The sequence below is a fragment of the Cyprinodon tularosa genome, unplaced genomic scaffold, assembly GCF_016077235.1.
Source record: "Cyprinodon tularosa strain WSP-4 unplaced genomic scaffold, ASM1607723v1 ctg161, whole genome shotgun sequence".
NCBI classification, from domain to species: Eukaryota; Metazoa; Chordata; class Actinopteri; order Cyprinodontiformes; family Cyprinodontidae; genus Cyprinodon; species Cyprinodon tularosa.
This window is the reverse complement of record NW_024038449.1, coordinates 646,570-1,223,285: the sequence shown is the minus strand read 5'-3', so window position 1 is coordinate 1,223,285 and position 576,716 is coordinate 646,570. Positions and strand designations below refer to the sequence as shown.

The window sequence follows — 576,716 nt, the reverse complement described above, 5'->3', positions numbered from 1 at the left end:
GTCAGATATCTTGTTTTTGGATAAAACTTGGCCAGTAAAGTCTTTTTAATTTCAATATGTAATTGTAAAAGTAATTTAAGTGAAAAAGTTTTCTTTCTAAGCTTTTTTTTTTTTTTACTTTTACTACCAAAATAGGAAACATAACAGGTCATTTATAATTTTATAAACAAAAAGTGTTGAGGGTTGGCTCCTCAAGTTGGCTAAGGAAGTATATACAATTACATCAATACATACATCAGTAATACAGTTAATTTGCTTTACCTATTTTTCTTCTTTAAATAAAAAAATAGACAAGAGAAAAAGCAATAATACCAGAAAAAAATTCCATTCAAAAAGAGATGGAACACGTATCCATGTCCTTAAAAATATCTCAAGTTTTGTTTTGTTTTTTACAGCTTTTTATCGTTATACTGTAACAAGTACAGAGCAACAAAATTAACTCTCTGCATTTAACCCATCCCCTTGGGGAGCAGTGGGCTGCCATTGTGCTGCACCTGTTGAGCAGTGTGGGGTTAAAGGTCTTTCCTCAGAGACCCAGACTGAGAGTCCGTGGGAGTGGGGCCACTCCCCTAAACATTTTAAGCTGGAGTGCAGCTGAAAACCTGCTATACCTCTTTTAGATTTTGTAACCATTGTGCAATGGTTGATGGTTTCAGCCATTTTAGGGTAATAGTTTTTCTTGTAATTTCTTGTTATTGGTCTTCCATCAGTGAGTTCCTTGGATACATATCAAACAGAAATATAAGGGGATCCATTGGGACATGGAATCCTAAAACGTCTTTACTTTTCTTCTTGACATTCTTCCAGAAATTTCTTTGGCCAATCCCCAAAAATGTGGTTGCGGTCTCCTACCGTGCCTCACTCTCTCCAACATGTATCAGTAGTTGTTGTTTTCATCATGAGTGTTAAAGAAAAATCTTATTTTTGTGTTCTAGTCGAACTCCCCTCAAATTCGGCTTCCAATCCCTTTGTGGCAACAGGTTCCTATTGCTCATCTGTTATAATTACATTGATCTAAAGTTCACATTGATGTGTTAAATGCAGTGTATTATATATAGCTCTTTTTATAAGGCCAGTTTTTAAAGATCAACAATAGTACAAACGATATTACAACATCATGACTAGAGTCGTTTAGTTTATTTATTCAGAGAAACGGGGACAGCGTACAATAAATCTTAGCCTCAAGGGGATAGATGCATTGTACCAGATTATAGCTCAACTGCTAATTTCTAACTTGGGTCCCTGTGCAGGCTGATGTTATAGTAAAATGCATAAAACATCATACATACATGGATAATGGCATTTATATTGAGCAGATTTATAAAAAAAAAAAAAAAAAATAACTACACCCCTCTACCTGGACATGAATGTGTTAAAGTTTGTGGCTACAGCTAGAGAGTGGTAGCCTCGTGAGACCATCCTGATCTCGCGAGCTTTCAAGATTTCACTCGCTAATCAGTCTGGAGACTCCGTTGAAGAAAATTTGGAGCCGTTCACCAAACGAAAGTCCAATCAGCGTTGGCTTTGAGGCAGGTTGAGGTGTGACTTCTCCCGACTGGTTTTGGCAAGAGTTTGATCTATCAATTGGCTCCTCTTCGTCGTTGCTCTGTTACGTCATATGCTTCGTTGATCTGATTGGTTTATTTGGCCCGTCTATCACCAACATAGGCCAATCAGCTAACCAGTATTTTCGCCCCTTCCCAAAATTACTTCAACGGAAGGTTTCCAGATGGATATGCGGAGCAAATCCATCTGGCGGAGTCAAGTTAAGAGAGTTGTGGAAATGGCTGATTTAGGATTTGACCCCTAACTGGACAATATCTGTGTCCCTAAATTAATTTATCCAATCATCTTTCTTTAAAATGGAAATTAATACGTTATGTTTGCAAATCAATAGAGACTAGGGTGTGAGCTCTTGGTAAAATTAAGGAAATATACAATAATGACAAAATAACAGATCTTTAGGTAACTTGGTTTTTGTTTTTCTTTCCCTCGATGACAGATCTTGTAATTGTCATTACAACTTAGGATGAGAGCCAGACATGTCTGTCGCATCCTTTCTTTTTTTCTTCCTAAGCTGACGTCATTGCTGTTTAATCTCGCACGTGAGTCTGCCTTGAGGCCAGAGTCACGGTGGCCGGCATCACCTCAGCTGATTGTTGAAAGCATCTTGAACTGCTGCAGGTGAGGGCAAACAACGCTTTCCCTACAGCGGATCCTTTCTTGTTCCAGAGCCAAGAGCATCACTCTATGACGCACTCACTCCCTCTGTTACAATCTGGAGGAACCCCGGAGACCAGATCAGTGCACCTTTAAGCTCCTCTAGGGATAATAGGCGGGCTGTGCAGCGGCCTCAGGCCATGGAGGGAGATGAAATAAGGCAGATGAGAAGAAGCAGTGGTGATAAGAAGGAAGTGGGGAAGAATAGGTATAGAGGGGGGAAAGACGTGTTGAAACCTCTTGAGGTTTTGTGAAATCCCCGTTTCTCCAATAAAAAAAAAGTGAAGTATTTGTTTCTCTTTGATGTTTTGCTGATTTTTATCTAATGTCTTCATTGTAAGGCCTCTGTGAGTCACCTCCTTCAGTTTGCCCATATAAATTTATGCAGTTTGCTGTGTGTACTTTCATCTCTAAGGTCAGTTCCAGTGTGGGAACAAATTATGCGGAGCAGAGGAAGGCCTGAAAAGCTGGGAGGTGAATTTTGCCTACGTGGAACAAGGGGAGAAGAGGAACGCTTTGGTCAAACTCAGTGAGTTTAAAAACTCCTTTTCAGAATAAGTAATTGAGTTTGTGTTAACATAACTCAGTGGCTGATAACGCGCCTGTCTAACACCCCCAACCCTCAAAAACACTTTCAGGTGTCACACTGCAGAGAATTGGGTTTAAATTACTATAATTTGTGCATCCACTATGTCAGTCAAGCTGGGAATCACAGGCTCTTTTAACAAGCTGAAGTGACGGGTCACCTCCACACACGCACAAAATAAAAAATCTAATTTTGGCGACATTCAAATCCAATTTTTGACAGTTTAGATGAAAGCAAACATGACAGATTTACTGCTGTATGCTTCACTGATAGGACATAAACGATTTTTCCTTAGTTTCATTGAAAGTTGCTGCGAATGCAGCAGAACAGCTTTCTTAAGCAAAATCTAATGTTCAGAAATTTCAAATCTTTTCTATATAATTGTATTGTTCTTCTAAGCAGCCAGACTTCCCCGCCATCTTTTAATATTGTGCTGATCAGCCAGCTGTTTTGAAGGCTTTTCAAAGTTTTACACTGGATTTTAGCTGCTCTTTGCATCCAGTCATGGTAGCTTATTACTCAGTGCTTGATTACAAATGTGAAAAATCATTAGGTGGAGGATAAAATCCTGTTTGAAAACCTGCTGTAGTAGAAAGGAGATAAAAAGGATTTGATTTAATCTTTAATAAAAAAAGTATTTCATTGTCTTGTCTCTGCTGTGCTCTGAAATCAGTGCATCTGCAACTTTAGCTTTCAGTTCACAGCAACTGTTTTATACTTTCTGTGTTTCCACCTAACACAGTGCTGAGGATCATGTTTAGAGGGGTGGAAACATTTTCTCTACATTTGACTGCAACCCTGTGGTTGGGATGTAAGGCACAATCCCAAAGCTTTTGAACATCTCCCAGGGCTCTGTTCAATTCAATAGTGTGGCTTTACATCAGACTTACCAAGACGTTGCAGCCAATCAAAACAGAGAGGCTGACCAAGGGAAGCATTAATGAAGAGAACCAAGGTGGTTCTGGGTGAGCAGCAGAGATATTGATCTTATGGTGGAAAATCTGTTGACAGGAGGAACAAAACTGGACTCTGTGAAAGAAGCATTTAAAGTAAAAAGCTTCTGAAAGAAATTCATAAACTTCATAGCAAATATGTGAAGAAAGAAGCTTAGAAAATATGACAAACCCTTCCCTACATGCAAAACACCACTTATAGCAGAAAACTAACACTTGTTGCATTAAATACATCTGTACAAGTGTAAAACATGGTGGTGGCAGCATTATGCTTTGGGGATTCTTTTCTTTATTAGTGATAAGGAAGCTACTCCAACTAAATGGGAGGATTTTAGGCTAAATAAAGTCCTGAAAAAAAATCGGTTGATGGCCAAAAGGATCAACAGATAAATATTAATCTTCCTCCAGGGCAAAGACTCTATAGATAGCAAACTTATTTGTGTTTTTAAACAGCCTTGTAAAAGTTTATGCCTAAACTAAAGAGAGAATTTATTACGCAAATGCAGTTTAGAGACTGTTCAGTCAGCCTGAGCTTTTCTATACAGGATAATGGGCCAAACCTTTAAACCAATGGTGGCGCGAGGCTGATATCGTAAACGATTTGCATCTATAGTTGGAACAAAAGTTGTCTTAACTCTTGAACCAAGAAGTCTGAATAAAAATGCACACTTAACTTTTTTTGGAAAATGTTTTTATCCATTTTCTTCCTATTTTGTGTTAAACTTATACAATCATAAATAGACCAAGGAGTGTTCCTCACATAATTTTGCAAGGTACTTGAAACAGAATGATAGGTTTTTTTAAGCCAATATTAACCTAATTCGTATTCGTGTCGACTAATTAATATATATATATATGTATGTATCAATAATATAGGTGAAATAGCAGCCATGGTGCTAAAAACCTTACAACTTTTTCAGACTGCTGAATTCCTGAATATATAATGTTCTACACCACTTTATTTTTATTTATTTTTTTATTTTTGTGTGTCCTGTTTTGCCAATATGGCTCTGGGAATAGATGCCCCAAAGCTAGCTGATAGCCCAACAGCTTTGCTTTCACAGGGTGACCATTATGACCGTTGCCATAAGGTTATGTTTGGTATATAAAACTTTTTTGAAAATTATTTATGCAGCAAAATCGTATATGACAGAAATGGAGGTGGAAAGGGAGGTGAGAAAGAAAGAGAGGATAAGAACTAAAGGCACAGAGAGAGAGAGAGAGAGATAGAAACAGGAAAGAGTGCATGAAAAGAGAGAAAATAAAACAAAACAGCAAAAAGTAGACAACACAGAAGGTATACAGTAACTCCTAGAAGTCTGCTTCCACATCTGTATGAGACAAGAGGAATAAAAAACAGAGAACATAACAGTAACAAGAAGACAACAGACAACCAAAGTAAACAACAAAAATAGCTGTCAGAGCAGCGGGTATCCTTTAGATATCCATGTGTTTTGAAGTCAAAACCTATATTGATGGACAATATGTGTAGCTGCAGCTTAGTATTTAGTATTGGTGTGTATCCGTAAACACCTAAAACCAAACTCCGCTGGTCTGCATGCATGGGCATGCTCATATCTGAAGGATTTACAAAGCTTCTTTAGAAGGAAAATATGTTCAATAGCAGGTGTGGGCGGCCCCAGACTCGCCCTATCCAGACCACTTCAAACAAAACAGGAAAGTCTGTCTACTTGGGAGAAGAGAAACAGTTCTATAAAAAAAAACAAGAATAATGTGATTAAAAGAAAACTATGCTGCACAGAGCCCATTTTTCTGAAGTAGTATTCATAGTAACTTAATGAATAGGATGCTTGTATTTAATTATTATATCTGCAATGCAGCCAGCTGTAATAATACTCTTTTCCTTTTTTAGGACTGTGTCCTGAATGCTCTTTCAAACTCAACTACCATCACAAGTAAGCCCACTTACATTTCATCTTTACTTTAAAAAAAGAAAATCTAGGTTAATATGGCTCTAATACATATTTCTGAGACTCTGGAGAGAGTGCGCTTGTCTGCTAAAAGTAGGGCAGATACCCATAAAAAGCAAGCATGCAGAGTGCACAGTACCTACAGTGATGTGCAGCAGTGAGGCTTAAAGATGTAGCTTATGAACATCCCAGCTCTCCTGCTGGACCTCCTGTGATTTGCTTACTGGGGGAACAGATTTGCTGGATATTCAGTCAGTGTGGAGCTAAACTTTGTCCTGCACCACCTTGGCCACCCAAGAGCCTCAGCTCAACCTTCATTACTGTCAACCCAGACTTCCAAAATCAGAGCTTTACCCTGCTCTTCTTGACATCTGCTCACCAGCCTGACCTTATATTATTACAGCTAGCTAGTTGTAGGTAGTGTGTCCTCTAGCTCATATCTTTCGTCTTGGTCATACTCTCACTCTCCCTGCTCTATCTATCCAGGGTGCTTCCTCTAGCTGCCCACAGCCTTCTCTGCTTCTCCTTTCACTCACAGTCTGACAGCAGCCATAAACTGAGCAGCATCCTGTCCTGTGTTGGTGTCTCTACAAATCACATCACTTCAGTTGGTCGAGCTGCCTTACCATTAAAGATCCAGACCTCTTCCAGTTGCTGCTGAAATGTATTGAAAAAGTGGTTCAATACATTTCAGTATAGATACTACATGGAAACAGACCCAAGGAAGGCTGTGTTTCACGCTGCAACTAAATAAGTAAAACCTTCCGCATGAGGGATTTACAGTCAGTCTGTCCTGTGCAAATCCATTACTGTGCAGTTCATCCAGATATTTTACTACAGTGAACAATTATGTATGCAGATTGGATCATCGGGACTAGCACAGGCGTAGGGTGTGCAAAAAAGGTCAGCTGTCTTCTTTTCAGACACGCCACTCATCTTGGATGCAACCAATGTAGACTTTTACCTACAGCTCATTGTTACTAAGAGGGTTTTGCAAAAAAAAAAAAAAAAGCTGCCATAGAGATAGTTTCTTGCCCGCAGGCTGTCTCTAATAAACAATAAGAGAGCCTTCCAGCCTGAATAGTCAGCTGCCCTGCTGTGAAACAAAATGACGGTACTCTACCTTAACCTTTATATTGGTCCATATTTACTTAAACATAACTATATGTACTCTTTCCTTTATTTGCTTGTTTATTTCCTCTACAATAGTTATATAATACAATGTTAAATTCTCTGTTTGCAAGAGAATTCTACTACAAATCCCCGTCTCGTTTCTGCTATTACCACTTTACTAAGAAAAATAATTACAAAGTAAAAAACGTTTGCTTTGCTTTGATCTATTCTATGTTGCCTTTTCATTCTATGTCATCATTTACCGTGTCACACTTTGGTCAATTTGTGCTTCCTTTTAGGAGAAAGGAGGTAAAAGTACAGAGAAAAAGAAAAATGTCTGAGGAAAACGAAGAGCCAGAAAAGAAGAAAAAGAAAAGGAAGAAATCCTCCTCTCATTCTATGAAACACAAACAGAAGAAGCACAAAGGTACCTCTCCTACGCCATCTTCTGTGGCTTTAATCTAATGAAGATAGTCGCTGTGTTTACATTTTGTTCTTGAAAATAGAATTTCATTATGAGCCTAATTTTATCTGGTATTTTTCAACAGATCGCTCCACCTCTTCAAGTAGTTCAGAGTCAGAGCAGCACAACTCGGAAGAAGGTAAGGGACAACACTCCCAATATCACACACACACCCTCACACACATCCGTTTCCCAGTTCAAAGAAAAAAAAATCCAATTTATATCCTTCCTTGACATGTAGGTTTTTTTTTTTCAATATTTTGGGGTGAAAACATCCTGACAGCTCCTGCTGGATGCAGGTTAACCCTGCTGTTAATGCTAATCGACTGACAGCAGGCCTGTTTTTTTTTCTCTGCTTTTATTTATCTTTATTTTGATTTATCACTGCCTTTTATTTAGTCCTTCACTGTGAACAGCTTGACATGAAGCACACCTCTGCCCTATGCTTTTTTTGTTTTGTTTCGTCTGTTCCTAAATGTTGGCAGATGATGGGGCAGTGAAGGGGATAATGTGCACAAGAGGTGACTTTTTGTGCACAGATGTGATGCAGTATATCTCAGCTAAATACACGATGTGCTGCAGTTACACGATTGAACGCAGGAGCATGGGATCTTGTTTACAGAAACGTTTCCTGAAAGCAATTAAGAAAATAAAGAAGAGGGTCTTGTAGGAAATGCACAGCAGTAATTACGTATTTCAGCTGCTAGAAAGTTGTTTAACCCCAACAGATGCAATTAGCACCGTCTCATTCCTTAGATGGCTGCTTAAACAATCCTCTAAGAGGAAGTTTTAATCTTTCCTTCCTTCCTTCCTTCCTTCCTTCCTTCCTTCCTTCCTTCCTTCCTTCCTTCCTTCCTTCCTTCCTTCCTTCCTTCCTTCCTTCCTTCCTTCCTTCCTTCCTTCCTTCCTTCCTTCCTTCCTTCCTTCCTTCCTTCCTTCCTTCCAACATATTTATATTAAACTTGTGTTAGCTTCTGATTGCGTTTTTCCTTTCTTCGACTGTAACTGTTAGCATTACCTCTGTCTCCTAGGTGAGAGTGAAGCAGGAAATGAACCGGGCAGCCATTCAGAAGCTGACCACTGGCGAGGACCCGCTCCTGCTGTGGAGGAAAAATCAAGGTAAGATTAACAGGCTAATGTTCACATATTCTCTCATTTTTAAGCTCCCGAGTGTTTTATGTCACAGTATGAGGCTCATTCAGACAATGTCACTAATCGTTTTTGAACTGTTATGAATGGTAAGACCACAAAACCTTCAACTTTCAAGATGCCCCTTTGAAAAGTTTCCTCCATGCCAACATTCCTCCAGCCTCCTGCTCCCCAGTACTCACTGTGCTCTGAATCGTTTTTGGAAGCTAACAATCATCTCACTTCACGTAGAGAGCTGATGCTCTGCCAGAGTTAATCATCCCCCCCCACCCTCCCCCATTCGACTGTTTTTGTCTGCACGGAGCATGACAGGAACTGACATCTCTGTTGTTTGGTTGTTTTATCTGTTTAGGGAGGAAGAGTTTGATGAGTACTTTGAAGACATGTTTCTTTGAATCTGCTGGTATCAGCTGCAGCCCTGCTGTGACTACACTTCCTTTTGTATCCCACTGATATTAAGTATGTTCTATTTGGGTCTTGTGTGCATGAAATAAACATCATGTTTACCCTGCCTCTCCGTGTCTGTTTTTCTGTTTACATTTTCTGGCTTCCTCCCGTGTTCCAGCCTCTGCACCATCATGATGAGAATAATTGAAAGTGGTTTGAAGCTGCCTGGCTCATGGGATGGTGATGGCTGGATAAATTACTGCTTAGTTTAATCATAACATTTGTACGTTCCTAGGAGAAATCAGTGCATCGACGTGCCAACATTTTCTTCAGCTGAATCAAAACAAGATTGAAGGAATAATTTTGGAAGCCAAGAAGGAACATTAAAAAATACAGCTAAAAATCACCAATCAGACACTAAACCTTCAAAGGCTCATAAAGACAGTAACAGTCAGCTTTCTATCACCTACAGAAAATTTCCAATATTAAAGAACTAATTTCTCAGCAGGACCTTAAAAACTAATTAATGCATTCATCTTTAGTAGAATTGATTAATGCCACGATGTCCTCTCTGTCTAAAAACCCCATCAGAAAGTTGCAGCTGATCCAGAATGCAGCTGCTCACATCCTCACTAAAACTAAGAAGGTGGAGCACATCACCACAGCCCTGAAGTCCTTCCAATGATGGTTTTCCATCTCTCAGAGAATAGACTTTAACATACATCTGTTATTATATATATATCATAAAATCTCTTTGCACCAAAATACATTACAGACGTGTTGTCAGTGTATCGACCGCCAAGACCTCTCTGGTCTGGCTCTAATCTACTCTGCAGAACCAGAACAAAAAATGCAGATGCAGAAGATTTTAGTCCTTATGCTCCTTTTATCATCAATAATAAATAAAAAATGTAAAAGTGCAGAAACCCGAAATTATTATAAATCCAAATTTAAAATGCATCTGTTTAAAATGGCCTTTGAATGTGATATCTAAGCATAGTTACGTTTTCAGTCCAACTTTATTTTTGTTTTTTTTAATCAATCATTTTATCTTTTTTTTTATTTGATCTTCTGGTTTTAATTATTCTTTTTTTATATTTATGTTGCCTCTATGCCACTTTGATGTACTTTTTCCTCTTATGTAAAGCACTTTGAAAAGTCTTCCTACGGAAATGAACAATATCAATAAACTGACCATTACTTCCTGAGCATTAGCACCCCTTTAATTTTACAGACATTTTGTGACATATTCAACATTTTGTACCATTAGTTCTTTTAAAGAAGGTTTCATGTAATTACCAATCCAAGCATAACATAAATGAAAAACATATCTCACACTGCAAAAGTGATCAAGAAATAAGTCAAAAATTCTTCAAGTACCGTAAGTGTATTTACCCTTAATTGGTAGGTAAATAAGATTGTTTGCCAATGGAATGAGTATTTTTACTTTTAAAATAAAATAGATAATATGAACTTGAAATAAGGCAATGTAATATTTTTTTCTGATTGTAAATGTACGCTTTCTTGTTCCATTGGCAGAGTGTCTCACTTACCTCCTCCATTCAAGAACAAATTCACAAATTTTAGGAAAAATTACTTGTTTGGATTTAATTTGCTGCAGTGCACAAAGATCTAACAAGCTTGAGCTCCACTTGTAGTCAGCCTTCCTGAAGTCACAATACAGCTGAATTTATACTTGGATTGAATTACACATCAATAACTTCAAAAGTTATTGATGTGTTTTTAAGTTGGGGGATCAGTTGAACAAAATTAAATTAGGCAATGTGCAGAGAGAAAAATGGCCCACAGTTATACATCTAATGTTAACTTCCTCATACTGGTCTGTAAGTATTGAAAGCTTTATGTGGGATTGAAAGTGAAAGCTCAGCATTGTGAGGAGGCTAGCAGTAAATATTTACTCTTTTAAGGCTGGTGGTATTTAAAACCCCTCAAATTTAACATGCTCTGTAATATTTAGCAAATAGTGGGTGTAAAGCAGTCTTATCAAAGCCCCTCTTTTTATCCTGACATTTCAGTTCTGCTTCTATGCAGACCTAACGCTTAGATTAATCTTGGCTGATCTGAACCAATCTAAGCAGTGCGACATACAGGTATAAAATCCAGTTAGACTTTTTCAGACAACTTCAAACCCCTGTAAACTGTGATCTAAGGGCATCATGATAGGTCTTGTTTAGAAGCAGAACTTTTAAGGGGTGTGACTCATGCACACCTACTCATAAACAGCACATGTTAAATAAGTTACCTGAAATGACATTGACTCCTGCAGTTGAATCTTAACATTGGTGTCATACTTTTCATTCCTCTCAGGATGCTCATTTTTCCCATTTTTTCCATTTCTGTCTGTCCTCTATATGCGCTTTGATGCAGAAGTCCAAACAAAAGTTCATCACAGTCTCATAACGACAATATAGTTGATTCTTGACTGATATGACGATGGCTTAGGTTTTTATAAAGCTGCTTCTCAGTCAGTATTATAAATGACACTTTAAAGGCACAGCAAGGGATTGAGATCTTTCAAACGAAACAAAAGTTTCAAAAAATCTCTTCACATGGGATTGCTAAAAAGACAAATCCAAACTGCTGTTTGACTTCAAAAGAACTTTAAGAGGATTTCATCGCTTAAGTCAATTTTTCCTCTGTGCGGCAGAAGCTTCATAAAACATTAAGAAAAAAATCGCTTAATGCCTTCTCTCCAAATTCAGTCAGAAGTTTCAAAAGGGAAAATTTAAACGTCTTCTTTATTCTGTAAAGGTCATGGGAACCGGATTCACCTAACGTGAAACTTTTGGGTACAAAAGCTGAAGCTATTGAAAGCTGGGGGAGAAAATAATTACAGCTTAAACAAGACGAAAGGCCTTCAAGACTCTATTTTCCTGTGATGAGAGTGATAAGAGCTCCTTTAGATTTCCCATGACTGTTTTTGTGATCAAAAATATTTTCATACCCCTAAATTTTATCTGTGAGAAAAGTAAAATAGGCAAAACCACTACATGGCTCACTATTACAGGTTATGCATTTATGGTTAGTGGTTGCTAGGATTAACTGGCTCATGCAGGTAGAAATAGGAGCAAAGCACTGATCTGTATTTATTTAATGGATTGCTGATAGCCAGAAAAAAAGTGAAGCCATGGGCCGCCATATTGGTACTCCCCACTCCCACGGAGAGGCGCCATAAGAATGCCTACGTGTGTAGCATTTGGCTGCAAAAACAAGCACTTTGCCAGCTGTAGGAAGACGTTTCTCATGTAATTTTACAGTCAGTGGATGTACCAACAAAGAAAATCCATATATACACCGATGTATCCCATAACAGAGTACGTAGCGCAATATTAGTCTGGATATCTCGGACTGACTCGAAGATATTGACCAAGTTAGCCATTGGCATTGTGTCTAACATTAGAAAATAGAAAGTAGAGTAATAGAAAGTATTTCACTGTGAGATTTTAATGTACCGGTAGTAAGTTTTGATTAAATGGATGATGCTGTTGTTTTTTGTAGTGTTTGGTAAATTTCTCATCTGAAAAAGTCTGATACTGATGAAAAAAAGCAGCTAAAACATTTTTAAAGGCTAATGCACAGACACAGCATAAAATTATTTGGTATCATGCATTCACGATTTGCAAATAGAAAAATACTAAAGCATTAACAGACATGTACTTGTAATTCAGTCTTGATGTGAATTCTTGAAATTATATGTAATTACCACTAAAGTGTCATCAATACATGTATATACATGTACATTATCAGTTTAGCCTTTTTTTCTTTTATATTTTTCTCTATTTTGGTCACTTGAGTAAATATAAGTACTTTGAGCTACAAATTTTAACACAAATAAAAAGGCAATGTTGAACAAGTGACAACCAAAGCCCTTTTAAACTGCAGTTCAAATTCTACAATGAGCAAGGAGATAGTGCTTATAGTGACATATAGTGAAATATTTATTGTAATACTACAGTAAGAAGAAACTATTACTGAGAGTTATGAAACCAAGAGTGTTTTATCCTTTCGACTAGTTTCTATAGTTTATATTCCCTCATTCACATGGGAGCCGAGTATCCAACCCTCTTTTGAAAGATTGTGTCCTAAAATGTGAATCTCTCCCGAGTAGGAAAGCAGGAAGTCCTTTTGATTGAACACAGTTAAAGTTTCCAACTACCGGTAATTTAGACATTTTAAATATGTTTTCTAAGAAACATAACCCTTTTTAAAGGGTAAATATGCATAAAATCTGTTAAATTGGTACAACAGCATTAAAAATTTCTCCCTTCCTGTATGCAAATCATGCTGAAAACAGATCCCAGCAGCAGCAGAACTGAATCGGTCAGGGATCAGAGTCAATCCTGATCCTCTTTCCCCCCATAGGCTCATCCTCCTTTGGAGCCTTTAAGATCCTGCACGATATATGACTAAGAATGAGCACCATCCTAACCCAGAGGGAGAAAGAAGGACATTGTAGTTGGTGCCTGCAGATAAAGCTTCCCCTTTGTGCAAGAACCAGTTTTCATTATGAGAAATGAGTTACTCTTTATTTTCATAACTCCACAACTTCCTACATCTGCTTACAGATATTACAATTCATGACTTATACATACATTTGAGCTTATTTCATACATTCAAAGACAGAACTTCTAATGTTGTACTGAAGATTTTTCATATCTCGCAAAAATGTTCAAAGAAAAAGCAGAGGATATTTTTATCCCTTATGAGAACGAGCTGAAGAAACCTCAGAAATTACATCAATGCTGTAAATTCTTGATGTAATCATCGAAACCCTGCAGTTTGGACTTAGGAATTATAACAACTCTTCAGTTCAGCTCAGGCAGCAAACAAGGAGTTTCCACACAGACCCAAAGCCGTACTGATGGGATTAAATGCCTCATTGATTAGAGGAGATGACGTTGCGTAACAGGATGCTCCTCGCTTTTTACAACCAGGAGGTGTGCTGACGTTGCTTGCACTTTGACCTCACATGCCCGAGCAAATCAGCTCGTTTACAAAAACACATATTGATTCACATGAAGTCATTCAGCGAGAGAAACGGTTCAACTTTCACACAATCAATGTAATGGTTTGGCTACTAAACAATTTTCACAGTTTTTCTTCATGTAAATGATAATGCTTCACTGTAAGACGGGTATTTAAAGTCCAAAGCTGTGTGGATCTCAAACACTGGCTGGCTATCAAATCCTGCTAAAGCTTCTTAAAGGAGAGGCAGATCTGTTGATCTGTTTCACTCTTTCAGAAGCAGGAGCTGCTCTCGTGGATCTTTATGTTTCTCTTACAATCAAGTTTACATCAATTCAAAAGTTAGATCTCTGTAGAAGAGAACTACATCCAGGCGAGCACATCATTTACTTTGATTATGCTGAATAAAACCCAGTGTAAGCAACCGCGTTCAGAAGTTACTTAACTATTTAAAAAGAGACCCAATAAGAGCGATTTAAAGCGAAGTAATAATACAGTCCCTTGGTAACTCTGGAGGAACTGTTGTGGGAGATTTACCTGGATGGAGAACCATTAGTTGTGCACTCCACAAATCTGGGCTTTATGAAAAAGTGTGAAGAAGGAAGCCGGTGCTAAAAGGAAGCCATGAAAGGGTCAAAGAAAACATATGGAAGAAGGTGCTCTACTCAGATGAAAGCAAATGTAAACTTTTTGGTCTATGTGCAAAAAATAAACATCATTCTGAATGCCACATCCTCACTGTGACACATGGCAGTGGGAGGAGCAAGCTATGGGGAGGGAGACAGGAAAGCTGGACAGAGGAAATAGGAAGATGGATATAGGTAAATAAGAGGCAATTCTGGAAAAAAAAAAAAGGGAGACTAGATGCTTCCAGAAGAACAACCACCCTGCATTTACAGTCAAAGCTAAGATGGAAAGCTCTAGGAAAACAACAAAACCGTAAATGTTTAGTCTCTACAGAAACAAAATGACCCCAAATGATTTTCTTTCACATAATTTTCCTTCCTTTTTAACAATTATGTAAGAAAACTGGTTGGTGGCTTTTAAAAAATTCCATAAAACATTATTTTGATCATATTGTGACAAAATGAAAAAAGATCAACTCTACTCTTTGCATCATCCCACAGCTGTAACTCTAAAAGTTAATCTCAAATTGAAGATGGTTCAAGTACAAAATTCCCAGAATCCCTCTCCAAACAAAAAAAAAAAATATATATATATAGATGAATAACATATTAAAATAAATATATCATCAGAATTCTTACTAATGCCTTTGGAGGAAGGAACTCATCTTCCCTAATTAGTTTGGTGCCAATGTTCACTGTGCTATTGCCATTACATTATGAACAAAGCTAGCAGATTGAATTTTCCCTCTCTATGCGCTGAAGGGAATAAAATTATATTTCTGTATAAATGCTCTTAACAGCTCCCCTTCACTACATTAGAAAAGTCTTTATCCTCCCAGTTGGCCTTCACTCTCTCTGTGGGTCGGCTGGTAAAACAGCAGCAACCAAGTGCATTTTGCAGCTTAAAGTACTTTTATACATTGTTCTTATAAATGCCAACGACATACTAAATGCTATTACTTTGGCATAGCTTGTAATTATCTATTTTAATTGTCTATACTAAGAGGTTTGTGTAAATTTATTGCAACATGATTTCAGACATGCCTAAAAATGTTACTATCTTACAAGTATATTGTGAGTTTCAATGTTTTTTTATGTCCCTGGCCAGGTGGCACTTAAAACCAGAGGGAGGAGGAGGTTTCACTCATTTCTTCTCAATGAGATCTTCTCTGTGCAAAGTCCCAATGTTACTTCCAGCCCAGGTTTCCTCCTGCTCATGCATTCCTGTCCAGCGTAGCTAACCTAGCTGAAGAAAACTGGAGCAGACTAGGATGCAGGGTCAGAAGAGAGAGAACTAGCTTATGAAGCGCAGGCCAAAATGCCAAAATCACATGGCTTTGGAAAGACTTTTCAGACCAGAAAAGACTAGAGATGTAGATATCAGTCCTAAGCAGTCCATAATAATCCAGGTCCATGAAGAGAAGAAGCCTAACAGATGGTACAAGTCTTTGACTTTCCTGCTTCACCACCACCACCACCAGCTAAAAAAAACAACAGAAACGGAATAAGAATGTTGCAGTTCTTGATCTCAGATTATTACAATACAATCCTTAATTAATTTCATACCTTTCTTGGCTTCCTCTTCTTCTAACTTCTTCTTTTCATCTTCAATTGCCTTCATCTTTGCATTGTACACCTCAGCCAGCTCATTCCAGTGTGCCCTGTTGTTGTTCAGGCCGTCAAACATGGGCTGGATCTCTTTGTGGAACCTGGAGAACTCCTTGCAAACAAAAAGAACAATAGACGAAGGTTATTCTCATCTCGGGGCCTCTTTAGAGAGCATCTTCAAAGGCGGAATGTGATCAGGTATAAATGATGCAGCAACGGTCCACAGGGGCGACATGCCGCACGCAGTGTGAGTGCTCATCAAAATATCAGCCTGGGGTGAGAGAGAGACGGCTATTGTGTTCTACAAGTTCACAACCTGCATCTATTCACATGGACTTAGATAGATGAAAGCTTAAAAACACCTCTCTGAAGCCAGTGATGTCCTGCATGCTAAGTTATTGAACTATCCAGCTTCTTCTATCATTTAGGAAAGTTGTACTGAGAGATGATTTATAGGGCTTTAAAAATTCAAAATACCAAATTTGATTTTACATTTTGTCATGAAACATCTTTAAACGAAAAGTTTTATTTAATGCTTTGTAGAGAAGCCTTAAGTGGGTTTCGGGATACCGCTCAGTAAGCTTTAAAATGTGGCATTTTAATTGTAGCTCTCTATAAATCATTGAAGTCTGTGTTCTATATGCTTTCCCATAGTATGATAGTGCCATCACTGTGTATAACGTAGCAATAGGCGATGTGCAGCGTTAGCTATGCTACATGCAGAACAAAAGTGTTGGTCTCATCTAATAATACGACTTTTACATGCTTATGTGGTCCACTTAATAGCATGCTGAAAACCTTCAACTGAGTGTTCTATGAGTTTCTTTATTGAAACGTTTGTCATTCTTCAATAAAGGCTATATTTTTTTTGCAGTGTAAACGGTTAACCTGAGCTGTGGATCCCTGCAGCTGCTATAGACTTATTATGGGACTCCTGGCTGCTCCTCTGATTCATGCTCTCAATTTCTCCAAATGATTTCTTGTGTAGGTTTGCTGTTCTGTTATATTGTTTCCACTTATGATGATTGACTGAACAGTGCTCTGTAAAATGTTGTTTTATACCCCAACCCTGCTTTAAACTCCACAGCTTTCTGTCTGACCAGCATGCTGTTTCCCTTGGTCTTAATAATGATGCTTGTTCTCTAATGTTTACCAGCTACTCAAAATTCACAGACACATGGAAACAAACATATATTATGGCCCTGCACTGCAAAAACAATCTAAAAATGATGAAAAAAATGGCTTAAATAAAGTGTATTTACCATTAGGAATTAGTATTTTTAGTCTTAAAATAAGATAATTACATAAAATGCACTTGAAATAAGACAATGCAATTGTGTTTTCTTATTTTAAATGTAAATTGTCTTGTTCCATTGACAAAGAGTCTCAATTACCTCCTCAATTCAAGAAAAAAACAACTTGTTGCAAGAAAAAATGACTATGTAGATTTTAATTTTTTGCAGTGTGGATGTTAATGAAGTAAATTATATTAAAAATGCCCAAATGTATTATTTCTACATTATAGTTTTGTTTTGTTTTTAAGACTTTAAATCTTGTTTGAACTAAAACAAAAAATGTATTGAAAAAGTAAGGGTTATAAATACTTTTACCTCAACATAATTTATTATTGAGCTCACAGCTGATCTTATGCCATGTAGAAAAGACTGCCTATATTATGTGTTTTTTATTCCTTTAGCAAACCTTTAAGTATTTGTTTTGCCAATGGGATTGTTTTTTTTTTATTCAGAAAATCGCATATACTGTACACACAACAACAGTTTGTAACTTGCAAAAACTGCTGAACTAAGTTGTAAAATCACTGCAAAGACCATCATAAGAGTCTTTTTACACTATGAGTGGATTTAGATTCAAGCAAACACTCTCTGCTGCAAATCAATCTTCTTTTGAGTCGGAGCATCCATCTTTACATTTGTATCTTTTTAAAGTATTTTTTAAGAGAAGTGGGGGCAGTGAAGTGAGAGAGAAACAGCTTACCTTGTACACAAATGAGCACACAAAGTCGATGAAACCACATTGCATCTTGGGTAGTTGTTCGGCACAGTTTCTATCCATCATGGGCTAAGAGAGGGAGGGAGATAAACACAAGAAGGTTTTCCAGTGTGGAAAAAAAAGAAAGGAAGAAAAAACTATGAAGGAATGAAAATGAAAAAGGGAATAAATGAAGACCCTGGAGGAGTGCTGATCTTACAATTGGCTGCTGGTCCAAAACAGTTCTCTCCAAATCACCCTGTTCCCAGAATTCAGCAGCAACCATTAGAGCCACCTGGAAAAACAGCCACACACAGACAAATCAATAATATTAAAAAAATAGTAAAAAAGAAAAAAATCACTGCACCATTGATGAAATGGACATATTTGTGCATTGTGGTGGCCATTTTCAACCCTCTTAAAACTTCCTTCCCAATTATCAAATATCCATTGTTATCCTGAACTCTTACATTAATCATAACCCATCCCAATAACTGGTCAAATCCTCTCTCCAGCCTTTGCTTCTGAACATAACCACCATTATTCACTCCTTGCTAAGCTCTGGAATCATTCCTCCCTTTTTAAAACCGCAGTAATCAATCCTACACAGAAAAAACCTGGGTCAGATCTGAACAACTACAAAAACCTCTGCTTCATTTCCAACTTGCCTTTCATTTCTATAATACTGGAAAAAACAGTTGCCTCTCAAATTCACTCTAACAACCCCCTGTCCTATTACTGAAATTACTCTCCAAACAAAATCCCAAACAGCCCTCTGATGGCAGCCGACTCAGGTCTCATTGCCGTTCTTATCCTCGTGGTCCTGAATGCCGCTTGCAACAGTTTCTCACCCCATCCTTCTTCATTTTCAGGTGGCATCACTCACACAACCCTCTACTTGTTCTGTTACTACTTCTCTAGCCGTATTAAATGAATCCAAATGAAGTCGTGTCCATCCGGTGTGCCTCATGGTTCTGTCCTGGGGCCCCTACATTTTATCATCTACCTTCTGCCTCTTGGCAATATCTTTTGGAAATTCAAAATCGATTTTTATATCATATCAATATCAGTGTTATGCAGATGACACCCAGCTCTATTTACGGTATCTGGTAAGCCAAACTCAAAGCTCCTTCCGGCATCCCTCAACACCTGCCTTGCTGGTTTCAATGCCTGTTGCAATTGAACTTCAGGAAGTTGGAGGTGAACCAAAGCAGAGATCTTCCTGGTAGGAACCAAATCAGTTTTCTACAAGATTGGCAGTTTCTCTCTTATTATTGAAAGTTCTACCACCTCCCCTTTTTCTCAGGTCAAGAGTCTGGTTGTCATACATGATAGCCCTCTGTCATTCACCTCCCACATCAATAAGATAACCCGCTCGGCCTATTTTCACCTGCAAAACATTTATTGTCTTGGTCCCTCTCTTTCCCTGCACCCTACTTCGGTTCTGGTCCATAGCCTCGTCACCTTCCGCGTCGATTACTGCAATTCTCTTCTTTTTGGTCTTCCTCAGAAATCTCTTCACAAACTTCAATTGGTCCAGAATTCAGCAGCTAGTTTAAATACCAAAACCTCCTCTTTCTATCAAATCATCCTAATCCTTAAGGAACTTAGCTGGTTTCCTGTCGGCTTCAGAATCCAGTTCAAAATCCTCCTGTTTGCTTTCAAGGTCATCCATGATCTTGCTCCCCCACTTCTCTCAGATCTCCTTCAGATCACTACAATCTACTGTGTTGAGCCTCCTATCTCTGGAATTCACACACACCTAATATTCATATTAAAAAAACTCTGTTTGAATGAAGGCTAAAACTCATCTGTTCAAGACTGCATACCTCCACTGACTGCCTCCACTTTTTTTAACATAGCGTATATTTTGTATTTTGATTCTTTGTTTTACAGTGTCCTTGGGTGTCCCGAAAGGCACTTTAAATAAAAAGTATTATCATTATTATTATTATTAGAGCTTGGATACATATGACTTTAGCCAGAAAAAGACAGTGGGAAAAGAAAAGTCTTATTTACGGGTGAACTTCACTTCAAGGCTCACCTTGCTCTGCACCTCCCAGGGTTTGGTGATGGCTGACAGGTCGCAGCCTGTCATCATCATGGCCCTAGAGGTGAGAAACAGACAGTCAGTCAAAGCAAAGCAACATCCCGGCTGTGATGAATATGATTTTTTGCTGCCTGCTGTGTCAGAAGGCGGCTCACAGTGGAAACAGGGGCAGGAATTCGACAAAAAAAATAAATAAAGAAAAAGGTGTTTACTGCTTCCATACATGATAATTTCCTTCCTGATGGGATTGTTAGAAATGTAGGCGATGGCCTCCTTTTCCTCTGCCATTGGTTCTGTGGCATTCACAATGTTCTGGAACATGGTTCTTTTCCTGGAAGTAGACAAATAGAAAATAGTACCTATTTAAGGAAGTATATAGCCCAGTGGATTCAACTTTAAAACAATTCAATATATAGTTTTTGGTTTTTTTTACAGTAACAAATCCTATACATTTTAAAATAATACATTTATTACGTTGGAAAATGAAATATTACTATAAAGGATTGGATGAAAACTTTATATAACCTCAGTTTAAAAAAAAAAGCTAACTCTTTGTCTTAAAAAAAAGAAAAATTAGTTGCTGACAAATTAATGTTTGCTATCCAACACAAAGTATTTTTTATTTATTTATTATTTTTTTTTTTTACATTTATTGCTAAAATCAAACATAATTAAAAAAAAATGAAAAGTTGTTCTATAGGACATAAATGCAGCATATGCCTGAATAAAAGAGGACTAACGATGGTGTCAAGTAATTGTTGTTTTTTTTAGGGTGAGATTATTAGTCTATTAGAAGATATTATCATATATTTCTAAGCTTTTGCACATCTTTAGCAAGAGTTGTTATGGTAGACTAACAATGAAATGGGCAAAAAACATAATAAAAAAAATGTGTTTTTTTTTTAAATAACTTTTCTTTGCTATTTGAAATTTAGGCTTCAGTAGGATTCCTAAGCAGTCTTTAAAATCTAATATAGAAAATAACTTATCGTTCTTTTCCATGTGAAATGAATGAAAATGAAAATCAATGAGAGAAAAAAAAATAATCACGAGTATTAAAAAGTTCAATTTTTCCAATCCTGAGTTTTCCTTCTTGAGGAAAATCTAACAATGTGTAATAACTGAGTGCTTTTAATTTTCCTTATATTTAATCCACATGTTTTTTTATTTGATTTAACACACATTTAACACATGGAGATTTTTTACTTTTTATCATCAGTGTTTTTCTACTTTGAATGGAATAATAAATAAGACAATTTTACAAACCGGTTCCTTTCTGGGGAATTCTAAATTTAATTTGAACTGGGTTTTTAAATGTGTCCTAAACTACCAAACAAAATGATGTAGAAAAGAAAAAAAAATCCTTCTACAATCCTGGAAGACAATCCAATATTAAAATAGGGAGCCTCTACTCCAGGGGTTTTTAACATTTCATATTCATAGAGCCAAGTTGAAGCCGCAAAATATAACATGACTTTTCTAAAATATCTCTATATATTTTTTATTTATTATCTTGTATAGGAAATTAGTTGCCATCTTAAACAATAAACAATTTATGTATTTTTAGCTTTAAAAATAATATTAAAACACATAATATTAATATATAACACACATTATTTATATCAATCCTGATAAAGAAAAAAAAAAAGAAATTTGAGACTTGAAAATCTTATATTTTGTAATCAGGAGTTAATTCCAAATAATTCTGTGTAAACCTACTTGAAGTAAAGGGCCAGATCAGTGGCAATAATGCAGACATCGAACAAGTGCTGCACCGTCTCAAACTGACGCTTCTGCAGATTGCAGAAGATGTTCAAGCTCTGCAGCAGAGGACAGACAGAGAAAATGGTCAGTTTATAGCGTCACCACAACCAGCGAGTCTGTTTTTCACTAATCTTCCATGTAATCACCTCCTCTCCCATGAGCGTTTTGCTGTATTCCAAATGGTGTCTCTCCATGATGGAGGAGCCATGAAGTTTGGCCAGAGGAGATGCACTCCTATAGATAAAAAATAGAGTAATAATCATAAAAAAAATATTCTTATTGGATTGTGAAAAAAAAGGTGTTTGAACTCACTTTGTTTGATAGAGGTTGTTTGTTCCTCTGTGGTCAATATCGTGGCAAAAAGCTGCAGCCACCATGGCGAAGGCATCAAGATCAGAATAGTACTTCCTCAACTTCCCTGTCTGCAAATCACAAGTTCAGACATGGATCAGAGTTGTATTCTCATATTCCTCCATCAAATAAGTAACTTGATTGATTGTATTACCTGTAGTAAGCAGAACATGGTGTGGCCCACATTGAAACCATGCCTCCAGTTGTGGTAAGTAATGGCACGGTAACCCTTTCTCACAGTATACATCCACCGAGTCAGCGTCTGAGAGAAAAAAAAGTTTATTATTGCATGTTGCATGGGGATCAGCTGAGTATGAGAGTTAGTACTACAGAATTAAAACTCAAAGTCAGTAAATATCAGTATCAATGAGGAGTTTAAAAGAACAGCTATGTAAGAAGGGAATAAACTTTAACATTTCTTTGGTTTGTATAGGCTGCCAAAGAGCGACAGAGAGCAAGGAGATAACAGGAAGGCTGAATGGACTCCAGCAAAGTAGCTTTGTTTAATCCTTTTGAGATTTCAACCCCTGTCTGTTAAAGATGATCCTGGATTCTGAAATGTTGGCAGCCTTTTAGAAATCTCAGACTTAAGTCAAGGATTTACATTCTAGAGGGAATCCACACAGAAGCTGCTGTCTTAGTGCCGGGTCCCAGCGCTGACCCAGCAACCCCTCCTAACAGATACTGAAGACAGTGCTATCATTTAATGAAATATCTTAAGATGCTACTGTTAGATATTATTTTATATTTTTAGAACACACATTTGATTTGGCCAAAATTAAAAAGTAGTGAGAATAAGATGAGCCACATATTCTCTAACTTTAATTCCTGCTGGTTGCATACAGTCCGAGGAAAACTATTACAGATATACTGACCACTCTGTTACACTCAAATATGCCCTTATAACCCTGCCCCTCCGAGCTCTGCCAACCCGCAGCTCGTTAATGTTCCTGAATTTAAGTGGAAACTGAGAGGAGGCTGAGCTTTGGCTGTAGCCACTCCGAAGTTATGGAATGATCTGCCCCTGCATGTCAGGCAGGTTCCTTTCTGTTTTCTGAAATCGGGTTTATTAAAGAAAAAATAACTATAAAGCATTTTGCACGTCCAGAGATGCTGATTCTATTATACATTTCTACTTTTTGTTTTTATTTTATTTTAACATTTCTTACCATATGTGTAACACTTTGTTGACCCAGATTATTTCAAAGTTAATTATAAATAAGGTATGGTTTACAGCATAGTGCAGCACTGCCCCTCCCCAACCTATTGAAGCTGGCTTAATGAAGGATAACAAACTGGCTGATTGGAAATGGTATTAAAATAGAATAAAGTTTTGAGAAACACTGAATCTAATTATAGTAAAACTGTTTAGAAATTCTAGATGAAAACCTTTAGGCCTCCATCTTTCTTTATGGCTACCACAGCAGATTGCCTAAAACACAAGCCAGCTACTATAAAACAAATAAAGGCTTAATATTCTGTAAAATAAGATACCACTAAATGTAGTCGTTTTTTGTACATTTTTATAGCATTAAATCTGTAAATGAAAAGCCAATTTTATTGGTTACAAAATGTCATTTTTATTTTGGTGTAACAAACAAGTGTTTGGTTGTAATTTCAAGTAAAAGGTATTTTTTCAGGGCTTTTCCTGAAAGTTATCACTCTGACAGTCCTAAACCAGTCCAATCATTTAATGAGAAAAAAATCCAGGGAAACACCTAAAATGATATATCTTTTTGAAATCCTCACAAATATGTTATTCCTATTCAGAGGTGTTAAGAAATAACGAGACCTATTCCCCCATTTAAATTTCAGAACCTTTTCAGAAACTAGAACTTCAGAGCACCTTGTTATACAAAAAAAGAAAAAAAAAACAGACTCACCTCTGCAGGAACTTTAAACTTTTCGACAACTCCGAGCTCAAAGAATATGCGAATGCCAGCTTTAATGAGGCCTAACTCTGAGACGGGGAAGTCGCTGAAGCCAAACGAGTACAAATTCTCTCCATCCACGTTGTCTGCCGGCGGGCAGTTTGCCCTCTGCACAGAAAATGGTTTAATCATTCAAATCAGGGGTAGATTTTGATTGAAAAACAATAACAAAATGACAGCTATTATAGAAGTGAGGAAGAGGCCATTTAATATCTTCCTTTAAATCAACACATTTACATATTTTCTCTCAGTATTTAGTAGATTCTTCTTTCTAATAAGGTGACTTGGGTCAAATGTGCTTCCGGTAGTTTCTTATAACACTTTGCCAGACTTTACCTTACTTTGTCAGGTCTGTTGGGAATCTTGCACACAAAATGCACCTCTGCCCTCCAATTTTCTACAAGACTAAAATCTCGATTTTAAGGGCAGAGCAATGTGCTTGTGCTCTGAGTAGGTTGCAAGTACCTGGTTCGATCCCCACAGCCTCCACCCTGGGTCCCTGATCAAGACCCTTAACCCCATACTGCTCCCTGGGCGCTGCACAATGGCAGCCCACTGCTCCCCAAAGGGATGGGTTAAATGCAAAGACATAATTTCTCCATTGTGAATCAATGATGCTCAAGTATTATTATTAAATGATCACTGCAGTAATTGGCTCTGTTTTTCTTAAGAAGCTTTTTTATTGATGAGGCAGTAAGCCGTGGAGTTATTGCCAAATTATGCCTGTGTTTTAATATTCTGGCTTACTGTATACCTTAAGAGGTCACTTCAATACTTTCACTTCGTTTCTTCCCCTGTGATGGTATTTATCCTGTAAAGTAAACAGCAGTTGCTCTTGCAGTAATCCACTCACAATATGAAGCTACCGCCTTGCACCATACAGTTGGTTTAAGGTCTTAGGTCTACTGGCCTTCCCCTTCTTTCTTTATAAGTAAAAATAGTCATCATGGCAAATTATATTATTTCATTTCATTAGATCTTAGTTTTAACACCTCAACAGTTGTTCCTCCATTGAACTTGAGTGCTGTAAATGACTTAGGATCCTACAAAGCCATGTAAAACATCCAGGGTTTACCATATCATTAAACTTCTGATTTTGAAGAAACAATATGACATTTATTATACAGTAATAATTTTGGTGAGATTCAAACTAAACTACATGATATTTAATCTGATTGAATGTAAGACAAAGAAGAAAGAAAAAAAAGGTTGTTTTCTTCTGCAGTGTCCGTAAATATGCTGTTTCCACGGGGATGATTGTGCAGCAAATTTTCCCGTGATGAAAGGACACATACCAGTAATTTGTACATCTCCTTCTGGTCACAGTCCTCAGGGTCTGCGTCAAACTTCTCCTTGGTGTTCTGGTAATAAAAAAGATTTTTACGTGACATTTAGGCGCTATTCATCAACATGCTCTGTCGATTAAGAGACCTTTAAAATACAGTTTACTCCTTATTCATCTGATGAAAGAGCTCAAAGCCGTGTATAAACCCTTGTGTCATTTTTCTAAATGTTAGTTGCCAAGTGGACGTATAACAAACCTGACCTTTTAATAGTCCTCTAAAAACTCTGATGCGAAATTGTTTCTGGGAAAGCTATTCTATGAGCTTTCCTGTAAATTACTGCTTAAATTGCTTTTTCAGCAAATGTGAGTATGGATAGGAATGCTAGCTAAGAGAGAAAAATGTCAAAGGAAGCCATGTTGATGCAGACCAGAATGGATTGCATTTCGTCCGTGGTGCATCTGGTCTGGTACATCAGCATCTCCTGGGCAATGTCTTTCCTCCACTCCATACGGTTCAGCTTGTCGTAGGTGTCGCAGTTCAGCACAGACCAACCCAGGAACTGTGTCAGGGCCTGGTTTAAACACAACAAAGGTGCAAAAGAGTCAGATGAGACAATGCAAAGAAGAGGAAGCAAAAAATAACTCTCACAGAATCCCAACCTCAGTGATCTGCTCGTCGTATTCGTCAAAAGGTTTGCCATCCTTCCTGTTGTAGAAGGTGGCAACGCCCACGATTTCTTCTTTCTTGTTGACGATGGGAAGGGAAAGGACATTCTTGATGATGAAACCCGTTTCATCCACAGCCTCTTTCTGAAAAGCCCAGATATTGGAGTTAAACAAGGCGTCTCTCTTCTTTAACATGAACATGAAACAAATCAGTGCAACTTTTGATTGGTTTGGTCTTTCGTACCTGGAAAGTGAAGTAGTCATCTGCGGCAACATTCATCATGTTGCAAATCTGCAGGGAAGCACACAGAAAAACTTAAAAAGGCTCCTCTTTAACATTTTAAAAGCTACTATCAATCTTTTTTTATTATTTTTTTTCTGTCATTAAAAAAATTGATGTAAAGAGATACTCAGCTATTGGTGTCTGATTTTATTTTATTTCTATTAATGTCTGCAATTTACTTTTCACTGATTAAACAAAGATACCAACAAAAATTAGTTCCCTAAATGGATTAAAGGTTAGGGCACCCTACCACCAAATAGCTATTTTTATGTTCTTTAGTAGATATTGACACTCCCTTTAATCATCTACCAGTCTGACATTCACTAGCCAGGACTTTTCTGTTTCTTGATTTGTAGCCATTCTTTGTGGATTTAATGGTATGTTTAGAATCATTATCATTTTAGTGGATTTTTTCTGGTTCAGCTTCGATTTCCCCTTCATACAATACCATATTTATCTTAAGCATCTCCAGTCAAATTTATAGTGGACTCAGTGTTGGTAACTTATAAATATCCCAATATATATACCGTATATAACCCAATATGCTGACAGCTGGGACTATTATGCAAATCTAAGCATAATATTCTGATGGAGATTCAGCTGAGATGAAAGCAATTATCATCTGTAAGGTGTTTCACGCTAAGGTTTGTGACTTACAAAGCCGTTCTCCGCCACATAGGTTGGCAGTCCGCTCAACAGAGCCCAGTGATCCGCGGGGGGACCCCTGAGTAAACAGAAAAGAAATATGAAGCTTTTTAAACCACAACATTTTAATGTTTTATACGTTTTAAAAGGCACAGTTTTGAAAGAGAAATCTCTTTTTGTCTCGGCTAAGGCTGCTTCATTGTATAAATATGGAAAGAGGGCAAACTATTTTTCCAACAGCCCTTAAATTGACCAAATTGCTTTTTGTTGGTTTTTACGTGTTGCATAATCTCACTTTGAAAGACCTAGAGAAATCCAACCTGTGATGGGGTGGGGGTTGGTCCATATTAAAAAATTACAAAACCTCCCATTCTTATTGATTAAATATCACTGAAACATAATTTATTCTTCTTAATTTGATCAGAGGATCTTAAAATATTAGATATTACTAGTTTTGAAATATTAAAACTAATAATGGACTAATAATGGTTACATGTGACATGTGTATGATATGAAGGCCCGATTAAAAAGTTTATTATATATACTGTGACCAATGTGGTGAAACATAGCCCCACTATTATGTTGCAACCACCAACAGAAGGGGAGATAAAAAGCTTTTTGCAACAGCAGAAAAGATTGATTCATTTATTTTTCAGTTTTCACTCGACGTTCTTTAATTTGAGCCAGCGATGCTTACGGTATGACTTTGATTTCTTCTTTGGCTTCTAGGAGGTAATCAATGATCTTGTAAAAGTTAATTTCCTGCAATGAAGAAAAGACATTTCTTTTAAATTAGCTTCCATTTTTCGACGCATTTATGAGAAAATCTGAAATTTGGGAGGAGAAAAGGGAATTTTGTCACCCTGCCATCTGGGGTCTTGGGTCCTTTATAAGGTTCCACATCTCCTAATTTAATAGGCCACTCATCATAGAATTCCTGCAGAACGAAGCCCATAAAAAGTTATAGATTTAAAATTCACTGATCCAAAAATAGCAGAAGCAGCAATATCAGTAACATTGACCTTTTCTTTGGTCATGTCCAACAGCCCCACTGAGTAACGTTCACATTGCAGGTAGGTCCTGACTGTGTATAGAGCTTTGTGGAACTGTCTTTCTATGTCTGTCAACTCTTCAAAGACTTTGCTAGCAGACCAAAGCAGCACCTGGAAGCAGAACATCCTTTTCATATATTTTTATCACTTTTTAAGCTTTATTGTAAAAAGAACTGGCATCTGATCCAGTGAACATATCTAGGCTGGCATGAAATAAACTGCAGTAGTTCAGTTTACCTGACTCCTCCTGGACTCCACATTGAACATGTAGGCTGTGTAATACTGCAGAGCGATGACTTGAGCAAATGTCATGTACTTATGGAAAAGCTGTTGAGGAAGTGATTAAAAGTCAGATTTAAATGTGCAGGAAAGAATACATGAATTTAAACCGAGCAGTTTTATAAAACATGTTCACATTGTTTTTTCCTACTGGCAGATTTTTTGGATAAACACACAAACTGCATTTTATTAAAACATGACAGTTCATACACTTGTGATGACGGTTCCTCTATATGTTACATATTTATAGATTTTAAATTCAGCTGCTAACCTAAACATTGTTCATGTCTGAGCTGTTTATTCAGGCTTGGATGATTTTTCAATGCTTTAGAGATACGGGTGAAAATATTCTAATGCAGCCTGCAGTGATGCTTCTTCACCGAACCAGTCAGAGCTGATTGGCCCCTTCTTGAGTAATGAGAAGGCCTTTTCTCTACTGTTGCAGAGTAATCAGAGAAGTAATTTTAAATTAGTTTAACATTTCTCTGAGCTGAATGCAGCTTTTTTTTTTTTTTTTTTTTACCAGTGTCCAGAATAGAATAAAAACATTAAAATGGATGCTACTGAAAGAAAAGACTGTATTATGGCGTGTAAATATTCATGAGCATCTAACAGTCCAGAGACTCATGGCCAGCGGTATCTGAAGCAGCGTTTCACCTCTCTCTCTCTCTCCCAGGATGAATAATGATGTACCGGTCTTACCTTCTCATCCTCTGGAGTGAACGAATCAGCTCCTATTTTGTTAAGCGCCATGACGACTCCGAGACAGTCTTTATCAGCCATTATGGGGAATGTCAGCAGGCATTTGGTCTTGTATCCGGTCTGCTTATCCACAAAGTCACAGAACTTTGGATTCTGGTTTTAAGAGGAAAAAGGGGGGAACGCTTGAAAAGCATTTTTAAAACAGCCATGGTTTGGCCAGCAAAATATTGTCAATGTTGTTTTATGTTGCTTTTTTAAGTAGTAACTTAACAACTAAAACAGCAAAGCATGAAATGATGTACAGCATTGTGGCAAATAAATATACAGAAAGCTGACACTTAATTGAATGCCAGTGAGAAACAAAATACTGGATATAAGAATGCTATAAATAATGTAGACATAATATATAAAGTGAAAGTATCTACCAACCTTTTATGTGTATTTCTTTTACACTGCTGTTCAAAATTACTAAACATATTATCTTCCAAGTCATATTTATTATATTTTAACTTAAAATATAATCTAAAGCCAGCAGGTATGCGTAAAAAAAGTTATTCTTAACATGGCTATTTGATTTGTACCCACAGACACCTTATTAGTAGTTGGCAAGAAAAAGATCAATAAAACAGTAACTACATAAATAAACTAATAAAGAAAATAATACATGGGAATAAATACAAAAGCATTAAAATAGTAGACAAAATAAGATAAAGAAAAAGCTTGAAATTTGGAGATAAAAGTTTATATTTTTATAATTATTTCTCACAAAATTCAGCTAAAGTTTATTAACAATCCCTTTCAAAATCAGCCCAAGGCGAAAGCTAACCAAAACCAGCTTTGTGACCCTAAGATCGAATCTCTCAAAAATGATGCTCCCTCTTTCATGCATAATAGAGAGTTCAAGGTTTTTAATTCCATCAAAGCATAATTAGCCCACAAGTGCATTTTATTATTCATTTTTCCAAGTGTTCCTTTAAAACACTCAAACAGGTCCCTACTCTCTGAAACTAGTGATTTTCTATTTATAAACTGTACTATATCAACACCAAACCAAACAAGTCAGAGAAATAACCTCAGCTTCTCAATTAATTTACTGCTCCATGTTTATTAGCAAACTGAAGCCTAAAGGCGATTTGATTTAGGCCACATACAATCTTGGCTCAGCTTTGTCATTGGCTCCAGTTTGCTGTATAGATCTTAAACAGAGTTTCAAAGTGAGATCTCAGGAATCTTGTTATGCAAGTGAGGCTATAAATATATATAGCCAAGCCTGAAAAAAAAAGAGTCCATACCAGGTGACTATGAACAAATGAGAGTCAGATTTAGAAGGATTTAGGCTCCGTACCATTCTGGGAAAGATTAAAAGATAATGGTAATTTATTCCTCAGATCAGCATTTATACATGTATGGGAGTTCTGTTCTATTGATGAATTCCTGCTTATGAGGAGGTCATCTGAAAAAATAGCCCCTAAAAAGGAGGTGGCAGAGTCCACATTGTCCTGCTTTCTGGTTATGATAATTACTGTTATGTAAAAATATAATCTGGGTAAAAACATCTGCATTATAAAGGCAAAAAATTAGGAAAAAAAGTTAAAAGTTGAGAAAAGTAAAAATCAAAATCTGAATGATTTTGTATAGAGCTTTTTTCTGTATCTCTCTAAATTTTTACATCTATGCTCCAGATTCTCTCACCTTAGTGATGTCAGGGACATTTTGTGGTTTCTTTGAAGTGGCTGTGTGGCCCACTATTCCCATGTCAGTGGGGATCACGATCTCACTCTGTGGGTTCACCAAGTTGGCCTCATACTTGGACGTTGGAGTCACGTCAAAGAGGCAGGTGGAGAGCTCAGGGATCCCATTTCTGGAGCGGCAGATGTAATAGCTGGCCCGGTCAGCCTGCAAGATGAGGACGATTCTCTGCAGCACCTTATGGAGGCTCTTCTCCATGCACGTCTGCTTCTGCAGCTCCTGGAGCAGCTCAAAGATGATGCTGGCCTCCTGAATGGCGTTAACATCCTTAAATGAAGCTGTGTCCTTAATGTCAAGAGTTTCAGAGAAAGCAGCAGTCAGGGCCTCGGCACGAACTTTCTTATCGAAGTACTCTTTGGCGAACTGCGGGTTGTTCTCCAAGTATTTCTCCACGCTGTCCTTATCTGCCATTTTTTTACCTCAAGTTGTCCTCTTTTTTTTTTTTACCAAAGCATCACCAGAAAAGAAAAGGGGAAAACTTCAATAAAAGCGGTGCTCTTGTAGCTGAAAAGGGTCTATCAGCATCCCTTTGAATGAACGTGCCTTCTCCTCCTTGGACGCATCCTGTGTCCACCTGCAGACAGAACAGGGCAGAGTGCGGCTTAGAGGCTGAAAGGATCAGATTCGCCGCTAATTAACCTGACGTCAGGACATTAAAACCCCTGCTCTAAGCATCCTTAACCTGCAAATCCCAACGCTGATCATTTCACATCAGCCAATCCTACCAAGCTCATAAGGGAGAGTGAGACACTGACAAGTAAGATGCCTGGCCGAACACCTGAGCTACAACCAGAAAGCTTGTTATCAACACATTTCAGATCTGATGAGAAAAGATGGAGTGAGCAAAGAAAACATGCTTTAGATTACAAATCAAGTCCATCATTAAGGACAGAACGCTGTTTTCCAACCCTTGGCTTCCTCATTGAGACGGCTTAAGGATCTTGTTATAGCAGGGGGCGGAGTAGATGCCAGGAGGCCCCCATACCCTGTTATCTTTTACTATAAAGAAGACATTTCATATTTGGTCATCTTACAACAACAAATGTTAATGTGATTTACAGGAATTTAATGATACTCTTTCACAAAGAAGCTTTCTACCATCAAAAATCCAAAAATAAATTCCATACATATGCGACCATCCCCTTTTACTCTGATAAATGAAATCTAGTCAAGCCAACAGCCTTCAGAAACCCCCTAATAAGAAGCAGTCCGTTTAATTCAGCCTCAGTGTAAATGCAGCTCTAATGGGAAAGCATCAGGTTTTGTAAGAGTACATTAGAGGAAAAATAGACAAAACTAACACACACAAAAAAAAAATCAGGGGGTGAAGTTGAGTCATTAAAGCGGTATTTACCTGCAAAGCTATATCTGTAGCTTAATCATCTCATGAAGCATAGCTCAACCCTTCATCTGGAAACTGACAGAGTATACCACGATTCTAAGAACACCAATGAATAGCCAGCCACCTAATCTGCCTGCCTGGATAAGCAGAGCATTAATCACAGATCCATAATTAATTTCTTAAAAGAAAACTATTAATCCTGTACTTAATCTGGACTATTGAAAAGTTGCAAAAAGAAAGTCATTCATAAAAGAAAAGCTAAGCACCATATTTCCGCAGTTGAAGCTGGTGTTCGGCTGCTTTATATGCTGTGGAGATGCGATTTTTAAAACAGGGTATGTTAAGCTATAGGGTTATGGAAGGTTGAATAAAGTTATATTTAGGGAAATCCTAACACAAATGTTTTTTTTTTGGACCCAGCAAATGACTTGAAACTAGGGAAAATGGCCCGCAGTCAAAGTCCAGACCAAAACCTAATTGAAATTCTGTGGAAATATTTGAACATTGGTGATCACAGAAGCTCATCATCAATCTGACTGAGCTTTTGAGCAAGAAGAATGCATAAAAAAATCTGCATCCAAGTGTGCAAAGCTGGCAGAAACCTATCCTATTACTGCAAAAATGGTTCTAAAGTATCTCCTCACCTTAGATCTTTATTTGTAATAAATTCAAATCCATGTTTGTTTGTTTTTTTAAATAAAATCCCAAATAAAATACATTAAGTTAGTAGTTATATTGGGACATTTTTAATCAAGCATTATTAATTTCTTTTAAATTTTTTTTCTTATTTTTTCCTTAATTTCAGTACCTATAAACTGACACCAAGTCAGTATTACTACGAAGAACTTACAGTTTGTTCACTATATGCAGTATCTTACCAGGATTGCATGTTATTTTCTCTTCCAACCGTTTAGAAGGGAAACTGTGCCAAATATAGGCTTTATGCAATGGTTTAAAGTAGTCATTGCAAGAGTGCGATCACTGTTCCTTGTTTAAGCAATTTGAGCAATCAAGAGACAGGAGCTTTGCTAGCCTCAAATAACCTCCCCTGGAAGCCAATCCTCCATTAGCTCCTGATAATGTTCTGTCCTTGTTTTTGCTACAGTGGAGCATGTTTCTAAATAGGTCCTGTCTGCAGAAACAATCGCGTGCAGAGCCACAATAGCTGCCCTTGTAATGCTCTCAATGTGAAAGCGTTCTACTCTACTGCTAATGAAAACATCATGGAGCTATCAGTCCTGAGATTGTAAGCCAGCCAATTTGCAGAGATGTGGGAGTCTGGAGAGCAATGCTCTGAACAAAGATGGCTGGTCATTATTAAGCTCTTTGGTTGGGCTGCTTTAATGTGGAGGGAAAAGAAGTTCCTCAATAGATGCTGCTTTGAGGATTAACACAATCTGATCAATGGAGAAAAGTGAAAGGTGTTACTATGTAAGGATTGTGGAAATACGTAGCTTAAACTGGTATCCAAGTGTGAAAACTTTGAGAAAGAAACTAAATGGAGATATGTAGGCCTATTTTTTAAAAAGAAGCCAAGTAACATTGGACTAGATCACATCTATATAAATGCATGCAGCTTGAAAAGATTAGCCACAAAAATTACAGCCTTATTTAAATATTTTTTTTGCATTTTTAAAGACTTATGTCAGTCTGTGACAGCAAAATTCTAATGCTTAAGTTCAGTGAATAGATACACATATGTGCATGTCAGAGTGTATTTGTATCCTTGAACTGTTTTTATGCATGTTCCCACACTGCATTTCTCATTTTATAATTTGTCCAGATTTGTATTCACTTCTGATGAATTTCCATACAGTCTATCATTGCCATGGTTATGTTTAATTGAGGAATCAAATGCAAAGACCAGATGAGGTTGAGTATTTTAATAACAAAATAAGTGGACATACTAAACAATTATACAAAAAAAGAGATCTGACAAGAATTACAGTCAGGATGTTAACTGACAATGAAGAGAGATAAGAAGCATGTAGTCAACAGAGAACCAATGATCTGATATACTTACCAAGTTGGATCAGATGAGCTAATCAGAGTAAACGAGGAACAGATGAGGCAGAAAGAAAGGCACAGCAGCTGAAAGGATGGGCCCTAATTAACCAGGAGGGAGCTTAAAAATATATAAAATATATGGAGTCTGATAGAAATCTAACAGGAAAAAGCACAAGGTGTAGAAAGAAGAAAAAAAAAGAACCCACAAAAGAATGACTAATAGTTGCTCATGCTCAATAACCCTATATGTGGTTAAATTAGACAAAGTCTGCAAAAGATTTGCTGCAAAGACAATTTCCTCAACATCAAAGTAAAATAATCATTATTTGTAATTGCCAAAGCTTGATGGTAGTTAACCGCACAAACTGTTATTCTGTTTAGGGGTAAATTAGTATTATTCAGAAGAAGAAAAAAGAAAAATAAGCAAAAGTGTTTCATTGGAGCATATACTTTTTTGACAGTATATTATTTTCAGTATTTAGATTTCTATATATTCTCTAAAAGGATGGCTTCTCTGTATAACTTATAAGTATTCAATTAAATTTCTTACAAGCATTCACAGTGTTTCCTTTTTTAACTGAACATCTCTGGCCTAGTTGTCCATGTTTGTTTATCTCCCTTCTTCCCCCACCAAGTGCTAAAGCAGATGGCCACCCTCCCTGACTGTGGTTCTTTTTCTCCAAAACACTACCCCACGAACTCTCAGTGGGATCCTGTATTTTCCTAAATTAGCCAACCTGTTGTGAAAACTGATGTTGTGTGAATAAAAGCACAATGAACGTGAATGAACTGTATTAAGTTGAGATATATCATAATAGAATTGATCTGCTATTAATTGCATTTTATATGAGTTAAATAAGGCACAAAGATGCAATTTTGTAAAACATGATAGGTTTTGAACTTCTGCACTTTTTACTGCTTTTTGAACTCTTTCTTGCAAGCCAAATGTAGTAGTTGTGATCTGTTAAGTTGAATGCACTTAATGGCCTGTCAAAATAGTTACTGGGTTATATAATATCAACTTGATGCATTAAAACATCGAAGGATGGCAAAAACGACCATGCTGATGTTCAAATCCATAATTAGAATGGGAAAGGAGGGATTTAGCAGCTTTTGTTTCTTATTGCTTCAGCTGGTCTGACTATTCTAGATTGTTCGAGGATTTCTTTCCCACACAATAAATTCTCAGAAGTACAGTAGTACTGTATCTATTAAGGGACAGCTCTGAGAGCAAAAATGTCATCAATTATTAAGGAAGGACAGACAGGTTAGAGGTGATTTAAATACAACAATCACTCAAAAAAGCAACTTATTCAAAACAAACTAAGCAGAATAGTGTCTTAATAGATGTTTAGCCTTTAAGCAGATGTCTAATGGCAGCAGAAAACCACTGCTGTCAGCAAAGAACAGGAAAACACAGCTACAATTTACACAAAGACTAAAACTGGACAACAGATTGGAGAAACCTTTTCTGATCCAACAAGTCTTAAATGCAGCGGTAAAATTCAGATGGGAGGGTCAGAAGTGGGAACCATTTAGAAACAATTTAGGCCGATGGTGATGGTGTAATAGTTTGGGGGAGATTTTTAACCCAGTATGGGTCCCTAAACACCACCACAGACCTGTTGTTGCCAGGATTTACCCATCATCCAGCTTATCTATCTGGTTTCTATGATTTCAGTGGACCTTTATAGCTTCTAAAGTCAACAGATCTCAGTGCAGCGTCTTTCAGATGTGATGGTACTGGAGATTGCAATGATAGATGTATGATTTCATGATGCTTTCATGTCAGTCTGGATTAAATTCTCCAGCATTTGTTTCAAGCAGCCTTTTTATAATAAGGGCAGTTCTGACGGAAAAAGTGGGTCCAAAGTACTTCACAAAATGTACCTAACAAAATAGCAGGTGACTGTATTCTGCATAACAAGTATTCTAATGTTTTCTGGAGAAATATCTAACATGGGGAGAAAAAAAGTCTTTTATTATGCGGCACAAGGCCTGATCACACATTCTGCATGCCAGGATTGAACTGCTAAGTTTTCACATTAGCAGAAAGCTACTCTTGCCAAAGCTTTAAAGTTGAGCTGGAAACCGTTCAATAAGCCATGAGGTGTTTTATTGAATCCAGAACTTTATAGGGGTCTTGAGTTACTCATATCTCACGCCCCATTAAAAATAAGAACTTGTCCCATGCTGCCAAAAAACTCCTCAAAATGTGTAATGTAAACACATAAGCTTGGCAGGCAAATATATATGACTTCTTTGCCAGTTTTCAGGATTGTGAAATGTTGCGCCTGTTTCTGGTCAAATTCCAGCTGCTAATATTTACGTTTAATAAAGCTAGAGCAGTGTTCCTTCCTTGTTGCTGGCCTGGGCCTCTGTTGCGAAAGCTACAGATGTTTGGCTCCACTGTGCCTCTGTTAAAAATCAGAGGCGTGGCTCTGCGATCTCAGAGCAAAATCCCAGCCTGTTTGTAATAGGTCTGCAGAGGACAGACTGAAAAACAGATGTGGATTAGAGAGAGGGGACAGTTGTTATCTGACCCTGCTCATACAATGCCTTAAAAAAGTATTCACACCCTTCATCTTTTTCATAGTGGGTTATGTGCCAATGAACATTTTCTATGATAGGCCAACACAAAACATTAAAAGAACAGAAGGGGGGCAAAAAGGGAAAAGAAAACAATCAACCCTCGGAATTATAAGTTAGTAGGCCCACATTTTTCGAACATTTAAGTGGCTAAATGTGTGAATAATTTGCACCTTTGCACATGTTTATACTTAATTGTTTGTGCTTTGTTATGATAAAATACCACACCATATCATACAAGACCCAGTCAGATTGGACAGTAAATGGTCTTTCCAGAGATGCACAGTTGGATTAATCCTAATGCAAACACAGGGTCTGAAGAGTCCTTTGTAGACTCCTCCTGGTTGGCCTCCTTAACTCCATGCATCCTCCCATCAACTCTGTCTTTTTTCCAGCAAATGTAAGCATCCATCGGGGTATGAATACTGTGTTCAGGATGCTAGTTTCCCCCACCCACTTTGTCATTTAGACCTAAATGTTCTTTCATTTTATCTGATCATAACAGTCTCTACATGCTTGTTATGCCTAATGCACATATACATTAAGTTTAGACATACATCCATCCATCCATCCATCCATCCATCCATCCATCCATCCATCCATCCATCCATCCATCCATCCATCCATCCATCCATCCATCCATCCATCCATCGTCTTCGCTTATTCAGGGTCGGTCGCCGGGGTAGCAGCTTTAGTAGGGAGATCCAGATGTGCTTCTCCCCAGCCACTTGGGCAAGCTTCTCTGGGGTAATCCCAAGTTCTTTCCAGGCCAGCCGAGAAACGTAGTCCCTCCAATGTGTCATGCGTCTCCCCCCGGGTCTCCTCCCAGTGGGACTTGCCATGAACACCTCACCAGGGAGGCATCCAAGAGGCATCTTAACCAGAAGTCCAAGCCATCTCAACTGGCTCCTCTTGATGTTGAGGAGCAGCAGCTCTATTCTGAGTCCTCCCCAGATGACTGAGCTCCTGACCCTATCTCTGAGGGGGAGCCCAGACACACTACGGAGAAAACTAATTTCAGCCGCTTGTATCCAGGATCTTGTTCTTTTGGCTCATGATCATAGATGAGGGTAGGAACGTAGATCAACCAGTAAATTGCGAGCTTTGGCTTGTGGACCGGACCGGTACAGCGCCCACTTCACAGCAGACGCTGCACCAATTGGCCTGTAGATCTCTGGCTCCATTTTACCCTCATTCGTTTTTTCGTTTTACAGTAGTCAAATAAAACTTATTTATTTTCAATTATTCAGAAATCTTGCAACTCCAACATACTGCTCAGACTTATAGAGGGAATTGTTGTTTTTACCAAATGTTCAATTCAATGTATTTATATAGTGTTAATTCACAACACATGTCATCTGAGGGCACTATACAGTTCAACAGATCATACAGTCAAATTGATTCAAAGTTTTCTATCTATCGAAAACCAGTTGATTGCATCGACTCATTGACTCAAATACAATCCCTCACACTAAGCATGCTTGTAGCGACAGTGGAGAGGAAAAACTCCCTTTTAACAGGAAGAAACCTCCAGTAGAACCAGTTTCAGTGTGAGCCGGCATCTGCCGAGGCCCACTGGGGTTCAAGAAGACAGAAACAAAGATACAAAAAGCAACTGTAAAAGTCGGCCCCGTCCAGGAAATACACAGCCAGGCAGACGAGCTCTGAGCCAGCTCCCATGTCAGAGGATGAAGAGAGCACATCCAGCCAGCCACAGTCAATGTTCATAACCTGAACCTTTGATCTCTGCAGCTCCTTCAAAGTTACTATGGGCTTCAATGCAGCATTGCTGATTAATTTTCTCTGGTCTAAGCATGGCCGTCTCGGTATAGCCTTCTCCATTTTGCACATGCACAACCCTGTACCTACTCCCGAGAGTAAACGACTATTAAATGCGTGTGAGAGCATGCACAAGCCCATTTCTCCCCATGCACTCTCTCGTTAAAAGTTGTTTTCATCGCTCATACAAGCTTACTTTCCAAAAGAGGATTTTCAGTTTTCCCACTATGTCAGACTGACCAGACTGAGCACGTAGGACGGCCTTACGTAAACATATCACCAGAATGGTTGACAATTAGTAGGACCACTTTTTTTGAAGATCCACCAGGAAAAAGAGCATCCACTACTATACCTTTAAGTTTTCTGTTGTGTCATCTATCCACGCTTGGGATTCTTTGATAACCTTTGATAAATCCGAGGTGACTCTTAAACTGCACTTGGTCTTATAAAGGGTTATCAGATTGAGGGCCTGGATAAAAAACTTAACCCCACACAGATTTTGTATGTAAAACATTTTGTGAAAACTTTCTATCTGTTTAACCCCAAAAAATGCATCTTTAAAGGATAAAGAAGATCTTGACTGTAAGCGATTGTAGCAAAGTAGAGTGGACTTTGTCCTTGTTTTATACAAACACTCTGAGTACTCCCAGATAAAGCAGCAGCTGATATAATTACAGCGATGATGGCCTGGGAGCACTTATAACTTCTGAAAGTTCTTAAAAACGAACCCAAAATTCAGTTCAAACAAAGGAGATTTCTATTCATATTTCTTAATTTTGTGTTAAGACACTCTCGAAGTTAACAGCTCAGCTCCAAACACAACAGATGGACTTCATGTTTTAACAATCTATGTAAAAATCCTAAAAGTGTCAACTCTTCTTATCCATTTTGTTCTTTAGACCTAGAAATTCTCAGAAGTTAGGGCAGATATTTCTCCAAAAAGGTTGATTCAAGGGAGGCAGTGAATCATAACACACAAATCAATTGGACCAGCACACAGAGTTATGCAAATGTTTGTGCAATGTAATGCTATGGTGAGCAGGGGAGGTTTAGGACCCCTGAATGTTCTTATGCAATAGCAGGCAGCTGTATATAAAGCCAGGGGGGACACTGAAGAGTAGAATCTCTCTGAGGAAGCCACTTCTTTTTCAACCAAGGTATGCATCATGAAGAGGTTTATCTTTTTATTCTTTTGAGGTTTTATTTTGAGGAATTTCATCAGAATCCACACAATCTGAGCTGAGAACTTCAGGGAAAATAACAGCCAGAAAGGTTTAGCTTTCTGCTCTGGTATTCCTTGTTTTTTTTTTTTCCTCCAGACTGTCTGAATCTAACCGCTTACCTTTTCTTTCCTCTAGAATGCTAAGGTTCGCTGTGGCTCTTTGCCTTCTGGCACTGTCCTGGGCACAGGATTGCAAGATTGAGAATTTCCAAGTCAAGCAGGACTTTGACAAAACCAGGGTAAGTTGTGAGTAAAATACAATCATTTGGAAGTAAAACTTGCATGGTTTAATGAAGAAAACTTTTCCCAATAGTATGCAGGGACCTGGTATGCTGTAGGAAAGAAGGACCCAGAGGGTTTGTTCTTACTTGACAACGTCGTCGCCCAGTTTACCATTGGAGAAGATGGCACAATGACCGCTACTGCTAAGGGTAGAGTCATCATCTTGAAGTAGGTTTCTCTTCTTCTCCCTGCGGACTTTCCTGCTCTCTATACATAAATCACTGAATATATATATTTTTTTACCTTGTCTTTGTCTCTCTTTGACTCTCAGCAACTGGGAAATGTGTGCCCACATGTTTGCTACCTTTGAGGAATCTCCTGACCCTGCCAAGTTTAGGATGAAGTACTGGGGAGCTGCTTCTTACCTGCAGACAGGGAGTAAGCATGACTGGACTCACAATAGAGATAAAAGGGAACAAAAATCCCCTAAATCCAACCTGGCAGCTCAGCTGTCTGCTGAAATTCAGAGATACTATTACCTAATCACATAGCAGGGTTGCTGAATCCAGGCCCTCTGTTTACTTTTGACTGTTCTAAACTTCAGTGTGGCCTCGATGAGGTGAACAGAATTCATGGGTCCATTGGGTGCTATGAAGATAAACATTAATTTGATCAAACTGAAGCAAATATTCGAACTCTCCATGACTCTAGATGACGAACACTGGGTTATCGACACCGACTACGACAACTACGCCATCCACTACTCGTGCAGACTGCTCGACGCAGACGGTACGTGCTTGGACAGCTACTCCTTCGTCTTCTCACGTCACCCAACTGGCCTGAGGCCAGAGGATCAGGCCATCATCACGCAGAAGAAGATGGACATCTGTCTTTTAGGCAAATACAGACGTGTAGCACACACCGGTGAGTCCATTCCCTCTGAGTGCTGCTTACCAACCTCTATTGATCGGGGGTGGGTAGAGAATCGTGTTATTCAATGAGGTGAAAGACCAAATGAATGATTAACTTATGTTGAGTCAAACCTCATGATCATCTCATTGATTGATTAGAGGAATGCACACTCCAAAATCATCCTGATGCATTTCCAGCTGGATAGAATCTGCAGTGGAATAAATGAAAGAGAGAAAAATATAAAGCTGTGTGTTTGATAAATGTATCTTTAATAAGCTGCGTTTTCTTCTTCTTGTATTGCAGGTTTCTGTGAGAACAGTGGAAATGCAGAGCCACCTCAGTGACACATTTCTTGATGCTTCCATTTTCCTTTCTGCTGGTTTCAGATTGAATCCCATCTGTTCTTCAACCTTTCCTCACAATCTCTCACAGGAAAGGGTTTACTCTCTTTTTTATAAATTAAAACACACAAACTCCAAGCTTTCACATTTACTGTCAGCTTTCCTTTCCCTGAATTTCAGGGAAAATCTTGAACATCTGTTGCCTTATTTTTAAACATATTTGAACAGCTATTTGTTTGATCACTGAAGTTATAATCCCTTGAGAAATCCTCTGATGATCCAAGCGTCTAAGAATTCTAACAACTTTATAGAAAAGGCTTTTTTTTTGTTTTACAGAAGAACATTCAAACAAAGCACAATTGTATATTATTAAACTGTAATATCAAATAGGTGTTAAATGTGTTTAGTATTGGCTCCGTCTGTTAACCTTGACTGATGTGTACTAGATCCTGTATTTAAAATAAAACATTCAAACATTTGACTGTTGAAATTCTTAATTTCCTGATACTGTAGAAAAGTCCTCATAATGTCGGAAAATCGAATGATAAGAGTTGGGGTAAAAAATTATATCTTAATATTTTGATAAGGTTATATTTTTAATAATCAAAGGAAAACATTTTGTCGTAAACTACCTGATAGTCTAAAGCCCTGCAGCTGCTATAATTTAGGTCTCCTGAAGCCATCCACAGGTATCACATTGTCTGAGGGGTTTCTTACACATACAGCAAATTTCAATTTCCGTCACAGCATGAAAATCTGGGACTTTACTAATTCTTCATCATAAGCGAGTCCTTAGTAAATTATCTGTATGATCATGTTAACAGTATTATGTTAACTGCATAGGTTTATATTTTTTGTGCAGATCATCTTTTTCCCCAAAGCTCCCTCTGGTATACATTAGAGATCATGGTGAAATCTATATTGGTAAGCAGGTCTGGTCCTGCTGCAGCAAAGCACCCCCTAAAAATCATTGGGAGAAAATAAAACTGCAGAAAACAGAAGCATAGATCTAAAACGTCTCTGCCAGTTTATTAAAAAATCTTCTATAATAATTAGTACCAGTTTTTTTCAGGGGGTTTTAATCCGTGATAGAAACCTGCAACCAGACTGCCATTTGTGACGAGGTTGTTTTTCTTTCTTAATCGTTGCAAACAATCATAATCAAGAAGCAATCTCATTAACCAATATGGGGATTGCAACACCAGCTTCAGGAACTGCTGTGGTGTTTACGTAAAATTACAGCAGTGAGACAAAAATAACACCAAACAAATGCGTTTTGAGATTTATATTTTTTATTGCACATTTGTGGACAGTACTGAGCACAGCAAAAACAATGCAGGAGCACATGATTAAAATACATCAAAAATCCCTTAGAAACATCAGCTGGAAAACAAAAGAATCCCGTGATGATTCTACTAAAACACAAGTGAAAGTAAAATAAGCAACCCTTGGAGTCACAGCACCGTCTGTCTGCCTTAAATCTACCTGAGCTCGTTGCCAAGATGGCAGGAATGAACACACCTTTCTCCCAACAAGGAGACCTTTAGTAATCCCAACTGTAAATGGTTTAGTTCAAGGACTTAACTCATGCAATCTCTTTCCAGGGCTGCAGGTTTTAAAAAGTCAAAGGCTGTGACTGAAGGGATGGATGGTCAGACAACCCGACACATGTGACTAGTAAAGCTCGCCACGCCTACTTGTTAAGGGTCTGTTTGATCTGAAGAAAGTAAAAACTAGGGAAGGGGGAAAAACCCCCAAACAATCCAAGTCATGGTTCAGCAACTTTATCCAAGCGTGTGAAACAAGCTTGAAGGAACAGCTGCTACAGCACTAGGGCGGTACCACAGTTAAAATAAAACATGTGGCTAATTAGATGGACATCGTAAACACCAGTTAATGGAGTTGAAAATAGACAAAACAACTGGAGTGTAGAAAATTACCACATATTGTCCTTCACTTAAATACTATAAAATGGTAAACAATCACAGCTGCACTTTTCCCACTTAACACAAGATATAGCATCATCAACAACACGATGGGATCAAAAGGTAAAGTTACGGATATCTGGAGTGGAAATGATGATTCTGTAGGAGTCTGATTCACTGGAGCATAAAATACAATAAAGATCTGTAAACTCTGATGTAAAAAAAAAAAAAAAAGATGATATCCCATGATTACGCAACATTAAATACACATAATTCAATCAAAAAAATATATACTTTCCTCAACCTATAAGATACCCAAGAATAAATACAATGAAACACACGATAAAAATCTGAAGCACAAAAGAAGAGCATATAGAAATAGGAAAAAAACCTCCACCTGTCTTTAAATGATCAGTGCTGCTATGGCTTAAAAAAAAACTGGAGGACTTTGAAACATATTCAAGGCTAAATATATTAAAGATGATCCAGCTTGAAATTGTTAAAAAAGGAAACTGTTGTAAAATCCTAAAATAAAAACATTTAAGTCCCTTCAATCCAAATATAAAACTGCATGTGTCTGACATGATGTTCTGTAAAGATAAGAAGCCTCATCATGTCAAAACCAGTTCCCCAAATTATTAAAATAGCTTAAAAAAAAATTGGTAATCAGGGGAATCCCAATATTTTTAGCCTGAATATTGTTAAGATCTATGTGACATTTCTTAACTACTGATCTAGGAGGCTACATCAGGCTAAGCAGTAGTCGATGTGGGCCAGCAGCTCTCTGTGGCGACTGGTTGGATAGGAAGCTTGACACCTTGGACACTCCAGGAAACTCTCATCCAGGAGGCTGATGACTTTAGACGGGGATGTGGGGTCGTCAATAGTAAGACGCTCAAACTCCAGATTATTATATGAGCTGGGCTCTGAAAAACGGGCACTTTGCTGCTTCTGGAATATAAAAGAAAACAATATTTTATTCAGAATGTGCTCCCTTATTCATCATCACAAAATAACAGATAGACTGTGTCGCAATTGCCTTTAAATAATTATTTAGAGACAGCAAATGTTCAGACAATAGGGTCCCTTTTGAAAACAAGAGTTAAGAAAAGTCCAAATTAGGAATTTCTGGGTGGCATTTAGAATGACTGAGGACACTTACAGCAGACTCCAGTTTAGCAATTTGATCACGGGCTTTGCGGAGCTCTTTCAGCACTTTCTGTAATTGCCCCTGCATGCTCTGACGGTCAAGTTTTTCATTTTCAAAGTCCTTGGCAGAGAGCTGAATCTAAGGAAGACATGCAAGTTTTAACATAAGAAGACATTTTAGGACTAAATACCTGATAAAAACAAAAAAAGAAGCCATATTTTATATAATTTAACCCCTGAATTTGTCTCTAAATAAAGCATTACCTGTTGTTCCAGAGCAGCAATTCTCCTGTGTTCCTCATTTTGGTCGATGATTGACTTCTGCAGCATGTTCACCTGTAAGGATCAAATTATCGAGGCAGGGGAATCAATCGTATTAAACTACACTGAAAGGTAAAAGCAATTATTACAAACCTGATTTAGCTCGGGGTGAGAGCTCAACAGCAAAATATGTAATCCAAATTAAAATGAGATACACATACAAAAATATATATCCAGGCAGAACAGAACACATTAACATGAACAGATGTAAAATTGATTCAAAAGTGTTGGTTTATTCATATTTGTCAGCATCTAGCAGATCTGCTAGCCTCTTGTTTCAAAGGTCTTTCAAAGTACGCAGGAAAAAAAAGGTATTTGATTCCATTTGCTCAAAAATAAAAACAGTTTCTAAAAATTATGGGGTTCATGTTGAAAATATATAGCCTATATATATAAAAAAACATCTTACTAAATTTGAAAATTGCTTCTAACAAAATATTTTTTTTTATTCCCAATCAAAAAAAATCATAAAACTTAGGGAGTACGGTAACCTTTACCAGCAGTAAAACTTTCTCTGTGGCAGGGATTTGATCCAGTCCTGTTGCCGACACACTTTTAAAACCCATTAGGTTTTCTGGTTGCTGCTGGCCAAATTAAAGCTGCAGCTCCCTCTGCAGATTTTCTGCAGGACTGAGGTCTGAAACTGATCAGGTCACTCCATGTTAACGTGTTGCTTCTTTGGCCACTCCAATGTTGCATTAGTAGCGCATCTAAAAGTATATTTGAACTTCGTAGCGTCATCGATAAACCATCTTTAGCTTTTTGTTACATGTTTTTTTACAATACATCATTGTGTTTATTATGGAGTCAATTTTGTTTCCGTATTCTTGCAAGCAGAAATTTGAAGAAGATGCAATCCAGAAATTAAACTTTCTTAATTTAAAAAATTTTTTAAAGGGTAATTTTTTTTCTCTAATTTCTCTTTTCCAGATTTGTTCTCTTCGCTTCTGAGGGTGCACTTTTTTATTTCTACAATCTTTTTGGTGTTTGTATTTTGATTTGTAAAAGTAATTTGAAAAATATGCAATTTGTAGAATTCAGTCTGAAAAAGAAAATTTGAAAAAAAAAAAATAAAATTTAAATAATAAATAAATACAATAAAATGTGGAAGAAATCTTAGAGAGCAAAAAAGAAAGGTTTTGAGAGTATCTAATCATAATAAAAAAAAATTGTTTTGATTCTAGATTTATTTATTTTTTTTCATTTACATTTAAAAATTTGTTCTTTGTTTCCAACAATAATGGAACAGAATTCACTCCATATTAGCCTCTAAATGCAGTGAAGCACTACCTGTAACCCTAGCAGAAACAGAAATCCACTGTTAAGATGATTTTCTCTAGATCAGATTCAACATTTTTCTTCAAAAGCAGTCTGAGTTAATAGAAACAAGAACGTTCAAACGGGCCTTTAGTGATTTCTTAGAGGTTTACAGGGAAACCTGACATAAGTCTGTACACTGAGGCAAAATTTCTGTCCAATACATTATCGTGGGATACTAATGGTGTTTGCGACTAGGATTCCATTTGCTTACTGATCAACCTCCTTCCAAGAACCTGCAAGCTTTCATATTCCTCATTATCATCTTCATCATGTGAAGATGTAGCTCCAAACTGAGGGTAACTTTTCCCAGTAGTTTCTCCAACAGATTTCTGGCTGATATTCCTACAGCTTGTTCAAATCTCGTGCAGATTAACAGCTCAAAGTTTTGACACCTCCTCTGTCTGTCCATGACAAAAGAAAGGTTGGTATACTTTAAACACATAAGTATGGTGGGGGCTCTGTAAATGATAAACCTATTGATTTTTGTTTATTCTGTATTAATGATCTGTTAGGTGTCTAAATGTTGCTTGTGTTGCATGACGTCTAATACTTATATCCCTAAATAACATAAAATCATTTAATTACCTTAAAGGCATTTTTTTTTAAATGTTTACAAATTCCGTCACTTCGCAAAAACATATTTGTTTCCTCCCAAAGAAATTTCTCTCATAAGTGATGTCTGGATAATAAATGACCGTCTTACAGCTTACATGAGCTGATAGTTTGCACCCTAATGGTGGAAAAACAGCAGCGGGACTTTGCTTTTGAAAAATGACATTTCTCACAGTAAACTGTTTGATTAGTTCCAGGATCTGACCTGCTGCAGAAGCTCAGCAGATCTCTTCTTCTCCTCGTCCAGTCGTTTTTCCACCCTCTCCAGGTCGGCTCTCATCCGGTCTGTCCTTTCAGATGACACCTTTCTTTCTTCGTGCGCTACATGTCTAAATGTTTTTGATCCACATAAACAGAGAAAAGTTACGCTATTCGACATAAATGAGGAGCTTTATGAGGGAATTTACTCAATGATTACATCTTTAGTCTAAATTAAAGCTCAGCTTTATTTCTTGCCACAGGCCTGAGTCATTTCTATGCACACGGATGATCTTTGACATAGTATTGATGAGAAAAGTTCTTCTGTCTGATGTCATCCCATAACACACTGGTTTTACCTGTTGCCAAGTCGTTCCGCCTGAAGCTGGATCTTGGTCTCATCCAGCTCCTTACCCCTCTCTTCGTATTTCCTCTTATAGGCCGACAACTCGCAGCACTTGTCCTCGTACTTCTTCTGCAGCGCACACATCTCCTCCTGGATTCTGCTGACCTGCTCTCTCTGACGCTGCAGCTCAGCCTGAGCCTTCAAGGTCTGCGGAGGCGATGAAAGAAAATGCAAAAACAGTTTGTTTTCCGTCTTACTTCAATCCAGCTCTGCAGATCAATTATAAAGATGTCTGAATCCAAGGACTCTGGATGTTCAGCTGCATACTGATTCAGTGCTGAAGCAATCTTTTTCAAAGGGAATGTCAATGAATTTTAATCCCAGCTCAATGGGGGAAATGATGACAAGAGCTTTTTATTATAGTATTTTAAAATCCAACACGATAACCTAAGTAAATAAGATGCAGATTTCAAACAAGCCTCATATTATGGGTAAGAAAAGCTTTAAAACAACCTTTCTCCCTTTTGAAAATAGAACTGCTCTTGATCCTAACAACTGCCTGTGCATCAAGCCACTGAGTTACCTGGAAACGAGTCTTACAGATCGGTGTGAAAGAACATCGGTCGCCCCTTGTTTATACAAAGCTTTTATTCCAGCTACATCAAAAGCAGGTTTAAGATCATGTTACTCCATTATTTCTGAATGTATGTATGTAGTCGGTAACTCTACAAACAAATACTTTAATTTTGAGTTTTTTTAATACAAAGTCACTGCAACATAAATACATGACAGTACTGAATATACATTAGGCATAATTGTAGTTAACCTTTGTATATTTAATTCTGTCAAATACTTTATTTGTTCTTTCTTTTGCTGGTGCTTTCGGGGGAGTACCATGAGCTGGAAAAAGGGTTCCTACAGCATAAGGCAAGTTAAATTCAAGTCTTTTTAAGACTTTTTAATGCCACTTGAAATAAAAATTTAAGACCAAATTCACAAGAAATCATAACATAAACCACTGCACTAATGTTTCATATTCTAAAAAGCTTCCCATACAGGAAGAGCTAAAAACACACAAATAACAGATATATTTTAACAATTATTTAACTGAATTCACAAACTTTGTTTTAGCAGGCAAAAAAAACAAATCAGTTTTAAAGCCACAACATAACCAGTGCTGAGTCTTTTTCTTTGTATTGTTTTCTTAGTATGTTTGATTTGGTGATAAGTGGAGGCATTGCGGCATTGGAGGCAAGGGTGGAACAAAACTGAGAAATACCGGCTGTTTCTCGGTAGCTCGATTTTGACGCCTTTTGTTTCGCGCTTCGCATGTGCGACTCCACTGCCTTAATTCCCATCGTTCCGAGCTTGAATGACTTCTTGAACAAAATACACTGTGCCTCATATATGTTCCCTGGTACTGGTTTTATCTAGTGTTGCACCGATACCAGTATCGGACGGGGCCCCGATACTGCCCTAAAATGGTGGTATCGGTATCGGCGAGTACCAACAAATAGGACACCAATACCATTTTGAGAGCCATAAGTTTATTCAACTATTGTCACCCACTCCTGGTAGGCAATAAAAAGTTCTACTGGATTCGCTTTGTATTAGATTTTTTCCTGCTTCCCAAAGGTAGGCAGCAGCTTGACAAAGCCATGATGGCAATTATTTTAAATTATTATGGTATCGGTATCGGCCGATACTGCACAGCCAGGTATCGGGGTATCAGTATCGGGGCCAAAATATGGCATCGGCGCAACACTAGTTTTATCCATGGAGAAAACTCTTGGCTGGAGCCAATTTTCGTTACATTTACACTTACACATATTTTCCAGACAAAAAGTAAATTTCGCATCTCGCAAATGTCCTGGCCTATCGGGACGGAATCAATGATAGCAAGCCATTGTTTTTTTTAAATAAATAAAAAAAAGGTAAATTTTAATGTTTTATTTAGATAACAAAAATAAATCATAATAGAAATAATCCTATTTATGATGTTTTAAAAATTAAGACCTACAAAAGACTGATTTAAGACATTTTAATACCAATTAAGGCCTTAGTTTTATTTTGAAGAATTCAATGCATTTTAAGACTTTTTAAAGACCCGCGGGAACCCTGTGGAAGCAATGGACTGAATGGCTAATTGGGTGATACCATCTTGAGTTCCACCATGGGGGGAGACAAAGCAGTCAGTTTTCTAATTTTTGTAATTTCCTCATTTTGTTAACTGTCTTTAGTCATTGAAGTTCACCCTTAAGCTAACTATTTAGTTATTTTTGAGAGTTAAATTTGTGTAGATGTTTCCCTTCCCTCCTCCTCAGTGTGTCAATATGCTCTGATCAGTCAGTATTTATAACCCTTTTGTTTGTTGTGTTGTAGGTCAGTTTTGTTTTGTTAAAAACTTTAGTTTATTTTCTTCATTTGACCTCTTTTAACAGCCCTATTTTCATTTTTGGAGGGAACAAACCCATTTTTCTTAAAAAGTATTTCTGTGCCATCATGCTTGGCAGGCTTGGTCACTCGAAAAAACAAAAAACTAAACCCAACAACAAGAAAAAGAAGTCCTCTCACATTTTTAACTGATGGACTTTTCCAAAAAGATAACCCAAGTAAATAAGATGGCTCTAAATTCGTCAAGTAATTTAGAGCCTAAAGCAATGAAACATTACGCTCATCATCGCCCTGGTTTCAGATTACAAACACCTTAGAAATTTATTTTTTTGTCAGTCCAGACTAAATGTCTTCAGGTTCTTCATTTCAAAATATTTCATTAAACTACTCTTGCTTTTGGAGCCTTTTTTCTGTTGCCGGTAATATTGACCAATGGGGGTTCCCAGATAACTCTCTTTCATTATTACATGATAACATTCCAAAAGCTGCTATTTGTTTCTATTCAGGTAATATTTGTTAGGCAAGAGGTTGTTGCTATTTTGCATGGCTTACCTGTTCTTTCTGAACATTTGACTCCTGCTGGGCTTTGGCAGTTTGATCTCTCTCGCTCTCCAGGTCTTTCTTCATATCTGAAAGCAACCGTTCATAGTGCTCTTTCAAGCCAGATTCCTTCTCTGAAGCCTGACTGTTGGTTGAAGCTGAGAGAAGAGGAGGAAAGAAAGGGAGTTAATATTAGACCTCCCATTGAGGATGGAAAGGCTTCCACAGACAATTTTAATAGAGTTCTTTTGTAAATTCCTCAGATTATTAAATATGACCATATTCATAATTTTATTAATTTTTGTTTAGCTGTATATTGTCGGATTTCATTATCTGTTAAAAATCAGATCATCTTTGTTTCAAAAGAGAAATAAAGAAAAACAAAACAGCTCGCAACATATCAAAAATATATAGCCACATCAATCCTTCATCACATGCCAATGCTCTATTTATCCAGTCCGTTAGTCTCATTAGTTTCATGATGACAAATTATAGAAATATTTTTAAAGGAAAAATCCAGTCAGAATTCAAACTTCTGAAAGTACTTACATATAAGATTTTTACATACTGTTCAAGTTTTTTAAATTAAGAGTAATTTTCATTTGAATGTGCTTTACTGGAGGCATCCATGTTTGTCAAAGAACATTACTGCCATCTACCGGTTTATGACGCCACGGTGCGGCATCGGCTGTTGAGCAAGTCCTAGTGCTTTATCTGGTGTTTGTCACAATGCGCTATTATCCAAGTCATCTTGAAAACATTCTTCCAAGAAATGTTGGCGAAATATGTGTTTTTTCTCTGGCCAGAAGTTCGATGGCAAATCCCCCCTCTTCAAGTTGGCAATCCAACAACAAACCCGTGGATCATGAATCAGAAAGGTGAAATAACTAATTTGTTTTTTTTCACTTTTACTCAATGTTTTGCAACATCCAACTGCCATGCACGTGGGCATTGTCAGTTTAACTATAGCTCGCGTGAATTTCAATGGTAAAGTTCTCTCGAAATCTAAAAAAAATTGTTGTTGATTGCATGGATGTATAATAGTTCCCATTGATTTTGCTTGTAAAGCGGGGAGAATGGCGCTGGGCTTTTATTTTTTTATTGATTAATGCTAAATTCATTAAATCACTGCAAACATATTAGTTTTAGGCATAGATAATGATCCATTGTTTATTCCTTCCTGACCGGACTTATGCTCTTACTTCTATCAGTCCTTCTGGGAGTTGACCTGAATTCAAAGAGCAGCTAAATCCAAAGTGAGAAACATGCTTATGGAAAAGGTTGCCAGGCCCTACAGGCGATGCTAAACAATAAAAACATAACATACAAAATAACTGTAGGTAGTCTGTAGGAAATGAACCAGATTATCTAGGAACACAAAGTGATGAACGAATAGTGTGCAGTGTAAAAATAATCCAGATTATCCAAAGATGAAGGCTTCATAAACAGAAAATGTGATTCATTGATTTATTCACCCGCCCCTGGTTACACCAGCCTCAAATTACTTTGCTGAAAATACTAAAGGTCACAGAGTGAGAGGAAAACAGGCATTTATCAGTCGACTATACCAGTTGCACATACAGCAGCTGATATAGTGATTGCAAAGACAGGTTTTTTTAATAACCAGCAGCCCTGCTTAGACCTTAAAAAGAATACACTAATAATATTAGTCTACTTATGTATCTGAAGCCAGGGTTATCAAACCCTTTAATACAAAGGCTTCATATTCTGTATGGAAGCATAGGGATGTAATGTACGTTTACCATCAGAGCTGGGTTTTATGTTGCTCTCCTGCTGCTCCTTGGCCTGAGCCAGCTGCTGCTCCAACTCCATCGTTCTGGCAACAACTGACTGAACGTAAACCTCTCGCTGCTGATCGTAGACCAACCACTGCTGGTTCTTTTCAAGAGCCTGAAGGAAAGATTTGATAATTTTTTTATAAAAAAAAACACCTGGTATCCTGTGTGGTAATACAAACATAAGCTTAAAGAGAAAAAAAAAATGACAACCTTATTTAGAAAATTACAGACAAAGGTTCTTCAAGTTTTTGGACATAATACTAAAGAGTTTTTCACACTGATAAGAAGGGAGAAGAAAAATTATGTTAAAAAAAGTTTGATCCAGTGTTACACAGGAATCTGATACAAATAATGTGACGCTCAGATTCTTGTGCTCTAAACTTTCTAAATAATTTTGTGAAACCAAATTAGAAGGCATCAGTTCAACAGGGTCTCCATGGTAATGTGTAGTCATGTTAAATACAGAAATCAGCTGATTGGAGGGTAGACGGAGGTAGTTACAAGGCAACCGTGAAAGAAAAAGAGTTATAGGCTGCAGATAGATTGAGCTTCATGTTCGAGAAGGACAGTGACTTTAAACAGAGCTAAAATTGAAAGGCTATGGTCCTAAAATACATGTGTTCTAATGGTCTAGTTGAGGGGTTTTTGTCTTTGATCCAAAGTAATGAATTTTGGGAAATTACCCTTCTATACCATAAACCTTCCTTATCTTTATAATAGCTACTAGGGATATTCATTCTGACTTTTTTAAATTAAAGAAAAAAAAAAATCTATTTATTAAATGAGCTTTCATATTTTTAAGTTTTAAAAAGCCAAAATGTATTGACAAAATGACTTAATGAAAAAATAATATTCTTCTATCTCTTTGCTGAGACGTTATAAACTTATTGAATCACAACCCTGTTCTAAAGAGCTGCATGTGGCTCCTGGGCCACAGGTTACAGACACCTGGTCTATAAAATTTAATTCTATTCTATGTAATCAATCTTGCAAAGAAATTTAATAAATGATAGAGAATCCAAAGGAAACCATGAAGAAATACAAAAAGTCCAAATGGACTCACATCTTTGAGTTGATCTTGCACTCGTACCAACTCTGCAGCAGGTGCCTGCCCGTTCTGAAAAGGAAGAATAAAGATTTCATGAAATGGCTGAACTACAAGGCTCTGATAATAATACAGCACTCACATTTAAACCAGCTCTTATAAGTGAAAATCAGTTAAGGCAATTCTAAAACAGGCTAGGTTTAATCTCCAATGAGTCTGTATTCTCAAATCCTTGTGGAGGAAAAAATATTTATTTTTCATAACAAAATGGTTGGAACATCTGAGCTTTTCAAAAACAAATTATTTTATCCTGTAATGCTGTTGCAAGGATCTAATAAAAAAAAAACAACCTAAAATACCAAGACAGGTCATGTTAACCATCAAGTGACAGATGCCGTTGAGATGTTTTTTCCCCGTGTTCAGTTCCAAGAAAAAACAAAACTACAGATCTACCACAGACTCAGAAATGACACACCAGCTTGCAGATTTAAATTATTTAGTCAAAACTTTTAATAATGCAAGAAATACACAGCAGCAAGTGATGAATCTATGCTCTGCTACGTTTGAAAGTCTTAGCTACATGACCTAGGTCACCAACTCTGCAGTTAGTTCTGCAGTCTCCATCCATAGCAGAACGTTGGTCAGATCATATTATGTCACTAGATGCCTTCAAGCGTGATTTCAATATCCACACATTCTCCTGATAAAAATGTCATCCTCTTCCAGGATCCAATTCAGTTGCTCCCAGTTTTTCCTTTTTTTAAAATGCCAAATACCAAAGCAAAGATTGAATCCTGGGAAGAAATATTTACATTATGGTAAAGATTTGAATGTGTAACATGGAAAACCAGGACATGAGAAAGAGCAAGGGTGATGCATTAATAAAATATAAAAGAATAATGGATAAAAATAATTTTTTATGGAAAAAATTGAGGTTATACTTCATTACAGCCTAGGAACACGCCCAATATGATCAATGCAGCAGTGCTAGTTCTACAGTAAAAAAAGAAGAGGCTACTAGGAGTTCCTTTTTTTCTCTTGGTTAAACTGTTGATGCTAGATGGATTTGATATTGGTGAAAAAAAACATCATGGTTCCACTGATACAGAGTTTACTACAACAGACGCATTTCTGAGAAATAAACCCTTCATGATACAATGGTGAGGAGGCTCCAGGGAGAAGGTGATGTCAGTAGTCTGAGATTGAACACTGCCACCTAATGGAGAAAATAACACCTGCAGGTTTTCCCACTTCTATCCATCAGTCACTGATAAAAATCTATATTTGTGAAACATGTTTTGCAGCACTACTCTTAAAGTTATGATATAGTATAGAATAAATATTTTCTACATGTGTTCTGTAATAAAAGATAAAGCAGTTATTAGTTACAGTTAATAGTTTGAGATTTTGTTGGGGAAAAAAAAGGGATAAGAATCTTATTAATCTGTACTTTTAAACTAAAAAATACAAGATTGAACTGATATTATAGGTAAATTTTGAAAGCTGTTGTATGATTCAATTCTAAATTTGGAAACATTTTATTAGCTGGACTATGCTGTGCCGTTCCCCCTTTTCACATCCAAATTTTGCACTTCTTCTAAACTAGTCCTTCATTTGCAGAGGTCTCAGGGCTCCAACAGATTTAAATCAAAACGTTTTCCAAAGATTAAAAGTAAAAATCTTGGCTGTGCTTTTATCTTATGTAGAAAAAAACAATAACTAAAGGACTCTAGATGAGTGAACGGATGGCAACTCAGCAGACAAATTAGCAAATGGATTAAGAATAAAACAAACGGATTTATGGATTTAAGATGGAAATTACTAGTTATATGTTAATTTTCTTTTCCCTTTCCTGGTTAGTCTTTTTCTATCCAAAAATGTTGCTCAATCATGAAAAAAAGAAAATCAATAAAAAGGTGTTTTAACATGTATGCATTAAGTTTCAGTCAAGAGGATTAAAGGAGGGACAGAAAGATTAAATAGATGGAGGAATGAAGGGCTTATAGCTAGAACGGTCGATGGTGACAAAAGATTGATGAGCAGTGGGATGAGCAAAGGAATCGATGAAAAAATTAACTGAAAAAAGGACAGCTTGAAAGACAAAGAAGACATATGGATAGATCCTCAGAGAGATGGACAGACATATGCAACATTTGACCTGTTCCAGGTGATAGAGTTTGGACATGAAAGCAGTATATAATATTTTTTTTCCACACTTCTCTGAAGGACCCAGATCAATTACTACTACTGCTGTCTTTTAAAAAGGACCCAAAAAGAAAGATTAAGGTTACCCCTGATGATTTCATATTTTCTTTCCATGTTAAAACACATGCAAATATATGAGACATATACTAGAGTAAGGTTCGCCATGATGAAACTTAAAATCAAAAATGTTTATCCAGAAAAACGAAAAGATACGCCGTATGGCAGAACATAGGACAGAAAAAGCCACCAGATCAGATAGGGGAGAGACGTCTCTTCAGGTCTAATTAGAACATCCTGACAGGTAGCAGTGTATTTAGGTCATCCTTACCGCGGCCTGTGTTTCCAGGGAATGACAACGAGCAGAAACTGTGGCCAGCTTGTTTTTCAGATTCTCCGTTTCCTGTGACAAGCTCTGGAACATTGCGTCTCTCTGCTCTGCCTCTCTCCTGCGCTGCTCCAACTGGGCCTGCAGCGACGCCACTACCTACACCCACAAAAAAAAAAAAAAAAGAAAAGCTGAGAAGGCTGTATGTAAATGCAATTGTTTACCCCGGTAGTTTAAGGAGTGATTTTAACAATAAATTAATTTGTTTTTGTGTCTGTTGAATCATCCTTCTCTTGCGTTTGACGTTGCGTGGCTGGGAGGCTGCTGGCATTAGCCACTTACATGTCTGCTGATGAAACCTAATGAGGATGCAAGCATGATTAATGTCTGAGCAAAACAAAATGCTGACATTCCATTTACCGGCATGTCATCTGTGAGTTTGGCTTGCTGCCACTCTGACCACACTAAATTAGAGTCATTTCTGCAACAATGGAAGACATATTACACAAGGAAAAGCAACAGCAGAATGACTTTTTAGTCCAGTGTCAAACAGCCACATGACGTGAATGCTAATACATACAGACAGCAGCAACAGACAAACAGTTTATAAATGTCAAGCGAAAAGAATGTAACGTCATGCGTTTGTATGCAGCTTCCACTGGTTGTCTGAACTTTACTATGCAGAGCTGCTGTCAAAGTGGGATAGAAGCTATTTCCCTGTCTGTTTGTGGCAGCTCATTGGAATTCCAGTATGCTGTTGTTTTTTTGCCCCCTCTTTCTGTCAGTTTCCCACATGCCACCAATGCAATGATAGAATGTGGAGAAAATAAAATAAATGACAAGCAGAAGAGTGTTACAGACAACACTGCTGTGGGCATCTTCTCATTTAAGCAGGACTAAAATGCCTCGGCTTGTCGATTTATATGTGTGATGGATAATGGAAAAAACATATTTTCAGAGTTTTGTGTGCTCACCTCTCCTCCCTTAGCTGACAGCTGTTGTCTTAGAGCTTCCAGTTCCTGCTCCTTAACCAGTAGCTGCTGATTGTTCCTCTCACGCAGTGTCTCAAGGGAAAGAATCCTCTGGAGAAAACAAATGTGCATATATTTAAAAATAACAACAAAAATACATAAAAAGGGACTCAAGAAAGATGGACCCTGTACCTCCAGCAGCTTGCTCTTGTCAGAGTCGGGTGGCTTGATGTGTCTTTTGGCCAGCTCGTCCATCTTCTTCCTCAAATGAGCGTTCTCCTTTCTGACCCGCTCCAGCTCTGCATCAGCCTTCGAGCCAGAGCTGTTGGATTTAAACCCCAATTTGGAGACAAGAGTTTCTTTGGCACCTTTAGATGCCATGGCTCTTAAGATGTGGAGTGTTCTAAAAATAAAAAATATCAATTTATGATTTCTCATATTTATGCTTTTATTTTAATACTTTGTATTAGAAGCTTAGAAAATTCATTATGATGCAACTAAAATTAAATATTGTCTTCGCTTCAAGTTATTAGATGTATAATAATACTTATGGCTCCTGAACAGGTCATTTCACATCCTTGCAACCATGTACATTTATTGACCTTTTTTGGCATGTAATTGGGGTCAGACTGGCTGACCTGGCTAGGGCAAGGACCCAGAACGGGAGGTGTGTCTGAGTTTAAAGATACAGAATTGATAAGGAGGATGTTGTTGAGGCTTTTAACGACACAGGTCAGAATGCGATATTATTTCACATTTTTGTTTTTATGTTGCCAAATTGCACAAAAAGTCTTTTAAAAAGGATAAAAACTTGAGGAATTTTGACACACTGTTAATTTACAAAGACAGAAAGCACACATATAAACAAACACACACACACACATATATATAAATATATATATATATACACATACATACATGTACACATATGCATACCGTACATGTATATGTACATTTTTACTAATTCCCAAAAATGCAGTCAAAACAAAATAAAACCAGGTTTTGTAGAAAATAATGACATAAAAAGTAATTATACGTCAAATTTGAAACAAAAATTAATAAAAAAAAACATCTTAATGATTCACTTAATTATTAACCCCAATCTGTTTTTCAAGGATAGTTTGATGATTCTAAGTAATGTTATACTAATGTTATTGTCTTATAACAAACTGTAAGGAATGCTACATGCATTTCGCCACAGACCTGTGAAATTAGGATAAGTAGATGCTCAGACTGGTGAGGAGACTCAGTACATTTTTGAAAGAAAGTTTGCCTCGGAGTAAAAAGAACAATGTAACATTTCCAATGTAATATTGACGAGTCTATCTTAAGTCGTCCATTAAACTTGCTTATCATAACTTCGATAACAATTTGTTGAAAAACAAAAGACTGACTGGAACCTAAGGATTCATCACCTCAATATCCGAGAAAAACAATCTACCGAAAAAAAGAACACTTACAGGTTCAACTGAGGACGAAAACGCCTTTAATTCACTCTGCTGGCGACGTGACCGTTGCCTAAACAACACTTTCATTTCCTGAAGTTTGAATCGCAGCGCGGCGACGTCATATCCGTGAGAAACGCTCCAAGGGTACGAATGATTACCCTCCGCAGCGTGTGCGGCAGTTCGAAGTGTTGGGCGGTGCTTAAGATGGAATGTAAATCAGTTATGACCTCAACAGTACTAAGACTAGACCAAATTAAACTTTCATTATTAATCTGATTATTCTCTTGGCAAAATTCTATATTCATAAATGTAAGTTTAGGCTACACATTCCAAAATATCTTTTATTGCTTTTAACAATGAGGTCAAGCAATATGTCAACACGATCAAAAGGCAACAAAAACTGTAACTGTGTGTAAACAATTTAATATCTTTTTATACATAACACCAGCAATGTTGGATACTGCACAGTATATTATTTTCACAATGGAGACGAAAGTTCATGTATTCATGTAAACTGTGCAATTTTTGAAAAAAGAAAAAAAAGATTGGATGATGGTAAAAAAAAAAAAAAAAATCAGTTCAATATAAGAGAAAAATATTGATTGTTACTAGCAATTTCTGAAGGAATTATTTGTGATTGATTAATTCGAACCATAAAAACATGCATTAACTGCACAAGTAGTTAATGTAAGAAAAAAACAACAACATTTGACTTAGTTTAAAATTTATACGGAAGAGGATTAGGGACACTGACAAAAATAAAAAAAATAAATTAAATAAAATTTTATTTCAGTTTAATATGGGTAAAATGTCACAGAATTCTGATTTTTTTTTTTTTTCAGAATTCCGACTTAATTCTCAGAATTCTGACTTTAATCTCAGAATTCTGACCTTTTTCTCAGAATTCTGACTTAAATCTCAGAATTATTAATTTTTTTTTCTGAGTTCTGACTTTAATCTCAGAATTATTAATTTAATCTCAGAATTCAGATTTTTTTTTCTCAGAGTTATGACTTTAATCTCAGAATTATTAATTTAATCTCAGAATTCAGATTTTTTTTTCTCAGAGTTATGACTTTAATATCAGAATTCTGACTTTAATCTCAGAATTTTGACTTTAATCTCAGAATTCTGACTTTTTTCTCAGAATTCTGGATCTTAATGTAGATGGGCACCATGAGGCAAGAGATGTGGTAGCATTTAGCTTCACTGACAAAGATGTGAGTTAGGCAACTTTATACGTGCCTGAGGGGTCACCAGTGATGCTATTTAATTAATGTAAGAGCAGAAGGTGATTAAAACAAAAGACATAATCTCTAAAACAGACATGGCTATGGTCTGATGCTAACGTGTTTGTTAGCTGTTAGAATTCCCTCAGAATTCTGAGATTTAAGTCAGAATTCTGAAATTAAAGTCAGAATTTTGAGAAAAAAGTCAGAATTGTGTATAATTGTTTAGTTAAAGTCAGAATTCTGACTTTTTTCTCATATAAAATGTAAAAATCAGTTGTTTTTTTTCAGTGGTCCTAATCATCTTCCATACATTTATAATAATTCTACTTTTTAAAGTTTTAAATGATGTCCTACCCCTGTAACACTATAAAGTTGCCTGTACCCAAATTTAGTGGTGATCAACATGGTGCCCACAGAACAAGCCTCTTAAAAAAATCACCGCCCACCAAATGCTTTCAATCTTATTTTATTTAGTTGCTCTTTTTAAATCACATGTGAATTGATATACATGTGAAAATAATTGCATTTACTATAACTGAGTAAAATTATGTTAATTACACACAAACTTATGTGAATTTATCTTATTCAAAAGTTGATACTGTATCCCATCATATGACTGAGTACCTAGATTTTTTCTAAATGATTGATGACTCTCGGCTTAAACAATAGATAGCAGGGTTAACACTGTTCTACTAAATCTGGTCTAAAGGCTATTCAGCGTACAGGTTAATTAGTGCACTGTAGAAGTGTTAATAGAGACTGTGGAACTCGAAGGTTAATCAGTAAGTCAATTGTTGGGATCAGTTTAATGAGCCATCCTGGGAGTTTAAATCATTTGATAGAGTACTGCAGAACATGAGTCATTAAAACACCTTAATCAACACTGGAAATATTATTTTAAATAATACAATTATTTTTCAATTATGGTCAGTCTAGTTATGTGTTGGTACATTTAGATTATAAGAGCTAAATATTTGGAAGGCTTAGGTCAAAAATTCAATTGTTAGGGGCTGTTTGATAAGCCACAGTTGTGGTTTAAATTATTTCATCATTAACTGTGCATGAGATGAGATATTATTCCAATTACCTTATTGTATTATTGTTTAACAATGAAGTTATATATTTTTGGTGTTTTTTTTTTTATTTATTTTTTTTTTTTTTACATACGGATACAGGTATTGTTTAGTCTAATTTATTTCCCTTCTACTGTACATTTTCATCTGCTGAAAAATATACAAAGCATGCACATATTTAGTGAAAAAGTAGACTACTTAAAAAAAAAGTCATTGTACATCAACTCAGGGGATGGGGGGTTGTCTTTTAAGAGGTCGGTTATATTCACAGGGACACATTTCGGGCTTTGTGACAGTGAAATCAGTCATCTATCAAATGAAGTTGTGATACACTCAAAGAAAAAGAAAACAAATTTTAATTCATGGGCAAGATATAAACAAAAAAGATAGGACTGCAGAAATAAAAAAATGGAAAATCCTATAAATGTTTGTCTCCGCTTTAGAAAAAAAAAAAAAGAACATGCACAACCTTGTTCCCACTCGCAAGAGGGAAAGCCTATTATACTGGGAAGAACAAGTGGACACCAAGAAGAATATAAGGCAAAAAAAGGGCACGGAAAGCATACTGCACATGATGTTTGGTAGAGAAATGGGACTTAATACAAAAAGATGTGAAGTTTTTAGACAGGAGCATCACAGTCTGACGCTGGTTACCATGGTGGTGCCGACAGACTACCAAGAAATCTTTTAATAAGAACATCAAACTAGGGCCCACTTTTACCCAATTTATTGATCTTAAACACACATCAAAGAAAAAAGTGAATGGCCCAGTGATTCAATTAAGTTGAATCAAATTAAAAGCACTCAAAAAAGAACTAGAGAATGACTTCCACAATCTTCAAGATTTGCAATTAATTGGTGTGAAAGGATGGATCAAATCACACCTGAGCAAATCCTGGAACAGCTTTTTTTATACAGCAAATGTTTTTACCACAGATATTGATTAAATGTCATTAGGTATGTTCAAAAACTGTTCCTTGTGCATCTATTGCACCTGATGTGTGAACTACCCCAATGTCAACTCCTCTGCAAATGTCAACAAGATGAGTTAACATGGTCTAAATGTCATCTTTAGAAATACATTTACAGAAAAAAAACTCTTGATGTGTTCAATACTTGTACAGGACAGGGATGTTGGTTTTGCTGCATTTTCTAGTTATATATAAAATGTAAGGAATAGTTATATGAATTCCATTAATTATGAGATTTTAATTATTGGCATTTTTTTCTTTTTAGCACATTTTTTAAACCTTTTTTTGAAATACCACTGCTTTTATAGGTCATTTCCAACACTTGGGTACGGACTCCACTCTGTTTTGTACAAATAAGAACCCGATTTGGGCAAATACATTGAAGGTCTATTCTTAATTAAAATTCAATGTTTTATGAAGATTTTTTAATTAAAGTCTTTTTACTGGGTCAGTAGCTGCTGGTAACTTTCATCCTGTAATAGCATGCAGCCACTGTGTATCCTTAATAATCTCAGATGGGTTAGAGAAGTTGATTAAAGCAGAACTGATGGTGGAATAGCACTAAGAGTTTCCACCCATGCCTTTGTCAAGGTAAACAGAAATAATGAGTTAAAGTCAGTAAACAGTAGCTCTGAAATGAAATAAGCAGCACTGTCACTCACACTCAGGAACAGCTCTTGGAGGCTGTTTAATACATATGCTCACTGATTCATAATGGATTTCATGCCAAACGCCAAGAAAATAAATGCAAAAGTAGCTCTATGCTAATTATTTATTTTTTCATTAAATTGATAAACACATTCTGGAAATATTCATAGAATGTTCACTGCGGTTTAATTATTAAGGAACCAGCAATTTAGAATGACACTTCACTTCAGATTTCTGCACAATTTGTTCAGGGCTCTACATTTTTACACCTCAACTGTGTTTTTTTTTCATATCCGCCCATTCAAAAGCTTCACCATTAAGGCACATAAACAACTATATTAAAGGTAAAAAAGACAGACTTCCAACTCAACAAAACTGTCAAATAGAATTCTGCTCCTACTTAGTGATTAAGATATGTTTTCTAGAGTGGGTTAGTATCTGTTTGTATCTCTTCAAGGTTTCAGTTTATTTAAAGAAGTAATTGTATATACCAAATTGAAATTGACCGTCTTTTTATTTGTTGTCAAGGTTTTTTTTTTTTTTTTTTTTTTTAGATTCCAGTCAAAAATAAAAATTAAAAAGTCAGGTTTGTGTTTGTTTTGTATCTTCAAACATGTTTTCTGGACCTCTTGTTGTCAGAGGAAAGAACTCTTTCTGCAAATAAAATTCCTGACTTGGAAATTTCTTGGCTTTTAACCTTTCATCAAAACAAGCAACACCTCCTTCATTTTTAAAGCAAAAGAAGCAATCTGTTATTCTCAGGAAAGCAGCTTACTATCAATTGGCCAGACAAATACAAAGACGTGTCACTTGTTTAACTGATCAAAAGCAAATAAAAAAATCATTTAAACAGGTATTAAATATGCGTTCTTTATTAAAATGTTTTATTGGTTTGATGCAACATTTTGATTAAAATCTTAGGCTTTGATGTCAGTTTTATGATTATTTTTTTTACCCAGCTGGTAAAAAACTGGGAATTGAGAAATGCTAACCCAAAAATGTCTCTCTATACTGACATTCTCTTAGCAATGTTTTTGCTTCTCCGAACCATCCTGCTCACGTTGTGTGTTGGATATGATAAATATGGGTCATCATCTGGATTAGCTAAATGATATGAACCTCTTTTTGACATCATATTTATAACTACGGGGAAAAGAGAGTCATGGATTACTAACCAGAAGTTCCTGGAAAATCCAATCAAATTTTAAACAATCAATTATTAATTAAAGAATTGCTCCAACTCTTCAAAGAAATGCTTGCTATACCATAAATGATGCTGTCAGTTAATTTTTAAAAGTAATTCGTTATTCATGTAGATTGGCTTTCTTTCCTGGAATAAATGTGTTTAATTTAAAATCTAGATTTTTTGTAAGAGATGATGCTACTGTGATAAAAATTTATGCTGGTACTTTTTACAAATTTATCATGGCTCAATAAAAAAAATGTGACGGCGCTATAGAAGTGTATAATAGTGGTGTTATGATTCAGTTTCCATTATTTTATTCTGCATAAGTTACCCAAACTTATTGGTATTTATGCACAAGGTCATTTTTTATATATATTAATAAAATATATCAAATAACTTCTACAGCAATATGGAAGTAATTCACACTTAAAAGGATAAGAATAATGAAACTATATAACTAAACAAATTCCACTTTAATGAGGGAAAACAAAATGATGGAAAAGAATTAACATCATAATGGTAAAACTTAGCAATGAACAGCTGTGAAGAGCATTCCTGGTCTGCTTGCTTGTACTTCCTGGGTATAGTCTGGGAGATAGAGTGTTCTGCTCTTCTCATTACTGTTCAGCAGAGCTACAGCCTGATCTGACACACTGCAGTTGGACAACACCTCCCTTCTGAGTGTTCCTCGAATCTAATTGATGACTGCAGGGAGACAATGGCATGACAAGAAACACGCCTCCAAATGAGAGGACTGTGCAAAATCCCTTAAAAGGACTATAATTTTTCTAGACAGAGGGATGTTTTAAACCGTCGCCTGTTTTTTTTTTCATTCTTCCACCATCTGTCTCTTCTGAGATTCACGGAGCTGTCAGCCTCTCGGCCTGCCGCTGGGATCCCTCATCAGTGCCAGAGAGGAGTGGGGCTCATGGCTCAGCCTCCTGGTGAGCCCTGCCTGCACCATTGGCTGAGGTGGAGCAGTTCCACCATTTCTGCAGCAGACCTCTTGCTGCTCTGCATCATCGACTGGCCTGATTCCTGTTGTTTGGAGCAGGGTCATGACATACACTAGCTTTGCAATGTAGTGGCAAAGCACATGGTCCTCTTGTGTGCTTCCATGAAAGGATGTAACCTATGAGTCAAATCCTCATCTTGAATGGATCAGAGGAGATAATTCAGTTTACATTTTATTTGAACACTGCATTAACTCAAGAAGGTGGAGAATTATTTTTGAGAAAATTGCAGAAAAATTAAGGTAAAAAGGAATATCTCAAGCTTCTGGTATCTGGTATGTGTGTGCCAAGTAGAGGACACATGGGACCTTGATTTCATAGAGTGCACAATGTCCCTCAGCAATTGTTAAGACAAAAAGAGAACTGTTAACATGAAAAGACACCGTGTGAGTCTCTGCCAGGTGCTGGTTGCTCTCTACATGTAGCGTGGATTTCCTGTATGCTTTGTGTATGTACTCTTTCCAGTAAGTATAAAAGTGCTGTTCCTCCAGAAGAAAAACAATTTTGTTTATATAATTTAAATTTCATATATATAGAATTAAACTTTTCAGTGTTGGGAAAAAAAAAAAATCTCCTAAAAAATGCTTTAACTCCCAGATCATCAGCGAGAAGTTCAGTATTCATTCTTTTCCTGCTTTGTGTATCAGCTGTCACAGCTGCTAGGCAACAGAGCATGCGGTTGTAAAAGCTGCTGGAAGGCTGGACCTGTTTAAATCAACTGCCAAAACTCTTGCGGTCTCCTTATTTTCAGGGACTGAAGGATCCAGTCAAAACAGACAAGGTCCTTGGTGGATGCAGCCTGTTAAATTGAACACACCCAATCACTAGGGTAATCAGGTGTCCTGAAATTTGCCGGACAGTCTTTTAGTTTTGACTTCTGTACCCATATCCCAAAGATCAAAGTGATGACCTACATTCAACAAGGTGTATTGTATACACTCGTGTATACAAAAAAAAGAAGTAACATACCGTAAATTCTCTAATATAGGCCCGGGCCTTTATTTCACTCAAGTGCATCGCGGTCCAGGCCTTTATTGGATAGAGGCCAGAATTAGAGACAGGCCTCTATTGCTATTTGAGCAAAACAGACTACCAGTGGAATGAATAAAAATGAGATTTTGTGTCTATTTGAACCTATAAAACACTAGGTTCATTTATTGAAAAAGTACAGTTACCATGTCTCGCTTGGTTTGAAGTAAAAAAAAAAAAAAAAATCCTCCAATTCTGTTTAATTCTCCTCCTCAGTTTTTCTCCTCCTCTTCATCTCTCCCTTTAATCTCCTCATCACTCGCGCTCCTCCTGTTCTGCTGCGTGTCTGTTCTCTTCCTCGCGCAGACGGGCAGCAGTCAGGGCCTGTCGGCTGTCGTCCAGCTGCGCAGGGCTGTGGTACTTGTATGTTACTTACTACCACAAGTATAATGTTGAGGTATGCCCAGAAAAAACGTTTATAGCCCCGGCCTGTATTAGAGACCGGCCATTATTTACCTCCTCTGACAGCGAGACCGGCCATTATTAGAGACCCGGCCGCTATTGGAATACAGGCCAATATTAGAGAATTTACGGTAAACATATGACAGTATATATATATATATATATATATATATATATATATATATATATATATATATATATATACATATATATATATATATATATATATACATATATATATATATATATATATATACATATATATATATATATATATATATATATATATATACATACATATATATATATATATATATATATATATACATACATATATATATATATATATATAAACATTCAGCAGTCTAATGACAGTGAGGAAGAAACTGGACTTGCATCAGATGCTTCTCTTCCCAGACGGCAGAAGGGAGAACAGTCCATGGTGGGGGTGTTAAGGGTCATTTATTATGTTACGGGCTCAGGACACGCAGCGCTTGGATGAAATGTCTTTAATGGGGGAAAAAGGAGCCCCGATGATCTTCTCTGCTGTTCTTACTACTCTTCTCACTTTCTTCCAGTCTTAGGTACATGCACAAGAAGTACATGCGCTTCTGTGCCCTTATGTGAGGTGGTGTTTACATTCCAGGTGAGGGTGTCTGTGATGTGCACCCCCAGGAATATCGTGCTTTTGACCACCTCTACACCTGATCTGTTGATGACCAGTGGAGCGTGGTTAGGCCGGTTCTTCCTGAAGTCCAAGATGATCTCCTTTGTCTTCTCTACATTCAGGATCAAGCTGTTATCTTTGCTCCAGTCCACCAACTGCTCCACCTCCTCTCTGTAGTCCTGGTCATTGGTCATAAATCTCTGATTGCTTTGTGAGAGCTCTCTTCGCAAAGCATGGAGGGATTTGTTGTTGCAGCGACTAATAACAAAGGTGATGCAGGCACCGTGCGGGGAAGCAGAGTTACATGACCGATAGGGAGCGAAAAGTAGTGATCATCTCAGTTGACAGAGTTCACTGTAAGTCCATTATATAGTCCCCGCTCTATATAGTGATTGATGGATCTGGGGGTTAGGGCGGACATTCGGACACAGCCATTGTTGTAGTTCTACATTTAATAACCTGTAGGGTCTTCTAATTAATATAGTCAGTGATTAAATAACTACTGTTGAGATAAAAATGGTTAAATTGAAAGTAAACTGTTTTATTTACTCTGATTATTGACAAATTTGGCAAGCACAGTGGAATGAATAAATGTAAACTTAAACTCAAACTTTTTGGGTGCTTCTGTTCTTCTTTTCAGCTTTAATGTCAAATTCTTTAAATTGTGATCAATACTCATCCTTCAAACAATGCCATTAGAGAAGAATTTTTCTTTTGTCTTCAAGTTCTGCTGTGGTAAATCCCGGAGAGCATCGAGGTGCTTAGAAAACTGTATGCCAGTATGTACTGAGCTGGCACGCCTGCTTAAATGTCTGATATTCACCATTTAAGAATTTAAAAGAAAATGCAGATATCTGTTGCTACATCAGGATAAGCCTAGCTAAAAAAAACACCAGACATTTGTTCATTGTTCTTTTTTCATTAGCTTTTGATTGTTTTCATTTTCTTTAATAGTCCACCTCCCCATCACTGACACTCTAGAGCAGGGGTGTGAAAGTGGTTCCAGAAAGGGCCGTGTGGCTGCTGGTTTTCTTTCCACCCAAGCAGTAGCACACCAGACTCCATTCATCCCATCAAGTCATCAGGTTAAGACTAGACTCACCTTGATGAGATGAATAGAAGCCCGGAAGTGGGATAGTTTTGTACCCTGGTAATACAAAAGCACTGTGGAAAGGGACCATGATCTTTAAATCCCCAAACTTGAAGCACCCGTGGACAATCTGGTCAACCCAGGGATGTGGACACAACTGTTAGACTTTCCAAAATGAATAAAGCACCATGACATACTTGGTAAAATGCATTTCTGCTATGCTTAGTTTAAACCACACGTGGCAGACAAAAGCTCCTTCTTTTTTTGTAGACTCAGACTTAGACAACTTTTATTGTCATTTTGTATTCACAGAGTGTATCCAAAACGAAAGGACGATTAGTACAGCTTTTAGACAGTAAATGTAAATTTCCATTCCATAAAGTGCAGCAGTGTTCACATGTCAACAGAGTGGGCGAAAAAAATTGTGCAAAAAAATGCATTGATATGGAAGTTCAGAGCATTAACATATACGGGGCAAATATGAAGTATTTTGGTTTGGTGTTATCCGTGTGAAACAGAATCGATAACATGATTTAGAGTTTTTTTTTTTTAAACAGTTTGGCAGTCTGATGGCGGTGGGGAAGAAACTGTTGCAGAATCTGCTGGACCTGCATCTAATGATGCGAAGCCTCTTACCAAAGGACAGTAGGGAGAACAGTCCATGGTAGGGATGTGAGGGGTCATTGATAATGTTACAGGCTCGGGATATGCAGCGCAGGGATGAAATGTCTTTAATAGAGGGAAGAAGAGCCCCGATGATCTTCTCTACTGTTCTCACAACTGTTCTCACTTTCTTCCAGTCTGAGGCGCTGCAGCTGCCACACCACACAGTAAAACAGCTGTTCAGAACGCTCTCTATGGTGCTTCTGTAGAAGGTGGTGAGGATGGTTGGGGGCAGGTGGGCTATCCTCATCCTCCGCAAGAAGTACATGCGCTTTTGTACCCTTTTGATCAGCGAGGTGGTGTTTACAGTCCAGGTGAGGGTCTCTGTGACCCCCAGGAATTTGGTGCTGCTGACCAGTTGTACAGCTGAGCTGTTGATGAGCCGTGGAGAGTGGTTAGGTTGATTCTTCTTCACTTTCAGGATCAGATTCATATTCATGTTCTCGGTATTGGTTTGTGTAGCAAACCAGTGCAGAACCTGGTGGGTGTCTTGTTACTTGTTCCAAAATGAGTAAATTCATTAAAACTATGTACGATCCTTCAGTACCTGTTGTTAAGAGACTGTTTACTAGCACTCTTCCTATGTGTTCTTGTTATTATAGGATCTGTTAATAGTACTGTCGTGATCTTGGCACTTTCAGGCTGGGTTTTCCTCCTTTTTCTCTTATCTGCTTTGCTCCACCCTGTGCTCATTATCTCTCATAAGATCCACTTGTTCCTTCTGCTATTTATGCCTCTCTATCCTGGCCTCTGGTGCCAGATTATTTTAGCTTTTGGCAAGACTACTCTAGTGTTCCCAGTGTTTAGTTCTCTCTCTTTACTGATCAGTTTCTTACCATTAACTTCTGAGTTTTGGCCGCCTCAGTTTTGTTCTACTCTGTTTTGCTTGTCCTGTGTTTCCAGAATATTACCAGGATTTTGCCCGATGTCAACCTTGGACCTGTGCAAAGATGTTTATTTGTCTTGTGTTAGCTCTGATTTGCTGTGGCCTGTGGGGTGTCCAAAGTGCACCCCACCTTTTTCATAAAACCAGCTTGTGATTAATATGCGAACTTCCAACAGTGACAAACCAATATAGTATAAGCTGTTTATATAAAATTATGGATGTACTTTGTGATCCCATGTTGTAGAACAAAATGTAAAAAGGATTTTTTTTTAAAAGACAGAAATATTGTTAAAAAAATTGGCAAGAAAAACTTAAAGGAATAGTACACCCAAAACATGATTAGCCTTCATTTTCTACTCACCTCCATGCTGAACAACACTCTGGAGTACTTTTTTGATATCTCAAATGCATCTGGAGATCTGGGAGGCTTCTTGCTGTCTGCTGACATTCAAATAATGGAGGTCCATGGCGCCCGAGACAGAAAGGTCCATAAAAGTCCACAAAAACGTGTCAATATTCCTCCATACTGCTCGTCCAATGTAATCCAAGTGTCCTGAGTGGGTAGCATCCAGAATTTACTCGAAACGAAGTAATTTAGAATGTTTTTAGAGCATAAACAGTAGTGTATAGGATTTCCTAATAGCGCCCCCATGCGCGCTCACGATTCTACGGAAGCCGGCAGACCAAACCGGAAGGAAGTGCGCATTCAGCGTCTGGTCTGCCGATAATGCAAGCGTAGAAGAAGAAATGTGCTGTTTACCTGTGCAAAGAAAGAAACAACGAAAGAAAAATGTCTGAGGACTTCAGTGTTGAGGAAGAGCATGAGTTCTTTGCCGAGCTGAATGCGCTGGTTTGGTCTGCCGGCTTCCGTAGAATCGTGAGCGCGCATGGGGGCGCTATTAGGAAATCCTATACACTACTGTTTAGGCTCTAAAACGTTCTAAATGACTTCGTTTCGAGTAAATTCTGGATGCTACCCACTCAGGACACTTGGATTACATTGGACGAGCAGTATGGAGGAATATTGACAAGTTTTTGTGGACTTTTGTGGACCTTTCTGTCTCGGGCGCCATAGACCTCCATTATTTGAATGTCAGCAGACAGCAAGAAGTCTCCCAGATCTCCAGATGCATTTGAGATATCAAAAAAGTACTCCAGAGTGTTGTTCAGCATGGAGGTGAGTAGAAAATGAAGGCTAATCATGTTTTGGGTGTACTATTCCTTTAAATGAAAGGCAAAACTAATACTGGCTGCTTGGCAACTGTAGAATAAGTTGAGAGTTTGCCAATGTGAAAGTGAGCTGTGTCTTGAAAAAGCAAAAGAAATATCATGCAGATTTAGAAAGTTATACAGGCATAAAAAAGGGTGCAACAACCACATAAGGAGGATTTAAGAAAAAAGTTTCAGTAAATAAGACAGAGAAGTGGCTTCATTTAGGCACATCTCTTTCACAACTTTTCAACTCATTAAAGCACAAAACACTTCAGAACAAGATGTCTTGTGCAAAGTGTTATTACATTATTTTTATAGACCCGGTTTGTCCTTCAAACACCAATAGAACATACCTTATTACTAGAGAAACTTACTTGGTGGCCATTCATATTGTATAATTCCAAACACTGTAGAATATTCCTTTCCCGCATGGGAAAATTATCAATAAATGTTTCACAAACATTGCTGGAGAGTGAAGCAATTGCTTACCAAAATTTCAAGTAGATACATTACTTACAGTAATGACTAACCTTGCTGTTTTTTTTCTGTTTCTGTCTGTTGCTGTGTGTTCAGCATCCTTGGTCCCGGGAATAAATCCCTATGAAACTGCATCAAACTGGCAAAGATGCTTTTAATATTTACCTATGGGATTATTTTATGGCAAAAATATTTGCCTCAAAACTGTTTTAGTGCCGTCGTAAGTGGTTAAATGTCGGCTATTGCAATTTAGTTTTTCAATTGCTTTAAAAGGCACATGATTGTACATGCCTATGTTCCTTGTACGGAGTAGCTTTTGAGTTCCAGGCTTATAGAGTGGCACAAACAAAAGCCTTGTTATGGCTTAGAAAACCTGCAAATTGAACCGAAAAAATAGGTCCACCTCTTAGTAATGGGGAGTCGTCAAGGTCATTGTTGGCCTGGATGACCAAGTATGATTTTTTTTGCCGCCTGCATGGCAATGAGGTTTGAGATGATAGCGGAAGGAAATCAACTATTGTTGCATTGTAGGTTTTAGAGAACTGGAACCTGAGACCACCCCCTCTTTTTAAGGTTGTTTTTTCTCTCTTAACAAAAATGTCTTCCTTCACACCCCTTTCAAACCACCTGTCTTTGTCCAAAATGTGAACATTCTGGTCCTCAAACGAATGTCTTTTGTCCTTAAGGTGTAGGTGGAGAGCAGAGTCTTGTCCGGAGGGCCTTGAGGTACTGTAGGTCTCCTGTGTTCAGCCATGTGTCTGTGGAAAGGTTGCTTGGTTTCTCCAATATAAAGATCAGAGTATTGCACTGAATTGCATATACTACTCTGCTCCCCTTAGGTCTAGGGTTTTGTCTTTAGGATGCAGTAGCCTCTGTCTAAGGGTCTTGTTTGGTTTAAAATGTAGAACAGTTAGATAATTTTTATATGCCTATATTAAAAACATGATGGGAACTACATTTAAAGCAAAGGAAAAATCAGCAATGAAGGCTCTCGGACAGCGTATATGCTGGTAGAAGCATTGACAGGTGATTCTCAGCGCGATATCTGTGAGGTTTATTGAAGTTGAATTGCCGCCGAATTGCTGCATAGTCCAACTAGAATAGACCTGGAGTCTTTCACGACACAAGCTACATAGCCCTCTTGCAGAAAATCATGTCGGGTGTGATCATCCCTACTGACTCTTAAAAACCTCTAAACTCCACGACCTCGTTTGATACGATTTTCTGTCAGACTCTAAGGACTAAGGAATTGCTGAAAGAGTCTCAAGAAGGATCCGATGGGATTGTGACATGGAAGCTTAGGACAAACATAATAAATAATTAATTCTTCTCTTGTCAAGCTTTTATTTGTCCTTTTCTTATGACCTTCTGCAGTGTTTGCATAGCTTTACTCTTTTCTTCTTTTTATTTCTAAATTATTTACCTCTTCCTCATAATGCAGGGAAGACTAAAACTTTGCCTGAAAGCTAATATAAAAAGTCTTTACTGTTTGAATATTTGGTAGTTGCATAACATAAAAAAAAAAAAAAACTTTAAACAGCTTAATTATGTACAGCCTTTGAAAATCAAGGTTTAACCTTCCTAAGTCTTACAAACAAATAATAACTCATCACCATTTAAATAAGCATACCAAATCTATGCATGGTTTGACCCATTGACTGCACCCCAAAAAGCCAGAAGGAGAAAAGAGCACTGACAAGACAAAGGACTAAGATGTGACACAGACTGAGTTTAAAATCAATTAAGGACCTAATAGATATTCTCAGTGCTTCTGTTTCAGGGAGAAAGAAAAACTTATTTTCAAAACCCTGACAGCTTGATTAAACGTTCCATCCAGTGACATTTGGAAAAGACTGGATCTGACATTTCTGTGTTGCCACGGAACAAGCAACCATCCTTTCACCAGTGTAATAATAATGTTAATCAGGAATACTCATTACAAAGCATTATTAATGAGCAGCCAGATCCTGCCAAGCCAAACTCTAACGGATTCAAGGCTTGATTTCCCTGCGCCGCTGCACAGTGGGCAAATGTAACTGAGATAAAGCTAATGAACTGAACTGCTCAACACACAGAACAACAAATCAAACTCTGCTGGAGACTTTATTACACTTGCGACAGCCAGAGGATTAATTTTGGTAAGTTATATTATGTCTCAGTGTGTGTGTTTTTTTAACTGTGCACCCTACCGCAAAAGAAAAAAGACCCGGAATAAATTACCAGAAAATAAGGAAATCTGTTGAATCTCAAGCATTCAAAAAGTTTGATTATGAGAGTGACAAGGCCCAAGCATAAACTTGATGGAACAAAATAGATAAGCTCTATCTCACACTTTTAGAAAGAATATTTGATTTAGTTTTAAATTGAGTGTTTTTTTTTTCTGCAGTTTTTACAATATCTGCACAGCATGTAGGATCATGATGCACATTTAACACTATCCCAAATCCATATTTGCCTAGTTGACCAGTCCCCTCTGTGGTCTCCAGCTTCATAAATGCATGTGCCGAAGTTTAGGTAAATCAGAGTGCTCAGAGGATCAGACAACCTTTTTGAGATTGAAAAATCAAGGTTGATTCTGAATCGTAGTCAAAGGAGGGATTTGAATTAAAAGTAGTGCAAAAGTCAATCTTAAAGATTTCCATGAAATTGATAAATACATTAATTCTTAGATTTCAATCAGCTAAAATTTTGAAAGTTATTTAAAAGATATTCCCTTCAATTTGTGAAAGCAGAGAAAGTTTTGAATAACAATTCAATGACTGATTTAAGAAGATAATGAGACTGACTGATTCATGCTGAACACCCACCCACATTTAAGCTCCACAGCAAACCGACGTCACGTACGCTTCTATCTCATCTCTGTGCACATCACTGCAGCAAAAATATCCTGCTGTCAGGCTCAGAACTGAAGAATCAGGTATTCAAGGCAAACAAACAGATTTCTCTGAACATTTATTGAAAATATAATTGGAGTGAGAGGCAGGAACTTCTGTGGATGGAGACAGGAAGTTAGTGACCACGTCTTTCTGGAAGTGGATTATCTCGAATGTGTGAGCCACTAACCTGATCTTATAGTTCAGCCTGAATCCAGGTGTAGACGATGGTTCTGGCCAGTTTGCTGCCAATGCGGCACAGAGAGTCCCAGATGCTAATGTATCGGTGGTCGGAGGATAAGCAGGAGATCAGAACTGAGCAGGCGGATATAGGTAGGATGATCCAGTGGGCAAAGACACAGCCGACATCGGCGGTTGTCAGAGCCAGGAGGTCAGAGATCCATAGAGGTGCCAAACGACAATTCAAGATGGAGTCTGGTCACAGTTCCAGGTACTATACACAGTGAAGCTGACAGGCCAGTTGTCAGGAAATGGTTCCGGTCGGTACACAAGCAAGAACCTTAGAGGTGGCAGAACAGGTCAGGATCAGGTAGTCAGAACACACAGTGCTAGAATAAATTACCAAAGGCTCTAAATAGCCTGGAACTCTAATCTGTCTGTAGGCTGGTTATATATAGAGACAAATACAGGTGGATCACATGAGGGGGTAACGAGAACCGGGATGGAGCTAAGCAGGTGTGTGAAATGAATGATCACACCAGACATCAGCGCTGAGATCATGCCACCCACAGCAGAGAGAGCTTGATTATAAATAGCTGTTTTGATTGACTGAGTTGTAGTAATGGGCTGCATTAGATCGCAAGCAATGCAACAGCATTACAATTGTGTGTGAAAAGTAATTAGTTGCATACATTTTTCAATGTAAAAATAATGTAATGTATGTAACACCATTACTCCTTTAACTGGAAACCCCTTACTTACTTTATGATATGTGAATGCACCAATAGGTGAACATTTACCAAATGCTGATTATGTGACTTGTGTCATATAATAAAATTTTCTTCTCATTATTAATAAGTCCTCGTTATGACTTTTTAGTTTTTTTTTTTTTTAGATTTAAAAAGTTTCTGCAAGTTTTTTTCCCACCACTGAATACCATTCTATTACAAGTTTAAGCAAGTATATTCTTGGAAAGCTTGACATTTAAAACAGTCTATTTTTCCCAGGAATCTACTATTCAGATAATTAGCTTTTTATTAAAGAAAGGTTTGAGTAAGAAAATGGAAAAATGTCAAATTCACTTTTCTTTTTATATTTTTTTGTACCTAAAAAAAAAACGCTTTTTATATTCAATGGAGCGCCAACTTCTGTAGTTTAATTAAAGCCACAAAAATATAAATGTAGAACTGACAAGTGACTGAATTACTTTGTGGTGTCTCTATTAAATAGATAAGAAGAGTAATAGATATTTATTATGTCTGAAATAAGATTCACTCTAACAAAAAAACACCTGGGCACAGTTCAGCACGGTACCTGCAAAAGCCGGGGATGATTTCAAAGATAAAGCTAACGAAAAAGTATCACCCATTTCAAGGAAACAGCGTGCATGGTTTGGAAATAACACAGAATTTTTAAATGCAGCATGTTTTGTAATACATCCTGGATCTTCCTTGGATTCAAGCATGGTATGCTCACAGGGGACCTTTGTGATGGATGGAAAAGAATCCTACATTGATCTAAGTTCGAAATATATATACCTAGGCTGAATTGGATAAAAAATATTCCCAGCCTTTTTGTTCGAAGAAAAACCTGGCTGTTCATGCTTATATACTACGGTGGAATATTTTTTTTTCTCTCTCCTAAAATTAGTGCTGAGGTTAAGTGCCATTTATTGTAAAACAATTCGTTTGCATTAACCAAACAGATTTATAGCAGTTGCTACACATATTACCCTTATTGAATGTTAACATAACTTAATTTTTGAAAGCCATTTATCAACTCTGTCAACATCATTAAAGCTTTGTCTTGGGTAGTATTTATAGATGAGACACTTTATTTCTGAAATTCCCTAGAGGTGCCTCAATGACGCTGAGGTGAGGATTTCAGGATCATCACTTTTCTCTGCTGTAGCTTCCCTTTACCTTCCCTTAACCTTACACTTTCAAAGAGCATCTGTTTATCTATCTATCTATCTATCTATCTATCTATCTATCTATCTATCTATCTATCTATCTATCTATCTATCTATCTATCTATCTATCTATCTATCTATCTATCTATCTATCTATCTATCTATCTATCTATCTATCTATCTATCTATCTATCTATCTATCTATCTATCTATCTATCTATCTATCTATCTATCTATCTATCTATCTATTGAATTATATTACTATTTGATTCCTCCCCATAGTAAAGTGGAGTTTATGATTGTGTCAATTAAATGTAGTTTTGTTTTCATTACTCTAAGAATAAAAATAACGTAATCCAGAAGTTTTGAGAATTATCTCTGTGCTGTTTAGTTTAGGAGTGAATTTATTTCTATACCCTAAACTATAAAGCTCATAATCTCAACTGATTTGAGAAAATCCTATTTGTCACCTGCATTAATTTGTAGGATTTTCTATATAGATTTTCTCTTTTTAAACAGTTTAGTGAAAACCTTTGGTGGTCTCAATTAGAGTTTAAACACTGTTGTTGGGGATTATTATTTTTTGTCTATTTATAAACATATATTCTTAGATATATATGTATTTATTCTTCTGTTGTTTTTTTTTACATTCTAATTTACATGTTGATTATGTTTCACGTTCTTTGTTATTTTATTAGCATTTTTATGCTGTGTAATATTCCAGAAATCTAGACAGTATTCACATGTTCATGCAGGACTTCTGTTCAGTTTAATCCATAATGACAAATTACAAAGTAAGATGCAGATGACCTTTAAATAGCCCTTAGGAGTGAGTGCAAGCATGTTTGGATGGATGGATGGATGGATGGATGGATGGATGGATGGATGGATGGATGGATGGATGGATGGATGGATGGATGGAATATTTGACAAGATTTAGCTTTGTGCTTTGCAATTAAATTTGAATACCAGTGATGCATTCTGTCACTTCTACTTGTCTTTATTTGTTTTTTTTTTTCATGTAAATGATCTTATTCCGGCTGCTCAGGGGAGCAGTGGGTAGCACTGGTGCCTTGCAGCAAGAACGTTTTGCATTCGATTCCCGGCCTGAGATCTTTCTAAATGGAGTTTGCATGTTCTCCTTAGCATGAGTGGGTTCTCTCCGGGTACTCCGGATTCCCCCTACAGTCCAAAAACACGACTGTTGGGTAAATTGGCTCAGCTTTGAGTGTGTGTCTCTGTGTTGTCCTGCAGTGGACTGGTAACCTGTCCAGGGTGTACCTCGCCTCTCACCCGTAAACAGCTGGAGACAGGCACGAGCACCCCTTGCGACCCTGCTTGGAATAAGCATGACGGAAAATGGATGATCTTATTCCTTTGCTAAAGTGTTAGATTGCTAAAGTGTTAGATTCCAAGAAAAAAGAAAATACTATATAATATTTTTGAAAAAATTACTTAGATTTCTATTGTTTGCAGTGCAAAAGCAGAAAGACAGTAACAGAAACATCGAGATAGTGGAAAAGAGAGAAGTGAGAAAAATGAGGGATAATGATAATGGATGATATAATTCAGTGGTTTCCAACCATGGTCCAAGGACCCCTGCCCTGCATGTTTTAGACATGTCTCTGTACCAGCACACCTGACTCATATTAGGGCTCCTCCTCTCCAATCAAGTGCTAAAGAAGCCTGTTAATCATTTATTCTTCTCTGGTTTCGTGCATCAAGGAAACAACGAAAAGATGCAGGACAGGGGGGTCCCTGAGAAACACAATAATCATAACATGTTATATTTTTTTATATTGTGCAGTCCTGTGTCCGGTAACATTTGATTATCCTTGTTTTTATCCTGGATTCTGTGTGAGGGACAGGAGAAAATTATGAATTCAATTGACATAATACTTTCCCTTTTCAACTTCAGACTGCTTTCAAAATTAAAATAAATATTGCTCTTTTTCTTTTGTTGAGGAAAGATTGTGCTCTATGTTTAACATTAGCTTGATGGTTTGTTCAAAAGTCATTTGTCCTTGAAGGAAGAATCCATTAAAGCCAAACAAAGATCCAGTTCTAGTAGCTACTCAGCACAGTGTTGTTTGTTGGAAGATTTTTGCACATCATACGTCATACAAGTCATAGTCATCTATGTTTTGAAAGCCTGCCTTCCAAAATATTATAGCCTGGGGAAACGATGAGATTCTTCATAGTGAGATGCTTATTTAAATTTGACTAGATATAAAGGTTTGATTGTGCAAATAAAAGAAAAAAACAAAAAACAAAATTTATCTCAGCAGAACACCTGAATTACTTACATAGGTCCAACTTTTTCCAATGATTATTTTATGAAAGTAAAGCAGTCTCACTGGAACCAAACCTTTGTTAGACATTGAATTTAGAATACTATATCGTTTACCTGCACAATAATATATTATGTATACAACAAAATACATCAGTTATGCAGCTCTGCCCAGAATGTTAAGGAAAAATTATCAGTCCATGGAGGTTCAGAGCTGATAGGGAGCAGGTGTGGATAGAAGTAACTAGAAGGGAGCTAGGAGAAAAGGACACTGGTGCAATGTAGCAACAGGGAGTAAATGAAAAAATTGAAAAGGAACCAATGACCAACAAAACAGAATGATATAAATAACTGAAAAAGAAACTCAAAAAGAAGTCTAAAAGGGGAGAACCATAAAAAGGAGTAAGAATATGATTCTTCTTCTGTAGAATGCTAGGAGCCTGATAGCTAATGCACAAGAGTTTAAAGGATACTTAAATTATTTGAAAAGTAATTTATTCATCCTGATATTTGTGCACAAGAGTCATAGGCTTAAAGCATGATCAGATTATGTGATAAAAGCATATGTTAATGAATGGAGAGGGAACATGGAAGCGGGGGCGGATGTATAATCTTTATATAACAGGGAGTTTAATATAGATTCTAAGAGAAGGGTAAACAATTAGAATGGATAGCTGTTAAAGTTTGGATTAAAAATAACAACATTAAAATATTTAATTATTTAAGTTCTTCCAAATAGCTTTGCTTAGAGGTAATGGACAAACCTATTGGAAATATAAATGGAAAGGTCCTTTTTGTTGTGGAGACTTTAAGGCTAACAGAAAACAAGAGAATCAACCATAGGGAGTGATCATTATCCAACAATAACAAAAATTGATTTGGATTTTGCACAATACCCCATTGAAAGTATAGAAAGATTGATATCTGGAAGAGCTGATTGGGAAAGTATAAAAGAATTAGCGATAACAATTAGGGAAGAAATGTAATAGGTAATTTAGATGTTGATAATCTGAATATTTCTGGTTGTGAAGCCATTTTAGGTGCAACTTGACAACCTATCCAAAGTAAAAAGGGAAGCGGAACAGGATAATTGTGACTTGGTGGACCAGATTGTGAGTCTGCTATAAAATCTCAAAATAAAACTTTCAGATTGTTAAAGAAAAAAAATGAATTTTATAGAACATAAAAGTTCACAAGCCCTTGTTAAACGAAACTGTAAAAATGTGCAGAAAGGAAATATTGGGGAACATTTTGTAACACAGTTGGTAGGGAAACCAATATTTCGAATATTTAGGGAATGATAAAAGGAATGAATGGAATTAAGAGATTATGGATGAGCAGTTCTGAAGGATGAAGATATAATTACTTTGATCGAAGAGGAGAAAGCAAATATGTTAGTGCAGAAGTTTGCTAAGATTCATAGCTCATATAATTTAAGTGAAAGAAAAAAGGGGAAGATAATCTGCAATTTATGAAAAAAGTAAAGTTTTTGAAGAAAATGTAGATAGAAGTTCTTTATTAAATGCACATTATTCTGTGACAGAGCTAAGGAATACTGTAAGGAAATGAAAAATCTCATCTCCAGGTAAAAGATTTATTTTTCTTTGTTTATTTCCGTTAGTCCAAACATTTTAACCTGAAGACAGCCTCTCCATTCATGGTCTAAAATTCTACCAATCCTTCCTCAGTGGCCACAATGATCACACCAGTTTGCACCTGACTTTCAAACGTACTGAATATACAGTATATATTTGGTTATTAGAATATGATCATAATATAATAATATACTTATTTACAAAAACACAAAAAAAGTTTTTACACACTCGGCTTAATTGCAAACCGTCATCAGCAGCTGATGGTAGGATAGCAGCGGGGAGTTTTCCAGTGTGCAATCGGTCTTTGTCAGACACGTGACTGACACGCCCCCTAGCGCCATTTTTGTGGTGAGCGGAAGAAAAACAAAACAGCAGAAAACAAGAGGAGAGCGCTGCCAGCAGTGAGGATTATCAGTTAAATGGAAAAGAACAAGAAAACTGAACTGATACCCTACCCAGACAAACTTGCTAAAGCTGCTAGGGAACGATATTATATATTATTATTACAGTGACAAGGCAGATGTTGTGGGCAGTTGCACAGATAGCTGCAGTTATTAGAGCAGTTTGTGCTGCTCATCAGACTGAACGAAAAAACTTGTCATAATTTTTGCACATTGATAAGTTGCACACTGTATTTGCTGTTCACTTTATCCAGGCCTGTTTTCACTGGGATCTGCAGTCTTCTTCACAGATATCACCTGTTAGGTAATATCTCTACAGAAGACCACAGACCACAGTGAAAACAAGTCCTGGGAAAATGAAAATCTTCTAATTTAATCTAAAGAGCAATCTGCTATATACGAGGGAGGAAGAAAAAGTAAAACAGCTTTGCACTGTTCTGCATTATTTATGTATTTGAGATTTTGTATTGCATTTTCATAAATTCTCTGCTTGATTGAAAAGATAACAACACTTGTTTCAAATTTCAAATCCACTCTTTATTGTACACACATTTTTACAACCTCAGAAACATTAATATTTGAAGTGATGGTGAAACTTATATTTGTTTTGCTGTTATTTTTCAAAAGTAACTTTAAAAAAAGCAAAATTCTATTTGTGTGAAAAGAAGAATAAAAAAAGAAGAATAAAGTTGAAACAGTACTTGATCTTGCATTCATTTATTAGCTGGTTTCTCTGTGAAAATTTCAAAACAGTCAATAATCACTGTGACTCTATGTCCAAAGGCATCCACAAACTGATGAGGCATAATTTTGTGCAAGGTGTCTCTATCTGGCCACACAATTGCACGCTTTAGATTTGCATATAAAAATGACAGCATTTCATTGAATGTTCTGTACACTGTCTTTGGTGAAACACGGAAGAGATAAGCAAGGTGTTTTGAGGGCAGATCCAATCTCAGACGCATGAAGGTTAACAGAAGCATTTGAAATGGACTGAGAATTTTATTTTGAGCAGACATGAGAGGCAGCAGAAAATTAAACAAAGCCATAAAGGTTGCCAAGTTTGGTAGACCCGTATAGTACTTGACTTTTTCATTACTGTCTCCAAAGAAGCAATCAGAGATCTGCAGCTCATCAAGTTCACACCGCAGCTCTCTGTTTTCTTCCAAAAGACGGTTCATCTCTGCACACCTGAGCACACACAGGTTACATTCTGTCTGTCCTTCCTGACGACCACCTTCTGTGTCATCCTTGGTGTTTGGCCGGCCAACGTTTTCAGCAACCTTCTGTGTGTCATTCTGTTGCTGGTTAGGGTTCTCTGTCGCCTCATGTGTAACTTCATCATGTCGCTGAAGGATTTCATCAGCCCGATGGAGCCCCGTTTCAGTTGCTTGCAGGGCATTCTTTTTCAGCTGTTCCCGATAACCACGTCTTAAAGAGCGGTCTGTGTCTGTTGGTCTGATGTCAGTGTGGCCCAGATGCAGGGATGGAGCCCAGTCTGGGTCAGTTTCCATCATCTCATATGCGGGTTGACCTGCAAAGTAGATGAAAGGTTGAGTGTTTTACACATCTATTCAAAACACTATATAAAGCACCTTAATAACAGAGCCCATTAGATTAGATGAGTTATAAAATAAGATATGCTTATGTTTCCCACAGTGGGGAAATTTGCTATACCGAAACAGCACAAGTACATCGGACTAGTAAGGCCAGAGGTAAATAAATAAACTGAAAAGCTTACAGGACGAACAAAGGATTATAATAAATAAACTTAAGTAGATTGCACAGGATGAATAACTGCAGTGAGTTGGCTGACGAGTGGGTATGTACAGTGTTTTTATATGTACACTGTATTTATATATATTTATTCATAAAAAAATATATTTGTATTGCAGATAATAAATGATTATATACAGATAATGCATTATTTATTAAATTTTAGCGGTCTAAAAAAGAAATAAACAAAACAAACATCACTTTCCGCTTCTCTTCCACAGCATGTTTCAGTAGGTTTACATGAACTCCTGCAACTTTATAAGCAAACCATTTCAGCGTGTTGATTTCTATTAGTGTATATTTCTAAGGACTTACCTTTGTGAAAATGCCGAGAGCAAACACGAACATGAGGAGATATTTTATGAAACGTGATGTCTTTCCTTCTTACAGCAGCGACCCACGGAGCCCGACGCCTCTTTGTAAAGTCCTCTGTCTGCGGTCCGTATTTTTTTTCCAAGTGGGGAATACGAAAAACCGTCAGGCCCCATCTGCTGTTTTCTGTTTAGAATTACTATTGCATCCTTTGACGCAGCACCAGTGTCCCATTATTTCCAAAGAAGCAACTAGAACACGTCTGCTCTCTGTTAGTTTTCTTTTGTTTGTTGCTGCTGTCTCTTCACCACAGAAATGGCGCTAACTACCCTAAATGAATTGCGCTTTTGCGGAAGTGACGTACACTGTCACAGACCGATAGTTGGACATCCTGGTCTTTTGGTGGTAAATTAAAGGTTAGATTAAATGAAAGTTTTCTTTACGATTCGTTCTTCGTATTCATTATCATACCTGTTTCTATTGTCTCCAGTTTTTACCAGTAATGCCATAGCTGGTACTACTACTAGTAACAATGTATCACGTGACCAAATTAGTGTCATTTCATTCGCTAAAAGCCGCTTGACTCTATATTGCTTGGATCATCAAATGATCAACACATTTTGTCATCTGAATTTTTGAATTTCATTTTATTCAGATGAACTTCTGCTGTCATAGTTTTGCGTTCATTGTTTTTGCTGATGATTTTAAATAAAAAAATCTAACACATAATTGCACTGGTTAAAAATTCAGTGCTATAAATTCAATGTCTAAAAAAGGTGATTCCAGTCTTATCCAGTGTTTTTCCCTGCTCTTTATCTTACATGACTCAACCTTCATTTCGGAAAAAAGAAAATAGCCTTATTCATTTCCTTTTGTACTTTGATTTTATCATCTTGCCTTGCATCAGGTTACAATTCTTTACAAAGTCTTCAAAATCTGACAACTTAAGAATGGAGCACTATGGTAACTCTGAGGCAAGTACTCACAAGGATGAAATGCTTTTGTTGGATCTTTGCAGGAGTAAGAATAAATCCAGGCGCCTAACATCATAAGTGAAGTAAAAAAAAGAGTCAGCAGCTATGTCAGAAACGTATATCTACAGTCTTTGTGAGATCTGCAGTACCTTAACCGAAGTCTTCAAGAAGCCTCCTCAATCTCTAGATTTTACTGCACAAATATTGGTTGTGGATTTGGACATAATTGAGAGGACAGTGAAGAAATTGCAAGGTCAGCCTTTACTAAGAAAGGCAGAATTTTCTGTAATGCACAGACTGTTCTGCCTCAGCTACCTACACATGTTATGTAAATGTGCTTGCTATAACTTTCATGCCTTCTGAGGCAAAATTGTGTTTAAAATACCCTCATTAAAATAAAAAAAATAAAAACTAATCTTGAAAAAGTAGGAAATAAAACACGAGGAAATGTTTCGTTTTTGAAGGCTTTGGTCAAAAGGATCACAAGGGTTTCATTTCTCCTTTCTGTTTAAATTGAGAAAAAATCTATATTTTCAAATCGTTTTATGTCTGTTTTAATTTCAAAATAACATTATAACATTAGCAACAACATGATTATTATTGCTATTATTTGATGTTTTTAAGTGTTCTTTAATAGAACAAGAATAATGAATCAGTCTTATAACAGCAAGGCCCAATACACCTCAGTCTTTCTGCATTTCAAATATTGTTAGTGACTTTCCTCAAGTACCTATTCATTTCATAACAATAGGTATTCTCAAAGTTTGTATTCCAGTTTTGGTCTATGCCAAAACAGCAAGTTAAACTAACTTTTTGGATAACCTACAAGTAGATCTGAAGTAGGTTTACAAAAAAACAAAATAATTCAATCAAGATGTTTTAATTTTCTTCAACAATTTTCTAATAAGGTTAGTGATAAAAGACAGGACTAAATGAAACCCTTTTCATAATTTATTACTCTCAAATGTTTTGTATTCTAAATGTCCGAAACTACCCGCACATTTTTGTGCCACCATTGAAGGCCATTTCACATAAGAGGGGCTTTGAGTCATAAACAAACAATTTTTGGCCTAAAGTGCCATTATCCTGGAAGTTGAAAGTAATTTACTAAGAAATAATTGTTTCATATTTTTTCACAGACCCTTAACTTTTTGTAGATTGTCTGAATTTAACCTTTGAAGTCAAATAACCAACTCTTTACTGTAAAAATCTGCCAGTCCTTAATGATGGTCACGTAGACTTAGTGTTCCTACTCTAACTGTACATCTAGCTTGAATGAAAAGCTACAAAGGGCTTTAACACTAACTCATAAACGAAATAATTTCATAACTTTGAGGTTAGAAGCATCTAGGTGTTGGATTGTGTAGCCACTGTCCATCTAACATCATTCCAGCTCTTTTATTTATTTATTTATTTATTTATTTATTTATTTATTTATTTTTAGCTCAAAGGCCTTTGGTTTAGACAGGTATACTAACAGTGTCATAGTAGTGTCATAGCTAGTAGCTTTAAGTCACAATTTTGGTCAAAATTTGCTGCTTGGCGGAAGTCTGTGCTTTTCTGGTTAAAAATATATATTTAGTATCATGTCTTGATAAAAGGCCAGGACCAGTTATTCAGGGCCACTGGCCCCTATTTAAATAATCCCATCAGGGTACTCATTCAATAGCAGTTTCCATGGTTACTGCTATGATTTTCATTTAATGTGTGATGTTCTGACTGCTGGTTTTTGCACGTTTTTCTTCTATGGATCATATAAATCGCTGGAAATGAAAATTCCCCTTGCATTTATGTTCTCTACTAGATATAGTGTGTTGCATCTCTAGCAGCAGCTGCATTCCTTCTGAATGATCAGTGGACATAGGTCATTTTAGTGTGACACTGTGAGATCGGCATTTTAAATTTCCGACACTGTCAGATAATCATCTCAGGTTATCTAAGGTTGTGGTCACAGCACTGTAAAATGATCCATCCTAGAACTTGCCTCACAGTGTGTTGTAAGACCATAGATCTTGAGCCTTTTCTCCTCAATATTCTATCTGCCCCCCGTCTTTTGTCTGCAACAGCAAATAATCTCAATGTATACCTGGCATTATTCAGCGCTCTTCTCAAATTTTATGTAGCCAGCTGACCCAGACTGAGATACCATTAAGCGAATTAAGAAACCTTTACAGATGTTTTGAATTAGTTAGCTTAGTAGTGTTTGATACTAGGGACCTGTGTTTGGCTCAGGAGAGAGCTGAGTCAAAACGCAAAGCTCTTGATTTACCTATTGATCTACTATCCTACACTAATCTATGGTCATGACATCTGAATCATGACAGAAAGAAAAAGATGCAAGACACAAGTGGCTGAAGTAAGCTTTTTCTGCAAGGTGGCTGGGCACTCCACTGGAGATAGGGTGGGGAGCTTGGTTGTCCGGGAGAGGCTGAAGTGGCTCGGACATCTTTTTCGATGCTCCTTGGCCTCTAGGCATGTTCCACTAGGAAGAAGCTCCGGGGGATGACCAAGGACATGCTGGAGGGACCATGTTTCTCGGTTGGCCTGGGAGCACCCCGAACTGGAGGAGGTGTCTGGAAAGAGGGAAATCTGGGATTCTCTGCTAAAACTGCTGCCCCTGTAACCCTGTCACAGCTAAAGCAGAAAAAGAATACGAGTAGTACCACTACATTTTAAGGCTCCATGAAACTAACATCAACAAATATCATACTTAAAAATGTTTAATAGTTAAATTAATGCATTACAGATCTACTTTAAAAGGCAGAAGTATATATGCAAATTAAGGTAGATCCATTAAATTTCTACATTCAAAAAAGAATTTAGTCAAAAGTGTTGAGTTTTCCCAGATTTATTATGAAGTGGACATCCATCCATCCATCCATCCATCCATCCATCCATCCATCCATCCATCCATCCATCCATCCATCCATCCATCCATCCATCCATCCATCCATCCATCCATCCATCCATCCATCAGCTCAGATGTGCATAATTCCAGTTCCTTGGGGCTGGTGTCCTGCAACTTTTAGATCCATCCTTGGTCCAACACACCCAAATCAAATGGCTGAGTCACCTCTTTAGTATGCAGTCAGTTCCTCCAGAATCCTTTCAATCATCTCATTACTTGATTTAGGTGTGTTAAACTATAGGCACATCTAAGGCTATGTTCACACTGCAGGCCTTGATGCTCAATTCCGATTTTTTTGTGAAATACGTTTTTTTTGCGTTGCAATTCACAATTTTAAATTATTCGCGACTTGTATGTGATCTCCTGTGTGAACTGCATTCAGAAAACTTAAATGTCCCACATGTGCATTAGAGGACGCCATGATGTTACAGGCAAGCTTGCTCTGTGTTTACAGAAGTAAACATTGATGGAAGTGCCGGAGCGGATCTAGCGATCTTTCCCAACCTTAAAAACATAAATATTGCCCTCCGCATCATCGTTTGCCATGGTTGTTTTCTTGCCGCTTCTTCATAGCAAGACCCAGAATGGTGACCTTTGTCGGGTATTAATGGCGTTCAGGTCGGATAAATGCGATCTGGCTGTTCAGGCACAGGTCACATTTGAAAAGATCTGATTCGTATCGGATTCAGGACCACATAGCCAAGCAGCCTGGGTCGTATTGTAAAAAATCAGATCTGTGTTGTTCAGACTGCCATGAAAAGATCAGATACAGGTCGCATATGGGCCAAAAACTCGGATTTGGGTCATTTCAGGCTGCAGTGTAAATGTAGCCTTAAGGTTGCAGAATACCAGCTCTCAGTAACTGGAATTACCCCTGCATTAGCAGAACATCACATATCCACATAATTGAAATTCTGAACAACACAGCTTTAATCAGCTTTACACAAATCTCTAAAAATATCTAAATGTTTGAGATTTTAATATCTTAATGCAGTCTGATGCCCACATTATGGGAAAAATGAACACGTACTTCATTCAGCCTGATTGTACATTAACATAGCAATTAGTTGGCAGCTGCATTGGAAACACTTGCATCTGCATCACATACCGAGTATTTTCCTAAATAACTAACTCGCAACCTTAGAACAGAAGAAACTTGCAAATCTTCATCTAGTAAAACATGCCTCGAATTCATGAAAAACATTACTCATCAAATGTCAGTGGAGCTGGTGGACTACTTTGTGGCATGGTTTCGAAACAGTCAAATGATTAATCTGATTCTGAATGGAACAAGGGAGATTACTGAAGATCTCAGAAGAAACAGGAACAAGTTTAATCATATTGCTATGCTTGAGAAAAAAATTCAAGGTAGTGAAGGAGTATAAATTAATGGGTGTTCACCCGGTTAATAGGGTAGACTGGAGATTCAACTGTGCTGCTGGCTTCAAGAAGGGACAGAGCAGAAATTATGCTTTAATCAAGCTTAGGTCCTTCAGTGTTTGCAGGAAAATGACGCACATCTTTTATAGGTCTGTTGTGGAGAACATAATCTCTTCTGCTTTCAGTTGGGGGTACTAGCATCAGAGCAAATTAGTTACAGAAGCTTATTAAGCTAATAAAGAAAACTAGCTGTGTTCTGGCAAGCCCTCTAGAACCCTTGAAGATGATTTTACAAAAAATATTCCTCATAAAATGAAGACCATATGGAAAACCCTGAGTATCATCTTGATCAGACTGCTAAAAAACAGTTTCTTAAGTAAAAACGCTTCTGTAGATCCTGTAGAAGATCCTTTGTGCCAGTGCCTACAACAGTTTACATATACAACAAACTGTATATCTAGTTTGAATTGACCATTCCTTCAGCTGTAACAGCAGTAGATGGTTGTTTCAGAAAAATGTGCATAGAAAACAACAATGTATGCCTTTTGCAACACATTAATGATTTGAAAGGAAATGTAGTCGAGATGATGAGGCTGTACCTCACATTGGTACTTCAGAGAGTTAATAAATCCTTAGAAGTGAAGAATTAAATGAAATAACAGGCTGAATTCCTTTGAGGGGAAATGACAAAGAAGGGAACAGGCTTTCATTTCTTCATGGTCAAGTCTTGTTCTATAATAGTGTTAAATAATTCATTTTCAAACTATGTTGCAAATACCAACATTTGTCCCTTTTTACCTCTTACAGGGATATTTGCCTTTGATAGATGTGGTTTGATACACAAAGGAATTTTAAAAAGAATTGAAAATACAGCACAAAAAGATGGACTTTTCACAATTTCCCGTATGTGAATAAAAAGAGAACAGAATTTTGTTCAGTTCCACTGTGTAAAAATACCACAATGTACTAAACTTTGGAGCATGCTTGGTCTGCAGATTATAATTCAAAGACTATTTCCACTCATTGTGAAGTCAAAGATGCTTTCATTGTTTTGCATGTGCAAAAAGTTTCCACATTTACTGAGATTCTTTCAAACAGAAAGTTTCTAAAAACTGTGGGACAGTCATTTTGCATAATCAAAGCAATGTATGAAGAATAACACTTTTTATATGAGTTGCCCATCTCAGTTTTGCAGAGATCCTTGATTACGATGCAATAACAAAAAGTCATTCTAACAAGAAAATGTTAGATTATGGCATTAAATCTTCCTAGCAGAATCCTTGTTCTTATTTTCAATGACTAAATGATGGGGATGATATATTTACCACTCACTGAAAGAACACAGAAATGTAAATATATGTGCTTGTAATCCTCTGTTAAAGATAGAGATGACTCCTGCTTTACAACACGCAACAGCAGTAATAGAATTGTTCTTTTAAATATTTTAGTATAGAGCAAAAACCCTACGATAAGTATTTAATGTCACTGCTCAAACCTCTTTTCCCATGCTTGGCTCAAGGCAAACGTAGCAACAATGCCAAACTATAGTATGATTATAGTTTCCCAGACAGCAAGAGTTTTAGAAGATTTTTTGGAGTTTATTTATACAATTCTTATTTGAGGGTAATTTGTAATTAGCTAAATAATAGGCCAGCTATGCTAAGGAATGAGGCTTAGTTTTCCTCAGGTTTTTGAATTCACACACTAAAGAAAACACAAGATACTGTGTAAGTAAACATGGGAAAGAAAATGTAGGGTTATGAAAAAGTGAATTTTCATTTTCACAATTTAAAAAATTAAGTTGTAATGTGGTGGTAATTTCTAATGCCTGTCTGCAAAAAGCAATACTAAACATCATTTAGAATTCCATACTTTCAAAATAACATAAAATGATTTTAATAATTGTTAAGCTCAGAACAAAAGGTTCCAGTGTTAGAGATGGACAAACAGTTAGATCTGTCAAAACATTTATTGGAAAAAAACTCATTGCTCAACTTTGGCCCCTCTAATTTGCAGAAAATTTTTGTTTACATTTCTAGCCTGAACACATAATCTCACAGGTTGTTGATGCTCTGATATTAAATATCTCTAGTTGGATTCCTGAGGAGGTTTTCATCATATGGTTTTGGACTCTTACCTTGGATAGATGACTTCTTCATACTTCTATATTGTTCTCGAGGCTGAATTGAATGAGTAGAAGTAAACTTCTTGGCATTTGCTTTTGTCTTTCCAACATCTGTGCTACTTAAAAATTTAAGGAAGTTCTGAGTATGAAATACTTTGCAACAATTTTAGCACTAATGATTTTGTTAAAGGCCATTCGTTCTTAGCAAGGGATTTCTTTTTTTTACTTTATGATTAGATTGATAATGAGCTAAGGAAATGAAATGTATTTATTTTAGGCTCTTTTATATTTTTTTTCCTGTGTAGTTCTATGAAGAATAGTTTGTATTACTCTCAGCACTGGATCCCTATTCAAATGCAAAATATGTTGCCTCGGAGGCTAAACAACCACATGCCAAACCTAACAGCTTGACTCTGCACTTTATAGATGCAAAAAGCTATAACAAACATTACTGTCAAATCTGTATTTTTTTAGTTTAGTTGAGGGCTAACTCGAAGGAAAAACTTTGTGAAAGAGGTAGTGGTTTGAAGCTGATGTTACATTTAAATGGTTTTGGTGAAAAAATAAAATCAAACAATCATTTTAGCTTTACATCTGAGCTACCTCTACCTTAGTATTAGTAGCCTCTGCCTTGAAGGGGAAATACTTTCACCTTGCAAAGAACTGCAAATACAGTCAGATGTGTCAGCTCTTTTATATAAAATTTTTTTTTAAATCCATCTCTCTCAGATCTTGTTGCCTCCCTCACACACCCACCCCTCTTTTCCCCATGCCACTCAGATTTCTGCTCTACCTTGGCATGCTTTCTCCAATGCTATAGAAAATTCTTTCTGAGAAGTGACCAGAAAGAGGAAATTAAAGAGAAAAAGAAATCAGAGCGAGTGAGAGAGTGAGACAACTGCCAGAGGGGAGCACATCTATTAGAACTAGGGATTAAACTGGCTGGAATTTAGGCAAGCACAGCTGAAGTGTGAGGTTTAAGCATAAGCATGCATCTTTTCATGTACATACATTACTCTGTGTGTTTTTTTTAACCTAAATAACCTTCATTCTGAACATTTTTCTCTAGTGTATAAAAGGCAAGAAAACTGTGTAGTTTAACAATGAATACCTAGTTCAAATTCTACGTTTTTAAATGAGGTATTTCAACTGAACAAATTTAAAACAGCACTCTGAATGTTCAACCTTCACCATGGTTTAAGCATCACTTCACCAGTGATTCTCCCACACAGGATTCACACACATGAAAAACAAAATCCCAACAGAGCTCCTTTAGTGACCCTTGGTGACATTTTTCTGTCCACCATCCTTCCACAGGTGACTTTCCTCATATCACCCCCCAGCTGACTTGACAGGAAGCAGACAATGTCATTAAAACACAGCAAGCACCTGCCAGGTGACTGGGTAGGAATGCTAAGTGTCCTGAGATCCGTCATTTAACTTGACAAGGACATTTCAGCACCTGACAAGCCAGCCTAAGCACTTCTGCACAAGCCATGCTGTGAGCTTTTACTTTAATTCATTTAGTTGTCTTATTATTATATTGTACATGGTCTGCATTGAGGGATATGCATTTAAACATCCCTAGCTTGCACTTTTAAGGCCCATTTGACATACAGTACATTGAAAGCTTGAAAAACCCTTGTCAAGGTTTTAAAGATTTGTCTTCAACATACAGTGGCTATCAAAAGTGTGCAACCCCCTGTTCTCTGTTAAAAAGCGGGGTTTTTGGACATAATGTGACAGTTATGTTTTCAGTTTAACTGAACAATTAACTAAATTAGGTGGGTAAAAATGGTGTGGCAACATTATTACATGCCTTAGTGAACATTTTGTGAAAGCGCCTTTGAAATGGAGCTTAGGAATAATTTTAAACTAGAAGACTGCCAACTTTTACCTGCATATACAGACTGCCATGTTGTTTAGATCTGTATCTGTAAAACCTTCTCCTGCTCTTCAGCATCCACAGCAACCAACATTATCCAAGACTAAGCTGCTATATCAATGTCATGTACATGCCTTCCAACTTCACTTGCTGCTACTCTTATCAGCATGGCAGATTTTGGCTCGTACCATTACTCGTACAATGGAAGGACGGATGGATGGATAGAATAGAATAGAATAAAATAGAAAATATTTTTTTTGTCCCACAGTTGGGAAATTCTGGTGTTTACTGCAGCAGAAAGTTTCTAGAAAAATGGTCACATAAATGTAGACCTTAGAAAAGTGTCTGAGAATCACAAAATAGTGAAGAGTTAAAAAATAAACAAATGAAATACTGTACTGTAAAGTGTTGTAACAATATAAATACTGTGCACGTGGAGAATAAATAACCAATATACAGATATTGCCATTTTTACAGTGACAGATATTTAAAAAAAATTGCAACATCAGAGATGTGCAAAATGGCAGCAGTATGTTAATTTAACTGACTAAGGCCAAAACTGTGCAAAATCAGCATGAATGTAACAACTTATTGAGGTTGTTGGGAACAGTGGTGGTTGAAAAGTCTTATAGCTGCTGGGAGGAAGGATCTGTGATAACACTCCCTGGTGCAGTTAGGGTGCAGCAGTTTGTCACTAAAGGAGCTCTCCAGTTCTTCAACAGCTTCATGCATGGGGTTGTGAACATTATCAAACAGAGATGTTAATTTAGTTAGGATCCTTTAGTTTCCCACCTCCTCCAGAGGGCATCCAATTACAAAACCGGTGGATGGATGGAATTGAAAGTGGGTAATACAGTAAATCATGTAAATTATATATGCAATGGCTAGTGAAGACAGATGGTTTGATCTATTTAAAGTGCAGTCCTTCTTGATAATTGATAGAGAACTGAATTATATATCTTTCTAATAAAAATGCTGAAGATTGCTGATGTTAGTCTTCACAGCTCATCAGTAAAGTCAAAATATTTTCTTTTTTTCACACTTAATCAAACGTTGGTACAAACATTTTTGGTACACCAGTAATGCTACACTACCGAAACCTGAAAAGAAAGAAGAAGATGGAATTTTATAAAAACACTAAATCAAATAAAAAAATTGCTTTATGGAATATTTGCATAACAGTATTTTTTTTTTAGGAACCTTACAAATGTTAAATTTCAATTCTCAGTTTAAGCTGATATTAAATTGGTGGTATAGCCTATTCTAACCGATAATATATAATAACCTACATGACGACTATAAATTGACAGGTCACTTGCTCATGTCTAAATAAGGTCTAAGTATAGCTTCAGTGTCAAGTTTGTGGCTCGGTGGGCAGTGAGCATACTTGCTGAGGTAGAAATCAATGCTCTGATGAGTATGAGAATGAAAAGAAGTCAGTATACTATATGAGTTAGTTTACAGTATGTTAACATTACAGCCATCCACATATATTCCATGACTGTTGTTGTTTATTCATAATTTCAAGATCAGTAGATGGCCTCTCATAGATCAACCATCTTTTACTGAGCAAATAGGTATTTAAAATGCAGAGAAATTAACGTACACTCCTTAACTTAGCTGATATAAGCATAGCTGATCCCAATAATCCCTGAATGCTTACAGGTAAATCCAGCTGCTTTGTCAAATATAGTTTTAGGGACTCCACAGATTAGAGAAAACAGAGTTTGTTTATTTTGTTTACTTTCTGTTTGTGTTATCTCTGTATGCAGCTTAAATATTGCCTTATTTCCTCTAGCCCTTCCCATAAAAGCTGTGCTTCTGTGCTTTGTATTGTTAGTAATATGTTATTAGTTAATACTTTGGATTTTGTACCTTAGTTTATACTTACAGTTTCTGGATGTCTATTTGTACTTTTCAGGCATTTAGAAATATTTAAATTAGTGCTGTCAAAATTATCACGTTATTATCGCGTTAACGCGAGGCCATTTTAATGGTGATAATTTTTTTAACGTGAGATCAACGCTATGTGGTTTTATGGTACAATTTTCCAAGTACATCCCACTGCAGCCTGCCGGAAGGCGGGGCTATTTTCCCCCAGTCTATGCATTTTCCATAGGCTTCGAAAGCGGAGCTCCTCAAGGAAAAAAGACGCTCATACACTGGGTAGCGCTAGTGCCTTTTCTTTAAGCCCCACCACCAACAAACAAGTTGAGTGTCTGGTGGCTTGTAGCAACCTGAAATACGCTGAGAAAACAGATTACTGAGGTGAAATGGAATCTGCTACGGCACTCTTGCTGTCTGTGTACGCCACAGGTCGGTATCGTGTGTGTGTGTGTGGGTGGGTGTGTCTGTGTGTGGGTGGGTGGGTGTGTGTGTGTGTTCTCATTTTTGTTAAGAGGCTGAAAAGTAACTTTCTAGAGCATAGACTACCTCCATCTAGTGATGTCGGTCTATTGATTTTGATGTATTGATTGAAAATTGTTCATTATTATCTTGGTTAATTAACATCTAATGTTAACTGTACTACATTTTATAGCAGTAGGGTAAAATCCTTGTCTTTGTTCAAAAGACTGTATTAACTGTAAAGACTGTCTTTTACATCAGCCTGTTTTCAGGGCCTTTTCTTTGGCTACATATTTGTTATTTTTTGCTACATGCCTCCCCATCTTCTTGCCATATGTTTCTATGGCATCAATCAGTGTCTGTGACCTGTTTTCATTTTAAAAAAAGAACATTGGCACAAACCTAGCCTGTATGTATTTTTTGTATGTCATCGAGAGTATTTAAATGATTTTCAATAAAAAAACAAATTGAGATTAAAATGCGATTAATCGCGAGTTAACTCAGGCATTGATGCGATTAATTGCGATTAAAAATATTTAATCGATTGACAGCACTAATTTAAATAAGATATGCGTTTGATTTTTCTCCACTGGGTTTCTGGTATCTTAGTTGAACTTCCTCTGTATGAATTGCTCTGCTTCTGTCAGCTGCTCTGCCATATTTTCTCCCTCTGCTCGGCCTTATTTAATGTAATTAGTTCTTCTGGTTTCATTGTTGTTTCTCCATGTGCTCTCTGTGTGTTCAAAGGTTCTCACTGGATTTGTCTTCTACCTGCCGCTTTCTCTGCTTTGTTGTTGTTTTTTTTGTTGTTGCTTTTTTAATGGCTGACTGCATTTTCTTCCTCTTTAATTGAATAACATTATCAAACCCTACTAATTCCAAATTCAGTCCAATATTAATCTCATCTAGAATGTCACAAAGATTTGCACAACAACCTAATTTGTTTAGTTAATAGGTTGCCAAGTTAACACAATGCAGGTAAATTAAGTTTTGTAAACTTATTTCAATTGTTTGTTAATAAATGATGCATTTCATTAACTAATTAACATTACCTAACTAATTTTAGTAACCAAAATTAAAAATAACAATGCCTGTAGCTGAGAATATTTTTATTATAAACTGTGAGTCCTCTCTAACCCTATAAACTGTCTTTAACCCTATGACCCTATAAACGGTAACCGCAGCTTCCTATAGGGCAAGTAATCTTTTTTGATCACTGTATACCCCTTACAAATGGAGAAATGGAGTACCCCAACACCCCCACCCCCCACCCCCCTCCCCATCCCTCAGTGAGGTTTAGAAGCACAAGATCTATATCCAGCCATTGAGTGAAGATACTGCTACATGGCTGTACATCTTATTTGGGCATTTGACTAATTAGGTGAGCCCTTGAATGATATATTACCTTAGTTGAAAAAAAACATTAACAAGTTAAGAAAAAAAGGTAAAAAGCTAATCGAAAAGTTAAAAAGTAAAGTAACAAAAGTTAATTAGCCTAGTTAACAATTATATTTACATTTTTATACAAAAATTGTAAGTGCCAGTATCGGCATTAATGTCTCTAAGGTTATGTTGTACCAAAAAAATGTGTTTCTCATAACACTCAGTGTTTTTCATGAATTCCTTATTTTATTATATTTGGGCAAGTTGGTGTTTCTTGTTTATACATTGACGTTAATTTTTGCCATCAAAATATCCATATTTTTTTGATGTTACAAAGGTAATAAGGTCTTGTCCTGGATTCAAATAACACTATTGGCTTGAAATTTTGATTTTTAAAGTAGTATTCACTGATAGCCCTATAAAAGGTTAAGGATTAAGATATATGGTCTGATTACATCAATATTCAAATAATTGACAAGGGAATTCTGTGAGTCTAACCTCTAAACAATATCTATTTAGGAAGCTTCTCAGAATTGAACCAGGAAACACTGTCTGCTAGCTTTGGTACTATATTTCTGTTTTATTCATACTCTTAGACCTCAGGAAATGCTGTCGCTTGTGCAAAAGGAGACATGATATATTAAGCAACAAACTCCAAAGTGATATTTTAGTAACAATAGGTTAAATTTCTGCAAGCGCTTCCTTTCTAAGGCTGGATAATATTGCTTCTTCGATTCAAAAATACTTCATTTATCCCCAAAAGGAAATAAAATATACATTCTATATTAAACTAGATTAATTGAACAGAATGGAGACTGAAACCAAATTATGTTACGATGAATTTGAAATAAATAAAACCATCCAAATCTAAAAGAAAATGATCTATGATCTTTTTTGTGATATTTTATGTAGCTTTAACAATACTTGGAAAAATATGTACATCTTACACGGTTGAAATTAAACTAGAAAGGCCTAACCTGAGCTAATGTTGGAACAGAATTGTAAAAATAAAGGCTGATTTTGTTTCTGTTCTTCTCTGTAATTCAGTACAAATAGCAGTGTGTTTGTGTTTATGCTAACATTTTTTGCTTATTTAAGAAAAAAGTATATCCTCTTAGAGAAGTTTTCCTTTTTCATTAATAGGGATAAAATACCAGAAGTACAAACAGTTTGTTTCTAAGCATACTGTTTAAACATGTACTCTTTACGGCTTCTTCATAATACTATATTTTTATGCAATCCACTTGTTGCCGTGGTGATTTGTGAGGCAGTACAACATCTAAAGACTCTGAGGTCCAGCTTCTTATATAAGGATCCACTAAGAATGATTAGCCATGTGTAGGAAGTTGACATTTGGTCCTGAAAATCCCAATGTAATTCACTTTTTCAAACATATCATTTTCTCTCCAACTCTGATCCAGGAGCCAGACATTTCCTTATTTTGCATAATTTAAAGTCAGTGACTAATACCTGCACATGGAAGGCCTACTGCCATTAACTGTTAGAGCAGTGTATAAATGTCAGTGTACCAGGGGTTAAAAAAAAAACCATTCTTTTTATTATAACATAACAGTGGATATATCTTAGCAGATATTTATAGCAAAAACAGGGGGTGCAGATACAATTCCCTGTACCTTCAGGCTGAGCATTTGCACTTAGGGCACCGGAATAGCTTGCACCATAGTTATCTTCATTAACATAAAATATCATACATTTCCTGCATAAAATGCAGTTTTCTCCACATTTATAATAAAAAATGTATTCTAACTTCCAACCAATGTAAACAACGAGAAAGGTAATGGGAAATTCTGTCCCAGTTACAGTTGCTGTAAGTGGGAATACAACAGTTTATTTAGCTTAGCTATCCTAGCAGCCAGACTGGCCTGTTGGCAGGGCCTTGAATTTCAAAAAAAAACTCTAAAAGTACATATTTAAGAGTAGGCACACAATATCATTAGCTGCACTAACGTTTTGAAGTGTGCTTTCTTGCTTTAAAACATCTTAAAACAAAGGATATTGGCAATTTCTTTGCCCATAGATACAGCAAGGTTTTTACAAAAAAACGCCCGTCTTGACACAACCAGGATTCAAATCCCAGCCTCCCACATTACAGTCATACACTTTAACCCTTTCACCCTGGGGACAGCTGAGTATTCACAGACGTTCATACACAGAGCGAATCCTTATTGAGTTCAACAATCAGGTTCTTGTGAAAGCATTATGATGCAGACACATGGCTGCAGGAACCGCACTGTGGTGCAGCAGATCTGTCATCTGCTGCACTCTTGTGTAAACCAAACTTGCATTCAAACATCCATCAGATCCATCTGTAAAGTTCCCACGACTGGTTATACACCACTTCCTGGCTCCCCTCATCGCTAATCTACATGGTCTGCCCGTCCAACTTTCTGAGTGAGCAGTGAGTCTAGTTATCCACTCCACTGCTCTCACAGCCTCCGCCCAGATTCCTCTCCACATCATCAGCCAATAACCATCTCCTGATCCACTCAGGCATACCTGGCGGTCAAGACCCTCATCCTCAGTAAGTACTATCAATCCTTCTCAGAGTTCTGTTGGCATAAACCTAGCCTCACACTCACTCCTTCCAGATTTTTCCTGCCATATTCCTCCGTTGCCAGCTACCCAGCTTCCTTCTTCAACCTAACATTCTATACATCATTATTACTTTTTCCCATTGTGTCCTGAGAGTTTCTTTCTGTGCGAGTTTGAAAATTAGACAAAGGCATGAAGTCTGCGTCTTTTCAGTATGGTCCTGCATTCATGGTTTACCACCGGGAGTTGATATGACTTGCTTGTCAGATTTAGCACTGTTTGATAGTCAGAGACTCAAACCACTACACCATCAGCATATGGTTGCCACTGAATACATTTCAGGTACATGTCAGAGGACATGCAGCGGTCCTAGAGTGAATCCCTGGGAAACATCCATTTGATACTTTAAACCCCAACACATTTTTTGATTATTTGAAGAAATAAATAAATCAGTGATGGCTATTTTTTTTTTAATGTTTTGCTATAAATGTATGTTTTTTTTTCTTCCATTGTTGGTCCCTATATCACAATTAGCCATAGTCTCTCAGTGCACTAGGGCATTATAATAAATTTCCCTTTGCACACATGGTTTGATTCTCCTCTCATCTGTATCAATGTAGGACAGGATTTGAGTTTCCTGGGTAAATAAATACATGAAATAAACACATGTTTCACCCTTTCATGTTTGTCAACAACCCCTATGGATAATATATTAGTAAGATCTGAAGGAATTATTCTGTGCCTGAATATTAAAGACGTCTTCCGATATCTGAACTGTAGAAGAGTGTGTCACAAAAAAGTGTGAAATTCAAAATATTACAAAGATTATGCACAGCTGGGGGTGTTTGATACATTTACAACATGAAGTCTGGTTCAAAGGGCTTAAGAGCTAGCTGTGTACCTGTGCACGAGCAGAAACTTGAACACCAAGGGCGAAAAAGATTATGAAAACATGATCTCATTTCTACCTGTTTGTGGCAATTTCTTATGTACCGTAGCTTCACTTTACTTCACCTTTAATGTATAAGATTAGAATTTCTGCAGAGAGAAAGAAAAAAATCTTACAAATGAGGTTCAAACTTTAAATAAGAGTATATTTATTCAGATTGGAACTCACATTCAATGAAGTTTGATTCAATTCAGCTTATTTAGGACCAATTCAACAATACAGTACATGTCATATCAAGGTGCTTGGAAAGCCAACTGACTGCATCAAGTCAACGACTGTGCAGGATTTACTCTTCCAGGATGTGTGGTGATAGTAGATATTCAGCTGCATTGTGCCATTGACCTGCAGCAATCCCTAACAATAAATATGTATGCAGCAATAGTGGAGAGGAAGAACCTCCAGAAGAACCAGACTTAATTTGAGCGGCTTTCTGTTGAGGCCAACTGGAGTATCAAGGAGACAAAAGCAACATGGAAGCACTGATCATACATACTTTCCATGTTAGAAATGCAACAATAAAGTCACTCCATACACTGCAAAAAATATAAATCTCAATAAGTTATTTTTTCTTAAAATAAGTGTGTTTTTCCTTGATTTGAGGAGATAAGTAAGACACTTTGCCAATGGAACAAGACAATTTCCTTTTAAAATAAGAAAAAACTATTTTATCGTCTTATTTCAAGTAAATATTATCTAACTATCTTATTTTAAGAGTGAAAATACTCATTCCATTGGCAAATCATCTTATTTACCTGCTCAAATTAAGGCTAAATATACTTAATTTAAGCCATTTTTTACTTATTTCTGGATTGTTTTTGCAGTGTAGGTGGCTCTGATTATTAAAAAAAAATTAAGCATGTGAGCTATTAGCCAGTTTTCATGTCAAAGGGAGGAAAGAGAGCATATACGGTTAGTTATTTAACTGAATTTGTTGATGGCAGAAGCCCAATGGTGTTCTGATCCAGGATAATCTCATAGCCAAACAGAATGAGGTCACATTAAGTTACTATGATGATACAGAGTAGAGAGAACATATGGCTGTGGGTTTGGAACTAACAAATACTGCAGAATTAGAGAATAGAAGTAGAATGATGAGAAAAGTGGACCCTATGTCCTCCAGCAGCCTTAGCCTTTGCATTAGCAGTGTAACTACAGAGATAGTGAAGGTTACGGTTAATCTGAGTCGGTAACTGTAAGTTTATCATAAAGGAAAATTCTAAGCTGTTGTGCAATCATGATGTTTTTATAGCCACCCAACTAGGGTTAGCAAATATGTTATTTAATCAAATACTATTTGGACTGTCATATATTGTTCTGTGAAAACAAGCCTAAATGGAAGTATGAATTAAACTCAAATCATGGTCAAACAGATAACTCTGCACACATATGGAAGAAAATTGTCACAACTTCCATTCAAAATACAACAGTTTATGAATTATGTAAGTTATGAATTACAAAATTACCTAGAATCACGATAAGGAGGCTGCAGAGTGTTCTTAATGTGACAATGTCAATATCCTGCATGAGTTCAAGATTTCCTTAAGGTGATCGGCTCAAGAATGATACATATATCATTATAGATCCTATTTTTCTTTTAATTTCTGCAGAGCTGATGTGAAATTCTTTCATGCATATTTCAAAATGAGAAGCAAAGTCTTTTATTCTTTTGTATAGTGTTATTAAAAAGTACACTATAAAGTATTTTGTGCGTTTGATTTATCTTAAGGTGTGGACCATTTATCATTTCCATACAGTTCATCAGATAATGACAGGTTCAATCTAGTCACATGCTCCTGTACTCTGGTCATGCATTCAGTTTTACTTAATTGCTTTTATTGCTATTATGGCTGTTGATAGTGTTTTACAAATAGTTACACCAACTGAAAATCCATGCAGTTAATGGAGCAGAGGCATCCACTGATCAATTATGCGTTTGTTTACTATAGTATTGTTTGAGCAGTCTGTTCAGGCCTGCTGGCAGAACATTGCTGACAGACCGCTGGATTCTTAAGACTTCAGCGGAATAACAGGATTGAGTCAGTGAAGGTTGTGAGGATTTGACAGACATGCTGGGGAAGCAGAGCTGGAAACTGCAACTCAAAAGGTTTAAAACTTTTAGAGCAGCGATAAAGTTGTTTCCTAAAATCATCCTTTTATTTTAAAGTATACAAGCACAGGCATAAGGATCACATATAGTGGGTTTAAGGTAGAAAACCTAACCAACTCACTAGAAGCCAGGTTTTGTATATTTTAACACTCAGGGTTCAGTTATAGAAACTACAAAATTATTAGAAGACTGACAAAGCAGTAGCATAAGATGTTACCTAAAAGGCCAGGCTCACAGGAGACAGAGATGAAGGTGGTTCCCCACATCTTCCATTACGCAGTATGTCCAAATGCCTGTGAATGTGAATGGCTGTTGGGGCAAAAGGAGGATCCGCCTGGCTGTCAAACATTTCAACATCACATTTTTAAGCTTGGCCAGTGACACAAGGACCAATTAAAATGACAATGAAGCCATGGTGTACATAAAGCAAAATCTGCAAGGCCTCATAATCTGTTGACAACATAGTAATGAGATGACAAAGCTTTTTTTTTTTTAGCTGAAGGCACAAACAGATTAAGCTGGATAATTGCATCAACGATATAACAGGAATTTCGTTTTCCTTTCTTTAAGGATGTCAGAGCTGTATGACTGTAACTTCGAAGTATTTGACTTTGTTGTTCTCAAGTTAATGATTTAGGCAACACAGTTTGCCAACATAATTTTACATTATGAAAACCCAGTTTTGCACAATCTCTTACTTTGTCATTTGCACTTTTTCTTTACTGGGAAAATGATCCAACAGTAAGAATTACCTTCAATATCAGAATTCAATATTCCCATCTCTGAGAGAAAAGTATCTGCAATATTGATCCTCCATCAAATGGTGCTCAGTCAAAACATGATGCAAGAGGGTTGGTAATGCTGGCAATATTAGAATCAATAGAAACACCCCGCTTTATTTTTTGTTCAAAAGAATAGTAGTTTTAAATTCTTCATAAAGCTTTTTAAGAAAAAAATGCTTCCAAATTTTTTGCTGCTGATTTTGCTGAATTTTGATTAAGTGGTCTTAAAGTGGCTTTAACTGACAATTGCATTCATAGAGCAGCCTTTACAATTTCTCGGCACACCTGATAAAGTTTTGTAAATAGTATCAAAGTAAATATCGTGTAATCTTGTATCCAGAAGCGTGATCTCTCTCTGAAAGTTAAAAAACAAACCAATATGTCAATTTAGGTTAATCATTTTAGTATAGGAAAAATATAACATCAAGAGACAATAAGAAATAAAAAAAAACAATCACAGCTGACACAGTCTAAATATCCCTGAATATTCCCAACAAAATAAATGCAATAGAAGTTTTTTTTTTAGTTTAAAGCACTTATAAATGTTTTCAAACCTCTGGAGTGTTCTCATGTTTGGACACTTTTCAACCACAAACCTTAACATATTTTAATTAGATCTAAAATATGACACACCAACACAAATTAACGGATTATTTTCAAAGTAAAGATAAAACAGAATACTGTTCTATTAAACCTCCATTTGTCTGGGTACCATAAGTAAAGTCCACTGAAACCAATTTTCTTCCATTGTCAACTTATGATTAAAAAGTTCACCCGCATGCAATTTAAGCTCGGTTAAATGTTCTTTAAATCCCTCAGTGCTTTGTTAGAGAACAACAGTAAAGCCAAGAAATTAAAAGTCTGTTTACAAGGAGAAGAACATTCATCTACATCTACTTGGACCAACATGCTGAGGAAGAAATCCCTAGTCAGAGAAGCAGGGTCTTGGTCTTTTAAAGCTAATGAAAAATTAACACTTCGTAACCCCCTAAGCACACCATCACCACAGTGAATTAAAGAGGTGGCAGTATCAGGCTAATGGGGGAGTTCTTTTAAGCAGGGAGGGAAAAGTTAGTCAGAATTAATGGTAATTTGGCCGGAAATTAAATCAAGATGGCACAAAAAAAAGAAAAAAAAAAAAAGAAAAAAGAAAAAACAAATCAGAGAAACTACAAGACTTAAAGTGTAACGTTTGGCCACTAGGGGCGCTAAACATGTAACTCCCCCTATTTTGCTTCTGCTAAACATCTGTCATGGTCCCTTGTTTTCTGACCCACATGCAGAACACTATGAGGAAACAGGTTAAAACAGTTTTAAGATTGCTTATTTAAAAAACAAAAACAAAGATGACAGGGCATCATGAACACTGCAACATAGAGTGATAGTTAATGGGAGTATGTGTACAAAGAAAACAACAGCATTTACCGTGTGAGACGTGAATGATCCACCAGGGGGCGTGAGCAGGGCTGCGGAGGTCCATTGGTGCGTAATGCAGACTCGACAGATCAGTCTGCAGGGAGGCGGCAAAGGACAGACAGATGGACGTCGGGCTGAATGATCGCCGGCGTGATGGTTTGAATCTCTGAGAGGCTGCGGACCAGAAGCTGATCGGCTCGGCAGAGATATGTGACTCGAGGAAGGTGCTACGAAGTAGGATTCGGAGCTGAACAACCACATATGGCTAACACTCTGGTGTCAAAGTGCTGACAGCTATCCGCGTTTAAGTCATCCTCACCACCACGAAACGCCTTACACCTGCGCATAGCACCTGACCTTCCTGCTAATTATTAGCCACCTGCGAAAAAGAGGGAGTAAAACCAAAGAGTGGGCCGGCACAGAAACCACCAATGCACCCTGATAACATCGAAAATAATAACAAAAATATATGACTGTAAACCAGGAGCAAAGTGTTAACTTACCAGTCAAATAATAATGTTGAGAAAAAGCAGCCTATTTTATATCCGGCGTCTTCTTTCGGCCTACGCCAATGAATAAACTGCTTTTCAAGAACTACTTGTTTTTCCACAGGCACGATCCCTTTCGCATTTTCTCTTTTTAGCCTCCTCAGAAGGTTAAAACTTTTTCCATGCCTCAGCCATGACCAGTAGTTGAGCAGGCAGAAAAACAGTAGAGCTAAAACCGTAGCTCCATGAGTATATAAGAGCCTATGGCCATAAAGCAATATGTTCTTCCAGGTCACAATACCTGGCCAACGGCGGTACGTAATCTCCCAACTTACATAGTCGATATTTCAAGAGGGGTACCCTGCTCGTGGCATTGATATTGTCAAGCGCTGTATATTGGCCTGAGGAATTATTTACAAATAACTCATATGCGTCAACTCTTTAGGTCATAAAATCTGCAGTGTACCTTTAAGAAAACAGCATAGGTTCACCTTCCAGCGGAGGAAAACCCTAAACATACAGCAATTCAACCTGGAGACACCTGGAAAAGCAGCAATTAGAACATTTTAATGACATGAAGCCTTACCTCTAGGTTCCTCTAGGGGAATAAGGATAGTGAAAGGGAGGAGGAGGGTTGCTATTTGGGTGGAAAGCGACGCTATCTTTTGAGTTGGATCTTTAACTATAAACCAGTGAGTGATGAATGGCTGGAGCAAAAGCGAGGAGCTGCACCGATAGGCTAGAGCAGGAGAGCACAAAGAGGCGATTGGTGGGCATTGAGGACTCTACAAGCTGAACCTAAACTTCGCAGCCAAATCATACTCCAGACCTAAACTCAAATGAGAATCTCTGACAAGATTTTAATAACCATTGTTTCTAGAAGCGCAGGCGCGCTGGAAGCTGTTTCAAGCGAGGGGGGCTGATGGCTGGGTTGGAAAACACGTGACGTCATTATGTTGAGGGCTGTGGCTGATGTTTTTAACATAATATTGTAGGCCTACATTTGTCGCCAAGAACTGCCATTTAAAATAAATCGGAACAAAGCATGAACATTTTAAACTTTATTTCTTCTCTTTTCATAATTCAAAACAAACAACAGCTTCCAATCAACAGGATCAGGAATACTTGAATGAAACATGGCCTAAATATAGCCTAAACTGAGCATTGAACGTCTTGAAAGTCCATTTGACTATGGATATGGGGGAATGATTTCATATCTGAAACAAAAAACACACAAAAAAAAACCAAACTAATTTCATATTTTATCACTAATTAGCTTAATACAGACATAATATTTAGTGATATGCAGCCTTATTCTAGCGTAGACTTCTTCAGCCACAGGACTACGACAAATAGGCACAGCATATAGAAATAAATAAGAAATAAATAACGCTAAATAAATGCTCGGCGGCAGTATAGGGGAATTAAAACCATTTCTTACCTCGAAATAGTCAGAAATACTTTTCTGCTGCCTATTGCTAGCCATGCCTAAATGAATGTGAGGTAGCGGAAGCTTCCGGGGGAGTAGCCTAGTTTTTTATGAAATATTAAAATAATGAATCATTAGTTTATATCTTATACACAGCCCATCATTTTTATCCCATATCAAACACAGTCTTTTAAAAAATAAATACATAAATAATTTCATGTTTTTAAGTACAATATTATGTTACTCCACAGCCCCCCACCATGGGGGGCTGATGCAATGACGAGGGAGGCTGCAGCCCCCACAGCACCCCCCTTCCCGTGCCACTGCAGAAGCGTACCCAATCTGAATGACCTTGTATCAGTTATTTATTTTACTAGCAATTGACAACAAATATTGATTTTTTTGGTAAATAGACAAAGCAGGTAGACAAACCCTTAAAAGCTCTGCAGCTTTAAATAGAGAAAATAGTTTCAACGAAGCATTGTTTATCTTTTTTATTATAAAACTGAAAAACTATTCCTTTACTTTGCAATTGTGTATTTATTATGTTAGTTAATCCGAATCATACAACAAAATACAAGGTAGTGCTAATAATGTCTCAATGTGGGGACACTTTCAAGTAAGTTAAAGTTAAGTAAATCACATTTAAGAATTTTTACATCTTTAGTTATTATGACTTTCCCCTTCCCTTGGTCACAAATGTGGATTAACATGCACCCATTAATAAATTAATCACATATGTCTTCTAATCATCTGTCTGGAAATAGCTGGAAGAAACCTACCCACCAAAACAAGCCCACATATACAATCAGTTTTAAACAAACATATCTATGAGAAATGACCCAAATGTATGTTGCTGCAAAGGATGTTGAAAACGTAAGTAAAGCAGGTAAAGAATTAGAGACACCTTTGCTAGTACAGTAGGGCTTACAAAATTAAATGACTTAAAAAAACATATTATTAATAAGTTATAATTTGTACAAATTAGGTTATTTAAAAACATTCAATAAAAAACAACAACTAAAAATATTCAATTTAATGTGTGCATCAAAAAGGCTAAAACCTGTAATATTGTCAAATGACACAAATATATTTTGCTTTTGGACAGAGGAGCAAATGAAGACAGTGACATTAGAAATTGTTTTACTACGGTGAATTGAAATAGATTTAATAAATCTGAATAATAAAAAAGTATTTTTTCAAAAGATATTTTAGATTCTAAAACTGCAAGGGAATACACAAAAACAGATAGTCATATTTAATACAAAAATAATACATATATAATATGAAATCTATTTTGTACGTGTAACAGTAGAGTATAAGATCAGCTGGAAAAGCAAGAAAGACATGAAAATGGAAACAAAAAATGGTCCTGCTGCTTGGGAGAAATTACAATATTAATAATGAATCATAGATCAATTAATATTCTTTTTAATGTGCTTCAGTTACTTCACCTTATGTTTGTATTCATGTCTGGGGCCACACCTACTCAACAGACCTATAAGCATTACTGTATTGTATTGTACTTAATGACAGATGGGATTTTAATAGTTTTTAAATATTTGCACTGAAATATTAAAATTTGAAATTTTGGATGGTGATGTCTATATTTATCTGGGATTTAAGCGATTCACAAAAGTTATTCAATCAAAAGGAGATTGGGAAAAATGTATAGAATAAACTAGATATGCCGGGGGAGCAAATAATTGTGTTATTTTGTTTCCTATTACCATTAACAGTTTTGTGGAGTAACTTTAGGCTTTTTCTAAATGATTGAAAATAATATTTAACCCCAGATAATTTATACAAAAAAACAAAATGTATACTACATTTTCAACATAAAATTTTTTTGCTCTTATCCACTTATGCTCGTGGTTGTAGGTTTAGATTAATAGCAGAGATTAAGGCAGGGAAAGGACCCAGCCTCCATGTTTATTGTAGCCTTTTTATTATTACCACCGAGGCTCATTAAATTCAGGAATGTTCCTACAGATACTGGCTCCAAAACTGATAAGGCCAGAGAAAATTGAAGATCAGCAGGAAGCACATGGGGTGGTTTGAAGAGAATGGAGGTGGCCAGCAGCAGACGAGAGCAGGGAGAAACAGATTGCTTTTGGCTTCAGGTCTGCTGGGAGAAAACCTGCCAAACCTAAGCAGCAGCAGGAACAGGCAGTCAGCTGGGTTAATGTCAAAGTCTGGTTATCAGAAATGAAGAATCATGCCTAATAGCTCACAGTTAAAACAACAGACTTAAGATAACATGAAGTGGCAGAAGGATTCTGCTCTAAAAAGGGTAATTACAACAGCTGGTGAGCGTTCAGCGCAATAAAGGGTAGGTGGCAATGGGATAATCCAGGAATAAGAGGCACTATATGGTTGCCTCAACAATAAAAACTAGTGTCTTTACACAAATTTAACACATTTTTAAGATGAATAAACATGAAGACAGAATAAATAAAATCCATTTTCTCTTTGAGTGTAACTGAGTATAAGAGGTGATTGCTACCTATCCTAGCAGTCATTCTGGCAGGGTGGCATAAGAGCTGAATGTGACAGGAGAGGGAGAGTTAACGCTGAGGATGAGTAAACACAGGGATTGTTGGACCAGATGCATTGCCACAGATCCCACCCACTGAAGCTACCCACTTCCATCAGGAAAAATCATTCTCTTTTCCAAAGCGGTGAAGGAAATAATCTCCCTGTAGTCAGATACTTCATCCCACCTCATCGTTACACCCACATATTCCCCTCACATACCTTCCTCAAACACATAGAAACAAAATCACATACCCACATAAACACCTGAAACATTTAAATAGACCACTTGCCCATTTGACAGGCTGCTCTGGCATAAGATGCACTTTCTGTTGCTTCTTGCAAATTTCCACATCTCTGTGACCATGTTTTTCTTCTAAAAGATTTTTAAGCCTTCTATAAGTGCTATATTCTTATTTCAATTTTTATAAGAGTGTTTAGTATTTCAAGTTTTTCTTCTATGTGTGTTTTTTTATTTACTCAGGGAGTCCTCTTAGGATGCTTATTTATTTTATTCAGAAAGGTTGACTAAAGTACAGTCCAGTCCAAACGACTAACTTTTGATCTCTTTTGTTTATCTGGTTTGAACAGAGTCATCAATAAATGTTTCCTTTTTTTTTTTTTCCAGTTCTGTCTGATTACTTCTGGTGCATTCACAATAGATTAGAATAGAAAATCCATTTATTGTTCCACAATGTTTAAATTGTGGGACAATATCTAAGCTGCGAATCTGTGGTATTATGGTTTCATAATGAGTATAAAGTTTTTTAATTCTTAAGTAAACAAGGTGATTAAACCATTGTCGTGATGCCACAGGACAATAATGGGATACAAAACTAGTGAATTTGGCAACTTTTTGTTGATTGCGGTTGTAATTTTTTGATAATAGGTGTCAAAGCCTTAAGTTGAGCATGAAGCACATTTCTAAGCAAGAGCCAGATATGTTATTGACTGAAGAGACTTAAAGACATTCAAAGTCAGAGACTGAGGGATGCCAAATGAGGACACTGTGTGCCTGTAGAGAGACTGCACAAACTCTGTCTGTGTTAACAAAGTCTCTTCCCTCTTACTAGAGCATTCTCACATTGGTAATGTGAGGGTGAATCAACCTTTATGCACTATATAGCCCTCTTTTAAAGCACCAGCTTCGTGATCTTCAATTAAGCTATTGATGGTGTTTAAACACTTTAAACTTCTTCACTGACAGCCTCTAAACCTTTTCTTTATAGATATACTTTTCAGTATAATAGAGTAATGAGAACTCAAAGAAAGCATTAAACTCGCCTTCACTTCTCTTCTCATCTTTATTGAACTTGCAAGCTAACTGGACTTTAGACAAAGTGTTTTCAACCACAAAATTCATATTTAATAGTAGTTTAGTTTCTTTCTTTTTGACTGTAATAAGACAGTGAGAAACCACTATGAGCACAAAAAGTGGTGGCTCGTAATAAATAATGTCAAACGATAATCAGTGGTGAAAATTTAAATCAGGTGTTGCTGAATATGATGAAGCATACTCAACAGCTTTAAATCTAAAGTGGTCTAATTAAACTACAATGAAATCTCTCCTTGTCCCCTATCATATCAACTTTTTCCCAAATGGAGCTTTTTAAAATTCTGAAGTGTGACTTTGACAGCGTAAGCTTTGGGAACATCCTGATTACAGCTGAGACCAAAAGAGAGACTGAGGTCAGGACCACAGTCTGTCTGGAAGGCTAACTCCGGAGACCTAAATCAGCGAAGCGAGGCGGTGTGGTGTGGTGGGGGGTCGGCTGTCGTGTCTAAGGCTCTGGCCTGTGTGTCCTCACAATCATCCCCAACCCCAGGGATTACATGTGTTGTAGGGTATATATAAATGTTCTGATTGTGTTGTACAGATTATATATGATAAATAAATCGTTAGTGTCAAGTTTTAAGTACATATAGTTAATTATTTTTGTTTTACATAATTTTTTATACATTTTCAGAAAGAAACTAGCACAAACTATGCAACCAGAAGAAATTATTTCAACACATTTTGCTAAATTTCGAGTTGTTGGTGGTGGGTACAAGTTAGAGCAGTACACTTGTGTCTTGGAAAGGCTGTAAACTCACTTCTTCAAATCCCACAGACTGCCCACTGGGTCCCAGAACACTACTGAGAGACAGCCCAGTAAGAAAAAAACAAAATGCAAACATTTTATTAGATATCATTTTTTTGTTTGCCTTTCTATTTTGCTTTACCTTAATGCAAACTTCTATTTACCATAATTCATAAGTTATTTAAAGACAAAAAAACCACATAAACTTAATTTTAAGTAAAGGTATTTACAGCATGGTGGCATTTGTTAAACTTGATTTTGATAAAACACTAGAGCAGAGTTCAGCCCCTCTGTAACTTTCCTTTCCTTAAACATTTTTGTTGCAAAGCTTTTAAAAAAACAAACTCTACTCTTGCAGCACGACAAATGGTGCCGAGGCAGGCTCCTCCTAATACATTGGAGCACAACACGAGGTAATAAACCCTTAGTTTAGTATTAGATTATTTCTGACATTTTTTAAAAGTATCTCTCCAATAACAAAGTTTTTTGTTGGGAGACAGTATTTCAAATATAACAAAAGAAAAAAAAGAAGGTTGACAAAGTGTCCAAAAAAGTTACAACCCAATTACGGCAGGCTCAGACTGAACACGGAGCAGCTGCTGAGCAGGCATGCTGCAAAAATGAGTCACATTGAACGTTGCATTCAGGATGGCTCAGTTGCTGAAAAGAAATTTGCATGGGTTCATATGAATATCCCTTTTCATCTTCTATTAGTCCTGCTATTTCCCTGTGTTCCTGTCTTGCCCTTCTGTTTTTACTAATCAAGTTAGGTTTAGAGATAAACTTAGAGTAGAGTAAGTTTGCGGGTTAATTTTATTTTTTGATTCCCAGGACTTTTTCTTTGGTGCCTAACTTTTGGCCTGTGAATTTCAGATGGTTATGATGGGGTCTCGACATACTCCTTCTCGTGGAAAAACTTTGTTAATCTGCACAGCCTCAGTAACCGCACCCACACTGAACCATGGCTGATGTGTGTGTGACTGTGCCCTAACCACAATGATACATCTATAAAGCTTCCTTCTTTCTGCTGTTCATCAGGTATCTCTAACAACTTCTCAGAAACAGAAATTATGGCTCTTTAGCAGCTTCCAAGGGGGAATTTATGAGCTAACTTCTCTCTGTCTCTCCACTTAAAGTATTTCCCTTGTCTGCTGGAAATGCAAGATAAAAAATTTCAAAAATGAACTATGGTAAGTTCACAAACCTATCAATTAACTAGTTTAACTTAATTTGGTAAATTAAGCCACAATCCTACACAACAAAACCTCATATTTCCCCCTTTAAATCTGTGATCATAATATATAGAAAGAAATGGAAAATACTCCATTCAGTCAAGGTATACTATATGTATAGTGAAGCCTTTATTTAGCCAAATTACAATGAATTAATTAGTTGCAGAACTTCAGAAACATACAGGTACATTCAGGTTCTGCTGAAAAGATCTGTATCAAAAAATATTTTTTTACCTTCCTCATTTAGTAGAAGATATCTTCAAGATAGCTCGGATGCTTTAACTCAACGTATCGCTTTAAATTGTAGGGCGCTGATATATACGGACCTGTTTCCTAAGAACCGGTGGGCACAGTTTGCACAAAAACGTTATAAAACTCTTCCAAGGGCGATGCAAAACTGACGTCAGAAATACCAGAAGACGATTATGAATCGGGCAGAATAGTGCCTGCAGTAGACATGCTGGTCTATCATGCTGTTTGCCATAACAAGTACCGGTACTGTAAAACCTGATCTGATTTAAGTGTGGTTATCAATTGAATGTGAACGTGAGCTGTGTGTGGCTTATTATTCTCAGAGGGAATGTTGATCTCCTTCATTACTTAAAAACGGATCTGTTCATCGTTCACTAAAAATATCAACGTATTCAGTGAACACCGTTCTTTGAAAACGTTCATGCACAACACTGATGACCTTTGACTCTCAAGGCTAGGATGTTCAGGTACAGGTAGGTTTCTGGTACCTAATCCTGCAGTAACAAATACAACCTCTAAAATAGGCTTTCGCTACTTTGACAACTCCCTAAACAACCAGCTGCAATGTTTTCACAGTTCAACTTCCATAAAAAGCTTAAATAAAGCGCTAATATTTAACAATGTCACAGCAGATATTGAATTTAACATCCAAACAGATGCATCTTTATTGTCCATTTGGTTTTCATTCAGACACCAAGACATCGGGAAATCCTCTGAATTCAAACATTCAACTTTCTCACAAGCCCTGATCCTTACATTTAACTGAGTTGTGTTGAATATAATAATAATAATAATAATATAAATAATAATAATGTTTACTTCCACTTTTGATGGGATGTCTTAGTAAATATTTTAAACATAGCTCTGCCAAGCCGGAGTATGTAAACGTGTTTCTTCACTGTTTCTAAAATACTGTATAGGAAAGGATTAATCAGTTGCTTGTTTTTATAAAAGAATTTCGCTTGTTAATAATTATAGAAGTAAGAATATTACATTGACTGTCCAGATATGTTTATATGTTTCCTGGCTAGCCAGGCAAGCTTACGCTTTATCACTGTTGCCTATTCTTCACAGGTGAGAGTTGCTATTAGCAACATAATGACATGGATTTTCGGTCATGTGTTGGTCAAGCTGTAGGAAAGCAGAATATCAATATCAGCAAGAAACCATCCTAAATAAAAATAACATTAAAATACAGCACTTTTTAAAAATCATTTTTGTCATGATCTGGCCTGTTTGCTCTCCCCTAATTAGTAATTCCTCTCACCTGCCCTCTTCCTTCCCAGCCTCAATTATAATTTATTCCCCTCACCTGTTTCATCTGGTTTATATTCAGTTCAGCCTGAGCATTCAGTGCCAGATCATTACTTGTCTTTCTGTTAGTCTGTCTGTTTGGTTTTTGTCATGGTTCCTGTCCTGGATCCTAGCAGCCAGTGGAAAGAGGGTTTTGGTGTTTGTCTTGTCTCCAGATTGTCCACTGTTCCTCCCCCGCGGAGTCCTCTGGGTTTTTGGCTCATTATGGGGTGGGGGGTGGGGTTTCAGTTTTTATCAAAGTAAGCCTGGCTCCAGGGAGGAGACCAGTTTAAAGTCCAGCTTCAAGTTCCGGTTCCTACGTCCTGTCTCGGCTACCCTCTTCCACTGAGCATGCCTGTCTTCACCTCATCCTGTCTGCTTCTGGTCCCAGTCTGACTCTGAACCCTCCTGGGAGCCTGTGGATGCCTGGAAGTCTGGATCCTGCCTGTTCCTGTCTGTTCTGGATCCCTCACCAAGATCAGCTTCCAGCATAACCTCTGGGACTGCAGCACTGGGGACACTCGTGGTCTGGACTGTTAAACCAGGTAAGTGACCAACCCAGATAATCATATATCAGTTTATTGTGGTCACTTACCTGTGTTTCCTCCCTAGCGTGTCTGAGATTGGGCAGTGCCCCGCCCCCCCCGCCTGCAGTGTCTGCGAGCCACAGCTCCGCTTTTGTTTTGTTTCATTTAAAGGCACACTATGCAACATTTTTCAGTTAATTAATGTGTTCCATAACGTTTTTGATGATTAAATGAGTCATTTCAGGTTGAACAAAGGTATTCTCGGCCGCCCTGGTGGTCTGTGGGGGAAATACCGCACTTGCAATTGCAGGAGCACCGACCCACACCCACAGACTCAGAAGTCTCGCGAGAGTCAATCTTGCTTTACGGCGAGAACTGCTACACGCCCCCAGTTAAAAGCATTCTCGTTGCTAGCACAGTGGCGATCTTTGTGCAGTTATGCTACGTTCACATCGGACGCAGCAAAATCGCGTCTGCTGCTTCATTTTTACTGCTTGTACCAGTTAGTTCTGACGCGCGGCTGAAGCAGCTTTGCTGCTCTGGCTGCGCGGTGCAAAAGTGTGTCTGACGCGCGTTGGGCGGAGCTTCACTATCCTTTCTCTGCCTTGCAGCTATATTTGCTGTGATCAGTGGGAATAAAGTAGTTTTAATATGTGTTTAAGTGAGAAAATACACCTGAAAATGTAATCAGTGCAGTCAGTTCATTCAGATTATTATCCTGCCTTCAATATTTTTTCTGTCAGAGCCGCTCAGACCTCCACATACCAGCGGTGCGCCTAGGAATCCCTTCATCAGCAGCCTCTGGCCAGGTCGCCTCCTCGCGGTTCACCGCAGCAGCTGGTAGGTGTTTTTCATCTAAATAATCCAAACTGCATATTCTGCCGGCAGATTTCTGCATTTTTAATTAATTTAGGCGTCAATAAACTGTTTAAGAGGAGTGATCATAGCCTCTGATCATCAGCGCTGTGTCTCTCTCCCTGCTTCAGCTGCTCAGACGCACTGCGCCTGCTGCTCAAAACGCGCCGCGTGATCTTTTGCTGCGCCTTGACGCGCGTCAACCATCGACTTTGCATGTAAACTCGCTGCTTCTGTCACGCCAGCTGCGTCCAGTGTGAACGCAGCATTAGTCATTCGTTGCGTCGCCTGTCTGCTAAGCTCAAAACAACCGCGCCTGGCTTGACGGAGAAACCAGGAGAACAGCTGTGCATATTTACGACAGTGCACTTTTACTTTCGCCCTCTGGGGGGAGCCTCGCTGGAAAATCAACACCGGTTGCATAGTGTACCTTTAATAAACCTTTTGAACTTTCCTACTGACTGTTTCTCCTGAATACTGGGTCCTTCTGTCCTCGGTTCATGACTTGATAAATCAATTTGTTATGTATTTAAACTCAACTTAAAGAGACATTAAGTAAATTTTTACTAAAGAATATCCTTAAAGGCTTTTTATCTGACTCTTTATGTTTACGACTAAACATAAAAGATTTGCAGACTGATACCTCAGTAATTCAGTGCTGATGGATCTATAGACCTATAGCCTTTTTTTTTCTTCCTGAAATTACTTCAGGTCAGAAGTTCCTGTCAAGTGCTTGCTTGTTGAATGGGTCCAACCTGGCAAACAATCAAAGTGTTATTCAAGATGGACTTTGTGTATAATTAGAGGCACCCACATCACCTCAGATACCAATGGCAATTCCTGCTAAGGTGAAAAAAGTAAAAAAAAAAAAAAAAAAAACATTGTTAAGTACAAGCATGCGCTACAGGAACGATCAGAAGAGTACTGCAGTTCTGAGGTTTGGCCACAGGTGAGAGTATCATTAGTAAACAGTTCATTGAGGGAATCATTATGGGTGATGTTGAGTATGTATTCAATGCAGGGAGGGATCTCTTTAGATACATATACATCCTACTTTAGGGGGATACAGAGGAACTTTTGCATATCTGTGACTGATTTTCAGAGAAGAAACATATGGGGTTGCTCTTCCCTCTTTGACTTCAGCCACTAACTACCAGTCAGTGATTTGGATGAGTTTGCAGCAGCCCTTACAGCTCCATGAAGACAGTAAACTTGCAGTGATTGGTGCTTTCCTAGTGCTGCCAAAGTCTCCAAAAGCACATTAAAGGAGGGAGGAGCTTCCTCACTCACTCACTGCTTGCTGAAGCGAGTAAACTCAGAGTAATCTAAGCTTTCATGTTGATTCCAATGTCTCCAACTATCAAAATATACTCAGTAGACAGGATTTCCTGAATAATAACCAATCAAAGACAGTTTACTCACAGTCGAGGTTACCACCCTCAAAGTGACAAAAGTTGATAGGAACACACAGAAACAGATCCACATGTGAGCAGGACAGGCTATGGGTATGTTGAAAGCATGCCATCAGCTTGCAGAGAAGGAACATGCACTCATGCATTGGACGTATTGGGTTGCGGTCTTGTGGCACTGAATCTACGAGCATCAAAAGTTCAAAATGTGTGTGGGGAGTACTTTATGTGTGCGTGTATTAAACAAAACAGTTTTTTGGAGTATTTATTGTGGATCTGTCTTTTCGGCAGAATTTTGACTTCATACTCTGCTGTTTCCCTCAACTTACATTCACTCACTGGCCATTTCTCCAGTGATTGACTCTGAGTGTTGTTCTCTGTAGTCTCAGCAATAAGAACAGGCATTGAACTCCTTTCCAAATGGTATAATATGCTTTTCATCTATCAAATCTTCTCAAATCTTTAGATCTTTCGGCAATTGGTGCAGTTTGTGTTTATCTTTGAGAGTTTTCAGCCAATATGTTTTCTTCAGCTGATCAGTTGAACTATCAGTTGTATCTAGTTTGAAAGCAAGTTAAATACAAACATGAATGTTTTAATGTCACTTCATTTAAAATATAATTTTATTGTTACTTACACCTTTACCTGGTGTAGTAGGGTTAAGGTTACTTGAGCAAAATATATATTTATCTTCATGGAATCTGAAGGTTTCCATGGCTGCAATTGGAATGCTGTTCTTTGGTATAAGGATGTTCAGTTGGAATCAAATAGCCAAAGTTCTCGATTTCATTTAAAAACTGAGGAAACAGCGTTTAAAAAAAACATGTATCCATAGTGTTAAAGAAGGACCTAGAATAACATTCGCTTAGGTGTCAGGTGTTAATTAGTTAGGAAAGGCCAGGTAATGCAAATTTCAAACCTTTGTGAATCCTGAATCCTCAACACATCCAAACATTCAGCATTCAACTGCTTCTCTAAGCAGCTGCCTGACATTTTGGTAATTAAACTTGTTAGCAACAACAAAACAAAAAAGAAATACAAGTAGGTAGCGAAGTGTTGTATGTTTAGGTTTCCTCAGTTTGTGGGTATTTTATTGCCCAAACTTTGTTTTTTGGATATTTTGCAGAAACTGTACAGTCATGTATCATCATGTCAATAGGTGCATATCTCTACACAAAAGAAAAAATTCCTCCGAATTAAAAAATGCCCATGTAGTCATGTCCCTCAAGGCATAGATAAGTATTCTTTGAAAATACTACCGTACATGAAATGACTAATAATGATATATGTACCATTTACATCAAATTAAATATTTTGATTTGCTCGTGTTTTGGTGGTTTTATTTCAGGAATAGCTGTTAATTATTCATAAATAAACAGGAGCCCCCCTTTCCAGAGGATTCTCTGCAACCGCCTGAGAATCCTCTATGTAAAAACACCCTTCATTCATCCATTTACATTTGCTTCTTTTTCTTCTGTTTACATTATAGCTTATTATTTTAGTTGAGTTTTAATTGCTGGCTCAAAAGTCTTTACCTGAAAAAATACATAATATAAACTTTAAGCTTGAGTTAAATTAGTCTTTAATTCTTTTATATTGAATGGAGGTGGCTGTGAATATATTCAATATGTTTGCAGAGTTTACTGTTGGGCACAATCTAACTCAGATTCCTTCTTTCTTTTGTTGTCCTAACACTCAAAACATGAGATGATTTTAATATGATTTGATGCATTTGATACTTTATTTTAACATTAAATATCATAAATTATTTGAGTTGTATAGAGTTGACAGTTTGAGCGTGTATACAAAACAAAATTTCGATACATGCAGCTTTATGGCGGTGAATGAGGAGCAACTTAGCAGTGACATGAACATTTCCATTTATAAAGTGCAGCAGTGATCAAAATGTAAACAGCGTAGGAGAGACATGGTGCAAAAGGCATTTATGTGGAAGGTTTGGAGCAGTGCAAAAAATAAATAAATGGGTGTAGTGCAAAATGCAGCAGAACACCGAGTTGAGTTCTATTTTGAAGATTCACCAACTATGATGTTTACGGTGATGCAGACTTTTCAACAGCTCAACAGTCTTATGGCAACAGGGGAAAAGCTGTTGCAGAACCTGCTGGACTTGCATCGAATGCTGCGAAGCCTCTTCCCAGAGGACAGCAGCGACAACAGTCAATGGTGGGGTTGTGAGGGGTTGCTGATGATGTTATGGGCTCGGGACACGCAGAGCTAGGTTGAAATGTCTTTAATGATCCTCTGCTCTTGTCACCACTCTTCTCACCTTCTTCCAGTCTGAGACGCTGCAGCTTCCACAGCACAGTGAGACAGCGGGTCAGAATGCTCTCTGTGGTGCTTCTGTAGGGGGTGAGGATGGGTGGGGGCAGGTAAGCTCTCCTTATCCTCTGGAGAAAGTACAAGCGCCTTTGTGCCCTTTTGATTAGTAAGGTGGTGTCCAGTTGAGGTTTAAGCCTTGTGAAATTTTGTTAATATTCAAAAATATGTAGCTGCTTGTGAACAAATTAGTAAGCTTATCACTGGAAAGGAAGTGTGTGTTTAGTGCCATCCTGCTACCACCAAAGTGGACAAGCAGATGGTGTTGAAGTTCATTAGAAATGGAGTGTGATCAGAAAGAGTAATGTCATATTATTTTTCATCTATTTACATTAGATCAAAGATACTAGTAATTTCTGGTCAGTTAAGATAAGATAAATGCAAGTGAATCTTTGCTGTACGAGTAAAAAGAAAGAATATTTAGACTATTGAATTCTACAAATCTATACATAAAAATAATAGAAGTAGAAACAATAGAAGAGCATCCAATTTTAGTACCCTATCAACAATTAGGATCTCCATCTAATATAAACTAGTACACAGACATAGCCTAGAGAAGTGAAAAAAGGCATTTAAAGAAAGATTCATCATCCTATTTGGGTACATTGTTACTAAAGACATGAAATCCTTGGATTGAACCAATAACAAAAATATATCTGCCACTTGGGTCAGAAACAGTTCAAGCATGGATAAAATATACACATTTGTGAATAAGGATAGCTGTGCCCCATAGCCTCACCAGAGAATGAGGAATTATATCATTGTACTCTATCTATAGCCTTTCCTCAGTATTAGATTATCACGGTTCCTAAGACAAGTCTTCTACAAAAAGATGATTTTGGCCCCAAGCTAGTAAAGACAGTGTAGTTCACTACTGTGATTAAATTTTTTTTTTTTTTTTTTTTTTCGTTTTCCATTAAAAATTGCAAACTGGATGTTGGTCCCTAATAAGAAAGAAAACATGTCAAACTGAGATTTAACAGTAGACAGTCTTAATGATTATTGTACATACATGTATACAGAGGTGAAAAAATAACAGAGGAGAGAAAGAAAAGAAGATGTCCTATCAGTAGGATTAATGTGATGTGTGAAACCCATCACATTAAAAAAAAAAATAACAACAAATAAACCAAAAAGCCAAAGCCTTTTAACCAAGTAAGTATTTGCATTAATAACTTTACTTACCTTTACTTTAGCCATGGGTAAGAACTGCCCTAGTGGAAAGAAAGCAAAACAATATAAATAACAAAAGCATTGGCATTCCGTTGGGATCGTCCATCTTTTAGAAGCCATTTTAATAGAATCTAGGGTCCACACATTTTTAATATGTTGCCCAACAAAGTCTATAGCCAAAGATGTCTCTTTATATCTCTGAGCTCCTTTGCCAGGGAGACTACTTTGCGGCACACCTTGATAGGAGTTCAAATTTGACCCCTGCACAACAGCAAAGTTTCTTCTAAACTCCAGCAAATTCTGAGGCACTATGGCAATTAAGTCAGGAGACACCAAGATAATTTTTTCGTTATACAAAAGTAAGTCAGATGTCCTCACCTTGCACTGGATTTCACAGATGTTCAAAGAATTTGATTAGAAATAGTTTTGAAAACTCCAGGACAGCTGATCCTCCTAAAAAAGAAAAAACAATGGGTTGTTCTCACCAACAATCTTCCGATGTCTCATTCATTGGGGCCAGACTAAATTACACATTTAATCTCACATTTAGTCTGGTTTATCAGGCTAATGTTCTGTCTGTCTGCTGCATAAACAAACAAGTAAATAGATACTTGAGTCTTCTTGCATCGTGTGAGCATGTCTTCTATCTTCATGGTAGTGTTTTCAGTAAATGGTGTGAGGGGACAGAGATAAGGTAGTCAGTTCCTCCTCTTGATCCAAATGGTTAAGTTAGAGGCTGACTGCTTAAAGCTGGATTTTTCTCCTCTGTCATGAATACATAACTTTCATAACATAGGCAACTTTGAAAAGAATGTTCCTTGTTTTTTATAGATGCTGTTGGCGTTTCATGTTCTTTACCGATATTCATAGTAAAAAAAAAAAAAAAGTACATTGAAAGTGGAGAATTACATTTCACTTCTCAGTCATATATACATGCAGCTTATTAGCCTGGCCAGCCAGACTGAATTACATGGAGTGTGCCGTTGACTTTGGCCAAATCTGGTCAGACCAATCACTTTGTGGTAGGTGGGACTTTACCTCTCTGCAGCTTTCTGCTTTTCAGCTAGTATAACAGCAAGATAGCAACCACAACAGATCAATGTCTTACACCCTTCCTTATTTCCTAAGTGAGATTGAGATAACCCTTTACAATTGACATCTTTTGAGTACTTTATTAAAAATAAAGAAAATATGTGTTTGGTTTTTCTTGCTTGACATGTTGCAAGAATTGTAAAATTAGGCTATTAAACAGAGTGAGTTGCTTGTAGCTTTTGCATCACATCCAAAGTTATCTGATTCGTATTAACCTGATGACGCCGACCCTGTAGTCCTGCCTATGAAATCCAATTAAACTACTGTAGCTCTTTACCAGACTGATATACAGTCTATATGTTTTAACAGTCTGGCTGACCAGATTAGTGACAGGGATCTGGCTGAAGACCTGTACTGTCAGGACCCAGAGCTGCACTTTCAGAACCCTGGCTGCAGACCTACACTGTCAGGATCCAGAGCTGCACTGTCAATTCAATTCAGTTTATTTATATAGCGCCAATTCACAACACATGTCATCTCAAGGCACTTTACAGATACAATTCAACTAGATCATACATTCAAATTGATTCAAAGTCTTCTATCTAAGGAAAACCAGTTGATTGCGTCGAATCATTGACTCAAAGGCAATCACTCACAGGACCCGGAGTTGAACTGTCAGGATCCTGGCTGCAGACCTGCGCTGTCAGGATCCAGAGCTGCACTGTCAGGACCCTGGCTATAGAGATACACTTTGAAGTCTCCTGCGCTGTTAGAACTGGAAGTTTATTTGAAGATTTTCAAAGTAAAAGCAAAGTTAATTTGAAGCCTTTCTAAAGTAAAAGCTAGCATCAATAAACTCCCCTTGAAGCCAGCTTCTTTTCCTGATCAAGTGTTGTTATGCTGGAAACTTATATAAATGTACAATTTTACTCCCCACCAATCTCCTATCTGGAATAATAGATATGTGCTACATAGAAATAAGGGCATTTGTTCTATAAGACATTTTCTGAACAAAAATGACAGTCGGCTGTCCTATGAAGATTTTTGCTTATTGTATAATCTAAACTGCTCATATGCTCAGTCAAATACTGTAATAAACTCTATTCGGGAAGCAAACACATACTGCGTCCTATTCCCGAAGGCTTCCAATAGAATTTCTGGAATAAACTTCTGGTCTTGACAGTGCAGGAGATCCCATTTAGTAGGTCTGCAATGAAGGGTTCCTGACAGTGCTGGAGGCAGACTCTCTTGAGATTAGTAGCTTAAAACAACAGTTTTGCACAAACATTTATAGAAAAAATCCATATGTTGGTCAGGTCGACCCTTATAATTAGTAGATCAGCTATCCAGAGAACATTGCCTTTCTCTCTAGTCCTGCTTCTGCCTATATAATATTTTCACCCAGAAAAAAAGCACATTACTTGAGACATTAGCAATTGATACATGCTAGCTTGCAGCCCATTGGATTTTTTCTCTTACACAGGGCTGGTTCAATCAAACATTGTCACAGAGGATATTCTCACTCTAGCTTTTTGGAAGTATCACATTAACTTATTACATGTGTAACGCCAGGATATGTTTTAAAAATGTAACCACAGTTCCTATCATGCCTCGTGACTCTGATAAAATATGTTTAAATAGGTACCACATAATTAAAACTGTAACTTTCTTTATTTTTTTCTTTCATCTCGGTAACATTCAATTGTGTTTCACCTCTTGTGGAATGTCTCTGGATTTAGTCTCAGAAATCTGGTCACCTTACATCTAAAGCACTTTTATGATATATATTTTTCTGAAAGGTTCTATAGGAATAAATTTGCAATTACCTAATTTTCATAGAAAACCTTCATATATCGATTATTAAGAGACTGTGTTAACAGGAATTCTCATGCATTTATTTTCCCAGTTCCTTACAGTGCTTCCCTGTTTACAAATGCAAGGTTCTGAAAACTAATAAAGGCAGTGAACATCAGCAAATATTTTTTGTAAACAATTCTGTCCTCATGTGATCTTTCTTCACTTACAGATTAAGCGTGCGTCACATGTGGAGGCTTTAGTCCTTGACACGGCCATCACAGGTTCGACTCCCAGACTGACTACTTTGTCACACATCCACCTCTTCTCTCTAATCCCATTTCCTTTCTACCTTTTATCAGCATTTGCAAAAATAAAAGCCACGTGTGACAAGAAATATTCTTTAAAAAAGATTAAGACATGACGATATAATGAATATGGGTCAATTTACTTTAACACTTCATCTTTTTTAAAAGGGTATGCCATGAAATATGTCCAACTCTTTACATTACAACTTCATGAAATGCATTAAAATTTTCAAATTATTAATTTTTCCTTGTATGCTATAAAGATTTTTGACGAAGAAGCCCAGAACCCAGTTAACAGAACCAAGCACACTGACTTTATCTGTATAACTATACACAAGAAATATATTTCTAGAGGAGTACATTTCTTCATCACAGCTTCCTAAAATATGGTTCTATGTGTGTTTTCTGTATCATCTTTGTCATAAGACAGATGTTTATCACAAACAAATGTGTTGGAAATGCTGGATGGAACCCTTGTTTTTCTATACTTATTGTGTAAACATGCAGATTAGATTAAGTTGTTGCTTTGTATTTGTTTTGTATTTATGTTTCAAGGTAAATGACTGGGTGGTTAAAGGTGGAAAGAATTAGATGAAAACCACCATGACTAAGTATGATTTTTAAGAATTAGAAAGCCCCTAACAATAATTTACTACTTTGCAATCAGGAAATCTAAAATTGTCTTCCTTGAGGATGTAGTACTGACCAACCAAATCATTTTACAGGGCCCCTTCGGATGTTTCAATTAGTTCTCCCTCATCAATATGTCTGGGTCCGGCCATTAAGCAGGCACATCATCAAACTTTGTTAGGAAAATATGTGATGTGGTTCCTAATAGTGTGTTTAATGACAAGAACGTGCTCCAAAATGTGCAAACTGTCATTTTCAAAGCCCCATAAAAACAAGCCTGCTGATTTTACTGACAGCTTAGCCACCCCTTATATCAACAAGGAGGCATGATACTTAAGATTAAGCATTTCCTGCTGTGTGCTCCTATATTTTGTTTTCGTCCATCCAATAGGAGCAGTAAAAAAAGTGTATTTTCTGATGTTTTTGGGGGAAAATATATAAAAAAAAAAAGATATGTTAGGAGAAGCTGAACTATTGCTAAATTTTGTTCAGTTACAAAGTTTCACCTTTGCTGATAAAAATTCCTGTTTGTTTAACACTGTGAATTATTTTTAGCCATATACGGATAGAATAATCTATAAATTTTAAACTATAACCACTCCAATACATTCAACAATTATTTACATTCCTCCTGATTTTGCAGTTCTTTTTAATCTTGTATATAGTCTGTTGGGTTTTTTGTATGAATTAATATACTTTCTATTTTCACAAATTTGTATTTGAACACTTGTTTATTTTTTGCATAAAGTTTTATTTATTTTGTTATACATTTGTCCTTACTGTACAGTCTCTTATAATTTTTTTATTTATGTTTTTGTTACCCTTTTGTGTATTTGTATGCTACCATTTGCCTTTTACTTTGCTGCTGATACACCTGAATTTTCCAAATAGAGTATTTCTATTTAACCTTGCAAGCTGAATTCTCACAGTATTCATGTGTTCACAAACATGAGAATTTACACACTCTCGTCTTGCTATATGTAGAGAGCATCAAGTGTTGACCTCCGTTGATTTTGAATCTTTTTCCAACCTTTTCTATGCCCTAAACCCCCAAATTACCCTAAACCTAACCATTACCAAGAAATACCTCACCCTTACCCAATTGACACTATAGCCCTAAACCTAACCATAAGAAAATTATCTTGATAGGACCGGCCAAAATGTCCTCACTTTGTAAAAAATGTTGTATTTCAAACGTTAAAAACTGAAACTGGTTGTCAGTCTTTATCAAAACAGTTGCATCTGCTCCTTCCCATTAATTTAAATTGTAGCTCCTTTGTCATGTCCCTAACTCCTATTTACCTTTTTTATGGTCCACGGTAAGAACTCTATCCAGGTTAGGAAAGGAGCTACAGACTGCTGAGCTGAATCCGGACAGCCTTCAGCGCTACAGATTTCTTGACGAACACGCACATGAATGATTATTGGGACTACATCATTCCTAAAAAGATCTTCATGAAATAAAACTTAAACATGTGAAGCTATTGGCTACAGCTCTTCACTATAAAATGCATATATTTGCATGTGTCACACAGAGTATTGTGTCATATAAAATGGTATTTCTTAAAATTTGTATAGCTACAAGCAATGGATAGGATTGTTAGGAGATCCCTATGCAAAATGAACCATCAATAAGTAGCATCTGTGATGTTCACCGGATTGTGTCAAACTGGTTCATCTCTATGTTTTGTTCATAAATAGCAATGCATGCAAAAAAATCGGAAATTAGAAAAGTTACTAAAAACAGATGAAAATAATTGTTTACAATTAAGCTAGGACTACAACTGTTTCACAGCTACCTGCAAAAAGAAGATGCTAAAATAGGAGTTTCCAACTCTATACAGCCATCGCCAGAGGTGGGTACCTTAGCAAAAACATTTCACTCAAGATTCACTTTAATATTTTGTTTTCATAAGGTAAATGTAGAAAGCAGTTATTCAACAAATGATTCGATTAAGAGAAAAAAGTATTTGGTAAAATGGCTACTTTAATTGTTGGCTCCTAACATTTGATTTAATGTTTAAAATCATCTAATTAGACAGTGAGATATGTGTACATTATGGTATCTAAAAGCAAAGAAATGAAGCGAAAAATACAAAACGATAACATTATTACAAAATAAAAAATGTGGACAGAACAAACACTTTCCCAAGTCATTTTCTTTGAAAAGAAATATAAAAACAATCCTATCTGTGGCCTTTGTACACACATATGACAGAAAAGGATAAATAACGTCCAGCTAAAAACTGTTCCCTGTATTTTATTCTGATCTTGAGTAGCTCAAATTATTTGTGGTGTTGGGGTTACTTTATCTGAAGGAAAGGTAGCAACTTTAGTACGAGAATATTACTTAATAAATGTTAATTAAGCTAGTTACTACACCACTCTGGCAATCACTTAGAAAAAAGTATCAGTTGTTCTTATGTTTGTAATTTTTTTGTGTTCATTGCTAATAATAGGCTATAATTACTGATTTATAGGGAAATACTTCTTCTAATGGTGACTGACATCCCCTAAATAAAAGCAAATATGATGTAACACATAAGTTAGTCAAAATAAGGACCTGAGAGTAAATAAGTAACTGGCCCCTAGGTTTAGGTAAATAAAAGCTTAAATAGAAACCGGATGATGAAATTTAAAGGGTCCTGATTAATGGATTATTAACTACTGTGACCTCCTCTGTACCATCAAAATCAGAATCAGGTGGACACTCCACAGGCATAACTTTCTGAAGGACTGGTGGGGACAGTCCCCACCAATAATTTCAATAGACTTTGGCTCTCAGCTATAAGTGGGACACATTTCTAAATTTGATTTGGCTGCTTTTGAAGGAGGATAATCACTGATGTAGCTGAAAGGGAAAACATCCAATTAATCAATCCACATTTTTTTGGATGGATTGATGGATGAATGAATGAATAAATGAATGAAACTGAAATCGTGTGCATACTAGGGAGGCACGATATATTGCTGTTGGCATCAGAATCAGATGTTATATATCCTTTTTTTATATACATTAATATCTAACTACCCATGAATATAAATATCAGTGTGTTTTTTTTTTTTTTGTGTTCTCAACAATAGGAAAGCATTCACTAAATATATGCTTCAGCTCCATTTTGGAAAATACAAACCCTATTGAAAGCGTTTGTGTCGAGTAACTGTAGGTCCATCAACCACCACCCTATGAGTGTCCCCACCAACTTTCATCACAAAGTTACACCCTTGGAATGCGCAAAACGGTATAAGTATTTATTTTCTCTATTATTATGCCAATAAAGTTAACATAAAGTCAGTCTTATATGGACATATATTTTCTTATTTGTGCACAATTTAGTATTTCTAGTACAATAGCATGATTACTCTTGTTTTCGTAAAGTTTTCTCTACTTCAACAAAGAACTGATGGCAGACTTATTTTGTTTAAGTTGACTTTAAATATTTAGTTATTTATAACCCATTTTAATAATTAGGTATTAATTTGTGCCAAGTTTTTTGTTACATTAAACTTACGACTTTCACTAATTTTGAAAGTTGATTGTTTTCTGTCATTTGATTTATTTTACATGATGTTTGAGCCTTTGTCAACTACTGAATTCTTAATCTGAGGTGTGGCACTCTTTTGAGGTCCTTCTCATGGCAGAATTTGCTTTGACAGCATGGTAGGGATAAATGTAAGGATATAGAGAAAGAGAGGGGCTTAGATTTTTATGTAATATAACTGTTAGTGACACCTGAAAGCAAACGAGCATGTGGCTGCAGTTTAAAATGCTAAGGTTAAAAAGACCTTAGACCTTTGCAGCAAAATAAAGCCCTTAAAGAACAGTTATCCCACAAATTGACTTTTCAGTTATTTTTGTTATTAAAATGTATACATGGATTACGAACTTAAAATGTCCCTGACAGTATTTTGACAATTTACTCCACATATGCTGCAATCCTGCCTTTTTTTCCTCCACATGTCCTCCATAACCTCCGCATGTTTAACAACTGTACTTCATTTGAATTTAAAATTTCAGTTCAGTTTTTGGCTAAAAGGATACTGTGAGGTCATCCAGCAAATGGATGTCAGTTGCTCTGTTGCTGTGGGGTATAAAAGCAACTAGCCACCAAGGCGAGTTGGAGTATAGTAAACTTTGCCATCTTTCTATTGATTTTTTTTTTTTTAGAATAGCGATTTGTTAGCTTTGCATTTAGCTAGTTTATTTAAACATTTATTTATTGTCAATCCATTTGTAAATGGCCTGCACCCATTTGCTCTGAGACAGAGCAGTAGGTCTGGCAGTGGGAACCAGGCTGTTGCAGAAACAGCAGCAGTGCACACAAGAGGGAAACGTTAATATCATTAAAACAATAAGGAATCAAAATTATGGATCGATCCCTCCAGCATTATTCAGAATTTTTTTCTTAGAGTGCAGGTAGAGGAGAGTTTGGATTTGTTCAATCTTATGTATTCTGAGAGCATCAAAGTGCATATAGATGCACTTTTTTGTTTATAACCATTTTCTCTACAAAGGCAGCTGGTGCTGTATTAATGTTTAAGCTTGTTACATATTCCACAAGAAGCAGGAACCAGGAATATCTCACTATCACAGGTACAAGAACAAAGTGATATTTTGTTCTTCCAGCTCTGCCTTTGGAGTTCTCACTGCTTGTCCCTGAAACGTCTATGAGATGCACTCATCCACACTTTTTTACTTCCAATATGATTTGGTTCTTTTTGCTTCATAGTTGTCCTAAATACTGTCAAAATGTTTTCAGACTGTCATAAACCTCTCTCTGTAAAACCTATAAATCTAATGCTAAATGCTAAAAAATGGAAATCATGACACTGATTTTGAAGATATTTACGTATATATCAATAAATCAGACTTTGAGGCAATCACTGAAACAAGAGAACGTGTTCAGGCCTCTGCACCTGGTCACAGGTATGTTGGTTCACTGTTCATGATCAAGGTGCTTTAACTTGTCTGGGACAGTTTCATTTTTACGATATTGAGATATATATATATATATATATATATATTGATATATATTGATATACAGGTGCTGGTCATAAAATTAGAATATCATGAAAAAGTAGATTGATTTCAGTAATTCCATTTAAAAAGTGAAACTTGTATATTATATTCATACATTACATACAAACTCATATATTTCAGATGTTTATTTTGTTTAATTTTGATGATTACAAATGACAACAAATGAAAATCTCAAATTCATCATATCAGAAAATTAGAATATTGTGAAAAGGTTCAAAATTGATGGCCCCTGGTGCCACACTCTAATCAGCTAATTAACTCAAACCACCTGCAAAAGCCTTTAAATGGTCTTTCAGTCTAGTTCTATAGGCTACACAATCATGGGGAAGACTGCTGACTTGACAGTTGTCCAAAAGACGACCATCGACACCTTGCACAAGGAGGGCAAGACACAAAAGGTCATCGCTAAAGAGGCTGGCTGTTCACAGAGCTCAGTGTCCAAGCACATTAATAGAGAGGCGAAGGGAAGGAAAAGATGTGGTCGAAAAAAGTGTACAAGCAAGAGAGATAACCGCACCCTGGAGAGGATTGTGAAACAAAACCCATTCAAAAATGTGGGGGAGATTCACAAAGAGTGGACTGCAGCTGGAGTGAGTGCTTCAAGAACCACCACACACAGACGTATGAAAGACATGGGTTTCTGCTGTCGCATTCCTTGTGTCAAGCCACTCTTGAACCACAGACAGCGTCAGAAGCGTCTTGCCTGGGCTAAAGAGAAACAGGACTGGACTGCTGGTGAGTGGTCCAAAGTCATGTTCTCTGATGAAAGTAAATTTTGCATTTCCTTTGGAAATCAAGGTCCCAGAGTCTGGAGGAAAAGAAGAGAGGCACTTCATCCACGTTGCTTGAAGTCCAGTGTAAAGTTTCCACAGTCAGTGATGGTTTGGGGTGCCATGTCATCTGCTGGTGTTGGTCCATTGTGTTTTCTGAGGTCCAGGGTCAACGCAGCCACATACCAGGAAGTTTTAGAGCACTTCATGCTTCCTGCAGCTGACCAACTTTTTGGAGATGCAGATTTCATTTTCCAACAGGACTTGGCACCTGCACACAGTGCCAAAGCTACCAGTACCTGGTTGAACGACCATGGTATCCCTGTTCTTAATTGGCAAGCAAACTCTCCTGACCTTAACCCCATAGAAAATCTATGGGGTATTGTGAAGAAGAAGATGCAATACACCAGACCCAACAATTCAGAAGAGCTAAAAGCCACTATTAGAGCAACCTGGGCTATCATAACACCTGAGCAGTGCCACAGACTGATCGACTCCATGCCACGCCGCATTGCTGCAGTAATACAGGCCAAAGGAGGCCCAACTAAATACTGAGTGCTGTACATGCTCATACTTTTCATGTTCATACTTTTCAGTTGGCCAACATTTCTATAAATCCTTTGTTTTTATTGGTCTTCAGTAATATTCTAATTTTCTGATATGATGAATTTGAGATTTTCATTTGTTGTCATTTGTAATCATCAAAATTAAACAAAATAAACATCTGAAATATATGAGTTTGTATGTAATGTATGAATATAATATACAAGTTTCACTTTTTAAATGGAATTACTGAAATCAATCTACTTTTTCATGATATTCTAATTTTATGACCAGCACCTGTATATATATGTTGTTGTTGTTGTTGTTATATATATATATATATATATATATATATATATATATATATATATATATATATAATTTTACTAAATTATATATTTTTTTAATTATTTTTATTATTACATTTTTCATATTTGTGTTATTTAACTTACTAGTGTGAATTTATCATCTTCTTTAATGGGAGAGTATGTAAACTTTCAAAGACATATGCATGTGTGCATGCAGACATATATTTCCCAAACGGCACTTGTGCTTAGTAAAGAGGCAAATCAGGAAAAAGCATGTATAAGCATAAGGAAGAGTAAATCATATTTACAGTACAAATTCCATGCAAAATAACAAATATGCAACTGTAAGGTTTCAAATTGTCTACATTTATTAAATCAAAGAAAGATAAAGCTTAAAAAGCTTTGAACCTTTCTACCTTTCAAGAGATTAATAACCTAAATTGAATTTATAATAGCAATGGACTGAATACATCTGCCCCTATGGATTGTGCATATTTTCACAGATACCCGATCTGGTATTTTTATATATATATATATATATATATATATATATATATATATATATATATATATATATATATATATATATATATATATATATATATATATATATCTCAGGACAGATACAGATGTCATTTGATTAGTCATTTTAGCTGCAGAAATCCTCAGTGATCTCTTTTGTGCTGTTATCTGTTATGATCTCGTAACTGGCCTCTGCCAGAGGCAGTGAGAAAATATTGAAATTTCTCTGATATGCTTCTAAGTAGTATAAAGCATTTACATTAGCCATCCCTTATCAATCTGAAAAAGGCTTTCTCTACCAATGGCTTGCTGTTGTGTTTTCCCTTGTGATCTAAACAACAGTGGATGGGACTGGATTTTCTAAGACAAAACAAACTTTTTTCTACTACTTGCCAGCTCAAGAATAAGAACAAATCCATATTTTGCTTAATATTGAAGTGAACATTAAAGAAATTTGTTGTTACTAAACAAGCAATCCAGTGTTGATTTAAAGAAATGGATTTGTTTACTGAAGTTTGTTTTTCATCTTTTTCTGTTACTGATTAAATAAGTATATGTAGTTAAATAAAATCTTCACGGAACCTGTCTGTTTCTGCACCAATAACAACATGTTTTATGACAGCAATCAACAGAATACTCAACAATTAAAATAGTTGTTAACTGCTACTTAAAAATGAAAATGTTCCATCTGCAGACAGAGAGAATGGTCACTGATATAGTTGATTATTACATGTTGTGACAGAGCTACAAGCAGTTATCCACTCTGATACTGCAGGCAACATGCAGGCCTGCTCTCCTCATATCTCTACGCCATCTGGAGGGAAACTTCACTGACACTCTGCTGTCCTGGCTCATTAGTGTACCTCTTACACAGACGGGAAAAGAGCATAGTGTGTGACATTTCTCCTAAACACAAAAGAGTCAACACTACAGAGCATTAATTTAGCATTTAGGGAGCCCACCTCTGAAAAACCTGACTCATTTCAGGTAATGAGAAGACTGCTATTCATAACTCTCACTGTTATCCTCAGATGAATGCAAAGCAGCCCTTTCAGCACGTCCTCATCCTCCAATGTCGTCCACAAATGGACTCAGGAGTACCGACTAAAGACTTTTGTTATGTCATTTCTGTTATATCGATGTCAGAGAGACTTAAATGTCACTTTGATATTGAAAAAAACATTATTTTAGGTGGGTTCCCCCTTCCTCATTTTTTGTCTTATTTTTTGAGAACTCTTATCAGCAAAGACTGAGATGAAGATCCTTCAAATAATGCTCCAAGCAGCGTTTCCAGTATTTAGTGTGAGCTGTGATCAAAGACTGATGCCTTCCTGTCAGCTCTGCATGGCCTCTCATTAGTGCCTCAGTGTGAAGATGCTTCCATGACAGCATTCTGTTAACATATTCCAATTTTTAGCTTTGTGAATTTGAAACAGTGATTGGGTGGAACATTTACTTATATAATACAATCTACATTGATCTTATTGTTCCATAATGGAGATTAAGCAGCACTTAGTGCTGAGGAGCAGCACTTGTTAGGCGGTCATATTGAATTTTAAGCCATCAAAGTTAGATGATGGCATTCCTGTTGATGTGCAAACAGGAAAGTACTTTCCCTGAAACAAAATTCTAAATTATTTAATTTTTTCAGGGTTTGAGATAGACATCCTCATTAAACCATAATTTACTCACAATTAATTATAAGTAGGTTGTTTTTGTCAGCTGGCAAACTGTTAGAGTTTAAAAGCAAAACAAAACCAAAGCAGTTTTTTTTTTAAAGTGTCCTGTCAATGTGGCAATAAGAATAATTGTCTTGACGCCAAAATGAGCCCAACAGATTTTACTTTCACAAGTGGAGCAGTAGGGCTATTGCCATAGTGTTCCGCTTGTTTCATGCATATAAATTGCTTTATTAAATGGACACTGCAATGTACATAGAACAGAAGAGGAAAAGCAGAAAAGAAAAGGAGAAAAGATGAAAGAAAGAGGAGATAGAAGGGAGATAATGATAAAACATTTTCAGTCTGCTTCATCACCTGCAAAGAGATGTAAAAAGAACAGCGCAACCAACAGACATGGTATGAGACATACAATAAAGTAACACCTTGAAACTATCGCTGAAGTAGTATTATTTAATCTGACATGTACTCTGTGTTACCTGAAGATAAGAATGCGGGCTTTCTGTATGGAAGTAAAGAAAAAACCAGAAGCAGTTAAAACCAACTTCAGCCTGTTTACATTTATTTTGTGGCTGAGCGCACCCTCTGAGATCGGGTGAGGAGCTCAGTTACCCAAGAGGAGCTCGGAGTAGAATCGTTGCTCCTCCACCTAAAAATAAGCCAGCTGAGGTGACTCAGGCTTCTACTCCAGATGCCTCTTGGTTGCCTCCCTCGGGAGGTGTTCCAGGCATGTCCTGCTGGGAGGCGGCATCGTGGAAGGCTCAGGACATGCTGGAGGGACCATGTCTCTGAGCCGGCCTGGTGTCGTCCTCCGAGAGCAGCTGGAGGTGGTGTGTCTGGTGTATCTCTGCTTAGACTGCTGCCTCTGCGACCCGGATAAAGCGGAAGAAAATGGATGGATGAATGAATGAAACTTTGCTTTCAATACATCAATTTTTTTTATATATTGTAGGATTTTTGAAGATTATATCACAAGCAACTTTTAAAGGATAGTCTCAAAGACGTTACTAAAACTGATTTAAAAAAAACATTCCCCATTATTAAGCACATCTTAGCCATAGAACCACAGACTCACAAATTCCTTTTTGAGATGTTTAAGCCTACTTCATGTCATCAGAATGTGCAATTGTTTTCTTGTCTTTATAGGTCTTATAGTGAAATTGCTCAAAGGTTACCACAAAATGTGGTAATCAAAGTTACTTGGTGATTTGCAATCAACTGGTTTTCCTTAGATAGAAAACTTTGTATCAATTTGACTGTATGATCTGGTTGAACTGTAAAGTGCCTTGAGATGACATGTGTTGTGAATTTGGCGCTATATAAATAAACTGAATTGAATTGAATTTAAAGGGGATGGTTACTTTTTTTTTGTTTTTGCACCACTAGTGGCTTGTTTTTTTCGACAGGAGGCTGACAGGAAAGGGGGTATGAAAGAGGGGGAGAGACATGCGACAAAGGAAAACAGGAAAACATATTTTTTGCACTAAATAATTCAACTCCAAATCTTGAAATTGCTCGTCTCACCTGCCTGATCTTAAGAATATAAGTGAAACAAACAATCAAAAGCAAAATAAATCTTTAAGGGAGGAAATATTTGTTGGAATACCTGCACTATATATTCCAACTAACAATGTTTTGTATTATTTGATCAGTCAATTCCATATTAACGTCTCAATCAGCATTTTTTTTTTAAAACATGCCTTTCGCGACCTCAGGTAAACACAATATTCAAATAGTACATTTTGGAAATATAATAACTGTGCTTTCTAACTAGCAGTCAGTGTCGTTGAATGTAATAAACAAAAGGTATTTTATATTTACAGAAATTTATCTGTGCTTTGCAGCTGCCTTGGCTGCATTCCCCCTTCAGGGATCAATGAAATTCATTTTAATCTCCACAAAAACCTTCTTATAGACTCAAAACAGTTTTAGTCAGCAGAGAAGTTATGAAGAAATCACAGTAATACCCATTTGTAAATCCTCTAAGACCCATCTTGTCAGCAGACACTGTAAACCTGAAAACGAGAGAAGTGAGATACAGTGAAAATGACATAAACAAGGCATGAATAAAGATTTGTCCCCAACTTGTTGCTGCTGTGCCTCATTTCCATCCACAAACTTCATGGCTGTTGTTCTGTTTCAGCACGGTGAACAAGGACTGTTTTCTCTTTGAAGATTAGAAAGCAGCTGAAAGCTTTATTTATTAGAAACATGAACAAACCATCCAATTCTCCAATTGGTAAGAAGTTACAGTCCTCAGTTAGATAGCCTTTATTTTTATCCGGGTCAGTGTGTATGTGAATTTCATAACTTTATAACTAGCTATGTTATTTTTGTAAAAATACTAATGTATAAAAAATTTAAAGCATAACTGTTAATTGTTAATATTGTTAATTAATTAATTGTTAATAGTTCTGTTAACAATATTAGTTGAAAATAATGCTGTGCAAAATGCATGTATTATATTTAATTTATTTAATTATGCTTCCAAAAAGCCAGACTTAGCTGTAATTTTTTAAGGCTTATGGATTGTATTTTGGGGTTTTTGGCTGACTTTTATGAACCACTCATTGTTAAATTAGGTTTCCTGCTTACAATATTTAAAGGAAATGCTAGTTGAGTTGTAGAAAGTGTGGTGCACCCAAATATGTGCAACCACATTTGGAATTATTACTTTGTGGATCAAAAGGAAAATAAAATGTAATTTTTATCCTATATATGTTTAGTATGAAAAGAAACATACGGCAGTAGTCGATTCCAACATTATCTTACATTTAGGAGATGTTTTCCTGGGTGAATATTGGTGGGTAAAGGAGAGAAAAGGGTAGGCGGAACCTTTGACGCTACGGTCGTTCATTCCGGTTGCTAATTGGGGAGGCACCCCGGTGTTCCCCTTATATCTAACCTGGATGAAGACTTGAGTGTTCCTGTGTTCATTGCTCTAAGACTCAACCTTTATTTTACAGGTCAGTACATGGTTAAAACTGCCATACATGAGAGCTTTAAGCTTCGTATTCTTTCTGTAAGTGACAGGTAATAATTTTATGACGATGGGCGTAACTTTGAATTAGTTTTGTGGGTGTTTGTTTGTCCACCGTCGTTGGGCGGCGGGAAAGCCGAGCCGCGTTGCGCCGGAAGTCTCGCGAGACTTAGCATTGTTCTCGCGAGAGTTCGCCCGTTCGTTTGAGATGTATTCTCTTTGATAGTAAAATCAGATAGTTTAGGGTTTTTTTTTTACAATCTACAGATCGCTCCAAATTATTTGAGAAGGCTCTTGATGGAACTCAAATGTGTTTAAAGAATCCAGAATATTTGTTCAGGTTTGAAAGTGATTACCATGTTGTATGAATGTTGGTTTATTGCATGGAAATATGGTTAGAAGTTGTCATGTTAAAGTGATTAGCATATTTTATAAAGTACATTGTCCACATCTAATTGAGCTTAGTGAGCTTAAAATTATAAATGCTTTATCACATATATGCTCGGGTGCCGTGATGTAAAGGTGATTTGCATATATTCTAAAGAGCAGTGTTTATACCTGAATAAGTTTATTGAATATAAGATTGTAAATCGCAAATCCCAAATTTAGCGCTGTTCGTTGAAGACCGAAATGATGGTTACAGGCCTTGTTTAGTTAGTCAGTCAACTAAGATTGTAATAAGCAGTAATAACAAATGCTGTAATTGCAGGTGGAGATCCCTGTAAATTGACTTTATCTAGACTTTATTTGTTATTCAAAACAGGACAAAGAAAATGTACTGATTGTAGATTTTGTGTGTTGAATTGACCTAATATATCTAACCTGGATGAAGACTTGAGTGTTCCTGTGTTCATTGCTCTAAGACTCAACCTTTATTTTACAGATTCTCTTTGTTACTGTGGTCATCGTGCTTGAGACCCGTAACAATTTGTGGGGGCTCGTCCGGGATCTCTTCTCGCCAGCAGTTGAGGAAAGATCCAAGTGATACCAGAACCACGACAGTGACCAGGTGGCTATCTGATCCTAACCAACTAGTGAGTGTCCAAACTGGAAGATTAAAGTGGAACTGCACTATTGAAGGAGGAAGCAAAGTGTGCACCAGTCACTACAGAGCTATTACACAACGCCTGGAAACAAGGAAGAAGAAGAAAAAAAAAGGGGATCAAGTGACATGTCGACCACACGGAAAGAACTTGTATGGTGCATCAGGGGACGCCTGTTTGCCCTCTCCAACAGAGACCTTTTTGAGCTAGCAAAGAGCCTTGCTACAGAAAACAGGGACACATTACAGGTTAGTGAGGGGGACAAAGAGGGCTGTATGGAGTATGTCACCTCCTACCTGCAATCTCCAACTCTGCTGCAACTTGAGGATGAAGGCATGAGCCAATTACTAGCGCTGGAGGATCTAATTGACAGAGTTATTCAAACAAGTGACTCCATTGTGCAATCGGCTGGTGGAGCTGCAACACCAAACGACCTCAGCCCACGCCCGTCTGATAAGCTGCCAGACCCACCAACTAACAACCAACCGGGCATTCAGACTGAAGCTGACACAGAAAATGAATCAGTAGAGGAGCTGAAGAAAGCGTAGGAAAGACTGGGGGAGAGAATACGACTGGCAGAAAAGACAACCCGATTATCAGCTACCTCCAATCATCAGAGTCCCCTACTGTCATGCCCAGAGAGACCTGTCACCCTCAAAGATCTTGCTTATCTGTCTCGCAAAGAATTCAAAGTGCTCGGAGGGCAGATTGGAGACAATAATTCCGAGCTCAGCTACAACAGTCTCACAAAACAGATCAATGAAGGAATAAAGGAAGGATTTACACCAGCAGAAATTGTGAGGGGTGTCCTAAGAATTGTGAAACCTGGCACGTTCAGGGACATGCTTATGCTCAAAGATGAATTGTCGCTCCCTGAACTCCAAGGCTTCCTCAGGTCCCACCTCGGAGAAAAGGCCGCGACTGAGATGTTTCAAGAGCTAATGTGTGCCAGACAATATGAACAAGAGTCACCCCAGCATTTTTTATACAGGATGATTGGACTCAAACAGAAGCTTATTTTCCAGTCAAAGCATGCAGATACAGACATTTCCTACGACCCAAGAACCATCCAGGAGGTCTTCCTGCATACCATCTATCAGGGCCTGGGGGTTAAGTATGCAGATTTACGACGAAGACTAAGACCTCTCACCTCTGATAGTAACGTCACAGATGAAGAGATTCTTCAAGAAGTTACAAAGATTAGTTGTGATGAGAACGAGCATCAGCGGCGATTAGGCCAAATTTCCCGCCAAAAGATAGCGCAAGCTCAAAGTGCTGTGATTGAAACAAAAGAGAAATTAGCTAGAGAACAACAGACTTCACAGACGATCAAACAGCTGGCTGCACAAGTCGAGACCCTAACCAACATGGTGGCCACCTTAATGGAACGTGGAACTACAGACTCCTACAACCCTTCCCCCCAACCTCCTCAGCCATCAACAACCCAACTTACTACACCCCATAAGAAAACGTCTCTCTGCCAAAAATGCATTGGGCAGAACTTGGAGGACTGTGGCCACTGCTTTATGTGTGGTGAGTTAGGGCACAGGGCAGTTGGATGTCTAAAGCGGCCCAGGATTCAGGGAAACTGGAATCGGCCTCTGTCACGGGACAGCCAGAGGCCAGTGCAGAACGCCGGTCCCAGTCAGTAAAGTCTACCTCTGAACAACTTACAACCTGGCGACCCAGGCACAGCAGTAAACAGTTGAGGAACTATTCTAAAGCTGGCGAAAGAGAACACTGCACACCACCTAGCCAAGGTCAGGTAAGACGCAAAGTTCCTCTGGTTGGCAAGAAAAGCTTACTTAAATGCCTGGTTGGTGGGTATCCTGTAACAGTGTTATTTGACTCAGGCTCACAAGTGAGCATTGTTGATAGACAGTGGGCCAAAAGATACATTCCTAGTTACCAAGTGAGACCACTCCAAGAGCTGCTAAATGATGATCTGGAAGTTTATGCAGTTAATGGCCAAGTAGTCCCTTATGATGGGTGGGTTGAGCTGACAGTAACCCTGGCTGGTCATGAAAACCCAAACCTCACTGTACAAGCTCCATTCCTAGTCAGCCAACTATCACTGCCACAACCGCTAGTAGGGGCTAATGTGCTAGGAGCAATTATCCAAAGACAGGAGTCAAATAAGGAAGCTACTGGGGTACTCTATGATCTACTGTGCAGAGCATTTGAAATGGATGAAAACCAGGTTGAGGCCATGGTTAACTTCATTCAAGTACCAGAAAGAACAGACAGTGGCTCAGCTACAATGAGAGTTGGAAAAGAAAATATAACTATCTCAGCAGGCAAAACAGTTCAAGTATGGTGCAGGGTGCCCCAGAACTTTGACACCTCTGACCCCCTTGTACTATATGAATCTGCTGAAGGGAACATTGCTTTAAGACACCTAAGCGTTGGAGATGGTCTCTTAGAAATACACAACCCCCAAAGACCTTTTGTAAAAATCCCAATTTCCAACCATTCAAAACATGAGGTGATCCTACCAAAAAGAACGACCCTAGGTACCATCCAACATGTCGCCAAGATTATTAAAACAGATATACCAGAGCCAATCACAACCCAATCCGCACAGACAGCAGTGACTCTGGTCGAAAATAGTGAAACAACTCTTACACACAGCCCCCCTGCTGAGTCCTGGCTGCCCCCAGTCGACCTGAGCCACCTTAGTCCAGTCCAGCGGCAGTCAGTAGAAAAAGTGTTAAGAGAGGAGTGTGGGGCGTTTTCCCGTGATAGTACTGATATAGGCTGTATCACTTCGCTGCAAATGGACATTAAACTCAAGGATGAAACGCCAGTCCAGAGGGCCTACGTTTCTATCCCAAAACCTCTTTACAGGGAGGTGAAAGAGCACATCCAAGAACTGATAGTCAAAGGATGGATTGTTAAATCTCGGTCACCATATGCAGCCCCGGTCATCTGCGTAAGAAAGAAGGATGGATCGTTACGCCTGTGTATTGACTATCGCCTTCTGAATAGCAAAACGGTCCCAGACAGGCACCCCCTTCCCCGGATCCAGGACCTCACAGACTCTCTAGGAGGTTATAGTTGGTTTTCGATCCTGGATCAGGGTAAAGCCTACCATCAAGGTTTTATCGCAGAAGGTTCCAGATATCTGACCGCATTCACCACTCCATGGGGCCTCTACGAATGGGTGAGAATACCCTTCGGATTGTCAAATGCCCCTGCAGCCTTCCAACGGAGCATGGAAGAAATGCTCGACTTACTCCGCGATGAGTGCTGCATTCCCTACCTTGATTATGTGCTCTGTTTCTCCAAGTCATTCGATGAACATGTCCAAGTACTACAGAATGTTCTCAAAGCTTTGCAGCGTCATGGAGCTAAGCTGAAGCCTGAAAAGTGTGAACTGTTCCGCAAGGAAGTTCGATATGTTGGACGTCTCGTGTCGGAAGAAGGTGTGAAAGTGGACCCTAGAGACATTGAGGCTGTGCAGGCACTCAAACACAGGAAACCACAAACAGTTGGGGATGTCAGGCAGCTCTTGGGATTCCTGAGTTAATATAGGACATATGTTCAGGACTTTTCACGTATTGCGAAACCACTGTATGACTTACTTCAAGTTAAGCTAGACCCATCATCACCAAAACCTATGAGGGCCAGAACGAAGGGTGCCCAGCAATCTTCTCGGACTCCAGTGCAATGGGAAGAAGAACACCAAGAGATCCTTGAACGCCTAATCAGCATGCTAACCCAGCCACCAGTGTTGGCGTACCCTGACTTTACCCGCCCTTTTATACTCCACACGGACGCATCCCAAAAGGGGCTTGGAGCAGTCCTTTATCAGAACCAGGACAATAGGATGCGAGTGATAGGGTATGGGTCTCGCACATTAACACCTGCAGAACAGAACTACCACTTACACAGCGGGAAACTGGAGTTCCTAGCTCTGAAGTGGGCAGTCTGCGACAAGTTTAGAGACTACCTATTCTATGCCCCACATTTCACAATTTTTACAGACAATAACCCCTTGACGTATGTCCTCAGCACTGCAAAGCTCAACGCGGTTGGACATCGCTGGGTGGGTCAACTGGCAGATTTCCATTTTGAGATAAGATACCGTCCAGGGAAAGTCAACATAGATGCTGATGTACTGTCCCGTTGCCCCCTCAACATCGAAACCTTCATGAAAGAGTGCTCGGAGGAGCTGTCAGAAGAGGCTGTTGATGCAGTATGGGAAGGAAGCAGGAGGGCCAAGCAAGGGGATGTTGCATGGATTGCAGCTCTCAACCTCACCTCACCAGGACCGCCCTTTGAAGAACCTCTGACATCCATTAGTCATGACGAGTTGGTCCAAGAACAAAAAGCAGACCCAACTATTGGAAAAGTCATAGAGATGAAAGAGAAAAACTTAACACTAACTGAAGATGAAAAAGCCAAGGTTGGCACTAACACAAAGAGACTGCTGAGGGAGTGGAGTCGGCTACACCTGGAGGAAGGCCTTCTCTACAGAAAGACCACAGAACGTAAGCAGCTGGTTCTCCCTGCTGTTTATAAACAGACCGTTCTCATACACCTCCATAACAAAATGGGCCATGTGGGTGTAGAGAAGGTCCTAAACCTAGCCGGAGATCGGTTCTATTGGCCTTTCATGAAGAGAGAGATTGAGGAGTATGTCACGAGAAAGTGCCAGTGCCTAAAGCAAAAGAAACCAGCAACACATGAAAGAGCTCCAATGGGTAGCATAGTCTCCAACTCCCCACTCGAGCTTGTTTGTATTGACTTTCTGCATCTGGAATCCTGCAAAGGTGGATTTGAATACATCCTACTTGTAGTGGACCATTTTACTAGATTCGCGCAAGCGTACGCCACCAAGAATAAGGCTGCAAAAACAGCAGCTGATCGTCTCTTCAACGACTTCATCCCCAGATTCGGGTATCCATCCAAACTCCACCACGATCAAGGTTGTGAGTTTGAGAACGAGCTGTTTAAATCCCTCAGAGAGCTTGCAGGAGTTGGTCACTCAAGAACTTCCCCCTATCATCCACAGTGCAACCCTGCTGAGAGGTTAAATCACACTTTATTACAGATGCTTCGTACCCTGGGAGAGAAAGAGAAACAAGATTGGAAAGGACACCTACCCCATGTGATCCATGCTTACAATTGTACAAAGCATGAGGCCACCGGTTTCTCTCCATACTACTTGTTGTATGGCAGACATCCTCGCCTCCCAGTAGACCTTCTCTTTGGCCTCCTGACAGGAGAAGATATAAAGACATCAGAAGGATATGCAAAGAAATGGAAAGAAAGAATGACAGAAGCATATCGGATTGCAAGTGCGAACAGTGAAAAGTCAAGCTCCAAGGGCAAAGAAAACTATGACAAAAGATGTAAAGGACCAACCCTACAGATCGGGGACAGAGTACTGGTGCGAAATCTAAGTGAAAGAGGTGGCCCTCGCAAACTAAGACCCTATTGGGAACAAACTGTCTACATCATAAGAGAGCAGCTTGGAGAAAATCCGGTGTACAAGGTGAGCCCAGAGACAGGGAACCGTCCTAGTCGCACTTTGCACAGAAACTTGCTGCTGCAAGTGAATGATCTGCCGGTAGATGTTATCCAAAGTCCAGCTGCCAGGCCACGAAGGATGAATAACAAAACCACAGTAAGACCAAAGGCACCAGGAAAATCCCAACGTTCTGAAACCAGTGACTCAGAGGAAGATGAAGCTCCCTACTGGCTTCGGTTACCCAGATACCTGCAGGAGAGTCAAGGATCAACCAAAGAGCACAGACTTAAACCAAGCCAGACAGGACAAGTGGAAAGAGTTCACATTCGACCTGATGAGGAAAGAGACAAGTCCCCCGAAGAAGAACAAAATAAGCAAGACACGGACACACAACAAGGTAGAGACTTGCAAGTGCCACAGCTTCACCAAGAGGAGCACACCCAAGGGCCTGGATCTGAACTGGACGCCGAGAGAGCACCAAGCCCTGAGTCAGACCAGGACCATCCCTCAGAGCCACCACCCCGCCTGAGGCAGTCCACCAGGCAGAGGCGACCCAACACGGTCTTCACCTACCCATCTCTGGGTCAGCCAGCCTACCAGCATCATCCGTCAGTAAACGCTGCCAGTGTACCGGCACTATATCCTTTTTTGCATTACCCTCCCCCTTATTCACAAACCCTTTATCCCCCCCTTCTCACCTCTAGTCCTTACCTACCGGGATCATGGGCTGTTGGTAACTACTGAATGGATCAGAGACTTAAAAAAAAAAAAAGAAGACACTTCACATCTCAGAGACAGTTGTAAAGAGACTTTATTGATGTTAAAGGGATTCAGAAATACTTGAGTTAAGTGTCGGGAGCCACTTCTATTGTTGGGGAGCGTGTGGTGCACCCAAATATGTGCAACCACATTTGGAATTATTACTTTGTGGATCAAAAGGAAAATAAAATGTAATTTTTATCCTATATATGTTTAGTATGAAAAGAAACATACGGCAGTAGTCGATTCCAACATTATCTTACATTTAGGAGATGTTTTCCTGGGTGAATATTGGTGGGTAAAGGAGAGAAAAGGGTAGGCGGAACCTTTGGCGCTACGGTCGTTCATTCCGGTTGCTAATTGGGGAGGCACCCCGGTGTTCCCCTTATATCTAACCTGGATGAAGACTTGAGTGTTCCTGTGTTCATTGCTCTAAGACTCAACCTTTATTTTACAGGTCAGTACATGGTTAAAACTGCCATACATGAGAGCTTTAAGCTTCGTATTCTTTCTGTAAGTGACAGGTAATAATTTTATGACGATGGGCGTAACTTTGAATTAGTTTTGTGGGTGTTTGTTTGTCCACCGTCGTTGGGCGGCGGGAAAGCCGAGCCGTGTTGCGCCGGAAGTCTCGCGAGACTTAGCATTGTTCTCGCGAGAGTTCGCCCGTTCGTTTGAGATGTATTCTCTTTGATAGTAAAATCAGATAGTTTAGGGTTTTTTTTTACAATCTACAGATCGCTCCAAATTATTTGAGAAGGCTCTTGATGGAACTCAAATGTGTTTAAAGAATCCAGAATATTTGTTCAGGTTTGAAAGTGATTACCATGTTGTATGAATGTTGGTTTATTGCATGGAAATATGGTTAGAAGTTGTCATGTTAAAGTGATTAGCATATTTTATAAAGTACATTGTCCACATCTAATTGAGCTTAGTGAGCTTAAAATTATAAATGCTTTATCACATATATGCTCGGGTGCCGTGATGTAAAGGTGATTTGCATATATTCTAAAGAGCAGTGTTTATACCTGAATAAGTTTATTGAATATAAGATTGTAAATCGCAAATCCCAAATTTAGCGCTGTTCGTTGAAGACCGAAATGATGGTTACAGGCCTTGTTTAGTTAGTCAGTCAACTAAGATTGTAATAAGCAGTAATAACAAATGCTGTAATTGCAGGAGGAGATCCCTGTAAATTGACTTTATCTAGACTTTATTTGTTATTCAAAACAGGACAAAGAAAATGTACTGATTGTAGATTTTGTGTGTTGAATTGACCTAATATATCTAACCTGGATGAAGACTTGAGTGTTCCTGTGTTCATTGCTCTAAGACTCAACCTTTATTTTACAGATTCTCTTTGTTACTGTGGTCATCGTGCTTGAGACCCGTAACAAAAGCAATGTGAATATGAAGGAAGACATGTACTATAAATCATATAATAAATATAAGGAAATTTAAAATTATTTTTTGTCAGTCTGTTAATTTGACTACAATAAAACTATTTGACTAAACGAGTTAAAAATATACTGATTCCCATACAAGTCTTAGCACAGCTGTGCTAATATATAAATAAATGAAGGATAATACATTGCCCTTTTCTTTTATTTCTTAATAAAGAAAATAAAGAAAACCCATTCCACTCTCCAAATTGTCAAACATATAATTAATCATAATGGGAAAAAAACAAAGGACTCACTATACTTCCCTGTGGTGTACCATTTTCAACAAAACCTTTCTGATAAATGTTGTCCTATTCTTACTTGTATAGATCTGTCTCTTAAAAATATTTTATAAAATATTGATCCACCAATTCCCCTTTTTATTTTTTTATTTAATCAGAAAACCTTCTTTCCACATCATATCATAAGCCTTCTGTATATCAAAGAAAACAGCCACCACACTCTCCTTATTAACTTGCCCTTTTCTAATTTCATGTTCTAAACAAAGAAAAGGATCCATAGCGCTTCTACCTTTTCTAAATCCACTTTGAAATTTGGATAAATATCCTCTCTTCTCAACTAAATAGCTCAATCTCTCTTTAATCATTCCATTATTTTACATATATGTGAAGTTAAAGCAATCGGCCAATAACTTGCTGGATTTGAACGCTCTTTACCTGACTTTAAGATTGGAACTATAATTGCCTCAGGTAAAAAACCCACTTCCCATATCTTATTTTAGAAATCCAATAAACATTTTTTAGATGCAAAACTATATTTTTTGAAAATGTGATAAAAAAAAAAAAAATCAGTTACTATAATTTTGTTCACTGCTTGTAACACCACAGGAAAAACACCAGTTTGGCTAAAAAATATTACCTGTAGCAGATGTTTTAAAAAAAAAGGAGAAAATAAAATAAATGTGATGCTAATTTAAACTTTAAAAAGTTTTTAAACCTAAAAACCATGGGTTTAAAAACCAATGGGTGTGAAATACTACCGTATTTACTAGACTATAGAGCGCGCCTCATAAGGCGCGCCCATTACATAAAAAAAAAATGGAAACGTAGATGCTCCCTTAGCTTGTTGGCTCATGTCACTACCCGCTCTGTCCTAGAAGCACGATCCATCTTGTGCATGCACGAACACATATACATCCGGGTGTCCATAGATAATGTAATTATGGTACTAATACTACTACTACTTATTTCTATCCTTAACTCACTAAAGAATGCTAATACACATCTTTAAAAATTTTTTTTTTTTACTTTTGTGAGACAAATTCTATGCTTCTATGCTTTTACATTTTCTTCGTTAAATTGCTTCGCTGACGTCATCAGGTATGCTCAGAGCAGCCCAGCCAAATATGATTAAACCATGTTTATCTGCATTTTAGTTGTTTCCTTCTTTAGATTACCTAATATATAGCATAAGATTAAAACTAAACGAAAACATAAAACTCAAAAAGACTAGATTTATGTTTAAATCCACAGCCGAAAAGTTAGCCACCGGAAGTAGCGTAGGATTCCATTTCGGGTGCAGATCGGTGATCGAGTGATAAAACAGAAAGGATTTTAAGGCATTTATTTTCTCAGGAAATATATTATTAACCTTTAACACATTATATTTTAGTATTATACTATTTTTGAGGAGGAAAACATCATTTAGATATTTTTAACAAAATAAAATTGAGGACAACCCGGATGTATGTCTGGATGCGCATGCGCAGAACGGATCGTGCTTCTGGGACGGATCGGGTAGCGACAGCTCGTAACAGTAAGAGCTTCTCCTGAAAGACAGGGCTTTGTCAGCTCTTTATATTTTAGTGCTGCAGGAGTTGAGCCCAGTCTCTTCATTGGTTCGGGAGCTTTGATGCGGAAAATAAATGTCAATATATTTTCAATGAATGTGGGACATTTGTTCTTCGTCATGCCTGCTGCTAACATGTTCTTGTGCTAAATGAAAATTATCCCCTTATTCTTTAATTTCCAACTTTGACTTCCCCCTCTGGCGGTTAGGAAAAAATCCACAGAAAAGCTACACCTTTCTATAAGCTGCATGGTTCAAAGTGTGGGAAAAAAGTAGTGGCTTATAGTACAGAAAATAGGGTATATTTTCTAACCATATTTATCGATAACATACAAAATTATATAATCATATTATCCCTTAACCTCTTACACCCTAAGGGGGTATAAATAAATTTCTGCCTGACAAAAACACACAAAAGTAAATCACTTATAGCCTCACAGCTATTAGATTTAAGAAGAAACTTTTGGTACTTCTGTAAAGGTAAGATGTCATAGAATGGTTTTCTGGTGTCAGCACTATTGTAGCTTTGACCCTGCCTGAAATATTAGGGACAAAATACAAAATATTTTGCATTTTTTGAACCTCGCCAAAATTTTCTTTGAAATAAACATTTCAAAACACTACCAAAATACTATTTATAGCACAAAAAAGTAGTACAGACTTTTAAATCTAAATGTTGTGTAAAAATATACCAAATTTGGACTCAATCAGATGAATCATATTTATTTTAGAATGGTATTAGTGAGAAATTTCATAGGCGGAGAGGCCATTTTGGCACATTTATCCAAAAATGTCACCAAACTGTGCCAAATGTGTTTTTTACATCAATACAGGGGGTTTGTTAAAATTACGAGGTCACGTAGCAGCCGGACCCACCGGTGGGTCCGTAGGGTTCTAGGGGTTAAGACTACCCAATACCTGATGTAAATAATATGTTCAAGTAGCCTGTTAAAATAGATGAAAAAAGCTCTTTTTAACACTGTTATCTTATTCTTTATTTTGTCACAATTGTATGTCAAATATATATACGCCTATATGACATATATTATATGACATATATAATTTCATTTCTTTACAATAGAGAAACAACATAGTAATAACACACTATTTTGGTTTCTAAGTAGAAGCTCTTTTTAAACAGTGATCGCTTTAGTATAACACTTTTTAAATCAAGCTTCCACTCATCACACTTTAGTTTTTCTTTTTGAGTCACATTTATTCACAATGTGTGTTTGTTTGTCTCTTTGTGGTTTCATGTCTTTTGTGTCAAGTTTGTATTTTTTTTTTTTTTCTTTTTATCTGAACAACAATGCGCTATGTTAATCTTCCTTTAGAATTGATTGCCATCTGTTACTGGTCCATGTTGCAACACAGATGGTCCCATAGTCTAACCATCCCAAGCCCCAAGAAAAGGTATCCAGTAATTAGAAATGGTTTCTTTGAAGCTTTACAAAGTTAATCCAATCAGCTTGCAGAGGGCTTGGCATAAGTGTTTCCAGTTCCTCTGCAGCTGAGTCCTTTGGTGGCCAGAAAGCTGTTTGCCCTTCTGTGTGAGGGAGATGTCTGACCTTGGCACTGTCCCTGGACTTCTCTTTGGCCCTCTACTTTCACACTTCTGGTTGCACTCGCAGTGTGCACCGCTCCAGCTAAATATTGGATACCTTTACCCTCTGACTGCTGCACCATCTCAGCCTCAGCCTTGATAGTGTTTGTGCCACCATGGTGGCACTCACTGTGGGGTCCAGACATTTTCTCTTGACTGGAAAAGCTTTTCTGCTTTAAATCTTGCACAATTTCTGTTCCGAATTCAACAGAGAACGATGCCTTTGTAACATTCTTCTCTGATCCCAGCAGAGCACACGTGTTGGCAAAGGGGGTAGTGCTGCAGGCTGAGATCTCCGTCTTCAACAAGAAATTCCCATGCTGAGGGGGAGGATTGCTGGTGGGCTTTGACAGCTCACCTGACAGAGCAGGGCACCACTTTAGGAGCCCTGTTTGGTTCTGGTCATTTGTGCGAGCAGGTTTAGCTTCAGGATCACATGCTTGGAGTGATGGGATGATTGGCACAGACCGAGTATGCATGGAATGTGGCAGGAAAGGTGTCCCCTTGTCCAGGCGGGTGCATGGGACCTCTGTCCATCCTTTTCTGGCAGAAGGGCTGGTAAGAGAGGTCCTGGTAGTGAGCGTGCCCACACTTGTCCTGGCTGAATCACACCTTTGGGCAAAAGGGAGAACAGAAATAAACTGTTAATGCAAATCCAATGCATTTCCAGTGCTTTAAAAAGTAGTGAAATCTCTTGTACTTGAGTCACAAACATTAAAGTAATTTCTTGGGATTTTATATTATACAACACAAAGCAGAGGATAACCGTAAATGGAGAACAATTCAAATAAAATATTTCCCAACACAGTTTTCTGCCTTGTTATTATGTGCTTCTGTTACCACGTTTAGATTTTATCATAAAAAAGCACCATGAAAGTTGAGGTTTGAGAATATAACATGAATAAATGTGAAACAGTTCAAGTTCATCTTTATTTTATCCAAGACGCTTCTTGTGTAGAAGTATTTTTTCTTTAAACATTGTTTCAGAAAGAGCATACAGATATAAAAAGGCATTACTCTTGTTATACATTTCAATCCATTTGCAGAAAAAAAAACATCTTGCACCAACATAACCAATATTAATTAGTTATTGTTCTTTCATAATCTTTGACTAATTATTCATAATCCTCAGCATGAGCAGCCTTGTTTGTTACTGGATAAATGTTTAACTGAGAAATCCATTCTCTGCCTTATCAAAGTTTAACGGCTCCAGCAATGCAGCAGCTGGGTTCCTACCCTGGCTGGTGTATATGCACATAAACATGTTCTACACACAGTAGCCTGCTCTAGTTTAAGTTTAAAAGCCAAGGCTTATAACTCTCAGTCCGACAGTGCTTCAATGACACATTTAAACAAAAAAAATGGGCCTATGTAGGAGCTTGAGATTTCTGGTCAGGTGCATTTGATTTTTTTGTTTCATAGTGATGCATTATGTTGCAGGTTTTCATAGAAATGAAAAGTGGGAAGGGTAATGCTGTGAAGAAACTTATCAAGAGTCAAGTGGGTGATATTCTGTGTATTTGCACACCGGAGTTAATATTGCTTCAGCCTTAGGTGACAGTCAGTGTTATTGTTCGCCCTCTGAGGCTGTTTGTAGCATAACCGAGTTTAAATAATTGAATTACCTTCTGACTCTCTTCTTGGTATAAGAAGGACAAATGCAGGCTGGAGGTAAATCTTTCGGATCAAAACAGATCTAAAAATAACTCCCATGGCGAATTTGACTTCAATTCCGTCCTGCTCTGCAATGGGTAAATGTTTTGACACTAGATAATAAAACCCACTGTGGGGATTTGTTCCCACATAATGGAAAACACAATGTTCTGTTTTTTGTTTGCAATCCTCGCCTATGTTTGGTTTCTTTTTTGGTTGCCTCCATCTTTACTCCTCTCTGCCCTCATCATCTTTGCCCAGTCGTTTTTTTCCCTGTCCTCACTTTCTCCCCCTCGCTTGTTCTCCTTTCCACCTCCCGTTTCTCATTTCCAGAAATGAGAGGGTGTATCCATGGCAACATGGGAGATGAGGGGGCTGAGGAGAAGAGAGCAGGAGGGGCCAATAAGCTTGCAATTGTGTGGCTCGTAACTTGAGAAATAGGTCATTTTTAGCCTCTGAAATCGAAAATAAAGCACATGGTTCAAATCAGATATTTAGATCAAATGTATAACCAACATTAAATCAGATTTCATCTTTACTGTGTTGGCTCAGCTAGGATTTTTAAGAAATAATTTTCTATGCTTATTAGAAAAAAAGTTTGAATAAACAAAGTTTTGTTTTTATCTTTAAACAATTACAAAAAGCCCAGTTTAAAGATGCCATGCCGTTAAAAACGTCCTATAGTTCGTGCACCATATTTGAGTAAAGTAGAAATGGAATTGTCTTTTTTTGTTGATCTCTTTGACATAATGTAAAAATCTGAGGTAATTGGTCAAAGCATAATGAAGGGAGTTATGACTAAAGATCTTGGACAAATAGCATCATAAGTAAAAATAAAACATTGAGGAGAATTTAAAACAATTTCAAGACATCAGCAAAGAAATTGAAGTTTGGGCATATATTTGTGTTACAAATAAGTAAATACATAGAATATGCAGCCTAATTAGATAGGAAGAAAATAAGGCAAGAAATTTATACAAAGAACTGAAATACAAGCCTGCTGACTAAGTAACCGCAGTACTGGCAGAAGGACCAAAGTTCCTTCATAACCAAAGTTGTACGGGTGGGAAAAGCAATTCTATTATTAAATATGTGCAAGAAAGATCTGCATTTTATCAAGTAAAAAAAAAATTTCCTATAAATTCTCTCCTTCATAATTTAGGCCTTTTGCATATAAAATGATCCTAGTAATCTTACAATATCTGAAATGAAACAGGAAATGTTTTAGCAAATGTACTGTTTGTCAGTGAAAATAAAAAAAGGTATATGTGTCTTTTAATACACATACATGTTTATACTGTATGTAAAATCTGATTTCAGCTGCCTCTCTGGAAACAAACTAGGAAGAAGTTCATCAGCATGATGATTATTGAGTAGTTTAATTGTAAAAGTACAAATCCCCCCAAAGAGAAAAAAAAGACTCCTTATTCCTGCTTCCCCCCATTTGAAAAATGTGTGTAAGAGTTAATTGCCCACTGCTAAGAGATCTTTTCCTTTGTGATTTTAGGAAAAAAAAATAAACAGTCGAAATATTCCTCATTAGGTTCTTTATTAGTTTGTTGTTCAGTGGAAGAGTTTGTGTGCATCTCTGAGTGTGTGTTTAGAAGGGGAAATGACTCCAGGAGGATCTCTTCCCAGCACAACCCTCCAAGCAGGCTCCACGGAGCTTTGTTTAAAAATTTAAATTATGGAAATAGGTCACATAAAGAGTTTGGCAGCTTCACACCATATGCTACAAGTTGCTGATACGCTCAGTCAGGACGGCTTGCTAATAGGAACATTGCTGTGCTCTTTTGAGTGCGGGGAATACACAGGGGAGACACCACTGTTTTAATGACAGACGTATCTGTTAACACTGTCATTGCATCTTGCTGCACTTGCTGACAGCAAATTAGCTGTTTTTTGTTGTAGTTCTGTATTTTGAGTTACGCTAACCAGGGTGCTTGTTATATCTGTAAATAACAGCTTATTTATATATATATATATATATGTATGCAATGTTAATTTATAAGAGGAAAAATGCAAAACTACCTGCCTTTGAAAATACCTACCTCATGGACCAGTAGGAGATAAATAGTTTTGCAGGTTTGGGAGCTGCTGTGCAACAATCGCTCTGAACAGCTTTGTTTGCATTAATATAATCCCTTCTCTCCTTGAGGACACTGGGCAAATATTGCCTCTTTGATAACAAATGTGTCTGAGATCTGACTCCTTTGAATGCATGCCAGTTAGGAGGATGATCATATTCTACTTTTGAAACCTGTTTATATCTCCAGATAGCTAACTGCTGTTAGCTGACACTGCCAAAAACTTGCTTTGTTTTTAATCCAACCTGAAATGGATCCAATCTCTGATCAAGGATGTCAAACAAGGTCAACTCGCTGCCCGTCCTTATTATGCTAATACACAAAGGGAGAAATCAATGATATCTGCCAAAACAGTCACATTGCTTGTGCTTTTTAATTGTTTGTCCCTTGTTATATATACTCATATTTCATGTCACATTAACACAAAATCATATTTTGTCATATTGCGTTTTTTTTTTGTGTAACCTGCATTTGCATCCATTGTCCTTCATTTTGATCGTCTTAAAGAAAATGCAATGTGACCTGCTACCTTCAGAAATATCTTTTCCTAAAGAAACAGTATCCAGCCGTGTAAAGCTTAATCTCTGCAGACCTGACAAATCCTGATCAAAAACTCTTTTGATGTGTATTTTTTGGTGTCCAGCTATTCACTTGGAAATCAATGCTATACATATGGCATCTGCACTAAAATAATAATATATATCTTTAAAAAGGTTTTCTGTTGGGTAATGTTAATATTAGCAAAATGCATTTACATGAACAGCAAATTTCCTTATTTTTGCAAAAATATGGAATAAAACTACATATGAAGACAGCTTCTGAAAGTTATAAAACAATATTCCATTCTATGAATGTATCTCAAAGAACTGTTTAATCCAAGTTAATCACCACAAAATACAGAGTTATTTCAAATCTGTGGAGACATAACTTTTCCCACATTAATTAACAGGCCAAATAAGGAGAGCATTGATCAGAGAATCAGCAAAGGCCCCCACAGTAACTCTGTACAAGAATCTGCTTAAACAATATGCTATTAGATGTGTAAACTAGAAATCCAGCTTTAATGTAATACTGACAAAAAGAAAGCCATTATCAAGAAATCATAAATCAATATAATTACAATTTGCCAGTAATTTGATAAGTTAAGCAATATATGCAAGACAAAAACCTCTTGTTACATGAGACCAAGTAGATTTAAACTCATATATGAGTATGTTTATTTACCCTATGTCGTGCCATTTTACCAAATTTTCTTATGCCACTTCACTACAAAATAAATTTAAAAACACTAGTCTAGGACTACCCTTTATGTTAAAAAGAAAGTGTCAGTAGGTCATTTGCTGGATTCATCTGAATCAGAGCTGTAAAACTCATTTTTATATTACATTTTATTTATATTTCATTATTTAATTTACAAAGAGCATGCTACTCTGTTATTATACCTTTAGTCCCATATATTGTGCATTACTAGCCACCTTCGATAATTTAAAGAAATGCGTGCTTCTAGCGCACTTTATGTGCCTTTTTAGGGGGCTTGAAGGACACATAAATTGCCTAGGTATGTTGAATTTAAGTCTATGGGCCTTGAGTTTGACAGATAATAGCGGAGTGGTTGCCTGGTGGTTAAAGCAGAAGGCTTGCATTATGGGTACCCTGTACCTAAGTTGGAACCCCACAGATTTCCACTCTGGGTCCCTATGTAAGACAATTAGCCAGATTGGTCCCAGGATGGTGTAAACTCTTCCTTGCTCCCTCTAGATCAGTGTTTCCCAACCAGGGGTACACCCACCCTTAGTGGTCCAAGAGTGCATTGCAAGGGACACATGAAAATATTTGATTTCATAGGTAGTAAAATAAAATAGGGCTGGGATCTGTCTTTGCTTTGTGAGGACCCCATTTGAATATCTTGAGCTGTGACACACATCAAAACCAAGCAGTGAAACAAAGTGGATGTAGAGAACAGCCTGCTATCAGCTGTTTTTAACACTTAGCTATTGGAGCTCATTACAGCAGCTCAGGTGTCTTGATGAAAACAAAGTAAAACAAAATTTGTCAGTGTGACTATAATTTTTCGTTCAGTATTTTGTTCCAAATTCATCAAGTTTAAATATGATTATAAGGGAGTTAATCAGAAGAGCTCCAGTTTTAGAAATACAAATTTATAATAGGATTTTATTTTGTGCTTATTTCGTTTCCTTACTAACTTCCAGGCACCATATTTATGTTTTTTTTTTCTTTTAATTTGAGATGAAAAGAATAAAATGCCTAGGAAATAAATGCTCAAATTAAGATGGATAGATAGATAGATAGATAGATAGATAGATAGATAGATAGATAGATAGATAGCAAAGATAACACAAAATTAGATTTCATAATAATGAAAAAAAAGAGGCATTAAACTCTCTGACAATGGTTTAATGCTGGGACAAATGTTGATCTGTTTCTCTCTGTTCTGCTTCTCACAGAGATCATTTTCGAAATGTTCTTTATTTCAATTATTGTACGTTCCACTTTTAGACAATCATCAATACTTTGTATTGAGGGGGTACTCATGGTAAGACAAAATGCCAAAAGGGGTACACAAGACAAAAAAGGTTGGGAGACACTGTTCTACAGAATAAAATCTAGAACGTATAGTAAGACACAATAAAAGCTCGGCTAATTGCTTTGCCCGAGGGAGAAACAGGCTGAGCCTTTTAAAGGCAGTGCCTAGTGTATCATCAATAGGAGAGCATTCAGTTAAAATATAAAATAACAGAAAATTTTGTTAAAGACAAAGAAGACTGAGAATGTAGCCAAATGAGCAAAATATAATCATTGCTGTATGTCCTTGTTCAGCCTAAGCCTATAGCCGCAGAACTATCTCTGTAAGTGTTATAATCAAAAAACAAAATATAAACCTAGTTTAAAAAAAAAGACAGAATGTAATCCTCATGGACTGAAACTTGGATCTGATTCCAAAGGAAAGAGGCCTGATAACCACATTTTAGAAACTCCAGCAACCACCAATTAATCTGCAATCTACTGATGATATGAAATAAATGGAACAATCAGATCTCTGATGTAAGGGGACGCTTGATTAATAAGTACCTCAGACAAGGAAGAAGAGGTTTCTTTATTCTGTTCTGGAACTACTCAGGGGGTGGCGAATACAAATGCATGCCACCTTTTCAAATTTGGCCTCCCACTTTACAACTATGCACCACTTTGCATTTACCTATCAGATCAAATCCCAAGTTAATGCATTTAGGCATGTGTTTTCATAGAGACCAAATGGGAGAAAATTTAAGGCGTATGAATCCTTTTAGCCCAGTGACCAAATACAGTATTAGTTGTTCAACGGTCATCCAAATATTACTTTGAGAAACTAAGGAGATAAAGAATTCACACACTAACTAGGAGTCACTAAGCAGTGTCTGAAATGTGACTCTGTGGTTGACTATTTATAATTAGCTTTGTTTGCTATTTTAGGGAGTCAGATAAAACAATTTTGGGCTCATTATAGCCACCCAGTGGCAACTATCAGATGGATTAGGCTTAGGCTAATATCTTCCTCAGCACGATGATGTGGCTGAGGATTTGGGATCAAGCATGTTCTCTAAATGAATAGCTGAACGAGGGCATGGTATATCTCATTTATCTCCTTGGATTCAGCTTTCTGAGAAAAGTCTTTGGAGTTGATCTGGCTTTTACAGTTGCCCTCATTTCTTCCAAAGTCCCCTCTTTGGTGCAATAACTTAACCTCGGTTAGTCCAGAGGTCTGGGCCACTGAACTGATTATGTGGTGCTAGTGAAGAAAATACAAAGAGACTTTCCTCTTTAAGGATAAAAAAAGCATGAGGAGGGAAATACCTTTTAATGGGTTCCATGTCTGTTGACTCATCCTCCTGCAGGTGTCTGTAGACATGCCCTGCCACTCTGGAGCTGTCAATTAAACTTGTCGATATTTTGTGCTTCCCCCTGGAAATGGGCGGAGTCCTGAAGTGGCTGACTTCTCTTCGATGTTGGGCTGGGCTAAGTGAAAGGGAGCTACTCCTGCAAATAGAAGACAATACAGTTTTATTAAATTAATGTTCTTTCCTATCAGCTATAAACTATCATTTGTGATACACACAAGGCCCAAGTGTTGCTTCTAGTCACCCCCAGACTTTTTAAGTAGGAGAAAAAGAAGATATTTGTCAGAGGCAGAATTTATAAAAGGTTCATATACTTTAGGTTAAAGTGCATAAACACACTCACACATCTACTCATGTTACTGTATGTCTGGCTATCATTTGCATTGACTTACATTTATTTTTAAGGCCTAACCCCCACTCTTGCACTAAACATCACTATCACATGCTTAAACAAAAAATAAGTTGACACCTTTGTCCTAAACCTAACCCCTAACCCTGGAAGAGAAACTTTTCACGTGGGGACCAGTGAGGTGCTTCTGTAAGTCCCCAAAGAGTAACATATTCTTATGAAATGGACCCTATACTGTGTCCACAAGATATCAAATACTTAACCTCTCTTTTTTCATATAAGCGCGCACACACACACACACACACACACACCAGCATACTAGAACAATAATTTAACAGATAACTTCCTGCAGCAGTGAACTGTGCGGCAGTGAATGCTATTTTATACCCAAACAACTGGAGCATGTATTGATTAAGCTTGACATTAGTTATCCAGTTCTGTGTTTTTGTTGCTAATGCCAACATTTATTTAGCATCTTAAAATTTCTAAGACAGGCATATAAGATTTCTTCTAAAAATTATTGATTATTTTAGAGTTTTCTTTTCTTTTCTTATTTTTTCCCCAGGATAACATGTAATACCTTCTGGAAAAAAACAAAATTCTTAAGCCCCATTCACACTTACAATTTTACCCAGTAATTTACAGAGTCATGGTTATGTGTGAATAAAGTCAGAACTCCTTATTTATTATTGTATTACTATTACTCTATTATAAATAATGTACAAAAAATATTTAACAATGTTTGTAAAAGTTTCTTGTGTTATGTTTAACACTTTTCTAATATAGGGCTGTTTTATAATAAATACAGTAGTGTAACTAAAGAAATGTTCTTTGACAAAATTATTTTTCATTTTCGTTAAATATAATTCATGATTAATGAATTTTATTGATGTCAGTTTGTTTTGTTTTTATCTCATCTTTAATATTCTTATATAATATAACTGCATATACTAGCTGCTCTCAATAATGGACAATCTCTGACACTCTTGAGTAAAATCCTTAGAGGAAACTAAATAGTGAAACTTTACTGTTTGACTAACAGTCCTACTTTCATTCACTTGGCCTCAAGCGCAGCTAAATAGCATAACAGGAATATGCCAATAATACATTTAAAGGTATCGGTAAAGCTTCTCTTTTAGTGAGCTTTATATTGCATGTGCTTTGCTATGAGCTGGAGGTTAGGGGAATCCAGATCTCCCAGAGCTGTCAAGTGATGGAAGCTGCTTCTTTTTTTCTAAACAAGTCGTTTTTGCATTTTTGTGGAAGCACAGTAGGTGGCCTGGTTCAGAGTAGATCTCCTTGTCACTGTAGCAGTGAAGAAACAGCATCAGTTGTGAATTTAATAAGCTTTCTTGGCTTTTACAATTTGTATCCCAACTTAATGTCAGTAGGTGCCATAGGAATATAGTTTATACCATTACTATTACACATTCTGCTTTTTTAATTAAATAACTGGTTGAGAACTAGCAAAGATGTGAGGTATGTATAAAGGAAACCTTTTGAAGTTTGTTTTTAAATCAAAATTTGAAGTTTTTATACCTTTTTCTTACCTTTTAAATCGACAACTATAGAATGCAATAGAAATTAACTTAAGTGATATGAGGTAATCAAAAACAGTGTATACATCTTTGTTGCTTTAGGTTTTTCTCTTTTTGCATACCTTCAGTCTTTGCTATTTCTGTCGGCTCGAACCAAAGTGAACCGACATAATGTATCGAAACATGTTCAAATAAAATAAGAAAAAGTCTGGTTGCTTTCCCATTCCCATCTTTGCAAAACAGCTCAATCCCAGGAGGATTGGACAGAGAATGTCTATGAACATTTAGTTATAATCACATGGGGGTAGGGGATAAGAGCCGAGTATGGTCTTTGCTGTGATTGAAAGCAGTGCACTGGCACATACAGTGAGACAAACATGGTCATCAGAGTAATTTCAACAATAAAAGTTTGCAATGGAGAGGTCAAATGAGGAGGAACTGTGTGCACCAGAGACTAAATAAACTGAAGCAGCTGCATCAGAAATTTTTTACGGCTACTTCCTCTCTCATAGGTTTTTTTTTTTTCCAATAGGTCTCGCGACTAAAACCCACAGACCTAATGTCAAACCATTTTAGCAGACTGGAAACGCGATGCAGACTCGTTTTTATTAAACTTAAAAGGCATTTGATATTTTAGAGACTTTTATAACAAGAAAAAATATAAATTATATTTTAATATCCATTACAAGAAATTAATACATTTTCAGGCCATCAGCGAACCACTGAGTGTAGGAGAAGCAATTCAGCAGAGAGCATCTGTCCAGGGTAGATCTTCCTTGGTTAGGTCACATTCCACATCCAATAGAAACAGAAATAGGCCCTACAAACAATCCAGCATCTTCCAGCAGGGTTTAAGACACAGGCAGGAAAGGAATACATTGAACTCTATAACCAAGTGACTGCTATAGTGTACAGAAACATTTGTGCAGAATACAAACTGGAGACCCCCCACGTCAAAATGGGAGACACATCCATAGGTGGAAGAGATTGGCAAAGCTAAGATCCCGTGGGACTTCCAGATACAGAAAGACAAAATGGTTGTGACCAACCAACCGGACATTGTCATCATTGGGCAGCGATGGTAGTGATGGATGTTGCCATCGAAACAATGGAAACACCAGGAAAAGAGGACATGACAAACTGGAGAAATATGGGCCATATGAAAAAAGTCACTGAATGTTTATTGTGGCATTTGTATTCAAATATAACAAAGCAAATACTTTGCTGAGAGGTTAGAATAATTAGATTAACTTTAAACTTTCCATTACAAGCCAGTGCACATTTGTCTGCACACCTTTTCTTAAGGAAAACTACACGTTAGAATCGTTTTTTGATTATTTGCATCAACTGCCTGAGCTGACGAACCTTATTTAGACCAGTCTTGAACTGTGATAAACCTAAAATAGCAAAAGGGCAACAAATGGCCTCCCTGGATCCCACTTTGGACACTCCTGCTCTAACCAGTCTTCTTACAGTCTTCTCTCATTTATCTCTCCATTAACTATGGCCATCTACCTGAATCCTGCTAAATAAAGCCTAACTACAGTGTGATGTATCTAGGACAACGGTTGGGATGTTTGTCCGCGGTAATGAGCAGAGGAAGTACATTTTCACACACAGAGTTACATTCTACACTTTGGTCTCCTCTGTGCAGAGCAATTTTTTCCAGAGATTTTGCCATCTCCCTGGGCCCATTTTCACAAAAGCTGAACTCGGAAATCTGAGGATAAAGGATAAAACCAGACTCAACCTAGTGTGGCATCATCCATTAGAAAAAAGGCCAAGCCAGGCTCCACAGAAGCAGCTACCAGGTGTAAGGCATCAAGCTAAATACAGGTCTGTCGTTTTTTTCAAGAGACAATGAGGTCAATCATAAATGAATTGATTCAGTAAAAATCAAAAGTGGATCAACTTAATGCCTTAACAGCCTAAACTACACATTCCCTACCCACTTCTCTTAACAAAAATTGTCTTAACTTAAAGAGTTACTTGTGATTTTTCTTAAATGAACAACTGTGAACCTACAAATAAACAATGGAAGCCTATGTGGTAACATGTTCAGATCTTATAAAGATTTATAATGCATTTCTGTCTTAGCATTCACACTCTCCCCCTGGTGCAGTGGTCTAAAAATTTGCTTAAAATGAGGAACGCTCAGGATGGAATCAAGTACTTCACGAGAGTCATCTAGCATGAAAAATTCCATAAAAAAAGCTAATAAAGAGTTTTCCCTTCTTTTTGTTATAACATTCTGTTATTTCCAGATTGCACTCCAGCAGAAACTCTGGACGTTAGCTTTAACAAAGGGAAACCTATTTTAGAGGGCATCCATGGAGAAACAGGTTTGGAAGCAATAAATTGTGTTCAGATAATGTAACTCTGTCAACGTAGAGTGGAGGTTGTTTGGGAACCCAAATGCAGAGATAAGGAAACAAAGATGAGCTTTTGCTAATTTAATGGAAAACAGAAGCAAAATCCAAGAATAGAATGGGAAAAAAACCAGGAGGCATCAGGGGGAAATACAAATGAGAAGCCAAGTACCAACGAGAAACCAGCAAACAGTAACTGCAGAGGAGGTTTACATATGGGGGACAGAACACAAAATGGGCTAATCAGCTGATGTGGAGTAGGGGTGGATAAAAGTAACCAGAAGGGAGCTAGGGAAAAGGAGACTGGCACAAGGGGGCAACAGAGAGTAACTCAAAAAATGCAACATACCGTAAATTCTCTAATATAGGCCCGGGCCTTTATTTCACTCAAGTGCATCGCGGTCCAGGCCTTTATTGGATAGAGGCCAGTATTAGAGACAGGCCTCTATTGCTATTTGAGCAAAACAGACTACCAGTGGAATGAATAAAAATGAGATTTTGTGTCTATTTGAACCTATAAAACACTAGGTTCATTTATTGAAAAAGTACAGTTACCATGTCTCGCTTGGTTTGAAGTAAAAAAAAATAAAAAAATCCTCCAATTCTGTTTAATTCTCCTCCTCAGTTTCCTCTTCATCTCTCCCTTTATTCTCCTCATCACTCGCGCTGCTCCTCATGTTCTGCTGCGTGTCTGTTCTCTTCCTCGCGCAGACGGGCAGCACTCAGGGCCTGTCGTTCAGCTGCGCAGGGCTGTGGTACTTGTATGTTACTACCACAAGTATAATGTTGAGGTATGCCCAGAAAAAACGTTTATAGCCCCGGCCTGTATTAGAGACCGGCCATTATTTACCTCCTCTGACAGCGAGACCGGCCATTATTAGAGACCCGGCCGCTATTGGAATACAGGCCAATATTAGAGAATTTACGGTAGCTTAAATACAACACAAAAAGGAAAAGAAAACAATGACAAACAAAACAGAATGACATAACTGAAAACTAAAAAAGTCCAAAAGGGGAGAACCATAACAAACTCACATAAATGTATGTATTTGACAGGCCTACCCATAACTCACTCTTAACCTTAACTGAATGCTAGGATTTTCTTGAACAAAGGAACATTGTATCTTAATCCGTTTGTGGTCCAGTGCACCAATAACATTAGTGAATATTGTATCAAAAAAAAAAAAAAAGGGTCTCAGTGCCAAAGTTTCTTATATGTAGCCTAACTCCGGTTGTGTCCTATATTGTAGGATCACTTATTGTAGTTGAATGCGGCTGAATTTTGGGATCCAGCATTCTGCAGAGGTAGTGGATGTCATCCCCAGAAGGTGGTAACAGTCATGCAGGGATTATCGTGACAAACTCAAATAGGGGCTTTTTTTCTATTCTCTTCAATACAGTAACAGTCTATAAAAAGCCTTTCTGTCCAACTTAGAATAAAAAGTCTTTAAAAAAAACATTAGACAGAGACAAAGTCTAAAATGACATAATAATGTTCAAAAAATCCAATTAATTTATCATATACAACATATTAGTGTTTTGTTAATGTATGCTGATAGAAAATTAAACATGCCGATGGGGAAATGGCATCTCTGACAAAAGTCAGTGCTTAGATACATATAGAATTTATAGGATTTTCTTCCATACAGAAACCCCATATTCATATCTTCAGGTAGACACAGAGTACATGTCACACTTAATAATATTACTTTAGCGATAGTCTTTCGGTTGTGCTGTTCTTTTTTCATCTCGTTATAGGTGATGAAGCACACTGAAAATGATTTGTCATTATCTCCTTTCTATCTCTTCTTTCTTTCATCTTTTCTCTTTTTTTTCTTCTTTTTTCCTGTTTCTTCTTCTGTTTTTCTGCTCTATTTACATTGCAGTGTCCATATAAACTGTAAAACTCCCTGCATAATTATAATAAAGCAATTTATATGCATGAATCAAGTGGAACAGTACAGCAATTGCCATACTGCTACACTTGTGAAAGTTAAATCTGTTGGGCTCTTTTTGGCATCAAGACAATTATTCTTATTGCCCCATTGCCAGACAGGACACTGTATAAAAAAAAACAATTTTTTCTTTTTTTTTTTTTTTTTACAAGCATAAAATTTTATTTGATTAGATAGTCTGGGCCGCAGTCCAGCCCCAGTAGATGCCGTTAATGCTCTTTAATGTTTGTTGCCACGTGCCAATGATCCCCAAAATGAATACTGTAAGTCATTGGTTTCTGTGGTTTCACTGAATGAGCAGATGAGGCACCCAGGTTTAAGTAGACCTTCCAGAAACCTCTTACCGGTATAAATTTCTATTGTTGCATATAAACAAACACATTTTGGTTATAAATTGTATTAACTGGAAAAGATCACGTGGTAAGAAGATCTTTGCATGTGACTGTGCAGCAACACTTGACCATGTTGCTTTTTTCTCTATTTACTTATTACAGTTAACTAGATATCTGGTCATGAATAAACATATGGCTGGTATAGCATTTATTATTTCATGAAGTAAATGTATTTTTGCACGATAAGCAAACTCACGAGTCAGCTCTGTAATTTACATATTTGTATCATATGTTTAAGGAGCTAATGGGGAAAAAAAAGATTATTCATGGCAAATTGTAAGCGATGAGCATGCTTATTTTCTAATTAGAATTAACTAAAAGCAGAAAAAAATATATTTCATTAGAAATGTTCCAGGGTAATAGATTACTGAAATCAGAGGTCCAAAACAGACAAGAGAGCTGCCTATCTCTCACTTACTCTGAGCTCACTTACCCTGAGGCGGCTTTGCTATGAGGGAATAGCAGCCAGAAAATTAACCAGTTCCTCTCACTGTTTATGCATTTACTCAGCTTATTGAAGAAGAGGAGAGAAGAGTGATAGACTGAGGAGGAGCAGCGTGTGACAAAGGACCTGAACTAAGCTTAAAACGGTGAGACACATAAACAGCAAAAACACTGATCTTCACAGAACCAGCAGGATACACCCACACAGCATAGCACTCCCTATGTTCCCTGTGTTTTCTTTTCAGTATGTGGAAAAACTCAAGCTCGGTGGCTGATTTGAGGAATTTATTAACCTACTTTTCACAGTTTTCTAATAATTCATTCATGATATCGCTTTGGACGATTTTGCTTTGCCACGGCAAACTAAAACAAAATTGCCTTCTTGTGAGAGACTGTTTACATTGGATTTAGAAGGGGAAGAAATATGGCGAGCAAAAGGGTTTACTGAAAATGCATTTGTATTATTGGCTTGAATTTCTGGCTGTTATATTACTTTTACAAGCTCTTGCAGATCCAACGCGGAAATGACATAACTGCACTCAAAAACTATTTATTTGTATAGGCTTGCAAACCTCAGCAGTGGTTTGTCAAAGCACTAAACTAAACTCTGATCATTTATGCTTTTGCTGTTTCATTGCAAGTGCTGCTGTTCCTCTTAATGAATAAATGCAAATGAATTTCCCTGTTAGGAAATAAAGCAATTCAATTTTCTTGTATTCTATCTGATTTAAAGGCACAAAAGATCACTGCCTGTTCTAAATTAAGCCTATACAAGCCAAATACAAAGTTTCAGGAATCAACTCTTGTTAACTTCAAGTTTCATGGTGTTATGATCTTACATTTTGGACCTTTTGTTTCTGTTTAAGTTTTTATTTTTGGGGGTTCTCAAGTTTTGCTTTTTCTTGTTCTGTATTGTCTAGATTTTAGATCATTTTTGTATTCTTATTTTTGCTCCTGCTGGTTATCTCTTTTTATCAGCATTTTTGGTATTTATTCCTTTGTCTAGTTTAAATTATAGTTATTTTGTTATCTTATCGTTTTGTTATGCTTTCCATGGCTTCAGTTATCTTCAGTCCCTTTTCTTATCCTCTAGTTTTTCCCTTGGTCATTTCTTATTTTGTAGTCATTAGTTTTATTCCTTTTTAGTCTTTTTATGATATTTTTTACTTACATTTAGATCTTGTTGTTTCTCCCTAGTTATTCTTTGTTGCCCCCTAGAGTCCTTTCCTTTGCCCTTAGCTCCTTCTAGTTACTTCTGTCTACACCTGCTGTACTTTGCATTTGGGTCCACTACAATATCCACAGACCCTGACACATGGTGTTAACATAGAAATTTAAAAAATAACATAAAAAAATGAAAAGATGTAAAATAAAATATCTTTATATTAAATATATATTAATATATTTATATTAAAAAGGGATAACTCTGTCTTAGGATCTCAATAAGCATATCCCCTTTAGTAAAATACTTTATATTTCCTCTTGGTATTAAAGTGCATTCACACCGAAAACGAAACCTGCAAAAATTTCACCAGGTTTTTCAGTCTTTGCTCGCCTTGAAATTTGCCTGTCCAAGCAAAAGTTTAGATTTTTCAACTTCAGTCATAGGCGAGGCACCTTCTTTGCTCCAACTGCGAAATTCATGTTCGGTGTGAAAGTACCTTTGGGCTAATTTAGTCATATCATATGATGACAGTATGCAAAGCAACAACTTCTTTTTAATGATAGTAGCCTTGTTTCCACTGAAAGCCCTAGGAGTTGTACTACACAGGTAACACAAATCCTGAGGAACTGATCTGCTTAGATTCCCATTAAAATCAGCTTATGAGAAACTACACTACACCTTCAGTCAAGCTGATGGTGGTAATAAAAATATACAAAGGTATCCCTTTACCTCCTGTGCTGAACAGCTATAACGCCCCAAGTGTTTATTTGAAATAAAACTTCTCAACCTGCATCTGGCTAGAGTTTCTTTTCAACTATATTATTTAATATAACCACTAAAAATGAATTTCATTGTTATTTTCTTTTATTATAATAACCAGATAAATCTCAGTTATCTATAGTATAAGAAAATTTTTTAGTACAAATGTTATTTATTAAAGTCCATGTACACATTAAAATATATTTATATCAACTAGAAGCTTTAGAAAGTAGATTTGATTATGAAAAAAACCTCACGAAGACACATGCTTTCCCTCCACTTGCCGTTGACAAGGGGACAGGTGGGGAAGAGGGGAGATACAAAGAGAAAGTAAAAAGACACAAAGAAAAATCTCAAAGAAAAAGCAGGGATGTTGGTTGGGTGGCTGTTCTGCTAATTCTCAACCTCCATCAGACGGCATCCTAAGGCTGCTGCTGGGCTGGTTGCTTCTCTTGCACCTTTGGGGCTCAAACAGGTGCAACTCATCAGCTCATCACCAGGCTAGCATAAGAGGAACAGGTCACCATTCACTTGGTGCCTGAGTGTTATTCCCCTAGGATAGTGTCAAGTCACTCAGAGCCTCACGAGAACTCATTTTACCTTTGTGTTCCTGTTTGTTTATGAGCCCTGTCCCCACTAATTTTATTGTGTATATGCAAACCCGTCACTGCAAATTTGGCTGACCTTGTTTAAGATCTTCAGCCTTGAACCTGCAGTACTCATATTTGGCTAATGTTCTCTGCTGGTATTTGTGACAAACCTACAGAATCCTTATTAGTATGCAGATAAAGCATCCTAGCTACTAATCAGTTTGTGGTAACCACTCCTGCGCATCTCTCTTCTGGTGTCTTTACTTGAACAGCCTGCTTCCACTTACAGCACCTACAGCCTTACACCAGCTTCCCTCTGGATCACTGAATATTTTAAAATACCTACAATCCCCAACCCCAGGTCTACTCTCATCTTCTTACGGCATCTAGCTCCATCTCCCATAAGCCTAGATCTAGCCCCTCTTTTCCTGTTTATTCCCCATTAAATCATTGTTCCTCTCTTTCCAGAGATTCTGGTCTCCCTCCACATTACTGCAGCCTTACTGGATCATCATTATTCATCCTGTGTCAATACAATAAACTTTATGTTATGGATTTAACTTCTCCTGATGTTCCTTCCAGTATCTGAGTCAGGCGATTAGATAAAACCATTACAAACAAAACAAAACAAAAAAAACACGCACACATACAGCAGAGCATGATTCTGTATGTATTTTTACGTTACCAAAGCAACACTAAATGTCTTTGAATACATGAAATATGATAAATGCAAAAGCTACAAGGACATTAGGAAATTATCCCATATTCAGCTATGAATAAAGAAAAGACTGAAGAGAATGAGCAATATCAGATATAAATGGTGGGTCACATCATGCAATGCACTGTGTGCTAGGAATCAATATGTTGCACATTAACCATCCGTAGTAGATCTCCGCAAAGTTTAGCAGAATTTTGGGTTTCATTTATCCTGTGCCAGAGCACAGAGGTAGGGGGGGATTATTCATTCATTACATGGGGTCCCCAAATAATTCTTATCCAGTATGACTGAGTCTCTATTCTAACAGCACTTTGCAGGATTAGTCCTAGTAGTAAATTACACTTCAGATTGTAGCATTTAATTTATTTTAGTTTATTTGTTTCCTTATTTTAATCCCTCTTAAAGTCTGTAGTATTTGTTAATTTCCTCCGTGATATGTAACAAAAGGTTATTCTGTGTGTAAGTTTAGGCATCAATATTTGTGCAAAATATGTTAAATGTGTTTTTTTTTTTTAGAATTTAATTTCTCCTCCTAGTTATTGAAGCTGTTTTAATGATTAATATTAAAACAATATTTTGCAAAGCAAATGGAAAAATACTTCATGTAAGTTAATTTCTGGTTGGTGGCCCCAACCAATATTTGAGCTAAGGGCCCCCAAATGGCTAGGACCTCCACTGATCTTACCTTCTATCTGAAAATATGTGACAGGGGTTTCTACAGCAGCAGGTTAAAGCAGGTAAAGTCTCAGTATGCTGGGCAAAATTAGTAAAATTTCGAAGAGATGCTATTGTGTACCTTTGAATAACAGCACACTTAGGGCCGGATTTATCAAGATCCAATTTTGCGTGCAGTAATTTGCGCTCGCAAACTGGAATTTTGCGCAAGGGGCTGAACCATGGTTTGCGGGTGATTTAACAAGAGTGATTGCGTAACTGGTGGCAGGTGCAAAACTGTTGGAGACGCCCTATTTAAATGATGGTTTTGCGCGTTTTGTGGTTTGCGGCAAAGTAGTTTGTAGTTTGTACAAACTAGTGCATTAAGAAATTTAAATCTTACAGTGACACCCCCACCCCCTCCAATATATATATATATATATATATATATATATATATATATATATATATATATATATATATATATATATATATATATGTATTTATTTATTTATTTATATATATATATTTTTTTTAGGGTGTCAGGGCGACATGTCATTTAGAACGACAGACAGCACTTCTGAAAAACTAGATTGGGAGATCCAATGTTTTGTGATATCTGGTATTGCGTGGGTCCTCCTTGTGGCTGGCTCCGAAACCATTCCTGGTTCCTGGAGTTCCCCCAACAGCTCCAAAATGGCAATGCTGGATAAACGATATGTTTTGATGATCGTTTCCTCGTTCATTCCAAAAATATTCAGTCGGAGTGAAAAAATGCGTTCTCTGCGTCTCCTTGCTTCATTTCGATGTCTCCTTCTTGCGAGTTGGGAGTGAGACTGTGTTGCAATAACCGCTGCCATGTATGCGCAATTATGCATACAGACCATTTGAACCTTCTTTTGAAACGTGTTAAATATAGAGTCAGATACCGTTAGCAAAATTGCTTTCAGGTTTGATAAATCACTTTGCGAGTGCTAAATTAATATATTTACATGTTCTCCTCCTACAAGACGCACTTTTGCGTGTAAACGCCCCATATTGCATATTCATTGCAGAAAAAGTACTAAATGCATAAGAGGCGCTATTTAGCACATTTTAAAGACTAAATCCTTTTAGCACGCTGTTGATAGATCAGTTTGTACATTTTTTAGCGTGCGCAGTGAAATAGCTCACGTTTTTATACACGCAAACCTTTGATAGATCCGGCCCTTAGTGTGTTGCAAATTTAAATGAGCAGTCTAACCAGGTATGAAGGTGAAAATGGAGAAAACGCTAGTATTTAAATTCCAGTTCATTATTTTCGAAAACATAACTTTTGTGATTTTGTGATACAATTTTCATTCTTTCTCTCACACTTAAACAGTACATCACATAGTTTTACTTTTCTTATTTGTCTGTCACTGTTTGTTTTGAAATGATATGTAGATTTACCAGCAGTTTGCAGAATGTCTTCCCACTTCAATTTCAGTTTATTATGGATTAATTTATATAACAGTGCAGCTGTGTCCTTAACAACAATATTCATATTTCTTTGGTATGGAGGAGTTGATTTAATAGCCTAATCTACAGTTTTTGGCAACATGATGTTTAAGGGACAAGGAAAATTCTAATTGTACATGCTTTTAATTTTATAACATGCTTGGTCTATTTTGATGAATACAAGGTCAAGAAACTAAAGTTAAAGATGTCCCGTGGCTAAAATCCTGGAATGGCAACCATTTGTTAAAAAAATGCACCTTAGGACTGCAATATTTTTCAGCCTTCAGCATTTTTAAGGCTTTAAAATCTAAATGCAAAATTATTATTTCATTACTTCTTTGCCTTTAAACCACTGTCAGGTGTTTATGATGTTTTTTGTAAGATATGGCATTTGTTAACGTTTGCAGCATATGGATATGGCTTACCTTCAATATGGTTTAATAGGATGCTGAATCAGCATAACATGTACAAGTCTGTTATAAATATTTAAAGCGTACACTCTGTTGACCACAAAGAGGCCTTTCTGCTGGTGTTCAGCCTAGCTGAGCCCCCTGTGTGATTCTAAAGTCACTGTGGTCAGAGGAGGCCACAGGTGTTCTTTAGTGATATCTAAATTGTTGAGACAACATCCCAGTTCAACAGATGCAGTCTGCTTTCAAACAACCGAGTCAACCTGCACAGGCCCGTTCCCAGTGATAAGCCTCGTACACACAGGTAAACATTTGCCGTATTATTGATGGGGGCCATATTGACATGTTAGTATGGGGTATTTCTCCTGATAGCTCACAATGTGTTCCAGTTTTTCAGGTCAATGGCTGAAAGCCTTTCAGCATCATCCATCACAGTCTAGTTCTCCCCTTCCTCCAGAGGCTTAGAGAAGAGTTTGAACAGATGATTGACTGTCAGCTGCCCTTCATGGGACACGTCCGTAGCACCACACTGAAGAGAAAAGGCCAAGAGGTGTTAGCACTGTCCCTGCAGCAATGCGTGACAACCTTTCAGAAAGAGGGGGGAAAAAAATTGAAAAACCTTCTTCTGCGACACGCTGCTGGTCCATTAAAACACAGCACAACTGCCCCACAGTGGGGCTGTCACCATTGTCTACCAGACCTGTAAAAACTCCCACTGTCTGTACACACAATATTTGAACTGGGCAACAAACCCCCTCCCCAGACACAGCTTTCTTTACTTTATTTCATCATTGTTGGTTTGCCATGAACCATCTTCAGCTAAGAAAACACTAAAAGATGCCAATGTAATAATGGTTTACACAAATTTGTGGAAGGCATAACCCAACCTCTATCCACTATGATTATATGACACAGCTACAGCAAGGCTATCTCTTCCAAGCAGTCATTTACCAGCAATTAAATGCTTTTAGCAATTGGTCGGTGTCTAATATTTCATAGGAATAAATACTTGCAACGGCTGAGTGAAAAAAATAAACAGAGCAAGAGATCTTGTAGGTTGTGGTTCTGGATGTTTTTGTGCTATAAAAGTATACCCATATCACCAAAGGAAGTGAAATTTGTGCGGGAACATTAAAGACAGGCCCATTGTAGCAAGCTGCATTAAGTATTCCTGGGCTCCCCTGAGGATTTTAAACGGAAGGATCTGATTCTGTCTGCTGTGATCACAAAGAGAAGCCGACATACAGATCGCTTGTAGCTAAATGTTGTCAATTTGTTAAATCTTTCTCCAATACAAGATGACAGGGGGAATTTGCTGATATTTACTGTTTAGAACCTCACACATTTGTTGTCCTCTAGGATTTAGCTATTTATATTCCTTTAACTTTTTCATATTTCTGTCCAGTTAGCAGCACCAACTATGCTTGAAGTTGCGTGCTTTTTAAAATAAGTCAAATGGAGTATAACCTCAATATAAAAAAAAATCATAAAGGATTTATGCAATCATTTGGATTTAGGATATAAACAACGGATAAAAGTGGACTTGGTTCCTAAAATTAGATAGGTATTCAAGGCATTTTCCAGTTTAAATGTTGTTGATTTTTAACTCTGGCATTTGACTCCAGTGTTATTACCAGGTTATGTTTCTTCTTTCCTATTTTGACCTAAATACTTAGATTGCTCCTTGGTGTTGCACAAAATTATATAGTTTTTGTTACGTCTGAGTATACTTCTTAAGCAAGAAAAAAAAAAAAAAAAAAAAACCAATTCAAGTTTTCGCTCTACCCTCCTTTGCTACAAAGTTGGTTTGCTTCATCCCAACCTGTGTGCCACAGCCTGATTTAAGAATACAGTATGGGGTGGAAAGATAAATTGAGCCAAATCCTAATCTGCTTTTTCAGAAGTACAACTTAAAATATTTAAATATTCAAAACATATTGCTTATTTACTAATTTCAGAAAGTAAAATTAAGCTTTTACAGAATCATTGCATATAGGTGAAATAGTATAATTAGTTTAATCGAAATTATTCTTTACAGTTCATGAAAATACAAACATTAGTTTCTCCGACTTGTGAAAACCTTAATAACATGGAAGGCTGAGTGGAAGGAAAAAGTGCTGAAGGAATAAGCACAACAGAGACAGAAATAACCACAGCCTTGAGAGGACTGTTAGTCAAGAATTTTGGTGAGCTTCATAAGATGGATCTACATATGGGCCTCAAGTGTCCCATACCATGTGTCAGCCTATTTCTAAATCATGAGACAGTGAACCATCTGGGATAGAGAGAGAGGGAAAAAAATGCTCATTGGTCCAAAGTCCTATTTTCAGATTCCAGTTAAGATTGCATTTTATTCGGAAATCAGGGTCCCTGCGGTGATTTAAGATGCCATGTCATCTGCTGGTTTTGGTCCACCGTGTCTCCTAAAGTCCATACCTAATGCATCTACCAGATAATTTTAGATGCATTTTTTTAAAGATGCATTTATTTCTATATCTATAATTTTTTTTCTTCTTAAAAGAAATAAAGATAAAAAGATTTCCCCATTGTGGGCCAATGAAGGGATTCTCTATTTCTATTTGTCCTGTATTTGCATTGCCATATCAAGATGGAGACTGCAAAGACATCTACAGCAGCTGCACTCGGGTGCAAACTCTTTAAATATGCTTATCAATGTATTAAAGTCTATTCAGTATATAACTTTGATAATAAAAACTTGATAATAAAAGTTTACCTAAACCAAGCTTTGAAGGAGGCATCTGTAAATAAAAGGACTTTCTCTCATGGAAATGTACTAGAACTATTATTAGTTAAAAACCACTTGTGTTTCAAGAGCAACAACACTTAGAGTTAAGATTCACATCAAAGGGAAGGGGATATATATCCGCTAAGAAATTTTGTTAATTTTAACTGAGAAGCCCCAGGTCAAAAAGCAGGGTTCTCAGCAGTGCATCTCAGTATGACAGTCAAAATTACGCTAAAATTAGGCATTACTCAACTTTAATAGGTGTGACGGTCCAGGTTACTGTGCGTTCAAGCACATTTACCTCCTTATTCACACATAAACATGAGGGACCTGTCCGTTTGTGGACCTCAAGTCAGCGCTATGAAAATGTGTCATTTTGACAGTTACAATAGCAGTTGCTCGGCCAACAAAATCAGCTGCCTCTCCCACTTTATTTTATTTTTTTTTTATTTATTTGTTTATTTGATAGGGACAAGTATGTTTCATGCATCATGTCACACACTACAACATTCTAGCTAAGGCTAATTCTCAATGTCTGTCCCCAGTTAGGCTTTTACACAAAACACAGTGACTGTACACACTTTAATACTCTGTCATCGACTCAAACTCGCCCTATATCAATGACTATAGTACTATAGTTCCTGTTTTTACACCAAAGATTTTTCGATAAAACCTGTCTATAATAAATCATCTTGTGCATATCAGGAATAAAGTCCTTTTGGAAAGCACATTGCTAGTTGCATTGCTGTGATTTCTTATTTTTATGTCCAGTATTTGGGTAGTTGTACTCTAAAACCTAATCAGTAACTTTTTAATCATTAATACTGTAACTCTTTCTTTCTGTTGCATGTTGCATCAACTAAGACAAAACTCTGTCTCTATAGCAACACCCCCTAGGAAGAACAAAGGCAGTTTGGCTGTTTTTTCAATTCACAAGAACGCAAGTATGAATCGTGTCCACGCCAAATACGTTCTTGAGAAGAACACAGGAAAATCTCTAGATAATAATAAATTCTTACTTTTTTATTTAGCGGAGGCAAATAATACAAAAAAATCTCCATCAGAGTCAGTGGTACTCACAGAGGGCTGCTGCAGATGAACTAAAATTAGCCCTGGCAGAGGTCCACTGGTTGCCGTGGTCCTCTCAAGCTTGGAACTTTTTTTTTAAATTATGCACTAAAACAGTAAATGGGCCATATAGTGATGCTTAAAAGTACAATGTTCTCACCTTAAATGATTTCAAAATGTACTTTTATAGAACAACGGTGACAGAAAAGAGATCTTATAACTTAATACTCTGAGCTCTGTGAGTGCACCATTGAAAACTGCTGCTGCTGATGCACATGCTGGGACAGCTGTCAATCTCAAGAACGGACAAGTCTGCTCTGATGCATACTCAGTAAAGAAAAAGGGGCGAGGACAAAAACCGGGGACTTTGTCCGTTCTTGGTCTTCTTGTTCTTGTGAATTGGAACAGTACTAGGGGTGTAGCTGATGACGTCTTTCGAGTACACGAGCACATGAAAAGGCACAAGTACACATATTTAGAAACGGCTCTTATTATTGTATAGAATAATTATTTTGTTACCAATATTTTAAGCATAACATGTTACCCTACTTCATTACCCCTAAAAATAATATCATGTTTATATCATAGGGTATTAACACCTACAATCTCAGCAAGGGCATAGAAATGCTGCTCTCTCATTTTCTAAAAGTGGACATAAATTAATAGAAGTCTAGGATAAAGTTCATATGATTATATTTTGAACAGTTTATAACAGTTTATAACTTGATCTTGCAATTACCCTCCATATCCATGCATTAGAATGATATGTTCTATAGTGATCAAAATTAAATTGAGACTTCAACAAGACTTTAAACTTGATATGCACATATTCTCTTCTTGGACTTTGCCAGAGCTTAACCTTTTTTGTTAGAAAATGGTGGAGACATACTGCGATAGACTTACATCCATTATCAAATTGAAAAGAGATTCAGCAAAATTAGGACTAAGACGGGTAGAATACAATGTTGAGAGCTGTGCTACACTCAACTTAGAAATAAAGTATTTAATTACTACTCCAGTATTATTAAATCTATGCAGGTGTTGACAAAATAATCTTAAAAGAAAATAAAGAGTATATAAAGTAAGTTGTTTATAAATGCATTTGCATTATGATTTATTTGAAGCACACTCTGCTATTTATTTGATCAAGCTGTATGAACCAGTGAACCCTCCTATAAAGAAAAATAAAACTCATCTAGTTGGCAATCTGAAAAATAAACCTCCACAGTTGCCCCCATTTATAATCTTCATAAATCCCTCTAAGATGTTTCTCCTTTAACAAATGATCTGTTTATTATTTGGAAGCCCATTTATTATATCATATTGCTGGGTTGATTAAAGTTCTCACTTGGCTGCCTCTTATATTTTGATACGGGCTGAGGAAGATATGAAACAGGGCAGGCAATAAGAGTATGTCATATTTTTACCTGAAGCATTTCCCTTTTGACAGTGCTTTGCTGAGAACAGGTGGGGTGACTGTGGATGAGCCTGGTGCCACAACATTGCCCTTAAAAGATGGTCCATGAGAGCTGCAACCCTGCAGAGGTAAAAAAAAGAAGAAAAAGAAAAGGTGACAAAAATTAGAAGCATTTCCTTACTTTTTGATTAAATTAGAATCAAATTCCTTGCCTTGGGCCAATTAGGAGTACCAATATAATTTATATTTGGTAAATACCACATTTATGTTTTAGGCAGCATGGTGGTTCGACCCTAGGCACTGTTGCCTTGCAATATAAACATGCTAGTTGAAATCCTAGTCTGGAATATTTTTACATTATTGCTGTATATTTTATTATTCTGACTGGTCTGTCTGAATTTTCTTTCACGTATACTGCTCTTTATAAGCTTGGCTTGATAAACGGGCAGTGCCAGATTTCTAAAAGTCTTGTGTGAGTTAATATTCAGCGTTATTTCTTTTCCTTGGCTGGATGGCTACCTGCCAAATCTTGACCAAGTTTCTTCCAAATGATTTTTTTCTGTTTAGTTTTACCCTTAATGGCCTTAATTGATTAGCTTACAGTTACAGTCTATCCCCCAAGACCAACACTATTTGCCTAGCCCAAAGATTATTCTACCTAAAACTGCTTCTGTCTCTCCCGCTTGTCTCACAGATTTCCCTCTGATCTCAGTTAGTCTGGCCTGTGTTGAGATTAAAACTCCAGATTCTTCTCAAGAATCGAGCTGTTGTACTGTCATCAGTCTCTTGGCTGTTGCCTTGCAGATACCAGTTAAGCACAAAAAACTGCTGTTCAAAAGTTGACCATCTGAAATATAAAAGTTTATAACAGTTTCTTGTTTCTCACAAGAGACTTATTACCAACAAACCTATAAACCTTTTAACTTGCACTCCTGTTCCTCCTGTTCCTCCTCCTGGATAAATGCATTGGCCCCTTTTGAGTACCCCAATTTCATCCCCCACTCCAAATCAAGACTAATGGACTTAATGCTTACACTGAAAAATATGTTTGTATGTTTGACCTTTTAAAATTAATATTATCTGACAGCAAAGGGCTTGAAAAATGTATGTATTACTTTTATCAGAATTGTACATACTCTAAGATTCCTATAGGCTTTATCAAGTTGATAAAGGTCAGAATATATGGTCATAGCTTTACAATCCTCTTATGGATTGATTCACAACATGTTGGTAGGATGTATGGACACTTGTAGATGTTTTTCAAAACAGCACATCAAACTTAATGTTTTCTTGTGACATCATGGGAAACCCAAAAGAAATCAGGAATAATATAAAGTGATACTGACCTCCTAAATTCTGATTGAATGAGTTTCTGTTATGTTTTTCAAACTGCAAATCATAAAGCTAAACACCTTGTACAAAAATGCTGGAATTTAACGTGTTCTGACATAAGTTGAAAGGTGAGAGGGAAGCTATTACCCAAAGATCAATATAAAAAGTCATGCAACAGTTCCTGGCAAAATAACTGGTTTCTGATGGGATGTTCTTTGTTATGAGAAACTTAAGCTTACTTACAGAAGTAAAAATAATAAAAATTATACTTTGTGGAAAGAGTGGGGAACATTGAAAGACTGAGTAAGATAAAGAAAACTACCTAAATCTAAAGTATGCAGGTAGTGGCTCCATGTTGTGCGGGTATTATTCTGCAGAAGGGACAGGAACTGTTACACGGGTAGACAAGGGCAGTATCGGATGCAGGAGTTTGCACTGCGACCGGGTTCGTCAGCTCAAACTCCAGCAACGGCTTTTAATGTCATTGTGCCCTAAGGCAAGACACCCACATTTCTTACTGAGGGTGGTCAGAGGGCACGATGGTGCGCATATACTGTTAGTGATCACTATGGCAGCTATGGTTACAATGTAGCTGGCCACCATCAGTGTATGAGTGAATGCATGGATGACTTAATGTGGTGAAAAGTGCTTTGGTCAAGTCTCCTGTCTTGAAAAAGCACTTTATATGTACAGATAATTTACTATTTAGCAAGCGGCATTGCGAAGAGAGAAAATTTATAAAATATTTCAACATATCAGCCAGGTTTAGCCAAGTTAAATCTAAAGCATTGTCCATGTGGGCTCTTTAAATAGACAATAATCTTAAGCATACTTTCAAATGACATGTAAATTGGCTTATGGACCCCACAGTTAGTGGTTTGGAATAGAAACCACAAAACTTCAAGTAAGTCACACAACAAATACTGTAGCTTAACAAAACTCACATGTTGTAAAAATGCAATGATTTGTACACATAACATCATTATTCTGTGTAGCTGAGCACCCAAACACAAAGATGAAACCTGGATATGTACATGGAGTTTTCTTTTAAATAATAAATCCATTCTGGCAGCAAAAAGAGAGAATCTACCTCTGACTGAGAAAACTAAGAAATGCCACTTTAGCAGAGGAGAGACAGCTAGGGAATGCAGGGAGCTGAGACACTTAGACCCTAAAATAAAGAATCCAAAGAGCAATTAATATCAAAAGATAGTAAGCACATAAATACAAACCCAAAAAAACACAGAGTCTAAAAATAGCTTATCTTATACAAACTAATAAGTATGTCTGTGATTTAGATGAAGTCTAGTCAGATGTTGGATGCTTTCTTGCTGATGTTTTCTAACTCACTCAGGCAAAGTGTCTTTAATTACATTTTGAACTGCCAATTAGGGGGGTTGGTTGGGGGGGGACTGAAAACATAAACTTCATGCTGGCCCTCAGCACTTCTGCTACTCTTAAGAATTAATCCAACATGAGATTACATTAATAGCTTCTGAAGAAATGTTCGCGTTTAATCCTTGCCCTTTATTCTTATCAGAAACAAAACCATTATCTTATAACAGGCCACAGTGAGAGCTCAAGCACTGCAGTCACGGAGGCCCCAAGAACCCCTTTGTAAAGTCTTCTCATTACAATACATCCTGAGCTGCCCTCTTTCTTTCCGTCTGATCGTGTGCCATTAAAGCGGTTGCGTGTGACTTAGAGCTGTTTCTAGGGCTCTCATTCCTGATAAACCCCTTTTTCCTCCCCTTACAACACTGACTCCCAGAGGGAGCTGTTACTGCTGCTCACTGGTGGTGCAGGAAAATAGCATAATTTCGACCAACCTCTCATATGCCCCGCGGGTGGAGAATGCTTCACTTTCTGAGACAATCGCTGTGGCAAAGTTTCCTGCAGGATGATATCTATGTCAAGGGATAAATAAATAGCTTGTGGCAATCAATGGCAGCCCTGCAAGCAACAACCCGTTTGCTCATTCCCTTCTACCTGGCTCTTTGTCTTTATGTGTGCCACTTCTGAAAGCATTTGATAAACAGCACATTGTGGATTCTTTTGAAGGGTGAGACAAACAGAAAACACAGGAGCCTGAGAGAGAAACTGTAAAATCCCTCAATATGTTGACTGTCACAGAAATATCAACAAGCGAACAAACCTCGACATTGAAAGCGGCGATAATCTTTCATGGATTACCATCGATTCGCAGGTCCTGAACTCTGCATAATAGGATATTTGTTCATACCTTTACAAGATTGTTCATTGTATCAGCAGCATAAACCAACCACAGGATACTATAGCTAACAGTAAGCGTGTTTTAGCTGTGCCTGCAAGGATGTGACTAATGCTTACAGAAAACACAATTCTAGCTCTTATCAAAATGTTAATCAGCTATTTTATGGATGGAAAGTGACATGCATGGGCTTAGAGTAGGACACATTATTCAGGCTGGATCAGATTGCTTTTTCCTAATGGTCCAGATTTCATCAACCTAAGAGGGCATTATTGTTGTTAATTATTTTGGCAATAATTGGGACCCATACAAACAGGCCAGATTATTATCAAGGCTGGCACTGCATTTTCCCTCTTTCTTCCTTTCAGAACTGCCTAAAGTCATTGTTGTTGAGATTCAAAAAGAAGTCATTTGTGAAAAACAGAAAGACATAGATAGCAATAATACTCAGGAACTGTAGGTAGTTGGGTTTAGTCTGTACCCAATTAGTATTTAGGGAGCAAAATATGCTAAGGTTTTTTTTTAGGTATTTTTCTGTACCATTTCTGTTCATTAATGCCACATTAAAATCACACACAGCGGTTGCCAAACTTTTTTTTGCCACCCACCCACTTCTTTGTCCCAACCGGGTTGACACTTCCCAAATCAAAAGAAATGCAGTTAAAATAACACTCAATCCACAAAACACAGGTAATGGAAATCGAATCAGAGCTGAATTTGATTTAAATTGCAATAAAGTTCCACAAAACATCCACAACTGGATCCTGAAGATTATCAGGTGCAGCTAGAAATAAAAAGCAAAACGCTCTCTGAGATCGGTCAAAGCTCCACAGAAAGCCTTTTATGTCAGTGGATTCACTGACTATCTCTTATACTGTTATCTAAAGGGAGAGAGAACTTTGGTAGACAGACACAGAGTAACAATAACAAAGAGTTTGCGCCAGCCTTGAAAAAACTGTTATCAGATAAATAAAAAGCTATTTCCTGATTGTTTCACAACAGTTACAGTCAGTAAGTAGAGATGTTCATGCCTACACACCTCAGCTCCCCTCATTCCCCACCACCATCTGTTGCTAGTTTTCCTGTTCCTGTCTGAAGTTGGGCTAAAACTCAATCTGTAAAATTAACTGAATAACAGTTCATGTGCATGAGCACAGTCAGAAAAAAGCGTCTACCTCCAATTTTCCCAGCAGCAGTGTGGACATGATATGCATATCAGTGTAGCTGGTTCAGAATTCAAAGCACCATTGGTTCCACTTGTTGTCTGTTTAAAGTAGAGGACATATAATAACATCCTCTGTAATGCATGTTAGATTTTGAGAAGGCTGGAGAACAAGAGATTTAAAGAAAGAGATTTAAAGAAGGCTGGATAACTTCCTTGAGTTCTCCAGCCTTCTTTAAATCTCTGTCTGCTAGCAGGTTCAGAAACCCCAACAGAGAGACATGGATTTGGGGATATGACCTTGCAGCCGTTTTCAGTAAAACAAATAATAGAGAATTACTGATATTTTGACTAGGTCCTTGCTAGGGTTTGGAGAGCTTATAATGTGTTTCCTAAAGATCTCATGTTACCTGTTATGTTTGATGGAAGAGACTGCTTGTACAGTATTTATCCTTCTTTCTATTCTAATTGCCCCTCCTCTGAATCCCATTGTGCCTTCTTTTTAACTCAGCTGGAACTTGCAGAAGTGGTTGAAGTATTTTCAGTTTTTGAGATGTTAATGAGCTGCTCCCAGGTGTAAAAAAACATGCTATGGTCACACATCATAAAAAATGTCAAAAAATAAAAAGATATTTGCTAAAATCCTTTGAGCTGCACAGCATTCAACATCAAAGGTAAAAAAAAAAAAACAAAAACAAAAAGACAATTTCATCCATAAATGGATGAACTGGAGTTTAAAATAAAACAAAAAGTATATCATACTCAAACTGGCAGAACCACTCCAATGTGCAGCCACCTGAAGCAGCAGAATTTTAGAGCAGCGCACAACCTCAAATTGTTACTTGTTTGTTTCAATGAGGTGCTTCCCAAATGTCTGTCTATATTTCAAACACCCAAAGTACTGATTTAAATATGATGCTGAAAATGTTGAGGCTTTTACATTTAACACTGATCTGTCGGCAATCTTTTTTAAAAATCCTTTAATCAAAACATTTGGTAATGTATATTCACTATTGTAAACATGCATTATCAGCTGCTCTAAAGTTTCATATTCCAACTTTTACTCAAATACAGAATTACAGATAGATCGGATAGCAATAGACAAATGTTTGGTAATGCGTAAACATAGTGTAGTTGTTAAAATGAATAAAAAATGACATCATGCTTTACAGCAGACCCTCGCAGTATGGTAAGAATATTAAATCCTCTATATAAATAGACAAAAACACAGGTAGCAGCCAGTTGGGTTTTGTGAGACTCGCAATGGATCGACAGTGCCTGTAAAACTATTCCCATGCATGCTCCATAGCTCACCATGACTAGAGGAGAATCGGTTTAAATAGTAGCACTGCTAGCAAATTACTGCAAAATGTTTTCAGTACACCAGCCAGAATAAAATCTAATGTTTGGAACATTTTTGGATTTGAAAACTGGACAAAAATCATGCTATTAGAAAGCTATGTAGAGCATCTCCAAAGTGCACTGATAGCACAATAAGCCTTGACCAACATTGAATGAGAAAACAGAGTAGGCCTATTATAAATGTTTCCATCTCTACAAGAATCAGCCAATTGCTAAGAGATGGATAAAATTATAATGTTTCATGGACAGCTTGGCCATAATTCAACTAAGGATACAACAAAGTCAGAACCCCATTTTATCACTAAGGGTTTATAAGGGATTTCAGGAAATAATTAATATGTTTGAGACCAGATAAAAGATTTCATCCCTGGAGCATATCACCATCACATGTATGGCCAAGCAAAGAGCCTAGTTGAAAAAAAAAAACTGGTACATGCAGAGCAAGTTGCTATCACAACAGATGCATGGATGTCTTGTTCAAGTGAGTGTTTAGTCATGATCAAGGTCCATTGCACAATTCCAGACAGAGTTGAACATATTCTTAAAGATCCAGTCCATGTGACAATGCAACAAAAATGGTATCAGCTGGAGTGGAAGCGGAGACAACCCCTAACCTTATGTGCTTTTCAAACACTATTAATCTTGCCACACAGAAAGCCTTTAAACTTGACACAGTAACAAGGTTGCTGGGAGGAGCGAGGGAAGCAGTTGCCTTTTTTCAGAGTAGTATGAGGCCAGCAGAAATCCTTCAAGTGAAACTGAAACCGGGCATCCTACGACCACATCCAAGATGTATCCAAGTATTGGAATGACATGCTTGAATGCTTTTTTGAGCGATTTCTGGCACACTCACATCCCGGGACCTCAGAAAAGGAGAAGAGGTAAATACTGTAAAGGACAAGGACTTCTGGGAAATTGAAAATATTCTCCAGCTGAAAGTGCTGGTCAACTTGGACCACCAGCATGATGGAAGAAAAGCAACCCACACCCTAATTAATTCTTAGCATAAATAGCATAATAGGAGTGATGGCCTAGTGTTTAGAGCGGAGCGCACAAGCGCTGAGAAGGGTGCAAGTACCCGGTTTGATCCCCACAGCCTCCACTTTGTGTAACTGAGCAAGACTCTTAATCCCTGACTGCTACCCAGGCGCCACAAAATGGCAGCCCAGTGCTCACCAAAGGGAAGGGTTAGGACGCAGAAGTGAAGTTCTCCATTCGGAGATCAATTATGTTGAATTATTATAATATTTATTATTATTATTATTATGACCTAAACAGACTTTGAACCATCAGATGAACATTCAACGTTATCAGAGAGATGAAGCAGGCATTCAAGAATGGCTTGGGTAAAAGCAAAACAGGCCTTGATGATCTTTTCCACACTGCAGCAGCTCTAAGCCCCAAAATTTATTCTCTGCATTTAACCCATCCCCTTGGGGAGCAGTGGGCTGCCATTGTGCAGCACCCGGGGAGCAGTGTGGGGTTAAGGGTCTTGCTCAGGGAGTCAGAGTGGCAGTCTGTGGGAGTGGGGATCAAACTCACAACCTCAGGATTCAAAGCCCTATGCCCTAACCACTAGGCCGCCACTCCCCAAAATGATTGGTGTGAATTAGAGAAAACATCCAATGTCAGGAGTGGGATTTGAACCCACGCCTCCTGACGGAAACCAAAAACCTCTAAGCAGGTAAGGATTGATACCTTGACTCTGGTGCCTTCGACCGCTTGGCCATCCTGACTCTACATCGCCCCCAACAAACCATCAAAATACATATTATAGCTAATTCTACCAGTTACAGTCTACTGTGCTGTGTTGCAGTTACCAGAGTTTTTCTGACTGTTCCTTTAATTGTTTATATTTAACCACACGGTATGCTACAGTAATTGTAATTTTTTGTTTTATTTCCACTTTACAGAGAATTCAGTTCAGAGAGTTCCAATGCAGACTGATTTATATCAGAGTAAACCTGCACTGGACATCTTCAATAATACACCCCATACCCAAAATAAGCTAAAGGTTTGTGGGTATTAGAACACATGTTCAAGAAAGAGTTGGTCTTACACTTGTGCTGCAGTCTTACCGTCAGCGAAACATAGACAATATGGTTATTATTTTCCTATTTCAGATGATAAACCTCCTTGTAAAAAGGAGAAATTGTCAGGACTGGACCAGTTGTTGGGAGAAGACTGTGAAGTAAGGATTGCAGCTAGATTTGTAAGGGACCGGGCAGTAAAGAAGTCAAGAGGTACAGAGAGCAAGATCCTTTGCCACTGGAAAAAGAAAAAAAACTACTTCAGTGGAGGAAAGAGTAACAGGACTTTCAACTGCTGCCATCTTTTGCTAAAAGGTGTCTCTGCATACCACCACCAGCGTGGCTTCTAAAAGAGTTTTCAGAACTTAAGAAGATTTCAACAAAACAAAGTCTACTTCTACTTGAGCAGGCAGATCAGCTGAAATTAATTGAGAGGACATTAATTATAATGAATAAATAATAGGTAACATAGTACAAACGTATCTTTTCAATCTGTTTGACATAAAAGCAACGATGCTTGTTAACCTAGTCCGATTTAAATTGATACATGTGACTGAAAAATATTCAATTGTATATTATGGTTCTTGCCGTTTTACCACAAACCTTAAAACACCTTATATTAACTTCCAGCCACTATGAAAAGCAGTGAGAAATCCCAAATAGGCTGACGGCACCAGAGAGCTTTCAGTGGGGATTTCCAGCGCTGCCTGGTGTGTTGGAGGTTTGGTGCTCCGAACAAGAACTGCATATTTTAGTGGGATTATAATCCTGATGAACTGACTGCACATATGATGTTTTGAGGTGGACTTTTTTGCTTGAGAATATGTTAAAACATTTTTTGAACTCATCAAAGTAAATAAAGCCAAGCTGCTCTCTAGCTTGTAGCTACAGAACAGAGAAGATAAGCAACCTGAGCACAAAGCATCCAGAGCGTCAAAGCCTCTATGCAGCTTGGGCAGCATTTGACCCAGCGTCAACATTTTGGTGTTTAAGCATTTTGATGAGCATAAGGCTGTCAGACTGCAACAGAGATACGAAGCGTTTATGTTGCATTTTGTGTCCCTGGATTACTAAACTTTGCTCCTATTTTATTATGGATAACTAGACTGTCTTCTCAATTTGTGCAGTGTCCTTAGAAATGAAACAAAATAATATTGAAAAAATTAGAGCAGTTTTTTTAGCCTTTCCCTACAAAGCTTGATAAGAAAAAAAAAGAGGATGAAGAGCAGATTTTTATTTAAAAAAATAGACTTTAAAACTGTCGTTCGGAACAAATTAATTTTGAAGTGCAGACCAGTTCGAAAAAGTATTGAGAGAAATATTCTTGTTTTGTATTGCTCATGGCTAAGAAAAGCTTTCCATATTTTCATTTTAAATAGCCTGGGCTATAATCATGATTGTGATAATTATAACTGAAAATTTACACGCCTGATTATTTTGGTGAGAGAAGAAAATGTAGCATCAGTAAAAGATTTTGCGTTCTGGTAAAACTTGATTATATAAAGCATTTTCAAAGATTTTTTGAGTTGAAAATATTAGTAGTCTTTCATCACAGTGCAGAACAAGTCTCACTCTAAGCTGCTGATTAAAGTAATCAAAGCAGGAAGAAAATCACTGAGCTTTTGTCAAATTTAACATAATTCCACATGGTTCTTTCATTCATATAAATCCATGATGTTCAGGAATTAAGTGTGCATGGAAGAAATGACTCTTGTGTAAAGGAAAAGCCAGTGACCTGCTATCTATTTTTGGAAAGTATCCTGGGTTTTGTAACCTCTGTCTTGTCCGAGACTTAGAGCACTTGCCCCGTAATTATTATTTCAAAGCCATGTTAAGGTACTGAACTACACTGAAAGGTTTTAAATTATTACACAACAAACTTTGAGGGAAAAATAGATGTCAAAACACTTTAGCTTGTGTGGTGACACATTTCTGGGGTTATAAAAGAAATATAAAGCATTGCATTGTTTTTTCATGGAGGACAATGACCAAATTGACTTTTGTTTTATTTATTTTTTTGTCTGCACCTGCCTTAAGCAAAGCCAATGCTTTGTTTCTGTCTTGCTGGTCTCATCCCTCAGCTACAGTAACTGCTTAAAATGCACATAGAAAAAAACAGGAACCATCCATTGTGCTCTATGGCTGAGTTATGCAGCAGATGGGTCCGAGTCTCTTCAAAGAGAATGCTGCTATGTTCTTTCTTGCTGATTTGTTTCATTTTGTCTGTGCAAACTTAAAAGAAAAATAGGGAACTGGTTGGACTGCACCACCCACAGAGTATGTTCTCTCCCTGGATGGTTTCAAGCTGTGGGAGTGGGAGGTGAGAAGCAGTGGTCTGGGGGTCTATGTGTCAAATCTATGGAAAAAATGTCTTTCTCTTCCTAATCTTTTCTTTTTCTGTTCAGCTTGTGCCCCCTCCTGGGTACTTATAGCTGGTAATCTTTCATATCCCTCCTTAAGCTTCCTTCACACTGTTCAGAAATAGCTTTTTTGTTTCTGAGTTGTTGCGTTATTATTGTGTTTTATTTTTGAGTTTGCCCTTCTCCTGACTTTCTTTTCCTCATCCAGCTGTGACCGTATTTTATGTCCTGATACAGATATTTTCTCTCTGCTGTGCCTTATACAATCCTATCAAAACCATCTCATATTCCCAGCATTGACATTATGTGTTAGTGCAATATACAGTATTAAAGTTTAAAAGCAAAGGGAAATTGCTAAATAAAAAATTACTCACCTACAAGTGCTTTTATATTTGAGACATAACATTAACTCTTTTTTTTTCTATGACATGGAGAAAGAGCTTTCAAATTCCGACAGCTGCAATTCTGTGGGTGGAGCTAGCTGAAGGGGTTTTACTTTCTAGAGGTTGACACAAGATACTGTTAAATTATTAAGGAGCCACGAAACAGGCTGGAGCTGACTACAGATGAGGAATTTCTTGCAACAAATACAGTGCTTGCCACATTAATCACGATGCAAAGGGGGTTGAAAAATACTTCTAAATTTACTTAAATATATATGTATACATCTTTCATTGCAGAAGTAGAATCTGCCCCCGAAAAAAATGTAAGGATACACTTCTGAACTTTAGAACATTTATTTATGTGGAGAGGAAAAAATATTATATATATATTAAGATATATTTATTATGGACAAAGTCCCTTCTGGAACAATTATCATAATTATTATTTACTCAACGAAATTACATTTATTTTTATAGTGGAAATTAACATGTCATCTCAATCCACTTTAGAGAGTCAATTCAATAAATGAATACAGACAGATTGGTTGAAAGGTTATCCATCTAAGAAAAACCCAACAGACTGCACTAAGTCATTGACTTGCAGTATTAATTCATTTTGGATGAGCACGGAGCAACAATGGACTGTCACTTGCATTTTGTTGTTGACTTTGCTCCAATCTAATGCAGACAGTCTGAAAGTGACTGTAAAAAGCCAGGATTTGGGCAGTTTGGTCATGAGAATATGTTCTGCATATTGCAGAAAGTACATAATATTACATTTACCTCAGACAGTTTTACAAGTTAGACAAAACCCTTTTACAAGTTGGAGAAAACAGTGGGCTTGTTCAGATTGACAGCATCAGGCTATCACTAACTGCTTTGTCAGACCAGAGCTTCATGAGTCGTCAAGGGCAGGTTACAGAACCCGTGAATATGATTTCACACCACAATGCACTGTTTTTTGTACACATCAGCTACATTAAAGCCAATCATTATGGTCACAACGGTATCTTATTTCTTGGCAGGGTTTGCATTCTCGTGGTTGCTTGGTCTGGAACGATTATGTAGTTCACCAACATGATGAAAAGGTAATGACTAACTTTAGCCCTATTCTGATGGGAGTTTTACAAAACACCATATTCAATTTGTAATAACTGCTGTCTCTGTCTGTTTGAGATAATCTGTTATGTTAATTTCCTGTGAATCGGACATGTCTGTAATTTGCATGATAATAATTCTCCAAAATGACCTGTTATAATTTCCTGAACACCAACGTCCCCTGATAATTTTATCAAACATTGCAAAATTGTTTTGCCAAACATGTAAAAGTATCTTGTGAAACCTGTAAAAGTATCTCAGTGAAATGTTGCATGTTGCTGAAGGTACACGAAAAATAAAAGGTTTGCACAGCTACTACTGAAATAAAAACTGGAGCAGAAAGTAAATAGAAAGTTCAGAAAGGAGGCTGAAACTCATCTTATGGTAAGACATGCATTCAGTTTACTTCATGGCTCTGTGCTTGGCTTTTTATAAACACATATTGTGCTTGGGTCTGTCTGAATTAATCAGTTTTGCCCTTAATATTTATGCTCACGCATTGTATGAGATAGAAAGTTACTGTGTGTCTTAAAAGGAGATTTTGCAGAATGTTGTATCATGTAGGTTGATGGCAAACACATATTAAGCATGTACACCATGTGTTGCACCTCTTGCTACAACCAGTAGTTTTCATTGACTACCTTGCCTTTGCTAGTCATGTTTTTGACAATGTCATCGTGTGCCATCACTGAACCATGCTCTACTGCCTGTGCAATGCATGAGAGACAAAAGACAGATCATTTCCACTACTACATAATCTGAAGGCAGATGTTGGGAATATAGCATCTATATAGTTGAAAATAATACAGCCAATTTTAAAAGTAGCAAATAAGAAAAAAGCATCTTAGTTCTGAAAAATGTCAGAAGTACAAATAAAAAAGACGATGAGTAGGCAGCAAACTGCAGCTGCATTACATCATATGATTGTACTTGTAGGGACAATTTTCTTTTGATTAGACCATTGCAAATGTGCAATAGAGTGCACTTACCTCTTCCATGAAGCTTTATCTTGTGCAGCCCCCTGGTGCTTTGGAGGTCAGTTCTCTATCTAGTTTATAGGCCATTTGTTCTCTATTGCTAGCCCCATATACTACATTTTGTTTTCTCATTTTATGAAAGTAGGAATTTGTTACTGTCTCTCAAGTCTTATTGCTGGTTAGACTGCATTTGTGACAGGCCATGGCAAATCCATGAACAAGCCTAACTGGGCCATTTGAGTTATTTACACTCATTTTTTGCTCAAGGCCCCTGATCTTACCTTTTATCAGTTTTTTTCTCTGCTATTCCTCAGTCATCCAAAACAACAGCCACAGTACATATATGTACAGAAAGTGTTTTGTGTCAAAGCAATGGTGTTTAAAAAAAAGACAGAAGCTATTAACCGTGAAGATATATTTTATGTTCGTATCAGGCAAAGTTTAACCACAAACTTTACCGTCTGAAATTTCACAAAGCTGCCATTTAGAACACTGTATGGTTATGTTGGTTTTTTTTTATTTTCGCATTTTGTGATAAAATGAAAATCATATCACAGAATTTCAGTTTTTTTTCACTTTTTTTTCCATTTGTTTGGTCACTTGTTTTGTACCCAAAAGTCTCAATTAAGCTTTATGTCTTGCGAGATGTGATTTGTTTGCTTTAAGAAACTTTTTGTCTTCTACACTTTTGCTGGGAAGACCCTCTTTATTCTTATAAATTCAGGGATTCTCCAGACCAACAGCAAATATAAATTCCAATCAACTCTGTGTGATTGGAATTTATAATTTATAATTGGTGTCACATATCTTAAAGTTGTCTAGAAGTACATGAAACATTTTAGATATCTAATTTCAAGTTTTCATTTCCCCTGGGTGTCCCTGCGAATATGACAGGCTGATCTTTCTTGTAAAATACATTGCACATTTATTTCAAAGTATGATGCAGTAGCTCCCCCTCAGTCTGAACAAAAGACTTCAGTCAGCAGAGAGGCTATTAGGACATATATCATAGATCATACTGTCAAGTATTCTGAACTTTTTCTTCTGTATTAATCCTGCCTAAACAAAGTTGAAATTGCAGTGATGATGATTAAGGCAGGCTTAAAAATTAGATCAGTGTCGACCAGAAGACTTACCTTTTGCAGATGAAGACTGTATTGAATCCTGGGAGTGGACTTGGACATGAGACCAGAGGCATTGACACTACACTCTCTCAAGCTGCGGCTGTCAGAGAAGTGAGCCTGGAGTTTTTCCCGATGTCTTCTGTAGAGGACAATACACTCAACTTAGAAAAAAAGTATGACTATTAGATAATGGTTAAAACACTGCAATGGACTGGTGACCTGGAAATAGACACCAGTGTGAACCTGACAAATCAGTGGCAGAAGATGGATGGGGAAAAAAACTGGATGGTCAAAATCAAAATACACTCAGTATGCCTAAAATGGTATTCATACTATATCTATGCCATATACCGTACAAGAATTCTGATATGTAGATTATAGAGACTTCCTCTGTAATTACTTTTCTGTCACATTTAAATGTTTTAGACCTTCAATGCAATTTTAATTTTAAACATAAACCAAGTTAATACTATATGCAGGTTTCAAATTTCAAATTATGTGTAAAAGTAGTTCAGAACTAAACCTAACAACTAGCTGGGCAAACTTTGTTGAGGTATTTGCCATAACTTCGAAAAGTGTTTTATAATGGTATGATAAAATTTTTTGTAGGTAATCTTTTTTTGCAGAATTTGGAATTCAGAAAAACTGGAGTTCTGTTTTTGTTTCATTGAAAATATGTTTTTTTGTTTTGTTTTTGTATCACAATTAGATTTGTCATAATTATTTTGTAGTATACTCCAAATCATGCTGCATAGTTAAGTTTTCTGGTGGTTTTCTGCTTGTTTTTTTGCAATATGGTTTGTTCTGGAATATTTTTTCCCCTAATAAAAAGGGTTCAAGCACATCATTTAAAGCCATTTGGCAGCCATTTTCCTGTAAACATGTAAACCTTTCACTGGAATTTTATGCCTGGATATCAATTTATCCATCTGGATCCCTGCATGTAATTCAATGCCCCAAACTGACAAGGGCTAAAAAGGGTAAAAGGCATAGACAGAAGGTGCCTGCAGTGGTATATCATTTGAACATAATACAATGAGATCATGCAATCATGCCACCAGATGATTAAAAAGTCTTCTGACAATTCAAGACTTAAGCAACTACAAGATATGACAACATTAGTTCAAGTCTGCATGTCTGCAAGCCCTGTTAAAGGTCAAAGCAACAAAAACGAGCACGAGTGAGGTTTGTCACTCAAAAAAAAAACGCCTTTCCTTCCAGAGTTTTGCTGCAGAGTTTGACGGTACAGTGTTAGAAAAAAGGGGACAGTTTTAAGACACATGCCTTGCACAAGAAAATAATAATAATCTAAGCATTGTACTGTGAAATATCCATTATATGGTTGCATAATGTTATTCTGGTAAAAGATTGAAGAAACCAAACAAAAGCTGAGAGTAGCAGAGCCTGTCTTTACAGAGGGATGCTTGAAGAGAAAATAAAGTGATATTTTGATACTATTGCATTTTCTATATGTCGTATGTGCTCTGGTTTTAAAATGTTCCTATTATGGTTTTAGTATATGCATTGATTGTCTTATTTTCAGTTTTTTTCCAGGCCATTAGGCCAATGATTGTCATATGAAATGGGCTATAAATAAATTCTCATTTGACTTGACTTAAAAAATATATAATAATAAAAAATACTAAGTTAATCCTCTTTAACAATGTTGGGTAGGATTTAATTGATGTATCTGCAAAACTGCATGCTATGAATTACTTTGTCACTAACAATAGTTGTCAGTGACATACTCTAGAGACTAAGACTCTGTGTTCCTTTCTTACTGTATTGCAAGATAGACTCCTGTGTTTTAGTCTCTTATTTCACCATGTCGTTTTATCAAATGTGCTCAACTGATTGGATTTCATTACAGGTGCCATCTGTTTTCACAGAGCCTAGAAAATAGAGTGTTAGTTAGAATGAATCTACAACCACTATTAACTTGGAGAGCAATCTAAAACCCCACTCATTTTCATAATTGGAGCAATTTAAGGGCTCACTTTTGTCTTATTTAAACTCCAGCTGTTCGTGTCTCACCTGATTCACTTGTATCATCCTTCAATGGCCTCCACTTGTCTTACTTGCTTTGTTTTAATGTGTTTAATTTCAATTTTAACTTCCAATTTACTTTTTACATATTTTGATATGTGGCTATTTGTGTAGCAAATTCAAACATTAACTGAAATGGGATTTTGTGATAGAATATTTTAGCTTTCATGCTCTAGTTTTCCCTACTTAAGAAATATACCTGTCCTAGTTCTGAATTAAACCTTGTCTTCTCCTATGACTAAACAATTGACAGAAATATCATTGCCATTATTTCTGAGAACTCTATGTTCTTCTCTGCTAGATTCATGTCCCAGTGCACTGGTGCTTAGCTGGTTTGTTTCCTGTACAAAGCCATCAATGGAGCTACAGCTGTCATCAACTATTGTGCCCTATTTTTTTCCCCATAGAAAATAACCACTAGGCTGGTGCTTCTGAATTTATCAGTGTTCTTTTTTTCCCGTGTCCTACACTTTTGACAAATTTCTCCTGCAAACCTTTTGTGTGTTTTTTTTTTCCTTGTAGAAAGTTAACCTATCCCAGTGTTTCTACAAATATTCCTATTGATGTCCTGGAGTAAGCAAATAACCTACAGTTATGTTGCTGCTATTACTTTATCCTCTTCCTTTCCAAGTTATTAGCCTGATTTTAATTGAGGTTCTCTAATGCTAGAAGTGAACCGTTTTTTCCATTGTTGTCTCATGCTTATTAGGGATATGGAAATGCTTAAAAATCAACCAATTTATTGAAACAGATAAGCCTCTTCATTTACATAAGAAAAACTAATGACTGATTACTGTAAAAAATCTACCTAATATGACTATATTTTATAAGACTTATGTTTTCACTAGTAGTTTGTAATTATATACACAGTAGTCTTTGTATATTATCTAAATCTGACTATATAATCACACTGAAATATATGGAAATAATCTGACTTTATAATTAAAATAAATTTCTAAAAGAAAACGGGAATTACATAAACAAAATTGACTGAATATAACAATAATTACAAAACTTTTATAACAGTCAATTTCTGTCTTTTCTTTACATATCTAATATAGCTGAATGAAGCATTTGCACATAATAAACTTTACTGACACAGATCTGAAAGGATTTATGCAAATACCTATGATAGGGAACTGATCACCCCAACTAAAACAAATGAAAATGGAGCATGTAACTGGGGACTAATAAAATATGTATTTATTGTTGTCCATTTAAATTAAAGCATATTCAGCAAGTGCTCAGCCTAGTTAATCAATCTGTATGAATTATCCATGGCTTCCTGTTAAATGAAACTGACCTACAAATAAATCTGCTGGTGATTTTTGGTATACAGCTAAAATATGACATGCTTTCAGTCTGTAATTGACATCATCATGAACATTTGTGTAATCAAAAATGTTTATTGTAGAAGTTGGCATGCAATGTAGATAGTATTTCTAGCAATGAGGAGTCAATAAAATAATATATATTGGTGTAAACATTTAAATTTACTGTTGATTTTACAGGGTTCAATATAATTATAGATTGCCAGGAATACAGAAGGCATCAACAGTCTTCTAGTGCAATCATTGCGGGATATTGCACCCCTTCTCTGTGCAAAATTAAGTCAATATAACATGATTTTCTGATATGGATTTAATTTTTAATTGTGAACTATTGTTTCTTATGCTTCCAAGGTTTGAGTCCAAAAACTGCTTCCTAACTGAAAAAGCTCAATGTTTTAAAGCTTCCAGAATCTCTGACTTGCTAAACTTTTATAATGTGTCTAAACCCTTCAACTCTACCTGCCGGCTCACTGTCTCTTACCACTCAGCCTTCCTTATGATCCCAAACCCTGAAACCACTGTCTGCACTGGACACACTCTTGTAAAACAAAGAATAGAAGTACAGAACAGAGCTTTCAGACCAAAACACTGTGAGAACTATTAAACATAGCAGTAGTAGCATTACAATGAGGTATCTACTTTCCACCCACTTGCCCTGGGTAAATAGAAAAAATTAAGAAGAAATTCATCTAATCAACCTGCATAAGGCAATCATCTCTCTGAGACCCATTGCTGTCTCATTTCCTTCCATACAAATTTTCAGTTTCAAAGGTCTCATATCATGCAAAATTAACATTATAAACATTTTGTAACAGCCATGTGTTTGAAGCCTGTTTAAGAGGTCCACAAATAAAAAAAAAAAACAACCCCTTTCACCTATCTCACTACCTTGCTCCATCTCTTTGCTAATGTGTGCTAAAATGCTCTGTCTAAAAAGCGATCCTTCCCACCAATGAGCTCAGGCCTTTATCTTATTTATTTAGCACTAGCCTTTATTTAGCACTGCTTGTAGCCACAATCTTTCCAAACTCTCCCTTGTTGTCATCGTTGGGGGTGCAACGTTCAGAAGGTTGGGGGCGTGGAGAGTCAAGACTGCTTGACCAGAAAAGGGCTAAAAGAGGAAGTTGCTGGTACAACCTGTCTGTCTCATATTAGAGGAATTCTTCCTCCACAGATAGCAAAAACAGGCTCCGGGGCTGTGTTTGTTCATATAATTTCTTTTCAAATGTGAAATTATATTGTACCTTTAAAAGAGTCTGTTAGACGTGTATTCTGACTCGTGTCGTCGATCTTACATGTGGGTAAGGAAATTAAACAAGAACAATGACAGAAGCAGCTAGTCTGACCCAGGCAAATCTGTCAGTGATCCCCCTCTTTTAAGCAAACTAATATTCTTTTTAGACATAATTACACATCACAATATGTTTGGAATCATTACAATTACAAATTATATTACTTTTGTCAATTATCTGAGACAGCACATGCACCAAGATGCATTCCAACAGCTCTGCTTTACCCTACAGCTGCAGCAACTGCCTTCTCAACCTCAGTCTCCTCAGTACCCTTCCAAAAAGACGTTTCACTTTCTCCAGAACTGTTCAGTAGTATTATACTGTAGATAAATAACAGGGGTTTGCTTTTGCTAGAAAGTAACATTTCCTACTGCATATTAGGTGGCAAGTGGCTCATTTGAAAGTGAATAATTTATCCAAAGGGCATTTGGCTCAGTCATGAAGGTAGCTTAATTTAACCTCTCAAAACCCACTGTTTTAAAGCATTTACAAATAACTCAGAATGCATGAATATTACACTGGTAAAATGTTTACCAATATAGACATGTAAGACATTGCTGGAAAGCTTAGATTCTCCACAATTCAACCACCTAGTGTCAGGACTCCTGTCTGTGTGTTTTGTGTTTCTGTGTTTGTCTCCCTTCCTCCACCAGGAGGTGCCTGGTTCTGATCCGCCTCCTCACACACCTGCTGAGAGTTATCTCGTTAACAGAGGGTTCTTAAGCTGCTGACTGCCACTACCTTGACGTCAGAGTGTTTGCCAGTTTGGGGTACTCTAGCCAAGCTGGGTTTTGCTAAATCAAACTGAGTTTTTGTCAACCTGAGTCTTAACTTTGTTATTTTGTCTTTGCCTCTCGGCAGGAAGTCATCCTGCAAACTGGATTTTTCGGACCTTCTCTCCCTGGAAGGATCATCTGAGCTTCAAACTGAGCTGAGGATCCAAACTGGAGGTTTTGGATCTTCTTGCCTCCAAGAGATCGTTTGAGCTTCAGACTGAGCAAGGGATTCATCTCCACAACGACCCGTTCAAGTACCGCAGGAAATCTAAGAGGCAGTCAGTTTCTCCGTTCACTTACAAAGAACCGCATTCTGGGTAAACCCTGTCCGCCCTCCATCGAAAGTGACAAACACTGGAACACCCCCATACCGACTGGAGTCAATAGAGGCAACCACTTTTCTGGAATCATGAGTCAGCAATCTATTTCTCCTTTTCAAGTTCGAGAATCAAATTTCCCTCTGAGCCTGAACTAACCGCAGTGTCTTCCCCTCACCGTTCAGTTCCGGTTGAGCAGTGTTCAGAGCAACACTGGATTCTTCACAATCTCCTAAATTAACCTGTTAAACTTTTTCCCTGGTCTCTCTGTATTGGTTTACTGCTTTTGGGTCTGATCATAGTTAAAATCATGACACCTAGTTCATTTTAATCCCAAAGCAAGCAGCAAAGCACAATTGACACAGATATAGCAGCATGCCAAACTGTACCATTACAAAGCAGCCACAACAAGCAAGCATGTTTTTATAATTGATGTTCAAAAAAGACCTATTATTTTCGAGAATTAAAAAACTATTTTGAGTCTTGTTTGAACTGATGCAGTTTGGGTGTTTTACTCACCCAATTTTCATGTAATATGTTCAGAAACTTAGCTTTCAAATAATGTATCACACATGTAATTTGGGCTTACAGTTTCTAAGTTCTTTGCTTTTCCATTTGGATGTGCAAAATAGACAAGAATTTCCCAAAATGAGGTGGATATTAAGAGGTTAAAGCTCTTACCTATTAAGCAGCTAATTTTGCATTGGTTGCTATCCTTTAGGTCGAGTGTTATGTTACTACATTCAATACATCTACATTGGTGCTCCAGGTTCCAGATGATAATTAGTTTGAGCCTCTGTTGTCTGGTCGGTCTGGTTTAATTCAGATGGTTACAGTAGGAGTAAAACATGACAATGTTCCCAAACAAACAACATAATTAGTTTTAGATTACTTAAATTCAATTTTCTAGCTGCCTCCCAGCATCTCTCTAAGCATAAGTCTAAGTTTTCTGATAGGGTAGAGATCAGACATTATATTAATGCTGATAACTGTATTAGAACCACTAACCAGAACTGCATATGGTAAATATTTTAGTTGCTGTAGTACCGATAGCTCCCACATTATATCAAGATAAATAGGTTTCTCATGGTTGATCTCTTTTGTGACATGGTGTAACAAATTAGATTTTGCACCTACTGAGGATCAGAAGGAACTTCAGCACTAACAATAAAATCCATTTGTTCTAGATCTACACTATAGCTAAATCTGAGTCTAAGGGAACTACTTTAGCAACATATGTGAGTTTGGATAATTTGCAGTGCACTGAACCTCCTGGTGAGTGGTTAGTCACACTGACCGATAGGGCACCTTGTTACTTAGAGCACTGCTGTGCTGAAGGAAAAAACAGAAAAGAGAGGAAAGCACTTCAGTTTATCAAGACCAATTCAATCAACAAAGCCTCTGTTAGGACTTTTCTTTTTTCTCTGAGGTTTATCTTATTTATGTAATTAATTTGCTTCTCTATTGGCTGCAAATAGTAATTAAGGTTTGTTGAGGTGTGTGTATGCTTGAGGGTAGCCTCCAATACTAATCCTGCATACAGCATATAAAAAAACATCTTCCCATTACTTAAACATGCTTATACATGTTGTTATAAGCACTAACTTTTATGCTTGGATTTGATATGATTAAACAAAACAAAACAGTGTGTCATTGTGAGTTGAAGCATTTTTTTCCAAATAATCTAGAAATCTATTTTTCTAAATAATCTAGAACACAGATCTTATTTCATGCAATAGCAGCTTTGATTGTTTTAGATATGGTTCTACTAGCATATCTAAAAGCTGGGGTTTTAATGAGAGTGTTTTTGCAAAATAGTTGAGATTAGATTTAAGATTAAATCTTAAGCAGGTTATTCTAAAACGTAAAAAATTCAACTTCCTACACCATTATATTATAACTTTGTGTTATTACTTATTTATGCTAATAATTCAGGTTGTATTTGTTAAAAAATGTTAAAAACAATTTATCCATAGTTTTGGTTTGCCTCATTAGATTTGAAAAAAAGACATTCGAACCTAAAGACATAACATGATAAAATAAAAAATCAAGGGATATGAATACAAATGCACTACAAAATCACACTCTCGTCATGTTTCTGTGTTTATAGCTACTGCATGTCTTCTACAGTATACCTGAATTTGGTTTCAGGCAAAGTATTTCTGAGACACCTGCTTGCTAAAACCACTTTACGTATAAATCTTACATGAGTATCTGTCCCAAATGGATCCCACACAATTTGTGATGCTTAACTTAAAAAGAAAAAAAAAATCCCCTGCTGACTCAGACTTCAGGCTCTGTGCGATGAGAATAAAGTGCCTCTTTCCGCACGGCTCGAGGCTTACTCTGTTAATGTGGTTCTGGCTTGAATCACTCACTTGTTGCGACGGTAGAGGGCCATGCATGCCACTCCAAGAAGACAGATCCCCGAGGCAATGCTGAAGATGGACAGCACCTGCCTCTGGTAGGTGTCACCACTCTCTGCAGAGAATAGAGAATGACATTTAGGACAATGAGCATCCGCTGTGATCCAAAGTAGACCATAACAAAAATTTAATGCATTCTAAATTATTACACCGAACACAGATATTCACCAACTTTCTGAACAAGCATAAACCGACTAATGTTGCTGTCAGTTAAATTCAAAGTTCAAACCTGTGATGAAGATATGACAGACCAAGACCGAGCTCAGTGACGTAATAACTGAGGTGTAATAATCATTTTGTTCAGAAATGAATTGCCTGCATGAGTGAAATCCTCAGTGATGGTAAATGCATGTGTGTACATCGCCTGTGTTTGTCTTCAAGCTTTCAAAGACTGATGGCGACAGGGAAGTAGTAGCAAATGAATGCTCTCAGAGCCCCCTGTCAGACCTCTACACATCAGTAGCAGTGTCCTAAGGTCAGATACAGCTGGGACAAGTGGCAGTTGATCCCAGCCAATGTCCCTCAGACTGTATAGTCAAACTGCTTACCACAGCACATAATACAAGGCTGAAACTTGTGCATGCACTGGTTTTATTAAAATGACTTATCACTGTACTGTCTAAAGATAGAAAATTACAACCATGCATAAATTTAAAGGTGATGTTTCATAAAACTACCAGCATCACCAAAGAAAAAGTGGAATTATCGGATTTGTCCGTAATGTATAATCATCAGCACTTAAGTGCTTTTAGTGGAAATGATAATAGACAATATAAAACCTTGTGTGTGATTTTGACAAACTAGCAACTGCAGATAAAGGCTCATTCATTACCATGCTAATTTTTGTCTAGTCTTTCCTCTTTCGAAAGCCCCTAATATTGGGAGAATTTCTGAACCATTATAAAGTGAGATAATCCTGTTGTTTGGGGTTTCTTTAGAGTGATTGATTGGCTCATTACCTCTCAGATCGCAAAATGGGGAAATACAACATATTCATAGGCAAATACAACATTGACTTGATATCCTGTAATGTCAGATGTCCATCGAACCAAAGGTGCTCTGGAGTTTGAAATTCTAAACTTTTGCAACACAACGCTGAGTATAAATCAGAGAAGCACATCCAGGCGCTTGCTGGGAAACACTGCATCAAGCCTTGATCTTTCCTCCTCCATAAAACAATGTTCCTTTGTACCAGATTGGAGCTGTGTCAGTGAACCCGTTATATCCATTTTTTTTTTTTTTTTGCAACATCCAATATCACATCTATAAGTAAATTATCAGTACAAACATGGAGAAATGAATATTGATTTCTATCATGTCTATGAATTACGGTATGTGTTTTGTCGTTATGCATATTATTACTTTTTTAGTGCAGTCTGTTACTGTCAAGGACAGAGTAAACTGACAAAGTCAACTGAGGGAAGCAAATCTTCATTAGTACAGATTGAGCAACTACAAACTGTACCATGAGATTAAGAAACATCAATATTGGGACCATCAACACAACATTTGTGTAACACTTTTTTATTTTTAGAAATATTGTATATCTGTATAGGGTATCTATGACTTGCAAAGGAACTTTTTGATCAAATTCTTTGATATCTCCAAAATATCGATGGCAAGTTAGATTTTTATTTACTCAAAGCTATATCATAAACACAGTGCTGGTATTTGATTCATAGTTTCAAAGTTAGGATGTTGTACACTTGACTTTTGGGAACTAGAAATGCAAAATGTTGTCTGTTGGTGGCTACCAGATGGTATTTTGTCTTTATTTTTTTAGGATGTGAAGTAATTTGGATACATCTAGTTCAGTAACAAAATAATAAAATTTACACTGAAGAGTTTTACTAAAAGAAATCACAGAAAGTGCATAAATTAAAACATCTATTTCTTTCAGATCTTTAGTTAGGAGCATTCTGTAAGCCTTGCTGAAATCGTGTGGCTTGATTTTTACAGACTTATTGAAAGCACATACCTGTATACTGAAGCAACTCTTCCAGTACATGAACCAAGCACTTTGTGAAGGATTTCTGGTCTGATTTCTTTATATCTCTCACATCTATCTTTTCCTGTTCATGCTCTCCCTGTTTTCTGAGACCATAAAATCTGTTTCACTGCAGGATGTTGCTATCATTCTGTTTGCCTTTTGGGTTGGTATTAATGAGCTAGTGCTGAAAGTCTGCATTCTTCCTGACACACCACTGAGAATTCTGGCCATACAGTACAAGTTGTATTTCATCAGGTTAGTTTCAGGGCTAAAACTAATTTACATTCCTTTCATTAAAATCCCAGGTGATTGTCATGTACCTTTAGGTGAGTTATGGGCCCTGTCTGGCCACTCTACCATAAATACTTAATTGGTGGAAAACTGAGCTTGGAATGACCTTTACTATGGAGTTGCTTTCTCAACAACCCAGTGGTTGCTTATTACCGGTAAATTGTCTCAGTATTCATCTCAGATTGTTACGTTTAACTGGACAGCAGCTGCTCTCACTGGGCTGCAAATAATTATCTTTATTTCTTGCCTTTTTTCTTATACACAGACATAGCTTTTTATTATTATCCCCAAAGAGTTGTGTTACGCACTTGTGGACATCTTTAGAAGTATACAAAGGGTAAATAGCACAAAAATAAAAGAGACATGCATTTGCTTGATTATTTCTGTCTTTTAACAGCACTTCCTGACAATACATTTCCTACCCATGCAAAACCTATTTTCTTCTACAAGATGCCATACTTGTAAGGAAATTACAAATTTAAAAAAATCCTCTGTCCTTAAGGTGTAGATGGACAGCCGAGTCTTGTCCGGAGGGGGAGTCCATTTGTGTTTGACTAAGGACATTTGTTTGATGACCAGAATGTTCACATTCTGGACAAAGAAGACAGGTGGTTTGATTCCTTCCCATTAACTTTTTTTGGAATGCTATGACTTGGGTGACTAAGAATCTTTACCAGCATAGAGCTGTTAGACAGATTTTGGAGGTAAGTTTGCATGAAATCTATCATTTAAGGTCAAGAATTAAGATCTTGGAGCATTAAATTCTATTTAAAAGAATGGGGAAGTAGGTTCCTAACCAGCTGCAGAATATTCTCAGATCAGCCTTTTACTTTCATTAAAGGAAATGCAATGCATTCACACTTCTCGAGAAGTTGTGGAAAAGATTTTGGACATTCTTTAATGTGCGAAATAAGTAAAGTAAGTACAGAATGTTTGTATTAAAAGGGATAATGGAGATTGAATACCTGTATAACAGTTTCCATCGGGTTTTTGATGATTCACATGACACCGTTTGTATTACCATACATTTAGTAAGGGGACTTAGTATAGTCAAATGCTTAATGCTATATGACTGATATCTACTTTCCTATGTTTTTAATGTACTTACAAACATTATGCTTTGCGGGAAATATCTATTACTCTTTTAAATTGAGGTAAAATAAAATCAGTTTGGTTATAGTTGCTTCCGTTTGTTTATACCCTCTAACATACATATCAGTTTGTAGTTTAGATTCCCATAACTTCATTATTTCACTACAATTTAAATTTACATTTTTTATTTTCTGTTTAGACCTTTTAAAGCAATTTGAAATGTCGCTGAAATGTGCACATGAATAATTTGCTTTGCGTTATGAATACAGAAGGCCACAATCATGGTTATTTTTTTTTTTTTTTACCCCATCACAACAGAGTTGCTATGACACCCTTTATCGCTTGAAATATCATCACATGCTTGACTTGCATGGCTTTAAATGTCTTATTTGAAAAAACAAACAGTGGGAGATGCCAGGGCTTAAATATCCAATTTGCATATCTGCCAGCCTGTAAACCCTTTGGGCCTTTGCCATCAGGAGAATGACCTCTCAACGGCTGCACATGTGAGACACAGGGAATGTCTTTTCCTGCTGCTGAATCATCATTGCTCATGTTGAGCAGCACCTGAGACCAACCTCTGCTTCATTTTTTTGATGGATGAAATAGGCTTTTCTCAAATCGGAACATAAAAAACAGCTGTCTGCAGAGGCCTGCTAAATGGCTGTAAGGAAAAACCCACTATGCAGTCTGTACATAAAGCCATTACAGGCCTTTCATGCTGGATGCCTACGAGGCACTCTTGAAATGAGATGCAAGAGTATGTTAGAAAACGGAGGAAAGTGAACAACTCTAGCAATACAGGCTAAACGATGTTATACTGACACAAGGATAAGACAGTCCCTTATGGCCCGTAATATGATACAACCACACTACATTTGGCTTTGATGAAACTACATAATGAAGACTGTGTTAAAGTATCCATGACAAAATGGGATATTCTGCCTGAAAAACAACAGAGTAAACTAGTGACACATGCAAAAGTGAAGAGCTTGAGTGTCATATATAAAACTTGCTTTTGCACTAATTGGGCCCTGGAAACTTGGGTACACCGACGGTTGTAATCTAGAAAAAAAAAACTGTCGTGAAAGTGTGCAATCCCTCATTTTAACTCTGTCCCATCTGTTTGGGTACACAAATTCTAGAGATGGGAAATTCGTGACACAGATGGTGACTTGGGGGAATTGAAGCTAGATTGCATCAATCTCCTTCTCAGACATGTAATTTTAACTTATACATAACTGTATAACATATATAACATTATAACCATTAAATAAAACTATTTAAGTACCGGTAGTTAATTTACAATATACACAATGATATGGTTGATGATGAATGGTTGAATGTGGGCATGAAGAGACCCGAACAGGAGATAAGTTATAGTTCTGATTTACAGGGAAACATTGCTTGGATTTGTGCTTGTTAACAGTTTCATAAATATTTTTTGGTGTACTCCATATTTTAGGTGTTACGTACAGTTTTATGATTTTAGAGTTATAGTGTGGATTCCAGACCACGTTTTATCAAAGAGAACACTAGACTAAAAAAAGGGGAAAAAAACATGAAAATCATATTTAGAGTGCTCCATATGGCTCTACTTTATCATGACTTTATGTGTTGCCTTAACACATAAAACTTCCATCACAAGTTTCCAAAGATTTCCTGGTAAAGCCATGCTTTCCCGGAGCTCAAGCATTGATCTGTCTCTATTGTATTTCCTATAACAAATCTAACAACCTGCAGCAGCATTTAGAACTTCTTTAGTCTTTGTATTTAAAATCACTGAGCTGAAGAATGTTGTGCAGAGAACTGGCTTTTCTTCTTGAGCACCTTCTGATTCTATCAATTTTCTGGAGCAAGCATTGACATGACAGCTTGCTGTAGATTTACATTGGCAATACCAATGTAAATCTTTATAGCTTAGGTTTTTTTATATCAAGATGAAAGAAAAAAGGTGTACTGACAGGAAAATTTAAAAAAATCCTAATGTGTCACTATTAAAGGAAAATTCCGGTTTTTAACACTTTTAGCCCATTTTCTGTAGTGTCCAGGATGAAATCGAATGATCGACACCAAAATTTTGACGATTGGTCCTGTCTCTGCTATTTGGCTCATGCAGAATCCCCCCCTGGCTGCTTCAGAATGGCTTCCATAGTGCATGTCCGATAATGTCCTGAAAACAACCTTAAACGTTCTTTTTTTAAAATATGCCACTCACCGGGTCGTCAGCGCTGTTCAATGACGTTCCAAAATGCTAAATAAAACACTACAGGAACGTTTTTTCTTTACGAAACTTTTTTTGGAACGTCATTGAACAGCGCTGACGACCCGGTGAGTAGCATATTATAAAAACAGAACGTTTAAGGTTGTTTTCAGGACATTATCGGACATGCACTATGGAAGCCATTCTGAAGCAGCCAGGGGGGGATTCTGCATGAGCCAAATAGCAGAGACAGGACCAATTGTCAAAATTTTGGTGTCGATCATTCGATTTCATCCTGGACACTACAGAAAATGGGCTAAAAGTGTTAAAAACCGGAATTTTCCTTTAAAGGAAAGAGATTCTTATGACATGATTTTGATGGTCTAACTATAATAGTATTAATATAACTGTTTATAGTTTATATACATCTTAATATACATCTTTATATGCATCTTCTTTGATTAAATTTTTCTGCATTAGATATTTTTTGTCAATTTTTAGTAAAAAGCATTTTGCATTATATACGCTGATAGTAAGTCCACTGTTATCTTTTCAAATTGCAGATTAAATTAAACTTCAAACATACGGAAGATGAGTAAACATGGAACGTGGCCGTTTGTCTTAGCTCTACACTCATTAAATCATTCTTGCCCTAACAACTCTCTTCTTCATGTAGACAGAATACACCTAATTTGCCGCCACAGTGTTGCCATGGCAACTGGCCCATATTAATTTATCCAAGGTGAGCAGCCTTGTTGTGCCAAACTTTGTGTTTTGTATGAGGTATTTTGCAGATATGAAGCCAATGAAAGGCTGAGTGGGCTGCAGAAGTCAGTAGAAAGAGAAAAAATGGCTCACCCATGAACTCGATCCCAAGTTCGTCCGCTGCTCCACCAGAGGTCAGATCGTTAACAGGATGCATAAAAATGTGGAGAGAGAGTGAGAAATGAAAGATAAGAAAATATCATTACTACAAGTGAAAATAACTGCATTTATTTAAACTTTTCCCTCCCTGCACATTATTTCAAGAACCTTCAGAGCAGTTGTGTGTTTAGCTATAACCTGTTGGCCATGGTCTGATGCACCTCCACTAAGGTTGGTAGACAGGGTATAAATGGCCATTTAAATCCATTGACATCTTAGGTTTCTTGTCATTACTGCATTTCTATAATCTTTCTGCCTTGGAGAGCAGCTTGAAGACAATACAATAAGGAAGTCCAGCAAAGTCCACTTTAACCTGAACGTTTGTTAAATTTTAGTTTTGCAGCCAAAGTGTTATTATGTTTTGCAACCATTTTGATACTGCATTTCATTTAACAGATCAAAAGCAGACATTACAACAGTCAATAATACCAAAACCTAAATATTAACAGAATAAAAATTTACATTTGTATCTTCTGCAAAACCAGAGCCTGCCCAAATCTTTTTTTAACTGCCCCAATTTACTCTCATAATACACCACAAAATCAACTGTCACACCCTACACACAGTGGAAAACTTTAATGTGTCAAAATGAAGGGACAAAGAATAAAATGTTACTTTTTACTTAAGAATTTTTTTTTTTTTTTTTTTTTTAGTATATACCTTGCAACCCAGAATTTGTCTTATAGGCATATGCATGTGTTGTAAGCCCACTATATGATGTTTTGACTACTTTCTCCCAAATGGCTTATATTTTGCACTTTGGAAAAAGCATTAAAGCCCCAAGATGCCTGGAACACTTTAACATGATGCTTTCAAATGACCGGCTTGCAGTAGCCTCAAATGAAGACAGAAACCAAGAGAGATAAGGGGAAAAGAAGATTAGGCAAGGGATTGGGAAAATAAAAGTTAAAACTGACATATAATATGGCTTTATGCCAGTGATGTCTCTTTCCACAGGCCTTTATATTGATTTGAGCCTGAGGTATTGCAGTAATTGTTTTTTCTCTTCACAAGTTGACTGCTTCTAGATGGATCAAACCAAATTACGATTACATACATGTGAATCAGCACGGCATGTAATAGTATTGCCTACTATTCTTTTTCTGCAACAGATACAGTTCCACAAACACCCTTTATCCCTATTCCCTCTGTCTCGCTCTCTCAGACACACACAGTCTTTCTTTATGCAGCTAAGTCCTGTCCCACAATCCCAGTGCTGGGGAAACAGATAAAAGTGAGCCCTCATGTTCTTCCCATCCTGACAGTTCCCCCTTTTCATGTCACTGTAATGTAATCTTATTTAAATTAAAATGAAGCCCTCACTAGTAATTGGTTTTTCCGACAGAGGTGGTCAGAGTTTTAAGTAGAGCGAGGCTTGCCAAGCCCTGGCAGATTATGTGTTGGGTATGTAAAAAGAGGCAGCAAATCAAACAGAAAAATCTGTCAGAGCGGTGAAATCTATGCATAAGACAAAAATGGATGTGACATAGTATTGTAGTGGGATTTTTAAATATCTCTTTTAAAATTGGATACTCATATCTGAGACATGGTTATCAGAGTGACAAAAACATAGTTATCAGAATTAATTGACCCAAGGCATAGATGTCCTTCCAGAAACCATCACTTAGTTACTGTGGAAAATCTTTTATATCATATATTTCTTTTTGATGAGTTGAAACTACACACCTTATATGTTAAAAAAATTACAGATCCAAAAGACATTTGGATTTTTATTTAAAAAATAAAAGGCTATATTGAGAACAAGAGCTTTAGCATAGGTAGTTGGGCTAATCCACCAAACTACTAAATAAGAGTACTCCTACTGGTGCTTGTCAGCTTCCACTTATCCTGGTTGCAGGAGTAGTAGTCTTAGCAGAGACTCCCAGATTTCCCTCTCTCCAGACACCTCTTCCATCTTTACTGAGGGAATCCTGAGGCGCTCCAAGGTCAGCTGAGAGACCAATTAATGCTTGGTAGTCCCATGTGCCCGCTTATGGTGTGATATGCCTAGAAAACCTCCCAAGGTAGGCTTCCAGAGGACATTCGGAAAAGATGTCCAAGCAACCTCTTCTGAATCCTTCTGATTTGGAGGAAAAGTGGATCTACTCTGAGCCTATCATGGATGACTGAGCTTTTCCCCTATGTCTAAGGGAGTGCCGAAACATGTTGCAAAGAAAACTCATTTCAGCCTCTTGTATCCAGGATCTCTTTCTTTCAGTCATGATCCAGATTTCATGAATCAAAACAAAACTGAAGACATTTTTCTTGGACCAAATTAAGATTGTATAACATTAGGCACACAGCTTCAGTTAATACAACTGGAAAAAAAAAATTTCAGATAACAATCTGGATGTAGTGATGGACTCACACCTGAACCTCAAGAGGCACATTAAAACAGTAAGAATTGTCTTAAATGAACTGATTAGTAAAGAAGGAAATCTATAGGAGTAGATAAATAGAAAAAAGAAAGATCAGTCTTAATGAAGCTATTAACAATTTTCCTTATTAACTTTAAGAGTTGTCTAATTATTTCAGCTGCATTCATCAAAATGTCAGCTTACTGTAGGTCCTAATTATACTAAAATAACTATGGGAAATAAAACCTTAAAAGTAAAGATTTTTTCTTTAAGAAGAAAATCAAGATATTACTGCATACCCAAGACATGACTGCATGTTTTTAGAGAATCAGATTTGGAAAAAAAAAAGATATTATTGTCAAGTACTGTTTTAAACATGCAAAGCTTTTGCTCTGTGATGAGTTACTACACACAGACAAACATACCATTGACAGGAATAAATGTGTAAATATATAACATGGAGAAAACAAATGGAAGTTATATAGAAACATCAAGAGAATAGAGAAAGTCCAAATTCCCACAGGGAAAGAAAAACATGCTAGATATTAAGAATGTACAATAACAACAATATGAAGCAAAATGAAGTAGTATTCACACATAAGGATATCTTTGTATTATTTGCCGGGGGAAAGTGTCAGTGAAGGACTTGGGCCTTGTTAATGAGGCTAGCTTAAGATGGGAAAAATCTGTTTTTGTGGTAAGAGGCTTTGGTCCTTATAGGCTGCAGATCCTACATAACAACAGCAAAAGAAAACAGGCAATTTAAGTAAATCAAGAAAAAGCATCCAGAACAGGAAATGGAAAATACTAAATGCAGTCAAGATATACTGTATGTGCAGTGAAGCCTTTATTTAACCAAATTACACAGAACTTCAGAAACATACAGGAACATTCAGGTTCTGCTAAAAAGATCTGTATCAAAAATTATTTCTTACGTTCTTCATGCAGTAGCAGATATTTCCCAAGATAGCTTGGATGCTTTCACTCGATATGTTGCTTTAAATTATAAGCAGATGAGGCTGATGTACGGACTTTTTTGTTAAGTCCCAGTGGGCAGAGTTTGCACATAAAGGTGAGTTTTTTGCTGTTCCTTTGTTAGGTCATAAAACTCTACCATGTGCTCCCCAAAACTGCAGACATATCATCTACTGTCTGCAACATGAATGTCGTGATGTTTGCAGTAGTGAGTGCCATAAAACCTGATGCTATCCAATGAAAAGTATGCTTATCAATTGAACGCAAACGTGATCTATGTGTATCGCTCATTATTCTCAGAGTGAATGTTGCCCTCTTTCATGTTCATTACTTCAAAGCTTATCCGTTCAGTTCAACGGTCACAAAAAATATTAATGTATCCAGTTCATGCACAACATTGCATGTGTATCATGTCAGGCACTTTTTGCCAGATTCGGTAGTGGTAAGCTGGAGGTCTTGTGAGTGAAGAATGAATATAAGCTAATGTGTGTTCTTGTGTGTTTGTGATTCTAAACACAATAGCCTTTAGGGATTTGTACTTCAGGTTTAACATCAAAATGGGAGAAATGTTTCAAATTACTGTTTTCATGTTTTTAAGTATACTGTCTAAAACTTAAAACTCCCTGAATTTCTTCCTACAGTCTCCAAGGCGTCACCTCTCAAGTGGCAAATCCTAAATTGTCTCACAGTTAGAAAAGAAATGTGTTCAAGTTTTTTACCAAGCACAAAATAAATTGCTGTCTTCGTACCCTGCAATGGCTCCAATTAAAGAATCCATCACTTCCTCCTTCTGCACCAACAAGTTTGACCATGGCACTTTACTTCAACATTACTTTAGCTGAGTTCAAAGCTCTATAGCTGGAGATCCAGGCATGAGGTCTCTTTCTCCTTTTGTCCCTATACTTCTGTGATGAGCATGACAGTAAATGTTTTTCATCCTTCTGTAAAGATGTGAGAATGCCTGAGTGGCGATACGTGCAAAGCCCCCGCCAGACTGCTCTTTTGAGTATTTTTCTAGTCAATACTAAGACAAAGGATAAGGGGCAGGGGGAGATTTGTGTCTGTAAGATGCACATATTGATTTAGAAAACAAAAAGCTAAAAGCTAAAACGGATGTAAGAAGATAAAACTATTTTCCCACCCAACAGTATGATTTGTGTCTAAAGCAGCCATTTCACTGAATAAAATGAACAAAACCTTGCCCTACGTAAAAGCAGAGAAATCAACCCCTTTAAACTGAATTTCACTGGAACCCTTCCAGTTTGTATTTATTGTTAGAGTGTGCATCTATGTGTACATTATTGTATGATTTTGTTTTGGAAAGCCGGATTATTCTCCAAACCCTTGTTAATCCATGTAAATTTTAGATTAGTCTCCATCAAAATGGATCCAAACAGGACTTGTCGCTGTCTAAAACCTTTTCTATTTATCTCCTGGAGTTTTGTCAAAGCTTGCAAGCATCTGTTTGTCCATCCATCAATGCATCCATCTTATTCAAAACAAGCATTTGTTTCTAATTTGTTTTGTATAGAGTAGCATTGAACAAATAATATAGACATTATTTTACTTTGACAAAACTGTATATTGCAGCAAAGAGCTTTGTCTGAATGAAATGAAAACCTGACATTCTGAAAGGTTTTAGCCTTGTGAAATAACAAGTACGGTAAATAGGTTATAGCTGACAATTATATACCACTGTCTGACATCCCTGCTTTCAGAGGTCTGTAAACCCCAGCAAATAGGCATGATTCTGTTTCTACAAATATCTTTGGAAGAAGATATTACTTTAAGGAGCTAAATAAGTACCAGAATGCTACCTGTGCAGTAAGTTTAGTTCAAGAACTGTCCTTTTATATCAATGTGTACTTCAATATCATGATATAAGTGGATGCGATTTGAAACAACAGCAACACAGCCACAAACTGCAAGGCCATAAAATCCCAGAGTGGGATAAGCAGATAAAGATGCTGCAGAGTTGATAGCTACCTCAAAAGTTCATTTGACCTTTAGATTAGTTTAAGTACAGTGGACAGAAAGGTCCAGGGGTGGGTTTCATTGCCTGAGCTGCTGTAGTAAAGCAAACGTTGGATTTAGAGGTGCATAGCATCCTGCTTATAGACTCTAAAGCAGTGGAGGTGACTTCCCTAGAGTGATGAATCATAGCTCTCTCTCAAAATGTTGTTGGAGGCTATAACTGATTGGTGCTGTTTCTGAAGAGTTAGGGTCTGGCCCTTAATTCTAGTAAAATTATTTCACAGCTTCAGAATTCTAGAAAAGTTAAAAAAAATGTAGGTCTACCAATTTTAAGAAAATAGTTTTGGTTTGACTCCTTGCTGATCCAACCTAACTCTGCATCAGTTCAGTTCAGAAGAAGTTGGCTGACCTCCAATGTGTGCTGACCGCAACCTGATAGAGTACCTAAATGATTCATTAAAGTTAAGCCTCTGAACCATGCCCTCATATCCAACATAACTTTCAAAACTCACAGATGCACTTCTTGATGGATTGTCATCAATTCCTATGAAACAGGCATGCCCAACCTCGGTCCTCGAGGCCCGCTGTCCTGCAGGTTTTAGAGGCTGATCACAGCTGATTATAATGCTTGCAGTAGACCAAAGCCTTTTAATCAGCTTTCAATTAAAATCAGTTGTGCTGGATCAAGGAAACCTCTAAAATCTGCAGGACAGCGGGCCTTGAGGACAGAGGTTAGGGATGCCTGCTATAAAACACACCTTTTCCAACAAACCTTTGGAAAAGCCTTCCGAGGTTAGTTAAAAGTTGTAATACTCAAGCTATAAAGGAATCAGCTGACGTGTTGAGATGGAGTAAATACTTTTGTCAATATGATGTATGATCTTAAATAAAATTTCTAAATGAAATTTATGTGTGTCAATTAATCTATCTTCTCATATTTCTCATTAATGTCTATGAGAATAAAGTAGATAAAAATTGTTTAAGAAATTACTGTATGAGGTAGTAAAATAATTAAATGAGGGCGATTAGTCATAACTGTGATCTACATTCCTCATTTTAATTTATGAAGACTGAAAACCATAGTAAAAAGACAACTTTTTCACAAACAAACCTTGCTTTAGACAACAGTAACCATTTATGTCTAAGTAAAGAAAACTGCAAAATTCTGTTATTAAAAAAACTTTTCGCAACAAGCCTTTGTTTGTGTTACAGCTGTCACCGTCATATTTGTGTTTCCCTTTTTTTTTCTCACCTCTACTAAGTAGGCTGCATGGCCCTGTGGAAAGACCCGCCTACTTCCTGGTTTCGGGGGATCTGACTTCAGTCCCATCCATTGGTTCCCTCAGTTCCACCTTTAACCAATGGCTCATCACCACCTACAATCACCTCCTTCTCATAAGGAGACCTCACTTGTTGATTGAGGCAGCTTGTCACAGTCAGTTGACTTGTGTGCTTCGTGTGAACCAAACATTGTTGGTTAGCAGCCCCTTGTGTGTTTAGTGAAGTAGCTCACTTAAGTTTTTGGTTACCCATTTGGGGTTTGTGCTTAGTAGCTTGTGTCAGGTATTTTATTGTGTTTTGCGTATGTGCATCTTTACTAGCTTGAGGCTAGAAAGAAGGTGGAGGTAGGACCAGAATCTTCACTGATTGCATCACTGAGTATTTTTTTGTTAGTTACATTAGGTTTAGTGGGTGCTGTGCTCTCTGCGTGTTCTAGTAAGAATCCCCTTTTGTTTAAATCTGTAGTTAGGGACAATCCTCCTTTTGAGGATCTCTTTTATCTAACTTTATTTTCATAGCACCCTCACTGACCCTTCTTTTCTTTGTTTATTGCTTGCTCCTCTTGTTATCAAATAAATCATAATTTTATAAGAACTTACCAGTTTCTGCCTATATGTTTATGCCCCCCCACTTCCCTAGACCAACAGGGGGTTGTAACATTTGTTTCAAAAAACTTCAAACGAGTCATTATTCTCCTTATATAGGTCTTATGTTTTGGGTGTCCTTTTGTTTTTAATCAGCATTTAAATCTAGAAAAAAAAAATAATTGTTACTCTCTGCAAAATTTTAAATGATAAATCATAACAGTTTATCCATACACACTCACACAACAAAATGTGTTCAGAATTGATTGTGCATGTCAGTGGATAATATGTTGCTAAATAATAATGTAGGAGCTCAGTGGGGAAAAAAGAGACGAATTGCATGGTGACCACACCTCCTAAATGTGGATGATGGCCTCCTAATAGCTGCTCCCATTGTTTTACAGGGCCACAGGATGAAAAGGTAGTTAATTACTGAATCAAACTAATCCAGCTGCAACACATCTCTAATAGAGTATGTGCAGCTACGGTTCAAACACAGCTTTGTAGCTCCTGCTTACTGCTGTTGTGTGGGTGATGTTGGTTAGATAATATTGCATTTCCCACATACTGTATGGATTAAATTAACAGTGACTTACAAACCTATTTATGTTATAAAATAACCCCAAATATATGTAAAACCATTAACCCCTGTTGTTGGAGACTGATCTAATTATGTTGACCAACATAAATATATTTCTGTGTCCAAACAAACTACATATATATATATATATATAAGCTCCCTATGTGTCTGCATTTGTCTAAAAGCCACTAAGTTTAAGTTTTTCTTAAAAGAACATAAAAGCTCCCAAAGCCAGTTATACAGGAAAACTGATGTCGTCCTACAGAAGATAAAATGAGTCCCTGGTTGAAAATTGTGTGTCACATGAGGGTATAAAACATGCTACGTGGCAATAGCTTGTGACCCCATTTATGGACTCTCAAAGGGCACAGTGCAGCAGAGCTTTCTCTCTGATGCTTCAACTAAAGGATCCAAGTGACGCTGTGAGTTGGTGAAGTCCACAGCCTGATGGAGAGGCTTGGGGCCTAAGATTTATACTCTTTTTACATCAAACTTCTGCTGTGTAACTTAACCAAACTGCAGAGCCTTCACAAGGATACGAAGACTCCTGTGAGATAATAAAATTCTCATTCATCAAATTGTGGGACATTACAACCTCTGCAAGTCCTTTGTTATGCTCACAATAAATTTAGCTTTTAATCGTTTAAAAATTCAAACTAACAGAAAACAGATTTAATAGGATCCTACTGCCAAAGAAATGTAAGATCTTATGGCAAACTTATCAAAAGAGAAAAGTAGAAAGGAATGTTTCAAGAACCCCCAGTAAAAACTAAAGAAACGAAAGTTAACTAGGAACAAGTGCTGGAGGCAAATGTTCCTCCACCCCAAAGTTAGAATCTGGGTATAAGAGAATAAACTAACCTAAAGCATCCATACTTTCCGATCTGGCCAAAAAAGGTAGAATTTGTTGAGTGATCAGACTAACTGTAGCAACGCAAACTAAAACCAATGTATCAGAATATTGTACCTTCAAACACTTAACCAATATGTCTCCCAAATGCAGGTTTCATGGTACATGTCTCTGTTAATAATTACATACACAGATGTTAACCAATAACTTTTTTTAATCCAAAAAATTGGTTTGAATGGGTTTATTCATCTTTAGAAATTAAATAATAATTTGATAACACCTCTTTGGATGAGGCCAGGTTATCTTTGTCCTATATTAAATTTGCTTCATGATCTGAAACATTAAAAAAAGACTTTTGTACAGTCAATAAAAAGAAGCATAAGTGAGAACATACTTGGATCAGACAAGATGGCGTCAGACTTGGGTACAAACTGGTCGCAGCGTAGTCCATGGTAGCCCTCCTTACATCTGTGGAAAGAAAAGAAGGCAAGAAACAAATTAAACAGTTTGAAAGCACAAAGTTCAGCAGGAAAATACAATCTCAGGAAACTTTCAGATAAGGACAAGTTTAGAAGAGGGAAACCTAGACAGATGAAGGGATGAATAGCACAAAGCCCATATCTTGCTGTGAGCTGGGATGGAAGAGGAGGGAAGACACACGGCAGTGTAGAATAGAATGGGAAGAAAAGACAGAAAGGGGAGAGCAGCTGGGAAGCACCAAGTACTGCCTGCAGTCTCACTGATAGCACATGACAGACAGCAATGCCAGGTCCCGGTGGAAGAGAAGAGGCTGAGGGGTTCTGGCATGATCCAGCCTCCATAAGATCTGCAGCTGAAGGAAGGATGCCATAGCTGGAGCACGTAAATAAACACGTTTCAAGCTCCAACCAAATATTTGCCTTCATTACTAAATAAACATGCAAGGACTATTGGTAACTACAGATTTCCCAACAACTATCACTGAAAAAGTTTTTTATATGTTGGGCTGTATAAAGCTGCAATAACTGTAGATAATGAAGAACTTTAATGCAATGCCTTATAATACAATCAGATTTTTGCTTGTCCCTGCAATACTGCAATCAAACTATAAACAAAGCTCTTATTAGCAAATTATTGTTCCTGAACTTTGTCTTGAACAGAATTAAGGATTTATTTGATGCATTCATCAGTGGCTATAGTGTGAGTAGGGGACGCCTACACCTTTTCAAAAGAAAAAAAATAAATAAATTCTTAACATACTTTTAGTAAATAACTATCTGAAATGTTCCTCTGAGGGGAAACACTCAATTTTGAGCAAAAATACAACATAGATAGCAACCATGGAAAATGCTTGAATATAAAAAAAAAAAGAAACAAGAAATAAATACTGAGATGAAAGGGAAAAAGGAAAAGAATTCAAGATATGAATGTTGTTGTTTATGTGTGAAAACTACAAAAAAAGATTGTGATTTTCTGTTGATCAATTTTACAACAGATTTGCACCTCCATGAAAATACTAAGAATGTTTAGAGTGGCCCAAATTGACACTTATTTTAATCTAAACATGGATTCAAACACCAGTAGAGATTAACTAACATTTTCCTAATATTAAACACATAAAAAGAGTATTTTAAATGCTTTATCGCCATCCTGTTGTATTGAAACTTTCCAAGGATGAGAAAAATCATTAAAGTGCTTCTTATTCCAATAGCTATTTAGATAAAACGCTGCAAGTAATATTAGCTTTTATTCAATGAACTCCTTGAAAAGAAATTATTCAATTAACCTTATTGCATATATGACATAATACAAATTCACCAACAAACTACAAGAGCATTTCTAATTTGGAAGAAAATGTATTACATATTAGGTGTGAGTTCATTGAGGTGTGAGTCCACAGTGATGTCGTAGTTTGCTTAATCTTGACAATAGCTTACAGGAGCCGCTTGTGAATTAAATCCTGGTGATCCAAAGAGTTTCAAGTAAAAGACCTGGAATAATGGGGGAAGTAAAATAATAGAGTTATGAAGTTTGCTCTTTGGTTTCAGGAGAGCTTTATCTGGGCAGTTTGGGAGCACTAGAGCAACCTCTTCATATGGCAGTATACTGCATAACTGAAATTTGAAATTGCCAGGCACATTACTTTTTAAATTAGGTGTGAAACATATCCTGGAATTAATGCTTCAATTTCCAAAACCTCAAACTCTTTGTGTCATTTCATTTCTGCAGTAATAAGGCAAATATATGAAATCCTTCATAGTTTGATGCTCAGGCAACTAAAGAGGGATAGAGACTATATTCTCTCAATGTTTCTCTCTTGTAGGCAGACTTCCTCAGCTTAATAAACATGAAAATTGATGAATGTAAATCCAGTGCATTGAAAAATCTGGTTCTTATTTACAGATAATCAAGATGTTATGTTTTCTATCTAAAAATGTAAAAACAAACCAAACCAAACAGAATTTCATAAATCAGACTCAGGACTAATTGGGTCCTGGGGTCTGATTTATACATTTTGCCTATGCACAAAATCGGTCCAGTAAATTGCAACCTTCAACTTCCATGCAAAGTTTGTGATTTATAGAAATCTAACTTTCCATGAAAATGTACGATCCTTCATGCAAACTCTGACTCATCTGTACGGGTACGTTCTTTCTTTTTTTGGAGAGATCAGAAATTGGTGACACTCAGGTTGTGTGGTGACTGAGGTGGGGAACTGAAGCCAGATTGAATCATAATTTCTCTTAGACATTTCAAATGAAACGATAATCATAGATGGACTTTATCAGATCCAAAAATGCTCTTGGACCTGCTGGACCCACGCCATCCTTGTTGAATACAATTTAAAAAAAAAGAGTTCCAGAACACAGGAACTTTTATCTAGATCTCATTTAACTATGAAAAACAGCAGTAAACAATGTTAACACCTACGACCTAGACATGTATACAAAGAAATGTGTGTTTTTAAATGGGAATTTTGGCTATTTAGTGAAATAACTGGAAACTAATTTAAAATAAATGAGGGTAGCAAGGACAAAAAGCCTGAACTGAACTGTGTAACTTTTTTGCATTTAAATAAAGTAATGCTGTTCATTTATTTATCTTTAAACTGCCGCCTGTAGATTAACAATGGCTATTTCAATGTGATGAAATTATTGGAATAGTGGAAAACTAAAGGCTATTAGACTAAAGCTATTAGACACTCTGCACCCAATTTCTTAAACTGTTAAACCCAACATGAAAGGAAAAATCCACATGGATTTTTTTTTCCATGTGGATTTTTTTCCCTAATAAACTGTATCTAATATTTTACCATAATACATTAACACACTAGGTCGTATGATAAAGAGCTTTCGCTTTTCAAATAGATTTACAAGAGAAAAGAATACAGACAGTATAATTTAAACAATAAATTAACTCAATATATTAGTAATAAAATAATCTCAAAAGCATTTTGGACATCTTCAACAAAAACAAGTTATACTGTTTCCAAAGCACTTTTGTAGAAGCACTGAAACATAAGGAGGAAGAAGAGCCATGATGTTATGCTGCTGTTTCTACATCTGTATTGGTACCATCTTCCTTTTAAGTTTTTTTTTTCTTTATAAGAGTAACAAAATTTCTACAAATTGATTTGAAATGGGGGTAAAATTGGTGATCAAATGATCCCAAACCTCCTTAACCTTTGAGCTTTAGTTTATTTCTCTTAAGAACAAAATTAGAAACAGGAGAAAATGGAAATACAGAAATATGAGGAGAGATATTGATTAAAGACACAGCTCCCTCTGTTCACACACAGAACCTTGTGTGCTCACGGTCATGAAGGCAGATAGAGGTCCATATGACAGGAATACAACTGGAATTGTCAAACTTTATGACAGGAACAAAATGGGTATTTCTTCACTAACAGAAGTAAGGCCTTTATTATAACTTTAGGATGATACCTTTGTTTATAATCAAACTCATCTGGGTATCAATATTGTAAATCAACCTTGAAAACAAAGAGTTCAAAATATAACATTCAGCTAAAAGGAGCATCCATTTTAGAAGAAGACCTTAAACCTAATAGAGTTACAAATGAAAACAAGAAAAAAAATGTATGGATACCTTTTTCAACCAGCGAAAAATGTACATCAGTTAATGTTGTTTTGTTATTTTGAAGAGTTATCCGTATGGCATGTGTCTCTATTTCCAGTTCAAACCTGTGGACCTTTGCAGCATGTTTTCCAATCTCTCTCTTAAAAAAGGCCACTAGAGCAGAAAAAAGGTAATGAGATTATGTGAGATTTTAAAACCAAATCCACCATCTGTTAATAATAGAATGTGCAGCATTTTCTTGCAAATCATCCTTCCGTAAAAAAATAAAATAAATAAATTTACTAGCAGCAGAAATAATTGATTGTTGTGCAAGTAATGTAAAAAAAAAAAAAAAAACGTATTAAAAACCATCTTGTATTTTTCTTCATTTTCTATCAAGTATAATTTTCTGTACTGAAAAGCGTCTCATGGATGATTATTATTGTTCATTTTGCTTTTTGTTATAACCCATGAAAATTACTTTATTGGAAAAATATGCAAAAGACATCTGTTTGGTAATTACATGGAGAGCATGCCACTTAAAATAAGCTCTAATCACCATGAAGATGTCAATTGAAGACCCTTAAATCTGATTGAGCATTTTAATGTGACATGAAAGATGCCACAAGCTGCTTTGAAGCCCTAGTTCAAATGGCAGCAGAGGTTTGGATAAATAATCAGATCCTAAACTACTATGGAATAACATATGGGAGCCTTGGTTGGAGAGATTTGGGTTCCCTCTAATTCACAGCAGTCATATATAAACTTCAAGAACCCCTGTGATTAATTTAAAAATCAAATCTTGAAGTTAATAATGAGCACTTCTCATTTATTTAGTCATAAGGAAAAAAATATACAGGAATAGTAATGAAACGCCTACATTTCAGGGGAAGCATTCAAGACGGACAAATATCAAGGATAAACCAGACCTCCCTCGATGTTGTTTGACTCTGCCATACATCACTTCTTGTATCCCTTGGTGTGAGCACATGCCTTGTTAGTATTCTAAATCGCAAACCCAAGGCAGGATGCCTGTCTGACAATCTGTTTCGTCTATGGTAGCTTTCTGTTTGTCTGTCTTGATCCCTCTGGAAACCCCCACCTCCCCCTACCCATCTTTGTGCTACTGTAAAATAAGCTCAGCCGTTGCTCAATGTGATGTTACGAATGCCTTGTAAATATCTTTACATGAACGCTGCACTGAATGTCTGATAGGGTGATATGGAAAGCGAGATAAACGGCATCCTTTCATGTGATCCTGTTTGGTTTGTCTTTCTGCAGAGGGTAACAGGAGAGCCAGATCTTGCATCTATGCACACGAGTGTTTCTAACAGGGTTGTTGTGGTGGGGGGTATATATTTTAGTGTATCCAGATGTCAGTGTGGCTTGTGGGACATATATGACAACTTTCTCTCATGTGTGGATTTATATCCTGTTGTGCCCCCCCCCCTTCGCAGTTCCAAGGCTGTCATTGCAGCTCGCTGAACATGTAACACATGTTCCATTCACAGAGTAAACACACCGCTGTCTGGGGGTAATAGAGGGGTGGGCAGCTCTTTTTCATGACAAGTCACCATCCTGCCAGTTAATTAGTGCAGGGGCGAATGGAGGATAGTTTGACTGCAAGCGAGGGAAATAAGGAGCACAAAGAGGAAAAACAATAGCAGACAGCATAATCATGTAACCCAAATCTTTATTTACCAAGTAACAAGCATGCAATTTAGACGCCAAGTATTCCTACATACTTACCTAATAAGGCAAAGGGAATAAACTTTACAATACCACAGTGGAACCGATAAGCATGTGATTGAATTAGTGCTTTGCTTCTATTTCTGTATTTTCTTAATATGAAAATTAAAACTTAGCTCTAAAAAGGGGTTAGGTGACTTTAAAATGTAATATTTTTTTTCTTTGGTTGAACAAATAATATAAAAAAAATGTTGGTTGTCATAATAATAATAATTGAACTTCATTTATCTCACATTGGAGAAATTTACATGTATAGGGAGGGCTGTCATTGTGCGGGGAGAAATCAGGGGTTAAGGGCCTTTCTCAGGAACCCAGAATGGATGCAGTGGGATTTGTACCGGGTATGTGCAACCTCCTCAGAACACAAGCACACTGCTCTAACCCACTAGGCAACAACAATAGTATGGAGCTTAACATGCATGAAAATCAAATTAACCTTACTTTGCAGGTGGATATTTTTCTGATTCTTTTCTAATCTATCTGAATGCATTCTTGCCTATGTGTCAACTATAAATTCTACTAAAACACTGCAACAAATATGTCAGAGCTACAGCACAGACGTAATTTTCCTTGTACTCTTACCTAGTTTTGAGGATTTTTTAAAATAAATTTTGTCAAATACTTCCCAGCTCATATATACTAATTCTTACACGTGAAATAAAATATTTATTTATATTCAATTATAGTTTCAAAGCTGTGGTAGTAGACAATACTCCACAGCTTGGGGGTTGATGTTGCATATTTTAGATTTTTCAACACTTGATGTGAATTTATTTATCATTAGCAAGCTTCTTGAACTCTGTGACCGGCTGGGGAAATGATTTAACATATTTTTAAATATATTAATTCAAGCAGAAACACACCTAAAATGTGTAGACATAAAACTCCTCTTGTAAAGCATGATCACTTCCATCTTATAGTTGAGAAATTCAGCCCTGATTATCTCTGGGTAATAATGACCACGTTAATCAGAATCATCTATGAGAAAATTACATAATTATAATAATTATTAGAGTAAATTATCCTCTGCATTTAACCCATGCTCTTAGGGAGCAGTGGGCTGCCATTGTGCGGCGCTAAGGGAGCAGTGTGGGGTTAAGAGTCTTGCTCAGAGAGCCAGAGTGGCAGTCTGGGGCTAGAACTCAGAACCGCAGGATTCCAAGCTCAATTCCCTAAAGACACATTGATTAACACATTTCAAATATGGTTAATTCATTGATATTCATTTAAAAAAATTAATTGGTAATTTTGAAAAGACTCACACCTAAACTAAAAAACTAATAATTGTTTGACAAACTGCAGCAGCTATAAAGGCCTGACTAGGAAGGCAGCATGATCATGAGGCATTTTATAGTTATACTGTATTTCTATATGCCAGAGCTTTGTTTTTGTTAAAAAATATGAGCCGTGAGGTTAAATTTTCAAGTTTAACAAGCCTTAGAAATGAGTTTACTAATACTAATTTTAGTGGTTGAGTCGACAAAAAAGAAGAAGCAAAGTATAGGCAGCCATGTGTTTTATAAAAGCAGCTCAGATATATGAGAGTCTTGGTTGTAATGCACTTGCAAGGTAAAGAAGTATTATTTGAATCAGGCATACAAAATAAGAGCCCTATCGCCTGTTAGTATACCCTCCACTGTGACGCTTCTTCAATTCAGTGGACAGGGACTTTGAAGGATATACAATAATGAAAACAATAATTAAACCCCTCTTGTTTTCTTCAAATGCTTGTCATAGAGATATATCACCTGAAGAATATAATAAACATGACAAAAAAATCAATGACAGCAAACAAGGTGGTATTATTTAGACATTATTGTAGATGGTTATGATAAAATCAAATGATGACAGTATTTGGCAGCAGGGGTCCTTCACTATGCATTTGTCACACTTACACCAAGTCTTTCGAGACACTGCCATGATTTAAAAAGCACGCCAACTGGCAACAATCATGTTATTAAGCATCACTGATGTGGGTGTAACCCCTCATTTCCATAGCTTGACCTGCGAGTCATTCATAGCAAGAAAAGGATTTGCATATGTACAGAAGCACAGGTGCATATGGGATCATGTTAATCACCACATACTAAAATAAATCATTTGGATTTTCCTCACAGGGGGTTTGGTGAATGTTGTATTATTCGGATTTGCTAATTTTTTGAGAAACACCACCTGCTACAGTCGGTAATCTATGCCTTGTGGATGAATACAGTATAGTAGAAGGCAAAGGGTTGTGGCTGATTTAGGAGGCATTTCCTCTCCACTGCTACCTAATTTATACCTCTGGGAAAAATCATTACGAACAACCAAAATCTTCTCTTTTAATAGCGAAAAAGAAAATAAAACCCAGTCAAGGATTTTACTTTCCAGTCTAAATAGAGAAAAAACATATCCCATACATCCTGTTCACAAATAAATGTTTGCTTTTATAGCCTTTGCTGCTTCTCTCTTAAAATTTAACCTCTGGCTAAATTTTTTATAGATGAGGCAATAGTTGGTATGAATTACCTGCAAAGTTGGCTGTTTTTTATTATTAAAACATGTGCAAAGGGAAGAAAATTGCCTTTAGAAACAAACAAAAAAATGCATCTACTGCACACAAATATACAGCTCTCTGTCAGTCATGTGCTGCAAGGCAGAGAAGAGTACCTATTTCAGACATGATTCATTAATTTAATTTGTTGGCTGCCTAGTACAAGTCAGTTGTTTACATATGCAAATGGTGTGCATTCATCATAAGCATGTCTTGAGTAAAATGTTTACTCTAGGTATAGTAAAACAAACAAATTGTTGTCAGTTATTATAGTATTCAAATTAACCTCACAATATCGCAAAAATCATTAATTCTCATAATCTTAAAATCTTTGTAAATTATAAATCCTGACCTCCTTACTGTGCACTTTGTATGATAATTAGAATAAGTGTGGGAACATTTCTGTAGCCTCCCTGTGATCAGGACCTATTTAGAATAATCATAAAGGTAAAATAAACATTTTAATTCAAAATGTTACCAAAGGTAAATAAAAAGTTAGTAATTAATTCCGTCATGAAAGAAAATAAATTCTCATTTAACAAATGACTAATTATGATCTAAACTATTTGCATTTCATTTAGCTGAAGGAGATATTTCACATAAAGTTTTACAGCATTTTGATTTGACTGGAACCCAGGTTCACTTCTCAACAGCAATTATCCTGTAACTTATTCATTCATCTTTCAATGGACCTGAATAAAATGGCTGAATCATCATCAGAATCTCATCTAGCTTCACAGAGGCCTGGTAGAGCCATTCAAAGGCTTAGATATGTTGGAGAAAAGATCCTGCATCTGATCCAGGAGATGTTTTTATATATTTATGCATTATCTAAACAAATCTCATAAAGGTATAAACATGAAAAACAATGCAATATAGTCTGACTTGTCCAGATTATTGATGGAAAGAAAGGATCCTTTCTAAGCACAATCTCAGGATTCCTCCAGAAAGTTTAATGGAGAGGTGATGTAAGAGAGTCTGATGAACAGCTGGTCAATGGGTTGGAGTCAACATTCCATATTAAATTCCTATGACCATGGCTGCGTCTGAATGTCCAACCTCTAAACCCCTCAATCACTATATAGAGCGGGGACTGTATAGTGGACTTTATAGTTAACTTGGTAAACTGACTGTTTAGACAGATTATCACTACTTTTCCCTCCCCGTTTTTTACGTGACTGCGGCTCCCCACACAATTCCTGCAGCATCCTGCCCCCAAAACGAATCCCATGATGCCTTGCAAGGAGAGCTCTTGTAAAGCATTCTGGGATATATCCGCTCGCTTAGTGACCAAGAATGATCATTACTTTTTAACATAGATTTTGGGAAATTTTGAGTCCACTATTTTTGTCATCCACTAGACAATCAGACACAGATCACAATATAAAATGGTATAACCACTATATAGTGCTCTATATAGTTGTTAGGGCGGACTTTCGGACACAGCCTAAGATAGACATATCATAATACCAACAAGCTATTGCTATACCCACATGACCTCTTGTGACTGTGGCTGTTTTCAAACTAAAAAGCTGTAATAGTCCAGCGCATTCACATTCCACAATCAATGTTAAAAGATGCAGCTATTCATTGATCTGGCCAAAATGAAATAATACATGAACTTTCAAATGAATTCAAAGGCATTCAGACAAACCCCCCACTGAAATCCTCATAAGGTCTTGTGCTTTACTTTTTTGAAGCTTTAAAAACTTAAATCTTTAGGATAAGCTATTATATTGACAAGCTAATGGTTGGTAAGGAATTTGAAGGGCCCTAGAGAATGAAGGTTTTGTGATAAAAGGGTCAAATCTAAGATGTCCACAGGCTCAACAGCTTATTTTTATATGTGTGGACAGAGAAGTTAATTATATAGTTCAGCATCTGTTATTTTGTAGACTAACCTTACTATTTATAATAAATAAAAATTTACTGAAAACATCAAAATGACACAGAAGGGGTTATGTGATTATGTAGAAAGCTGGATTGTGTGATTAATGTAATAAAAATGCAAAGTACCAGTTATACCAGATGCATTAAGGTTTTAACTAATGATCATGTGATGGTAAGGGCAGAAGAAATGGTAGGGTAATATTGCACTCACTTCTTTTTAACCCCACCTAATCTTGAATTATTTTGAAAATCATAGCCTTAACAGTATGCTGTATTTTTCTCAGCTTCACTTTGCTGTAATTGCTATTGCAATGTCCCCATTTTGCTGCAGGGATCATTAGATTTTCACTGGCTAAGACAGTAAACAACCTGCTGCAGCTTTACCATTCATCAATAAAAAAAATAAAAAATAAAAAATAAGATACACACACAATGTCACTATCAAATATCATCTGAACTAGCTAAATCAATAAAGTATCTTGGTGGGAGCACAGTAAAAAGAGAAAATCATGGCATGCACTGTTTTGGTCTGGTGTTTCCTATCCAAAATGCTTCAAAAAAGTCATTAGGGTCTAGGAGGATAAAGACGTTCCGCCTTATTTGTCTTGCACATCGGCAGCGGGGTTGAACTTAAAAATGGGAGCTGGCTGTTTATCACACAGGCGTGTGTACTGCATCATGACAGAGCTCCTATGATAGGAAGCTGTAACAGGTGCTGTTTCAAAGGACTAGAGATAACAGAGAAGAAGAAAGAGCTGATGGAAGACAGACACAGTAAGAGAGGTGGGATTCCATTGAAGGAGATATATCCCCCTTTATCTTCAGAGATTTAATTTTGCACTTGCTTGCTGGATGTGTACATTTGTTCACATGCATGCAAACTAAAAAACAGCACAGACAAACTAATAAAGTTATTTAAGTTATGAAGAGAATAGCTTTAGACCCTTTACAAAATGATATTTTGGCACCAACTACTTTAGTTAAAATAGATTTTAAGCTTCTGACAAATTTCTATTTAAATTAAATGTATTTGGATCTTAAGTTGGTGAAATATTTCAGTTTATACAACATTATCTTAAAAATACAGAGATACAAGTGGGTGTTAGAACTTAATGTATAAAGTACCACCATGCAGTCTGTATGCCAACTGTTATACTTCAAACAGTAATAATTAGCTAACGATAAAATTAGTTTAGCATTTAAATGCTGAATGCTTGTCCTTATGCAGAAAATACATTACCTTAAATTTCATTCAGGTCAGTTTAATGAAAACAAAATAAGATCAGTAGTTTCAAATATATTTGTATGACACCAAAAGGGAAACAGATTTAACAATTTATGTTAAGTTTAATGATGGACTGAAGTGTTGGTGACTAACTCCCTCATGTGTTTTCTAATACTTTGCAACTATTGCCCTTGCTGTAGCTAAGGGCAAGTAGTGGGCAAGTGTAGTGTGATATACAGTATTTTTCTATAAATGCCTGGGTTCTCTTGTATAAAAATGTTTTGGGGTCACAATAAATGCTTTTTTCAAAGCAGATATTAATTTAACAACTTATTTCCACACTTACCGAATTCATTTACAATGAATCAAAGTAGAGTTTTTAAAAACTTTTCTGCATAGTTTCTGCAAGAAAGGAAGAATAAATAATTTCTGTTACTTCAAATGTTATTTTTGAGGCAGAATTATTTTCAGAAGGGGGAAATCAGCAGCCAAGATTCTGCTCTGTTCTCCCAAAAATATAAATGAACAATTGACAGGCATCAAAGCAACATCTTCCTGGACAACCTGAGACATTTCAGTGAAATGAATTATTCACCAGACCTCTTCAGGATGACAACTGCACAAGGAAGACATCCACAAACCATTGTGCAAGCTGCCTGCACTATGATGTAGCACATTACAAATTTAGCAAGGGTGTCTGAAATGCATCTTAAGAGGACATAATGTGATTGCGAAAGACGATAGGAGAGAATAAAGTCTGCTAGAGTTCCCGATTATCAACAAAGTGTGTAAAAGCTTATCCAACTTAAAACTACTTACATGGCCCTTCAGGACAGATGGTGATAGAAAAGCTAATTACCATCAACTGATTTAATGAAATCTCTGACACTTAAACAAGTAACTTTCATTAACACCTGAGTTAAATTTGTAATGGTGTTTAACATGTTAGAAAAACAACTAAAAGTGTGATGAACTAAAGGAGTGCAAAAGAAAATAAATCTCTTTCCAGTAGCTGCATTTAAAGGGCTTGTGTACATTTTGAAGGTTTTGCTTTAAGTGTCCTTAATCATATGCCCTTTACACAACGCATATGCCCTTTTTTGAAGCTTTGAAAAATGTTTAACAGTAAATAAAAATAAATATGAAAAGAAGCAATGTCTTTGTGTTCTTTTGCAAAATGTAAATAGAGTTTATGTCAGCGGATATATTATAATAGAGGCTGTTAATAATCAGATTAGAAATGCTGAGCATAAATCTAAATAATTGCTAAACAAAATAAAATATGGAAACAGAATCTATTCACTGTTTTAGAAGGTTATTTTTTTAATGACTCATTACTCATTGTTAACTAGTATTTAGAAAAAAAATAAATAAATAGATTTTTAACAAGCAGGGAAATTTAGCACTAGTCTTGTTTACAAGTGAACTTGCACAACCTCACATCTCTGTTTAGTTAAATAAATTGAACTTGATGTGATTTAGAGTAGTAATTACCTGCCAATCACGAAAAAATTAATTTGTGTAAATTTTTTTTAAACTAATAAAATGTAATAAAAAAAATATCTGCTCTAACCTATGTTTACAGGTCCCAGTAAAAGCCACTAACAAAGCTACTTGTTTTTGCCAATAACTCTGCATACTCTGGGTTTCAACATTGAATATGCTTCTGGATAAGTGCTCCTGTTTTTTTTTTTTTTTTGTGTGCTTGCTTGATTCATTCATCCTCAGTCTGTAATATCACTGATGAATCTGACTGAATTAGGTTCTGCTGGAGGTTTCAATCAGTTAAAAGCGAATACATTCTCTCCACTGCATCCACAAGGTTGCTTAAGATGAGTGATTACTGTAGGGTTAATTATTCAATGAATTCGGTTGATGGATTTTTCATATTGGCATTATAAACCAGATGTAACTACATTATGTTAAAAAAAAAATGTGCTGTAAGTACATAATTCTAGATATGAATTGTACTTGCTTGTTTTATAAAGTGCCTTGACATGAACTGGTGCCATATAAATGAAAGAAGCTGAGTCACGGTAGGTAAAACGTCTCTAAAAACACACTTTTTAATGCTTGGAAACAAATTACAGCACCTTATGTTCACCTTGTTTCCATAAGAGCCATTACTGCCAATAACTGTAGAGGTCTTTTAAAGTACATTATGTGATACAAAGTACATTTTAATTGCACAATATTTAAGTTTATGTGTGCTATTTACAATCTTGCTCAAAAGAAAAAGATAAATTATTTCCATTAAAATAGAAAAGATAAATCAAATAAATGATAAGAGCCTCATACCCTCATATATAGTGCTTAATGCTGATCAAAATAAGCACTCCAAGTAGAAAAACAGTTAACAAAACATAAAACTGAATCTCAACAACAATACAATAGATCTAATGTCATTTCACAAGTTCGTTTTTATCGTTTCACACTAGTATAATACTTAAAACAAGAAATAAAACAGTTTAAATCCTGGGGCTACAGAGATATTAAACTATCCACCCATCTTCTATAACTGCTTGTCCAGGGGTGACGGGGGGGGGGGTGCTTCCTATCTCAAACAGCTCTGGCCAAAACGCGAGGCCTACCCCGGACAGGTTACCAGCCCATCACAACCATGCACAGACACACCCACACCTACCGGCAATATCGAAACAGCAATCATCTTAACAGTCATGCTTTTGGACTGTGGAAGGAAGTCAGAAGACCTAAAGACAACCCATGCATTCACAGGGAGAAAATGCAGATATAACCTAGGCTGAAAATCCAAACCAGGATGTTGTTGCTGCAAGGCAACAGTGCTACAAACTGTCCCACTTTACAGGTTAATTTTATTCACTCACACAGCACTATTGACACTCTGTTAGGGAAATGAAAAATATTTATTGGGCAAAAAAATAGACTTAATCCAAATATTAAAAATAAAAAAACAAAAAAATATATATTATAAGCTGAATATTCACTTCTATTCAGATAACTTAGAAGGTCAAATTCACATACAGTTTAGAAGCATTTGCTTTTTAGCTCAATCTTCTTGCTTCAGTGAGAGACTTAAAAATAGCTAATTATTGCCAGAAATAAATGAGTGATACATAATGGATAAAACTTGAAACAAAACAACTTAATAGTTAATTAAGAAAGCGTTGTGCAAATGATTTCGTAATGAACATTATTACCTGCATCCTTAGCTCAAAATAGCAGCACAATGCTGCCTAAACAGAGGCATTGTACATTAATAGGAAAATGTGATAAATCCCCAATTGTAAACCATGCTCAGACAATTATTTAGTTCAGTTTTAATGATGGGGATTTTCTTTTGCAGTTTTACTGATATTAATTTTCAGAAACGTAATAATTCATATTCTGTAAAACATCTCAAATATTAGGTAAAAAAAAATATGCATACATTTTCAGTGTGAACTGATTAAAAGACATTTTGGATAGTCCAGTGCTAACTATATGATATATAGATACATACTGTATATAATGAATATATAAACCTAAAATGTAAAAATATTGTAATTCAGTTTCTAAATAGCCTTAATTGATATAACATTTCATATTTGGTTTTATACAGTTGCTATAATGGTCTGACAACATATCCCATAGCAAGCATTTATCCCTAATTACTGGGAAAAAGTCTTCAGTAAACGTAATCATTGGCTCTTTGGACGGATAGGACTTTGCAAAAACAGCAGGCTAATTCCTCTTTATTTAAATATAACTCCATGTTTATTGAAGTTGAAATGTGTTTGCCCTATAGCAGGGGCCCAAACCGTAAAAATATAAAAGTCTTATATTTATGCCTGGTATGGCAAAACAGGCTCTAAGTGTGAGTACATGGGCTTAAATATATAATAAACATTCATTATAAATGTTTATCCTGGAGCAAATGTCACATAGTAGCATGAGGTGAGGAACCGTGAACGCTCTCACTGCAAGGAATTCACCACGAACCGGATGGTTAAGGTTTTGTTGCATTGATGAAATTATAAAAACACGATAATGGAATCTTTCTATGGTGGACGTGTTTCTATTGGGAGGAGTTGATTGAGTCACGATTAACCAAGCAGGAACTGACATCCATCAGAGCGGTGCTCTCTAACCCCTAAAATCCCACATCCTCCGTCACCAGCGTTCCTTGGTGTTATTTTTATTTTAAGGATTTGAGGAAAAAATTGAAGAAAGTTCACATCCCTGCATAAGAGCACAACTTGTTCGATGCTATGACCACTGATCTCTATGGCTATGATGGAAATTTTAGTTGAAAGAAATTTTTACCTTTATTGTTTCAAGTTATTATACACATATTAACAGCATTGGAAAACATAATGAATGTTTGTTTGACCTCCTGCACAACATATTAAAACAAACAAAAAAAGAATAAATTTTCATAAACTTATGAAAAAGCTCCAGGGAGCCACACGTGGCTCCGGAGCGGCAGTTGCCGACCTCTGGTCTACAACATAAAAAAATCCCTCAATTTACCCACAGGATAAGCAAAGCTGTCTCTTGGAATAATACAATAAGTGTTTTAAAGACTAAGATTTGCCTTTCCTGTTAGGGTTATATAACACTGTAAAGAATTTAGGGTTTACCAAACACTCTGAACTACAAATGTTAGAATTTCTAAGAGGGATTGAATGTTAATTGTCCAACTCTGTAAAACTATAGGTGTTTTTCATATCAAGGAAATGCTAATACAAATAGTCTGCTATTAGTATTTGCACATACTGATATCACACTGCAAAAAATGTAAATCTAAATAAGTCATTTTTTCTTAAAATAAGTGCATTTTATCCTAAGTTGATGAGGTAAATGAAACACTTTGCCAATGGAACAAGATGATTTACATTTGAATTAAGAAAAATCAATTGCATTGTCATATTTCAAGTGCATATTATCTAATTAACTTATTTTAAGTGTAAAAATACTCATTCCATTGGCAAACTATCTTATTTACCTGCTCAAATTAAGGCTAAATACACTTGATTTAAGAAATTTTTACTTAATTTCTGATCGTTTTTGCAGTGCAGACAGATTGTGCTGGTGACAAAGGACCCCAAGCTTTAACTGGATAAGTGCACTGCAAAAACGATCTAGAAATAAGTAAAACATTTCTTAAATTAAGTGTATTTATCCTTAATTTCAGTAGTTAAACAGGATGATCTGCCAATGAAATTAGAATTTTTTCTCTTAAAATAAGATAATTAGATAATATGCACTTGAAATAAGACAATGCAATTGTTTTTTCTTATTTTAAATGTAAATTGTCTTGTTCCATTGGCAAAGTGTCTCACTAACCTCCTCAATTCAAGATTAAATGCACTTATTTTAAGAAAAAATTACTTATTAAGATTTACATTTTTTGCAGTGTGAAACAACTAACCAGGTTAAAACTTAACTATAGTCAGTTCTTTTTTTAATTTTATTATTATTATAAACACTGCCATTTTATTTCAGGCTCCCACTTAAAACTACTTTTCTAAAAATGCGTTGGTTTCCTGTTACTTCACACCAGTAAGCCACATTGGTTGCCCCCGACAGTTTGGTTGTAGAAATTATTCCTCCTTTTTCTGTAAGACCTGCTGTTGTGCCTTGGAGGTCATACCTGTCAATTCCTACATTTAAAGTTATTTGGCCAGAAGTCACAGTTTTCACCCCTTGTGTAGACCCACTTATGCCTGATTAAGAAGAGAGCAGAATAGATTCTGTGGTTTGTTTTTGGAACTCAATTTCAACAGATGTGTGAATAACTACATTTAGCATATTTATAAAGGACAAGAACTCTCTTGAAGTCAGACCTTCTGGCTAAGCTTCAGTATCAGCTGTAAAAGATGGATTAGACTCCTCTATAACTACTCCCATGCTGAGGCACAATCTAATAAGGTGAATGTGTGTGCGGGCATGCTCGATAGGAGAGGGCATGTCTTAAACTGACTGAACACAGCAACTCTGCCTTCTGTGTGTCAAATGTGGTATGTTTACTTCTAAAGTTACCCATAAGTGTGAGAGATTTAGAGGAGTGTGCTTTGAAAGAGACAACTGGAACAGCTTACTCTGCTTTCTAGCAGAAGCCAGGAAAGTTTGTGGAAGAAAAAGAAGAGATTGCTCCCAGTGTGATCAATCCAACTTCCACGGACAATGAACTTCAAATAGAAGGAAACATTTCTAAAAGCTTAAAACACCTCTGTGTAATACACTTTTATACACAAAGGAGAATTTCTTTATAGGCTTTACGTGTGCTTTTTAAAAATCTCTATTACTCTAAACGGCTTTATAATACTGTTAAATAAAAATAAAATCAAAAACACTAACTTCCCTATTTTGTTGTATTTTTTAAGTTAGCACAAGAAGACAGTTGGTTTCCATATCAGAGTTACATTTGCCCGAATTCCAGCTACCTATCAATGCACAGGTTTGGAAAACGCTGCAATAGTCCAATGACTGATTGCTGCAATCACACAGTGGGAATTACAGTTATCACAAACTGATATCTGCCAGGGCCATCACTGAAACTTTAAGAGCCCTAACATTGTGAAAAGTACTACCAGATAAAGATAGATAAAATAGCTTATTGGGAGGCATAAGCAGAGCTATGTCTTTGAACCATCTCATAGCCACAGATGGAGAGAGAGCAAGGATTGCAGTTACAAAACTGATAAATTATGAGTAATACTGAGAATTAGACCAGAGCAAGACAAGCCTTAAGAATCCCTCTCATCCAGAAAACCTCAAATAGGATCATAGACGCATGATTAACCCAATATGTTACCCTTGACAATGTTACACTCTGAAGTAATAAAGCATAATACCATACCATAATGACACATTGTGGGCTGGTGGATTCCAAACACATTCCATCCCTTAGTAATATCATTGATGAATTTCCCAATCTTACTTCAGCACTGTAAACACATCGATTTTTATAAGTTAGTATTTATTCTGTTTCAGGCTAGTATGATCTTGCAGATCAATGAAACTACTGACATAGATCCAATAAAATAAATATACTTAAGCTATTTGAGTATACTTACACAACATATCTGCTGGGCTATCTTCTTTTTTTATTGGAGCTGGGTTTAGATAGTAAAAAATAAAAATAACCCCTGAATCCTTCCAGATAACCAAATAAAATATTGTTATATTTATCCTCCCACAGATTAAATGAGAAAGGCATTAAATTGTATTATTGACTTTAGTGCAATAGAAAAATAGGAATTGTTTGTTCATCCAAGATGGATTTTTATCTGCTGAGTTGTTATCGCAATAATATTTACACTTTGATCAAAAGATTGCTCGTAAAAATATTTCATACAGTAGCACACCAGTACAGTTCTTAGTAACGGATAAAATGAGGATTTTGTTTTGGGTAATTTAATAATTTTAGACAGAATTACAAAATAAATAAATAAATAAATAAAAAACATTCATGGCTGTATGGCAGATAAGTTGTTACCTCATGTTTCTTAAAGGGACAGTGTGTAAGATGTATTGCCATCTAACGGTGACTAAATGAATTACAAATGACAGACTAGTGTGTGACTTTAGGCATGTGAGATCTCTTAAGAAAGCTGCAGAGTAAAATCTACAATCAGCAGCTAATAACTTGCATCCGAGCTCATCCAATGTAGGCTAAGAAAGTAGTGGTCTCTGCCTCGTTTCTAAAGCCCCTGTAAACCCTTGACGATTTAGACCATTGACATATGAAATATGTGGCAAAAAAGCTGGCATACGTTGGATAAGTTTTGGGTACGTTCTGTATAAGTTATGAGCATGCTGAAGTACGCCGAAGCACGCTGGAACATGCTGGAAAATGTCAACAAACGACGAGTACATCGAGAAATTTTGAACATGCCCCCCTCAGGACACTGGCTTGTGCATCATCTCATTGGCTTTACACTTCCATGCTTTATGCATAAGTTAGACTGTCGTTGGACAAATGTTTTGGGCTCATTATGAATACGCTATGCATACACCCAAAATTGAAAAAATACAAAGGCAGTTCTGCATATGCCTGCGTTTTAGGAGATTCTGGGACTAGGCATATGTTGGCTAAATCGGCAAGGTCTGACAGGGCCCTAACACAACAGCAAAATAAATTTCGCTGTTATATTTAGTTACCTTACATGCCCAACAGAAAGCCTGCAACCTCAGTGTCCATTTTAAAGTCCGCTTCCTCATAAATTGTGTCCACCTGGTAAAATCTGCACCAATGTAAATTTTTTTCCTGGTTATTTTCTCTTATTTGGTTTTCCTGGTTATTTTCTCTTATTGTCTAAATTTGTTTCTTTTGCGTCTCATTTGACATAAAGTATGGCTGTTCCTTTAATGCAACAGAAAGCGGAAGATAGAAAGATCAGTAGTTGTTTCCATTTGTCTTTCACTCTTAAGCCACCAACAACACATTTCCAGATACAGGTTAAATGCATAAGGGCAACAAGTTGATCCTCTTTCAGCTTCTCTCATCAAAAATGCCGACACAACATGGCATCTCCCATTGGATGCACCACCTCTTATGTATTTATGAACTACTATTTATAAGCTACAAGAATGCTCCCGCTTTGTCACATCATGTTATTACACTTTCACAGAATATGTATTTATGAGAACAATACCGGTAATAGATTTTTGCTAATAATAAAAGCATATTTGTTAGAAAGAAAATGTTTTGCTCCTCTTTTGAAGTTCTCCCTTGCACATATGTGGATTTCTTTTTACACATCAAAATATTGTTTATGGCTTGGACTCATAATTACCTTCAGTGTGACACCCGTTACATCCCCTAAAATAGGTATGTAAAAATAAATCTGTTTGAATATAGTAGGCAACCTTGATGGCTCCACCTTTGCATCTATAATTGCCCTGCAGCACACTTATATTAGTATTCAACACATGGTCAATATGGACCAAACCTTCTGGTGCATTTTCCAACCATTTCCTACCCATATGGAGACCATATATAGACCGGCCTTGCACAGGGTCATTCCTGCCCACAGAGCTAGTGCAATTCTTTTATTTCCAGCATCATTAAATTATGTGTCTGCTATTTCAAAAAGAGGGCACATATATAAAGAGGTAAATAATGTCTATCTGGTGATAAAAGCATTGTAATGAATCCGATTTCCCACCCAGCCTCTCTTCACCCCAACTAGTATATGTAAAATTTATTCAATTTAAAAAGCTTAAAATGATTCACACTTTACTAATACACAGTAATATTACAGAAGTGGCCACACCATGGAAATCAGCATTTCCAAACGACCAGGTAACATATTTAGTAGGTGTCCTATTTGACTTATTTTGGCCCTTTTTTGGAAACACTGCCAAAATCCCAGGCCTGTCCTGCCAAAGTGTCATCTAAAACCTTTATGGAATAAATATATTCTTAGACCTAATCAGTACAGATTTACTGCAGTTATTGTATAGTCCAAATGTAGATTTATACAGTTTGAGGCATCATCAAAAGCGTCAAAGGGCTTTCATGGTGTTTTGTAGTTTCTTTTTTTTTTTAAAGGCAAGGTTTATATATATATATTTTTTACTACTTATAAATAAGAAATTATGATATTTACAATAGTTTTTCATGTTTTTTACTTTTACATTTCTGCTTTATAACTTTGGAGCTATACTTGGTTTTATCAGATATGCATTTCTAGGCAAAAATTGCTCCTACACTTTAAATGATTACATTTGTTTGAATGCTAATTTGGCCCAATTTAAAACTCTTCAAGATAAACTTTACTTGTGAAACATAAATCAATGTCAAACTGTGATATTGTATTATTTTTTTGAAAATGGTTTTAACTATTTTCATTTGCCTTTCTTTCTGTGTGCATAGTAGCTACTTAGGTATAGTTGAGTTTTACTAGCTGAGGCAAGAGTGTTTAACTAATATATGTTTGACACAGATTCATGTTAATAAATCCCTGTATTTTTTAATAATTGTTAGAAATTCATTTACAACAATTAAATGAATTTAATTATCATTTGAGCTTGAATTACACTATTACTTTGTTTTGATGCACAGACAGTTGGGCGTATATTCTAAAAAAAATACATGATAGTCAAAAAGCTATTTGATTAGATAACAAAGTCACAACAGCATCTAATCGCATTACAAGTTGCGATAGACATGCACATATAAATCTAAGTAAATTAAAAGAAGGTAATTGGTTGGGCAGAAGATAAAATCCCAGAGGTAAATTAAAAATAACAGATCCAGGTGGAACCCATGAAAAAATTGGAGTCCTTAGGCAGTTGAAATAGCAAAATCCCAATGAACAATTTCAGAAAATAGAATGGAGCATTGTACTACTGTATACCTGCAATGCTAACTGGAATAGAAGAAGATGGAGAAATAACTATTATCTCTCTGCTTATGTCAACAATATAGATTTTTTTTTCTGTGTGGACAGTGATCTATATTTCTATACACTCTAAATATACCAATATTTTATGATTTACTTATTACTGAGTTTTTTTGTGAGAGTAAAGGCTATGTTTTAGCCCGTGGACAGCGATAATTTGGTATTGATTAAATTCTAATTCAATTTCTCTGGCTTCAGTGTAATGGGCCGCAAAGGCAGAGATGTACCGCACTGCCTCGGCCAAAGTAGCTCAAGCAGAGAAACAGATGCTTTCTGGTACCTTAATTATCTTTTATTCCAGTCTTTTTTACTACTCAGAGTTAGAGATTACCAGGCATTAAACAGTTTTAAGAATAAATTACAAGTATTTACCTCCACAAACAAAATGGCTAATCTGGGATGCTTTTCAGGGAGACTGCATCATTTTAAAGAAAGGAAAAAAATCAGTGGGGCTAAGATAAACCTTATTCCTGCTTGCTTCTATGTCCAGAACTACAAGTTAAATTGATCTAAACACCAAGTGTCTAATAGAAGTGGTGTTAAAGTTGCTAGATGATACATTTCCATTTTTTGCCTAAAAAGTGTAGTGGAGGATGTTTTTTTTCCAGGTGGATCATCAAAATCATTCCGGTCATATGTTTATATAAGGCCGTCCTACATGCTCGTCCCCATTTTCTCTTACCTGTGGTGAGTCTGACATAGTGAAAAAAACTACAAATCTTTTGGAAAGTAAGCTTGTTTGAGCGATGCAAACAGCAACTTTTAAACAGAGCTTACATGAGGAGAAATGGGCTTGTGCACGCTCTGTCACGTCTTTAATAGGCGTTCCCTCTCGTGAGCGGGTACAGGGTTGTGCGTGTGCTTTTTTTTTTTTTGCGGAGAGGGCAGATCTTTTCTAAAGTTTGCAGAAATCCTCAACTGTACCTTTTTAGATAAAAAGAGGAGTGTTAGGGAAAACAAAAAAGCAAATGGTGAGAGACTTGGACATTTAGGAAAGGGAAACCAACATGGAGTGCATCAATGCCATTCAAGCTCAATCTCCTGTGATTGTTACTAATTAGATTTCCCTGCGCTCAACAAATCATACTGATAGGGAGAAAGATTTTGCAACTCAATAGCCAGATGACATATTGTGATTGCACTGTCAACAAAGACAGTTGCTTTGCACGCTAATGAGACTTTAGCAGATGATTATGGATGATGTTACAGATTCATGTTTGGCCTCCATAAAATGGCAGATTCAGTCTTGGAAGAAAAAAAATCAATGTATAGTTGAAAACAATGGAGCACTGAGTTTTCTTACACCTATCAAGAATACAGTGTGATGGCAACATTGGATTATATAAGAGCTATTAGATATTGGAATAACACAGGTCCTCCAAATTCCAAAGATTTTATCTGGCTTGGGATGATATCCATCAGGGCAATGACCTGGTTTATAAATATGAGATCCAGTTTCAGAGATTGTGAGGCATTCTCATTCAAAAAGCATAACTTTGGACATATAGAAGACCAATAATAAGACTAATATCTAGAATACATAGGATAGATCATGCAACACTGAAATGTATTTTAAAAGGGGTTATTTATCATTAGATATGAAAGGAGATATGAAAAGGAGAGATACCTGCAAGCATAAGTAATCAGCTCAAAATATTCTTAAAACCTAAATGCTACATAATTAGTTACTTTTCATTTTCGACTTCTTGTACCTACTGACTCAAACATATTTCAAGAAACCACTAGATCTTACTTTGGCAGCCAACATCCTTTTTTACCCTGACGTGTATATCATATCTACAGCAAAAACAAAAAATCTTAAGTGCATGAGACTAAACAGGTAGGAAAGAATGATGTCAATGAAATACATGTGTCATGTCCAATATGTCACTGGTTTGCTGCATCAGGAAAGGATATGTTACTTTTCCAGCGATTTTTGTTCTTTTTGTTTACCGACATCTGACCATATTTCATAAATACTATGTTATGCATCATGGTAAAAATGGGTTCAACAAAAGGCACTTTAAACATTTAGATTATGGAAATATTTGTAACCTTTTTTTAATGGATTAAAAGGATAATGATGGGCTAAGAAAGTTACACTCACTTCTACAGGGAAAACGATACACGAAAGACAAGCAGGATCTCTACCCTTAACTGGAGGCTACTAAAGTAACGTTGTCAAGTTTGCCTTATAACAGTCAGTCAATATATAGTGAGGCTTGGGCCCAAAGAAACACACCAACATCAATGCCTTCAAGACATTAAAGAGTTGCTTTATAGACAAAAAAAGTTCTACACTCTATCATTCTCTAAAACATATTTCATAGAATGATAGTGTGCTAAGAGTGTTCTGTAGACTTCTAGGAGCCAGTGTATATATTCTAACGTTTAATAATTCACATAACCAATAATGACAAGATATTAAGTGTGCAGTGTTATAAACGTTATGTGAGCAGAAGAGGGTTAAAATTAAGAATTATATTCACTTAAAAATGCACATAGTGTGTTTAAGTAGCCTCACCATCTCACAAGTTAAATTGAATGTTTTGCCAACCTTTTTACCAACCTCATTGCAATAAGAGGTTGTAAGTTATATATATATATATATATATATATATATATATATATATATATATATATATATATATATATATATATATATATATATATATATATATATATATATATATATATATATAAATAAATAAAATGGTTGAGCCATGTTTGAGGATTTTCTCTTTTGTCTGTTTGTTACTAATCAATGTGTTCATCTCCATAAAAATAGGCCTTAATGATGAAATATTTACATGCATAATGAATACATGTCGACTTAGAGCTTTATGAAATAATGAATCCAACTCTGCAAATTTTGTGTTTGTAGAGGCAATCTGCCACCCAGCTGATGTTTATCTTAAAACAGTCCTCGCTAGTCATGTCTCTAATGTAGCAAACTGTTTTCAATGCTTTAAATAAATTTAGCAAAAATGGATCCAAATGATTTAATAATGTCATGCAGGTTGACAACATACTGATACCCACAGGCTTTTTTTCCAGACAGAAAAAAGGAGAGAATACATATCTTTACTAGCAATCCTCATGACAAGGATCAGGGTTTTAATTTGATTGCAAGATCCTACAGAAAAGAAAGGTTATTGGTTTCTTATTTTTATTATTATGATAAGGTTGAACAAAATTACACAAAATTAAACACAATACACCTAATATTCTAGAAAAAATGTGTGGACAAATTATATTAAACGCTGTATAACAAAAATTTAATTCAATCTAAATAGATTCTAATAATTAAAACTTGCTTCATCTTAAAACATTTTTAATCAGAGCAACGTTATTAAATACGTAAGAACAGGAAAAGATACACAAAAATGTCCTAGAATTTGAGTTGATAAATCCCAGTTGACCAATGCCAGCAAATGGCATGGGTCTTCAAACCATCACTGAAAAAAATCCAAACTAGACCTCAAGCTATTCTGATTCTGTAATTTCTTCCACTCAACTTTCTGTTTAATATGTCTGGATAAAGCTTTCTGGGGACAATTAAATTCTTCAACAATCACTTAAATATAGCTTACTCTGCTTGTGGAGAATGTCAGTGACTGCGTGGAGAACAACTCTTAAAGGTATAGGGGAGGATGTTCTTTTTCTGCGTGGATGTTCAAAATAAGTGATCCTCTTAATTGTCAATCATTCTGGTGATATGTTTACGTAAGGCCTTCCTATGTGCTTGACCCCCGTTAGATATCTTTTTCTGCACTTTCAGGTGTATATGTGTGCTACTGAAGCTCACCTTTCTCACCACGGTTCTTTGAAAATGTCCAGGGTCATAAGAGAAAAAAGTGTACAAGTATGCGATGTATGCGACGCAAACAGAGCGTGCACAAAGAGAAATGAGCGTGTGCGTGCTCGCACACACGTTTATTAGGCGTTCCCTCTCCGGAGTGGGTAAAAGGTTGTGCATGTGCATCTTTTTTTGTGGAGAGGGCGGGTTTTTTAAAAATTCCAGAGATTCCTCCCATATACCTTTAAGTTACTGTCTTTTCATCATTCTGTAGGTTGTTACCTATTGATTGTATCCAATTTTGGGTAAACATTGCATTATTTTTTACAAAATTTACATGACATCAATAAAATATTTTCAGGATTTTGTTACTTTATTTTAAACGTATTATTCTCTAAAAGGATGCGGACAAAGATATTTAAACATTTTCTAATCAACTGGTTTAATGATAATACTATATGTGTGTTTAACATACAATCTAATCTTAAATTAAAATGCAAGATGGTGTTTTTGCCATTTTTTTTCAGACATGAAATACCTAAGGTGACTTAAGGTGAAACACCTTTGATTCCTGCTGAATTAGAAAGGAGTAGGCACCAATCCTTGCTCTGTGATTTGCTTTGAAGAGAAAATGATGAGATCCCATCATAGAGGGATCACAGATAACCTTCACTGTTTAATCCTCCTGCTTGTCTGAATCTCTGGCAATGACTTACTCACCTGTAGCTGTGAGCAGCTGCCTCAGCTTAATAGCACCCACATTTCTTTCAAGCCATTTCTTTGGTTTGAATCTAGCTTTTGTTTTAATAATAAAGAAAATGTGTTTCCTGCTTTACCAGCTGCAGTGAATCGAATTGAAGTGCTTCATTAATTTTGTAGAGGGGGTGAGCAGTGTATCGCAATATTCACTTGAGTTTCTTGCCTGCAATTGAAGCAAATATTGACCTGCCTATTGTAGAATTTCAATTTGATAGAAAACTTCAGAAAAGTCAACTTCACTACTCATCCACTGAGATCAGGAGTGACTAAATCAGTTGTTTTGCCCAAGAGAAGTTTTAGGTTTACCTTCACATTTCATTCTTTTCAAAGTGTTTTTTTTCCCGACACTTTTGATAAAATAAAGTTTTTCTTTGACTTAAGCTCTTAGTTTATTGGCCTTCCTCAAAGGCAAAGAAAGAAAAAATAACCGCTTGTCTTGTCTTGTTCGGTCAATAGAAATATGTTTCTGCTGCAATACTTACAATTACAGGAGCCTTAAAAATAACAAACAAAAGTCTACAATGTTGTGTCAGTCTCCTGAGAAATATGTTAACCTATTTGGAAATTTGTGCAAATTCATACTAAGATGTTACATGTTGCTAACGGATTGTATTACTAAAGAAAATGTTTAGTCTTGATCTTATTGATCAAAAATCTACGTTTCAACCTTTTTATTGAGAACATTTATTTCAGATTATAACATAGGAGTGAAGTATTAGATGGTTTCAAGCATTAAAATATAACAAGGTTATGAAAAAAAGTTTCAGTTCTAAAAAACTTTATTTATTACAATTCAAAGTCCTTTTCACAAATGCCTGATAAAAATCAGGAGTGACTGAGCAGGAGTTCTCCCTGGTTTAATGAAATGTAGAGCAAATCATAGCTGCCCCTCTCCCAGATGTTGCTGCATGCCGCTGGACAGCTGGATATAAAAAAGGTAATTAAGCTACAAATTTTGGAAATATTTCCACCCTAAAAGGAACTCAGAAAGTTTCAAAACTTTCTTCTAAAAGTTGAAAATACCATTGTAAAACTATAACAGGTATGTTTTTTAGAAGCTATCATAACAAATCTGGCTCCCTGAACAAACAGCCTGACCTATATCACAGAAATAAAGTAAGAATCTAAAGAAAAAGGAAACATATTATGCAACATAATCAACAGGAAAATCCACAGAGAAATCCTAAAACTTAACACCCAGGGATAATAACACTTCTGTATCTCTAGGCAGCTCTCATTTGAGATTTTCACTCCTATCTAAGCAATGTTTTTGTTTTTACTCTTACCTTTTGGGTGTTAAGTAGATCCTGTAATCCAAAGATTGCCACTTGCCAGCCTGAACCCCTGTTCTCTTTATCTGAGTTATTTTTCTAGAGAAGAAACTTCACCCTCTTTTTCGTTTTTTTTGGTCAGCGGACCAGGTGGCACCAATGGAATTTCAGCTGCCCTTCTGTTTGTCTGACCTCAGGAAGCTGTGGCTATAATTTAACTTACCACAACTAGCGTGTACATTTGTGTGTAACAGGAGGATTGACTGAATGTGGCGTGAAACACTTAAATGTCCTGAGACTTTAAAAAAGTTTGGTATTTTCTGTTTTCTACCAGGTAAATTCATGCTTCATGTACTGAACATTCATAAATATTTTTTATTTACAGTGCATAGTTAAGTTAATATTAGTTAGTTAGGATTAGTTAAAACAAAACAAATATATCTAGATACATACTATTTTTGTCACAGTCAGAAAGTAATTGTAGGGTATATACTTTATAGAATGGGAAAAAACATAATTTTTCTGCTTTTCAAATTGCTATTACATTGGTAAAAGTGGTCTTTCAATGACAAAAAGTAAGATATCTGATATTAACTCTTATATTTACAACCTAAGTCATTAATGGAACTAAAAAAAAACTACTTAGATTTCACTTATATTTTTTCGGACTTTAAAGAAGTTTAAGCAGGAAATGAATACTTAAAGTAAACTACACAATAAGGCACTACCTTTCCCAAAGAAATACTCCAATATATTTATTTTTTTATACATCACCTCTCCTTTTAGCCCAAGATAAAACCCAAACAAAGAAGTGAAGAAAAAAAAAATATGAAGAAAATATCCGGCTAAATCAGCCCATTCTGATAAGAGAGAAACAATTGTTTTGGGGGTTCATGACGAGCTGCGGCATATCTTCTTTTTGGCTTTCAGAGGAATAACTCCAAATCTAAAGTTTAAATCACCTCATATTCTAACCTGCCTACCTACACTGACTCCTTGATAAAACTGTCTTGAAAAATATAAAAACATGCACTACATGACTATAGAGAATGACTGTAGATGTCTGTTGAGTAGCCTAGTAGCCTAAGTATAACACATTGGAGAAAAAAAAGCAAGAAAAGTGAAAATAACCAACCACATGATACTTTAGGTGACAGTATCAATTATACAGTTAAGCAAAGTACCAAAAAAAAAAAAGAGTTTTTATCAAGACCATTATCTGGGCAGATTTGGCTGTTGAGTGTAATCCACTCTTGACTTCTCTTTGATGAAAGCAGCAGGAGTCTTCTCTCTCCCTTCCCTCTTATCACACTGTCAAACCAGCTTGCCTGCTCCCACACTGTGCTTCCCAACAGAAAGGGCACTGCTTGTTAATGCAAGGGAGCTGGAAATGAGTCACAGCATCTTGTCACGTGGCTGATCTATACACCGACGGTGCCCTAGGTTCAAGAGCTAAAGAACACGATTTTCCCAACTAATTTGACATTCAGCGATGCTATCATGAAAGCTGTTCTCATCAAATAGAGGGAAATGAGCAAATTTGTGAGCTGACTAAGACATACGAAAAGAGAACTGAACCAGGATCATCATGTGACTGGTGAAGTGTCTTGTATTACAGTTTTGCTTGTCTTGCATCTAAAATATCAGAATCTATACAAATACTTTAAATGGCAGAAAGTGTACAGAATTTGAGCAGTATAATGCTTTTATTTTTCAGTTTTGGGTTTTAAAAGTTAGCTTTCTTCAAACTTAGGTATCTGGATAGTAACAAAGGCTTGTTCACACAGTAGACTGAAATGACCCAAACCCGATTTTTTTGCCTATGTGGGACCTGTATCTGATCTTTTCATGGCAGTCTGAACAACTCAGATCTGATTTTTTCCAATCTACCCAGGTCAGTTGGCTATGTGGTCCCGAGTCCAATACGAAACTGATCTTTTCAAATGTGACCTGTGTCTGAACGGCCAGGTCACATTCATCCGACCTGAACGCCATTAATACCTGACAAAGGTCACTATTCTGCATCTTGCTACGCAAAGGCGTCAAGAAAAACAACAACCATGGAGTATTTATGTTTATATTCTGATTACTAGTTTTATTGTGCCATGTCATCAAGCTACAAATTATTTATGTCAGGACTCCTGTTTTGTGTCTGTGTTTCTGTGTTTTGTCTCCCTTCATCCACCAGGAGGCGCCTGGTTCTGGTACGCCTCCTCACACACTTTGTTTCCTCGTTAAACGGAGTGTTCTTAAGCTGCTGACTGCCACTACTTCGACGCCAGAGTGTTTGCCAGTTTTGGGTACTTCAGCCAAGCTGAGTTTGCTGAGACAAGCTGAGTTTTTGTCAACCTGAGTTTAAGTTTGTTTTGTCTTTGCCTCTTGGCAGGAAGTTGTCCTGCTAACTGGATCTCTCGGACCTTCACACCCTGGAAGGATAAACTGAGCTTCAAACTGAGCTTGGATTCAAACAGGAGGTTTGGATCCACTTTCCCCAAGAGATCGTTTGAGCTTTCCACTGAGAAACGGATTATTCTCCACTACGGTCCATTCAAGTACCGCAGGAAATCTGAGTGGCAGTCAGTTTCTCCGTTCTTCAACAATCAACCACATTCTGGGTAAAACCTGTTCCACCCTCCACCGAATCGGACAAACACTAGAACCGCGGCACACAGACAGGAGTCAAGGATACAACAACTTCTCTGGAAACGTGAGTCGGCAACCAAAACCTCTTCTCCAAGTTTCACGAGTCAAATTCCCCACAGAGCCTGAACCAACCACTGTGTCTTCCTCTCACTTTGCAGTTCCGGTTGAGCTGTGTTCAGAGCAACACTTCTCCCCTTGTTTTACTTCGTCAATAAAACCTGTTAAACCTTTTCCCCTGGTCTCTCTGTTCGGTTTTCTGCATTTTTGGGTTAGTACTGTACTTTGTAACACCATGACAATTTATTTGATATGATGAGTCCTTGATACTCCAATGATCTTCACAATCCCCATGTGCTTGTAAAGCACCTTTGGAATGTTTTGCAACCATTTTGAGCATGAAAGTGCAAATGACAAACCTTTAACATTAAGCAACTGCTTGATGCTAGTAGGTCAATTCCCACTTTTCCCAATTCTATCGAGATGTTGGTTTTGGAAGAATTAAGCCATTAAACTCAGAACAAGCAAGGTGTGCCAAATGTGAAAAGTATTGACTACGGTTATATCCTTGAAGCTGGAAGCTTTTCTGTAAAAAACAAAATTCATTAATTGCTTTTTTAATGTATTTCAAAAGTATGCTCTAATCTATATTGACTTAAATAAATACAAATTAACAACATAGTTTCTTGATAAAACTTGACACAGTGTGCAAGACTGTTAAATGTTAGAGAAGAATATCTTTCATCAGGTAATATGTTTTTCTGTTCTAAAGTATGATGTTCAGTTCTAAATTGCCAGATTTTATCAGTAGTTGTGCAAAGCACTGTGTGCATCAAAATGTGCTTGTCTTTGCCTCCCTTAGGTCCAGTCTTATTGATTGAACATCAATGAAAGGAAAATCTGGACTTTTAAGTTAATTTAGCCGTTTTACACGGATTTTCCTACACTTTACTTTTACAATGTTTTTCATTTTATCATTAAGTTTCTTCAGCGATATGTTATCAGCTTCAATGTTGCTCAAATTAAACAATGACAAGAAAAAAATCACAGACTGACGAATGATGACTCTTAAATTATTCTCAGAAAATTGTTGTAATTGAAAAATCCATACCAATACATTCAATACTAACAAAAATGTCCAAAAAAATGTTTCAGATAAAACAATATGCGTGTTTATGGGAGCAGTCCTCACTTATCTTGTGAATTGATTTCATTACTTCCCCCATCACAATACATCTGCTTCAAACTGTCACACTACCATTTCCAAAAGGTCAAGTCCTTAGAAAAAGTCTGCTTGGAGAGTCTTGGATACGGCAAGCTAATTATCTGAGTAATTGATGCAAATTCATTATTGATCACCTACATAAATTAGTGATAAATTACAATTTGGGCTTATCACTTCAAGAGGTTAATCTTCCTTGAAGTGTTATTTGGTCTTTTATAGTCTAGACAATTTTAACTGATCTTTTTTCTACTTGACTGCGTTAGATCAAACAGGAAGATGGCAAGTTCATTTCAGCAGCAGAGCAGTTGAGAAAAGAAAAAGGTTATGAACCAGCTTAAACAGGGCAACAGGCCAAATGATGCAAAACAATGGGATAATTTATTCGTATTTAATTACTTCTAGGACATTCTGAGTTGTTTTTCCTTTTTTCTTGCACAGCTACTTACATTTATCAATAAGAAATCAATCCTGAAATAGAATTATTACTGACAGGACCATCAGGTTAGCTAGGATTTTATATCAAAGCATTTAGAATATAATTAAACAATTTTAAACATATCAACATTTCTTAAAGTAAATCAATGTAATCAGTTATTCCCTATAAATAGCAGCCAATATGCATCTTCACCACAGGGTTGGTGGCAAGGCAACCTTGTTTCTAACCTAGTTTCTTTTGCTTTTTAGCACCACTTCCTTTATTCATGGTACATTTCTGTCTTTGTGATCTATTTTGTTTTTTTGTTTGTATATATTTTCTTACATTCTTAAAAAAAAAAAAAAATGAGCATCATAAACAAAATGCCTCCTTTTTAGACATGCAGCTAGACCAGTGTTGTGATCCAGAGTGTGTTGAAAGTCACCACAGGAGACCTTTTTATATATCGCATTTTCATACTTCAAACAATCATAAAAAGCATTCCTTGTGTGAACCTGAATAAAAAATGCATTCCAGATACAGATAAACAGAATATAGAGAGTCTGAGGAAAGTGTTCAAACCCTATCAACCATGTTACATTGTCAATTACAACAGGATTCAATGTGTTTTGCTGGGAGCAAATACCTGTGCAGGTTATAAAAAAAAAAAATAACATTATTTTTAAAATAAAAAGAGAAAATGTGTAGATTTTGATGCATAAATATTTTAAACCTAATCCTGAACCATTAATTTACAATGCACTGCAGGCACTTGCTTTCAGAAGTGATAAGTAAATTGAACCCCGCTGTGCATAATGTAATACCAGTATAATTACAACTGTTTGGTAAAAGCCTAATGGATTTTTCAAAAAACATTGGTAAACAACAGAATCATAAAGAAACACACATCAGAAAGGTCCTGGTAAAAGTTGGGGACAAGTTTAAAAAAAGGGATTAAGTTTTAAAACAATTTCCCATGGTTTCCTTCGTAAAAAATAATTAAATATATTCTACGGTAGTAATTTGATTTCTTAAGAGAGAACTGTTCAATTCGTCTTAAAATGTGAACAAAGCATGGTGCATTAATCACAGAGGCAGCAAAGAGGCACATGGTAACTGTGAGAAACTGCAGTGTTCTACTTTTGCAAGGTACCTTGATTAGGCCATTTTATCTGCCCTCCCAGTTTATTTCAGATAATTTGACTTTACTCAAAGCGGGAACACTAATGAAGTACTCTAAGACAGATCTAAGGGAATCACTGAGGAAGGAAGCTTTTGAACTCTAAAAGGGCGATTTGCTGGAATCAATTCAATGATTAATGGTTACAGTAAGCCGCTTGGTCAAATTGGTCCCCTTTTAAATTAGCAGCCCCTAGAAAATACTAGAGTGCACTAAAAGCCCAGAAAGTGTGGTTTTATCAGGATTAACATGCTGTCCTATACCATATTTATTGTTATTACTTTGCATACTGCAGTAATGAACCTTAAATTGCAGTGTCTTGTCCTTTTACACAGTGTTTCATTCATTTTACGTCGGAGAATGAGTCAAGCAATTTCTAAGAACGTCTGCTTGGGTTTCCGCTTCATCCTTTTGTTCTTTCTAATATGTTTTTGCAATGGAGAGACTAAAAGAAAAATATGTATTCTGTTTCAATTTAACCAACAATAGTAGAATAGAATTGAAATACTGTAATTTTAATCTAAACTTAAGCAGAAACCCCCAACTAACTGTAAAAAGGAAAAATAATGTGATTAAATGCTTGTTTCAACATTATGAGTAACAGAGGATACATTTGATTTTGCATAGATCCACCTACACTGCATTACCCAACCTGTGCAGCTGGGACCAGCAGCTTTATCATGTGACTGCATATTGGCTAGTTATGGTGATTCCAGTTAAAGGATTAGAAAACCGAGAAATTATCAAAATTCCACCCCTGCTTGTAGTACTAACACACACAAAGCACTCCTTGCTCCTCACTCTTTCACCACAAAAGCAAAATAAGCATAACATTGAGGGGAAATTGTTTTGCACTGTACATATTTAAATGTGTTTTTGTGCAAATAATTCATGCCACACAGAAAAACAACTATTGATGCACATCTATTGATGCCACACAAATCATTAACATTGCTGCGCTGTTAACAGCTAGGCTACAACATTGTTTACACAACTAATACGGAAATCCCAGAGGCCCTTGAAACCTGCATTCACTGTGCAAGGCATTATGTTTCAAAGTGTGCAAAAACACATCTGAGCTAAATAATCACAACAATTAACTATCTTTTACTTTCCACTGATATATTTATAGACCAGCCAATTAATCCTGTTGTTGATAGTTTTTGCTTCAGAGAGTCAAAATAAAAAGCAATGATACTCTAAAGATGCAATAAGTGGTGGTTATTTTATGAGTTGCAGTGACCCATTAGGAATTACTGAGACATGGGTTCTTACTCATATATAAATGCTCAATTCTGTTGATCATACAATTTTCTGCCACCATTGTCAGTCAAAAGAGTCCAACATTTTTTAGTCAAATTTAATTTCATATCCATAGTTGAAATAGCTATTATCATCTTAGTTTTGAATAGCTTTTTCAAGTTTGCAATTCCATAAACAGATATTTTATATGAAGCTTGCAAAAAGTCAAATTGAAAGTTTCTGGATTTGAAGCAGACTTCGATATTAGCCAGGGGAAAGTATTACCAATGTTTCGATCTAAAATGTGTAGTATAAAACCTGGTAATTTATTTTCTAAACTACCAGTGACTAGATAAATGGGTTAAAACTGTGGTGCATATTTAGAGAAAATGAGGTTTGCACCACTGTGATCATAACCTCCGTACTCACACTTGCCATTTTTGGCCTGCTTTAAACTGAAAAAATTATTTCCTTCTGATGTGAATATGAACTGTCCTCAATATGACCCAACTTCAGAAAACATGTCTCTTTGGACTTCACAAGCCACCATTGAAGTGGAGGTACTACTAAACTTATGCCTAATTCACTTTTAGTTGCTTAGCAACACTGCAGTGAGGAAGTGAGTCCCCCTGTGTTGCAGGAAATATTTCCAGACATTGTTTCAACATTATAAATAAAATGTCCCAAAAGCGGCAATTAATGAGCTGTTCTTGACACGCACAATGATTTTTCTGGTGTAATAACAGCTCAACTACACAGTGCATAGGTAATGCATGTCAGGCCCCCAAAGTAGTTTTCCTCCTTTTCCAGGTCTGTGCTCTGACTCACCTTTGTACTTTCTGTCCAATGGGGGCAATAAGCACCACATACATGGCTTTGTAACAAGGTATGCAAAAAGTACATTGTGAAAGCAAAGTGTACTGAATAGGAAAAAAAAAAGTCCTAGTTCATTCATACACCTCTGCTCAAGTTAAGTAGCCCTGCCAAAAACAATGTTCAGAACCAGATTGTTGTAAAGCAAGCTCTCTGTAAGGTTTTCTCTGAGTCTACAGAAGTAACTTTGAATGCTGATGAAGATTCTCAGCCACCCAGGTATTAGTCATTCCAAAAAAGTAAAAAAAAAAAGTTATGTTAAGAGTGAAAAAACAACCTTAAACAGAGGGGCTGGTCTCAGGTTTCAGCTCTCAAAAACCTACAATGCAGCGGTCAAGTTGATTCCTTCATCTAAATTTCCATCGCCATGCAGGGGACCAAAATATCTTACCAGGTCAGCCAGGCAAACAATGATCCTAATGACTTTCTTTTCATGGACATAAACCAGTATTGGGTATTGTAGGCAAACAAAGACCTCAACGACTCCCCATTACTAAAGGGCGGACCCGTTTTCCTGGTTCAATTTGCATGTTTTCTAAGCCCTAACAAGGCTTTGCTGGGCTACTTGAAACTCAGACCTAATCCAGACATTTCGAACTGAAAAAGCTTCCTGGATGGGAAGTGAAACATCTTCAAACCTGGAAAAAACAGTCCAGTGGTTGTTTTTTTTTTTTTTTTTTTTACTTTTCTGGAAGTAAGTCACAGTCTTGGATTCCTTTGATTAGCAAAGAACACCTAACCTTCTGTCTTGGCCATCTAAAAATAAAGCCATCATAAAAAGGGTTGGCTAAGCTTTCCTGAGCTTTGGAGGTGCCTCGGCTCTCCAAAACCGAGATCACTGGAGCATCCAGCGCTTGCGAAGTATGAGAAATAGATTTCTGATAATTTCATGTGTTTTAACTGTTAAGTAAAGCAAACTACCAAGAAGCTACTGTAATAGTAACCACATGTCTCACCTAATGCTGACATGTTCTGAGCTAAATACAACTAAAACGCTACATGTAGCTGTAGCTTTAGAGTATACTACTACTTTTTTTCTTTTGTATTTAAAATATTACAGTAGTACAATTTTACAAATGCCTCGGCAGTTAAGGTCTCGATGTGTTTGACAATCATTCATTATAATGAGGTAAAACACATCCAAAGTAGTGCCTTTGCAGTGAGGAAAAAAAATCTGACCTGATAGGTAGAGTAGGGTTACCATGACAACTATATGATCTACTTGAGGTATCTTTGTTTAGAGGTACAGCACATGTGATGGCAAATGAAATAATTATGCAAATTGAGTTGTGCATATTTAACACCCACCTCACTGATTTCCTTTGCACATGACAAAGCTGAGGCAGGCTCTATTCTGGCCTTGAAAGACCAGTGGAGAAGAAAGACTATGCAAAAAGGAATTTTGTGAATGCAGGTGCTGAGAAAATAGTGAGAAGAAAAATAGGAATAAGGAATGGAACAAAGCAAGGTATGTTGTTATGTCATTGAGGGGAGTGGAGTAGGCAGAGTTTGGAATACAAAAGCAAACACTGACAAGGCTCAAACTAAAATGGAGGACAACCAAAATGTACAAAATTGAAGTTTTAAATATAATTAGAACCTCTTATATTTAGATTGGATGATGAGAAGGTTAACTATTGACATGTAAGACAGACTAAGGAAAGAGACTACCTTAGCATATATGAGCTTTTCTTGAGCCTAGTTATGCAAATGTACATCTTATTTATCCTTGCAGAGAGAGTGCACTTATGTGTAATCTGAGCACAAGTTGATTTTCCTCATTTTGTCTCTCTGCAGGAGCATAAAACCTACCAAAATTAATGTCTTTTTGTCCAAGGGGTGACAAAAACATCCTCTTCATCAACTCAATGAGGAAAGAGTGTCTAAATAGCTCTTATCAGTAGCCTAACACATCCTCTTGCCAGGCTGCTGTATGGATAAAAACCTCTTAGTTACCTTGCCATGCACGGCAGACTCCCAAAAGTGTTGCTGAGTAACCTGAGGAATATTCAGCTCAGAGAGATGAAAAGCCAAGAAACAATATCAGTCCGTCTGTCTGACGAACAGACTAGATCAATGTATGAACCTGCAGTTTTGCTCTAAATTACTGAATTCAAGTTAATCTTTATATTAAAGCTATTACAAAAAAGTTAACATAATTCTCATTTAGCCTAAATATCTTTTGGAATTTTAATGATGCAATTATCCTAATGCATTTTGTTTCAATCAGAAACTGTGCGCTTTGTAAGAATCTATATGAATGAAGGGGGGTGAGAAAACAACAGGCGCACTTTGATAACTTAACATAAAAAGGTTAACTTAATACTAAGTGGCCTTTACTTAAAAAAAAACCCTTTTTTCAAGTCAGGGGACTTGACCAAAGCACTTTACACTACATTCAGTCATTTATCCTTTCACGCACATGCTGATGATGGCAAGTGACACTGTAGCCACAGCTACTCTGGGGCTCAATGACAGAAGCAAGGCTGCCATACACAGTCACCAACAGGCCCTCTGACCACCATCAGTAGACCATACAGGTAGAGTGTATTCGCCAAAGACATAATGTCATTGTGTCTTTGGGGAATACACTTCCCAAAGACACAATGACATTGTGTGACATTGGTGACATTGAAATGACATTGAAAGCCGGAGCCAGGGTTTGCACCAAGAACCCTTCTATTGCATTGCAAACTCCTGCATCCGAAGTGACAGTTGCCTAGCAAGTATTAACCCAACTATATTAGATAGGTTTGTTACACCAAGAATGATGAAAATCAAGTGTTTATTTCTGTTACTTTTATGTGTATGGCTTGCAGCTGAAAGCCTAAAAATCTGTTCCTCAGAAAGCTACACTATAACATAAGATCTGAAAAAGATTTTTAGTACAGAACTCTTATGTAAAGACCCCAAAAACATGGGAATAACTGCTGACTTGGCAGTTGTCATGCAGACAGTCTTAACACCCTTTGCATGGAGGGTAAGCCACAAACACTCTTAGCTAAAGAACCTGGCTGATAAAAGCCCTTTATCCAAGTAAAAGCATTGTAAAGTTCAGTGGAAGGAACATCCGGTAGAGAGGGGTTCAGTGTCAATGGGGATAAGCACACCACAGTGATGATTTCGAAGCAAAGCAAACTTAAGAGTTGTGTGGAGATTTATAGAGTTAGGACTGTGGCTGGAGTCGGTGCTTCAACAGTCAACACACATAGATATATCTGGCTCCTGAACCAGAAGCAAAATCAGAAGCATCTGCCCAAGAATCTATGAGGTATTTTCAAGAGGAGGATTAGGGCCATAAATGTATGCATATTATTTTATCTTATTTAAAAAAAGATCCCAATTTGCTTGCAAAACTTCCTTAACTTATGAAAACACCACAGAAGAACTAAATCATGATGCCAATTTGTACTGTCGCATTTTCCGATTTGTAGTTGTGTTACAGAAAAAAAACAATACACAATAATGGGAAGATTTTAATACAGCTGTTCGTTTTACATAATTTTTTGGGATCAACTGTAGCTAAAGTGAGGATACTACAGATTAATTACATGCAATTCATTGTGCACAATTTGTTTTCTAAAGAATATGAAAAGGTGCAACTTATTTTTGTGAAGAGGGAAAAAATCTACAATTAAGAAAGTTGTTTTATTTCCCTGTGCAACTATAAATTTACAGTTACAATGCAGAAATACTTTTAATTTAAAATAACCCTCATACAAAATGTGTTAATGTCAAACACACAATAAACTAAATAGCATCTGAAAGCCAAATGAATTCTGAATTCTTGAGTCCTATTTTGGCTAGTAGGCAGAGATCTACCAGTTTGTAGCTGGTAAAGCAAATAAGTCTGTGCTGATGATGCCAAAGGGGTGTGGCTTTAAACTATCTCAATCTGGGGACAGATTTGCAAATTGTGAGGAGTGTACCCCTTATACAAACAAGAAATTTGTTGAATACACAAAAACTAGGCTTTGTGTTGATGGGGCCTGAGTTTATCTGGGCTTCATGCATTATCCTCCTTTAGATAGCCATGGAGGGTCACAAAGAGATTATGGTCAGCAACCCCTCTTATGTAAACTGTGGTGTTTAAATGATGCTCATTTCATACTGAAGGATCTAATGCTGGCTTCCCCAAAGTCGGTCCTCAAAGGCTGCTGTCCTGCAGGTTTTAGAGGTTTATCTGCTTTAGCATACAGTAGCTGATTCTGCTGATTGCAGTTCAGCAAAAGCCTTTTAATCAACAATCAATGTAAATCAGCTGTGCTGGAGCAGGGAAACCTCTAAAACCTGCAGGACAGCGGCCCTCGAGGACCGAATTTGGGGATGCCTGATCTAATGTATACCAAGAAATTACCACAATTTTTTTTTTATCAACCTAAACTGGTCATAAAAGGGATGAAACCTTTTTTTGTGTTGTTTATGCAAAGTTCTCACCTTACCACCTTAATGTTGCAGCTGTATTCAAGACTCCCTGAAGTAGGTAACATTTTTCCAAACTATTATTGTTAGTTTTGAAGAAGGTTGAAGGAATTGTAGTCTCACTTTATTATTCTAAGCTAGGAGAAAGGTGATATTCAAAGTTACTAATGTCAAATTTATTTCCCACTGCAATAGCTCGGTTTAAAAATCAGGGTTCTAGCCACATGTAAATATATAAATGTGCTGCACTTTCGTCTAATTTGTTTTCACAAGCAACAGAACAATCACACCTAATGATTTTTAATGCTATGTACTTCTGGCATATTTATGAAATACGGTCTTATGGTAACTTAAAGGGGAATAAAAAAAAAAAGACAAAAAGAAACATTTTGAAATATGATCGTTTTGGACATTTTATCTTCTAAAATGACAAAAATCAAAGGTTCATAATAAAATGACATCTGGTCATATTTTAATCTTTCTTATCCTGAGATCAAAGGGAATAAGTTATATCTACATGAAAAGGCTACTCGCTATGAACCACATGCGGACAGGAATATGTCAGCCTATTACACATATTAGAAGATAAGGAAAAATTAGAAAAAAAAAATCTCTTGAAATCATATATGACTCACTACTGCTAAGTGAATCAAATCACTTTTCACACATAATTTCAATCAGATTTCTAGCAGTAGAGTTTAAGCCAAGAGCACTAGTCATCACTTCTTATCTCAACACTGTTTTCTAACTTTGGGTGTGGTTCTGCCTGGCTAAAATTGTATTCATAGATTTGACACTGAGCTTGTGTATTACTATGTGCTGATGTGCCTGAACCCATCACAACTGATCTTCTTTTTCACATCTTCCCTTTCACAGGCAGATGACCTGCTAATGAATAATTTACGCTGCTGCTAACGTTTTCAGATTAGACAGAGAAAATTGTTTCGGGAACACATGAATGTTTAAAGACGAGTCACTGAACCTCTGTGGTGTCTGGAGGGTGCCTCACTGGTGTAATTAATTTGTGCCCAAGCTGCTAGCGGAAGGCTGAAATGATGGTATGAGACTGTACGCAAAATCAGCAGAAAAATACCCCCATATCTATTTCATTGTGAGGAAAAATTTCTTTCTGAGTGAATACATTCTACAACCACAGAAAATGAATGAGAAGTCTTGCATTGCAGTACTGAACACACATGGTTGCTGTCATACTTTGGACATGGAGGGTGGCTAGGGGTTTAAGCCACTTCTTGACATTATTGGCACTGTGTCTTATGTCCTGGCAATGTTCCCCATACGCTTTATATACAAGGATGCACTGTGTGTTTGAACATAACACAAACTATTCTTTCTCCTCTGGGTCTTTGCTTGGCATTAATGTTGATATAAACTCAGATGAGCAATGAAATAAAAGAATGTGCTTTGGAACGCTGTCATTCCACAATACGAACGTTTGGAAATTCAAGCCACAAAAAGATTAAATAAATTCATCCATTATTACACACATAAAGTCTGCAATGTAAGAGTATATGAAGAAAATTGAAGTTTTTTTTTGGTGAAAGAATTATGTTCTGTTTGTGTTTTCCATGAATGTGTGGAATTTTGCTTTTGGAGATTTTGCTAGATCTCTAGCTAAAATAGGAGAATAATTAATTAGCTTCTGTGAGAAAGCTCATTCACCGTTTCCTGTTACTGGATTCTCTATCCACAATCCCCTTGCTGGTGCTTAGAGGGAAGGAGGAGGCAGTGTTTTACCAAATGGCATTACAGCACCTTAAGATTGACCGGCAAGCCTCCACCACTCTGCTCCCTAAAGAGACTTGAGAGCTGCCTTTCGGTAAAGCCAACTAATGTTTTTCCATGAGTTTGAGCTTTTATGATTTGAACTTTAACGATAAAACTGTATTAAATTAATCCTCATACAACACCAGAGTAACCCTGTACTGTTTAAACTCTACTCCTCTATTTAGGTCATGCGGCATTCTGTGCAATGAGAAGCATAAAATCTGTGTTTATTTCAAAGGAACACTTTCTACGTAACAGAAAAAAAAAGTGGTTCATCAGCAGATTAATTCCAAACAAATCAGATTTGATTATCAGTCAGATGGACAAATGGTAGACAATCACATATGTCCATAAGTAGTTGCGTCAATATGTGCATAGTTGTGCAAGGATGGCAGCCTTGGCACTGAAGGACGTTGTCAGTGGTAAAATGTGAGGGGTTCTGGTAATGGTGAGTCCTGCTAACCTGCTTGTAGATGATAATTAAATGGCCTTGTAACTGCTTTTGATTATCTAGCATCATAGAAGAACAGGAACTATGTGTCTGTGCAAGTTTTTTTTTAGATATACTGTATAAAACTCCCTAGAAATATGATTAAATACAACAAAACACAATTCTTCTTCAAGGAACTGATTAACAATGCAGTCAGGGGTTGAACTGCACTTATATTGCTATAAGACAAGGTGTGTAAATGTTTAGCCTCTTTTCTTTATAAAAGGAGAATATCTTTTATTACAAAGCTGCACACGTGTTTATGATGCACAAATGTGTGACAAACATAGTGGTTGGTCAGCACAACTCAGGATTCCTTTAGGCCTTGCTACTTTGCTACTTATAACTGTAATCATAGTCGCATTGGGAACAGATCCACAGCAGACTCCATGCTGAATGGCTGGTTTTAATGTCTTTTTTACCTGGGGAATACTTCACAAGTCTTTGTGGTGACAGGATTACTAACTGAAACATGGGTCTCATATTAACCTCTTAATAATGGTGAGAAACAAAGATGCGGTTGCTTTCAATTTTAAGCCTGTTTTGTAGTCGCCATGATGGTCCAAATGACTTAGAATTTACACAGGCATGTGTTAATAATGATTTTTTTTAAACGCTGAAATTATCCAGTGTATTCTCATTAAGAGTTCGTATAAAATCGTACGAAAAGTTATGCACCGTAATTTCGTGCGTTTTTGACGTTTTTTACGTTGTATTTTTACGTCTTGCCCCAAGACAAGATATCCTTGCGCATGAGCATCTTACGAACCATTCAATAACATAGAAGATACAATTAACCCTAACCCTGACCCTAACCCTAAGATACAAAACACCAAGCAACGTAGTTAGAGACATGAAGAAGTAATTATTGCACTGTTTTTCCCAGTTTTACGTCCGTCCGCGGATCTGCTTTTTTCGTCTGTGTGCCTGCACATGCGCACCAATGTGTTTTTTCGAGGAAAGACGTCAAAAACGTACGAAATACTGTGCATAACTTTTCGTACGATTTCAAACGAACTGATAATGAGAATATGTTGAATTATCAGCACATAGCAATAGTTGAACTCAATTGATCAGCTAGACAGCACCTTCATAGAGCTGATTTCCTTTGTTGATGTTATTCAAAGTTGTTGGTTAGTTGTAATAAATCTCCCCAAACTATGTGACAACAAAAAGTCTCTGACAGCCGTACACCATTATTGTCATGGTTATATTGACATGTGGAGAGAGCCTTCCATCTTTCTATCAAAAATTAAATATCATTTGTAGGCATGCAAAAGGTACTCAAAGTAGTTCTCCCAGCTGTGTTGGGTTTTCCACAAATTTTGATATATAAAGGAAAGGTGTGCCGTAACAAGTCACGACATGGCTTTAGTCCATGCCTTGGATATCAATATTAGCCAAAAAACCAATATTGGATTTTATCTGCTGGCATCTTAAATCTCAGATATTTTCATGCTGATAGAAAGATGGTTTGATGTCTCTTTTCTGTTAAAAGTTCCTAACTCATTGCTTAATTTTAATGGATCAGTTGTTTCATGCCTTTTATTGATAACTTCTGTTCCCCGTTTTCGTAATATTACTTTATCAATCATTTTTTTTGGACATTCTAAAGTATAAAATGAGTAATATAAGCGGAGATGATTTTGTGCTAATATTGTATTAGACAAAACCAGCATCATTGCTACTGTTTTAGAAATTAAAAAATTGTGTCGGGACACCTCTGCTACACATCCAGAATAAATTTTTTTTTTTTTTACGCAAGTTTTGAGATTTTTCCCTACTGGTGCTTTTGTATTAAAACTGCACAATCTTTCATTTATAAGGCACCAGATGACTTTATGTTTTCACATATGCTGGGGTCTTAAATGCAAAGAGAAGGGTGGAATGTGCATAATCACCAAAAAGCATGCAACCGTAAAAATGACAACAACAAGGAATGTGACGTACAGTAAATAACATATCCTATGCCTTGTGATAACTGAATGCTAAAAAGCAATCATGTACGAGTAAAATTTTCCCTACAGGGTACCAGCATGATGTATGATAAAATGGAAGAGAGTCGAAAGTCTACATAGTGAATAAATGTACAATCCCATTGCAGTTGAAATATATAGTTGTGCTTATCTGTGCTGTTCCATTTTAAAGGCATCTGTCATCATGCATGTTAATTTGTTTTTCCTCTTCTCTTTACTCTACAACTAATTTATCAGCATACATGGGTGGATGTGGGCTGAGGTCAGGGAAGGGGGGATCTACAGGTGGATCTAGTTTGTATGTCTTTGCCATACAAATTTCATGAATCAAAAAGAGACTTGCTATCTGCAAATTTCTTAAGCTGCTAACTCACTTTTTCTACGTAGGATTATACAGAGGAAATCAAGGCAGAGAACAGATGTAGAGGTAGTGGATACAGAGAGAAACAACAAGGAAAACAGCAAGGGCACTTAATGGTGATGCTCAGAAGTTAAGATTGTTGCCTCTTTGTTTTCATTGTTTTGCTTGTCCTGATTATATGTTTATGTTTTATGTTACCTGCATCTTATCCCTCCGCTTTACAGCTTTAGAGTAATGCCAATAAAAACAAGCCTGTCTCATGTTGTTTTTCTTTATCAATTCACTGGATGTCATATTTTGTTATTGCTCTTTATGTCCTAATTGATGTATATAATATTCTGTTTATATTTTTCTTTCTATTTGAAATTCATAGAAAGGTATTACCAGGAAATTCAATTCATACATTTTAGCTAAATTAACCCCTACCTTCCAGGGTCCCATGCATTTAAAGTTAAAAGGAAAGAAAAGAAGAAGCTGAACTGTTCTAACTTATAAGATAACATCTCATAACAACGATCCAATGAAAATTATATTATTTAGCCTTATTTTCTTATTGTAAAAATAAAAACGAAAAGTAGATAATTAAATATGGAGAAAATAACTAATTCTGATGGCAAAGTTAATATCAATGCTAGGCTCTATTTTTGTTCTTTCAATTTTCCATCTGAAATATTAACATCTCTATTGCGGTTTGCTTTTACTGAATTTTTGGTGGAAGGTACGCTTATTATTTTGGGTATTGGGTAGATGGCTCTCCTCTTTGACTCTGTTAAAGCATTCATGGCAAACTATTTTTTTTTTTACCAACATCATATCTTACCCAACAAAATACAATTTAAAAAGATTTATTTTTGCCACACTTGACATTGAAACACAAAGTTCAAGTTTCATTAGAAAAATATAAAGAACTACAGGGCTCTGCTGCCCAGAGGTTGCCCGTGACATACAGTACACCCTTCCTTTCTTCTTATGAGTCAGCTTAAGATTACTCTTTGAAAACCTGCAGAGACTTTTTTTCAGACACACAATTACTAATATAACTACAGGGTAAAATTATAATTTCCCTTTTTTCTCAAGTCCCAATTTCCTTACCCCAGTTCTTAATAACACCACTCTTAGATTTGTCTGTTGTAAAATGAGAATCCTGCATAAGTGAAGTGCGAATACTAATAAGAACGATGTGCACAAAGGATGCTTTTTAATTTCTATTTTGATATATCTCATACTGGGGTATGTGTTGTCATTACACAAAATGAAAATTATTTACCTGTGTAAAATAACATTTAAATAATAGAATAACTCTGAGCATCTTTATGGCCTCTTACCTATCACTCTATCAGCTATTGTTTCCTTTTTTTTTCTTTTCCAAATTAGACCATATTAAAATATGCAGTTGTTTTTAAGTGAGCAAGCCCATGGGGGAGATAACTGTGTGATCATGTGTTTTCTTTTGCTCAAAGGGAAAAAGGCAGGGTTAAATTCTCCCTTATGTCTCTAAACTTCATTACTTTCTGGATCAAACAATAATGGAATCCAATTACATCTGGCCAAGATTACCTTTTGAAAATTTATTTACACAATTACCAAAGCAACAGTAAACAATAATGATTAACTGAGATAATAACTTAATGTAATAACCAGAAATTATCCTGATTTCCAAAATTATTTTAAGATAGCTTGAATTACATGAGTTATCAGATTCATTTTATTGGGGTGGGAGCTTGAGAACATATTTCTTCTTTACCTCCAGTAAAATGACCTATCAAATAAAGCAAAGAATTGTGACCATTAAATAAGAAAGTTAAAAAAGATTCATCCATCAATTAATTTATGTTGATATTTGGGGTCTGGACTTTATTTATATTTTCTGTCAATCAACTTAAGTAATAATGATTTGGTAGTTTTGGCAATATGTATGGGAGTCATTTGGTAGAACAATTTATTTTATTATTGAGATGTGTAACAGTCTTTGACAGGACATTCTACCTTTATCTTCATCAACCCTCATCTGATCATCTGACTGGCTTTTATACATCAGCACCCTGTAGAAGAAATTAATTTATAGAGTTGTTTGTGGTTATTATTCTGAAAAAAAAAACCCAGGCATCTGCTAAAGATGGTGTTAAAGACCTTGTGACAGTTACTGTACCTGTCCAATACTGTTTCCACTGAAAAGCATATTTCTCTTTTTCAAAATTGCTCAAAGTGTTCTAATTTGTCTTATATTCTTGGAACTAAATTGTTTCCAGAATGAGTCAAGCATGTAAAGCTGTCTAAAATTTTAATGTTAAAGGCTACTTTGTGAATGTTATAGTTGAGTAAATGTGTATAATTCCTTCAAAGTCTGAAAAAGCTGTCTAATTGTCTTTTACTGTCAAAGGTTCGGCTTTGCTATTTAGTTATTCCTTGATTGATTTCCTGAGAAAAAATAAGAAAAAAACCCTCCTTGCTTCTGCAGGCTTTAATTCAAATTCAGTCTCTACCTTTAACTTGCATTACTAAATGGAATGAACAAGGGAAGATGTTACCCGTCAAAACCATGATTTAGACCAGAGGCCTCCGGCACTAGTCCTTGAAAGCTACTGTCCTGAAGGTTATATTTGCATCTTTGCTCCAGCAACCTAAATCAAATAAGTGGCTCACTACAAGGCCTTTGACAAGCTTATTGGTAACGCTGAGGTTGATTATCAGTCTTTTGATTCAACTGTATTGAAGTAAGGAGGTACCTATAAGTTAAAGAGCAAATGCACTCAAGGACTCAAGTTGGAGTCCTTTATTTTAGACTTTAACCACTCATTTGCACAGAAACCATTACTTGAGCGTCCCATGTTCCATCACAAAAAGAAGCCTTTATAGACAGAGTGGTAATTCTTATGACTACTCCTGCACTGTCCTTCATGTAGCAGCTCTGTCATCCATCATATGCATTGATCAAATCTAATTCTTATTACCTTGCAAGCAAGATCAATTGTCACCAGATTTGTGAAAAAACATGTTACCAGGAGCCAACAGATGTGTTTGCCTCAATACAGAAATGTTTCTGATCAATGAAATGCAGGGACGTGTATTATGTTAACGCATCAGCCAGAGGCATAAGGAAGCTGGCTGCACAGGTTTAGGCTGGAATCACCTCTATTACTTTTTTAAAAAGTATGTTATTTTGCCTTTGTGGATGGGAAGATATTTGCAAGTTTCCCATAACTGGATTTAGTATGAGTTTGTTTATCATTTATCTCTGTAATTTTTGAAACAAATAAAAGCTGCCACTGCTACTATATAAAAAAAAAAAAAATCAGTTAATAGAACAGTCAAAGGCAACTCTAAACAAATAGGTTTTAAACCTTGATCTTGAGGCCCCGTCCACATGAAGTCAAAACGAACACGAAACGCTAATATTTTCCAGAACGTTTGTCGTAAAGACGGAGACGTAAAATAAATGTGATCGTCCACACGAATGCATGAAAACGCTGCAAAATGTATGCCAGGCCTGTAAGTGGCGCTGTGGTGCCAAAGCAAAAATAGGCAACGAAATGTTGGGCATGCGCAGTAATATTTATACAACAACCAAACCAGAAAACCGGAAAATGGCCCTGTGGGTCAATTTTCGTGGTTCAGTCAAATTGAGGTGATGAACTATGTCGTCGATATTGCTCTGTTCTTCCTGGAGATATTCCAGAAGAAGAAGATTCTGTTGTAAGCCCGACAGCAGGGTGAGTAGCATGAGCAGCAAACATTCAACACAGTACGGTGCCATTGTTGTTGTGGTACTGTGTCGCACATGCGTGTTTAGAGGCGACGCTATGACGCATGCGTGTAAGAAAAAAAATGCGGTTAGGGCTTAAAGATGGAACCGCGAAAACGGCGTTTCTAAATCTTCCCACTCTGAAGGCTGAATAAAAAAAAGATCGTTTACAGACCCCCGAAACGCCTGCTTCGTATGGATGAGAGGCTGGTGTGGTGAAAAATTTGTGCGTTTAGGCCAGGGTTTGACTTCGTGTGGATGGGGCCTAAGTAATTTGGGGTCTTGATGGGTCCTCAATAAATTCCTCCATATATTTCGGCCGGGCTGTTGTTTCAAATTTAAGGATTACTTAGACTTAGAAGACATTTATTTCTAAATAAAAACTTGAAGTATTACAATATTTCTTCATTGATTTTGATCAAGACTGTGAGAATTCTATCTTTTAGAGCAATGTCACCTACCTGGTTCCCCAAACTAAAAAACATTTTTCTCCTTGTCAAACTCTTCACTTCTAGTGGAAAATCTAGGTCAGCTTGAACTGAAAGCCTGTCATTTGGTACACTGCAAAAAATGTAAATCTAAATAAATATTTTTCTTAAAATAAATGCATTCTTTTTTTTAATTGAGGAGGTAAGTGAGACACTTTGCCAATAGAACAAGACACATGACATTTAAACTAAGAAAAAAACTATTGCCTATTGTCTTTAAAGTGCATAATATCTAATTATCTTATTTTAAGCGTAGATATACTCATTCCATTTGCAAATCATCTTATTTACCTACTCAGATTAAGGGTAAATACACTTAATTGAAGAAATGTTTATTTATTTCTAGATTGTTCTTACAGAGTAACTATAATGCTTTTGATTAGAATACACGTTTATGAGAATTTTGAGAAAATCGCCATAGTATAGTTTGATTTGATTTCATTATATATGTGTTTTTTAAGTGGAAAAGATACTTTTAAACCAAACAATGACTTAACAAAAAAAAGTGGTGAATAGATTAATCAAAATGGGTCACAATTTTGTAGCCAATAATTAAAGACTGCAAACCCTGGAATCAGTCTGTTTAATAGCAACTTAAAAAAAAAAAAAACAACAGGCGCGATCAGGCCTTTGATGTGTAATTGCTATTAACATTAAGTGTTGAAAGTCACAGCTTTGGAATGTTAACAAATGAACAGACTGGTCCATCAGCTCAGAAGAGTTTGTGAGGTCACTTGTCACTAGGTATTCATTTCAAACTTAACCAGTAAGTATTTATGTTTTTTAGACAGCACTTTTAATTAGAAAAATGAGAAACCTTGAAAGAAAAGCAATTAAAATCCATCAAGTATGCCCTGTATCCATAAGCAGATATCTCGGAAAAGACTAACTTTTTAAAGATCCTCAAACAAAGAATGTTTTTTAATAGATCTTGGTTAACAGACACCAAAGGAGATTTTAATTCAAACCTACAGGAGGGCAATTTATGCTGCTTGGCTATATTTATACTTCATCATTCTGGTGTGAATATTGAATTACGGCAGGCTAGTCCTCCACTTTCTTGACCTGTAGTTTTATTAAGATCAGCTCAGCTCTTTAAATGTTAACAAATTCAGCAGTTCAGTCGACATAACTTGAAGGTTCAAAACATCTAGTGAATGGGAGATGTGCAGGTATTTTTTAAGGTTAGGTCAGTATTATGAAGATAACAGGGAGAAGCATCGCAAACGCACTGCAAAATATATGTATTTGATAGATCGAAGAACAGTATTTTTTAATTCTTCTCATAAAAAAATCCTTGTTACAACATGCATTGATGAGTATATTTTCATTAGAAAATAAGAGTATATCTAATATTGGACAAAAGAAAGGTCTACAAGCTGTCATCCAAGGGAGGTAAATATAATTAGGGGAACTATATCCAGCAACTCTGGTTTCTCTGGAAAGTGGGTCACAGAAACGTCATGGAGGGACAGTTTGAAATATGAGATGCATTATAAAATCCAAAGAGTTCCCGGGTAGAGCTGCCTTATGGCATCTAATTACAAAACAAAAAGCAAATTATACCACAATCCCACGGAAACGGAGGACTCTGTTCTGCTCAATCAATTAAAAAATATGTCAACAGTTATGCAACTAAAACAGGATTAAACTTCATGAAATATGTTGAAATCTAAGCTGATAAGCCTTTGATTTTCAGTCCACCGTGTCATTATCATCTATTTCCATCTGACATCTAAAAGGATTTTAACAAGTCTCCCGACTGCAACATGGAGGGAACTGTTTCGTCTGATTACCAGCACTCCCAGCTCCTGACAGCACTCTGCAGTACACTAAGAGCAAAGTCTATGTGTTGTCAGTCCCGACTGAAAAGAACAAGACTCAAGTTTTAGGATACGCAGACTAGAAGAGGCAGAATCCTGCCAGATTACATAACACCAGAAGATGACCTAAGGCAAGGGCGCTATGGAATAGGAAGTACCCTCAAGGAAAATTTCCTTCTATACTAAGGGATATTTTTAAAGTTTAAATACAGCTTGCATTATTCCTCTGTTATAATAATATATTATATTCCATCAATAATTTTATGAAATACGTTTTTCTTGTGTTTTTTTATGCTCTTCGGGTTATTCTTACAATTGTGATTTTGGGCAAAAAAATTAGGTTCAATTTTCATTGCAGTTAAAAGCACATCACTTTGCTCTAAAATTTTGAAAATATTAAATATATATATATATATATATATATATATATATATATATATATATATATATATATATATATGTATAATGCTAAAACAAATAAAGGGAGTACATAAACTACATAATATAACTTCAATCAAAATCAATCTTCTGAGAAATCAGACTGTCCGCTTAGGGAACAACGCTGATCAACACAATCAGTGTTGGAGCGGTTCTGCAGGTGGGTATCACCAATCACTTCTCAGTATCTATGCTTTTTGTCTGATGTTTTGGTCACTTCTGAATCAGGTGGTGTTTTCACACTTGTGGTAGCATGAGACGGACTCTACAACCCACAAAAGTGGCTCAGATAGTGCAACTAATCCAATCTGAGCTGCGGCAAGGTGGCTTGCTGTGTCTGTCAGCATAGTGTTAAGCGGCTGAAGGTGCTACATGCAGACATGCCAGTACACCACGAGCCATGGAGAAGGCCCTAGGAGGACAATAAGACCACATACAATACTGAGCCTCATTTTGACCTGTTTTAAAGACAATACATCACATGTGCCTGTAGAGAGTTTTTCCACTTTCATTTTATGTGACTCCAAATCAAGGCCTCCATTGGTTTATACATTGCTGTGTGATTCTGTTGTCAGCAAATTCTAGTTTGACATTTGTATTTAATTAACACCATTGAGCCTCCCCTGTTTCAGAGAACAGCAGCTGCCACTGATAACTGCAGTTATTCTATTGAAATGAAATGGAAACCCCTATAATGCCTTGGATTATGGCAAGGATAAAGATAGGGAAAGAGATACATCTCCAACCAGCGGCACTGACTTTGAAACAAATTGTACCCTGGTCATAATTATCCAACCTCTCTCCTATATCCTAAATTATTTGAAGCAGGCTGAAAATCAACTTAATGAACAACCTTTATCAAGATGAAATTACTTTTTCCCCAAAGTTCTTGTTACCCAATTTTCAACCAGATATCTATTCATAGAGTCAGAACAGAATCAATTTGTCAACAGAATTGGGTACCAAAATGGTTTCAATCATTTTGTTACCCAAAATGATTGAAACCAAGTCATTGGCGGCACTATAAAATGCTAATGTTACATTGATATACGAAACATAAAGCAAAGTTTGAAAAACAATATTCCCTGAGATAAATTCTGCATTCTACCTTACATTGAAAATAATATTTTACAAGAACGTCTCAAAAAAGAGAAATATACGACATAAAAGTTTATAATATAAAAGTTAAACATGTATTGTTTCATCCCTTATAGAGTTATATTGATTTTCATTATCTTGGCACTGATGTCTGATCTAATTACTCATTTCAATCACCTGCCTATCTCTGCCCAGTCCTCATTACTACTCATCTAATCAACCTGATTCAATCTCTATTTAACCAGCCCTTAGACCAGCCATCACTACCAGATTTTTTGAGCCTGTGGTGAGAGTTGTCTAGTATTCCTGTGTTTTCTGATAGCCTGATCCTGACCCGTTCTGCCTCTGGTCGTCTGAGCCTGCCTTTCCCCGTTCTGATCAGTTTGCCTGACCTGTCTTCGGCCTCTTGCCTGTTTGTGAACCAAACCTGGAATTGTTTCCCGACTCCGTTATGAATTTCCCCTTGGCCACCCTTCGGACCTCTGACCTCCTGGCTCTGACTACCGAGCAGTTCTTCAACACTAGCTTTGGCTTAACCCTCTGGATTATCCTTCCTTCATCTGCTCGGTTCTGACCTCCTGCCTATCCTCCATCTGATACATGAGTTTTTGGGACTCTCTGGGCGGCACCCACCACGTCTAATTGGCAGTTCTAAATGACCGGTTGGAAACAACCTCTCCCTCTGGGAATGGACTGAACTTTAAGACCAGTTTAGTGACTCACAAGTTTATCATTCACCTCCAAATAGAAATGGTCACTAACCTATTTTCTTCTGCCTTATACACCAATGCTGTTTACTGCAGTTCCCTTTCTAAGAAACGTTTTGAGAGATCTGTTTGTCCGTCTTGAATACTGGGTTTTATTGTTCTGAGCCTGACATTAATAATTTATCCAGTTTATTATTATGGCTAAGGGCTAATAAAAAGCATAAATTTAAAAGTTGCAGGTTAGTAGATCTTGAGGACAGGAGTTTGGCTACCCCTGCTTTAGAGCATCAAACTTACTGACAATGAAACCTTCTAACAAAATAATATGGGTTTTTTTTAGGAGGCATATGAGAAGCATCAGACCCAACTTTGCAGATTAGATAAATGCAGGTATTAAAAAAAAAATCTGGGCTTCCTTAGTAACTCAGCAGAGCACTAGCCTTGTTACCTCTATGGCACATTGTACGAATGCTCTTGGACCATAGTTTTTCCTTTATCTCAAATTTTAGGGAACACTTTGAGCATTTATCATAATTTCTTTATAGCTTACCCTCTTTTTGGAAGTTGACTGTATAGTGGACAATAGTGAAGTCTAATCTTTCCTATTGTTCAAAAAAAAAATAATTTGTAGCAAAAGTTTTTTTTTTTGCAGTGTCGTGTACATTTTCCAAGGTGTAAGCTCCTTGTTTTTATTAGCAGTGTATTGTAGTTAGAAAACTGATTTAAAATGCACTAATATTCGAATGATTGAGTTTCACTTGTATCTAGCACCAGAAACTGAATATTCAGATAAGAATAATTCACATTTATACAGTAAGGGTAAGGTGTCAGCAGGGCTGAAAGGTGTGGATAAGCAGTGTCATTTTTTTGCTAGACTTGTTGTCGTGTTAACAACTTCTGCCTCTTCACATCACACACATTTTATAGCAAGGATCTTTGTGGCCAGTTCAAACTCCTCTGCATTGTATTGATCTATCACTGACATGGCTGTAATGCAGGACGCTTCTCCTAATGGTCGGCAATAAAGCAGCTATAAAGCTCCTGCAATTTGCTAGTGCATCACTGAAAAGAGTGATTGCAGAAAGCAAGAGAATAGCAGCAATGAGGGGACTAGATTGGCTTACTCTACTATTTTTTCTATGCACTCCTTCCCCTTACACACACACACACAAAAAAAACCTTTATAGTTTTCTTGAGAGGATGACAATAAGAGAAGATTACCACAGAGAGCAACTAATGTAAAGTGAGATGTTTGGGAGTCATCCTGCAGTCCTCTGAGAAGGTATCCTCGAAGAGGTTATCTTCCCCATGAATCTCCATGCCGGAAGCTTGTTGAAAGAAAATACTTGGCATTGCTGTTTGTTTATGAATTCTCAAAGGAATTATGTAAAATGTCTGCAGAGAGCTAATTGCTTAAAAAAAACAAACCTAACCTTTCACATTTGAATTCATGTTACTTACAGCAATTACACAGTGCCAATGGATGTATAATATTTTTCCCTTTAGATTTCCGTAATGCAATATCTGTGGAGAAAACCCATTTATTTCTGGTACCAGCGGTATATAATGCCTAAAAGATACCCGTTTCATAGGGTTTTGAATCCCATTCAGTGACATTATTTATTAATCATTATAGCATAAACATAAACAATAATACCAAGAAGTACACTAAACATAACAAATGGCAATAAAACCAAGCTAGTTAAGCCACATTTATTAAATCCAACCCAATTCTTTCAAACACCATTAAATTTCAACTCAATCTTTTAGAAGTAAGTTTGATACAGTCTATCCATCTATTCATGTCTTGTCTATACTAGATTGTCCTTGAAGTGTCATGAGAGGGTGTGTGTGTATGTGTGAGGGGGTGGGGGTTATTGCTGGTCTCCAATGTCATTTTAAGAGATTCTGGTCACACTCTGGACAGGTAGCCAGTCCATCACAGGGAAAAACAGAGTTGGTTCATTCCTTGTTCATTATTTGTTGCCTTTCAAAAACTAATGTGCCATAATGTGATACATTTTGTGTTATGATGGGCTAATATATATGTTTGATATTGATATTACCACTACATTTTTGACCACCCTTTACCAAATTCTTATCTAATGCAAATTCATGATGGCTTTGTCAGTTATTTACATTTCTCAAAAAGACTGATCAAGGAATATAAAGGTAGTTGTCAGGGAATGCCATTGTCTGCTGGAGGAAAGCAGATGTGCTACGGGAATCCTGATGCAGATCATGAAAGAAAAGCAGGAATAACTAAGCAAAAGAAAAGTGGTCAAGGAACACAGGGGGTACAAATAAATAAAAATATATTGTCAGACCTCAGGGAAAGGGAGAAAATAGTGCAAAGAACAAAAGATAGGGAGAAAAAGATAAAATAAAGAGAGCTCCAAATCCAGGAGCATCATCCTGCCAATCTAAAAAGAGGCCGCCCAAACAGACTATGATATGTTTATTCTGGAGATGCATAACCTTAGATGAAGAAGTTTGATGTGGATACATCTCAACTGTTGGGATGACTTATCTTAAATAGATAAGGTTCGCTGGTATGATTTACACCCTGTACCCCTGTTACAGCTTTGCTTAGAGCTATCCTATTGTTTTTTATATTTACTGAAGAAAAAGAACATGGATCCTGCATCCTGCATTTTGTGAATACTGACATTGCATTATCAAATAATCATTAAAATAATTGAGCCACAGTTAACTGCAATGACTTTTTATTCAATAAGCATGTCGTGTAACAGGGTGGACATTTAACCATTGATGTGGGCAAAGAATTAGATTAAAAACAGAACAGCAGAATGAGCTTGGCCAATATTAGATCCTTATAAGTAATAATACATTTTCATTTGATAAAATTATATCAAGAAAAAAAATCATGGTCAAATCTTGAAATAGCAGGAATCACCTAGACCAGGAGTCACCAACGCGGTGCCCGCGGGCACCAAGGGGCCCTCAAGGACCACATGGGGTGCCCTCTTCGTCTTCTGAAAACAGAAGAACTCACTCAGTGGGTTAAGTTTAATTTTTTTTTATTCTGTTGCTCTTCTTTTTAATCATTTATGTATTATTTCATCATGTTAACTATTTCATCATATTTCAGTGGTTTCAAAATGACAATATTAAAAAGAAAATTAGAAATGCATAAAATAATAAAATAAGAATAAAAATGAGTTTTTATGGATGAGATTTACTGTAGGTGAACACTGATCCCTCTAGTTCATAGGTCAGTATTGGTAGCCCTTCCTATGACTCGGTAGCCATGAAGTAGCCCTCAGCCTTAAAAAGGTTGGTGACCCCTGACCTAGACATTACCAGATTCATATACAGATGATCTTAGTTTGGTTTGCAATAAAAATAGGTCAATATTTATTACGTCCATCCATCCATTTTCTCATCAGGGTCGTGGCGGGGCTGGTGCCTATATCCAGGAGTCTGTGGGCACACCCTGGACAGGTCGCCAGTCTGTCGCAGGGCTACACAGAGACACATAAGCGATGTCATTGATTTAAGCGGCTGCATCCTTCAAAGAACATGGTCTACCTGGACCAGGTCCTTAGAACGCCGGGAAAATTAGGAGGCCAAAACAATTTGGTTATAGATTCAAAGAGGTCCAGCCTTATCCAGCTGTCACCCCGCCTCACTCAGCGTAAGCTCCGTCGCCTAGCAACCGTGAAAGCTGACTCACAAAGCAGGCAAAAAATGGAAGCCGACCTACTTACTACTGTTCTGTGCATACCATTGTTGCAGATATCAGATTTGTAGTACACAAACTGCACAGATATTGGAATCCATACTTTCCATGATTTTTTTAATTAATCTAAGATAAAACTATTCACATATTTGTATTATATTAAACTGGACTTGCAAAATTTGTTTTTCCCTGAGCACGGAGCAGTGAACTTGCTTGGACTCCCAATGAATCATGGGATACCCAAGGCCACAGTGGATAAAGCAATCCTGTCCTTCCAAACGGACAAGAGAAGGCTGCATTTGTGGGCTGCGTAAGCAAGAGTCTTCCAGTCCAAACAGGACAGAATGAGGGATGATTAAAACCACCACTTTTGTCCCAAAAGTATTTGGATGTTGTGTTTGAAGATAAGCAATCACACGGCTGATGACATCACACCTAGAGTAGGCAACATGGAGGTGGATGGTAAACAGTTACCAAAACGTCACTGGCAAATGATCTGGGTAAATAATAGTAACAAAAACTAACTGCCATTATTTGAACATCTGGGCTGCGGAGAAAAATTTTCAAAGCAACATATTCTATGTGACACCATATGTATAAGTACTACCAACCCACTTTTCTCTAGTTTTCTAGCCTTCTTTAAATGTCTTCTCATATGATCAGAAAGTGAACAAAGAGACAATGGAGTAAGCCATGATTCAGTTAAACACATAATACTGCCTTCCCAACACTATATGCATGCTGGATTATTATTAAGCATTTGTATTCTTTAACTTGTTTACCAATATTTCACATTACCCAAAATGATTGATGGAAGAGATTGCTTGTAGTTCCTCCTCCTCACTCGTCTCCTTTGTCCTGAAATGCATTCTTAAAGCTTCTTTTTCAACTCAGTTGTCATTTGTGGAAGTAGTCATAGTAGCATTTTAGCTTATGAGATGTTAATGAACTGGGCTTGGATGTAAAAACCACTTGTTATTTTTGTGAAGGTTGCACATCACAACAACTGTCCAAAAATTAAAAGCAGTTTTCAAAAATACTTTCAGCTGAAATGCAACCACAGGTAAAAAAAAAGAAAAAAAAAACAACAAAAAAAACTTAGTTCTGTAATCAAAAGGACTTAAGTTCTTTTAAACAGAATAGCAGAATCAAGCTTGCAGACCAGCCCTACAGTAAGTAGCCCATTTATAAAAATGCATTACTATTTTTGTGACCAAAATGAAAAATTATATTGAACCACCACTCTTTTACAGTAAGGGCCCTGATAATAACAAGCAATTTATCATAAGGCTGAGTTGACATTGTGTTTGCATTTAGAGAGTTCATGCTATGTCTCCATCTGCATTAACAGCTCAAAAACAACATTTGCTTGAAGCATATGTTCAGCATGCAGGATCCATACGTTAGAGTTAAGATATCCTGTGGTTGTGAAAAGTAATCAAATTAATAGACTCTGGGGGGGGGGAGACAGATTAACTGTTTATGAATAATTCTTAGACAACTGATTTTCACAAATTTGTAAGAACTAATTTATTCATTCATTACTTTATTTAACCCTCAACTTTGTTAGAAAAAGATTAAGAGTAAAAGAACCTAGGCTTACTCTCTGTGCACTTAAACAGGTAGTTATGTTGGCTCCGCTGGGAAACATTACTAGCTTTACCATACTGACAGTCCTGCTCATGTAAGCTAATCTAGGACTTGCATCTCTTAAGACACATAAACCAACAATATATTACTTCAGAGTTAGGGTTGCTTTTCAGAAAATATTTAATTTATTGAGGATTTTGAAACAATACATTTTGCACCTCTATGGCATCTGTGTGCACTTTGTTGTCATCTACTTAAACATCTCTTTTCCAACTCCTACGGTAGGTTTGTTGTTTTTGTCCTGTTCTTCCACCACCCTTCATCTCTACCCTTATCATTATGCCTGATAGCGCTCCTCCAGCTACCTGTGGTTTCATCTTTATGGTCAGACTTTTTTGTATGTACGCCAAACTCAATGCCATGTGGATGGGGCCTAAGACGATGGTGGCATAAGGGACATGTTATTAGATTGTGCTGACATAAAAACATCCATGTCCCTAGACGGCATACACCATGCAAAACAAATCTCTGGATGGAACTTGAACACTTCATCTTCTTAATACAAAGGCAACAGCAGTAAGAACAGCACGACCTTTCATCTTGAACTGAAAGTCTTGAATCAAAAGTTCAGAGAGACAAAATTTGTTTTAAATGAGCCCACTTCAAACAGTGGGGAGATTATGCTAAGGCAAAAAAAAAAAATGTATTCAAGCCTTTTTACAAATCTTATTCAGCAGAGTCAACGAGAAGGCCATATACTCTAAGTCATTGCTAGTGTCAACATTTTCATGTTTCCTGTATTTACAGATAATATTTACATGTTTTAGTCTCATTGCAGTTCTGATGGTTTCATTTTATAATTTATCAAGGTAACTGGGAAAAAAAAATCAAACCAACCTATGTTTGCAGTTGAGCACAGGAATACAAATATGACACAATAAACTGACTCTGACTCCATCTTGTGCAGTGCTAATCATAGTCATTTCTGTACACTTTGGGCAGTGTTAAATTGAGATGTGATCGAGATAAAATTGGGTGGCAAATTTTCACTTTTTCCTCTGAACTGCTTTGACAACCACCTTTCACCGCATGCTCTGCTTTCTGCTCCATTAAACTTTTGACATACTTGTATTCAATATCCACAACATGCTTCACACCATCAACCCACTGCAAAACACTATGTACTATCTCCCTGTCCCTCTTAACTCTTGTCTATCCCAGTCTTCATGCTTCCTACTTGACATCCCTTTTTGTGAACTGACAACACTGAATCTATATTTGCCCGACCACCTCTTTGACCTTCTTTGTTCACTTCCTCCATGCTTCCCTGTCAACCCACTCCCCTCTTTCCAGTCGGAAGCAGTGCAAATTGAGTGAGCGTGTGTTCAGGTGTGAGAAACTGACTTGTCTGATAACCTGTCTCTAGTGACACTGCCTCACACCATTTTATCTGCCTTTAATTTACCTGCTACTTTAACCCTCTATCTTTTGCCAAACCCTTTTGCTACTAATCTCAGATAATAGGTCCTTGCATATTTCTCACCCTCCAATCTCTGTCATTCTTGGCTCTGTCACCTTAATCCAGAAAACGTGTTTCTTTTTTTTCTTTTAATCGACCACTGAACACAATTTTTATTTCTCATTTCTACTGCTTCCTGGGCAGACTTCAGGACTTTGGATTAAGTTATTAGTGGCCCTTTCTAAACAGAGTAGGTCCGGAAACTGATCTACAGACTTTTTTCTGATTGCTATCATCAGCACCTATCTGGTGTTGGATTGATTACTATCTGCCTTTAGATGAACTAAAGAACTCCACAGTAATGGAACTTTCCGGGTTTCAGACACAGTTAATCAATATCAATAATATCCAGCAGTAACAACAGTTGAAGTTCTGCATCATTAGTAATGACAGTTTTTTTAAACAAGGTTTGTGTGAATGATTTAGTGATTTTGTTTTTTAATGGTTTTGCAAAAATCAGCTAATTTTACCCACCACTTCCCTTAATTTGCACAGTATTTAAGCACAGAATTTATATTGTAAAAGACTGTACAGTAGTTTGTTTATTTTTTTTTTTATCTGACACTCATTCTGTTATTTTTATACACTTTTAAAGTTCCCCATTTGTGTGACCACTTTTTCTATAATCTTTTGCTGCTGTACCACAATTCCCCCATTGTGGGACAACAACCGGTTTTTCTATTCTGTTCTATTCTATTCTAATTTAGGTTTAGAATGAAAATTACTGTTACAATGTACTTGTAACATTACTCAATACACCGATCATCTGTGTCAGTTTTTAAAAACTGGTTGCAACCTCAAACCATGATGGAGACACCAACATATTCAGCCCTCAGTATGGTGTGTTTTAAGGTTATAAGCAAATGGGTTTCAAACTTGGTCCTCAGGACCCAAATGTCCTGCATATTTTTGGGTATTGCCCTGCCTCCGGCTGACTTAAATAAATTGGTGATAACCAGCCCCCCTACAACATGCAGGACAGTGGCTTTCAAGGGACAGAGTTTGAAAACCACTGTTATAAGCACAGTTGGATTTACGACAAATATTCAATTTTGCATTCGGCCATAAAGATATTTCAGTCATCTTCGACGACAGCAACTTCTTTTTTGTGTCTGCTCTGGTATGAAACTTCTCTGACAAATTTCTTATATAGCTGTCTTCTTTTTTGTTTTTGTTTTTTTAAATAGAGCTCTTCTTGCCTATTGTCTGATAAAGCAGTATATGTGGAATGCAAAACAGATGGTAACCCTGTACAAAGACTTTACTACCTAAGTTTTTGATATCTGAAGCTCTTCCTAAATAATAGGACTTTTGATTTTTTTTCAGTAAATAAATGTGCTACATTTCTCCTATTAATGGATTAAACAGTGCTCGTTAAGACATTTAAGACTAAAGAACGCTTTTATAACCCACTCCTTTTTTATACTTTTTATAAACCATAAAACTATTCCAGTCCAAGAAACAGATTTCATTGTTGCTTTTGATGCAATTGTGGACAAGTGTTCTCTAAAAAAAACTTATTTTTTTATCTTTACAGAACACCCTATGAGATCAAATTAAAGAAAACCAGTGGAATTTACTTACTTGCTAGAACATTGCTGAAGCCAGTCGATTGCACTGGATTTTATTTAGGGTTGTACTAGTGAAGGGATTTAGTACAAATGCATGCCCTTAATTCTTTTTTTTTTATCAAGTATCCCAGATATACATGACGTTTGTGGTTGTAAGGTGTAAAAATTACAAAACAAAAAAATAAACAAAATAAATAAAAGAGGTATGAGTGCTCTTTGGAAATAACTATAGAGGTTTGTTTCAAATACGGCTTTCTGAGGATAATGAGAACACAATGGCTTGATTTTTGCAGAAGAGATATAAAATCCTACTCATGCGATGAAGGTGAACTAACATGCATTCCCATTCTGAAATAGGAACTACTGACTTCAGCAATAAGATTCCTAGAAGTAAAGGGAGAAATAAGCACTGCTTATGTAAGTAAATCATACACCCACCCAAGCAGAAGTCTACAGGGAATATCAGTAGCCTACTGAAACAATGGACCAAACCACAACCAACCAGTGCTATCAGTCATAACCAAGAGCAACTGTTTTCAGATTACTCTGAATATCCATTGCCTCCAAGAGTGTTTAGATGTAGTAAAAAAAAAGCATCAGTCAAGAAATGGTTTGCAGATACTAAAGAGGTGTTAAGGTCCATATTGTTTTACTTATTTCCAAATGGATATGTATGCTCCACCAGTTTAATTATAAAGTGCTTCCTTGCAAAAATGCGACTGTCATATGTACTTTAAACCAGAGATGTAATGGAATTATAAGTGCCAGCAAATTGGCGAGAGTCTGTGCACATATCAGAGCCAACTGTATGTGTGCACTGCACTGTACCTTACCATCTGTGAAGGCAACTAAAAGATATACTGCATGGCAGCGGATAAAACAGACTGCTTGACAAGGTGGGAGTTGTAGTGGGTTGTGTACCATGTTGAAGAAATGAAGTCTGGACTGTAAAGTGGGATAGCATTAGTTCACCCAAACTGGTGGGAAGCTTAAAGAATTCCCATTCTCAGAGGGTGTTGTTCCCTAATAGTAAGGGATCATAATCAGTTGGTGTTTTAACAATGAGTCATAAAAAAGTCAATTTAAAAAGCTAGTATATTAGATTTTTTTTAAAAGGAAAATAGTAGCCAACAAGCTGAATATTGTTTTAAAGCGCATAGGGACTCATGTCTAAGTTTTTAAGTTGAATATATGTATGCTTCTTCCAGAGCCACTCCTTGGTTATCCTGACTGTGCGTTGGGTCATTGTCATGTTGGAAGACCCAGCCTCATGACATCTCCAATGCTCTTACGGAGGGAAGAAGGTTCTTCCCCAAAATCTTGCAACACATGGCCCCAGTCATCCTCTCCTTAACATAGTGCCGTCAACCTGTCCCATCTGCAGAAAACTGATCATTACTCATACTCATCATTCTTCTTCCTCCAAACACATTGGCAAACTTAAGATGGGCCTTGACATTTGCTGGTTTAAGCAGGGGAACCTTCTGTGCCATGCATGATTTCAAACCATAAGGTCTTAGTGGGTTACCAACAGTAACCTTGGAAAAGGTGATCCCAACTCTTTTCAGGTGATTGACCAGCTCCTCCCGTGTAGTTCTGGGCTGATTTCTCACCTTTCTTAGGATCATTGAGACCCCACTAGGTGAGATAATGCATGGAGCCCCAGTCCAAGGGAGATGGACAGCCATGTTTAGCTTGTTACGTTTTCTTATGATTGCTCCAACAGTGGGGGCTTTTTTCACCAAGCTATTTAGAAATGTCCCCATAGCCCTTTCCAGTCTTGTGGAGGTATACAATATTGTCTTTAGTGTCTTTGGACAGCTCTTTGGTCTTGGTCACGTTAGTAGTTGGATTCTTACTAATTGTATGGTGTGGACAGGTGTCTTTGGTCAACTAACGACCTCAAACAGGTGCATCTAATTTAGAATAATAAATGGAGTGGAGGTGGACATCTGAAGGCAGACAAACAGGTCTTTGAGGGTCAGAATTCTAGCTGATAGACAGGTGTTCAACTACTTATTTGCATCTGTATCATACCAATAAATGGTTAAAAAAAATCTTTTTTTTTTAGTTTATGTCTCTCTCAGTTCACATGCACCTACAATGACAATTTCAGACCCCTCCATGATTTCTAAATGGGAGAACTTGCAAAATAGCAGTGTTTTCAAATACTTATTTTCTTCAGTTTTCAGCAGTTTGCATATTTGTTTCAACAAAACTGTTAGCAGTATAAAAGTTGGAAGTTCATCTTTCTTCCCCACATTCTTAAGTTCCTATGAGCTTCGAGTTTATTTTTGTCAAGAAAGTAGAACACAATAAAAACAAGGGTCAGTAATCAGCAGTTCCGATAAATCAATGATCTGCTGGTAATCCGTTTATCTTTGTTCATTAATAAAGTCAAGTGTCTACATATATTGGCTGCAGTAAAATTTTGATTTTCAAATTTGGAGTGAATTTCAAGTTTTTTCTTTTATGTAAATATCTGTCTTTCATTTAAGATTACTGATGTTGCCGAGCTTTTATTCTACTCACAAAGATAGAAGTTACCCCATGGATGAAAGTTCTTTTAACTTTTATGTCTCCTCCACATTTCTATGCTCACAAAACTATTCATCATAAAACCACAAAGATGAGCCGCTCTTTAAGCTGCCTCAAGCTGTTCATAACAGAAGACGGAAACAAAGAAGGCATGGAATGAAAAGGACTGTCATAGATGTAGAATACATTAAATGTGTGTTGAACATCACCCTTTTTCATGTTTTAAAATAGTTACAATGCTAAAGGTATCTATAGGTATGTTGTTTAGATTCTATTTTATGGTAATGCCACTAACAGGACACACTTCACAGCAATCATTCCAAAGTATGGTAATAACATGGAACGATGTGGTTAAAAAATGCACTACATCAAGTTTTTTAAACAACTTTAACCCTAAAAACTACATTACAGCTCAGGCCTTCACACACTTGATTTTTTTTATATTAAATTAGTCTATGTTTATCATATGGTTGAGCCAGCAGAAATTTTAATTATTATTATGTTCTTGGACTTTCCATTAGACTTGGACTTGGAGTACTTTCAACTTGAACCACTAGTTTGGACACCACTGTTCAATATCAGATAAGAGCCAAAAAAAAAAAAAAATCCAATTCGTAGTACTTGGTCTTTACAGCAAAGGAAGATACTTAAGTAGTTACCAGACATTTAAGTATGTATTCAGGTCAGGAAATAAGAAAAGTTTCTTCTTGAAATACAAAGAAAAATAGACTCCTAACCTTGCCTCACCTTTTTTGCAATCTCAACAAATTTGCTGCTAAAGATTCAACTTATGAGATGAGAAACAAAAGTCTGTCTGAGCGCTAATGAGCACAACCCACCTCATCAAAGCTTAATTTGTTTTTCCAGTTCTTATTCTTTCTCTCTTTCACAAATGTCTTGAGATTTAAATAGTGATATTTAGTAGGATACTCTCCTGAGTTATCTAGATGTAATGGGAGAGTAATATGGCTCTTTGCTAACACAAATAATTAGATGGCAATGGAACATGTATAGAAGTGATTTTTTTTTCTCCTGCAAAGGATCAGCTCTTTTAGTAGTATCAGTTATATAACTGCTAAAAGGCAGAAATATCAGTTAGAGTTGATTTCAAGAAAAAACTTGTTGGAGGAAAACCAGCTAAGCTCTGAGGCAGCAGAACATTCTAAAAGTAGCCTGAAAGCTCCTCCTCCTTCTTTCAGCCAAGTCACTCCACACAGCCGAGACTGCATTTGTCTGCCCACTCCTAAGATGACATTTGAGCCATAGAAATGCTGTTAAGTTGACATTTAATTGCTAAATGCGGCTGGGCACCAACTGTAGCCTCTCTGTGCCAACTTCTATCAGCTTCATTCATCCTAACAATCAAATGTGAAATCCTCATTAGTGGTTTGGTCGGGAATGCCGGTTAGGACAGATTATCTGTTACAATTGAAAGGCTTACAAATTCATCCAGCCATCTTAATCACTCTAATTGACCTACTGACTGCTCTGAGCCATGCCGATAATATGAGAAATGCTGGGTCTTAGCTCTTGAGTGAGTTCTTAAAAGAGGATCAGGGTTTCTCACCTGCCACCACAAATTCTGTTGTGCTGGTTGTTCCATTTATCACTCCATATTAATTTGTGAAAAATGAATGTGTATATTAGTGCAAATGATATCACATGGGATGGCGAGATTAGAGGCCTTGACGTCATTTTGTATGCAACAGATCAGCAGCCAAAGAAGCTCATCTTCTCCTTTCCCTAATCCTACAGCATGTAAATTCTCTGTTGTGATTGATTGCAAAAAACAGATTTTAAACCGTTTCTCACGCCGTCCTCGCAGTTTGATAATCAGACGGACGTATTTCCCATTCTACCATGAAATTACCCCTGTCTATCTTCCTCTGTGGCAAAGTTATTCATCTTATCAGTTATTTTGACACAAAGCTATTAATTGTTTTGTTTTACAAGCAAAGTTTTATTAAAGCTGTTAACTGCTGAAAAATGGATTAGTTTGCCGTCTTTCTCCACTCTGTGTATGGATTCGAGTGTCAGGTAAGGTAATGGGATCATTGATTGGTTCATCCATCCCTGTATTTGTCTTGCCATGTTGGGTATAAGTGATAGCTCTGGAGTTTTTGCTCCATCATATGGTCCGTGCTTTATCCAGTTAAATCTAGCCAATCACATCTGAAGCGTGTCTGTGATGTAGTCTGTAGTCAGATTACCAGTATAATATCAGTCTTAAGATATAGCTTCACCCAAATGTTACATTTGTTAATCGCATTCATTTATCTTTGTATGAAAAAATATGATTGAGCAATTCTTAAGGGAATAGTAAGAATTTATACAGATTTACTACAAACAAAGTTTTTTTTTTTTTGAGTTTATACTGTATAAATTTTTTTCTGATCAGTTTTTACACTGGAAAAGCCAAAATACATCCAAAACATCAACTTAATATAGGCACTATTTTATATGATTAATTTTTTTATTTTATTTTTTGCAGAAAATATTCTAAAAAGTGAGGATATTGAAAAAGATAAAATAAATGATTTAGTCGAAAAATAATTCTGGCTATGTTAGGGTTTACAAAATCAATTATTTTCACCTTTAAGCCAGTTTCTGCCAGAGAAGCTTGCTGTTCACAGGGTGCTATGTCTAAGAACATTAATGGACACTTGAAAGGAAGGTTAAACAGACAGAAAAGGGTGCACCTGTTTAAGAGTCACAACCTGTTGATCAAATTTGAGGTTTTCCTAAGCTGTGCTATTATCACAAAATTATTTTAATCAAAATTAAAAGGAATTAACAACTGAAGTGAATGAATACAGTATATTCAGAAGTTTGACTTTGAATGTTATATGATACTCTTAAGAATTGCAATCCATCTGGACTTTTACACATTTCGCATAAACATTTTATGTTTCAAATGAGACCTAGTTTCTAATAAAGAAGGGAAACTCTGTTTCGTGTTTTCTCTGATTCTGACTTCACCATTGTTTAAAACACCATAACTTGATTAAACTCTGACTATTTATAGACAAACAGCATCCCAGAATTTCACCAGGCCTTAAGTATTCAGCGAGTGTTTTAGGGGGTGGATGCACACTCATTTGCACACATTTGCATGTCATTAGCACTTCAAACCTACAAACTTGAAAGGCTTTCCTTGTGAAGACAGTCTCGTCTTCCTCTCTCTCCTAGTCTGCCTCTCTTTTCTCTCTGCAACACTGTCTCGCAGGTCTTGGCTCTCTCACACAAGGAGTGATTAAGAAGCTCAGGACATCAATTAGAAAGTTTAACCCTTTGTATCAGATCTAAGAAGTTTCCGGGGTATAAGAATTGACAGTGTCTTTGCGCTTGTTACCTGTCTATGTTAAAGAGAAACTGATGTAACCAATATCTAGCTGAAAGGTTTGCTTCCTGAAAGAGAATACACTTTAATGTTGATCTTTACACATCATTTTTTTCCCCTTTTATTCAATTTCAGTGTAAAAAGTATTCACATAGTGAAAAGAAAAACTCATAAACCTTATGATGGAAAGCCACATCATATACAGGCCATGAACATTCATGGCCTGTATATGATAAAAGCGACCATAAAAGTTCACAATCAGGCACTGGGGGGGCTTAATATTCATCATTTTTTAGATGTACCATACACATTCAGCCTGGATTAACTCATTTAATAGGGTTAAAGCTAAATCCTAATTTAGGAAGGCAAAGAGGGGACTGAGGGAATGAAAGACTTAAATAGATATGCAATATAAAAGTGGATAAGAAGAACCACCAAGGATGAAATCTCTCAACTGACTCGGTTCACTGAACTATCTGTAAAAAAGACTTTCAATGAAAGCAACTGTCTGCGAAGCCGGGTTTTATAATCTTGCATTACCTAAAAATTGCACAATTGTGAGAAAAAGTGGAAAAATATGTCATATCGTCTTTTTCTACAGCCAATTGCCTGTATAGTGTCACAGGAGAGCTGGTTTCGATTTTTCTCTATCTGCCAAAAAGCCGGATACACCATCGAAAGCTTGTCAGTCCATCGCAGGGAAAGACAGTAACACACAACAAACAGCCAGATCATACATACACTCATACCAAAGGTTGGTTTGGAGAGCCCAATTAACAGGAATGTTTTTGAACTATGGAGAGACATATAGAGAGCATACACAGAGAGAACATGCAAACATGCAGAAAGATTATGTAAACCTGGGACCTCAACAGTGCTACCAACCCCACCTCAATCTCATTTTCCCATAAATGATTCTAAACTTGATTCGATATCTTAATTAAATGTCACTGCTTACAACGTAACTGACAATCACACATCTGCGAGAAATCCAATAACCTGGTTAAATACAGTATACATCCTGTCCACTTAGACTCATACCTTTTAGTTCGACCATTACGCCTTCCTATGTATAGACCTAAGATCAATTATGGTGCATACAATTAAGTGAAATAAACCCAAGCTTTCTGATGTTATGATATTTGGATTCTTTAGCAGTGATAAACCAGAATTTTAACTTGAATTTGTTGTAGATGTTTTGTTTCAGATGTTTTAAACTGGGTTTTGATGGTTTACATCTGCACTTACCAAGACAAATCTAATCATATGGTGTAAAGTGTAAAGTACCTGGTTGATAAGAAGTCTGCCAAAAAAAAAATGTTTTTTGTTTTTTTTCCAATTACATATTGCGAACAAAAAAACTAAAGTTTTTTCATCCATTTGATAAACAAAGCACTTTGCTTTGGATGTTGAAATTGCTATTGATTTTTATTCAAGCAGACTGTTGGGCTGTGTTCAGATGTCTATCATATGATGGTTGAGATGTGCATGCTTTCAGGTTTTCTATTGTAATGGCTGAACTAGAGGTATTTTTAGATTGAGTAAGGCTTGATGTCCAGGTTTGGGAATGCTAATTAAGAAAATCAAGTACTTATAGTTAACAGTTATTTCTCAAATAAAGCAAGGTAGTAACTTAACTACTAATTAATCAAAGTCACTAGTAACTGTCTAGTCAAGTTACCAATACACTCACTTTTTATGATGTAATATGTCTAGCATAGAATTATAGTCTATAATTTTAGCCTAAAAGCCTACAATTATGGACCAAACATGCTTAATGAATAAATGAATGAATGGGAATTTATTTCAGACAATTTTTCAGACAGACAATTTGACAAACAACAATAAATGAATCAACCAAATACACACAAAAAAGACTAGTTAACATCAACCAAACCAAACTCCAATTTCCAAACTAACTAAATTCACCTGAACATAAATAGAAACAAAACTCTCTACCCAATAAACCTGTCGGTATATACAGTCAGAGAAGTGACATTGTTTAATGTAAATTGTCTGAAAAGGGGTATGAAGAAGAAAAACGTATTATTTATACCCCCTTACCCTCTAATTGCACTGAAATTAACTTAAAGAAGAGTAACCTACCTGTTAAACTTGGCTTTTTTTTTCATATTCACATATACACAAAAAATATATATACATATATATACACACAAGCACCAAAACCCCCGATCATCAGTGCCACATCCCAACACCACTCTCCCTCCACCCACTCCCCCACCAGTCCCAACTCACACCCCATTCACCTCCCCTCCTCATCAAGGTACGGTGTTGGAAAAACATCAGTTTGAGCCTTTTTTTAAACAGACTAATGCTTGGACATTGAAGCTCTTTTTGGAGTTTATTTGATACCTTTACACCACTGACTGAAATACACATTCACTTCATGGTGGTTCGAACCCTCAAGAATCTAAAGTTAAGGTTTTCTCTGTAGTCATAGCCCCCCACTATCAGAAAATAGCTTTTGAAAATTTTCTGATAGTCGTTTATTTCTAGCTTTATACATAAATCGAGATGTTTGAAATTCTACCAGATCTGGGAGTTTGAGGAGGTGGGACTATAAATAGTATGATAGAATGGTCATGGAATCCTGCCTTATGAACCAATCTGATGGCCCTTTTTGAAATGCATAAAGGTCGCAGCGAGGTTTTTTTAAGTGTTGCCCCATATTTATACACAGTAACTCAAGTAAGGCAATATAAGTGCGAAATAAAGAACATGAAGTGCAGAATAATTTAGGAAATGTTTAGCTTTGCTGAGAATAGCAATACATCTGGTTATTTTAGTTTGAATGCAAATATGTATATGTATATTATATGAGGTCTCGAGAAAATCTTAATTTCTTTAACTCTCTACTGTCACATTGTCTATCAGGATACGTGAATTTGTTTTACTTTCACAGTTTCTAAACAACATTAACTTGGTTCTATCCAAATTTAATAATAGTTTGTTAATATCAAACCCTGTCTTAAGTCAATATAACTCAAGGTTGATATCAGCCATAAGCTGATCCAAAATTATCACCTGTACTATGTTAGTATCGTATGAAAGAAAAAAAAAAAAGAAGCATTCTAGAAACTTAGCAGATGTCATTAATATAAAAAATAAATAATTTAGCCCCCAGTACTGACCCCTTTAGTGTTTGAAAGATAATTGCATCTGAATTAATCCCCTCTTTATCTGAAGTATCCACCAAATATCCACCAAATATCTGAATTTGTAGATGAAATTCCTCTTAACTGTTACAAAAGGAGGAGTATAATACATTGCAAGTTGGTTTGAAGGCTGACTCATTACAACTGAGAAAACTGAAAATAGGAATGAACCACCAGGCATACTATATATATGTTCTACACTATTACAGCACTGACACAATGTGTGTGTCTCGAGTTTTTGAAGGTTTACGAAAAGTAAGGATGAAAAGACTAATTGTTTTTTTTCCAGACAACTGATATTTCTTTTTACACTTTGTAAAGGATTTGTGTGTTAGCCACAGCATCCATGGTTATTCAAAAGGCCTATGAAAAAGCTTCTTTAAATTCTCATTTTTAAAAGTTTTCCAGTGGTAAATACTGTAAAAAAAACCATAGGGATGCCCTAATAAGGCTTTTTAGCTGTTATCTTCTAATTAGCAACGTTAGTACTTCTATGTTTTGAGCAGAACATATTCCAAACTGAAAGAAATAAAAATGGAACCTAAATGAAGCTTTCAACTGTACACCTAAAGCTAAGAAAAAGCAAAACAACAAAGCCAGAAAAAATATGTAAATAATAAAAGAGAACTGAAAAGTTAATGGATTTGAGACATTGATCTAGGGCAGAATGCTTAAAAATATTTTATGTGCATGTTTTTCTGACCTCCTTGACTCCAGTTTGAAGATTTGTAGAGTGGCCCTTTAAAACATCTTACTTTTTAATAAAAAGGGTTTTGTATAAAGTATTGCTCATCGAGTAGTTCAATCAGTCAAACCTTTCTTCTGAAAAGTTAGAGCCAGGGAGACTTTCAGCTTGAAAATTGATGTTTAATTCTATTTTCTTTTAAACAGAACTATGGAAAAGATGGCAACCGATGTGACCAGGGCAGAAGTTAACATTTAATCTCCACTGAGCACAGCCCTAGCCCCAAGTCATGTTAAATTATTCAAACAACACACACCACCATGCCTTGATGCAGATATCAGTATGATGGTGGTCTACCAACTTCTCTCAATAAAAGGCCTCAAGCAACAATGCAGTATGAAACAGCACACAAAATATGACACATCTTGTACACCGACACATGCGCAGTAAACTGTTGGGGCTTCCTACAAGCCAAAGAAGATGAACCTCTTGCTGGCAGCAGTGTTACCATGTAATAGAGGATCAGGTAGGATTCCAATACTTTGTTCACTATACAGTGTCTTGTTAGGTCCAAAGAGACATGCTGGAATTAATTCATACCTGCACAAAAGGTCAAAGGTGGGAAATGAACCCTGGCCATTAAAAGTGGACAAAAATGGGCATATGAGAACTTTATTAACCTTAGTGAACATCAAACCCAATGTTCCTACATAAGTTTGAGCATTTATGAGCAATTGTGCATTCACACTGAATGCGAAACCTGCAAAGATTGTACCGGTTTTGAGCGCTTTTTCTGTCCTTGAAATTCAATCACCTGGCCAAAGAAATCAGTACAATCACCAAAGACCCAAAACCATGCTGTAAACATTCTCACAGCAAGATCTTCTGGTCATCATATGTAATAACATTAAATTTAGTCTGAGGTTCTCTGATCACCAGTGTTGTTTTTAATTCACATGAAGTTCGATGTGCGTCTGCAGGTAACGAAAAGACTAAAACTACAAAGCCTCTAACTGGCTTTGATGCAATTTGTCAAGGCCTGACAACATGCGACCAAGACCAAGTAATAAAGATTCTAGATTGAGCCTGAGCACAAGAACAGGAAAAATCCTTGTTAATCCCTGTTAAATACACACAGATTTAAACTTATGCTGTTTAAAAGCTTTTTCCTTTTTGGTACTCTTCCTTCTTTGTAAAGAAACTATTCTTTTAATCTGAATTCAATTGCAAAATACAAAACCATAGGTGGAGTTTAAAGTAATTCATTAATGAGAAAGAATGCCAAATTTGTAAATGAATTAAACAGTTTAATTTCTTTTGAAGAAATGTCCTTACAATAATGCTAGTCTAAACAATAAGAAAATTAGATGGTGGAATTAAGATTCCTATGAACCAACAACAGCTCACACAGTTGGTGAGAATCTCTGCTCTAATACATCAAAAACCCATTTTTTTCCTGGAGAATATGCAGATCCATGTCTGTGCTGCAGCCCATTCCTGACATATGGGCTTGCTTTTACCCCTCTGCTGAATAAGTCACAAGACTGGAGTTTCAATTCAAGTTAAATCGTAGGTTTTTGGAAAATGAATCCAAGTTAACTCACAAGTCAATCTTTGGATTACTTGTGATTTTAAAGTTCAAAGTCTCATAACTATTATAAGTATTACCTCACTATTAAAAATGTATATTTCTGCCCTCTGCAATATCAAAGAAAACACTCTGCTAAAAAGAAAGAGGTCAATGTTGATTAGGAATATAAAAATAGTAAAACTTTGAAATTATAAAAAAAAAGATTACACCAATAAACCTAAATACAGAAGATATGTGTTAAATATAAAATAAATAATTTCTATCTTTAAATAATAAAATTAGCACGGCTCCCTCTGGTGGATTTCATATGAAAACCTTTTCTTCTAGTAAAAGTTATTATTTGATGTTCTACTTCACTTTTAACTTTTATTATAAAAGAAATCCACAAACTGATTCTATTTTATTTTAGTATAAAATAAAACAATGCAATGTATCTTACATTATAAATGTTCAGAAATCCCATCTTTATGTTAAGCAGGCTTCATAGATACTTGCTCTGTTGTGTCCATTGCAAAACAACCCTGCAATTATTTAGTTTCAACATCAGCAATGAGAAGCAGCTGTTATACTTCACCAGCTGAGCTTCTAATGAAACAACAAGTAAAACGCTGCAGGCAAGTAAGTGAGACTGTTGCTGCCTTCAAATCCAATCCAGTTTATTCATGATAGCTACTCTCTGTTTACTTCTACTAGTTTGATATGGCAACCACAGAGTGAAGGGAGATGTACTGATGTGTTTGTGATCATCTTACTTGTGAATCAGTTAAGCTTTGAAAATATGTGCACAAATATTTCCCTGGATATCTCATTTAAAAATGTAAACAAACTGGAATTCAAGTATTTGCACTTTTTATGGCACCACAGTGTGAACCACTTATTTTTAGGCTTTTTATGTTAAAGTCACAATAGAGGGCAAGTTTGTATTAAATTTGCTGCTGAGTTAAAATGTCAAGTCTTCACACATTCTTTATGCAAATAAGCAGAAAATTTGGAGCAGAAAAGGGACGATGTGAAGGGCCAGTAAATTTTCTCTACAACATGTCCATCCCATGCTCATTAAGTCTTTTAGGAAGAAAAATGCTTCTTTGTTTGCTGCCTTTCTTTCTTATGGCAGTCCTTTCTTATGCCTTCTATAGGTTGTGCTTTTGAATTATGCAAAATATATGAATTGCATGAAGAAGAATGGGTGGAGAAAGTTATCATGTAGCTAGATAACTATGTGTTCATTGGTAAATAGAATCATACAGACCAACAAATGTTTTACAAAAAATATTTGTATAAATAGATTTTTGCTTGGCAGTAAAAATGTGATCCTTACATTTACATGAAAATAGATCAGATGTGAAGCACAAGTTTAAGTTAAAACCAGTTAAATGTAACATCAAGAGTACATACTGTAACCTATGTGTAGGTAATAATGCATAGATTAAAGATCTTACAGTGCAATGACTGCAAAATGCGAATGAATACCTTTCATCAAAGCTATCCACAGTACACCATTATAACAATGTGATCATGTCCTTCATTATTGTGTCATTACAAATAAAAAAACAAAAATTTTTATTTGGAGCCTTTGTTAAATACTTTGTTGATCAACCTTTACCTGAAAGCTTCCATGTGGACACTCTACCATACAGGGCTGATTTGTAGATTGATGCTGAGATGGTTGTCCTTTCAGAAAGGTTTCCTCTCTCCACAGGGGAACCTTGGTAGAGTGACCATGGGGTTTTTGGTTACCCCTCTGACTAAGATAATGCTTGCCATTTGCTCTGTTTAGATGGCTGTCCAGCTTTAGGAGAGTCCCCTGGTTCGATATCTCTTGCATTTATAAAAAAAAAACGGAGGCCGTTGTGCTCAGAATCGTTTTTAACTTTACATAATCCTGTCTCTAAGGTCTAACAACAATTCCTTTAACCTTATACTGACAGTTAAGTGCTTCCTTTAATCATGTCCTATATCCACTTAATTTACCACAGATCAACTCGAGTTAATCAGTGTGAGAAACAACTCATGGATGATAAGTGGAAACCGTAAACACCTTAGTTTAATTTGGACCTTAATGGCAAAGGCTGCAATTACTTGTGATATATGAGTGATTTCTTAGTGTCCATTAATGATAATCCCATCTTAAACAATCTCAAAGAAAATTCCAATTTGCACAATGGAGAAAAAAAAGGATAATAATGCAATATACTAATCAGATTAAGGCTTAAACATCTAAATGTGGAAAAAGTGCAGTCCGGTGTATAATTATCCAAATTAGACAAGTGCTAGAAGGACAATGCCCTGGGCAGCAACTCCTTTATTAACCCATATGATGTGGAGTCTCTGCTGCCCAAAACTCAAACAAACAAAGAGAATATGCAACCATTAAATGCACACAATTACATGATCATCAGGGTAACCTGAGGCATGCATTGTAGCATGCACATTGAGAGTAGAAATGAATGCAAAAAGTTGGTCTTCGGGGGCTGCTTTCCTGCTGCTTTTGCACAGCTGATTTCCATTGATAGCTGCAATCATCAGAATACATACATACTAAAGGGCAAATAACACAATATTCTAAACGTTTAACCTATATAGTGCTGTTTCTCTCCAAGACATACATATTGGTTCTGCTTTTACTTTGTCTATGTACTCCCTTAGTCCCTTTGACACGAAAACTGGCTCATAGCTAATCTGCTTAACTGTCTCTTTTCCAGACAGACCCCTATTAGTAGTTTCTCTCGTATGCCTGCTTCTCTTTCCTTAAACCCTTCAGCAGATGGTCGCTCACACTGAGCTGTATGCTGATGTGAGTGATTGTTATAGAGTCAACAACCGAAGGTAAGCGAATATCTATTGTCACCACATGCTTATCCAGGAGGAGCATGTCCTGCAAAGTCAATGACTCGATGCAATCAGCTGGTTTGCTTAGATAAAAAACGTTTTACCAACCTGACTAAGACTGGATTGTCTCTTTAAAGGGCCTTGAGATGACATGTGCTGTAAACTGACACTAGATAAATAAACTCAATTGAATTTATGATTGTGCAAAAACAGATTTCCTAAAAACCTTGATTAGTTAAAGCAACGTGATAAAGAGGAGTACAGGTACACTGTATGTTTAAATCTCTCAGAAACAATGTTACTGTTGAATTTATCAGAGAACATCTTCCAGTCAATGTCCTTAGGAAAACAACTGCACATAAAGTTTATATATTTTTATTTCATTTTATTAAGAGCTGCTCTATATCTGCACCCTGCTGGATGAGGAACAGTGAAGAAAATAACCCTTAGGTCTCTATAAGACCACCACCTGGGAGTCTGATCTTTTTCCATCCCCTATCGAAGTCCTAATGTCAGATACCGCAGCATATTTGCAGTTACTGTAGCAGTTTGATAGTTTCAAGAAAAAAAAAAAGGAAAAACCCTTAGGTAGCTGAGGTCGTGGATTAGGTCAAAACATGGCCTTTTAAAAGATTGCAAACTATGTGATAACTGGTACACTTTGACCTTCTGCACAAAGCTTTTCCTCCTACTACCTGGTGACCTGTCCTGTGTTTAATGACATCACCGGCACAGGAATTCTTCATGAGGACTACTCAGTATGCAGTGGATTTAGGGCTCACGAATAATAAGTTGTATAGAATAGGCTGATTTAAACAAGTTGGTCTCCCTGTCAAAATGTTTCATTTAAAATAATAATAATAAAAAAATCAACCAACATATTTTTTTATAAGGTGTTCTGTAGAGTTAGAGCACACTCAAGACGAGCATCACTTCTTAATTTTACATTTATTTTTACTGGATATTATTTACTAGGATCAAGTAAAAGGGGTGGTGGTGGTGGTGGGGTAGCCTGGGTGCCATTCCGAACTTAGTCCCGCCCACCACGTTTGAGGTCGGGAAGTTCGGTCTGGCATTGCTCAATAGTAGCGCTAGTATGCTCGCACAATATCTGCCGGGCCAATCAAATTGTCAGGGGGGGCTTTATATGATGATGGACAGATGATCAACAGTAACGTAATCAACCACGTGACCAAAGCGCGCTTGGGTGACAACAACAATGGCTGCCGTTGGAGAGTTGAGGTGTGAAGATTCTGCTATTAGGTCTGTTCTAGAAGATATCGACAGCAAATTAATTTTAAAAGAGGAACAGAGAAACGCGATCAAGGCTCATCTTCTTATTCTAGGCGTGCAACTGCATGCTTTGATTTTTGTTGACAACAACTATGCGTCACTTAACATACGTCCCGCACTCCGTTGCTCTTATTGGTTGTAGGTCTATCCAATTGAGAGCAGAGGCATTTTTTTCCTGGTTTGTTCGAAACACGCCCCATAATCACAGCTCTATGGAGCAGTATCAGACTCATATTCTGACTAGAATTGAGTCGGACTACGTCAGGCTAGTGGTGGGGTGCTCTGAGTATGAATGCCAAACTTTCATATTTTAATTTGTAAATGAACTAAATCTGTCTCCTCCCTTCCACTTTACAATTATAAGCTACTTTGTAAGTTTTCTGTCATAAAATTCAGATAAAGACATTAAAGTCTTTAGAAAGTTAGAAAGTCTTTAGAAAGTTAAAGTAAAAGGAAAATATATAAATTAGGTTTGTGATTTACAGCTGTACAGGGATGTTCCGATCTTAAGATCGGATCGGCCTGATCATTTCCTATTTTACAGTGATAAGAGATGTTGTTGACAACCAGCCCATCTCAGCAGTTGAGAATGTCAGACTTGGACATCTGCTTGAAGTTTTGGACCCACGTTTTGGACCCCCATCTGACCTCTAGACACTACAATGCCGACACAGTCAAAATATTATTGACACTGACCTTTAATTCTCTGTAAGATTTAGATTTCATTGGATTATATAATGTTGAGTTACGTGGTAAAAAATATTTTTGAGTTTTATAAATTTCATTACTAAAGGCAAAATATCGGATAAGGACTCAAAATCGGATCGGAGGATTTGAGGTTAAAAGATCAGATCAGGATCGGAGGCCTAAGATGCTGATCGGGACGTCCCTACTTCTGTACATTTCTGGTGACAAGTTTTTGCGAAACATATACGCTTTTTAAAGTTTATCCTGCCTAACTATACAAGTCAACAGCTCTAGGGTTGCATACTTTTCTGAAATTACTAACATAATACATTAGTTCAGCTAAGATCCAAGACCAGGGTCCAGTTTTTGATTCCGAGCTCAACCAAGTAGAAGAGCAGATATCCTGACTGAACCTATTCTGCTCTGCAACATTCATGATTTTCAGTTTCAGAACAGGGGATGCCAAGACGACGCTTCAACTTAATCCAGGTTAGAGTTCATGATGAGCTCAAGCATAAAAGCTAGCCTCATTATTTAAACACAGAAAACAAGATCAATTGCAACAGCAAAAAAATAACAAGACTCAAAGAGGGCATTTCTCTCAAGTGGAACTTAAAACATTAATAACGTCATATCGGGAGATTATCAAAAAGTATTTAAGAAAAAACAGCGATTCTCTTCATGAAGCAAAATATAGAGAATTAGTGTGGCAGAGACCAAGTTGAGCAAGTTGTACACTCATTACTGCAATGCTTCATTAAAAAAAATAATATATGTGTGTGCATGAAATCTACATCTAGGTGTAAACCAGCAGGCGAAACAAGAGCTTGCAGAAAATCAAGATAAAATGTAAACATTTTTCAATATATTATTTGGTCCAGGACCAGTTAACAGCTATTATTATGATTAATATTTACCAAGTGAATTAAACAGCATTCAATTGATTTATTTGACAAATGCAATTAATGATATATTAGAAGTTTCATCTGGGTTCTTTTCTTAATACGACAAAGAGAAGAAATATAGCTGTAATTTATATCTCTGTCACAAAAGCTACCCTCTGGAATTAACTGTATGGTGTGTATTAACAAGAAAACTGAGGAAAAATAACAAAAACCTAAAAATAAGCCATTAAAAAAAAACAGTCACTCTATTTTGTCACGGTGCAGTGAAAAAGATCATCATCTATGCTTTCAATTATGCCTAGAAAACCAAAAATATATGCAAAGGTGGATAATTCAGGTCCAGGAAGTAAAAAGCCTGCAGAGAGATTAGTTCCAAGCATTTGCATTACCAGCTTCACAACTTGGGGCAAATCACCAGGTCAAGTGAACAGCATGAAGGAAAACTAGGCAGAATTTTTATTTTCTGGACCAGGATTATGCACCCCTGAATAAATGGTTAGATAATGCTTGAAATATGAGCCGACTGACTTACTGCCTTAAGTTATTCGTGCATAAGAGAAAGAAATATGCAGGTATAAGTGAAAGTAAGCAGAATGTGAAAAAGATTCTACACCTGCACCTGTAAAATGTTTCTCTTATTCGGATTCCACGTTTGTGACAAGGGAGCACCAGAAAACTGTGCATGTGTGTGTGGTTGTGGTGGCACTTAATTCAAATTATTTAATTATTCTAAATTTTTTTCCCCCTAGTTTTCCTGTCTGCAGAACTCTGTTGTAAAATATAACTGTACAAAAACAAAGTTATTTAATGACAGAAAGAAAAGATTCGCAGAGCACTTCCATCTCAGTCCGGATTTAGATCCCGTGTCCCACACGCCAAGTAGGGTCACTCCGCACTCTACTAACGAAGAAAGCAGAAATCATAGATAGTGTGATCGTTGTTATCAACCTGATGGCCATCTGAGCTGTGTGGTAATGGTTTCATGCTACTCTAACAGTTTTCTATCATATTAGAAACAATGGACAAAGAACCTGTTCTTGTTGCCTGCTGTGACTTGCAGATGAAATGTTATTGAGATAAATTGACTGTTAAAAGCAGTTAATGCTCAAAACTAGGGGTGTCAACAATAATCAGTTCAGCGATGCATTGCAATGCGGGGCATGCACGATTCAGCATCGATGCGGCAACGTGCCATAATCGATTATGTCACTGTTTATTTTCTGGCCTCAAATGGACAAGTTGTAATTTTTTCCGTAATTACTTCCGGGGGCATACCAACAACAATCAAGATGGCTGAGGCGGAGGGAGATGACCACGATAGACGGTTAGGCCTAATTAAAAACGCACCAAAAGCTTGGAAAGCGGATATCTGGGCACATTTCGGATTTTACGAAGTCAATGGGATTTTGGTGCTTCGCAATGCATCGCAATGCATCGTAGAATCGAATTGAATTGAATCGAATCGTTACCTGGTGAATCGTAATCGAATCGAATCGTGAGGGCAGTGCCAATGCACACCCCTACTCAAAACTCTATAAGCAAATAAATTAAACTACTTATAAATACATCTAATCAATTGGAACCCAATGAGTATTTGCGCTGCAACATCTACAGGCTCCGCTTTAAAGGAAACAACATTTCTGTAGCTTTTTTGTGTAATTTCTCTGCTTGAATGAACGTCAGACTCAGAACAAGTGAAAAAAAATTCCTCTACTGACCTTAGATGGTTGCTAGTGTAATTTGCACTACTAACTTGACTGAGGATGATAGTTAACTGGATTTCAGGATTTTATTCAGACACTTATTCTGGGTTCCCATTTATCCCACTTTCTGGGCCCTCATGCTCAGGTTTTTAACCAACTGTTGTCTGAAGTTAATTCTGCTTCGCTTTTTACAATCATGAGATTTTCATGCAACTGCTAGAAAAGCGGGTGGACTTGGACCATTGGCTTTAAGCCTGGTGTTTTTCCTCCCATGCAGAATGGATCGACAGAAGAGCTGCAGTACCGTGGATTAGTGCAGCTTGTCAAGGTCTGACGCTACAATGACAGTTTAATCTCTGAACTAGGTCTCTATTGAAAAAAGAAGCAATATGAGAGGAAGAAAAGCAGGGGAGCAAAGTTATAAGGCTAAGGTCTTCATTTATGTGATATAATTTGTCACATCAAATTCTCCTAATACTGCTGTCAACGTCTCCAGGGTCCAAGAGAAAAACAACATAAACAGACTCACAGAGATAAACAAACAGACTCTGGCGAATTCAGCTTATCCTTAGGCTTAAACCTGGCAGCAAGTTGTCAATAAAACTCACTCCTTTCCTTTAACAGAAAGTAGCAACATTCTTTTTTATCCCTTGGCAAGAATCCTTCGGCAAAAGTGTGCATACCTTTTCTAAGCATAGTGCTGAAAAAAGTCACACTTTCAGATCATCACATACATTGAAATCCAATTTATTCAAGAAAGATCCCCCCATGTGCTCCATGTGGTTTAATAATGAAAAACTGCAAACTACATATTTATTTATTTTTTCGAAATAAATTTGCATTTTAACAGCTACACCTAGACCTGATTGCTATCTGTACTATAGAATCAAGAAAACACTTTAAGGGAACCTGTTAATATGAACTAACCAAACAGACAGAAATGTGCAGTGTCATTATCTAAAGCAGTAAACTACTGTTGGAAGCTTAAATGGCCATAAATGGAAAGGGCGTGACAGGGTAAGTAGTCACAGGAATAGCAGGCCAATCAAGATACTTCAAGAATGCATTAACTGCTCATCCAGGAGGTCACAAATGAGCCCAGAGCACATTTCTTAGCACCACAGGCCTCACTTAACCCATTTATAGTCTAGTTTTATGCTCCAACAATAAGAAAAACACTGCATAAGAAAAGATCATGTGCCAGTCATGGGACGTGTTCAAGGCTAAGTTCACTGACAAACAAAAGGATATATTTCATATAAAAACTATAAATCGAAGCGTTTCCCACAACCTTTTTGGTGAGGCCTTGTCAAAGTTCTATCGAGAAGCTCTAGCCAGATATTAAACAGACTGTTCATGCTAGAAAACTTAAGCCATTTATTAAATTTACCTTACAGCTACCTAAAATATTAATGCTATTTATTGCAAAACATTGAGACAACTAACAAAGGAGCCATTTGTTTGGGATGACTATTACCCTTTTATGACAAAATTATCCTTGATATAAAATCATACTATATTGGCATTTTTATAATTAATATACCCAGGCCTAAATTTTGAGCAAGTGTAAAACCAAAGCAGAAACCGACACATTCAATAAATTCTGAGAGAAGAAAGAAGAAAATTCTGCTCTCCAATTGTCTCCTTGTACTGTTTGCTAGCACAGCTTTCAATGAAGCAATCAAATGTGCAAATCTCGTCATGAATAATTCATGACAGCTGTTACGAATAGCATTAGATGGCAATTATTTTGATGTTTGATCAATAAGAGCTGATGGAGAAAATATGATATAAAGAACAGAGCATTTAATGTATACTAGCCGAGCAGGCTCATGATAAGTGAGTCAACAACTATTTTTTTTTTCACCTTCTGGTACCAAACTAATAAGGGAAGAAGTTACCATGGTGATGCTAGACCGTTTTTTTTGCTTGCAAGGCTTTTAATGCAAGCACAAAGACACACAGGTTGAGATTTCTTCAAAGCTGTGAAGAGTAAAAGTGAAGCCATTAAATTTGTTTTTATTACAAATGGAGTTGCAATGCATAAAGACATGGGCAAATCTGACCTTTTCTTTGTAATTATTATTATAAATAGCATAAACCTTTTTTTTACCTGTTTTCTGCCAGCCAGGTAATTCCATCTTTATTCAACACTAACTGAGCCTATAAAAATTACATTTATTCTTTTATTAAACGTCAACATTCCTTACGTCAGCATTAACCATATATGTAACCAACATTTTGGAGCTGGATGCTTTTTTTTATGTTGTTACACAATTAAGGTCACTCATTTTTTTTACATCTATGATTTCCACAAATTACAACAAAAAGTCTTAAACTGCACTACCATTGAAAATTAGAATAGTAAATTGTCACAGTTGAAATCACCTATTAAAATGCAAAACACCCTCTGTTTAATTCTCTCTGCTCTGCTGTGTGTAGCATTACAATTTTCCTAATTTCTTCATTATCATTATGAGTTTTCATATAATAATGAATACTATGTTAAAGTCATTATATTAAAATGATCAAATACCAATGCAAAGCGCGATTTATGCATTTTCTCCTTATTTTCTCCTATATTTTTTGGGAGAGGAAAACAACATGAAGTGGTTTCAGGTTAAAAGCAAACTTGCAGCACCTTGCATCATCAGACAAAGCAATGAAGCTGCTGTGTACTGTTGTTGATAAAATGTTCATATAAGTCAGGAAACCTTTTCCTTAAAATGGATAGATAATTCCACCATCAAATGTTTGCAAGACATAGTTCTTTTTTTAAGGTTAAAAAGGAAGTCTATCACGATTATGTTGCAAGAGAAATGAGTGCAAATCCAATGGTGTACATTACGTTGGTTATTTTACATTAAATGCTTAATTATAAAACATTTAATTACAAAAAATAAAGAAATATGTAAATAAGTAAAAATACAACAAACAGTAAATATTTTAAGGGAGCAATTTGTATTTCTCACAATTATTTTATTGTAATTTTATATTTTGTGAAAAACAGAGTTCAATTGCAAAGTCTGTAAGAAAATGAGTGCTATGAGTGATAGAAACCAAAATGTTTGCCAATTAGCAAATTCTCAGAATGGATGGAGAGAAACTGTGTTAATTGTAAAAAAAAAAAAATAATGGGTTAAATCTAACCTGGCATAAGCCAGAGTGATAGGTGTTCAATTGAAATTCTACAGGGTATCAATCTAGAAGGGCGCCTGTGAGAATAGTTCGCAAAAAGAAGGAACATTAAGTAAAATTCTTCAAGATGACTGGTTAAATCACCAAGTGACACATGCCTCCATGTCTAGCTTTTAGCCAATCACAGCAGTAGCAGCAGTTGTGACATGTCACATTCTTGATCTGTTTCACAACTAACGGAGTTAGCGTATATATGAAAATCTTGCCAAATGTGGCCAGGAGGACAAGAAATCGTGTCATTTTGCTCATTTTTCAATATCTATTTCTGGGAGTTTGTGAATTTACAAATCTTGAGATAATTCATGTTGCTTTCAAGGTAAGGGTAAATCTATTCCACTTAAAAAAATAGAATAGAATTTGTAATTTTGATGTGAAAGAATGTGAAGATGTATAAAAGGGTTTGGTGAGAAACTTTGCAAACATTTCAAGAATAATAAGTTTGCTTCTTATCTGTTTTGGACCTTCTTTAGGAGGGTGTGACCCTTTTTGTGATCCTTTAGCCAGCTTACATCATGATGTAAATCAGATTATATTTAAGTGAATTTTGCATTATGCAATTCTTATGTTATTGGTGACTGTGTGCTGTGTAGAATCATGGTAGTTCAGTTAATTTATTGTTCGAAAGGGGGAGTGATTTTGGGTCACACTAGTTTTTAAAAAAACATTTAAAGATCATGTTTTGCAAAGGCTATATCTGTCTTTTTAAAAAGTAACTAATTATGTTTAGATAGAAAGTCAAAGGCCATTTTAAAAAGATATGTTTTTAATCCCGATTTGAAGAACTTAAGGTTTTTCTTGGAGTTTAATGTATATCAGTAGAAAATCAGAATTAAATGCCGGTTCTGGGTATGCAGAGTAGGGGTGGGTATTGCCAAAGAAGTCACGATTTGATTCGAATCACGATTCACAGGCCACGATGCGATTCTATCACGATGCATCACGATACTTGAATGATTGCGATGCATTGCAATATTTTCTCCTCCATGTTTTGTTTTTGAATGACTCGGCACAGTATCCCACGGCCGGAAATGCTTGTGACACAAGGCAGCGGGCGTCAACACATTTGAAACGACATCTACTGGACTGGAAGTGGTATTGCACTTGTTTATGGCTGATGTTCGCCAACCATTCATGCAATTTTATTTATTCATTTTTTTAAATTAATAATCGATTCTTGGCATCAAGAATCGATGCAGTAGATCACGAAAATTAGAATCACGATGCATCATCATCACGATTATTTTGCACACCCCTAATGCAGAGTAGATTTCAAAAGACCTGAGAGGTCTGGGATGTTGATACACTGACAGCAAGTCTGTAATGTATTTTGCTGCTAAGCCATTCAATGATTTATAGACTAACAGGGATATTTTAAAGTCCATTCTCTGAGCTACAGGGAGCCAGTGCAACATTTTATATCTGATGTGCTCCACTTTCTTAGTTTTGGTGAGAAGAGAGGCAGCAGTATTGTGGAACAAGTTAGTGCTTAAAAACTCAGATCAACTTTTCAGACAGACATGTGAAAACATTGTTGCATTAATTAAATCTAATAAAGATGAATGCATGAATTTATTTATTAGGCCCCTGCTAAGACATTTGTCTTTTAATCCTTGAGATGTTCTTTAGGTGATAAAAAGGGTGAGTTTGTTACTGTCTTTATGAGGCTTTCAATGCTCAGGTCAGAATCCATTGTTAAAGCTAGATATGTTAACTTTTGAATAACTTTCTTTTTGTAAAAAAAAAACACGATTACTTTAGTTTTGTTATTTTGACACATCCATGCATTGGATTTTTTCTATGCATTTACTCAGGTTATTAATCACCTAGTGACATTGTAAGGTATATCTGTTTGTCATTGACATAGTTATGGTAACTTATGTTGTTTATTAAGATCCAAATTGGGGTAGCATGTAGGTATTGAATAAGAGGTACCCCAAGATGGACCCTTTGGGAACATCATATGCTGTTTTTGTGTCCTTAGATAGAAATTTATCTACTGGCACTAAGAAGTCCCTCGCCTCTAAGTATAATTAAAGCAGTCTAGGGTTGTACCAGAAAGGCCAACACAGTTTTCCAAACAGTCTTGATGAAATGAAGTTATCAACACTATTGAATGCTGTTCTAAGGTCTAATGATACCAGAGCTGTGGTTCGTCCACACTCTGGATTTCATGATGGATTTCACCTAGACACCTTGAAAATGGCAGCCTCTGAACTATGGTGAGCATGAAAACCTGATGGCTGGTCATTGACAGGAATGTGTTTACTTAAAACACAATGGAAAACTTCTCAAACACGAGGCATGGTGTTAGGAATCCAGTTTGTGTGGGTTGTGCTTTTGTTTGTCTTCCCTCCACCACCAGGCGGCGCCTGGTTCTCGTTGGCCTCCTCACACACCTGCAGCGGGTTGCCTCATTACCGGAGGACTCTTAAGCTACTGACTGCCACTCCCTCAACGCCAGAGTGTTTGCCAGTTTTGGGTACTCTAGCCAAGCTGATTCTTGCTGAGTCAAACTGAGTTTTTGTCAACCTGAGTTTAACCTTGTTGTTTTGTCTTTGCCTCTCGGCAGGAAGTCATCCTGCAAAGTGGATGTTTCGGACCTTCTCTCCTTTGGATGGATTCTCTGAGCACCAAACTGAGCTGAGGATTCAAGCTTGTGGTTTGAATCTACATTTCCCCAAGGATTGTTTGGGCTTCTCTCTGAGTAGGGGATTCATCTCCACAAGTACCGTTCAAGTACCGCAGGAAAATTAAGTGGCAGTCAGCTCCTCCGTTTCTCAAGGAAAAACCGCAATCTGGGTAAACCCTGTCTGCCCTTCAACGAGCAAGTCATTCACTGGAACAACCCACACCGACTGGATTCAACAAGAGACACCTTTTCCTGGAAACGTGATTCCGCAGCCTCTATTCCCTTCTTCAAATCTAAGACACAAATTTCCCACTGAGCCTGAATATCTTCCCCTTAATTTTTCAGTCCCGATTCGACAGTGTTCTGAGCAGCACTGCACTCTTATCACCAACTCTCAATAAAACCTGTTAAACTTTTCCCTAGTCTCTCTGTTTGGTCTTCTGCATGTGGGTCAGAGCTCTAGATAAAATCACGACACATGGTTGTTTAAGTAGCGGGTTTCTTTGGTAGGTGGTTCCATTAGCCTGTGCTTTCTGCTGTCTTTTCTTAGAATATGCACTTTATGATTTAACTAGTTCATGTTACCATGGTAGCTAAGGAAAATGTGCAAAATCATATATTTTACTGACTGGAGGGAAAAATCTTATAATCCAACAGCCATTGGGGCTTCAATGTTTGTTCTAATTCTGATTCACCACTTTGTGTGCTGGTGCTGTGAGGCTGCATGTAAGAACACCAAAAATCATTTGACGTGTCAACTAACTGGTCAGCCTCACTTCCTGAAAGTTCTCTTCCAGTACCGTTACCTTTACTGTATGTATAAAAAGGGACATGTCAGACTCAAAGAAACTCTTTATTCTTTGCATTTTGACACTAATCACCCCTTACAACTCATTACATTACATTTACAATTTAAATTAGCTAATGTGTTTAATAGCACAGTATGTGGTGACTCATGCATGAAAGATGCTTAGTAACTCAGGTGATGCATGTATTTTATTTTTAGACGGTTTCCAAGTGAACGTTCTGTTCACTGGTGTGAAAATAGATTTTAACAGGACCATTTAAAATAATACAAAGTTTGGAATCATTTTTGGAAAACGTGAAAATGTTATTTTATTTTTTAAAGCTTAACAAAGCCTTTTATTCTCCAGGTTTGTATACATTTTTATGTCTCTACAGCCTGTATGTTTTAGTGAGCTTGCAGTTGCCCTAATCAGGAAGAGTAAACATTTCTCCAGATTGAATTAATGGCTTGATTTAACCCTAATTACCAGTGGACTATAAATATCACTGCTTTTTAGGCTGAAATGCTCGTTCCTCTGTGCAGACATGTTTTTATTATCTGAGCTCGAAAAGCTTTAAACTCCTTACAATCTAAATTTACAAAATACAAAGTTGAAAAATAGGCCTTTAAATCTCAGTTGTTTTTTTATTTTAGCTCAATTTGCAGTAGCCATTATCCTCTGTCTTGTTAGATTTTCATTGGTCAATGTAAAGCTAAACAAGGATGCCTATCTGGCCATGTGGCTTGAGGTTTTTCTGAGGCAGCTAATAGTCATCATGAGGCATAGTGTCCAGATGCCCAGTCATTTGTAGAGTTGATAAGCTCAGGCCAGGGAGGAGGTTGTGAGGCCATGGAGAAAGATTTTGTCTTCCTTAAAGAATTCAGGCAAAGCTGGCTTTTAAAGGGGGGGGAGCAGTGCTCCCTAACAGTGTTTACAGTGGAAGTGGGGAGCTGCTGTGCAGGACTCAGGACAATGTCAGGCTGTGAAAGGAATACTTTGAGAACTTTCTCAACTAAGCCTAAACTTAGTCCCTCCCTAAAGGAAGCAAGGACTAGGCGCTTGGAGTTGGACTCATTCATCACCCAGGCTGAAGTCAATAAGAGCCACGGTTTTGACTTACAAATTAGACACAATTTTACACTTATCACTAATATGACAGTAAGTCCTCTTTAGGAAAATCAGAATCTTTTGAAGATGACTTCTGCAGGCTCCCTCCAGCCAAGATCTACAATGTGGACTGGCCAGGTTTGCATGCTTTTAATGTTTCTAAAATCTTGTATTATATTTAGACAAATTAGAAATCAATAAAATTTGTTAAGCAATAAAAATAAAAATAAATGATTGACCTCATTTATTTAGCTAAAATATTTTCATGGTGACATTTATCTGAAATAAAATCCCAGTTTAAACGCTACTCTCTGTAACAATGTCATTAAACGGCATCCACACAGGTGCGAATTTGGGGTTAAATGATTATATTGCAGGGATGCAGTGTGTGATCCTCTGTCAGGAAAAAGAAGCAACCTTACGGCAGGAGTGTCTATAGACCTATAATCATTCTTTCACACAACAGACACTCAACTGCTGTAAAACTAGCGGACAGAGTCTCGAGGTTAGGTCTCCAAGTGTCTCCTGAGCCCAATATTCAATCTTTCAACTCCCGCTAATTATAGCCCAGAGTAGTTATTGTTCCAAGTCTTCAGGGTTTTTCTAATGGTATTGCACAGGTGATACTTTTCTGTCAACCTCCATAATATAAAACAAAACAACGGCCCTGATGAGCCTAAATTTTTAATCTTTAATGAAAATGTAACTAAAAAGTGGAGAATTTATCATATAATATGCAGTTATATGTTGGCTATATATTTTTTTCTGTTTATACAATAAACTGTTATCCCGACTGTTTTGATGAATAATAAAACTCTGGTTCATCTGTGTAGTTTTCACTAACCCCACAACTATGTATATATTTAAATTGTATTTTTTCTTCAGATTTAGTTTACTGTCAGAAGATCAGCTTCTTTTTTTTATCCTTTTTATCATATATGTTTTTTAGCCTTTTTGTTAATAGAGATGTAAGCTCTGCCAATTCAGTTAGATGTGTTAATAATGTCTATTTCTGTTAATTCTATACCAACCACACAACTTCTTGCTGTGGAGAACAGTTCTTATCATGTATTATTAAAGAACTCTATAGTGCATTTTACCGTAATAACAAGAAGGTAAATAGGAACACAGATAAAGCGGGGAAACAAAGAACTTGCAATATTTTTAAATATAGTCACATTTGTTTTTGTATAATGGGCTCCATGTAATTGTAGAAGCACAGGGTGCCATTCCACAGCTTTAGGTACAACCATCACCCACTGTACCTGTGATTGCAAAAGTAAATGTAAAAGCTCAGCACACAAAGTCACATGTGGTAAGAAGAGAATGTCGTCCAAGATTCAGAATCCACAGATTCCCCAAAAAACTTCCTGCACACTGTATAATTCTCTGTCAAAGATTTATTAATGTATAATATCTTCAGGTAACACAGGGTAACTCAGAGTACATGTCAGGCTTAATAATATCACTTTAGCGATAGTTTCAAGGTGTTGCTTTATTGTATGTCTCGTACCATGTCTCTCGGTTGTGCTGTTCTTTTTTTCATCTTGTTACAGGTGATGAAGCAGACTAAAAACGTTTTGTCATTATCTCCTTTCTATCTCTTCTTTCTATCTTTTTTTTTCTTTTCTTCTTCTGTTTTTCTGCTCTATTTACATTGCAATGTCCATATAAACTGTAAAACTCCCTGCATAATTATAATAAAGCAATTTATATGCATGAAACAAGTGTAGCAGTATGGCAATTGCCATACTGCTACACTTGTGAAAGTAAAATCTGTTGGGCTTTTTTTGGCATCAAGACAATTATTCTTATTGCCACATTGCCAGACAGGACACTGTATAAAAAAAAAAAAAAAAGAAAAGATTTTATTAATGTAATGTTTTGGATGGTGTGACCTTCATCAGACAGTTCTGACCTACACACCCCGTGGGTAAATGGATCAATCCAGGAACTGAAAGTGATGCTGTGTGCAGAAGTTTTTTTTTAAATCTAGGTACTGGGGATTAAAATGTCTGAACATTGTTTAAAGGGAAGTTGATCAAATACAACCAGAATTCTGAAAAGCATACCATTTAAGCACAACTCTTTGATATTTAAAGAAATTTATTACACAAAATGGAGAAAATACCTTGACCTTAGAAGCTTGACAAATCTCTTTACCTGACCGTAAACCGAAACATTTCTTAATAAGGCTCTGTAGGAAAAATTTCAGGCTGCAATAAATTTTACCTCTAACCAGAAGTCACTCATCTGTATTATTTTATGAAAATCAATAAGTAAAGAGGGGAATCAGAGCACAAATAAATTAGAATACAGTAGAAAAGAAAGCTGTCAGATAATCTTTTACAGTTAAATAAAATTATGTGTGAGCTTTTAGGGTTTATAAGAGGTTTTTTCGTCCAGTAAATTGAGTATTTTACGAGCATTCTGAGCCGCTGTCTCATCAAAATGTATGTTACATAAAGACTATGGATGCATGATAAAAACTAAATAAAAACCAAAGCAATAAATTAATTGTTTTACTGTGGTTCAATACATGCATGTATAAAATACAAATTGTTCCAGATTAATAAAGTATTTAAATCCAGACATGCCAATTGTTTAGATAAAAAAAAAAAAAGGATTCTCCATAGTGTTTGTAGAAATCTTAAATTTTCTCTCAAACCCGAGAGAGGAATTGCTGCTGAATGCTGTGCTTCAACAATTTTAATATGTTGGAAAATTTGCAGTAAATAGTTTTGACCAGTGTCGACACACCACAGATATCTATTCATGTATCAGAATTCATTTGAACATTTTCACAAAGCTCTTCAGAAAAGCAGAATCTCCATGATTCTGTTTTTAAAATTATAGGACTGTTTATTAAATTGGCAAAGATTTTCGCAGGTAGTTATTGCACTATGCTTACTAGTTTACAAAACAGCTTTTGTCAAGAGCCTTGCTTTAATCTTTGCAATTATTAGGCCCCATGATAAATGTCTTGAGCAAGGAATCATATTTTGCTAGTCTTAATAGGCTGTGAATAGCTAGAGCTATGGGACTCTACTAGAAGCTTACACATGGGAAGTAAATCATGCTTAAATGAGTTGCACTAAATATTATTTTTTAATTTATTCAGTCCTTCCTTATAAGATTTTTTTTCATTTGTGCCTGCGACTTCTAGGCACTGATCTTCTTTCACCTCAATTGTACCTCTGTTAACTGCCTTTTCAGCTATCTAAAGCACTTTTACATCTACTTATAGCCCTCCACACCTTTGTGGGACTCAATCATTTTAATTTTCATGGTGCTGCAAAGATGCTTCGATATGCTCAAGATTCCTAAGAGAGCATTTGAAGATTCAGAAATTTACATCATCTGTTCTCCAACCTTGTGCCGCAGGTTTTAAAGGCGAATTAATGCCCGAGACATCGAGCAATTGCTCTGTTTTGATGTTTCCAAATATATGGATGAGAGCCTGCCCTTTAATACAAAATATTTTATCCAACTTATATTGCTTTATTAATGACCAAAGCGTCCATATCCCCATCCAGTAAAACTAATTTTACCTTCTCTTCACACGATAGATTTGTTTCTGTCTTATCTAATTCAATAACATGGCAGACATTTTTCTCATTTTCTTACAGTAAATTTTTTACTCATGTGGGTAACAGTGATTCCTGTAGAGGACAAATTTGCAATTGTTTCTTTAATACATGGTCAACAGTCCAGACACACACACATTCTTGTCTTACAGTAATAGAAAGTGAGGACCATGTATTGACTCCCATTGACTCCAATCTTGTTCTCAACCGTTTGATGCCTTAACCCATACAGTAACCCCAGACCCAAACCTACCAGTGCATACTTCACTGTAACTCTAAATTACATTAAATATAGACCTATATAACCTATACTAGGTTATAGTTCAAGTGCTAATTTACACTTGTAGTCCCTGGGCAGGTTGATGTTATAGAAAAATGCATAAAACATCATACATAAATGGATAAGGACTTTTACTATACATTGACCAGACTTATAATAAAAAAAAAATAAAAAAAAATGTATAACAGTCAGATAAAAAAACTCTTAATCACACCTTTCATTTACTTAGGACTACTTTTATAGACCTCAGAACACACACACATATTTCACACCTTAGCCAGAAAAATAAGCATTGGCCAAAAATGTCGTAGAGGACCAGCAAAATGTCCGGAATTTCCAAAATGTTTTGGAATTTAAGGGTGAAATCAGAAAAAAAAAAGATCCAGAATCTGAGCTTCACTTCTGCCCAGAAAGAAGCACACGGAAATGTATCATCTAGTCATATTATTTTCTGTTGGCCCGAACAGAATGACTTTCTGGGTAAATAGAAAAAAAAGTAGAATCAAAGAGTTCTTGCTAGAGCCTCTTTTTTTTTACCACTACATTAAAATGCAACAGCGACTAAAGGGGTCATACCCGACAACATTTATTCCAAGGTTAAGACATGAGGGGGGAGACTTTTCATAAAATTGCTATCATTATTAATGCTTTTGTCAGATCAAAGCAAGGACAGGGGGTACGGCATATTTAAACCCAGCATGCCTTTTGAACAGAACTCCTTTGCGCTTTGGGATGTACAAATCAAAGAAACAAGTTCACGACAGATGTGGATCTTAGTATTTTAGGTGAATTTCCACAACTATTTTAAATGTGTTGTTTTTTGTGTGTGTGTATAGACACTTAATTGGAGTAAAACATAAATTACCCTTCTTAAATCAACATGACATACAGTATATAGAAAAGCACAAAGAAATGTGTGAGTATTGGCCTAAATTAGTTGATTTTCAGCACAATTCAGACCGACTAGTACTGTAAGCAGATTGCAAGTAACTTAAAAATCAGATATTTTTTCTGATCAATCATTCATGAATAGATTACCTGTTATTGTTTACAGAAGATGGTGTGCACTCTGGCTGAGTACATTAAACTCAATTACCACATCAAGCTGTAAGTTAGATGGTTAAGAACTAAAATAGCAAGAACTATAATAAAGTATTTCTATAAATGCTAGCTGCAATAACTTTGGATAATTAGTCTCACAGTTTAACCTTTCCATAAAAGTTCAAAAAATATCCACTGGACTTGGTTTCCAAGATTTGAAGACGTTTCACCACCTCTCCAGGAAGCTTTCTCAATTCAATTTAACCTGACCTATTTTCCTGGTAAGGGATGGACAATGTAGACCAGACATCCCCAAAGTCGGTCCTCGAGGGCCGCTGTCCCGCAGGTTTTAGAGGTTTCCCTGCTTTAGCACAGCTGATTATGATGACTGCAGTTGAACAAAAGCCTGTTAACCAGCTTTCAGTTACAAATGAGCTGTGCTGGAGCAAGGAAACCTCTAAAACCTGCAGGACAGCGGCCCTCAAGGACCAACTTTGGGGATGCTTGAAGTAGACTATTATTGATTAGTACAGCTATTCCAAAAATGTTAAAAGACAATCCACTGGACTCGTTTGAAAGTTTGAAGATGTTTTGCTTCCCATCCACAAAGCTTTTTCAATTCAAAATATCAGAAATAGCGTTGAATTTGAGACCTTATAGAGTGGACCAAAAACAAAGCCTGGTTTTAGCTTAGAAAACATGCAAATTGAACCAGACAAACGGGTCCACCCATCAGCAATGGGGGTCATTTGGGTTCTTTGTAAGCCTTCAATATCCGATACCTGTCTATATCTCTGAAAGAGGGTCGTTAGAGGGAACTATTGGCCTGTCTGAACAGACGAGGTGCTCTGTTCCCCTTTTTAATTTTTTTAGAATGACTATCACCTGGATGACTGAGAATCTTCACCAGCATTTAGTACAGTTATAATCATTCAAATTAAAGGTATCTAAAATCTCCTCTGTTGATGCATAAAAAGCCCAACAAACAAATACTATCCTAAAAATAAAATTCTTCTATGGTACTGTCATATATTCTACATATGTTAGATGAAATAGAACAACTATATTGGTAAACAACACAAAGCAATCCAGATTCTGTTTACCTGCAGTGTCTGTGAACTCCAGCCACGGTCTCAATGATGGAACATTCTCCTTCATTCAGGCAGAAAGCAAGGTCCTTATCCTCCACACATGGCTTGAATACTTCTGAACGTACACTTGGAAGTGTTGGGGCAAGTGCTGAAGACACAAAGAGAGAAAAAAAAAGATTAGAGTAAGAAATGAACCTCATTTGTCCTCTTAAATCATAGCTAATACCAGAGAAACATGTTCTCTTTTCTTTTTTTTTAAAGATTTTTTTGGGGACAAATTACTCCAAATCATTTTAGTGCTCTAAAATGGCCCCTCAGATGACAGAAAATAATTGTTTGTAATTTATGAAATCGGTAGGCTAAAAACAGAGAGCCTGGGGATAATTTGATTTGGTAAGAACCGATTAACTAGGCATTAATGAGATTAAGCATTCTCAGCTTGACTGTTTCCGTGTGCTTGATTAAAAAGGTAGAGGAAAACAGTGGCAATTCAAAACTTTCTAAATGGTTTTGAAATTATACATTTGAGTCTGTTGATTTTTGTCAATAAAAACCAAAATCACTCATTCCCCCTTTTTAAATGCAGCATTTGAAACAGAAATCTGCTCAGTGCTCTGGGTTCCAATTTTTCAAGCAAGGAGGCAGACAAAGAATAGGCCAATTGATATGTCTGTAATTCTCTGCTTCCAGTCTGACCCTAAGCACTCTCATATATAAAAAGCATGGTTGCCATGAGCGAGCACTGCAATGCAGGGTTCTCCACCCAGTGAAATATGCACAGCTGTCAGCCAAGTTATCAGGGCAAATAAATATTCTGTGTCAGACTGCACACTAATGAGTGTGAATTAAAAAAAAGAAAACTAGAAAGGGACACTCATGCACAAAAATTATCACTCTCTTACACTTATGCACCACATAACCAAGCATTAAAAATGGGATTGACTGGTATTATGCTCAATGCCACTATGCTCAATAGAATTGGATTACACAAATTCTCTGTTCATCCGTTTACTTTGTGTGCCCAGCACACCTTTCTAAACACAATTTTATTCACAAGTCATATTCTGGTAATTGTCTTTCATTTTGTGTGAATCTGCCACATAATTCATGCCTGATCGACTTTATATTACTCTCTCGTTGGAAAGGGGCCTTTTGTGACCAACAATATGAGTAGAGAGAGAGAAAAACTGTAAAAATCTGTTTATTTTTCTTTGACATCCAGCTCAATCTATACTTATGGGTATTGATCTATAAATCTAGGGCTCCTTGATGTAAGACCTTAGAGATGATGAGAGATCAAAGGGAACACAGAAAGACTTATGCTACTCTTGGGGCCAACCCAAACACCACTCTGACCGAGTCAAAAGTCTGAAAGATAAAATCAGGGTTCCTGAAAAATCATCACAATCAAAATTGTCATCTACAAACTTCCAGACATTTAAAACAAATGTTTCCTACGCTCTTAGTCCTTCAATAATAATAAAAAAAAACTATTAATGAAAAAAGGTTAATTACTAATTTGTGGATAATATTTCTATTGTTTCCTAAAAAAGAAAACAAAGCATACTACAAATTATCAACAGGATAAACAAGTAAGGGAAAAGAAAAAACAGATGAAAGGGCACCCAGAAGCATGGAAAGAATAAATTTCAATTCAATTCAATTTATTTATATGGTGCCAAATTGCAACACGTCATCTCAAGGCAATTTACAGTTCACCAGATCATACAGTCAAATTGATTCAAAGTTCTCCATCTAAGCAAAACCAGTTGATTGCATCGACTCATTGACTCAAAGGCGATCCCTCACACTAAGCATGCTTGTAGTGACAGTGGAGAGAAAAAACTCTCTTAACGGGAAGAAAGACAGCATAACCAGGCTCAGTGTGAGCGGCCATCTGCCGAGGCCGACTGGGGTTCAAGGAGACATAATATAAAATAAAGCAAAGAATGACAGCGGGGTGGTGAAAGAAGAAAATACACAAGAAAGGTAGAAGGAAGTAATGAATGAAATTAAACAAAAAAAAGTAAGACACGGCAAGTGCAAGGGATCCATAATAGAAAAGAATGCAGGAGAGAGAGAGAGGAAGGAGGGGCAGAAGGACACACTTCCAGCAGGACAGAACTGTGAAGCAAGAGTAAACAATGTTAACTTAAAAAAATAAGCAAAAAGTCCATAAAAATACATTTAACAACAGCATAAGGTAACATGTTTATACATATTACATTTTCTATTCATTTTTTTAGGAGTCTCCAGTCTATGCTGATAATCAAAAACTTCCCTTTCGCTTTCTTCCTAGGTTGTACACTGTAATATTAATTCCACATATTCCCAAAGTGGGATGTTCCAAAGGTTAACTATTCAAAGATGCAATTTTATTTATAGAAAATAGAACACAATGGCCCCAGAGATGAGTATGTCCAAAGAATAATTGCCATGGCCTTAAAAACTCCCTTGTATCTATCATTGAAGAGGCGGCAGTGAGCAGTAGTGCATGAGGGACACAACTCAATATATATTCATACACAACAATCTCAATGTTCTGTTATAATTGAGAGTTTAAGGTTTCCTTAGGACCCTGGATTTCTTCTGTTTGGATGCCATTTTTTCTACATCAGGAGACCCAGTGTCTTGAAGAGTACCTTTTTCTCTAAAACACCTCAAAAACTCTACAGTCATGCCAACCTAGTGTGTTAATTGTATATTTGTAAATTAACCATAAAGCTGTAAAGCGACAACTCTGGCCATGTATATATTGTTAAAAAATTTAATTTTTATTTGCTATTTAAACTTTTCCTGCTCAGGGATCCAGTGCAACTTAATAATGGAGGGATTTATTTAACTGGATAAACTTTACAGCTCGCCGTCTACTACTGTTTATTAGTTGTAACAAGTACATAAAATAGTGTCTAGTAAAGGGAGTAAACAGAATACTATAAAGGATCTGTACAGCAGTGGGACAGGAAACTGAGGAGGGTATACATAGCATATACCAATTTGCTCCCATGAAAAATTAATTTGTACCCACAAAGGGCTACTTCCTGCACAAAAAAAATATAAACCTGCTCCCAAAGAATACCGCTTTGTGCACATGGAATAGTATTTGCGATTACTAATTTGTAAACATAATGTGCACACCAAATACAAATTAATACAGAGTATTTTGGGGGGGGGCACAACACAGGTTTCTGGACTGAGATCTCAGACGTTTCTCAAGGTATCTGTTGGAGTCACTTCCAGTTTGGGGGTTACTGCCCCCAGTACTCAAATGACCACAAACACTAGTATTTAAGGGAAGTGGCGGCCTGGTGGTTACGGCATAGAGCAAACAGTATAAAGAAGGAGTACTGGGGGAAGTAATCCCCAGTACTTCAATGACCACAAACACTGGCATTTAAGGGAAGTGGCAGCCTGGTGGTTGCGCCATAGAGCTTGGAATCCTGAGGTTCTGAGTTAGAGCCCCACTCCTACAGAGCCCCACTCTGGGTCCCTGAGCAAGACCCTTAACCCCACACTGCTCCCCGGGCGCCAAACAATGGCAGCCCACTGCTCCCCAAGGGGATGGGTTGAATGAAGAGTTAATTTCATTGCTCTGTACTTGTGACAGTGTAATGACAATAAAAGTTGGGAGGATTGCCTTCAGCCCTCCTGGGTCTCTAGTTCGTCCCGGACGCTGTTTTTTTTTTTCCATTTTCTCATATTCTTTTTTCCCCATTGTTTCCATTCTTTGGGATGGCAAAATAAATTACTACGGCTGACTGTCCTCTGCTGCTTATCAAAGATCACAATGTCCAGTTGGTTGGCCACTACCATAGCCATGTGTTCTTCTTGTAATCTTTTACATTCTACTGCCTGCTGTTGCTGACACTGCATCCAATGGTACAGGTTCAATTGTTGCTAACCTAGATATCTGATCCAGATGCTATACTACTATTTATGGAATTGCTTGATATAAACAATATAAAAACTATAAAAACGTTAACTCAGAAATTAACTTATCACTAACCACTGTCTGAGCTCCACATGATGATGCAATCAGCATTGCAATCATGAAGTTGAAGTCATTAGATCGCTATAACCTGTGTATCATATAAAAAAAAAAGAAGGAATGACTGAATTGGAAGGCTGGATAAGTTTAAGGCTTCAAGTAAAAGAGGCTCCATCAGAGCCTCACATTCACATGCTGTTCTTGTCAATTTGAATCTGCAAGTTTTACTTCTAGTAAGGCTAAGACTGACTCATAAAAAAGAAACGTTTTAAGTCAAAACTTAGAAATGCAGAGGTGTTATAAAATCATATTTCTTAAAGGTTATCGTTCAAGCTTTAAGAATTGCTCTAAGGTATCCAGTTCAAAACATAAACAAAACAGCAACAAACAGCAGCAGATTTTAGGAAATTAAAAACATCTTTTCACAGTGCACAAAATAATGTATGTAAAAATGAATAGAAAATAAAAAAGCACCAAATGAAAAAGCACCACATTTCAAAATGCTACCTAGGAGAGGTAGCATTTTGAAATGTCTAAGACTTCATTTATATGAATAATGAATCTGTGTAGAATCTAAACAAACAGATATACTGTATATATCTATATTTACAACTAATATTTTTCTTGACTGCTTTTAGCCTTGATTACAGCATCATGTCAGTGCATTTCAAAGCAACAGGTCAACACAATGAAAGTTTTCAATATTACTCTGAAATTAAGCTGTTATGCTCAAACGGTGATTTTAAACATATTTACGTCCTTATATGCACAAGTAAAAAACCTCTGTTTGAAAATCTTTAGTCAGTGCAATGACATTGTGTTATTTTGACAGTTACAGTGCAGCTCACCTTGCCAGTGAGACCACCTGCCTACTTTCTGCTTCATACTGAGTCATGTGCCCTTGCACATGCACTCTTGCCAGCAGGGAGATACCACACCCTTTTAAGGTCCACATGAAAAAACAAAACAAAATTGAGATTGGAGGGCAGGAGAAAAAAAAGAAAAAAAAAAGACTTATCTAATTATCTCTCAAATAAGAGATTATTTTCTCTCCCAGTGCAAAAAAACACCCATTTTGGGTTATTTAAAGATTACAAGTGTTGGGTTGTTAGTCTAAGGTGTATCCATGTTGCGAATGCAACAAATTGTTGACCCCACCATTGTATAGCCTTAATGTTGGGTATGTTTAAGATGCCGATCAGTCACCCATCCCCTGCCCCAACCCAGCCACATTATTTTAATAGAATATTGAGGATATAAAGAAATGAGAGAATGGGAAAAGTCTTCTTTTGGAGTTTTACAATTGAAACTTTCCACACTATTTGCAGATTTATTCATTTTTTTCTTGCAGTATGCCGTTTAAATCATAATTTGGTTAGCCACCTTGGAAGCAAATTCTTGCTTTTATTGCATATGCAGTTTGTCCTGTAACCATCTAGTTTTTTTTTTACAAAACCTCATGTACCTTATGTTGTAGGTTTGCAAACAGCTGTTGTAGGTTCGCAAACAGCTGATAATTTGACTCCATGTTTAAATCTTTAAACAATAATTCCTCACCTAATAAGCACCCAGCTGGCAACTGGGAAGAAAAATATTGTCCTGTAATTCTTCAAAGACAACATTTCTGCTATTTTTTTGTCCAAGTCTGCAAACAGACAACAAGGACTCAAAGACTTTTGAAAAAATCTGCAAAGACCTGCAGACACCTTCAAGGATTACGTCTCCTCTGTTAGCACTGTTGGCTGCGTCCCGCCCAGTCATCTTTGGATTTGTTTGTCCTTGAGCAATACCAGCTGTCAATTTGTTATGGGTTTCCATTTCATCACTGTGACAGCAAAGAAATGGCGCAAAAATCTGCAGCATAACAAGGGCTGCTCCAGCACATTTGAATGAGCACCTGTCACACAGGAGAAATGTCTAAAGGAAGCGATCCTTTAAGCACACTACTATCAGAAACAGTAAAATTATATGTTTATTTACAGTATCTGGATCTACAATTTCATATTAAATCCAAATTTCTGTAGAGAAAAAACCATAAGTAACAGCACATTCTTTAAATTAATAATTTTCTTCATACACGACATCAAGTTGACTTAAAGTGACTTGGACCTTTCATTTTTAATGATTTATACTAAAGGCTTACAGCTTTTTTTTCTGTAAAACCCTATATTGTTAGACTTACGGAAACTATATCCAGCAGAATGTGTAAAAGAAATTATGGAAATGTGCAAATAAAAGGTAGTTACTGTAAGAATATGATTCATCCTTGACTTTTTAAAACTAAATTTTATGTCTTACTTTCCTTGATGCACACAGAAATACAGATAGATGATTCTTTATATATATATTTTTTTTCTTTTTTTTTTCCAGACTTGAAGGACTTCTTGTGCAGTATTTTTAAAATCTAAATGCTTCAAGTATACAATATATACTTAGTAAGTCGTACGGTTTTGCTTAGTTTCTTTTTTGCTCTACTAAGAGACTTAAAAATTTGTGTGGACCCCATGCAACAACAAAAATAGAAATATGTGCCTTTAATTTTCACTATACAGCCGTTTAACCTGTCCTCAAAGTGGTCTCATGTTATAACGTGCAATGCACCATGTTTTTGAAGTTCACTTGTGTTGTGCCGTTGCTGAGTCTCAAATAAAAAAAAACTAAAAAAAAACTGGAATGTCTGTCAAGGAAAGATTGTTGAGCACTTGTTTTTGGCCTCTGAGCTCCTTTTTACCTGATCTACTATGAAAAAAGCAACAACTTAGGCTCGATATTTGACAGTTCTTTTAAGTCAAATAAGCAGGTGTCAAGAAAAGCTTTTTCAAGCACAGAATCCTGTCTAAGGTGAAGTATTTCACCTTTGATTTAAACTTTTTCCAGTCTTTTGTTACCTTGATCAGAAAACTGTACAACTCTTTATGCTGGAGCACATGGCCTTACATTAATTTATTTAAAGTTTTTTGTAGAATGTTTTTAAAATCATTTTTGCAGCAGGATTTCTAGCTCTACTTAAAGCGTCACTATGTAACATTTAGCCACTAGAGGTGCTAGACCTGTAACTTCCTGGCTCAGTGCCCCCAAAAGCATCTGGCAACAATGCACTATGGCACTATTTCATTATTTATATTGCACTATTTCTCAGCATTTTGGAATCTGATGGAAGACCACTTAGGATCAGCAGGTTGAGAGGTAATGGAGTTGCTTATAAAGAACAGGCCATATTTACCCATCTGGATTAAATCCTATGTAAGAGAACCAAAAATGTGTCTGATCACGTAAGGGTCGTATCTGTTTTGTTGCCTTACAAGAACAATACCTCAGTTGGGTGTCACATTTAAGGGAGGCTCAGTCTGCTAAAACAAGGTGTTTTTGGTCAAATTCGGGAAAAAAAATTCAACCTATATAAGTTAAATAGGCGAGTTTTTTTAAAAGCCTCCACAGAGCATTGATACATTCCAAGTGCCCTATGATGACTTGAAAAAATATTAATTTCAAATTAAGCTAATATTTGTTTTAAGTTACAAAGGGTCTATTATAGCCTACTGCTGTTTTTTATAGGCAACCAATTAATCTTTGGTGATAAGCTCCAAATCTTCAGAGGTGGTAGACTCAATGCCATCACCCTCATCTTTATACTGTTTGTCGAAGTCAATGCTCTGGATTAATTACTCCAAAACATTGATATAACTCTAGTTAGAAGATGTCCATATAATAACACTGTATTTCGCCCTAAACTGCATCAAGTTCACATTGACACAAGGTAGAAGCAGCTTCGTGTAATGGACTTGATTTCTATAAAAGGACCTACCGTTGTCCTGATGCAACTTTTTCATGTCTGATACTATGCCGATATTGCATCTTTAGGAATTGGGGAAGACAGATACTGACCTGATACAAAATTAGCAAAAATCGTACCACTACAGTGTGCTGAATTCATGTGTAATGTGTATTTAAAGACATTTCAATTAGTGAAAATAATTGTAGGGGGTCAATATAAAAAAAAAAAAGTAATCAACCAAAACTTTCGCAACCCCCATTCGGTACCTCCGTGGAGCCCCTAGGGGTCACCTACCCCATGTTAAAGACCTCTGGTCTATCATGTTAGGAAAGGCTAGATTAAGTAATATTTCTAAAACAGGGCGCAAAAGTAAACAATAAATGTATGACACAACTGATCCATGAAAGTGTGAGGATGGTATTAAATGGAAGCATTTACAAAGCTTTTATCACTGGGATGGAATATTTAGAGAACCACACATAGAAAACAGTTTTTATTTTGCTTCCATATGAATAGGTTTAAATCCCACAGGTCTTGTTCTACAACAGCATATTCTGATACTTGTGAATATCTGATAGAAAATCTGATGAAGTACTGAAAGCTGTAGTGACTAACACCAAACATTTATCGGTAAAATAGTTGTTTTTCAAGGAGACACAACAACACAGGCTGCTGCAGAGGATTAACAGTCCATAGAAACAGATTTTTTATTTGGTAACTTCTTTGGAAGTCAAGAAACAAGTCAAGTGCTGCTCACCTTTCACAGGCTTTTTGTTCCTTTGAAAGCTCTACCCAAGCCATTTCCTACCTTTCCTCACAGGTTTGTACAGTTGGAAATTTCTGTGATATGTAATGTATATAATTTATTGACATACAGTACAGTACATATTATTACACATAATCTTTTTGTATAATGTGCAATTACTATTTAATACCCTGTGCAATAACCCGTTTCTCTATATTTGACACGAAGTGCAATAACTATATATATAAATATCCATCTATATAAATATCCATGTAAACACCCTTTGCAATAACCCTGTATAATGATCTCACTGTAAAAAAAAAAGCTGTCATTTATGGACGCACTGTATATACTACAGTATATATATCCCATGCACCTTTTTCCTCCTTTGACTATTTGAACTGATGTAACGAGTAAATTTCTCGACTGTGAGATCAATTAAGTCAACCAACCAATCAATAAATCAATTTTTCACATATTTTTCTCAGATGAAATAGGAGCAAGTATGACAATTTCCTCTAGCAATAATGAATAAATAATAACAATTTTTAAAGCAATGGTCTTACAATTTAGGCCAAATTGCTTGATAGGGGTAACAATGGCCTAGAATGTACAGTAGGAGTCTGTCTTGTAGTCGCTGTCACTGGTTAAAACTCCATCTATGTGGATCTCAGTTGTGTCCTTGGAAAAGAAGCATCCCATGGATTGTAATCCCTGTGTATGACAGCCATGCTTCCGTTAGCCCACAGGGCAGCGGTGGCTACAATGTAGCTTGCCACCATCAGTATGTGAGTGGGTGAACCACAGTGTAAAGCGCCAACTTAAAAAGATGCTATATAAATACATGGCATTTACCCTCACTGTTAACTGGGACTCAAAGCTGTATTCATATTTGAACCTTCTATATTTAAATAAACTCTTAGATTACAGTATTACACATTTGTAAAATTTATTTCATGACAAAGCTTATGTAATCCAACCTTCAAGGATCCCATATTCAGCAGAAACCATACACAATGACTCATTTACATACAATTAAATCAGAATGAGAACATGTCAGCACAGCTACACACTGCAGCCAGAGTATTCTTGCCACAGGAACACAGAAGACAATCCTATTTACCACTGTAGCAGTTTCCCTTCTATGGCCTCTTTCTAATGTGCTCATTAGTGTTCTTGTGCTGAGCCTCATCCCTCCAGAGACGGTGGTTGGGGGAGAACCGGCTGTGTTTACTGCAGCTCACATCAAAGAGCTCCTCAATACGTACAAGGAAAATCCTAAGAGAGCATGCTGATTGGTTACCCATCATGCACTGCTGCTTTTTGGACAGAACCATTTTAAGAGAAATACAAAGTGCAGTGAGTATGGAGAATAAACAGGCTCTGGCTATACTGTTTCTCACAAGGGTTTAAAAATGACTAATACTTGTTTTCCCCCTTTCTATTCTGAAGTAAAGCTTTATCCTGTAAAGAAGGATCTATTTAATAAAACTCAATTAACTCTCTTAAGTTAGAGCTAGTTTACAACACATAGTTTCTCAAGGTACTTCTTAAATTTTAGCTTGGGTTCTGTAAATAAAAACGAAATATAATATATTTTTATGGAATCCTAATTTTTCTAACCAGTAAACAGTTGTAGAATTAAATGCATTAAAATGTTCTATTATCTTAAGCAGAGACATAACGCAAAATCTAGTGATAATCTAAGATATAAGAGAGCAGCAAATTAACCAAGTTAAAGTCAAAGTAAATAACTCAAACACAAAATATTTGAATTCCACATTATATCTTGTATTACTAATATATCAAATGCTACATTTATGTGTTTTGTTTAGTTAGCGTGATAGACAAAAATAAAAAGTGTTTTGTTTTAACCTCAAACCAATGTACTAAACACAAAGCCAGATATGGAAGTTTACACTTCATAGGGGGTGCAGTGGAGTCAAAAAACAATGTAATCCTACAGAGGACTTCATAAGGGTCTCAAAGGTCAATCATATCCAGTTTGAAGCAGATTTGATCATGCACTTATGATTTAAAGCCAAACAAATCTGAACAGCAAGAAATATAAATACACCATGTTTCCACTCCCAAACATAAAAAAACAAAAAGCCCCTTTTCTCTGATGTGATAAACAAGTAGTCTCTGACCAGGTTAAATGTGGCATACACTGTGTGTAGGCAGGGTATAGGGACACATGGCCTTGGCTCCCATGACAGCTAGATGACAAGCATTTAGAGTGACATTTGTCACAGACAGCCCTTCTCTGATGGTTAAATTGTGGTGGTCCTCTGGCCTCTACCCTGAACTTTTTTTAAATCCTCATTGGTATTCCTTCCATTGTCCTCATTAAATAGAATATGAATCACTTTTAATGAGGAACATTTATATGCCTTTCATCATTAGTTGGTTGACTTAAAAAGGTTTGTTTTATTATTATTCTCCATTAAACAACTTCACTCAAGTAATTATTTAACAGGAACCATTTTCAGACAACTTGAATGGTATTTGACAGTTTCCCATTATAATGACCAAAGCAGAGAAGGTAATAAGGAACACCCCCTGCAAACATAACACATACAATGAACCTGAAGGGAGGCAGTCAACTCCCTAATGAACAGTGTTAATTATCTACATTATCTCCTGACCCTGGTTCAGGTGACTCTTGATTAAAGTATGAATGATGACTGTACACACAACAAGTTAGCCCCTGCAGTTCATAGTCAGTCTCTGCTGCCACAAAACAAACAGTATAAGTAGATTGTGAAATGTTACTCCACATTCTAAAAATTGCATAGCCAAGAGTATCCTGACAGCCTGTTCTTTGCTATATCAGAATGCTCAGGTTGTTTATAGTAGAATGTGCAAGACAAGAAAGAGCAATGTCCCCACTGTCAGACCTAACCAGGGTGTACAATGGGTAAATATCAGAGAACCTAACGATGTATGGAGGAGTGTTTTTCATCAAATCACACACAAAGACAATCAAAGTTTATTTCAGCCTTTTGGCAATTTCAAAAATCTAATGTTACTGTACTCAACAATGTGCACTTTTATTTATTTTTTGTGTGTGTGTCATGTGTAGCCAATATGGCTCTTGGAATAGATGTCCCAGAGCTAGATGATAGCCCAACAAGGCCGTTAGTAAATTACCAATTACCGTATATATCTTCACTCTTATTTGAATTAATTCACTGTATTTAAATTGTTTAAACAAATGTGTGCATTATCCTGTGGTCAGCTCATGTCTCTGCATTTGTATAACTAATCATGGTGAGCTGCCTGTCGAAAAAGGTTATGACTATCAAGCAGCCTGCCTGTTTGGTTGCAGGGTAATTCTTATTATTTAAATAATAATGAATAAGAAGATAATATATACTAAATAAATAAATATTGAACTAGTAGCCAATTAGGAACCACTGTTAAATCTAGGTGAGAATAATCTTTAGATTTTGATGCATGATTTTTCTGACTGAAGGTGACATACTCTCCTGCTCACTAAAATTTAAAGGTCCTTTATTATCCTATATTATTCCACATTATTCTACGTACTATTGCGAATGAGGCCACCAGTGCAGGTTTCTTGTCATTTTGGGAGGAAAATTCCATGCAGATTGGCCAGACAGCCTTTACCAAAAATCTCTTATTCAACCCTCTTAATGAGCTGTTTTGGCTTTCCACACCTCTGTGTTCCTGTAGGCCGCTCCCCCGCAACCCGAAACTATGGCAACCAATCAAGAATTCAAAAGATGACCCAGGAACACAGAATAATACCTGAAATGGAGGCGGGAGCTCCGATCTGGACAGCATAGTTCCACAAATTACATACAGTAGAAGCCATCTAAAATGTCACTTTCCTTGATGGGCCCTTGGCTGGTCCCCCACAATTATTTTTTAAACATCAAACTTTGCACTAAAGGATTATTTTTGTCATGATTTGTGGATATTAAGATCTGGTCAGACCCTGTAATTTAGTGAAAGGGTGCCCAGGAGAAGGCCAGTTGCTGGAAGTTGGAGGGGATTTCACTGGGAGCTGCAGGGAAGTGGGCTGTCACAGACAGGCTATTTTGAATGGTTGCTACTGCAATAAAGGGCATCAAACAAACCATATTCAAACACACATTAGCTAAGAGATGGAGAAAGGCAATGATAGAGGTTAAAGGGGTTATATCATAAACCGACATGATTAAAGACACATATGACTGTAACAAAATGTCTACTAAGTGAAGTTTGCATAATATGAGACTTCGAAGTTGTACAGAGAATTTTCACAGTGACTGAAAGATTACAGTGCTGGCAAAAATACCTTAACAATCTGGAGAGGAGGATACACTTTTACTGGCATCCCTTTCAAATGACAAAATCATTCAAACATTGGAAATGGTGTGATTGATGACATGTTATCAGTTTTAAAACATGTGTATCCTAAAATCAGTATTCAGCCTCTGGCAGTTTTCGTGGGCAATAAATAATTAAGACAATAATATCTCAAAAATGTCATGAAACAGATGAAACAAACAGTGATACTGATTCCTGGTTATAATTAGCCCTTCTTTGATGATTATTCCTTCATTGCACTGTAGCCAACTATAGATGATTAAACCTGGCATTATCTCAAACTTTGTTTTTGGTCTTCAGATCCTCTAATGGCACTTTCTGAAAGTAATTTGACCATCGTGACTAACTTTCTCTCTACACACAGGATTGGTAACGATGCTCATAACAATGTTCAAAAAAAGACCGACATTATTAGACACAAATTCTTCTGTGCTAATTTGTCTTAGCAGCCCATACTGTATGCTGTAATCTGGACCCAGACAGACAATTTATCCCGATTCAATGATTATAATTAGTGGTGTAATTGACATAATGTACCACCAGGAGGGAAAGAATGATGTTACCGCCTATCTTTTCATAACACAAACAGGCAACTTACTGTGTTGTTTTAAGTGGCCATGATTACAGTGTTTCTGCATAACGTGATCACGTTGCAGTGTGTCAAAGCAGCTTTGTGTTTTTTATTGCGTTGATTCCAAGAAAGAGGGTGGGGGTACTGCTAAACATGACATTAGTTAAACTACTAATGTATAATATAGCTGCCAAAACAGCTATGAACATACATCCATTCTCTCTGGGGGAAACACATAAAAGCTTTCAAGAAGTGGAAGACTTGTCTCTGTGAATTCAACTGCAAAGTGATGCACTTTATTCTCTTTATCTCTGCTTACAGGGCAAATATGAGCATAAGAAGCAGGAACAAATATATATTTAATCAGAATGATTGCTTTAGTACTTTTGCAAAAGCAAAAATATAAAATTTTCATTTTGATTCTAAGACTAGATTAAAAAAGTTTTGTTAATATATATATACCTTTGAGGCTGCCTTGAGAATGCTGTGAATTATTGATATGTATTTACAATAGAGTCATAAGGAATGAGGGTGTAAAAAGCATAATGAACAAAGCAACATGATAGAACATATGAAAGTCTTGTGCATATTAAGTATGACTGATCGGATAAATTATTAAATGCAGGTAAAGATAGAGTGTTCATGTAGAAGTATGGCCTAGACATTTCAGGAATGATTATTTACCCTTAGACTTTAAGTCTCGTCCTAAGGAGATGGCTGCAATGTCTGTGAAGAGATTGTTTAGTTTCTCCAAAAGGGGTCAAGACATTCCTTGCTGCACTTAACTGCAGATTTTAGTTAAAAACTAAACAGTTCAGCCTTAAGCCTAACATATAGACCACATCCACAAAAAATTGAAAATGATTTATGCACGTAAAAGCTGAAGTGTAAAGATGAAACCACCTGTAGGCGGAGGAGCTGTAATACTATTTGAAATTCTTACACCATGCCAGTGGGTGGCACCCTGGTGCAGTCACACAGGTTAAAAATGGTGGAGCAAGAAAAGAAGAATTAGGATTTAAATAATTGTTGTTTCTCAATTGATGGTGTTGATCCTCTGAAGGTTCCATTTGTAGGCCGATTAGGTTCCAGCACTGCGCCGAGAGCTGTGCTAATCCACAAATCATCTAAAGGTATCCTCAAAAACAGCTGACAAATGCATCATTGATTTAGGTCGATATGAAGGATCCTCTATATCCCATGATTTGGTGAGGATCAATGCAGATTGATCAAGCTCTGGCAGAAGTGGTAGACGGCAGTAGCAAAAGTGTGAATGAAACTAAATAATATGTTTTCTAGGACCCAAAATAAACTTTTAAGATTTTTTTGAGGTGAGAATGTGGGTTAATTAAACTCTGCTGCTTTTATTAGGATCCATCTTAATAAAAATAAAAAAAGAGTTTTTTCTGCACCAGCTTGCCTCTGCAACTGTAAGCCGACCAGGCTTCCCTCCCTCACCTGGAGAAGGGGTGCCTGATACTGGCTCATAGCATTGAACCCATCAATGGAAAAGGTAACATAACGCCTTCAGATTATCTAAAAACTGCTTATGTTTGACTTAATTAAAATTTCTTTTTGTTGTTCCGTGAATCTTTTCTGAAAAGAAAGTTAACCTTCAGCATGAGATAATTTGATTTAACTCTACTGGTGGTATGAGATTGATAATTACAGTAGCTCATCTTCACATGCCTGCAGCCCCGGCATACTGTAAGGGCTGCAGTTTCTCAAGGATTAAATAAACAAAGAATCAGACAAATGATATTTAGGTCTGTGCCTCATGCTGTCACAGTTGCTATGCAACTGAAGTTACACCGAGTTGAGTGCGGGACTGCTGCTCAAAGCTAGACTGTCCCAATTCACAGCTTATCACTTCCAGCCTTCATTGTTTTTGACGTCTTCTAAGGATCCAACCCTCATAGGCTGGGTCCTTCAAAGGATATTGCCCCTGAATTGAGAGACACCCAATGATGGCAGAAGAGATGAAAAAAAGGTGTGCGTGGACCAATAAAAGAAAAGCAAAAATAAAATCCATCATTAATTTGAGGGCTTCAAAAAACAGAAGTCCACCGATCTTTTTTTTATGTCGTTGAATTATTGCTAGGGGTGGTGAGGACTGTTGGCTTGGATGCGCCAACATGGGAGTGTGTAGCCAGTTATGTATACAGTATATTGTAAGGGTATCATGAGTGAGATGCTGCAGGGAGCTGCTTTAAACTCATTCTCACTGGGAGATGGTTTCAAATGTTTTGGTTTTTGGTGGCTTTTTATTGAAGAGACCCCAAACTAACCAAGAGCCTGTATACACTTAAACTAAGTGTAGTCAGTTTCATACCAACTCACACCTTTCTTGTTACCAAATTTCTCTCAAACCAAATTAACTAACAACAGCCCTATTCAATCTGTAAGTAAAGTTAAATCTGTTGAGCAACAGAGATCAAACCAGCCCTAAAACTTCTCCCTTAAAAGCCTTTGATCAAAAAACCTCTTAGCATTAAGGATCAAATGTTTTTTCAATAATAAAAATTGAAGTGAGTAGGAAAGTTACACAGCCGATCTTCAGGGTGATGTAAAATGTCACACCTTCTACCTACTCAAATTTGTTTCCTGAACATTGTAATGAGTCCTCCACAGTCACCAGATCTCACTCCAATTAAACTTATTTGGGATATGGACAAACAGGATCTGACGAAAGAATTTGGGGCAGACAAATCTGCACGACACCATCTTGTAAATGTGGACCAAAATCTCTGAAAAAGGTTTATGACAATATGCTGAATCCAAAGCAATTCTGAAGAAAAATAGACTGGAATTTTTCTGGTAGACATGCAATATGGAAGGAATTAAGACGTTGCAAAGACTGTATAGGCACATGGACCATCTCTTTAGGGGAGTGCTATTGAATTGAAAAATCCTTTAGGCAGAAATGTCTTAACCTGCTTATATGTAAGAAAACTGCCAAGAATAAAAAGTGTTAATAAAGAGGATCCAACAGCAGCTTCTTCCAAAAATTCAGTTAAAGGTCTAAACAACATTGATAATCTGATGTAAAATCTCAAAAAACAGGTGGATAAGTAGAAACCAACAATCCAAGCACTGATGCGACGAGAATGGGTTACCATCTGGTAGTATTTGGCTGAGGTTCTAATATCCAGCATGCCAGAATAAATTAAAGAAGTTGTGAAGAAGGCTAAAGAACTCTGTGATAAACTGAATACAATTGACAGTATCCCTTAATTAATTAATAAAATGTATTAAATCATACAAATGTTTCACAGGGAAATGTTGAATTCACAAAACATCTTTGCAACCAAGAGAACCTTCGCTTATAACTTTATAAATTCTATGTTCATCTAAATATCTTATTTCCAAATAAATCACATTATTTCACACAATTTGTAATGCAACTTATCATTGCCAAAAATTAATGAATTAAACAGAATGTTTGGCTTGCCAATCAACTATTACCAGACCACTGTTAGCACACGGTGTCCCACCTTGGCAGCGCCTTATTCCATCTGCCTTTTTATAAAAGGCTATATTTAAAAAGATGGCATTAAAAATGTATCCTGGGGATTTTTTAGGATTGTGCTGCACCAGCATATCTGGCAGAATGACTGAGCGCTGGAGTCAGAGGGATACGTAATTGTGTCTACATTTGCTTATTGTAGCTTCAGTCACATTGTCAGAAAAGATTCAAATTAGTTTTTTGTGTTTATGGATTTGATTGTCGTGTGTTTAGATGCTTTTCTTTAAGAAAAAAATAATCCTACTCTCATTTATTTATCATAATACATTTTTCATCACCAAGCATATATAATTTAACTCTGTGTTAAAGGATCCAATAGAATTTGGAAAAGTCAAAAAGAAGAGAGTTAAAAAAAAAATACTTTCAAGCCTTTTCTCTGTCTTTTTGAAGACCGCAAAAGAGCAGCCACAAAAAAATAAATAAATAAACCAACTAATTTTGGAAATAATAATACTAATACAATTTTATCAGTAATTTTCTCTCTTTCGACCCTCCACCCAGTCACCTAACAAGAAATTAGAAGTGCAAGGAGCATTGATTTCTACAGAAAAAAAAAATCAAGCAGGGGGGCAGGGGGTTGAAAAGATTCAGCTACGTGGACTGGAGGGTGGCTTCCTGTCAGTGCAGCTGATTAAAATTCCTGGGGTTGCGAATGCAGGGCGTGATGTACGACAAGCAGGTGGCGTGGGTTTAATATGCATGAGCAGGCAGCTCCTGCATCTGCAGATTGGCAGTCACTGAGCTTGCGTGTCCACTCTCTTGGCACCTCAACAGGCATATGGAACAACTGAGGGCATACATGAACCCTGCAGAAGGGAAGGTATTTAAACCAAACAACCTATTTATTTCTTTATTTTTTGTGACTTCTGAGTTAATAGGATGACTACTACTACCTTTGGGCACTTTCATTAGTTCAAAGTAGCCACAATAAAGGGGAAGGAGGGCTTTCTTTCCATATATTTTATTGATTTTTCTTTTTACAAGTTGCAGGAAACATAAAAAAGATCAAAGATTGGAAGAGATGTAAAAAGTTGAGAGAGATTTGATTTAAAAGTTAAGGTTATTTGAAGGAAAGAAATGATTCATCTTTCCACTCTCTGTCAGATGCTTCTGCTAAGTACAGTTTTGGGACCAAATGATGCAGTAAAGAGTCAATTTAAATTTTATTGTGTAAATACTGAAGAAAAAAGAATGATTGCAAATAGCTTGAATCTTTATAGTGTTGCACCGATACCAGTATCGGACGGGGCCCCGATACTGCCCTAAAATGGTGGTATCGGTATCGGCGAGTACCAACCAATAGGGCACCGATACCATTTTGAGAGCCATAAGTTTCTTCAACTATTGTCACCCATTCCTGGTAGGCAATAAAAAGTTCTACTGGATTCACTTTGTATTAGATTTTTTCCTGCTTCAGAAAGGTAGGCAGCAGCTTGACAAAGCCATGATGGCAATTATTTTACATTATTATGGTATCGGTATCGGCCGATACTGCACAGCCAGGTATCGGGTATCGGTATCGGGGCCAAAAAATGGCATCGGCGCAACACTAAATCTTTATCAGTGTTTTTTTTTTTTTTTCTTTTTTTATTCTAAACACATGTACCCAAGGTGTTTACAGATGGGAGTAGCTCTTCCAGCTGGATTTTCTTTTTCTTATATATTTATTTTCTATGTTTGTGGATCAACATTCTTTTTCCTGATTCCAACCTTTGCTAGTGATGTAATGTTAAGACATTTTCCTGTCAACCTTTAGAATCAGCAATGTTTGAAAACCGTAGCCAACTAAAGGATTAGTACTAATTTGGTTTCTAGTCACCCAGAGTCACCTTATCCTAAATAAAATAAAGCATGTTTGGGATGTGATTAAATGCCCTATAAATTTGCAGCTAAAAGCATAAAATCAGCAACTGCATGACACTGACATTACATTAACAATGCCTTAAATCTACAGCCATTGCATTACACAAAAAAGTATGCAAGATTAAATAACTGGTATTTTTACAGTAATAATACAAAGTTTATAGATATTGTATTCAGTGGAGGTATTGGGATAGAGTTATTTCAACTTAGCTTTCAAACTGTGGCGATGTCTTTTCTCTGAGCTGTCAAACTCTTATGAACTTTATCTGCACAAAGTTTGATTGATGTGAATTGTCAAATAATGACATGATCCACAGTGGGCACTGTAGTATGTAAGCTGGCAAAACAGTCATACATCTATTTTGGCTTAAATCCACACTGATAGGATGGTTCATTTTACAATGTCTATAGACATCTCAAACATCACAGTGTTTCAAACTATTGTGACAAGTGTACACTTCTCAAACTATTTTCTTCTTACCAAAGAAACAATATTTTTGGGAAAGATTCAACACAGCTGTTTTATTTCTTTCAGGAATGGCAGTTTGAAGCAGAAATGTACTGTTGAAAAATTACATTAAGTCATTACTGTTAACAACCCGTTTATTCCACCCTTTACACCTGCTTTAATTAGCACATATATGAGAGATATTTGCCAAAACTATAATTGAAAACTCTTTGTAAAATTCTCATTATATATAGTTTGAAGCAAGACATTCTGATACTGCTTTAATAATGTTTGGGATTTTTCCATGTATTTCTTTTTTTTTTTTTTTTTTTCATTATTTGTCATTGGAACCAAATTGTTGAAAATGTCAATAATTGTGGGATCCATCAAGTCCTTTTGATCCATGTGTAAGAATGCATGTCAATTGTTATTTATTATATATTGTTTAGGTGCTGGTAAAGTGGTATTGGTGGTATATTAAATAAAGGATTCCATGATTGAAGGAGTTTTTTTTTCCTTCAACTCAAAAGTGTAACTCACCCCATTTACACAACACAACCCTGTCCCTGATTGCTGCCAAGAGATGTATATTTACCAGAGTGTTATAGGTGTTTTAAAAACTAATTTAACATGTTTCATAATTAGTCATGGCATTTCTACAACCTAATGGTACATGTGAATGCCACAGTATTCATCACAAAAGTTTAGACTCCTGACCACTGAACCTTTGCTGAATGCTATCACTGTTTATTAAGAAATAATCACTTTTTTTGAGGTAGAAGTCTGTGAAATATGGGAAAAGCCTGCTGATTTACTATTTTTGCTGAATAATGCGATGTGATGATGTTGGCTACTATAAACCAACATCCTTTTACTTGTATTCTTTGTCCACCAATGAAATTCTCCAATCTTTTACTGTGAGGTTTAGCAGGTTTGGAAACCAAGAATTATACATCTTGTCAGGATGTAAAGGCATTTAAAGACCAAGCCAAACATATTGATGCAATCCACGATATAAAGTTTTTTTATTTTATTTTTTTTTTTAACATCTCACCAATTATTCCATCCAAGTAGGGTCCTGTGTAGTTCTATCTTTTTATTTCCATGCCCATTTGCACCTGCAAAATTTCTAACTATTACCGCCCACTCCCACTGTCTGTCTCCGGCACTCCTGCAGTATTTGTGACCAATCCCGCCTACCTCCGTTGTCAATTTAATTGATGTGCTGTGTTATTCATGAAACGTATTTCCATTGAATGTTTTATTGCCATCAAGAAAGAGGAGAATAAATAAAAAGCAAAGTTTCTAAATATTGCTCGGTTTAGTCAAACATAGTCATTTAAAAAAAAGGTCAAAACCCAACAATAAAAAATGTGTGCAGAAAAGAACAAATACAAAAAAATACAAAACAATTTGCCACAGGGAAAAAAGAGATTTTTGCTCAAAGCAAAAACATTTACACAAGAAACAGTGATAGTGGTTCAATATATATTTGGTTATGCAGAAGAAAAAAAAGAGGTCATCAAAAAAATATTGACTAACTTTGTTTATTTGTCGTTGTTTTTTTTATTGAGACATCTAATTATATTATAGAAATTGTGCAATCACATAGAGACACTATCAAAAATGTGCCTATCTTACTTTAACAAAATAAAATGAAAAGAAAAGGGAAAGTGATTAGACATTTACATTAAAACAACATGTCTCGCTGTAATAAACTATGTATCTGCTAAACTGTTTCTAGTGCTTAAAATATGCTTTTTATTCAATGCCCCAGTAAAGTTAGTTGACTTGGGTAGAATATCTAGAAAATGTACCTACACTATATTGCCAAAAGTATTTGCTCACCCATCCAAATTATTGGAATCAGGTGTTCCAATCACTTCCATGGCCACAGGTGTATAAATTCAAGCACCTAGGCATGCAGACTGTTTTTACAAACATTTGTGAAAGAATGGGTCGCTCTCAGGAGCTCAGTGAATTCCAGCGTGGAACTGTGATAGGATGCCACCTGTGCAACAAATCCAGTCGTGAAATTTCCTCGCTCCTAAATATTCCACAGTCAACTGTCAGCTGTATTATAAGAAAATGGAAGTGTTTGGGAACGACAGCAACTCAGCCACGAAGAGGTAGGCCACGTAAACTGACGGAGCGGGGTCAGCGGATGCTGACGCGCATAGTGCGAAGAGGTCGCCAACTTTCTGCAGAGTCAATCACTACAGACCTCCAAACTTCATGTGGCCTTCAGATTAGCTCAAGAACAGTGCGCAGAGAGCTTCATGGAATGGGTTTCCATGGTCGAGCAGCTGCATCCAAGCCATACATCACCAAGTGCAATGCAAAGCGTCGGATGCGGTGGTGTAAAGCACGCCGCCACTGGACTCTAGAGCAGTGGAGACGCGTTCTCTGGAGTGACGAATCGCGCTTCTCCATCTGGCAATCTGATGGACGGGTCTGGGTTTGGCGGTTGCCAGGAGAACGGTACTTGTCTGACTGCATTGTGCCAAGTGTAAAGTTTGGTGGAGGGGGGATTATGGTGTGGGGTTGTTTTTCAGGAGCTGGGCTTGGCCCCTTAGTTCCAGTGAAAGGAACTCTGAATGCTTCAGCATACCAAGACATTTTGGACAATTCCATGCTCCCAACTTTGTGGGAACAGTTTGGAGCTGGCCCCTTCCTCTTCCAACATGACTGTGCACCAGTGCACAAAGCAAGGTCCATAAAGACATGGATGACAGAGTCTGGTGTGGATGAACTTGACTGGCCTGCACAGAGTCCTGACCTCAACCCGATAGAACACCTTTGGGATGAATTAGAGCGGAGACTGAGAGCCAGGCCTTCTCGTCCAACATCAGTGTGCGACCTCACAAATGCGCTTCTGGAAGAATGGTCAAAAATTCCCATAAACACACTCCTAAACCTTGTGGACAGCCTTCCCAGAAGAGTTGAAGCTGTTCTAGCTGCAAAGGGTGGACCGACGTCATATTGAACCCTATGGATTAGGAACGGGATGTCACTTAAGCTCATATGTGAGTCAAGGCAGGTGAGCAAATACTTTTGGCAATATAGTGTAAATAAAAGCACAGTTACCTGAAAATGAAAATGAAAAATCTATTTTCTGTAAAATTACTAGAAGTATATTTTGTTTAAACATCTCTCAATAAAGTTAAACTTGTGATTACTCTGGGTTTGGGACTGGATGTTCTTTAGGTGGGCACTGATGTGTTCTGTTATTTTTGTAACAAAATACCTTAAAGCTTATTTGAAGGAGGACTCATCCTCCCACTCTACAAACCAAATGGGTTTTGTTTTGTCTTTCTGCTAATGGCAGTATACTGTATCCTCTACTGAAGGCAGATCAGAGCCCATGCTCTGAATGATTTGTTTCGGAGATTTTTTGTTATTTATCTCTTTTTTAATCATTTTTAAATGCCAGGATTTTTCAATAAAATTTTATAAAATGTATTTTCTTCATCTCCTGTCTCGATCTGTTTTCCAAACTTTGCTGTTTTTTCTTTCCTTTGAAAAATCGCAGAGACCAAGTGCTCTCCGCTCCCTCCCATACGGTGCACATTTTAGGACAATTCTCAGGAAAAAAGTTGTCAGTCCTTCGGAAAAACCTTGTCAGTTCTCAGTTATCAGAAAATACTGAAGCTCTTTTTTTAAATTCAGTGAAATAGTGACTAACTGGTCAGATATTTGAGTTTAACAAAGCGACTTTCTTGCCTAAAAACACCTTCAATGTTTATTTGGGTTCTTATGAAGAAAAATTATATTATTTCTGTGGCAAAAATTGTACTTGGATGTAATTGTATTTATGTAGTTTTAGTTAAAGTCACAATATTACTAGAAATCCTACTGTACATAATTCATGTTTACTTTTAAGCAAATAAGATTTTCTTCAACCCTAAGGTTGCATCAAGGCTCAATATGCAAATCAATGAAACAGCAAATTAAGATGAAGCTTGATTGTTTAATTTTCTAGGAAGTGCTGCTCTTCAACTATCTATATTTTTTGCTCTTTTCTCTTTTTAAAGTTTTAGTAGATGCATGATATAGTTTTAAAGGCAGTAAACAAAATAATTGTTTGTTCTGAGAATTATTAGTTCTAAATAGACTTTAGCATAAAGCAGATAAATTGGAGGAGTCTGATTCCTTTATATAAGCAATCTGTGGTCTCTAGGGGCTTTTATTAAACCATGCTTTTGAGTAAACAGCTTGAAAGTAGAAAGACATTTATTGTTGTTTAGTTAATAAATATCAACTACCAGTTACAGTAATATAATACAATTTAAATTTCCAAGTGGTTAAACAAAACCCAGGTCCACAACAGTTTTAATTACTAACATTTGCTGGTAAATTCAGTAAATAATTCTTAATTTATTATCCAAATTGTTAATTATATGCATTAAAGGCTGGTAGCTGTTAATCAAATTATCTAAAATATCTATTTGTTGCAGATTAACTTTTAATTATACCTTTAAATTGTAATGATTAATAATATCCATAGTCAACTAAAAATATTGCACAATTCGTGTGATTTATACAGTATGTCTACATGGAGGTGAATTCCTTTAGTGATACTTGTTTAAAATGTTAAAAATTAAGCTTTAAGCAAATTTGATTTTAATCTAGCCCACTATTATGATTTTTTTTCCCATCTAATGTAACATTCTGATAAATGTAATGTTTTCATTAGCTACAAGTAAACATCTCAATTAATAGAGGTAAATGTTTTAAACCATCTGCCTCTATGTCAATATTTATATGATGTACTTTGGTTATTGAACTAGATTAACCTTTGAATAATATTCCAGTTAGGTGAATGGTTTCTGTATATACAAAAAGATATAAAGTGAAGGAATAGTTGATAAATCGTATCATTTTGATCTAACCTAAATTGGTTAATAACTCGTTTAAATTGAATCTCTTCAGACAGATAACTATTCAACAAAACCTGCAATGAATAAATATATAAATAAAAATAATAATACTTGAATTACATTAACGATAAATGGCTTTTAAAAATCCACCAGGGGACAACAGTTAATCCCATTGATGAATGCCTCTACCTGCTTTATAAATGAAGGACAAGCACAGATTAGGTTCTGATATTTCCCTATCCTCGGACACAGTGTTTATAAATTCGTCCCTGTTGGGTTTACAAAAATTAACTCAGGTAGAGAGACATTAGAAGCATCCTCACCAAGGCCTGCTGCCTGTCATGGACTGGTGGGAACAGGATTACAAGCCACTCAGACTGCTCACTCACAGCAGAGAGACGGCTCTCATTCAATCACAGTGATGCATGCAAAAGCAGGGAAAATGTTCTCGCCTGGCCTCTCTCTGGAGACAACTTGTTATCAGCACTGCTTGGCAAGAGTGAGAGAACACAGACAAAAAAACAAAACTGACAGAACAAGGATTTTAAAATGATTTTGCAAAAGTATCATGTGGGAGGGAAGCAGCTTTCATTTTCTTTTTTTTTTTTTTTCTTCTTCCAGGAGTATTGGGGTAAAGCTGCCAGTTTCATTAGCGCACATGTACTTACAGGTTCTACCTAAAAAGCACAGCTGCTAAACCAGAATGACAACACCAAGTGAATTGAAACACTAGTCTGGCATGAACTATGCACAGGAACTTGTAGAATTGGCTTTAATTGCTGGATGAGCAGAGGCCTGTTCAGCCCCACTGGACTACGGAGCGTGTCTACCAGGTAATTGAAGCCAAATTATGGGCTGTTTATAACTTTGCACACATGCTAAGTGCATTGGATACATAATTGAAACAAGTTCATTTTCTCTTTGCTTTGATATTCTAAAAAAATCCAGTGCCAACAATTTACAGTACATCAGAAAACACTGATTTTGACAGATGGTTTTCCTTTTGTTAGTCCCCCCTAGATTTGGGGGACACTGTAAATCCTTATTAAGATAAATAGTCTTCTAGAACTAGAATCCCAATTTGACCTAATTAAATTCAAAAGCCAAGAAAATAACCACTCACCACTAAGCTCTTCCTGTCAGGATGCTTTACCCACAACTTTCATTAAGAACGTTTCCCCCTCTCATAACATCGGATTTGCCTCAAATAGTAAAAATTTTCCTTTTGTGAGGTGTTTTGCCCCCAGGCCCTTTTTGGTACTAAGAGGCTGCTACTGCAAAGCTACAGGCCTATCTCAAACCTCCCCTTCATGAGTAACATAACTGAAAAAGCTGTTTTTTTTTCTTAACAATCACCAGCCAACCCAACATTTTCAAGCCAGGCTTTCTTGGTCACCTCAGTCCATAGTCTGCCCTTGTCAAGGTTTTCAGTGACAAACATATGCATGCAGACTATGAAAGAACTTTAGTGCTGGTATTAATGGACATCAAAGCCTGGTGTACATTGTGCGATTTTTTCAACTGTTGCATGCAGCTACTGCTCACACTGTACGACGAAACTGCAGGCTTTCGTCGTACACTGTGAGTCCACAGCTTACGATGCATGTTCAGCACGACGCTCTGCTGTGATCTACCTGCTCACACTGTACGACTAAAAACCTTGTCTGACTCAGCTCCACAGTGAGATGGAGCTGCTGTGACTCGTCTATCCGGAATCCAAACAAATAGAAGTGGGATATTAAGCTCAGTAAAATGAGACGCGTTGCGTTGGCAATTTGTGCAATTTTGTGCTGAAAGTCGTAAAAAGAAAAGGCAACGACGTATCTGGACAAAGACATGGCTGAGCAAACGTGGCTACTATGATCTGCCAATTTTACAGAAAGAACTGCATTTCACTCATTGCACCCCTGTCATGCTTCTGTGTTTACATCTGAGAGGAAGAGGAAAAAGAAGAATCCTTGTTTGCGCAAACGCACTGAGCAATTTGCCCACAGCGGTCATGTTTGATTTTGCTCCCAACCTCATGATTCCTGATTGGGAGGTGGTCGTGGGAGGCTGATCGCCCCTCGATACCCCCTGTACACTAAACGATGCACGATCAGGCTGAAAGTCGGCCCGATCGAAAGATTCTCGCACAACTGGAAAATCGCCCCGAAAATCTCACAGTGTACGCCCGGCTTAATGCAGCATTTGACACTGTTGATGACTTCATTGTATTAGAGCACCTGGAAAACAGGGTCAGTCCTTCTGGTACAGGATTAGAATGGCTTAAGTTCTACTGAAGGAGAGTACTCTTTTGTGTCATCTTCATGTCATCAACCTTACATTGGAGATCAGGCCCCCTTATTCAATATCTACATGCTACTCCTATTCTAATTTCGATCCTTATAAACAGCAGCAAAAGTTTCAATAACTATACTGATTACCTCTATAAGGCAGATCTTTGTTTTAAGGATTTATAGTAGTTTTAAGAAGCATTTATCTCCATGGTGACCATTTATCTCCTGTTGGGATGCTTTCCTCAGTAGTGACTAAGAACTCCAAGTTGATCAAAGGAGATGGATGAAGCTTCATGCAACTGCTACAGGTAGTTACTGACACAGAGAAAAGTTGAGATAATACACGCTACAGTATTTTTTTGTACCGGAGGGGCCAGTTTGTTTTGTAGCCATGAAGAACACATGCAGAACACATGTCTACAAAATAAAAAAGCAAAAAACAAAACTGAGCAATAATGCTACAGCAAAAACACAAACATAAACCTACAACATGATCAAAGCATGTCAATATGCTTGGATCAAAAGATGTCAATATGCCCCAGTTTAAGTCCAGACATGAAAATATCTGACAACATATGTTGCATCCATTTTGCATCAAGCTATTGTAACAAATATTATTACTACATCTTCATCACAAAGAATAATTTCGCAAAATCAATTCACAGTTTTCCTTTTTGCTTTTGTTAGTGTTCTTCATTACAATATGACAATATTCATAACAATTAAAACCCAAAACTGAAGGGGATTATGTGACAAATTTAACAATCTCAAACTGCATATCATTAAAAAGTACTAACTCAAGTAGAATATTACAACACCTAATTAAAAGATAGGAAGATATGACATAGTAAATTAACTGTGACGAATACCTGCCAACGCAGGTACTGCAAAAACACTCCAACAGCAAGAAGCAGCTTGTTTATCTTTCGTTTGTGCCTCCAGCAACAAAAGAATGCTCTCATTCCAATTGCTTTAAAAAATACAACAAATTTTTGTCTGACTTTATATTAACCTAATGGGTATAATGGTTTGAGATATGTCTAAGCTTAAAGTCAATATAAAAATAGCAGTATTGCAATATTTAAAATAGAGGATTGTCTTGCTGCCTTTTCAGTGTGTAGGACTCTTTTGAAGGTGGATTAAACCATTTCAGCTCCATAAATATACAAAAAACAAGCAATTACTAGATGTTTCTTATTCTCCGGTGCTCCTTTTTTTTTTTTTTAGATGAATTCATTGGTGTAAGGCAGTTTGACTTTCATCAAAGATAAAGCACACTAAATATTGAGTGGGCAGGCTGGAGATTAGAGTCATGTTTTGATAAGACAACTGCTCATGGACACATTGACTGTGACAGTACTGGTGCTAGCAGTCTTGTGGATTAGCAACTGGGCACATTTTCCAATAACTCAGAAAATATTATGCAGTTCCTCCACATTTATTGGCAGCCCGGTTAAGGATGTGTAAAAACCCTTAAATCAATCAGTTCCTCTTTTAATGGAGCAGTATAATCACCCTGAACATGTTTGATTCATTCTTTCTCTGACCACACTAACCCTAGCAGATCTAGTAATTATGAAAACCATTCCACAGCTGGACATAAATAAAGGCATATAAGTTTTTCTCATGAAAGCCACCAACACCTGTACACCCAAGGCATGAGAGGGAGGTGATGGTACACATAAATAACGCACTGGTCAGGCTGACTGAACTGATAACATGGACGTGCTATGAGACAGATCGCAAAGCAGAATGTTCCGCTTGGACAGTTTAGGCTTTTTCAGCGTGTATACAAAACCAGCGTCTGTCAGCCATTGGCAGCCGGAGTCCTGAAAGTTATATGTACAAGGAAGGAAGCATGAAATTGCAGGCCATAGGAATGTTTGCCAAAGTGCACTCACAGTTCCACCAACTCTATCTGGATTATTGAACCGTTAAAAAGGCTGGGCATAAGTAATTTATCTGTGTTTAGCTAGAAGATGAAGGGACATTGTGGGGAGCCTGCCTCTCTATTCAAGAAACAACACAAAGCATATTACATGCTGATTTGTGTTGACAGCAATCAGACTGTGCAGTGGTTACCAGCCAAATAGTCTCAAACTCAGCCAATTAACAGGGTACTGTAGCAGGATGCTTTCTCTGGCCAAAGAAGTATCATTTTTTTGTCTGCTTTAAACAGCATTCTAGCACTTTGCATGACTTTTTCTGGCACTGGCCAAAAGGGTCTTTGAAATGCCTTCCAAATCACACTGTTGCAAGTTCTGATTTGGTGCAAAACTACTCAGCAGACATTTTTTGCTGTGTGATTTTTCTTCCACCAGGCTGAACAATCAAGGGGTTTAACCATTTATTCTGCAACACACCAGCCACAACCGACATATATTATAACAGGGAAGAACAGTCTATTGCAGGTAACGGAGAAAATTAGATCTAAAACATTCCATGTCATGTCTTCAATTAACGCTGCCTGCTGAGTCCTATTATGATTGTTTTCTTCTGCATCATCACTCACAACTCAAATTGATTAAACAAAGCCATGGGATGATCTTTAACACATTTATTGAAAAACACAATAAATATGCATATATTCTATGAAAACAGATTATACCCTCCTTTTTATAGCATAGGCATTAGCTGATAAACAATTATGAGTGTTCCACAAGATAACACCTGATGAAAAACCATCTTAGTCCAATTATCTTTAATGGAAAACAGGTGGATGTCCAATCAGTACAAACAAAATGCCAAAATAATAGGCATAAAGACCCTAAAATCAAAAGCCAAGCAGGAAATAGAGATATTACACATGGCTTAATGCTACAAAAATAAAATAATAAATAGGAATACAAAACAGGTAATATGACTGCTTGTAATTTGTCTTTTCCCCTTTACTAGTGACTTTCAGCTTAGTTAACATCCAGCAACGTTTTTTCCAGACCACATTTTTTTCTGCACATGCTGAGCTTGGATGTGATAAGTGTCTTACTAAGTAATCAAAAGAAAAAAGAAATACTTACATTTTAGGCAAATACATTTCAAGGGTCTATAAAGGGGAAAAAATATCCCTGAGAATTAATGAGATTATGGAAACCATGTTAACCTGCCTATTTGCAAATTTTTTAATGCTTTTTTAAATACTTTTCATGTATTTTCATTTTTAGCTGCTTTGTACCAACATAATTGCAAATAATTTGGTATTAAGTTCTAATGCAAAAACTTTTATCTATAGACTGTGTATGATTAATGTTAAAATAAAATAAACAGGGATTTGTTGCTTTCGTAACATTAAACAGCATTTCTTCAGGATAGAGTTGGTGCCAATTATTTCAGGACATCTTTAACTGACCATTAGTCTCTAAAATAACCAAGTAGGCAGCTAACATCTCCTCAGGTTTCAATCTAAAACTGTTCTTAGATGAATCTGCTATAGCTAGTGTCGTGACAGATTAGGATGAGTTAGTTCACAGACAGTGAACACAAGACTTTATGGACCAACCTCCTGCTTACTGCAGAAATAAAACAACAACAAAGAGCTGGTGGTGGATTTTCATAGACACAAAGAACTGGCTTTGGGACAGTGGACTCAGAATATGGTATGAACAAAAAATATGATGGATTGACTGACAGACAGGCCGATGCTTTATTGTAATGTTATAGCAGGACTGCTACATTTCAACACCCGCCCATGGAGGCTTTTTTCCCAACTTAAAGGAAAATGTAAGAGAGAAGGTTGAACAAAGAATGTAAAGAAAGTGATTCTGTCATTTTTACAACAGATTTTTGACATTTTTCCATGTGAGCAACTGTGCCCTGAATTGGGCCATTACTTTGTAGACCTCTATTGATGTCAATAGAGGCCTAGTTTTACTGTAGGTTAGTGATTCTAGAGTTCAAGAGTTTGGATGCCGTAAAAATAGACTTTTTAATGGAGGTTTTGGAAATCTGAACCCACTATATGCAGTCTCAACTGAAAGAGGCTTGGGTAAATGTCTACGAGTAATTTTGGCGAAGGAAATTGACATGAAACATCATCATATTGACATCCAAAAACTAGAGATGCACCAATCCATTTTTTTTTTCAATCCAACCCAATACCTGGGATGAGTAAATGAGTTGCTATCCAATACCGATCCAATTATATTGTTGAATGGAAAAAAAAGGGCTGTTTGTTGGAATCTGTAAATCATATACCAGTCTTATGTTTTCCATTTTTAAAGTGCAGCAGTGATTCAATGTAAGCAGCAGTGATAAAATTTTGAGCCATATATCTTGCCATGTGAGTGAAGGCTTCGGCTTCAACATAAAAAATATTAAAAAAAGGTAACAAATTTTCACAGACATAATGTACTTTATATAATTTATAAACAAAGCAGCAAAAAGAAACAACAGTTCCATATATAAAATGCACTGCAATGGATCTCCAATATTTGATATCAAATAATTTCTATTTAGTCAATATATAGGTCCTGGTATCTGATCTGTGCTTCTCTACTATAAACCTTTGAAATCGAAGAATTTATTACATTTACAAACACAAAACGTTTCTACTTCTTTGTGATGTCACAATGTCGCAATCCTACGATTTTCAATTACCTTTGCTAAGAAAAATAAGTAAAATAAAGGTTTCCAAAGAAACGTCTGGAATTAATGTTCTCAGTTTTAATGCCTAATGCCAAATTTTAATGTGTTAAAAGCAAAATCACACTAACTGTTTGGCCTAATCCGCTCTGGTTTTAAACCATTGTAGAGTTTGACAAAAATTGAAAAAGAATACGAATATTTTACACATGCTACTTTTCTGCTATTTCATATTTAGGGTAGACATATTCAAAATCTTACATGATTTATTATTTCACCAAATAGTGATTTTGAGGAAAAATAAAATTCACTTTTATTTTCCCTATAAAACTCAGTGAGTTCAATTAATTCAGTGTGTGATTAATTAGCTACACCTTGAAGCCAGACATGCATACTTCGAGCTTCCAAGCATTCATTGACCACCAGCTGATACAGATATGAACAGAGCAAATATAGTGTATGTACACAGTTCAGCTATATAGAAATCACACAACTCACAGAGGGTGCTGGAACGTGGCGGTGAATCAACAGAACGTCATTTACATCTTGCTTATGGCTGTTGTTGTAATTCAACGCGTATCTGTCAGAGCTAGACATTGTTTCTAAATCAAAAAGAATACACCCTACAGTAAAGCTGCATGTAGCTCTTAGTGAAGCAGAACCCTGCTCACACACTCACAGCAGCCTCTGCAGCCATCAATTCACAGCAGTGAAACAGTCTGCAGCCTGTGCACCTCTCTCTCCTCCCCTGTACCAGAATTAATTTCTCCCTAGAGCTGATAGGCTACGCTCTACTGCAGCCAATCCATATAATTAGGCCTTCAGCAATGTAAACCCCTGGCTCAGACTTCAAGTCCATTTCAATATTAGGTGTAGACATGACAATGGCTTCATCAAATGGGAGTTTTTTGGTGTTCATTTGTTATGTTACTCTAGCTTGTGCCTTTGTGTAACTTATCGCTAAACATATCTGGATAATGTTGCATTCGTGTGGCACTGACTTTTTTTCTTGTTGCTAGAGGGACATGTACTCTTGTTCCGATAAACAGAATGTTTTATGTTTCTCGTCTTCCTTTGGGTTTTATGATGCATTTGTGTCTTATTAACAAATCACTTGCAAGCATTTTAATGGGCATTTAATAGTGGCAGCTGCAAAGACCAAAGTGTCCGCCTCTACAGCTTTCTCCCTCCCCTTTTTTTGCAGCCTGGTTATGTAAGTATTTTTCCTCACTCAGCCAATTATGTAGGGTTTTGACGGCTGATCTCACTCCATATGGCGACAGCTCTGTTAATCGCCACCTCCAAGAGAACTGCTGCATGACAGCCTGTGTGTCAAAATCGCCATCAAAAACGCTGAGGTGTGGAAAGGGGAGGGAGGAGATGAACGGGATGTGTGTTTATCTGTGCACATCGTGCATGTCTGTGCTTTTGAGGGACAGGAGGCGGGAAGCGAGGAGAAAGAAAAAATTAGCTAGAGAAAACAAAGTCAATGAGGCATGAAGGAGGCTTCCCTCTCCTGTGTTTTGTCAGAAGCAGTCATGCCTTCCCGTTCACTGTTACCACCACTCCAGGGGAAAAGGGTGGAGAAAAATCCCCCTTGTTGGTGGGGTGGAGATGACGACAGGTGGAATGATGATAAGGCTATGAGAGAACGTGTCCGGATTGTGCTTGGTCTGTTTTTTTTTTTGGCTGAAGGAACAAAAGGCAGCGCAAGCTTTCAATCCTCCATATGTCTTAGCTGATAATAGCTCGTAGAATGCATTTGCATTTCCCTCAGTCATTTGGAATATTCTTAGAATCAGAAACATCTCTGGGATACAAGGTACCAATAAGGCACGTTGTACACCACTGAACAATGACACGGCTCAGAGCTATTGAAAAGGCTAAATGACCCACCATGTTTGTTGAATGATTACTTTTGGGGAGGCGTTAAATAGCCAGCAACAGCCTGATTCCCCACTAATACATGTTTACTACAAAAACTATGATAATAGATGTGAGAAAAATCTCTTAACATAAGCATATTTTGTAAAAAGGAATAAAACATTACATTTCAATTGAGGCTTATAGCAACTTTTCTCCAACCAACACCCACAGTATACCTCCATCTATCTACTCAACTCTGACCAGTTTCCTTGTCTGTACTGAAATAAAGTATCTCCACAGCATGTTGCTGCCTTAACCATGCTTCATTATACAAAGGTTGCACACACTAGATTAAATGGACATATTAAGAACTGTTGCAAACAGAAATGTACAGAGAGATGGCTGCCATGTAATAGGAAAATGCGCTGTACTGTATATATGCCTAAATCCACTACTACTAAATGTTTACCTTCATATGTACCTTCATTAGCATTATCATAACTATGTATTAGCTTACAAACTACACTGTTTAAACCCTAGGAGTCTATTTGAAAGAAATTAAACATCTTCAATTTCACAAGGATTATAAAAGCCTTCCTTATCTCTGCAAAAGGACCATCCCACAGCATGATGCTGCCGCTGCCATGTGTTAGCTTGGGCATGCTGTAAACAACACTGGTAAGATTTGAAGTGCAAGGACATTCAAAATGAAAAAATAAACATCTTTAGTTTGTAAGCAAAAATTATTTAAAGATAAACAATACAGGTAGCTGCAATTAAAAGGCAAACCAAAAGCATAATAATTTCCTTAAAATGACTTAAGATTTAAAAGCTTTAGTTTGAGTTTAGGAGCTAGTTTGAATTGAAACATTCCAACTCAAGGTATGCAACATAAAAATATAGTGGCCTGTTTTTGTAATGCACTTTATGGACTAACACCTGAGAGCCTCAAACTACATTCAACCGCTTAGGATTGCAAGATTTAGCCTTTGTACTTAGGATGTCTATGGCCAGGATCACTACATATGCTACAAAATTCACACATCTGGGTTAGCATCATCAGCTGTAAGCTGATAGCTGCCAGCTAACTGTGATTGATCCTCATCTAATGAATAGAAAGTATGTAAATATAATCAATTGCAAAATGTATTCATAAGAAGTCCAGCATCGATTAAACTCGCAACAATACAGGTGTGTTTATAAGGACACACTTAAAAGGAGAATATTCAATAAATGAGCCACAAACACATTCTTTCCTAGGTGCTGTATTGGCAGAGGATAACGTGCTATATGTCTAATAGACTATGGCTCACCAGCATTAGATTTCCCTTGCTGATTGCCTTCATTTACTACATCTTCTGAAACTAGGCATTAACACATATTAAAGACAAACTATGGCCAGGCTCACTGTAAATTTAAAAAGTCTTACATATGAAAACATTTCAATCCATAACATTAGCAGCAGGAAGCCCCGTTATCCCACTATGGGTTATGGTGCTTTGCTATGAGAGTGATGCACTGCTTGGCTTATGGAGGCAGTAAAACAAATAGGTCTTAACTTTTTTTTGACAGAAAAATAATTGGAAAAATCTTCAATTTAATTCCAGACCTGTCATTTGATCTCTACAGAGGCAACAATTAATGATTTAATGTAAAGGAGAATTTCCCTTAGGTTCTAAAATTTAGTTTAAGGCTATCAGGTGTCATTTTGTATGCACTCTGTGTATACAAAATGACAAAGTTTAAAGTCTAAAAACTTATTCTGTTTACTGAAAACGCTCAATACAGACCACTTATAAAAGGAGGAGCAGAGATCCCACCTCAGATGATTGCTCCTCCGTTACTAGCTCCCTTTTTAAGGGTGAAATGCCTATTTATTAAAAAGGGAGTTGTAAGTGGGCCAATGTTTCAGTTTGAACTGGTACAATCAGGCACAAAGAGATTATTATAATCACTATCAAACAGCTATTGCTAAACTCAACTAATATATTATGCTTTATTTGCCACATACTGTAACTATGCTTTGATCCTAACCATTCCAATTCATCTCTGGCTCTATGGTTGTTTTTATGCCAGATTCTCCTGGCAAGAACGTCCAACCCTTTCCCTAAATCACAGGTTTTCCTTCCAGATGTCCTTTCTTTAGATCTTGTGACTCCTGAAGAAAACTAAACTCAGGGGATGAGATTATGTTTTTATTAGGTATTCTGTCTGGATTGTTTAGTCATGCTCATCTAAAACTGATGTTCACATTTCAAATTGTATTCCTACCATGATATGTTGGATTTCAATTACTGTAATGTAGGTTCTGAGGCATTAAGAGTTATAGTTTTCTATTCTAAGTAGCTCATCATTTTATTTAGGAAAACTTTACTCATTTTACTCCATGTTATTTATACTTTTCATTCCTGTTTCTGCCTCCTTTTCTCTTTCCTGTTCAATTTTCTACCTTTAGTGTGTTTAGTTCCCCTCTGCCGTGTATTCAATTGGATTCCTTTTTTCTCTGTTTTTAGCTTGCTCACTCAGCTACACTTGCACTGTTGATTAGTCTCCATACTGTGTCTCATTCTAGCGATCAACACTCCTCAGAGTATATTTCCTTCTGAGACCCTCAGTCTCGGCTGATATCTTGTGTTCTCCAAACTCCATGTCCTATTTTCTGATTATTGTCTGTGTTTCCTGCACTTTGGACTCCATTAAAACTCCTTACTTTTAGAACTCATTCTTCTCTTGACTGCATGCATTTGAGTCTCACACAGAAAACTTTACTGACAGTCTTTCTTTTGTGTGTGTATTTCCATCCCCTGGCTTTTAGAACATAAATAACAAGTTTCTCTGGAACATGCCTCCAACCTTTCTTATTCCACAACTGAAGTTTACTGAAAAACACCCCAGAGCTGCACAGTGATGTGAACATCTTGATTGCTCGGTTAGCAGAAACTACCTGACACTGTTTAGTCAGTGTGCACTGAGGATTAAAGCCTGCCTGAGTCACTATGGATCATGTCAGAAGACGTTAGAGTCTGGCACCTCAAAGAAAATGCAGGCGTAGGGTCAGTGTCACTGCGCTGACAAGATTTGACCTTTGATCAGTCACAGTGGGGCCTAACCACTGCCCACAGGTCTAGATCTCAATGCAGGGGAAATAAAAGACAGTAACGTCATCCTCTGACCATTCATGCTTGGAAACACATTATTGGACAAACAAGTCAGTCATACCATGAAAAGAGATGTATATTTCTTAAGTAGATACACATCTATGATAGTTAGCCATCTTTAATGGGAGAGAATGCAAGCATAAAATAATACAGCTAACAGTTATCATTTTAATCTGAAATGCTATTTTTTTGCTGTTTTTTTTATTTAGAACACATACTGCAGGGAAAAAAATAAATTCAGTGACTCTGTGATGCAATAATTTCAAAGGAATAAAGAAAAAGAATTTTGGACACACTGTGGTGTCAAATTTATAGTATATAAAGGGAAGTTTTTCTATTTTTGGGAAATGTGTCATTTTTCTCCAACAACCCAATACTAGTCAGTTGAACCGAGTCATTAAACAAAAAGGAAAAAAAACTAAAACAGAGTGATGGAAACCAAACTGCTAAATATTTAGTTTTTGCAATCTCACCACTCTTAACCACCTTCTATCCCAAAATTTTGTAACCACCACAAATTATGCCCCCAATCATACAGGTAAAATGAATACCAACTAATGTGGTGCCAGGACTTTTTGTGCAGCATATTATTCCTCAATTCAGTCCTCACAAATAGGTGCAACCTCTGATTACAAAGCGCACAAGGATATTTGGCAAAGCATGCGTCATACTGGGAATTGGCAGTTATGTAACTGGGGGGGGGGGGGGGGGGGGGGGAAGTTGGTAATGATAACTAGAAATAAAGCCTCAGCTAAATTATATCTGAAAGTGTCTGGCTTACATAAAAGCGCCACAGGTCAACGTGCCAAGGTGTAGATACAATAACCCTCTCATTCATTGTGGTGGCTAATTATTTGCTGCGTCAAAGCATTTTCTGCTGTGCCGTGGCTGTTTACTGCTGCTGACTAGATACCAATCGAGCTGTTCTCCCCTTGTGGCAGCCAATCAACATGTCTGGATGTTTATAGCTAAATTGTCTAGGAAGTCAGCACTTGATGCTCAATGCTATTTTTAGAATTCAGAAAAGGAAGATAAAAAAAAAAACAGAAACGTGTATCATATTACATGTATAACTTCCATGGAGTGTGTGTGGGGGGGTGTAGGTGTGTGTGTGTGTGTGTGTGTGTGTGTGTGGTAGGGGGTTAAAAATACAAACAGAAGGTTATGCAGACATTGATGCATAATAAAGGCACAAGGAGTAAGGGAAGGGAGGTGGAGGCATGGATGGAAAGAAGACGCCTAAAAGAGGAAAGAAGAGAAGTGAATAGAAGGAAACAGTCATACTTGGTTTGCTTCATCGCTGGGCGTATCATCTGGCTTGCAGGGGGAAAATTACTGTACCAGTTCCCCAAGGGCCAGAGTGACTTCCTTCACCACTTTAATAAATTGGAAGAGTGTGATTGCCCAGACAGTGGGGCTGTCAGCGTGTTAATTAGACACAGTGCTTTATCAGAGCTGGCCACTCAGTCACAAACACTGTGAGTTGTTCCTTTTTACCTTCACATCCCCATCTTTATATTTCTCCCTGCTGCAATTTACATCTTTAGATTAATAGCTTTAAAAGCAGAAGTGAGGTTTTAAATAGCAAATCAATCACATTCCACTTATTTTGGCTACTGAACCGTTATCTCTCAAAATAAGATTGAGACTGTTGAATTTTCTACACATGCCCCATCCTGTTCAGGGGTCAGTACCTAACTGCAGCAGTTAATATGAAAAGGGCAGAAAACACCCTATGCAGGTTACCTGTCCATCATAGAGCCAATTAGACATATTCCAGTTACTGGTCCTAAGATATATAAAGGTTAAATAAGTAAAATTTAACAAAAAAAAATAAAAATTTCCCCTCATGCTTTTAAGTCTTTTGTTGAGATTCCAGAGGGAGTTCAATAAGTAGCAGAGTTTTTTATTTAGCTATTTGGTGGGGGGAAAAAATCCAATGATGGACCAATTTACTGGCTGCCCATAGGTTATGTTCATTCTCTGCACAGAAGACATCCCCATGAACTACCCTGGTTTCCACCTTTAGAACTTCTCCAACAACTCTGCCAAAGTTGGCTTCATCACAGCTTTTAAAACTTTGGTATGCAACTGCACGACAGGAGCCATTACTGCTACTAACCTTTGACGTTTCTCTCATACAGAAAATACCACTCGATTAATGGTTTTATGTTCTTTTTTCGTGTGGCACCTATGACGGCTCAAGCCCCAGTTGCATTTACTAGAAAGGCTGTTCACACAGAGCCTGGTTCAGAGTTTCCTTTCTGTTAAAAGGCCATTTTCTTCCCTGTGTCACAACACGCATGCTTGATATGAAGGAATACCACAAAGTCAACAAAACAATTCATGCTACCGTCACCTGAAGCAACATTTTTACTTTCTGCAAGTTATTGAATTATTACAATCAACCGGGTTTGTGATTCCTTAAAGGTATAGTGGAAGATGTTCTTTTTCTGTGTGGATCATCTAAATAAGTGGTCCTCCTAATTGTGAATCATTCTGGTGAAATGCTTATGTAAAGCCATCCGTATTACATGCTTTTCCCCATTTTCAACTACCGGTGGTGAGTCTGACATGGTGGCAAAATTTCAAATCTTCTTTTGGAGAGTAAGCTCGTATAAGCAATGCAAACGGCAACCCTTAAACAGAGTGTGCACAAGGAGAAGTTGGCTTGTGCATGCTCTTGCATGTGTTCAACAGGCGTTCCGTCTCAGGAGTAGGTTCAGGGTTGTGCATGTGCATTTTTGTTTAAAAGTGGAGAGGGCGGGTCTTTTCAAAAATTTGCAAAAATCCTCCCATATATCTTTAAAATTTTTAAGGAATCGGACTATTTAATTTGATTAAATTGACTCTAGAAAGTCTGTTGATGTGACATATGATGTAAATAAACTAGGCCCTGCCTACTTACTCCTAACAGTAAATTAAGGTTTGCACATAAGGAATATGGAATATGTGAAATGATGTAAAACTATAATCATTGATAAAAAAAATTCAGGGGATTTGTAAGAAAAATCACAAACATATATTGATTCTGAAAGAATGCAGCCACTTCAAAATCAAATATCTCTTTTAGTTTGAATTAGATCAACAGATTTTAAAGCAAGCAGAAAAACTCCGAACTCATAGCCCCCCCCCCCCCCCCCCCCCCCCCCCCCCCCCCCCAGCTTTATGGTCATTTCCCTCACTCTAAACATTTTAAATCACACCACACACTGTGTAAACACAGCTCAGAGCTACTTCATATTGTAGCTGATATATTCATCCTCTTCATCCCCAGAATACACAATGGGTAGAAGAAGCAAAAGCAACACTGTTTATTCACCCTGAGGACAGTAGATATAATAATCTTCACCAGTCCAAGTTTTTTTTTTTACAAAAATGAAACTAGGCTATTGAATAATTCATGAGCTCTTAGTGTGTGTCACCACCTCAGCATTTAGCTTGAGGAAACCGTGGGAAAACTCTGGAAGGAATACTATTGTTCTCCTTTCATCTCTAATGTGTACTTGACATATTAAAAATTCACATCTTAATAATGAGACAAAAAGCCCCAATCCCTAATATAATTCACTTGGTCTTTATTAGCAATAGAAAGAAAATCTTTAATAATTTAAGCAAGTGTTTATTTTGTTATGTATAAATAATCCACATAACAATAAAGACTTTTTTTTTATCAATGACCGTTAAATAAGGGCAATAAACACTATATTGTTTCAGTTAAGCAGCAATAGATATCAAGGTTACTTTTCTGTTTTTAGGTCCATATAAATAAGGAATGAATTGGTGTTCTGAAACTGTCACAATAATGAAATGTGTGATTAATCAGCCCAGTTTGAGTGATTAGAAACACAACCAAGCATATAAAATTAGGTCTTATAATAATTAAAAAGCATCAGTTTTCTCTAACCTGAAATGCTGTGGGTGTGTCTGCTGTAGACCCTGACACCGCGGCCATATGCAGGATCATTCCTTTAAATATTTAAAACGAACACACAAGGAAACCAAGTGCATCGGTTGGGTAATTAATCCCACCTGCAGAGATGCCAATAATAAAGGCTGCAATGTCAGCAGATGTGATGTCGGGAAGATCACACCAGTCGATTGGTCTAAATCCAACTGTATCTCCCAGTAGCTGGTAAAACTAGCTGGACTAAAGTGGGTGATGGTGGTGATCCTGATAGTGGTCTCTATTAATAATATCGACAAAGAGTTTTTTTTCAGGTGGTCATCAAAGTGGGGCTTTACATATTATGGCATCCAGAAATGATGCAAGAACAGAGAAAATGAGCAAATATTGTTTTGCTAAGTGGCAGCAAACTATCAACACAGTATTTGTGACTTGCAAATGAGCAGGAGAACCATAGCTAGTAGTAATTCAGAGTCATTCCAAAAAAATTAAAACAATCCACTGGATGTGGGTTTCCAAGTTTGAAGACGTTTCGCATCCCATCCAGGATGCTTTTTTAGTTCAAAATGTCAGAATTAGCTTTGAGTTCACAGCTTTATATTGTAGCCCAAAAACTTGTTTTGGCTTAGAAAACATGCAAACTGAACCAGAGGAAAAGGTCTGCCACTTAGGAATGGGTAGTGGTTTTGGTTTCTTTGTAAGCCGGCAATACCCGATAATGCCCTGTGCCTCTTGAAAAAACTTCCTGGATGGGAAGCAAAACGTCTCTAAGCTTGGCAACCCAAGTCCAGTGGATTGATTTTTTTTTTTTTTTTTTTTTTTGCCTTTTTGGAACCCCACAAAATCCTTAAACACAGAAATCTTGTAAGATTAAATGATAAATTGTCAGTATGCTATGTGCAGGTAAGAACAACATACTAATGATATATATCATGTATTTAGAAGAAAATAGCAGAAATCCCTTTAAATGAATTCAAAACTTGTAGAGATCCTAAAAACATCCTATATAGAAATATTCCTTCCGTTTTTGGGTATTAAAATGAAAAAAGAAAAAAATGAAAAGTTATGAGACAATTTCCTCTAGGCTTCTGGGAACCATTGGTCACTGTCTTACTCAGTTAAATGCTATTTTGACTATTTTCTTTTTCAATTCAAAATGTTCACTTTCTTAGGATTTCTCCTTCAATTACTTTTTCAACCAATAAATGTTGCTGTTTTATCTATAAACATAACATTTTGCTTTACTGCTTAGCTTATTTTCTCATTTAGTTCATAAGTACCAAATCGTTTGCATTAATAAAAAAAATGTTTGAGTTCTCATAATTAAATTTACACTTGATTTTAGTCTTTAATAAAGTTAATCTTTTCATCTTATTGAAGTGTCATTCAGTCTTTGCATCATTCTAAATAAATCCTGGTAAATACCCAGAATGATTGGTCTGGGAAGATAACAGTACTTAAATGAAATTGCATTTAACTACTGCAGTTGTTTAATGCAATAACTATTTACAGTTATAATAAATACATTTAAATATTTTGCATTTATAACCAATGAGTACTTTTAATTTTAATGCATGGATGAAACCTTCAAGTAGATATCAAGCATATTTTAAAACTTTAAATGCATTTACATTGGTCTAATGTAAGGTATAAAATCTTATTATGTGCTTTTATTTTCTGTAAATGCAAAATTCTTAATAATTACCAAAACCAAATCGATTAAAACATTCATCTCTCTGTATTTCATCTAGATTATAAGGTTCACCATGTGAACTTAGTTATTGCAAAACATGGCATTTTTAATAATACTACAATTTATTAAATATGACTGCATACTTTAAGATCCAGAGATCATACAGGATTATGAATATCTCATACAACACTACTACAATGATAAGGCTGAGACATTTAGTTCTACAGATTAAGATGGAAGAAGAACGTTGCCTGACTTCTCACTGTCATACTGCTGCTGGCCCACACTGACATCCCAGCTGGAATAAAACAACTGGAAACGCAGCGTATCTGTCAGTTGAGTTATTAGAGGGTTCTACTGTTTGTTTCAGATTGTTTTCTAAATATGATGAAGTTCCTTGTCAAAACTATATGGGTTGCTTTCTTTCTCAGCACTTGTCGTTTCTCTGTTGCTTTGAATAATACTAGAGATCACGTGCCCTGTAGCATTTAATTAGTACATATGAAGAACTGTTTGTAATTGCTTGGTAAAAATAGACACAGAAAATTGCACCTTGTTCCTAAGGGAAACTGTTCAGGAGTCACAGAATAGATGAGACAACACACAAAGAGATCTGACACAGTGAAGAAGTGGCATGGGAAATGAGAGGGAAGATAAATCTGGCTGAAGTGGTGGTGTGCAGTACATGTCTTAAATTATTTCCACAGGCGTTTGCTGGACTGCTTGCCCTTGAGCTTATTATTGTCCTGGCTCTAGGGGAAGAAGACAGATAACAGGTCATGTGGTGGGATATCTGATTCTGTACAGTAGGAAGCCTAATGTAGCTAGTAGCCAATTATCTGCTGCAAAAAAATGTTGCAAATCATAAATATTCTTGCTTAATCAATGAGTACAATGGTAACACAACAGTCAGAGTGTTATTAAAAGCGCTGATTCAAATCCTGCCTGGAAAACTTCATAAGACAGGCTTCGCTGTACAGTCATGACTTACCACACACACACACACACACAAAAAAAAAAAATCAGGAACTAAATGGTTCACTGACTCCATTACAGTACTAAGAGCTACCAGACTGCAATGACAACAGGACTATTCCGAAAGCTGTTAAGGCAAAAGAAAGACTCAAAGTTGCCTTTTTTTTTCCAGGAACTGTTAAAAACGTGTTTTAAATCAGGGATGTCAAACTGTAATTCAGAGTGTCCTTATAATAATCGGTTTTATATGGAGTTGAATAATTCAAAAACATGTTAAGTAAAAATTTTAAAAGACACATCTGTGGGATGTATCTAAAAAAATAAACTTTGTAAGGGATAAAATACACTTAAAGAGGTTCACAAGCCTATTGTGGGGAAACTGATAAAGGTTGTTCCTGCTTTTAGCTGGAAATTTAATGAATTTGCTCAGATCATCTTCTTCAACTTAGCATTTCATTTACAAAGAGATTGGCACAAATAATACACCTGGATAAACACGCCGATTTGATAATCAGGTGAAAGTAAACTTTGCTTTTAAGAGGTAATTTGGGTTTTGTCAATGCAGAAACTTTTAGATACATAATTAAATCACATCTGAATACTGCAAAATCAACTTTACACTAGACTGGTAGGAATATGTATCTGAATAGGCAGTAGGTAAGAGAAAAAATATGTGTTTGGGATTAAAGACAAAAATCAAGACGATTTTAAAGAGTCCTAATTTACTGTTTTAACCTGGTGATTTGCTTAAAAAGTAATATAAAAATGTAAAAGCTGCACATTTTTTGATTTTTCTCAGTTCTGCAGGTAACACATGTATACACCCAGCCAAATGTATATTTGGTAAATAATAGCAGAGTGAGGGACTCGACTTGTAGGTCAACCAGGTTCACAAACTTACTTAACCCCCACTTGAAAACTGGCTCTGCGCCTCAGTCAGTGTTGGTAAATAGGCTACAGGGATACAAAGTGATATGATGAAGTGTGAAGCAGCAGAAAAGATTGGTGAGGAAAGTTATTCTGTATCTCCACAGCACCTCAAGCCTTCCTGTTGGCTGTGTGTTTTATTTTATTGAGTAAAAGTCAGATAGAACAAGTGCAAAGTTATGCACGGTGCACATCACAAAGGTTTGTCACACAAAAGAAAAGCAAAATGCATTAAAGATACCGGTGTAAATTGAAATAAAATATGAATGCCCATTTTTTGAAAGGTGGAGAAATTGCTTGAAGAAAAAACATCTTTGTAAGACATCTGTAAAAACAAGACATTTGTTTTGGTAAAACCAGGCCTCTATTACAGTCTTACAACCCACAAAAAGACATTATCATCCGAGTAGAGGCAACCGTCGCATTGCAGAGTTCAAAGCTGTGATAAATTTCACTAATTAATGAAGCCTAATGGCTCCAATATTTACAGTGAATATCACAAAGCAAAAGTGACATTTCAAATTCTTTGGTTGGGGTAGCCTTAATTAATTCTCAGTGTGGTAGACATCTTTTTGTTTTGTTTACAAGTTAAGTTGTATGATTTTAATGCAAAATTGTCCTCGAAACTACCATAAAGAAATCAAATAATAATCAAAGTGAGTGACAATGGAAAGAAAATGCTTTGTCTTTACAACCCTTCACCAAACACCGTTTAACACACCATGGAGCTGTAACATACACTTCAGCTCATAATCAGTTATGAACATTAATTGCAACATCTTTTGTTTGACATAAACTTTAATTGAGCATAGAGAAGAGTTTCTTCAAACAGACTGAGGGACAAGGTCATTAATCTTTTGCTTTCAATTGTTTTTGGAGAGAAGACTTGTAGCTGTAAGGATGTAAAAAGAAAATCAAGAAAAACTGCTTACCAGCCCCCGCTGATTACAAATCAATCTCACTTTTATCCCCCTCTTTTTCCTTGATGCAGTGAGTGACAGAATCAGCAGATACCTGTCACATAAGCCAAGCTCATTTCACCACATACTAGCTTGTCTGTCTGCTCTTCAGATCTCAAAGTGTCACTCCCCGATTCTCCCAACAATCCTCTCAAAGAAGATTTCTGTTTTCAGGGTGGTTGAATAAGACTCAAAATCTCACACTAGTTCGCGATGACACCAACAGCAGCAACCAGTCACTGGGATTCCTTTAAACAAAGCTGAAATGCGAGTTATCAGAGTCTGGAGGAGCACTGTGGGTCTAAGGGCAAGAGACTGGCAGTCCTCTGGACTAGTTAGAGCAAACATGTCCACTCACAGCCAGATGATGCGATGTGATGCCTCCCCTGGCCATGCAGACAGAACATGCAGAGTCATGACCTGAATCCCTAACCCTCAGCGGCAGGGAGAGCTCTTGGTGTTTGTGCAGTCCCACTCAAAGAGTGTTTGCATGCTTGGACGTGCCACAGCCGTTTATGTTAGATGTTCTGGTTATTGGAAGGTTTTTTTAATTTCAGATTTATGCTGGAGGACATAAAAATGAATATTCCTTTGTTAAATTGCTTCCAGAAATAACAGCAATCATACCTCCCCGCTTATATATTTTCAATTATTTCTCTATATGGTTTGAAGTAATAGATGTTAAATTCAATCTAAACTAATGGGACCCTGAAAACGGTACATGCTATTCTCAAGATAAAAAAAAAGCAAGATCCATTATTTGAGGTTTAATATGTAACAATAACATGTGGAAAACATTAAAAGAATGAACTTTATTAGGCTTGAAATGGTTAATGTGATCATTCTCCAAGGGCATATTTCTCAGAAATGGACATTATGAAGGCATTGTTATGGCTTTAGTAATGATAACACTTTGCTCTTTGAAAAATGGTCTAAAACATTTATTCTTGCATACAACTTAATGGTATAGTGCAGAATGTTCTTTTTCCGGGTGGATCATCAATCTGGTTATATTTTTCAGTAAGGCCATCTTTACGTGCTTGTCCCCATTTTCACTTACCGGTTGGTGAGTCTGACATGGTGGAAAATTTGCAAATCTTCGTTAAGAAAGAAAGCCTGTATGAGTGATGCAAGATGCAAGTTTTAAATAGAGCGTGCACAAGGAGAAACAGGTTTGTGCATGGTCTCGCATGCATTTAATAGGCGTTTCCTATTGGGAGTGGGTACAGGGTTGTGCATGTGCATCTTTTTTTAAAAATTCATGAAAATCCTTCACTATACCTTTGAATTCAATCTAGGTTTACAGGTACAGTAAGAGGGCTTTAGTTCAATGTATTCCTTCAATTGTGTACCTCCATTTCTTTTTTTTATTCCTTTAAAACAGACCTTATTGTACCTGTGTAGTTAAACCATTGAATGTCAATGCAGTTGTCTTTGCAGTTAAGGATTTTCCATAAATTATGGAAAAAAAGCTTTCATTCTTCATGTAATTTTTCGAGTGTCTATTTTTTTTGCAAATCGACTTTACTGTATTTCAAATAATTTTGAGTAAAATCTCTATTTACTATAGGTAAAATAAAACAAACAAAATATTTGTGATTATTATGTCTTATCAATCCAAATAAGCTTAGATAAAGAGACCTCCAGTTGAACATAATGTTTTCTTATTTCATAGAAGAACACCATGGACCTGATTTGCAGAAGGTTCACATCTCTTAAAACAGTTGCACACTTATTTATAGATACAGAGCAGATATTCAAATAAGGTGCAAAGTTATTTAAGCTTGCAATTCAGCAGATAGTGTGTGCAAACCATTTCGTGCATGTTTGCCTTCATCAATATACAGATCACATTCTAATGCCTAAACTGTGCAAATTAATGGGTGACAAATATAAAAATGTAAATATTTATCATGTGCAAAGTGTTTTTTCCAAATCAGAAACTCAGCCACAGTTTTTGTGTCTTTTTAGTACTTCTGAAGGTCAAATGCAAACTGACACACAAAAAAATGTCTTTGATGTCACAAAGGAGGCATTGGTACCATGCTAGATGATGAAAAGACCTGTGTGTATTTGAACATTTTGGCTCCCAAAAGTAACAATCATAGTTTAATATTAAAGAAAAAATCGTCAACAGGCCAGCACAATTAATGGAGCAGGACAACAGACAATTTTGATACAGCGAAACTATCTGTAGTATTGGGATAGTTGCTCACTGTTCTTATAGTCATTTTGACCCCAAAGGATAAGATCTTGCATGGGGCCCAACTGTAGATCAGAAGATCGCCATATAGGACAACTTTTATTCCTGTTTAAATGCATCCCTCCTCAGCTCCTTCACCTTCATTTTATTTGACTCCCTACAGCTCCCCTAATTCTCCAGCCTTCATTCCCCCGCCAGCGTCAGACTCCGTGGGGATAGACACAGACTGACCTGTTTACGCATAACTGCATCTCAGCATCAAAGTTTTCTCCTGCACCAAAGGTTTGTTTATTTCTTCAGTCTTTCTAATTGCCGTTTCCTTTTTTTCCTCTGTACGAGTCTCTCCGGGTTGAAATCAAAATGAGGAATTCTTTTTTAAAGGTGTTGGGAGTTGAGTCAAAAGGATTAATGTTAATCAACAATAACCCAAGTAGGGCCCTAGCATAGACAAGCGCCAACAATGTTTTCCACGCTGACAATGTAAAATTTAGATTTTATTTGAGATATGCACTTTTGAGAAACATAACTAAAGCACAGAGAGCATAAAGAAAAAGAAGAACACTACAATCAAAGCCAAGCACATAGAAATATATCTACCACTACACTATGCCAATAATGTAACCTTTCTATGTTTTTGGTTCTAATCATCACTCTGGTTATAGTCAGTCATCTCCAAAAATGCATTTTTGGACAGGGCACTATTATCCATCATATTTTTTAAATTGAGATACGTCTTCGATATCTGGGCAAAATCATCCATACAACATACACAGAATGCTGAAAGCTTACAGTACCAGCCAGCTAGCCAACATCCTCTTCCAAAGAGCCACTTCATACCTTATTGTTTGAGGGTTGAGAGTTACTTGACAATTTTGAGAACCTCTTCAGATTTTTTCCCCCTTTTGCTACATTTTTAAAAATGGAATCATTGCAAATATTGGCATCTGTGCACTAAAATTAGTGACTGCCTCTGCAACCTTATTTGACCATTATCAAATTGTCTACAAAGCAATCAGAGCTCAATAATTTGCTGCTAACATTTCCCACATGCTCCCCTGTGTTCTCATTATCTACCTTTCATGGGATGCAATCCTGTAGCTCAGCAGCAAACAAATTAACTGAGCATGTAATAAATGCAGGACATTGTTTTAGATACAGTGATGCACTATTGGCTTTGAGGTTTAACATTTTTAACGAGTTCTGTTTTTCCAGACCATAGTGCAATATGTATTGGATATACGGTAATTTAAGAAAATAATTACAAATTATAAGCATTTTAGTGATAAGTGACTTGTTCTGTATAATAGCATACATGCATTACGTTATATGCTCTAATGTAATCTATTGTGTTTAATCTAACTTTGATAGGCATTTGCTTGGTAGAATCTTTGTGAAACTGCCCAAATTCAGAGTAATAGGTTTTATACCTGGAGTCCGTTTGTACTGATCGACTGGTCAGCCAGGCCAACAGTGACCCTAATGACTCCCTGTTCAGAGCATGGATCAGTACTGGGTATTGCAGGTCAATAATGACCTTAAGGACTCCCCATTACTAAGGGTAGACCTATTTTTTTGTTTCAATTTGCATGTTTTCTAAGCCATTAAAAGGCCTTTGTTAGGGCCACCCAATAAAGCTCAAACACAACACTACTCCAGATATTTTGAATTAAGATTGCTATTCCCAATGTTTGTCCAATGACTGTAAAGTTTTCTGTCATTTCTAAGTTTCCAAATTATGACTCTTCTCCCATAGACAGTTCGCTGATCTTAATGTTGGTTTATCCTGTTTAAAGGAGGAGTCAAGTCACCAAGAAATAATCAATGGATCATTATTTATATCTGAAACTAATACGCTCATGGTGGTTTAATTAATTTAGCTTTAATCAGTAAAAAAAAATAAAAAATAATTTTTTGTTGCGATCACCGAGTCTAGGACCGGACATTTTTGTCCATATATAATAACACCTCATCGCTGACATCTTCAGGCAGTGACGTCACGGTGCAGTAAGCCTAGCGCCATTGTACAAGCAAAATCAAGTAGAACGAGACACATCTGCAATCAACAACAATTATTTAAGATTTCGAGAGTGACAATGCCCACATGCATGTCAGTTGGACATAGTAGCACCTCGGGTAAAAGTGAAAAAAAATTTGTGATTTCACCTTTCCAATTCATAATCCTCTCCTAAAAGAGGGAGGATTTGCCATCAAACTTCTGGCCAGAGAGAAAAAAACAACACGTAATATGTCGCCAACATTTTGAAGAATGTTTTCAAGATGACTTGGATAATAAGGCATTGTGACAAACACCAGATACAGCATTGGGACTTGCTCAACAGCTGATACAGTACCATGACATCACAAACCGGTAGGTGGCAGTATGGTTCTTTGACAAACATGGATGTCTGCAGTAAAGCATATAAAAATGAAAAATATGCCTAATTAAAAGCACTCATCATTGATTGAACAGTGTGTAATAATTCTATATTTAAAGTACTTTCAGAAGTTTGAACTCTGAATATGACCGGACTTTTCCTTTAAAGAGAAATGGATACTCTACAGGTTTAAAACCACGCAGAAAAGAAGACTAGTAGTTAATAATCAAATTCAAAGGCAACATGTGGTCTAGAAAACACATATGTTAAGTCAAGTGCCAATTTAAAAAAATGCATTTAAAAAAAAGGGTATTATATCCTGTTTTTCAAGATATCTACACATCCATGAAATGCAATTTGATATCTGTAGCCCTTGTTTCATGCTGATTATTTTCAGCTTAAACCCAAATGTCTTTGTGCAAGTAAAAAAAGGTAATTTGCCCTGCTATTTTTATACTTTGGGAGGGGATTGTTCATGTTGCCCTGTGAGAGCTTACGACCCTGTCCAGTGTGTGTCCTGCTTTTTGTCTAATGACTAAAAAAATAGATACCAGTACCCCAATGACCCTGACAAGTAAGAAGAGGTGGGCCAAATCTGAGGGTGGATGGATTTGTTTTAAATAAATAACCTAAACCTGAGTTAGTTTTCTATAGTTTTTTTCCAAAATGTCATTAGAAACACATTTATTGTCTCAAATTTAGGAATTTTTAATCCATCACAATAGGAATGCTGATTTATTAGAGCACCGCTCTTGAATTCTTTAATATGTGTCCTGTACTTAAGAGCTACTGTATATCAGCCATATGATTCAGGTGGGAGAAAGAAGACATATCTAATCCTCTAGTTATGTTCATTCCTGCCTTTCACTTTAGTGTCCCCAGTTAAATTTGACCAGTCTGCTTTCAAATAAACACAAAAAATTATTTAAAGGCCATACATTTTCATTATACTTTTTAGCTGTCATTAATTTCTCAGAGTAATGTTTAAATGTAAATGTTACTTGAAAATACAAATACACACTGAAAATGCACTCGGAAATGAATGTTTGTATGCATTCCAGTTCCGGGTTTTCCGATGCAAATTAGCAAATTTTAGGAATAGATGCTTGTGATATCATATGTTGACCAAATCTTTATTCATTATATCTATAATTTCCTTTAATCACCTACTGTAGAAGAAACAGTGTTACTCAAATGACACCTCAGTGGAAGGTGCAATTGTCCCAAATATCCCTGATGGTGGCTAATATTGTATGTTATCTCACAAGCAGATACATCATATTTCTCCGTTATCAAATTAAATAAAACTGGAAATGGCATAAAACTATTGTACGTAAGGACATAGTTGCCTAGAATATAGGCTTGCCAGAATCTAAATATTACAGAGTTTTTGTAGCCATATTGTTTGATTAAAATACTTATGTAAGAATCAAGGGACCCATGTAGGCTTGGAGGTCTACCAGGTACAATTCTCTCCAGGTGTCCCCAAAACAAGCTCCCCATGGTTTGTAATCAGCAGCATAATTTATCAGATCAAGCCTCCACTCTTGGACTGGAATGGCTCCTCCAGTGTGTCTATTTCAAGGATTTCTCCTTCTCCATCTGTTGACCCATCAGCCTCCCCATTTTCTGGATTACATTTAGTGATGTCTTAGACTTCAGAGATATGCTGCTCTATCACTGCTTCAACTTATTCCCCTCTTCATCCTGATCCAAAATCTGGACCAGACCATATCTCAAAGAAAACAGCAGAGGATTGATAAATTTCAATGGAAAGAGATGCTTACCTCACAAAACAAATTTTTCTGTTGTGTTTATAAATTGCGGAGGGGACGTCTTTATGTTCACTGCGACACCTACGCAGACGACCTGGTTTCGTAGTCTAAATCAGCCTTAAGGTGTTACTTCAGCTTAGATTAGGTTAATGGTTAAAGGCAATATGAATGGAAGTCAAGGGAAAGTATCCAATTTGATGGATGAATACAATATGAATTCCAATTCATTTTACACACAGGACAGTTCTGACTAAGAGCACCACAGCTGCAACAAGGTTAAATAAAACATTCAAGTGTCATGAAAAGTGGTGATCATAATTTTCACATGTCCAAATGTTCACTAGAATATATCAAAACCTTAAAGCATTTAGATGTAAAATAAATTATTTATAGGTGTATTTAGACTAAATTTAGTCAAATTTGCCCTAAACACAACAGTTTGGCAGGGAGAGACTGAAAAGTAGAAGGAATAAAAGCAAGCTAAAACTGAGAGGAGAAAAAAAAAGTCCACTTAAGGCAGTGAGAAAAGAAAAGAAAAATGACTATAATTTTTTTTTTTTTCCTTTTTCTAAAACTTGTATTTTGGTCTTTTGAAAAGAGTGATTTATGTATTTATATGGCAATCACACTCTTGTGAGCAGATCATTTTATAAAATTCCTCATTTCAGAAAAGAGCTGGGTATAAAATAAAAACCATGTAAAAAGGAGCTAACACTGAGTGAGTAAATACTGCACTGCATGGTCTGCAATTAGAATAAAACAGGCCATGGAGTGCATTCTGACAAGTTCCATGTGTTAAACAGGATATAGCTAACACCTTCCATGACACTCTGTTCCTTTCGAGGACCCACACTTTTAGAAATATGCATGCTCTTTTCTTTTCATCACGATTGCCTGCCCACTATTTGCGACACCTTGTTTCTCACAACAGCTCATCTGCCCTTTTTGAACACCGACACCTACATATCATCCGATATAAAAAGCTCACTGAGGGAGTGGAGCGGGTAGCAAGTTTCTCAGAGGATAAAAGTAAAAATAAATCTCTAGCATCTTAAACAGAGGTTTACTTTAACAATGCTCTGTTAGGCGCCTCAATGGTAGGAAACCTGGTTCCTAAAAAAGGGTGATTACTATTAACTCTATTAGATGTGGCATTTATGTTATGCCTCGACAATACGGGTTCTCTAACATTGTTTGCTTTAAATTGCATTACAACTGTGTAAACTGAATATGTTGCTGTTATGGGAACAAAACAGAAGTGTGCTTAAATTATGATGCATCATGGAGGTATAGCTGCACCTCTTCAAACAGTTTGGTAGAAAAGCTCAATAAAGGGACCACTCTCTTGACGTATGTAAGAAGACACAAGTCTTATAAAATATGCATTTCAAGGACATGCTCTTTCTGCAAGTGGACATATCTGATATAATATATATGAGGGGAAAAAAAAAACACCTTTAACCTCTCTCAATATGTTAAAATTTGAAATTCAATTCCAAAATTTCTTGGCTTATTACCTTATACAGCGCTGTTGTGCTGTGAACCTTAACGACAGAAAATCAACTCCTTTCAAATAACCTAAACTCTGCTTTGTTATAAGCAGAAGCACTCTGCTAGACTATTGATATTAGCTTGGACTGCAGCCTAAAACACCCATTTGTGCATGAAAAAGTTTTTTTGGAACATCCAGTAATGATTTTGCACAGTCATCCTTTTATTAAATGCTGTTATGCTTCAGTCGGCATTGAAGTATTTTCCATCAAGGTTTAGATAAGAAAAAAATATCACAAGTGGCCCTGTCAGTTGGGATATTTTTCTTAGTTTCTTTTAACTTTTAGTTGAGCTTAACTGTTAAGATCACTGGAAACTCAAATGCCACAGATAGTTATTGCTTTTAGAATTTACTGAGTTAAAGTAGTGACTGAGAGAATACATCTCCTAAAGCACACACAATAGTTTGTTTTTGTTTTAATTGAATTCTAATTTGTTCCTCCTGATAAGGGTTCAGATCTAATCATAAATTCCAACATCTATCACCTACACTGTAAGGAAGAAAATTCCCCCCCTCCCCAAAAAGAGGATTTAAGATTGAAGACTGTGGTCTTTTAAAAATAATTCTTATACAAACTACAAAACTTTTTAGAAAAAAAAAAAAAAAAAAAAAACACAATTCTCAATCACATTTGCTTCAGTTCTGATCACATTATTAATCCCTGTGGGGTTGCAGTAGAGTTGCAACATGTGCCTACTAGAGACAATTGGGGTAAAGTTATTTCAAGGCTTTAAAATGTTATAGTTTTAAAAATCCATACCATTCCTGAGATTTAGTCCTTTTCAGTGCAAAGTCAAGGCGAATGATCAAACCTTTCTCAATCTGTCTGATGCGTTCACAGAAACACAGAATGCCTAGTTCCCTGTCTGTTGTTATAGACAGACAGACAACTGACTGAGGGACGGCCCTAACATTTCCCTTCAGGTATAAGAAAATGCTTCTATATTTCACAAAATTTCTGAAGCAAAAAGATGGAAACTCATGGTTTAGGACCTAAAAGATTCTTTAAAAGAAAGCATGAGCTTTCATAAAGATCAGCTCCGGCTCCATGGTTTTTAAAATGGAGAAGGGTGGCTTGCCCTCTCCAAAGGGGAGTTCCTTTCTAAAGTGGTGGAGTTCAGGTCTATCTTGGTCAAAAATAAGGGAAGAATGGAGAGGGACTTTGAGGGAGGGATCAGTATGACTTTCATAGTAATGTGGATTAGGGGTGTAAATAATAATCATTTTGTATCGATGCATTGATCCAAAAGCCGACGATCCGATGCATCGACACGTCCGCAAGATAATCGATACATGTTTTTTTTTTCCTCCGGTCTATTTTTATCCATTTGCTCCTGGGCGTAATTCTCCCTCCCGTGCTGCGGTGCCGCTAAACCTATTTTCCCCTCCTACCGCGCTTCCTGGTTATACTCTTACAGCAGTTTGTTGCAGCAAGCTTCACACAGACATTTTTAAATTATGCTCAGTATTAAAGCGTGGTCTGAGCTACACACTGTGGGTCTAGATACGGCCGAGGCAGTGAGGAAGTGGGGACGAGTTTAGTCTGACGACGGAGGGACATGAGGGCCAAAGAGAGCGGAGATTCAGCTGGAAAAAAGGTCCCAGCGTTCTCGCGCACCTCGCTCTTCTAGCTGGTCAAACTTCACAAGCTGTTTTCCGCAATTTCGGTCATGAAAACAAAACAAGCCGGCCTCCTGTCTGGTGCACTGTTTGCGGTCAGCTACAATCTGGGAGAGGTGCAGCGGAGCGTCTCTCAAGGGGGCGATGACGTCGACACACTGGAGCCTTCTTCTTCTTCTTTTTTTTAATGGCGGTTGGCAAACAACTTATACTGTAGGTGCATTACCGCCACCTTCCAGAATGGAGTATGGACCAGACAAACTATTACATTCTCCCTAAAATACCCGTTCTTCTTAGAAAATTAAAAATACTCCCAAAAACTACATCCCCAGATTACCTTTGAAACAATACCCTTATATCTAGTTTATTTTTATTCCTGTCTAACTCTCTACACAACATCTCTCTTTCCTGAGTATATTTATTACATACTAAAAAAATATGTTGGACAGTTTCTCTGGAGCCGAGGTATTGCATTGAACTCATTACACTGATATTGTGCAGTATTTTTGCAGTATTTTTTGATGCAACTTTTCTACTTCTGTTATTTGCTGTTGTTTCTAAAGAAAATGCATAATGATATTACAGCTTTCATTGATTTATTTCAAACTTGTAACGTTGTTTAGCCTGTAAGGTGTAAAAAAAAAATAATAATAATAATAATAAAGGAAAAATTTAACCGATTAATCGAATCGAATCGTGGTCTATTCTTGAGAATCGAAAATAATCGAATCGTTGGGTCAGGAAATCGATACTGAATTGAATCGCCATGATGGATGTGATTTACACCCCTAATGTGGATGCTCCTTGTGTCTGATGTGGCAAAGAGAGAATTGAGCCCCTGAATTAGAGGTGCTGCTCCACGTTGAGAGGAGTTCACAGAGGTGGCCCTGGCATCTGTTTCAGATGTCACCTGAATGGCTACCAAGAGAGGTCTTCAAGGCACCTCCCACTGGAAGGAGACTCAGGGGATGGCCAAGGACATGCTGGAGGGATTATGTCTCATTGCTGTTCTTTGAATGCTTCGGATCTCCCTAGAGGAGATGAAGGAGGTATCTGGAGGGAGGGGAGTCAGAGTGTCTCTGCTGAGACTGTATTCCTTGGGACCTGTCCTAGATAAAGTGGAAAACAGCTAGTACGAGTAATTGTCATACTTTGTCTCCAGATGCAAGGCTATTTGCGGTAAAACTGGAAACCAAGTGGATTCTGTTTCACTGTATCAGCTGCAGCAATTGTCATATTTAGTAAAATGTCAATAAAAAATATAGTTTTAATTCTAAATTCTTTCAAAATAACGTATGGACATAATCTTGGATATTCTTGAAAAAAGGTAACATATTCTTCAAGATCAATTCCTGCTTAATTCCTAGAAAAACGAAAAAAAAACTTAGTCATATTTTAAAAAGAAAAACAGTTTGTCTCATTAATGTTTTTTGTTTCAAGATTGGCTTAAAAAACATATGTAAATGAACAGGTTTATGATCTTAGATGGTAATGGAAGCAGAAAAATATCTGTAACCATTAACATTACTTTAATGTTCCTTATAATAAACTTGAAGAAATTTAAGGACCATTCAGCTACTCAAAGTAGTAAGAGAAAAAAAAAAGGAAAAAAAAGTTTAAACTTTTCGCATAGGAACCTCAGTAAACGGCCGCAATTCAGATAAGAAGTGCCCGCCTCTGCAGAACTCTGATTCCAGCTAATCTTGTTTTAAACTATTCTGATCGAACTCTCTGTAACCTCTCAGTTGACCAGAGTGGAAAGCTGGTATGATTGAAAAACTTTGTGCAAGTGATAAATTACGGAGAACAGGACAAACAGAAGACAGAAGAGAAGCAGATTAAAAAAGAAAAGAAGAGCAAGGGAGAGCAGGGATTAATCTTTTTAATAAGCGGATTCAGGTTTAATTTTTCTATTTCACATTGCAGGACCACGTGCCCTCAAGCTTGTCTTTTTGTGTTTTTAATGTATGTGCAATATTAGAATACCTGATTGAAGCCACACGTACAGTAAGATATCCCTCCCTCCCTCTCAGAAGGGACAGATTTGTTAGTTAAGCACTTTTGACTTAACTTGCACTATGACAGTACTTTGCTTTCCCATCAATTGAGGCAGGTCGGCACAACATACAACTACAGCGGTGGTGTACAAATCCATCCATGTTCTCCAGACAGTGATAATCCTCACTGATCTCTTTGCTTCCACCTCCCCCCCAACCTGCCTTACATCACACAATGGAGATGGGAGGAGGGATGGAATGAGATAAAGAGAATAATAGGGGAAATATAGTTAAAAACAGTTGGATGAGGAAGAGATGTTACCAAAGGAAGGCATGCAGAAGACAGGAACTGAGGAAAAATATGTACTAAGCAGCCTCAAATCAGCTTCCCCTAAATTATGTCACAAAGGCTCACTGGGCTGCCATGATGCACATGATATGTTGGAAAGGATTAAGCGGTAATCACAGGGGTTTGGCTGTCCACACAAGGGGAGTATATAAATCCCCCTCTCTCCAGCCAGCTAGGCCCTCTGCTGGCTTCTGTAAGGGACACATAGCTAGATAAATAGTCCCATTGGAGAAATAGATAGAGGATTTAAAAAAGCTTCTAGGAAGAGTTTGGAATCACCTTAAACACAAAAACCTTGAAGTGTTTTCTTCTCTGGATCAAAAACTAAGTAAGTTGGTTGGATTAACTGAAGGATGAGAGTTTTGGACAAACTAAGGAAGTAGAAAACAGCCTTGATAGAGACACCAACCAACACTTCATTCCAATAAACAATGTTTAAATAAATAATAACTACGCTATGTTGGAGGGAATCAATTTCTTAATTTTTCTTCAATTTAGAGAGTGAGCTGGTCATACTTGCTGATAAAAATGAAATAAAGCAATTCAATCTACTTTATTATGATCACCTCACTTTTAAGGAAGAAGGTTGATTTCATGGAGTCATTAATCATGTAAATGTCTTTTTAAATTACCTAATCAACTATACAAAAAGGTTTACAATTAAATAATAGACATGCTATTAGAGTGGTGCTTTTTCAAAATCCTGTCATGTCTGTGGAATTTCACAATGAGGTATTTTGAAGGGGTAATAATGACACCATTTGCACAGAACTACGACAGAAGTCCTCTGACTGAATCAAGAAATGAAACGCTGTGATTGGCTTTAAAGAGGGGACAGGCGACAATCTGAGTTTATAACATAATGAGTTGACATCATACATTCAGGATATCACATCTGAAAACCACGCCCCGCTCTTACAGGGGTAAACAACTGCAAAGTAGCGACCAATTCTGACTGTAAATATCTAGGCCTACTGTAAAATCGCCCTGATGCCAAAGCCTTGATTTGCTTATGGATGTAGTCGTCAGGCCTGGGAGGTAGATGAACCATCTTTCTATTATTCTTCAATATAGAAAGGAACAAAAAGATGTGCTTGGGTGTAAGCCTTAGAAAGGATCAGCAAAAATTACAAAATCTGGAGTCCAAACTCAAAGGGTCCTAGGTGTATAGTCAGCATTGACATAGCATTCTAAAAACTAGAAGATGAAAATGAATTGAACACTTTTTTTTAGTGAAGGAGGCAGTGGAGACGAGCTTTTTTAAATCAAAGTGGAAGATAAAGAGAATAATGTCAAAGGATGAAAAGGGAATGTTCTTAAAAGGTTTATGGGTGGCTTTTTAAAAAGCTGTTTTAATTTAGCCCTAGAATGATTTTTTCGTGGTCCTACCTCCAGCATAGACACCGGCCAGCTGCTGCCTTACCTCCCCTGCTCTGCTTGCTGGGCATGCTTCTCTGCTCTTTGCTTTTATCCTTGCCTCAGTCAACCATAGCCTCCCCACATACTGGAGAACCCCACCAGGGAGACAAAGTACTGCTGTCCTCCTCCTGGCCATCCGTAGCTTTTCCCTCGCATTCAGTGCACCGTTTCCTCGGCAGACTTATCCGATCTTCATCGTGCTTGCTTGATCCTTTGCAGTTAACCTCTACAGTTGGCCTCTGTCAGCTGTTCTAATTTTTTGTGTTATCTGCACTTATCTTTTGGTAGAAGGTTGTCTTGATATTTAGAAATTACTATGACTGAAACATGTAAAATCTACTTAGAGTTCCGTCTACCTCTGTGGTTGCTAAGCAAATGTTTACCCATCATAAGATGGCCGTGATAGTCGCTCGGCTCGCACTTGGATCTGTGATTTGTAGCTCTATGGAGAATGTTACTATGGTAACAGACATAGGTTGAGTAAACTTTCTTCATGAAACAAAAAACTGAGTTCCTGTTTCATGAAATGGACCTTTGGAGTCGTATGTCAATCTTGTTTTACATTATGTTAGATCTCTTTCCTGCCTTTTTTTTTCAGCCCCCCTCTGCTCAATATCCTCCCTATTCCTGAGCTTGTTACCTTGATTTTCTTCATAATCTCCCCTGATTGCTCTTACCTGTTTCTCTTGCCATTTCCACTTCATTCTCAGTATTAAAGGAGTTGGATTTTAGGGCATCTTTACTGAAATCTTCAATTTGAATTCCTCCGATCTCCATGTCCAGTTTCTTTATGATTCATTTTAAGGATTCTGAGTTAGTTTATTCTTTTATTTGACTATACTTCACTTTGCATTTGTGTCCTAATCATGTACAACCAAACAGCTTCATCAATCTACATGTTAAGTTTGTTTTTTTTCTTATATTAGTTGTTACTGTCTTCCCTCAGTTGTGTGACATGTTGCATAACGGTATAGACATAAACTGCCATATTGTTCATTGAGATACAGCATATAGCTATGAGGCTGAATTAAGAATATTATATGCAGAAACGTTTGATAGCGTTCGGTCAATTCCCATTATGTTCCACTGCATGCTCAAAAGAATTTCAAAACATCTGTTCTGAAGTAAAGTGACACACTTTACTGAACAGCGATTTCCCCACGTCTCAGTTCCCACCTTATTCCTGCAAAAGAGTGTACGGTTATACAATGTGCAGCTAACTGTGACATGAACATGCTGAATTTTAAAGAAAAGAACACATGCAGATGATATGGTACAGTGTGGTAAGCAAAATTGCCATTTGTTCAGCCTTTCATGGAAATTTGACACAAATTAAGAGGCTTCCAAGTCTAAGTGAGTGAGTTAGTTGTCTGGGGCAGGACAGCTGGCAGACCCCCCCTTCACAGAGACGTTGACTTAATCTTCTATCCATGATGGCTGACATGGCCTCTTCACCTTCTGTCTTCCTATCCTCTTTTTTTTCCCATATCTGCACTGTCTGCTCCCCTTTTAACCCATCACCTTTGCTTTTATGTGTTTGTTAAGTGTCTCTTTCCTCTTTGTTCTTCTTAGTGTTCTGCTTTAAATAGTCAATGCAATAAACCAAAATTGCAGATAATACTGTTCTATTCATTTGAAAGTGTTAGTGGAAAAAATTTAGAAAAAAATAAAATGCTTCAGTAAAGTGAAAAGGATTAACAAAAATCTAGCCATCTTCCAAGACAGCAAATTTGTCATTAACTAGATAAAAATTATTTCTGTAATTGTAAATGTGCAAGAATAATTATATTAATACTTGGCTGCATCTGCTGGATAGGGACAATATAAAAACCTTCTTATTATTACTAACCAATTAATATTTTAAAGGCCATTAATGGAACGTTGAAGTCACAACACAAGCAGGCGTATTAAAGGACCTTTCTGCTTAATATTGGATGTGATACTGCCCTTAAGTACATCATAGGTTATATGGCCTTGAATTCAGCTACTGATTACATAAATTTATACATTTCAGCAAAATTTGAAAAGGAATTGATAAAAGGCTTGATTCTCAAACTATTCTACAAGTACTGCTAGTGGTAGTTAGGTTGTTTTCAGTGGTACTCAGAGGAAACGTGGGTATAAGCTATAAGGTTGAATAGGGAGCAAATTAGCAGTTATGTAGCACTAATAAACAGCCAACAAGATGAACTTCGCAAGTACATATGTCTTTGCTTCTAGCATGAATCACTTTAAAGGTAAAACAGTGGAGAGTATTTCAAGAATCTCCCTAAAAGTGTGCTGAGGACAAAATGCCAGTGCCTCCTTGGGTTGCATCCATGTATCTCTTAAGCTGACAGTTGGATTAACATTAAGCCCAACGTGACCACAATGTGTACACAAATTAGAACATTGGTGTAGTCAATGATAACCACTGCGTAGTGTACAAGCTTTTAAATATGTCTTAATTTATGAACAAATTAATCCTGGACTGCAAGACTTTTTTGTAGAACCTATATTTATTAGAACATAAAATTGAGTTCTCAAACATTTTGTGAGCTATAAACCTTTAGGTTGTCCTGCAAATCATAAACATTAACTTGCACTTTTTTCCCCTAAGACAATGCAGGTATGTATATAGGGACATGATTTCTACATAACCATTGCCAGTTTTAAGTTAAAATCACTTTCAAGATTTTTTTTTATTTTTTTTTTTACAAGATTTAATAGTCTTTTTATATAATGATGAAAAAAAAAAAAACACTTTTACCATTGAGTGCAAGTGTCACTTACACATAATAAAATCACATAGATTTCTAGAAGTCTTTAGTTGTCTCCTACGCCCTCACATTTAGTATTTCAGATACCTGTGAATGGATTTTGACAGCTTAGGGGCACTGATGCTTTCCAGCACTGGGCTGTGCAATTTTGAAAATTACAGTACAATCACAATACATAAAAACGCTTTGAGTGGTTATGACAGGTAGATCCTTTTTTTGCAGCCTGTTTTTCCTTCTTTTTTCCTTGACAAATGTTTTAAAGAGAAGTAAAACAATATGACATTTTGGGGTTGAGCAGTTCAGAGTTAAGTAATAAAAAGAGGGGGAAAATCCCTGACATCCATCTAATAGTTCTCCCAATCCAAACTTATTTCCTCTCAGCTTTCAAACAGTCTTTTATGGCCGTAGAAGGATGTCATGTCTCAAAAAATCAGAGGACGGTGCAAGACAGTCTAGCTCCAAAGGGTTAAGGTGAGAAATGGTTTAAGAGTTAACTTTTATTCTCAGGCTTTCATTAAGGAAAGGATCAGATCATATATATATATATATATATATATATATATATATATATATATATATATATATATATATATATATATATATATATATATATATATATATATATATGACCTCTTTCAAACCATCTCCAAAACTTTCGGTGGAAATAATGAGCCAGATTTTGAAATGTTGGCTTATTGTTCTTTGCTTAGACAACTCTACATAGACATATATCAGACTCAAATGAAACTCTGAAAGCCCTCTAGAGATGTCAGGCAGACAGGGACAAAGAAATTGACAAGGCGAAAGAAAAAAACTATGTGGTCCTGCCTTTTTTGTGACAGCAACAGATGTTGTAATCCCAGAAGCCTAACAGTGAAGGTACATATCTGCAGTTTGCTTGCAGAACTACTAGCCAGGGGTTTCAGTGCAACATCACTTTCACAAGCCGTTGCTCTTATTGTTACTCATCTGCAGTTAGCTCATGCAGACGCTCCATTTATTGTTGCACACTCAGTAATCATGGGATTACAGCAGCTGTAATCAGATGCTGGAGCTCAATACAACCCTTCCACATTTTTATACTTGTTCTACTTTTAATGCATGATTTGAATTTTCAGCCCTCTGAATCTCAAAGCCATTGCATATAAAAAAAATAAAGTATAATATAGTAAAAGTATTCAACATTTAAACAATGTCCCAGTAAATTGGGTGTAATTGGTCTCTAAACAAGTAATTTCACATCAAATTGTAGGAATCGGAGTAATAAAAAAAATGTAGTAATTATAGAATAATCCTTTTTATTGTTCCACAGTGACAAATTAAGGTTTTTATGTCAACAAAGTATGCATAAAACAATTTAAAAGCCAACAAAATAGCTTAAACCTGTCAATATATAGAAAGTAATCCAGCTCTTTTAGAGCAAACTGATATTGGCTAGCTTATTAGGTGAAAAAAAGAATGGATCTCAAAAGACATTCAATAACCTGTTGTTTTGAAAGTTGCTGGTGATACTAGGATATTTCTAAATTTCAAAATGTTTCTTGAAAACTTTTGGTGCCATTTAACAGTCATAAACTCCCTTAAACCTGAAGCAACGTTTAGGATTTCGAAATGTAATTCTGAAAATATTGAAATTGTGTCATAGAGGAACAATTACAGAGATTATCAGAAAGACAACAAAGAAAGAAAAACTATAAAAATGCACTCAGACTCACAATAATGTGTTCATAAATGTTCACAGCATAAGGCTTCACTTTTGAAGAAAAAGTAGGATGAAGGTTATTTAAAGTTTACTGGGAACATTTGTAAATATAAATGAAATATTGGGAAAATTTGGACATTTGAGAATAAAATTTAGCTCTGTGGATATCCTTGCACCCAATTGGTTCTGTACAAAAACACTCCTCCACAAACCTACCAGCAGTTAAATTGGTACTTAAGAAGGTCACGGTGTGATGTTTTTAACATGTAGAATGTAAGTAAGAAATCTATCATGAGATAAATATGATAAACATCATGATGTACTAAGAGATAAGAGGAAGACGATAAATTGGGGACATGTCAGCAGTAGAACGATAAAAAATTAAAATGTTTTAAGAGAATAAGTCTGATACCCATCCTTTTAAAGATCAGAGAACAATTAAGGTTTGAACACAGTTTAGATGGAAGAATACATCAAAATCACGTCTGACCAATGAAATGTAACTGCTGTTGCAAATGCATAAATTGTTAAAAATTGTCATTTAAAAAAAAGAACTTTATACTAAACCCTGAATATATTTAAGAAAACATCTCTTTTACTACCCTTTCCATTATACTTTGATGTTAAAATTTAATGTAATAATTAGATTTTATCCATTTACCTCAGTAAATGATTCACTGTTCTGTGCATATGGAAAAAAATGTATGCCAGTAGGCCCTATAAAGATATCTTCATTGAGGAGAAATTTGAGGGTTTTTTCAATATTATAGGATGTGTAACTTAGACTAATAAAATGCCGCGGAATTTACATTAGTATATCTGACAGATGTCTTGTTTTTGCTATTTTTTTTCTGTGGATATGTATTTCCAGGAGAGAAAAATCTATATTTAAATTCTAATTTTGCCTAAGTTCCCAAATTTTGTGGAGGACACGACAAAGGAAAGTGAAGGTACATCAAAAGACAAAATGACATGTGGGCACAAAGAAGTGAAAATAAAGCACAACCCATTATTTTTGGCCGCCTCTTCCAGGCCCTCCATCAGTCACTTTAATTATCATCCAAAAGGGCTTCTCCATCCAGCACAGTAGAATCCAAACTGGCAACATCAACGCAGCAAAAGGACAAGTCATGCTTTTATTTTCCTTTTTGTTTTTCACTCTAGGTGTGGAATAATGTCTAAATTCTAATTTCACAGTGATCTGTGTTCACAGTTTTCATTGTCCTTAACTTAATTTGTATCCAATGACAGATGGCTTTTTTTCCTCAATTCACGTTCATTATGGTATCGCCTGTGAATTAAAAAGTAATTAATAGCTCTTCATGCTTAACATTCCAGTTCATAGATGTTGCGGTGGGGGGGTATAATAACACACCATTTTTTTGTGTGTTTTTTTTTTTTTTTTATTTGTGGGCAACACTGCTTCCTGAAAATGAAGGAATTAGGAAATTAGATCAGCTTATTCTGTTTTCTGTCCTTAACCCCCCCTAAACCAATCTGCAGAATATGTGTTAGTGTTTTAAAATAGATTCAAAATGCAAAATCTTTATTTATTTGGTCTCGGTACATAACAGTTTTCCAAAAAAGGGGCAATCAAGACTCTATTAATGTTATACTATTGATGGTATACATGTACACTCCTCCATAATTTAACAAAATTAAGAAGCTTCTGCATGAGATATTAAACCACTGACTGAAACATCCGAATTTCAATAGCAATCGCTGAGTACAAAGCAAAACTTCACTTGATAAATCTTGTTATATACATTTAAAAGTTGTTTTTTATTTACAACTATTATTATTCAACCATCTTGAAAACTGAAATTAACATGCTTATGCTTGAGCAAAATTAAACTTGTTTGATAAATTTGAAGAAAAAAAACTGTGCCATTGTAACCACACAATTTTTCTCAAATTGCGATCCATGTTTTATCCTATTAGATTAAATTAAATAAAAACTATATAAATCATCAGAATCAGGTGTTAGCCGAGACTTTAAAAACCAAGAAATGTAACTTTGGTTTTAATATACTGGTTATTAAATGGTTTACCTTGCTTTTCCCTCTCATTTGTGAAAGAGTAGGGATGCTCATTCTCATTTGCTCACTTTATCTCTATCGACAACAATTCTTCATATAGCTAAAACGTGCAGGGCAAACAAGTTTAATCAGATACCAGTCACCATGTCTCCCTTTGGATGACCCACCACCACTCATGTATTAATAAACAAATAAATATAACCTATGGGAAAACTTTCATTTTCAATTCCACTATTAGTTGACTTCTGCAGAATATGTATTTAAGAAAGCAATACTTAATTTTTGCTAATAAAAAGGTAAATTAATTACACACTGTCCTTTTAAATCACAAGCACACTTCTAAAAGTGTGAAGGGCACTACATTACAAATATAATACACATTATAACTAGCATTTTCATTTTGTAGATCATTGCAAAAGGCAATGGATGACAGCACTGTGAGAGCCACTAATGCTTAACTCAAAATAATGAAATTCAAATGCAGAAACTAATCCAGTCATGCACATCTGAAGAGAAAACAGCCAAAGATGCAGTTGAACATTGAAGGAACAGTGAGAATGTGTGCAATTACCAGGGTTCATGCAGGCAAACCACACAATAGGCAGAGTCTTCACACCAATTATACAGCATAACAGCTGCCCTGGTCCCTTCCAGTGGCTAAGCATTAGAAATGCAACCAACTCCATCATAAGAATGAAACAAAGAGATTTAGATATTGCTGATGCTGTGAAAAAATATAATGCTACTCTTACAATAAATAATACAATCACTCTCCAGTTTTCGGTCAACCGGGTCATTATTGTGGGTTGATTTTCTGTGTCAAATGGAACTTGTGATCTTGTGAAATGTATCTACAGGCTGAATGATTAACGATTGCTGAGACCTTGATCAGATTATGTCATTTTTCAAGGTGCCAACATCCACAACCGTCAGCCCGCTCAGCAGTGTTTTGCTAATATCTTTTGAAATCATTCACAGAATGGTTTGCTGTGCTCCCCTTCAGCACATATACTGTTACTGCCAACATACTAATTAGAAACAGGGCTATAGTTAATGCACTTAAAGAGGCTAAAGCTCAGTTACTATGACATGTTCTGAAATGCACCCTATGATTATTGTGTTGAATTAACCATAGGAAAGAAATTCACTCTGGTTAAGCTGAAATTGTTAAAATCCTCAGTTGCTTTAAACCAAGATTTTGAAAAGTATTTGTTTAGAGTGCTCTTGACTCTGCTATCTAAACATTATCACTTAAGTTTTTTTTTTTACCTAATAATTCCAATATCTTAGTTATTCACCTTCATTTTCCCTATGTAATGCCTATAAGCCACTGCAATGTACTTTAATTTTTATTTTTTTCCTCACATACTGTACAGCACTGATTTGTACATGAGGAAAAAAGCCATTGGAATGTGCTTTATAAATAAATTTGCCATGCCTTGCCTTACATAAAGACGAAGCATGGGGTTTATGTAGTGATAGGTACACAGTGTACTCTGTCTCCAATAAAAGGAAAGGCTACTCCAAAATGCAATAATACATTTAAAAAAGTATTATAACTTAAAACTCTTTAAGTTATAATATCCTTTTACTCAAGTAAAGTTAAAAAGTAATCATCCAAGAAATTACCAAGAAGTAAAAGAGTATTTGGATAAAAAGGTTACCTGAGTAATTATCTGATCATATCACCTGATTTAATATTATGCAAATAAATAACATCTTATTACAACAAAAAAAATCCAAGCAGAAGGTAAACTTTTTCGAATCCACTTTTTCTTAACTAAACGTAATGAAACCAATCCTTGAAGTTGGTCCACTGATGACGTCTGTTTACTGATGTTAACCTGATATCTGAATAGCAGTTACACGGGGTGGAAGAGTACCTAGAAGGTTTACTCAAGTAAAGCCCGGGTCACACCGGCTGACAGCAACTTTTAATTTTCGATCTAATTTTTTTTTTTTCCCATGTCACACTGACTGCAGTGCAAGGGGAGAGGCTCCTTCTAGGGAGCATAGGGTAGCAGATATCAATCTGAGCAGATTTTTTTCACTTCTGTTCCTGTAGGCCATGAAATTAAAAAGATGTCCCCCATTTGACTGGCTCAGATTACTGAAAGTAATAATAAAAATAAAAAAGCCGGCGTGGCTTTAAAGCAAAGCATCAATTAATGACCAGCCTGCATAGAATGCTCTTAAACCACAACAGATAGACTTTAATATATATAAAATATGAAGGTGATTAGGTTTAAAGAAAATGAAAATGCAACAATTAATGCAGTGAGACAGTTTGCATAGACTAGGTACTGAATGTGTGGCAGGGAGGAGTGAATCTTTGCAAGCCTCAAAGAAGATCACAATTTTACTTAATCCAATTTCTTTACTCCTGAACTCCTATCATGGGTCAAGTATTCTGTTTTTTTACCTGTATTATTGATTGTTTACGACTGAGTCGGCCCCGCCTGCTGTGTATGAACTGTTTGATTCTGACTGTTCTCCACCAACTGACAGATTTTACTGTGTATTTCGCCCAAAGGAATTGCTGAGTAGATCGAGTAAAAAAGATCTGCACCTATCCCAGTCGAAGCTACACACCCCACTGACTCTCAATCAGCGCTAAATGTCGCCACCTCATACAACATGATTATATGTCAGATGGGACGCAAATTCTTGCTGGGTGTGTTCAGGGCTTAAAAGTAGTGATGCTTCACAAGAATATTACTCAAGAAAAAGTATGATATACTAAAACTATTCCTACAAGTAAATTATTTTCAAAAAATGAGTGAGTAATTGAATATATCTAACAATTTAATACCCACCGCTGTATGTCAAGGCCCTCAAATTGACCTGTTTTAAAAAAAAACAAAGTTATATGTGTGTGGGGGAGCCGGGTCACAGCCTCCAACTATTATAAAGCCTCTTTCCCAATGAAAATACTGGGTTAACGTGTGTTTTTCAAACAATTGTCGTTATTTGGCTCCCCTCCCTTTGAATGGCCTCTGTCCTCTATGCTGCTGCGTGTATGGCGACACCATCACACTGGGCTAGAGTTGATGATGTCACCAGTGTGACAAAAATCAGGAAAGTAAACAATGGATAGCAACATATAAGGAAGCCAAGGCGTAGTAAGTGTGTGTTATCGTTTCCCTGTTATCTGTCCAGATCCCTCTCACCAGTGTTGCGCCATGTTTAACGAATGTAAACAGAGTTGTTTTGGCTTGTTGGATCAGATAAGTCTGGTGCGGTGTGTTGATGTCCATACGTTGCATTCAGTGGTGTCAAGCAAATTAGCGGGTGAACCCGGTTCTGGTGTTCCCACTGCATGCTGATCAGATCTGAGGCGATTTTAACACAGGTCGCTTGCCTAGTCATGTAACACGGGTAGACACGTGTCAGTGAGCCGTTTCCCCTGCCACTAAAAATATTCTTGGGTTTAAACAGTTTTTCAACCAGTGGGAAAGGGGTATAAGTAACGCAAAGAATTAAATAGCTAGAGGATTACTAAAATATGAATATGTTTTAGCTTAAAGCTACAGTGTGTAATAATTACAGGGATATAAAGTCAGAAATTGAATATATTATACATAACTATGTTATTTATCATCACCTATGAGCTCAGCCTTTTAACCATAATATTTGCGTTGCCTTAGAATTCGTTATTTATAATTACATAGGAGCGGGTCTCGCAGCCATGGAGGCTGACATCCGGCAAGCGCAGAGGCAACAAACTAGCGATTGCGAGATCTCCCATTACGCTCGAAAGTAACTACGGCAAGTTGAGAGAGATTAACTGAGACGGTACTGAACAGTAGATGGCAGTATTATGCCTGAGAAGCGTTTAGTCTGCCTAAAACCAAAGAAGAAGAAGAAGCAGGTATACGGCGCTTCAGTAACAAGAAAGGTAAACAAGGCGGCAGGCGTGAGTGACTTTGCAAACTGTTTGGCCAAACATCAGACGAATGGAGGATCATGCCTACTCTGTATCACAACGAAAAGCGGCGGACACCGAACCCCCGTCATCTAAGAAGCGGAAACACGACGAGAATAAACGCAAGCGTGACAAAAAACACGGATCAACATTGGCACGGCATTTACACGATGGAAGTCACTGATGGAGGAAAAAGGTTTTCAAAGTGACGCTCAAGTCGCCAGTTTTCTGTTGGACAGGTAATTAATCCTACACACACAATTGTCTTTTTATACACGTAATACCCCACCCCCACATCCCGTTTCAACCAAACTATTCTCAAGATGTCTGGTAGCTTTACCTAGATAAGGCCACAGCTTCATAAAATTACCACAGCTGATAGTGGCGTGTGTGAGTGTGAGAGAGACAGATATATGAAGCTGCATATTAGCGAGCTACGGATATATACCTCGGTTACTTCTCTCCGGCTCCTTTGGAGATCTTCAAGCCTTTCCTCCTCTCCTCTAGTCACCCCGCTTTCACCTCTCTCTCGCCTGGCCCTGGCTTCACGCCCACCCCAGCCTCTCTGCCCTCTTCCTCTCCCTCTTCCTCGCCTTGTAACCCCCGTGAAACAAACAAGACTTGGACTCTGTAAACGGGGAATATATATTCTTCCAGCGAACACAATCTCGCTGTTAAACTAATGACTACAATTACTTCTTCTGTTTATATCACCATGCAAAGCAGCTCACCAAAACGTCACAACGATGTAGAAAAAAATAACGGGTATATTTATTATCTTAAGTCTACATGAAATCTATACCCTACACAGACTAATGAAATACTATCTGTAAAATTATCTATGTAAACAAACCTCATCACTTGAGAAGGTAGGTGATGCGGACGTCGTGGAAGACATTTTGTCCCGTAACGCTCGCCGTACAGTTGGGGGGGAGAAACGGTGGGGGGGAGATGTTCATGTTGCTGCGGTCTGCAGTCTGAGCGCTAGATGTCGCTGAAAATTACACACTGTAGCTTTAAGCTAATTTCTCAAAAAATTATGTGTCTAAAGATGATTTAGAGCTGAGCTCTGGGATTAAAACGTTATTTCTCAAAGCATATCATAGTTTTCTAAACTTCATGCATGAAAAACTCATTTTAAACCAACATCATAAATCATGCATTGTGTTTGGTTAAAACATTTCATATAAATGTTCAAAAGAACTCTCTTAAAACTAAATAACATTAGTTTAGAAATACAATCAAGATGAACCATTAAGACTTAAATTTCAGTTAGAATCTGAAAGTTATTTCCAAAATGTAGGACCTTTTAAAGACCCAGTTTTTCTAGTTTAAAAAAACAATAGGGTCAGTAAGACAGCAATATGCAATTCATTACTTTGTAGTTTTACAAACTATCTGAAATCTATAATAATTACATAAATATGGCCAAGCTATTTCTGAATGTGTGATCTGCAAAATAATTTTTTCACTAACCTTTAAGCATTTAAGAATGATTTTGTTGAGGGAAAAATCAATTGCACTTTGTACAGGGTAACCTCACTTTTTAATTCATGTCTGCTATAACAAATATTACACAAGATAACTGTTAAATTGTCAAGCCAATCTTCAGTTGATGATCTCAAGAATTTTGTGCATCTTACTAAACACACACTTTCTCTGATTACAGAACCTCCTACTGCCTGACATCTAAAAGGGTTTAGATTCTATCATCAAAATGAGTGCAGAAAGTGACTCATTGACATTCTGATGAGTGCAGTAAAACGATTACTATGATATGATAATTCTAACAGCCAGAGATGTAGTTCCATTGATCAAGCCTGAATTATCCTAAATAAATTCAAGGTGATTGAAAAGGCTAAAAGCTTCCTATTAATAAAATATTAACTCATCTTTGAAAAGTACAGCTATGATAAAGGTGTGCTGGGGAAAAAAAAATATTAATAAAAACACGTTTAATTTTGTAAACGGTTTTCATTTCTTAGACCAGTAAAATTGGCACGCCCTTTCACTTGACCTTTATAGGTTTCTCTGCCAGTAGATGGTGAAGGCCTGCTATATGATAACTTGAGAGTCAGCAGCTGTGAATTTAAAATAACTTAATTTCTAAAAAACCTTTTGGCGGTTTATCCAGAAAAGGTTCAACAACATGTAATGTGCTGTAGCTATAATTTTGCAAGAGGAAGGGTTGGACTCCTATAATATTAAAACAATATACACAAGATAGATTGCAAACAGCTTGTGAGTTATGCCCATCCTAATGCCTATGAGTAATTTAGTATCAGCCCCAGGGCCCTCTATTGAAACTAAACCAAAATAAAGTCTGCTTGTTAATTACAATAATACACAATTAAATTAGGGAACAGCCATTTTCACATAAAGCTAGTTTCCTTTTAATGTAATGTTCCCATAAATCATCATTTTGAACCAGGTTTTTGCAGCTAGTCACAATATTTTGTATAATTTACAATTAGTTTGACCTAAAATTTCTAACTTGTAAAGAAAAATAAAAACAGCAATGTGTTAGAGCTGCAAATGCTTCTTTCCATGCACTGCACATAATTAACAGTACTCCAAAAAAAACCCAAAAAGAACAATGCTGGAGTGTTATTTACTTAATGCCCATCTTTGATAGCTATTACAACATAAGACACATGTACAAAAGTATGATGGGTAAGGACCATTGATGACATTTTTGTTTTCATCTAATTAATCTCTCACATTGAGCACCATACTTGATGCTCAATGTGGAACTCATTGGAGATTTTAAAGTGGACCGACTAAAACTAGAATAACTAATTGAAATGTGTTAGTATGTCAATAACTGGAAAAATGAAAATCCCCAAAGTTGTACTTAAGCCTGATTCTTAAATCAGTTGACAAACAAATCATTCTGAGTAAAAAATATTCTAAAATCAGCCAGAAAAATTAGCCTGTGTCTGTTCCATACAATACGAGCCTTTGAAAAAGATGTATGATGATGAATTTGTGAAATACTGCATGTACCAATTTAACCCCCTTATCCTTTCCCGGTCAATAAACTTACATACCAACTAGTATGGTTTTGTGTAGCTGTTTATAATGAATTCATTATATATACCATGTCCTACTGTATAGATGATACAAATAGGGAAATCACCATAAGGGACTCACAAATGAGTGACTGGATAAACCTTTTGTTACATGTGATATTAAAGACACAATGTTCCTAAAGTGTTTTTTTTTTTTTTTCAAGCTAGATTCAGCTGGGTTTACTTTCATCCTCTGCATGCCAAGTGTTAGGTGCTGTCTGTGAGACAGGTAAAGAGATCTTGTAATGGCACCACTGTGCGTGCTCTGCATTTAAACAAGCAACAGCAAAAGACCACTCAAGCTTTATGATATCTTATTTAGTGCATTACAATACAGAAGTTGACAGCTTTCAAAATGGCATAAGAATAAGGAGTAGATTGCTCATTACACATGGATAACAAAGATTGTTAGAAGTTTCCCTTCTAGCTATTCAATCTACATATGCATATGGAAAATAAAATGGTCGGTTTGACGAAACAAATCCCAAATCTGCTTTCTCTGTAATTCTGTATTAAAATGCAGGCGTCACATTCGGCTTTAAATCATGTTTTTTTGAGGGTGCGTTCTAGTCTTGCCAAGAAATGAATGGGATCTGCTCCTTTAATTTCTCCATTTAACTTTTGTCAGTCGATGAGTGAGTGATGGAACGCTCATTGCAATTTTAAAATGTGAATTATATCTTGATTGTCCTTGCAGTAAACAAGGGTTGCTGTGACATTTCAGGTCGCTACTCCTGGAAAATACACACTTAGTGGGATCACAATGAAACACTTGTAATTTTCGATTTGATGAGAAGTTATTATCCGTTTATTAGGAATGTTTTTGCTGCATTGCTGGTGAGATAGATTAGAGGATTGATCGGGCGTTCGTATGAATGTTAAATATGGAGATTCACTTTTGTGGCAGCTTGTTTTAAAGGCTGCGGAAAATTATCTGGTTCAAATGTAACCATACCATTCCATCTGTCTTAAAACTACTTTAGGTTCATAGTTTGATTCATTTTTATGTAATATACAATTATGGTGTTACACAGGTATCTGCAAATAAATATAAAAAGGTTCTCCTATATAGGAGACAAAGATCAATATATTTTCTTGTTTGAATTCAGGATTAATAAAATACAAATTTATGATTTATATAAATAAACACTTTCTCAACTAAAACATGTTCTCTACATGAGTTGTTTCGTCGGCGTTTGTTCTCAATCATAGCTCCTGTTTTATTTTTGTGTATGGTAATTTACTGTGTTCTCATCACTTCCTGATTTTCTTTTTCACCTACTCTGCAGTTTGTTGTTATTATTTGACCCTATTAATTATGAGTTAATCATGTTCGATTCTCTGCTTGTTTAGCTGATATTTGTGATTTTCCTGTAATTTTCCACTTCTCCTCTCAGCCCTCTCAATTTGCAATAATTTTCCACATTAATTCAATCAGCTCTTCCAAAACTAGCAGACATCTTCCCAGTATTTAGGCATCCAGCTTCAAACCTGTTAACACCTCCACCCCATATTGTATAAAACATGTAAAGTGCATATCCAGACTATTTTAGATGTTGGTCTTAAACTGTTACTGGTGCAAACAAATGCACAGTTGATATTGGTAAATAACAATGTGAACTAATGAAGTCAAACATATTATAACTGTTAACAGTTTTTACTTGCTGAAGGTCAAAACACAGATTTCAGAAGTTTACCTTTGCTTGTATTGTTTTTGTTTGTCCTCATGTACCTGTAGACAAATGGGTAAGAATAGGTAGTTATAAGTTAAATGGTGAGGAAGGATTACAAGTTCAAATGTGATAACAATAACACCAAAAAAATATACAAACCTCCCCAGAATATATATTATAATGATTCTAGCCCTGGAGCTTTTTCTGCTGTCAATTAACACTCTTGTTCAGTCTCCACCCTCCTTTCAATTAACCTCTATTGGTCTCACCTGTCGCCACCTGCATATGAGCTCCTTCCTGATCTGCCTCTGGTGCCAGATCGTTTCGAGCCAGCCCGGTAAGAACCTTCCAGCCTTTGATATTGAGAACATGCCTGCTTCTCTGCCTGCCAACCAACCTGTTTTTCCCCTGATTCTGAGCCTGCCTGATCCCTCTCTGGATTTGTCTGCCTGTCTGAGTCCTGATACGGGATTCCAGATTGACCTCCTGCGCTTCTGAACCATTTTCTGCTAGCGAGTACCTGAGCCTGCCTACCCCATTTACTGTCTGTGTTTATCAGGAAATTGGACCTGGAACTGGAAACAGAAATATCTGCTGGATTACCCCCTCCTGTACCTTTTCTGCTTTATTGGACCCCGTTACCAAACCTGGACTGCCTCTGGACCAAAGCCCCTGGAAAACCCGCACAGCCTGTCAGTTTGTCGACCACTCAACAGTCTGTCCCCACAAACAAGCGGATGCCGCTGTCCCCGAAGCCTCCAACCTGTCTCTGGTTTACACTCAGAGCTCTGGATTCTCTGCCACCTGCCTTTAATCTGTCCCTCTGCCTCTAGAACGTTCTCGACGTTTATTGAGAGCTGCACGCCCGAGAGCCAGCACTGTTTAAACCCTGCTATTTCAATCAATACTTGAAACGTCACTGACCGGTCTTGGTTGAATCTTGGGTCCGAATCCAGTACATTACAGTATATAATATTCTGGAGAGGTTTTTGTCTTGGCATGTCTATGCTGTTGTTTGCAATTACTACTGGAATGACTGTTTAGAAGAGACGTTTAGGTAGAGAGGATTTATTGATGGAGGTGTTATTTGAATATAAACAAAAAACAAAAAAAACAGCACAATTATGGTTCCATATTTAACTGGAATTGTTTCCTTCAAAAAGGCTTTACCTTTTACCAGGACAGGGTTATCCTTAACAGTTACCACCTTTTTTTTTCTTAATCACAGTTATGTTCTAAGGAGTTATTATGTTCTATGTTATGTTTTTTTACTTGTCTTCAAGTATAGCTTAACTAATGTTATTGATAATCATAAAAATACTGCTGTAAAATGTTAAATTGTATATTTCAGAAAATTATTTTCTATTTACTTCTTATATGGCTTCAGTCCAAGTACATCAAATCTGTGGTACAAAATCCTTCGATCATATCAAAAAACTAAGCATGATATGACAAGGGGGAGAAAGGATCTGAAAATAATTAGAAATGATAAGTTAAAAACAACTAGGGAAAACATTAATACAATGACCCATATAAACTTTAATAGATAGTTAGGAGACCTTACTGTATCATCTTTACCATCTCGATTTTTACACCATTAGAGCTTGTTTTTGTAATTAAGATTATAGTGCAATTATAAACTAGAAACATCTCTGTCAACATACTGGGTAACAGAGAACAATTAAATATGTGTCCAAGCGAGTAAAACATGCTTACTTTTATAACTCATAGCTTTTTTTTTAAATAGAAAGCTTTAAAGACACTTACTATAATCTTCAGCAGTGTTCCCGCCAGCATATTAAATGTAAGTGTAAAACAATTAAGTTCTGGAAGATGGGATCCCTAATCATGATATATTCAAGATGGCTTAAATGAGCTTTTAGCATTCTTTGTAGACTGTAAGCACTGGGCATGTTATATACAACGGGAACACACCAACATAGAACGCCACAAACATCTCACCTTAGATCTGAAGCACCCACACAAATTAATATTCAATAATACACCCAGACGCAAAGCAATGTGTGCAAATCAAACCATCACACTATCAGCCTACACACAGTGTTGCAGCCGCAGGCCTCATACACTGAGGGACTCCAGCTGCGCTCAGAAGATTCCTCCCTCCTTTTCAATCACTCCACACTGATTTTGAGGACCTGCTGCCTGGCTGCTTTTCATTTCATTTCATTTCATGCAATTACGTCTCAAAGCACTGCTTATTTCTGCAAAGGCAAGAGTCACCACTGGTTAAATATTTTGCCTCTATTGCAGGATGATGATCATAGAGTCTGCTGCTTGAGTCATAATATTTGTTGTTTACCCAAGTATTGCATGATGTAAAAAACAAAAAAACAACAACAACAAAATAACAAGTCAGGTAATGCTTCTAATATTTCCATAACATCTTGTTCCTTTTGTTATGTTACTGGACAACAGACATGCACCATGCTTTGCTTCATTATGTTTTATTTTATTGATCCATGCATTGTTGTAATTTTTTTTTTCAGCTAATGTACAATAACACTTTATATGTAATGCAAAATAAAGTTAAGCTTAAAAAGTGGCCTTTTAGCCGTTTTTTCTTATAACCAGTTTTATTGGACACATTATTGAGACAAATGACTGTCACTTCTAATAGCTCTGATGTTTATTTTGAAAATACAGAATAAACTCCCAGTTCATTTTATCAAAGTTTACAGTGATCCTATTCTTCTCTTTATAGAGTAATAACACTATAGCCGGCCATGGTTAGCTGTTTAAATTTATTTGGTTTCTATGGGTTTGTTTGTTCTTTACAAATAGAAAATTATTTTGAAAAATGTTACAGTATTCTTTCAACAAGCCGTAGTAATTTGCAGAAATGTGTGAGGAAGTGGCAGCACCGGGTCACAAAAAAAAAAAAAAAAAACTCATTCCGTTTTTCTCACATGTTATTTAAAAGGAAATATTTCAGAGAAACTTAATTGAGTTGAAAAAAAAAAAAGGAAAAATAAATAATTTGGAAAGAATGGTCCTTAAATCAGTCGGCCTTGACACCAAAAGCTGACTCATGCCTAATTTCTTAACACAGTTTACAAGAAATAAATTGCTATATGCCGAGAGTAGTCAGTGAGCTAGACTTTTATTGTTGCGGGTCAAGACTATTTCAGAAGGGTTCACACACTATGGGAATTAAATTGTTTCCCAAACAATCTTTTGCAATTGGATTTTCTAAAAGTCAAATTAAATACAGTATTAAGTACATATTAGATTCAAATGACATAATTACATATGTAATTTGCAGTTTATACACAATACAAAATAAATAAATGAAAATCTAAACACAACTTGGCATGTCACTGTGTGAATGTGTTTATAAATTAATAAATGACTGATTTTAGTGTGAAGCCTTTTGGAGTCCTTAAACGTAAGAAATTGCTATACAGGTAAAGACCATTTCAGACCTTTTTATAAGTGCAGCATGTGTTGATTATATGAAAATATGTATTAATTCATCCCGTGACAGTGCTCACATTTTCCTTGTCGTAGTTTTGCGCTTTTAAAAAGTGAAGATTAAGTAAAGATAAAAGAAAAGTATTGAAATTCCTTCTCTATGGTTTACAGTACTTATATGTACATCTGCTGTTAAGTAAAAATAAAACCGAAATAAAAATTAAAATAACAAACACAAGAAGCGAACTGTAAGCTGGATTAGTGATCAGATCTTAGCATGGACGCACATGAGTCGGTAATAGCGCTAGTTAAAACCTTTTTAAAAGGATCCCTACAGTTATTATCCAGAGTGATATCCTCAAGACTTGATTTATCCAACGATATTCCATCGGAAAACAAAAAAAACAAATCATGTGTCTCTTATAAGGAAAAGGACCGGACTCATCCTGAACAAGTAGAGATAAATACACATAGAATCATCCTTCCTTCCTATTTTGCTAACCGTATGCTTTTCTTATTTATTATAAGCAGGTGTAAGAGTGAATAATGCATGCACCACACTGTTGTGCATTAATAGAATAGGGCCCTGTGATTACATATAGTCAATGACCCTTGAAAGAGGTCTTGGACAAGCTGCCCTCCACGCTTTTTGGTGACAAACGACGCGACCACAGATCGAGACCACCAGACTCCACATTCATTCAGGTTTCTCCGCAGGCAAATAGAGGACATGACACTTTCTGATTACTATATATTGATGCTTTTCGTATAGCCCAAAGAGATATAGTCCTGAGAGGCCACTCTTACAGAATCGGACACTGCACCAGGTACGGTTAAGTATATTGTTTGTGGAAAAACATTTTTAATCCCATCCAATCCCAGCAATATTACAAAACGCTTCTAACAATCTAAACAATGTTTTTGCTTGACTTTGTGTTTGCAGAAAGATTTGACAAACCAGGTAATTTGCTTGTAGTTTCCATAATATTAATAATGAAGGTTGAAGATCCTTAAAGCTTTATATGGCGTATGGAATAATACAAAAACAAGATGAACAAACATACATAAGGAAGTGAAATAAGCATTAAATTTAAATAATGTTAGACAAGATTTAGAATTGTTAAGAATTAATATTGAATTGATCAACAAAAGAACCATAAGTCATCAATATCATGTCAGGCGCATGTATTGTTTTACACAGCCATTCCACACATCATAATCAATCATAGCAGCTGATTAATTGGGATGTGTAAAAGCTTCAACATTAAGAGTTTGAAGAGCTACAGCTCCTCACATAGTCTGTTTGAATGTTCTATTGAACTATTTCAATAACAGAGAGATTTAGAGCAGAATTGAACAGTATAGTTTTTTGTTGTTGTTTTTTTTTTAGGTCCTGTCCATAATGAGAAAAAAAACAAAGTATCTCTTAAAAACAATTTCAAGTTTATATATCCACAGGAATAAACTGGGCACAACTGAATGTATGTATGTATGTATGTATGCATGCTAGGCCTATTGGTGGAATGATGCTACAGTGGTCTTTTTCCCATAATGGGCCACTGTAGCAGGGCCTTTATCAGGCATTGCTGCATCACTCATTAACCAAAACCATTAGTTTTTCTGTATTTACCTGACTATGTTCTGTCACTTGCAAAAAGCTACATGTGAAAAGGAACCAAATCCAATAAAACAAATAACCTCTGTTTTAAGGCACAATGTTTTCCAATGATGTCCATAAGTAGTAAATATATGTATATATTTTATTCATAAATGTTGTTTTTTTTGTCTGAATAAAGGATTATTGTTGGCATTTTATTTTTACATTTATTCACACCATGTAATACATAAAGCATAATTTGACTGATCAACATTTGGCAAAAGTTTCATGCTTAAATAAAGAACAGAAAAAGTGCTTAAAAATAAAATAAAATTCAAAAATAATCAGTTTCTTGAATTTCTGAACCTTTTATTATTTCTCAATTTTATTTCTGAATTTTTGGGTTTAACTGTAAGTTTATCAAATGGATAAACAATTATAGCACCACTTTAGATGTATATCAACTTCTCTCTAGAAAAAAGGGTTTAATTAATCCTTTTAAAAAGTTATCTTAAGAAAGAAATGACACTCAGTTCTGCTGATGCTTTGGTAGGTCTGTAAAATCCTTACTCTAAGAAGATGTGCTATTGAGACAATCAGATATGGTCAATAAACTAGGGATGCACGATATAATCGGCCCCCTATCGGTATCGGCCTTAAAACTGAATATCAGACATCGGCCACCTCACCGATATTTAACCCGATATTTCATCAGCTTCTGAGTTTCTAAGGTCTAAAAAAAATAATAATAATACTACTTCCTCCTCAAAAACTTATTTTTTACAGACTTAAAAACTTCTAAAGAAGAGAAGAAAAATATTGATACATTAAAATATCACAATATCTTCATATGCTGATATATTGCCATTTAAAAACACCATATCAATCTCTTTTACTAATGAAATATTGCTATATGTCATAGTTATGCTACGAAATCCCCCGAAAATTTACGAAATGTTGCCATATTTTTATATGTTGATATATTGACGCGGCATCGATCTATTTTACTAACAAAATCTCACAACAATTTGCAAAATATCACAAGAGTTTGTAAAAGAACGATGAAATTTCACGAGACTTTGAAAGTAAAATAGATTGATACCGTGTTTTTAAAAATCAATTTGATATCAGCATATGAAAATATATTTGAGTATATTATATTTCAAAGTGTCAGAAATGGATAACCAAACTGCTATTTTCAATGACTACTTATTTTTGTCCAGCTTTAACATCGGTATCGATATCGGTTATCGGCTACATGAGTTTTAAAATATCGCCATATCGGATATCGGCCAAAATCCCAATATTGTGCATCCCTACAATAAACAGCCATAAATCATAGTCATTTGTTAATATAAATCAATAAAAACACAGCAAAGCTGTTATTCAAACCTTAGTCTGTTAATTGACATCAAAGACAATTTATGTGCTTAGTAAAAACCTACAACAGCTTTAGTAGAAAATCTTGACACAACCTCTGGCAGTATATTGCAAATTTTATGTGTTTCTGAATCTAGGTTTGTATTAATGTTAAAAATGTATTAAAATTGTATGAAGAATACAGTGTCATGAATTTCGAACTGTGTTTAACAAAAATCCTTTGAGTCTAAAATAAGCAATTTCAAGAAGTACCAAGGTGGAAGTTATGCATTAGTGTTGCAATGCCCAACAGTGATCTGCTATTGAACATCCAAACAAGTAACATGAAAGTCTTTCTTTCAACTTTTTTTCATATTTGTGCTTGCATTTGACAGAAGGGTTCTGTGAGGAGCCATGTCACTCATATTACAATGATCTATTGCCTCAGAGTTTCACCATGACATACCCGATGCCAATATGCCCCATTTTTTTAGGTTGTTACATGACATGTTTTGGCAAAACTTAACATCTTAAAAACATAGAAAAAAAACAACAACAGAGATCTCCAAACAAACACTAAAATATTGTTTCTCTTGAACCTCGCCACATAAACTTATATCTAAAATTCTTAATATTATATAAACAATTTAAATCATGAGATGCAACTAGCATTCAGGCTATTTTTCAAAAACACATCTTTTCAGCATGTATTTATATAGATCTTTAAGGTTTCCTTAAATGCCTCCGGGTCCACTCCACTCATGTACCCACTTGCTCCATAAGTTCCATAATGCAAAATTCATATTTTCTCACCACCAGAAAAGTCTCACACCCAATGTTTCTGGAATTGTAAGTGGCAGCTGTTTGTTCGCTGCATTCTCTGTGAAATATTTAATTCTAAGGTTTCAGAAGTAGCTACTTTTCACACAGACCATCCATAGGCAATAATAAAAACAGCGAAAAATATGCATCAACTCAACCAGTCTTAATACCCTCTACATGCTTGTGAGGTCTGAATACTTAACAGCCTGCTGGGGCCTGTGGATATCTTCTCCTCACATCAACTTTGATTCCTGAATATCTAACCTAATGACCTGCAGATCCTTTGATCGGCCCAGACGCTAAGATGCTCAATGAATTAAGGCACCCCTGCTGCTCACGGACTCCATCACGCACATGCACTTGTGATGAATTATAGATAATGCTGTGCATGTGTCTGTGTGGATACATGTGTATCTATCTATGCGAGGGAATCTATCTGTTGAAGAGGGGTTTTTGGAGTTCTGTCAGTTTTGGTTAAAGCTGAGACGGTACATGCTTAAAGTTCATTTTCTGCCTTGCATAGAAATCTGCCAACACCACAGAGTTAATGTGAAAGCTGACTAGAGATTTTTTTTTTATTAAATGTGGTGATTTGAGTAAAACATGCACACACTGTAAGCTGTTATGGGGTTTTTGTGCTTGAATTTTTTTCCCATTGCACTTTTTATTATTTTTCCTGATATACTTTTTAATTATTGAATGAAAAATTTGTTATATTCTGCTAATCTGTACCATCAACAGCAACTCAAATTCCTTACGTGCAAACCTACTTGGCAATAAACTCGATTCTGATCTCTGATTTTCATTGCAATACTCCTACGTCAAAAATTATGAAGGCCACAATAAAGATGAATATGCCAGCTATATGTAAAGCCTCTCATTGGCTCACCAGAACTTTACTACTGTTAACAAAGTCCAATCAAGATTTCAAACAGAATATATACATACATACATACCGTACATACATACATACATCAAAGAGATTGCTGCAAACTTAATTAAACCCAAATGAATAATCAAGAGGCCATGAAAAATACATCTATGGGTTACAAGCACAGAATCCAACAATGGATGCAGAAAAAAGAAGTGTGGCGAAGACAAGCAACTACCTAAGCTTAGGCTCAATGCAGTTGTGCCTCGATGTTCCCAGTCGGTTGATTGCACGGCAATCTCAGTGTTGGGTAGCATAAAAATAAAACCTAAAAATGGAACACGGCTATGAAGACGTGCAGAATAGGAAAACACTTGGGGAGCAACATAGGCATCTTTTTTGGGTTATGGAATGCTTGAAGTTATTGTAGACTCATGCAGCTTTTTCCCATACACTTTACAAACAGTGGCCGTAATCCATGATAGGCTGTGACTTAGAAAACACAGCCATTTACAACTTTTTAAAAGCCTCTTTATGCAATCTAAGAGCGAAAGTAATATTTTCCAGGATTTTTTCCACAATTTGTGATGGTAACAATATTTGTAAGCTAAATCAAAAGATGTCTGCATTTGTGAACCCTTGTTGGCAGAAGCTATTTACAAAGGGGCGTGGGCAAATATTCTGTTTGTGGGGACGCCGTGTGAAGGAGAGTGGAAGCTAACAATGACCTACTGTACTAGTTCTTCAGAGCTGGATGTCTAAAAGCTGAAATAAGAAACAGATGTTGCGATTGGCGATTTTCTCATCATGGAATATTTTTATTTTGAATATTCTGGATTACTTTTAATCCGTGGACCCTTATGGACTCATGGAGTTTAAACAATTAAATACTGGATTTATAAAACGGCTTCTGTCCACTTACAAAGGTGGCTGCTTTGTAATTTTTACATTTTGACATGTTGATATATCTGTGTTAATTGTGCTTCGGTGTTTGTCCATAAAATGAACGTGGTGGTTAAATGTTGGAGAATCTAAGCTTTCCAGTGATATCTAAGATGTCTATATTGGTAAAGATTTTACTGTTATAACACTATAAAAACAGTCGCCGGCGATCAGGAGGGTTTTGAGAGGTTAAAGCACAGAGCAGGACAACAAAAAGACCATTTTGAAACTGTAAGATTTTGAAATAGTTAAACTTCATATCAAAAACAGAAAAATCGTTTAATCAGAATTTATGCACAAAAAATTGCAGTCTTAAATCTTAAATCGGTTCATACTACTTAAAATACACCATACACGAATTTCTAATAAATTATAAAACAAAGAACAAATGCTGACTGCTAAACAGCACAAAACCTAGAGTTTTATTACTTCTGCTACCATGCCCAGAGGACAGCCAAAAGGCTGCATGATATGAAAATAACAACTCAACAGCCAACACTTAGCCCCCTTTCATTTATAAACGCAGCTATTACCTGCCAGATTAGTGGTTCAAGCATAGTCCTTAGGGGGAGGGGTAAGCTTGAAAAGAGCCTGGAAGCCTCAAATGTCTACTGAGACAGTTTCTCTTGAGTAAGAACAAGAAGGGGCTTTTCAAAACATACTCCATCATTTCAGTAATCCCATATATTCTGTACGATTTTGGCCATTTCTCGCATTTTTCAAGAACTCTTTAGCATCTGTTCAGCATCTGTCGGCTGATCAAAATAGTTTTCGTCTCCACCACATTGGGTGACTGTTGGAAACAGCATAATTATTTTTTAAATAATCAAATGTTTAAAGAGTGAACAGGTCACTCATGTCTTTCTTCCCCATAGTTTTTATATTAAGCTATAAAGTCCCAACAGAAAATGTGACAGGACACTCGCATGGTTTTGTAAAAACACAGACTACCTTTTCATGCATTATGGGTCATTCCCATCTGTAAATACCTGTAATACAATTATAATTCCATTTTATTTCTGTTCTCCCTACTCAAATGGCCTTGTACCAAACTGCCATTGACTTTTAAGTTTTTGCTAGTGTGTTTTTTTTTATCATTTCCAAATATGATTTTATTCTACTTTGAAGTAATCTTGAATCTTGAAGTATATCCTTGATAAAACTCTTGCATACACATTGTATGTGTGTTGCATGCTTTTTTTATGCATACATTTTGTATACCCAGGCAGATCCTGATGCAACGGTAAATGTTTTAAGTGTGCAATACAAATAAATGAACCGAGTGCCTCTGTTACAAGCTCTCTTCAGATCTTCTGTTTTCATGACTTCCTTTTTTAAAGACTATATCTGCTTTAAAAAATTTTTTTCACTTATCATATGTGTTCACACATACAGTATTGTTAATCCAATGACCTGACTTTGAGGGTAAACAGTATGCCATGACAATATTGTGTTCTTTTGTCTTGTTTTTTTCTCTTAACAAAGTTTGATTCTCTGTAAGTCTTAATGCAAGAGTGTTATGCAGTGCATCTCTAGGGGGTGAGTAAGCAGTAATAAAGTTAACCTTCATCTACCCATTTTGACATTTATTGCTGACAAATAAAATCCTTGTGAAAACACAAAAAACAAAATCATTTTAAAAAAGCAGACATGGAAAATTCATAAGCAGGCCTACTGGGTGTGGTGGGAATCTGTCTGTCTTTACATAAATTCTCTAATGTATGTCAAATGTTTGCATAACACTTCCCCAAATATCTGATAAACATGTATTAATGTTTATTTACTGATTATATGTCTTACAAAAAAAAATGGGCCAATAACTGAATATACAGAACATGCAATTTACAGAACAATGGTGTTATTCACACCTTTAGTTAGGATATTAGTTCAAAACTAGTTCAGCCACTTATGTGTCATTTGGGTTAAAAAAAAGAAAAAAAAAAGCTGGGCTTTTGGCCCTCTAGTGTAAAAGGTTAATAATCCACCTTCACATCGTGTAGATAGAAAAATTACAGCCATACTCCTGAATTCCAATTCTAGTACTCATAGAACTCTCATTACCTAGTCTTGTTCACATTATGTAGCACTATTGCTTGTTATTATTTTATCAGTGATTTGGCTTCATGGCAGCCATTTTGACTAAAGGTCGGGCATCTGTTGCACCGAGATTAAGGAAGATCAGAAGATCACAAATGCTTTCAATCTAGGTTTCAGAATGAAATAACCTGACCTCTCTTGATGGGACTTTTAGCTCAAAACGCACATGACGTCAGTATCCTGGTGACCCTATTCAGCCCATCCCAACCCCCTTCCTGTTCTCTCAGCAGAGATTAATTGTGCTAAAGTAGAGAATTCAACAGCTACGAAGCAGAAACCTTTTCACTGTGGAGTACAGTTTTATTTCAACATTTGTTGTCTTCCTATCTGTTAGACAACCTTAGATTGGTGGATGCAAATAAATAGCACAAAGTCTTTCTTAAGGTAAACCTTTAGGTTTAAAAGACGGACAGACAGAGAATGCTTAATTAATCCCGCACTGGGGAAAATCAGATGTCCAGTAGCAACACATGCATACCTAAATACAAAGCAGTATTTCAAAGCTAAGGAAAAATTGAGGACACCTTGCACTATAATAGCTATTACAGACATGGAGCTGAAATACGTTTAATAAGAATATTCTCCTACCCCTTTTCCTGTCTTTGAAATCAGTCTAATCAAAATTTGACACTTCTCACTGAGCAGTGTTTTGGAGGACCAGAGACAGCAATGGCATAAAGATATTAGTCAGTGTGCATAAATAAGTCATAATCTATGCATGCCTTACAAAATCAGATATGTCATTGTATGCTCTAACCATACAAGATCTTAATGCTCCAAATGAAACCCCCTTCAAGCCTCCATATACTCAAAGTGGACTTTCCACAGACAGGTGTATGCAATGCTCAATGTGTACGACCCTGTATGTTGTGTTTTACTGCACTGCTCGGCAGGCATATCGTTCACCAGAAGGGAGTGCCGACCTGTTTTAAATGTAACACAGAGCTGACAAGACTCCATAGGTAAAAGGTTGCAGCAACACCGCTTGTAACAGCAAGTCACAAGGACCTGCAGCATCTCGGCTGCTCTCCCCACCTCACTGACATGTATTTGTTGGGGGAAGAAATCGGACAAGGTGCCAAACTATTCTTTGTTTCTAATGTTTTTGTGAAGCTCAGAGGCAAACCTGCTGATATTGCTGATATCCAACGTAGAAAATGAAGGCATTTGCCATGAGAAATATAGGAATAGGTAGGCTCACAGTATGCACATGGTCTGCTTACGCATGTGGAGGCCCTAAGGTTGCATTGGTGTCTAAATATCATGAGGATATGAAAGTTTTCAGACATCTAGTTAAAGCCCACCAGTATTAAAGACAGGTGAAGTCCTAGTTTACATACAAAACACTCTGGTCCACTAAGCTGTGAAGCTCAGGGGTGCTCAGAGAAGCAGGGACAGACTGACCATTGGTTAATGATTCTTTTTGGGTGAGACTTGATTTGAAAAACAAAAATCAATGCTCTGTCTGAATGTCATCGGGTAACTGCCTTGCGAGGTGTAGCGATTAGGAAAAAGAAGTCCCAACCCTTGACCTCTCCTTTCTTTCTGTCTGTCACAAACACAGGACAGGTTAATGGTACCCCTAATCCCCTCACCTACCTACAAACTGTCAAGAGGAAAGGTGGGGTAAAAAAAGGGGGTTAAAAAAAGAGTAAAAGATAAAACTAAAGACTGAATACAGAGGGATTGTAAAATGATGATGTAAAGCAAGTAGGACACACATACTAGTGGTTAAAATGCTAGCCTAGTCTGTTTAGTAAATCACAAATTGCAGTCGTTCCACTCATTACAAATGGGTAAGTGTAGTATTTAATAATTATTAACTCTCAACTAGAGTCAAAATGATTCTACCACAGTTGCAGCTTTCAGTTGTGGTGGCATTAGGGTATTTAAAATGTAATAAATTCAACATTAGGATTCATCTGTATACCCTGAGAGATATCTTGGTGGATTCACTGCTACAGTAGGTCTAGAGTCAGTGTCATGACGTATAATCTAGCTCTCCTGGAGCCTCAAGGTGAATTCAATGATACTTAACTGATGCATAGTATGATCAAAATGTGGTGCTTCCACTCACACAGTTGACATGAGTTTCATTTCTTGGACTGCTGTTTTTGGTTTATGCCAAACACACACGCTGTTCTGATGTCCAACTAATTAGATTGCTTTTAGATTACTTATTCTAAAATAAGAAAATCACCAAAAGAATTATATTAGGAAGCTTTTATTAATGAATTAACAAAATTAAGATGCTAGTGTTCATAAAACCCCAATTTTAAGTCTTCCAAAGCTTTGATTGCAGGGCCTAAAGTGCAGTGATTGCATCGAATGCTGCATTGGCAAAGATACTTGACGAGGGCAAATGCTTAATAACACAGAAGCTTAAACCCCTATCCTCTGATTGAGAGCTGGTGTCCTTTTTAATGTGGAATCCTGCCACCTTCCAAAACCCATAAATTAGACCTGGCAAAAAGGCCTGTAGTCCATCAGATAATTTTACTTGCACATTTGAATAAGAATGTCTTGTAATTTGCCCTAAAGTCACAGTGTATGACCTGACAAGCCCTATACATTGAGACAGGAAATAAGATACTGCAATGTGAAGTCTATATTAATGATAATGATATATTAATGAGATATATTAATGAGATATATATATATATATATATATATATATATATATATATATATATATATATATATATATATATATATATATATATATATATATATATATATATATATATAGATTGAATATTCAAAAAATTATAAAAAGGAACTTGAGGAGAATTTATACAATTTCCCTATGAAATATCTGTCTCCTTCAGTTTATTGGTGATTAATATAGGGAGCAGTACAGTAATATATAGTTCCTTGTAAATTAATCACAGATTTGAAGTGTTCTTAAATATTTATGTATCATTCCTATTATTATACTTTTCATGTCATACCACAAGCATTGTATCAGTATATTTTTTTGTGATTGACCAACTCAAATAAGTACATAATTGGGAAGAAAAATGAAACATGGATTTCAAAATGCTTTACATTTGCATTCAGTCTCCTTATCTCTGATACCACTAACAAACTCCAGTGCAACCAGCTTATTTTTCCCCACATATTAAACAGAGTCAATCATTAGATGAATAGATTTAAGAATAAATCCTGACATTCTGCATTGGTGCCATAGGTTAATTACCTACACTATATTGCCTAAAGTATTTGCTCACCCATCCAAATTATTGGAATCAGGTGTTCCAATCACTTCCATGGCCACAGGTGTATAAATTCAAGCACCTAGGCATGCAGACTGTTTTTACAAACATTTGTGAAAGAATGGGTCGCTCTCAGGAGCTCAGTGAATTCCAGCGTGGAACTGTGATAGGATGCCACCTGTGCAACAAATCCAGTCGTGAAATTTCCTCGCTCCTAAATATTCCACAGTCAACTATCAGCTGTATTATAAGAAAATGGAAGTGTTTGGGAACGACAGCAACTCAGCCACGAAGTGGTAGGCCACGTAAACTGACGGAGCGGGGTCAGCGGATGCTGACGCGCATAGTGCGAAGAGGTCGCCAACTTTCTGCAGAATCAATCACTACAGACCTCCAAACTTCATGTGGCCTTCAGATTAGCTCAAGAACAGTGCGCAGAGAGCTTCATGGAATGGGTTTCCATGGTCGAGCAGCTGCATCCAAGCCATACATCACCAAGTGCAATGCAAAGCGTCGGATGCGGTGGTGTAAAGCACGCCGCCACTGGACTCTAGAGCAGTGGAGACGCGTTCTCTGGAGTGACGAATCGCGCTTCTCCATCTGGCAATCTGATGGACGGGTCTGGGTTTGGCGGTTGCCAGGAGAACGGTACTTGTCTGACTGCATTGTGCCAAGTGTAAAGTTTGGTGGAGGGGGGATTATGGTGTGGGGTTGTTTTTCAGGAGCTGGGCTTGGCCCCTTAGTTCCAGTGAAAGGAACTCTGAATGCTTCAGCATACCAAGACATTTTGGACAATTCCATGCTCCCAACTTTGTGGGAACAGTTTGGAGCTGGCCCCTTCCTCTTCCAACATGACTGTGCACCAGTGCACAAAGCAAGGTCCATAAAGACATGGATGACAGAGTCTGGTGTGGATGAACTTGACTGGCCTGCACAGAGTCCTGACCTCAACCCGATAGAACACCTTTGGGATGAATTAGAGCGGAGACTGAGAGCCAGGCCTTCTCGTCCAACATCAGTGTGCGACCTCACAAATGCGCTTCTGGAAGAATGGTCAAAAATTCCCATAAACACACTCCTAAACCTTGTGGACAGCCTTCCCAGAAGAGTTGAAGCTGTTCTAGCTGCAAAGGGTGGACCGACGTCATATTGAACCCTATGGATTAGGAACGGGATGTCACTTAAGCTCATATGTGAGTCAAGGCAGGTGAGCAAATACTTTTGGCAATATAGTGTATCTCCATGAAGATAAAAAAAAAACAAATATACCAAGGGCTAAAGTTGCAGAATAATTAAAAACTGTTTTAAAATCAATACCCTATGCTTTGAAGATCTTGCACAGCACTATTCAGACCTGTAATTAAAACATAAAGTGAGTTGGTCACAACAGCTAACCTAGCAATAGTTGGGTGACCACTCATGAGCTAAGCAAAAGGATCATGCCAATGCCAGGCTGTGGGGACAGAAATGTTGGCCTGAAGATGGATGAAGTTAAATAAGGGGCAGATCAAGAGGAAAATCTGTTGAAATGCTACTGTTGACTTAAGACTAATGTATAGGTTCCCTCTGTTTAAGAAATACATCGACTGTAAATACATGCAGTAAACAAGACCTAAATCCAAATTTGAGTCAAGTCTTGACTACTTTGCAGAGTGGAATGGGTAGAACTGTCAGTCTCTCACTGCTAAATTTATGGACACTTTCCCCAAAAGAAACGCTGTTTTAATTGTAGGTAGTTATAGTTCTAGAAAGTATTCACTCAGGGGGCTGATTACAACTGCACACCAAACACTAACAGTTTCTTTGCAAAAATCTTCAATAGGGTTGGTCTTTTGCGCAACATAAAAAAAAAAAAAAAACAACTAGCAGAAAATGTATCAAGGTTTAAGGGAAGATTTTACGAAGAATTGGCTATTTTCAGTAAAACACTTAACTCAATGACAAATGTTCCATGAGCCAGGTATCTCAAATTGTAATAGAATATGCCTTTCTAAAAAAAAAAATTTAAAAATAAAAAATAAAATAGCAGCAGATAAATCCTAGTTTGGTGTTTTTTTTTTGTTTTTTTTTTTAAGCTTGTGGGATTGTAACAGGATTAAAAGACAAACTCAATACATGTAATGGCACTGACCGAAATACATCAGTGCTACAGAGTACCATTAAATTAATCACCCTTCTGGGGGAATCTCCGAGGAGTACTATTGTCATAGGATGGCGAATCGGATTTAATGCCTCGACATAAGAATTTCCAACAGAACATTGCGTGGTGAGAACAAAGGCTAGTGTCATTCATCTTGTCTGTTTTCTTTTTGTCTAATATATAGGCATAAGTAAAATTCAAAATGACAGAAAATATAGGGATAAAGCTCTACTTATATCTGTAAGGTAGGCGTTTCTTTGGTCCTGAATATACAGCTCTGATATGATCAATACTGCTCGTTTACAATTTAATTCAATGAGAGCAAAATGAGAAAAGAAGCCGTAGTAATCAACCTCTTGCATCCTGTCTTCTGTAGCACACTATCATACTGCTGCATCTTATCACAGGTGTCTTTAGGGGCAGCCTCCACACAATTCAGCTTGTTTTCCTCCACGTTGTCACAGTATGAGCAGCACTCTGATCTCTCCCTGTCCATCAGTTGGGTATAGTACAAAAAGACTAAACCTTTCATTTAAAAACTTAATATTAAATACTGCAAATTTTGCAACTGACGGCATACATTACTATTCATCTAGGATATGGCTCAGTTACACATTGTGTGTCACAACTTATAAACCAGTAAAAGCGAATAATGTAAGCTTTGCTGTAAATAAAAGATCGACTAATTCTTCTGTAGGTACTATAGATGTTAACCTGCTTGATGTGTAGCTGTATGCTGCTTTTAAAGGATTTTTTGCTGCACTCCAACCATTTCTTTATTTTAAGCTATTTCACAAGTTGTATCAAAGACTAATATACTAATAATTATTCAAAACAATATATATGTTTTTCTAGTAGTTCTAATACCAATTATTTGAAATGCCTATGTGTTTACTTTCTAAATAAGTAAAGCTAAATGTATTGAGATATTAAATCATAATAATGCAAATAATGTGAAAAAACACATCTGAATATTATAATTTGTGTATTTAAAAGGGAAAAGTAATACGCTTGTGCAAGTCCTTACTATTGTCTGTTGATGTATTTAGGTTTGTGGAAGCAGAATTATATTACAAAACAGGGTTTCAGATCAGCAAATCATTTCAATAAGTTTTCCATTCCAAGTTGACAGCAAAAGGAAAAGACGTTAACGGCAGCAACAGATGTGAGCTACAGCTTGCTGCTAATGCAGATTCATACCCTCTAATCCACAGCACCAGCCGCTCCATAGTCACAGCAGCAAATATTTAAAATCTACAAATGCCCATAATTCAGTTTTTATCTCGAAGGTGGTGCACAAAAAGAAAAAAAAAAGAACTACCAAAAAGAAAAATACCACGGTAATGAGAAAAACTATGGCCAAACCATATAGTCTAAGATCTAATGTATTTTATCCACACAAAAAGAAACAGACAACCTGATCAAGTTGTCTTATTTTTGTAAGAAATCTTTAATGAAAAATATTTTTTTTTTTGTCGTGTGTGTGCGGTTAAGGTTAGCACTGGTTGTCCACGTCAGGTTAGGTTAGTATGCTATCGTGATAACAAGGAACACGGTGATGCTGTTTTTAAAGAAATGCAGAGGGAGAATCTCTTCTGTGTTCACCATTTTGGACATTTCATCTCAGTGACAAACAGGATAAAACAAATTCATAGATACCCTTGGGGAAAGTGATGGCAAACTGATTGCAGTTTGTTCCATTTTTTTGAGAGACGACAGTTAAAGAACCAAGGGCCTGCTGTTAAGCTGTATTATACACCCTTAACATACTTACCAGAATTTACCTCTAAATATTGTCTGATTTAAGCTCACTAATGCCTTTTGAGTAAAACCCATTCTCTGTTGCACAACTCCAGAACAATCTTGGAAAAAAATACTTCCCATTTTGGTACATATTTACAATATGCTGTATATTTGTATTTGCTTTATATCCAAGCATGAGTTTTCCATTACTCCACATCCCAAAGGTGACTTCTTGAAATGCAATCAGAAAACTCAAGCTCATGCATGACAATTAATTCAGTGTACTTTAATAACAAGACAGCCTAAACTGAGGTGGCACAATGAACTGTTCCATATCCTGCTTAAAGTAACCATCAGTAGATAGGTGCTTTCCAGTTAGAAGGAATGGACATAGTCAACCGCAGAACCCCTGTACGTTGTGATGTTTGGACTATTATTTATTAGTACTAAGTAACCAAACGTGTGCAAATATGTCCCCGGCTCCATTACACCAGCAGCAGCAGGGTTAACAATTTATGTAGGGCATTTTAGACAGTATACATATTTGTACCAAAAACATAATGTGGAACCGCCTTTTTGGTTTAATATGGACATGTATATTTTAACAGAAAAAATAAGGAATTTTTATATGTGCAGTGTCTAATGAGGCAGGAGTCTTCTTTGTTTTGTTTTAGAGTTTCCTATGCAGGTACAGTTTAGGAAGAAAGGTGGACCAAACCAAAGGTTTATATTTGCATGTGTTTTTCTCATGGTAATCAAGTATTTTACTGGTTATAATCATATAATCTGAATTGATGAGAGTGGATTTTACCAACAGACAAGCATGCTTTATTCAGGTACAGCTGGTAAACTAGGTTGCTAAAAAACAAAGAAAGTAATTTAAAGGAAAAATCTACAATATAGTTGCATTTTATTATCATTAAATTATTATGTCAGTATTATTATTATTATTATTATTATTATTATTATTATTATTATTATTATTATTATTATTATTATTATTATTATTATTATTATTATTATCATATTAACACTACCCTCATTCAAATGGTTGTATCAACAGATAATCATTCGAGCTAGGTACTAGCTCTGCTGAAAAATTAATTTACTGCTGAATGAAGTAAATAATATCACACATTTCAATGTATTTTTTGAAGTTCACTAAAATCCTTAAAGACCAAAAAACATTTTTACTATTAACTATTAATGCCTAATTGTGGTTTGTCTGAATGAACTGTAACCCCAGTGTCCTTCTCCTAGTTGAGAAGAGTGGAAATCATGGTGCTCTGCCTTTTTTATGCCACAGTGCTTCTACTTTAAAGTTTAACAATTGAATTTTAGAGATGGTATTCTGCATACCTTGGCTGGAATACAAGTTTTTTCACCTGTTGTTCCTCTTTTTTTATTTTATTTTTTTTATCTTCAACTAATCTACATTCTCCTTTAAATGCTGGCATCCACCAGGCATTTGTATTCAAACAAATGGTGTTTAAAATCGTTCCCTACAAAACAAGATATGTTCATGATTGAACATGCCACCAGCTTGTAAAGTCAAAGGTATTTAATTCCACTTCTTATCCCATATCCTGGAGCATGGTCTTGAATTCAAGCAAGTTACCTTCAGTATATTTAGATGCTTGGATGCTTTAAATTGTTGCCTTGTGACTGCCTAGTATATGCATTAACAAGTAGTTTATCAGATGTACCTAATAATGTGACCTGACGCATTATTGTCATTGGGTTGTACTGCCATGTTTGAAATATGATGCCTATGGAATGCATCTGCAGTTTACAAGGATTATTTAAGCAAATAACATAATATACAAAAAGTAAAGTGTTCTTTAAGGTCATCTACTAGCTGTATCTGTATTCTCAGGTTTTCCTCCAGCAAAGAATTGGAAAACAAAAAAATGACAACCTTCTGATTTGATACAAAGTATCAAGCAACTACATTAAGGGAAATTGCAGCCTATGCAGTGGCATAACTACTGAGCTAATGGAAAAACAAAAATGGAAATCAAGAGAGAATTTTCTTTCAAGCACAGTCTGTATCCTCTTGTGGTGCCCTGAATAGGCCTAATGAGCCAAAATAAGAGAAAACACATGAATGGTGAGAGCGCCATAGGGGTGTTGGCCCTTTGAATAAATTACATAGGTGTATGTGTGCATGAGTGTGGGTGTGAATATGGCAGGGAGATGAGCTCTGCTAATGTGAATGGCATCAGTAACAGAGTTGCAGTCTGAGCCTGTGCAACAAGCTCCATTTGTGCTCCTTCATCAACTCAGTTCTCCTTATTTCCTCACTTTGCAACCAATGAATCGATCAAACGCCACCATTACTGAGGATGTTTCCTATCAGCTAAATGTGGCTCAGAGGAGATGAGAAGAAAAGAATGTGTGGGCTACCATAGGATCTCACAGGAAAAATGCACAGTGTTATCATGAGGTAACATCACTTCCCTTGAAATCTGCTTATTGAACAGTCCCCGTCACTAATCTGATTGGATTGTAACATGAGTGTGAAAAACTGATTGCACACAAACACCAGAAACACAGGGTCTTACCTAATTCTAAATGTCCGCATGGTTGAAAGTATTAGATGTACATTAATCTGACTGATAAATTACCTATTATACTCTTTATTCGACCTCCTTAACTCCTTCTTCTATGACCTATGGTCTTTTAAAGGGAAACACAGAAATCCTTTAATTTTATTGCTAGATTAGAGCACTGTGAAATTTAAGTATTTAATAAATGGTACTTGCACTCCGTCTTTTAGTAGATGAGAAAAAACATAAGTTTTTCCCCTTTATCTGCCCTTTTTTTTTCCATTTACATTTTACATAATCAGGGTATGTAAAGAAGCATTAGGCAGTTTTCTAATGATAATGCCCCCTGCAGCGCTCACTTCTGGGCATAAAATCCATCTTGAATACAAGGCTTCGATTGCTTGCTAGGCATTTGACGTCACCTTAATGGAAACAGTGCAGGAACTTCCGACCTGAAGGCTTAAAGATCCATCAACCCTGAACTACTGAGGCATCAGTCAGCTCATCAAACAACTTTTAGGCATAAAGGCTAAAAAAAAAGGCTAATTTAAATAGATTTTTCAGTAAAAAACTTACATTATGTCTCTTTAAACAATATAAAAAAATGAACAAATTTTACTCAGCCTACTAGATACATTTATTTATTTATTTTTTTTACTTTAAATATGCTTGAAAATGTAATGAGACACCATTCCACACACCAATACTAATACGTTTGGAGAATCTGCTTTAATGGGCAAGACTATGGACACATAAAAGTAATTTGACTTTAGTTTCAAGTTAGATGTCTTAAATAGTTATTCCTTTTTCTCAGAAACAACTAAAAGAACCAGTTCAGGTTCTAAGAATGGTTCCTTCAAGGAACTGGAAGTAATCTAGTAATTACTGTGGTTTTAATGGTGAGGGGAATAAGAGTGAGAAATGCATTGCATTAGCTTTCTCTAATGAGTAATTGTTTGTGCACATATGCAAAGATCTACTGTGGAGTTTTTAAGACAAGCATATCACCTTAATTTTCATACCAGCTTTGCTGTAAATACAGAATATTTGAAATACTGTTCCAATATGCCCACATGGACATTTTACAGAGGTGAATACAGGTGCCAGCTTTAACACCAGAGAACGTAATGCTGAAACGCAGCCTTCAGGAGAAACAGAGAAAGTGGATAAAGCCGTTCTGCTGTATGTCAGGACCCTGATTAGCTATATGTCCCCAAATATATGGAGACTTTTTGACCACTGGCAGAGGAAAAGCTAAACGTTTGAATGAGAAGTTGGAGGGAAATAAATTAGATGGCTGTGAATCTATTCCTGTTGTGGGGTAAAAACAGTTACACTTAGAACCCCCTGTGAACCAGGAGACTGATATCTCTGACAGAAAGAAGACAAATAGAAGACTTTAAAAGATATTTACATTTTCCAGGGAAAGGGTTTTAAAAGCCTATCGTGGAAAAATAAAATAAACAATCCCATATAAGCTTTCTGCTGTAGGTTTCAATGCTAGGACCCAAAATGTATGCTCTGGAATGGAGACCAAGGGTCAGAGGTCAGTTCTCTGTCTGTTCTGCAGAGACTTCCTCAATCCAGGTTATTTCATTCCTTATGATACCAGTCGATGCAAAGGAAAGAGAGTCTACAAATAGAGTCCATTCATGTCGGGGGTCTTGGGTCTTTTTAGTGCTATCTTTGTTCTGCTACAGCCTGCTTCAAGCAGCAACATGGAAGTGAATAGTGTACCAGGAGAAGCGGAAGGGAAATCTATATATGGGCTACCGAGTAACAAGACACCAGCCATTGCCCACTCCAATAAAAATCTTGTTCTTCTTTTGTCTCGAATGAGATGTGTAAGTTCCCTCCTCATAAGTTTATTATGTTTATTTACCCTGTCATAAATATGCTTAGAGCTTGCATAGAGTGTATTTGTGTTCTGAGAGTCTGGGGACTCTGATTGTTCAGCTCTGTCTTTCGGTTCTGGTAAATGGTTCTTGGAGAAGAAAGAGTTCCAGGGTTCCCATCTCCCTCAGTTTTAAAATCTTTCACATGTTTTTTTCCCCTTTTAGAGAACAGTTTCAGATATTTTTATGATCATAATCTTTGATTTTGTGTTTTAATCACTATTTTTTTTCTTTTGTTTAAAAAAATTATTTCATTGTGTGTGATACATGTACACTCGCACCTTAATCCTTATTTATCTTGATATACTGTATATATATTGTTTGATCTTAATGCACCTTTTTCCTTCTTGTTTGCACCTTCTTTACTATGACAATATGTGACCAGTGAATTTCTCCACTGTGAGATCAACAAAGCTCATCTAATCTAATCTAATCTAATCTAATCTTTCAATTTCCAAAAAAAAAAAAAAAACTTTTGGTAAGGGTCCCTTTATCATTTACTACATTTTGGGTTCCTGACTATTCATTACTAAAAATTCACAGAGCTTAAGGTCAATTAGTTATACCCCCACCTGGAGTCACTCTGTGGGTCCCTGTAGGGGACAATGGGGTTGTCGTTTAGTTTTAAGAAGTTTAGAGCAAAAAGGGAGACAATCCTTTTGAAACACTGTTCTTCCTAAAAAGAGACACAGAGGATGCTCTTTTTATGTTTATGGTGATTCTGACTCTGTTCTAAATTAGATTTTATTTTATTTTATTTTTAAACCCACCCACTCTAGTATGTTTGATTGGGACATTTCTTCCCAGCTAGCCTATATAGAATCTCTATAGGAGGATAAATAGCTGTTAACCAAACATTGCGGATTTATCCATTTAACTATAGGCCTTACTAGTGACAGGGAGTGGCAGGACTAGCCTTGGATCAAAAATGGTTAATAAGAGCTCACTGATTCGACAATACCAAAAAATACTTTTGCATATTTGCCTTTTTTATAAATACCACAAGATATGAGGTTAAAAAACATGCTTGACTTAGCTTGCTGCCGGACTTGGATTTTGTTGTTACCAAAGTTTCGATTTTTTTTGGTCCATTTGTTTTATTACAGTGCCTTCTTAGTTCATGATTTCCAAATATTTATTATATTAATTTGAGTCACTAGTTCCTATGAACATCTAAGTTCCTAAGTTTATACTGCAGCACATTCAGTCAGCTATACTCACCTGTTAATTGTTCCGAAAATCCTCTGAGTATTTATACCCTCATGTACACATGACTTATTGGTAGATTATTTATAGCCTTTTGTCTCTACATGTCTGTGAGCCTTTACTCTTTTCTGTTTTTACAAATTGTTGAGCACATTTTTTTCATTGGTGTATCATTTTTTTATTATTTACATCCAGTATAATCAGTGACAGTTATTTTAATTTGAACTGCCTTTAGTGCAAAATATAAGTTAAATAGTATTAACAGGTGTTTTTTTTTATTTGTTACTGTGTCAAAATTAAAAAAGTACAAGCCCTTAAAAACCTTCAAAGATTAAGGAAACATGCAATGACTACCTTGACTGCAGTATTAGACAACTGAATCTGATCATTCTTCCACTCTCTAAAAAGACACTAAAGGATTGTCTCTTAAAGGTCAGGTCATCAGTACTACAGGAACAAGCTGTTTGCAGCAAATCAATAGTTTATGTAAGGCTGCTCTCACAATTACAATTACACAAGAAAGTAATCTAATAAATAAGTGTCAACAAATATCAAAGAATATTGCACTCAGTTTCGAGTTCTTAATAGAATTCCTCACATTTTAATATGGTTAATAGATGAATTAACACCATAAGACCTCTACTCTAGCTTCAAGCTATGTTACATCTGAGCTGCTGAACTTGCAAAGAGAGAGCTGCTCACTTGGTTTTTCCACATTAGTCATGAATGTGACAGCTGCAATATATCTAGAAACCCTGTAGCTTCCATGCTGCACGTGAATTTTAAAGCAGTTCTTATTCTCGGTCCTGTGAGGCCGCGCTAGTTTTAATTTTAGCTTAAAAGTCAGCAGGGATTAAATTATACCTGAAATGCCAAGTGAATGCAATTACAAAGCTCTTAGAGGGAAAAATCTATTTGAGTTGTAGTAATTACTGCATCACTCATGCTCATCTCTTTCTCTTCCAATCACATTGTGATTCTTTTTAGCCACACTGACTTCCGTTGCAGAGTTCAACACATGTTAGTTTGCACATTTTGCAGGCACAACGATCTAAGCAGGACTCTGGGTCTCAGATGTTATGACAGGCAAAAGTGATAATACCTTATCAGCCCTTTCATATTTTGTCATGTTACAAACATAAATCTTAATATATTATTTCTGAAATGTATGTGGTACATCAACACAATGTAAATACAGCAATTGCAAGGTATATTGATGAATACATTATTTACTTATGTCTTGCATATTTGACATCTATCCCTCTTGCCTCTTATACTCCTAAATAAAAGTGTTACCAAATGCATTTAGAAGTTGTGGCCATCGATGATGGTATTTCTGCAGGAACTGCACATATCCACAAGGATTTATGGTCGTACAAATGACTTCTTAATTTATCCTTATATAACTAAGGAAGCTTGTATCTTGATTGGTAAGTATAACCTGACTCAGAGGGAAAGAGGGTACAGTAAGTTCTCTCATTAAAGGTCTGGGAAATAAAAAAAAAAAAGAAAAATACAGCAGAGACAGAGTTATGATGGACTAATAAAAATAAAAACTATTCATGTATAAGAATGACCAAGTCAAAGTCTATACCTAAATCCCACAAAAGAAAATTGTTGCAAGAGTTTACAGTACATCACACATTTTTCGATGTTACATACATGTCATTTTTAAAGTAATGGCAAGTATTATAGACACAGTAATAAGAGCGTAGTAGTAACAAGCTTCTGAGGCTGAGGACCAGCTAAGCAAACCCACCCAGCAGGCTGTTAGATAAGACACATAAATTACTATCAGCACTTTGGTAGAAGCACCAGCCCCAGCCCTAGGCTTATCTTTGGCTACATCAGTATCTGGCTCTTGCAATGAAAAAGCCCTCCAACCATCTTCTCAGTTCTTAATTTTGTCCTTAACTCCAAGCCATAAAATCCAGTCAGGCAAAACACTATTTATATGAGCCACTCTGCAGTTATACCATAATTCTAGTCGAGTGCATACAATAGCTCCATTACGGTGTCTTGAGCTGCAGGTGGAGTAAAAGGCAATGCTAGGAACAGTTCCATTAACACCATCATCCCAGACAGTCGGGCATTAAAGCAAATCCAGCCTCTAAAAGCTGTGAAAAAATAATCTCTAACATTCCTTGCTCAATCTCTTGAGTTATTAGGCAATCTAATGCCCATACACCCAAATATCACCCATAAAAGCTATCAAAATAATAATACACAGATTGTTCAGTAATGCACAGTGTAATAAAAGGCCTCCCATCACATCACCGCTTCAAAAACATTTGCTGACTATTTCTTGTTCTTTTATTGTTAATTTGTTTATCTTTTAAGGTAAGGTATAGAAATTGTTTTACACTATACAATTTCTTAACTGTAAAATAATGCCCTGTACTGCATTATGCCATCTGGCAGTATAATATACATGATTTAATGATCATTGTACTACTTTGTTCTGGTTTTCATTACACAGAATTGATATGAGAGTGCTCTGGAGTATGTCATTTAGAACATGGTCTTCATTTAGTGCAATGCCTCAAACGCTAACAAATGGATAGAAATTAACAATGACAGAGGGACAATTACCACTGCTATGCCAAACTGCCATATTAAAATGATAGCTAGTTATAATCAAGACGTTGGGAAAGCTGCAACTGCGTGACAGACGTGCATTGATCCCTTCTCACATTCTGTGTTAATATGATCAAAGATATTGACATGGTACTCAAGAGCTTCAGAGGGCCCTCACCACCCAGAATAAGTCTGGATGACAGCAGCAATTTGTCTTTGGATTCGCACAACAATAACTGTAAAATATATCAAGAAAGCGGAACTGAGCAACACTCAGAGCAAAAGTACATTGCCCGAGCAGCCGTGAATGTGGGAGGACAAAATGGTTGCGCATTTTTGAAAAACTAACATGCGCAGGTCTACTCCAGAATGGAAAGGAAGCATAATTAATATGATTTAAGGAGCTACTCCCAATCTCTCTGCAGACAAAGCACATCTTATGGAAACCATGTTCAATGAGATGAAGGAAAAAAATATCAAATATAAACCTCCATTATGGCCCTCCATTTCCCATGGAAAATCATTGGAGTGTTGTTAAGGCTTTAGCCAAAGAAAATATGATTAGGAAAATACATAGTTTCTAGCTGGCAGACCAAAACCAATGCTGTTAGGGAGGTTGTCACAATACAAAGAGATTGTCACAATAGACTTAGACAACTTTTTATTGTCATTTTGTATACACTATGTGTATACAAAACGAAATTTCTGTACATTTCTGTACAGCTTTCAGACAGAAAATGAGCAGCAGCTTAGCAGTGAAATAAACATTTCCACTTCATAAAATGCAGCAGTGATCAAATGTATAAGGTGTGGCAGTTCAAACTATTAAAAATCTGCTTTTGCATGAAATGATTTTTCTTGTTTGTTTTTTTACTTAAGATTGAAAAGCACAGATGTAACTGAATGACAAAACAATTTTTGCCATCTTTACTCTATTAATGTTGGGATCTGGAGATTCTCCACCTTCTCCAGCAGAGTGCGCTGTGGATCCTCCTGGGCTGGAGCCCTCCAGCACAGCTGACGTTCATCAGCTCATCAGTAGACCTGCCTTTATAAGCAGCTGCCAGACCTTCCTTCTACGCCGCAGTGTTAGCCAAGTTTGGTTAGCGATCCTGAGCCTCCGAATTTACTAATCTTTGTCTTCTAAGAGAAACCTTATTCTAATTTGCCTCTGTCTTCTCGCTCCTAGGAAACCAGTCTCTCGAGAGAAGCTCTGGATGAGATTAACCTGTAACCTGCCTGCCTGCCCTAGAGAGCCAAACCTGAAGTCCTCACTCTGGAATCCACCAGCTGCTCTTAGGGAAAGAGCTAATCACTCCAACCAAGGTCTTTCACTGGAAGTCAGAAGCTAGACGCTGCTGCTGCTCAAGCACCCTGCTGAACGAACAGTCTCTGGACCCAACCGGTTCCTTCTCTCAGAACTAAGCCTGGACCTCTTCAAGGTATCCACTGAAACATCTGATAACCCATTTAACTCATCTGCAAACCAAGCTAACCAACTATCCGTCTCTGCAGACGCCTGAGAATCCTGCCCGGACCAGAACCTGAATCTAGTTCTTGTCATTTGTGTGAAACCTTAAATAAACTCTGTTAAATCTTTTACCAAGTCTCCAGTGGTGTTCTGCATGTGGGTTTATCTCTAAACCGATCATGACAATTAAATGATAAATAATTTGTAGTAACAGTAAATTGACTTTATTTAATGTTAACAAATTATTCGTTTTTATGTCACTGGATGTCGTATGCTAATAATTTTTGAAAATATGACAATTTTCACATTTTAACAGAGTTAGTGTTGGGAAACTACTATATACTATTAGCAGCATTCTAAGAGTAATTTGAACAAAAGCTTTAACTTGCACTTAACTATTTCTCTTAGTTTTCATATAAGCAACCTTAGCCAAGATTCTTTTTTCAAGCACAGCAAGTTTTCCTTTACACTCTGAAGCAGCACATTAACATCTCAAAAGCAGAAAAAAATACTTCAACTACTTTTGCAAGCCCCAGCTGAATTACAAAGTTGTCCCCAAGGATGCAGAGCAGAAGCAAATATAAAAGGGAGGAGGTGGAAATACAAGGCATCTCATCAATCAATCAATCAATTATAGGCAATGTGGGATTTAAGGAAACAAGTTAGAGGAACTCCAAGCCCTAGCAAGGATCTAGCCAGAATATTGGCAATACATTACTATGTTATACTGACACATGGCTGCAAAATAATATCCCTAACTCTAGTGTCTCTCTGGCAGGTATTTTGACCGAGATTTAAAGGAGGCTGGAAAACTTAAAGGAGGTGAGTTGACAGTGGTTGTGAACAGCAAATGGTATCATCCAGGACATAATACTTTGAAAATGTGTCTGTACAGAACAGATACTAAACTGTTAGAAGTTGGTTTTCTTCCATATTATTTGCCCACCGAGTTTAGCAGTCTTGTTTGTTACCAGTTTATATTCCACCTTCTGCTGTTGCATACACTACGTGTAATGTAGTCAGTTCCGTGATTATGAAGTTACACGCACAAAAACCAAACGCATTCGTGGCAACAGGTGGTTTTTATCACGCCTGTATCTCTGATACACTGCCAAAATTCCAATAGCTTGTTAGCTGCTGTACCAGAGAAAACAAAACCTTGGACTTAATTCATGTACATGTCAAAGACTCAAACCTCTCTAAAGTAAGACCTCCTCTTGGGAAATCAGATCACAATCTTGTGTTGTTCTATTCAGAATAAAAGCCACTTAGTAATTGGCAACCTAATGAGGACTGTATGGAAACTGCCAGAGGAAGCTGAATAAGCCCTGCAAGTTTGTTTTGAGGCTACAGTCTGGGATACACTGCATCGACCACAAGGAGAGGACATCAACCAAATGACTTTGGGACTTACTCTAAAGTTATATAAAGTTACTAACACCATTCCCAACAGTGAGATGCTTGCTCAGTAATAAACAATGGATCACCAGGGATCTGAAGAAACTGCTTAACTAGAAAAAGAGCCTTCAGGGAGGGAGACAGAGAATTATAACGGAGTATACAGAAGCAACGTGAGGTCAAGATAAAAGAAAACAAGGAGCAGTACAGGAAGAGGCTGGAAAGCAAGTTCCTAAAAGAGAAATATCAGAAATGTATTGTCAAGGATCAAAAAGATTAGGCTTAGGCAAAATGAGGGTCAGAGAGATGAATGTCTGGAGAGAGAGGATGAACTGAACATATCATTTAATAGGTTTAGGTACAAGCTCAAAATCCTTCTCTCCTGCACACAGTCAAATGGACATCTGCCCTTCCTTGGACCCAAGGCTTCCCTCTCACACCCCAGAAGCTTCATTCTCCACCTCTGCCATGGTGCTTAAATCAAGATGTTCTCTGTTAAAAATCAGAAGATAATGCTGCTCTTTCCACCTTCCATCTGTCTATGACTAGAAGTCAAGAGAAGAGGGAAATAGAGAGTTTCAATTACAATAAGGTACCAGGTACAGATGGTGTCAGCCCCAGAGTCCTGAGGTTCTACAGCAACTCCACAACCTTAGCCTAACCAGGGATACTGTTCCAATAATATGGAAGACCTCCTGCCTCTTTATCAAAGAAAACAGGCAACTGTTTCACTGACTGTAGACCTGCCTCCCTGACATCTCGCATCATGCAGGTCCAAGAGAGTCTACTGTTGGTCCACCTGAGTAAGCAACGAGCAGCTATCCTGACACCCTGCAATTTGCTTATTACTGCAGAGCTGGAGGTGAAGAGGGCATCATACACTTGCTTTAACAAACTTGCTGTCATTGTGGTCATTAGAGTGACAATGGTGTTGGATGCAAGTGTTCCCTACAGGGTTGTTGGTTTAATCTTCGGCTGCTTTTGTGTCATTCACACTTCACCTGCATTGCCTACTGATGGTGGAGAAAAAAAATAAAAGAAAGAACCAAAGATACAAAAATTAACTGTCAATAGGCACCATAGCTGACCCGGACAGGAAACACAGAGCCAGCCAGATGCGCTCCAAACCAGCTCCCATTTCAGAGGATGAAAGAGAAACTGTCAGAGAAACAGGACTACAATAAAACACAGGCCAGGATCCTACATCTAAAAACAAAGGTGTTGATGGCAGCATTACAACTGATTTTTCTCTCAGTGCTGGTTCTTTATTATCCCTCTGTACCTTAACTATAGAAGTCTGGGTTTTTATGGCAGTTTTGAAATAATTTTTGCCGAGAGGAGTTCCTGTTATTGTTTGTTTCATTTCATAAGGTCTTCTCATTCTTACTTTAAATGAGTGTTGTGGGATAATTTAAATAGGCTTTTTGGTAAGCCTAACGGGTAAAACAACATTACACCAAATGCAATTATTCGTAAGAGCCCACACAGCAAATAGAAAATGATTAGAAGATTCTACCAGCTTGTTAAATGGGCTGATGTAATTAACTGGCTGTTGAATCCTGCTCAGTGTATGTTACGGGTTGTCAGGGTAGGTTGTGTCTAGTTGTTGTCTAAATGACAACACTGACTTAGGCTGTCTAAAACCATCAGTGCAGTTGCCATGGAGCTTGGCTAATATTTTCCCCTCATCCCAGAGGAATATTAATCCCATCCAAATGGGCCGGCTCAGAGAATAAGAACAATGAAACCCTCAAGACTACAAACACATGACCGTTTTAAAAGGGAACAAAAGAGAAAAAATAAACAGGACAAAAATATAAGGCAACAAGCATACAAAAAATATTTTCACACATTTTAAGACTCATTCAGCCAGTGAGACGGACAACTAATTAGGAAGCAGTTTACTACTACTACCTACAGTGATAAACGACAGGCATGAAAATAGGACAAGTACATATTGCATGCCAAATACACTTGATGCATGCATGTGTTAAACTGCCTTCCTTTCACATTTAAATGGATCCACTTACACTCCTTCACTGCTTTAAATGATGAGGGCCAAAATGGACACATAACCTCCATAAGCACCGGCTGCAGCAATTCAGCTATTGCTGTTACCACAACTCTAATGGCTTCCACTCTACTCCATTATGGAATTGCCCCCAAATGCACATGTAAACGCCACTAATGTGGTCCCAACTTCCCCTTTCTCAGTCTGTCATTGTGGTGAGCCAGTAAGGGTTTTAGTAGACAGAGATAATTATGGTGAAGTTAATTTTATCTAATGTACAGCAAACTTTGCTGTAAATGTTGCAAAACACTTTTCAGAACAAACAGACTTTTGTTTACTCTGTACAGTTTTAGTCTATATATGCTCACCTTGTTACAAGCTAATTTCTGTGTTCCCCTGGTAGTTGTTTGCCCAGGCAGATTGGGTGGCATACCCTCACTGAAAAGCAATTTAACACTTAACTCACTCCATGTAGACCCCCATTACAGGTGAATCTAATCCTGGATTAAACAATATGCAAGCAGCGCTTTGTTTGCAAGGCTCAGGCTAAAAGTGATGCCTGATCCGGAAAAATTCAATTTCAAGGCCCCAGACAGTGTGTCTCTGAGTCTATGCTTCCATCGACATCATCCTTTTTACAGTTCCTTTGAAAAACTGGAATATTATTGACTTTCTGGGAGGTGGGCACTTTCACAGATAGAAAATCTGAATGCAATGTTGCTTACAGTGGTAAGTGAGAAATAAATAATAGCAACTTCTTAAAAATGTACAATTATGACATCTAATCACTTAACACAAAAAGGTTGGATCCAGAGGGGGTAGAGTTGGGAAGTTTTAACCAATAACCTACATCCTTTTATAACACAGATGTAGCACCTCAAAAAATTATGAAAGGAATAAAGCAAAGGCAAAACCTCCATATAAAAGGGAAAAAAAAACTTTTTCAAGCTGTAGACCTGTCTAATTATTACCTCAGATCTCCAAATTTCACAAAACCTATTTAATAACAGTGTGGATCATTTTTGACAATGTATTGCAGAAAATCCATTTGGATGTAGGGCAAAACCCGGTGCACTTGCCCTTATATATTAAAATGAAGAAACTATCAGTTTGATAGACCAAATATCAGCACACATTTGCAATATTCCTTTGTATATTCATTAATATAAAGAATTCAACCTAATAAATCAAAACAACCAACTTAAATAAAAAAAAAAAAACTTTAGTGTTTTGCCATCTATCTATTTAAGTAACAAGATATCTTGGAGAGCAGTGATTACTGTTCTTGATGTACTTGTAGTGTCTCCCTGTGCTCAGTATCAGGTCCTTATTTTATTATTTTCTACACTTATGATTTTTGTAATGTTTAAAAATATTGAAGTGCGTAATGTTTGCCAATGTTTTAAACAGTTTTGCTTAAAGGTGTTTTGTGATTTTTTTCAAAGACCCACCCTCTTCAACTTAAAAAATAAATGCACATGCACAACCCTGTACCCGCTCCCGAGAGGGAACACCTAAACAAGTCAATTTATCCTTGTGAACTCTCTTTTTAAAAGTTGCTGTTTGCATCTCTTATACAAGCTTACTTTCCGAAAGAAGATTTGCAATTTTTTCACTGTCAGACTCACCACTGGTAAGTGAAAATGCAGACGAGCACATAGGACCGTCTTACTGAAACATATCACCAGAATGATTGACAATTAGGATGTTCATCATAAATCTATAAGCTGGAGGAAAATGGCTTCTCATCAAAATATGCCAGCAGATAACAAAATATAACATAACTGCAGATACATTAGCTTTTAGAAAGTTATACCATGACAACAAGAATGGATCATTTGTTAATGGATTTTTAACTTTAAAGAGGAGCCATTAGTTTTATTATATAAGGGCTAACACTGAACCTTTTACAAATCATCTTATCATTGCCAATGTTACTAGATCCCTGTATCTCTTAAAGCCTATTTTCCTTGGGCTTCGTGAAGAAAGCACTTGTAATTCCACAGAACCAATGTGTCAGTGTCTATTTAATAGATTGTCATGACATGTTGTAAGGCATCTAAACAGTTTCCTTCCCTTCATACCTACTTTAACATTGTTCTTGTAAGTAAACTTGCACACACACACCCACACATGCACATCCAAAGACATTTGTAGTGCAGCTGCAGTGTCATTGGGCTTTTCAGCATCACTTGACACAGGGATCTTTCGTCAAGGCCTGCACAGGCCACAAGGGATGAAGTGGGTGCTGTCACACACATCTAAAAATCTTTGATCCCATCCATTGCTGTTTAAAATTTTATACAGGAGCATTAGCTTGTGGTAAGTTAGCATTTAAGGTCAACCACAGTCAAGGAACCATTAAAGACAGCCTGGGAGGGCAGAGAATTCACCCTTGGGTACTGAGAGCATTCCCAGTTTTTATTCCTCAGCATCAATTCAACTAAATAAGCTTTGTAGATTCCTTTTTCATTAGAGAACCACCAGTAGCTCCATAACCTGACTCTTGCCTTGTTGAAAGCTTCTCACAAGCTGCCAGTCTTTTTACATTTCAGATTTTGCCTGACTAACTAAAAAATGCATCATAGCTAGTTCCTGATTTATCTTACTGAAATAAAACCTAGTAAAAAGTAGTTACACTGTTTTATTTTTAGTATGTTAAATTTTCCACTGTCCAGCCTTTAGACTCCAACATTTCTTACTCTATTAAAAGGAACTTTTTCTAAATTATAAAAAAGGTGTATAAAGTGCTCTATAAACACTTTGTCATAAACATTGCATTATACTGGCTTCAGAAGAGTTATTTTGTATTTTTTTTTATAGTCTTAAACAATACTTTGGACCTTCAAATCCTAACTCCTGCCACTTTTTCAGCTAAGTCTACTCTTCTACCATATATATGTTGTTGTACTGTTTTTATATTAAGGCTTTAAACCCGGATAATCAGAATAAGATCATGTTTTTCAGTCTGCAATTGTTTCTTTCACCATCAAATGGCTACAAAAATGACATAAGCTTTGAGAAATCATTGAGTTAATGCATTTTATAACTTCATTTTGATTATGCTGAAACCTGCATTGAGATTTAGATTAACATGGTTGTATTTACTTTTCAAATATGGAAATAAATTGTATGTTTTTGACAAGATCTTAATCATCAAATTCTCTAAAGTTCTGATTTAAAACTGCTACCTTAGGTAAGCAGCGTTGTGTGATGCACTTGGTCATCACTTGAGTTTAGGATCCCTGTTATTCTTTAAGGGTTCATGAGTCAGATGTAATATTAACATTTCATAAAATGTTTTTATTTATTAATTTGGGTTGTTTTGCAAGTATAACTGAAATGTTTATTTTTGTAGTAACAGTTCACTAACCAAAACATGTCATTTTTGATGAATTACACATAGTAATGTGTTTTCAGGCCTTTATTTTGTTTGACTATGATTTTTCACAATCAGATATATAAGTCTAATGAAAAGTGTGTTTAATTCCTGCCTAAAGGTTGTTTTCAGAAGAGTCTTTTAATCTGACAAATGAGCTTCATTGAAACACATTAAAATTTACTGAATAAGACTAATTGAAAAGTTAAAGGAAAATCATTTGCATTCACCTCTCCTGGAATCAATACTATGTAAAAGTGTTAAACTTTTACATAGCCATTTAACCTTGCAAGGACACAAGCAGTGGGTTGCCATTTACTTTGTATGAACACCAACAATGCTACTATAATTTAAATATGTTCATACTTTGGGGATCAGAAAAAAACAAAACCAAAACCTTTACTAACAATCTAAGGGTACATTCACACACGTCTTGATACTAAAGTCAGAGTTTTTTTCTAAAATCTGACCTCTTTTTGCACAATTATTTAAACACCTCTAATAACCTTTTAAACCTTTTAAAGAGGATGTAGACAGATGTTACTCCCCACAGACTTTTACAAGACATTTTAAATGCAACATAACTGCAAACTATTGGATACGTATTTGATTAGTACCACATATAAGAAAAGCTAAGATGGGATAATTTGATAAAGATTAAAAGATCTAAATTAAACCATTCAGTTTGCAATGAAAAAGTTGTTTGGGAGTCACATATCCTGCAACCTCTCTGCCCATAAGCAATAAAAGCATGCTATACAAACCCTCAATATGAGGTGTTATGTTTGATGGTAAGGACTTGAGGCTGCTTGGTGGTGCGGTTTGTAGCACTGTTGCCTTGCAAGCAAGAAATTCTGTGTTCAATTCCTGGGCCAGGATCTTTCAGCATGCTCTCCCTGTGAATCTCCTAGTTCTCTCCTAGTACTCCCGCTTCCTCCCACAGTCCAGAAACTTGACTGTTAGGTTGATTGGCTTCTCTAAATTGTTCTTAGGCGTGAGTGTGTTTGTGCATGGTTGTATGTCTTTGCGACAGACTGGTGACCTGTCCAGGGTGTACTCCGCCATTCTCCCAAGCAGTAGACTGCTGGAATTATTCCAGAACACCTCTTCTGCTTTTATATTCAGTGGCAGTGTGCCACTGAACATCACTGCATTCGACACTTTGCATTGCACTTGGTGATATATGGCTTGGATGTAGCTGCTCAACCATATAAACCCATTCTATTAGGCTTTATGCACATTGTTCTTGAGTTAATCCGTCATTCATTGTGCCAAAGTTTACTTAATGGGAGATGACCAAGGAGGACACCATTCTTTAAAAAAAATTAAATAAAAAAGCCAGATTGGAATTTGCCAAACTACATATTGACAAGCCACAAAGCTACTGGAAGAATGTCCTATGGACATATGAAACAAAATTAAACTTTATGCCTGGTACTCGATAGTCATAAATAAAAAATTACGCTTATCAAAAAAGAACACTGCCTCTACTGTAAAACATGTAGGAGGCTCTGTTATGATCAGGGACTGCTTTGCCTCATCTAAGATAGGATGCCTAGATTCTCTGCAGTGTAATATAAAATCTCAAGACCAACAAAGGGATTCTAGAGAAAAATGTGCTTCCCAGTGTCAGAAAGTTTAGTCCCAGTCTCAGGTCATGGGTCTTGAAACAGGATAATGACCATAAACAGCTTAAACCAATGGAATGGCTAAGAGGAAAACACTGCACGATCCTGAACTGGCCTTCTATGAGCCCTGATCTAAATCCTATAGAGCATCTTTGGAAGGAGCTGAAACATGCCGTCTGGAAAAGGCACCCCTCTAACCTAAGAAAACTGGAGCCGTTTGCTCATGATGAGAGGGTCAAGATACCTGCTGAGAGGATTAGAAGTCTGACTGACTGTTATAGGAATTATATGATTGCAGTGTTGCTTCTAAAGGTTTGTCTTCAAAACATTAAGCTAAGGGTACCTTTGTTTTTGTCCAGGCCTTTTACACAAGTTCCTTTTTTTTTCAAAATCATTCCGATGACAGATGGTTGAAAAACAATGTCAGACTTTCATTTGTCCATTTATATAGACTTGGGTTTCATAGAATAGCGTATTCATTAAATGAGGAGTACCAACAGTTTTGTAAGTGTGTATGTGGTTTAATAAAGCTATCTCTCTAAATCTTTGCAGGAAATGTGTGTATTACAAAAAAAAAAAAAAAAAAAAGCCAAGAAAATTTAATAGGAAAGTTGTCAGAAAAGTACTTCAGGTTGAAAGAGCATAATAAAGAAGTTAAAGGCAGCTTTAGGGTTTCTCAAAGCACAGGGTTGCATCTTTTATTCCAATTCAATTACTGCCTAAAGCGTAGGCCGAGTTTTTACCTAAAGTGATATGAGTGCAACAGTAATGCTCAGATGTTTCTATCAAAACAATAAGAAACCAATTAGTCCTTGTTGAGCCCACACCACCACGATGTTACCATACAATGACAACAGAAAACAAAAAACAGAAAAAAGGCTCAGAGACAGATAAATAAGACACCTCAAGCTGGGGGAGGCTGGTACGATTCAGTGGGGAAAAGGTTAATTAATCTGGAAATGGAGTTTGACCGACTTTCAATTGATTTGAATGAACACGGTGATTAAACCTGAAACATAGAAAGACAGATTGGGATTCTCTGTTATTAACTCCTTTTATTTTTTTCATGATAAATGAAATAAGTGCAACAAGACACTTATGCCCTGAAATATTGTGTTTACAAATCACCGTTATAAATTAACAAAAGAACTCAAAATTAGCTATAAAAATTCTAAAACATTTAACTTTGGAAACACCCTTGTCCGTACTGCTAATTCTAAAACTAAATCAATGCATCCCATAATTTCATGTGAAATATAACCATCAGCTGAACTGCAGTGCTTTGGGACCACTACCATATCCAATTAAACTGAGGACTGGAACTTTAGTTACACAACTTGGTTGATTATGAACATCATGCTTTATACACAATCTAAACGCTACATTCTTTTGCTTATTCATCATATGCTAAACTCAGGGACATTCATGGGGATTGTTTTGCCAGATACAGGTTGTCCAAAATGGGCAGGTTTGGTCACCTCATCATGGCAACTTGTGTAGCTAAAACGAATCCCGCTGGAGCTTAGACCACAACTGAACGCAGCCTACAACTGCAGCCATTGGCTCCTTGTCTGTGGTGTATACTATCACTCATATAGGCAGTCTGTTGTAGGGATTTTGATTGGCTGCACCCTGAATGTGATAAACATTGTGACCATAAAGTTTTAAATATATTGAAGTACTTGAAATGTTGTTTAAAAGTCATATCACTTATATTCAATCAAATTGTATTGTCATATATACTAATTTTGAATTATTTTTCAGGCCTTAAATAAACTTCAGAATATTTCTTGCTTATTTTGTAAATTTAAAAGGCATGCAATGTTTATATGTTTATATTATCATAAAAATGACAAACACAAGATATTGACTTGTATTAGGGTTGTCACGATACTAAACCTTTCAACTCGATACCGATACTAAGGAAAATATTTGATACTCAATACCATTTTCGATACCACAAGAATAAAAACTCCAAATTTCAACATAAATATTTTGATTAATAATTAAAATACCATAAATAAATACAATAAACAATAAGAACAATATTTTGAGGTTGTATGCTGTGCACAGTATTAAGCAAGCTTGATAAAAAACTTACAAAATTAAAATTAAGTTTTCCTTACTTGGCTATGCTTTGCACATATAGCAATGACACTACCCAAACTGGTTAAGAAACAAAAATAATTTTCAGCAGCTGCACTTGTTACAAAAAAAAGTCTAGAACTGAAAAGTGCACAGAATTATTCAATCACACAGTGTTCAGAAAGTGCATTTTCCTCTATTCTGCACTTTAGATGAAGGACTGTTTAGGTGCCACTGGTGGTAGCACTGTATCGATACTTTTGAAAATGAGTATTGTATCCGGATACAACGTGTATCGATACTTTTGACAACCCTAACTGGTATATAACCAATCTGATTAAGGTCAAATCACAGAATCTTAGTCAGTATCGCATCCAGATATAGATTAGGCCGCTCCTAATCCATTTTTAAAGTCAGGTTAATGTTTGTTATGTACAGATCATTGTCCCGACACCTACCAAAAGTGTTCTTGACCTAAGGTCAAAAACAACTGTCAGGAGATGATTTCATGGTTCTATAAATTGCAGCTAATTGTTCATATTCTAAATGGGAAATCAGCCCCATACATTACATTATTGCCACCAGATTTTACTGTCAATATCATGTGTTTTATGCTATGGCATTCAAAACAAGATGTAAAGATTTTATTTTATTTTTTTTTAATAACATTTTTGTCTTATACGTGCACACAATATTCTCTTGTTCATCATCAAGATTGTCGGGGTTATTTTTGGCAATTGGGTAATAGGCTTTTGCAGTTGATCTGTTTAGTCAGTAGGGGTTTTTACTTCTGAACTCATTCATTTGTTCTAATGTTAACCATTCATTTTTACTAATGTGAACAAACTGCCGCAACTTTGGCCTGCAATTCTTTAGATGTTGTTTTGGTTTCTCTCTGATGGACTAAACGAGTCATCAAGGCACTGTTGGAATCATTTTGTTAACTGTTCTGGTGTAAGACTGTGGATAATGGTTCTCACTGCGGTTCTCTGAAGACCCTTGGAAATGGCTTTATAGCCATTTCTAGACGGATAGATGCCATAATATTTGCCTCTCATCTGTTGCTCAGTATGTTATGATTCAGAGCCTAATGCTTTTCTTTTTCTTCAAAATTTGTGGGTCTACTTTATGTTTTAAGGTAGAGCATTTTAAGTGATTTCTTTTTTTGAGACAGGTATGTCAGGTATCTGTGATGGTAACCCAGTGGGCAAAAGATGTCAATTAAACATCAATTTGACATCAAACACCGATATCAAATTGTTATCAAAATTTGGTCAAAAAACGTAAATCAAATTGACATCAGTCCTTTGACATCAATATGATGTATGTCAAATAATGATTTTATTTATGTCATTTTGACATTACTTCAATGTCAAGCTTTTGTAAAATTTCACTCAAATAATGATATTGATGTTATTTTGACATTGTTTTTATGTCAAACATTTGCAAATAAAAACATTTAAAAATATGCACAGACGGAAAGATTCTGCAACGTTTTGTATTGCAAACAGACTTGGCTTCATTTACTTAGATAAATGTGCGGTCTCACGGGACCTTCATTAGGATTTAAAAAAAAAAGTTCCTTTGAAAAGGAAATGGCCTAAACACACCCAATTGTGTTTGAAATACAAGACAGCTGTATTGCAGTTCTGCAGTGTTTCATGCATGGCCTTTAAAATAGCAATTCTGTAAAGTATATTGTCAATAGTTCTAATATTAATCATTTTTGGATCATCTAAACTAAGTTGATGTTCTACAATTGCTATTTTTCTACAAAAATTCCCCCATGGCATTCTCTCAAAGATCAAACATACAAGTATAACAAAACATTTTTATTCTAAAACATTCCAAAACATTGATTTCAACAGCTGTGTAGTTTAACAGGCAACTGACTACAAATATGTGAACTATAAATTGTACACAAACAACAGCAATGAACTAAAGTGAAATACTTTATAGATTTTGCAGTCATTAAACATTTTGAGCTGTCTTGCGACCACCACCACCTTTCCTGTCTGGCGCTGAACGCAAATAGGCCGCCATCCGGGAAACAATGTCAGCTTCACTGGCTCCAGGCTGTGATAGCTGAATGGAATCTGAAAAGATAAAAAAAAGCAAATTGTACAAGTTTTGAGTATAAGATCAACATGGAGGAGCGCCCCACCTAAGGAAGGACTTGTCAGTTCCTCTTGTGACTCTCATTTGTGTGTTGGTGTGGGAGAGGGTGCAAAGAAAACATAAATACACACATGCACAGAGATCTATGAACATATGACACTGCACACAGCCTCCACATAAATGTGAGGGGAGGGGTGTGTCCTGAATTGTTTCATTGAAGATTAAAATCTATCTCTATCTCTATATGCATATCCATTCGCATTAGCTGGCTAACTGCTAGCATGAAAGTTTTGAAAGATTAGTCAGTGTACACTAATAATGATAAAAATATAACTATAATGTACTTACCAACAAAAACCTTTTTTTAGCCGAGAAGAGCGCGTTTAAACCAAAAATTGCAGCAAAAGGTGGAGCTTCTGGCTGGAAGTGATTCTCAATAATGTAGGCTGGCAACCGTAAGTCCAACACTCACGTGACAACGATCGTCCAATCACACTTCACTTACGTTTAAACGTTTATTTTTCAAAGTATATAAACCGTGAGGAATTGGTCTTTGAAAATAATTGGTAATTCGTCATTTTCCGACAATTTGCAACCCGCGCTTGTCCGGGTTGCAAAAAAAAAAAAAAATTATAAAAAACAAAATAAAATAATTGGTAATTCAAAAATGTTTTTTGAAATATAATGCATTTCCCCACATTTGGTGGTCAAATGGTGCATGTATTTTCAGCATGAATAACACAACCAAGATTTTAGCTTCATGCTTGTTGCAAAGTCCCTTATCCCAAGATGCTTTGTGACATCAATATGACATCAATTCAATACCTTATTCCCAGACATCAAATCAACGTCAATTTGATTTTAAGTTTTTGTGCAGAGATATTGTTTTAAGTTCAAATATGTTTATTAGCAATATGAGGCAGTATTTGGATGCTAGATTGATTTATTGGTTGGACCTTTTTACAACTATAAGCTTCTGTAGAATAATTATCATGGAAGTCAAAATCTTGACCATTTTTTAACATCAAATTGATGTAACGGTGCCCACTGGGAAGGTCAAACTCCGCTTTTAAAAAACTGTAGTTGATCATGTTGAATTTGTTGATTGGGATTTTGTAACATGGGTATTTTTTCAAGGTCTATAAGACAGCAAAAACTTTTTCACAGCTCCATGTACCACATTTATATGTCCATTACAATATAGCTTCTATAATGATTATTTCATGAATAAACAACCATAACAGAGCCTATTAAACAATACCTTTTATGCTTGAAGGTCAGCTTGGATAAAGAATTTAGCATCAAAGTGACAATTACATACATAAACTGTTCATGCACGCCCGCATGTGTATCTGTCCCTTGACTCCTTTCACTCCAGTGCAATGGTGATTGGGTCTCTCCACTGGACTGAGTCCGCTCCTGCTCTACTATTCCACTCAGCACAGTGAGAAATCACCTAGTCAGTCTAGGACTATTACAGAGTAATTGGCCTTTTAAAGAGGGGCTCCACCATGTGAAACAGTATAACTGAGAATGATACTCTTGTTACTTCAGTCCCCCATTTTGTCCTCCATTTCTCTCTACCTCCAATTTCTCTCCTTTTTCAGGCTTCACCTCTTGTTCATCCTCCCCACCTCCTTTTCCTGGCCAGCTGCTCTCTGTGTGCCTTTGCCTCTCAGCATCATGTTCACATTCCACCTTATCTTCGGGTGACCTCTAAATGCTTCATGTTGTTTTAGCCGCATCTGTTTCAGCTTTTCAGCTCCTCTACTGGACAAACCAATGAAAAGATCCAACAGGATTTTTGGGCTTGTTGGAAATTTTGTGCTATTACTATCAGCCATTTTGGCACCTTTAAAGATAATGGTGACACACAAACATAGAGCAAACAGTATAGAGGGAAGGCATATATTGAGAAATAAATCCCTTGAAAAAGATTCTAAATAAATTCTATTTTGAAGATTATGTGCTGTGAAAATAAAGTGCATGGCAGAAGTTTGCAATTACTTACAGTAGGTTTTTTCCAGAGTATTTTGTAAAAAAATTTAAGAAATTGTGTGTATACAAATATTGAATGCTTTGTTCAGAAGTGATTTTGATCCATTATTACATATAAACTATTTGCAATCATTAAAGGTTCTGAGGGTCGTTTACATACTCTACTCTAGAAATTTTTATTTAGATTGAAGTTAAATGATTGTCTTGGCCAATTTAAAACCAACTGAGAGGCTGTGTTCATTGTTCAAGTTCATCATCAGATGTGTTTTTTTTTTAGTTTAGGTCTAGTGCCATTTATTCTTAGAGAATGGAGTGAGTCATATTGCCCATACAATCTTTTCCCAGTGTTTCTTTGATTTTCTTCAAATGTTCTGCAGCACACTTCTAACCAGGCTCAATAAGCCTTCTCTTCAGCATTGCAGTCTTGCTTAGTGCATTGCAAAGAAGCAATTGTGGGAAAAAAAAAAAAAAAACATAAAATTGGAAAAACCTGGATCTACAACCTCCAGGTATTTTGGGATAGCTCTTGAAACGGTATTCTAACTCATCTGTCATACATACTGTGAGAATCACTCGTTCATGGGGTTTTTTAACAGTGGAATATGCTGCATCTACTCTTTAATTACAGTCTTTATAGAACTCACTGGAACATTTAAAAGTTAAAACATAGTCTATATGTAACCAAAAGTGTTAAGAGTAGTAGTAGTAGCATTAGGCGCTAGCAACTGCATTCTTTATTAACTGCGTTTTTCATTAGCAAAGATATCTAGCTAATTAAATTTTTTTTAGCTAAATACATTTCACATAATATTAACTCCTGCAACAGGCTTGAAGACCTGTCCAGGGTGTACCCCATCTCTCGCCCGTAGACAGCAGGAGGCACCAGCACCCCATGCGACCCCGGCTGGGATAAAGCGCGACAAAAATTGGATGGATGGATGGATGGATGGATGGATGGATGGATGGATGGATGGATGGATGGATGGATGGATGGATGGATGGATGGATGGATGGATGGATGGATGGATGGATGGATGGATGGATGGATGGATGGATGGATGGATGGATGGATGGATGGATGGATGGATTTTAAATAAAAATCAGATGCTGGCAGCTATCTAGGTTGATACAAGGGTAGGACACATTGATTGTTGGTAACAACAATGTTGAAACATGTATGTACACAATTGTCAAATGTTTTGATCAGGGGTAATTTGTCGCTGGTTCCACATGGACATGTGTAATTTATATTTATGTATATAAATAATATGTATTTCCATTAAAAATGTCTCAAGACTGTGCCCTTTACACTGAGTCCACAAATTAAATTGTATGTCGACTATATTACAGATATTTCATATATTTTTTCCACTTTGTCTGTCCACTGATATTGCTGGCTGTTAATCTAACTGTACCGCATTTAATGTCATTTTTATTCTCTGATTCTAATTTTTTTTCAATGGACTTTTCAATTAGTCATTTCGAAATCAACTGTTTGTATTTTTGGGACTCCTGGGTGTTCAGGATGCATTGATTGCACAGACTGAGAGGAGAGACACAAAGCAAGGAAGTTAAAGGCTAAATGTTCCTCTAATTTGCTTTATCCACATTGGTTACAAGCAACCCTAATCTAATGAAGCCCCTCACATTGTCTTGCCCACCAGCAACACTGACTTACAACTGATTGCCTTACTTTATCAAAACATTGCTCTTCACTTCACAGGAATACTGAAAGGACAATCTTACAGTTTTTTTCTTGTTTTGTTTTTTCTGGAATAGTTCTTGACTCCTGTTTAATTTTATTCAGATACTTTTCCTTATTTTTACAAGAGGGTAAACAACTTAGCTAAATATCTCATTTTACTACACAAAGAACTAGTGTTAGAATTTTCTTACTAAAACTTAAGAGTGAATTATATAAATCAGCCACACCTTTGAATCGTCTAGATTTCCTTTTAGCATCTCAGATAAAAATAGAGTAGATAAAATACAAAAAAATGAATTAGTTTTCCCCGTTTACTTATTAATGCATAAAGTAAATGATTTCTGATTTTTTTGGTCAATACAGTCATCAGCTAACAACATGCACTTTTTTCAAAATCTGAACAATTTAAGGGACCTGGTGATTTTAGCATAAATTATCATAGTCTTGTAACTCTTCCTCTTCTGATGGATTAAAAACAGCCATCCCAAATAAAGACACTGTTTTCTATTTTACATGTAAGGGAAATAGAGTTAAAAGGTCAGATCCTAAAGAAAACAAGAACCAGCATTGACTAGCAAAAGTCTGATTAATTCAATTCATTTAAATTCTGTTCATTTTATACAGTGTTAATTCACAACACATGTCATCTCAAGGCACTTTACAAAGACAGAGGCATGAATCATAATTTTAAACAACATTACCCTAATTCAATGACAGAGTCTTTCAGTGTAACAGCTTATTTGTACTGATATGCATCCCTTTTAACATGGCCCTCAATAAGTGCAACATCTTTAGCTCATACTCCCATCACTGGTTTAATGAAAATGTGTTAGTGTTGCAAAAGGTTTGTTGTATCAGTTATTCTAATATTAAAGATTCAAATAATAATATTTCAAATGTTTGTATCAAAATATTCTGTAAATAAATTGGAGTCATTGTGCACAGGGTGTGGCCATATAAGGCATACGTTTACTGAAACAGTCCACATCAGGGTGCTGGCTTTGAACAATAAAAAAAGACAGGAAGGGACTCATGTTAAACATCAGCACATTAGCACACTAACAGGAAGGCAGAAGGTCTCTCATGAGACAATTTTGAGTGCGGTGTGTGCCATGGGGGGTGGCTGTGTGTGGGAAGTGGCAGGAAGAAAATTAGAACAATGGAGACAAAAAGCAAGACCATATTTTAAAAACCTTTTACTTCTTAATCTTTGTATTAGGATAATAGAATAATAAATCAGAGCTCTTGGAAGGTAGAAAAGGGAGCACATAGTTGTAGAGAATTTACACTGGTGGGAGGGAAGAAACTGCTAATCAAATTGTACAAACTTACCAACTGAAGCTGTATAGAGCAAGGTACAGACCTGAGTTTAAAATAAACCTGTCAGCAGAAGTGCCAGGTAAGTTAGACTAGAGCAGATTCAGTTATACTCTAGAGGTATCGTGGGCATGGACAGTTTCTTAAAGGACACCCAAAGTCTGACATTTTGGTTCCTTGTGAAATACAAAAATTATCGGTAGAATTTGCTGGAGAGCAGATTATAAAGAAAGTGTACGTGAATTGGACTGCACCATGATGCATTTACTGTACCATGCAGCAAGAGGATCCTAGGCTAAAATCTCAGCTCCAAGGTCCTTCTGCATGGAGGTTGCATTTCTGCCCATGCAGGTTAACTGGACAATCTAAATCTTCCTCAGATAAAAGTGCGTTTGTTCTATATGTCTGTGTTGCCCCGTAATGTACTGGCATTCTGTGAAGAATGTTATGTGCATCTCACCCAATGACTATTCAAGATGAAATATAGCCTGCCATGTAAAGCAAGAGGGTTAGCTAAATGCATATATATTGTGAGAGAAAGGCATATATGTTGTAAAATCAAGTGACTACCTTATAGTTGTGTTACTTATGTGAAAGACATCATGGTTTTTATTTGTGCCTTATGCTGAAATCCAGTGATAATCACAACAATTGTCTTGAGAGAACAATATTTCCATTTACTCAAAGAAAACTGTAATTTATTTGTGCACATTCACACACAAGCACCTGCTCTTTGTTAAAGAAGACCACACACTGACGTGTATAACAAAAACTGCTTCTAGATTCAGAAAAGGTCAAAGCATGAATACTGAACCCATTGGTTATATTAAATCCATCCTTGAATGCATTTCCCACTTCTCCATTAAGGCATTTAATTATTTAAAATTGTTAAATTACACAAAAACAGGATACCAATTTTGTCATGCAATAAAAGGTTTAAGAATGTAGATACTGCAAGCCTAAAGATGCCTTCTTACCGAAAAACTTTGGAGCATCAAAAAGGGCAACCAGAGCCTCAACTTCTACACCTCTACAGACACCTCTGACATGCATCTGGAGGCCCTATCCTTTCGTTGTCCTTTGTCGATCTCTTGTGATTGAGAGATAGTGGCATAAGTTAATTTGCTTTAAAGAGTCTTAATAAAGTATAGTAGTTTTAATATGTTTTTAAGAAATAAAGTACACCTCAAAAAGCGATCTGTGCACATGAGTCATCAGGATTGCGGCCCTGTTTTTAAATATTGTGATATTGCTCTGAGCAGCAGACGCCACATACCAGTGGGTGACAGCACCCTCAGCTGCTATTAGTAGTAGCTGAAATTGAATATACATTTTTTTTTCCCATTGTGCATGAAAAATACATCCTACTGGCTTTGTATGTAATCCCAGTGAAGTGTAATCCTTAAAAAAAAAAAAAAAAAAAAAAATATATATATATATATATATATATATATATATATATATATATATATATATATATATATATATACACATAAATATTTGATAGCTTTATGCTGACGGTTCCGCAGGAGGCTATATCACGACCTGAATACAGCATCTGTCTCATAGACAGCTTCTAGATCAATTTGATGCGCTATGTTGAACCGCAAAAGTTCAGATTTCCAAACTCCACGTCTGCAGCCCTTGATGCTTTAATGTCCAAAACTTTAGGGGCTTAAAACGCTTTGGGGAACATCAGAGTTTGATGCATGTCCCTCAGAGTTTGCACGTATACCAGATGCCCCCAGATGCTCAAAACTCATTCGGTGGGAGCTATAGCCCTACATTTGCTGTGGAATGCTTTTGTCAGTCTTAATCTTCTTAAAGCTGGTTATACTTGTCAGTAAAGATTATGGAAACTATGCATTGTATCATTTAATATATGGCATGTCAATTTTTTGGTTGAAAAAGATGTGGCAAAGTCAAAATGGATTGTTTCTCATCTAGATAGAGTACCATAGACTTTGACATTTCTTGGGAAAGCTTTTACAATAGGGTAACAAGTAGCAACCCCCCCCTCCAGACTTAACCAAGGTGAAATATTGCCATAAAAATTGTGAAGGTCAAGAGCTTTCTGAAAGGCAGACAACCCAGCCTAAGCCCCCAAGAAACCAACCTACATGAAAAAAAAAAAAAAAACTCTTCAATGTATTAATCTGGATATCTATCCTGTCACAAAGTAGACAGCAAGGCATTGGATGGGGCAAATTTACCACTTAGCAAAACACAATCATGCTCCTGGCCAGACAGAATGACATAGGAGGAACGCAAGGAGAGAGCAAGCAAATTTAGGCCTTGCTCTCTGAGCTAGAAAGAGAGAGAGAGGAAAGACAGAGCAGGAGAGCAGTAATACGTTTTCATCTGAAATATTAAAGCCTCTGCATTAATCTGTCTTCACTCTCCCTGGGGTGCTGGTGAAGGCTTTCTCTGCCCTAAAGTGCCCCTGAAAAAGGACAGAGTCTGACTGCTACACCTCCCGTTTACCGTCCAGCTACAACTATCTCTACAGAGTGGACTGAAGGTTTCTAAAATGGCTGCATTGAGCTGCAAGCAAAGAGTAGACAAGACAAGAGAATGTGAATGCTGAAACAATAGACGGAGGCTGATTGGCTGATCGTTTGCAGGTGTGAGAGGAGACAGCAGAAGGGGATTGAGGAGGGAGAGAGAATGGCAAAGGAAGATAAACAGGAAAACTAGGAAAATGAATCTAAATTTAACAGACTAGGGACCAGGAATGTATAAACTATAACTATGAATATATATAAACTTATTAAAAATAGAAATTAACGAAGCACAAAACAACAACAAACTCAGAAAATAACCCAACCATTTTAGATATGGACATGACATACCAATCTAGGCTTATCAAAAATGTTGATGCTTGGAAAAGTATTGATACTAAACACTATAACCACATACAAAGCTGATCATTTAGTAGGGCACACAAGTTTTAATTGGTTCTAAACATATCTGCAGTTTTAATTGGTTCTATCTTTCTGCATCAAGTTTGGCAATGCTGAATCCTCTGTTTCTTTATCCTATGGGGTTCCACAAGGCTCAATTTTAGGGCCCCTGCTCTAAAGCAGGGAGATGGTTTTTCAGTGAAGTCTTTATTAAACTGTTTAGACGGCATTAAAGTGTGTTTGGCCCTTAACTTTTAAAATTTCAACGAGAAGAAAACTGAAGTTATAGTTTTGGGCCTAATTGCCTTTTTGACTTCACTACTATAGACCTAGGACCCCTGACACAATATTTAAAATCAACCAACATAAATGTGGGTTTTAAAGTGGACAGTGATTTTTAAATTGGGAAAGCAAATTAGCAGTTGTCAGATCTTGCCTTTATCAGTTAAGACAATTGGTTAAACTAAAACCTTTTCTTTCAATGCAACTCTTTGAAAGAGTTATCCATGCTTTTATTTAATCTTAATCGGATTACTGTAACGGACTCTATCCGCCAGTCTTTGCTGCCTGGCCTGCAGCTCGTGCAAAACGCAGCTGCTCGTCTTTTAACTTTTACCTCTCCAAAATATGATCATTTCACTTCTGTGCTGGCCTCACTCTACTGTCTGTGCATTTTTGAGTTGATTTTAAAATTCCTATCTTTGCTTTTAAGTACTTTAATGACCTTGTCCCATCTTTTCACTCTGAGCCTCTTCAACCCTACTTGCCTCCTCAGTCCCTCATGTCAGCAGAACAGCAGCTCCTGCAGGTACCGAGGTTTAAGAAGAAGCTCTGAGGGGTGACAGTCCTCTCCATCACTGCTCCTCTTTTATGGAATGGCCTCATGTTGCACATTAGGGAGGCTCCATCATTGCCAAATTTTAAAACACGGCTCAAGACTTTGCTGGCTTTTAACACTGACAGGACTCAGTTGACATGACCTCGTTTATGTAGTTCAAACAAATTCTTATTATTGCCTTCTTTTTTATATCTTTATGCTGTATTTCATTCTTTTATTGCGCTTTATTATTATTATCATCTTTTATTATTATTTTACTATCATTTTTAGCTGTGTTCAGCACTTTTTTCAGCTGTTAGCTGTTTTAAAGCGCTCTTCAAAATTTTTGATGATGATGATTATTTACAGATTAGCTATTGATCTGAACAATATTTGCACATTAAGATAATAATACCTCAGACAAAGTTAAATATCTACTCATCCTCAAAACCTAAATTAAAATCTAAAATAAGATAACCATGATCCTTCTGTAAATACTTAATGGTCAGTTCAGATATTTTTTTTTACTTTTTTTTTATGCTAATGAATAATTTATGTCATCACTTTCTGCTCTAGTTAACTAAATAAGTTTCTTGACCGAAGCATCAAAACTGCAACAGGCTAATTTTAATCATAAATGGACTAAGAGCCATCAGTCACTTGGTCAGGCTGACATTCTTCATTACCAACCTAAAAAAAAAACTGTGCCAGATAAGGACACTTTCAGCTTGATATTTTGGCCCCATCAAAGCCTTGAAACTTTAAACACCTACTCTGAATGTTCTGCTGGCAGCTCAAAAAGGTTGTGGCACTCATCTAGCCTTTATCTAGGCCATCAGATCCACAGCTGGACCCATCTGGCTCTGCTCTCTCCTCATTTTTGTCTCCCTGCACATATACACATGCAGATGTGGGGACACATGAAATCCATCCTGTATACACATATGCCAGCTGTTGTGGATTACGAAAGAACAAGTGCAGTATTTTCTGACGTATGTCCAGCGATGGCCTTGCTCTGGTTATGAACAAGTGCAAAAACCCAGAGTTGTTTATCAGATCATAAAGACATGCAGTGTACGTTCTTTAGATGTTCACTTGTAACCATTCAAATAAATTGTAATAAGACATGATGTCCCCAAAACCAGAATTTAAGAGGATTAATGCATTACCCATTAATGCTACCAGTGTTCTGAGGATAAGAAAGTCTCCCTGTCCTTAACTTCATTTTTCTTAACTTCCCTCTATGCATTGATCTTTCCCAAAGACTCTCCATTCTCCCCCCTGCCCAATCTTTATTTAATCTTCTTTACTCGCCCTGTTCCTGCAGACTCAGAGTTTCACAAGAAGAGCCTATTTCCATAAGCCCCCTTGCACCTTCATTTGACAAATTTACATTCCAAAAAATGAAAAGTAAATTGACTCTTTTTGTAAAACACACAATTTAACAGTAAAACATTTAAAACAGTCACTTGGGTAACCATCTGAGGCTTCAAAGCTTAAGTTATTGTAAAGAAGAGAAGGTGAAACTGTTGGATTGAAGCAAACCTAGCAGAATGCTATCCCACAACTGCAATAAAATATTCCGTCATATCCCTGAAGCATACCGACTCCAGCTGGGATCAAAGAGAAGGCTTTAAGACTGAGAGAGGAATGCATATTAGTGCATTCAACTACCGTGTCTCACATGCATTGAGCCCTTCATTTGAATCCATTAATACTCATCGTGGAAAAATACAAAACAGAGGCTGTTTTTTTCTGCTTGCATGCTAAGCCTAGATTCAAAACAGGAGCGGACGCAGTGGAGGACTAAACTTTTTTTTACTTGAATGCTAATGCTTTCTTGAATCTTTCATATTAATTTGTTGTTGTTGTGGTGGTGGTTTGTTTCCTGCCAGGAATACCACAGCGAAATTGTTAAAAGTCTTTACTCCGTCATGATGCAAGGTTGAAACGGCACAAATACTGGCCTCTGGAATCAAGGTATTCCAATATCTAAAATGGTATAAATAAATAAAAAACACTGCATTCTGTTCACACTGTCTCTACGTTTTTTTTTCTTTTTAACAAGATCCCATTTTTTTCCCTGTTATGTCGATGAAGCCATTCCTTCATCTGTTGTATACTGCCACTATGCCTTCTAAAAGAAGACTTCAACACTTTCTACTTGCATAAAGGAAAACATTAAATTGATTTGAGATTTTACATATTTTAATGCATCTCAACTAGGGGTGTGCAAAATAATCGTCATGACGATGCATCGCGATTCTAATTTTTGTGCTCTACTGCATCGATTCTTGATGCCAAGTATCAATTCCTAATTAACAAAAAGGAATAAATAAAATACATGATTGGTTGGCACACATCAGCCAAAAACAAGTGGAATACAACTTTCAGTCCAATAGATGTCGCTGCGAATACTGCGACAAGTCATTCAAAAACAAAACATGGAGGAGACTGGGAAAATTTGCCCAGCTCCATCACATTCCAAGTCAGATGTTTGGATGCATTTTGGCTTTAAAAACAAAGAAGGTAAAAACGAAATTGATTTGATGCACGTCATTTGCAAAAGGGGAAATGTTTCCATTTCATTGGTTTAAAGGACCACTGAGGCCATGTAAACGGCACTGTTATTTCAAGTTTTATAAATCCTAAGATCTTTTTGTCAGTGTGTCCACTCCAGCAATAGTAATATTTGTGTCCAGTATCTGTTTTCATGGCAATACCTTCAAAAGTCATTTCAATAAATACAGCTATGTATGAATTCAGTTGCGTTCAGTTACATCAATTGAAGACACTATCCAGATCACACCCAGCCAGTCAGCCACTGGTAATAGCTGTATTTTTTCTTACAGTGTTCATTGAAAATATCACGATGAATCGCAATATTTCAAGTATCGCGATGCATCGTGAATAAATCGCGTCGTGGCATGTGAATCGTGATTTGGATCGAATCGTGACTTCTTTGGCAATACCCACCCCTAATCTCAACCCTATGCTCTTTTAAAGAAGCACTTTTAAAAAACTGCAGATGGATGCAACTAAACTTAAATAATAAAAAGTAAAGAAAAGTAGATTGTTTGCCCACAATGATAGATTTTAGAAATATTTCAGATACAGTATGTTGTAGATAATAAAGAAATGCAAGTTTTCAGAAAAATAAGAACGTTTTCACAAAGCTAACATAATAGGATTGACCAATGGAAAAATTAAAGACCACTGATTAGCATGTCCTGTGATGTGAACTTAGCTTCAGTTCAGGAGTATAAGACAAATAGCCAAACTGTTTTAGTCCATGTCCTGAAGGGGATTTTGTCTGAAGCTACAGCCAAGCTCAATCTCCCCAAAAAAAAAACATCCAAGTCTACTTCTCTACCACAAGCTCACTCTTTTCTTCAACTCAACTTTTTACAGCACTCAATCTTAAGTAATGGCATTTTCTTTCTTGTGAAGAATGGTGATTTTCCTCCCCAATATTTTGGAAGACTTGACATGACATCTCTACAGTGAAATAATTATTTTATCAATCCATCCATTATCTGACACGCTTGTCCCAGGTGGGGTCGCGAGGGGTGCTGGTGCCCATCTCCAGCTGTCTACGGGTAAGAGGTGGGGTACACCCTGGACAGGTCGCCAGTCAATCGCAGGGCAACACAGACAAACAACCATTCACACACACACTAGCACCTAAGGAGAATTTAGAAAAGTGTTTTTGGACTGTGGAAGTAGGTCGGAGTACCTGGAGAGAACCCACACATTCTCAGGGAGAAAGACCCCAAGCCGGAAATCAAACCCTGAACCTTCTTGCTGAAAGGCAGCAGTGCTACCCACTGCGTCAGTGAGCAGCCCAAGAATTATTTCATATACAATTTATTTTTTCTTTTCTGAGAAATTGAGTGTTGGGTTTTCATTATCTGTAAGTAATTAAGTAATTGAAATACATGACTCAGTGTGTTGTAAAGATTTGTAGCGCTGAAATTAACAATTATTTTGCAAATCAATTAATCAGCGATTATTTTTTCAACGAATCAGTTAATCGGATAACAAAAGGTTTCTTGAAGACGACTTTTTTCAAATTTAAACAAGAGAAAATAAAGCTTTTCCATTTGAGGAGTTCTGGATAGAGCATATTAATAGATGAAAAAGTTCTTTATCTTAAGTGCAAAAAAAAAAAAAAAACACTTCTTTTTAAAAATTATGGTATAATTGATGCTAAGGTGTGTTGCTCTGTCAGCTAAAGGCACATTTTAAAGTCTCTAGACTCCAGTTAACAATTAAAAGATTATTAAATTAGTTGACAGTTATTTCAAGAATCACTTAATCATGATTAATCCAATTACTTGTCTCAGCCCTAAATATATGAATAAAATAATTTCAAATGACATAACACAGTTGTAGTTAAAACTGAAGCACAAAAGCATATACAAAACATTAACCAAAATCCCACATCTTAGTCTGGCTTTATTTTTTTTAGGCATCCTTAGACAGTTGTTTTATAGGCCGCAGCACCATTGTTTTGGATGTCCTATCAATGATTCAATGCAGCACATCAAATAGAAAGGGAGAGACAGACAGAAAGATGTCTCTGCCTGGATGTTCGGATGGGGAACTTTCGATATATAATTCAAGGGTTGTCTGATGGGTCGGGTGTGAATGTGATGGATGTTCTTTCAGGCTGCTCAAGATTCAGTGTTCTGAAGCCTCGGCTCTCTCTTAGGTCACTTTAAAGATGAACTTACACTGCAAAATGCCCTTTTATGATCTTTTGATCTTATAATGTAAGGATGATGTGCTGCAGCAGAGATGCATTGTATCAGTAACCCCCTCCTACGTTGGTGGGTTACACTCATACACACAAACAAAGAGAGCTCCTATACTGAATTTAGCAGCACAGCAGGTTGCCTGCAACAAATCTCACTCACCCTGGTTAAAGTCATAAAAACACCCAATCTAAGAACAAAATAATATTTATCACTGGCAACTATGGAGCCTATAAATGTGTTTACTCTTCATTGATTTTATTGGCATCTGCAATACATAATAAATGTACTCCTGCAGCCAGATTTTGTTGTGTTACATCAAGCGGAAAAGACATAGAGACACAGCTGAAATAAAAATCATGACACTTCTGTCCTACACTCCTACACTTTTTTTCATGATTTAAACAAAAAGAACAAAGCCTTACATCTAATCCGTACTTGTTTATATTAGTCGGTCAGCTTAGACAAGAGATCTATAAGACAAAACCATGTAGCGCAACATAATAAAGGAATATGGAACACACTCTGAAGTGATTGCTAAGCAAGGGCTTTTGTCTTGTTATCTTTGGGAGAGAGTTGACATTATCCCCATGGATAAGGTTTTACCATGCATGGATTACAGCACGGGAAAGGCAGTGTATACACCCCCAAGGAAAAATAACACGACAGGACCTTAGTCAATCCCTGCACCTCCCCTCTACCTCTTTGTCTTGCTATTCATCAGCACTATGATCAGCACACCTGGGGCTCCTGACTCAGTGTTTGAAAATAATGGCATCTGCTAGAGCCTCACAAGGGGCATTAGGCCATCTTTCACTGTACACTGAACATTCAGGTAGATATAACACCAAAACAATATGTTACAAAGTCTATAAAGGAGGGATAAATTCCCTTATAGATGTTGTTTATGCAGTCATACTTTGTACTCAGAGACATCTAATATAAAAAGATACAACAGAGATAAATAATTGGGCCTTTTTTAAAAGAGTTATAAAAAAGTTGCCTTTTTTTTTAATGGATATGTAGAAAAAATATTAAATTCATTCCTCCCAGCCAGCACTACCATCTAATGGAGTGTGTCTGTATGTTAGATACATTTTTTATCTCAGCCTGCCAAGATTTGTATGTAATTTATTTAACGAGTCTATAAATCTTGTGTCTCCTGTTTCAGGTCTAGGTCAAATTCTGTTGTGTAAAGGGCAGAGTCCACGTCGAGTCTCAACTTTCGAAAAGAAATGTAAAAAATTTAAAGAAAGGATGAGAAATGCCTTCATTTCCTGCAGTGGAGAAAATTGGATGGGACAGTTGCAAAACTAAAAGGGAAACATAAAGCTTAGATAAGACTAAATAAAATGAAAAAAAAAAAGTTGAGCTGTCCTAGACTGTGAGTAAAGACCTCTCAACTGCACCTCTCAGTAACGAAAAAATGGGGCAGTCATTATGTTGAAACAGCACATTACGGTAAGAATTTTGGAAATTAAGAAAATACAACGCATCTCTGAGACATATTAAGGGGTTAAGAACTGTGCCATTAAATTCCTGATCAGATCCAGAAGCAGTAAAACCTCAGTCTCTTCTCTATTTCATTCCAAAGGGGTTTTATCAGGTGTAAGTCAGAACTCAGCACAGACCAGTCAAGCTTATCCATTACAAAATGTCTCATCCATTTCTTTATGGATCATGCTTCTTGCACTGCTGTACAGTCATGGAATTGTCCAAAATGACTTGGTCTTCTGAGGATTTCTGATTTGCTGAATCTAAAGCCAAAGCCAATGTCCTTAAAAACCTCCAACAGCATAATTCTCCCTCCACCAAAAGTGTGCCACAAAACAGTCAGGCAAGTGTCATTTTATAGAGAACTGCCAAACCCAGACTGAGTCTATCAGATTGCCAGATGGAGAAGAACAATGCATCACTCCATAGTATGCCCCACTACTGCTCAAGCCTCAAAAGGTGGTATGCTTCACATCACTGCATCGAATGCATCTCTTTGTACTTGGTGACGTATATCATGACTGTAGCTACTCTGCCATGGAAACCCATTTAATTAATCTCTCAATGCATTGTTCTTAATGAGATCTGAAGTCTACATGAAATTATTTTATTCAACTTTCAAAATATTCTTTGTTTTTATGTTTTTTAATCATTTTTTTAACATGATCAACATTTTTATGAGAAAAAGAATGAATTTGAATCGATTATCACAATGCCTTTCTTCCTGTTTTAGTTATAACCTGTGCTTTTGCTAAAAGTTGCTTGAAAGTTTACATACTGTTCCGTTACACTAAAATTCAAATGACACAAAACTGAAAAAGTAATATTAATTTAAATTAATAATTTTTTTATTTTTTCTTTATTCTAAAAAAAACATCAGCTGTCACTGACAAATTAAAGTACCTTGCTCATGAACAGAAAAGCAACATACCTGTAAACAGGTCAACTATACAGAAAACACCTGATTTCAGTGATTGCCTCATAGTGATACTCAACAGAAATTTAAATTTTATCAGATAGATAGACAGACAGACAGACAGACAGACAGACAGACAGACAGACAGACAGACAGACAGACAGACAGACAGACAGACAGACAGACAGACAGACAGACAGACAGACAGACAGACAGACAGATAGATAGATAGATAGATAGATAGATAGATAGATAGATAGATACCATCCTTTTTAAAATGAGGAAATTATCTGCAAGATTTATTTATCAAGAATGCATATTATTCTTTAACTTCTCACAACACATTAGTTAAAGTAAACAATTTATTTGCATTCCCATTTGGCATTTTAACTGAAGTGCAAAAACGTGACTGGAAGTTTCGATGCAACATAAGTGTGGTTTTATGGGAAGCAGAAAGTGAGGATGTTACACTTATGCTGACTTAAGGTTTAGCATCAAATGAAGGATGGAGGAATTTCTGCCAGAATGGAAGGGGGGGAAAGAACAATGGAAAGCAATAATATATATTAAAAAAAAATGATACTACTGATTCCTTGTAATTTCCTTGAGAATCCTTCAGGGGAAGAGGTGAGACTTGCTAATATAAAATGATAAATGATATCCTTATCTTTTCCGGTACACTCAAGATAAGGCCACTCATTGGCTGGTTATTCATTGTGTCAGTGATGCCAAGTGAACAGCAAAAGAGACACACATAAATCAGGAAAAGGAGAAAACCGAAATAAGAAGATGGATTAAAATAGAGAAGATCAGACACAGAAAAGGGAAACACTAAGTTTAGAAGCTTGAATGACAGTGGGAGGGAGGGGTGACCTCCAACTTTACCTCTACAAGCTACAGCAACCCTCTCCATCCCAACTGGGCCAGCATGGCACATTTCCTGTCACAGGAGGTGGCAGCGGGTCACACATTGCAGTGAATCAATCCGACTGCCGCAACCTCCGCATTCCACGCTTTCCTGCAAACTCATCATGTACCCAGATGCTATGAGCAAAGCAGGATAGTGAGAAGTCGTGTTCTACATCCTGTGCATCCCTCAGTCTCAAGTAAGACATTCAACATTTATCTATACTTAAATACTTAGTATCTATATGGAGTTTGGAAGAATTTATTAATTTATAACTTTAAATTTTAACTCTCAAATGGAGGTTACCTTTAATAACACTATTATGATGTTTTGGAATCACAGAAAAATATGTAAGGTTTTGTTGTAGCTTTGTGAAATGCACCAATTTCATTTAGTACAGCTTTTTTTAACCCCTCTTAGAATTAGATATCCAGAAAAGAGCTTCATCATTTTAAAGAATGAGAACACTTTATTATGGGACACCCATACATATTCAAAATAACTAGAAATAAAACAAAGCATAAATGTTTGAACATCAATTGAAAAGTCTTGTACATCTTTATTAAGTTCAACAAATATAAAAAAAAACTTTTCTATAATGATTGTTTTCCTGCGACTGCTTATTTTCTTAAGCATACCTTACCTGCACTCCGTTTTGTTTTGTTGCTACTATAAATAAAGCTTGAAAAACTGATTTTTCTTTTCCGTCTCTTGTCTTGCAGAAGCTTCTGAATAAATACAGAGCAGTGGACCTTAAAATGGAAGAATATGAGTCTGATTATGTGTGTGATGCAAATTCTACCAAATACTGCCTTGCTAATCAAGAATCCATTTTGTCCCAACCGTCCGAGTCCAATCAGAAAACTGGGGCCACCAATAACTTATCATCGTTGGCAGTATATATAGATGTATATATAGCGGTGCTCTGGGTAGGAGTTGAGGTTCACCTACCAGTATGGCAATGACTCAACATACAGCTAGAACTATAACGGACCGATTCAAATCAAACTCATTTCATGTTTAAGAAGGAAATAGACCTTATTTTAAACAAAAATCTAAACTACTGCCTAAATAACATTTGTATTAACACCCATCTGCCTAAACCTGATCTATTTTACAAAGAAAAGTATCTGTTCTCATTCACCAAATATGCAAATCTACATTAGGAGACCGTAAAGTTTGAATAGATTTCTATATGATCAGTGCAGCCATTGCCAAATTCAAACCAACCTCAGTAATCTTTATGACCAGAAAATAACTAAATTTAACCAAAATCACAAAAAAAAAATCCCAGTAGCTGTCTCCACTTTGTAATTTACTGATGGACTGTAATTCCCAGTTTTTCCAAATACACTGCCCACATGTGACCAAAACCTTCCTTAAAACCATTAGCACTCTCCAAACAATCAAACCGCCCCACACCAACCCATCATATTTGTTTTCAAATTGATAACAGAACCAGAGACCCCATAGGGTGTGTAATTCAATGTAGGGATCTAACAGTCCCAGATCAGATATGATGGAGAGTAATCCACTCTGCCACAGCTGCATGCACTATCTGTGAACCTTGTGGACCATCAGCAAATCACCATATTTTCTGGCACAGTAGTGAACAAAATGCCTGGTTGAAGGGGGGGGGGGGGGGGGGGGGGTATATTTGAGGGTATAGCCAGACACTGTGGTAAATGAGTGCCCACTATGACAGGCTAGCATGTGCTAGACTTGAAAGCTTGTGATTAAAATAAGTGCTAGGGTGAACTCCCTTGGCACAAGCACATATTTCAACCTTTAAATCCCTAATAGGCACGAGTACCCAATTCTTAGAATTGGAAAAAAAGATAAAATGGTAAAGATGAGATGGTAATAATCACACAGTTTGTTTTCAATTACGATTCTTTTTTCCCACAAGCTTATAGAACAATTTTATTTCTCTTAGAAACATTTGTAACAATTAACTCGGTGGGGGTGGAAAGCTCACAATTGCAAGAATAGATGTGTCGAATTCAGCTAAACATGAACCCCGCAGATGTATTGATTTTCATATCTATAGTCTTGTTTTTTTGCTGTCAAAAGGTTATCTGTAGGAAGAAGTGCCACACACCAACATCCAACATCATGACGGTACCATTAGGCCATCAAGGAAATGACAGCTAGGTCACTCTTTTGGTTAAAAGGAAATCTTCATCAATTATTCAAACTTCTGGCAAGACACATCCCACATGTTTCTCTTACATTCCATTAATATTTCAGTCCATAGCCACCTCACATCCTATTCCTACCTCTTTCCCTTGTCACCACTGCCCCGGGAATATTCTATCTGGATAAATACCGCTGTGAAATTAAAGATCCTCTAAATGACCTTTAGTCAGTATTTAAAGGCATGCTTCTATAAATTCCAGAGAATGCCTTCAAGGTCAATATCATTTATACGTATCAGCCAAACTTTAAAAGACAGTTACAACGCATCTATTAACTTTACTAGTACATATGTGAAATGCAAATAAACCACACTGCATCTGATGTTTAATTTTAGATGAGTTGCTATTCCGCATTCTTTAAAAGTCTGAAAGAGAAGGGATTTAGAATCATTTTCCAGGTCAGGATGATTATGGTCAAGTTTTTAAAAACCTAGATGAAAATAAGTCTGCACCATTTTCTAAGTTAAATACATCCATTGATCCATCGACAAATGGAGGGGTCGAATACATAGCCATTGAAGATGTATCATTTTCATCAAATAATTCATAGAATAGAAAACACATTTCGATAATAAAATGTGAAAGAGCCTTAATTTAATTATAATATAATTCTAATTTGGGTTCCTATTACATCAATGAAAGTAAAATGACATCTTGATTAGTATTTTAATTAGTTGTCAACTTTTTTAGTTCTTGGATTTACATGGCACTCTTAGAACAGTTAGAATGATATGGGAAAATGCATACATCAGCTTTTTCTTAGCTTCTGGAGTCATTTCCCCCCTGGGTCTCTCTAAGGATGCATGAGCTTTATGTTGAAAAAAAAGCCACATTTGGGATAAGATCCAGGCTTGGTTAGTGTTTGCCAATTCAACCAAAGTGAAGGGGATATGTTTACAATGCCTTGGAGAAAATGTTGCCACAGAGGCTCAGCTCAAGGATCAAATGTTCTTTAACATGAGGCAGGATGACATGCAACAACTACCCAAGGCTCTAAACTTCGCCATCAGGCACAAGGGCCTAGCTGGACAATTTGACCTCAGTCACGGATGTTGTAGCACTTTCTTCTTTGCAGAAATCAGCTCCTTTCACCAGTGCTATATACAGTACCTTAAACAACGTTAAGCATTTCTAGAAAGATTCTGATTTGGTAAACTCCAGGAAAGTATAGAATGTTAATGGAATTTAAGAACACTAGGTCTCAGCAATTACAGAAATAAAGCTAATTTTATTTCCAGAAAATATGTATTGGCAAGCTATGTTAATGTGTAGCACTCTCATTTTAGTAATACACATTATCAGTCTAGGCCTGCGCAAAGGTAAATTAGAGCCATAAAGTTAGTTCAAGCCGAAAAATTAAAGTTTGTTTAAAAGAGAAAATAAATGAACCTGAAGACCATGTTGAACCACATAATAAACTGGAACTGAGAAAAACAGTCTGCAACCAAGGAAAAAATGTCTACTGAAAATAAGTTTTGCAATAGGAAAAAATATGACCAAATTACTATTCAGATGTAAGTTTTATTTTTTGAAGTTGCAGATTTTATGAAGTGCCAGATGCCATGAAATACCACAAGTTATGTTTGTAAGACTGTTGGATGAAGTTGTGGATTCCTACAACAGATGTGAAAGCAGGAGCTACATATGCATCCTCCTGAGCTGCCATGTTTATTACGTCCTTTTTTAATAACATGTCTTCTTTTCCAATTAAATTTCCTTCCTTCCTCCCTTCCTTCCTTGCAGTTTTATAATTTCAATTTGGTGGTGAGTGGCGGCCTAGTGGTTAGGGCATAGGACTTTGAATCCTGAGGTTGTAAGTTCGATCCCTCACTCCCACAGACTGCCACTCTGGCTCCCTGAGCAAGACCCTTAACTCTACCGCTCCCCTGGTGCTGCACAATGGCAGCCCACTGCTCCCCAAGGGGATGGGTTAAATGCAGAGAAGTAATTTCCCCCTGGGATTATTAGAGTAAATAAAAAAATTGACATAAAACTACATCAAAACCATGTCCTAAAATAAAACAACCCAGTACTTGCTCTTTAAAAAAGGTCCATCTATCAGAGTTCTCACGAGGAATTTGTAGGGTGGGGGGTATGATTTTTTTATTTTTTTTTAAAGCCTGCGCTCATCTGTCAGGACAGTAGCATGTTCACCTGCCTCCGTAAGCTGATGACAGTCAGTCTACAGTGCAGGGTTCATGTTCTGACAGCGCCTACCTGATTTATATGTCCAAATAAGGAGTAAATGTGGTTAAAAAACTGTTTCAGCTGCCTTTACACTCATTTAAAATACAGGTGCTGGTCATAAAATTAGAATATCATGAAAAAGTAGATTGATTTCAGTAATTCCATTTAAAAAGTGAAACTTTTATATTATATTCATACATTACATACAAACTCATATATTTCAGATGTTTATTTTGTTTAATTTTGATGATTACAAATAACAAATGAAAATCTCAAATTCATCATATCAGAAAATTAGAATATTACTGAAGACCAATAAAAACAAAGGATTTATAGAAATGTTGGCCAACTGAAAAGTATGAACATGAAAAGTATGAGCATGTACAGCACTCAGTATTTAGTTGGGCCTCCTTTGGCCTGTATTACTGCAGCAATGCGGCGTGGCATGGAGTCGATCAGTCTGTGGCACTGCTCAGGTGTTATGATAGCCCAGGTTGCTCTAATAGTGGCTTTTAGCTCTTCTGAATTGTTGGGTCTGGTGTATTGCATCTTCTTCTTCACAATACCCCATAGATTTTCTATGGGGTTAAGGTCAGGAGAGTTTGCTGGCCAATTAAGAACAGGGATACCATGGTCCTTCAACCAGGTACTGGTAGCTTTGGCACTGTGTGCAGGTGCCAAGTCCTGTTGGAAAATGAAATCTGCATCTCCAAAAAGTTGGTCAGCTGCAGGAAGCATGAAGTGCTCTAAAACTTCCTGGTATGTGGCTGCGTTGACCCTGGACCTCAGAAAACACAATGGACCAACACCAGCAGATGACATGGCACCCCAAACCATCACTGACTGTGGAAACTTTACACTGGACTTCAAGCAACGTGGATGAAGTGCCTCTCCTCTTTTCCTCCAGACTCTGGGACCTTGATTTCCAAAGGAAATGCAAAATTTACTTTCATCAGAGAACATGACTTTGGACCACTCACCAGCAGTCCAGTCCTGTTTCTCTTTAGCCCAGGCAAGACGCTTCTGACGCTGTCTGTGGTTCAAGAGTGGCTTGACACAAGGAATGCGACAGCAGAAACCCATGTCTTTCATACGTCTGTGTGTGGTGGTTCTTGAAGCACTCACTCCAGCTGCAGTCCACTCTTTGTGAATCTCCCCCACATTTTTGAATGGGTTTTGTTTCACAATCCTTTCCAGGGTGCGGTTATCTCTCTTGCTTGTACACTTTTTTCAACCACATCTTTTCCTTCCCTTCGCCTCTCTATTAATGTGCTTGGACACTGAGCTCTGTGAACAGCCAGCCTCTTTAGCGATGACCTTTTGTGTCTTGCCCTCCTTGTGCAAGGTGTCGATGGTCGTCTTTTGGACAACTGTCAAGTCAGCAGTCTTCCCCATGATTCTGTAGCCTATAGAACTAGACTGAAAGACCATTTAAAGGCTTTTGCAGGTGGTTTGAGTTAATTAGCTGATTAGAGTGTGGCACCAGGGGCCATCAATTTTGAACCTTTTCACAATATTCTAATTTTCTGATATGATGAATTTGAGATTTTCATTTGTTGTCATTTGTAATCATCAAAATTAAACAAAATAAACATCTGAAATATATGAGTTTGTATGTAATGTATGAATATAATATACAAGTTTCACTTTTTAAATGGAATTACTGAAATCAATCTACTTTTTCATGATATTCTAATTTTATGACCAGCACCTGTAAGCGTATTGGCAAATTTCCACTGTAATTCTAAATAGTTCAGCATAACCAGTGTCTGTACTCAAATGCCATCCGCAGGGAGCTCAGATGTCAGGTATGATTTACACAATTACTGTGACTTTTTTAAGCATAATGGGTTGTTACACTTTGATACGTTGGTCAGAGCCCTGTCTATGTTACCCTTTAATTTTTCTCCACATTTAATATACATGCCTTTTTGGCAACTGGTGTTAAACCAGTGTACCTGGGGAAGTCCATTCATGAAGAAAGTCTTCTTTTTATGTGACATTTGTTGATTGACTCATTGATAGTTTTTATTTGACTTACATGTACATTGTTACATGCTATCTTTAACTTATTTCTAAGATGCTGGCTCCACTCATGTCTTTATAATTAATGAATTGTGTGGTGTAAGAAAGTGATAGCTCCAACTGATTTGCATTCCCAGCTGATTTTGTTCTGCAATGGCCACATTGTGAAGACAGTGCAGTGACAGGAATGAGGTGAAATACGGATAATACCTTGAGGGCAATCTGCATAAAAATGAGAGATAATAATAGAAGAGGTAAAATGGTGGTCTGAGATATGCAAAGTGTCTAGCCAAAGCTCATTTACTTAACTGTCATGTCTATATGCCTTTCCCTGCCTGCTGGATTATTATCCTGTAGCACGCTCTCTGTTTTTTTGAAAGTCTCCTAGCAAGTAAATCCTAGCATTTCTCTTAAGTACCTAACATACTCCGTTTCTTTCTTGCTTCATTTCATTTTTTTCTTTTTTCCTTTTTGTCTCCCAGCTGTCCTCTATCAGGCTTTTCTCCCTCCCTCCTCCTCATTGATTCTTCTAGGGTCAGCAATTGGAGCAAAGCACCAGCAATGGAAAGGCCATGAGATCAATTCCTGCAAAATTTCAGACGTTCAGTGTGCAGTCGTTCTAGGATAATTTGTCTGCAGGCTCACCCTGCTGAATACACAGATTTATTCTGCTTTGTAATTGGTGTCCATCTATGTCAAGTGTCACTGCTATAGCTGTAATAGGCCAGTGCTGCCCAATAGTCTCATTAATTTGCATGTAAAAAGCGCACGTATGTAGCCTTTACTGTCTAATGAATTGAAGCTTTGTACATTTTGTTTTCTTACTTGGGTGATTTATTTATTTTTTTCTTTTATAAAAAAAGTGTTACTCATTAAACAGAAAAACCGAGAGAATAAAAATTTCTCAAAATAAAGCAGGAACTGGATATCCTCTGGGGAAAGTACCTTGTTTTTACAAAAAAGCCTAATTTTTAAATTTCATTTTTGGAAGAAAACTTTTAGAGAAGTAAAAAGAATAAAATAAATAAAAAATATTATATAATATAAATTTTTCATGTTAAATAGTCACATATATTTTCACAAATAAATAAATGCAAAGCACTTACAAGATAAATATAGAAATAATAAGACATTAAAAAGTGTATATATATATATGTGTATATATATATATATATATATATATATATATATATATATATATATATATAGAGCATTTTTCCTGAATACCATTATATCTATTTCACAATTGAAATAGAATTATTTCTGAAATTCTGAAAAAATAAATCATAACCTCTCAAAGCCACAAGAACATAAAAAATAAGCAAATCAGATAATTAAATCGTAAAGAATATGACTTCAAAAATGTATTCATTTAGAAAGCAGCAGTTTATGTAAGCAGGAAATTTAAAGACTGACCAATACATACTGTAATGCCAGTATTTTATCAATAATCTCCTACTAAACATATTGAAATCACACATTTCCTAAAGACCTCCAAAAAACAGGTTTGAGCAGAAAGGTTATTCCAATTCTTTTTTGCCCTTAAAAAAATGTGGCATGAGAACTCGTGTCTCCGCACTAAGAAGACATTTGCAAATTGCTGCAGCTGCGCACGCTGTGCAGAACCAGCCCTGTTGAGCCAGCTTCAGCGAACAAACAGAGCATGTCTCTAGAGAGACAGAGGGGCCTCTGAGGCTGTCTGGCAAATCTCAGTCTGACCTCCCTGGAGAGAGAGGAACAGGGTAAGAGAGGGAGGGAGAGGCAAACTGGATTTATATCTTTGTTTTTAATCCCCCTTACACGCTCCACTGGCCATACAGTAGTACTTTGTGCAGCCTTCAAATGGAGCCAGAGGGGAAAAAACGACAACAACAAAAACACAGAGCTTGCATGACAAGAAAAGCACCCTTTTGTTTTTTCCCCATCTCATCAATGAAAACAATCCCCTGTGGCACTTAGGGCAAAGCAATAGCAGCTTCAGACAGCACAACTGTAATAATGTTGGACAAAGGTGTCATTCTGACACCAGTAAGTTATGCCATACTAATTTGAAATACTCCTTTTATTATTCTTTATTATTTTTAACTAATTTTTTACAGACATTAGACATATAAAATGTATTATTTTTTATAGATCTCAATGCTAATTAAAAGAGTAAAAGCATCCTCAAAATGTAACTGGCAAAAATAAACATTTTGATTTTGCATTTGCAAAAACCAAGACTTGTTCATCCTTCCAAAGTCAAAGAAAGGCAAACAGAAGTTACTAATTTTCCAGGGGTTTGCCAGTTGAGATGAATACTTTGGCTTTGTCTCAACAAAAGTCTCCACCATTTTACCTGCATCATGTTTGACTGACAGGGAGCTTCATTTCGTGTACATTATCTTCAATAATGTAACAGGGTTAAAAGCCATATTCTTGTTTGTATAAAAAAAACTGTTAGACTGTGGCTAGACTTTTTTGTAAATACGTTATTTTGAGTCATAAAGGAACATTTTCATAGCTAATGCTCTACCAGGAATGTTAAATAAAATGAACTGAGTCCATTTGCTGGTAAGAGTTTGATTAAGGGTAAACAATTGTTAGAACAATACATTTGCATACAGAGAAATATTTCTAAAGTGACAAAGACTTCACCATTTTAGTCCACAATTCTATTTCTTACTGTAGCTAAAATCTTTATTGCTTTAGAATATTACTGTTCTGGATGTAAGTGGTTATCCATGATCATATCAAGTGATGTCACATTTAGGGTTGAAACAATATGTAATTAATCAATTATTGAAATGATTGTCAACTAATTTAGAAATCGCTTATTTTTTAACGGGAGTATAGAGACTCTAAAATGTGCCTTTAACTGATGGAGCATCCAACTTAAAGCAGTAATTATACTAAAATTGTAATGAACTATATTGTCATTTTGCAGGTACAATAAAAAAAACCTTTGTCAATATAGTCTATCCAGAACTCCTAAAATGAAAAAGTTTTAGTTTCACCTGGTTTAATTCTGTTAAAAGTCTTCTTTTGATATCTAAATATTAATCGATTAATTGAAAAAAATAATCAACAGATTAATCGATTCGAAAAATCATCAGCTCCACCCCTAGTCGCATTGAAGGGATGTGATATCAGCTGCTGTAAAGACAAATGCCATACATGTTTTATATCATCACAAAGTTACAGGAGAAAAAAAAATTTAAAGCATGGGTTTACTTAAAATGCATGCTTGTATGTTTCAAGTCCAATGTGTCACAATAAACATATAAAGTAATGAGGATGTTTGGTGCTTTATTATCTAAACTTATTAGTACTCTCCAGAAAAAAATGTCTGTTAGAAAAATATTTTGGAAGACAATCCTGCAGCATCCAGAATGTCAGAGTCAAAAACTTACTAATAAAGTTTCCTTTATATCATAGTTTCCCTTTTTTTTTCTCCGTATTCTTATTTACATATAGACGTTTATTCAACTAAACAATAATGATTGCAATTGAACCATAGCTCAATACCCAAGATTTAATGAGTATGCAATAGAGATCTGAAAAACATATATAATATTCACGTTTTAATAAAATGCTGTGCTCATCTTTCTGGTCATACTGTTTTAAATGTTTTATAATGCTGTATGTTTTTCATTGCATTAGAACACCTTATGATTATATATGACGTTTAATACATAACATCAATCTGTTAATAAATAAGTGAAAATCACCTTTATAACACATTTTATTCATACTTAGCCTTTATTTGTATATTAATATGCATGCTTACCCTTTAAAAAAATCTATAATATACTTAAGTTTTGAACTTGAATATGATTTGACTTAATTGGAATTAATTATAAGGGCAAAAAAATATCAAAAACTTTTCATGATGTATCCCTATCAACAAACAGAAAAACAAAAAAATTGCTTTCATTAAATACCATTGAAGTTCCCAGCTTATATTTTAGACCCCTGGCCAAAGCTATTCTTTTTATTTAAGCCATTAACAAGATTAAGATTACATAGATGTTAACTCAGTTGATTTACATTGGCTCTTTTGGTTTGCATCTCTTCTCTCTCTGTTCCAAACTCCTGCACAGCTTGAAGACGTTCCCTCTGTGTGAAGGCACTGATGCAAGAAGCAGCGCTTCCTGCATATCAAGGTGCTGACTAGCTCGGCTGTTTCCCCCAGAAGCAGGTAGCTGTTTCATTCAGGAACAACATCTTTGAACTACTTCAAGAAAACCAAAGAAAAGGATGCTACTGGTTCTTCACAGGGCTGCAAATGGGCTAGTGATATGTGCATGGAATTACAACCACTTTTCACCAAGGAAGGTTTCTCACACAACTGAGAGGAAAGCGGAACAGGCCCCAAGCCAACAGAGTGTCCAATGGTTTTCCCAACAGGCAGTCATTGTCCACTGCTCCATTTGCCTGTTATGTCTGCACCTCTAAGCCAATCTGGCTTACATGACAGTTGGACATGTTACATTCTCAAGAAAGGAGGGAAAAAAAAAATCAAATGATAGATTCATGAGTCAGAGCGAACACATGTCACATGCTAGTCTTTGTGTTTACAAGTATGCCAGTTTTTTTTTTTTTTTTTTGCTGAAATGCCCATATGCTCATGAATGTGAGCTGAGAAGAAAGAAGCTGAAAAAGTAGAGAAAAAATAGACAAAATGGAATGACAATGGAAAAAGCAGCGAAAGAAAATAAAAGGATGAGCTACAATACATCCCTCAACCTGAATGAAAAAAGATCGTCTTTAAGAATACCAAGACTAATTTAGGTTTAAACCAGAAACCAGGAGCAATCCTAAAAATATATCCTTTTACCACCACCTAATGGATTTAAAGTGTAGACTGCCTGAAACACTTTTCCTCACTGCATGTATATACAGAAAAAAAAAGAAAAGAAAAATGCTATACATTTGTTGAGGGTAAAAGTATGTGTTATAAAAAATTTCTTCATCAAGCAAGGCATTTTACATATCATTTTATATTTGCTAAACTGATTCTTGATGTTGACTAGCTTATTTCTAAGGATCCAAACTCATTTTAGTAAACATTTCAGTAAAATAATTTATTGGTTTAGTAGCACAGCGACTCCTCAGTTTTTCAAGAATATTTTAAGTATCCACATAGAAGCTTTTTTCCGTAAAAAATGTTTTTTAATTTTTTTTTAGCAGGTTTATCTTATTATTTACATATCAAACTAATATTGTGTGGTTTTAAATTATCAACGTCAGTCCATATAGAATATAAAGACCAAGATATCTCTTTGCTATAAAATGACTTGAATTAGGAAATGGGAAATTATGAGAGGAAAGTACTTTTGGAACATCTTAAACTATTTGAATTGTGTAAGTAAATATTCCACAGCTACTTGTGAGCCCTTGAGATTTGAAAATAAAACTGAAATATAAAAAAAGAGAACATACAAGGATCAAATCTTTTAAATCTAGTTATTTATGCAGGTCTTCTTCACCATTTGAATCATCGTTTGTGTCTTTGCTGAAAATTTGAAATATTTGCTAACATAAAATGGGGTAAAGAGAGTAGAGACTAATTTCACTTTTAAAATTGACATGTACTGAATGGTGTATACCCTTAAAGGGATAGTAGTCTGAAATTTGTACAGTGCTTTTTTAATCACAAATTTGTAAGCAATTAATGTCACACTAAGATACAGCAGAGAAACCTTGTCATCCTTATTTAGTAGAAATCAAATTAGTTGGACCTGGAGGCTAAAGCGAATAGCTAGTCAGAAAGGGACCAAGGGGTAATGCAAAGCACTACTTAATGAACCTTTGCAATATTTTGCATTAGTTTGCAGCTGGAACCTGGCTTTATAGTGGAAATTCTATTTGGGAGGCAGTTTGAATGATATTCCTGAAAACAGAAAATGAAAAAAATAAATGAAATGATATAACCTTTGATTTATAGACCACAAAATTTAGTATCTGTCATCTCAAGGTTGATGCTCCATCGGATGAGACGTTAAAGAGGGTGGTTCAGTTTTCTCTGGTTACATTGGGCAAAAAGTGCCTTCCACCTTCACAATCTGTTCCCTCTTTGCCATCAGCTCCTGCACTTTTTCCTCACTTTCACTAAGACAAAAATAAGCTCTTTGCAAATATCTAGTGGCCAACTGTGAGCTTGTAATTTATATATGAAGGGTAAAGATAAAACAAGGGGTAATCCTGAGCATAACTGATACATTTGATTTTGTTTTTTGTTTTTTCAGGCTGATAACCAATTGTTTTGACATTAAACCTCTCCTTGATATGCTCTGCCAATTTTTGGGGGGTGGTTGTTGAAGCTGATATTGTGTTTTGTTTTTCCCTTCATTAACATCATAGAAATGTGTTCACTCCCAAACTAATATCCAGATAGGCATTGTAAATGAGGATATATTAAATGCCTATATTTTTTTCTTCTCAAAAATGCTCACTTTATACATTCTGAATTCCTCATTTAGTTTATGTTAAAACTTGAATTAAAAAATAAACAAACCAATAAATACTAATTAGAATTCTAACAAAGAATATGACTTCTATTGAATCCATTTGGTGACTTTTGTTTTAGTATATTTGAAGTGCTGCCTTCCGGCTGGCTAATGTAGACAAAGTGTATAGAAAAAACAAGACTCAAAATAAATTCAATTCTTTCTCGAAAAACCAAAAAAAAATCTTTTAATGTTCTAAATTCCTGAGGTACAAAAATTTGATTTACTAAAAATATGATACCATGTGAGGTCCTCAGCCTTTTATAGTATACAGCACAAACAGATGCTTCCTGATGTTCACCCGAGGGAACTGCTCGCCTTGGCAGCTTTCAGCTGTTTGGCAGCTATTTGGCAAGTGATGTAATTGACTCTAGAGCAGCGGATAATTTTGCAGGAGGAGTCTGAGGATTGTCTATGGCTATAGAGAGTCAGCTAGACTGAAAATATTTTGCACAAGGATGAAAAAGTGTCACTTGATCACTTTTGCTGCTGCAATCAATACCAGTGATACATCCACCTGATAAATGAGACGGTAGCATGTAGTGAATGCGGCCATTTAATCTGTACCAGGAATGTGGAGGAATGAGGGTTTCATTTTTCATCTCAACACATTTTTGTTGTTAAATGAAAAACCATTTCATATTCCATCCCTTTGGCAACTCCTCTTACAGGAAGCAGAGGTGAAATTGTAACTTAGTAGTCAAAGCATATGAAAAAATATGTTTCTACCAGTCATATTCACAACTCATCACCCCATTCACATCCTGCCCCACCCACATCTCAAAGAAATTTTGCAGGATGTTGAAAACGTGTTCCTTGTGGAATTAACAATCATGGATCCTTCTTACTTTAGCACAATACAAAATATGCAAAACTCTCATCTCCCCTGCTTTGTACCCTCTATCTCCCTCAAGCTTTTCCCTTACTTAGCCCCCTCCATCTGTTTTTTCCTCTCATCTCGCAGCCCCCTCTCTTCCTTCTACTGCTTTGTTATGCTTCCCGCATTCGAGTCCTTCATTCGCCACCCTCTTTAACTTTGCTGTTTTTCAAAGGGTTTCTCTTCCTTCTTTCCCTTGTCTATTCCCTTTCCACTTGTCCTCTGATACCCCATTCTCTTCCCCATATCCATTTTACTTCCCCCCAGCACCTAACCCCCCCAGCCTCACACTCTATATCTCCCTGCAGTGTAAAGCTGCACCTGCAACATTCTGCTAAATAGGATATGTGGCCTTGATTTATCCGATTCCTCAAGACAAGAGGGTGAAAGCTAACTTCACTCATGCATTGACACCTTACAAGCAAAGTTTTTTTTTCTCATAAAAATACCATCTTTGGTCAGAGTACATAGTGCAGGACTTAAATTTCCACTCTAGCAGAACCAAAGCCAAGTCTAATCTGTCAGATAAAGCCCTGTACTCAAAGGTACTTTTAAAATTGTAGAAATAAGGAAGAAAACTCCTCTGGAGGTAAGATTCATATCACATTCATGCATAAGGTAAAGATAAAGATGAAAGGGGTGAAATCACAGCATATCCCCTGATACCAGCCTGCTCTAATGCATATGATTAATATTAAGCCAGTGGAGTATCCACTATCTACGAGGATAAAGAATAAAATGTATATTATGTGATTAATCCCAGAGATTAAGCTGTAACTAGGCCTGCCAGATATGATAGGGTTCCTTTATACAGACGTGAGGGTATAAGAAGTGGCTACTACGTTGAAACACTCCATTTAGTGCCATACAGGCCCAAGAGCTCTTCTCAAACACTCATGAGTTCAACACATACCCTTTAAATACTGCACTCACTCGTACAGCACTAGTGGCCAAAATTCTGGACTTACGTGTTCTGAAGCGGTGGTGTGGGCGTGTGGCTGGACCCCTCCCTGGACGCCCCTGATTCCAGCGTGATGTGGGCTTCAGTGGGACTGCTGGCTGGGAGGTCGTTGTTGGGGGTACCTTGGCGGTGCCCTTAGAAATAGCTGTTGTGGTCGTGGATGTCGTGGTGGTGACGGTAGGAGAAGTCTGTCCAGGATTTGAATTGGCAGCTCCATTGCGTCCGTTGGATGTGCTGCTTCCTTTCCTTACATTACTGCGGGGCGTGACCTCCTTACCACTGGGTGCAGGGGTAAGACGGGTGGCACGGGTGGCGGAGGTGGTTACTGTAGTCCCACTTATACGGGTGCCAACTCGATTGTGCAGGTGAGGGGCTCTATTTCCATCCCCGTTGGGGTTGCTGCCATTTGCTGAGTGGTTTGCTGGTGGACCAGATCGAGTTCTTGGGGCTGGGGCAGTACCATCTCCTGCCAGAGGTGTGGTCATTGAAATCATTGCTGTAGTAGACGGAGCTAAAGAAGTCGTAGCCGTGGAAATGTCAGGCCCCTTGGGCATGGCGCTGGGCTTTGAGAGAAATATGGGGTCCTGGCCATTGATACTCTTTGGATCAACCAGATCCGTAGGGACATAATCTTGCACAGAGCCAACCACAATCCATTTGAGCAGCATGAGACTGAGTCCCAATCCTACAAATCCCATCACCAGGGGTACAGCACACAGCCAGGTCTGCTGGCGAGGCCACACAGCACACGGGCCACAGCGGAGAGGGCCCGGGGCTCGAGGGGACGCTGGTTCAGCCCCTGGCTCCTCCAGCGTCATGGCTACCAGAGTGCTTGTACCAGAGCGCTCACTCATCCTGCTGCAGCTTTTTTCCCCCCTTATTCTGTCTCAGACTATTTGGGAGGTCAAACAGGTGGCCTGATAATAAACAGGCATATGTAAAGATACGGTGCAGAAGGGATGCTGCACATTTTAAGTGAGTACAGCTAGAATGACTACATGCACAGATCTAAAACCAAGCAGACACAATCCACTCACAGTCACGTTTTAATTAAAAGCTGGCACTGCATTCAAATGCATTCAAAAAGCAGCATAACCTACACTCCCTCTGGCGGACAAAAAACAAACAAACACATTCACTCACACAGAGACGCTCACACACAAGAGCACGAATGCATGATATCCCAACTTCCCATGAGCATACAGGTTATGGACAGGTGAGTCAAGCAGGAGAAATAGGGCTGCAGGAGGGGAATAGGAGGGGAAACAGCGCTTCACTGGAGTTCTGCGTAAATTGAGCGATGAAAAATCCGAGGATGTTTCACTCCAGTGTTAAAAAGGTGCCCCAAGTATACACATATATTTATATCGATCCCACAGATTGGAGCCGTAAATCCACCAGGATGGGAGCGCACTAAATCCAGCAGCAAGCCAGGACTCCTATGCAGCCTTATAGTGGATGATTATCAGCCGCACGGGGAGGGGGGGTCCTTAAAAATGTAAACCACCGCTCCTGGATGTCACGTCAGTTCATTTCACTCGGAAATATTTAAATATATACAGAAGGAATTCGCTTGCAGTGTCTTTGCAGGGCTGCTCCAACTTTTCATCTAAATGCGCCCTCAGGGTTGGAGCGCTCGTTTCAGATGACGGTGTAACAATAATCCAAGAGCCACGACTGAAAGCAGGCAGCTGAGGGAAAAAAGGATCTGAAGCGATCTGCCAATAAGACTGAAGAAGGGGTGATGTTTGTTGATCCAGCTGATCCAGGTCCTGTTTCCAGGCGCTGGCCACCCCCCCCGGATCGGATTATTCCCTTTCCAGATTCAGGGAAGGGGGGGTGGGGGAGAAATAACATAAAAATTGTTCAAAAAGATGATTCTGCGAGTATCCTACCCTGTTCTGCATTCCCACGGAGGTGCGAACAGCAGAAGGGGTGACGGAGAGAAGAGGAGCAGGGTGGGTGAGAGAAAAAGAGAGGGAGGGAGGGGGCAGCTGCTCTGAAAAATGATGCGGCGGCTGCTGTCGGAGGCTGCAGACTGAAGAAGAGAGGAGGAGAGGATGGAGAGACAGGGGAGCAAGAAGGAGAGGGAGGGGAGGCTGCGGTGAGTGTTCAGGGCTCCTTTCTCATCCGGTCCCCTAAAGATACTCTAAAGTGACAAATAGTGACTGACCCCTCCTGAAACTCATCCACACCTCCTAAAAAAATGAGATTGAATTAGAAACATATTCTTCCTGATAGGATCAAGAAAGGTGGAGGGAAAAGAAACAAGATCAAGCTCTGCAGCTGATGCAGATATGGAGGCTGAGCAGAGTGGAGGGAGGAGGCGGCAGCATCAACAGCAGCAGAAACAGGAGAGGCGCTTCCATAGATGTGGACACACCCCAGGGAGAACTGAGATCCAGGGATGGGAAGAGAAAGAAGCAGGAAGAGAGGAAAAAACAAAACACCGCCTGGTGTCTCCTGTAGTCAGCACACACACTGGCAAACAAGCCAAACACCAGGGTTTTATAATTTACGGGCGAGCTTCAGCACCATACCTCAACTTGATACTTCCATGGGCAGCACTAGATAAATGCCTTATTTTACAGTTCAGAAGGGAGTAAGGCTTTAGGCTTAAAGCCTGGCAGGGTTTTTGTATTTATAGGACGTTCCTGGGCATAAGGTAAAAACAATGTTACTGGAAAAACAGCAGCCGGTAGCAAAAACAGTAATTCTTTATGAAAAAAGAAAAAAATTGTTTGATTTCTTTATGTCTCAGTTGCTTTGATGACATATGGCTGCATGCAGAACAAGAACTTATTCATTAACAAGTAAGCGCCAGCAGTGACGAAGCGTACTTAAATATAGCACATTTTTGGAGACAGAGATAAAAGTATGAATATTTTTTAATCTTGTATCAATACAGACATGAAATATAAAGGGATGTGCAGCTGGAACCAATTATTTACATGCACTGTAAACAACATTTAACATTCCGTTTTATTTTAAATCCGAACAAACTTTTTAAATGTCGTATTCTTCGTTTATTTCTATTCTGTCACGTAATGACCTCATGAAAAGCCAAAGTTTGTCCAGATTCACACTTCAAAAACAATCTAGAATTTAATAAAAACAAATTTCATCTTAATTTAAGGAGGTAAATAAGATGATTTGCCAATGGAATGAGTATTTTTACTCTTAAAATATGATAATTTGACAATATGCACTTGAAATGAGACAATGTTATTGTTTTTTTCTGATTGTAAAAGCAAATTGTCTTGTTCCATAGTCAAATTGTCTCATTTACCTCCTTAATTCCAGAAATAATGCTTTTGTTGTAAGAAAAAATGACTTAAGATTTAAATGTTTTGAAGTACAGAACAGCACTTCAAAGTTCCTTTCCTATCGACTATAGTCACTAGTGTTGACACCATGAGAAGTGAAGAGAGCGAGGAACAACAATTTGCACAATTTTCTGCAGGGACTGAAAACTCAAAAAATCCAACAGATACCCAACAGCAAATAACTCTAGATACAAAAAACACAAAAAATTAACTGATAAAGAAAAAAATAACAATAGTGAATGAAGAATAAAGAAATGATCAAACTGCAAAGTAAAGCAAAATCCATACAACTTAAGATCACAACACTAAGATGTTGCTGACGCACCAGAACCAGCCTCATCCCCTACTTGCTCTTCATATTTGGTCAGAGCTCAAAACAACCAGGTTCTAAGATTTATAAACCCAACAACAATTACAAGAAAGAATTACTCTTCTTAGAGATCCTATAAAATCTGTTTGGTTAGGGGGAAAATATCCAGCTGGTCCTTAACACCTACATCATGGCACCGCACCTTTTTTCAGTAGATATTTCAGACAATTAAGCAGCCTGTGACATTCTGACTTACAGTACAGCATCCAGTTTAGAGTGATTCTCATTCTCATAAATTTGCCCTTGTTATTAGGATTAGATAACTTTAGAAAGTTGGTAGAGGATAAAAGGATTTTATTTTAAAAAGTCTCCCCTAATGTAAACTCTAAAGACCTCCTAATATTTTAAGACTGTTTTACAACCATAAAAATATTTCATAGAATGATGACTCAAACCCAATGTCCACACATTTATCAATCTTATGTGCTTCTTGAATCAGTATGCCTTTACAGGGAATTAGTATCAGCAACAAAACTAAAATTAGTAAATCTACCACCTAGTACTGAGGAGTTCTAGGAGCAGCTTTTGGATATCAAGGAACAGACAGATGTTCATACTGCAGATGGAAAGATTTGTGGCAGATGACTGAGTTTTTGGGTGAAGGATTCGATCATCGATGGACTTTCCTCCTACGAATACTACAAAAACCATACATTTTGGAGACGTCATCCGCACTAAATTAAAATTAAGATTTTTTCCAAATAGACCATTGGCAAATCATCTTATTTACCTCCTTAAATTAAGATGAAATTTGTTTTATTAAATTCTAGATTTTTTCCAAATAGACCATTATAAATAAAAAGTCAGTAGTCGCCGAGAAGATTAATGGGCAGAGCTCAAAGATTTATGAAGGTTAGAAGTAAGTAGCAATAATGGATTGATTGACGTTATTGATCTCACAGTGGAGAAATGTATTCGTTACATCAGTTCAAAGCTCAAACAGATAAAGAACAGGAATGTGCCAATGTAAGAAAAAGGTGAATGGGATATATATATACAGTGCATCCACATATGACATTTTTTTAAATCTTTTTTTTTATAGTATGATCATTATACAGGGTTATTGCACAGGGTGTATATAGGTATTTATATAGATGATATCTATCTATATCTCTGTACATCTATATCTCTATATCTATATATAGTTATTGCACAGGGCATCAAAAAAAGTAATTTGCACATTATACATTGCACAAGTTACTGCCATTGTTGTGTCAGCCATGCATCACACATTAGTGGTAAGAAGCAATTGTGTATCACAACATTCTTGCTTTAAACCATTAAAATTATGTTTCAAAATAACCAATGACATTAGCTTACTATTCCCAATCCCTTCACTTTTACTGATAGGTAAAGTTTAGTATAAAAGTTTCGTAGTTTCAGTTGTAATAGCTGTTCAGTCTTATAACAGTCAATTTTTATCAAGGTGTGTCTGAAGAAGTACTTAGGAAACATCAAAATATCACTATATAAAAAAATTGTCCTGATTTCAACCCATTCATTAGCAGGGAAATCAGAAATAGGCAGAAGATTTTTTTGTGTGCATTTTTGCTTAAAGCTAGTCATATTATTAAAGCAGCTTTGTCTTCTCTCCTGCACATGAATATTCTGTATGTCAAAAAACACAGACCCTTTCTCAAATTCCCAACAACGTTATCCCTTACAAGAATGAAATGATTATGTTGCCTAAAGGAAAATAAAATAAAAAATGTAGATAAATTTAAACTCACATTCTCGAAATTACACCACAATTATGCCATCTTAAATGCATTTCTCTCAGAACAAGAATTTGCATATACCCTAAGGTCGGTTTCTCAATTGATTTATAAAAATAACAGGAAATGACTAACACTTTTGAATTTATTTGACATGTTCATGCTTATTCATGTTTTTACCCATACCACATTTTTCATTAGGGGTTTTGCTAATGTGCATAAAAAAAGTCTTGACTGCATTGTTTACTGCTTCAGGACTATAGAGGTAATGTCCCGGTCTGATGATTCCTTTGAACTTGGCAGGCTGTCGACAGACATTCCCTTCTAGGAATTTTCTTTACTGCGCGGTTTACCCTACCGAAGCATCTGAAGATTCTAAGGAAAGGAAAACAAGTTTTGAAATATTGGCTTTAGTTGTGTGGCACAATGTGTTCACTTTCCCGTTTTGAAGAGTGAATAAAATGTTTCCTTTAAGTTTCGATCTTTGAAATACAGTACAGTAAATACATTTAAGTTTCTTTGTTTTATCTTTAATTATTATTCATTTATTTTAATTACTTAACTAGATCAAAATATCTATTTTTAAGAGATCTTTGCAAGAGTGGAAGCATACATTAAAAATTAAAAACAAGAAAATTAGACAAGGAATTCAATACAAAAGCAGCTAAAATGTTTACCCTAAAATACAAACATTGCATTCAGGTAATTTAGATATGAGTGCATTTATCATGGCCCTGTTAAAATAAACAAAACCAGAGTCTGGAGTTGAAGCCCTACTGCAAATTTTGAATGTCAGCTGAAGCTGAAAAAACAAAAGCCGTCTTTCTCCTTTCTGTTCTGACATGAGGAACAATGAAACTTAAACATTTCAGACAGTGTAGGCAATGTTATTCAAAACAGGAAAAGATGATAAGAAAGGTGCTGTCACTTTAAGAATAGCCTTGTAAATCAACACATAGCAATGGCCGTGCTGGCACTCCAACATAAGACAGTCATAATCTTGTGCCCTACGGTTTGTGACATAACTCAAAGCACCATGATAAATACTATATAGCATGTAAAGGGTTGAGCAGAGGTAATGCTATGGTGGATAGTGTGAATCAGTCATGTGTGCAAAATAAAAGATGCCACTTTCATGCTTAAACCATGCACACTATTAAAAGGAAAAATCAATATCTTTACCTTTTAAATAAAAAGATGTGGAATTTGACCCTTAGATTATTAAAAAAATGTTTTGATTCCATAATCCTGATTTTTTTTAACTGAACTAAAAAATTTGTTGTTTTTTAAAAAATATATGAAAAGTATGGCGTGCTTTCATATTAAGCTATTTTCTGCCAGGATTTTAGCCTGAAGAACCCTTTCTTATTTTAGTTTCAGTTTAAATCCATTTAGTGCATGTCACAATTACCTTTAAACATTTTAAAGACTGGCATATGATTTTAAGGATTTGAAAGTGGATTTGGCTTTAGATTAATGCTTCTTTTATAATTTGTCAAAATGTCCCCTTAACCATAAAGCAATTTATATAAAGTTCATTAGTATTACTGTTGAGATCTGGCAGGTGTAGCTTAGGTTCTGGTTTTATCCAAGGTAATGTCATTGTGAAGGTGTTACACATCAAACAAAGAAACCTACCTGTGATTGGCTACTTTGCAGGAAATGCCACATCTTGATTTGTAACAAGCTGGCAAGGTAACAAGCAAAACCTCTCTTGTTAAGCTTGAGCCAGCAGAAACAATCAGGCTACTTGAATAGAACTTTTTTTTATAGGTGTCATATAACCCCTTTTAACAGGCAATTACAGCCAATAAGAATCAAGTATTAGAAAAGAAATAGAATAGAAAAAAATCCCACAATGGAGAAATTCTGGTGTTTACAGCAACAAAAAAAGATTATATATATCACACAAATATGGACCTTAGAGAAATTATAAAATAATAACATAATAGTGGAGAGTTAAAAGATAAACAATAAAAATACTGTAATATAAAGTTTTTTAAACATAAAAATTGTGCACCTGGAGAATGACCAATATACAGATATGGACATTTTTACAGTAATGGATATATGAAAATAACAATATCAGAGATTATCAAAATTACAGCATCACGTTATTTTACTGACTAAGATAGAAACTGTACAAAAGCAGCATGAATGTAACAGCCTATTGAGGTTGTTGTGATGTCATAAAGTCTTACAGCTGCTGGGAGGAAGGATCTGTGTTAACGCTCCCTGGTGCATTTAGGGTGCAGCAGTCTGTCACTGAAGGAGCTCTCCATTCTGCAAGAGCTTCATGCATGGGATGGGAGACATTATCCAAAAGAGATGTTAATTTAGTTAAGATCCTTTTGTTTACCATCTCCATACCATGTAGAAGTATTCACCCACACCATGTAATACTTAATGATAACTTTGCTTACCAACTTCATACTCTTGTAGAGAAGGGTTTAGCCTGAAGTTACTTTGCTAGTAGGAATAAAAGTACAGCCTCAAGAGGTGGGATTCCCTTCAAAGTAACAACTAACAGGCAAGTTGCTTTGTCCGGTGGGTAAAGCCTTCACAGTGACAAAAGTTGACAGGAGCAAGCAGTAACAGTGCCCCATGCAAGTAGGAGGGAGGCTGCAGGTGAGGAGAACCACACAAGCACAGAGAAGAAACAAGCACTCATGCGAGTAAGCAGTGAAATAAAGCTGCTTGTTGGAGTGCACTTTTGGCAGAATTCCGACGCCATACAACAGACCCAATATGAAAATGATCTGCATATCTATCAAAAGATTTGTGTTTTGTGAGAAATGATAGATGTATGACCTGCACTACCAGTAAATGTCCTGTTGTGATGAATTGAAATGTCTTCCCTATAAATCTGAGGTATATTTACTGTTGCTGGTTATATGTGCACATTTTTATATTAGAAATCTGAATGAATATATATATATTTTCCTTTTGATAATAGATTCGCTCTTAAACTACTATTCCATCGTGAAAGTGTAGAATGAAGAAACGCAGAATTGATGGCAGAGTTGCGGTTCTACATATTAATACATTAGGCAGTTTCTGAAAGTAACAAGGTTCTTTAAAATTACTCTGGAAATTAGGCAGAAATGTACTGTAATTTTTATTTTGGAATACTTAAACACTTTTAAATGCATGTACTTTTGAATACTTTAAGATGGGGATTTTCACAACTTTTTGAAAAGAACTGCCCTATCCATTTAAAAAAAAAAATCCAGAGAGGGAACGCCTATTAAACACGTGAAGGAGCGTGCGAGAGCATGCACGAGCCCATTTCTCCTTATGCGCACTCCGTTTAAAAGTTGCTGTTTGCATCCCTCAGACAAGCTTACTTCCACATAAAGGTTTGCCATTTTTCCACTATTAGACTCAACACCGGTAAGTGAAAATGAGGACGAGCATATCACCAGAATGATTGACAGGAGGACCACTTATTTTGATGATTCACCCGGAAAAAGAATATCCTCCACTATACCTTTAAGTATAAAAAAGTGTAAAAAAAAAAGTATTAAAAGTGAGCACTTCAATGCTTTAACTTGGGTAGATGTAGTCAGATTTGACTACGAGTATCAAAACTTTTACTCATGTACTACTGTTGAGCACTTCATCCTCTGTTGGGTTTAGTCATGTTTTATTTTGTTCAGCACCTTTAGTGTCCATATATGACATGCAATGGGAGCCTAGCTCGACTATGCAATGGTAAAGAGCACCCAAACTTTTTCCTCAGTCAATACATGCTAGAGCAGAGGCAAGAAGGTGTCCGTGGCTCATTCATCAAGTTATCCCCCTTTTCAAGTATGGGTTTATACATAAAAACACATGTACCTTTGGTAGGAGTTTTACTAACTGCTGAACAGCTTGTGAATATGTTTCATTGCCAACTATATGTACATCTTTTGTGGTTAAAGATGTTTCGTCACAGTTAGCTGATAGCTCATAGCAGTAAATACAGTTCCATGTGAGTGAATAGAATTGTACTGCAATTACTACCTATTGTTGTCATGTTTGTATACCATGATGTTCATAAGGAAACACTACAGTTATTATAAGTTTGGAATCGTTTTATATATATGCAAGTTATGATACCTCAGTCAATACATGCTAGAGCAGAGGAACAAACGTGTCCTTGGATCATTCATTAGATTATCCCCCTTTTCAGGGCTTTTACATTGTCAACAGATTAGCTTGAGATCTCTGGAGCTCCCCCAGAATTACCCTTGGGCCTTGTGGCTGGTTCTCTGATTCACCCTCTCCTTGCATGAGCTATCAGTTTAATTTAATATTTATGTCTGTTCAAGTTTGCCATACTGTATTTTCTCCATTTGGATGCTCAAAACCTGTTTTCTAGCCCATCCTTACTTTAAACCTCTCCTGAAATGTATCCCTGATCCTTCTGCTGTGATGTTTGGTCAAAAGATTACAAACAGCAAAACATTTTTTGACTGAAAAAATAATAATTTGATTTAAAAAATACTATTTACTACTATTTGAATTAGTTAATCTGATAAATGAAAATGTTTCTAAAGCATTGTATGCTGCGATATTCATTCAATATCTGCTTCGTTTCGAATCCCTGCATTAATACAGCCAGTGATCTGGTCATGTGCCTTTAATGCCCCTCATTCCTTAGTAAGGAGTGAGCAGTACACGGACACTGTCTGGGGGGAGCCATTAAGGTCACTAGCTTTGAAAAATGTTCACCGGCGTCTGTTAAAGTTCATCTTGCTGCTATTCCACTTATCCTAGTCCAGAAGAGTTGTCAGTAGAGGGAGATATCATTTCATCTGTTCCAATCCCCAGGGCATCTCCCCATGCAGGAATATTTATGGCTTTATGAACTGCTGGTCAGCGGCAGAAAAGGGCACAGAAAGTTATTGGGCCAACACACAAATTCCAAATACACCTCATGCTCCACCTTCTTTTTAGTTCCAGCTCACCTTTTTTCCTTTTCACTCCTTTCTGTCAACTCTCTAACATTCCGTCAAGTGTAGCAGCTTCCACAACTATTTTTACCAAAGTGTTGAAAGCCTTGAAATAAATGTAGATTTTTGGCAAAGAGTATCGTTAAAAGGTTGTTTTTCTGTGTAAATGGGTTTCACAACAAAAGAAAAGTTCTGGGACACAAAACCTCACTAGACATTATTATGATGGTATCATGATGGCTTTATATGTATATAAATACAACATTTTAGTTTAGTAAGATAATAATCGTACTTAATCAAATGACTACTGAGTAATTGTTGGCTAAAATCTAATTTATTGTTAAAGATAATGTAATTAGACAGTTATGTACAAATTTAAAGTGAACTAAGGTAGAACTAAGTAGCAACACAAAAAAAATTAAATGTATGTGCAGAATGACCACTTTTTGATCTACTTTTTTTAAATCACCATATATTATAAATACACAACTACATACATACGAGGGGCGTTCAATAAGTAATGCCCATGACCCACTTCCAGATGTTTGATCGAGCTGAAATTTTGCATGTAAATCTCTATAGATTAAGTAGCAAATTACAGCTCTAAACTATTTGTGGTTTCTGACTTTCAGGTCTTTGAACTGAGTAAAGTCTGAAATGGAGACTGTTGAATGTTGAGCAGTGATCCGGTTTTTCAATTGGAAAAGGACTCACACCACGGGAGACGTTTGATGAAATTAAAGTAACTTAAGGTGATGATGTGAGTCATATGACCTTGCAAAATGTTTTGCAAGGTTATATTATGGGACATTATCACTATCAGTTACTGTCATTTCATCAAACGTCTCCCTTTGTGTGCGTCCTTTCAAATGCAAAAACTCCAATTTGACTAAATAAATCAGAAATCACAATTAGTTCAGAGCTGTAATTTGCTATTTAATCTATAGAGATGTAAAATACTTTGCATGCAATATTTCAGCTTGATCAAACATCTGGAAGTGGGCCGGGGGCATTACTTATTGAATGCCCCTCATATATGTAATATATTTGCATTACCTGTTGGTAATGCAAATATATTATATATACCTCAAGTGACAATACTTACTGTTAAATATATTTTCACCTGATCTTGTAATTGCTCTATTAACTTGTGCTAAGTGGTGTAATGAGACATTTTACTCAAGTATCTAGGAGTAGTAATATTCACAAAAACATTACCAGTTGCTTCATCACATAACTTCTAGAGCTAGACAAGTGAAAGGAAGCAGCACCATCTACTAATCTGGCTCAGGTAAAAAACACTGACTTAGGAGGGTCCATGGCAGAGGTCGAAAAGGAAACATTTAAGGTGTGAAAGAGAGGTCTTGGGTCAAAGGAGGGCAGGATGTCAATTTAACAACAGACAGGCTAGAACCATCCAGAGCAAACCTCTAGCCTACGGACTCAGACTTGGAGCCGTAGGGTGATGGCTAATTTGGCAGCAACAGCCTTGGTAGAAAACAAACACAGCTTGCTACTCCTCTGGTAGAAATAGCACAACTATTTACTAGTTTTTGAATATAAATTAGTATATAATACTTTAAGTTTACCTGATTTTTCAAATAAATCCTCCATCACTATTAGAAGAAATTGTCTACTAAATTCTTAAAGGTATAGCTATAACCCGTCACTGCCTGGGTTGTCAAATAAGTTTCCACCTGAAAAATGTGAAACTCCACCACATCAATATAAAAACAGCATGAAAGTCCTCGGAAACTTCTGTTAAATCCATTAACCTATGAAACACCTCATTCAGAATGCAGAGCCAAGAGATTATCATAATAACAATTAGCTTTGGATCATTATCTGAGACAACAGCAATGTACGATTCAAGCTCTAGATCAGTTCCCTTTTTTTAAAATATCTTTTTAATTTTGTCTCAACTCAATATTATAGAGATATGATATTGAGGTAAGTACTGGATGCATGTGCTGGATATGGAAGGGTTGGTGGTGACAATGGGAGGTTCTTAGTATCAATTGGTCCATGTCTGGCTTACACATCAGACAATTTTCTCTCTCTAACCCCTGGGGAAATGCTGTAAGTACAGCTGTTGAGAGCAGCACACATTAGTATTTCACTGAACAACCAAGGTTTAGTTTTTTTTTTTTTTTTAATAAGGGAACAAAATAAAAAGTCCTTCTTAAAAGGCTCCAAGCACAGAAGAGACGTCATGGAGTTGTCCAACTTCTCCCAAGCTTGTCTGACCTGCTTTACCTACTTTAAAAGCCACTCAGGGTCCTTAGGAAACCTAAATAACCTGACACCATCCTTATGGGGGTTAGAGCAACAAGATGTGACAATGCAAAGGCATAGCTGTATCTTGCTTTCCATGACAAAACCTTTGTTCCAATTATCAGTAATATTAGAGTGATAATAATACATTGTATTAAAATGGTCTTTCAGAACACCAGAGGAGACTGTAAAACAACCAACAAAATACACATTAAAAACTGTAATCAGCGGCGGTATGCAGTTTTGTAGAGGTGAACTTTTAGTATAGAAGAAGTCTGAGCATTTCTGCTTAGACTGCTGCCACCGCAACCCGAACCCGGGTAAAGCAGAAGAAAATGGATGGATGGATGGATGGATGGATGGATGGATGGATGGATGGATGGATGGATGGATGGATGGATGGATGGATGGATGGATGGATGGATGGATGGATGGATGGATGGATGGATGGATGGATGGATGGATTTTTAGCTCTGATTTATACACAGGTAAAGTATCAATATGAAGGATATCAAGTGGGAGTGAATTCCAGACTATGGGACCAGAGCGGGAGAAAGCTCTGTTCCACATGGCGACCAGGTAGGCAGGAAGCTCGCAAGGTGGATGGAAGAGGAAGATCTATGGGTAGGGGGAGGGGGGTAGGGATCTGAATGAGATCTGGGAAGTATGGGGGAGCAAGGTTATTGATTACCTTGAAAGCAAAACGGAGGATGACTAGACACAGACTGTTTTGGTTATGAAATTAGCCACTTGGTCAACTTTTGGCAGTCAGAAGGTTGTGATTACTGTGACCTGCATTGTCTTCCATTCTTAGGGTCTCTTCAGTGTACCTGGATGAAAAATCACAGTAAACGATATTAAGATTCTGTGAGTGGATGCATTTGTCCCAAAGCATGATGAAGGACAGGATTGTGTTATTCAGTGTTTTTTGCAAACAACCAGCATTGACAGTGGTCCTTAATGTCCAAAATTAATATCATGAGGTACAGCAAGAACAATTGATGGTGAAAGGATTTACCCATTCACTCTCACATTAAAGGTCAAACTTTAATTTTGATAGGGTTAGGAATGAAAATATTTTTCTTTTCTGGCCCTCATTTCAAATAGGTAAAAAAAAACACACATATGGATAATTATCTTTATCTTCTATCTCACTTATAGTGGCCTCCCAGTATGTGTGCAACCTAGATATTTTCCAATACCTTTCTAAAATAAGATAGTAATCTTGCTTTAATAGTTTAATAGGAAATTTGCACTTCTTTGCTTTATACTAATGTAATTTGTAAAGATAATATTTTGAACTCCAGAATCAGAGTTTTTGCAGGGTGGAGAGAATGTTAACCTCAGGCTATGATAATAACTCCTGGACTTCCATTTCTTCTAATTATCTGTCAGCTTTAAAAACTCTTAAGCAACCATCTGAGCTGTCCAGCATTACTTTCCAGGATCCCCTCTTTGTGGGCCTCTCAGTTAACTTGCTCATTTTGTATTTTTTATTTCCCTTCTTATAACACGATGCCACTCTTCCTTATATGGCCTTCACTACAGAGTTAGAAGAGAGTTAATCAAGGGAATCCAGGCTGCAATTTGCTCATCCACTTTCAAATCCCAGCTCTTAGGGGATCAATCCTCACGCAAATACACTGCAGGTCCTGCTCGCTGGGAGGTCTCCATTTACAAGTCAGATGGGTAACCTGTCAGAGTAGATTCTATAAGTAAGAGCTCAAAAACACTTGTTAGGCAATACTTATTTGATTAACTGATACGAAGATAGATTGTTGTTTTACATCCTTAAATTTGTTATGACTATCAAAATTGAGAGTGATTTCAGATATTACATTTTTGGTTTTCTTTTACATTTGATGGGAAATATCTGAACAAGAGAATGGGTTGTTTTATTTATATATATATATATATATATATATATATATATATATATATATATATATATATATATATATATATATATATATATATATATATATATATATATATATAATAATAATAATAATGAAGATAAAAGACAAAAATGCAAACTGAATGTTTGCATACAAAAAAAAAGTTTAAAAAAATCATACATCACAGTAGCAGTGTGGGGTTGGACAGCTGAAGTTGAGGCCGGAACAGCCAACATGGTAACTGTAAATTTCAGGACGGGCTTGAAAAGCCATAAAAAACACACACACACACACACACACACACACACACACACACACACACACACACACACACACACACACACTCTCAGCTTGGGGCATTTCAGAGTTGCTAATTAATCTAATGTGCATGTTTTTGTAGAAAACAAGAGCAATTCAGCAAAAAAAATGCATGCGCAATACTATGCTTAAGTTTAAACAGCAGTCAAAGGATGCAAATGAACAGGATAAAAAAAGCTGCTTAAGGTGCTGACTCTGATAGCCAAAGCAACAGCAAAATCCTTAGTACAAAACAAAATGTACAGTATGCAATGACTTTAGACCCATTATGTATTCAGGTTTTTTTTTTTTTTTTTTTACACTCTGTATATATGTAGGTCTTATGTAGAAAACCTAAATTGGGGAAAAAAACTATCTGTTTTTGAGCATTTTTATATATCAGAATTGAAAATAAACTGAATCTGGAAGCACATTTTTTTAGTACTCACAAAAGTCAAATGCTTTTGTTTCTTCTACTGGCCAGAAAATGACAGTATTCTACACCTAAACATATTAAACAACCTAAGTAATGAGATAACATACAATACCAAGAACTGTTTTTCTTAATTAAGTCTAATTATGTTTGATTTTAATGATGCGTTCATGCATTGCAATAGTGATTTGCAACAGGGATTAAAATACTTGGATCAACATGCCGCCATAATGAGAATGTAGCCAAAGGGAATCAAATTCTTCATTAATGCACCTTACAAGTTTCCTCTAAAGCTGTTGTATCACTAAGGTATGCCCAGAAGACAATCTTATAGCTGTAACAGTAACAAAATCATCCGAGGGAACAAATATGGCAATGTTTATTGAATGCTGCTAGGCTGGCAGAGATAAACATAAAATGATCAACTTCTATCAGATGTTTTTGTCAACAGAATGGGACTCAACTTCCATGGTCCTTTAATCTTAAACATCCGGTTTTGAAATCTATTGCCTTAAAATCTCTTCCCAGAGTTGATCCTTACCAAAAACATGATCAAACTATACTCTTTACATTTCTATAAATACTGATTTTGTTTTTCATAATTCATGAAGGGTACTATTTTATTTTTTACCTGTATCTCTTTTTAAGGTGAACCATTAAGCACTATTAATAAGTAATACCAGATAACATCAACCATATGTTCACATCTTTCTATTTTCCTATGATAATTAATGGAAATCGCTAACCTTTATGTTTTATGCAAACCCATGCTAAATAATGCATGATATATTCCATGATTAGTGTTTGTATCTCGCTGTGTGTAAGTACCTAATTAGTGTTTTTCAGTATATACGGATATACCCCCATAACAATTATTTTATACATTGAACATTATGAGAAAACCCACTGAACTTAAAGTGTGATAATGTAAGATACGTTATAACAATGGTTAAACAGAAGTATATTAATTGTTTTCATGTGAGCAACTGTGTTTTGCACATGTGTAAAATTAAAATGTCAATCTCTTGTATCCTACGTATTGATACTAGTATTTAGTATTGATTGTATTATTGTTAGTGACATAAACATCAAAACAGTTGTGCTCTTTGTATAGCCAAATTATTTGCTACTGTTAGGAAAATAAAGAACTGTAAACAACAAAAAATTATTTTAATTAATTAGGCAACACAGCTTTTTTTAATATCACATTAAGCGAATAAATGATTTAAGTGTATTCTTCTTTACTATTGGAACACAGAGTGACTTGATTTTCAGAGAATATTTTATATCAATACAAAAGTTCTTACATCAGAACTCAGTAGATATGGATCAATCTTTCAGAAAAAAACAGAATATAATTTCTGAGATAGCCTGGCAAGACTTGAAGGCTTAAAGTTATGATTTTGCTTTTTATTATTAAACCTTTCTAAGTCATCCTGTCTCTATGTAAAAAAGTTCTTGTCTTCCAAAACATTACTTTTTGCACTGCACTGACTGGGGTGCTTATGGTGGGGTAGGAGAAGTGCTCAGAACGGGTTCTTTAAACCATCTGACTATGCTTTTTCTTTTTCTTTTTTTTTTTTCAAAATAGGCTGTACGTTAGTGGTAATAAATAACCAAATATGGTTCTGAAAATTCTTAACGGTTAAATGAAAGTTCATTCTATTGCATGGAGCTCAAATGTAATTATCTCACAGAACATTTGAAGTTTATTTGATTTATTTGTATTCAAATAGTTAGTCCAGCCCTGTGTCATTATTATTAGGCCATGACAGTGGTTTGACACTTCTCAAGAGATACTGGAGTTATTTAGTGAAACATAAATATTTTCATACAGTAATTTACTTTTACTCAAAATAAAAGATTACATGTAGGATATACTATTAATTAGAATTTTTACTATTATACTACTATATCTACTGTTCTATACTACATACTCTATTTTATTATTTACAGGCTGTACATTTCCCACACTTTTCAAAATTTTAAATGTTTTTTATAACTTTTGGAGATTTATGCCACTATAGATTTAAACAGAAATTTAATTTTGAGCCTGTTCTATGGAGGTGAACTAAAAAAAAAAAGTAGAGGATTAATCATCTCTTGAAATGGTAATCGAGATTTTCTATCTCACTTTGCCTTTTCGCTCAGTCCTCTCTTCACCACAACAGCATCCAAATTATAGCAACATCTGCACCAATCATTCTACTGCTCATCATCTCCATTCTTCTCTCACTCATGAACAAAAGCCAAAGATACTTAAACTCCTCGACTTGAGGCAGGAACTCTCCTATATCCTGAATAGGTAAAGTCAACTTTTTGCTGTTGAGAACCCTGGACTCGGACTTGGAAAAGCTCATTCTCATCCCGGCTGCATCGCAATCATCTCTGAACTGCACCAGTGCATACTATATGTCCTGGCAGGAGGGAGCCAGCAGAATCACATCATCCGCCAGGACGATGCCACATCATCAGGGCTTAAATCCACCGGTCCCTGAACCAACCCCCCTCTGGCCCTTGTCTGCACCTAGAAATCCTGTCCATAAAGGTTATGAACAGGACCAAGGGCAGCTTTGTTAGAGTGTAACATGCACCGTGACAAATGTACTCATACAGAGACCAGATTGCCCCTAGTAAAAGGGACCCAACTCTATAGGCAATGGTCGGATGCCTGATCCCCGTCCACCAAGTACGTGTACACTGTTTGGGAAAACTTCCATGAACCCTCAAGCCCTCTGCAGAGAGTGTAGAGCAACCTCCACACAACCTCCACACAATGTTGAAGAAGCACGTCAGCCATGACAACCCAAGCGCTAAAGTATTCAGGGTGGATTTGATCCACCCCAAAACCTTGCCACCATGTAGTTTTTCGACCACCTTTGTGACTTCCACCTGAGTGATGAGTGAACCTGACCCCAAAACACCCCGTCTCTTCCACCACAGGTGTGTCAGCCAAGTTTTAGAGATCCTCACAGTATTCCTTTAACTGCCCAACAATGTCCTCTTTCACGGTCAGCAGGTCCCCACTCCCACTTCAAAGTGCTAGCAAAGCACAGCTTTGCGCTCTGCAGACGCTGTACGGTTTACCAGAATCTCTTTGAGGCCAACCGGTAGTTTTTCTCCATGGACTATCTAAATTCTTCCAAGGTTGAAGTTTTTGCCTGTGTGACCACCTGGGCAGCCTCACGATACTCGCTTGTTGCCTCAGGAGTCCCAGAAGCCAGCAAGGCTCGATAAGACTCCTTCAGCTTGACAGCATCCCTTACTGGAAGTGCCCACCACGGAGTTTGGGGATTGCTTCCACGACAGGCACCCTAGACCTTATGGCCATGTTTCCAGCCTCCCTCAAAATCTGAGAGAAGGTCTCCCAGACGTGGGAGTTAAACATGTCCCTGACCAAGGGCTCAAACAGACGCTCCCAGCAGATAATCACTACTCACTTGGGTCTAAAAAGTCTGTCCAGCTTCTTGTTCTTCCAGCATATCCAACTCAAAACTAGATGGTGATGGGTGGACAACTTCGCACTTCTCTTCACCTAGGTGTCAAAGACGTGTGGCAGGCGAAAAAAAAAAACCCTACACATTTGATCATAGAACTCCGGCCTTAGATGTCGTGGAACATGGTGTTCCTAATGGATAATTCATGAATTGCACAGAAGTCCCATAATAAAACAACTCTAGTTCAGAGCCGAGGATCCATTCCTACCAATCACATCCCCCTTTTGTTTGGTTCTCGTTTCCTCTTCCCTCCTCTGGTTGTTGTTCCCTCTTTGCAGTAAACTGGTGGCTGTGAAGCTTAAAGTAAAGAAGTGCAGGTATTCTCAATCATTGTTTAATGACTGGGACTGCTCAACATTAGAAAATGGATGCTCATAATTACAGTCATAAAGGAATTACCTGGTACAGGACATCTAATGCCTAGATATTTTTGTAATAATTTGTTTAGGCCGCAGTAATTGAACCCTACATTTTTTTTTAATAATCATGGCTGTTCCCACAACAGTGATACTGTGTGACTCCAAACTACTTTTCTAATAAAATACTAGTCCTTACTTGAAAATAAATTATAGCTACCTTGCAAGGTGATAAAAAGCTGGATGTTATATCTTGTCTGCACATTTGTACACCAGGTGAGGGATTCCTTGATTGAAAAGCATGTTACTGCAACTCAATCAATTACAGGTCCTACTGTATAACATGCGGTTTTTAAGCCTGTCAAATCACCTTTTGGCCAAAATATGATAAATCATCCATATACATGGGTATTCATTTGTTATGAAAAATATAGTTGTTTTCTTCCAACTCAAAGTGAAGCCACCCCCTATGTCATGATGACCCCGTATCAAACCAGTTAAGGCTGAACCTCTCAAGGTCAATGAACTGATCTTAATCACTTAGACATTCACTAAAAAAGAGAGGGTTCTGACTTCTGCAGATTGGCTCACTGAAAAAGCCCCTTCATCCTAACTTTGAACTGTGCTTAACATTACACCCAACCCCTAATCAGAGAAAGTGGGAGTTCATTTAAAGCGCTGGCACAGAATGGTTAAGGTAGGTGCTTCCCAGAAGGAACATTCTTATGCGTTATTCTTCAATTGCATGTTTTCATATAACAGGAAAAAACTACTGCTCAGAAAGCTAAGCTTAAAAGGATTAGTCAACAATGAATGACTCAAGTAAACTAACCTTTTTGCCCATGATTTTGAAAAAATTGCTCAAAGTGATTGGGAAGATAAACGCAAGGCCATGGCGAAGAACCTAGTAGATCCAGTGAAAGCCTTCCTAACCTAAACGTTTTACTGAAGTCAAAGACTCAATGTTCCTGTGATGTGTCCATTATGTTAGGAAACAAATGTTAGTTACAAGCAACTGTAATTTAGTTTGGCAGCTTGCATCACTTCAACAACAATAAAACCTGTCTGCCTTTTTCAATGCATGGTTTTTTTTTTTTTTTACATTTTTTTTTATTTACATTGCTGGCTGATTAGCAGACTTTAAGTAACAGCAAGCATCTAAATTTGCTGTGTTTTAGTATACCGTAGAAACATCTAAAATATGTGTGTAATTGTGCCTTAAGAGGCACGGTTGAAAAACACCAGTCTAAAAGATAGGTTAATTCCAAAGTGCTAATTATGTGTAGTATATTCACTACCACGAAACACAAAAGTCTGCACCTGTACGTTTTTGCTGACGATCCAATCATTTCATGAATTCTGTGTTTACCTCTACAGATGGTTACCTATAGCAGGAAAATGCACTTTGGCACATTACTAAAATCATCTCAGTACTTTTCTTCTTCGTTTACAGTACAACGGAGCACCTGTTAATGTGACGAGATGGCACACATCATGAATATGCTGGTGACAAATTGGTAGCAACTGTGCGATGCTAATACACAGATGAAATGGCTGAGCTATATTTCTATAGTTAAGAGCATTTTCTCACAAAGAGCTGCTTTTTTCCCCAACTCTGATTTGAAAAATCTATATTTTGAGTAAGAATGGAGCAAATATTAAAGCTACAGTGTGTAATAATTACAGGGATATAAAGTCAGAAATTTAATATATTATACATAACTACACTATATTGCCAAAAGTATTTGCTCACCCATCCAAATTATTGGAATCAGGTGTTCCAATCACTTCCATGGCCACAGGTGTATAAATTCAAGCACCTAGGCATGCAGACTGTTTTTACAAACATTTGTGAAAGAATGGGTCGCTCTCAGGAGCTCAGTGAATTCCAGCGTGGAACTGTGATAGGATGCCACCTGTGCAACAAATCCAGTCGTGAAATTTCCTCGCTCCTAAATATTCCACAGTCAACTGTCAGCTGTATTATAAGAAAATGGAAGTGTTTGGGAACGACAGCAACTCAGCCACGAAGTGGTAGGCCACGTAAACTGACGGAGCGGGGTCAGCGGATGCTGAAGCGCATAGTGCGAAGAGGTCGCCAACTTTCTGCAGAGTCAATCACTACAGACCTCCAAACTTCATGTGGCCTTCAGATTAGCTCAAGAACAGTGCGCAGAGAGCTTCATGGAATGGGTTTCCATGGTCGAGCAGCTGCATCCAAGCCATACATCACCAAGTGCAATGCAAAGCGTCGGATGCGGTGGTGTAAAGCACGCCGCCACTGGACTCTAGAGCAGTGGAGACGCGTTCTCTGGAGTGACGAATCGCGCTTCTCCATCTGGCAATCTGATGGACGGGTCTGGGTTTGGCGGTTGCCAGGAGAACGGTACTTGTCTGACTGCATTGTGCCAAGTGTAAAGTTTGGTGAAGGGGGGATTATGGTGTGGGGTTGTTTTTCAGGAGCTGGGCTTGGCCCCTTAGTTCCAAGGAAAGGAACTCTGAATGCTTCAGCATACCAAGACATTTTGGACAATTCCATGCTCCCAACTTTGTGGGAACAGTTTGGAGCTGGCCCCTTCCTCTTCCAACATGACTGTGCACCAGTGCACAAAGCAAGGTCCATAAAGACATGGATGACAGAGTCTGGTGTGGATGAACTTGACTGGCCTGCACAGAGTCCTGACCTCAACCCGATAGAACACCTTTGGGATGAATTAGAGCGGAGACTGAGAGCCAGGCCTTCTCGTCCAACATCAGTGTGCGACCTCACAAATGCGCTTCTGGAAGAATGGTCAAAAATTCCCATAAACACACTCCTAAACCTTGTGGACAGCCTTCCCAGAAGAGTTGAAGCTGTTCTAGCTGCAAAGGGTGGACCGACGTCATATTGAACCCTATGGATTAGGAACGGGATGTCACTTAAGCTCACATGTGAGTCAAGGCAGGTGAGCAAATACTTTTGGCAATATAGTGTATGTTATTTATCATCACCTATGAGCTCAGCCTTTTAACCATAATATAGGGGGGTTTGGCATGTCTGTTTTCTCGGGGGGCGGGCGGGCCTGCTGGGTGGGGGTCCTGCTGGCGGCGCGCCGCTGGTGTGTGGGGGTCCGGGCGGCTCCGGCGGGGGTGGTGTTGGGGGGCCGGTCTGGGCGGGCTGGCTGCGCTGGCTGGGTATCCGGGTGGGTTTTCCCTCTTGGAGGCATGGCGGGGCTGCTCTGTTCCCGCTGATCGCGGCGGGTGGGGCTGCGGGGCGGGTGGGGGCTTGGAGTGGCTATGGCCGGCGCGTGTTGGGGGGCCGGGGCGGCGGAGCTGCTCTGGCCGCGTGTCAGGGCCTGGTGCGGGCGGCGGGGGGTGGGCGTCGGACGTGGCTTTGCTGCTTTGGCTTCGTCCGGTGGGGGGGGCGGCGCGGTTCGCTCCGCTCTGGCTTTGTGCTGCCCCTCGGGCTGCTGGGGGGGGGGGTGGTTGCACCGGCTGCGGTCTGCTCTTCTTGCGGTTTTGCGCCGGGCGGCTTTTCTGCTCTCGGGCTGATTCTGTGTGCGGTGTGTTTCGTTGCGCGCTGTTGGCATCGGTCTTGGTGGGGTGGGGCTGCACTTTTGGCCCGGGGGGCGTTTTGGGGGGGTCCAGTGGCGCTCGCGGCCGGTTCGCGGCGGATGCGCGTGGGCCCCGGCCGGGGGCGGGGCCGCCTGAGTGTTTTTCCTGGGTGGTGCGTTCGCGGTGGGTGTTGCGGCCGGTCGCCGGGGCTTGGTGCCGGGGGGCGGGGCGTGTTTCGGTGCTCTGTGGGGCTGGGGCGTTTCGGTCGGCGCCGTGGGGGGGCTGGTGTTCGCTGCCCGGCCCTACTTCGGGGTGGCTGGCTGCCGGCGGGGCCCGCGGACTCGTCCCCGCGGCTCCCCGGGGCGCCGGCATGGCGGTGGCTGGGGGGCTTCTTCGTGGCTGTCTCTCCTCCTACCTTGGTGGGGGTCTGATTTCCGGGGCTGGCCCTGCCTTGGTGCCTTCGCTTCTGGGGTCCCTTTGGGCGCCTGGGGCTTTGGGTCTCCCGGCGCTGGACTCAGTGCTCTGGGGGGTGTGCCTCTCCGGCTATCCACAACCACTATTGAGCATTTTTTCTATGGTTAAAACTTTACATGCACAAGTTCACTCTCACAAACAACTACAGGTGCTAGGCCTCAGGTACTTAGAGATTCACTTCCAAACAGAAACCCCACATTCATATCTTCAGGTAACACAGAGTACATGTCAGACTTAATAATATTACTTTAGCGATAGTTTCAAGGTGTTTGCTTTATTGTATATCTCGTACCATGTCTTTTGGTTGTGCTGTTCTTTTTTTTTTCTCATCTCATTGCAGGTGATGAAGCAGACTGAAAATGTTTTGTCATTGTCTCCTTCCTATCTCCTCTTTCTTTCATCTTTTGTCCTTTTTTTTTCTTTTTCTTTTTCCTTCTTCTTCTGTTTTTCTGCTCTACTTACATTGCAGTGTCCATATAAAGCGTAAAACTCCCTTCATAATTATAATAAAGCAATTTATATACATGAAACAAGTGGAGCAGTATGGCAATTGTGATACCGCTACACTTGTGAAAGTAAAATCTGTTGGGCTCCTTTTGGCATCAAGACAATTATTCTTATTGCCAGACAGGACACTGTTAAAAAAAAAAAAAAAAACATAATATTTGCGTTGCCTTAGAATTCGTTATTTATAATTACATAGGAGCGGTCTCGCAGCCATGGAGGCTGACATCTTTGCGCTACGGCAAGCGCAGAGGCAACAAACTAGCGATTGCGAGATCTCCCATTACGCTCTAAAATAACTATGGCAAGTTGAGAGAGATTAACTGAGACGGTACTGAACAGTAGATGGCAGTACTATGCCTAAGAAGCGTTTAGTCTGCCTGTAACCAAAGAAGAAGAAGAAGCAGGTATACTGCGCCTTAGTAACAAGAAAGGTGAACAAGGCGGCAGGCGTGAGTGACTTTGCAAACTGTTTGGCACTGTGTGGCCAAACATCAGACGAATGGAGGATCATGCCTACTCTGTATCACAACGAAAAGCGGCGGACACCGAACCCCCGTCATCTAAGAAGCGGAAACACGACCAGAATAAACGCAAGAGTGACAAGAAATGACAAAAAACACGGATCAACATTGGCACGGCATTTACACGATGGAAGTCACTGATGGAGGAAAAAGGTTTTCAAAGTGACGCTCAAGTTGCCAGTTTTCTCTTGGACAGGTAATTAATCCTACACACACAATTGTCTAATATCACTGCAGTTTTTGGAGTACAGGATGCTCAGACCTGTCTAAAACAATAACATGCTGCGTGATGATGCTGTTACTCTCCAGTATACTTATTCAGCAACGTCCCTGACGTTTCACAGGTAATGATTCAGTAATTTTCTGTAAAATAATTTTCTGGATATATACCTCGGTTACTTCTCTCCGGCTCCTTTGGAGAACTTCAAGCCTTTCTTCCTCTGCTCTCACCCCGCTGGCACCCCTCCCTCGCCTGGCCCTAGCTGCACGCCCACCCCGGCCTCTTTGCCCTCGCCCTCTTTCTCTCCCTCTTCCTCGCCTTGTAACCCCGTGCAACAAACAAGACTTGGACTCTGTAAACGGGGAATATATATTCTTCCAGCGAACACAATCTCGCTGTTAAACTAATGACTACAATTACTTCGTCTGTTTATATCACCATGCAAAGCAGCTCACCAAAACGTCACAACGATGTAGAAAAAATAACGGGTATATTTATTATCTAAAGTCTACATGAAATCTATACCCTACACAGACTAATGAAATACTATCTGTAAAATTATCTACGTAAACAAACCTCATCACTTGAGAAGGTAGGTGATTCCGACGTCGTGGAAGACATTTTGTCCCGTAACGCTCGCCGTACTGTTGGGGGGGAGAAGCGGTGGGGGGGAGACGTTCATGTTGCTGCAGTCTGCAGTCTGGACGTTAGATGTCGCTGAAAATTACACACTGTAGCTTTAAGCATTGTCATTATAGTATGTATGGAGCTTGAGTAAAAGTGTTATTGGCGTTTCAAATTGATTGAAATTTGGTGTTTTGTGTTTTAAACACATACTGTAGCATCTATTGCCCCTGGGAGAGTGTCATGCAGGTTGCCACTGCAAGAGAGACGACGACATAGCGCAGGTAAATTTAAGATAAGTGAAGATGATTCAGCCTCAGTAAGCGGTTACCTTTTAAACGATGCAGATAAAAATTCTTACTGTAGGCATTTTTGAGACTATTTCTGGACTGATTCTCTTGCTAGCTTCCATGTTTGCAGGCTGCTCTTTTTTGCCGATATGAACTACAGTACCACATGCTTCTCTCCGTTTTTTTGTTTTTTTTTTGCTTCTTCTCAATTCTCATATAATTGACTCAGAAACTCAGATGTAAACATAGGATACCCAATGCACCCAAGTAGTTTCACTTGATACCTCTAGGTTTAAATGCAGAAAAGCTTGCCCAAAAAATTGTTGGAGGGATTATTTTTAGAGAATTTTAATTTCAACCCAAAGGACAAATAAGAAAAACTTTGGTAAATTTTACAGTACATTACTCACTTATTGCTGCCATACAGTGTATATTATACAGTACATTTTGTTTTATCCACCATATTTGTTCTGACTTATCCTGTTATCTATGCTGTGCTACTGAAGTTTGAAAAGAGAAGGAAGCTTGAAAATGGTAAAATAAAAGACTCTTTATTGTTCTTACCCTTACTCTTACTTGAGAAGATTTTACTCTTAAAAAAAAAAAAAAACAGCTCTATCAAAGGGAAATCCAGCACAAGTTAGGCGGGCCTGAAAAAGTATGTTTTGAGTTCACAGGTTAATTAAATTTCTTAAGCATTAAATTCTGCAGAACAGGTTATGATTTCAGTGCTTAATGTATCAGATTGATCTTTTTTTTTCGGTTTAAAGATAACTGTATTCATGATATGACTTTCTGTTCGACATAGCTACCCAAGCAGTTAATCTTCCTCATCCTGCCCTTAGGCCAGGGAGTGAATGTTCAGCTACTTAAATAAATAGTCCTATACAGTAAGCTACACAGCAAGGAAATCTTATTTCTATTTCAGGCCTCCAGCCCACACTCCCCCAGACTCTGTGTGAGCAATTTTTCCCTGCCAACATATTACTGTGTTCTACCGCAAAACAATGCAGATTTTTTAAAGTGTCGTAAATCAGTTTCCTTTAAGATTTTCAGGATATCATTGATCTACTAAAGTACTCAGACACATTCATTTTCAACTAAAAGTTGGATTTTTTTATTCACAATGGCTTAAAGGTAAAGTTGCTAAAATAATTTAAAATAAACTGTTCACAGATGTCAGACACGATGAAAAGAGAGCCATAAAGAGCGGTTTTATCTTTTCAAAATCTGAAAACATTTTTTTGCTCTGCACTGCCAGACAATATCTTTGCAAGGTCACAGGAATTTTGCCATTTCCAAGAACCAATCAGAGACACTGTTCACCTTCAGCATTTGAACACTTCAGACAGATAAATCCCCTTCTCTTTTCATGACACACACACAAGGAATCTGTGCTTCTATTCACTCCGCTTATGCCTCTGCATGGTGAAGCTGTACAACACCGCTGCTGAAGGTCTGCATGTTTGTTGATTCATAGTGACATTTCACACATACAATCCGCAACCTGGTTCGTAGTGTGGCTCAGGGGATGCCTTGCCCCGGTGTGCGTCACCTGTTCACCCACATTAGAACCTGTCACATCATTTAAACACTTCAGTACTGCACACTGTGGGAATAATGAGTGCAGATATTCATTTGCGCTTACATATTACTGTGTGGGAGTTGGACTTTGGTAGAACTACTTATTCATTATTAAGGTAAGTAAGTTCATGCAAACTTGTTGACCGAAGCCATGTCTTGTTTTGTTTCTTAGTTTGTATAAAAAAGAAAGCCAAAATGTAAATTCCATCCATCTTCTTCCCCTCATCCAGCTTTGGGTCATGGGGGTAGAAGCTTCAGTAGGGTGACCCAGACGTCGTCCTCCGAGAAATATAATCCCTCCAGCATGCCATGGGTCTCCCCTCTGTGTCTCTTCCTGGTGGGACTTGCCCAAAACACCTCACCAGGGAGGAGTCCTGGAGGCATCCTAACCAGATGCCCCAGCCACCACAGCGGAAATCCAGGATCTTTTCCATGATGCCACAACATCAGGAGGATAAGGCAAGGCATATGGGTGATCACAAACTACAGCAAACCCTCCACCCTGGTAGATGCAGCCAATGCTAACTTCCTAAATGAACTAAACGCATTTTTTGGAAGGTTTGAGGCACTAAACAACACCCCAAACAACTCTGAGGAGAATCAACCCAAGAAAGGCCTCAGGCCCCGATAACATACGTGGTCGGATGGACAAGGAGTGTGCAGGTCAGCTGGCTGGTGTCCTAACAGACTTTTTTTTTTTTTTTGTCCTGTCTGGCAATGTGGCAATACCTCACTCAATGACTACCGGCCTGTCGCACTGACTCCTATCACGATGAAGTGCTTCGAAAGGCTGGTTAAAGAACACATTATCTCCAGCCTCCCCCAACATTCGACTCCTTCCAGTTTGCTTACCGATGAAACCACTCCACTCAAGAGGCCATCTCCTCTGCTCTTCACCTGAGCCTAGCACACCTTGAGGAGAAGGACACCCACAGGCGGATGCTCTTCCTGGACTTCTGTTCAGCTTTCAACACCATAATCCCACTAGCCTGACGTAGTCCTACTCAATTCTAGTCAGAATATGAGTCTGATACTGCTCCATAGAGCTGTGATTCTGGGGCGTGTTTCGAACGAACCAGGAAAAAAAATGCCTCTGCACTCAATTGGATAGACCTACAACCAATAAGAGCAACGGAGTGCGTGACATATGTTAAGCCCGGCACAGTTGTTGTCAACAAAAATCAAAGCGTGCAGTTGCACGCCTAGAATTAGAAGATGAGCCTTGATCGCGTTTCTCTGTTCCTCTTTTAAAATTAATTTGCTGTCAATATCTTCTAGAACAGACCTAATAGCAGAATCTACACACCTCAACTCTCCAGCGGCAGCCATTGTTGTTGTCACCCATGCGCGGTTTGGTCACGTGGTTGATTACGTTACTGTTGATCATCTGTCCATCATCGTATAAAGCCCGCCCTGACAATTTGATTGGCCCGCCAGATATTGTGCGAGCATACTCGCGCTACTACTGAGCAATGCCAGACCGAACTTCCCAACCTTAAACGTTGTGGGCGGGACTGAGTTCGGAATGGCACCCAGGCTATAATCCCACAGCATCTGATAAGAAACTGGAACAGCTGGGCTTCAATACACCCCTCTGCAATTGGCTGTTAGATTTCCTCACTGTGGTCATAAGGTCCGGCCAGGTCAAGATCCGCAATTGCAATCGCACCAAACAGGAAAAAGAACATCGACAAATTCCGGTTCGTCAAATTAAAATATAGCAGCAACAGATCGGTGACTAGAAATTATAGCACAATTCTTATATATATATATATATATATATATATATATATATATATATATATAAAAAAAACTAACACCGTTTATTTAAATGATTGGATCCAAACTATTGGTTATTCACCAACGAGGAAGCAGATTTCTCATCTCCATCAAAATATTTATTTTATACCGAGGGACTTAAACTTTAATCAAATCCATTCAAAAGAAACTTCTTATTACAGGAATGAAAAGAGATGCTCAGTTTGGAAGTAGTGAACAAGTTCATTAAAAAAAAAGCAGTTTTGAATTATCCTTATCCCCGTTACAAAAATCTACATATATATTTGGGCAGAAACTGAACATATGCTGGATGATGGTGGGATTTTTTTAATATGTCATATTAAATTAAGCACTCACAGGGTTCATACAGGAATGAGTGACTCTAATTTAATGCTATTTTAATGCTATTTGAAATGATTTTAATGCCATCATCAAGAACCATGTACACAAGTTATTAGTGTACATGAAATATGAAGGAGCTGCAAGCAGAGTTACATGACTCCTGTATGTATGTAAACACACACACACACACATATATACGTATATATATATCCTCTAGCTTTTTCTCCGCCTGGAGCGATATAATATATCTGACGAAATTGTTTTTATAAGCATTTTTTATTAAAGAATTATAAATACTTCGATAAACATATTTAAATAATTTTAGTGCCAATTAAGGCCTTGATAAAAAAAAAAAAAAGAATGATTTTTTAATTATTTTTATTGATCCGCGGACACCCTGGTTCATCTCGCGCATGCTCCCTACGATCTCCAAGAAACTCAGAACGGCGGTGTGCAGCCACAGTGGAGGATGTATGCTTTGCTTTGTGCAGGCGGTCTGGAGCTTCTGGATTTCGGGGTAAAACTCCTCTTGGACGCGATGGCGACTCTGCATCGAACAAGACGAACTCAAAGAAGAGATGCTAGCGGTAAATATATGTTCGATTACTGCCTGCTAAGCTATAAGCAGCCTAGCCTAAGCTACGGCTAATAGCGGCTAATAGTAGCCTTGCTAGAACAAGCTTTATTAAAGTGTATTTTTTGTGATTTACAGGAAGCAGTACACCGTCTTCACAACTCGGAGACTAATTGCAGGCGCTATGAACCGGAGCAAGGGTAAGATTTAAAGAATATGCTTTCATTCTGCGGTAAAAGGCAATGGATACGGATGGATACCGATCATAGCTTTTACATTTTGTTTTCACAGACCTCCCATCTCGGCAAGTCCAGATTTGCACGATGTTGATAAAGACGACATTGTGTGTAAGTGACTTGTTTTAATGTTTTCTCCTTCCTTGTTACTGTGACTTGCGTTTGATTTTTTATTTATACCACTCTCATTTAATTGTTTTCCAGCTGCCTGTAAGACGTATTTTCAGACGGTACGCAGGAGCTTCAGATATACGCAGCCAGCCACACGCTGCGTGCTGAGGCTATCTGCTCGGAGTCGGGCCAGAAGAAAGAGGGTAAGACTTTATTTGGTGACTATTTTTCAGGTGCATTAATAGATGTGTTGTGTCCATACGCAGTGCGCTGATTCATTGTTTTTTTTTTCAGCTGCTGAAAGCGAGGCAGAGTGTGCTAGCAGATGAGGAAGTGGAACTCTGGAAGTCCGCCTTCCTCGGCGGTGTCTCTGGATGGATTGTACGGTCGCCGCCATTTCGTAGGCCGGATCTCACTGAACTCTGTGTTAAGCTGCAGTCCCGGTTAGAACCGATGCCGAAGTACAGGGCCACGCACACTAGGCGTCTGCACATCGGACCTGTCTCGGAGGGAATGCTGCCAGTTACCTCCAACCCCGAGGAAGCAAACGGACCGTTCACGGAGTTTTAATTTTTAGAAACGCATGTGTTTGGATACGCGTTGTATATAGTTGTGTTTCAATAAAGCTCTTTCTTTGCATAAACAGCTTCCTGGCAAATCTTCATTTCCTGTATAAATTCATTCATGTCCTTGATGGTAGCATAATAATTGTGTAGTAGTGTAGGATAACATAAATACACACCATATGAATGAATAAATATATGAATGAATAAATATATGAATGAATAAATATATGAATGAATAAATATATGAATGAATAAATATATGAATGATATATATATATATATATATATATATATATATATATATATATATATATATATATATATATATATATATATATATATATATATATATATATATATATGAATAAATATATATATATGTAAATTTATATGTAAATATATTTATATGCCAACCAATCACGAGCGACTTTACTTGTTTAAAAAGAAGTGGTTCCGTCCAATACTCAGTAAGAAAATTAAAGCCTGGCGTGGCCACGTGTGGTTTTGCTGCCAATCACGAGCGATTTTACTTGTTTGAGAATAGTGGTTTCAGCCAATACTGAGAAGGTTATTCAAGCCAGATTTGGCCAGCCGCGCGGGTTTGCTGTATTCATATGCTAATTAGGGCCATTAGTATAGCTGATCGCTCTCCACATACGTCACGGTACGTTTCCGACAATTTGTGGCACGACAAACGCGGACAAGCACGGGTTGCAAATTGTCGGAAACTGACGAAAATCAGGCAAATCTGCGGGAGTTTACGGGGGTTTACGGGGACGAAAATCTCACTTTTCCTGCAGTGTAACAACCTTCTACAGAAAATCAGTAGAATGTTCTGACCAGCTGTCTCACTGTGTGGTTTGGGGGCTGCAACGCTGCAGACTCGAAGAAGGTAAGGAGAGTGGTGAGAACTGCAGAGAGGATCATCGGGGCTCTTCTTCCCTCCATAAAAGACATTTCATTCCAGCGCTGCGTGTACCCCGCCCGTAACATTATAAATTACCCCTCACACCCCCAACATGGACTGTTCTCCCTGCTGCCTTCTAGGAAGAGGCTTCGAAGCATCCGATGCAGGTACAGCAGATGGACTGAATGAAATTTCATTTTGTGTTCACTCTGTATTTACAAAATGACAATAAAGTTTGTCTAAGTCTAAAACTGGCTCCTCTCAACGTAGAGGAGCAGGGTTTCTACTGTGTCCTCCCTGGATGACTGAGCTCCTCACCTCTCTAAGGGAGAGCCCAGAAACACTACTGAGAAAACTTGTTTCGGCTATTCATGGATACAAGAGATGGCCAAAAGATGTAAACCAATTGATTAAATGCTCTCAAACATTTGAATGGTTTGAGAATTCAATTTTGATGTGCTAACATATTTTTGCTAACTGTGTCTCAGGAAGTTTGTATGATCAAGACCAGGGGTGCTCCAGTCCAGCCCCCAAGAGTTACTATCCTGCAACTTTGTGATGCACCCCATTTTTAATACACCTAAGTGTATTGTGAATCAAATAAGTGGCTCATTACCATGCCTCTACTGAGCTAAATAAGGGGATTAGGTCTTTTGATTCAAGTGTGTTAAAGATCTACATGTTACAGAACCCCTGATCTAGACAGATTAAAGGGAATCAAATGACAAACGGAATGTCATATTTACCACATAAGGTTTTTTTTGTTTGTTTGTTTTTTTGATTTTTTACACTCGATACCCATTTACCCAACCACATTTACAAGCACACTGCCATTCATACAGCAGTACCTAGAGGAGTAGAAATCTTCAGGTAAAAAGCCCTGTCCAGAAAAATAGTTGCATGTGGCAACTCCAAAATAACTCAATTCCAAATAAACCAAAAACACTGAAATATATAATACTAATAAATAAAACCACTATATATAGACTGAATTCTCATGTATTATTTAGACATCACTGCTTTAAGTCATAGACGTATTCAAATGTTTAGCATAGACAATGAATCAACTAATTACATAGTTGAACTTTTTTTACAAATGGGCAAAATGAAATTGCTGTTCAAATTTAAAATCAAAATAATTTAGAAAGGTGATTAAAGTGTTTTTTTTTAATGTGCCATGACTTTTGGCACCAGATGGACTATTCTGATCTTTTTCAAATAGTGCTGATCTTCTGCTTCCCCCCCCCCCCAATCATAGCCATCTCCCTGGTGTATTGAGAAATGTTCAGAAAAAGCAAACATCTACTAAGCAGCAATAACATGTAGAATTTTTTTATCTTTTTAAACATTGATGCTGGAGGTCAGAGAAGAAGAGAAAGTCTCAATAATAATGATAAAAAAGCAATAGTCCCACAAACTACCTAATATTTCAAGCAACCTTTGAACGATTCCATCTCTGATTTATGAAAACCAGGGGCTCGGCAACAGGTGTCTGAGGAGTTGGTTTCACAAATGGTAGGTTCAGAGTTTGGTGTAAACAGCATTACATTAATCCTGACTTGTATCAGTAGTCCAGACTTGTGTCAGAGGTCTAAAAATGTGATTATATTTTGGCTTATTTTGGGCCTTTTAGTACCAGTCGAGCAATATACTGATTACATGTATACATTGTCAAGGTCACAGCCCACCTGAATATATTTACCGACCATGTCTTCCTGTACTGTAATGGCTGTACTTGTTACCTTTATTTGATTGATATGTTTTTATTGATATCCGGTTTGACTTTTTCCCCACATCAGACATTATAGATAAGGGCCTTTTGGCTATCCTGAATATATATTTCTTTAATTTTATTTATGTAGGCTTCTGCTTTTTAAGTAAGTACATTTAGACTATAGTTAGTTTTGGTGGCCAGAGGAATTGTTGCGGTACAGCATACAAATATATCTTGCTAAGAATCTCTGGTACCTTCTCTATTCATCAAACCTTAAAATTCAAAATAATTTTATTAGATAACTTTCGGTTCAACCTAAATTCAACCTAAAGACAAATTATACGTTGTTCTGCATTAACAAAGAAGAAAAATTCAATGTTTTATAAACTCCTCTTTGCTTTCAAGGTTGCCTAATGTTGATCTTCTAGCAGAAGAAAGAACCTGTTATACAACTATGATGTAAGATCATCTAACACTATGAATAGTAAAAAAACAACAAATCTGTACAGCAACTTCAAGGTTAACCTCTATTTGTACTTTACATGTTTGTTAGTTTGTTTTTATTCTGTGTACAACTTCTCACAGATTGACTGAAACAGAATGTTTCAGGGAAATTTTCATTATAAAAATATGTCGTTTTCTTGAAAGCAAAATTTTTTAACTTCAGTTAAGATATTAGCAATCTTATATTTTATAAAAAGATGTTTTGTTAGGCAAATAATATATCGACACTATCTTGACTGACTCAGTTTTATAATAAACGGTTTAGGAGTCTAGTGAGTCGAACTGAGTGCAGTTATTCCCGACTACACATGCTGTGAAACTCAACATTCTTTGACAGGTACACATTTGACATAAAAAGAACACAAACACTGAGAGCTATGTAACATATGAGTCACACTGCAGTTACAGTACATCAGAAACTGTGAATTAAACATGGCTCACTGAAGAAATATTTAAACATCGCATGGGGGAATCATGCAATTATGAGAATAATTCAATGTGAAAGCCCCATTTGTGGTGCTTCAGGGAATTGATAAACACAGTATAATTCAACATTAAGGTTAATTGAATTAGTTATGTTTTATTTTCTGAATCATTATACAAAAAGGATAATGCTAGGACATTAACAAATAACATTTTCTTAAATTTTATATTCAAAGTAACTTTCCTACCCCTTTGAATATTTCTAAATGATCAGAAAGCAATAAAAACCCTACAATAAAGAGTTATACAACAATCACTATGTTTTGTCTATTAGTTGTTTTCACGTCATGATTTGTTTCTCAGTCTTTTTATATATGTCAGTACATTAGTAGACTATTAATTCTTGTTTAATCAGAGTTCACCAACAGCCGGCTTGTTCCTCATTAGTATCCATGTATCTAATTGAATAATGTTTACAGAGTTAAAGGATTTTAAATGTTACTAAGGAAGATGTCGAGCTCAGAAAGTCAACACATAAATTAGAATGTCTTAAGAAAGTGCATCTGATTTAGGATGAAACTGAACAATGTTTTGGTAAATTATATCTTAAGGAAAATCCTACTTAAGCAGTTTTTTGAACCATTTCATCTTCTGCATATTCATCTTTGGCTCCTAATGATCGGACCCACTTAAACTGACAAAAACAGTGGAAAAAATACAGCAAAGAGGGACCAAATGTAAACCCTCAAGCAAAAAACAATTGGTGAAAGGGTGTGAATAGACAGTTAATACTGATAATTTATTTATCTAAAAAGAGTAGTTACAAGCAAATCTTACATTAATAAGTGTTTCCCTGCTAAGAATAAAAATATCATCCCAGGGGTTTTATAAGCACTTACTTTCTTCAATTATGTAAAAATACAGATGCAGGAGAAAAATTTTTTAAAGTTAAAGTCGTTTGAATGGCTTCACTGACTGTAAGAACAAGTTTTACATTGTACTTAATTGCATACTTAAAGTTATGCATTGATAAAAAAAAAAAAAATTTGAAAATACCAATCTAGAAAAAAAAAAAAAATTCTACATCAAAATTACAGGCAAGCTAATAAAGATTGAACTGAACAGAAGGCTTGCATGAGCAGTTAAATACCTTTTAAACCTCTGGTATTCATAATTACTGTGCAAATACTGTAGTACTTGAAATCAAAGTAAAACATAAATCAACACGCATGTTTAACATCTAAAACAAGGGAATGATTGGGGATTCTGATCCATCATCTAGAATGTTTTTTAATTTCCCTGTCTTCATCCGTGTCACTATTAGTGTTTTTCTATAGATAATTTAAGCTCCAAGTGGAGAAGTTCTCTTTGGTATAATAATTTCCATTCTGTTTTGTTCCAACTCTTACATCCTGTTGTTATGAGTATGTATAGAAGTAACCAGAGAATTTAGGGAAAGTAAGGACTAGAAATTACAGATATTTCTGTTCAAATGTAGTGAGTAAAGTAAAAAGTCCTCAGAACAATGAATACTCATGTCAAGTATGCATATCGAAAGCTTCCTAAGTAAAGTAAGTGAGTATTGGTACGTAGTTACCAAAAACTCAGTATGTCATACTGTAGCTACCCATGGCAAAGTTGTTATCATGTATTGTGTGGTTGAAGCAGGAACAAAATGCAAATAAGAGCTCAGAAGCATCATAGTGGCAGAAATGTTACAATAAAGGTGATTGAAAACTCAGAGAATGACACAAGAAAATGGCAATGAATAAAGATATGCAGATAGCTGATATACAGACGGAATGTCATCAATGATGTGGCCACCAGATAAGTCCAATCAGAGGAATTTTAAATAGCTGTCTGATGAGAAAAATGCAAACTAGAATTGAGGGAAGGAGACTAATTGAAACAGAAGATGTTGGACCAAAAACCAAAACACAAAGGACTTGCAATACTTAGAGTATGCAGAAAAAATACTCAAACTAAAAAACTGTTTTTGGTCATGTTCTTATTTTTGTTGGAGCCACTTTGAAGCTTATAACTAGGAATGAAATTTAGAACCCATTTTGTAGATTTTTTTTTTTTTTTTCTAAAATGTAATAGGTTTAAAACTCTTAAAACCTATCAAGTCACATATCAGCATGTCAAATCAGCCTGAGGTGTGGACTCAAGTAACATGACTTGGAATTAAGTCGGGAATTTGTTTGCTTTAGACTTGACTTAATGTAAAGAGCTTTGCCTCTCAACTTGGAATTTCACAGTAACTCATGACTTCACTTAGACTTGAGCCTTTTGACTTTTTAAGACTTGCTATTTTCCCTAAAACTCAAAGAATAAAAAAGTATGTATACAAAATGCTCTGTATCTTTCATTGCATATATGCACGTCTGTGTGTATGTGCTGTCGACGCAACATCCAATCAAATTAGATCCACGTTGTTTTGATCCGACAGCATCCATCCAGTCGAATTTCAGGGCAACCAATGACGAGAACTGCCAAACAATGCGCCAGTTAACGAAAAAATTATCAAGTTTTTCAATCTCCTGCTGTTAGGAGTCTATGCCTCTTTCTGACCCACTCTACTCAGGCTTCTTGCCTTTAACTCCCACTGCTACTGACTGAGCTCCCAAGTTGTACTCGGGAGATTGGAGAGTGCACCATTACAGGGTACAGTCAACAAACTCTGTCCCATTCTGCTGTACTCTCTACCAGAGGTTTGGTGGAGGATAAGCAGTAAATCCAAACCAAATGGCTGCCAGAGATGCTGGGAGGCTTGGTCTGGCCCTGGAGGCTAGTGATCGGACACCGCGCAAAATGCAGAGTGGGGGAGAGGTCAACTCTAGCAGCTATGGGGTGGACGAATAATGAATAATCTAATGCTTTTTAGGGCTAAATTAAATCGACTTTTTTAAAAGCCACCCACAAACCTCTAAAGAGCATCACTTCATCCTGTCATGTTTTTTTTACCATTTTTATTTTTTTTTTAAAGAAAAAAAAAACAACTTTATTTTCACTGCACTCTTTTTCTAATCTAATCCTTGTATATGTTCTATGGGACCTAATGGGCTCTATGACATAATAATATAGAAAAAACACTCTTTAAAAACCTGAAATACAATGGATAATATATTTACCATTATTGTTATGTTTTAACAACACGAACCAATGACAGGAGTGTTTTTTCTGCACTTTCAGTTACAATTGTTTTTATAAATAAATCCAGAGACAAACATGATCTGTGTAAGTAAAACATTACTTTGTGGTTAAGTTACCAAAAAAGACCCAAAACTAAAACTGCAGGACTTGACTTGAAAAACAATGGGTGCTGTTAAAGAAAAATGATTATTTTTAGACTTTAATACAGTTAATCTTATGGCATGTGTAAAAGGTATGTTGTATACTCTCCTTTTCTCATATTTCTTATTTTGAACAAGTTTGTGAAGATAACCTTTCCTTGAACCAGATTACTAAATTTAAGTTTGTTCCTGAAAATTTATGGTGAGGCCCCCCGCATTCCACAAGCTGTCTGTGAAAGCTTATCTTGTGTTTTATGACCCTAAGAATTCTAGATGCCAGGACAAGCTTTCCGCCTTTTCTTGTTAAAACAAAGAAGCAAATGACCCCAGATGTTTGCAGTAAATAAGGGGAAGCCCTAGCAGTGTCAGAGATGGCGTTTGGTTGGAGGACCGAGGGCCAGCCCCTTTTTGAATGGATTAGATACAAGAGGATAAAGCTTTCTAAATAGAAGAAAAAGATCAGATTTGCCCTTGCAACTCTCCAAAGATGTCTCTGTACTCTTTGCTTTCTTTCCTCCTATGTCAGGTAATGGAATGTATGTCTCTGTTGTTCTGCAGTTTCTGGTGTAGGTTTGTGCATTGTCTTATTTCTAAAGTGTATGCATTGTCTTATATTGGATTAAACTCTGTAATTCTGTGACGTCAACACGCAATGTTGGTTTTATTACCAAACGCAGCTCGCCGAGTGGACCTGGGGAAGGGAAGAATCAGAAGCCAATCTTTTTCCAAAGTTAACTATGTTAGAATATTTTCTTCCTTTACAGTGCCATGCAACAGGATTTTTATATTCTTGTTGTAAATTTCTCTTTTTCTCTTAATGTGGGCTCCTATGAATGCACCACATCCGATTCAACAAATGTTTTTACCTGCAGTAAACGATTGTAAGTGATCCTCGTAAACCTGATACATACCTGTGCATAAGTAAGGGGGCATTCCTGAGAAATGTAACTCTGTATAATTACTGCCCAAGTAATTCCACATAAGGGATTGCCTTTCGACGCTTCTCAGGTGTTCATTCGCAGAAAAGGCATCAAAAACGCGGTTGAGGTTCTGTTGACCGTGAGCGGAATTAAAGGACCAATAAAAGCCAAGCAGTGAGGAAAAAAAAATAAGAATCACAAGAGCTGTTATACTGTGGTTGCACTTTTACAGAAGTGAAAATTAAATAAAAAAATAATTAACAAAACATTAAAACTAAAAATCATTTGATCTGAAAACATCCATTGAAAATTAATGGTGGAGGCAAGAGGTGAAACATAATGAAAATGCTTAATACGAGTTAGTCATTCAAATTAAACTAGGTTCAGATTGTAATACTCTGTAAATGTCTTAGGTGTGTTAGATAAGATTTAGGAACCAACAGCATTGTTAAAGACCAATGAACAATACAGGTATGGGAAAGGTTTGAAGAATTCTCAGAAAACGGTTAATTCCTTTTGAGGAGAGTTAATGGGAAAATGGGTGAAGATAAGTAGGTCAATCCTTAAAACTAATGCAAAGCATTACCTTCCAGTAGAACAATACCAACCAAATAGCCAGAGGCACAGTGGACTAATTTAGATCCAAGCATATCAATTAAAGGTTGATTTACCTGAGTTTTAATGTAGGGAGCTATTATGCACATCATGTTTTTTCATATATTTTTTTTCTTTGTTGGTAATATACTTTTGAAAGCCAGGAATTATTAGATTTTTTTTTTTCAAACTTTTACACTTTGTTTTAGGATATCAGTGCTAGTACTCAAAGAGGCTGATGTTTTTCTTTGCAAAGTCCTAAGGGCATTACTTCCTTTGCAATGAGCTATGTATGAGCCTTGATGACAAGATAATTAGATTCATTAGCGAGAAGTATTTCCTTTCTTAAGCTGTAATATAGTGAGTATAAACTACATGATGGTTATTGTAAGAAAAACATAACGTGAATCTACTGGATGCTGGCACAGATGGAAGAGAAGCTCACAGCATGATAATAGCACTTCAGCTGTCAGACTGTCATATTCAGCATTACTGACACATGGCCCACCTACTTTCTCTGTTTCTCTCTGATCGGTGGAATGACAGGCAGTAAGCTAATTTGCTCAGTGTTCTGTATCTGAAGAGTCTGGAATCACTGGAAGTTGTCCAGCTGGGTAAGGCTTAAAAAAAAAAAAAAAAAGATCTGAAAACCAGAACATTTTAAATCAGTCAGCTACTCTGATGTGTCTGGAAATCCGAAGAAAAAAATACAAGGGTAACAAGAATACATTTCAGATGTTTTCCCACTAAATATATTTTCAAAAGGGCTATTGACAGGAGTGCACACCCGAGGTCACAGACTACCAATATACATCTTAAATACTTTTAAATCACTACATATTAGTGCAGGAATTAAAATGTATGTACTAACGACAAATAAGCCAGTTAATGAGTACTGAACATGTATGGCTGCTTATGATAAGGAAAGGTTCATATGGTCAGATGTTATATTTATCTTTTCTTCAAGACAAAATATCTTTAATAGACTGAGCCTCAGTTTTTACTTTAACCTAACCTGGTGTTTTCTTCACTGACACTCAAGCAATTAATTATTTAGTTAATTACCTTTTTCATCCCTAGATTCTTACTGTGAAAGACCTGGTAGATCCTTTATTCAAGTACCCAATGTATAATAAACTATGGGCATATATACACATATACAAATATATACATATACACATACACACATACACATCCATCCACCTGTGCCAGGCATGCCCAAAGTTGGTCCCTGAAGGTCACTGACCTGCAGGTTTTAAGCCCCTGTCAAACCTTGCCGATTTTGCCAGTGTATGCCTGACACCCCAGAACTTCTAAAACACTGGCATGTGCTGGACTTTCTATGTTTTATTTTTTTTCAATTTTCAGCAAATAGATAGTACGTATTCATAACCATTCCAGAACTTATGTACTTATGCATAACACACGGCAGCGTAATGCCCATGAAATGTCACAAGCCAGTGTCCTGAGGGGGGCAGCAATGGGAGGCAGCCGGCCAGCATAAAAAAAAAAATAAAAAATCACGAGAAGATTCCACTAAATGCCATTATACGGTAGCTGTTGGTAAGAAACACGTTCATTGCTTATCTTGAACACATCAAATAGGTTGATATGCATTGGAGATAAGTTCTTGATAAGTTACGTATAAGTTACTCATGGGTTTTGGATAAACTCGTCACCACGACTTATGAGTAACTTACACTTAACAACTCTCAACAATCAAATAACTTACCTATAACTTATGACCCACGTATGAGCATAAGCTGGCATACATCAATTTTGAGCATGCTCAAAATTTCACGACGTATTGCCATATGTCCATGTTTGCCAGGGCTTTAAAGCTTTACTGCACCAGCACAGCCGATTTTCATTGATAGCTTATTAACAGGCTTTACCTGAATTGCAATAATCAGAATCAACTGTGCTGAAGCAGGGAGACCTCTAACAGGACAGCAGCCCTCGAGGACCGACTTTGGGCATGCCTGATCTCTGCCAATGAGTTCATCTTGGCAGGCATCCCCTTGGATGTGGTTCAGAGACATTATTTCATAGTAATGTCTACGGTATGGTACCGTATGTGTTGATGATCAGTGTATTTCACTTTTGTTATGCAAGGTAGTTTGCCGCTTGTGATGATTAAGATCATCTAAGCTTAATTTTAGACTTTCTTCTGCTGGATTATCCTTAAAGAATTGTCAGTTATGATTTTTTTTTCTTTCAACAAAATCGAATAAACAACCTCAAGCAGTGACATCACAGGGGAATTCAAAGTTGGCATGTCAAGTAGACCTGCTTCTGCTTAATGGGGAAGGCATGCTTGTCATCGCTCCTCACTGGCAGCTAATTCAGAAGTTTTTCTCCTTATCCCTTAATCCCAGGAATATTCTCTTGTAGCGGCAACAGACAACCAACTAGTGTGTGTGTGACATGAGAAAAAAAATCAGTACTTTCATGACTCACTGTAGATGATAATATTCACCTTGAGACAAGTGGGTGTCCAACTAAGATTTGGTTAACCTGATGCTGAAGCTAAACACACCCTGTCTGGGATTTAATCCACAGCACTTTGGGGAAGATCAACATCCAGAATTTTATGTGTGTTCAGGGAACATGCAACCCTTTTTTGTTAGATGATGCTTACGTGTGCAAGCAGACAGGGGGGTGGGTTGGGGGGTGCACATGCAGAAATGTGTGTATAGTGTGTGAAACTGAAACACACTTTTAGTTACCAAGGCTCTCAGCTTTTTCCTGGAATGTGTGGATGAAAACAGCACTTCAATGATAACCTTGAAGCATCGAGCAGCGCCACATTCAGGCTACATGAGAACTCAGAAGGGCTGCAAACAAATCATTGGACCTGCAGGCTGCATGTGAAATTACCTCTATTTCTGCCTCTTTATTTCCATGAGTAACCCCTTTATGGTTTATGTTGACAGAATATTAAGGAGGCTGGCGGGGGAGGATGGAAGGAGCGTGCATGCATCACTCCATCTCAAGTCAAAATTTATTTCCTTTCTCGGTAGGCCACTGCCTTCATGAATGACATCCAAGTGAGCAGATTCACACTTATCTTTCTGCTGGGACTCTGTGTTATTGCTGTACATGTGCAGATAATTTCTCTTGTCATCTAAAGTAGAACCTCTTTACCCTGGACATGGTTTTCTACATCAAGGCAAGTGGAAAAATACTTATTTTTTTCCCTTTTTTATACATAATCTGCCAAAGCAGCAGCATGTGCTTCAAATAAATATTGTGTGATAAAATATATTTATCAACATTCAACAAATATCACAACAGCAATCAAGCTAATAAACAACATCAGCTGCCTTGGCTAAGCATTTAAAATTCCATCAAACATTCATATGTTTTTCATTACAAAGAAAAAGAACATGGGCTAAAATATCATCAAAGAGAAAGGCTGAAAAGACAGCTGGTGCACAAAACGGACAACTGGCGTTTGCCTGATTTCACATAATATGATCCAAATAAAGCAGCTGCTGACATTTATGTCACAGACTCAGTCATTAAGCTACAAAGCTGGTGAAAATAACAAACATATCCTGAAATGATTCAGGATATGTTTCCACTGCTTTGATGTAGTCACTGATTTCCTCCCTGCTCTATTGAAACTTAGATTTACAGTGCTTTGCAAAGGAATTCATAATGATTAAGAGGTATAAGGTATAGTGCAGTAGAACTCCGAGGACTATGGTTTTTACCCACCTCTGTTGGCAAAGGTAGCATTCATCTGTCATACATTTATTAGTCATGCAGTCCACAAATCTGGCATAAATGTAAGGGTGGATATATTTAAAGGAAATCAAATATAGTAGCGGATAGAGTTAGATAAGGTATTGCACATATCTATAGAGGCAAAAATTTGAAAAACTAAGCTGTCTGACCTTTTTCAAACCAGTCTAAACTATTAAAGAGCAATTTGCAGGTTGAATTTCTGACAAAATGCAAACTGAATGTTGTCTAATGGATTATATTTTAAAATTTTATTTAGTACTTAATAGATCTTGCCTGCCATAAGCCAATACATTGACTATTAAAGGTGAAATTCCTTTAAAAACAGCTCTTTTTTTAACAAGTGGTGTAGTTTGACGCCACACAGGTGATCAAGTAGTTGTCGCTGTGTGGAGAGCAGGTAGTCATCTGGCAGAGCGGATGTGTAATTTAGTTTAGTAGAAGTTTGCTTTTGTTGGGGCTGCATAAACTCCAGTCAGTCAGGACATTAAGTCCACACCTTTCCAAACAGAAAAATGTCCCAGTCCCGATAAGAATCTTAAAGGAGCAAATGGCTCAGTAAAAAGGAAATCCCACATGCACTTGCTAGTGAATAGCTGATTGAGAACTATGATTAGGATCAATATGAATGTTGGAGAAACTTTAAACAAAGGAAGGAAGACTAGATCTATTCTCTCTGGTGGTGCAGTGTAAATGAAAAGGAGCAGACTTTGCCCCACCAGCAGCAGTAAAATCATATGATCTACTGCTGTTACCATTTGCTTTTTTCACCAATAACCCAAATACTCATTATTATATAGTGATGTTAGCACACAAGCTAAGACTTGTCTTTAATTGTGATACTTGCCCTATTCTGCAATAAATGCTCTCAAACCACAACTCTTGTTGGTGTGCAACGGGCTCATAAATATATAGTTGTGGTTCATCATATGTGCAGTTCTACAACTTTAAAGTCTCTTTCTTCTCTGAATTTGCATTGATATCCATTGTTTACTGCTGTAAAACTAAGCAGACTCCCCCACATAACAACACTTCTGGTGCCTGTTTTAGAAATGGAATTAACATTTTCTCACAAAACAACCAAAAATGTCTCAATAATCAATAATCATATACAGTAGGTACATTTTAATTCAGAAACCAATTCCTCACATATTTTTTTAAAAGCTGATAAAAGTGATACTCTAATGTGTAATCTGCTCCTTAACCAAAATGACCTTTTCCTTTTTTATTATTCATCATTATGCATTCTTTATGCCATGAGAGATTACGTTTTAACAGAGGTCAAACCCCTGAAACAGCTGTAGCAATGTATCACGCTGTCAGATATTTTTTCTCTTAAGACAAATTACGCTGTGCCAAGGAATCATTTTATTGTTTATATTATAGTGTATTAATGTTGGAATCATTTAACGTAGTGGATTCATTTTATGGGTAATGAAATAATACCAAATTTGACATAGGCTGGGCTGTGTTAAACAAAAAAAAACTAAACAAAAAAAACTAAGTACAAATTTTCCCCCTCTATGCATGCATAATACAGGGGTCTGCAAAGTGGCTCTTTCTAATATCTACTATGGCTCTTAATAGTGTGGTCTAAACGGTTTATTAAGAACCACTCATTGTGGTATAATATCAAAGTCCAGCCTTTTTTAAAAAAAATATTGGATTGACTTCTTGTGACAGAATTACATAAAAAGAACCAGAAATATGTTTTAAGATCTAGGTTATGTGTTTATTATTTTGTTGTGGAAGAAGATCCAAGCATCATCTTTATAAAAGGATTAATGTTTTTTTTTTTTCCCTCATTTGAAAAGCTAAAAATACAAATAAATGGTTGATTAAAATGGCAAAAGATTTTAGACAAGATATTAACTGAAAATAACATGCAGTGTTTTAATCAAAAATAATATATTTTGAGGCTCTGAGCAAGTTTTAGTCATCTATGTTTAAGGAAAAAGGGCTCTTTAAAATGCTACATTGTATCTGCCAGTGTCAGACCCCTGGAATTGCTCATGGAAAGACTTATTTATTTTATTTTATTTTTAGTTTTTGCGGCACTAGTGTCTCGTTTTTTGACAGTAGTCTGACAGGAAAGGGGGCATGAGGCAAAGGACCACAGGCCGGATTCGAACCCTGGTTGGCCGCGTTGAGGACTAAGGCCTCCGTAAATGGGTCGTGCGCGCCAACCTGCTCAAAACTGATTTTTAAAGTACCTTAAGTGTGGTTCCGGAAATTATTTAACACATAGTTCCAAGCAGCCAGCACTTGTAACAACAAAAAAAATTAACATTTCCTTTTTGTTTACAACATTGAACTACTTTCCATTGTTTTAAAAGCCCAAAAAATAAACTGATTTTTGTATGATGTGAAAGCCTTTAAAAGTAACTCTTGTAGTTTTGATTAAGTTATACAGTACAGTGGCTGTTTTTCTTTTTAAACTGTGGGTAGGAGCAATAAATCAGTAAATTTCCGTTCTCAATGGCCATGCCATTAAACACAAGGACTTTATCTTGTGAGTCTTCAATATATTCTTTGCGTGAGTTGTCAATCTAAGGTCAGGCTGTTGACCCTGCCCCTCACTGCTCTACTATTCTAGCCCTCCCTAAGGGGGTCTGTTGTCTGTGATTCACACTCTTATCTTCACAGAGCATACAGTGAGGCGGGCTGCACGGACACAGGTCACTGGACCAATCGCGCGCACTGATCTCAGTGAATTATTCAAATTGCCCAGAGCAAGAGGAGCACACAACCTTTAGCTGTTACGTGAGAGGAATGGCTGGTTAGGCAGCAGTCACTACAGTTCAGGCAGTCATTTAAAGTGGACAAAAATGTAATTTGTTCTCATGTATCTGATTTCACTGTAATAGCTGGAATAGAGATTTGGTAATGACCTGGTGTCCATCTTTCACCCTCCGTAGCTCAGATTAATGAAAGTACAATGAGAGTAAAGCTCATCTGCCATAAATGAATCATGCAGATCTCTTTCAGCCTTCGTTATTGCAATAAAGAGCATGTATGTGTGAAGGTGTTGACACAAGGTAACAGAAAATGAAAAACACGAATGAAGGTGTTGGAATAAATTGGTTAAAGGTAATGTGGTGGAAATTGAGCATAGGTCACATTATTGATATCCACCTCAGCACAAACATAGATGACACAAAGAACGACACTCAAAACTGTGGAGTGTGATTTATTGGTACCATTAAAGTAATGGATATTTGAAAATAGCAGCAACAGAGATGTGCAAAATGACAGCAGCATGTTATTTAACTGACAAAGGTTTATATCATTACATTGGCTTCCATTTGTTCATGCTCCCGGTAGTTGTCACCTTTATTCCACTCTGTATTTTCAGTGTAGTCTTTGTTCACTTTACAATAAATAAATAAAAGACAGCCCAAACTCTTCCAGTCTCCTTATTTTCACAGACTTCGAAGGACCCTGTCCAGGTAGACGCGTCCTTGGAAGTCGCAGCCCATGAATTTGAATTCATCCCACGGATGATCACTACTTTTCAAGATGCATTGTGGGAAATTTCTGCTCCACTACTTTTCCATCCACTAGACATTTAGACACTCATCTAAAAAGGGCATAACCACTATATAGGGCCCTATATAGCGACTAGGGAAGACATTTGGACACAACCATGGTGTCCTTGAGTCACTGGGTGCTAGAGGGAGCTTTTTCGACCTCCAGTGCAAAAGAAGTCGACCACTAGCCTGTAATAAAGTGAATGCTAAAATATCTAATTGATTTGAGATAAACCATTTCTGGTCCTCTGGAAGCCTAAATATGGCAATGTGTGGGGAGATTTATGACTACAGAAAGTATTTTGAAATGTGTAAAACAAATGGGTTTAATTGCAGGCTGAGGCATGACAATTGTTGCATTCGTCTGTGATACTGAGATAGATGTGTGACAGTGAAGCTTTAGAAAAATGGACCCTAAACAGTACATTGAACTCTATGACAGTCAGTCGGGTACAGAATGAGCTTCAATGAACTGTCTTAAGAGCAGCATCCTACCAGTCATACTGCAAGTTTAAGTCCAGCTCCTCACACCTGGCAGCCTTAACTTTAGTAACTAGTCAGCAATCAATAGAAAAAAGTTCATTATACATTTTAAAAACAATTGATTTTTGAAGTGGATCATGGTTTAACAGTTCCTTCCACTGTTTGGTTTGATGGTGCCGCGGGGAGGAGAGGGAACAACATTTTAGCGCAGTGTCTAAATTGAAAATATCAGAAAAGGTGCGAAATAAAATTTTCTAGAGAGATCTGTAAAGATACAAAAGAAAAAAAAAACAATCTAAAAGTCTTAAAAATATATCATAATTTCATTATAACATGTTTGGACAGTTAGATCTGTATGAGGAGGTCAAAATAGACGATTCTTTAACACAGAAGTTAAAGTAGATCTTGACTTAAAATTCGGTATAAGTTTAGGGGGCACTTTAAATTTAAGTGTGTAGGGAACCATTTAATTATTTGTAAAACCATAGAGAATAGAGGAAGTAGAGGACTGTGCCTCCAGGTTGCACCATGGCAAATTCATAGATTCCAAACAATATAAAATTTTAATAAATATGCTCCCCCCCAATAATACAATTGGAAATTTGGAAGTCTTCACCAATCCACCATTGGTGTAGATTGAGTGTAGATTTGTACATCCTGGAAACCTTTCAACGAGATAAAACAATAAAATAAAAAAAAAATAAAAAAAATCAGAGAGTTGAATCAATTGTTTAGAAAAAAAAAAAAAAAAACTTGCTTCAGCAGGAAATGAAACAAAAACTGATATTTTGGCAAAATGTTCAGTTTAATTGTGTTAATTCTTCCCATTAAAGAGAGTGGTAAACTTCTCTTCAAAATTTTTATTTCAGACATTAAAGGTGAGGAATTAGTAGAAAAGAAAAAAATCTAGCTTTCCGGTTATGTTGATCCATTATACCAAAAACCAGTCAGGTTTAATTCAAAAGGAACATCTGACTGTGTGAGCTGTAATGCTGAGGCATTTATAGGGTAGCATTCACTCTAAGACATTAACTGTTTAGACTGAGAATGAACCAAATCTCTTGAAGGCAGATACAGCTGTGGGAATAAAGGACAGGATATGAGATATCAATAATAAATCATCAGCATAAAGTTAGAAATTCAATTCTATGATTAATTGTGAAATCTCAGTAAAAGTAAAAGAGGATCTTAAAAAAAATGGACAAGGGCTGTATAGCTAGTGCAAACATTAGAGCAGATAGGGGGCAACCTTGTCTGGTGCCACGGGGTAGAGGGAAAAAAAATAGATTGGATGCCATTAGTGAAGATGTTTGCTTTTGGGGATGTATGGAGGAGACATGGCCATGAAATGAACATATTTCCAAGTCAGATTATCTTTAGTACAGTAAAGAAAGGGTCCCATCGCTCATATTTGAATGCTTTTTCAGCATCAATTGAGATTACTACTTCAGATTTTGTTGTAGTAGTTTGAGTGAATAATATTTAGGAGTGTGCGGACATTAAAAAACTAACTCTCTCCTTAATAAATCCAGGTTGTTCATGTGAGACAATAGTGGGAACTAAGTTATCCAGACGGAAAACCAAAGCTTTTGTAATGATCTTAAGATTTATTAATGAGAGAGGTCTATATGAGATTTGGATCTTTATCTTTTTCCAAAAAGAAGCGTTTAGAGGCCTGCCTTTAAGTAGGAGGGAGAGAGCCATGTTTCTTATAAAAAGCAGGCAATAAGGGGGACCTTTTTCTTCCTGCAATCTCTTAAAGAATTCGGATGAAAATCCATCAGGGCCAGGAGCTTTGTTATTTACAAGGGATGCATTTTCTACCGATTAAATTTACTAAAGCAACCGAGAAAGAAATCAACAGTATTAAACAAGCAAGACTTATGAACAATAGAAAACTTGATTCATGCAGTCAGCAAATCACAGCAAGGAAAACTCATCAAAATGACAATATTAGCTGGGAAGAGGATTAAAGCATACATTTCAGGGTTGTTCACAAGGTTAAGAGGAGTCATTTCAGGAGGACTGTTGAATATGACAATTGAGGATGTTAAACAGAAACTAAAAGGAGAGATACTATCTGAGGGAAAAAGATTAAAGTTAAAGAGGCGGAGGTGTTAAAGATTCAATGTCAATCATGTTACAATTTGAAAATGAAATGTCACTATCATTTCAACTCGACTTTGTCAACTACAGAGTTAAAGAATTCCTACCAGATCTAATGAGAGGCTTCCTTTGAGAAATAATTGGACAATTGGGTAAAAATCTAAGAGAAAAAAAATAGATGTGCAAGATGTGGAGGTCCCCATTACTATGTGACATGTCAAAAAGACTCAAAAGTAAAATCTTGTAATAGTGGTCATGAACACAGTGCAGCATAATGTATGCATAGTTAAGCGGTAGCCCATGGAAGCTCAAAATATTAAGGTGAGTGAACGAATATCATATGCTGAAGCAATAAAGCAAATGAGAAAGGAGGAATCAAGAAAAAAGAACTGAAGAAGCAAAGAAAAAATACAAAATCAAGCAAGTAAGGAAGTTGATAATCAACAGAGAAAAAGTCCTGAAGTTAATATATATTGCTTGTGCAAGCCTTTGAGGGACAGTTATATCTACACAGAAGTCTATGTAATCAGTTACAGTCATTACATTGACATCTTCTTCATGCAACTGACACATATGAAAATCACCACTTATTGCCACAATTGTATTTGGCTGTTGTGTTCGTGGTTTAGCAATGTCAGCTTACGGCCCTACTGTACCAAGATGAACACGCCCAATCTCTTATCTTGGAAGCTAAGTTGGGTCGGGCCTGGTTAGTACTGTAACTGGATGGGAGACCGCCTGAGAATACCAGGCACTGTAAGCTGCTCAGTGGGTAGCACTGCTGCCTTGCAGCAAGAAGGTTCCGGGTTTGAATCCTAGCCTGGGGTCTTTCTGTATGGAGTTTGCATGTTGTGGGTTTTCTCTGGGTACTCTGGCTTCCTCCCATACTCCAGAAACATGACTGTTAGGTTAATTGACTTCTTTAAATTCTCCTTAGGTGTGAATAAATTGTCCTGTTAGTCTCTGTGTTGCCCTGTGATGGAGTGGTGACCTGTCCAGGGTGTACAATGCCTCTCACCGATTGATAGCTGGAGATGGGCAACAGCGAACTCAGCACACAGAAAATGGATGGATGGATGAACTGATGACATCACATGCAGTGATGGCAACAGCGGAAGGTGGAATGTAAACAGTTACCAAAGAACAATGGTGAACTGCCTGGTCAAATAATATGGGAGAGAAAAAAAACCCCAAAAAACTAATAAACAGGGCTGTAGAGACAAATCTCCACACTAAAATGTTCCGGATGACTTCATCTTTGTCACAAATACTGCCAAACTTATTTGGAGTATAATGTTGTACTTATAATTGTAATGATGCACATAATGTAGACTTACATGTACAAAGAAATAAAGAGGGTTCTTGACTTTTGGACTATGTACACAAAGCAGAGATGGGGACTCGAGTTTGTGACTCGTACTCGAGTCGCACTTAAGTCGCATATTTAATGACTTCAGACTCGACTTAGACTTGCATTTAAAGGACTTCAGACTCGACTGAGACTCGTGATTTCCGACTTGTGAACAATATTTTATTCCAGTGTAAAAACACTTATTCAAGTGTTTTTTGTTTTACTAACTTGATTGATCGCCGCTCGCCTTACACAGAAGAGGTAAAAAAAAAAAAAAAAAACCTCAAAGACCCAAACCGTGAAGCACTCAAGTTCAAGTGTTTTATTTATACAAAAAGCCACAGCAAAAGTGGCATAATAAAACAGTCCTTTTCTTCTCCTGATAAAACCTAAAATTCAAGAGTTTTCTTTAAAATTACAGGCTGGAAGTTGGGCTCCGCTTGTTATGCTGCTTCTGGTGCGAGTGATCGGCCTGGAGCACCCACTGGCTGATCCACAGACTCTGCGGCGCTCCAGCACTGTTCCACTCCCTGGCGTGCCACACCCCTTTCCAGACCGATCCAGCAAAAAAGAGAAGCAAGGAGAACGCCAGCATCCACGCGCCAAAACCCCGTCGGAAGATATATTCCTGTTTATGCTTTAAGCGAGGGGGAGCGCTACTTACAGGCGAGGTTCCTCATCTGCCCTAATACTTCTTACTGGGCCATCAGTGCGCCCTCCTGGCGCACGGATCCCACCTGCATCTCCCCTGGCAGCGCATCCGTCTCTTTCACCTGCAGATTCCGTTCTCTTTCTCCTTTCCTTCAGACTCCTTTTATGTCGGCTTTAATCAGCCCTTGCTCACACCTGAGCGCAGCATTACGCAGCGCAATTAATGCACTCCGCCTCCTCAGACAACTACTTCAGTCCAGTGCGCATGGATTGTCACAAGGGAAAAACAAACTGTTGGATTAATTGTACAAGTTATTCTACTTTTAATCATATTACTTTAATCATATTATTATGCTTACACACTGAGATCATATTATTATGCTCACACATTTTGTTATCCTTATTTCACTTATATCATAAAGAGTGTTGAAGTATTTTACTTGTTTGTTCTGTACTAATGTTTTAAGTCTGTGCAGAAGGAGTGCTGATTATGAGAATTGGCTGCTGAAGGCCAGCCCCGGTTCAAGGAGAGAACACGGGGAACTGCACGTACCAACACCAGAGAAAGGAGTGAAAGTTCTTATCTCATGATATTGTATGATGTGATGCAGAACTTCTGGTTCCGACTGGCTTCACCCTTCCCCCTCCCCTTAGCAGTCGGAACCACATTGTAGCCAGGGCGTTTCCTTAATAAAAGCTTGGTAGAGCGGAGACTTTTTCAGAGTGGTTTGGAGAATTGTAACTGAACAGTCTCTGATCACTCTCCTTGCAAGTGAATCATACTAAAATTCTCTGTGTCATTCTTTGTACAGGTTACTGCATAAAATGTTTGGTGTTTAAACCTAACATTAATTGGTCCTTCGAGCCGGATTGCAAGATACCCGACGACCCCCAGCAGGTAAAGTGAGACCCAGATAAAGCCTGCGGCCGCAGCAAAGAGACCCTTTACGGGACTGGTCTCTCCCTTACAGGCTGGGGTCCGACGGTTGAAGCATTTCGAGGATGCAGAGAATTGTGAGTAGTTTTTCTTTTAATAAGGAGTGAGTGAATTATTGGAAGAAAAATATATAAAAATATAAAAAATTTATAAAAATATAATAATATAAAAAAAAGAAAAAAAAAAGATAGAAGTGAAGGGCGTGGGGTCACGAGATTCCCCTTTTGAAGTCCTCTCAGCGTGGGGTCACGAGATTCCCCTTTTGTACTAAAACCCTGACAATTCTAGACTCTATCAGGTAAAACAGAAATTTTAAAACAGTTAAAGTCCGCGGGAGGGCAGGCTCCCCTAGTTTGTAAGGGCAGGTTCCCCGAGTTGTAAACTAGTTAAATTCTGCATAGGATAGCGGCGTCCTCTGTGTTTAAAATAAGGTAAAAGTTAACTGCGCAGTGTGTGTGTGTGAGTGTGTGTGTGAAAGGAAATATAGATATCACTAGATATCTGTATTTCATACCAAAAAGACAAGGGTTAAATGGTGAGCTTTTGTGGATGTTTGTAGACAAGAAAACTCCACCTGTAAAGGTTGAAGTGAGTTTTACCACAAAAAGTAGTTGATCACCATCTTGTCTGAAGCCCCAGTGTTTAGAACACGACAGGTGTTAAAAACCCACTGGGCCCAAATTTAGTTCAAAATGGGAAAAGGGCAAAGTGAAGAAAAACAGAAGTTATTAGAGAAACTCCAGTGTAAAGATTGGAAAGCAGTCGAAAATGATGACCCATCAGCGTTAGAGCCATTGTGTCACTGGATAAAAAACTACGGTTTTAATGGCAAATTGAGCACCACAAACATAAAAGATTTGCAACAAAAAATAAAAACAAAAAGCAAAAATAAAGGCACTTTGATGGCAAAAGAAGGTTACATGCAAACCATGGTCTGGATGAAATTGGCAGGTCAGAGAGAAGAGGGAGAGCGCAGAGCTAAGAGAGAGAGGGGGGAGAGACAAGGAAAAGAGAAAGAAGAGGAAGAAAGGGAAAGTGAAGAAAGAAAAAAGGAAAAGGAAAGATCAGTTATGTTTCATAGAAAGGAGGATGATGAGTATGCAGGGCCCTATTCTAACCTGATACATCAAATACATAATCTCCCACGAATGGGAGGTGCTGCCGCTGCAGCCGATCCCTCAGCTCTCTCACCCACGGGGGATCCTCCACGATATACTCCCCCACAACATGTAGAAGCACCATTGAAAATAGCCCCTCCTCAAGCAGCTTCTCCACAAGCTGATACCTCCCAGGGATATATTACTAGGTCCAAAGGTTCTGTAGGGGATTGGTCAAAAACTTTAGCGACAACATTTAATGACATTCTGTCTCCACGGACACCCCGAGTGATGCCTGTGAACCTGGAAGGTGAAGGAGCAGTCCTCACGCTTCCTTTAATAGAATTACCAAACCCCTTAGCAGGCCAGGTTGAGGGGAATGCCCAACAACCAGCCACAGTAATGGTATACAGAACCTGGACACAGAAAGATGTTAGAAAAGCAGTAGAAGGAATTCCCCCTCCAAAGAAGGATGTGGAAGAATGTGTAATTCAAGAATGGGTAAATCGTCACCACATAGAGATGAGTGGTGCAACACTCCAAAAGTATATAAATCACGCCCTGCATGCAGAGAAAGTCATAAAAAGTAAAAAGAATAAAAATAAAGAATCCACTGTGTTTTATCAGGAGGAAGAGGACACTGTGTTTTATCAGCAGTCCAAAGGTAGGGGCCGAGGCAGAGGCCGTGGAAAGGGAAGAGATTTTGGATCACGCTCAACTGATAATTCCAGAGCATGTTGGTCATGTGGAAAAAAAGGCCACATAGCTAGACACTGTCAAAGTAAACCACAAAAGCAGGAAGCTCAGCATGACTAGATGAGCAACCATTTTCTATTAGAGAGATAGAGGGTAAAGAATGGATGTCTTAAACCTAGAAGATTTGTTTTTTAAAAGAAAAATATAGACCAGAAATAGTTCTGATGGTCCAGGGCACTCCTGTTAAATTTTGTGTGATACAGGAGCCTGCAGAACCACAATAAAAGAACCCATACCCTTGCACATACCCATCGTAAAGATGATTTACCTGTAGGTCCATATTCAGCATTATTACAGCAAGCACAAGCAGCTTTACAGCAAGACCCAAATGAACTTGGTGCTGCTGCTGCTTCTGCTTCAGCCCCAGTCTTGCCAGCTCCTAAAGTTGAGAATCTACCGGCTTATTCTCCTATGCCCAGCACCTCCACAAGGGTTACCCGTTCTGGGGGACCTGTGGGGGCTTGGTCAAAAGATATGGGGGGAGGCTTAATCTCCCCACAGCCAGCCCCTGAACCCAAACCTGAAATTGAGTGCTTCCTTTAATTGAGCTGCCAAATCCTTTGGCGGGTCAGGAGCCAGCTGAAAATCCATTTTTTCCTGTCATGATGGTCTATAGGCAGGGGCGGATTTAGGAAATTTGGGGCCCTGGGCATGGATGGGCAGGGGCCCCCCCCCCCTGACAAGAAAACCTATAAAACAGTCCCATTCTACAGATAGAGAAATGTTAATAGAATAGACATTCATTATTTGTTCTAGGTTTTGTCCCTCTGTTCTTGTTCCTTTTTCCTTTCTATTTATCAGCCTTCTGATGGCATTTTAGCCAAAGCATTTAAAACAAAAACATAATTAATATGCACAAATAAGGATTAGTTGTATTAACTATACATGTGAATAGCACCCCAACAGTTTTCCTGTGTGACAGTGGTGCATGCAGAACAACTGTTAAACAACAAATTCCAGGTGCTGGCCAAGGACCTGAGACTGTCATAGTCCGATTAGTTCAAGGTCATTTAAAGGCTGTGCAGGAGATCCAGCTTGTGTGGTTGAGAGACCCTGAAGGACTCTCCTGCCGGCTGTCTGTACTGACTTTACCTGAATGTCCAGTTAACCTCTTAGGCAGGGATGCTCTATGCTTTGCTTAGACAGAGGCTGGGCATCCCATCCCTGGTAGGGACACCATTGGTCTGGTGTCATTGGTACTATGCATTATGCATGCCTTTTCTTTCTTTTTTTTATGCTTGATATGAGCATCAGTACTGATGAGAGGAATTCATTGTTTAAAGAGAAAAGGAGCATTTTGCTACATTAATAAACATTTTTAAGCACTACACTAACTAGATGCTGTTTATCAATGTTGGAGTATCACCGGCTCTGATGAATGTGGAATTAGGACTGTTTTCCACTTTGTAAATGATTTTATTTGAACAACTGAGACAGACGGTAAATACAGTACTTTCTTCTGAATATATAGAATCGTGCAGAGTTAAACCCCACTCTTATATTTTTACCTACTATGCTTCATTAAAAATAATAACTTCACTATGAAAGTTGAACATCTGGGCTGTAGTTACTCTGTGTTGCCCATCTCATGTATTTTTATCTGTGGCTGAAAACATGAATCAAATTCATTGTTTATTTGCATATTCGTAAAAAAATTTAGTGATTCATCATTAAATAGAGTATAGAGACTCTAACACATAATATACATGTCAAATCTGGCTTTCCCCGACAGAGTAACCCACTTGGATCAGTAATCATACCAAAACTGTAAAATAAATTTATAAACATTTTGCAAATACGATTATATAATGTTTTTGTCTGTCAAGGAGCTCTTCAGGAGGAGATGTTTTGGTTTCACCTGGTTTAATGTCATTAGTAATCTTCTTTACAGAACTTTTGGCTAACCAATTAATCGAAAGAATTAACGATAGACTGATCGATTTACGAAATAATTGTTAGTTGCTGTCCTAATTTCATCGTAACATTGTATTAAACATAAAATTTCTTATTAAATACATGTGAAATGGGGATGACATTCAACAAAACAAACATGTTAATCAGCCAAACTATCTTAAAATCCATAATGGCACCTATATGTGACCAGAACATAAACCAATCCTTCCAAATAAAAAAATTCTTTGAATGAGCTGCTATATTGAGTTATGATTTTACTCATGTCTCAAACGGGGGGATTGTAGGATTGATTGAGCATTGAGCATCATTATACAGCATATGGATTTATATTTTATGCAAAAAACTTTTGTAAAGCATGTCTAATATGTGCTAAACATAATCTTCAAGGAAATTTAAGACCTAAAAAAGATGCTTTCCCTAAACCTATTTATCCTTTCAATTCTGTTTGGTTATAATAGATTTGTTTTCTAAATGGATTGCAAGAAAGTGATAGTTAGATCAGATGAGTAATAAGTAAAATCACTTTCTTAATTATTCTGTGGAACCTGACCGTACTGCTTAGCACTCTAGTAATTCTACTGTGGTACCTGTTATAGAATACACATTTGGTCTCCTTCACCGACCTTCAGAGGAAGTCCATCGTACAAAGGGGGTTGTATTTTTTAGCATACAACCATCTCAAACTGGTGAAGGTTCAACAACTCTGCCGAGAGGTCATAGGAAGTAGACCATTGTGTAAAAAGATTATCCATATAGAACACTTTTGAAGTTTAAACCTAGATGATGTTGCGATTATTCATATTAGTTTTGTTTTCAGCTCTCGCTCAGAGCAAGGATTCTTGTTGCCCTCAAGATCCAGCTATTTGTAAAAGGGACGTCTATCTCTGCTATAACTCTACTAGAGTAATCAGTTTGGTGACTATTCCTTTTCAAACATTCTCGCAAAGATTTAAACATGACCCCGGAAATTGGCACGGTTATGATTTCTACCTATTTCCTCGCGTAGTTCAAAGAACTCATAATGGTTGGGGAGACGTATTTAGAACCACTGGACAGTGGAAAAAGGGATCATATGGATGGACACCTTTAGCTAAGAAATGGATGAGTAGAATATCAGGGTTCACTGTTAACCATGCCTCCAAAGTTTTCACTATGACAATAAACTCCACAGCAGAACCCCTTGAGAAGGAAGGCTGTTCTTCCTCATTTCTATGTGCACGGTCTAGTGGAACCGATCCATGTTGGCCTTTGTATTTGTGCCCCGTAAATATTACACAAGAAGGAGATGAGATACAAGGGATTCTTACTTCTGCCCAAGGTGAACAGATAAAAATTCAAAATATTAATGGTCCGCTTAAAACAGATGAATTGTTTCAAGTCATCACTGGAATCTCTGGGCAAACAAACAACTGGCTTTTAATGGCAGAAGAAGCAGCTAAAACAGTGTCTAATGATTGTCTTGTGTGTATGGGAGCTAGACCGCTGTTACGTGTGGTTCCTGCTACCATAACTCCTCAATGTCTTCTAAATATAATGAATTATACGGTCCCATCTGATAATTGCACCTATTGGGATAACATCTATCCCCTGACCACAACTGAGAAAAAGAAACCGATCTTTTTGAAAAAAGTAGCTGTGGCAAATTTCACCTGTGTAAACAGGACCGGAGCGGGCCCGAAACTAGGCACACTAAATGAAACACAATGTGCAAGTATTTTACTGGTATCCACCTTTTTTAAACCTCAATTCCGCAGCGACATCTGGTGGTGGTGTGGAGATGACAAATTGTTTGACAAACTTCCATGTAACACCACTGGATTATGTGCTGCTGTCACTTTGATTTTACCTGTTTCTGTTACATCACTCACAACGGATGAATTATTGACAACTGCAAACAGCATTTTTCCTCACACAGAGCATACTAGAAGGAGGAGGGCATCTGAAGATGCATGGAGTGGAGATGACCCTACTTATATTGATAGCATTGGTGTACCCAGAGGTGTTCCTGATGAGTATAAACTAGCCAATCAGGTTTCTGCAGGATTTGAATATTTTTTATGCTGGTGGTGTACTCTAAATAAAAATGTAGACAGAATCAACTACATCCATTATAACGTCCAGAGGCTGGGAAATAAAACAGAACAAGGCTTCTCCGCCGTCCATGAACAATTGTCAGCTACCTCTCTGATGGCTTTCCAGAACCGTATTGCTGTTGACATGTTGTTAGCTGAAAAAGGTGGTGTGTGCTCTATTTTTGGAGATCAGTGTTGCACCTTTATTCCCAACAACACCGCTGCAGATGGCAGCCTCACAAAGGCCCTTGAAGGCCTTCGCTCTCTTAACAGCAAAATGAAAGACCATTCTGGAGTTGACACAAAAATGTGGGATGGATTTGGAGACATTTTTGGTAAATACAAACAATTGGTGCTTTCTATTTTAATGTCTATAGCTGTATTTGCCGCCATCTTGACCTTATGTGGATGTTGTTGTATTCCATGTATTAGAGCACTGTTAAATAGACTAATTACCACAGCAATACAACCCATGAAAGCAGAAATGCATGCCCTCATGCCCACTGAAAAATACCCATCTGATGATGAAGACAGCGCAGAGGATGAAATCTCTTTGCATTTTCCTGCTTAATTCTAATGACATTAACAGTAACCCACCAGCTTAAAGTACCTCTGAGTGTACCCTTTACAGCTAAAACGTGATTTCATAGTTGAAAATCTGAAAAGAAGTGACTACTGAATGATAAAATAAATAGCTTAAAGTGAATAAACAGGGGGGAAATGTTGGATTAATTGTACAAGTTATTCTACTTTTAATCATATTACTTTAATCATATTATTATGCTTACACACTGAGATCATATTATTATGCTCACACATTTTGTTATCCTTATTTCACTTATATCATAAAGAGTGTTGAAGTATTTTACTTGTTTGTTCTGTACTAATGTTTTAAGTCTGTGCAGAAGGAGTGCTGATTATGAGAATTGGCTGCTGAAGGCCAGCCCCGGTTCAAGGAGAGAACACGGGGAACTGCACGTACCAACACCAGAGAAAGGAGTGAAAGTTCTTATCTCATGATATTGTATGATGTGATGCAGAACTTCTGGTTCCGACTGGCTTCACCCTTCCCCCTCCCCTTAGCAGTCGGAACCACATTGTAGCCAGGGCGTTTCCTTAATAAAAGCTTGGTAGAGCGGAGACTTTTTCAGAGTGGTTTGGAGAATTGTAACTGAACAGTCTCTGATCACTCTCCTTGCAAGTGAATCATACTAAAATTCTCTGTGTCATTCTTTGTACAGGTTACTGCATAAAATGTTTGGTGTTTAAACCTAACACAAACCAAAACAACCCAACATGCAGGAAAAATTCAAAAGTCTAAAATAAAGGAAAACAATCATATAAAAAAGAAACATCAAAACATGCAAAGCTCAAGAAGAAAATACAAAGAAAAACAAATCATATATTCCTCTCCAAACATGCAAAGCATAAAACTAACATTAAAATGAAAGAAAACCATAAGTCATATTTTTCCCTGTGCAACCCACTGACGTCACTGACGCAACAGTACGTGGACGGCAGGATTGTGATTGTTTTTTTCTCTCCACAGTCCTCATTTTCAATAAAAGAGCAGACATGTATTGCTAAAACTAGAAAAAGTTGTAACCACAAATGTCAGGTAAATACTGTAAGAAAATGCAAAATTTATCTGGAAAAAAATTTTGCGTGTGCTTTTTTTAATTGTATTTTTCATTTAGCAGTTCAAGATAATGATAATTCCATAGATATAATAGCGACCTTTAAGCTATACCGTCTCAGTGACGGAGATGAAAACACAAGGAGAAACAAGCAAGCACGAAAATTATTGCACTTTTTTAAATGAATCAAGTGATTAGAATTTTTTGTGCGATTAATTGATTATTGCGACAGGCCTTCTCAAGACTTGAGACTTGACTTGGACTTGAGCTCTCAAGACTTGAGACTTGACTTGGACTTGAGCTCTCAAGACTTGAGTCTTGACTTGGACTTGAGCTCTCAAGACTTGAGACTTGACTTGGACTTGCAAAAAATGACTTGTGAACATGTCTGACACAAAGTCAATTCTTTTACAAGACAGCATGCTTAAAAGCAATCTTAGATGCCACTTTCAAAATGTTAAAGTACATAGATCCTTAACATTAGTTCAGAATGGATCGTATTAATTTTATTTTGTTTTTTAATATGTGTACGTTGTGCAAAGTTAACAGAATCCATAGTAAATAAATTAAAGGCTTGCGTTTGTCAGAAATTTGTAACAGAAAACTGGCTGAAATGTGAGTTTTCAGAGTGCTACCACTGCGTTCTAAATATTTAAAGAGAATAACTTCTTTAAAAAAAAAAAAACACTCATTATGTTCCAGTTTATTGTGCTTAAATCTATCTGACAAAAAAAATGGATCCTTTGAGTGTTACGTTTTTAAAGATTCATGACGACCTAAGATCTAAGTTTAAATTACTGCATATGCTCTGCCTTGTTTTTCTCCTGCTCCTCATTTAACAGAAGCCTTAATGGTAAAATATTGTTAAACCATTGTTTTTAATCTGATTGATATAACAAAAAAACAAAAAAAACTGAGAAGATAGAACTGTAAATTTACAGTCATATGTTTATATTACTGTTTTTATATATTTTACTATTTTTCAAGGCTGCACTTAAAAAAAAATGAAATTGTCTAGAGAGCTGTTCTGCACGAAATGTCTTTGTTTTACACTTGTGTAAACAAAATGACAAATCTGTCTAAGTCTAACATCAGCAAGGTTTGATTAACATAATCTCTCCTTAAAAAATTATTAGTCTGATTAAGTCCGGCTGAGAAAACAAATCCAAAATAAGCTTTATGAATAAGACTTATTAAAAACTCCAAATCTAAACACAATACTGGATATACAAATTTAACCCCATGAAGACTGTCAACGGCCAAGCCAATCTGATGGTCAGCACATTCTTATTGTAGTCAAAGGGCTAAATCAAATATTGTCACAATGGAGGCAAAAACACACCCTTAAGGGAGGGGTCCTTGCAGTCAGTTCTTAGCTTTTCCAGCTTGAGGAGAGAGTGAAAACGCTATAAGGACCAGCACTGCAATACTCTTTAAGATTAATCCTAGTTGTCAAATTGCTGTTAGTTACAGCAAAAGAATTTTCAGTTTTCTAGAAAAATTGCCATCCCTTAAATGATGATATGCCATCTGAAAATGAGATGGCGGTACAGTAAAGGCAAACGCCAGATTCTCTTAGCTAAGTAATAGTTTTAAAAATAAGCCATTATATGTGTACTGTAGAAGAATATAAAATGTAACAAGGTATAATCTAGCTGCCAAAAAAGAAAAAAAAGTTAACTTCCATATTTACACATGTTCTTCTGATAAAGTTTTATAAAATTTTGGTCAAAATATTTATGCTAAGATTGATCATGATTTTGTACCCTCGGCCACTTTCAAAGAACCGCGGTGAGAAAGGTGAGCTTTGAGGACCGTCTGAAACGGTAGCTTGCCACAGATATAAGCCTGAAAGTGTGCATGTGCAGAAAAATATAGCTAATGGGACAAGCACGTAGGATGGCTTACATAAAAATATCACCAGAATCATTGACAACTAGGAGGACCACCTAATTAGATGATCTAACCGAAAAAAAAAGATTTTCCTCAATAGCTTTAAGGATAACGGAGCAAGACCATGAAAGGCTTTAAAAACAAGTATGAAAACTTTAAAATCAATCCGAAAATGGACCGGGAGCCAGTGAGGGGAGGAGAGGACGGGAGTGATGTGGCTGTGTCTGGATGAACCGAAGAAGCTGCATTCTACTCCAACTGTAACATTGGAGTGACGACTGTGAGAGACCAGAGTAGAGAGCATTGCAATAGTCTAACCGAGAACTAATAAATGCGTGAGTCGCCTTCACCAGTTCTTGGCGTGAGAGAAAGGGTTTCACCTTGGTCAAAAGGAGCAGCTGGAAAAAGCTCTCTTTGACAACAGCATTTATTCGTTGTTTGAAATTCAGTTCATGGTCGAAGACAACACCTACTGTAGGTTCCTCACGGCATTGCTGAGTGGACCCCTAACCCTGGACTGAATCTCAAGGACATCTTATTATTCTATAGACACTTTGATGTTTTAGAAAGAAATTTTTTAGAATTTAAGATTTTTTGCACATTGACAGCCTTTAATTGGCTTTAAAATACGTATAAAGCTGAAAGCAATGGTTTTAAAGCAATTTAACAACAATGAAATATACTTAACCATAGAATATAAGTTATGAAATCAGAATTTTGCAAAGTGAAGACACATGCAGCATATTCATAAGAGCTGGTTCATTTAATACACATGCACATACACTACCACACCCTGCCTGGGATTGGACACTTTCTAAGAAAATCCTGCCTCCTGGGACAATATCAATTTCTTTCTAGTTGAGGGTAGTAATGTTAAAAAATTATCTTCAAGCCATCATTGTTCCCTAAAAAAATTGAAAAAAAGCCTAGTTCAACAAAATGAAAGAGATGGTGTTAGATATGAAGTCAGAATTCTACTCTTAAAAAGAACTGCTATTGGCCTAAATATGCTTTGCTAAGAAAACTAATGTCTTAAGTAGGTGGGATTTCCTTGAAAAGCAGCCAATCACAGTTAATTTATGCTCAAGTTACAGTAGTACCACCCTCAAAGTGACAAAAAGTTGACATGAGTGCACAGAAACCGATCCACACACTGGAAAATCTACAGAGGCATAAAAAGCAGGCTCGAGAAAGAGCTTGTAGGCAATGTGCTTGTAATCTGATATTGAATCTCAATGCAAAAAAAAAACATTCAAAATAACCTCTGTGTATTTTCTTTGTATTAAATAAAACTGTTCCTATTTATCATGAGTCTGCACATTTGACAATATTCTGACTCAACCCAAAAAGAAGAAACACCTGACTGCAAATTTAGCCAAAAGACACCAAGAAATTAAGTACTCAACTTCATTAATGCCCTTTCTATAGCAGCAACTCTTGACAAACCATTTTTAAAAGGTTTGAGTCGAGGATCTTTAAGTTTACTTAAGATTCAAAGATAACCTAAGATGATGTTGACAGGAAGGTACTCAGCTTGTATAATGTACTAAAGTAAGTAGCCCTTTGGCTTGGATGCAACTGACAAGGTAATATACAATATTGTCAATAAAAATAGGAACTCAGTAGTTAGAGGTTGTACACCAGAGGAGTCCTGTCTTTTCTTTCAAAGACACTAAAATTTATCAGCCAAATGTTTTCAATTTATTCTTTAACTTTATACATTTAATTGGATTTTTGGGAGGAAAGAAAGAATTGCTTGTGTTTCTGCTTTGTATCGTCTCCTTTTCTGGTTTTCACTTTATTTTAAAAGGATCATTGGAGACATAACCACTCTTTACAATATGAAAACTCGACTCCTTAGAGGCACTTATCTTCAACTACACACATTTAATGGTCTCCTAATTATGCATTCAAGGTCATAAAATGTGACTTTGTTCGCCTGCTGGTTAATGCATTCCCAAATAAACATACAGCGTTTTGGTAAATTTACCAAAATGGAAATTGGTACGTCTTACTTTAATGACATTGAAAATGAAAAAGATGAAATGTTATGCATTAAAAAAAATGACTTTTTTCAAAACAGCTCAAACCTCAACTTTACAGAAAATTACAGAAATTTAGTGAAGCGGAGGGGAAAAAATCTTGTTGGCTTGTCATTTGGCACCAACTGTTACTGTGAACATGTAAGAAAATATATATATCTATATATTTATAATTTTTTATAATTATTTTTTTCTACATAAGAGTAGATTGGCTAGTACTGGATTTCTCCAATATTTTTTCCCCTGCAGTTTCACAGCAATAGGGAATGTTAGTGTACTTAAACTTTGTGTAAATGCATCTTGAGTTATTTATACACTCTCAGTCAGCTGGTAGATGTGATATAAGGTAAAGTCGAAAATATGCTTATGCTGTGAATTGCAAATTGGTATTTTCTTAGGATGAACTTTGGCTGAGGTACCGATGCAAAGCAGATCAGATTAAGATGGGTCTAATACACACTGCAGTCTTCATTACATTTCAAGATATGATTCAGTGCTCTGAATTAACAGAACAATTATGTACAAGCTTCATCATGGTGGGCTGGTAGCTGCAGCGATCAGCTTGAAGGATTTGTGGTTAGGGATTACACCAGAATACGGATGTGTTTTAGAGAAACCCAGATGAGCTAAGAGACAGAGTGAGGAAAGAATGCACCAGCTGCAGAATAGTATGTGAAAACATATCTCATGGCTGGTTCAGAAAATGTTAGAGAAAAGAAAATATTTGGACATCTCTACACATCTAGACTGCATAAAAAAAATAGACATTCCCAGAAGCTAGAATATTGACTTTTGTAATTAAATAGTTGTCTGTTTTATTGCATCTGTTTATAGTACTGTAAACCAACTTGTCAGACAATGGAGAATTGATTTTAACAATAGTACCGCCTCTAAATCTTCTACCAAAGGTGGTATTGAGGAACTATTAGTTCAAATGCACTATAGGATTGTCGTTAGGATTTGTTTTCTAGGTTTCACATTTTCAAATTAGTAGAATATATCTGCAGATTTTTCAGCTTAAAATGTATTGATGCAGTATTCTGAAGGTGCCACATGAATGTTTGCAAAAGGAGTGAAGTAAGCCTCAGGAGAGGGCAGAATCTGTAAAACCCCATATGTTAGATATACATATTTCTAGATGTACTTTCAAGTTAGCAAGAAAGTGATATTCTCCACTCTATATGTCTATTTAGCTGATCTTGATGCTACTTTAAAGGAATTTTGCAGACATTTCAAGTTTTCTAGTTCCAAGCAGCACATTAAGGAAAAGTTCATCATGAGACAATATCAGGGCTAACACCTTGGCAACCTTACTTTAAAATGTATACAGTCAAAACCAACATATTTAACTTCAAGGAGAACTAAAATGGAGCACCTTGGAAAGGCATTAAATTGTAATTACATTTTTTTATTAATTTTTTTCTCAAATGGCATTCACAAGCTTCACAATGTTTTGTGACAGACCTTCAAAAATTGTGTACAATTGAAAATTGACAATTGTGGCTTGTATCTAGTCTCCTGAGGCATATATATTGTAGATCTTCCCTTCCCTGCAATTACAGCTCGTCTATATTGTTTTTTTGAAGCTAACTTTTTTCTGTATTATTCGTTTCCCAAATATACGATGTCAGACAAACTGAGTATTTGAGAGGAATCTGAACTTTTTTTTTGTTCTCCCCAATGTTTCTTCATTACTTTAGCGCATTGTATATGCAGTTAAATCAGGTCTGATAATCTGACAGGATAAGAGGCTGTATCCGTCCTACAACTGGAGGGTTGCCAGTTCAAAACCCTGATCCCGGTCTTGTGGTGTCTGTGTATTGCACCTGGTATTCAATAGTACCTATAATTCCCTTCTGAGTGCCCCAGGACACCTGTAGCATCAGTGCACCGAGCCCATGCATCAGACCATGTAAAAACAGGCATACGTGTGGAGCTTAGAAAAATAACTGCAGTATCACAAAACTTTAGAATCTCAGTCACTTTTCATAAGAGGTACAATAAGATGCTTAAAAGCAACTGGAAACCAGCCAAAAGAAAGGTACCACAAAACAAGCTTGGAAATAGACTCTGAAAACATTGCAACACCTATCCAAGAACCTTTGTCAGTTCTGTTGACTTGACCTAGAGCTAAAGGATGGTATAAATAAAGAGATGTTGAGTAACTCACCAATTAAGGAGACACCCTTTTACAGTCTTGGTGGGATAATGTGACCTTGGTAGTAAAAAGGTTGCAGGTGCTGGACAGCTTCGGAAATCTAGGAACGGGACACAGATTTAAACTGACAGTTTTTCAGGAATCAAGGTTTCTGGCTTGGTCAGGTATGGAACAATTGTGTTATTTTATATTTAACAAAGTTAAGAAAAATTGACCAATTCAGAAGAGACATAAAATCAACAAAAATGTAAGACTTATTGTTAGCAGTCAAAAAAAAAATAAATATAAATACCACTGGAGACCTGGCAGCTTCTTGCTTAAAAAAGTAAGAAAAAGTAGAATTAAAGTTCAAAACAGCTAAATAGATAAAATATGTTGAGTAATAGCACCTAAAATCAGTTGTGACATCTTTCTAAAAACCATAAAGAAAAAAACACTGCATGCCGAAAAGTTAAATCTGTTATAGGTATGTAAATAGTATCAACCTTGCAACATCGGTTTTGAAAGGAATTTTTTTTGTTTGTTTTTTTTGTTACTGATATAGAAACAGGATCTGGGGAGCTGATGTTCATTCATTTATCTTCAACTATATTTCTTATTTGCTTATGTTCTCTTTGCTCACATACAGAAGTAAATAAAAAATTGCTTTTTTTAATTTGTGTTTTTAAAGTATTAAGCAACACCAGTCTGCAGCTCTTAAATGAGATCATTAACAAATAGCAAAACCATAATTTATATACCAGTAGTTTGGATTTCTATATCTGACTGAATAATGATGCATTTTAAATTATTTAACACTGAAAGATGTCAGGTTTAGTGGATTGATTTGTTGAGGACCCAAATGCAGAGATGGAAGAAAGAAATTGTTTCTTGCAAATTTAATGATGAAGTAGATGGTAACAGGAGTGTGAATCCAGAAAATACAGGAGAAACTTACATGAGAAATGAAGATAATGCAGCACTGAGTAATTGCAGAGAAGGAGTATATATATGAGAGGGAGAACAAGGAATGGAGTAATCAGCTAATTGGGAGCAGGTGTGGAGAGAAGCAGCTGTAAAGGAGCTAAGGGAAAAGAAAAGTGGCTCTATGGGGCAACAAAGCGTGACCAGGGAAATTAACAGAGCTTAACTCTAACAAGAAAATAACTTAAATTAAGCTAAAGGGGAATACAACTAATACTAAATAAAGAATGACCAAGGGGAAAACTAGAAGATAAGGGAAGGGAGTGGAGATAAGTTAAGATAACTATGAAGCAATGAAAAGCACAACCTAAAGATAACAGAAAGAATAACTACTGTATAACTAAGACTACTGTAGACCGAAGAATAAATAAATACCAGAAATGCTGAAAAGAGATGACTGAAAGAAATGACAAGAAAGCATAAAAAAACTATATACTATATAAATCTTGACAACACAGAACAACAAAAATGAAAGCATAACTAAAAACACAATGTGAAAACTTGAACAGAACAAAAAGTCCACAAAGGCAGATCTTTTTAGAAAGCAAAGTGTGGCACCGAGTATAATTTAACCTGGTAGGTATTTTAACTTGTCTACCAGGCCCAGCCAAATAAAACTGAAGAAATGTTCCCTGTCCTTGAAAATTAATTAATTAATCAAATAAGAAAAATAACATAATAATATATATATATATATATATATATATATATATATATATATATATATATATATATATATATATATATATATATATATATATATATATATATATAATAGAAAAATTAAATATAAAAAAATAACTATAGCCAATAACTTATGTTATAGTATTTGGACCAGAGCAAGAAGCTGATTAGTCAGTCACTTAATTTAGATGTTATTAGACTAATCTCAGATAATAAAGCAAAAGTCTTGGTGTTATTTTTCATCAGGACCCGTTTAGAGGTTTCTAAAATCTCCTTCTTTCATTTGCAGAATATTGCAAAACTTAGAAAACTTAGAACTTTGTTGAAGCTGTTCCTTCCTGCCCTTTTTTTTTATTATTTTTTTTTATTTTCCTAGATTACCCTGTCTCACATCGACAAAATTTAGACATCATTTGTTCTAAATGGAATCAAATTTTTTTCCCATCCCATCTCTTTTCTCTTTTAAACCCACCTTGCAGACCTGTTTTAAGCTTTGGCTCTGTCTGCCTGTCTACTCTACACCTCGCCAGACTCTGCTGAGGGTTTGATAATTAGAAAATACGACACCGTCTCTTACTGAGCATTCAATTTTTTAGATTTTGTGCTACCTAACCCATAAAGGCCTACATGCACATTACACTCTGTGGGAAAATCTGTTGATTTGAAGGCAAACTTACTACTGTGAAACATTTATGTCAGGGGCTCGGAACCTTTGACCCAATATTCAAGTAGACAGATCTGGATGTTTTCAAACAAGCGTTTATTCAAACAAACAGGCTTGCCGCTGCTCGTCAACTGAGGCGGATCAAACGGATCCTCTGTGGGAATATAAACTTAAGTTAGTGACTTAGAATAATGGACTGACTATGAGCAAAAGTCACCAACCTGGTTCTGAATTCAGTTCAACCCAGAGGAAGGAGATGAATCCGAACGATTTTGCTTTTCTCTTTCCCCAGAGTTCCGAGTGAAGTGCAGAGTTTACACTGTGTCTGGAGCAACAGTGTCCATGTGGGAATATCCAGAGTAGAAGCAGATCCGGTTAACAGACAAGAAGATCAGAGAGCTGAAGAGGTATCAGAGAAGAATCCAAGCCAAGATCAGAGGAACAGTCCAATTTCGGTAAGCCGGCAGAATCCAGGAATAAGTCCAAAACTTACAAGATTAACAGAGCTTACAGGGGCAAAGCAAAAACTCGGGAGCCCCAAAGGCAGAAACAGGTCAGAACAGTGGTGTCAAAAGTACACACATTTGTTAATGAAGTAGAAGTATAGATAATGCAGTTTAAAAACACTCTGGTTAAAGTTGAAGTATCAATTTGACTTCTTTACTTAAGTAAAAGAGAAAAAGTATGTGCTCCAAAAACTACTTAAAGTATAAAAGTATAAAGCAATCTTTAAAAAAAAAAAAACAGCCAGATGTCACTATATGAATTAAAAGCTTTTGACTATTTGGGAAAATTCTTTGAGATAGGGCCAAGGATGAGGGAGGTTTTGTTGGTCTCCATCTCCCGATACGCTCTTGCCTGTGTCCGACCTTTCAGACATTTAAACATCTTTTTCTGAATCTGACATTGTAGCATGGCATAGACAATTCACGTTTGCAGTTTGAAGAACACCTGCTTGCTTCTGATAACTCCTTTATCTAACCAATGAGTGTTTGCGTTATATGACTCATCCAATTACACTAGTTTCCAATAGATGTGGAGGGCGCCAATGATCTGCATTGGATGCATGACGTGAAAAAAATATTTATAAACATTAAACCAGGGGTAACCAATTAAAAATCAGTGGGGTCCGAATAGGTCCAGAGACATTTTTAATGATCTGTTACTTTAAACAGAATTTAACACGGAAATAAAATAAGGTGTTTATGCATCCATGTTATGCATTGAATTTAAATACATTTTTTTTTTTTAAATAGAACATTTCCATTTTAAAATCTAAACTGTTTTTTGAAGTAGAGGACAACAATCGTTCAGTTTGGTATATAGACAATTTCCTGATTCACATATTTTTTAAAACGCCTCACTGTTTTTTGTTTGTTTTTTTTTCTTTTTTCTGGCTTAATGGCAGCAATGGGCTTTAGGCTGCCCTGCAAGGCTTTAAACCTGGGTTTGAATGGCGACAAAGCCATTCTTAAGCACATATGAAAGTGCTCATTCGTGAGCCTTGATCTTTATTTATTTTTTATTATGTTCATGGTGAAGAATTCTGCTTCACAGCAGCAGGTTCAGCCAAACATACTCTAAAGATTCAGGCTCTGCTCCGGTAAGGCCAGGTCAAGATCCGCTATTGCAATCGCACCAAACAGGAAAAAGAATGGCGAGAAGATCTGGTTTGTCAAATTAAAATATAGTACCAACTGATCAGTAACTACAAATTAGAGCAAAATTCTTATATATTTCAAAAACTAACACCGTTTATTTAAAAGATTGGATGCAAACTATTGGTACTTCAACAGACCAGGAAGCAGATTTCTCATCTCCATCAGAAACCACATATGCTGGATGCTGATGGGGATTGTTTTATATGTCATATTAAATTAAGCCTTAATTTCTGCATGTTTTGCTCCTACGAATTACTGTATATCGCGCATGCTTTCCTCGAGCTCCGAGGATAAGTTGGAGCGCAGCAAGACGGGAGGAAAAGCGGAGGCTGTAGGCTTTGCTTTCCGCAGGAGGTTTGGATTGTGGGATTTCGGGGTAACAGGAGAAGCGGCGCGAGTAAAGTTTAGACACTGTTGTCAGACAAGATGTGGTAAGGTATAAATGTTTTCAATCAGGTTGGGTCCGGATTAGCCAGCAGGTGGGTCCGGATCCGGATTGCAGTCCGCTAATCTGTGACCTCTGCATTAAACTGAAGGCAAGCATAACGAGTAACCTTTGTTTAAAAAAATTTAAGGAATAGAAGATACAAATACTTGAGTGAAAATGTAATGAGTAAGATTCAGAAGTAGGAAGAAAAATAAGTAATGATAAGTAATAAGTAATGAAAGTATAGATACCTAAAAAAGTGTGCTGACGTATTTGTACTTCTTACTTGACACCTCTTGATTAGGATCAGAGAATCAGAACAATATTCAGAAATGCTAGAGTTAATCTCACCAAACAGTTCAAATAATTTGGCGCTGATGGTAGGCAAACAGGCAGAATAAAAAGCAGCAGGAACCAGGTGGACAAGATGAACGTAAAACACAACCGGGCCAATTAGAAAGGTGAAAGAAGTAAACAATCATACCAACCATCAGCGCCAAGAGAATGACAATTTATTCTGGTATTCAGAACTGTCGGGTCAAATTGTAAAACTCATAATATTAGATTAACTAACGTATATGGTGGGTAATTAAGTAATATTCCCCGTATTTAGTTTGGATCAATGACTTGTCTTGAATTTTGGCTTGACACAGCACAGTTGCAAGGAAAGGAGGTGCAGAGGTTAAAACAGAGAATTAGAGAACCTGTACTGGTGTTTAAGTTTATTTTTGAATCTAAGAGGTACTATCAGCAGCAGATGTTGACTGTAAATACATGTATATATGGTGTACTCAAGAAAATCTGACACAGCTCAAAGCTTTAAATAAGCCTGTTCAAGTTATTTGAATTGATTTTCTCTTTAGTAAAAAATTGTTAGATACCAATTGTTAGATATTTGCCACTGCTAGAGTTTCATATTTCACAATTTTATCTGCACTGTCCCAGAGGGACGAAAAATATAACATTTCCAAATGGCTTGGAGCCTCTCCAAACAGCAACACAGAGCTTTTAGACACCTGCAGGTTTATATTCAGATCCTCCATTAACCAGAAAAGCAGCTTTATACATAAATTGACAGTTGGAGAGTGTGGCAGAGTGACAGATGGCTATTAGGTTAGCTTAAAATGCTTTTGTCATGCTTGCAATTACATCACATTAGACTTTCATGATTTAATAATTACCCCACTCAGCTTTAGTGTGTAGAGAAAAAACATAACAAAAAAACCCCGTAAGAAGTGTTTTTTCTTTCTTCTGGCTCATACAGTAAAAGATACGGTGGCATCTTTTTGTGGGTGAATCACTCTACCAAGACCCTGTTACCAACACTTTTATTAACTCTGTGTGAACATGGCATGAAAATATTAAATATCCTCTAAAAAAGTTCTGATTTGGTGCATACAAAAGCACAAAAAGGGAGTAATGGTGGCTTAATATTTTATTTTGTGGCATCTTGACATTAGCACAATGTAAAAATAGCAGGAAAATTATGTTTTTTCTCTGTCCTAAATGCTCAATTTTGCACACCTTACCAAGAATTTAAGCGACTAATGCACTTCCCTCACAATCAAAATATAAGCTGCTGTAATTTGTTGCATCAAAGATCAGTAGCAGATTTGTTTGATTATATGGTATAAATATTGTATGGTATAAATATACAGTATGGCAATGGTTGCATGATAAAATGTAGTCTATGAAACTTATTAAGATAGTTGAGGTTTCTGAAGTAAAAGAAATAGGAAAAAAAGGATAAAATATGTAAAATAAACAAAAAAAAAACATTTTATTGGGTATAATAACTAAACAGGTTATGTGTTTAAACATTGTTTTTTTTTCTCAAAATGTAGGCTAAGTTTAAAAACATGGAGCACTTGCACATTTCAGTTACTACAGTTGTTTTTATGCAATTATGATTCAGTGCCAACCCCAAATATGCTATTCAGTGAGATGATATCTGCATTGTCATACATTATTCTTTGAACAAATGCGTAACTGGCTGAAAGTGAAGCGAGCTAAAATCATTGTCAAATAACCCTGCAGGTATACTGTATGGAATGAATACATGAAACCTCCATTCAAACATTCAAAATATAAGAATTTATTAGCAGAACTCATTCAACTCAAAATTATTTCAATAAAAAAAAACTCTTGACTAAACTGATGAAAATCCACAATATTAAGCAAACTTGTAAAAAAAAAAAAACATCATCATTAAAATGAAGCTATGATTCACAGTTTGATATTGATTTTATGTTTAAGAATCAAAATTGTATTTTAAGAGATTGGAATCAGATCAAATTAGCATTTTATCCAACTTAAAGCAATTGGCATTTGTTCAAACCAAATCACCAAGTCAATCTAAGAGATAAATAAAACTTTCAGTAGAATATTTTATTAAATTGTTTTGATTGATCAGAAATCAACAACCTTAAATCAATTAATACTTAACCTTCTTTGAGTACTCTTTGGTAATATTTTGGTGTTAAATGCAATGGTCATATGAGGAAATACTAGTGTTTAAACCCTTAGTGTTTTAGCTTTAGCTTGTTTTAGCTTTATAAACAAGATCTAAAAACATATCAGCATTTTTGCAGATAACATCACTTTTTTCCATTTAAGACTCAAGAAAATATTCAGGACAATTCATGTGCTGCACTTTACCCTATTTTGCAACGATTTCAGTTGTAAAACCTACTCTGCAATGCTTTGTGTCATTACAGGACATCACATTTCTCTGTTACGAGTGTTTTTCGCAGAATGTGAGAAAATGGGGAGAGAAGGCATCCCTCTGTGCTGAAGGTAAGACGATAAAAAATTCCCATGTTATTTCTACATAGAGGCCAGATTTGCATTGAAGCGGAAGTGGAGCCAAACTGGTAGCAAATATAGGGAGGAAAACGGCAAGATTTTGGCAGAGTAGGTGACATCTGATCGCCGCCTCACATGCGAATGAAGTTGAAAAGTATGAACTTTGGTTTACGGTATAAGAAACCATTCACTCCAGTTGTAAACATACCTTAAAAGTTGCAGAATACCAGCCTTCAAGGACTGGAATGCCTGCCGCTTATCTAAATACATAGATCTAACAGGGGTTTCTACCAGGGTTTCTCATCCACATCTGGTAAACACTCCTCACTTTCCCTCTCTTCACTCTCCATGAACTGCCAGCTTCTACCTAAACCAGCCTCTACCATTTGTCTGAATTACCTCATCATTCCATTGCCTACAAAGGCTTCCACCAGGACTAACAGCAACCATCCACAACCCAAGATCCAATCACCTCTCCCTGGCGACATCCACCTTGATCTCATGTGAACTTGGATCTACATTCCACTCTTCTGTTCATTCACCATTATCCCATTGTTCCCTTTGTCCAGGGGTCTCCGTCTCCCTCCCTGTTGCCGCTCCGTCACTGGATCATAATTACACATCAAGTGTCCATACCATAAACTTTTGTTTACTGAATCAACTTCTCCTAAGTGTTTACACTGAATGCAGGTCAGAGCATTAAAAAGATTACTCAGAGTTTTGGAGTGAGCACAGCTTGCAAAGTAGCAACTCACTACAATGTTTACAATCCTCCATATTTGCCTTTATTTTGAAGTCTAGATAACAAAGTGAAGACAGGAAATGCTAAGAGGTTGCTGAAGTAACAACAGCTGGAAGTCAGAGAAGGCAATGATTTTGTAGCAGTGAATTTGTTCTATTTAACATTGAGATCGACTATATACATAAACTGTTAGTTACAGAAAAAAAGACAAACCTATGAACAAAGAAATGTTTGCCATGTCATTGATGGTTAAAAGCAATGCTGCAAACCAGTCGGAACCAACATTTCCAGAAATGGTGGACAAACAATAATTAAGAACGTGTTTAATTTAGGCATGTAGAAAATAGTAAGTGGTCCTGTAAATGGTCTGTATTTATATAACACATTTTCATATCAGGAGATTTGGTCAAAGGGCTTTACAGTACCTCCAGTCATTCAATCTTTCATGCACACACTGATAGTGGCAAGCTACATTGTAGCCACAGCTGCCCTATGGCTGACTGATAGAACCATTGTTGCCATACACAGGCAGCCACTATCGGTAGGCAATGCATTAATGTTGTTTTGTGCTTGCCCAAGGACACAACAACACAGAAAGCCAGAGCTTGGGTTGTAGGGCAAACTCTTGCATCCGATGTCCCTGTCACCCCAATAGAAAAAGGCTGTCTTTTTGTTTAGCAATATTTACATTTTTCTGACTTAATTCTGAAAAAAAAAAGTTAATAAACAATTGCAATGTTTAACAGCAACATTCCATAAGCAATAAGACTACAGGAGTTGTTGCTCAGTTGAATTCATAATACCATACCATACCAACTTTATTTATGAAGCACTTTATGCACCGGACAGGACCAAAGTGCTGTACACAATCATAAAATACAATAAAATTATAAAATAGAAAAAAACGTGTTAGTATACAAACAGAATAAAACAAAGTAAAACCTCTCAATTTGTCCCAAAAGCCAAGGAAAAAAGATGAGTCTTAAGAAGGGGCTTAAAAATAGCAAGGGAAGAGGCCTGTCTTATGCTCAGAGGCAGATCGTTCCATAGCTTAGGAGCTGCCACAGAAAAAGCATGGTCCCCTCTTAGCTTGCATTTTGTCTTTGGGACTCTCAGAAGCAACTGATCAGCTGACCTGAGGGAACGGGAGGGTGTGTAAGGATGTAACAGTTCAGACAGATAAGGAGGGGCAAGGCCATTAAGAGTTTTATAAACAAATAAAATCAATCCTAAAATATACTGGCAGCCAGTGTAAGGAAGCTAAAACAGGGGGAATGTGGTCGAATTTTCGTGTACCTGTTAAAAGACGTGCAGCAGCATTTTGAACCCTCTGAAGTTGGGAAATATACAAACCACTAACCCCTGTATAAAGTGAGTTGCAGTAATCCAGCCGTGTGGTCACAGATGCATGGATCAATGTTTCAAAATGTTGTTTTGAAAGAATAGTTTTTAGTTTGGCTAGCTGCCTTAAGTGGAAAAAGCTGGACTTTATAACGGCTCTGATGTGTGCAACGTACGCCCAACTCATAATGAGTTGTAAAAACTAACATTTTCCTTTTCATGATGTTTTCTGTAAGTTTCAAGAATCAAAAAAAAAGTTCCTACCTTTAGAAATGTGCATTTGTGAACTTTGCTTAACTCTACAGGTACATTCAGAGGATTCTGAGATTTGAAAAATATTCTGATTTTAAAATATCTCCACCAGAAAAGTGATTTATACTAAGAGCTCAGGATATACATTCAATCCATCCATTTTCTGACACACTTATCCCTACTGGGGTCACGAAGGGTGCTGGTGCCTATCTCCAGCTGTCAATGGTCGAGAGGGGTAAAAGCGTATTCACTTCAACGTGATAGTGGTAATAAATTTCCAAACAGTTTTTCTTTGGTTGAATTAAATGTTCTGATATGAAAAAATCAAAGTTTACATGGTTACATGTTTATTTAGACTTAATAACTTGACTGTATTACATTAAAACATATTGAAGATTTAAAAAAGATGCCATACATCTATTGCAATAATCATTTTCTCTAGTTAAAGATTAGAGACCTAACTAGTACTTGGCCCTTAATGACTTGGAGCTGGAAAAAAAATACTTCTAATTATCTCAAGGTCACAAAATCTTGTAAAAGATCAAACCACACATTTTACTAATGTTAAAAAAGAAAAACTTTGGTTGCATTAAATCATGAGAAACAAGAAAGATTTTGGGCACATGCACCAGCATTAAATATAGGCAGAAGCTACTGCCAAGCAGTGCCTGTGTGTACCCACAGACACAAAAGCATATTCACAAATCACATCCTGTCAGCCAACAATACCAGAACAGTCTGAAGGAAGTGAAGCGCAAGCTGTAGGTTGCAAGCTGTGCCGCATTTTTCTGATCACAAGTGTGAATTTAAAAACTGTCGAGTCTGACTCATTGTTAGTGAACAAGAGCTTGTTCTGCAGTTACCCCAGCAAAAAATTAAATTAAATTAAACCATGGATGCAAACGTTGCTATTTAAGCTTGTACACATTTATTCTTTTAGTGTGTTAGTTTGAAAAAAAAAACAGTCCTTTATTCCCTGAGAGTTGGTCAAAAAGTCCTACAAAGTATCACAAAGTGATATGTTAAATACAAACAGTGTTAATTCTCTGGTCTGCTGACATGTGGCAGCCAAGATCTAATGTTGTTGGATTGTGAAGCTGTGTCCATAATATCCCAATTTTATTGATCATTACACACTGATATTATTGCTCAAAGTACCTTTTATGTTGAAAATATTAAATGTATTAGTTGTGTATGGTCTCTCAGAATTAAATTCAGTGGATCAAAGCCGATTTGCTAGGAATGCTTACAAGGTTGGTAATGACAGGGATAAAGTAAACAGTCGTCTGGGGTCCTATATTAATAAATGTAATTTTTGCATCGTAGCATTTAAGTATAATTTTTCTTTTTATTTTAGAACTAATTCCTTACTCATGTAAGGAACAATATTTGACCTATTATGCAAATATATACAGTGATGCAAGCATTTAAAGAATGTTAGCAGCATTTTACTACAGTGTATTCTACCTGAATTCACAGATTTTAATGACACTAAGCTTAAATTATGACACTTAAACTTCATCAATTGGTAAAAACATTATGATTTTAATATACTTTTTTTTTTTAAGTCAGTCATATCGCGAGTCCTTTAAGGGGAAACATCATGTTCCCAAGTGATGTCTGTAAATTTTAGCAAAATCTTAGGTTTTATCCCTGGCAAATGCATGACATAAAAAGCAGACATACATATAAGGGATTTATTTATTTACCACATAGGGTCACTAGATAATGCTTTTTTCTAACAGCACTTTAAAGGAAGAATTTTGGCTATGCATTATCCTCTCAAATGTTATGTTTGTTCATTGTAATTTGTTCCCTCATTTTAATCCATTTTAAAATATGCTGTCCTTTTGTAATTCTCGTCCATGTTTCTGGAAAAGTAAAAGGAGGTAATGTTTCATGAAAATATATGCACCACTGTTTGTTCAAATTTTGTTCAATATTTATTTAAGATTTAAATTTCTCCCCTTATTTACTGAATCCATATTTAAAAAACATTAATATTGAGAATATATTTCAGGAAAAGAAGAAATGAAATGATAAATACTGCATACAGCATACAGTACAACATCCTGGTGGTACTGAAGATCCCTGAATGTCTAGCACCACCCCTGGTCTTACCTTCTATCTAAAAATCATCTGCAGTGATTTTTAAAGGATGCGCTAATTCTAGCATGTTGAGTCTGACCTTCATTTGTGAGGGACTGTGCCCATCGCTGTAGTTATCATTCAATGTTGCTTCAGTATGTTTGAGTCCTTTTGCGAGCCAAGTTAGAAAGTTTGAAAGATTTGGTTAGGTAGGATCAGTAACCAGGATTTTTATATGAAATTTGATGCATTACTGTTTGTTTTTTGTTTTTTCTAGTAAAATCACAGAGACCTGATAGTTTCCTGACAGACAGCCAATGGTAACTTTAACAAGGGGGATGAGCCACCAAATCTCATAATGTACTGTAGCTGTATGTCTACAGTTGTGTTAAAACATGGGATATAACCAACGTGGGCTGCCAAGTGTCACAGTGGGTAGCACTGTTGCCTCGCAGCAAGAATGTTTTGGGTTTGGTTCCTGGCCCAAAGTCTTTTTGTATGTTCTTCCCATGCATTAGTTTTCTCTGGATACTCTGACTTCCTACCACAGTCCAAAACCATGACTGTTTGGTTAATTGGCTTCTCTAAATTGTCCTTAGGAGTAAGTGTGTTTGTGCATGGTTATGTGTCTCTGTGTTGCCCTGGGACACACTGGCGACCTGTCAAGGTTGTAACCTGCTTCTCGCCCATAGAGCGCAGGTGATAGGCACCGTCCCCAATGCGACCCTGACAAGGATTAAGCATGAGAAAATGGATGGATGGATGGATGGATAACCAATGTACAAACAGAAAAGGGTAATGAGATTTCCTGTGTTGTCTTTTAAAATGGCATAAACTCAATATTTGTTCTGCCATGGAAACCAAGGGCCACTGCATCAAGAGCTACACCAAACGAGGTCCAGCATATTTTTAATCAACGAAGGACTCGCATCCATTTTGTGTCCAATTTTGTGACTAGAAAGCTACAAAGCCTCAAGCTAACCCTCACTTGCTTCCCAAATTGACTTAAAAACACCTAAAACTTGACGTATAAACATGTATATAAATTCAGACTCATTTTGAAGATTTAACCCATAAAAGGGTTTTAAACATAGTCAAGTGAATGTGCTCAGACAAGAAACTGTCAATAACATTAGTGATTGCCATCTATATGAGAACTTGAGAATCACAAAAGCAGAAGACTGGCACTGATTATTCAGTTGCTAACAGCAACACCTTTACACCAGATTAAATCAGCTTTGTGAAATTGTCTAAGAGCCCAAACAACTGTGTCATTTGTTTCAGTATTCTAATGATAAATACTTCCCAGAATAGGGTATAACCAGCCATTTAACACCACATTTCTTAAATCATCCACAAATGATCTAGTTCGAGTGAAAACAAGTATGTAGGGATAATGAATAATTTCTGAAATTTCTGACTCTGTATTCATGCCAGGGGCAAAACAAGCCATTCTCATACTAATATTCTCCATTTATTTCATCTTTTGTGCTGCATTTTCAAACATCATCTGAACAGCTATAATGCAACCACTGTATTATTAGACAGAACAAGCTCAGCTATGTAACACTGGGGTTTTTACACTCTCTGTTCCCAATTGAAAACAGTAATTACGCATGGAATGAATCAAATTTAGATCTGTACATGTTTCACGCAGGCTGAGAGAAATTAGAACTTTGCATGTGAGGAAGTAAATGGGAGTATTTTCTTCAGGCATCTCTATATAGCTGTGAACTCTGTCAGTAACCATAGAGATGTTAAAGTACAGAGAAAATATTGTGATGGTAGAGGATTGATGTAGTTATTTCAACTGACTGAAGAAGTTAATTTAAAGGGAATAGTCTAGCTCATATGAATATAATATTATTTGAAATTGTTCCTGAATTGTACACTGCTTTCTTTAGTTGTCCTATAATTCAAACACAGCTGGATGTGGTTTTCAAAGGTGATATATTCAACACATCATTAAAAAAGTTTACATTTCTGCCAAAATAATCATGCAAACCCTTTTTACATAATATAAAAAAAAATGTTCTCACATTTGATTATCTTGAAGCAAGTTGCTGGGCTACAGAGAGAATAAATAAAGATCATTAAATTCACAGTCCCCAAAAAATTAAAACAAATTAAAACATAGTTTGTGGTTTTGAAGAAAAGTTAGCTTGATTAAACAGAGAAAGTCTATATGTTTATCAGTTTCTTCATTGGTAGGAATCAAAATTGTTCTGAAACTAAGCTAATGGTTTGTGTGACAGGGACCTACATCAAGGTGGACCTTTTCCATCTTAAAACACTCTTCCTCTTAAATTTTAGAGACTTTTTGAAATTTTACACATTATAAAGTCTCATTTAAAGTGCTTGTTGAGAGATCTATTCTCAGGAAAAAGAAAAATCGGAGAGAGACAGCATAAAGATATAAACACAACGCTTTTCTTTGCTGCCAAAGGGCTCTGAATACCTCAAAAATGTATTGACAAAGTAGCTTACTTGGCATCAGTTGAGGGATGTTTGTAGCACTCGCGGTGTAACTGTGTGAAATAAATACTGTACAGAGAATATGTAAGGTTTTTCCAGTAGGTGTCTGATTGAAAACAAATATTGTGCAAATAATCTATAATTTTTTTATTAAAGTAAACCGTAATAGTTTAGCTTTTTATTCCACTGTGCATTGACTTCAAGCAGTTACTCTGACCAGAAACACCTACCATTTCAGTACCTGTACATCTCATTACTTCCTACATCTTTTTCAGGAGTAAATTTTCTGCTAGTTCTCTATAAAGAGAAGCAGTCTCTGCAACAGGTTTAAAGTAGCATGTGGATAAACTGCTATGCTCAATGCCAGATTGGAGTTGTTGCAGTAGAGGTTTTCAGTATGTGTCCCTCTAAATAAGCCCTTAGCATGGGCTTTAGAAGTCCAACCATTCTGAATCTTTTACTTTTTTGATTTTGATTTTTTTTTTTTTACATTATATACTCTAATAATCCCAGAGGGAAATTGCTTCTCTGCATTTAACCCATCCCCTTGGGGAGCAGTGGGCTGCCATTGTGCGGGGGAGTGGGTGATTACACTCACAACCTCAGGATTCAAAGCCCTATGCCCTAACCACTAGGCCGCCACTCCTTAATAAAAACATTATTATTAACAAGGTAAGATAAAATCTGTACATATTTGTTTAAGCTGAACAATTCTTTTTATGCCTGCAAAAGTGTTACGAAGGTCATTTCAAATGGGATGACTGCAATAATACACGACCTTATGTTATGTAAGCAGTGAGTAAGTTTTATTTTTTTATTTTTTAAGTGTATATATTAGAGTGCTCACTGTTTTATTTCATTGCTCTCATGTGTCTTTGTGAATTGCTTTACTGACATTTTATCCCGAGGCAAATATGCACATTTTAATTATTTTAATGTAATGTAATTCTCCAAATGTTTTCCTATTTTATTTAATCCTAAGCAATTCTCTTCTGCCTGAAGTGAATGCTAGACCTCCTCAGAATTATGATAAGTTATGCATTAACAATATGACTGGATAAAGATATATTCCTTAGCTTAATTTATAACGTGTTTAGCAAGTCACTTGTTATTCAAAGAATCTGATAGACCCTATTTTATTTTCTGTCTTAAGTAACTGTTATATCTGTTCATTTCTGTATTTGTTAACTTTTTGTGTAAGTCAGGCAAATGGACATTCTTTTGTTAATATATGAGGACTTTCCGAGAGGCTCCAGCTGTCATGATCTTGCAGCTGATGACAGGCTTGATTCTTCATTCCATTCCCCTGTCTAGCTCCACCCAGTTACTGTCCACTTGTGTCACCTGATCAGTCCCTATTTAACCTGCATGTTTCAGTCATCAGTGCCAAAATATTCAAGCCTTTTGTGAGAGTTCTCTAGCGTACCTGATTGGGTTCTTATTGCCTGATCCTGGTCTGTTTTGCCTTTGGATCCCTGAGCCTGCCAGCTCAGAACAGATCTGATCTGTTTGCCTGACCTGTCTTCAGACTCCTGTTGACGACCTGGATATGCTTTCTGACACCGACCCGGATTTCCCTTCAGCACCTCTTCGGGTCTCTGATCATCTGGCCCAGACTCCTGTGAACGTCTTTGACACCGGCTTGGCTTTGTCCTCCGGATTATCCTGCCTTCCTTCTTCTGCTTGGATCTGATCTCCTGCCAGTTCTGCAGTCTTCAAGGCTTCAGCATCTGGAATTCTCTTGGAAACATTCAAAACGGAATTTCCTGTTGTATACACTCTGTGTATACAACAGGAAATTCAATACAAAAGTTGTCTAATTCTAAAATATTACAACTTTAAAATCAAAGCACACTGTAAACATCTCTTCAAGTCTAATCAACATAAATATTTTGAATATAAAACAATGCAAAGGGATATCTGCAACTGATAGGCTTGAGGTTAATGAGCAGAGGTTGAATCTGCTGTTACTCTTATTGTAATAAAGAAATAGCAAAGCACTAGTAAACAAATACTAGAAAATTCCAAAAACCTCAGCTCATAAACAGGATATGGCTGCAGGTCTTTTCATAGAAACTGGTTGTGTCGTTTTTCGTCCGAGGTGAGTTTTTTTGCAGTCTCTTAAGTGAAGAAGTTGGCTAAGGCTTCTGCAGAAGTTACATTGATGCTGCTGCAGCAGGAATGGTGGCTTGATTAAGATTATTAATAATCTCTGGCTCTGTGACTCTTCCTATATCAACCAGGCTGTTTTGAAGACTGCAACGCTTGCGCATGGTCATGACGTCACAGACAGAGCTAATCGATCATACAACGTCTTTTATCAATCATAATACTTAAATAAAATGCATCTAAAAACTTCCGTGTGTAATTTCTTAATATGGATCGAATAACTTTTGAAGCAATTTTAGACAAGTATATGTCTTTTTTAGTCAACAATGTGACGAGTACACATTGATCTAGTTGTGTCTCAGGACTAGAAATTGATCCATAGATAAACAGATCAATCATTACATCCCTAAAATGAATCATATATGGAACAAACCTACTTTGATTTCCATTAAACATAACAAAATGTGCCCTTTTAAGAAGACATTTTTCAATTATATTGATGTTAATATTACAGCACACACAAGGTTTATTAATACTGAAAAGATTTAGGTGATGCAAACAAAGAAATAGAAATTGCACTCTGTTAAATTTCACTTTGTGTTGACATGTTTAATACATTATGTGTACCAAAATAGGTATCGGAAAAACACATAAAACTGTCAGTTTTATATTAAGACAGCAATATATGTCTATGTTAAGCAAAACACTCAAACTTTTGTTGTAATTATGTGTTTCTAGTACATTCAGGGAAAAAATATTTTTCCTTTCTCTTAACAATAGATTGCCTACTTGTCATATGAACAAAATAACAACCAGTTGTTATACCCATTTTTATCTTTGAAATCAACTATAACATAATATGTTAATTGCATCATCAGCAGTTAATTGGTCTTAAAATAATTATAGTATCTTACCTTTATATCTTAGAATAAAACTGACTCAAAATTTCCAAGTTGTAGAGTCAACACACAAAAAATGCATTTTTGTAATTCAAGTAAATTAGGTAAATGCAGTTTATTTTGTCGAAGGAATGGGGTTTATATTGACATAAAAATACTATTATAGATACACATTTTACTTGGTCTTTCCAACAAATAGAAAAACAGAATTTAGGTTTTGCATCTTTCCAAATACATTAGACTCACCTGTCACCATGCACTCACCTCCAACTTTTGCTCCAATATTTTAATTTCCAGGACTGCCTTTCTGCTGTGGCAGTCCAAGTAAAATATTTCTTCATCAGTCTTTTCAATTTTCTTTAGCAGGTCGATTTTTAAATACTCCTTTAACAGGTAGCTTGGGATACAGAACAAGGACATTTTAACATACAGTTGCATGTAAATTGCACAGAATGACCCCTCATTTACAGAGCATCTATCTCAATGTGTCAATCTCTGCAGTAGCAGTTGAGGGTCTCTCCTGCTGCAGGCTAACTATGCTCTATTAACAAGCATGGGAATATGTTATATACCTCAGTGGAGGCTGAATATAAGACCATATACCACAAGACTATTAAGGAATGAAAGTGAATTAATAGTAATAGGCTACCTGCATAGGCCTCCCAGACATTGTCTCCACTTACTTTTCATCCTAGAGGATGGACATGTTTCAGTATGGATCTTAGAATGCAAATTTTAAAAACTTTTGTAAAGCATGCTTACAGTTACCATGCCTGTTGGGGCACGACGGGCTTTACTAGAAAGACGGCACCACAGGCGGCTACGCTCTACCCCTTATATTTATGCGGCTTGCTAATCTGAATTGTTCAATTCCATTTGGAGAGTTAGATCATCTGTCGTAGTAGCACTAGACATCTTCCAGGCATGTGAGTAAAACTAGCAGCAGTTCAGACAGGATGAATGAATGGTAGCTGGCGCGCGCAGATGACGTCATACACTCTTTTTTTTTTTTGGTGGGTGGTAAACAGCAGTTAGGTTAATACTGCGTTAAAATAAATCTTTTTATGCAGGTCGGGTGCCTTCGGGCACATTGCTGCTCCCTCAGGACACTGGCTTATGACATTTCACGGGCATTACTCTGCCGTGCATTATGTATAAGTTAGGCATATGCTCTGCAATCGTTATGAATACTCTATGCATACATCCAACATTGAAAAAATACATAGAAAGTTCAGTGTATGCCAGCATTTTAGAAGATTCTGGGACGCCAGGCATATGCTTGCCAAATCGTCATGGTGGTTTGACAGGGGCGTAACCTGGTTTTAGAGTTCAACCCGTGCCCAGAGAACAAGGTTGATTCCAGCCTGTCGGCCGACAATACGCAAGCGGTTGCAGCAGAGTGATTTCCAGACACTGAAGCCTTAAAGCCTACAGAACTGACAGGAGATAGGATCCAAGCAGACGAAGAAGGCAGGATAATCCAGAGGTCGAAGTCAGGAGGCAGATCCAGGTACAGTCCACAAGGAGTCCGAAGACTGGTCAGGCAACCAGATCAGAACACGAACAGGCAGGCAGAACAGGTCAAGATCAGGCAATCAGAACACAATCAGTGAATTCTCACACCAAAGTCAAGATTAATCTGGCACTTATGACAGGGAGCAAGGAGTTTAAAAAGAGGCAGGAGCAGGTGCATAAGATATGCAATAATGACAAACTGGGTGGGAAATTAATCATTTAGCCAGATTATGCCAAGATCATTGCCAATTCTAACTTTTGCTCTCATGTTGTTGGACATATATATTTTTTTTTTTTTACAGAAGAATGGATTTTTTTTTTAGTAAATATCCAAAGTTAAGGATACAGGTTTTTAAATTCTGATCCATAAAAAAAGTTTCCCTTTTCTTCTAAATTAGTACTTTAAGGTTTTCACACAGGATGCATTATTGGTTAAAAAGTGGTAAAACCCGTCTCACACCAGATCTCTTTAAAAAGTATGTTTTACAACTCCCACTTGTAATTCTTAATAGAAAGGAACTTAAGAAATTACTACTCACAAATGATGCTACCTCCAGTATCCTTATAACTGTAGTCCTGCCTTTTACTTGTACACCTTTCTCTTCCTTCCACTTAACTTCCCATCATTATCATTGTAAACAACAATCCCTGATCATTTAACAATGAAAGGAGAAATTTAACCAAACCAAAGGAGCAACTCTCTTGACGGTCTGACTGTAAAGAGCATGAAGTGGAGAAGTACACAAAGGAGGGGACCAAGCAGATGAGTGGGGGTGGTAAGCGAGAGGAAGAATATCCCATTTTAGAAAACACACTAAAAGGATGAGATAATGAGCAAGTACAGAAAAGGCCATGAAATTTTTATTAAAAGACATAGTAAAGTCATCAACATTAACATCTATTATCAAGTAGGCTATATGAATAAACCACACAAGCACTTTAAAAATTGTTGTATTATCTTCAGTGTTGAATAAGACCCCAAAAATACTAAGCAAGATGATTGGTAAATATTTCATAGAATTATATTTCAGTAAAAAATAAAAAGATGAACTATTCTCGGTGAAGATTTTTTCCTTTCTTTGTGAGTGGAGCCATAAGTTAGACTCGAGTTGAGGCAGCCAGATATCCTGTCAGTGTTGTGAGATAAATTTTAGCGCTTTGTGGTCTTTGTTACTTTCATTGAAGAGCGCATCAATGGTTGTTTGCTGGGAAATCTCCATGACCACAACACTGTGACTTTTCTGTATTGTATATGCATTTAGCAGTTTTTTTTAATCCAAAGGGACTTACAAAGTAAACAAAATGAAAAAGAATTATGCAGTAATGCAATCATTTGAGAAACTTTTTTTTTTTTACTAGCTGTAAGCAATGACGAAATACAGGCTTGAACTATTACAGTTTTACCTCTTGAACTAAATTACAAAATGTTTCCTTTACAATTGTTGTCATGAGCCGAGGACAGATGGACCCAGTATTCAAGGAGAGACAGTCAGTAGGAAAGTTCAAAAAGGTTTATTAAATTAACAAAATCTAAAGTGGAGCTGTGCCTCGCAGACACTGCAGGATGGGGAGCGGGGCACTGCCCAATCACAGACACTCTGCAGGAGAAACACAGGTAAGTGACCACGATCTTCTGACAGAAGATGATTATCTGAGTTGGCCACTTACCTGGTTTAACAGTCCAGTCCAAGAATGTCCCCAAGTGCTGCAGTCCCAGTGGACATGCTGGAAGCCGATCCTGGTCAGGGATCCAGAACAGACAGGAACAGGATCTAGATCAGGCAGGAACAGAGACAGGTGGCAGGATCCAGGCTTCCAGGCATCCACAAGTTCCCAGGAGGATTCAGAGTCTGACTGGGACCAGTGGCATGACCAGGTGGTCACGCACAGGAGCAGACAGGATCAGGTGCAGATGAGCAGGCTCAGTGGAAGAGGGTAACCGAGACAGGGCATGGAACCAAAACTTGATGCAGGACCTTTAAACTGGTCTCCTCCCTGGAGCCAGGCTTACTTGGATAAAAACTGAACCTCCTCACATATAGAGCCAAAAACTCAGAGGACTCCGCGGGGGAGGAACAGTGGACGATCAGGAGACGAGACAAACACAAAAACCCTCTTTCCACTGGCTGCCAGGATCCAGGACAAGAACCATGAAATCAAAAACTGAATTGACAGACTAACAGAAAGACAAGTAATGATCTGGCACTGAATGCTCAGGCTGAACTGAATATAACCAAGAGGAAACAGGTGAGAGGAATAAATTATAATTGTGGCAGGGAGAGAAAACGACAGGAATTACTAATTAAGGGAGAGCCAACAGGCCAGATCATGACAATTGTTTACTTGAAATCATGAAGCAGGGATTAAATGAGGATAAAAATTTTACTTCACTCCACAGACTTCTTGCTCAGAAGCACTCTACAAGTGTTGAACCAGAAGAGCAGGAAAACTACCAGAATTTGCTAAACATACACACGTGCATTAATGCAGGTAAGGGAATATGATTTGTATTTATGTTTCTAAAACTTTCTGTTGTGTGATGACCTTGGTGCACACAGTAGCCATGTCATGCTGTCTTGTTAATTTCACACCACTAGATGTAAGACTTTTCTGTTCTGAAACTGAAATGCAAAAATAGCACACTGAATCACAGCTTCCTGATTGCAAATGGCAATTCATTCTAGTGTTTAAGTCCTCTTAAATGAGTCATCCATACTTTTCAAAACTGAAAAGAGTTATGTCCTCATGCCAAGAAAAAATGCAGCTCATTAACTTGTCAAATAGTATTTTTAAATAATCTCAGTGGATTTCATTAGAGCTAGAGCAGTTACATTGGTGCGTGATTTGTTTGATGTGCCTTGATCATGTAAAACTGAGTGAATAAAGCACCAAATTACAAATATAGGCTTAAAACTTAGATTTGCATTAAATATAAGGGTTTACAGGTTTCCAACCAATCATTGTTTCACATCTGAGTATTGGCCGATTACCCAAAATCAGAAAAGGCTAATTGATTGGCCTGCCGAGAAATCGGTGCACCTATACATGCTCCTTAAAAAAGGAGAAATAAAGCAGAAGAAATCCACTTATATAAAACTTCAACAAACCACAAATGGAGAAAACTTTACTAAGTGGTTCTGTATTACTAATAACACCGGTCTAAAGAAGAGCTCCAAGATACATTAGCCAAATCTCATGAGCTTAAAGGTCTGACACAAACTGAATTTTAAGTTGGAATAGTGACTGAAGGCTTTCTTTTCCTGACCTCCTGACTCATCCTCGGGCTCTGTGGAACAAGTGTTTTTTGAAGAAGGGTAACACAGCAGCTCAGTAATAATTAAAACCATAAGAAAAAAGGGTGCAGGTAAGATATAGCCACAGGTGGCTATGGAGGAAATTTATTGCTCAAGGGATGGAGTATGTGCAGACTGCAGCAGAGCTTCTAATGATAGAATAAGAACAAGTGTAATCAGTTAAAGTTAGCAGAGGAAACGAATATTCTTAAAATGAGGCTGTGCTTTTACATTTAACAAAAAAAGCCTAAAAAGCATTCAACGTTTTCCAGGCCAAGGACCCCTAAACTGATGGTGAGATGAAGCAGGGACCCCCTAATTATATATATTGTATGAAATTGTGTTATATCAAACTGGCCCTATAGTCACTCTATTACAGATGGAGTCATGTAACGAAAGTAATTTCGCCCTGGGACTATTAAAGCATTTCTGATTCGGATTCCCGGTTGATGGAACAGCTTTTGTAAATTAAACGGTGCCCAGTTTGAAAGAGCTCCTGTGTGTAGCTGAATGTGTGCATTGATGACTGAAATACATCGTCTGCCTCCATTTATCTGTTTACTACAGTGTGTTGAATTCATGTTAATTTGTATTTAAAGACATTTCAATTGGTGGAAGAAATTGCACCGGGGAATATATTAAAAAAAAAGTTCAATCGAGACCCCCATCCCCCATGCAATACCTTCAAGGACCCCCTAGGGGTCGCGGACCCCCTGTCGAAGACCTCTGACCTAAAGTATTAATCGTTAGAAGAGCAGTATGAGCAGTTCTATTGTGGGTATCAAGCTCAACATATGGCCATAACTTGACCTATTTGCATTATTTGACAACTTTGTTGATCTGGCAAACTACTATTATGGGGGTGCGAATAAGAAGCTGGCTCTTCTAGTGAGCTGAGCCTAGAAATCTTGGCATGTAATCAAAAAGAGTCTCAGAGAGATCATGTCTTAGCCTAAAAATGCTTGGAAGGTTTTTCTTAGGAATGATTCATATAGTAGTTAGGAGGTGTACACTCACCTGCCACTTTATTAGGTACCCCATGCTAGTAACGGGTTGGACCCCCTTTTGCCTTCAGAACTGCCTCAATTCTTCGTGGCATAGATTCAACAAGGTGCTGGAAGCATTCCTCAGGGAGTTTGGTCCATATTGACATGAAGGCATCACACAGTTGCCGCAGATTTGTCGGCTGCACATCCATGATGCGAATCTCCCGTTCCACCACATCCCAAAGATGCTCTATTGGATTGAGATGTGGTGACTGTGGAGGCCATTTGAGTACAGTGAACTCATTGTCATGTTCAAGAAACCAGTCTGAGATGATTCCAGCTTTATGACATAGTGCATTATCCTGCTGAAAGTAGCCATCAGAAGTTGGGTACATTGTGGTCATAAAGGGATGAACATGGTCAGCAACAATACTCAGGTAGGCTGTGGCGTTGCAACGATGCTCAATTGGTACCAAGGGGCCCAAAGAGTGCCAAGAAAATATTCCCCACACCATGACACCACCACCACCAGCCTGAACCGTTGATACAAGGCAGGATGGATCCATGCTTTCATGTTGTAGACGCCAAATTCTGACCCTACCATCTGAATGTTCCAGCAGAAACCAGGCAACGTTTTTCCAATCTTCTATTGTCCAATTTGGATGAGCTTGTGCAAATTGTAGCCTCAGTTTCCTGTTCTTAGCTGAAAGGAGTGGCACCCGGTGTGGTCTTCTGCTGCTGTAGCCCATCTGCCTCAAAGTTCGACGTACTGTGCGTTCAGAGATGCTCTTCTGCCCTTGGTTGTAACGGGTGGTTATTTGAGTCACTGTTGCCCTTCTATCAGCTCGAACCAGTCTGGCCATTCTCCTCTGACCTCTGGCATCAACAAGGCATTTCCGCCCACAGAACTGCCGCTCACTGGATGTTTTTTCTTTTTCGGACCATTCTCTGTAAACCCTAGAGATGGTTGTGCGTGAAAATCCCAGTAGATCAGCAGTTTCTGAAATACTCAGACCAGCCCTTCTGGCACCAACAATCATGCCACGTTCAAAGTCACTCAAATCACCTTTCTTCCCCATACTGATGCTCGGTTTGAACTGCAGGAGATTGTCTTGACCATGTCTACATGCCTAAATGCACTGAGTTGCCGCCATGTGATTGGCTGCTTAGAAATTAAGTGTTAAAGAGCAGTTGGACAGGTGTACCTAATAAAGTGGCCGGTGAGTGTAGTTTACCCTGTTGCTATGTGTTACAGGGTCTCTGAAAGTGTTTTCACTCTGAACGTATAAGTTGATTTCCGCAAGCCCTGCAGGAAGTTCGTACCCTGTGTATTTCAGATGCACAGTTTTTTCTACAAATTGCTTTTCTTAATCATTGGATCATTGGCTTCTCACCTAAAAGCAAGAGTACCAAAAACTCAAGCTATTATTCACATAAGTGAACACTAATTGTATTATAACAAAAACAAAATAATAATGTTAGATTTTTGGTCCAGCTCTTTTAACATGTATTGAACAAATTTGCTGTTTGTCCAACTTAAAGAAATAAAGCTAAATCAATCAATGCAAAGATTTTATTCAAGAACTGCCATGCAAAAATATTATGCATTACACACAGAAATCATTGTAAACTTGCCTTACCCTTGCTTTTTAAGCAACTCTTCTTTCTTTTGGAGTTTTATAATCATGACATTTTTAAAGGAGCAATAAGAAATGATTTATTATTTTAATAGAATAAAATGTAAGTGAAAAGTGTTATCAAGGTGAGCTGTGTTGCTTTAGCTTTTGAATGTCAGAGAACTCAGTATTATAAAATGTCCATACTCCTGATTGATGACATCATGAATATGTGGTTAAATATCAGTTTAGTGTATGCCGAAGGACAGTGAAAGGCAATGGATTTTTGTACATCATTTATGGCCTGGTATGGTCAGAGTGTTTGCAATTTCAAGCATAAAGCCTCAGGCTAGCTTTTCTAAATTTGCAACAGAATTGTTCATATAAATTCAATTTCCTGTATCATTGTTTTCCTGTTTATTGTGTGCACACGCAATCCTGCATAATAAAGGACGACTTTTACAGGTCCGTGTATGCAAGATGGGAGCGTTGGCCTAGTGGTTAGTGCATTGCACTTGTGCCCCTTAGAAAGTTGCAAGTATCCAGTTCGATCCCCCCAGGCTCAACTTTGGGTTCCTGAGCAAAACCCTTAACCCCACACTGCTCCCTGGGTGCCACACAATGGCAACCCACTGCCTCCCAAGAGGATGGGTTAAATTCACAGAGAGTGAATTTCCCCATTGTGGTACAATAAAGGGATTTACATTACATTTGCTTAGACATAAGAAGCACAACACACTTTACTTAATAACAAATCCAATCTCTAAATTGTAATGATTCTTACTAATTTTTAAGATAGAATAAATAGTTGTGTAATTAATAAAACAAACTTGTTTTTAAAATATGTTGTTCATTATATAATAATTTATTTTTTTACTTTTAGATTTATTTTCTTTAGGTGAGCAATTGCAGTAGAGTCAACAACAAAATGCAAGTGAACATCCAGTTGGAGCTTGTTTTGCAAAGTCAATGACTTAATCCGATGTGCCGGATTTCCTTAGATAGAAAACTTCTTATCAATTAGACTGTATGATCTGATTCAATTTTCTTTTTAAAATGCCTTGAGATGTTGTCTTATAAATTGGTGCCATGTAAAGAAACGGAATTGAATTATTTTCTGTTAGTTTCCTATTAGTTTGTACTAATGCTATATTTTTTGTGACAGAATTAATCAATCAGTTGTTTAGGGCAAGTAAGACTGCTTATTGTTTGCTTATTGTTTAAAATGCAACTTAAATTCTAATGATTCAGCAACTATCAAACAAGGACCTAGAACTAATCCAAAACAAACTTGAGAGTGGCCTTTCTTAGGTCATCTTCAGTTCTGTTATTTATAATTTAGCTATCAATACCTAAATCGGAAAATCTGTATTTTATTTTTAGTAAAATGTATTTTGGATTTTTCAGGTTAGTTTACATAAAATTGCATTGTTCAGAAACATAACTTAATTATTTCCTGAGATATTGGTGATCAATTATTACTGTATGGTTGATTTCTTTTTAATGCTGGACCTTTAAAGAACCCAAAGCTGTAAGTTTGGAATCAACACAGAAAATATGGAAGAGAAGAATTACTGAGTCCAGTTTTTCTTCAGTAGGAATAAAGATAGAATCGAACTGGTGACACAGGGACCTTTTGATGTTCTTTAGCTACTTTAAATGTTTAATTTTTTTTAGCTAGATAATATTCCCTTGGCTGGCTGTTCTTTACAGTATGATGAACCTGGTAATGCTTGTTAGAGTAAACCTCAATCTCCTCTCTTCCAGGGTGAATATCTAAAAATTATTAGCTGCAACTTCAAAATACTATTGTTGCCTAGGTTATGTTGCCTCCACCAGTTCCTGTGCACACTCACTTATCAGGTGTGGTTCTGTGACAGCTCTGACGTGGGCTGTGTATAAAGTGGCCAGATAGTAAAAAATAAATGTAGAACAACTAGAATGCTTACACGGGACAAGCCCGGGTTTTCTGGCAGAGACTTTCTTTTGCAAATCACTTTTACAGTGTTGCATAACATCCCTTTTATTGCATTGAAAGTCAGATTTTGGACCAATGCTGTGAATTCAGCTGCTTTGCAGGATTTTATTTGATTTACAATGCATCCAAGAATACAGAATAGTTGTTATTGTAAACCATGTGCAACTTTTTCGGAAACACTGAGGTTAGATAACTTTTTCATAAATTACAATATATAACATCCTTTGGTAAAACAATAGCAAATATCATATGCAGAAACCCATTTTCAACCAGAGGAGAACCCTGAATAGGCCTTTTTTTGACACCTGGGACATATTGGTAGTACTAAAACATCTATTTATACAGTTTATAAGCAAAAAAAAGTTGATCCTTTAGCCTCCCAGAGGTATGGTGTCCAAAAATTGTACTCAGGCAAGAGAAGCGATAGTTTTACACCTTTTCACATAAGTAAAGGCAGCAGTGGTAGAGTGCTTAAATAAAAGCATTGATACTTGTAGTCAAATCTTACTCAACTACAAGTATAGGATGCTAGGTCATATATCTAATCAAGTTAAAGTATTGAATTACTCACTTTTAAAAAAATATTCAGTATTCAAAAGTACATGGATGTACAGTAAAGGTATTTAAGTATTCAAAAATAAAAATAAATGTTATGAAGTTTATGAACTACAAATAGTATCAACCCTGAGTTTGCACATTTCAATCTTGTGTAAAAACAGTGGAGTTCAAATTAATCCTAAATGCTGCTATCTTTCATGTTGAATTTGCATTTCAAGAAAGAAAAACAGCAACAGCTAAATACAAAGCTAAACTGAGTAAAAGGGAACACATAGCAGCTTCCTAGAAATTCAATGGGGTAAAAAAGTACAATATTTTACTTACTAGTGCAGTGAAAGTCACAAGTACCCTCCCCCCAAAAATGTACCGTACTCAAGTAAGGTAACAATACTGAAACAAATAACTTAAGTACAGTAATCAAGTAAAAAAGTAACCATCCCAGATGTAACTCATGATAGAAAAAAAAAAAAAACAGGATTTGGTAGAACTGTCACCCATGTATTGTTTAAATGACAAGTGTAATTCAGTATTTGAAAATTATATTAACAGAGAGACAAAAATATTAAATACTTTTACAAATCTGATATTTTAAATCAGTTTAAATGTTTTCAAAACTAACTTAAACTGATCCAGTAATTATTGTATTTATGAGCACATAGACGTATTTATAAGATATATAGATGATAGAAGTAACACTTAAATCTTGTGTAGAAACAAAAATAGTTATTTTTATAAAACTTTTATCTGTCTGTGTCTGGTAGATTTTGATAAGTGAAGTTACTTGTAATAGCATAGCTAAAACTATTTCTGGAGTAAGGGTAGAGCTATTTTACTGTATTACCCAAGTGAAAGTTAGAAGTATGTGCAGTAAAATGAATCCTGAAATTACATGTATCTTTCAAAAGAAAAAAGGGAGATGCAATTTATTACATCCTATGTCCTTTGAAAATAGTTTTATATGAATAACCTAAATAAAATGTTGAATCAAATCTTTCTTTGATCAAATATTTAAGCAAAAAGTCAAGCCTTCTAAATCTTTGGAAGGACTTAAAAATAAATATTTACAGAGATCTCTTTGACATTATGATTGGCTTTTTGCCTAACAAGAATGACAAAATGATTCAATTAATTCTAGTATGTATGCTTACCATTCCACTTATAAATAAAGCATTTTTTAGTGAATCAGAAAGAGCAGAGCCAATTCAGCCAAAGCCAATACATGAAATTGTGTTTTAAAATGGGGAAGAGTTCAATTATTAATACTTTAGCAAGGCTCTCAATGCAGTAAGAGTCCCTATTCAATAAAATTATGTAAAAGGGGATTTCTAAAAGTCTAAATGTCCACACCATGTAATTTCTAGGGTTTAAAATGTGGAATGCAGTTATAACAGAGGCTAGAGGCATAAACTAATCACCACCTTTTATAATCATGTAGCCGACATAATATCTGGGGGGTATGCAGCCACAGGTTCCCTTGTTAAAATGCTATCAAAGCGTTTCATGAGTTAAGCCTGCAGGCGGAGAAGATTAGTGAATAAATAAAAACCATAATCACATACATGCTACCCTTAGAAAACTAGAACATGCAATAGAGTTCGTAGCAAAAGGATAACTGCTCTCAATCATTATTTTATAAGAAAAAAAACCTCAATATTTAAATTAACAGGAGTTTCTATAATAGAAAAATCTAAAGATGTCAATCCTGCACAAGTGTTTAACTTAAAAAGGTGTCACTGATGAGAAATTTCCCATTCTTCTTTCATCAGGAAAGACTGGCACTGTTGTAAGCAGGCAATTTCAAGCCATGTCATTGAGTAGCTTGTCACAAAAATTATTAAAACACTCTAATCCAGACAGTTTTGAGCATCCCATTACATTGTTGAGTGGCCCTGGCATCTGCATCTGGAGTTTTAGAGCAGAGTGGTATCTGTCATGGGAAGCATTGGTTTATGTTGATACCTCAATCCACGGTCAGTTTGCACCCTCCCATTAGCCACCTGTCACCTCAGGGTTTTATACACTTCTCATCATGCTGTGTGCAAAAGTAATGGTGACATTTGTTGAAAACACTGTGATGAAACATACTTTGTTATAATTTAATCAATAGCATAGATGAAGTTTTTCAGCAGTTTATTGGCAAGGAAGCAAAAGATTTATCATTTTAGAGTTTAGACTGATGCTAAAAAAAAAAGATCAGGATTCACATATCAACCTATTACAAGCAGGTATAGACTGGCCATTTGTCAGTTCTGGAGAACCACAGAACAAAATAATAAAATAATAATAATAATAATAAAAAATAATAACTATTAGCTACAGAAGCCTCAAAATATCAGGATTAACTAAATTGATCGGCAGCATGATTAAACATTAAAAAATTAGCTTGGCCTATTCTGGATCCTAATTTTACCAGAAAACTGCATGTTATGGACACGGTGCCTATAATAACAGGCCAAATCAGAGGAATATATATTGGAGTACATTCGGGGGGTATTGTACTAGTGGTTAGAGCACTGCGATTGTTCTCTAAGAAGGTTGCAAGTACCCGGTTCAATCCCCACACCCTCCACTCTGGGTTTCTGAACAAGATCCTTAAGGGCTGGCTATACTCCCACAACAGTGTGTCGCAGATATTTTTTTATATATGCCCAATATTGAAGCGTGGTCTGTGCTATGTTATTCCACACCACAATGCAAGCGGAACAATCTCAAACTAGCTGTGGGTCTAGTGCGGCCGAGGCAGTGAGGAAGTGGAAAAACGCAAGGGGCAAGTTTGTGGGACAACGGAGGGACATGAGGGTGAAAAAGAGCGGGGATCCAGGTGGAAAAAGGGTCCCAGCGTTCTTGCACACTTCGCTCTTCTAGCTGGTCCATTTTCACAAGTTTTCCACAATGGCGGCCATACAAACAAACAAGCCGGTAAGGTACCAAACAGGAAATACGCAGTGTAGAGCAGATGTAGATTTAACCAATCAGAGGCCTCCTGTCTGTGGCACTGTCTGCGTTCACCTACAAAGGCAGCAGTTGGTTAATTTCTCCATTGTAAGATCAATAAAGTTACATTTCTATCCTTTTTCAGTTTCTATACAATTTGGTTGTTGTTCTTTTTTTAGGTATATTTAAAATTATTGGAATTCTGAAACTCAGTCATTTCCGCTTGGGCGATGATGTTCACCAAATCTGTAAAAAAAATATATATATATATATATTTTAACATGTCTTATCACGTTTCTTAGCAACAACTCAAACAATTTTTTTCCAGACCTTCAAACTGGACTCATCAAGTGAGTCCAATCTGAACATGATGACTAGATGAGATGACTGGAGTCCGGTGTGCTATCGCTTGGTTGGAAAGAAAGCCTGCAGCCACACAGCCCTTTCTGGGACCACTTTGACACCCCTGCTTTAAACTGTCCTTTAGAGCTTTTCATTGTTAACTTTTTTTCTTGCAGCTGCAGAACAAATAAACAAACACTTAGGGGAAGAAGAATAGATCATCAGTGCAGCACATGGGCTCTCTGAGTCTGATCAGTAGATGCCACCATTGGCTCTGCCCACAAACCAATAACTCTAGTGTAAGAAGCAATTATAGCTCACACCAAAGAGAGATTAATGAGGTCAGAAACATGACAAGTGCTCATCGACTTCTATTGGCCATTGCAGATTTCAACTGACTGGTCACACATCACATTTTTCCTTGAAAGCACCATGTCTATTCACATGGGATTGTTTGACCCACATGAGAGGTGTTTTTATTTACAAAATAAATGGCCTACTGTATGTCATACAAGTTAAAATAGGTTGGTTTTCACAACATATAGTGCAATATTAAGAAAAGTTTTATTCCTCTGTTTTTTTGTTTGTTTTTTGGACATTAATGTAGAGGTTAGATCTGACCTTTTAAGACAAGAAAATCTCTGTTTTCCTCCACAGCTTCCGGCTATCTCTTTGAGATGTTTCTTTGCCATATTTCTTTGAACGCTTCAACTTCCTCTCTTTCTTTGAATCCAAGCATATTAAAAGCATTGGAAGTGGTTTGCGTAATGATATTGTGTAGTAGGACATCTTGGGATATCTTATAATGATAATTTCTTCATATAAATCAAAAAGGGTTTTAACAAGAAATGCCAGCCTACTTAAACAAATGTAAGTGTACTTTAATCTCTTTAAACATAACTTTTACTGGAACTGTCTTGGTCTATTTGTAACAACAGGGAAACAACCTAAGGTAACATGGGAGAGATGCTGTTGGCTCTAGAATAGTGGTCTCAGATTCTAGTCCATGAGGACCACTGTCTTGCAACTTTTATACACTTCTGCCTCAACACAGCTGATTCCAATATGGGTTCATTAGCAAAGCCTCACTGCATGCTGGTAAAGCAGTTTAGCCATTTAATTGTGACACATCAAAAAGTTGAAAGACACTGGCCCTTGAATATTTTAGTTAGAGACTGATGCTCACGAAGATCACGATACAAGGGTTTGAACATATAGATTTCTAACTATAAGGACTAGATTTCCAATTCATGTTTGTAATTTTGTTCATAATATAAACCAAAAAGAGTACTTTACTATAAATTGAGCAACAGTCTTGTCCAGTTTTTTCCTTACGATGCTTGAAGCTCTGATAACAGGGTTGGGTCCCGATCTTCTGAAACTTCCAAAAAGGTTTTTGATGGAAATTATTTCACAAGCTCTTAAGGCTGTGCTATACCTTGATTTTTCTGGGCCCCTTTTTCACACTTTCTACATCCACTGAAATTTCCTGTTAACATGCCCAGAAACGGCTGTTGGAAGCAATTTTGAACAGGGGATGCTTTTTTTTTTTATAAAATACCTATGAGACTATAGGCCTATTTAAAATAAAAATAAATAAGTAAATAGATTGAAATTCACTACTTTATTATCATATACACTTCAGTGCATCCGACCATGGTCTGTAACACACACACACACACATCATCAGTTCTCAGGTGAATATATGCACTATTAATTACATTTCCCAATAACACAATAACAATGGCATGAACTTGAGCACTGTGTTTATGTTACATGTGACTCTGTTAGCTCCAAAATCCTTTTCTGCAAACCACAAGGAAATATTTATATTGTTATAGTATCTAAACATTACTGAACAGTTCTCCACATACATTACTCAAAGAACAAAAGATCAATATAACACTCTAAAATACTATGTTTACGTTAAACTGCAGGAATAGATATGAGAGCACCATGCTCTTACTGTGAGCTACAGGCAGGACGCCCTGCCTGGTTACAGGTGTCCAAATGTTAAGGTGCGCTCTGGGGTCATGGAGATAAAGTCTCTCGTGAGCAGACAAATCTGAAATAAGTTTCTCTTCTGTATTTCCTCCTCATTTTTGTAATAAGACCAAGTAAATTTACTAGTCTGCTGCCGCTACCACTAGCTCGCTTGACGTTGCCATGACAAATTTAAGAAGATATTTTTTTAAGAAATATATTTACTCTACATTTATTTATGAAATAGAAGTTCAAATGTTTTAGTTTGAACATTAAAAAAATAAAAAAATTTTGAAACCTTATTGCATTGCAGTTTCCGATTCAAGTACTGCAGCTGGCATGAGTAAGTAAGTAACAGATAAGACCTATCATTATTTTCCTCTCTTGCTACTCAAATACTATTATGTTGGGGTGCAAAGTTACCCTGAGATCTGAGATCAGCTTTCAAGTACTAATGAACTGCTCCATTAAATCCTGTCTCAAAGTTTCAGCTCCTTTTGTGTGACAAGAGTTGCTTTTTAGCTGCGACAAACTGATAACGGTGTCTGTCTTATGTATTTCAGGGGCGACTCTTCTTTGCCGGCCCTGATCTTATCTAACACTTCTGGTCTTCCCCTTCTCTTTCTGTTCGTTATAGCCTTCTACTGCAAAAGAAATACTCTGAAGATATACTAGAAGATTAGTTTTAGTAATTTGCCATTGCATTTGCACATAAACAATTTCAAATTACCAGCATTGCAAAACATAACTGTATATAAGATGTTAAGAACTGCTTATATTTCATGCACTATTATGTTAAAGGTCTTTACATTTGAATCCATTAAACAAACTTTTCATGTATGCACATGCTCAGTAGGAGAGAACTGGTTGATGTTATGGTACGGGTGGACCACACTGTTGCCGAGATGGGAGGACCTTTAATCTAATGAAGCACCTTGTGTTGTCTTACCCTTCCATTGCAATGGCTTACAGCTAGGAGGTGTAAGACATTGCCAATGCATCGTGGGTTAATTCATTAGTGTAAAACCAAAATCACTTTCATGGTGTAGTGTTCACACATAAATATTTCAAATGCATTTACAAGGTCTGTTGTCTGGAATGGTAAGACCCCCTATTTAATTTTATAATTTATTATATTTTTTACTTTGTTAGTTTTTGTCAGACTAACTCCAAATACATCAGCCAATCATATTGTATTATTATGGTTCAAGATGGGAAGATGGGAAGCAAACGCTTCCAAGCCTACAGCTCAACATTAAAAAAATATCATGGCAGTACAGGACATACACACAGCTGCTGTTATCACATCCATTTTGTCAGAATCTGAGATTGCATTTTTGAAAGAGGAACACCAGGAGTATGCATTTTCGAGGGTTCTTATAATGTCTGCTGCTAATTCTTTATCACCATGACTGGCTGAAACCAAAGATGGATAGGCAGGCATTAAGTTTTGTTTCGTCCAAACAGCTCGGATGGTTCTGCTGAATGTCCCTCCTCTACCCAAACTGACTTGATTGGTGTGAGACTTATACTGTTTAGCGCTAAACCAGAGTGCTTCACATTACCAATTTGGCTTTACAGGTTATAATTTTGCTATATTGTTTGACCATTAATATTTTCTAAGTGTTATATTTATGATCAAACTTTCAAGGACCAGGACATTTGTGATGACAACAAGGAACAAGGGAACTGATTCAGCACCAGTAAAGTCAGAGATAAAGTGTTACATTCACTGCTTAACACATTGTGATTCTCTTATTTAAGGCCTTCGTATAGGTGGGACCAAAAAACAGACCAAAAAAAACTGTTTCCATTACCACGGTAACAGCTACTTCCAGCAGCATTTGTCCAGGTTGGGTTCGGTCGCTCCGTTCCTCGCTTGCTCCCTGCCCCTGTCCGCCGGGGCTCCCTGACCAGCCCCGGAGCTGACAGCTCGGTTCAAGTGTCCGGTGTGTTTCGACTACATGCTGCACTGTAGTCGACCAAAATCCTGCACGATTTTGAAATTCCCCCCGGACATTTTTTCAGGTATTTCGAAAAGTAGGACATGTCCGGGACAAAGAGGACATCTGATCACCCTAAACTTGAACATTCCTCAGAGACCCTTGAATGAACTTTTAAACTAATTTCCCCCTGTTATTTGTTTAATTACTTGTGCTTATTTTCTGTAGTGTTTAGTGTCTGTGTAGTCATTTGATTTAATAATACTGTATGATATTAGCTAATAAAAGTACCATTGTATTTTAACCCTTGGTCTTCTGTGTTTATTTTTGACAGTGAACAATTTATTACTCAGGCTGAATTCACTCTTCTTTCAGTAACATCCAAATAAACGTAAAGAGGTTTATTTGATTGGTGATTAATAACTCTGCCATAATCTAAATGACTAAACCGGTGAAGACGTCTTTATTTAAACAGCCGATCCAGAAGTCCAACCTTTTGTGTAAGAGACTAAGAACCCTGGACAGTGAGCAAATTACAGTTGTAATTAATTTACTAATACACTAGTTTCTCTTTTGGGAGACTTAATGCATTTATAAAAATCATGATTAAATATGTGTTACTCTTGCCATCATGTCTAAGTTACACATTTCAAACCTGCAAGTTGTGTTAAGACATGATTAACAAAACATTTCACAACACCTAAGCTATACCAGTTAATTCAATTCAGTTCAGTTTATTTCTATAGCGCCAATTCACAGCACATCTCAAGGCACTTTACAGAGACAATTCCACCAGATCATACAGTCAAACTGATTTAAAATTTTTCTATCTAAGGAAAACAATTGATTGAATTGACTAATTCACTCGAAAGCAATCCCTTACACCAAACCTGCTTGTAGTGATAGTGGAGTGGAAAAACTCCCTTTTAACAGGAGTCAGCATGCTTCCTTTTTTTTTCTGATCTCAGTTTCTAGATCAGATTTAGGTAATGTCATTCCTCAAAACACTGTCCAGCAGCTTTTGCATGTTTATGATCAAACACATCCTAGGGATTGTTAACAGCCAGGTCTCTGCTAACGTTTGGTGACATGCAAATTAGGTAGTTTGGCCTTTTGTTAGAGGTGTGTTGGAGCAACGATACATGTACATTTGAAAGCTGCAGTGACACTCGAGGACCAATGCTGTCTACTCTTGTTCTAGATAAAGTCACTTGTGCGTAATTGCCATACCAGGAGACAATGTCCTCTCCTATACAGCCAGACTTACATTTTTTTTTAAAAAACAATCTACTATTGCAATTGAATTACTTACTAAATGTGGAGATCTATTTTTCCAGACTACAATAATCCAGCATAGTTGTTAATTAATTATACCAACACCATTCAATTTTCTGTAAAAAGATACAAATACAGAAATTGTCTGCAACACAGAAAAGGCAATCCTGTAGGAGTAAATGTAATTATGGGCTTGTAGTTGGATTGTCCAATAACAAAAAACCAACTAACTCTTAATCATACGCCATGTCTAAAGTTGATGCCCCTCTCCCTTTGTCACATTACTTTTTCCACTATGATCTTCCTGTTCTTTGATTCTACTTTCACTCACCAACCAAAAACTGTGAAAGACTTCACTAACATATCCACCAGCCCTCAATTTACTGCACATTATGCATTTGGAAGGAAAGGGATAATGCTTTCAAATATCATCAACATCAAAGTGAAACGCGTTGTAAAATGAGCATGGTGTTTATAAGAGACTATGTAAATTATGTGATTGCATCCTGGGGAATAAGAGCAGAAAAAGGCTGTTCTAAAAATTTTTATCTGAGTGCAGCTGGTTCAAGCCTGTTTTACAGTATTTTGTTAATATTAGGAGAATACATCTGAGGGTGGTTAATTTAGGCAGATGAATGGTTCTTTGCTAGCCTTGACTGATGTGGAAAAAAGAAAAGCATGAAGTAGAAAAGCCTTGGGACTTTCTTCTTGCTTTGACAGAAAAGGCTAAAGAGAGATCTCACTTGATTTATTCGATAAATTATATAAGTTCCAAGTTTGAGCAAATTTGGAAATGGCGTAAGAGAACAAAAAAATCTTTCTGAACAATGCTAATGGGATTTGTTCAAAATTCAAGACGCACTTGAATTTGATCAGTTGATATTCAATGATGTCTTTTAAAAAAAAAACAATCAATTGGGTTTTTTTGGATGAATCATAAAGTGGTCCCAGTTGCAAGGCCACAATATTTCTCTATGAGCATTTCTAGCAGAAGTAGAACATTTTATGTGTTTTTGTCATTTTTATACATGCTTAATTTTTTAAAGAACAAGGATGTTCTATGTCCAACAGGCAATATGAATACACCTTATTTAGGTGTAATCCCAGTGTCTACCTTGGTGTGGTTTTGCTATGATGGTGTAAGATTAATGATGGACATTTTTCTCTTGTTTTGAGGCAAGCTACCCGACTTAGTGCACGAAACTATCAAAAGACGTGGATGGAGGTTTAATAGGTTTGTTGAAATACAATGTAAATAGTTAAGTCTGGTCCAAGGGTTCCTTTAAAAAGGAATGGTTCACTGTGATGTTGAGAAGGAAAGATACAAGCAAGAAATGGTATTGAGTATTAGGTGTCTAGCAAGCTGAGTGACTTTATTGGTCTGAGGTAGTGAATGGATGCCAGGGAGAAATGATCACGGTCTAGGAAGTGTTGGTCCGTATGGTGAGGGAGGCTCCAGGAATTGGGAACTGTCGTTGCGGGAGGAAGTGATCAATGACGTTACGGCTTTAAGGTAGGTTGAAGTGTGAACGCTGGAAGTCTCTAAGAAGAGATCCTGTAGGCAAGAGTTATTCATGAAGAAATACTGGGTTAAGCATGGAGAATTAAGCAAGAAAGAAAAGATAAATGGTTGAAAATTACACAGAGCACACCAATGCACAACAGAAAAATAATCTAACTAGTTGAAGGTCATACAAAGTTACTATTCCATCAATATGACCTGCTTATTTTGATGATGGGTCCAGTGGTGATGTATTAAAAACAATCATGCAATAAGATTCTCTCTTCTAACTGTAAAAATAGATGAATCTCTATTGTTATTGTTGTACTGGAAGATGTACCTTCTAGTGTGGTCTCGGATCGCCCTGTATTTAGATTTGTTTATATAACCATCAAATTTGACCAGCTTCCTTGTCCCTGCTCTAGAAAAGCATCCCAACAACATGTCACTGCCGCCTACGTATTTTATAGCTGTGCTATGTTTGTTATTATTTTCCAATGTTTTTTTATCTGCTCCATGGCTTGTAGAAAAAAAACTGTTGCTCTTTGTTGAGATAATCCCACCTGGAATATGGTTCTCTGCATCTCTTCCTTAGCTGCAGTTGGCTCCAGGCTGCAACTCTTCTGCAAGAAGCCACTCTCACTTGCCGGACTAACAATGCTGCATGTCAATAACTTTGAGCTTTCATACATACATAAAATACCATGCCACAAGGACAGCATTTGTCTGACTGTAGTGACATCAACAGTAATATTTGGTGCAGAGAAGACACATACTTCCATTAATGTTTTTTTTAACACTTTTCGAATAATCTCATTAGAAGAGCTTTATGAAAACAGCAAAACTCAAATAAACTCATACAATTTAGCTAAATGAAGTTTTAACACTACCTTGATGTGGTTTTTGACGGTTTCAAGAGCGAGTGGACTGAAATATATTTGTCATATAAACCTTTGGCTAACATGACTGATCAGCTGTTTCTGCTGCTGGCGTCCTACCCTGGACTGCACTTCTCACTAATACTAGCTGACATGATAAAATAAATCAAACTTCCCCGATTGAAACACATTAAAATATTGCTACATCACTGATCTGAGGGCAGTGCTAGTTTGTAACTGCTACTTCCTGGTTGTTACAGCAAACCACAAAGTCAATGATTGACATTAGAATTTTAATCGTCCCTCCAAACCAGATGGTAACGTATCAAATATGCATTTTCCCTATCGTATAAATTACCTTTGGTGCAAACCTATTTTTAGAAGCCAATTCTGTCCATTGGTTAACTTGCAAGGATCTCAAAGTGCCTTTGGATGCCTAGATATGTTGGCAAATTTCATGCCCCAAATTTTGCGGTTGGTCAAATTTGGGGATGCCTTGTTCTTGTCCAACATGAGTTAATATCAGGGCAAAATAAAAAATCCATTAAGACATTAATAAGCATTTTTGGTGTGGAATACCTTGACTGCCTTACAAAAACTTTGCAAGTGAGCCAAAATTCGTTGAAAAGCAGTAGTGGTGTACACACAAAAAACATCTACATGTGATTGAAAAGTGAAGGGTGAAAAGCCCATATTTTTTCAATTGTTGAAAAGTTAAAAAAAAAAAAAATATTTTCAACTATTTTCAGACTAAAATGTGACAAAACAAACCTGGCAGAACAACCTTAACAAGATACAGAGTGAAAACTGAGAGTCAGTCAGTTTAGTCCAAATTCTGTACCTGACCTCGTCGATCTACTGTTGGGAATTGTCATGATGGCTTTCAAAAGTTAGCCCACATGCAGAAACAACTCAGAGGCTGGGATAAAAGTTAAACAGTTTATTGTGAGGTGCGGCACTCAGAGAGACAAAACAAAGGGGGTTCTTAGAGAGATTAAACATGGGTTTCTCAGCTTGGGGGAAATCCAGCGGTCAAGATAGCCAGAACCGGAAACTCTAGAGGGAGATCAGAGTGGTGAGTGGTGAGTCCATGGGAAAATAGGCCAATGCAGATTGCTCCTTGGTTCCTGTTTGTGTACGTGTGTGTGTGTGTGTGTGTGGGGGGGGGGGGGGTGGGGGTGTTTGGGGTGCAGACCTTTAGTGGTCCAGAAGAGCATCGGAGTAGACTGTCACAAGCTTTCTGGAGAGGACTGTGAACTGATCTGGTGAATGTTTTCCTTTTGCTACTTGTTTTCTGTTTTTTAAAAATATATCCTTACCCATGTAAGCTTGGTATAAACCCAGCTCTCGTTTCTTTGAATCGGGAGGACTTTTTTTTATTTGATTTTCTGAAAATCCCACAATCCATATTTCCAATAGAATTTCTGCTTTTAAAAAGAAGTGCGTGAATTAGTTGCATGTGGCATTTTAAGAGAACACATACATAAAACAACTTGCTATTGTACTTGTTCAACATCTCTTGAAAAACACCAATAGGGGATTTTATTTAAATTATATTATGTGCTAACTGTTGCATACATACTTAAGAGCACGCACCCTGCTTCCCTACCTAAACAGCAGCAATGCCACATACAGTAACTACTGTGTTTTCTCCCTGTATCAATTTTGACCATTTTCCATTCTCAGTCAAAGCTGTTTTGGCAGTGTTCATCTGTCCTCTCTGTCCTTCAACAATTGCTTCCTCTGACTTATCAGTGTGACTCATAGGCTGTGTTTTCTCCACCATTACACTCTTGTTTGTAATATTTTGACATCCGTCATAGCAGTCATGTCAGAAGAGACTTGAAAGGAACTCTTCAGAACACATCTGATGTGATCCCACTCAACACACAGCACAACGAGACTAACCTACATAAATAATACTGTGTTATAAAGAGACAAAACTAAAGGATACTTTGTCAGACATTTTTTGGGAGAAACTGAAGCCTGAACATTTTTAAAGAAGAAAGAAAATAAATTCCTTCATGTACGCAGTATAATAGACTTATTCTTGATTTTGTTTGGGAGCTGTTTTCATTCATCTTCAGGAACCCCAAGAAAAAAAATGTCATGTTGTTTCCAAAGATTTTTATAAATTTTTACTCAAGGTGGACAACATGCATTTAACACTGATATACTAACCGTATAGTAATAGTACTCCTTACGGATGTTTTTGCTTGTTGGTTATATGTAAATATTTCAGATCAAACTAAATAAAATTAGAATATCAGGAAGTGTATCTTGAGTAAATACAAAATGCTTACCAAATTTATCAAGGGGAAAATATTTTAAAGTAAAACAGCTGGAAGAAAAATGTGTGGCCCTGCAGAAAAAACATTGCTAAACTATATTTAAGGAGTTATAACCAGAAAGCCAGATGTGGATGGAGGTTTAACAGGTTTATTGAAATACAGTGTAAATAATTAAGTCTGGTCCAAGGGTTCCTTTAACATGGAATGGTCCACTGTGAGGTTGAGATGGAGAGATACAAACAAGAAATGGTCTGGAGTATAAGGGGTGTAGCAAGCTGAGTGACTTTATTGGTCATTGGTAGTGGATGGCAGCCAAGGAGAAAAGATCAGGGTCTAGGAGGTGTTGGTCTGTATAGTGAGGGAGGCTCCGGGAATTGGGAACTGTCGTGGTGGGAGGAAGTTATCCAAATTGTTATGGCTTTAAGGCAAATTTAAGTATGAATGCTGGAAGTCTCTAAAAATAGATTGTTTTAGGCAAGAGTTAAATCATGAAGAAATGGAGTGTACTAGGTTACATTAATGTTTGGCAATCTTTCGGGGGTCTTGCCCATTTAAAAAAATAAAATAAATTAGAAAAGAATCCTAAAGTAAATCATGATGATTTTATAAAAATCTAAATAACTCTAATTGGAGAAATCTTGCAGATTTAATGAGATAGGTGGCAAGACAAGGATAAATCTAATTAAATCTGAAAAACTCACATGGACAGAAACGACAATTAGAAGAAATGTATTGATACAATTACTTGGTCTTTGGCGCTCAGGAAACATAGCGCTGAATTTTGAAAGATATGCATGAACAGGAGTAAAGAACAGGGCTGTTTCCCCCCAGGCCTGAAACTGGTGGTGGAGTGGAGATAGACTAAGTTGGTCAGTCTGTAGACTGCTAGCGAGACGGTATGTTGAGCTTTATGGGGAGATCCAGTGGACTATGTTAGCTGATACTAGAGCTTCACTCAGGGACCTGGAAGATGGAAGTCCAGTTGGATAACACAAGTTGGAGAACCTGTCCATGATGAGCAAGCATGAGCAACAGTGGAGAGGAAAAACCCCCCATTGGGAAGAAACCTCTGGCAGAACCAGGCCCAACATGGCGGTCTGCTGCCGGACCGGTTGAGATGAGACAGGGAACGCAGTAAGAGTCCGGGTATTGAAACTCTGATGAAGTTTTAGCTACAATGGTGGAAGAGGGGCTGGAGGTGAGTTGAAACAGGGTCATCTGAATGAAGTCACACTGCGCAACCAACGCCTGTGCACTAGTTAGAAGACGAGATGCGGATCGGAGGCCTTTTAAGTTGAACTTTGGAAGCTGATTGGGTGTTTGGGTTCAAGTGAAAACTTGAACAGAATCAAAAACCAAGAGCAGCAGGTCATAACATCTAGAGGATCAATTATGCGCTATATGTTATTAATTAGTAGATTAAATAATTAAAAGGTCTACACATCTGAAAACGAATCTGCACTATTTTTATGTGTGGTTTTACAAGTTAGTTGCAAAATAATCATGTAGATATGAAGGTGTTTCTTGCTTGTGATACAAGAAATAAGATGTTGTAGAATTTCATATTTTTGCACATTGACAGCCTTCATTTGACTATGTAATAGGTAGCAGCCACTCAAAATGGCCCTTCCCAGCCGAATGGCAGCCCACTTCCCTTCAACTCCCAGCAAAATCCCCTCCAACTTACAGCCACTGGAGTGACCCCTCTTGCATACTTTTTACTCGGACTCCACCCTTTCACTGAATTACAGTGAATTCTTAATGTCCCCGAATCATGACAGAAAATATTTTAGTAAAAATATTGATGTTTAAAAAGGGATTAAAGGGGACCAGTCAAGGTCCCATCAAGGAAAGTGGGGGGATTTTGAATGGCTACTACTATATATTCTTTGCAATAGAATTAAACAGGAGTTCTTCTTGCCAATGTTTATAATCTTTATTCCCACACATAAAGGGCTAATCACAGAAAGATTTAGCCTTCAGTGAGCGTTTTTCAGTTGGAAGCTGTCATCGAATCAGTTGCTCAGCACGATCGTCTCTCCTCTGTGCTTATGCTAAAGTTGTGCATCACTGTTATGTGCGCCAAGTGCACTTACATATGCACGTTGCTGTCACATGTACTGACCTCCGCAATTTAAATTAGATGGTTATGATTAAATATGATTTAGCCATTACTGGACTGCTACTAGTTATTTAACTGACTATCAAAAATGCTTTTATTTTTGTATTGCAGTCTAATCCTTGCTTTGCATATCTTTCTATATGTACCACTTACTCTTTTTTTGAGCTGCACATTAGCCTTGTGTTATGTGACAGCACAGTGGAAGAAACTTAAAAAAAACATTTCTTCGCAGGCATGATGAAGACATGTCATATATGCCAGCATGACCTAAGTTTTCTATCTTTTGCAGTCAGTTCTAAAATCCCCAAACACCTTTCAGTAACCCAAGTTGAACACTTTTTCCTTCTGTTCAAGTACTATGTACATTTTCTGAGTCAAAAAAGCTCCAGAGGCAGAAGAACTATCATGTATTAAAGTGATTACTAAGATAAAGATCCATTTTTGTGCCAATAAGGGAGCATCACATCAGTATTATGGGGTGTTAAAGCCCTTCTTTCTCTGCAAAAAAGTAATGATAGCTAAATGATTACTTTGCTGCCACATTGCACATACTCTTGCACATTACTGCTAAAGACGTCCTTGTGATATTATTCAATTCACATTACAACAATAGCCCAGACAATGAGGCCACAACAATTTCTGTAATAAAATGATTCTGTATGACATGGTGGATGTCTGGAACAATGAGCTGGAGCAAGTCTGCCACTGGAGTCTTTACACCTGCTTAGCTAACAGATGGGCTTGTTCTCACCAATGACAAATATCTTTGAGGTCACTCATTTGTATTCCTTGTATTGCTCTATGCCAAGTTATCACAGTCTATTATTTTTTCCACAAGACCTTGAATCGTCCACTTTACCTTTTTAAATTTTTAACATCACTGTATGTTCGTTTATTCAAGGTTCTCCTCTGCTAAAGAAAAGCATGTTTATCTTGCATAAAGTATAAAAGCGAATATGAAACATTTTGTTTCCCATGTGCAGTATTCACCTCAGTGGCATCAATGTGGAAAATGCAACACTTGGCTGTTGACTATTTAGGGGTTCATAGTAAACTGTCAAGGGAACAGCAGTATGTATGTAACAATACAAACATTAATAATAACAAGATTACTGTACAAGCATCTGCTCAATTATATTTTTAATCTGTTATCACAGTTTACAATGAAATACTTTAAACATATTTACAAATGATTGTTTCAGGTGTAAGTTTAATGTAAAAATTTGATAAGGTTAGTTTTATTGTCATTGAATATTCTTTGGAAAATGGCCAAACTTGTTTAGAGGGCTAAATAGAAAGAAAAACAATGACTTTTTTTTATAATATACAGCAAAACTAAAGCCACCCTTTAGACAGACATCAGGCAGGAAAGTATATTCATTTGTATAGACTGCAGTTGTGGCTCCAGGTCTCTGGAAATGAGGGGGCTCAGTGGTGTTATCTAAATCCAAAGGTAACGTATTGCACTAACAAATGTTGAAACACATAAAACACATCACCACAACTGGTGAAAATTGCTGTTGTGAAGGGTTCTGAAATAAAACACTCGACATGATAGAAATCATGGCAAGAGTTCAGCACAAGACGAATGGTCTGACTGAATGATCGCTTTATTTTCTCTTCTCCGATTCCCATGAGGAAAGTGTCCCCTCTGTCTGGCCACTGTCAGTCAAAAATGTTTTAGTGTGTTTAGCCAATAAGCATTAATCAGGCAGCTTCACTGCCTGCCATGAAGAATTTCATCTAATTTGGGCCTACTTTTTGTTTGCTGCAATGCACAGGGGATCAAACCTCAACAGGGATTTTACACAAAAAGGCAGTATCGTACTACCCCAGAGGAGACAGGAGATCATGTCCAAGGGCTGGCTCTACAGCTGATTAATGCACAACATACTAATGAAATCAAGCTAAATTTAGAGCATTTTTATTGCATTTTAATGACTACATTTTTTTTAGTATCACATTAAATTTAAAAAAAAAACAATCAATCGTATACTGGGTCATCACAGCAGTATATTTATATGAATGCCAACAACGAAAACACCATAAACACTTTATAAAAACAGAACATATTTTTGCTTAAGCTCCCTTGTGAATAAAGACTAATCATGAGAATTTATCACATCTACATTCTGAACTCAGTCCTTCTGATATTTTTTTCTTCTCCTGATTCAACCTGTCCATCTCAATATTTCTGAATTTTAAGAACACCAAGGCAGACACCTTATTCTATCAGTTTTCCTCCCAACTACATCATAGCTGGATAACCTGGAAGATAGGGGTGCAATGGATTAAAAAACTCACAGTTCGGATTGTTCCTCAGATCAGATGCTCGGATCGGATAATTTTTCGGATCAGCAAAAAAAAAAAAAAAAAAGAAACCAAGACAAATAAACATAGGTTTTGTTATTTTGTTTATTAACACTTTTAAGCTACAATACAATATTTTCATTAACTTTTTTCTTCTCCTGCTCATAAAGATCTGACTCAACCCTTTCACTGAAGTGTGTGCTCGACGGGATGTTGTAACGTCGCTAAAGCACTTCCACCATGTGTTTAAAGCCCTAGTTTGGCACAACTGAATTTGGCCTGAATTTTGTGTTTATGGTTTGCACCCATATTGTCATGTGCGATGTCTTTACCCTGGTTGGATTGTGCTACAAGGGGCTGCTTAAATGCCGTGGTGATAAGCAGTCGTTGAGCGAGCTTCGTTTTCACTCCTGTCAGTGGAACACTGTGGTGAAGTCACTTCAAATGCATTGCCATGCTTTATGTGTTTCCACTATCATATAGCTTTCTTGTGCCACAGTGCCTACACACCGTCACGCTTTTATCAACTAACCTCTTTCCTTCTTCTTTAAATTTTACAGTAAAAATGTACCCATACCGGGGATTTAAATGACACGAGGTGATCAAACTCCTCCATTCCTCCACTCGCCGTGAGTTCACGGAACGTGCACACAAATTTTTCTTTTTTCTTCTGTAAATCAGTTTATGGATATTGATCCAAATGGATCACGGATCAGTGATGATCCGTTGCACCACTACTGGGAGATAAAACTTAGCAAGTCAAACTTAGCAAAGAGAGCCATATCACAATGCCGCCGTCTGCTGTCGACTGCAGAGTCATCCACTGGTTACATACCGCCAAGTCATCCGGGTTCCAGTTGGACAGTGGACCTTATCTCCCATAAATTCTTTTGGGTGTCTATTTACAGAGAATTTGACCCCATCTGTGCATGTAAAACATTTAATAAGCAATCTCCCACCTGCTTCCTCGAGCATTTGGAAATAAAAGGCTCAAACTCATCTCATCCTCTTTGATATCTGCTGCTAAACTATGGAGTCAAGCCTCACTCCTCTAAACCATTCCTTTTTGGCTGCACTTCCTGTCCATCCCCATCGTTACAGCAATATTTTTCCCAAGTTCCCGCTGCCCTTGGCGAAAAAACAATGATCGAAACCCTCAAAAATCCCAACCCTGCAATCCACTCACCTCTCCCTTACAGTTTTCTCCACGATCTCAGGTAAGCAGGACTCCCTATTCTGCAATTCTTTTCAAGATATGTGCTTATCTGTTTATCCCTTCCAGAGCTCCTGGTCTCTTATGTTGCTTCTTTCACCATAAGTCAGATGCCTTAAAAGAACATGTCAGTTAGACACTCCTGTAGGTCTTTTGGGTTCTTCCTGTACCTTTGTGACCAGTTTGCGATCTACTTTTGACACATTTCATTACATAAATCTCCATTGTTTAACTTCCACTTTTCTAGTTCATCTTATATGCTCCTTTATTTATCTCTCAGGCTATCTATCTTCTGTAAGAACAAGAAACCGTTATATCTTTAGTGTAGCGCAGTGTGTCTACCTGGTTGACTATGTGTTAAATACAGTCTCTAGCCTTACTTCTTGTCACTTCAGGCCAAATGATGTCTAATTTCAGACCAATTTCAGGGTAACTTAGCTGGCGTTATCAAAAAGCACAGACCTGTTGGAGGCTTCTTTCGCAGACCACTTGGGATGAGTGCATTTTCCACATGAAATTACAAAATATGTCAAACTTTAACTGTATTTTAAGTTGTCTTTCATGGTATGTGGATCAATTTAAAGTGAAGTACATAAAACACATAAAATATAAATCAATGCTATAATATTAAAAGTAGAACTCTACAGAATATCTTGAAATTGAATCAACATAAAAATCCTTTGTCAATATTGAAAAGACCATGAAATGTTTTCAATAAAGTAACACAATTTAAAAATCATGATTTTGATTGAATTTGCAGCACCTGACTATTCATTTTTTAAGCTGTATATTTTATTTTAAAAAAAGAAATTAAAATCAATAAAATATTAATGCAGAAATATAAATTAATTTAAAACTTTAGCAATACACAGAGAGATGTACATAGATTTGTTTATTCAGCTGAGTCACTATTGGGCATTTTCCTACCTGCTGGGAAATTGATTGTTGGCCAATTCCTTTAAGGAATTGCTGTATTTTTTTTTTTTATCTCCCTTTTTGACATTCTAAGGGAAATTGAATGTTAGGACACATCTATACTGCTGAACATAAAATTATAATCACATTCACCCAAAGCCAATATATTTAGATTGATGTTTTAGTTACATAATGTGTTCTATGAGTAGAAAATTCATACAAAAATCTGTATGATTTATTCTCTGGCACCCTAAAATACAAAACCAATTACTTCAAGATGTAAAATATAGGATTGCTGCAGCTAGTCTTCACTTGAAAAAAAATTATTATAAATAAAATAAGAATTAAAAATATTTACAATGTATATTTTTTATTATATCCTAAATAAGTCTAAAAATAAGTGTTGTTAGACTTTAAGGTGCTTGGATTCTTTGTAGTGAAAAATTGCTCTATAACATGTTGATGTTTAAGCCTATAACCCTCTGATTAAAGAGGTAGTTCAGGTAGTTCATGAAGTTGTGCAATATGGTGTACAATTTAGAATATCCTTAGTTCTCAGGAAAAAAGTTGTCAGTTTTCCCAGAAAATAGTTATCAGTCCTGAGGTCTCAGGGAAAAAAAAGCTGTCGATTCTCAGGTACCAGGAAATGCTGGAGCTCTTTTTCCAAATCTAGTGAAGTCGTAACCAACCGGGGAGAAATTTGAGTTTAATAAAGCTACATCCTTGTCTTTAACTATCTTCAAAATTTATTTTAGGTCATATAAAGCTAAATATATAGATTTTAAACCACAATTCTTGCCACTGTCATCCACCACTGATGTCCAAGCTGACATGCTTTAACATACAACATTTTTTGGAAATTGGAGGGTACTCCAGAACCTGCAATGCAGCCTGCTGGGACATTTTCAGCAGACGGAGGTGAGACAGTGGCGTTCTAGAGCTCAGACGGGAGCAGTAGAAAAATAATGCACCAGAATGCCGTCTTACCTTCCCTCTGTAGTCCATAGTGGATCTCCCGCCAGCTGTTGATGATCCATTTAGTTAATTTATTTCTAGGTGACAGAAAGATTTACAAATCCTGAATGACATCATCTTTTTACATGCAATGCCAACCAATTTCTCTTACTTTAACAAACCTTCTTTAAATCTATATCTGCTTATTCTCAGAGAGACACTGGAGTAGGGAATATGATCCTGCAGCCATGTTTCAGCAAAACACATAAAACTCTATTCCAGATTTTCCAACTAGGTCTTTGACTGGGAGTTCATCTAATTACAAAAGATGTCACATGGCCAATAAATGATGAAAGAGACGGCTTAAATGTCCTCCTCTTCCTCTCTCTTTTCCCTGCTTCTTCTTTTCAACTCATCTGGGACTCGCGGAAGTAGATAAATTAATCAGGTGCTTCATGTTATAAGAAAAGAACTTACTATGGTTGCAATGGGTGTCCATCACAGCAAATATCCCAAAATAAAGAAAAAGAAAGTATTATTATATAAGCAGTATTAAACACCAGAGGAGAAAATCAACTGAAAAAAGAAAGTTTTATACACAAATGCGAGAAAAATAAGTTCTATACTCCTCTGCATAGTCATCACACTAGGAAAAAACATTTCATAAATGGTAAAAAAAAAAAAAAAAAGAAAGGAGACTCAAACATCCACCCTAAGCATCACTTGCAGGGACCCAGAGAAATTGAATGAACTTGATGGTAAGCTGAAAGTACCAAAATCAATCTCCACCTTTAAAAAAATGATAAACACCAAACTGCTCAATTCATATTCAAATCCAAACATGTCCTGAACTTATTTATTCTGGGAGAACAATGTGGTTTGTGTAAATTGTTTGTTAGATGTTATGATGCTGTATCCTAATGTAGTTAATGTGCCATATTTTATTTTCCTGTTTTTTTCTCCTTAAGATTTTTTCCCCTGCTATTATGTCTTAAGGCTCCTTTCTATAAGTTTTTGGTTTTTGTGAGTCCTGATTCTCACATGACTCTTGGTCTGACCACTGAGAAGATGAATGTGAATATGTGCAAGAATAAACTGAAATTATTAAAAGTAATATTAAAATCCTATTAGCAGTGCCAAACCAACATATAGCCGTCTTTATTAGCATTATTCTAGAATCTCCTGGTTCAGATTAGGATGATTGATCAGATTTGATCATCTTTCCCTAGAACTACATCCAGACCCATAGTTTCAATAACTTAATTGGGATAACCTAATGGTTATAATGAATAATGTCATGAAGGCAACTAAAAATATTTAGCAGGTTCCCTTTTGTATTTTTCATTAGCCTATGAAAAGAAAACAAAATATGAAAAAATTCTGCTCAAAGATAAGAAAAAGTAACTCTTTGAGTACCTTATCTACACAGTGACAGTTACTGTTCTTCCTTTACCTAGTGTCTAAATTGTGAAAATGTGTTATTTGGCTGCAAGAGGTGTCAGACTTTCTTGAGCTCTCCTAAAGAGGAGCCTTATCGAAGAATGTGGCAATATACCAATGCTGCAGGGGTAGCATCTGAGACTGTGGCCTGATTTGGCCGGTCTCCTCTTTTCACTAAAGGGAGTGCAGTTTGAGATGCTAATACTTAAATGATCCATTGTGATGAATGTAAAGTGAGTATAATTTTAAAGGAATTCTTGTGAAAGGATTTTTAATCTTTGTTTAGTTGATGTGTATTGAACACATAATAGGCTTTTTATTTAGGCTACCACAGGTTTCCTGTTCACTCTTGCTAATTTGTTTGTGTGCTACATATTTTAGACGTTAAAGTAAAATATTATCAGGCTTCCTCAATTCTCGTCCTCACGGTCCTGCAACTTTTCAATGTGTTTTAACTCACCTGAGTAATAATAATATCATTAGCAGGGCCTTGTTTTACCAAATCAAGTAAAGGGATAAACCGGGATTTTTCAGATATCCAAGCCAAATGATTCTGGCACTGGGTTTCACAACAGCAGTAACTCAAACTAAGTTACCATGGTAATTTATTCAGTGCAGCTAGCCTGCTCAAAGCAGATGACTTCAAAAGACACTTCTACTGTCTACTGTGGCCAAAATGTTTGATCAGCCAAATTTATATTCTTGTAAATCGGCCTTTTCCCTTCAAAATCCTACAAATGCTGTATATATCAAAGCAAGGAGATATGTCAATGATGTGCTGATATTTTTTTATGAGGCTACATTTTAAAACACTAATACATACTAATACATAATTACTACATACACTATATTGCCAAAAGTATTTGCTCACCCATCCAAATTATTGGAATCAGGTGTTCCAATCACTTCCATGGCCACAGGTGTATAAATTCAAGCACCTAGGCATGCAGACTGTTTTTACAAACATTTGTGAAAGAATGGGTCGCTCTCAGGAGCTCAGTGAATTCCAGCGTGGAACTGTGATAGGATGCCACCTGTGCAACAAATCCAGTCGTGGAATTTCCTCGCTCCTAAATATTCCACAGTCAACTGTCAGCTGTATTATAAGAAAATGGAAGTGTTTGGGAACGACAGCAACTCAGCCACGAAGTGGTAGGCCACGTAAACTGACGGAGCGGGGTCAGCGGATGCTGAAGCGCATAGTGCGAAGAGGTCGCCAACTTTCTGCAGAGTCAATCACTACAGACCTCCAAACTTCATGTGGCCTTCAGATTAGCTCAAGAACAGTGCGCAGAGAGCTTCATGGAATGGGTTTCCATGGTCGAGCAGCTGCATCCAAGCCATACATCACCAAGTGCAATGCAAAGCGTCGGATGCGGTGGTGTAAAGCACGCCGCCACTGGACTCTAGAGCAGTGGAGACGCGTTCTCTGGAGTGACGAATCGCGCTTCTCCATCTGGCAATCTGATGGACGGGTCTGGGTTTGGCGGTTGCCAGGAGAACGGTACTTGTCTGACTGCATTGTGCCAAGTGTAAAGTTTGGTGGAGGGGGGATTATGGTGTGGGGTTGTTTTTCAGGAGCTGGGCTTGGCCCCTTAGTTCCAGTGAAAGGAACTCTGAATGCTTCAGCATACCAAGACATTTTGGACAATTCCATGCTCCCAACTTTGTGGGAACAGTTTGGAGCTGGCCCCTTCCTCTTCCAACATGACTGTGCACCAGTGCACAAAGCAAGGTCCATAAAGACATGGATGACAGAGTCTGGTGTGGATGAACTTGACTGGCCTGCACAGAGTCCTGACCTCAACCCGATAGAACACCTTTGGGATGAATTAGAGCGGAGACTGAGAGCCAGGCCTTCTCGTCCAACATCAGTGTGCGACCTCACAAATGCGCTTCTGGAAGAATGGTCAAAAATTCCCATAAACACACTCCTAAACCTTGTGGACAGCCTTCCCAGAAGAGTTGAAGCTGTTCTAGCTGCAAAGGGTGGACCGACGTCATATTGAACCCTATGGATTAGGAACGGGATGTCACTTAAGCTCATATGTGAGTCAAGGCAGGTGAGCAAATACTTTTGGCAATATAGTGTATCTAGTATTGTACTTAATTGTTTTTACATTATAATGGTAGCCTATAGCAATATTACCTTTATAATTTTTCATTTGAACATACTTATTGTTTGGTGTATTTTTAAAGAAGGCAGGTGTTTTACATTAAGTTTGACAGAAAGGAATTTAATAGACACTATTGCTGTGTTGAAGGGAATAGAGAAAGGCCAATCTTTAAATTTACCCTGATAATTACCTGCATGAGTGTTCCCACTTTTCTGGTGATGGCATCCACTACTTGTGCAGACTGTTGCACAGTCCATTGAACATAGCCATGCCTTTACTGTTAAATAGATTATCTGTTTTGGCCTAAAATTTTCTGCTGAGGCTGTTGCAGTAGAAGATGTTGAAAAAAAGACACTCTCAGAGACAATATTTGCTGCACAATTAAAAGTGCGTATATGGCATTGAAAGGATAATATGCACATCTTTACAACCTTCCTTGGCAACAGAAAAATTAACTACATCAAGGAGAGATTCTACAATATTGCACATAGTATAAATAAGGCTAAACATCACAAGATGGATTTTAGAGCAGGAACACTTTTTTTCATTTTGTGATTCAGGATTTGATAATGTTTTAGATAGAGTAAGGAAAATAAGTATTTGAACCCCCTGCTATTTTGCAAGTTCTCCCACTTCAGAATCATGGAGTCTGAAATTGTCATCATAGGTGCATGTCCACAGTTAGAGACAGAATCTAACAAAAAAATCCAGAAATCACAATGTATGATTTTTTAAACTATTTATTTGCATGATTCCGCTGCAAATAAGTATTTGAACACCTGAGATAATAAATGTTAATATTTGGTACAGGGGTCAAATGATTCCTGAAGTTTTTCATCACATTTGCACACACTACAGGAGGGATTTTGGCCCACTCCTCCACATAGATCTTCTCTAGATCAGTCAGGTTTCTAGGCTGTCCCTGAGAAATATGGAGTTTGATCTCCCTACCGAGATTCTCTATTGGGTTTAGGTTCCGGCGACTGGCTATGTGATGCTAGAACCTTGATATGCTGCTTCCAGAGCCACTTCTTGGTTTTTCCTAGCTGTGTTCTTCTGAGACCCAGCCCTGAACAATCTTCAATGCTCTAACTGAGGGAAGGAGGTTGTTCCTCAAAATTTTGCAATACACAGTCCCAGTAATTCTTTCCGTAATACAGTGCAGTTGCCCTGTCCCATTTGCAGAAAAATACCCCCACAGCATAATGCTACAACCCCCATGCTGCATAGTACTATAGGGATGGTGTGGTATTGGGATGGTACTTATTGTTCTTCTTCCTACAAACATGGTTAGTGGACTTATGACCACAACGTTTCACTTTGGTCTCAGAATGTCCACTCATTTCTGCCTTAGATTTTTTTGGACATTTTTGAAGAGGTGGAACGATCAGGATGCTTTTGCTCAACTTTTTGGTAAGCCTCCTCCACCTCGACCTCAACTAATCACACCACCTGCAGCTGCTTCCTGTTCTACCTCTCCTCCATCAGTTCCATCCACTGCTCTAGATTCTACTTCACCCTCAACCTCTGCAGTGCCCCAAGAACAGACCTCAAAGAGCAGACATTGCCGTCGGCGGAGAAATCTCACTTCCTCCCCAGCGGGTCAGCCTGACGCCTCCACTTCCTCTCCGATGGGTCAGTCTGATGCCACCACTTCCTCTCCAATGGGTCAGTCCGACACCATTACTTCCTCTCCTATGGGTCAGCCTGCTGCTAGCCTTACGCCGCCACAAAACCAGGTCAGTTTACTCTGTGGTTCCAGCCATCACCTCCTGGTCCACAGCACCAGCAGCCGGAGCTCCTCATCTCGAGGAGTCTAATTTATGGGATTTCTTCTGTGGGGAAAGGGAAGACCTTTTCCTTTTCCTGCCACCTCCATTACTTACTTACTGCCAGCCAGCCTTTACCAAGTCAGAACCCTTTAGCTGGCCAGATCCCGAGCCAGAGCCCTTTAGCGGGCCAGTCGCCGAGCCAGAGCCTCTTAGCTATTTTTAACATTATTTAAGTTTTTGATGTCATAAATGTTTCCTGTTGAGTGGTAAATGGTCATGCTTTCAATTGTCACCAATTCTTAGCTATTTAGGAGAACAACAATAAGCCCAAAGAGGCTGGCTTACAAGTCAGGATCTCCTGAAAAGAAGCCGATCACAGACTGTTTACTTTCTCTGGTTGGTTCCACACACAAAGAGTTGTCATGAGCACACAGCAACAGGTCCACACAGATTGGAGAAAGAGAGAGAGAGGAAACAGGCACTTAAAAGGAAGCCACAAGAGCAGTGGGGGAGCATGGACTTAAAGTATGCTTGTGGGATGTGGTATTGAATCTTCACACATAAAACACTGAAAATGCATGCATATTTTACGTGTGTGTATTTTAAATAAAACTGCTCATATGACTATTTATAATAGGTTTGCACTTTGGCAGAATTTTGACTTCATAGTAAAGTGCCAAACTAACAATGTAAACTTGGTGTTTAAAGGTCAATACAGTGTCATTTATATTTGCTCCTTCATATACATCGAGAAATAACTATTCTTTAACAGAGTTAGCATATTTCCCCTTATGTTTTGATTAGAATGAGATTGGTACACATATCAGATTACACACTAAAATACCGCACTTGCAATTGCAGGAGCACCGACCCGCACCCACAGGCTCAGAAGTCTCGCGAGAGTCAGTCTTGCTTTACGGCGAGAACTGTTACACGCCCCCAGTTAAAAGCATTCTCGTTGCTAGCACAGTGGCGATCTTTGTGCAGTTATGCTACGTTCATGCAGCAAAATCACGTCTGCTGCTTCATTTTTACTGCTTGTACCAGTTAGTTCTGACGCGCGGCTGAAGCAGCTTTGCTGCTCTGGCTGCGCGGTGCAAAAGTGTGTCTGACGCACGTTGGGCGGAGCTTCACTATCCTTTCTCTGCCTTGCAGCTATATTTGCTGTGATCAGTGGGAATAAAGTAGTTTTAATATGTGTTTAAGTGAGAAAATACACCTGAAAACGTAATCAGTGCCGTCAGTTCATTCAGATTATTATCCTGCCTTCAATATTTTTTTTGTCGGAGCCGCTCAGACCCCCACATACCAGCGGTGCACCGACAGTAGGAAACCCTTCATCAGCAGCCTCTGGCCGGGTCGCCTCCTCGCGGTTCACCGCGGCAGCTGGTAGGTGTTTTTCATCTAAATAATCCAAACTGCATATTCTGCCGGCAGATTTCTGCATTTTCAGTTAATTTAGGCATCAATAAACTGTTTAAGAGGAGTGATCATCAGCGCTGTGTCTCTCTCCCTGCGTCAGATGATTAAACGCGCCTGACGCACTGCTTCAGCTGCTCAGACGCACTGCGCCTGCTGCTCAAAACGCGCCGCGGGACCTTTTGCTGCGCCTTGACGCGCGTCAACCATTGACTTTGCATGTAAACTCGCTGCCTCTGTCGCGCCAGCTGCGGTGTGAACGCAGCATTAGTCATTTGTTGGGTTCGCCTGTCTGCTAAGCTCAAAACAACTGGCCTGGCTTGACGGAGAAACCAGGAGAACAGCTGTGCATATTTACGACAGTGCACTTTTACTTTCGCCCTCTGGGGGGAGCCTCGCTGGAAAATCAACACCGGTTGCATAGTGTACCTTTAAGAAGCTTTCTGAATCCCTTATATACCAGATACACACTAATACTGAGTACTAACCTGCAGCTAAAGATGTATACGACCCTTAACAATATTGTTTAATCACCATAGATTTTGTCTTTGAAACACACAGGGATATATGCGGGATACCTGCTGCTCTTTTTTGTTTTTTCTGCTTTTGTGTTTTTTTTGGAGATCTTTTGTCTCAATTTGGTTTTGTAATGTCTGTTCCCTTCATCTCATTCAGGTGTGGAAGCAGACTTCTAGGAGTTACAGTATACAGTATCTTCTGTGTTGTCTGTTTTTGCTGTTTTGTTTTATTTTATCTCCTTTCATGCACTTTTTCCTTTACTGGCAGTAAGCAAGTTTGAGGAGGATGGCAGTAACCATACAACACAAAATAACTACAAATGTGGAGACTGCATTACGGCATACATCACATCCCCTTTTGACCATTTGTTATAAAGACAGAAGTTGAGGTGACAAAATCTTTCCGAGAGACTGTATATTCTTCCAAATTGCCCGAGATTAATATTCAGGCAATGTGATACCTTCCTGTCTTTATTGTGAAATGATAAAAAATGAGATTATATTTATTTGTTTAATTTCTCTGAACTTATAGAACATCATTTGTAATTTGTTGTCATTGTTTTTGAAATTATTTCGAGTATATACAGTATGTGAAATATTTTCTTAATATGGACTTCAATTAAAGGAGAGTGTAATTATTAGGTCAGAGGTTATCTTTTTATTTAGATTAAGGACCTTGTTTGTCCTGTATTGCACCATAACTGTCAGCTGCTACAGCTGACCATGCACATAGAACGAGAATAGAATAGAAATCAACCTTATTGTCATTACATTGTCAAGTACAAAGCAACTGATTCACAAAAAACAAGCTGCCACCAGAGCTGTCACTCAATATCTGCACCCCGCCAGGTGAACCATGATGCTTTCACTCAAAGTAGCATGCACTTTGACCAGCTGCAGTCCACTATAAAATGCTAAGACATTATGGTGTTTTCTGCATCTTTCTTTATTTAATTTTATCTCCCCCTGCCAAAAAACTAAAATAAAATAAAAAATAAAAAAATAAAAGGGACATGATGAATAATAATGCAGCTCATTAATATACATTTACTTGGAATACTTTATTAACTGAAAGCCGGCAGGAACATCACAATGACATGAAACCTACAAGGAGTTTTGTTTAATAGCTAACCAGCTGAATTTTACATTATTCATACCTTCAGGTGGTTTGACTAACACTAATAACCTATTTTAACTTGCAGTGTCTGCATACTGGATGCCTTATTTACCGCTTGATGCAAAAAAAAACCTTTCACCTCTCTCTGTTAAAGAACTTCAACTATAGACATGGTAGGTTTTTTTTAATGGTTTATTACTTTTTTATATGGTTTATTACATTTATAAGATGCAGTTTGTCTTTATTTATTTAAATTCTTAAACATATGTTTACTTGTGCAATATCTCAAGTACATTTGCAAGCTGTAAACAACCTCTTGCTGAAACGGTTAATAAACAAATCTCACTGTTCTAGAAATATAACATTTAGTATTAAGGCAACACTCTTCACTTTTAACTAAGTGCACTTACAACAAAACAATGTCGGACTGCCTAATTTCTCTGGTTCCCTTCCTAAACAGACCAGGGATTACATGTTTAGCCACATGTCGTCATTCAACCGCTGGTTGTCTTGGTGGTATCCTTAAAATGATGTGGGCTACATTAATAGTTGGATATCTTTTTGGGGAAAACCTGGTCTAATTCTGAGAGATGGCATCCATCCCACTTAGGATGGTACAGCTTTTCTTTCTAGAACTCTGGCAAAATTTAGAATAGAAAATTACTTATAATTTCTCATAATGGAGAAATTCACTTGTGACATCAGCTCTTAGAAACAATAGAAATATATACACTGCATCCAGATTTATACAGTGGATAGTAAAAAATAAAGGAGAGATTTAAGGTTACTTATATAACGGTATCTTAAGTACAGTACAGTTGTGGTAGGTGTCAGAGTCTTGGTCTGTTTGTTCCTGTTTTTCTTGGTTTTCCATTTGTCGCCCTCTGCCACCCTCTTGTGTCCTCCCTTGCTCTGTTTTCTGTTCTGCCTTCACCTGTTTTCAATCCCCTCGTTAGCTCTCTCTTTGTCTCTGTCCCCTTTAAAAGCCCTTCCTCTTCAGTTCCTGTTTGCTGGATCCTCCTCTAACTTCTGTCTGTGTACCTCATCTCTCCCTGGCTCCTAGTTTTGGTTTACCCCAGATGTCTCCTTGGTTCAGGTGCGTTTGTTGTTTTCTGTTGGACTTTGATTCCTGCCCCTGGACCTGTGAACCTCAATAAACCGACTTTAATTCACCTCTGCCAACTGGTCTCTGCACTTGGGTCCTCCAAACAAATACCGTTTCATGACAGAAGGATCCAGCCCAACATGGACCCAGCAGAGAACCAGGCATGTGAACTCCTCAGAGCTCCCCATAAACCGGAGTCTGACCTCAGGAGCTTTTTTATGGGGAGAGGGAAGATTTTTTTTTTTTATTCCTGCCACCTCCATCAGCTCCAAGAGCCCCTCGGTGGGCGATCCAAGCCTCCAAGGCCCCTCGGTGGGCGATCCAAGCCTCCAAGGCCCCTCAGCGGGTGCTCCAAGCCTCCAGGGCCCCGTCCGAGCCTGTTCCTGAGCTGCAGTGGGCGGCTCCATCCAAGCCTGTTTTTGAGCCGCAATGGGCGGCCCCGTCCGAGCCTGTTCCTGAGCCGCAGTGGGCGGCTCCGTCCGAGCCTGTTCCTGAGCCGCAGTGGGCGGTCCCTTCCCAGCCTGTTACTGAGCCACAATGGGCGACCCCTTCCGAGTCTGTTCCAGAGCCGCAGTCAACGGCTCCCTCCGAGCCTGTTCCAGAGCCGCAGTCGGCGGTCCCCTCTGAGCCTGTTGCAGAGCAGCTGAAACGGTGGCGGCGTCCTCCTCGGTGCTTCCTGCTGAAGCGGAGGCGGCGTCCTCCTCCGAGGTTCCTGCAACAACAGAGGCGTCGGCCTCCAGAGTGTCTGCCTCACCTCCGGCCCTGCGGCCGGCCTCCAGAGCATCTGCCTCGCCTCCGGTCCCGCGGCCGGCCTCCAGAACGTCTGCCTCGCCTCTGGTCCCGCGGCCGGCCTCCAGAGCGTCATCCTTGCCTCCGGCCCCGCGGCCTGCCTCCAGAGACTTTTCGTTGCCCTCGCCCACCCTGGGTGGGTTGTTTTTTGTTTTCGGACTCTGTTTGGTTTTCGTGCCTTCCTCCCTGGTTCCCCCCTCCGCCCACCCTGGGTGGGTTGTTTTTTGTTACTGGCCATTTTAGGGTGTCTGGGATCCGCCCTTAAGTGGGGGGGTACTGTCAGAGTCTTGGTCTGTTTGTTCCTGTTTTTCTTGGTTTTCCATTTGTTGTCCTCTGCTGCCCTCTTGTGTCCTCCCTTGCTCCGTTTTCTGTTCTGCCTTCACCTGTTTTCAATCCCCTCATTAGCTCTCTGTTTGTCTCTGTCCCCTTTAAAAGCCCTCCCTCTTCAGTTCCTGTTTGCTGGATACCTCGTCTAACTTCTGTCTGTGTTCCTCGTCTCTCCCTGTTTTGGTTTACCCCAGAATTTCTCCTTGGTTCAAGTGCGTTTGTTGTTTTCTGTTGGACTTTGATTCCTGCCCCTGGACCTGTGAACCTCAATAAACCGACTTTAATTCACCTCTGCCAACTGGTCTCTGCATTTGGGTCCTCCAAACAAACACAGTTTCATGACAGTAGGTAAGGTACGGTTTCTGGTTTGTTAAATAGATAAATAGTTTAAGTTATTGTAGTGCTATTACACCAGGTTATAGTGCTGTGGCAAATCTGATGTAAGCAGAGTTAAATGACCTGTGGTAGAGCTCCTTTTTACACACGGGATGTATAAGTCTGTTACTAAAGGAGCTACTCAGCTCAGGAGCTCTACAGTCTTGTGCAGTGGGTGAAAGGTGTTGTCCATGATGGATGTGAGCTTTGAAAACACCCTCTGCAACTTCCTCCGCCGAGTCCAGAACGCAAACCAGAACAGAAGTGGCTCTCCTCACCAGTTTGTTTATTCCCTTTCTGTCCAGCTCTGTGCTGCCAGGAGCCCAGCAGACGACAACTTGGAGGAGGGCCAAGTCCACTACAGAGTCATATAAAGTTTTAGCAGGTGCCGGCTCACTCCTCCAAAGGACCTCAGCCTCCTCAGGAGGTGGATGGGGCTCTGGCCCTTTTTGTACAGGGTGTCAGTTTTATGAGCCCAGTCCAGTTTATTTTTGACGTTAACACTCAGGTATTTGAAACTCACAGTTTCTGTGTCCTGCCCCTGGATGTTCACAGGAGATTGATGTGGGGGTCTTCTCCTGAAGTCAATCACCATCTCATTGGTCTTACTGGTGTTCAAACACAGATGGTTGAGCTTACATCAGTCCACAAAGTCCATGATGACCGATCGATACTCCAGCTCGTTCCCAGCATGCTTGGTGTGAAGGTTTGCTGTCTAGTCAATGAGTGAATGCAATCAGCTGGTTTTCCTTAGTTAGAAAATATTGAACAACTCTGATTGTATAACATGGTTGAACTGTCTCACTAAAGTGCCTTGAGATGACACGTGTGGGGAACTCGCACTATATAAATACACTTCATTAAATTGAACTAGACCTCACGGTTAAGAGCCTCTAAAAACAACCGAAATCTGATAGTAGATCCCTTTTTACCACTAGATTGAGATGTCATAGAGTTACTTATGAAGACAAGACCATATTTACCCCTCCAGAATAAATTATACATTAGTGAACCAAACATTTGTCTGATCAGCTAAGTGTCAATAGTCCATTGACCACTGCACTCAGTGAGAATTTAAGTTTCAGGATTTGTATTACCACCATTAATCCCGGGGAATTAGTCAATATGCTTACCCATTACACATTCAGTCAAAGTCTCACGATTTGTATGGAGGTTGGTTGAGGACCCAAATGCAGAGACTAGAAGGCAGAGGAGAATCTTGTATATTTAAAAAAAAAAAAGAGAGGCAGACAACTAAAGATCCAAAATACTAGTACTAAAAATACTAATACCTAAAAACCAGAAATCATCAGGGAAAACTTACCTGGGAAGCCAGAGACGAGGGAACAACAAAACAACAACAAATCAGCACCGAGTGACTGCAGAGGTGGGGTATATATTGGGAGACTGTCCCGAGACAAGCTAATCAGCAGATATGGAGCAGGTGTGAGTGGCCTGAGTGAAAGGAAACATACACAAGAGAACAACAGAGAGCAACATAAAAACTAAACACAGCTATAAAACCACAAACACAAAGTAACTAAAGATAAATTCAAACAGGGGGCAGAATCCTGACACAAGGGATGGCGGTTATAAGAACACCCAATTGGTAATAAAGCTGACCAGCTCTAAGGAAATTAAAACAAGAATTGAAAATAACTGCAAAAAGATGGTTAATAAAAATTGTGTTTGTTGTTTTAATATTAAAATATTAGGCAGAATAATAGGCAAAACTTAAGAGAGAAAGAAGGAAATGTAACTTAAACATAGCATTAATTCATGTCAAATATTAGGTATTAGGCATTGGTATTATTTGTATTTCTGAAGCATACAAAATACAGAGTAACCACAGTGGCGTAACACATCGTACATCAGATTCACCTCATCTGTTTGTATCATCACTGATGAAATACAACCTCTCACTGCAGCTTAATTTTCTAGCAACTCATCATTACTCTCGGGTCTCCAATATGCATTAGTATTCCTGCACACTGATGGCCTATTGTGCTCAATTCCTGAACAAATTGCACAATCAGTTGGCCTCAGATTGAATTTGTTCATGTCAGTGTGTGGTGTAAATATCCCGCTGTCACTTTTTAAACAAAGTTACTGGAATCATACAAAGCTCATATATTAAGAAAGGAGATATTGTATTTATGACAAGAAAATCATCATGTTTGCCAATAGGATTGATCAACCTAATGAGTACGCATCATAAACTGGTGCCAGATATTTTCTCTGGATTTGTGGCCTTGCATTAAGTGTTAGCCTATGTTCTTACTTGTAGCTGGAACTTTATGTCAGATCCACAAATAATTGGCTGATCTGTAAAGTTCTACCTTAATATCCTACAAATCTGTCAAGCATTGCTGTTCCTGCAATTTAGGGTCTCCAGCATTCTCGACTCTGTCTTATGCTACTGTAAACTGAAAACATTGAGAGAACACAATTTGGAGTGTCTTTATCTTCTGACGGAAGTCAAGACATCTTTGGCAAAGAACAGCAAACACAATAACAGACGTGACATTTCTCAGCAGACAGTCATACTCCACACCAGCTAAAAAAACATCAACACCCAAGGGGGCCTACTGTGGCTCTATGTTGTCTAACACTCTGCAAGTGCAGATGTCTTTGAGAAGACAAAGGATGGGGCCCCTCTGAAGTTGATCAATGGTTATTTCATTTAAAGTGTCAATCTCAGAGTACAGAAAATAGCACTTAGAACAGTCTCTAGGAAGGGTTTGTCCCTCTGCTCTTTAAAGAATCAGAGGCTGTAATTTGTATGACAGGGGTTGTCAGAGGCCACTGCCAAAAGAGAATACTGATGATAAAATGACCTATAAGCCGAGTTCTCAAAGTATAATCCGATGTAAGGTGAATCTAAATACAAATGATTACAGTCTTTATGTCAGTTGAAGTTAAAAAATTTCTTTGGAAAACTTTACTCTTCTTTAAGTTGTAGTATTTAGGTCTTCACATTTTAAACAATAAAAAATGTATAATATAACATTTAAAATATAAATAAAAAATGTAGAAATAGAAGTAAAATTAACATCCAACACTATGATTACTTAAAACACGGTCAAGCAGAAAAATTTACAAGATCCCATGTCTACTTAATTTGTATCTCCTAAGCAATTTTATGTTGAAAATAAACTGAAAACAGCTCATTTTTATTTTCCAGAGGAGGAATCTTAAATGTCCTCATACAGACAATGCTGTTTGTCTGAGACATTTTACATCAGGGGATCGTATAACTTCCTTGAGATTGTTAAAGATTTAATGAACCCGAGGTGTATTATATAAAACTTCTCAGAAAAGCCAGACTAAGAAGCCCAATTCTGACTCAACTTAAGCAAAACATATTAAGCCGTAACTACTGGGTTTTACCAATTGGTCCCGCTTGCTTAAAACATTAAATCAAGATGTATTCAACTGATCAGTGTTGCCGCGTACATAAGCAGACCATGCAGTTGACTTTGGAGTTCACTGAGTAACAATGGAGAAACATGCACCATATTTCATTGGTAGAAAGTTATTAATATTTAATTGAAAAATAAAAGGGAAATACTGTTGCCATCAATAAAACCAAGAAAATGGATGGTGGGTCATTTCTTGATAGAATAAATGCATAAATTGTCCCCTTATTCATCAAAGACATGATTTAAAGATATATATAAAATTAAATATGATATTTAACCAGTGTCAGTTTTGACAAACTTTTAAGTATGTGTTAGCCTATAATATAAAGAATGAAAATGATTTTCTTAAAAATGTGGTCAAATACTCTTATCCTATTTAAGTCTAGTTTTCATCTGCAGAACTTAGTTATACTTTTACAAACTGCTATTAATTAAGATTTGCCATATTTTTTTTTTCCAAGCAAGAATCTTGCTTTTCCCTCCCATTTAACTCTTTGAATTGTATAATAAGCAACTAAAAAGTTACAAACTGAGAAAAAAAGCCTTATTCAAAATGACAAAATCCTAATGATCACTCATTCTCTATTTAAAAAAAAAAACACAAAAAGATTAAGGAACTTAAAATCTGGACCAAATGTCACATTCAAATAACTTTATTCATATTAATTGACTGCAAATTAAAAAAAAAACTCTAGCCTACTGGCAAAAATGCGGAGGTCTATGAAGAGCATGTGGAGAACAATTAGGCGATGATTCCAACTGTCCCGTGGGAGAGCTAAGGTCCAATCAAAGCAGTCGAGTAATTTAACCCTCCTCTAGAAAATAGTGTTCATGCAGATAAGAGCTACAAAAGGTAAGAGAGTGTCATTTTGATCCATGAAGAAACACATTCCAAGTCTATTTCACAATGCAAAAAAAAAAACTTGATAATCAGAGAGTTTGTAAATAGAATTTATCCATCCATGCATCCATTCTCTTTCGCTTATCCAGGGTCAGGTCGAGGGAGTAGCAGCTTCAGTAGGGAGGCCCAGACGTCCCTCTCCCCGGCCAGCTCCTCGAGGGTTAATCCCAAAACGTTGCCAGGCCAGTCCAGAACATAGTCCCTCCAGCGTGTCCTTGGTCACCCTCTGGCTCTCCACCCAGTGGGACGTGCCCAGAACACCTCATCAGGGAGGCGTCCAGGAAACATCCTAAACAGATGCCTGAGCCTCCTCAGCTAGCTTCCCTCGGTGGGGAGGAGCAGAGCTCTACTCTAAGCCCCCCCGAAATGACTTAGCTTCTTACTCTATCTCTAATGGAGAGCACAGACAAACTACAGACAAAACACATTTCTGCCATTTGTATCTGGGATCTCGTTCCTTTGGTCATGATCCAAAGCTCATGACCGTAGATGAGGATAGCAATGTAGATCGACCACTAAATCAAGAGCTTTGCCTGTTGGCTCACCCCTCTCTTTACCCCAATGGACCGCTACAGCACCCGCTTCACAGCAGAGCCTGCACCAATCCACCTGTCGATCTCCCGCTCCATCTTCCCCTCATTTGTGAACAAGACCCCAAGATATTTAAACTCCTCCACTAGGGGCAGTGCATCCTCCCCAAACCAGAGAAGGCACTCTACCCTTTTTCCGGCTCAAGACCATGGTCTTGGATTTGGAGACACGGATCCTCCTCCCAGCCGCTTCACACTTGGGTGTGTACTGCTCCAGCGAGAGTTGTAGATCACGCCCTGATGAAGCCAATAGAAGCCAATCATCCGTGAATAGCAGAGACACCAAAGAGACACCTAAGGCCACCAAAACAGATCCCCTCAACACCTTGGCTGCGCCTAGAAATCCTGTCCATAAAAGTTAGGAACGGAATCGGTGACAAAGGGCAATCTTGGCGGAGTCCATCTCTCACTGAAAACAAGTCTGATTCACTGACGGCAATGTGGACCAGGCTCTGACACAGGTAATACAGAGACCTAAAAGCCCTTATTAAAGGACCTGGTACTCCATACTGCTGGAGTACCCCTCCCAGGACCCCCAGAGTGACATAGTCGAATGCCTTCTCCAGGTCCAAAAAAACACATGTCGACTGGTTGGGCAATCTCCCATGTAC

At 37.0% G+C, this 576,716-nt stretch overlaps 5 protein-coding genes and 1 long non-coding RNA gene across 7 annotated transcripts in view; 2 read left to right on the top strand and 4 right to left on the bottom strand.

The window, feature by feature from the left end:
- fra10ac1 (FRA10A associated CGG repeat 1) overlaps positions 1-8,926 on the top strand; it is a 23,710-nt gene extending 14,784 nt beyond the window's left edge. Inside the window, exons 9-14 of the mRNA XM_038280555.1 lie at positions 2,636-2,749; positions 5,633-5,675; positions 7,103-7,230; positions 7,352-7,405; positions 8,298-8,385; positions 8,768-8,926. Coding sequence (XP_038136483.1) covers positions 2,636-2,749; positions 5,633-5,675; positions 7,103-7,230; positions 7,352-7,405; positions 8,298-8,385; positions 8,768-8,810 — 470 coding nt within the window. The 3' untranslated portion in view covers positions 8,811-8,926. The remainder of the gene's footprint in view (positions 1-2,635; positions 2,750-5,632; positions 5,676-7,102; positions 7,231-7,351; positions 7,406-8,297; positions 8,386-8,767) is intronic.
- A 4,401-nt stretch (positions 8,927-13,327) lies between these two features.
- pde6c (phosphodiesterase 6C, cGMP-specific, cone, alpha prime) lies at positions 13,328-31,379 on the bottom strand. The gene is made up of 22 exons (XM_038280589.1): positions 30,712-31,379; positions 29,020-29,172; positions 28,276-28,365; positions 28,009-28,149; positions 27,849-27,923; positions 27,684-27,748; positions 26,999-27,065; positions 26,303-26,350; positions 26,053-26,202; positions 25,821-25,964; positions 25,403-25,468; positions 24,060-24,215; positions 22,331-22,438; positions 22,138-22,247; positions 21,972-22,059; positions 21,781-21,881; positions 20,285-20,392; positions 20,056-20,119; positions 18,232-18,306; positions 18,018-18,101; positions 15,981-16,134; positions 13,328-15,895 (listed from the first exon to the last, which is right to left on the bottom strand). The coding sequence occupies exons 1-22, from the start codon at positions 31,177-31,179 to the stop codon at positions 15,843-15,845; spliced, it is 2,568 nt and encodes an 855-aa protein (XP_038136517.1). The 5' UTR covers positions 31,180-31,379; the 3' UTR covers positions 13,328-15,842.
- Positions 31,380-39,486: 8,107 nt separating this feature from the next.
- Positions 39,487-41,661, top strand: rbp4 (retinol binding protein 4, plasma). 2 transcript variants are annotated; one of them, XM_038280594.1, is made up of 6 exons: positions 39,487-39,642; positions 39,844-39,946; positions 40,021-40,157; positions 40,261-40,367; positions 40,641-40,853; positions 41,145-41,661. In XM_038280594.1, the coding sequence occupies exons 1-6, from the start codon at positions 39,548-39,550 to the stop codon at positions 41,183-41,185; spliced, it is 696 nt and encodes a 231-aa protein (XP_038136522.1). In that variant the 5' UTR covers positions 39,487-39,547; the 3' UTR covers positions 41,186-41,661. The 2 variants fall into 2 exon arrangements, with proteins under 2 accessions (XP_038136522.1, XP_038136523.1); XM_038280595.1 differs by lacking the exon at positions 39,487-39,642 and adding an exon at positions 39,737-39,757.
- A 795-nt stretch (positions 41,662-42,456) lies between these two features.
- Positions 42,457-57,917, bottom strand: cep55l (centrosomal protein 55 like). The gene is made up of 12 exons (XM_038280593.1): positions 57,793-57,917; positions 56,525-56,735; positions 56,336-56,443; positions 55,365-55,520; positions 52,850-52,903; positions 51,751-51,898; positions 50,000-50,145; positions 47,067-47,260; positions 46,715-46,838; positions 44,521-44,592; positions 44,270-44,395; positions 42,457-44,058 (listed from the first exon to the last, which is right to left on the bottom strand). Exons 2-12 carry the CDS (start codon positions 56,711-56,713, stop codon positions 43,855-43,857), a joined length of 1,521 nt encoding a protein of 506 aa, XP_038136521.1. The 5' UTR covers positions 56,714-56,735; positions 57,793-57,917; the 3' UTR covers positions 42,457-43,854.
- Positions 57,918-145,435: 87,518 nt separating this feature from the next.
- Positions 145,436-449,580, bottom strand: nrg3b (neuregulin 3b). Its single transcript, XM_038280578.1, has 9 exons — positions 447,304-449,580; positions 302,286-302,421; positions 209,257-209,330; positions 200,196-200,222; positions 193,714-193,816; positions 185,586-185,712; positions 171,526-171,635; positions 153,419-153,601; positions 145,436-146,438 (listed from the first exon to the last, which is right to left on the bottom strand). Exons 1-9 carry the CDS (start codon positions 448,148-448,150, stop codon positions 145,688-145,690), a joined length of 2,358 nt encoding a protein of 785 aa, XP_038136506.1. The 5' UTR covers positions 448,151-449,580; the 3' UTR covers positions 145,436-145,687.
- On the bottom strand, positions 415,443-416,164 carry LOC119780508. The gene is made up of 2 exons (XR_005280403.1): positions 416,092-416,164; positions 415,443-415,721 (listed from the first exon to the last, which is right to left on the bottom strand). It is a non-coding gene; the product is annotated as an uncharacterized LOC119780508 (long non-coding RNA).
- Positions 449,581-576,716: the final 127,136 nt, after the last annotated feature.

Bases quoted from the DNA above. Each gene is read 5' to 3' on its own strand.
- pde6c (XM_038280589.1), bottom strand. From the start codon at position 31,179: ATGGCAGATAAGGACAGCGTGGAGAAATACTTGGAGAACAACCCGCAG. The intron at 25,469-25,820 runs GTCTGCATCAAC...TTTTATTACCAG, and splicing joins ACGAAATGCAATCCATTCTG to AACACCAAGGAGAAGTTTGA. The intron at 18,102-18,231 runs GTAAGATCAGCA...TCCCTCTCTTAG, and splicing joins TTTTGGACCAGCAGCCAATT to CCCATGATGGATAGAAACTG.
- rbp4 (XM_038280594.1), top strand. From the start codon at position 39,548: ATGTTCTTATGCAATAGCAGGCAGCTGTATATAAAGCCAGGGGGGACA. The intron at 39,947-40,020 runs GTAAGTTGTGAG...TTTTCCCAATAG, and splicing joins AGGACTTTGACAAAACCAGG to TATGCAGGGACCTGGTATGC. The intron at 40,158-40,260 runs GTAGGTTTCTCT...TTTGACTCTCAG, and splicing joins GGTAGAGTCATCATCTTGAA to CAACTGGGAAATGTGTGCCC.
- cep55l (XM_038280593.1), bottom strand. From the start codon at position 56,713: ATGGCATCTAAAGGTGCCAAAGAAACTCTTGTCTCCAAATTGGGGTTT. The intron at 50,146-51,750 runs GTAAACGTACAT...CTCTTCTCTCAG, and splicing joins CATAAAACCCAGCTCTGATG to CTTCAACCAACAGTCAGGCT. The intron at 47,261-49,999 runs GTAAGCCATGCA...TCGCCTCCGCAG, and splicing joins CAAATGTTCAGAAAGAACAG to ACCTTGAAGGCTCAGGCTGA.
- nrg3b (XM_038280578.1), bottom strand. From the start codon at position 448,150: ATGAGTGAGCGCTCTGGTACAAGCACTCTGGTAGCCATGACGCTGGAG. The intron at 153,602-171,525 runs GTAAAAATATGA...TTCTATTTGCAG, and splicing joins TCAAAAGGGAAATGCTTCAG to GAGTAGCTCCCTTTCACTTA. The intron at 146,439-153,418 runs GTATTTCCCTCC...TTTTGCCCAAAG, and splicing joins GACATGGAACCCATTAAAAG to GTGTGATTCAGCCAGGACAA.